The sequence below is a fragment of the Salminus brasiliensis genome, chromosome 19 (genome assembly GCF_030463535.1).
Source record: "Salminus brasiliensis chromosome 19, fSalBra1.hap2, whole genome shotgun sequence".
NCBI classification, from domain to species: Eukaryota; Metazoa; Chordata; class Actinopteri; order Characiformes; family Bryconidae; genus Salminus; species Salminus brasiliensis.
The window spans coordinates 18,434,847-19,011,562 of NC_132896.1; positions in this window are offsets into that span (position 1 = coordinate 18,434,847).

The following is a 576,716-nucleotide window of genomic DNA, read 5'->3' on the forward strand; positions in this document are numbered from 1 at the left end:
ATCCGTGTGCCACTGTGGAACAGGTAAGTGATAATTCAGTTTCTATACATATATTGACTTTCTTTTTTGTCATCCAGGTTTTCAGGAACCCATGATATACTCAATCCCTAAAAGTGTATCCAGCTAAGAAGGGTTAGGTGCCCCGGCTCCCTCTGCATTCCTTTTTTCACCCAACGCTCACTTACTTGAGCTGGATTACAAGGTAAGAACATGTTACCTGTTAACAATAATACATGTAATGTATCTTCAAACATAGATACACATTTACACTGGTGATGGGCTGACTTGCCCCAACACAGTCTCATCATCCATCTCCAAATATGTGGCTGTCTGCATGTCCATCTGCACCTCTGGCGTTTTGGTTTTCTTTCCATCTGAAGCTGTGGCTGGCTTTTTATCTATGTTCAACTGTTTAACTTTGTTTTTGCGAATGTGTGAGGCCTGCCTTCCATCCATCAGCAGCTGTATGTATGTGAGTATCCGTTTGCCACTGTGGAACAGGTAAGTGATAATTCAGTTTCTATCCATATATTGACTTTCTTTTTTGTCATACAATTTTTCAGGAACCCATGATATACTCAATCCCTAAAAGTGTATCCAGCTAAGAAGGGTTAGGTGCTCTGGTTCCCTCTGCATTCCTTTTTTCACCCAACGCTCACTTACTTCAGCTGGATTACGAGGTAAAAGCATGTTACCTGTTTACAATAATACATTTAATGTATCTTCAAACATGAATACAAATTTTCAGTGGTGATAGGCTGCCTTGTCCCAACACAGTCTCATCATCCATCTCCAAATGTGTGGCTGTCTTTATGTCCATCTGCATCTCTGGCGTTTTGGTTTTCTTTCCATCTGAAGGTGTGGCTGGCTTTTTATCTATGTTCAACTGTTTGACTTTATTTTTGCAACTGTGTGAGGCCTGCCTTCCATCCATCAGCAGCTGTATGTAAGTATCCGTGTGCCACCGTGGAACAAGTAAGTGATAATTAAGTTTCTATACATATATTGACTTTCTTTTTTGTCATACAGGTTTTCAGGAAGCCATGATATCCTCAATCCCTAAAAGTGTATCCAGCTAAGAAGGGTTAGGTGCTCCGGCTCCTTCTGCATTCCTTTTTTTACCCAACGCTCACTTACTTCAGCTGGATTACAAGGTAAAAGCATGTTACCTGTTTACAATAATACATTTAATGTATCTTCAAACATAGATACAAATTTACACTGGTGATGGGCTGCCTTGCCCCAACACAGTCTCATCATCCATCTCCAAATGTGTGGCTGTCTGCATGTCCATCTGCATCTCTGAATTTTTGGTTTTCATTCCATCTGAAGTTGTTGCTGGCTTTTCATCTATGTTCAACTGTATGACTTTCTTTTTGCAACTGTGTGAGGCCTGCCTTCCATACATAAGCAGCTGTTTGTATGTGAGTATCCGTGTGCCACTTTGGAACAGGTAAGTGATAATTCACTTTCTATACATATATTGACTGTCCTTTTTGTCATACAGTATTTCAGAAACCCTTGATATCCTCAATCCCTTAAAGTGTATCCAGCTAAGAAGGGTTAAGTGCTCCAGGTCCCTCTGCATTCTTTTTTTCACCCAACGCTCCCTCACTTCAGATGGATTACAAGGTAAGAACATGTTATCTGTTTGCAACAATACATTTAATGTATCTTCAAATATACATACAAATTTACACTGGTGATGGGCTGCCTTGCCCCAACACAGTCTCATCATTCATCTCCAAATCTGTGGCTGTCTGCATGTCCATCTGCATCTCTGGCTGTTTGCTTTTCTTTCTATCTGAAGCTGTGGCTGGTTTTTTATCTATGTACAACTGCTTGACTTCATTTTGCAACTGTGTGAGGCCTGTTTTCTATCCATCAGCAGCTGTATGTATGTGAGTATCCGTGTGCCACTGTGGAACAGGTAAGTGATAATTCAGTTTCTATACATATATTGACTTTCTTTTTTGTCATACAGGTTTTCAGGAACCCATGATATACTCAATCCCTAAAAGTGTATCCAGCTAAGAAGGGTTAAGTGCTCCGGCTCCCTCTGCATTCTTTTTTTCACCCAACGCTCCCTCACTTCAGATGGATTACAAGGTAAGAACATGTTACCTGTTTGCAACAATACATTTAATGTATCTTCAAATATACATACAAATTTACACTGGTGATGGGCTGCCTTGCCCCAACACAGTCTCATCATTCATCTCCAAATCTGTGGCTGTCTGCATGTCCATCTGCATCTCTGGCTGTTTGCTTTTCTTTCTATCTGAAGCTGTGGCTGTTTTTTTATCTATGTACAACTGCTTGACTTCATTTTGCAACTGTGTGAGGCCTGTTTTCTATCCATCAGCAGCTGTATGTATGTGAGTATCCGTGTGCCACTGTGGAACAGGTAAGTGATAATTCAGTTTCTATACATATATTGACTTTCTTTTTTGTCATCCAGGTTTTCAGGAACCCATGATATACTCAATCCCTAAAAGTGTATCCAGCTAAGAAGGGTTAGTTGCTCCGGCTCCCTCTGCATTCCTTTTTTCACCCAACGCTCACTTACTTGAGCTGGATTACAAGGTAAGAACATGTTACCTGTTAACAATAATACATGTAATGTATCTTCAAACATAGATACACATTTAAACTGGTGATGGGCTGCCTTGCCCCAACACAGTCTCACCATCCATCTCCAAATATGTGGCTGTCTGCATGTCCATCTGCACCTCTGGCGTTTTGGTTTTCTTTCCATCTGAAGCTGTGGCTGGCTTTTTATCTATGTTCAACTGTTTAACTTTGTTTTTGCGAATGTGTGAGGCCTGCCTTCCATCCATCAGCAGCTGTACGTATGTCAGTATCCGTGTGCCACTGTGGAACAGGTAAGTGATAATTCAGTTTCTATACATATATTGACTTTCTTTTTTGTCGTACAGTTTTTTAGGAACCCGTGATATCCTCAATCCCTAAAAGTGTATCCAGCTAAGAAGGGTTAGGTGCTCCGGCTCCTTCTGCATTCCTTTTTTCACCCAATGCTCACTCACGTCAGCTGGATTACAAGGTAAAAGCATGTTATCTGTTTACAATAATACATTTAATGTATCTTCAAACATAGATACAAATTTACACTGGTGATGGGCTGCCTTGCCCCAACACAGTCTCATCATCAATCTCCAAATGTGTGGCTGTCTGCATGTCAATCTGCATCTCTGGCTTTTTGGTTTTCGTTCCATCTGAAGCTGTGGCTGGCTTTTTATCTATGTTCAACTGTTTGACTTTCTTTTTGCAACTGTGTGAGGCCTGCTTTCTATCCATCAGCAGCTGTATGTATGTGAGTATCCGTTTGCCACTGTGGAACAGGTAAGTGATAATTCTGTTTCTATACATATATTGACTTTCTTTTTTGTCATACAGGTTTTCAGGAAGCCATGATATCCTCAATCCCTGAAAGTGTATCCATCTAAGAAGTGTTAGGTGCTCCGTCTCATTCTGCATTTTCTTTTACCCAACGCTCACTTGCTTCAGCTGGATTACAAGGTAAAAGCATGTTACTTGTTTACAATAATACATTTAATGTATCTTCAAACATAGATAAAAATTTACACTGGTGATGGGCTACCTTGCCCCAACACAGTCTCCTCATCCATCTCCAAATGTGTGGCTGTCTGCATGTCCATCTGCATCTCTGGCTTTTTGGTTTTCTTTCCATATGAAGCTGTGGCTGGCTTTTTATCCATGTTCAACTGTTTGACTTTCTTTTTGCAACTGTGTGAGGTCTGCTTTCTATCCATCAGCAGCTGTTTGTATGTGAGCATCCGTATGCTACTGTGGATAAGGTAAATGATAATTCAGTTTCTATACATATATTGACTTTCTTTTTTATCATACAGGTTCTTGGGAATCCCTGATATCCTCAATACTTGAAAGTGTATCCATCTAAGAAGGGTTAGGTGCTCCGGCTCCCTCTGCATTACCTTTTTCACCCAACGCTCACTCACTTCAGCTGGATTACAAGGTAAAAGCATGTTACCTGTTTACAATAATACATTTAATGTATCTTCAAACATAGATACAAATTTACACTGGTGATGGGCTACATTGCCCCAACACAGTCTCCTCATCCATCTCCAAATGTGTGGCTGTCTGCATGTCCATCTGCTTCTCTGGCTTTTTGGTTTTCTTTTCTTTCTGAAGATGTGGCTGGCTTTTTATCTATGTTCAACTGTTTGACTTTCTTTTTGCAACTGTGTGAGGTCTGCTTTCTATCCATCAGCAGCTGTATGTATTTGGGTATCCGTATGCCACTGTGGAACAGGTAAGTGCTAATTCTGTTTCTATACATATATTGACTTTCTTTTTTGTCATACAGGTTTTCAGGGAGCCATGATATCCTCAATCCCTGAAAGTGTATCCATCTAAGAAGGGTTTGGTGCTCCGTCTCATTCTGCATTTTCTTTTACCCAACGCTCACTTACTTCAGCTGGATTACAAGGTAAAAGCATGCTATCTGTTTACAATAATACATTTGATGTATCTTCAAACATAGATATAAATTTACACTGGTGATGGGCTGCCTTGCCCCAACACAGTCATCATCCATCTCCAAATGTGTGGCTGTCTGCATGTCAATCTGCATCTCTGACTTTTTGGTTTTCTTTCTATCTGAAACTGTAGCTGGTTTTTTAGCTATGTACAACGGTTTGACTTCATTTTGCAACTGTGTGAGGCCTGCTTTCTATCCATCAGCAGCTGTACGTATGTGAGTACCCGTATGCCACTGTGGAACAGGTAAGTGATAATTCAGTTTCTATACATATATTGACTTTCTTTTTTGTCATACAGGTTTTCAGGAACCCATGATTTCCTCAATCCCTGAAAGTTTATCTATCTAAGAAGGGTTAGGTGCTCCGGCTCCTTCTGCATTCCTTTTTTCACCCAACGCTCACTCACTTCAGCTGGATTACAAGGTAAAAGCATGTTACCTGTTCACAATAATACATTTAATGTATCTTCAAACATAGAAACACATTTACACTGGTGATGGGCTGCCTTGCCCCAACACAGTCTCATCGTCAATCTCCTAATGTGTGGCTATCTGCATGTCCATATGTATCTCTGGCGTTTTGGTTTTCTTTCCATCTGAAGCTGTTGCTGGCTTTTTATCTATGTTCAACTGTTTGACTTTCTTTTTGCAACTGTGAGATGTGCTTTCTTTCCATCAGCAGCTGTATGTATGTGAGTATCCGTGTGCCACTGTGGAACAAGTAAGTGATAATTCAGTTTCTATACATATATTGACTTTCTTTTTTGTCATCCAGGTTCTCTGGAATCCATGATATCCTCAATCCCTGAAGATGTATCCAGCTAAGAAGGGTTAGGTGCTCCGGCTCTGTTTGCATTCCTTTTTTCACCCAACGCTCACTCACTTCAGCTGGATAACAAGGTAAATGCATGTTACCTGTTAACAATAATACATGTAATGTATCTTTAAACATAGATATAAATTTACACTGGTGATAGGCTGCCTTGCCCCAACACAGTCTCATCGTCAATCTCCTAATATGTTGCTCTCTGCATGTCCATCTGTATCTCTGGCTTTTTGGTTTTCATTCCATCTGAAGCTGTTGCTGGCTTTTTATCTATGTTCAACTGTTTGACTTTCTTTTTGCAACTGTGTGAGGCCTGCCTTCCATCCATCAGCAGCTGTATGTATGTGAGTATCTGTATGCCACTGTGGAACAGGTAAGTGATAATTCAGTTTCTATACATATATTGACTTTCTTTTTTGTCATACAGGTTTTCAGGAACCCATGATTTCCTCAATCCCTGAAAGTGTATCCATCTAAGAAGTGTTAGGTGCTCCGGCTTCCTCTGCATTCCTTTTTTCACCCAACGCTCACTCGCTTCAGCTGGATTACAAGGTAAAAGCATGTTATCTGTTTACAATAATATATTTAATGTATCTTCAAACATAGATACAAATTTTCACTGGTGATTGGCTGCCTTGCCCCAACACAGTCTCATCATTAATCTCCAAATCTGTGGCTGTCTGCATGTCCATCTGCATCTCTGGCTGTTTGGTTTTCTTTCAATCTGAAGCTGTTGCTGGCTTTTTATCTATGTTCAACTGTTTGACTTTCTTTTTGCAACTGCGAGATCTGCTTTCTATCCATCAGCAGCTGTATGTATGTGAGTATCCGTATGCCACTGTGGAACAGGTAAGTGATAATTCAGTTTCTGTACATATATTGACTTTCTTTTTTGTCATACAGGTTTTCAGGAACCCATGATATCCTCAATCCCTGAACGTGTATCCAGCTAAGAAGGGTTAGGTGCTCCGGCTCTGTTTGCATTCCTTTTTTCACCCAACGCTCACTCACTTCAGCTGGATAACAAGGTAAAAGCATGTTACCTGTTAACAATAATACATGTAATGTATCTTCAAACATAGATATAAATTTACACTGGGGATGGGCTGCCTTGCCCCAACACAGTCTCATCATCCATCTCCAAATGGGTGGCTGTCTGCATGTCCATCTGCATCTCTGACTTTTTGGTTTTCATTCCATCTGAAGTTGTTGCTGGCTTTTCATCTATGTTCAACTGTATGACTTTCTTTTTGCAACTGTGTGAGGCCTGCCTTCCATACATAAGCAGCTGTTTGTATGTGAGTATCCGTGTGCCACTGTGGAACAGGTAAGTGATAATTCACTTTCTATACATATATTGACTGTCCTTTTTGTCATACAGTATTTCAGAAACCCTTGATATCCTCAATCCCTTAAAGTGTATCCAGCTAAGAAGGGTTAAGTGCTCCGGCTCCCTCTGCATTCTTTTTTTCACCCAACGCTCCCTCACTTCAGATGGATTACAAGGTAAGAACATGTTACCTGTTTGCAACAATACATTTAATGTATCTTCAAATACACATACAAATTTACACTGGTGATGGGCTGCCTTGCCCCAACACAGTCTCATCATTCATCTCCAAATCTGTGGCTGTCTGCATGTCCATCTGCATCTCTGGCTGTTTGGTTTTCTTTCTAATTGAAGCTGTGGCTGGTTTTTTATCTATGTACAACTGCTTGACTTCATTTTGCAACTGTGTGAGGCCTGTTTTCTATCCATCAGCAGCTGTACGTATGTGAGTATCCGTGTGCCACTGTGGAACAGGTAAGTGATAATTCAGTTTCTATACATATATTGACTTTCTTTTTTATCGTACAGTTTTTTAGGAACCCGTGATATCCTCAATCCCTGACAGTGTATCCATCTAAGAAGGGTTAGGTGCTCGGGCTCCCTCTGCATTCCTTTTTTCACCCAACGCTCACTCACTTCAGCTGGATTACAAGGTAAGAACATGTTATCTGTTTACAATAATACATTTAATGTATCTTCAAACATAGATACAAATTTACACCGGTAATGGGCTGCCTTGCCCCAACACAGTCTCATCGTCAATCTTCTAATGTGTGGCTGTCTACATGTCCATCTGCATCTCTGACGTTTTGGTTTTCTTTACATCAGAAGCTGTGGCTTGCTTTTTATCTATGTTCAACTGTCTGACTTTCTTTTTGCAACTGTGTGAGGTCTGCTTTTTGTCCATCAACAGTTGTATGTCTGTGAGTATCCGTATGCCACTGTGGAACAGGTAAGTGATAATTCAGTTTCTATACATATATTGACTTTATTTTTTGTCATCCAGGTTTTCAGGAACCCATGATATACTCAATCCCTAAAAGTGTATCCAGCTAAGAAGGGTTAGGTGCTCCGGCTCCTTCTGCATTCCTTTTTTTACCCAACGCTCACTTACTTCAGCTGGATTACAAGGTAAAAGCATGTTACCTGTTTACAATAATGCATTTAATGTATCTTCAAACATAGATACAAATTTACACTGGTGATGGGCTGCCTTGCCCCAACACAGTCTCATCATCCATCTCCAAATGTGTGGCTGTCTGCATGTCCATCTGCATCTCTGACTTTTTGGTTTTCATTCCATCTGAAGTTGTTGCTGGCTTTTCATCTATGTTCAACTGTCTGACTTTCTTTTTGCAACTGTGTGAGGCCTGCCTTCCATACATAAGCAGCTGTTTGTATGTGAGTATCCGTGTGCCACTTTGGAACAGGTAAGTGATAATTCACTTTCTATACATATATTGACTGTCCTTTTTGTCATACAGTATTTCAGAAACCCTTGATATCCTCAATCCCTTAAAGTGTATCCAGCTAAGAAGGGTTAAGTGCTCCGGCTCCCTCTGCATTCTTTTTTTCACGCAACGCTCCCTCACTTCAGATGGATTACAAGGTAAGAACATGTTACCTGTTTGCAACAATACATTTAATGTATCTTCAAATATACATACAAATTTACACTGGTGATGGGCTGCCTTGCCCCAACACAGTCTCATCATTCATCTCCAAATCTGTGGCTGTCTGCATGTCCATCTGCATCTCCGGCTGTTTGCTTTTCTTTCTATCTGAAGCTGTGGCTGGTTTTTTATCTATGTACAACTGCTTGACTTCATTTTGCAAATGTGTGAGGCCTGTTTTCTATCCATCAGCAGCTGTATGTATGTGAGTATCCGTGTGCCACTGTGGAACAGGTAAGTGATAATTCAGTTTCTATACATATATTGACTTTCTTTTTTGTCGTACAGTTTTTTAGGAATCCGTGATATCCTCAATCCCTGACGGTGTATCCATCTAAGAAGGGTTAGGTGCTCGGGTTCCCTCTGCATTCCTTTTTTCACCCAACGCTCACTCACTTCAGCTGGATTACAAGGTAAGAACATGTTATCTGTTTACAATAATACATTTAATGTATCTTCAAACATAGATACAAATTTACACCGGTAATGGGCTGCCTTGCCCCAACACAGTCTCATCGTCAATCTTCTAATGTGTGGCTGTCTACATGTCCATCTGCATCTCTGACGTTTTGGTTTTCTTTACATCAGAAGCTGTGGCTTGCTTTTTATCTATGTTCAACTGTCTGACTTTCTTTTTGCAACTGTGTGAGGTCTGCTTTTTGTCCATCAACAGTTGTATGTCTGTGAGTATCCGTATGCCACTGTGGAACAGGTAAGTGATAATTCAGTTTCTATACATATATTGACTTTATTTTTTGTCATACAGGTTTTCAGGAACCCATGATTTCCTCAATCCCTGAAGGTTTATCTATCTAAGAAGGGTTAGGTGCTCCGGCTCCTTCTGCATTCCTTTTTTCACCCAATGCTCACTCACTTCAGCTGGATTACAAGGTAAAAGCATGTTATCTGTTTACAATAATACATTTAATGTATCTTCAAACATAGATACAAATTTACACTGGTGATGGGCTGCCTTTCCCCAACACAGTCTCATCATCAATCTTCAAATGTGTGGCTGTCTGCATGTCAATCTGCATCTCTGGCTTTTTGGTTTTCGTTCCATCTGAAGCTGTGGCTGGCTTTTTATCTATGTTCAACTGTTTGACTTTCTTTTTGCAACTGTGTGAGGCCTGCTTTCTATCCATCAGCAGCTGTATGTATGTGAGTATCCGTTTGCCACTGTGGAACAGGTAAGTGATAATTCTGTTTCTATACATATATTGACTTTCTTTTTTGTCATACAGGTTTTCAGGAAGCCATGATATCCTCAATCCCTGAAAGTGTATCCATCTAAGAAGTGTTAGGTGCTCCGTCTCATTCTGCATTTTTTTTTACCCAACGCTCATTTGCTTCAGCTGGATTACAAGATAAAAGCATGTTACCTGTTTACAATAATACATTTAATGTATCTTCAAACATAGATACAAATTTACACTGGTGATGGGCTACCTTGCCCCAACACAGTCTCCTCATCCATCTCCAAATGTGTGGCTGTCTGCATGTCCATCTGCATCTCTGGCTTTTTGGTTTTCTTTCCATATGAAGCTGTGGCTGGCTTTTTATCCATGTTCAACTGTTTGACTTTCTTTTTGCAACTGTGTGAGGTCTGCTTTCTATCCATCAGCAGCTGTATGTATGTGAGCATCCGTATGCTACTGTGGATAAGGTAAGTGATAATTCAGTTTCTATACATATATTGACTTTCTTTTTTATCATACAGGTTCTTGGGAATCCCTGATATCCTCAATACTTGAAAGTGTATCCATCTAAGAAGGGTTAGGTGCTCCGGCTCCCTCTGCATTACCTTTTTCACCCAACGCTCACTCACTTCAGCTGGATTACAAGGTAAAAGCATGTTACCTGTTTACAATAATACATTTAATGTATCTTCAAACATAGATACAAATTTACACTGGTGATGGGCTATATTGCCCCAACACAGTCTCCTCATCCATCTCCAAATGTGTGGCTGTCTGCATGTCCATCTGCATCTCTGGCTTTTTGGTTTTCTTTTCTTTCTGAAGATGTGGCTGGCTTTTTATCTATGTTCAACTGTTTGACTTTCTTTTTCAACTGTGTGAGGTCTGCTTTCTATCCATCAGCAGCTGTATGTATTTGGGTATCCGTATGCCACTGTGGAACAGGTATGTGCTAATTCTGTTTCTATACATATATTGACTTTCTTTTTTGTCATACAGGTTTTCAGGGAGCCATGATATCCTCAATCCCTGAAAGTGTATCCATCTAAGAAGGGTTTGGTGCTCCGTCTCATTCTGCATTTTCTTTTACCCAACACTCACTTGCTTCAGCTGGATTACAAGGTAAAAGCATGCTATCTGTTTACAATAATACATTTGATGTATCTTCAAACATAGATATAAATTTACACTGGTGATGGGCTGCCTTGCCCCAACACAGTCATCATCCATCTCCAAATGTGTGGCTGTCTGCATGTCAATCTGCATCTCTGACTTTTTGGTTTTCTTTCTATCTGAAACTGTAGCTGGTTTTTTAGCTATGTCCAACGGTTTGACTTCATTTTGCAACTGTGTGAGGCCTGCTTTCTATCCATCAGCAGCTGTACGTATGTGAGTACCCGTATGCCACTGTGGAACAGGTAAGTGATAATTCAGTTTCTATACATATATTGACTTTCTTTTTTGTCATACAGGTTTTCAGGAACCCATGATTTCCTCAATCCCTGAAGGTTTATCTATCTAAGAAGGGTTAGGTGCTCCGGCTCCTTCTGCATTCCTTTTTTCACCCAACGCTCACTCACTTCAGCTGGATTACAAGGTAAAAGCATGTTACCTGTTCACAATAATACATTTAATGTATCTTCAAACATAGATACACATTTACACTGGTGATGGGCTGCCTTGCCCCAACACAGTCTCATCGTCAATCTCCTAATGTGTGGCTATCTGCATGTCCATATGTATCTCTGGCGTTTTGGTTTTCTTTCCATCTGAAGCTGTTGCTGGCTTTTTATCTATGTTCAACTGTTTGACTTTCTTTTTGCAACTGTGAGATCTGCTTTCTATCCATCAGCAGCTGTATGTATGTAAGTATCCGTGTGCCACTGTGGAACAGGTAAGTGATAATTCAGTTTCTATACATATATTGACTTTATTTTTTGTCATCCAGGTTTTCAGGAACCCATGATATACTCAATCCCTAAAAGTGTATCCAGCTAAGAAGGGTTAGGTGCTCCGGCTCCCTCTGCATTCCTTTTTTCACCCAACGCTCACTTACTTGAGCTGGATTACAAGGTAAGAACATGTTACCTGTTAACAATAATACATGTAATGTATCTTCAAACATAGATACACATTTACACTGGTGATGGGCTGACTTGCCCCAACACAGTCTCATCATCCATCTCCAAATATGTGGCTGTCTGCATGTCCATCTGCACCTCTGGCGTTTTGGTTTTCTTTCCATCTGAAGCTGTGGCTGGCTTTTTATCTATGTTCAACTGTTTAACTTTGTTTTTGCGAATGTGTGAGGCCTGCCTTCCATCCATCAGCAGCTGTATGTATGTGAGTATCCGTTTGCCACTGTGGAACAGGTAAGTGATAATTCAGTTTCTATCCATATATTGACTTTCTTTTTTGTCATACAATTTTTCAGGAACCCATGATATACTCAATCCCTAAAAGTGTATCCAGCTAAGAAGGGTTAGGTGCTTTGGCTCCCTCTGCATTCCTTTTTTCACCCAACGCTCACTTACTTCAGCTGGATTACAAGGTAAAAGCATGTTACCTGTTTACAATAATACATTTAATGTATCTTCAAACATGAATACAAATTTTCAGTGGTGATGGGCTGCCTTGTCCCAACACAGTCTCATCATCCATCTCCAAATGTGTGGCTGTCTTTATGTCCATCTGCATCTCTGGCGTTTTGGTTTTCTTTCCATCTGAAGGTGTGGCTGGCTTTTTATCTATGTTCAACTGTTTGACTTTCTTTTTGCAACTGTGTGAGGCCTGCCTTCCATCCATCAGCAGCTGTATGTGAGTATCCGTGTGCCACCGTGGAACAAGTAAGTGATAATTAAGTTTCTATACATATATTGACTTTCTTTTTTGTCATACAGGTTTTCAGGAAGCCATGATATCCTCAATCCCTAAAAGTGTATCCAGCTAAGAAGGGTTAGGTGCTCCGGCTCCTTCTGCATTCCTTTTTTTACCCAACGCTCACTTACTTCAGCTGGATTACAAGGTAAAAGCATGTTACCTGTTTACAATAATACATTTAATGTATCTTCAAACATAGATACAAATTTACACTGGTGATGGGCTGCCTTGCCCCAACACAGTCTCCTCATCCATCTCCAAATGTGTGGCTGTCTACATATCCATCTTCATCTCTGGCGTTTTGGTTTTCTTTCCATCTGATCTGATCTATGTTCAACTGTTTGACTTTCTTATTGTAACTGTATGAGGCCTGCCTTCCATCCATCAGCAGCTGTATGTATGTGAGTACCCGTATGCCACTGTGGAACAGGTAAGTGATAATTCAGTTTCTATACATATATTGACTTTCTTTGTTGTCATACAGGTTTTCAGGAACCCATGATTTCCTCAATCCCTGAAGGTTTATCTATCTAAGAAGGGTTAGGTGCTCCGGCTCCTTCTGCATTCCTTTTTTCACCCAATGCTCACTCACTTCAGCTGGATTACAAGGTAAAAGCATGTTATCTGTTTACAATAATACATTTAATGTATCTTCAAACATAGATACAAATTTACACTGGTGATGGGCTGCCTTGCCCCAACACAGTCTCATCATCAATCTCCAAATGTGTGGCTGTCTGCATGTCAATCTGCATCTCTGGCTTTTTGGTTTTCGTTCCATCTGAAGCTGTGGCTGGCTTTTTATCTATGTTCAACTGTTTGACTTTCTTTTTGCAACTGTGTGAGGCCTGCTTTCTATCCATCAGCAGCTGTATGTATGTGAGTATCCGTTTGCCACTGTGGAACAGGTAAGTGATAATTCTGTTTCTATACATATATTGACTTTCTTTTTTGTCATACAGGTTTTCAGGAAGCCATGATATCCTCAATCCCTGAAAGTGTATCCATCTAAGAAGTGTTAGGTGCTCTGTCTCATTCTGCATTTTCTTTTACCCAACGCTCACTTGCTTCAGCTGGATTACAAGGTAAAAGCATGTTACCTGTTTACAATAATACATTTAATGTATCTTCAAACATAGATACAAATTTACACTGGTGATGGGCTACCTTGCCCCAACACAGTCTCCTCATCCATCTCCAAATGTGTGGCTGTCTGCATGTCCATCTGCATCTCTGGCTTTTTGGTTTTCTTTCCATATGAAGCTGTGGCTGGCTTTTTATCCATGTTCAACTGTTTGACTTTCTTTTTGCAACTGTGTGAGGTCTGCTTTCTATCCATCAGCAGCTGTTTGTATGTGAGCATCCGTATGCTACTGTGGATAAGGTAAGTGATAATTCAGTTTCTATACATATATTGACTTTCTTTTTTATCATACAGGTTCTTGGGAATCCCTGATATCCTCAATACTTGAAAGTGTATCCATCTAAGAAGGGTTAGGTGCTCCGGCTCCCTCTGCATTACCTTTTTCACCCAACGCTCACTCACTTCAGCTGGATTACAAGGTAAAAGCATGTTACCTGTTTACAATAATACATTTAATGTATCTTCAAACATAGATACAAATTTACACTGGTGATGGGCTACCTTGCCCCAACACAGTCTCCTCATCCATCTCCAAATGTGTGGCTGTCTGCATGTCCATCTGCTTCTCTGGCTTTTTGGTTTTCTTTTCTTTCTGAAGATGTGGCTGGCTTTTTATCGATGTTCAACTGTTTGACTTTCTTTTTGCAACTGTGTGAGGTCTGCTTTCTATCCATCAGCAGCTGTATGTATTTGGGTATCCGTATGCCACCGTGGAACAGGTAAGTGCTAATTCTGTTTCTATACATATATTGACTTTCTTTTTTGTCATACAGGTTTTCAGGGAGCCATGATATCCTCAATCCCTGAAAGTGTATCCATCTAAGAAGGGTTTGGTGCTCCGTCTCATTCTGCATTTTCTTTTACCCAACGCTCACTTACTTGAGCTGGATTACAAGGTAAGAACATGTTACCTGTTAACAATAATACATGTAATGTATCTTCAAACATAGATACACATTTACACTGGTGATGGGCTGACTTGCCCCAACACAGTCTCATCATCCATCTCCAAATATGTGGCTGTCTGCATGTCCATCTGCACCTCTGGCGTTTTGGTTTTCTTTCCATCTGAAGCTGTGGCTGGCTTTTTATCTATGTTCAACTGTTTGACTTTCTTTTTGAAACTGTGTGAGGCCTGCCTTCCATCCATCAGCAGCTGTATGTGAGTATCCGTGTGCCACCGTGGAACAAGTAAGTGATAATTAAGTTTCTATACATATATTGACTTTCTTTTTTGTCATACAGGTTTTCAGGAAGCCATGATATCCTCAATCCCTAAAAGTGTATCCAGCTAAGAAGGGTTAGGTGCTCCGGCTCCTTCTGCATTCCTTTTTTTACCCAACGCTCACTTACTTCAGCTGGATTACAAGGTAAAAGCATGTTACCTGTTTACAATAATGCATTTAATGTATCTTCAAACATAGATACAAATTTACACTGGTGATGGGCTGCCTTGCCCCAACACAGTCTCATCATCCATCTCCAAATGTGTGGCTGTCTGCATGTCCATCTGCATCTCTGACTTTTTGGTTTTCATTCCATCTGAAGTTGTTGCTGGCTTTTCATCTATGTTCAACTGTATGACTTTCTTTTTGCAACTGTGTGAGGCCTGCCTTCCATACATAAGCAGCTGTTAGTATGTGAGTATCCGTGTGCCACTTTGGAACAGGTAAGTGATAATTCACTTTCTATACATATATTGACTGTCCTTTTTGTCATACAGTATTTCAGAAACCCTTGATATCCTCAATCCCTTAAAGTGTATCCAGCTAAGAAGGGTTAAGTGCTCCGGCTTCCTCTGCATTCTTTTTTTCACCCAACGCTCCCTCACTTCAGATGGATTACAAGGCAAGAACATGTTACCTGTTTGCAACAATACATTTAATGTATCTTCAAACATAGGTACAAATTTACACTGGTGATGGGCTGCCTTTCCCCAACACAGTCTCATCATCAATCTCCAAATGTGTGGCTGTCTGCATGTCAATCTGCATCTCTGGCTTTTTGGTTTTCGTTCCATCTGAAGCTGTGGCTGGCTTTTTATCTATGTTCAACTGTTTGACTTTCTTTTTGCAACTGTGTGAGGCCTGCTTTCTATCCATCAGCAGCTGTATGTATGTGAGTATCCGTTTGCCACTGTGGAACAGGTAAGTGATAATTCTGTTTCTATACATATATTGATTTTCTTTTTTGTCATACAGGTTTTCAGGAAGCCATGATATCCTCAATCCCTGAAAGTGTATCCATCTAAGAAGTGTTAGGTGCTCCGTCTCATTCTGCATTTTTTTTTACCCAACGCTCACTTGCTTCAGCTGGATTACAAGGTAAAAGCATGTTACCTGTTTACAATAATACATTTAATGTATCTTCAAACATAGATACAAATTTACACTGGTGATGGGCTACCTTGCCCCAACACAGTCTCCTCATCCATCTCCAAATGTGTGGCTGTCTGCATGTCCATCTGCATCTCTGGCTTTTTGGTTTTCTTTCCATATGAAGCTGTGGCTGGCTTTTTATCCATGTTCAACTGTTTGACTTTCTTTTTGCAACTGTGTGAGGTCTGCTTTCTATCCATCAGCAGCTGTTTGTATGTGAGCATCCGTATGCTACTGTGGATAAGGTAAGTGATAATTCAGTTTCTATACATATATTGACTTTCTTTTTTATCATACAGGTTCTTGGGAATCCCTGATATCCTCAATACTTGAAAGTGTATCCATCTAAGAAGGGTTAGGTGCTCCGGCTCCCTCTGCATTACCTTTTTCACCCAACGCTCACTCACTTCAGCTGGATTACAAGGTAAAAGCATGTTACCTGTTTACAATAATACATTTAATGTATCTTCAAACATAGATACAAATTTACACTGGTGATGGGCTACATTGCCCCAGCACAGTCTCCTCATCCATCTCCAAATGTGTGGCTGTCTGCATGTCCATCTGCTTCTCTGGCTTTTTGGTTTTCTTTTCTTTCTGAAGATGTGGCTGGCTTTTTATCTATGTTCAACTGTTTGACTTTCTTTTTGCAACTGTGTGAGGTCTGCTTTCTATCCATCAGCAGCTGAATGTATTTGGGTATCCGTATGCCACTGTGGAACAGGTAAGTGCTAATTCTGTTTCTATACATATATTGACTTTCTTTTTTGTCATACAGGTTTTCAGGGAGCCATGATATCCTCAATCCCTGAAAGTGTATCCATCTAAGAAGGGTTTGGTGCTCCGTCTCATTCTGCATTTTCTTTTACCTAACACTCACTTGCTTCAGCTGGATTACAAGGTAAAAGCATGCTATCTGTTTACAATAATATATTTGATGTATCTTCAAACATAGATATAAATTTACACTGGTGATGGGCTGCCTTGCCCCAACACAGTCATCATCCATCTCCAAATGTGTGGCTGTCTGCATGTCAATCTGCATCTCTGACTTTTTGGTTTTCTTTCTATCTGAAACTGTAGCTGGTTTTTTAGCTATGTACAACGGTTTGACTTCATTTTGCAACTGTGTGAGGCCTGCTTTCTATCCATCAGCAGCTGTACGTATGTGAGTACCCGTATGCCACTGTGGAACAGGTAAGTGATAATTCAGTTTCTATACATATATTGACTTTCTTTTTTGTCATACAAGTTTTCAGGAACCCATGATTTCCTCAATCCCTGAAGGTTTATCTATCTAAGAAGGGTTAGGTGCTCCGGCTCTGTTTGCATTCCTTTTTTCACCCAACGCTCACTCACTTCAGCTGGATAACAAGGTAAAAGCATGTTACCTGTTAACAATAATACATGTAATGTATCTTCAAACATAGATATAAATTTACACTGGGGATGGGCTGCCTTGCCCCAACACAGTCTCATCATCCATCTCCAAATGGGTGGCTGTCTGCATGTCCATCTGCATCTCTGGCTGTTTGGTTTTCTTTCAATCTGAAGCTGTTGCTGGCTTTTTATCTATGTTCAACTGTTTGACTTTCTTTTTGCAACTGCGAGATCTGCTTTCTATCCATCAGCAGCTGTATGTATGTGAGTATCCGTATGCCACTGTGGAACAGGTAAGTGATAATTCAGTTTCTGTACATATATTGACTTTCTTTTTTGTCATACAGGTTTTCAGGAACCCATGATATCCTCAATCCCTGAACGTGTATCCAGCTAAGAAGGGTTAGGTGCTCCGGCTCTGTTTGCATTCCTTTTTTCACCCAACGCTCACTCACTTCAGCTGGATAACAAGGTAAAAGCATGTTACCTGTTAACAATAATACATGTAATGTATCTTCAAACATAGATATAAATTTACACTGGGGATGGGCTGCCTTGCCCCAACACAGTCTCATCATCCATCTCCAAATGGGTGGCTGTCTGCATGTCCATCTGCATCTCTGACTTTTTGGTTTTCATTCCATCTGTAGTTGTTGCTGGCTTTTCATCTATGTTCAACTGTATGACTTTCTTTTTGCAACTGTGTGAGGCCTGCCTTCCATACATAAGCAGCTGTTTGTATGTGAGTATCCGTGTGCCACTGTGGAACAGGTAAGTGATAATTCACTTTCTATACATATATTGACTGTCCTTTTTGTCATACAGTATTTCAGAAACCCTTGATATCCTCAATCCCTTAAAGTGTATCCAGCTAAGAAGGGTTAAGTGCTCCGGCTCCCTCTGCATTCTTTTTTTCACCCAACGCTCCCTCACTTCAGATGGATTACAAGGTAAGAACATGTTACCTGTTTGCAACAATACATTTAATGTATCTTCAAATACACATACAAATTTACACTGGTGATGGGCTGCCTTGCCCCAACACAGTCTCATCATTCATCTCCAAATCTGTGGCTGTCTGCATGTCCATCTGCATCTCTGGCTGTTTTCTTTTCTTTCTAATTGAAGCTGTGGCTGGTTTTTTATCTATGTACAACTGCTTGACTTCATTTTGCAACTGTGTGAGGCCTGTTTTCTATCCATCAGCAGCTGTATGTATGTGAGTATCCGTGTGCCACTGTGGAACAGGTAAGTGATAATTCAGTTTCTATACATATATTGACTTTCTTTTTTGTCGTACAGTTTTTTAGGAACCCGTGATATCCTCAATCCCTGACAGTGTATCCATCTAAGAAGGGTTAGGTGCTCGGGCTCCCTCTGCATTCCTTTTTTCACCCAACGCTCACTCACTTCAGCTGGATTACAAGGTAAGAACATGTTATCTGTTTACAATAATACATTTAATGTATCTTCAAACATAGATACAAATTTACACCGGTAATGGGCTGCCTTGCCCCAACACAGTCTCATCGTCAATCTTCTAATGTGTGGCTGTCTACATGTCCATCTGCATCTCTGACGTTTTGGTTTTCTTTACATCAGAAGCTGTGGCTTGCTTTTTATCTATGTTCAACTGTCTGACTTTCTTTTTGCAACTGTGTGAGGTCTGCTTTTTGTCCATCAACAGTTGTATGTCTGTTAGTATCCGTATGCCACTGTGGAACAGGTAAGTGATAATTCAGTTTCTATACATATATTGACTTTATTTTTTGTCATCCAGGTTTTCAGGAACCCATGATATACTCAATCCCTAAAAGTGTATCCAGCTAAGAAGGGTTAGGTGCTCTGGCTCCCTCTGCATTCCTTTTTTCACCCAACGCTCACTTACTTCAGCTGGATTACAAGGTAAAAGCATGTTACCTGTTTACAATAATACATTTAATGTATCTTCAAACATGAATACAAATTTTCAGTGGTGATGGGCTGCCTTGTCCCAACACAGTCTCATCATCCATCTCCAAATGTGTGGCTGTCTTTATGTCCATCTGCATCTCTGGCGTTTTGGTTTTCTTTCCATCTGAAGGTGTGGCTGGCTTTTTATCTATGTTCAACTGTTTGACTTTCTCTTTGCAACTGTGTGAGGCCTGCCTTCCATCCATCAGCAGCTGTATGTGAGTATCCGTGTGCCACCGTGGAACAAGTAAGTGATAATTAAGTTTCTATACATATATTGACTTTCTTTTTTGTCATACAATTTTTCAGGAACCCATGATATACTCAATCCCTAAAAGTGTATCCAGCTAAGAAGGGTTAGGTGCTCCGGCTCCCTCTGCATTCCTTTTTTCACCTAACGCTCACTTACTTGAGCTGGATTACAAGGTAAGAACATGTTACCTGTTAACAATAATACATGTAATGTATCTTCAAACATAGATAAACATTTACACTGGTGATGGGCTGCCTTGCCCCAACACAGTCTCATCATCCATCTCCAAATATGTGGCTGTCTGCATGTCCATCTGCACCTCTGGCGTTTTGGTTTTCTTTCCATCTGAAGGTGTGGCTGGCTTTTTATCTATGTTCAACTGTTTAACTTTGTTTTTGCGAATGTGTGAGGCCTGCCTTCCATCCATCAGCAGCTGTATGTATGTGAGTATCCGTTTGCCACTGTGGAACAGGTAAGTGATAATTCAGTTTCTATCCATATATTGACTTTCTTTTTTGTCATACAATTTTTCAGGAACCCATGATATACTCAATCCCTAAAAGTGTATCCAGCTAAGAAGGGTTAGGTGCTCTGGCTCCCTCTGCATTCCTTTTTTCACCCAATGCTCACTTACTTCAGCTGGATTACAAGGTAAAAGCATGTTACCTGTTTACAATAATACATTTAATGTATCTTCAAACATGAATACAAATTTTCAGTGGTGATGGGCTGCCTTGTCCCAACACAGTCTCATCATCCATCTCCAAATGTGTGGCTGTCTTTATGTCCATCTGCATCTCTGGCGTTTTGGTTTTCTTTCCATCTGAAGGTGTGGCTGGCTTTTTATCTATGTTCAACTGTTTGACTTTCTTTTTGCAACTGTGTGAGGCCTGCCTTCCATCCATCAGCAGCTGTATGTGAGTATCCGTGTGCCACCGTGGAACAAGTAAGTGATAATTAAGTTTCTATACATATATTGACTTTCTTTTTTGTCATACAGGTTTTCAGGAAGCCATGATATCCTCAATCCCTAAAAGTGTATCCAGCTAAGAAGGGTTAGGTGCTCCGGCTCCTTCTGCATTCCTTTTTTTACCCAACGCTCACTTACTTCAGCTGGATTACAAGGTAAAAGCATGTTACCTGTTTACAATAATACATTTAATGTATCTTCAAACATAGATACAAATTTACACTGGTGATGGGCTGCCTTGCCCCAACACAGTCTCCTCATCCATCTCCAAATGTGTGGCTGTCTACATATCCATCTTCATCTCTGGCGTTTTGGTTTTCTTTCCATCTGATCTGATCTATGTTCAACTGTTTGACTTTCTTATTGTAACTGTATGAGGCCTGCCTTCCATCCATCAGCAGCTGTATGTATGTGAGTACCCGTATGCCACTGTGGAACAGGTAAGTGATAATTCAGTTTCTATACATATATTGACTTTCTTTGTTGTCATACAGGTTTTCAGGAACCCATGATTTCCTCAATCCCTGAAGGTTTATCTATCTAAGAAGGGTTAGGTGCTCCGGCTCCTTCTGCATTCCTTTTTTCACCCAATGCTCACTCACTTCAGCTGGATTACAAGGTAAAAGCATGTTATCTGTTTACAATAATACATTTAATGTATCTTCAAACATAGATACAAATTTACACTGGTGATGGGCTGCCTTGCCCCAACACAGTCTCATCATCAATCTCCAAATGTGTGGCTGTCTGCATGTCAATCTGCATCTCTGGCTTTTTGGTTTTCGTTCCATCTGAAGCTGTGGCTGGCTTTTTATCTATGTTCAACTGTTTGACTTTCTTTTTGCAACTGTGTGAGGCCTGCTTTCTATCCATCAGCAGCTGTATGTATGTGAGTATCCGTTTGCCACTGTGGAACAGGTAAGTGATAATTCTGTTTCTATACATATATTGACTTTCTTTTTTGTCATACAGGTTTTCAGGAAGCCATGATATCCTCAATCCCTGAAAGTGTATCCATCTAAGAAGTGTTAGGTGCTCTGTCTCATTCTGCATTTTCTTTTACCCAACGCTCACTTGCTTCAGCTGGATTACAAGGTAAAAGCATGTTACCTGTTTACAATAATACATTTAATGTATCTTCAAACATAGATACAAATTTACACTGGTGATGGGCTACCTTGCCCCAACACAGTCTCCTCATCCATCTCCAAATGTGTGGCTGTCTGCATGTCCATCTGCATCTCTGGCTTTTTGGTTTTCTTTCCATATGAAGCTGTGGCTGGCTTTTTATCCATGTTCAACTGTTTGACTTTCTTTTTGCAACTGTGTGAGGTCTGCTTTCTATCCATCAGCAGCTGTTTGTATGTGAGCATCCGTATGCTACTGTGGATAAGGTAAGTGATAATTCAGTTTCTATACATATATTGACTTTCTTTTTTATCATACAGGTTCTTGGGAATCCCTGATATCCTCAATACTTGAAAGTGTATCCATCTAAGAAGGGTTAGGTGCTCCGGCTCCCTCTGCATTACCTTTTTCACCCAACGCTCACTCACTTCAGCTGGATTACAAGGTAAAAGCATGTTACCTGTTTACAATAATACATTTAATGTATCTTCAAACATAGATACAAATTTACACTGGTGATGGGCTACCTTGCCCCAACACAGTCTCCTCATCCATCTCCAAATGTGTGGCTGTCTGCATGTCCATCTGCTTCTCTGGCTTTTTGGTTTTCTTTTCTTTCTGAAGATGTGGCTGGCTTTTTATCGATGTTCAACTGTTTGACTTTCTTTTTGCAACTGTGTGAGGTCTGCTTTCTATCCATCAGCAGCTGTATGTATTTGGGTATCCGTATGCCACTGTGGAACAGGTAAGTGCTAATTCTGTTTCTATACATATATTGACTTTCTTTTTTGTCATACAGGTTTTCAGGGAGCCATGATATCCTCAATCCCTGAAAGTGTATCCATCTAAGAAGGGTTTGGTGCTCCGTCTCATTCTGCATTTTCTTTTACCCAACACTCACTTGCTTCAGCTGGATTACAAGGTAAAAGCATGCTATCTGTTTACAATAATACATTTGATGTATCTTCAAACATAGATATAAATTTACACTGGTGATGGGCTGCCTTGCCCCAACACAGTCATCATCCATCTCCAAATGTGTGGCTGTCTGCATGTCAATCTGCATCTCTGACTTTTTGGTTTTCTTTCTATCTGAAACTGTAGCTGGTTTTTTAGCTATGTACAACGGTTTGACTTCATTTTGCAACTGTGTGAGGCCTGCTTTCTATCCATCAGCAGCTGTACGTATGTGAGTACCCGTATGCCACTGTGGAACAGGTAAGTGATAATTCAGTTTCTATACATATATTGACTTTCTTTTTTGTCATACAGGTTTTCAGGAACCCATGATTTCCTCAATCCCTAAAAGTGTATCCAGCTAAGAAGGGTTAGGTGCTCCGGCTCCCTCTGCATTCCTTTTTTCACCCAACGCTCACTTACTTGAGCTGGATTACAAGGTAAGAACATGTTACCTGTTAACAATAATACATGTAATGTATCTTCAAACATAGATACACATTTACACTGGTGATGGGCTGACTTGCCCCAACACAGTCTCATCATCCATCTCCAAATATGTGGCTGTCTGCATGTCCATCTGCACCTCTGGCGTTTTGGTTTTCTTTCCATCTGAAGCTGTGGCTGGCTTTTTATCTATGTTCAACTGTTTGACTTTCTTTTTGAAACTGTGTGAGGCCTGCCTTCCATCCATCAGCAGCTGTATGTGAGTATCCGTGTGCCACCGTGGAACAAGTAAGTGATAATTAAGTTTCTATACATATATTGACTTTCTTTTTTGTCATACAGGTTTTCAGGAAGCCATGATATCCTCAATCCCTAAAAGTGTATCCAGCTAAGAAGGGTTAGGTGCTCCGGCTCCTTCTGCATTCCTTTTTTTACCCAACGCTCACTTACTTCAGCTGGATTACAAGGTAAAAGCATGTTACCTGTTTACAATAATGCATTTAATGTATCTTCAAACATAGATACAAATTTACACTGGTGATGGGCTGCCTTGACCCAACACAGTCTCATCATCCATCTCCAAATGTGTGGCTGTCTGCATGTCCATCTGCATCTCTGACTTTTTGGTTTTCATTCCATCTGAAGTTGTTGCTGGCTTTTCATCTATGTTCAACTGTATGACTTTCTTTTTGCAACTGTGTGAGGCCTGCCTTCCATACATAAGCAGCTGTTAGTATGTGAGTATCCGTGTGCCACTTTGGAACAGGTAAGTGATAATTCACTTTCTATACATATATTGACTGTCCTTTTTGTCATACAGTATTTCAGAAACCCTTGATATCCTCAATCCCTTAAAGTGTATCCAGCTAAGAAGGGTTAGGTGCTCCGGCTCCCTCTGCATTCTTTTTTTCACCCAACGCTCCCTCACTTCAGATGGATTACAAGGTAAGAACATGTTACCTGTTTGCAACAATACATTTAATGTATCTTCAAACATAGGTACAAATTTACACTGGTGATGGGCTGCCTTTCCCCAACACAGTCTCATCATCAATCTCCAAATGTGTGGCTGTCTGCATGTCAATCTGCATCTCTGGCTTTTTGGTTTTCGTTCCATCTGAAGCTGTGGCTGGCTTTTTATCTATGTTCAACTGTTTGACTTTCTTTTTGCAACTGTGTGAGGCCTGCTTTCTATCCATCAGCAGCTGTATGTATGTGAGTATCCGTTTGCCACTGTGGAACAGGTAAGTGATAATTCTGTTTCTATACATATATTGATTTTCTTTTTTGTCATACAGGTTTTCAGGAAGCCATGATATCCTCAATCCCTGAAAGTGTATCCATCTAAGAAGTGTTAGGTGCTCCGTCTCATTCTGCATTTTTTTTTACCCAACGCTCACTTGCTTCAGCTGGATTACAAGGTAAAAGCATGTTACCTGTTTACAATAATACATTTAATGTATCTTCAAACATAGATACAAATTTACACTGGTGATGGGCTACCTTGCCCCAACACAGTCTCCTCATCCATCTCCAAATGTGTGGCTGTCTGCATGTCCATCTGCATCTCTGGCTTTTTGGTTTTCTTTCCATATGAAGCTGTGGCTGGCTTTTTATCCATGTTCAACTGTTTGACTTTCTTTTTGCAACTGTGTGAGGTCTGCTTTCTATCCATCAGCAGCTGTTTGTATGTGAGCATCCGTATGCTACTGTGGATAAGGTAAGTGATAATTCAGTTTCTATACATATATTGACTTTCTTTTTTATCATACAGGTTCTTGGGAATCCCTGATATCCTCAATACTTGAAAGTGTATCCATCTAAGAAGGGTTAGGTGCTCCGGCTCCCTCTGCATTACCTTTTTCACCCAACGCTCACTCACTTCAGCTGGATTACAAGGTAAAAGCATGTTACCTGTTTACAATAATACATTTAATGTATCTTCAAACATAGATACAAATTTACACTGGTGATGGGCTACATTGCCCCAGCACAGTCTCCTCATCCATCTCCAAATGTGTGGCTGTCTGCATGTCCATCTGCTTCTCTGGCTTTTTGGTTTTCTTTTCTTTCTGAAGATGTGGCTGGCTTTTTATCTATGTTCAACTGTTTGACTTTCTTTTTGCAACTGTGTGAGGTCTGCTTTCTATCCATCAGCAGCTGAATGTATTTGGGTATCCGTATGCCACTGTGGAACAGGTAAGTGCTAATTCTGTTTCTATACATATATTGACTTTCTTTTTTGTCATACAGGTTTTCAGGGAGCCATGATATCCTCAATCCCTGAAATTGTATCCATCTAAGAAGGGTTTGGTGCTCCGTCTCATTCTGCATTTTCTTTTACCTAACACTCACTTGCTTCAGCTGGATTACAAGGTAAAAGCATGCTATCTGTTTACAATAATATATTTGATGTATCTTCAAACATAGATATAAATTTACACTGGTGATGGGCTGCCTTGCCCCAACACAGTCATCATCCATCTCCAAATGTGTGGCTGTCTGCATGTCAATCTGCATCTCTGACTTTTTGGTTTTCTTTCTATCTGAAACTGTAGCTGGTTTTTTAGCTATGTACAACGGTTTGACTTCATTTTGCAACTGTGTGAGGCCTGCTTTCTATCCATCAGCAGCTGTACGTATGTGAGTACCCGTATGCCACTGTGGAACAGGTAAGTGATAATTCAGTTTCTATACATATATTGACTTTCTTTTTTGTCATACAAGTTTTCAGGAACCCATGATTTCCTCAATCCCTGAAGGTTTATCTATCTAAGAAGGGTTAGGTGCTCCGGCTCTGTTTGCATTCCTTTTTTCACCCAACGCTCACTCACTTCAGCTGGATAACAAGGTAAAAGCATGTTACCTGTTAACAATAATACATGTAATGTATCTTCAAACATAGATATAAATTTACACTGGGGATGGGCTGCCTTGCCCCAACACAGTCTCATCATCCATCTCCAAATGGGTGGCTGTCTGCATGTCCATCTGCATCTCTGACTTTTTGGTTTTCATTCCATCTGAAGTTGTTGCTGGCTTTTCATCTATGTTCAACTGTATGACTTTCTTTTTGCAACTGTGTGAGGCCTGCCTTCCATACATAAGCAGCTGTTTGTATGTGAGTATCCGTGTGCCACTGTGGAACAGGTAAGTGATAATTCACTTTCTATACATATATTGACTGTCCTTTTTGTCATACAGTATTTCAGAAACCCTTGATATCCTCAATCCCTTAAAGTGTATCCAGCTAAGAAGGGTTAAGTGCTCCGGCTCCCTCTGCATTCTTTTTTTCACCCAACGCTCCCTCACTTCAGATGGATTACAAGGTAAGAACATGTTACCTGTTTGCAACAATACATTTAATGTATCTTCAAATACACATACAAATTTACACTGGTGATGGGCTGCCTTGCCCCAACACAGTCTCATCATTCATCTCCAAATCTGTGGCTGTCTGCATGTCCATCTGCATCTCTGGCTGTTTGCTTTTCTTTCTAATTGAAGCTGTGGCTGGTTTTTTATCTATGTACAACTGCTTGACTTCATTTTGCAACTGTGTGAGGCCTGTTTTCTATCCATCAGCAGCTGTATGTATGTGAGTATCCGTGTGCCACTGTGGAACAGGTAAGTGATAATTCAGTTTCTATACATATATTGACTTTCTTTTTTGTCGTACAGTTTTTTAGGAACCCGTGATATCCTCAATCCCTGACAGTGTATCCATCTAAGAAGGGTTAGGTGCTCGGGCTCCCTCTGCATTCCTTTTTTCACCCAACGCTCACTCACTTCAGCTGGATTACAAGGTAAGAACATGTTATCTGTTTACAATAATACATTTAATGTATCTTCAAACATAGATACAAATTTACACCGGTAATGGGCTGCCTTGCCCCAACACAGTCTCATCGTCAATCTTCTAATGTGTGGCTGTCTACATGTCCATCTGCATCTCTGACGTTTTGGTTTTCTTTACATCAGAAGCTGTGGCTTGCTTTTTATCTATGTTCAACTGTCTGACTTTCTTTTTGCAACTGTGTGAGGTCTGCTTTTTGTCCATCAACAGTTGTATGTCTGTTAGTATCCGTATGCCACTGTGGAACAGGTAAGTGATAATTCAGTTTCTATACATATATTGACTTTATTTTTTGTCATCCAGGTTTTCAGGAACCCATGATATACTCAATCCCTAAAAGTGTATCCAGCTAAGAAGGGTTAGGTGCTCTGGCTCCCTCTGCATTCCTTTTTTCACCCAACGCTCACTTACTTCAGCTGGATTACAAGGTAAAAGCATGTTACCTGTTTACAATAATACATTTAATGTATCTTCAAACATGAATACAAATTTTCAGTGGTGATGGGCTGCCTTGTCCCAACACAGTCTCATCATCCATCTCCAAATGTGTGGCTGTCTTTATGTCCATCTGCATCTCTGGCGTTTTGGTTTTCTTTCCATCTGAAGGTGTGGCTGGCTTTTTATCTATGTTCAACTGTTTGACTTTCTTTTTGCAACTGTGTGAGGCCTGCCTTCCATCCATCAGCAGCTGTATGTGAGTATCCGTGTGCCACCGTGGAACAAGTAAGTGATAATTAAGTTTCTATATATATATTGACTTTCTTTTTTGTCATACAGGTTTTCAGGAAGCCATGATATCCTCAATCCCTGAAGGTGTATCCATCTAAGAAGGGTTAGGTGCTCCGGCTCCTTCTGCATTCCTTTTTTCACCCAACGCTCACTCACTTCAGCTGGATTACAAGGTAAAAGCATGTTACCTATTTACAATAATACACTTAATGTATCTTCAAACAAAGATAAAAATTTACCGCGGTGATGGGCTGCCTTGCCCCAACACAGTCTCATCATCCATCTCCAAATGTGTGGCTGTCTGCATATCCATCTTCATCTCTGGCGTTTTGGTTTTCTTTCCATCTGATCTGATCTATGTTCAACTGTTTGACTTTCTTATTGTAACTGTATGAGGCCTGCCTTCCATCCATCAGCAGCTGTATGTATGTGAGTACCCGTATGCCACTGTGGAACAGGTAAGTGATAATTCAGTTTCTATACATATATTGACTTTCTTTTTTGTCATACAGGTTTTCAGGAACCCATGATTTCCTCAATCCCTGAAGGTTTATCTATCTAAGAAGGGTTAGGTGCTCCGGCTCCTTCTGCATTTCTTTTTTCACCCAACGCTCACTCACTTCAGCTGGATTACAAGGTAAAAGCATGTTACCTGTTCACAATAATACATTTAATGTATCTTCAAACACAGATACACATTTACACTGGTGATAGGCTGCCTTGCCCCAACACATTCTCATCGTCAATCTCCTAATGTGTGGCTATCTGCATGTCCATATGTATCTCTGGCGTTTTGGTTTTCTTTCCATCTGAAGCTGTTGCTGGCTTTTTATCTATGTTCAACTGTTTGACTTTCTTTTTGCAACTGTGAGATCTGCTTTCTATCCATCAGCAGCTGTATGTATGTGAGTATCCGTGTGCCACTGTGGAACAGGTAAGTGATAATTCAGTTTCTATACATATATTGACTTTCTTTTTTGTCATCCAGGTTCTCTGGAATCCATGATATCCTCAATCCCTGAAGGTGTATCCAGCTAAGAAGGGTTAGGTGCTCCGGCTCTGTTTGCATTCCTTTTTTCACCCAACGCTCACTCACTTCAGCTGGATAACAAGGTAAATGCATGTTACCTGTTAACAATAATAAATGTAATGTATCTTCAAACATAGATATAAATTTACACTGGTGATAGGCTGCCTTGCCCCAACACATTCTCATCGTCAATCTCCTAATTTGTTGCTCTCTGCATGTCCATCTGTATCTCTGGCTTTTTGGTTTTCATTCCATCTGAAGCTGTTGCTGGCTTTTTATCTATGTTCAACTGTTTGACTTTCTTTTTGCAACTGTGTGAGGTCTGCCTTCCATCCATCAGCAGCTGTATGTATGTGAGTATCTGTATGCCACTGTGGAACAGGTAAGTGATAATTCAGTTTCTATACCTATATTGACTTTCTTTTTTGTTATACAGGTTTTCAGGAACCCATGATATCCTCAATCCCTGAACGTGTATCCAGCTAAGAAGGGTTAGGAGCTCCGGCTCTTTTTGCATTCCTTTTTTCACCCAACGCTCACTCACTTCAGCTGGATAACCAGGTAAAAGCATGTTACCTGTTAAAAATAATACATGTAATGTATCTTCAAACATAGATATAAATTTACACTGGGGATGGGCTGCCTTTCCCCAACACAGTCTCATCATCCATCTCCAAATGGTTGGCTGTCTGCATGTCCATCTGCATCTCTGACTTTTTGGTTTTCATTCCATCTGAAGTTGTTGCTGGCTTTTCATCTATGTTCAACTGTATGACTTTCTTTTTGCAACTGTGTGAGGCCTGCCTTCCATACATAAGCAGCTGTTTGTATGTGAGTATCCGTGTGCCACTGTGGAACAGGTAAGTGATAATTCACTTTCTATCCATATATTGACTGTCCTTTTTGTCATACAGTATTTCAGAAACCCTTGATATCCTCAATCCCTTAAAGTGTATCCAGCTAAGAAGGGTTAAGTGCTCCGGCTCCCTCTGCATTCTTTTTTTCACCCAACGCTCCCTCACTTCAGATGGATTACAAGGTAAGAACATGTTACCTGTTTGCAACAATACATTTAATGTATCTTCAAATATACATACAAATTTACACTGGTGATGGGCTGCCTTGCCCCAACACAGTCTCATCATTCATCTCCAAATCTGTGGCTGTCTGCATGTCCATCTGCATCTCTGGCTGTTTGCTTTTCTTTCTATCTGAAGCTGTGGCTGTTTTTTTATCTATGTACAACTGCTTGACTTCATTTTGCAACTGTGTGAGGCCTGTTTTCTATCCATCAGCAGCTGTATGTATGTGAGTATCCGTGTGCCACTGTGGAACAGGTAAGTGATAATTCAGTTTCTATACATATATTGACTTTCTTTTTTGTCATCCAGGTTTTCAGGAACCCATGATATACTCAATCCCTAAAAGTGTATCCAGCTAAGAAGGGTTAGGTGCCCCGGCTCCCTCTGCATTCCTTTTTTCACCCAACGCTCACTTACTTGAGCTGGATTACAAGGTAAGAACATGTTACCTGTTAACAATAATACATGTAATGTATCTTCAAACATAGATACACATTTACACTGGTGATGGGCTGACTTGCCCCAACACAGTCTCATCATCCATCTCCAAATATGTGGCTGTCTGCATGTCCATCTGCACCTCTGGCGTTTTGGTTTTCTTTCCATCTGAAGCTGTGGCTGGCTTTTTATCTATGTTCAACTGTTTAACTTTGTTTTTGCGAATGTGTGAGGCCTGCCTTCCATCCATCAGCAGCTGTATGTATGTGAGTATCCGTTTGCCACTGTGGAACAGGTAAGTGATAATTCAGTTTCTATCCATATATTGACTTTCTTTTTTGTCATACAATTTTTCAGGAACCCATGATATACTCAATCCCTAAAAGTGTATCCAGCTAAGAAGGGTTAGGTGCTCTGGCTCCCTCTGCATTCCTTTTTTCACCCAACGCTCACTTACTTCAGCTGGATTACGAGGTAAAAGCATGTTACCTGTTTACAATAATACATTTAATGTATCTTCAAACATGAATACAAATTTTCAGTGGTGATGGGCTGCCTTGTCCCAACACAGTCTCATCATCCATCTCCAAATGTGTGGCTGTCTTTATGTCCATCTGCATCTCTGGCGTTTTGGTTTTCTTTCCATCTGAAGGTGTGGCTGGCTTTTTATCTATGTTCAACTGTTTGACTTTATTTTTGCAACTGTGTGAGGCCTGCCTTCCATCCATCAGCAGCTGTATGTAAGTATCCGTGTGCCACCGTGGAACAAGTAAGTGATAATTAAGTTTCTATACATATATTGACTTTCTTTTTTGTCATACAGGTTTTCAGGAAGCCATGATATCCTCAATCCCTAAAAGTGTATCCAGCTAAGAAGGGTTAGGTGCTCCGGCTCCTTCTGCATTCCTTTTTTTACCCAACGCTCACTTACTTCAGCTGGATTACAAGGTAAAAGCATGTTACCTGTTTACAATAATACATTTAATGTATCTTCAAACATAGATACAAATTTACACTGGTGATGGGCTGCCTTGCCCCAACACAGTCTCATCATCCATCTCCAAATGTGTGGCTGTCTGCATGTCCATCTGCATCTCTGAATTTTTGGTTTTCATTCCATCTGAAGTTGTTGCTGGCTTTTCATCTATGTTCAACTGTATGACTTTCTTTTTGCAACTGTGTGAGGCCTGCCTTCCATACATAAGCAGCTGTTTGTATGTGAGTATCCGTGTGCCACTTTGGAACAGGTAAGTGATAATTCACTTTCTATACATATATTGACTGTCCTTTTTGTCATACAGTATTTCAGAAACCCTTGATATCCTCAATCCCTTAAAGTGTATCCAGCTAAGAAGGGTTAAGTGCTCCAGGTCCCTCTGCATTCTTTTTTTCACCCAACGCTCCCTCACTTCAGATGGATTACAAGGTAAGAACATGTTATCTGTTTGCAACAATACATTTAATGTATCTTCAAATATACATACAAATTTACACTGGTGATGGGCTGCCTTGCCCCAACACAGTCTCATCATTCATCTCCAAATCTGTGGCTGTCTGCATGTCCATCTGCATCTCTGGCTGTTTGCTTTTCTTTCTATCTGAAGCTGTGGCTGGTTTTTTATCTATGTACAACTGCTTGACTTCATTTTGCAACTGTGTGAGGCCTGTTTTCTATCCATCAGCAGCTGTATGTATGTGAGTATCCGTGTGCCACTGTGGAACAGGTAAGTGATAATTCAGTTTCTATACATATATTGACTTTCTTTTTTGTCATACAGGTTTTCAGGAACCCATGATATACTCAATCCCTAAAAGTGTATCCAGCTAAGAAGGGTTAAGTTCTCCGGCTCCCTCTGCATTCTTTTTTTCACCCAACGCTCCCTCACTTCAGATGGATTACAAGGTAAGAACATGTTACCTGTTTGCAACAATACATTTAATGTATCTTCAAATATACATACAAATTTACACTGGTGATGGGCTGCCTTGCCCCAACACAGTCTCATCATTCATCTCCAAATCTGTGGCTGTCTGCATGTCCATCTGCATCTCTGGCTGTTTGCTTTTCTTTCTATCTGAAGCTGTGGCTGTTTTTTTATCTATGTACAACTGCTTGACTTCATTTTGCAACTGTGTGAGGCCTGTTTTCTATCCATCAGCAGCTGTATGTATGTGAGTATCCGTGTGCCACTGTGGAACAGGTAAGTGATAATTCAGTTTCTATACATATATTGACTTTCTTTTTTGTCATCCAGGTTTTCAGGAACCCATGATATACTCAATCCCTAAAAGTGTATCCAGCTAAGAAGGGTTAGTTGCTCCGGCTCCCTCTGCATTCCTTTTTTCACCCAACGCTCACTTACTTGAGCTGGATTACAAGGTAAGAACATGTTACCTGTTAACAATAATACATGTAATGTATCTTCAAACATAGATACACATTTAAACTGGTGATGGGCTGCCTTGCCCCAACACAGTCTCACCATCCATCTCCAAATATGTGGCTGTCTGCATGTCCATCTGCACCTCTGGCGTTTTGGTTTTCTTTCCATCTGAAGCTGTGGCTGGCTTTTTATCTATGTTCAACTGTTTAACTTTGTTTTTGCGAATGTGTGAGGCCTGCCTTCCATCCATCAGCAGCTGTACGTATGTCAGTATCCGTGTGCCACTGTGGAACAGGTAAGTGATAATTCAGTTTCTATACATATATTGACTTTCTTTTTTGTCGTACAGTTTTTTAGGAACCCGTGATATCCTCAATCCCTGACGGTGTATCCATCTAAGAAGGGTTAAGTGCTCGGGCTCCCTCTGCATTCCTTTTTTCACCCAACGCTCACTCACTTCAGCTGGATTACAAGGTAAGAACATGTTATCTGTTTACAATAATACATTTAATGTATCTTCAAACATAGATACAAATTTACACCGGTAATGGGCTGCCTTGCCCCAACACAGTCTCATCGTCAATCTTCTAATGTGTGGCTGTCTACATGTCCATCTGCATCTCTGACGTTTTGGTTTTCTTTACATCAGAAGCTGTGGCTTGCTTTTTATCTATGTTCAACTGTCTGACTTTCTTTTTGCAACTGTGTGAGGTCTGCTTTTTGTCCATCAACAGTTGTATGTCTGTGAGTATCCGTATGCCACTGTGGAACAGGTAAGTGATAATTCAGTTTCTATCCATATATTGACTTTCTTTTTTGTCATACAATTTTTCAGGAACCCATGATATACTCAATCCCTAAAAGTGTATCCAGCTAAGAAGGGTTAGGTGCTCTGGCTCCCTCTGCATTCCTTTTTTCACCCAACGCTCACTTACTTCAGCTGGATTACGAGGTAAAAGCATGTTACCTGTTTACAATAATACATTTAATGTATCTTCAAACATGAATACAAATTTTCAGTGGTGATAGGCTGCCTTGTCCCAACACAGTCTCATCATCCATCTCCATATGTGTGGCTGTCTTTATGTCCATCTGCATCTCTGGCGTTTTGGTTTTCTTTCCATCTGAAGGTGTGGCTGGCTTTTTATCTATGTTCAACTGTTTGACTTTATTTTTGCAACTGTGTGAGGCCTGCCTTCCATCCATCAGCAGCTGTATTTAAGTATCCGTGTGCCACCGTGGAACAAGTAAGTGATAATTAAGTTTCTATACATATATTGACTTTCTTTTTTGTCATACAGGTTTTCAGGAAGCCATGATATCCTCAATCCCTAAAAGTGTATCCAGCTAAGAAGGGTTAGGTGCTCCGGCTCCTTCTGCATTCCTTTTTTTACCCAACGCTCACTTACTTCAGCTGGATTACAAGGTAAAAGCATGTTACCTGTTTACAATAATACATTTAATGTATCTTCAAACATAGATACAAATTTACACTGGTGATGGGCTGCCTTGCCCCAACACAGTCTCATCATCCATCTCCAAATGTGTGGCTGTCTGCATGTCCATCTGCATCTCTGAATTTTTGGTTTTCATTCCATCTGAAGTTGTTGCTGGCTTTTCATCTATGTTCAACTGTATGACTTTCTTTTTGCAACTGTGTGAGGCCTGCCTTCCATACATAAGCAGCTGTTTGTATGTGAGTATCCGTGTGCCACTTTGGAACAGGTAAGTGATAATTCACTTTCTATACATATATTGACTGTCATTTTTGTCATACAGTATTTCAGAAACCCTTGATATCCTCAATCCCTTAAAGTGTATCCAGCTAAGAAGGGTTAAGTGCTCCGGCTCCCTCTGCATTCTTTTTTTCACCCAACGCTCCCTCACTTCAGATGGATTACAAGGTAAGAACATGTTATCTGTTTGCAACAATACATTTAATGTATCTTCAAATATACATACAAATTTACACTGGTGATGGGCTGCCTTCCCCCAACACAGTCTCATCATTCATCTCCAAATCTGTGGCTGTCTGCATGTCCATCTGCATCTCTGGCTGTTTGCTTTTCTTTCTATCTGAAGCTGTGGCTGGTTTTTTATCTATGTACAACTGCTTGACTTCATTTTGCAACTGTGTGAGGCCTGTTTTCTATCCATCAGCAGCTGTATGTATGTGAGTATCCGTGTGCCACTGTGGAACAGGTAAGTGATAATTCAGTTTCTATACATATATTGACTTTCTTTTTTGTCGTACAGTTTTTTAGGAACCCGTGATATCCTCAATCCCTGACGGTGTATCCATCTAAGAAGGGTTAGGTGCTCGGGTTCCCTCTGCATTCCTTTTTTCACCCAACGCTCACTCACTTCAGCTGGATTACAAGGTAAGAACATGTTATCTGTTTACAATAATACATTTAATGTATCTTCAAACATAGATACAAATTTACACCGGTAATGGGCTGCCTTGCCCCAACACAGTCTCATCGTCAATCTTCTAATGTGTGGCTGTCTACATGTCCATCTGCATCTCTGACGTTTTGGTTTTCTTTACATCAGAAGCTGTGGCTTACTTTTTATCTATGTTCAACTGTCTGACTTTCTTTTTGCAACTGTGTGAGGTCTGCTTTTTGTCCATCAACAGTTGTATGTCTGTGAGTATCCGTATGCCACTGTGGAACAGGTAAGTGATAATTCAGTTTCTATACATATATTGACTTTATTTTTTGTCATACAGGTTTTCAGGAACCCATGATTTCCTCAATCCCTGAAAGTGTATCCATCTAAGAAGTGTTAGGTGCTCCGGCTCCCTCTGCATTCCTTTTTTCACCCAACGCTCACTTACTTCAGCTGGATTACAAGGTAAAAGCATGTTACCTGTTTACAATAATACATTTAATGTATCTTCAAACATGAATACAAATTTTCACTGGTGATGGGCTGCCTTGTCCCAACACAGTCTCATCATCCATCTCCAAATGTGTGGCTGTCTTTATGTCCATCTGCATCTCTGGCGTTTTGGTTTTCTTTCCATCTGAAGGTGTGGCTTGCTTTTTATCTATGTTCAACTGTTTGACTTTCTTTTTGCAACTGTGTGAGGCCTGCCTTCCATCCATCAGCAGCTGTATGTGAGTATCCGTGTGCCACCGTGGAACAAGTAAGTGATAATTAAGTTTCTATACATATATTGACTTTCTTTTTTGTCATACAGGTTTTCAGGAAGCCATGATATCCTCAATCCCTAAAAGTGTATCCAGCTAAGAAGGGTTAGGTGCTCCGGCTCCTTCTGCATTCCTTTTTTTACCCAACGCTCACTTACTTCAGCTGGATTACAAGGTAAAAGCATGTTACCTGTTTACAATAATACATTTAATGTATCTTCAAACATAGATACAAATTTACATTGGTGATGGGCTGCCTTGCCCCAACACAGTCTCATCATCCATCTCCAAATGTGTGGCTGTCTGCATGTCAATCTGCATCTCTGGCAGTTTGGTTTTCTTTCTATCTGAAACTGTGGCTGGCTTTTTATCTATGTTCAACTTTTTGACATTTTTTTTGCAACTGTGTTAGGTCTGCTTTCTATCCATCAGCAGCTGTATGTATGTGAGTATCCGTGTGCCACTGTGGAACAGGTAAGTGATAATTAAGTTTCTATACATATAGTGACTTTCCTTTTTGTCATACAGATTCTTTGGAACCCATGATATCCTCAATCCCTGAAGGTGTATCCATCTAAGAAGGGTTAGGTGCTCCGGCTCCTTCTGCATTCCTTTTTTCACCCAACGCTCACTCACTTCAGCTGGATTACAAGGTAAAAGCATGTTACCTATTTACAATAATACACTTAATGTATCTTCAAACAAAGATAAAAATTTACCGCGGTGATGGGCTGCCTTGCCCCAACACAGTCTCATCATCCATCTCCAAATGTGTGGCTGTCTGCATATCCATCTTCATCTCTGGCGTTTTGGTTTTCTTTCCATCTGATCTGATCTATGTTCAACTGTTTGACTTTCTTATTGTAACTGTATGAGGCCTGCCTTCCATCCATCAGCAGCTGTATGTATGTGAGTACCCGTATGCCACTGTGGAACAGGTAAGTGATAATTCAGTTTCTATACATATATTGACTTTCTTTTTTATCATACAGGTTTTCAGGAAGCCATGATATCCTCAATCCCTGAAAGTGTATCCATCTAAGAAGTGTTAGGTGCTCCGTCTCATTCTGCATTTTCTTTTACCCAACGCTCACTTGCTTCAGCTGGATTACAAGGTAAAAGCATGTTACCTGTTTACAATAATACATTTAATGTATCTTCAAACATAGATACAAATTTACACTGGTGATGGGCTACCTTGCCCCAACACAGTCTCCTCATCCATCTCCAAATGTGTGGCTGTCTGCATGTCCATCTGCATCTCTGGCTTTTTGGTTTTCTTTCCATATGAAGCTGTGGCTGGCTTTTTATCCATGTTCAACTGTTTGACTTTCTTTTTGCAACTGTGTGAGGTCTGCTTTCTATCCATCAGCAGCTGTTTGTATGTGAGCATCCGTATGCTACTGTGGATAAGGTAAGTGATAATTCAGTTTCTATACATATATTGACTTTCTTTTTTATCATACAGGTTCTTGGGAATCCCTGATATCCTCAATACTTGAAAGTGTATCCATCTAAGAAGGGTTAGGTGCTCCGGCTCCCTCTGCATTACCTTTTTCACCCAACGCTCTCTCACTTCAGCTGGATTAAAAGGTAAAAGCATGTTACCTGTTTACAATAATACATTTAATGTATTTTCAAACATAGATACAAATTTACACTGGTGATGGGCTACATTGCCCCAACACAGTCTCCTCATCCATCTCCAAATGTGTGGCTGTCTGCATGTCCATCTGCTTCTCTGGCTTTTTGGTTTTCTTTTCTTTCTGAAGATGTGGCTGGCTTTTTATCTATGTTCAACTGTTTGACTTTCTTTTTGCAACTGTGTGAGGTCTGCTTTCTATCCATCAGCAGCTGTATGAATTTGGGTATCCGTATGCCACTGTGGAACAGGTAAGTGCTAATTCTGTTTCTATACATATATTGACTTTCTTTTTTGTCATACAGGTTTTCAGGGAGCCATGATATCCTCAATCCCTGAAAGTGTATCCATCTAAGAAGGGTTTGGTGCTCCGTCTCATTCTGCATTTTCTTTTACCCAACACTCACTTGCTTCAGCTGGATTACAAGGTAAAAGCATGCTATCTGTTTACAATAATACATTTGATATATCTTCAAACATAGATATAAATTTACACTGGTGATGGGCTGCCTTGCCCCAACACAGTCATCATCCATCTCCAAATGTGTGGCTGTCTGCATGTCAATCTGCATCTCTGACTTTTTGGTTTTCTTTCTATCTGAAACTGTAGCTGGTTTTTTAGCTATGTACAACGGTTTGACTTCATTTTGCAACTGTGTGAGGCCTGCTTTCTATCCATCAGCAGCTGTACGTATGTGAGTACCCGTATGCCACTGTGGAACAGGTAAGTGATAATTCAGTTTCTGTACATATATTGACTTTCTTTTTTGTCATACAGGTTTTCAGGAACCCATGATATCCTCAATCCCTGAATGTGTATCCAGCTAAGAAGGGTTAGGTGCTCCGGCTCTGTTTGCATTCCTTTTTTCACCCAACGCTCACTCACTTCAGCTGGATAACAAGGTAAAAGCATGTTACCTGTTAACAATAATACATGTAATGTATCTTCAAACATAGATATAAATTTACACTGGGGATGGGCTGCCTTGCCCCAACACAGTCTCATCATCCATCTCCAAATCTGTGGCTGTCTGCATGTCCATCTGCATCTCTGACTTTTTGGTTTTCATTCCATCTGAAGTTGTTGCTGGCTTTTCATCTATGTTCAACTGTATGACTTTCTTTTTGCAACTGTGTGAGGCCTGCCTTCCATACATAAGCAGCTGTTTGTATGCGAGTATCCGTGTGCCACTGTGGAACAGGTAAGTGATAATTCACTTTCTATACATATATTGACTGTCCTTTTTGTCATACAGTATTTCAGAAACCCTTGATATCCTCAATCCCTTAAAGTGTATCCAGCTAAGAAGGGTTAAGTGCTCCGGCTCCCTCTGCATTCTTTTTTTCACCCAACGCTCCCTCACTTCAGATGGATTACAAGGTAAGAAAATGTTACCTGTTTGCAACAATACATTTAATGTATCTTCAAATACACATACAAATTTACACTGGTGATGGGCTGCCTTGCCCCAACACAGTCTCATCATTCATCTCCAAATCTGTGGCTGTCTGCATGTCCATCTGCATCTCTGGCTGTTTGCTTTTCTTTCTAATTGAAGCTGTGGCTGGTTTTTTATCTATGTACAACTGCTTGACTTCATTTTGCAACTGTGTGAGGCCTGTTTTCTATCCATCAGCAGCTGTACGTATGTGAGTATCCGTGTGCCACTGTGGAACAGGTAAGTGATAATTCAGTTTCTATACATATATTGACTTTCTTTTTTGTCGTACAGTTTTTTAGGAACCCGTGATATCCTCAATCCCTGACAGTGTATCCATCTAAGAAGGGTTAGGTGCTCGGGCTCCCTCTGCATTCCTTTTTTCACCCAACGCTCACTCACTTCAGCTGGATTACAAGGTAAGAACATGTTATCTGTTTACAATAATACATTTAATGTATCTTCAAACATAGATACAAATTTACACCGGTAATGGGCTGCCTTGCCCCAACACAGTCTCATCGTCAATCTTCTAATGTGTGGCTGTCTACATGTCCATCTGCATCTCTGACGTTTTGGTTTTCTTTACATCAGAAGCTGTGGCTTGCTTTTTATCTATGTTCAACTGTCTGACTTTCTTTTTGCAACTGTGTGAGGTCTGCTTTTTGTCCATCAACAGTTGTATGTCTGTGAGTATCCGTATGCCACTGTGGAACAGGTAAGTGATAATTCAGTTTCTATACATATATTGACTTTATTTTTTGTCATCCAGGTTTTCAGGAACCCATGATATACTCAATCCCTGAAAGTGTATCCAGCTAAGAAGGGTTAGGTGCTCCGGCTCCCTCTGCATTCCTTTTTTCACCCAACGCTCACTTACTTGAGCTGGATTACAAGGTAAGAACATGTTACCTGTTAACAATAATACATGTAATGTATCTTCAAACATAGATACACATTTACACTGGTGATGGGCTGACTTGCCCCAACACAGTCTCATCATCCATCTCCAAATATGTGGCTGTCTGCATGTCCATCTGCACCACTGGCGTTTTGGTTTTCTTTCCATCTGAAGGTGTGGCTGGCTTTTTATCTATGTTCAACTGTTTAACTTTGTTTTTGCGAATGTGTGAGGCCTGCCTTCCATCCATCAGCAGCTGTATGTATGTGAGTATCCGTTTGCCACTGTGGAACAGGTAAGTGATAATTCAGTTTCTATCCATATATTGACTTTCTTTTTTGTCATACAATTTTTCAGGAACCCATGATATACTCAATCCCTAAAAGTGTATCCAGCTAAGAAGGGTTAGGTGCTCTGGCTCCCTCTGCATTCCTTTTTTCACCCAACGCTCACTTACTTCAGCTGGATTACAAGGTAAAAGCATGTTACCTGTTTACAATAATACATTTAATGTATCTTCAAACATGAATACAAATTTTCAGTGGTGATGGGCTGCCTTGTCCCAACACAGTCTCATCATCCATCTCCAAATGTGTGGCTGTCTTTATGTCCATCTGCATCTCTGGCGTTTTTGTTTTCTTTCCATCTGAAGGTGTGGCTGGCTTTTTATCTATGTTCAACTGTTTGACATTTTTTTTGCAACTGTGTTAGGTCTGCTTTCTATCCATCAGCAGCTGTATGTATGTGAGTATCCGTGTGCCACTGTGGAACAGGTAAGTGATAATTAAGTTTCTATACATATAGTGACTTTCCTTTTTGTCATACAGATTCTCTGGAACCCATGATATCCTCAATCCCTGAAGGTGTATCCATCTAAGAAGGGTTAGGTGCTCCGGCTCCTTCTGCATTCCTTTTTTCACCCAACGCTCACTCACTTCAGATGGATTACAAGGTAAAAGCATGTTACCTATTTATAATAATACACTTAATGTATCTTCAAACAAAGATAAAAATTTACCGCGGTGATGGGCTGCCTTGCCCCAACACAGTCTCATCATCCATCTCCAAATGTGTGGCTGTCTGCATATCCATCTTCATCTCTGGCGTTTTGGTTTTCTTTCCATCTGATCTGATCTATGTTCAACTGTTTGACTTTCTTATTGTAACTGTATGAGGCCTGCCTTCCATCCATCAGCAGCTGTATGTATGTGAGTACCCGTATGCCACTGTGGAACAGGTAAGTGATAATTCAGTTTCTATACATATATTGACTTTCTTTGTTGTCATACAGGTTTTCAGGAACCCATGATTTCCTCAATCCCTGAAGGTTTATCTATCTAAGAAGGGTTAGGTGCTCCGGCTCCTTCTGCATTCCTTTTTTCACCCAATGCTCACTCACTTCAGCTGGATTACAAGGTAAAAGCATGTTATCTGTTTACAATAATACATTTAATGTATCTTCAAACATAGATACAAATTTACACTGGTGATGGGCTGCCTTTCCCCAACACAGTCTCATCATCAATCTCCAAATGTGTGGCTGTCTGCATGTCAATCTGCATCTCTGGCTTTTTGGTTTTCGTTCCATCTGAAGCTGTGGCTGGCTTTTTATCTATGTTCAACTGTTTGACTTTCTTTTTGCAACTGTGTGAGGCCTGCTTTCTATCCATCAGCAGCTGTATGTATGTGAGTATCCGTTTGCCACTGTGGAACAGGTAAGTGATAATTCTGTTTCTATACATATATTGACTTTCTTTTTTGTCATACAGGTTTTCAGGAAGCCATGATATCCTCAATCCCTGAAAGTGTATCCATCTAAGAAGTGTTAGGTGCTCCGTCTCATTCTGCATTTTTTTTTACCCAACGCTCATTTGCTTCAGCTGGATTACAAGGTAAAAGCATGTTACCTGTTTACAATAATACATTTAATGTATCTTCAAACATAGATACAAATTTACACTGGTGATGGGCTACCTTGCCCCAACACAGTCTCCTCATCCATCTCCAAATGTGTGGCTGTCTGCATGTCCATCTGCATCTCTGGCTTTTTGGTTTTCTTTCCATATGAAGCTGTGGCTGGCTTTTTATCCATGTTCAACTGTTTGACTTTCTTTTTGCAACTGTGTGAGGTCTGCTTTCTATCCATCAGCAGCTGTATGTATGTGAGCATCCGTATGCTACTGTGGATAAGGTAAGTGATAATTCAGTTTCTATACATATATTGACTTTCTTTTTTATCATACAGGTTCTTGGGAATCCCTGATATCCTCAATACTTGAAAGTGTATCCATCTAAGAAGGGTTAGGTGCTCCGGCTCCCTCTGCATTACCTTTTTCACCCAACGCTCACTCACTTCAGCTGGATTACAAGGTAAAAGCATGTTACCTGTTTACAATAATACATTTAATGTATCTTCAAACATAGATACAAATTTACACTGGTGATGGGCTACATTGCCCCAACACAGTCTCCTCATCCATCTCCAAATGTGTGGCTGTCTGCATGTCCATCTGCATCTCTGGCTTTTTGGTTTTCTTTTCTTTCTGAAGATGTGGCTGGCTTTTTATCTATGTTCAACTGTTTGACTTTCTTTTTCAACTGTGTGAGGTCTGCTTTCTATCCATCAGCAGCTGTATGTATTTGGGTATCCGTATGCCACTGTGGAACAGGTATGTGCTAATTCTGTTTCTATACATATATTGACTTTCTTTTTTGTCATAGAGGTTTTCAGGAAGCCATGATATCCTCAATCCCTAAAAGTGTATCCAGCTAAGAAGGGTTAGGTGCTCCGGCTCCTTCTGCATTCCTTTTTTCACCCAATGCTCACTCACGTCAGCTGGATTACAAGGTAAAAGCATGTTATCTGTTTACAATAATACATTTAATGTATCTTCAAACATAGATACAAATTTACACTGGTGATGGGCTGCCTTGCCCCAACACAGTCTCATCATCAATCTCCAAATGTGTGGCTGTCTGCATGTCAATCTGCATCTCTGGCTTTTTGGTTTTCGTTCCATCTGAAGCTGTGGCTGGCTTTTTATCTATGTTCAACTGTTTGACTTTCTTTTTGCAACTGTGTGAGGCCTGCTTTCTATCCATCAGCAGCTGTATGTATGTGAGTATCCGTTTGCCACTGTGGAACAGGTAAGTGATAATTCTGTTTCTATACATATATTGACTTTCTTTTTTGTCATACAGGTTTTCAGGAAGCCATGATATCCTCAATCCCTGAAAGTGTATCCATCTAAGAAGTGTTAGGTGCTCCGTCTCATTCTGCATTTTCTTTTACCCAACGCTCACTTGCTTCAGCTGGATTACAAGGTAAAAGCATGTTACCTGTTTACAATAATACATTTAATGTATCTTCAAACATAGATACAAATTTACACTGGTGATGGGCTACATTGCCCCAACACAGTCTCCTCATCCATCTCCAAATGTGTGGCTGTCTGCATGTCCATCTGCATCTCTGGCTTTTTGGTTTTCTTTTCTTTCTGAAGATGTGGCTGGCTTTTTATCTATGTTCAACTGTTTGACTTTCTTTTTAACTGTGTGAGGTCTGCTTTCTATCCATCAGCAGCTGTATGTATTTGGGTATCCGTATGCCACTGTGGAACAGGTATGTGCTAATTCTGTTTCTATACATATATTGACTTTCTTTTTTGTCATACAGGTTTTCAGGAAGCCATGATATCCTCAATCCCTAAAAGTGTATCCAGCTAAGAAGGGTTAGGTGCTCCGGCTCCTTCTGCATTCCTTTTTTCACCCAATGCTCACTCACGTCAGCTGGATTACAAGGTAAAAGCATGTTATCTGTTTACAATAATACATTTAATGTATCTTCAAACATAGATACAAATTTACACTGGTGATGGGCTGCCTTGCCCCAACACAGTCTCATCATCAATCTCCAAATGTGTGGCTGTCTGCATGTCAATCTGCATCTCTGGCTTTTTGGTTTTCGTTCCATCTGAAGCTGTGGCTGGCTTTTTATCTATGTTCAACTGTTTGACTTTCTTTTTGCAACTGTGTGAGGCCTGCTTTCTATCCATCAGCAGCTGTATGTATGTGAGTATCCGTTTGCCACTGTGGAACAGGTAAGTGATAATTCTGTTTCTATACATATATTGACTTTCTTTTTTGTCATACAGGTTTTCAGGAAGCCATGATATCCTCAATCCCTGAAAGTGTATCCATCTAAGAAGTGTTAGGTGCTCCGTCTCATTCTGCATTTTCTTTTACCCAACGCTCACTTGCTTCAGCTGGATTACAAGGTAAAAGCATGTTACTTGTTTACAATAATACATTTAATGTATCTTCAAACATAGATAAAAATTTACACTGGTGATGGGCTACCTTGCCCCAACACAGTCTCCTCATCCATCTCCAAATGTGTGGCTGTCTGCATGTCCATCTGCATCTCTGGCTTTTTGGTTTTCTTTCCATATGAAGCTGTGGCTGGCTTTTTATCCATGTTCAACTGTTTGACTTTCTTTTTGCAACTGTGTGAGGTCTGCTTTCTATCCATCAGCAGCTGTTTGTATGTGAGCATCCGTATGCTACTGTGGATAAGGTAAATGATAATTCAGTTTCTATACATATATTGACTTTCTTTTTTATCATACAGGTTCTTGGGAATCCCTGATATCCTCAATACTTGAAAGTGTATCCATCTAAGAAGGGTTAGGTGCTCCGGCTCCCTCTGCATTACCTTTTTCACCCAACGCTCACTCACTTCAGCTGGATTACAAGGTAAAAGCATGTTACCTGTTTACAATAATACATTTAATGTATCTTCAAACATAGATACAAATTTACACTGGTGATGGGCTACATTGCCCCAACACAGTCTCCTCATCCATCTCCAAATGTGTGGCTGTCTGCATGTCCATCTGCTTCTCTGGCTTTTTGGTTTTCTTTTCTTTCTGAAGATGTGGCTGGCTTTTTATCTATGTTCAACTGTTTGACTTTCTTTTTGCAACTGTGTGAGGTCTGCTTTCTATCCATCAGCAGCTGTATGTATTTGGGTATCCGTATGCCACTGTGGAACAGGTAAGTGCTAATTCTGTTTCTATACATATATTGACTTTCTTTTTTGTCATACAGGTTTTCAGGGAGCCATGATATCCTCAATCCCTGAAAGTGTATCCATCTAAGAAGGGTTTGGTGCTCCGTCTCATTCTGCATTTTCTTTTACCCAACGCTCACTTACTTCAGCTGGATTACAAGGTAAAAGCATGCTATCTGTTTACAATAATACATTTGATGTATCTTCAAACATAGATATAAATTTACACTGGTGATGGGCTGCCTTGCCCCAACACAGTCATCATCCATCTCCAAATGTGTGGCTGTCTGCATGTCAATCTGCATCTCTGACTTTTTGGTTTTCTTTCTATCTGAAACTGTAGCTGGTTTTTTAGCTATGTACAACGGTTTGACTTCATTTTGCAACTGTGTGAGGCCTGCTTTCTATCCATCAGCAGCTGTACGTATGTGAGTACCCGTATGCCACTGTGGAACAGGTAAGTGATAATTCAGTTTCTATACATATATTGACTTTCTTTTTTGTCATACAGGTTTTCAGGAACCCATGATTTCCTCAATCCCTGAAAGTTTATCTATCTAAGAAGGGTTAGGTGCTCCGGCTCCTTCTGCATTCCTTTTTTCACCCAACGCTCACTCACTTCAGCTGGATTACAAGGTAAAAGCATGTTACCTGTTCACAATAATACATTTAATGTATCTTCAAACATAGAAACACATTTACACTGGTGATGGGCTGCCTTGCCCCAACACAGTCTCATCGTCAATCTCCTAATGTGTGGCTATCTGCATGTCCATATGTATCTCTGGCGTTTTGGTTTTCTTTCCATCTGAAGCTGTTGCTGGCTTTTTATCTATGTTCAACTGTTTGACTTTCTTTTTGCAACTGTGAGATGTGCTTTCTTTCCATCAGCAGCTGTATGTATGTGAGTATCCGTGTGCCACTGTGGAACAAGTAAGTGATAATTCAGTTTCTATACATATATTGACTTTCTTTTTTGTCATCCAGGTTCTCTGGAATCCATGATATCCTCAATCCCTGAAGGTGTATCCAGCTAAGAAGGGTTAGGTGCTCCGGCTCTGTTTGCATTCCTTTTTTCACCCAACGCTCACTCACTTCAGCTGGATAACAAGGTAAATGCATGTTACCTGTTAACAATAATACATGTAATGTATCTTTAAACATAGATATAAATTTACACTGGTGATAGGCTGCCTTGCCCCAACACAGTCTCATCGTCAATCTCCTAATATGTTGCTCTCTGCATGTCCATCTGTATCTCTGGCTTTTTGGTTTTCATTCCATCTGAAGCTGTTGCTGGCTTTTTATCTATGTTCAACTGTTTGACTTTCTTTTTGCAACTGTGTGAGGCCTGCCTTCCATCCATCAGCAGCTGTATTTATGTGAGTATCTGTATGCCACTGTGGAACAGGTAAGTGATAATTCAGTTTCTATACATATATTGACTTTCTTTTTTGTCATACAGGTTTTCAGGAACCCATGATTTCCTCAATCCCTGAAAGTGTATCCATCTAAGAAGTGTTAGGTGCTCCGGCTTCCTCTGCATTCCTTTTTTCACCCAACGCTCACTCGCTTCAGCTGGATTACAAGGTAAAAGCATGTTATCTGTTTACAATAATACATTTAATGTATCTTCAAACATAGATACAAATTTTCACTGGTGATTGGCTGCCTTGCCCCAACACAGTCTCATCATTAATCTCCAAATGGGTGGCTGTCTGCATGTCCATCTGCATCTCTGACTTTTTGGTTTTCATTCCATCTGAAGTTGTTGCTGGCTTTTCATCTATGTTCAACTGTATGACTTTCTTTTTGCAACTGTGTGAGGCCTGCCTTCCATACATAAGCAGCTGTTTGTATGTGAGTATCCGTGTGCCACTGTGGAACAGGTAAGTGATAATTCACTTTCTATACATATATTGACTGTCCTTTTTGTCATACAGTATTTCAGAAACCCTTGATATCCTCAATCCCTTAAAGTGTATCCAGCTAAGAAGGGTTAAGTGCTCCGGCTCCCTCTGCATTCTTTTTTTCACCCAACGCTCCCTCACTTCAGATGGATTACAAGGTAAGAACATGTTACCTGTTTGCAACAATACATTTAATGTATCTTCAAATACACATACAAATTTACACTGGTGATGGGCTGCCTTGCCCCAACACAGTCTCATCATTCATCTCCAAATCTGTGGCTGTCTGCATGTCCATCTGCATCTCTGGCTGTTTGCTTTTCTTTCTAATTGAAGCTGTGGCTGGTTTTTTATCTATGTACAACTGCTTGACTTCATTTTGCAACTGTGTGAGGCCTGTTTTCTATCCATCAGCAGCTGTACGTATGTGAGTATCCGTGTGCCACTGTGGAACAGGTAAGTGATAATTCAGTTTCTATACATATATTGACTTTCTTTTTTATCGTACAGTTTTTTAGGAACCCGTGATATCCTCAATCCCTGACAGTGTATCCATCTAAGAAGGGTTAGGTGCTCGGGCTCCCTCTGCATTCCTTTTTTCACCCAACGCTCACTCACTTCAGCTGGATTACAAGGTAAGAACATGTTATCTGTTTACAATAATACATTTAATGTATCTTCAAACATAGATACAAATTTACACCGGTAATGGGCTGCCTTGCCCCAACACAGTCTCATCGTCAATCTTCTAATGTGTGGCTGTCTACATGTCCATCTGCATCTCTGACGTTTTGGTTTTCTTTACATCAGAAGCTGTGGCTTGCTTTTTATCTATGTTCAACTGTCTGACTTTCTTTTTGCAACTGTGTGAGGTCTGCTTTTTGTCCATCAACAGTTGTATGTCTGTGAGTATCCGTATGCCACTGTGGAACAGGTAAGTGATAATTCAGTTTCTATACATATATTGACTTTATTTTTTGTCATCCAGGTTTTCAGGAACCCATGATATACTCAATCCCTAAAAGTGTATCCAGCTAAGAAGGGTTAGGTGCTCCGGCTCCTTCTGCATTCCTTTTTTTACCCAACGCTCACTTACTTCAGCTGGATTACAAGGTAAAAGCATGTTACCTGTTTACAATAATACATTTAATGTATCTTCAAACATAGATACAAATTTACACTGGTGATTGGCTGCCTTGCCCCAACACAGTCTCATCATCCATCTCCAAATGTGTGGCTGTCTGCATGTCCATCTGCATCTCTGACTTTTTGGTTTTCATTCCATCTGAAGTTGTTGCTGGCTTTTCATCTATGTTCAACTGTCTGACTTTCTTTTTGCAACTGTGTGAGGCCTGCCTTCCATACATAAGCAGCTGTTTGTATGTGAGTATCCGTGTGCCACTTTGGAACAGGTAAGTGATAATTCACTTTCTATACATATATTGACTGTCCTTTTTGTCATACAGTATTTCAGAAACCCTTGATATCCTCAATCCCTTAAAGTGTATCCAGCTAAGAAGGGTTAAGTGCTCCGGCTCCCTCTGCATTCTTTTTTTCACCCAACGCTCCCTCACTTCAGATGGATTACAAGGTAAGAACATGTTACCTGTTTGCAACAATACATTTAATGTATCTTCAAATATACATACAAATTTACACTGGTGATGGGCTGCCTTGCCCCAACACAGTCTCATCATCCATCTCCAAATGTGTGGCTGTCTGCATATCCATCTTCATCTCTGGCGTTTTGGTTTTCTTTCCATCTAATCTGATCTATGTTCAACTGTTTGACTTTCTTATTGTAACTGTATGAGGCCTGCCTTCCATCCATCAGCAGCTGTATGAATGTGAGTACCCGTATGCCACTGTGGAACAGGTAAGTGATAATTCAGTTTCTATACATATATTGACTTTCTTTTTTGTCATACAGGTTTTCAGGAACCCATGATTTCCTCAATCCCTGAAGGTTTATCTATCTAAGAAGGGTAGGTGCTCCGGCTCCTTCTGCATTCCTTTTTTCACCCAATGCTCACTCACTTCAGCTGGATTACAAGGTAAAAGCATGTTATCTGTTTACAATAATACATTTAATGTATCTTCAAACATAGATACAAATTTACACTGGTGATGGGCTGCCTTTCTCCAACACAGTCTCATCATCAATCTCCAAATGTGTGGCTGTCTGCATGTCAATCTGCATCTCTGGCTTTTTGGTTTTCGTTCCATCTGAAGCTGTGGCTGGCTTTTTATCTATGTTCAACTGTTTGACTTTCTTTTTGCAACTGAGTGAGGCCTGCTTTCTATCCATCAGCAGCTGTATGTATGTGAGTATCCGTTTGCCACTGTGGAACAGGTAAGTGATAATTCAGTTTCTGTACATATATTGACTTTCTTTTTTGTCATACAGGTTTTCAGGAACCCATGATATCCTCAATCCCTGAACGTGTATCCAGCTAAGAAGGGTTAGGAGCTCCGGCTCTGTTTGCATTCCTTTTTTCACCCAACGCTCACTCACTTCAGCTGGATAACAAGGTAAAAGCATGTTACCTGTTAACAATAATACATGTAATGTATCTTCAAACATAGATATAAATTTACACTGGGGATGGGCTGCCTTGCCCCAACACAGTCTCATCATCCATCTCCAAATGGGTGGCTGTCTGCATGTCCATCTGCATCTCTGACTTTTTGGTTTTCATTCCATCTGAAGTTGTTGCTGGCTTTTCATCTATGTTCAACTATATGACTTTCTTTTTGCAACTGTGTGAGGCCTGCCTTCCATACATAAGCAGCTGTTTGTATGTGAGTATCCGTGTGCCACTGTGGAACAGGTAAGTGATAATTCACTTTCTATCCATATATTGACTGTCCTTTTTGTCATACAGTATTTCAGAAACCCTTGATATCCTCAATCCCTTAAAGTGTATCCAGCTAAGAAGGGTTAAGTGCTCCGGCTCCCTCTGCATTCTTTTTTTCACCCAACGCTCCCTCACTTCAGATGGATTACAAGGTAAGAACATGTTACCTGTTTGCAACAATACATTTAATGTATCTTCAAATATACATACAAATTTACACTGGTGATGGGCTGCCTTGCCCCAACACAGTCTCATCATTCATCTCCAAATCTGTGGCTGTCTGCATGTCCATATGCATCTCTGGCTGTTTGCTTTTCTTTCTATCTGAAGCTGTGGCTGGTTTTTTATCTATGTACAACTGCTTGACTTCATTTTGCAACTGTGTGAGGCCTGTTTTCTATCCATCAGCAGCTGTACGTATGTGAGTATCCGTGTGCCACTGTGGAACAGGTAAGTGATAATTCAGTTTCTATACATATATTGACTTTCTTTTTTGTCATCCAGGTTTTCAGGAACCCATGATATACTCAATCCCTAAAAGTGTATCCAGCTAAGAAGGGTTAGGTGCTCCGGCTCCCTCTGCATTCCTTTTTTCACCCAACGCTCACTTACTTGAGCTGGATTACAAGGTAAGAACATGTTACCTGTTAACAATAATACATGTAATGTATCTTCAAACATAGATACACATTTAAACTGGTGATGGGCTGCCTTGCCCCAACACAGTCTCACCATCCATCTCCAAATATGTGGCTGTCTGCATGTCCATCTGCACCTCTGGCGTTTTGGTTTTCTTTCCATCTGAAGCTGTGGCTGGCTTTTTATCTATGTTCAACTGTTTAACTTTGTTTTTGCGAATGTGTGAGGCCTGCCTTCCATCCATCAGCAGCTGTATGTATGTGAGTATCCGTTTGCCACTGTGGAACAGGTAAGTGATAATTCAGTTTCTATCCATATATTGACTTTCTTTTTTGTCATACAATTTTTCAGGAACCCATGATATACTCAATCCCTAAAAGTGTATCCAGCTAAGAAGGGTTAGGTGCTCCGGCTCCCTCTGCATTCCTTTTTTCACCCAACGCTCACTTACTTCAGCTGGATTACAAGGTAAAAGCATGTTACCTGTTTACAATAATACATTTAATGTATCTTCAAACATGAATACAAATTTTCAGTGGTGATGGGCTGCCTTGTCCCAACACAGTCTCATCATCCATCTCCAAATGTGTGGCTGTCTGCATGTCAATCTGCATCTCTGGCAGTTTGGTTTTCTTTCTATCTGAATCTGTGGCTGGCTTTTTATCTATGTTCAACTGTTTGACTTTCTTTTTGCAACTGTGTGAGGTCTGCTTTCTATGCATCAGCAGCTGTATGTATTTGGGTATCCGTATGCCACTGTGGAACAGGTAAGTGCTAATTCTGTTTCTATACATATATTGACTTTCTTTTTTGTCATACAGGTTTTCAGGGAGCCATGATATCCTCAATCCCTGAAAGTGTATCCATCTAAGAAGGGTTTGGTGCTCCGTCTCATTCTGCATTTTCTTTTACCCAACACTCACTTGCTTCAGCTGGATTACAAGGTAAAAGCATGCTATCTGTTTACAATAATACATTTGATGTATCTTCAAACATAGATATAAATTTATACTGGTGATGGGCTGCCTTGCCCCAACACAGTCATCATCCATCTCCAAATGTGTGGCTGTCTGCATGTCAATCTGCATCTCTGACTTTTTGGTTTTCTTTCTATCTGAAACTGTAGCTGGTTTTTTAGCTATGTACAACGGGTTGACTTCATTTTGCAACTGTGTGAGGCCTGCTTTCTATCCATCAGCAGCTGTACGTATGTGAGTACCCGTATGCCAGTGTGGAACAGGTAAGTGATAATTCAGTTTCTATACATATATTGACTTTCTTTTTTGTCATACAGGTTTTCAGGAACCCATGATTTCCTCAATCCCTGAAGGTTTATCTATCTAAGAAGGGTTAGGTGCTCCGGCTCCTTCTGCATTCCTTTTTTCAACCCAACGCTCACTCACTTCAGCTGGATTACAAGGTAAAAGCATGTTACCTGTTCACAATAATACATTTAATGTATCTTCAAACATAGATACACATTTACACTGGTGATGGGCTGCCTTGCCCCAACACAGTCTCATCGTCAATCTCCTAATGTGTGGCTATCTGCATGTCCATATGTATCTCTGGCGTTTTGGTTTTCTTTCCATCTGAAGCTGTTGCTGGCTTTTTATCTATGTTCAACTGTTTGACTTTCTTTTTGCAACTGTGAGATCTGCTTTCTATCCATCAGCAGCTGTATGTATGTGAGTATCCGTGTGCCACTGTGGAACAGGTAAGTGATAATTCAGTTTCTATACATATATTGACTTTCTTTTTTGTCATCCAGGTTCTCTGGAATCCATGATATCCTCAATCCCTGAAGGTGTATCCAGCTAAGAAGGGTTAGGTGCTCCGGCTCTGTTTGCATTCCTTTTTTCACCCAACGCTCACTCACTTCAGCTGGATAACAAGGTAAATGCATGTTACCTGTTAACAATAATACATGTAATGTATCTTCAAACATAGATATAAATTTACACTGGTGATAGGCTGCCTTGCCCCAACACATTCTCATCATCAATCTCCTAATATGTTGCTCTCTGCATGTCCATCTGTATCTCTGGCTTTTTGGTTTTCATTCCATCTGAAGCTGTTGCTGGCTTTTTATCTATGTTCAACTGTTTGACTTTCTTTTTGCAACTGTGTGAGGCCTGCCTTCCATCCATCAGCAGCTGTATGTATGTGAGTATCTGTATGCCACTGTGGAACAGGTAAGTGATAATTCAGTTTCTATACATATATTGACTTTCTTTTTTGTCATACAGGTTTTCAGGAACCCATGATTTCCTCAATCCCTGAAGGTTTATCTATCTAAGAAGGGTTAGGTGCTCCGGCTCCTTCTGCATTCCTTTTTTCACCCAACGCTCACTCACTTCAGCTGGATAACAAGGTAAAAGCATGTTACCTGTTAACAATAATACATGTAATGTATCTTCAAACATAGATATAAATTTACACTGGGGATGGGCTGCCTTGCCCCAACACAGTCTCATCATCCATCTCCAAATGGGTGGCTGTCTGCATGTCCATCTGCATCTCTGACTTTTTGGTTTTCATTCCATCTGAAGTTGTTGCTGGCTTTTCATCTATGTTCAACTGTATGACTTTCTTTTTGCAACTGTGTGAGGCCTGCCTTCCATACATAAGCAGCTGTTTGTATGTGAGTATCCGTGTGCCACTGTGGAACAGGTAAGTGATAATTCACTTTCTATACATATATTGACTGTCCTTTTTGTCATACAGTATTTCAGAAACCCTTGATATCCTCAATCCCTTAAAGTGTATCCAGCTAAGAAGGGTTAAGTGCTCCGGCTCCCTCTGCATTCTTTTTTTCACCCAACGCTCCCTCACTTCAGATGGATTACAAGGTAAGAACATGTTACCTGTTTGCAACAATACATTTAATGTATCTTCAAATACACATACAAATTTACACTGGTGATGGGCTGCCTTGCCCCAACACAGTCTCATCATTCATCTCCAAATCTGTGGCTGTCTGCATGTCCATATGCATCTCTGGCTGTTTGCTTTTCTTTCTATCTGAAGCTGTGGCTGGTTTTTTATCTATGTACAACTGCTTGACTTCATTTTGCAACTGTGTGAGGCCTGTTTTCTATCCATCAGCAGCTGTACGTATGTGAGTATCCGTGTGCCACTGTGGAACAGGTAAGTGATAATTCAGTTTCTATACATATATTGACTTTCTTTTTTGTCATCCAGGTTTTCAGGAACCCATGATATACTCAATCCCTAAAAGTGTATCCAGCTAAGAAGGGTTAGGTGCTCCGGCTCCCTCTGCATTCCTTTTTTCACCCAACGCTCACTTACTTGAGCTGGATTACAAGGTAAGAACATGTTACCTGTTAACAATAATACATGTAATGTATCTTCAAACATAGATACACATTTAAACTGGTGATGGGCTGCCTTGCCCCAACACAGTCTCACCATCCATCTCCAAATATGTGGCTGTCTGCATGTCCATCTGCACCTCTGGCGTTTTGGTTTTCTTTCCATCTGAAGGTGTGGCTGGCTTTTTATCTATGTTCAACTGTTTAACTTTGTTTTTGCGAATGTGTGAGGCCTGCCTTCCATCCATCAGCAGCTGTATGTATGTGAGTATCCGTTTGCCACTGTGGAACAGGTAAGTGATAATTCAGTTTCTATCCATATATTGACTTTCTTTTTTGTCATACAATTTTTCAGGAACCCATGATATACTCAATCCCTAAAAGTGTATCCAGCTAAGAAGGGTTAGGTGCTCCGGCTCCCTCTGCATTCCTTTTTTCACCCAACGCTCACTTACTTCAGCTGGATTACAAGGTAAAAGCATGTTACCTGTTTACAATAATACATTTAATGTATCTTCAAACATGAATACAAATTTTCAGTGGTGATGGGCTGCCTTGTCCCAACACAGTCTCATCATCCATCTCCAAATGTGTGGCTGTCTGCATGTCAATCTGCATCTCTGGCAGTTTGGTTTTCTTTCTATCTGAATCTGTGGCTGGCTTTTTATCTATGTTCAACTGTTTGACTTTCTTTTTGCAACTGTGTGAGGTCTGCTTTCTATGCATCAGCAGCTGTATGTATTTGGGTATCCGTATGCCACTGTGGAACAGGTAAGTGCTAATTCTGTTTCTATACATATATTGACTTTCTTTTTTGTCATACAGGTTTTCAGGGAGCCATGATATCCTCAATCCCTGAAAGTGTATCCATCTAAGAAGGGTTTGGTGCTCCGTCTCATTCTGCATTTTCTTTTACCCAACACTCACTTGCTTCAGCTGGATTACAAGGTAAAAGCATGCTATCTGTTTACAATAATACATTTGATGTATCTTCAAACATAGATATAAATTTACACTGGTGATGGGCTGCCTTGCCCCAACACAGTCATCATCCATCTCCAAATGTGTGGCTGTCTGCATGTCAATCTGCATCTCTGACTTTTTGGTTTTCTTTCTATCTGAAACTGTAGCTGGTTTTTTAGCTATGTACAACGGGTTGACTTCATTTTGCAACTGTGTGAGGCCTGCTTTCTATCCATCAGCAGCTGTACGTATGTGAGTACCCGTATGCCAGTGTGGAACAGGTAAGTGATAATTCAGTTTCTATACATATATTGACTTTCTTTTTTGTCATACAGGTTTTCAGGAACCCATGATTTCCTCAATCCCTGAAGGTTTATCTATCTAAGAAGGGTTAGGTGCTCCGGCTCCTTCTGCATTCCTTTTTTCAACCCAACGCTCACTCACTTCAGCTGGATTACAAGGTAAAAGCATGTTACCTGTTCACAATAATACATTTAATGTATCTTCAAACATAGATACACATTTACACTGGTGATGGGCTGCCTTGCCCCAACACAGTCTCATCGTCAATCTCCTAATGTGTGGCTATCTGCATGTCCATATGTATCTCTGGCGTTTTGGTTTTCTTTCCATCTGAAGCTGTTGCTGGCTTTTTATCTATGTTCAACTGTTTGACTTTCTTTTTGCAACTGTGAGATCTGCTTTCTATCCATCAGCAGCTGTATGTATGTGAGTATCCGTGTGCCACTGTGGAACAGGTAAGTGATAATTCAGTTTCTATACATATATTGACTTTCTTTTTTGTCATCCAGGTTCTCTGGAATCCATGATATCCTCAATCCCTGAAGGTGTATCCAGCTAAGAAGGGTTAGGTGCTCCGGCTCTGTTTGCATTCCTTTTTTCACCCAACGCTCACTCACTTCAGCTGGATAACAAGGTAAATGCATGTTACCTGTTAACAATAATACATGTAATGTATCTTCAAACATAGATATAAATTTACACTGGTGATAGGCTGCCTTGCCCCAACACATTCTCATCATCAATCTCCTAATATGTTGCTCTCTGCATGTCCATCTGTATCTCTGGCTTTTTGGTTTTCATTCCATCTGAAGCTGTTGCTGGCTTTTTATCTATGTTCAACTGTTTGACTTTCTTTTTGCAACTGTGTGAGGCCTGCCTTCCATCCATCAGCAGCTGTATGTATGTGAGTATCTGTATGCCACTGTGGAACAGGTAAGTGATAATTCAGTTTCTATACATATATTGACTTTCTTTTTTGTCATACAGGTTTTCAGGAACCCATGATTTCCTCAATCCCTGAAGGTTTATCTATCTAAGAAGGGTTAGGTGCTCCGGCTCCTTCTGCATTCCTTTTTTCACCCAACGCTCACTCACTTCAGCTGGATAACAAGGTAAAAGCATGTTACCTGTTAACAATAATACATGTAATGTATCTTCAAACATAGATATAAATTTACACTGGGGATGGGCTGCCTTGCCCCAACACAGTCTCATCATCCATCTCCAAATGGGTGGCTGTCTGCATGTCCATCTGCATCTCTGACTTTTTGGTTTTCATTCCATCTGAAGTTGTTGCTGGCTTTTCATCTATGTTCAACTGTATGACTTTCTTTTTGCAACTGTGTGAGGCCTGCCTTCCATACATAAGCAGCTGTTTGTATGTGAGTATCCGTGTGCCACTGTGGAACAGGTAAGTGATAATTCACTTTCTATACATATATTGACTGTCCTTTTTGTCATACAGTATTTCAGAAACCCTTGATATCCTCAATCCCTTAAAGTGTATCCAGCTAAGAAGGGTTAAGTGCTCCGGCTCCCTCTGCATTCTTTTTTTCACCCAACGCTCCCTCACTTCAGATGGATTACAAGGTAAGAACATGTTACCTGTTTGCAACAATACATTTAATGTATCTTCAAATACACATACAAATTTACACTGGTGATGGGCTGCCTTGCCCCAACACAGTCTCATCATTCATCTCCAAATCTGTGGCTGTCTGCATGTCCATCTGCATCTCTGGCTGTTTGCTTTTCTTTCTAATTGAAGCTGTGGCTGGTTTTTTATCTATGTACAACTGCTTGACTTCATTTTGCAACTGTGTGAGGCCTGTTTTCTTTCCATCAGCAGCTGTACGTATGTGAGTATCCGTGTGCCACTGTGGAACAGGTAAGTGATAATTCAGTTTCTATACATATATTGACTTTCTTTTTTGTCGTACAGTTTTTTAGGAACCCGTGATATCCTCAATCCCTGACGGTGTATCCATCTAAGAAGGGTTAGGTGCTCGGGCTCCCTCTGCATTCCTTTTTTCACCCAACGCTCACTCACTTCAGCTGGATTACAAGGTAAGAACATGTTATCTGTTTACAATAATACATTTAATGTATCTTCAAACATAGATACAAATTTACACCGGTAATGGGCTGCCTTGCCCCAACACAGTCTCATCGTCAATCTTCTAATGTGTGGCTGTCTACATGTCCATCTGCATCTCTGACGTTTTGGTTTTCTTTACATCAGAAGCTGTGGCTTACTTTTTATCTATGATCAACTGTCTGACTTTCTTTTTGCAACTGTGTGAGGTCTGCTTTTTGTCCATCAACAGTTGTATGTCTGTGAGTATCCGTATGCCACTGTGGAACAGGTAAGTGATAATTCAGTTTCTATACATATATTGACTTTATTTTTTGTCATACAGGTTTTCAGGAACCCATGATTTCCTCAATCCCTGAAAGTGTATCCATCTAAGAAGTGTTAGGTGCTCCGGCTCCCTCTGCATTCCTTTTTTCACCCAACGCTCACTTACTTCAGCTGGATTACAAGGTAAAAGCATGTTACCTGTTTACAATAATACATTTAATGTATCTTCAAACATGAATACAAATTTTCACTGGTGATGGGCTGCCTTGTCCCAACACAGTCTCATCATCCATCTCCAAATGTGTGGCTGTCTTTATGTCCATCTGCATCTCTGGCGTTTTGGTTTTCTTTCCATCTGAAGGTGTGGCTGGCTTTTTATCTATTTTCAACTGTTTGACTTTCTTTTTGCAACTGTGTGAGGCCTGCCTTCCATCCATCAGCAGCTGTATGTGAGTATCCGTGTGCCACCGTGGAACAAGTAAGTGATAATTCAGTTTCTATACATATATTGACTTTCTTTTTTGTCATACAGGTTTTCAGGAAGCCATGATATCCTCAATCCCTAAAAGTGTATCCAGCTAAGAAGGGTTAGGTGCTCCGGCTCCTTCTGCATTCCTTTTTTTACCCAACGCTCACTTACTTCAGCTGGATTACAAGGTAAAAGCATGTTACCTGTTTACAATAATACATTTAATGTATCTTCAAACATAGATACAAATTTACACTGGTGATGGGCTGCCTTGCCCCAACACAGTCTCATCATCCATCTCCAAATGTGTGGCTGTCTGCATGTCCTTCTGCATCTCTGACTTTTTGGTTTTCATTCCATCTGAAGTTGTTGATGGCTTTTCATCTATGTTCAACTGTCTGACTTTCTTTTTGCAACTATGTGAGGCCTGCTTTCTATCCATCAGCAGCTGTATGTATGTGAGTATCCGTGTGCCACTGTGGAACAGGTAAGTGATAATTAAGTTTCTATACATATAGTGACTTTCCTTTTTGTCATACAGATTCTTTGGAACCCATGATATCCTCAATCCCTGAAGGTGTATCCATCTAAGAAGGGTTAGGTGCTCCGGCTCCTTCTGCATTCCTTTTTTCACCCAACGCTCACTCACTTCAGCTGGATTACAAGGTAAAAGCATGTTACCTATTTACAATAATACACTTAATGTATCTTCAAACAAAGATAAAAATTTACCGCGGTGATGGGCTGCCTTGCCCCAACACAGTCTCATCGTCCATCTCCAAATGTGTGGCTGTCTGCATATCCATCTTCATCTCTGGCGTTTTGGTTTTCTTTCCATCTGATCTGATCTATGTTCAACTGTTTGACTTTCTTATTGTAACTGTATGAGGCCTGCCTTCCATCCATCAGCAGCTGTATGTATGTGAGTACCCGTATGCCACTGTGGAACAGGTAAGTGATAATTCAGTTTCTATACATATATTGACTTTCTTTGTTGTCATACAGGTTTTCAGGAACCCATGATTTCCTCAATCCCTGAAGGTTTATCTATCTAAGAAGGGTTAGGTGCTCCGGCTCCTTCTGCATTCCTTTTTTCACCCAATGCTCACTCACGTCAGCTGGATTACAAGGTAAAAGCATGTTATCTGTTTACAATAATACATTTAATGTATCTTCAAACATGAATACAAATTTTCACTGGTGATGGGCTGCCTTGTCCCAACACAGTCTCATCATCCATCTCCAAATGTGTGGCTGTCTTTATGTCCATCTGCATCTCTGGCGTTTTGGTTTTCTTTCCATCTGAAGGTGTGGCTGGCTTTTTATCTATGTTCAACTGTTTGACTTTCTTTTTGCAACTGTGTGAGGCCTGCCTTCCATCCATCAGCAGCTGTATGTGAGTATCCGTGTGCCACCGTGGAACAAGTAAGTGATAATTAAGTTTCTATACATATATTGACTTTCTTTTTTGTCATACAGGTTTTCAGGAAGCCATGATATCCTCAATCCCTAAAAGTGTATCCAGCTAAGAAGGGTTAGGTGCTCCGGCTCCTTCTGCATTCCTTTTTTTACCCAACGCTCACTTACTTCAGCTGGATTACAAGGTAAAAGCATGTTACCTGTTTACAATAATACATTTAATGTATCTTCAAACATAGATACAAATTTACACTGGTGATGGGCTGCCTTGCCCCAACACAGTCTCATCATCCATCTCCAAATGTGTGGCTGTCTGCATGTCAATCTGCATCTCTGGCAGTTTGGTTTTCTTTCTATCTGAAACTGTGGCTGGCTTTTTATCTATGTTCAACTTTTTGACATTTTTTTTGCAACTGTGTTAGGTCTGCTTTCTATCCATCAGCAGCTGTATGTATGTGAGTATCCGTGTGCCACTGTGGAACAGGTAAGTGATAATTAAGTTTCTATACATATAGTGACTTTCCTTTTTGTCATACAGATTCTTTGGAACCCATGATATCCTCAATCCCTGAAGGTGTATCCATCTAAGAAGGGTTAGGTGCTCCGGCTCCTTCTGCATTCCTTTTTTCACCCAACGCTCACTCACTTCAGCTGGATTACAAGGTAAAAGCACGTTACCTATTTACAATAATACACTTAATGTATCTTCAAACAAAGATAAAAATTTACCGCGGTGATGGGCTGCCTTGCCCCAACACAGTCTCATCATCCATCTCCAAATGTGTGGCTGTCTGCATATCCATCTTCATCTCTGGCGTTTTGGTTTTCTTTCCATCTGATCTGATCTATGTTCAACTGTTTGACTTTCTTATTGTAACTGTATGAGGCCTGCCTTCCATCCATCAGCAGCTGTATGTATGTGAGTACCCGTATGCCACTGTGGAACAGGTAAGTGATCATTCTGTTTCTATACATATATTGACTTTCTTTTTTGTCATACAGGTTTTCAGGAAGCCATGATATCCTCAATCCCTGAAGTTGTATCCATCTAAGAAGTGTTAGGTGCTCCGTCTCATTCTGCATTTTCTTTTACCCAACGCTCACTTGCTTCAGCTGGATTACAAGGTAAAAGCATGTTACCTGTTTACAATAATACATTTAATGTATCTTCAAACATAGATACAAATTTACACTGGTGATGGGCTACCTTGCCCCAACACAGTCTCCTCATCCATCTCCAAATGTGTGGCTGTCTTTATGTCCATCTGCATCTCTGGCGTTTTGGTTTTCTTTCCATCTGAAGGTGTGGCTGGCTTTTTATCTATGTTCAACTGTTTGACTTTCTTTTTGCAACTGTGTGAGGCCTGCCTTCCATCCATCAGCAGCTGTATGTGAGTATCCGTGTGCCACCGTGGAACAAGTAAGTGATAATTAAGTTTCTATACATATATTGACTTTCTTTTTTGTCATACAGGTTTTCAGGAAGCCATGATATCCTCAATCCCTAAAAGTGTATCCAGCTAAGAAGGGTTAGGTGCTCCGGCTCCTTCTGCATTCCTTTTTTTACCCAACGCTCACTTACTTCAGCTGGATTACAAGGTAAAAGCATGTTACCTGTTTACAATAATACATTTAATGTATCTTCAAACATAGATACAAATTTACACTGGTGATGGGCTGCCTTGCCCCAACACAGTCTCATCATCCATCTCCAAATGTGTGGCTGTCTGCATGTCAATCTGCATCTCTGGCAGTTTGGTTTTCTTTCTATCTGAAACTGTGGCTGGCTTTTTATCTATGTTCAACTTTTTGACATTTTTTTTGCAACTGTGTTAGGTCTGCTTTCTATCCATCAGCAGCTGTATGTATGTGAGTATCCGTGTGCCACTGTGGAACAGGTAAGTGATAATTAAGTTTCTATACATATAGTGACTTTCCTTTTTGTCATACAGATTCTTTGGAACCCATGATATCCTCAATCCCTGAAGGTGTATCCATCTAAGAAGGGTTAGGTGCTCCGGCTCCTTCTGCATTCCTTTTTTCACCCAACGCTCACTCACTTCAGCTGGATAACAAGGTAAAAGCATGTTACCTGTTAACAATAATACATGTAATGTATCTTCAAACATAGATATAAATTTACACTGGGGATGGGCTGCCTTGCCCCAACACAGTCTCATCATCCATCTCCAAATGGGTGGCTGTCTGCATGTCCATCTGCATCTCTGACTTTTTGGTTTTCATTCCATCTGAAGTTGTTGCTGGCTTTTCATCTATGTTCAACTGTATGACTTTCTTTTTGCAACTGTGTGAGGCCTGCCTTCCATACATAAGCAGCTGTTTGTATGTGAGTATCCGTGTGCCACTGTGGAACAGGTAAGTGATAATTCAGTTTCTATACATATATTGACTTTCTTTTTTGTCATACAGGTTTTCAGGAACCCATGATTTCCTCAATCCCTGAAAGTGTATCCATCTAAGAAGTGTTAGGTGCTCCGGCTTCCTCTGCATTCCTTTTTTCACCCAACGCTCACTCGCTTCAGCTGGATTACAAGGTAAAAGCATGTTATCTGTTTACAATAATACATTTAATGTATCTTCAAACATAGATACAAATTTTCACTGGTGATTGGCTGCCTTGCCCCAACACAGTCTCATCATTAATCTCCAAATCTGTGGCTGTCTGCATGTCCATCTGCATCTCTGGCTGTTTGGTTTTCTTTCAATCTGAAGCTGTTGCTGGCTTTTTATCTATGTTCAACTGTTTGACTTTCTTTTTGCAACTGCGAGATCTGCTTTCTATCCATCAGCAGCTGTATGTTTGTGAGTATCCGTATGCCACTGTGGAACAGGTAAGTGATAATTCAGTTTCTGTACATATATTGACTTTCTTTTTTGTCATACAGGTTTTCAGGAACCCATGATATCCTCAATCCCTGAATATGTATCCAGCTAAGAAGGGTTAGGTGCTCCGGCTCTGTTTGCATTCCTTTTTTCACCTAACGCTCACTCACTTCAGCTGGATAACAAGGTAAAAGCATGTTACCTGTTAACAATAATACATGTAATGTATCTTCAAACATAGATATAAATTTACACTGGGGATGGGCTGCCTTGCCCCAACACAGTCTCATCATCCATCTCCAAATGGGTGGCTGTCTGCATGTCCATCTGCATCTCTGACTTTTTGGTTTTCATTCCATCTGAAGTTGTTGCTGGCTTTTCATCTATGTTCAACTGTATGACTTTCTTTTTGCAACTGTGTGAGGCCTGCCTTCCAAACATAAGCAGCTGTTTGTATGTGAGTATCCGTGTGCCACTGTGGAACAGGTAAGTGATAATTCACTTTCTATACATATATTGACTGTCCTTTTTGTCATACAGTATTTCAGAAACCCTTGATATCCTCAATCCCTTAAAGTGTATCCAGCTAAGAAGGGTTAAGTGCTCCGGCTCCCTCTGCATTCTTTTTTTCACCCAACGCTCCCTCACTTCAGATGGATTACAAGGTAAGAACATGTTACCTGTTTGCAACAATACATTTAATGTATCTTCAAATACACATACAAATTTACACTGGTGATGGGCTGCCTTGCCCCAACACAGTCTCATCATTCATCTCCAAATCTGTGGCTGTCTGCATGTCCATCTGCATCTCTGGCTGTTTGCTTTTCTTTCTAATTGAAGCTGTGGCTGGTTTTTTATCTATGTACAACTGCTTGACTTCATTTTGCAACTGTGTGAGGCCTGTTTTCTATCCATCAGCAGCTGTACGTATGTGAGTATCCGTGTGCCACTGTGGAACAGGTAAGTGATAATTCAGTTTCTATACATATATTGACTTTCTTTTTTATCGTACAGTTTTTTTGGAACCCGTGATATCCTCAATCCCTGACAGTGTATCCATCTAAGAAGGGTTAGGTGCTCGGGCTCCCTCTGCATTCCTTTTTTCACCCAACGCTCACTCACTTCAGCTGGATTACAAGGTAAGAACATGTTATCTGTTTACAATAATACATTTAATGTATCTTCAAACATAGATACAAATTTACACCGGTAATGGGCTGCCTTGCCCCAACACAGTCTCATCGTCAATCTTCTAATGTGTGGCTGTCTACATGTCCATCTGCATCTCTGACGTTTTGGTTTTCTTTACATCAGAAGCTGTGGCTTGCTTTTTATCTATGTTCAACTGTCTGACTTTCTTTTTGCAACTGTGTGAGGTCTGCTTTTTGTCCATCAACAGTTGTATGTCTGTGAGTGTCCGTATGCCACTGTGGAACAGGTAAGTGATAATTCAGTTTCTATACATATATTGACTTTATTTTTTGTCATCCAGGTTTTCAGGAACCCATGATATACTCAATCCCTAAAAGTGTATCCAGCTAAGAAGGGTTAGGTGCTCCGGCTCCCTCTGCATTCCTTTTTTCACCTAACGCTCACTTACTTGAGCTGGATTACAAGGTAAGAACATGTTACCTGTTAACAATAATACATGTAATGTATCTTCAAACATAGATACACATTTACACTGGTGATGGGCTGACTTGCCCCAACACAGTCTCATCATCCATCTCCAAATATGTGGCTGTCTGCATGTCCATCTGCACCTCTGGCGTTTTGGTTTTCTTTCCATCTGAAGCTGTGGCTGGCTTTTTATCTATGTTCAACTGTTTAACTTTGTTTTTGCGAATGTGTGAGGCCTGCCTTCCATCCATCAGCAGCTGTATGTATGTGAGTATCCGTTTGCCACTGTGGAACAGGTAAGTGATAATTCAGTTTCTATCCATATATTGACTTTCTTTTTTGTCATACAATTTTTCAGGAACCCATGATATACTCAATCCCTAAAAGTGTATCCAGCTAAGAAGGGTTAGGTGCTCTGGCTCCCTCTGCATTCCTTTTTTCACCCAACGCTCACTTACTTCAGCTGGATTACAAGGTAAAAGCATGTTACCTGTTTACAATAATACATTTAATGTATCTTCAAACATGAATACAAATTTTCAGTGGTGATGGGCTGCCTTGTCCCAACACAGTCTCATCATCCATCTCCAAATGTGTGGCTGTCTTTATGTCCATCTGCATCTCTGGCGTTTTGGTTTTCTTTCCATCTGAAGGTGTGGCTGGCTTTTTATCTATGTTCAACTGTTTGACTTTCTTTTTGCAACTGTGTGAGGCCTGCCTTCCATCCATCAGCAGCTGTATGTGAGTATCCGTGTGCCACCGTGGAACAAGTAAGTGATAATTAAGTTTCTATACATATATTGACTTTCTTTTTTGTCATACAGGTTTTCAGGAAGCCATGATATCCTCAATCCCTAAAAGTGTATCCAGCTAAGAAGGGCTAGGTGCTCCGGCTCCTTCTGCATTCCTTTTTTTACCCAACGCTCACTTACTTCAGCTGGATTACAAGGTAAAAGCATGTTACCTGTTTACAATAATACATTTAATGTATCTTCAAACATAGATACAAATTTACACTGGTGATTGGCTGCCTTGCCCCAACACAGTCTCATCATCCATCTCCAAATGTGTGGCTGTCTGCATGTCCATCTGCATCTCTGACTTTTTGGTTTTCATTCCATCTGAAGTTGTTGCTGGCTTTTCATCTATGTTCAACTGTCTGACTTTCTTTTTGCAACTGTGTGAGGCCTGCCTTCCATACATAAGCAGCTGTTTGTATGTGAGTATCCGTGTGCCACTTTGGAACAGGTAAGTGATAATTCACTTTCTATACATATATTGACTGTCCTTTTTGTCATACAGTATTTCAGAAACCCTTGATATCCTCAATCCCTTAAAGTGTATCCAGCTAAGAAGGGTTAAGTGCTCCGGCTCCCTCTGCATTATTTTTTTCACCCAACGCTCCCTCACTTCAGATGGATTACAAGGTAAGAACATGTTACCTGTTTGCAACAATACATTTAATGTATCTTCAAATATACATACAAATTTACACTGGTGATGGGCTGCCTTGCCCCAACACAGTCTCATCATTCATCTCCAAATCTGTGGCTGTCTGCATGTCCATCTGCATCTCCAGCTGTTTGCTTTTCTTTCTATCTGAAGCTGTGGCTGGTTTTTTATCTATGTACAACTGCTTGACTTCATTTTGCAAATGTGTGAGGCCTGTTTTCTATCCATCAGCAGCTGTACGTATGTGAGTATCCGTGTGCCACTGTGGAACAGGTAAGTGATAATTCAGTTTCTATACATATATTGACTTTCTTTTTTGTCGTACAGTTTTTTAGGAACCCGTGATATCCTCAATCCCTGACGGTGTATCCATCTAAGGAGGGTTAGGTGCTCGGGTTCCCTCTGCATTCCTTTTTTCACCCAACGCTCACTCACTTCAGCTGGATTACAAGGTAAGAACATGTTATCTGTTTACAATAATACATTTAATGTATCTTCAAACATAGATACAAATTTACACCGGTAATGGGCTGCCTTGCCCCAACACAGTCTCATCGTCAATCTTCTAATGTGTGGCTGTCTACATGTCCATCTGCATCTCTGACGTTTTGGTTTTCTTTACATCAGAAGCTGTGGCTTGCTTTTTATCTATGTTCAACTGTCTGACTTTCTTTTTGCAACTGTGTGAGGTCTGCTTTTTGTCCATCAACAGTTGTATGTCTGTGAGTATCCGTATGCCACTGTGGAACAGGTAAGTGATAATTCAGTTTCTATACATATATTGACTTTATTTTTTGTCATACAGGTTTTCAGGAACCCATGATTTCCTCAGTCCCTGAAAGTGTATCCATCTAAGAAGTGTTAGGTGCTCCGGCTCCCTCTGCATTCCTTTTTTCACCCAACGCTCACTTACTTCAGCTGGATTACAAGGTAAAAGCATGTTACCTGTTTACAATAATACATTTAATGTATCTTCAAACATGAATACAAATTTTCACTGGTGATGGGCTGCCTTGTCCCAACACAGTCTCATCATCCATCTCCAAATGTGTGGCTGTCTGCATGTCAATCTGCATCTCTGGCAGTTTGGTTTTCTTTCTATCTGAAACTGTGGCTGGCTTTTTATCTATGTTCAACTTTTTGACATTTTTTTTGCAACTGTGTTAGGTCTGCTTTCTATCCATCAGCAGCTGTATGTATGTGAGTATCCGTGTGCCACTGTGGAACAGGTAAGTGATAATTCAGTTTCTATACATATATTGACTTTCTTTTTTGTCATACAGGTTTTCAGGAACCCATGATTTCCTCAATCCCTGAAGGTTTATCTATCTAAGAAGGGTTAGGTGCTCCGGCTCCTTCTGCATTCCTTTTTTCACCCAATGCTCACTCACTTCAGCTGGATTACAAGGTAAAAGCATGTTATCTGTTTACAATAATACATTTAATGTATCTTCAAACATAGATACAAATTTACACTGGTGATGGGCTGCCTTTCCCCAACACAGTCTCATCATCAATCTCCAAATGTGTGGCTGTCAGCATGTCAATCTGCATCTCTGGCTTTTTGGTTTTCGTTCCATCTGAAGCTGTGGCTGGCTTTTTATCTATGATCAACTGTTTGACTTTCTTTTTGCAACTGTGTGAGGCCTGCTTTCTATCCATCAGCAGCTGTATGTATGTGAGCATCCGTATGCTACTGTGGATAAGGTAAGTGATAATTCAGTTTCTATACATATATTGACTTTCTTTTTTATCATACAGGTTCTTGGGAATCCCTGATATCCTCAATACTTGAAAGTGTATCCATCTAAGAAGGGTTAGGTGCTCCGGCTCCCTCTGCATTACCTTTTTCACCCAACGCTCACTCACTTCAGCTGGATTACAAGGTAAAAGCATGTTACCTGTTTACAATAATACATTTAATGTATCTTCAAACATAGATACAAATTTACACTGGTGATGGGCTACATTGCCCCAACACAGTCTCCTCATCCATCTCCAAATGTGTGGCTGTCTGCATGTCCATCTGCATCTCTGGCTTTTTGGTTTTCTTTTCTTTCTGAAGATGTGGCTGACTTTTTATCTATGTTCAACTGTTTGACTTTCTTTTTCAACTGTGTGAGGTCTGCTTTCTATCCATCAGCAGCTGTATGTATTTGGGTATCCGTATGCCACTGTGGAACAGGTAAGTGCTAATTCTGTTTCTATACATATATTGACTTTCTTTTTTGTCATACAGGTTTTCAGGGAGCCATGATATCCTCAATCCCTGAAAGTGTATCCATCTAAGAAGGGTTTGGTGCTCCGTCTCATTCTGCATTTTCTTTTACCCAACACTCACTTGCTTCAGCTGGATTACAAGGTAAAAGCATGCTATCTGTTTACAATAATACATTTGATGTATCTTCAAACATAGATATAAATTTACACTGGTGATGGGCTGCCTTGCCCCAACACAGTCATCATCCATCTCCAAATGTGTGGCTGTCTGCATGTCAATCTGCATCTCTGACTTTTTGGTTTTCTTTCTATCTGAAACTGTAGCTGGTTTTTTAGCTATGTACAACGGTTTGACTTCATTTTGCAACTGTGTGAGGCCTGCTTTCTATCCATCAGCAGCTGTACGTATGTGAGTACCCGTATGCCACTGTGGAACAGGTAAGTGATAATTCAGTTTCTATACATATATTGACTTTCTTTTTTGTCATCCAGGTTCTCTGGAATCCATGATATCCTCAATCCCTGAAGGTGTATCCAGCTAAGAAGGGTTAGGTGCTCCGGCTCTGTTTGCATTCCTTTTTTCACCCAACGCTCACTCACTTCAGCTGGATAACAAGGTAAATGCATGTTACCTGTTAACAATAATAAATGTAATGTATCTTCAAACATAGATATAAATTTACACTGGTGATAGGCTGCCTTGCCCCAACACATTCTCATCGTCAATCTCCTAATTTGTTGCTCTCTGCATGTCCATCTGTATCTCTGGCTTTTTGGTTTTCATTCCATCTGAAGCTGTTGCTGGCTTTTTATCTATGTTCAACTGTTTGACTTTCTTTTTGCAACTGTGTGAGGCCTGCCTTCCATCCATCAGCAGCTGTATGTATGTGAGTATCTGTATGCCACTGTGGAACAGGTAAGTGATAATTCAGTTTCTATACATATATTGACTTTCTTTTTTGTCATACAGGTTTTCAGGAACCCATGATATACTCAATCCCTAAAAGTGTATCCAGCTAAGAAGGGTTAGGTGCTCCGGCTCCCTCTGCATTCCTTTTTTCACCCAACGCTCACTTACTTGAGCTGGATTACAAGGTAAGAACATGTTACCTGTTAACAATAATACATGTAATGTATCTTCAAACATAGATACACATTTACACTGGTGATGGGCTGACTTGCCCCAACACAGTCTCATCATCCATCTCCAAATATGTGGCTGTCTGCATGTCCATCTGCACCTCTGGCGTTTTGGTTTTCTTTCCATCTGAAGCTGTGGCTGGCTTTTTATCTATGTTCAACTTTTTAACTTTGTTTTTGCGAATGTGTGAGGCCTGCCTTCCATCCATCAGCAGCTGTATGTATTTGAGTATCCGTTTGCCACTGTGGAACAGGTAAGTGATAATTCAGTTTCTATCCATATATTGACTTTCTTTTTTGTCATACAATTTTTCAGGAACCCATGATATACTCAATCCCTAAAAGTGTATCCAGCTAAGAAGGGTTAGGTGCTCTGGCTCCCTCTGCATTCCTTTTTTCACCCAACGCTCACTTACTTCAGCTGGATTACAAGGTAAAAGCATGTTACCTGTTTACAATAATACATTTAATGTATCTTCAAACATGAATACAAATTTTCAGTGGTGATGGGCTGCCTTGTTCCAACACAGTCTCATCATCCATCTCCAAATGTGTGGCTGTCTTTATGTCCATCTGCATCTCTGGCGTTTTGGTTTTCTTTCCATCTGAAGGTGTGGCTGGCTTTTTATCTATGTTCAACTGTTTGACTTTCTTTTTGCAACTGTGTGAGGCCTGCCTTCCATCCATCAGCAGCTGTATGTGAGTATCCGTGTGCCACCGTGGAACAAGTAAGTGATAATTAAGTTTCTATACATATATTGACTTTCTTTTTTGTCATACAGGTTTTCAGGAAGCCATGATATCCTCAATCCCTAAAAGTGTATCCAGCTAAGAAGGGTTAGGTCCTCTGGCTCCTTCTGCATTCCTTTTTTTACCCAACGCTCACTTACTTCAGCTGGATTACAAGGTAAAAGCATGTTACCTGTTTACAATAATACATTTAATGTATCTTCAAACATAGATACAAATTTACACTGGTGATGGGCTGCCTTGCCCCAACACAGTCTCATCATCCATCTCCAAATGTGTGGCTGTCTGCATGTCCATCTGCATCTCTGACTTTTTGGTTTTCATTCCATCTGAAGTTGTTGCTGGCTTTTCATCTATGTTCAACTGTCTGACTTTCTTTTTGCAACTGTGTGAGGCCTGCCTTCCATACATAAGCAGCTGTTTGTATGTGAGTATCCGTGTGCCACTTTGGAACAGGTAAGTGATAATTCACTTTCTATACATATATTGACTGTCCTTTTTGTCATACAGTATTTCAGAAACCCTTGATATCCTCAATCCCTTAAAGTGTATCCAGCTGAGAAGGGTTAAGTGCTCCGGCTCCCTCTGCATTCTTTTTTTCACCCAACGCTCCCTCACTTCAGATGGATTACAAGGTAAGAACATGTTACCTGTTTGCAACAATACATTTAATGTATCTTCAAATATACATACAAATTTACACTGGTGATGGGCTGCCTTGCCCCAACACAGTCTCATCATTCATCTCCAAATCTGTGGCTGTCTGCATGTCCATCTGCATCTCCGGCTGTTTGCTTTTCTTTCTATCTGAAGCTGTGGCTGGTTTTTTATCTATGTACAACTGCTTGACTTCATTTTGCAAATGTGTGAGGCCTGTTTTCTATCCATCAGCAGCTGTATGTATGTGAGTATCCGTGTGCCACTGTGGAACAGGTAAGTGATAATTCAGTTTCTATACATATATTGACTTTCTTTTTTGTCGTACAGTTTTTTAGGAACCCGTGATATCCTCAATCCCTGACGGTGTATCCATCTAAGAAGGGTTAGGTGCTCGGGTTCCCTCTGCATTCCTTTTTTCACCCAACGCTCACTCACTTCAGCTGGATTACAAGGTAAGAACATGTTATCTGTTTACAATAATACATTTAATGTATCTTCAAACATAGATACAAATTTACACCGGTAATGGGCTGCCTTGCCCCAACACAGTCTCATCGTCAATCTTCTAATGTGTGGCTGTCTACATGTCCATCTGCATCTCTGACGTTTTGGTTTTCTTTACATCAGAAGCTGTGGCTTGCTTTTTATCTATGTTCAACTGTCTGACTTTCTTTTTGCAACTGTGTGAGGTCTGCTTTTTGTCAATCAACAGTTGTATGTCTGTGAGTATCCGTATGCCACTGTGGAAAAGGTAAGTGATAATTCAGTTTCTATACATATATTGACTTTATTTTTTGTCATACAGGTTTTCAGGAACCCATGATTTCCTCAATCCCTGAAAGTGTATCCATCTAAGAAGTGTTAGGTGCTCCGGCTCCCTCTGCATTCCTTTTTTCACCCAACGCTCACTTACTTCAGCTGGATTACAAGGTAAAAGCATGTTACCTGTTTACAATAATACATTTAATGTATCTTCAAACATGAATACAAATTTTCACTGGTGATGGGCTGCCTTGTCCCAACACAGTCTCATCATCCATCTCCAAATGTGTGGCTGTCTGCATGTCAATCTGCATCTCTGGCAGTTTGGTTTTCTTTCTATCTGAAACTGTGGCTGGCTTTTTATCTATGTTCAACTTTTTGACATTTTTTTTGCAACTGTGTTAGGTCTGCTTTCTATCCATCAGCAGCTGTATGTATGTGAGTATCCGTGTGCCACTGTGGAACAGGTAAGTGATAATTCAGTTTCTATACATATATTGACTTTCTTTTTTGTCATACAGGTTTTCAGGAACCCATGATTTCCTCAATCCCTGAAGGTTTATCTATCTAAGAAGGGTTAGGTGCTCCGGTTCCTTCTGCATTCCTTTTTTCACCCAATGCTCACTCACTTCAGCTGGATTACAAGGTAAAAGCATGTTATCTGTTTACAATAGTACATTTAATGTATCTTCAAACATAGATACAAATTTACACTGGTGATGGGCTACATTGCCCCAACACAGTCTCCTCATCCATCTCCAAATGTGTGGCTGTCTGCATGTCCATCTGCATCTCTGGCTTTTTGGTTTTCTTTTCTTTCTGAAGATGTGGCTGGCTTTTTATCTATGTTCAACTGTTTGACTTTCTTTTTCAACTGTGTGAGGTCTGCTTTCTATCCATCAGCAGCTGTATGTATTTGGGTATCCGTATGCCACTGTGGAACAGGTAAGTGCTAATTCTGTTTCTATACATATATTGACTTTCTTTTTTGTCATACAGGTTTTCAGGGAGCCATGATATCCTCAATCCCTGAAAGTGTATCCATCTAAGAAGGGTTTGGTGCTCCGTCTCATTCTGCATTTTCTTTTACCCAACACTCACTTGCTTCAGCTGGATTACAAGGTAAAAGCATGCTATCTGTTTACAATAATACATTTGATGTATCTTCAAACATAGATATAAATTTACACTGGTGATGGGCTGCCTTGCCCCAACACAGTCATCATCCATCTCCAAATGTGTGGCTGTCTGCATGTCAATCTGCATCTCTGACTTTTTGGTTTTCTTTCTATCTGAAACTGTAGCTGGTTTTTTAGCTATGTACAACGGTTTGACTTCATTTTGCAACTGTGTGAGGCCTGCTTTCTATCCATCAGCAGCTGTACGTATGTGAGTACCCGTATGCCACTGTGGAACAGGTAAGTGATAATTCAGTTTCTATACATATATTGACTTTCTTTTTTGTCATCCAGGTTCTCTGGAATCCATGATATCCTCAATCCCTGAAGGTGTATCCAGCTAAGAAGGGTTAGGTGCGCCGGCTCTGTTTGCATTCCTTTTTTCACCCAACGCTCACTCACTTCAGCTGGATAACAAGGTAAATGCATGTTACCTGTTAACAATAATAAATGTAATGTATCTTCAAACATAGATATAAATTTACACTGGTGATAGGCTGCCTTGCCCCAACACATTCTCATCGTCAATCTCCTAGTTTGTTGCTCTCTGCATGTCCATCTGTATCTCTGGCTTTTTGGTTTTCATTCCATCTGAAGCTGTTGCTGGCTTTTTATCTATGTTCAACTGTTTGACTTTCTTTTTGCAACTGTGTGAGGCCTGCCTTCCATCCATCAGCAGCTGTATGTATGTGAGTATCTGTATGCCACTGTGGAACAGGTAAGTGATAATTCAGTTTCTATACATATATTGACTTTCTTTTTTGTCATACAGGTTTTCAGGAACCCATGATTTCCTCAATCCCTGAAAGTGTATCCATCTAAGAAGTGTTAGGTGCTCCGGCTTCCTCTGCATTCCTTTTTTCACCCAACGCTCACTCGCTTCAGCTGGATTACAAGGTAAAAGCATGTTATCTGTTTACAATAATACATTTAATGTATCTTCAAACATAGATACAAATTTTCACTGGTGATGGGCTGCCTTGCCCCAACACAGTCTCATCATCCATCTCCAAATCTGTGGCTGTCTGCATGTCCATCTGCATCTCTGGCTGTTTGGTTTTCTTTCAATCTGAAGCTGTTGCTGGCTTTTTATCTATGTTCAACTGTTTGACTTTCTTTTTGCAACTGCGAGATCTGCTTTCTATCCATCAGCAGCTGTATGTATGTGAGTATCCGTATGCCACTGTGGAACAGGTAAGTGATAATTCAGTTTCTGTACATATATTGACTTTCTTTTTTGTCATACAGGTTTTCAGGAACCCATGATATCCTCAATCCCTGAACGTGTATCCAGCTAAGAAGGGTTAGGAGCTCCGGCTCTTTTTGCATTCCTTTTTTCACCCAACGCTCACTCACTTCAGATGGATAACCAGGTAAAAGCATGTTACCTGTTAACAATAATACATGTAATGTATCTTCAAACATAGATATAAATTTACACTGGGGATGGGCTGCCTTGCCCCAACACAGTCTCATCATCCATCTCCAAATGGGTGGCTGTCTGCATGTCCATCTGCATCTCTGACTTTTTGGTTTTCATTCCATCTGACGTTGTTGCTGGCTTTTCATCTATGTTCAACTGTATGACTTTCTTTTTGCAACTGTGTGAGGCCTGCCTTCCATACATAAGCAGCTGTTTGTATGTGAGTATCCGTGTGCCACTGTGGAACAGGTAAGTGATAATTCACTTTCTATCCATATATTGACTGTCCTTTTTGTCATACAGTATTTCAGAAACCCTTGATATCCTCAATCCCTTAAAGTGTATCCAGCTAAGAAGGGTTAAGTGCTCCGGCTCCCTCTGCATTCTTTTTTTCACCCAACGCTCCCTCACTTCAGATGGATTACAAGGTAAGAACATGTTACCTGTTTGCAACAATACATTTAATGTATCTTCAAATATACATACAAATTTACACTGGTGATGGGCTGCCTTGCCCCAACACAGTCTCATCATTCATCTCCAAATCTGTGGCTGTCTACATGTCCATCTGCATCTCTGACGTTTTGGTTTTCTTTACATCAGAAGCTGTGGCTTGCTTTTTATCTATGTTCAACTGTCTGACTTTCTTTTTGCAACTGTGTGAGGTCTGCTTTTTGTCCATCAACAGTTGTATGTCTGTGAGTATCCGTATGCCACTGTGGAACAGGTAAGTAATAATTCAGTTTCTATACATATATTGACTTTATTTTTTGTCATCCAGGTTTTCAGGAACCCATGATATACTCAATCCCTAAAAGTGTATCCAGCTAAGAAGGGTTAGGTGCTCCGGCTCCCTCTGCATTCCTTTTTTCACCCAACGCTCACTTACTTGAGCTGGATTACAAGGTAAGAACATGTTACCTGTTAACAATAATACATGTAATGTATCTTCAAACATAGATACACATTTACACTGGTGATGGGCTGACTTGCCCCAACACAGTCTCATCATCCATCTCCAAATGTGTGGCTGTCTTTATGTCCATCTGCATCTCTGGCGTTTTGGTTTTCTTTCCATCTGAAGGTGTGGCTGGCTTTTTATCTATGTTCAACTGTTTGACTTTATTTTTGCAACTGTGTGAGGCCTGCCTTCCATCCATCAGCAGCTGTATGTAAGTATCCGTGTGCCACCGTGGAACAAGTAAGTGATAATTAAGTTTCTATACATATATTGACTTTCTTTTTTGTCATACAGGTTTTCAGGAAGCCATGATATCCTCAATCCCTAAAAGTGTATCCAGCTAAGAAGGGTTAGGTGCTCCGGCTCCTTCTGCATTCCTTTTTTTACCCAACGCTCACTTGCTTCAGCTGGATTACAAGGTAAAAGCATGTTACCTGTTTACAATAATACATTTAATGTATCTTCAAACATAGATACAAATTTACACTGGTGATGGGCTACCTTGCCCCAACACAGTCTCCTCATCCATCTCCAAATGTGTGGCTGTCTGCATGTCCATCTGCATCTCTGGCTTTTTGGTTTTCTTTCCATATGAAGCTGTGGCTGGCTTTTTATCCATGTTCAACTGTTTGACTTTCTTTTTGCAACTGTGTGAGGTCTGCTTTCTATCCATCAGCAGCTGTTTGTATGTGAGCATCCGTATGCTACTGTGGATAAGGTAAGTGATAATTCAGTTTCTATACATATATTGACTTTCTTTTTTATCATACAGGTTCTTGGGAATCCCTGATATCCTTAATACTTGAAAGTGTATCCATCTAAGAAGGGTTAGGTGCTCCGGCTCCTTCTGCATTCCTTTTTTCACCCAACGCTCACTCACTTCAGCTGGATTACAAGGTAAAAGCATGTTACCTATTTACAATAATACACTAAATGTATCTTCAAACAAAGATAAAAATTTACCGCGGTGATGGGCTGCCTTGCCCAAACACAGTCTCATCATCCATCTCCAAATGTGTGGCTGTCTGCATATCCATCTTCATCTCTGGCGTTTTGGTTTTCTTTCCATCTGATCTGATCTATGTTCAACTGTTTGACTTTCTTATTGTAACTGTATGAGGCCTGCTTTCTATCCATCAGCAGCTGTACGTATGTGAGTACCCGTATGCCAGTGTGGAACAGGTAAGTGATAATTCAGTTTCTATACATATATTGACTTTCTTTTTTGTCATACAGGTTTTCAGGAACCCATGATTTCCTCAATCCCTGAAGGTTTATCTATCTAAGAAGGGTTAGGTGCTCCGGCTCCTTCTGCATTCCTTTTTTCACCCAACGCTCACTCACTTCAGCTGGATTACAAGGTAAAAGCATGTTACCTGTTCACAATAATACATTTAATGTATCTTCAAACATAGATACAAATTTACACTGGTGATGGGCTGCCTTGCCCCAACACAGTCTCATCGTCAATCTCCTAATGTGTGGCTATCTGCATGTCCATATGTATCTCTGGCGTTTTGGTTTTCTTTCCATCTGAAGCTGTTGCTGGCTTTTTATCTATGTTCAACTGTTTGACTTTCTTTTTGCAACTGTAAGATCTGCTTTCTATCCATCAGCAGCTGTATGTATGTGAGTATCCGTGTGCCACTGTGGAACAGGTAAGTGATAATTCAGTTTCTATACATATATTGACTTTCTTTTTTGTCATACAGATTCTCTGGAACCCATGATATCCTCAATCCCTGAAGGTGTATCCATCTAAGAAGGGTTAGGTGCTCCGGCTCCTTCTGCATTCCTTTTTTCACCCAACGCTCACTCACTTCAGCTGGATTACAAGGTAAAAGCATGTTACCTATTTACAATAATACACTTAATGTATCTTCAAACAAAGATAAAAATTTACCGCGGTGATGGGCTGCCTTGCCCCAACACAGTCTCATCATCCATCTCCAAATGTGTGGCTGTCTGCATATCCATCTTCATCTCTGGCGTTTTGGTTTTCTTTCCATCTGATCTGATCTATGTTCAACTGTTTGACTTTCTTATTGTAACTGTATGAGGCCTGCCTTCCATCCATCAGCAGCTGTATGAATGTGAGTACCCGTATGCCACTGTGGAACAGGTAAGTGATAATTCAGTTTCTATACATATATTGACTTTCTTTTTTGTCATACAGGTTTTCAGGAAGCCATGATATCCTCAATCCCTGAAAGTGTATCCATCTAAGAAGTGTTAGGTGCTCCGTCTCATTCTGCATTTTTTTTTTACCCAACGCTCACTTGCTTCAGCTGGATTACAAGGTAAAAGCATGTTACCTGTTTACAATAATACATTTAATGTATCTTCAAACATAGATACAAATTTACACTGGTGATGGGCTACCTTGCCCCAACACAGTCTCCTCATCCATCTCCAAATGTGTGGCTGTCTGCATGTCCATCTGCATCTCTGGCTTTTTGGTTTTCTTTCCATATGAAGCTGTGGCTGGCTTTTTATCCATGTTCAACTGTTTGACTTTCTTTTTGCAACTGTGTGAGGTCTGCTTTCTATCCATCAGCAGCTGTATGTATGTGAGCATCCGTATGCTACTGTGGATAAGGTAAGTGATAATTCAGTTTCTATACATATATTGACTTTCTTTTTTATCATACAGGTTCTTGGGAATCCCTGATATCCTCAATACTTGAAAGTGTATCCATCTAAGAAGGGTTAGGTGCTCCGGCTCCCTCTGCATTACCTTTTTCACCCAACGCTCACTCACTTCAGCTGGATTACAAGGTAAAAGCATGTTACCTGTTTACAATAATATATTTAATGTATCTTCAAACATAGATACAAATTTACACTGGTGATGGGCTACATTGCCCCAACACAGTCTCCTCATCCATCTCCAAATGTGTGGCTGTCTGCATGTCCATCTGCATCTCTGGCTGTTTGGTTTTCTTTTCTTTCTGAAGATGTGGCTGGCTTTTTATCTATGTTCAACTGTTTGACTTTCTTTTTGCAACTGTGTGAGGTCTGCTTTCTATGCATCAGCAGCTGTATGTATTTGGGTATCCGTATGCCACTGTGGAACAGGTAAGTGATAATTCTGTTTCTATACATATATTGACTTTCTTTTTTGTCATACAGGTTTTCAGGGAGCCATGATATCCTCAATCCCTGAAAGTGTATCCATCTAAGAAGGGTTTGGTGCTCCGTCTCATTCTGCATTTTCTTTTACCCAACACTCACTTGCTTCAGCTGGATTACAAGGTAAAAGCATGCTATCTGTTTACAATAATACATTTGATGTATCTTCAAACATAGATATAAATTTACACTGGTGATGGGCTGCCTTGCCCCAACACAGTCATCATCCATCTCCAAATGTGTGGCTGTCTGCATGTCAATCTGCATCTCTGACTTTTTGGTTTTCTTTCTATCTGAAACTGTAGCTGGTTTTTTAGCTATGTACAACGGGTTGACTTCATTTTGCAACTGTGTGAGGCCTGCTTTCCATACATAAGCAGCTGTTTGTATGTGAGTATCCGTGTGCCACTGTGGAACAGGTAAGTGATAATTCACTTTCTATCCATATATTGACTGTCCTTTTTGTCATACAGTATTTCAGAAACCCTTGATATCCTCAATCCCTTAAAGTGTATCCAGCTAAGAAGGGTTAAGTGCTCCGGCTCCCTCTGCATTCTTTTTTTCACCCAACGCTCCCTCACTTCAGATGGATTACAAGGTAAGAACATGTTACCTGTTTGCAACAATACATTTAATGTATCTTCAAATATACATACAAATTTACACTGGTGATGGGCTGCCTTGCCCCAACACAGTCTCATCATTCATCTCCAAATCTGTGGCTGTCTACATGTCCATCTGCATCTCTGACGTTTTGGTTTTCTTTACATCAGAAGCTGTGGCTTGCTTTTTATCTATGTTCAACTGTCTGACTTTCTTTTTGCAACTGTGTGAGGTCTGCTTTTTGTCCATCAACAGTTGTATGTCTGTGAGTATCCGTATGCCACTGTGGAACAGGTAAGTGATAATTCAGTTTCTATACATATATTGACTTTATTTTTTGTCATCCAGGTTTTCAGGAACCCATGATATACTCAATCCCTAAAAGTGTATCCAGCTAAGAAGGGTTAGGTGCTCCGGCTCCCTCTGCATTCCTTTTTTCACCCAACGCTCACTTACTTGAGCTGGATTACAAGGTAAGAACATGTTACCTGTTAACAATAATACATGTAATGTATCTTCAAACATAGATACACATTTACACTGGTGATGGGCTGACTTGCCCCAACACAGTCTCATCATCCATCTCCAAATGTGTGGCTGTCTTTATGTCCATCTGCATCTCTGGCGTTTTGGTTTTCTTTCCATCTGAAGGTGTGGCTGGCTTTTTATCTATGTTCAACTGTTTGACTTTATTTTTGCAACTGTGTGAGGCCTGCCTTCCATCCATCAGCAGCTGTATGTAAGTATCCGTGTGCCACCGTGGAACAAGTAAGTGATAATTAAGTTTCTATACATTTATTGACTTTCTTTTTTGTCATACAGGTTTTCAGGAAGCCATGATATCCTCAATCCCTAAAAGTGTATCCAGCTAAGAAGGGTTAGGTGCTCCGGCTCCTTCTGCATTCCTTTTTTTACCCAACGCTCACTTGCTTCAGCTGGATTACAAGGTAAAAGCATGTTACCTGTTCACAATAATACATTTAATGTATCTTCAAACATAGAAACACATTTACACTGGTGATGGGCTGCCTTGCCCCAACACAGTCTCATCGTCAATCTCCTAATGTGTGGCTATCTGCATGTCCATATGTATCTCTGGCGTTTTGGTTTTCTTTCCATCTGAAGCTGTTGCTGGCTTTTTATCTATGTTCAACTGTTTGACTTTCTTTTTGCAACTGTAAGATCTGCTTTCTATCCATCAGCAGCTGTATGTATGTGAGTATCCGTGTGCCACTGTGGAACAGGTAAGTGATAATTCAGTTTCTATACATATATTGACTTTCTTTTTTGTCATACAGATTCTCTGGAACCCATGATATCCTCAATCCCTGAAGGTGTATCCATCTAAGAAGGGTTAGGTGCTCCGGCTCCTTCTGCATTCCTTTTTTCACCCAACGCTCACTCACTTCAGCTGGATTACAAGGTAAAAGCATGTTACCTATTTACAATAATACACTTAATGTATCTTCAAACAAAGATAAAAATTTACCGCGGTGATGGGCTGCCTTGCCCCAACACAGTCTCATCATCCATCTCCAAATGTGTGGCTGTCTGCATATCCATCTTCATCTCTGGCGTTTTGGTTTTCTTTCCATCTGATCTGATCTATGTTCAACTGTTTGACTTTCTTATTGTAACTGTATGAGGCCTGCCTTCCATCCATCAGCAGCTGTATGAATGTGAGTACCCGTATGCCACTGTGGAACAGGTAAGTGATAATTCAGTTTCTATACATATATTGACTTTCTTTTTTGTCATACAGGTTTTCAGGAAGCCATGATATCCTCAATCCCTGAAAGTGTATCCATCTAAGAAGTGTTAGGTGCTCCGTCTCATTCTGCATTTTTTTTTTACCCAACGCTCACTTGCTTCAGCTGGATTACAAGGTAAAAGCATGTTACCTGTTTACAATAATACATTTAATGTATCTTCAAACATAGATACAAATTTACACTGGTGATGGGCTACCTTGCCCCAACACAGTCTCCTCATCCATCTCCAAATGTGTGGCTGTCTGCATGTCCATCTGCATCTCTGGCTTTTTGGTTTTCTTTCCATATGAAGCTGTGGCTGGCTTTTTATCCATGTTCAACTGTTTGACTTTCTTTTTGCAACTGTGTGAGGTCTGCTTTCTATCCATCAGCAGCTGTATGTATGTGAGCATCCGTATGCTACTGTGGATAAGGTAAGTGATAATTCAGTTTCTATACATATATTGACTTTCTTTTTTATCATACAGGTTCTTGGGAATCCCTGATATCCTCAATACTTGAAAGTGTATCCATCTAAGAAGGGTTAGGTGCTCCGGCTCCCTCTGCATTACCTTTTTCACCCAACGCTCACTCACTTCAGCTGGATAACAAGGTAAAAGCATGTTACCTGTTAACAATAATACATGTAATGTATCTTCAAACATAGATATAAATTTACACTGGGGATGGGCTGCCTTGCCCCAACACAGTCTCATCATCCATCTCCAAATGGGTGGCTGTCTGCATGTCCATCTGCATCTCTGACTTTTTGGTTTTCATTCCATCTGAAGTTGTTGCTGGCTTTTCATCTATGTTCAACTGTATGACTTTCTTTTTGCAACTGTGTGAGGCCTGCCTTCCATACATAAGCAGCTGTTTGTATGTGAGTATCCGTGTGCCACTGTGGAACAGGTAAGTGATAATTCACTTTCTATACATATATTGACTGTCCTTTTTGTCATACAGTATTTCAGAAACCCTTGATATCCTCAATCCCTTAAAGTGTATCCAGCTAAGAAGGGTTAAGTGCTCCGCCTCCCTCTGCATTCTTTTTTTCACCCAACGCTCCCTCACTTCAGATGGATTACAAGGTAAGAACATGTTACCTGTTTGCAACAATACATTTAATGTATCTTCAAATACACATACAAATTTACACTGGTGATGGGCTGCCTTGCCCCAACACAGTCTCATCATTCATCTCCAAATCTGTGGCTGTCTGCATGTCCATCTGCATCTCTGGCTGTTTGCTTTTCTTTCTAATTGAAGCTGTGGCTGGTTTTTTATCTATGTACAACTGCTTGACTTCATTTTGCAACTGTGTGAGGCCTGTTTTCTATCCATCAGCAGCTGTACGTATGTGAGTATCCGTGTGCCACTGTGGAACAGGTAAGTGATAATTCAGTTTCTATACATATATTGACTTTCTTTTTTGTCATACAGGTTTTCAGGAAGCCATGATATCCTCAATCCCTGAAAGTGTATCCATCTAAGAAGTGTTAGGTGCTCCGTCTCATTCTGCATTTTTTTTTTACCCAACGCTCACTTGCTTCAGCTGGATTACAAGGTAAAAGCATGTTACCTGTTTACAATAATACATTTAATGTATCTTCAAACATAGATACAAATTTACACTGGTGATGGGCTACCTTGCCCCAACACAGTCTCCTCATCCATCTCCAAATGTGTGGCTGTCTGCATGTCCATCTGCATCTCTGGCTTTTTGGTTTTCTTTCCATATGAAGCTGTGGCTGGCTTTTTATCCATGTTCAACTGTTTGACTTTCTTTTTGCAACTGTGTGAGGTCTGCTTTCTATCCATCAGCAGCTGTATGTATGTGAGCATCCGTATGCTACTGTGGATAAGGTAAGTGATAATTCAGTTTCTATACATATATTGACTTTCTTTTTTATCATACAGGTTCTTGGGAATCCCTGATATCCTCAATACTTGAAAGTGTATCCATCTAAGAAGGGTTAGGTGCTCCGGCTCCCTCTGCATTACCTTTTTCACCCAACGCTCACTCACTTCAGCTGGATAACAAGGTAAAAGCATGTTACCTGTTAACAATAATACATGTAATGTATCTTCAAACATAGATATAAATTTACACTGGGGATGGGCTGCCTTGCCCCAACACAGTCTCATCATCCATCTCCAAATGGGTGGCTGTCTGCATGTCCATCTGCATCTCTGACTTTTTGGTTTTCATTCCATCTGAAGTTGTTGCTGGCTTTTCATCTATGTTCAACTGTATGACTTTCTTTTTGCAACTGTGTGAGGCCTGCCTTCCATACATAAGCAGCTGTTTGTATGTGAGTATCCGTGTGCCACTGTGGAACAGGTAAGTGATAATTCACTTTCTATACATATATTGACTGTCCTTTTTGTCATACAGTATTTCAGAAACCCTTGATATCCTCAATCCCTTAAAGTGTATCCAGCTAAGAAGGGTTAAGTGCTCCGCCTCCCTCTGCATTCTTTTTTTCACCCAACGCTCCCTCACTTCAGATGGATTACAAGGTAAGAACATGTTACCTGTTTGCAACAATACATTTAATGTATCTTCAAATACACATACAAATTTACACTGGTGATGGGCTGCCTTGCCCCAACACAGTCTCATCATTCATCTCCAAATCTGTGGCTGTCTGCATGTCCATCTGCATCTCTGGCTGTTTGCTTTTCTTTCTAATTGAAGCTGTGGCTGGTTTTTTATCTATGTACAACTGCTTGACTTCATTTTGCAACTGTGTGAGGCCTGTTTTCTATCCATCAGCAGCTGTACGTATGTGAGTATCCGTGTGCCACTGTGGAACAGGTAAGTGATAATTCAGTTTCTATACATATATTGACTTTCTTTTTTGTCGTACAGTTTTTTAGGAACCCGTGATATCCTCAATCCCTGACGGTGTATCCATCTAAGAAGGGTTAGGTGCTCGGGCTCCCTCTGCATTCCTTTTTTCACCCAACGCTCACTCACTTCAGCTGGATTACAAGGTAAGAACATGTTATCTGTTTACAATAATATATTTAATGTATCTTCAAACATAGATACACATTTACACTGGTGATGGGCTGACTTGCCCCAACACAGTCTCATCATCCATCTCCAAATATGTGGCTGTCTGCATGTCCATCTGCACCTCTGGCGTTTTGGTTTTCTTTCCATCTGAAGCTGTGGCTGGCTTTTTATCTATGTTCAACTGTTTAACTTTGTTTTTGCGAATGTGTGAGGCCTGCCTTCCATCCATCAGCAGCTGTATGTGAGTATCCGTGTGCCACCGTGGAACAGGTAAGTGATAATTAAGTTTCTATACATATAGTGACTTTCCTTTTTGTCATACAGATTCTCTGGAACCCATGATATCCTCAATCCCTGAAGGTGTATCCATCTAAGAAGGGTTAGGTGCTCCGGCTCCTTCTGCATTCCTTTTTTCACCCAACGCTCACTCACTTCAGCTGGATTACAAGGTAAAAGCATGTTACCTATTTACAATAATACACTTAATGTATCTTCAAACAAAGATAAAAATTTACCGCGGTGATGGGCTGCCTTTCCCCAACACAGTCTCATCATCCATCTCCAAATGTGTGGCTGTCTGCATATCCATCTTCATCTCTGGCGTTTTGGTTTTCTTTCCATCTGATCTGATCTATGTTCAACTGTTTGACTTTCTTATTGTAACTGTATGAGGCCTGCCTTCCATCCATCAGCAGCTGTATGTATGTGAGTACCCGTATGCCACTGTGGAACAGGTAAGTGATAATTCAGTTTCTATACATATATTGACTTTATTTTTTGTCATCCAGGTTTTCAGGAACCCATGATATACTCAATCCCTAAAAGTGTATCCAGCTAAGAAGGGTTAGGTGCTCCGGCTCCCTCTGCATTCCTTTTTTCACCCAACGCTCACTTACTTGAGCTGGATTACAAGGTAAGAACATGTTACCTGTTAACAATAATACATGTAATGTATCTTCAAACATAGATACACATTTACACTGGTGATGGGCTGCCTTGCCCCAACACAGTCTCATCGTCAAACTCCTAATGTGTGGCTGTCTGCATGTCCATCTGCATCACTGGTTGTTTGGTTTTCTTCCTATGTGAAACTGTGGCTGGTTTTTTATCTATGTTCAACTGTTTGACTTCATTTTTCAACTGTGTGAGGCCTGCTTTCTATCCATCAGCTGCTGTATGTATGTGAGTATCCGTATGCCACCGTGGAACAGGTAAGTGATAATTCAGTTTCTATACATATATTGACTTTCTTTTTTGTCATACAGGTTTTCAGGAAGCCATGATATCCTCAATCCCTAAAGGTGTATCCTGTTAAAAAATGGTTAGGGGGTCCGGCTTCCTTTGCTTTCCTTTTTTCACCCAACGCTCACTCACTTCACCAGGATTACAAGGTAAAAGCATGTTATCTGTTTACAATAATACATTTAATGTATCTTCAAACATACATGAAAATTCACATTGATGATGGGCTGCCTTGCCCCAACACAGTGAGAGAAAATATGGTCTTTTCTAACATTACTTTCATGTGGTTTCAACTTGTTATCAAATGGTTATCTTAATCCTTTGTCTCACCTTTTGTTACCCTTCGTCTGCCGGCCTAAAGTGGTCACTCTCTTTGTATACCATCAACCCCCCCCTCAACTTCACCCACCTTCTACCCCTCTTTAAAGTGATAACTATGATACTCCAAGTGACCTATCCTTCATCCCCCTCCTACCCCTCCTTAAACTCCTCTTCATCAACCTTTCTCCTCCCACAATTTCCAATGTATATAAGGCCCTCTCAAAATACCCCTAATCAGACTGGGTTGACCGTGACCGATCGAGTTGTACATCTCTGTGTGTACCAATAAACTCATCAACACTGAAGATCCAGTCTCCTGACTCCTGAATCTGTCTCCTGGACGCCAGATTTCTAACAATTTGGTGCCGTGACCCGGATGGCCTACTGAAACCTTCTTGGTGAGTAAACGCCATTTCGAATCGAAGAGAAATTCTGGTTTCCTGAGACAGAGGAGTCAGTAAGTGTTAGCCTCTCTGAAAGAAGAGAAGTTATCTGTTTGTCACTGACAAAAACCTAGTGTTTTGTGGCTGTTATCCTCTCTGTTTTTGAGGGAAGTTTGGTTGTTTGTCACTGATAGAAACCTAGTGTTTGTGGCTGTTATCCTCTCTGTTTTTGAGGGAAGTTTTGTTGTTTGTCACTGATAGAAACCTAGTGTTTTGTGGCTGTTATCCTCTCTAAAGGAGAGAAGTTTGTTTTGTTACTGTTAAACGTAACGTTTGTAACCGGAATCCTCTCTGAATGGAGAGAGGTCTGTTTGTTACTGATGAGTTGTGTTTTTGTTCTTCTGTAGTTTAGTTAATAAGAAGAAAACTTGGTTTTGTTCTCCTGTTTCCTCACCATGTCCAGAAAAGGCCAACATACTCAGAATCTTGGTAAAGACTCATGGAAGCCTCTTAACTATAAAAGCAGCACCTTAGTTAAGGGAGGGACTGAAATGCCTCAGTGGACTGATTCTGATTTTGAAAAGGTAATCAATGGCATAGTGAAGAAACATATTAATGAGCAAAAGATAACTCAGTACTTTTCCTCCAAAGGTTTCTCTGCTGATAGAGAATGGACTTTTGCTGAGTGTAAGGTAGCTTTAGGTTATGGCCTTAAGCATGACTCAGTGAAGAAGTGTCTTTTTGTAATTAAGCAATACTGGAAATGCAAGTTAAAGTCTATGGAAGATGAGTTAAAGGAAGCTCAGGGAAAGATCTTAGAACTAATTAGTGAATGCAGACGGCATAAAACAGCTACCATAAATGCCAATAGAACATGTAAGACACTTCAGCAAAACCTGACAGAAGTTGAACAGCAGCATGCTAGTTGTAAAACTAAATCAAGGTGCCAGTGTCCTTCTGTTGCCCCTCCAGCAGGTCAGCCATGTTACACAGAGGATGGAGATTCTCAAGTAACAGTAAGGCTGTATCCTGAATTATCTGTAAACGACAAAGGCAATGAGACTGTTCATTCTGATGGATCAGAATCTTCATCTTCTGACAAGGGTTCTGAACATGCTAGTGCAAGGCGAGTTCAGATGAGACCTGTAACCATTGTATCTTCTGAGGTACTTAATCATGCAAAATGCAGAGGTACTGAAACCAGAGTAGAAATTGGTCATGTTCCTTTAGATGCAGATACTTTGGACAAGTTGTCCAAGGAGTTTAAGCATCCAAGGAAAATGGGGCTTGATTTCATTGACCTCATGCATAAGAAAAGGAATCTCTACTCTTTGCACCCCAATGATGCTGTAGCTATAGCAAGCCAGGTACTTAACGTTGCAGACAGTAGACAGCTTGCTAAAAAGGTGTTAAATGCTATGGGTAACAATGGCCAGAACCTTGAAGGGGGATGGAAAGCTTTCAATGATTGGATTAGCTGTCAATGCCATAAAGCAACTGACTGGACACAGATAACCAAATGTAGACAAAGAAAGGGAGAGTCTGCAGCAGACTTCTGTGAGAGATTTGAAAGAGTCTTTTTGCGTCACTCAGGCATTCATCAATACAATGGTGATAACATTGACAGTACAACTGATGGTCCCCATTTTGGACAGCTGGTTGAGTCACTACGGACAGATCTAAAACAAGCTCTGGTGACTGCTGTTCCAAATTGGCGGCAAACTAAGTGGAGTGACCTTAAGAATGAACTTGACCGATTGGACATTGATCTAGAACCATGCCATGTTCCAGCATCAATCCATGTCCTCAAAGAGACTAGCTCTAACTCAGATGCAAGCAAGAGGTTCTCTAATCAGAAGAAACAATGTCATTACTGTCATCAAATTGGTCACTTTTCTAGAGTATGTCGCAAAAAGCGGGCAGATAGCCACAATATGGGTGCAAGGTTGAGAGACAACCTAGTGGGAAATTCTTCGGGGGGGTTTTCACAGGGAAGCCCAGCAGGGATTTCACAAGAGCAATTGTCTTTGACGTTAAGGACCTTGCAGGGAGTCACAGAGCAGTTGTTTCTGATATTCAATGGAATACAGAGAGTCATAGGGACATCAACAGTTCCTCCTGCTGTGGTTTAAACTAAACTGTCCACAGAATTGAACTCACCATACTTACTGTAGCATATTAATGACACCCAAGTAGTGTGAATGAGAAAATGCATATCAAATGCATGAATGCACTTTTTTTTTATTCTTTTTTACTGTTTTTTATGTAAGCAAGGGACATAAGGTCCTGATGCAGTTCAGTTGTGTTGTGCTGGTGTACATATTCTGGACAATGTTACCCAGGGTTCTAGAGGAATTGTGCCTTGTAGAAAAGCTGCAGTTATCGCAATGTCACTGCCAAGCACAGTGCACTAATTGCCAAGCTTTCTTAGGCCTTGTAAGTAATGCTACATTTTTAAAAACCACTATACGATCTGCTTAAAGATAACCCTGGGCAACATGGCCCTATTGTAGATTTAGAGTGAACACTAGAGTGAACCACTGATCTGTGGAATAATAGATATGGCTAAATAATGGTGTGAAAATTTCTCCAGATGATGTGACACTAGCATTACACTACCTGGTTACACTAGTGTTTCAGAAATGTTTTCAGAACTAACAAGATTAGTTAGCCAAAACTGTGCTACTTGCTGAAAGGTCAATGGATCTTGGTGAGGAAACAGTGACGAACAGTCCTTAGAACTTAGATGGGGTGGCCCATTTCAGGTTATGCTAATCACTGATTCAGCAGTGAAATGTAAAGGAAACAGTTATTCATGTTTCTTACTGTAAGGTTGTATCTGCTCATCAGAACGAAATAATAGGGTCAGTAAAGAGAAGAGGTGGGTAATGCACAGAGCCTCAGGGAAGAACTATGGTTTTTATGCCATAGGGGCCAACCCTTTGGTGAAGACTTTCAACACACTATGCATTACCAAAGCAGCCTCCTCTGAGGGACAGATAGTGGGGATGAGCAGGTAAACTAATGGTGAAAAATTCCCAACAACAATGAACAGTTTACTGCGCAATGTTACTTCTGTGTTACAGATCAGTTGGAGCCAGACAGTGCTCCTGTTCATTGAGAATGGCAAGAATAGTTTTTGACACATTGCACCCAAGCTTCAGACTCGAAGAACCAACTGACCACTGGACTACTTGGATGATCTACCATCGACTGATGTTTACAAACATAACTTGGACACACACTGTGACTAATCACAGACACAGAAGAAAACTCTCTATGGTATTTTTCAGGAAGTTGCAGCCATGGATAACATGGACATTCTTTAGCATAATAATATAGAAATAGGCACTGCCCTGTTTTTGTATAGTTATTGCCTTTTATTTTGTTTGTTTTTGTTTTCGACTTCTTATTGTACATATGTATTGTACCTAGTAGTCTTAATATTGTTTTGTGATTCTCCATGAGGGAGAATCAAAGGGGGAATTGAGAGAAAATATGGTCTTTTCTAACATTACTTTCATGTGGTTTCAACTTGTTATCAAATGGTTATCTTAATCCTTTGTCTCACCTTTTGTTACCCTTCGTCTGCCGGCCTAAAGTGGTCACTCTCTTTGTATACCATCAACCCCCCCTCAACTTCACCCACCTTCTACCCCTCTTTAAAGTGATAACTATCACCCCCTATTGTTGACACTCCAAGTGCCCTCAACTTCACCCACCTCCTACCCCTCTTTAAAGTGATAACTATGATACTCCAAGTGACCTATCCTTCATCCCCCTCCTACCCCTCCTTAAACTCCTCTTCATCAACCTTTCTCCTCCCACAATTTCCAATGTATATAAGGCCCTCTCAAAATACCCCTAATCAGACTGGGTTGACCGTGACCGATCGAGTTGTACATCTCTGTGTGTACCAATAAACTCATCAACACTGAAGATCCAGTCTCCTGACTCCTGAATCTGTCTCCTGGACGCCGGATTTCTAACAGTCTCATCATCAATTTCCAAATGTGTGGCTGTCTGCATGTCCATCTGCATCTCTGACTTTTTGGTTTTCTTTCCATCTGAAAGTGTGGCTGGCTTTTTATCTATGTTTAACTGTTTGATTTTCTTTTTGCAACTGTGTGAGGTTTGCCTTCCATCCATCAGCAGCTGTATGTATGTGAGTATCCGTATGCCACTGTGGAACAGGTAAGTGATAATTCAGTTTCTATACATATATTGACTTTCTTTTTTGTCATACAGGTTTTCAGGAACCAATGATATCCTCAATCCCTAAAATTGTGTCCATCTAAGAAGGGTTAGGTGCTCCGGCTCCCTATTTCTCCCTTTTTCACCCAACTCTCACTCACTTCAGCTGGATTACAAGGTAAAATCATGTTACCTGTTTACAGTAATACATTTAATGTATCTTCAAACATAGATACACATTTAAACTGGTGATAGGCTGCCTTGCCTCAACACAGTCTCATCATCAATTTCCAAATGTGTAGTTGTCTGCATGTCCATCTGCATCTCTGACTTTTTGGTTTTCTTTCCATCTGAAGATGTGGCTGGCTTTTTATCTATGTTCAACTGTTTGACTTTCTTTTTGCAACTGTGTGAGGCCTGCCTTCCATCCATCAGCAGCTGTACGTATGTGAGTATCCGTTTGCCTCTGTGGAACAGGTAAGTGATAATTCACTTTCTATACATATATTATAAATAATACATTTAATGTATCTTCAAACATAGATACAAATTTACACTGGTGATGGGCTGCTTTGCCCCAACACAGTCTCATCATCCATCTCCAAATGTGTGCTGTCTCAGACGTCACAATAGCGCTATGTGTTTGCAGTAGCTAAACTTAGCGAAGCAGCAGCAGCTGCAGAAGCAGCTGTGGACTATATCCTTTCTAACACTTGTCAAGAGTGTACCTTACCTTTACCGTGCCATAGATGATGAGGTATATTCCTTCAGGCTGGTCATTTTCACGCATGATGGTCTCGCCAGACTTAAAATGCAACAGCTTGGAAACTTTCTAAAAACAACAGCAGGACCAATCCATCAAAATCCAAAATCATGCATTTTGGGTCTATGCACTAGATAGTAATAATAATAATTATTTCAACTTTATCTGTACTTCTGAAACAGCATATGTCAACTCATACTGTTCCACAATATATAACTGTATATTGAGAATGATACTATATTAGTGTAACAGTCTCAAACATATACTTATCACTTGTTATAAGTGTGTTGACCTATAAAACTCTATATAACCTTAGAATAAACCTAAATAAATATAAAGTCAGTGATCAGAATGTTCTGTTGATCAGTAAAGTTATAGATATGCTAGTTAGAGCAGCACAGCTAGGAAAACACAGGTTTGAGTGCTGATCTTTTATGAGCTCCAGACTCTGTTTGACTTTAATGAAGGACTGATTAGATAAAATAGGTGTTGGTTGGGAAGTGAACATATCTGTCTTCCTCCAGGACAGCACTGGAAATGGATGACTATTTGTATGTGGAGCAGTGTTTAATGTGAGGTTCTTTTTGAACAAATAAAAACTTAAATAAAATACTGTATTTATACACCAAAGAGCCAAACATTCGAAACCTCATCTACTGTTGCCTACACTAGACACGCGAGTGTCGGAAATGGACCTTGAACCTTGAGGAGCAATGAGGGGTGGTCTGTTTTTTTGGAAGATCACATCGTGTGTGTGCTCTATTTAGCACAGATACCACCTTCAGGAAGTCTGAGCTGTTTTGGCAGCACATGGAAGAACAACAGCATACTACCCCTCATAATGTTTTGGCTCATTGGTGTAGAAACCTGCATTTAGGTCTCTATTTCAGCTCCTTAATTAAATACTTTAGGTTCTACCTTCAAATACAGAATCTGAGGAATGCTGTTATGAAGCCATGGCACATTTTACAGGACCTCCATGTGTATCGGCATCAGGATGGCCGGGGGGAAATCCCTGATGTACTTCATATTTTTTTCAATGACCTGATCAAAACAACAAACAAGTAGAAATTATTAACTTAACAGCAGTGAGCTGGAATCTGGAATTACGACAGAAAGTAGTGACAAAAAGTGTTTTTTTTTTTTACCTTCTCAAGTTTTGAGGCTTCCACTTCATCTACATGTCCTGCTGAATCAAATGTTTGGATGGTTTCTCTTTTGGAGTTGAGAATCGATCGAAGGGCCTTCCTGGTCATCACTGAGATGGCAATCTCCGGAAAGCTTTTCTGAAGCAGATCTGCAGACACAAAATGTTTCACATGGACTTACAAAAGCTGTCAAACGTGAGTGGTCACTGATTTCTGATCTTCTTCAATTGAGTAAGACAATAAATCCTTGCAAAGGTGTAGTGATGATAAAGCAGCTGTGAACTAAAGCTGAGGGTATACTGATGATCAGGTTCTTTATTGGTCTAAAAAGCAGGTGTGGCCTAAACAACGATCTGACAGTTTTCTTTTCCAGACTATTGTAAAAGCCCATCCTACAGAGAAAACCTTCATTTGTATTAAAGGGCTACAATACGTCTTCCTATGTTTAGTGGCTGCTTTGCAGTTTGGGGCGTTTTCACACTCTCAGTCCGGTTAAATCGGACTCTGGTTCGTTTTCACCCTTTGTTTGGGCAGGTGAGAATACCTGCCAGTAACCGGTAACTCAGATCCAGACCAAAACAACCGCACAAGGAACCTCTGGAGCGGTTCATTTGTGGTGAGAAGGTGATCTGACCTCGTTCTGCAGGTGCAGTTTAACCAGGTATCCTGCCTGATCATTACTACAGCTATGAACAGACACCATCTCCGCTGCTGCTCCATGTTAAACTGCACAGAAATCTGCACTAGACCTTCTTCCTGTATTTACTGTCTTGCTCCGCTCCCAACAAGTCTGACCAATCAGCAGAGAGAACATTATCACATGGTTTGATGGGACACATTTTGGTGTGCTTGGATTTTTCCCTCCAAGTTTACAAACTCCTAACTGATTCAGACCAGAGCGAATCAGCTGTAGGCCAAGTTTCCAAACATGGACAGTTTGGACGGGAGGGTGAACGGTGCGCTGTGAAACCTTGTTGGCATCAAGCTCTTTTATTTCATAATAGTGAGGTCTATTCAGTTTTCAATGGTTCGGGCCTTTTAAATATATTCTGAGAAGCTGTACTGCATGTCTTCCAGTATGACTGAAAACAAACTGGATGTAGATGTTCTCAGACCACAAAGCCAGTGTGGTCTCTCTCTCCGGTCCATATTAGTTGTGCACTGCGGGAGAATCAATATCCATTTCAATCCAATCCGTGTTTCGATTGCGGACCGGCACAAGAATACCATTTTGATGCTAATCAAGTGTTACGTGGCTGTCGCGAAAAGACGGGCACTGCTAAGAATGTGGCTTTGTGGCATTCTGTCCAGCGGTGCTCCTGTAATCCGTTTCTTTGCAAAAGGTCAAGACTATTCGGTAAGCCCTCTGCATCATGCTGTCTGCCTCTGTGCATTTATCATATTATGTTTTATTTTCTGAAAAAAAAGAAAAGAAAAGAAAAAATCAAAAATGTTCAAATGATTGGGCTGATCACCCGAGTCTGGGGTCAATAATCAGACATGTTTAGGATCTGTGCTTCTTTAGTTTGCAACCGGAAATGCTAGGCTAACGATGCTAATAAACACAAGATCTAGACTGTCACCAACGTTTGCGCCATAAATACCAACAACAACTTCTTTAGCTTCAAATAAACCCAAAAAGTGTTTAAAAACGTCACCCTGTAGGAAATGTAACTGGAATAATTACAGACACACTATAAAGACGTGGTGTAAATGTAAATAAAGGGCTTACCGATCTCTATAGCAGCATACTTCATGTCCCTCTCCAAAAGGCTCTTTACTTGCTGAAGAAAGAAAAGTGACTGAACTAATTAGTTGATCAGGAATAATAATTCATTAATTAAAATCTCTTTCATCAGTGTGTAATTTCACTAAACCTAAACAGTGTGTTGAATGTGTGTCTATTAACCGTGGTAGTTCCTAGACTCCAGGAGATTAAGCAACTATCACAGCTGCAAATGTTCCCAATAAAGAAAACACATGCAGTGAGCAGACAGAAGCTCCTTCTTGACGAGAGAGGTCAACTGAGAATATGTAGTTTGTAAACATAAAACTAGCTAATTGAGGAACTTCATTACTAATAATTCTATTTAGAATTACAGAACAGAAATATGAAATAGGTTTAGAATTAGACATGGGTAATATAGAGTTTTCTTAGGTGTTCTTAGGCTAATCAGACGGATAAATTTACCCCTAACTATTTGAGTCTATTTAAGTTTATTTGCACCTCAACAGCAGCCCTGAACTGAATTAAGTTCAATCTCCTGAATAAGGCAGAGACACAGTATATGGCTCCTACTCCCTATGCAATGCACTGCACAGGTCATTAGACTATGTGCAAATGCGCACACACACACACACACACACACACACACAGCTTGTCTATTTCCTGTAGAGAACTACTGCCAATAGAATTGGACTCTCTGGAGCAGATCGTCATCATGAACCTATTGGCACCATGCTGCCTAATGCCAGGCGTGGGCTAGAGGGGTATAAAGCCCCCCAGCATTGAGCTGTGGAGCAGTGGAAGAGCTGTACTCTCTGGAATGATGGTGGAGCTCCATCCAGTACTTCTGGGATGAGTTGGGGGGTTGGAAATGAGGAGGGGTGGTGATCATCATCAAACATCCTGACCTCACTAATGTTCTTGCTGTAATCAAATCCTCATAGTAATGCTTCAAAATCTAGTAGAAAATCTTCTTCCCTGGACAGTAAAGACAGTTGCTCCAACAAAAGCAGGACAAACCTTTTCTAATTCTCCTGATTTCAGAATGAGCAGATGTCCCAATACTTTTGCCCATATGTGTATTAAAGGACCAATATATGACAGCGTTTTTACAACTCCTTTTATCCTGTATGCCCCTTTTGTCCTATTCTATTGGCAGTACTTCTCTACAGGGGCTAGACTAATCTCTCCATGACGTGACAATTCCATAAAACCAGTGAACAACAAAACACTTTACATTCTGCTGCCAAACTGGTGCTTGTTGACTTTATGCTGAATGAAGATTGTAAATAACACAGCTAAAACTGAATCTCCTACAGAAGCTCAAATGATAAACAGCACTCACCGCTGTAAGTGCAGCCGTGGTTAGGAGAACGGAGAAACATGATATTTTGTCGGTACCTCAGCAACTCTTTGGTCTTCGGTGATGTGGTCTATGATTTTGCTGATGTCCTCCAGTGCATTGATGTAGCCTGTTGCAATGTCATAGCCAAAGTTCACCTGTTTCTGAAACTCATGACAAAGTATTTTCACCAGGACCTGCGTGATTACCTGGAGGTAAACAAAGATCAAGTGCTACATTTATTACAGACCCGAACGCAGGCCAAAACACTGCTGAGTAACTGCACACTTCTTCATTAGAACTGTATTACACTGTGTGGCTTCTGCTCCCTTTACATGTATTTCTTTTTATTCTTCTGTAAACAGCAGCCAGTACAAGTATAAGTAATTCATAATAGTTCCAACAATCGTAAACATAAGCTTTCCTCAAAGCCATAGCCTGTCGAAACACACATCAATCAGATATGCATCATTCAGAACATGCAAGCTATTGCAGGTGACCAGCCACTGCCACAAACCACACCCTCATTTCTCTTACCCTCAACATAGCTTCACCAACGTAAAAGGCAAAGAAGACATAGTTTGCCACGCTGAGCTCCAGGTCGTACTTCGTGCTAACTTCAGGGATGAAGTCCAAAATGATGGTCAATAGGTTGAGCAGGATTACGATGCACATGAGAATGTTGAAGGGGGCACTGAAGACAATCTTGTAGCACAGCTTCAGCACGGCATTCCTGTCAAACCCAACATTGTATTATTCAGAAACCAAAATTCAGAAATTCCAAAATTCTTTACCTCTTAATCATCAGCATAACAGAAACATACGGTCTTATGCAAACGTTTAGGCACCAATGGCCAAATTCTTTTTTTCTCCAATCTAAAAGTTTTTTATTAGAGCAGTGGTAAACACAGCCCCCACGGCTAATCAAACATACTGTCAGGTCCGCGTCGCCGCGCCCGCCTCTTATGTTCATGTTCATGTCACGGACTTTTAGTTCTGGATTCACGTACAACGCCATGTTTTCTGTTTAATTGGGGTCACCTGAGAACTGGGGTATAAAGGGAGCAAACGCAATCTTCCCCTCGCCGAGAATTAAGGTTCCCAAGCCGACCTGGAGTGTCTGCGTCTGTGTACGGTCCGTTAGCCGACCGGGAGTGTTGGCGTCTTGGTACACTTGCTATGCCAACCTGGAGGGTTGGCTTCATGTTCAGGAGATTCGTGGCTGTCATTGGTGTTTCTCACGAGGGCGTCTGAGAGAGTTATCTTTTACTGGCCCTGCCAGTGGTTTTTGGTTCTAGCATTGTCTCCCTGTTTATCTTAACGGGCCTCAAAAAGTAAAGCACAGCATTCTTCTTTTAGGAAAAGTGAAAGAAGGTCCTACACAGATTAAACTGTAGGAGAGCTTCTACACACAACTCAGATTCACGCTAACTGAGTTTGAGCTGAACAGATCTTGGAGACGCAGCTCCCTCCATTGGTGAGGAAGACACACAGCGAGTTCTAGTTCTAGGTGTCATTAATCACGGCTGGCAGAAGTCACGTCACACTTGAGTCAGCTATGGGACGCATGTAACATCGCTAGTGCGGTGTTAGCACGGCCCGGCTCGCTCGTGGAAATTAGCATCAAACACTTTCAAGTGAATTGCAGGGTTTCTGTGTGGACCATGTTCATGATTTTGAGACTTTACATCATCTTTTATGACAGGACCATGGCAACAGCCTAAACTAGCTAACTGCATGCCAAAGTCGTTACAAAGTCGTGTCTAACCTGTTTGAGTTTGTTTTAAACAGACTTGAAGTGGATTCCAATAGGAATTATTTGGCACTACATTTATATGAAGGCCTCCTTGGCTTGGTTTGGGAAGAGTGTGATTTATGCATGCAGATTACACTGTGCTAACAGATGCTAGTGTTAAGTGCTACATTAGCCTTGTAGTTGCAGTGCAAGACTAAAGAACGAAACCGTTGCATAATTATTACGAGACACCGTGCGCTTGCTGGTCCTGATTTAGCAACACAGCAAATGTAAATAGAAGCCGTTCTAAGGGGTCAGTACCGACGCAGAACCGCACAGCATGGCTTTCGTAACCATCTGGTCCTGCAGTGGAAGAGGCCCATGTGTTCGTCTAGTGTCAAAGTGTAATTTCTCTGGTCTAGAAGAAATGGGGTTTGTCACTTACTTTGAAGGCTTGATGCATTTGATGACACCGATCCAGTTGATCAGTTTCCAGCACTTGATGCTGAAATGTTTTCCCCAATCCCAGTACATGTTTGTGTCATCAACACTCATGAACCTGAGGACTACACTACAGCACTCAAAATTACTCCACCTCCACTGTAAATGAGTGTAATCTCCAGATTCAGCTCACAATACCACTAGTAATGACTGCTGTCTCAGATGAATTCAACCCACTGAACATAATCCTGCACAAGAGCTAGGGGTGTGATTCAGAGGGCTGGGATGTGTTTTTAGAAGATGATTATCTTGATGAATTTACATTTGCATTGAAGGCATTTAGCAGCTGCTCTTCTCCAGAGCAACAACAAACGTGCTTCACCGTTCACTCAGAAAATACCCTTGGCTCGTTTGTAGAGGCTAGGATCCAAAAGCTTAGACTCTACTATTTGTGGTCTATATACTGACTTCTAAATTTAGTACTCTAGTAAGTAAGACGGCGTTTGAAGACAGCGAGTGAAAGGGCAAGATGGATTCAAACAAGTATCAGGAAATCCTAGAAGAAAAAAATCATGCCTTCTGTGAGGAGGCTGAAGCTTGGGTATCTTTGGACCTTCCAACAGGACAATGAGCCAAAACATACCTCAAAGTCCCCCAAGGCTTGGTTTAAGAAGTCCTGGAAGATTCTGGAGTGCCCATCACAGTCGCCTGACTTGAACCCCTGAACCCCATAGAAAATCTTTGGAAGGCGGCTGCAGCAGCAAACCCAGCAATATCGGTGAACTGGAGCCGGTGAACAGATCATTTTTTTCAAAATGCAATTTTGCTAATAAACCTAATTTGCAGGAATAATTCTGAGTGAAACTCTACACTAGGTGTTAAAAATATCTGTTGCTTTCAACCTTTTAAGAGAGAATGCCAGAACAGCAGGGTTAGCTTTTAAAAGTGTTCAGCAGTGTTTGTGTTTAGGTGAGCTCCTTTAGATCCTTCAGAGCTGTACTGTAGCTCTACTGAGACTCACCCATAGACTACTGTATCCAAACTAACAGGCCTCTTTGTTTAAACTAGATGGTGACAGACTTGTTGCAATGCATTGATTATTTGGCAAACTGGCGAATTGGAAATATTTACATCTATATCCTGTTCTGTATTTAGTTCTACTTCTACTAACATTTGTGTGAGTTCAGGAACCAAAGCAGCCATGATAATATGAATACAACTATTTTCTGTTACTATGCCTTTAATGCTAAATAAGCCTACATAAATAATATGTAAATAAGCTCTGTTCTGACTGGCTGCCCTGTTTTGCACCTCATTCAAAGAGCAGGCTGGACTGAAACACTGTTAATGAAGTAAATGTGAATGGGCAAACATATGTAAATGTGCCAGATTTTATGACATCACAACACAAAGAATATATTCAAAATGTGCTGTTTTTCTGCTTGGTTTCTATATGCAAACTGCATGGACTGAGTAGTAAACAGTACTTTACAATCCTTACATTATTACAGTTTTTACACACTACACCAAAAACTTCAATTTTATATTTAATATTTTTAAACATTTAGAAAAAACACTGCTTGCTTCCATACTTTTTGGCCTATAGTATAAGACAAATCACTATCATTATACATACTGCTACATACTGTCACGCCCGCTCCGCCGTGCCCGCCCCAGGGGCGGTCTCGGGCCGCAGCTCACAGGCGATCAAGAACTCCCCCTTCAAAGTCTTGTCATGGTCATGTCATGTTTAGTTAGTAAGTTGGTCTTTTTGAGTAACAGTGGTTGCAGAGGATGGTTAGTTGACAAAGGGTAACCGTAAGAAAGTTGGAAGAATGAAGTCGTCATTTGAACCAGAGTAATGGAACTAGAGAAAAGTAAGCAGGCGCTTTCTGTGGCCTTGGCGCTGTCGGGAAGAGCGAGGGAGTCGGTGTTGGAAAAAGCGGTAGATGACTTGAATAAAGACACTGGCATGAATTACTTGCGATTTGTTTCTCATAGAAGAAAAAGACAGAACATACAAGGCATACTCAAGTTTTGATCGATTATATAGTCCGCCATAGATGCACAATGTCTCTCATAATCAGAATTTTTGTGGGGGGTTTTTTTTCGAATTTTTCAACACCGGTACTCACGGATGCGTAAATCCAACATGGAACCTCCTGCCGTAGTATTAGCATTCAAACTGCTAGATACAGCATGCTTGGATGTGAAAGACTAACAGTTGGCTTTGACTGGTTTAGGGAAGAAAGTAGTCTGTGGTAACAGGAATGAACCAAGAAACCGCCCAAGTAAGAGCAAAGACGACAGGGAGGCAAGCCTTGGTCCCAAAATAATCAACAAAAGACACCACTGCCTTTAACCAATCCCTTGAAGGAGGGGACTTTTCAAAAAAAAAAAGATAAGATGATAATGTGTTTAAGGAAGTCACAGAAGAGGGACAACAGTGCAGTTATTTATCAAAGACAGTGGACACTTCAAACCATGGACAAAAACAAAAGAAAATGCATTACTACAAGGAACAAAAGTGGCACGTGACATTTATTTCAGGCTTCCACCGGAGGCTGACTGTAAAGGAATATTATGGAAATGTGTTTTATGAAATTTTCAACCAAAAGGAGGATTGTCAAATAACTCCGGTTCCACGCCAGAGGTTCCGTGTAAAAAGGTCCCTTTATTTCACAATCAACAGAAAGCAAACTTGGCAAAATGCTTTCAGTTTTACAATGAGACTTGCTGTTACTCACCACTCACTGGATCGGGAGAGCCCTTCGATCCTGACAAGAGACAGCCATCTCAGTAAACCACCGAGCCGACTCTCACCAGAAAAGAGGGGAAACCCGTCCTTTGTATCTTAAACAAAACGAAGAACTGTGTGTGGACGGGGACGGGGGCCAACCGCTCCCACCAGGCACAGTCTTCCCTTGACCCTTAATTCCAGTGGTTGATAACAGCACCCTCATGAAAAACATGTTATATAATTGATTATATAAATGTTAGTTTACAGTAGAACATAACCCGTGACTTAAAACAACTGTATAGGCCAGTTTCAACATATTGCTAATACATTATGACCATACCTTTAATATAAGGTGAACATGGACGCATTATATCGTTATATTCGGATATGTAGACCAAATTAGCATGGCTCTGCAGTGCACCTGCACCACTAACCTCATAACGCCCATCATAGTACAAACACCCTTTCAGCCTATCCAAAGAGAAATAGTGGAAATAGTGTTGAGAGCAGGAGGAAACGTGTCCAGAGTCGACCCAGCCGCTTTCTATTAAATTAATCTGGACCGCACCGTAATTGGGGTACTTGCCCGTAATTGTAGATGACTTCAAATGACTAATAACAAAAAAAGCACAAATACACCACAAATTACACATGGACCCTTCACAAGCCTCGGAAAAAGACACCTCCCTCTGTGAGGAAGAGAAGGACCAACTCAAGTCAAAGGCAGGCCAAATTCTCTGGGTAGCAAGAAAGATTAGGCCAGAGGTCATGTTTGATGCTAGTCACTTGGCATCAAGCTTCAAAAAGGCAACTGTGAAGACAGTCCATGAAGCACACACAATAGTGTGCAAACTGCAGTCCAAGGAGACTTCCAACACTTAGGCAGAGACAGTGCTCTTCAATTGACTGGTGTTCAGAAATGCCTCATTTGGAAATCTTTCAGATGGTGGGACTCAAGAAGGATATTTGATATTTGTCTGTCACAGATGATAAGCAGATCAGCATCATCAAAGAAATCACAGAAAGTTGAAAGATACTGTGGCACAGTACAAAAGAACAGCCTACAGATCTTACCAAAATGGCTAAATCAGCTAATAAGTTACTACATGCCCCAAGTGTAGGACAATGGAAACTTGATTAAAAATACATTTTGAAAAGACATAATGCTGCTTTTCAGTGCTATTCAAAAACACAGATTATATTTGTGTCACTTCTGTATACTCTGTTTAAATGGTTAAAAGGAGTTCTATCTGAATATACTTAAGCTTTTTTTTTTTTTTTTAAATAAGTGAGAGAGTTTTGAAAGTCTTAAAGACATGCATTGTTTTTTTGTATTCTCTTACATTGGGAAAACAACATTGTACTATCAAGTGGAGGTGTAGTTCACTGTGATCTGGAGAAATAAAAGTTGCACTATAGCTTGTTAAGTTTGTCTTTGAGTAACAGCCGCCACCAAGACCACTTTAGCTTGAGTACCCGCAATACCGAAAACCTAGGGGAGCCCATGAATTTAGAATAAAACAGCGACAGCCTCTGTGAATTCTCACCAAGGACGTGACTAACATAGCCACAAAAGTGGTACCAAGTTTTCCATTAAAGAGTACAGTAGGCTTTATGACCTGTGGACCTATGTGGTTAAAGATGACAGTGGTGGTGGTGGCGGCGGCTGCAATGTGCGTTACAATATTCAAACACAGCATGAAATCCTTGGTCACTGTAATTATGATGTTTTCATGTTACAGGATGCAGTAGAGAACATGAAGGGTGATAAATTGAACCTCTGTTGGTATTCCTGGTACATTGATGCCCACAGGCTCTCTCCAGTGCGGGAATGGAGACGACGACCCTCTGTGTCTGGCGCGCTGGTAGTGCTGTAATTAAGACAACCCCGTTGGAGGAGTCACAGGTAGCCTCCAGCCTCGTCTTCCATCTGTAGAGTTTGAACTGCCACTACAACAGCAGCTAGATATGCTGGTCAATCTTGACAACCTTGCAGAGTGTTAGGAGAGCTCTGAAAGCCATATTCCTCAGAAGTAAATACAGACAGAAATGCCAACAATGGTTAGTGAGACAAAGTACTGTACAGTAACACTGGTAGCAGATTGCTTAAGGATTACAACAACTGGCTAAGATAAATAGGAAAGCTAATATTAAAGACTATAAAGTAGGAATGGTCGCTTGACGAAATTGATACCCATTTGAGACAGACATGCTAATTCTGCCTGTCACTGTTGACGCTCACAGCTAAAAGTGATCGGTTTCAGAGTACATGTCTGGTCACAATAACATGGTGCTAGCTTTTTCTACCAAATTTCTTTGATTCTGATTGAAGCAACACTGTCAAGGCTAGAACGGAGCACAGGCGACAGGTCATCTGTTACATGCTCTAGATCTTTAGGGTGAAGTGGTAAAATGGATGGATAAATCTGAAAGGTTTTTACTGAACACTTGCCGTCAATCATTTAGCTTCAGAGCTAGAAGTTTAGGTTGTAGCCACAAAAATGGTACCAACTTTGACCACATTCAGGTAATAAAACCTATTGTTCTCTTCAATGGCAAAGATCACGGCGGTGGTGGGTTACAATATTCAAACGCAGCATGAAATCCTTGGTCACTGTAACTGAAAATCAAGGGTAAGATTGATAAATTGAACCTAAACTGTGAAATCTGCATTCAAGGGAAATCTGCTCAGAGTAGAAATAGAGAACCTGATGCACAAGCAAAAGCAGTACCTGAACTAGTAAATTCGACCTTCCTGATCCTATAGATCCAGTGTGCAAAAGAGGGTTGTTCTGCTCTGCCAACCACCAGTCCTTAGCAGTATCTGAAAGAACAGATGTTAAGGACCTCAGGGACACCAAGAGGCCTCACTGCTAGATATTCTTCACACCTATCGATAAAAGCTACAGCATCTTGTTCTGAACTGCCATATTTTGGAAAATAGAGGTTGATAGAGGCTGTATGCTTCAACACATTCTAATTACTCTCAGCTGTGTTTGCAGGAGTAGACGTTACAAGGTTGGGTATAGGATATGGGCTAGAAGCTGGGTTGCTGACGTGAAATCATGCGTTTAAACCGTATGTCCCGTCGTTTGAGGCAGTCTACTACGAACTGACCCAGTTTCTGCAATTGGCTTTTCAGATTTTGTTCAACTCTACCACATTCTCTTTCTACGTCATAAATTACCATCTCCAACAGGGCCATGAACGTCCTTTACCTGACTCAACTTCGCTGCATGGTTTCTGTGGCTTGTTCTAGTTTCTCTTCCATGTTTGAGACTCTTTCTCAGAGTTCGCTGTGTAGATCTGAGTAGATAGGGTTGTCTCCTGGGGAAGGTGGTGGTTGAGGGTAATCACCTAAGGGAATTACCACACAGGCAAGAAAAAAAGGTTTGTTGGCCATAAGTAGTTCATAAATATGTTAGAATCACAAAATCTTCTATAAGGTGGCACAGAATCTCCCTGTCTTTCTACATCCCTTCACACAGAAGATAAATTACTGATTAATGATTGGTCCATTTATGAAGCCCCAGTTATGGCCATAGCAGAAGGGTTAGAGTATAGGACTTGAGCCAAGAACAAATTCAGATCCATAAAAAAAAATCCCAATCCAGTCAATCAAACGCCTTCTCTGCATCAAAGGAGAGAATGGCACATGGTGCAACATTCTGGTGTGTCTGGCGAGTGATGGAATACATGGAATAATCGTCATACATTATTTAATCTGTCACGTGGTCCCACTGGGCCCTGATACTTGGTTGTTTTATAGCAGAATCTCCAATAAGAAGAGCAATAAGAACAATGAGAACACTGCCCTGAGGAGCTGTCCACAGTGACTAAGCAGGTGAAGGCAAAATCAAAGAGCTGAGGAACACAAACCTGTTAGCAGAGGTGAAAACCGTCTGTTGGTGGAGGAGCCCACAGCTTTTCCCGTGCCGGTAGTTCTGTAAATAGGACAACCCCATTAGAGAAGTCACAGGCAGCCTCCAGCCTTGTCTTCCGTCTGTGGAGTTTGCACAGCCTCTACAACAGCAGATGGATATGCTGGTCAAGCTAGAGACAGAAATGCAAACGATGGTTAGTGAGAGAAAGTACTCTACAGTCAGACATAGCAGCTCAAGGATTACAACTATAAAGTAGGGATGGTCGCTCAAACGAACTGACACCATTTGAGAGAGAAGTTCTGATTCTGCATGTTGACGTTCACACTTACGAGTGACCGGTTTCAGAGAACGTGTCTGGTCATTATACCATGGGTATTGGGTTGGGTTTGGGTTGTGCATAGAACTGAACTAAAAATTGTGCCGATGCCTCCACCACAACCACTTCTGCGTGAGTAACCTCATTAGCTAAAATCTGTGGAGAGCAAATGCATTTCGAATAAAGAAGCGATGGCTTCTGTGAATTCTCATGAAGGACATGACGAAACTTCCTGAAAACTAAAGGGTGAAACTGTAAAAGATACTGAGCGATGCTTGGCAGATTCTCGGTGGAACCTCCAAAACTGTGTTAGTCGGATTCGCTTCTCTGCACTTAAAAGAATCAACTCTGAGTGAGCCTTAAGAATGTAGAAACACACTTTAATCCTGCAGTAAACGTAATGCCGGCTGAAGCCTTCAAACCCTCTCATATGGTGTCATTGTAACGTAGTACATGTTCATCATGTGTTTGTGGAGTAAAGAAATGTTACATTCACTCATTGATCAGGCTGGTTTCAGTCGACTTTGATGTCCATATGCTGATAATGCGGATTTTCAGAGCCCACTGTGGTGAGGCTGGTGTGAAGCTGACAGACCCCATTGTTTAAAGGTAATAAACTCATTATATGTTCCTATAAGAACAACAACAACAACAACATGTGGAAAAAACATAAAATGAAAATCTATTTAAAAGAAAAAAATTGAACAGTGCATGCTCGTAGAAACTTACCTAAAGAATTCTGGACACATGCTGTGATGACCGCTGCAGTCATTGGCCAAAGTTGCTTAAAATAGCTGTTTGAAACAAACTCCATATGACATGTTTAACAGGGAGAAAGCCTAAACTTTCAAAAGATGAAAGTATTTGGATCAGCAGGCTACACTTACAGACATGACAGAAAGAAACTAGATTCAAAAAACAGGAGACCGTGGCTTTGCTCTTTGGTCCCTGATACGTTTTTTACAGTAGAATCTCCAACAATGAGAACACTGCTCTGAGCAGTCGTCCTTGGTGATTAAGCAGGTGAAGGCAAAGTCGAAGAACTGAGGAACCCCGAACTGGTTAGACCCCGTTGGAGGAGTCACAGGCAGCCCCCAGCCTCGTCTTCCGTCTGTGGAGTTTGGATTGCCGCTACAACAGCAGCTGGACATGCTGGTGAAGCTAGATGGCCTCTATGCAGAGCGTCTGGAGAGCGCTGCGAGCCATGTTCCTCAAATGTAAACACAGAGACAGGAATGCAAACGATGGTTAGCGAGACAAAAGTACTGTACAGTAACACAGACAGCAGATAGCTCAACGATTACGATTGGCGAAGATAAATAAGACAAAGCTAATATTAAACACTATAAAGTAGGGATGACCCCTCGACCAAACTAATAACATTTGAGTCAGAGAAATTATTTTTCTGCGGGACACTGTTGACATTCACAGCTACAAATGACTGGTTTCAGAGAACATATCTAGTTATTATACCATGGTGCTAGCTTTTTCTACCAAATTTCTTTGATTCTGACTGCTCCATTCTAGCCTTGACAATGTCGCAATCTTCAAAGTCTACAGATCCTCCGTTACACCCTCTAAATCTGTAGGGTGAGCCTTAAGAATGTAGAAACACACACTTTAATCCTGCAGTAAATGTAATGTCGGCGGAAGCCTTCAGAAACGAGTCTGAGAAAAAACCCTCTCATATAGTGTAACTGTTACATTTCTATACTCCACAAACACATGATGAACATGTACTACGTTACATTCACTCATTGATCAAGCTGGTTTCAATGGTCTTTGATGTCCATTTACCGAAACACGCTGGTTTTCATTGCCTTTGATGTCCATATGCTGATATCGCTGGTGTTGACAGACCCCATTGTTTAAAGGTAAAGAACCCACCATATGTTCCTATTCCCCAGGCAGTCAAATATGTAATAACCTGGAAAAACATGAAATAAAAATCCACAAAAAATAAACTCACAGTGCATGCTCGTAGCAATTTACCTAAGAATTCTAGCCACAGGTGCTCAAATGGCTTGGAGAGAGCCTAACCTTTCAAAAGATGAAAGTATTTGGATCAGCAGGCTACACTTACAGACATGACGGAAAGAAGCTAGATTCAAAAGGTGAAAGAGAATCTTTGCTGCTTTAGGATGTTGCTGCGTCAAACGGGGAGAACAGTAGAGAACGATGGTGCTGAAGGGGTCACGCAGCCGCAGCGCCAAGCTGTCTGGCGATGTCCAGGATACGAGCACCTGGAAAAAAACAGGAGACCGTGGCGTTACTCTTTGGGCCCTGATACGTTTTACAGTAGAATCTCCAACAATGAGAACACTGCCCTGAGGACGTCTCCTCTGTGACGAAGCAGGGGAAGGCGAAGTCGAAGAGCTGAGGACCTCGCACCGGCTAGCAGAGGTAAGACGACCCGCTGTCCGGTGCGCCAGTAGTGCTGTAACTAAGATCACAGGCAGTCTCCAGCCTCATCATCCGTCAGTGGAACAACAGAAGCTGGATATTTTGGTGAAGCTCGACTCCTTCCTTTCAGAGCGTCTGGAGTGTAAACACAAACGCAAACAATGGTTAGTAAGAAGTACTGTACAGTAAGACCGGCACCAGATAGCTCAACGATTACAACAACTAGATAAGATAAAGACAAATGCTAATATTAAAGACTATAAAGTAGGGATGATCGCTCGACCAAATTGATACCCATTTGCGACGGAGAAATTCTAATTCTGCGTGTCACTGTTGACGTTCACAGCTACAATTGATTGGTTTCAGAGAACATGTCTGGTTATTATACCATGGTCCTAGCTTTTTCTACTCAATTTATTTAATTCTAAATTGGAGCAACATTGTCAAGGCTAGAACGGAGCACGGACTACATGTCATCTGTTACATGTTCCAGATCTTTAGGGTGAAATTGGAAAGGGATGGATTATTATGTTATTAATGACTCGGTGGAGGGTTGAGGGGTGATCATTATTTACTTATTTTTCATTATTATCCATTATCAAGAACATACAATATAAAACAGAGAAAAAGTGGGAGATTGTGTACACCACACACCCCGAGGCACCCCTCCCCAATGGCCAGCTCATCAGAAACAATTTGCAAGCAAAGGGAAAAGAAAAAGCCAGGTAAATTATGGAAAGATTGCAATCATTGAAACATCCGGAGTGCAGTCTCATCCGTTGCCACACAGGGAAGAAAAAAGGTTTGTTGGCCGTAAGAAGTTAATAATTACGGAAGATGGGGGAGTTTTAGTGCCACCTGGTGGAAGATTATGATCATTTCTACATCCCTCCACACAGAAAGTAAATTACTAATGACTGGTCCATACCTCAATTTACAATGTTTTAGAGGGATATTTGAATAAATTAAGCCTTGTAGTCTATGGGGAGCCATTCTACATGCAAGTCTTCGCATCAGGATTAAGCCAAGTGGTTAGAACCCGTGGTGATAACGGAAGACTATAATTTCAAGTTCAGAGCCGAGAGGCCCCCCATCAGTTTTACAATGTTAGAGGTTTAAATATTTGAATATAGGTCTCTTGCCACTCCTCGAATAAACCAAAATAACAATCACGTTTCTTCCAGAAATTCATGGGGGTGATGGAGGAATCATTGAGGCAAATAACGTTAAGTCTGGGAAGAACAAATTTTGTATTGTGCAGCAACATGGTGTTAAATCGCCATCTGGGCGCATGCTGTGAAACTGTGAAATGTTATCTTCGTAATATTAGGGTAATGATCAGACATCGAAAGAGGAGATATATCAGTTGAATACATCAGTTGTAGTAAGGAGGAAAATGTAAGATCATCAATTCTAGAGAATGATTTATGTCTGGCAGAAAATGTAGTATATTTTCTGGATGATGGGTTAAGGGCAGGCCAGACATCACCCAGTGTGAAATCAGAGAGGAACTTGTTTAAAACAGAGGTGGATTTGATTTGTGTATCAGAGAGAATTGCGTTGGAGCGATCTTGCAGATTATTAGCATCAATGAGTAACAGAGTCAAAATGGAGAGATATTTAGATAGGGCTGCAAAAAACTACGACCCAAATACAGCTGGGGCGTAGGCTGAGACAAAAGTGAGTTGCTATAATGTGAGAAATGTGCCCAGACGTGTCGCCGCCTGTATAACTAATCGATTAAATTTTTCTCTTTCTTAGCAGAAGAGTACGCTGCCGCCTTAAAATATTTATTTGACATTCTAGACTCATTGGTAGGCAAGAGATTGGATTCTTGTAATAACGTAATATCTATTCTTTTTCTACTGAAAATATCTAAGCAAAAGACCCTCTTTGAAGGTGAATTCAGACACTGGACATTCTAAGACAATATTGTTAGTTCAGTCACAGACGTTTATAAATACTAGCACAAGTAATCCAGGATAAGCAGGAAAAGATGGAAAGTATATCTGAGAGGTTTGGGTGGTGATTAACAGATAAATGAAACAATGTCTTAAATAACAAGGAGAAACTGACCAGGAACAAACAACCCACAACCCAGGGTGCTCACAGAGAACAGGAAGAAAAGCCGTTCTTCTCTTAGAAGGGGAGGAGTGAAGGAGATGGGGCTGCTGGCCCTGCTTACCTTCAGTAGAAGCTGCCCATCCCGGTACCACAGGAGCTTGAAAATGAGGACCTGCTCGAAGTTTGCTGTGTCTTTCGAGCTTCTATAGACACAGTGAGCTCGATACAGGTCTGCCATTTTTGGGAGTTCAGATGAGTGGCTTTGCTTCATCTTTTTTTTTGATTGGGGAAGCAACTGGAGAGGGAAGTGGTCATGGTTTTACAGTAGACATCACAGCCATTCCATCACCAGTAAATGCCCCAAGTATCAGAGTTAAGAACAACAAAAAAGAACAGAAAAGCAAGAGTTCTAGCCATTCGCTACTATTCTGAGAATAATAGTAGTGAAAACCATTTCTCGGTGGAGAGGCACTTAGCTTTTCCTGGCTACACTGACGCCCACAGGCTCTCTCTAGAACAGGTCTGCAGACGACTCACTCTGTCTGGTGAGCCGGTAGGGCTGTGATTAAGACAACCCTGTTGGAGGAGTCACAGGGAGCCTCCAGCCTAGTCTTCCGTCGGTGTTTGGATGGTCTGGATGGACATGCTGGTCAAGCTAAACTGCCTCCTTGCAGAGTGTCTGAGGAACTCTGCAAGCCATGTTCCTCAAGTGTAAACAGACAAACACAAATGATGGTTAGTGAGACAAAGTACTGTACAGTAACTATAGCTCAAGGGTTACTGATGGCAAAGATAAATAAGACAAAGCTAATATTAAAGACTATAAATGATGTTCACAGCTACAATCTGATCGGTTTTGCTTTACTTTTGAGTAAAGCATCAATGAATTAAGCAGGGACAGTGCTGGATATGGAGACAGATATGACCGTGCAGTGATGTTCAAACAACATGCAAAACTTGACTTTAGAAGCTCTGGTCATTATGGTGTGAACATTATGGACAATGGAAAGAATAACATTCAAGTTCATGACACCAGCATCCTGACACCTGCTGAAGACGTCACTTTAAATTAATAAAAAAAAAATAAATAAAGGCCTTGAGTCTCACGGTTACAAAATTCCGACAGTCTTGAAATAAATCTTGATGAAGCTTCATACAGTTCGGACATGCTTCTGCTGACAGGCTGCAGAGGCTTCTGGCTAGCTCAGGCAATAAAGATATGGAATGTGGCATAATTCTTTAAAGAACTGTTAATGAAATGTGAAACATGTCAGAGACACAGTAGGACCAGACCAAAGCCTTTACATTATTGACCAGTTCTCTCAGTTTAGCGCAGGCAGCATTCTGACCACAAAGTCCTCTAAAATGGTGAAACACTTCGTTCATGATTGGATTAGCCTGCATGGTCCACCTCAGAAACCTTTCAGTGATGATGGAGGAGAATTCAACAACGATTAAGTGAGAGGTATGGCAAAAATCTTCAACAGAGAAGTAAAGACAACAGCTGCATACAGCCCATGGAGCAATGGACTTGAAAGAGCACAACCAAACGCTCACTGAGATCATAATGAAAGTAAAGAAAAGTAACGGTTGAAACTGGGACACTGACAAGCCTCCTGCTTTAGAGGGCACCACAAAAAGTGAAGGAGCGGCAAAACACACTTCTGCTTCACATGCATGTAGAAAGGCTTTTATTGAAGCAGAATGTTCAGAAAGAATACAGAGAGCACAGCGGAAACTGCTTCATCACACAGATCTCCTCTTTAGGGGACTGTCCAAAGTAGAAAGGACCAGGAGTTGTCATTGGTCAGGATGGTGCAATGGCGTTGTCTGAGGTGGTGCACCCAGCTACAGGTTCCTCCATGTCTGACAGAAAAGTGAATGCAGAGAGTGAGGATCCAGGTGACAAAGGATAAATTAGAAAATGACCCAAATATTGTACATAAACAAGAGAACACAAGAGCTGCTGAGGACAACGTAGAGGGGACAGAAACTGGAACTGAAACGTGTGGTTCAAACTGAGCACACAGGCACAACCACTGGGGCACAAACAATTACATTATGGAAGTGTGTTTTATGAAATTTTGTACCAAAGGGAGGATCGTCAAATAACTCCGGTTCCACGCCAGAGGTTCCGTACAAAAAGGTCCCTTTATTTCACAATCAACACAAACTTGGCAGAATGCTTTCAGTTTTGCAATGAGACTTGCCGTTACTCACCACTCACTGGATCGGGAGAGCCCTTCGATCCTGATAAGAGACCGCCATCTCAATAAACCACCGAGCTGGACCTGCAGTTCCACTTAGCCGACTCTCACCAGAAAAGAGGGAAACCCGTCCTTTGTATCTTTAACAAAACGAAGAACTGTGCGTGGACGGGGACGGGGGCCAACTGCTCCCACCAGGCACAGTCTTCCCTTGACCCTTAATTCCAGTGGTTGATAACAGTACCCTCATGAAAAACAAGCTATATAATTGACTATATAAACGTTAGTTTACAGTAGAACATAACCTGTGACTTAAAATAGCTGTATAGACCCGTTTCAACATATTGCCAATATATTATGACCAGCAAGCATACCTTTAATATAAGGTGAACATGGATGCATTATATCTTTATCCTAGGCCTCTTTCTAGTGGTTACATCAAATAACCGAACAGTGAGTTGTTCATACGATACAGTGTGTACTAATTGGATGGAGTGCACCCTAAGGCGGCGTCAGCAGGGCAGAATTCATTCATATTACAAAATGTGTGTATGGTCTAGGAGATTCTTCATTGTACTGGTACGACAGAGTGAAGGAAATCGTGCTGAGAGCAGGAGGAAACATGTCCAGAGTCGACCCAGCCGCTTTCTATTAAATTAATCTGGACTGCACCGTAATTGGGGTACTTGCCTGTCATGTAGATGACTTCATATGACTAATAACAAAACAGCACAAATACACCACAAATTACATCCAACCCATACACATGGACCCTTCACAAGCCTCGGAAAAAGACACCTCCCTCTGTGAGGAAGAGAAGGACCAACTCAGGTCAAAGACAGGCCAAATTCTCTGGGTAGCAAGACAGATTAGGCCAGATGTCATGTTTGATGCTAGTCACTTGGCATCAAGCTTCAAAAAGGCAACTGTGAAGACGGTCCATGAAGCACACAGAATAGTGTGCAAACCCAAGGAGACTTCCAACACTTAGGCAGAGATAATGTTCTTCAGTTGATTGGTGTTCAGAAATGCCTCATTTGGAAATCTTTCAGATGGTGGGACTCAAGAAGGATATTTGATATTTGTCTGTCACAGATGATAAGCAGGAGATCAGCATCATCAAAGAAATCACAGAAAGTTGAAAGATACTGTGGCACAGTACAAAAGAACAGCCTACAGATCTTACCAAAATGGGGGCATCAGCTAATAAGTTACTACATGCCCCAAGTGTAGGACAATGGAAACTTGATTAAAAATACATTTAAAAAAGACATAATACTGCTTTTCAGTGCTATTAAAAAACAGATGTGTCGTTTCTGTATACCCTGTTTCAATGGTTAAAAGGAGTTCTATCTGAATATACTTAAGCTTTTTTTTTGTTAATAAATGAGAGAGTTTTGAAAGTCTTATAAAGACATGCGTTGTTTTTTGTATTCTCTTACATTGGGAAAACAACATTGTACTATGAAGTGGAGGTGTAGTTCACTGTGATCTGGAGAAATAAAAGTTGCACTATAGCTTGTGAAGTTTGTCTTTCTGAGTAACAGCCGCCACCACGACCACTTTAGCTTGAGTAATCGCAATACCGAAAAACCATGAATTTAGAATAAAACAGCGCCAGCCTCTGTGAATTCTCACCAAGGACGTGACTAACATAGCCACTAAAACGGTACCAAGTTTGCCATTAAAGAGTACAATAGGCTTTATGACCTGAATGTGGTTAATGATCACAGTGGTGGTGGTGGCGGCTGCAATGTGCTTTACAATATTCAAACACAGCATGAAATCCTTGGTCACTGTAATTATGATGTTTTCATGTTACAGGATGCAGCAGAGAACATGAAAAGTTAAGATTGATAAATTGAACCTCTGTTGGCTCTCCAGTGCGGGAATGGAGACGACGACCCTCTGTGTCTGGCGCGCTGGTAGTGCTTTAATTAAGACGACTCTGTTGGAGGAGTCACAGGCAGTCTCCAGCCTCGTCTTCCATCTGTAGAGTTTGGACTGGCACTACAACAGCAGCTGGATATGCTGGTCAATCTTGACAACCTTGCAGAGCGTTCAGAGAGCCCTGAAAGCCATGTTCCTCAGAAGTAAATACAAACAGAAATGCCAACAATGGTTAGTGAGACAAAGTACTGTACAGTAACACTGGTAGCAGATTGCTTAAGGAGTACAACAGCTAGATAAGAAATAAGACAAAAGCTAATATTAAAGACTATAAAGTAGGGATGGTCGCTTGATCTAATTGATACCCATTTGAGACAGAACCCTATTTCATATAGAAAGGTGCATGCTAGCAGCAACTTACCTAAAGAAATCTGGTCATATGCTGTAACCGCTGCAGTCATTGGAAACAGGAGCTTAAATAGCAGTTTCAAACCAACTCCATATGACACGTAGACAGGGATTAAACCTAATCTTTTAAAAGATGAAAGCATTTGGATCAGTATGCTACACTTAAACAGGATTCAAAATGTGAAAGAATCTTTGCTGCTTCAGGATCTCGGTACGTCAGGGAGAATATCAGAGAACGATGGTGCCGAAGAGGTCACGCAAGGGAGCCAAGGGAAGCTGTCTGGTGACATCCAGGAAACGGGCATGTGGAAAACAGGAGATCATGGCATTACTCTTTGGGCCTCATTTTTTTTAATCAACTATTTTAATTTTTTTATTGTATGTAATAACATACAATATAAAACCAAAAAAAAGAAAAAGCTCATCAGAAACAAATGTGATATTAATATGCGGCACCATTTAAAAAGGAACTTGACTGGCTTGAGATAAGAGATAAGATGTATTGTCAAAAAGCTAAACAAACAATTTACTTACTTTTTCCAGTCAATTCCAGACCCAACATACAGCTCCGTAAATATTAAGAGACGACCCTACATGATCAATTTCTCTGGTTTTACTATTTATAGGCAATGTGTATATGGAAATTAATATTTAAACTGTGTTTCATAAACCATGGACAACATTTCCCCAAAATTCCAAATAAAACATTGCTATTTGGAACAGTTATTTGAAGAAAGGACATCTCAAATAATGCAAGAAAATAGTTACAATACAAAAGAAGTTATTAAAATGTAAACCAAGTACTTATATTTGAACTTTGAGAGCATTCCTCTTTGGGGCTAACTGGGACCTTGATATTACAATTTCTTTTCACCCCATGTACCACATGTGATGCGAATGACCGTCTCCTTTATTCAAAATTCACTATGGAGAAATAACCTTCACTGCCAATCACAGGTTGGCTCTCCACTAGTCTTTCACATTGATGTTGGGTGACTATACCATTCATATTGTGCAAATTCAGGTAACTCAGCTTTGTTTGATGAAATGCCTGAAATAAAATGGCTGCCATACACATGGACATCTTTGTCCTTACATTTGCATTTCTATGTGTATGGCAGCCATTTTATTTCAGGCATTTCATAAAAACAAAGCTGAGTTATTAGACTACTTGGACATCTTTGTCCTTACATTTGCATTTCTAAGTAGTCTAATTTGTTGCCAGAGCTGTATAACTGAGCCATGAAACGTTAGCCAGCATGAGCATAGCAGCGAGAAGTCGCACTGCACCCCTGTTATTATACAACATATCTACATTATTTTAAATGCCAAGATGTACAAGGAAAATAAAAGAAATATAAAAGAGGGTTTCTCACCTAAAGAGAAGAGAACAGTAGGCATAAACTTACGCATCTAAAAACTAAGATGGTGTAACATGTGACATGTTGACAGGGAGAAGGCCTAACCTTTTAAAAGATGAAAGTAAAGGTAAATAAGACAAAGCTAATATTAAACACTATAAAGTAGGGACTTCTACAATAGAATCTCCAACAATAAAAACACTGGCCTGAGCAGTCGTCCTCGGTGACGAAACAGATGAAGGCGAAGAGCTGAGAAACGCCGAACTGGTTAGCAGAGGTGAAAACCGTCTGTTGGTGGAGGAGCAGTGTGGCCGGGAAAAGCTCCCTCTAGCACAGGTTTGCAGACGATGACCTCCTTCTGTCTGGTGCACCGTTAGTGCTGTAACTAAGACGACCCTGCTGGAGGAGTCACAGGCTCCATCCTGTCTCATCTTGGAGTTTGGACTGCCTCTATAACAGCAGCTGGACATGCTGGTCAAGCAAGATGGCCTCCTTGCATAACGAAGCTAGATTCAAAATGTGAAAGAGAATCTTTGTAGGGTACGACAAGAACAGTCCATTATACCTAGTCTACTATCCAGAGAAAGTCCTTAAACACAGGCTTGTGCAATTTTTCAAAATGTGTTACAGAACACCAGATTAAAATTGACCAGGCAATGGCACCTGATTATTTCCATGGGGAGAGGTGTGTACCCTCCCATGCCAACAGCTAACTGTGTTAATCAGACTCCAGAAAATGTCCAAGAGTCTCAAACTGGATACTGTGTACCGTGTCTGTCTCCCTCTGTTTAAATGCCATCTTGAACATCAAAAAGAGAAAGGAATTTCTCTAAAAAGTATTTAGCTGACTGCGTCAGATATTGAAGACCAGACCTGATCAATACTGACCACTGTTACAGGGTCTGTAATGTACCAGAGAGCTTTAAAGAGGCAAGGAGTTCAACAGAATCACAGTTTCAGGTTGATGCAGATGACCCTTAGCTTCACCACCTGGACATTTCAACAGCCTACTAGCATGAACCGATTGATTGAGATATGTATAGAGAGCAACCAGAGGGATATATATGGACTACAACAAACACATGAGAACACAGGAGAAGACTGATATGCTGAATAATCTCTGAATAGTGTTTTTTAAGTGATGGATGTTTGCTTGTTAAGATGTTCCATCATGAAGTACAGTAAGCTAGCTGTGATGCTGCTGGTTAACATGATCACAGCTGCGTATTCCTTGTCTCAGGAACATACTGGCTCCCTTATAAGTGTAACAGCTACAGTATTTATTTAATAATATATATATATATATATATATATATATATAAATATATAAGGAAGTCATAACTCCACTACTGGATCTCATCTAACAGGCTAGATTGCTTGTACTCGGACAGCCGGAACAATCTGTGTCGAGAGTCTCGATACTGCAGGGTTTGTCTGCAATACGATGAATAAAATGACTGCATAAATGGTTGAAATCGAGGAAATCATGTAAATCACTTCTCTGCTCACTATCCAGTTCACCAACCTGACCGGTGTGACTGGGAAGGGACAGCCAGTCCTGGCGTAGCACCTTCTCGATGTTCCCAGAGAGGACGACGGACCCCAGCCGGCTCGGATGAGGCCCCTCTGCGGTAGAGCACCTGACCGGCAGCCAGCAGTGGAGCGCGAAGAGCTGGGTAAACGACTCGCTGACGCGCCCAGGCCCTCTCCGGTGTGGGAGTGGAGACGACGAGCCTCGGTGTAGTGCTGGAATTGAGACGACCGCGTTGGAGGCGTCACAGGCTGCTTCTGGCTTCGTTTTCCGTCGAAGGAACTCGATCTACCGGTCCAGCTGAACGAGCTCCGTGCAGAGCGTCTGGAGAGCTCGTTTCTCGGTTTCGCGTCCGCCATTTTCCTCGAGAGAAAACGGAGATAGAAACGCAAACGGCAGCTAGTGAGTCAAAATACTGTACAGTAACACAGCCAGTTGTAATCCTTGTGCTTTCTGCTCCCTAAGATAAATAAGACACAGCTAATATTAAAGACTACAACGTAGGAATGGTCGCTAGACCATGTCGAATAACGCCTCGAGCAGCAGTTCCGCGTCTCCTTCAAAACAGTGCTGCCAACTCCTCAGTAAGGAAAGTAGCTATTGGCTGTCCAATAAGTCGCGGAATGACGTCATCTCTCAATTAGCATAATTGCCCATTTGCGTGTATTTGAAGCTGTAGAATAAAGGAATAATGTTGTGGGAGAGAAAACTGTGAGTAAACACCCTAAATATGCATAGAACTACAGAAATGGTTTAGTTTTTAATGTTTTGTCTAGACTCACATTACATAAATATTTTTTACATGAATTACATAAACCTATTTTGTTTTGTTGTTAAATGTTAGCAAATCAAATGTAATTGGTGGAATTGCTACTCTACATTTAACCCTCCTCCTTTATCCAGGCTTGGGACCAGCAAAGTGACCCTAAAAGAGACAGTTTGGTAGAGTTGCTTAGTTCTCTCTTTTTTGTTCTTTTACAAAAAAAAAAAAACAGCTGGTGAAACAACATATTTTACACCATCACAACAAAAGATGTATATGTCCTGTGTCAGATTATAAGCGCCAGCGCAAAACTGTATTTGCCAGCAACACTAAGTATAGAATAATTTCTCTTTCATATCTGTTATTTAGTTATTTATATACATTCAGTTACTTTTAAGCTCATAGATTGTTGTAAACATTCTCTTTTCTTAAACTAATTCATTGTTTTCAATTCAAAAAATATTTTTTTCAGGTTAAGGAGGGAATTTTGACAGAATTTCGTTCAGGATATATAAATATATAAACAAACCTCCGTATTCAAGGGTTTATAACTGGAGACAATGTGAAATTACCTTAAATAAAAATATTTAAGTCTACTTTTGTTTAATTATGTGTTCAACACTAGTCCCAGTCCAGTCCCTGTTTCAGCCTCCTTGTATAGCCTCTCATCAAGTCATGTGTCCAGTCTCTGTCTATGCCCGTTGTCTGGTCTTGTGTCCAATCTCGTGTTCCACTTCCTGTCCAGTCTCCGGTGTCATCTCTTGTCTGGCCCCCGTTCTATGTCCTGCCCATGTCTCAGTCCCATTTCCTGTCTGAACCCCTGTGTGCTTTTCTGGCCTCCCCCTTTTACCAGTTTTCCAAAACAATGGAATCCCTTACAATGGCCCATTTTAAAAACATCATGGGAATACATAATTTAGTGTAACATTAGTTACACACTGAAGCACCTTCCCTTAAAAACTATACATATCTTGGAGCATCAATAAATTTGAGAGTATTATGTTGGTCTGCTTGTAGAGATGAAAATGGTGTGCTTACACTTTTGCTGAGCATCTCATAAAAATCAACAAGGACTCCTTTAGAGAAAAACTCCCAGCATTGTTTCAGCTGAAGCAGTGACAAATATACACCATCAGAGGATGGATGGCATCAACCTCATCATACAACTGTAAGATAAGAGCAGAATATACACAAAAGCTTCATTATGATATTACAATAAAGAAAACCCTTTTCGCTTTGTGGATATGATGTTGTTCCTCATCCCTGTTGCTCTCAGTTGTCCAATATTACAGGCAAAAGCTTTCAAGTGAGTGGTTCAGATTTTGTCTCTTTTGTCTCTCTTAAGTTTAAATCTGGAATATATTAATATTTTGTGAGTAAAGAGGCAATCTGTTGATTTTGGACACGTTTGAGAGACAAACCGTCAGTAGAGAGTTTGGCCTTGTGAGCTTGGCTGCATGTGAGGGATTCCCCATGCACCCGTCTTCTTCGTGGCTTTTGAGTTAACTGAGCCGGCTGCTCCAGTTAAATCAACACTGTGCTGACAAGTGACAGAAATTGCATGCCCTTATTAATCTGGAGAAAGTTTTATATTATCAAATTAAATCATGTCAAACTTATTTTACAGAATCAGTAATCAGTAAAAAGACAAGAAATCAACAACAAAAGAAGACATGAAAACCTAAGACCCCCAGTGAACAAGCCAAAGGTGACAGTGACAAGGAAAACCTCTATTTTTATACAGATTTTATACATTTTTATTTAAAATATTGATGACAGATTTTGTACATATATCGCATTCCCATGGATCAGCCTAATTATCCAATATCCGATCAACTCATTTTGTTAATATCGGGACCAATATTCTATTCTATTATCTGATGGGTGCATCCCTAGTCTCATTGGGCCTGTTGTGGTTGGACCTTTAAGCCACTTGCCTATTGTCTATTTTCTATATTGGCATAAACGTTCTTCCACTTGGGTCTACTCGAAACCCATTTATGTTCATCCATGTTTTTTTTTCATGGTAATTCCTACTCCGTCCACCATGTGGCAGTATATTGGATGTATGCCAAAAGTTACAAGCCAAAAGGAGGGAATCCAAGAGTAGCAAGGTGGTTTGGTTGTGGCTAACTTTAGGTCTCACTGGAATGAAAACCGTCATTGAAGGAACTAGATTCTAAGATTGTAAGTTTGCTATCATTTCTTTCTTTATATATTCAACTAAGCTTTGTGTATGTTTTATTCATATTAAGTTTTGAGCTGTTCTTCTTTTGTAGAAAGCTTCTCTTTTTTCTTGTTTTTTTTGTTTGTTTGTTTCTCTGTTTGCACTTTTTACAACTTGATTGAGAAACCTATATGCTTTATGGATGTTTCTCTGAATCAGTATTACATAAAAAGTGTCACATTAATGATTTATGCGTTATGAAAATGTGCTACATGTGTGTTTTGAAAAATATAAATCAATTCGTTTAAAGAGAGGAAGGTAAGGTTAGTCATTGATTTTCCTTTTGTCTCTGTTCTTCGATAGGTTTAATGCCTTTATAAGTAACATCAGCAGCTCCTTATCTCGGTGAGTGTTTTATGTTTCTGTACTTTATAGATGGTCTTTTACCATCCATGACACCTGATGTAGGAATTCTGTCTATTTTTATTAAATATCCCTGTCAAAATGGAAAGGGACTGAAAATGTTGAGAAAATGATTGTAGTTTCAGAGTTTTGAGTGTTGTGAGTGAGAAGAGGGGCAAAGTCAATATCTGCTGATCCATTCAAGAAACTTACTTGACAGAGTTCCCCAAACTCAAGTGAAAATGTGCTTTGATGTACAAACGATTGAATGTTTCTTCTGGTCATTAGTAAGACAGCCTGATTCACTCCGCTGAAGGTTAATTTGCTAGCATTGTCGTGACCCTGAAAGCTGGTTTCCATGGAACATATGTAATACTGTAATGTGTGTTCTCTTGAATGATCTTTGTTCACATGCAGCTTCTTCTAGTCCTAGAGCTCTCATGTTGCTTGTATGTCTTAATATTCTTTAACATTAGCTTTGGCCTGTTTATCTTAGCCAGTTTTTCTTGTGCTGTCTGCTGTGTGTGTTACTTTTACATTCCTTTGCTTTACTAACTAGGAGGCCATGTGGAGGCCATGTGGAGGCCCTGGGAGCATCAGTTTTCAGGTTTTCACGTCTGCTAACCGACTAAATATCCTCAGCACACCAGTCAGGTAAGTTATTTTCTGCTGTTTCCTTGCTTGAATCGAGACTGTGTCTGTGCATAACATAGTTTATAATCATACACGTCATAGACAAAGGGGTTATTGTCACCACCTGGTGGGACTGAGACATACTGTGAGCAGTACTTATTTTTTTTAATCACTTTGCTTGATTTATTTTTTTTATTTTATTGTTTCAAAGTACATTGCATGGGCAAGTAGAAAGGCAATTTGTTGCTAAGATAAGCTTAGATAAATAGTTGTTAATGCTGCATGTTCTACTGGACAATGAAAGCTCCAAAGTCACTAGTAACTAGCCCACTTCTGCTTTTGGCAAACAAAGGGGATCCAGTGTTTGGCGTGCATTGTCTTGAGTCGGGTAGGCGTACAAATTACTTCTTGTTTGTCAATTTATGTAGAGCAGGCAGTGACGCTGGAGGTGATTGTGATTGTTATAGCAATAATCTGGAATAATAATGATATAATAATGTGTTTAATGGTGAGTTTTTAGATGTTAATGTCCATTTTTGGTTGAGTACACCTTGTAGCAGTTGGGTGTTCTTTTTTTAATATATATTTATATACTTTTAGGTCATCCAGGTTCTCTGGAATCCATGATATCCTCAATCTCTGAAAGTGTATCCATCTAAGAAGGGTTAGGTGCTCCGGCTCCCTCTGCATTCCTTTTTTCACCCAACGCTCACTCACTTCAGCTGGATTACAAGGTAAAAGCATGTTACCAGTTTACAATAATACATTTAATGTATCTTCAAACATAGATACAAATTTACACCGGTGATGGGCTGCCTTGCCCCAACACAGTCTCATCGTCAATCTCCAAATGTGTGGCTGTCTGCATGTCCATCTGCATCTCTGGCGTTTTGGTTTTCTTTCCATCTGAAGCTGTTGCTGGCTTTTTATCTATGTTCAACTGTTTGACTTTCTTTTTGGAACTGTGTGAGGTCTGCTTTCTATCCATCAGCAGCGGTATGTATTTGAGTATCCCTATGCCACTGTGGAACAGCTAAATGATAATTCAGTGTCTATACATATTTTGACTTTCTTTTTTGTCATACAGGTTTTCAGGAACCCCTGATATCCTCAATCCCTGAAGTTGTATCCTGCTAAGAAGGGTTAGGTGCTCGGACTCCCTATTTCTCCATTTTTCACCCAACACTCCCTCACTTCAGCTGGATTACAAGGTAAAAGCATGTTACCTGTTTACAATAATACATTTAATGTATCTTCAAACATAGATACAAATTTTCTCTGCTGATCTGCTGCCTTGCCCCAACACAGTCTCATCATCCATCTCCAAATGTGTGGCTGTCTGCATGTCCATCTGCATCTCTGGCTTTTTGGTTTTCGTGCCATCAGAAGCTGTGGCTGGCTTTTTATCTATGTTGAACTGTTTGACTTTCTTTTTGCAATTGTGTGAGGTCTGCTTTCTATCCATCAGCAGCTGTATGTATGTGAGTATCCGTATGCCGCTGTGGAACAGGTAAGTGATAATTCACTTTCTTTACATATATTGACTTTCTTTTTTGTCATACAGGTTTTCAGGAATCCATGATATCCTCAATCCCTGAAGTTGTATCCAGCTAAGACGGGTTAGGTGGTCGGGCTCCCTATTTCTCCTTTTTTCACCCAACGCTCACTTACTTCAGCTGGATTACAAGGTAAAAGCATGTTACCTGTTTACAATAATACATTTAATGTATCTTCAAACATAGATACAAATTTTCTCTGCTGATCGGCTGCCTTGACCCAACACAGTCTCATCATCAATCTCCAAATGTGTGGCTGTCTGCATGTCCATCTGCATCTCTGGCGTTTTGGTTTTCGTGCCATCAGAAGCTGTGGCTGGCTTTTTATCTATGTTGAACTGTTTGACTTTCTTTTTGCAATTGTGTGAGGTCTGCTTTCTATCCATCAGCAGCTGTATGTATGTGAGTATCCGTATGCCACTGTGGAACAGGTAAGTGATAATTCACTTTCTTTACATATATTGACTTTCTTTTTTGTCATACAGGTTTTCAGGAATCCATGATATCCTCAATCCCTAAAGGTGTATCCAGTTAAATAAGGGTCAGGTGCTCCGGCTCCCTTTGCATTCTTTTTTTCACCCAACGCTCACTCACTTCAGCTGGATTACAAGGTAAAAGCATGTTACCTGTTTACAATAATATATTTAATGTATCTTCAAACAAAGATACAAATTTACACTGGTGATGGGCTGCCTTCCCCCAACACAGTCTCATCATCCATCTCCAAATGTGTGGCTGTCTGCATGTCAATCTGCATCTCTGGCTGTTTGGTTTACTTTCGATCTGAAACTGTGGCTGGCTTTTTATCTATGTTCAACTGTTTGACTTTCTTTTTACAACTGTGTGAGGCCTGCCTTCCATCCATCAGTAGCTGTATGTGTGAGAGTATCCGTGTGCCACTGTGGAACAGCTAAGTGATAATTCAGTTTCTATACATATATTGACTTTCTTTTTTGTCATACAGGTTTTCAGGGACCCATGATTTCCTCAATTCCTGAAGGTTTATCCATCTAAGAACGGTTAGGTGCTCAGGCTCCTTCTGCATTCCTTTTTCACCCAACGCTCACTTGCTTCAGCTGGATTAAAAGGTAAAAGCATGTTACCTGTTTACAATAATACATTTAATGTATATTCAAACAAAGATACAAATTTACTGCGGTGATGGGCTGCCTTGCCCCAACACAGTCTCATCATCCATCTCCAAATGTGTGGCTGTCTGCATGTCAATCTGCATCTCTGGCTGTTTGGTTTTCTTTCTATCTGAAGCTGTTGCTGGCTTTTTATCTATGTTCAACTGTTTGACATTCTTTTTGCAACTGTTTGAGGTCTGCTTTCTATCCATCAGCAGCTGTATGTATTTTGGGTATCCGTATGCCACTGTGGAACAGGTAAGTGACAATTCTGTTTCTATACATATATTGACTTTCTTTTTTGTCATACAGGTTTTCAGGAAGCCATGATATCCTCAATCCTTGAAAGTGTATCCATCTAAGAAGGGTTAGGTGATCCGTCTCATTCTGCATTTTTTTTACCCAACGCTTACTTGCTTCAGCTGGATTACAAGGTAAAAGTGTGTTATCTTTTTACAATAATACATTTAATATATCTTCAAACATAGATAAACATTTTCACTGGTGATCGGCTGCCTTGCCCCAACACAGTCTCATCATCAATCTCCAAATGTGTGGCTGTCTTCATGTCCATCTGCATCTCTGGCATTTTGGTTTTCTTTCCATCTGAAGCTGTGACTGGTTTTTTATCTATGTTCAACTGTTTGACTTTCTTTTTGCAACTGTGAGATCTGCTTTCTATCCATCAGCAGCTGTATGTATGTGAGTATCCGTGTGCCACTGTGGAACAGGTAAGTGATAATTCAGTTTCTATACATATATTGACTTTCTTTTTTGTCATCCAGGTTCTCTGGAATCCATGATATCCTCAATCCCAGAAGGTGTATCCAGCTAAGAAGGGTTAGGTGCTCCGGCTCTGTTTGCATTCCTTTTTTCACCCAACGCTCACTCACTTCAGCTGGATAACAAGGTAAATGCATGTTACCTGTTAACAATAATACATGTAATGTATCTTCAAACATAGATATAAATTTACACTGGTGATAGGCTGCCTTGCCCCAACACATTCTCATCATCAATCTCCTAATATGTTGCTCTCTGCGTGTCCATCTGTATCTCTGGCTTTTTGGTTTTCATTCCATCTGAAGCTGTTGCTGGCTTTTTATCTATGTTCAACTGTTTGACTTTCTTTTTGCAACTGTGTGAGGCCTGCCTTCCATCCATCAGCAGCTGTATGTATGTGAGTATCTGTATGCCACTGTGGAAAAAGTAAGTGATAATTCAGTTTCTATACATATATTGACTTTCTTTTTTGTCATACAGGTTTTCAGGAACCCATGATTTCCTCAATCCCTGAACGTGTATCCAGCTAAGAAGGGTTAGGTGCTCCGGCTCTGTTTGCATTCAAATTTACACTGGTGATGGGCTGCCTTGCCCCAACACAGTCTCATCATTCATCTCCAAATCTGTGGCTGTCTGCATGTCCATCTGCATCTCTGGCTGTTTGCTTTTCTTTCTAATTGAAGCTGTGGCTGGTTTTTTATCTATTTACAACTGCTTGACTTCATTTTGCAACTGTGTGAGGCTTGTTTTCTATCCATCAGCGGCTGTACGTATGTGAGTATCCGTGTGCCACTGTGGAACAGGTTAAGTGATAATTCAGTTTCTATACATATATTGACTTTCTTTTTTGTCGTACAGTTTACTTAGGAACCCGTGATATCCTCAATCCTTGACGGTGTATCCATCTAAGAAGGGTTAGGTGCTCGGGCTCCCTCTGCATTCCTTTTTTCACCCAACGCTCACTCACTTCAGCTGGATTACAAGGTAAGAACATGTTATCTGTTTACAATAATACATTTAATGTATCTTCAAACATAGATACAAATTTACACCGGTAATGGGCTGCCTTGCCCCAACACAGTCTCATCGTCAATCTTCTAATGTGTGGCTGTCTACATGTCCATCTGCATCTCTGACGTTTTGGTTTTCTTTACATCAGAAGCTGTGGCTTGCTTTTTATCTATGTTCAACTGTCTGACTTTCTTTTTGCAACTGTGTGAGGTCTGCTTTCTATCCATCAGCAGCTGTATGTATGTGAGCATCCGTATGCTACTGTGGATAAGGTAAGTGATAATTCAGTTTCTATACATATATTGACTTTTTATCATACAGGTTCTTGGGAATCCCTGATATCCTCAATACTTGAAAGTGTATCCATCTAAGAAGGGTTAGGTGCTCCGGCTCCCTCTGCATTACCTTTTTCACCCAACGCTCACTCACTTCAGCTGGATTACAAGGTAAAAGCATGTTACCTGTTTACAATAATACATTTAATGTATCTTCAAACATAGATACAAATTTACACTGGTGATGGGCTACATTGCCCCAACACAGTCTCCTCATCCATCTCCAAATGTGTGGCTGTCTGCATGTCCATCTGCTTCTCTGGCTTTTTGGTTTTCTTTTCTTTCTGAAGATGTGGCTGGCTTTTTATCTATGTTCAACTGTTTGACTTTCTTTTTGCAACTGTGTGAGGTCTGCTTTCTATCCATCAGCAGCTGTATGTATTTGGGTATCCGTATGCCACTGTGGAACAGGTAAGTGCTAATTCTGTTTCTATACATATATTGACTTTCTTTTTTGTCATACAGGTTTTCAGGGAGCCATGATATCCTCAATCCCTGAAAGTGTATCCATCTAAGAAGGGTTTGGTGCTCCGTCTCATTCTGCATTTTCTTTTACCCAACACTCACTTGCTTCAGCTGGATTACAAGGTAAAAGCATGCTATCTGTTTACAATAATACATTTGATGTATCTTCAAACATAGATATAAATTTACACTGGTGATGGGCTGCCTTGCCCCAACACAGTCATCATCCATCTCCAAATGTGTGGCTGTCTGCATGTCAATCTGCATCTCTGACTTTTTGGTTTTCTTTCTATCTGAAACTGTAGCTGGTTTTTTAGCTATGTACAACGGTTTGACTTCATTTTGCAACTGTGTGAGGCCTGCTTTCTATCCATCAGCAGCTGTACGTATGTGAGTACCCGTATGCCACTGTGGAACAGGTAAGTGATAATTCAGTTTCTATACATATATTGACTTTCTTTTTTGTCATCCAGGTTCTCTGGAATCCATGATATCCTCAATCCCTGAAGGTGTATCCAGCTAAGAAGGGTTAGGTGCTCCGGCTCCTTTTGCATTCCTTTTTTCACCCAACGCTCACTCACTTCAGCTGGATAACAAGGTAAATGCATGTTACCTGTTAACAATAATACATGTAATGTATCTTTAAACATAGATATAAATTTACACTGGTGATAGGCTGCCTTGCCCCAACACAGTCTCATCGTCAATCTCCTAATATGTTGCTCTCTGCATGTCCATCTGTATCTCTGGCTTTTTGGTTTTCATTCCATCTGAAGCTGTTGCTGCCTTTTTATCTATGTTCAACTGTTTGACTTTCTTTTTGCAACTGTGTGAGGCCTGCCTTCCATCCATCAGCAGCTGTATGTATGTGAGTATCTGTATGCCACTGTGGAACAGGTAAGTGATAATTCAGTTTCTATACATATATTGACTTTCTTTTTTGTCATACAGGTTTTCAGGAACCCATGATTTCCTCAATCCCTGAAAGTGTATCCATCTAAGAAGGGTTAGGTGCTCCGGCTCTGTTTGCATTCCTTTTTTCACCCAACGCTCACTCACTTCATCTGGATAACAAGGTAAAAGCATGTTACCTGTTAACAATAATACATGTAATGTATCTTCAAACATAGATATAAATTTACACTGGGGATGGGCTGCCTTGCCCCAACACAGTCTCATCATCCATCTCCAAATGGGTGGCTGTCTGCATGTCCATCTGCATCTCTGACTTTTTGGTTTTCATTCCATCTGAAGTTGTTGCTGGCTTTTCATCTATGTTCAACTGTATGACTTTCTTTTTGCAACTGTGTGAGGCCTGCCTTCCATACATAAGCAGCTGTTTGTATGTGAGTATCCGTGTGCCACTGTGGAACAGGTAAGTGATAATTCACTTTCTATCCATATATTGACTGTCCTTTTTGTCATACAGTATTTCAGAAACCCTTGATATCCTCAATCCCTTAAAGTGTATCCAGCTAAGAAGGGTTAAGTGCTCCGGCTCCCTCTGCATTCTTTTTTTCACCCAACGCTCCCTCACTTCAGATGGATTACAAGGTAAGAACATGTTACCTGTTTGCAACAATACATTTAATGTATCTTCAAATACACATACAAATTTACACTGGTGATGGGCTGCCTTGCCCCAACACAGTCTCATCATTCATCTCCAAATCTGTGGCTGTCTGCATGTCCATCTGCATCTCTGGCTGTTTGCTTTTCTTTCTAATTGAAGCTGTGGCTGGTTTTTTATCTATGTACAACTGCTTGACTTCATTTTGCAACTGTGTGAGGCCTGTTTTCTATCCATCAGCAGCTGTACGTATGTGAGTATCCGTGTGCCACTGTGGAACAGGTAAGTGATAATTCAGTTTCTATACATATATTGACTTTCTTTTTTGTCGTACAGTTTTTTAGGAACCCGTGATATCCTCAATCCCTGACGGTGTATCCATCTAAGAAGGGTTAGGTGCTCGGGCTCCCTCTGCATTCCTTTTTTCACCCAACGCTCACTCACTTCAGCTGGATTACAAGGTAAGAACATGTTATCTGTTTACAATAATACATTTAATGTATCTTCAAACATAGATACAAATTTACACCGGTAATGGGCTGCCTTGCCCCAACACAGTCTCATCGTCAATCTTCTAATGTGTGGCTGTCTACATGTCCATCTGCATCTCTGACGTTTTGGTTTTCTTTACATCAGAAGCTGTGGCTTGCTTTTTATCTATGTTCAACTGTCTGACTTTCTTTTTGCAACTGTGTGAGGTCTGCTTTTTGTCCATCAACAGTTGTATGTCTGTGAGTATCCGTATGCCACTGTGGAACAGGTAAGTGATAATTCAGTTTGTATATATATATTGACTTTATTTTTTGTCATCCAGGTTTTCAGGAACCCATGATATACTCAATCCCTAAAAGTGTATCCAGCTAAGAAGGGTTAGGTGCTCCGGCTCCCTCTGCATTCCTTTTTTCACCCAACGCTCACTTACTTGAGCTGGATTACAAGGTAAGAACATGTTACCTGTTAACAATAATACATGTAATGTATCTTCAAACATAGATACACATTTACACTGGTGATGGGCTGACTTGCCCCAACACAGTCTCATCATCCATCTCCAAATATGTGGCTGTCTGCATGTCCATCTGCACCTCTGGCGTTTTGGTTTTCTTTCCATCTGAAGCTGTGGCTGGCTTTTTATCTATGTTCAACTGTTTAACTTTGTTTTTGCGAATGTGTGAGGCCTGCCTTCCATCCATCAGCAGCTGTATGTATGTGAGTATCCGTTTGCCACTGTGGAACAGGTAAGTGATAATTCAGTTTCTATCCATATATTGACTTTCTTTTTTGTCATACAATTTTTCAGGAACCCATGATATACTCAATCCCTAAAAGTGTATCCAGCTAAGAAGGGTTAGGTGCTCTGGCTCCCTCTGCATTCCTTTTTTCACCCAACGCTCACTTACTTCAGCTGGATTACAAGGTAAAAGCATGTTACCTGTTTACAATAATACATTTAATGTATCTTCAAACATGAATACAAATTTTCAGTGGTGATGGGCTGCCTTGTCCCAACACAGTCTCATCATCCATCTCCAAATGTGTGGCTGTCTTTATGTCCATCTGCATCTCTGGCGTTTTGGTTTTCTTTCCATCTGAAGGTGTGGCTGGCTTTTTATCTATGTTCAACTGTTTGACTTTCTTTTTGCAACTGTGTGAGGCCTGCCTTCCATCCATCAGCAGCTGTATGTGAGTATCCGTGTGCCACCGTGGAACAAGTAAGTGATAATTAAGTTTCTATACATATATTGACTTTCTTTTTTGTCATACAGGTTTTCAGGAAGCCATGATATCCTCAATCCCTAAAAGTGTATCCAGCTAAGAAGGGTTAGGTGCTCCGGCTCCTTCTGCATTCCTTTTTTTACCCAACGCTCACTTACTTCAGCTGGATTACAAGGTAAAAGCATGTTACCTGTTTACAATAATACATTTAATGTATCTTCAAACATAGATACAAATTTACACTGGTGATGGGCTGCCTTGCCCCAACACATTCTCCTCATCCATCTCCAAATGTGTGGCTGTCTACATATCCATCTTCATCTCTGGCGTTTTGGTTTTCTTTCCATCTGATCTGATCTATGTTCAACTGTTTGACTTTCTTATTGTAACTGTATGAGGCCTGCCTTCCATCCATCAGCAGCTGTATGTATGTGAGTACCCGTATGCCACTGTGGAACAGGTAAGTGATAATTCAGTTTCTATACATATATTGACTTTCTTTGTTGTCATACAGGTTTTCAGGAACCCATGATTTCCTCAATCCCTGAAGGTTTATCTATCTAAGAAGGGTTAGGTGCTCCGGCTCCTTCTGCATTCCTTTTTTCACCCAATGCTCACTCACTTCAGCTGGATTACAAGGTAAAAGCATGTTATCTGTTTACAATAATACATTTAATGTATCTTCAAACATAGATACAAATTTACACTGGTGATGGGCTGCCTTGCCCCAACACAGTCTCATCATCAATCTCCAAATGTGTGGCTGTCTGCATGTCAATCTGCATCTCTGGCTTTTTGGTTTTCGTTCCATCTGAAGCTGTGGCTGGCTTTTTATCTATGTTCAACTGTTTGACTTTCTTTTTGCAACTGTGTGAGGCCTGCTTTCTATCCATCAGCAGCTGTATGTATGTGAGTATCCGTTTGCCACTGTGGAACAGGTAAGTGATAATTCTGTTTCTATACATATATTGACTTTCTTTTTTGTCATACAGGTTTTCAGGAAGCCATGATATCCTCAATCCCTGAAAGTGTATCCATCTAAGAAGTGTTAGGTGCTCTGTCTCATTCTGCATTTTCTTTTACCCAACGCTCACTTGCTTCAGCTGGATTACAAGGTAAAAGCATGTTACCTGTTTACAATAATACATTTAATGTATCTTCAAACATAGATACAAATTTACACTGGTGATGGGCTACCTTGCCCCAACACAGTCTCCTCATGCATCTCCAAATGTGTGGCTGTCTGCATGTCCATCTGCATCTCTGGCTTTTTGGTTTTCTTTCCATATGAAGCTGTGGCTGGCTTTTTATCCATGTTCAACTGTTTGACTTTCTTTTTGCAACTGTGTGAGGTCTGCTTTCTATCCATCAGCAGCTGTTTGTATGTGAGCATCCGTATGCTACTGTGGATAAGGTAAGTGATAATTCAGTTTCTATACATATATTGACTTTCTTTTTTATCATACAGGTTCTTGGGAATCCCTGATATCCTCAATACTTGAAAGTGTATCCATCTAAGAAGGGTTAGGTGCTCCGGCTCCCTCTGCATTACCTTTTTCACCCAACGCTCACTCACTTCAGCTGGATTACAAGGTAAAAGCATGTTACCTGTTTACAATAATACATTTAATGTATCTTCAAACATAGATACAAATTTACACTGGTGATGGGCTACCTTGCCCCAACACAGTCTCCTCATCCATCTCCAAATGTGTGGCTGTCTGCATGTCCATCTGCTTCTCTGGCTTTTTGGTTTTCTTTTCTTTCTGAAGATGTGGCTGGCTTTTTATCGATGTTCAACTGTTTGACTTTCTTTTTGCAACTGTGTGAGGTCTGCTTTCTATCCATCAGCAGCTGTATGTATTTGGGTATCCGTATGCCACTGTGGAACAGGTAAGTGCTAATTCTGTTTCTATACATATATTGACTTTCTTTTTTGTCATACAGGTTTTCAGGGAGCCATGATATCCTCAATCCCTGAAAGTGTATCCATCTAAGAAGGGTTTGGTGCTCCGTCTCATTCTGCATTTTCTTTTACCCAACACTCACTTGCTTCAGCTGGATTACAAGGTAAAAGCATGCTATCTGTTTACAATAATACATTTGATGTATCTTCAAACATAGATATAAATTTACACTGGTGATGGGCTGCCTTGCCCCAACACAGTCATCATCCATCTCCAAATGTGTGGCTGTCTGCATGTCAATCTGCATCTCTGACTTTTTGGTTTTCTTTCTATCTGAAACTGTAGCTGGTTTTTTAGCTATGTACAACGGTTTGACTTCATTTTGCAACTGTGTGAGGCCTGCTTTCTATCCATCAGCAGCTGTACGTATGTGAGTACCCGTATGCCACTGTGGAACAGGTAAGTGATAATTCAGTTTCTATACATATATTGACTTTCTTTTTTGTCATACAGGTTTTCAGGAACCCATGATTTCCTCAATCCCTGAAAGTTTATCTATCTAAGAAGGGTTAGGTGCTCCGGCTCCTTCTGCATTCCTTTTTTCACCCAACGCTCACTCACTTCAGCTGGATTACAAGGTAAAAGCATGTTACCTGTTCACAATAATACATTTAATGTATCTTCAAACATAGATACACATTTACACTGGTGATGGGCTGCCTTGCCCCAACACAGTCTCATCGTCAATCTCCTAATGTGTGGCTATCTGCATGTCCATATGTATCTCTGGCGTTTTGGTTTTCTTTCCATCTGAAGCTGTTGCTGGCTTTTTATCTATGTTCAACTGTTTGACTTTCTTTTTGCAACTGTGAGATCTGCTTTCTATCCATCAGCAGCTGTATGTATGTGAGTATCCGTGTGCCACTGTGGAACAGGTAAGTGATAATTCAGTTTCTATACATATATTGACTTTCTTTTTTGTCATCCAGGTTCTCTGGAATCCATGATATCCTCAATCCCTGAAGGTGTATCCAGCTAAGAAGGGTTAGGTGCTCCGGCTCTGTTTGCATTCCTTTTTTCTCCCAACGCTCACTCACTTCAGCTGGATAACAAGGTAAATGCATGTTACCTGTTAACAATAATACATGTAATGTATCTTTAAACATAGATATAAATTTACACTGGTGATAGGCTGCCTTGCCCCAACACAGTCTCATCATTAATCTCCAAATCTGTGGCTGTCTGCATGTCCATCTGCATCTCTGGCTGTTTGGTTTTCTTTCAATCTGAAGCTGTTGCTGGCTTTTTATCTATGTTCAACTGTTTGACTTTCTTTTTGCAACTGCGAGATCTGCTTTCTATCCATCAGCAGCTGTATGTATGTGAGTATCCGTATGCCACTGTGGAACAGGTAAGTGATAATTCAGTTTCTGTACATATATTGACTTTCTTTTTTGTCATACAGGTTTTCAGGAACCCATGATATCCTCAATCCCTGAACGTGTATCCAGCTAAGAAGGGTTAGGTGCTCCGGCTCTGTTTGCATTCCTTTTTTCACCCAACGCTCACTCACTTCAGCTGGATAACAAGGTAAAAGCATGTTACCTGTTCACAATAATACATGTAATGTATCTTCAAACATAGATATAAATTTACACTGGGGATGGGCTGCCTTGCCCCAACACAGTCTCATCATCCATCTCCAAATGGGTGGCTGTCTGCATGTCCATCTGCATCTCTGACTTTTTGGTTTTCATTCCATCTGAAGTTGTTGCTGGCTTTTCATCTATGTTCAACTGTATGACTTTCTTTTTGCAACTGTGTGAGGCCTGCCTTCCATACATAAGCAGCTGTTTGTATGTGAGTATCCGTGTGCCACTGTGGAACAGGTAAGTGATAATTCACTTTCTATACATATATTGACTGTGCTTTTTGTCATACAGTATTTCAGAAACCCTTGATATCCTCAATCCCTTAAAGTGTATCCAGCTAAGAAGGGTTAAGTGCTCCGGCTCCCTCTGCATTCCTTTTTTTCACCCAACGCTTCCTCACTTCAGATGGATTACAAGGTAAGAACATGTTACCTGTTTGCAACAATACATTTAATGTATCTTCAAATACACATACAAATTTACACTGGTGATGGGCTGCCTTGCCCCAACACAGTCTCATCATTCATCTCCAAATCTGTGGCTGTCTGCATGTCCATCTGCATCTCTCGCTGTTTGCTTTTCTTTCTACTTGAAGCTGTGGCTGGTTTTTTATCTATGTACAACTGCTTGACTTCATTTTGCAACTGTGTGAGGCCTGTTTTCTATCCATCAGCAGCTGTACGTATGTGAGTATCCGTGTGCCACTGTGGAACAGGTAAGTGATAATTCAGTTTCTATACATATATTGACTTTCTTTTTTGTCGTACAGTTTTTTAGGATCCCGTGATATCCTCAATCCCTGACGGTGTATCCATCTAAGAAGGGTTAGGTGCTCGGGCTCCCTCTGCATTCCTTTTTTCACCCAACGCTCACTCACTTCAGCTGGATTACAAGGTAAGAACATGTTATCTGTTTACAATAATACATTTAATGTATCTTCAAACATAGATACAAATTTACACCGGTAATGGGCTGCCTTGCCCCAACACAGTCTCATCGTCAATCTTCTAATGTGTGGCTGTCTACATGTCCATCTGCATCTCTGACGTTTTGGTTTTCTTTACATCAGAAGCTGTAGCTTGCTTTTTATCTATGTTCAACTGTCTGACTTTCTTTTTGCAACTGTGTGAGGTCTGCTTTTTGTCCATCAACAGTTGTATGTCTGTGAGTATCCGTATGCCACTGTGGAACAGGTAAGTGATAATTCAGTTTCTATACATATATTGACTTTATTTTTTGTCATCCAGGTTTTCAGGAACCCATGATATACTCAATCCCTAAAAGTGTATCCAGCTAAGAAGGGTTAGGTGCTCCGGCTCCCTCTGCATTCCTTTTTTCACCCAACGCTCACTTACTTGAGCTGGATTACAAGGTAAGAACATGTTACCTGTTAACAATAATACATGTAATGTATCTTCAAACATAGATACACATTTACACTGGTGATGGGCTGACTTGCCCCAACACAGTCTCATCATCCATCTCCAAATATGTGGCTGTCTGCATGTCCATCTGCACCTCTGGCGTTTTGGTTTTCTTTCCATCTGAAGCTGTGGCTGGCTTTTTATCTATGTTCAACTGTTTGACTTTCTTTTTGAAACTGTGTGAGGCCTGCCTTCCATCCATCAGCAGCTGTATGTGAGTATCCGTGTGCCACCGTGGAACAAGTAAGTGATAATTAAGTTTCTATACATATATTGACTTTCTTTTTTGTCATACAGGTTTTCAGGAAGCCATGATATCCTCAATCCCTAAAAGTGTATCCAGCTAAGAAGGGTTAGGTGCTCCGGCTCCTTCTGCATTCCTTTTTTTGCCCAACGCTCACTTACTTCAGCTGGATTACAAGGTAAAAGCATGTTACCTGTTTACAATAATGCATTTAATGTATCTTCAAACATAGATACAAATTTACACTGGTGATGGGCTGCCTTGCCCCAACACAGTCTCATCATCCATCTCCAAATGTGTGGCTGTCTGCATGTCCATCTGCATCTCTGACTTTTTGGTTTTCATTCCATCTGAAGTTGTTGCTGGCTTTTCATCTATGTTCAACTGTATGACTTTCTTTTTGCAACTGTGTGAGGCCTGCCTTCCATACATAAGCAGCTGTTAGTATGTGAGTATCCGTGTGCCACTTTGGAACAGGTAAGTGATAATTCACTTTCTATACATATATTGACTGTCCTTTTTGTCATACAGTATTTCAGAAACCCTTGATATCCTCAATCCCTTAAAGTGTATCCAGCTAAGAAGGGTTAAGTGCTCCGGCTCCCTCTGCATTCTTTTTTTCACCCAACGCTCCCTCACTTCAGATGGATTACAAGGTAAGAACATGTTACCTGTTTGCAACAATACATTTAATGTATCTTCAAACATAGGTACAAATTTACACTGGTGATGGGCTGCCTTTCCCCAACACAGTCTCATCATCAATCTCCAAATGTGTGGCTGTCTGCATGTCAATCTGCATCTCTGGCTTTTTGGTTTTCGTTCCATCTGAAGCTGTGGCTGGCTTTTTATCTATGTTCAACTGTTTGACTTTCTTTTTGCAACTGTGTGAGGCCTGCTTTCTATCCATCAGCAGCTGTATGTATGTGAGTATCCGTTTGCCACTGTGGAACAGGTAAGTGATAATTCTGTTTCTATACATATATTGACTTTCTTTTTTGTCATACAGGTTTTCAGGAAGCCATGATATCCTCAATCCCTGAAAGTGTATCCATCTAAGAAGTGTTAGGTGCTCCGTCTCATTCTGCATTTTTTTTTACCCAACGCTCACTTGCTTCAGCTGGATTACAAGGTAAAAGCATGTTACCTGTTTACAATAATACATTTAATGTATCTTCAAACATAGATACAAATTTACACTGGTGATGGGCTACCTTGCCCCAACACAGTCTCCTCATCCATCTCCAAATGTGTGGCTGTCTGCATGTCCATCTGCATCTCTGGCTTTTTGGTTTTCTTTCCATATGAAGCTGTGGCTGGCTTTTTATCCATGTTCAACTGTTTGACTTTCTTTTTGCAACTGTGTGAGGTCTGCTTTCTATCCATCAGCAGCTGTTTGTATGTGAGCATCCGTATGCTACTGTGGATAAGGTAAGTGATAATTCAGTTTCTATACATATATTGACTTTCTTTTTTATCATACAGGTTCTTGGGAATCCCTGATATCCTCAATACTTGAAAGTGTATCCATCTAAGAAGGGTTAGGTGCTCCGGCTCCCTCTGCATTACCTTTTTCACCCAACGCTCACTCACTTCAGCTGGATTACAAGGTAAAAGCATGTTACCTGTTTACAATAATACATTTAATGTATCTTCAAACATAGATACAAATTTACACTGGTGATGGGCTACATTGCCCCAGCACAGTCTCCTCATCCATCTCCAAATGTGTGGCTGTCTGCATGTCCATCTGCTTCTCTGGCTTTTTGGTTTTCTTTTCTTTCTGAAGATGTGGCTGGCTTTTTATCTATGTTCAACTGTTTGACTTTCTTTTTGCAACTGTGTGAGGTCTGCTTTCTATCCATCAGCAGCTGAATGTATTTGGGTATCCGTATGCCACTGTGGAACAGGTAAGTGCTAATTCTGTTTCTATACATATATTGACTTTCCTTTTTGTCATACAGGTTTTCAGGGAGCCATGATATCCTCAATCCCTGAAAGTGTATCCATCTAAGAAGGGTTTGGTGCTCCGTCTCATTCTGCATTTTCTTTTACCTAACACTCACTTGCTTCAGCTGGATTACAAGGTAAAAGCATGCTATCTGTTTACAATAATATATTTGATGTATCTTCAAACATAGATATAAATTTACACTGGTGATGGGCTGCCTTGCCCCAACACAGTCATCATCCATCTCCAAATGTGTGGCTGTCTGCATGTCAATCTGCATCTCTGACTTTTTGGTTTTCTTTCTATCTGAAACTGTAGCTGGTTTTTTAGCTATGTACAACGGTTTGACTTCATTTTGCAACTGTGTGAGGCCTGCTTTCTATCCATCAGCAGCTGTACGTATGTGAGTACCCGTATGCCACTGTGGAACAGGTAAGTGATAATTCAGTTTCTATACATATATTGACTTTCTTTTTTGTCATACAAGTTTTCAGGAACCCATGATTTCCTCAATCCCTGAAGGTTTATCTATCTAAGAAGGGTTAGGTGCTCCGGCTCTGTTTGCATTCCTTTTTTCACCCAACGCTCACTCACTTCAGCTGGATAACAAGGTAAAAGCATGTTACCTGTTAACAATAATACATGTAATGTATCTTCAAACATAGATATAAATTTACACTGGGGATGGGCTGCCTTGCCCCAACACAGTCTCATCATCCATCTCCAAATGGGTGGCTGTCTGCATGTCCATCTGCATCTCTGATTTTTTGGTTTTTCATCCATCTGAAGTTGTTGCTGGCTTTTCATCTATGTTCAACTGAATGACTTTCTTTTTGCAACTGTGTGAGGCCTGCCTTCCATACATAAGCAGCTGTTTGTATGTGAGTATCCGTGTGCCACTGTGGAACAGGTAAGTGATAATTCACTTTCTATACATATATTGACTGTCCTTTTTGTCATACAGTATTTCAGAAACCCTTGATATCCTCAATCCCTTAAAGTGTATCCAGCTAAGAAGGGTTAAGTGCTCCGGCTCCCTCTGCATTCTTTTTTTCACCCAACGCTCCCTCACTTCAGATGGATTACAAGGTAAGAACATGTTACCTGTTTGCAACAATACATTTAATGTATCTTCAAATACACATACAAATTTACACTGGTGATGGGCTGCCTTGCCCCAACACAGTCTCATCATTCATCTCCAAATCTGTGGCTGTCTGCATGTCCATCTGCATCTCTGGCTGTTTGCTTTTCTTTCTAATTGAAGCTGTGGCTGGTTTTTTATCTATGTACAACTGCTTGACTTCATTTTGCAACTGTGTGAGGCCTGTTTTCTATCCATCAGCAGCTGTATGTATGTGAGTATCCGTGTGCCACTGTGGAACAGGTAAGTGATAATTCAGTTTCTATACATATATTGACTTTCTTTTTTGTCGTACAGTTTTTTAGGAACCCGTGATATCCTCAATCCCTGACAGTGTATCCATCTAAGAAGGGTTAGGTGCTCGGGCTCCCTCTGCATTCCTTTTTTCACCCAACGCTCACTCACTTCAGCTGGATTACAAGGTAAGAACATGTTATCTGTTTACAATAATACATTTAATGTATCTTCAAACATAGATACAAATTTACACCGGTAATGGGCTGCCTTGCCCCAACACAGTCTCATCGTCAATCTTCTAATGTGTGGCTGTCTACATGTCCATCTGCATCTCTGACGTTTTGGTTTTCTTTACATCAGAAGCTGTGGCTTGCTTTTTATCTATGTTCAACTGTCTGACTTTCTTTTTGCAACTGTGTGAGGTCTGCTTTTTGTCCATCAACATTTGTATGTCTGTTAGTATCCGTATGCCACTGTGGAACAGGTAAGTGATAATTCAGTTTCTATACATATATTGACTTTATTTTTTGTCATCCAGGTTTTCAGGAACCCATGATATACTCAATCCCTAAAAGTGTATCCAGCTAAGAAGGGTTAGGTGCTCTGGCTCCCTCTGCATTCCTTTTTTCACCCAACGCTCACTTACTTCAGCTGGATTACAAGGTAAAAGCATGTTACCTGTTTACAATAATACATTTAATGTATCTTCAAACATGAATACAAATTTTCAGTGGTGATGGGCTGCCTTGTCCCAACACAGTCTCATCATCCATCTCCAAATGTGTGGCTGTCTTTATGTCCATCTGCATCTCTGGCGTTTTGGTTTTCTTTCCATCTGAAGGTGTGGCTGGCTTTTTATCTATGTTCAACTGTTTGACTTTGTTTTTGCAACTGTGTGAGGCCTGCCTTCCATCCATCAGCAGCTGTATGTGAGTATCCGTGTGCCACCGTGGAACAAGTAAGTGATAATTAAGTTTCTATACATATATTGACTTTCTTTTTTGTCATACAATTTTTCAGGAACCCATGATATACTCAATCCCTAAAAGTGTATCCAGCTAAGAAGGGTTAGGTGCTCCGGCTCCCTCTGCATTCCTTTTTTCACCTAACGCTCACTTACTTGAGCTGGATTACAAGGTAAGAACATGTTACCTGTTAACAATAATACATGTAATGTATCTTCAAACATAGATAAACATTTACACTGGTGATGGGCTGCCTTGCCCCAACACAGTCTCATCATCCATCTCCAAATATGTGGCTGTCTGCATGTCCATCTGCACCTCTGGCGTTTTGGTTTTCTTTCCATCTGAAGGTGTGGCTGGCTTTTTATCTATGTTCAACTGTTTAACTTTGTTTTTGCGAATGTGTGAGGCCTGCCTTCCATCCATCAGCAGCTGTATGTATGTGAGTATCCGTTTGCCACTGTGGAACAGGTAAGTGATAATTCAGTTTCTATACATATATTGACTTTCTTTTTTGTCATACAGGTTTTCAGGAAGCCATGATATCCTCAATCCCTGAAGGTGTATCCATCTAAGAAGGGTTAGGTGCTCCGGCTCCTTCTGCATTCCTTTTTTCACCCAACGCTCACTCACTTCAGCTGGATTACAAGGTAAAAGCATGTTACCTATTTACAATAATACACTTAATGTATCTTCAAACAAAGATAAAAATTTACCGCGGTGATGGGCTGCCTTGCCCCAACACAGTCTCATCATCCATCTCCAAATGTGTGGCTGTCTGCATATCCATCTTCATCTCTTGCGTTTTGGTTTTCTTTCCATCTGATCTGATCTATGTTCAACTGTTTGACTTTCTTATTGTAACTGTATGAGGCCTGCCTTCCATCCATCAGCAGCTGTATGTATGTGAGTACCCGTATGCCACTGTGGAACAGGTAAGTGATAATTCAGTTTCTATACATATATTGACTTTCTTTTTTGTCATACAGGTTTTCAGGAACCCATGATTTCCTCAATCCCTGAAGGTTTATCTATCTAAGAAGGGTTAGGTGCTCCGGCTCCTTCTGCATTCCTTTTTTCACCCAACGCTCACTCACTTCAGCTGGATTACAAGGTAAAAGCATGTTACCTGTTCACAATAATACATTTAATGTATCTTCAAACACAGATACACATTTACACTGGTGATGGGCTGCCTTGCCCCAACACAGTCTCATTGTCAATCTCCTAATGTGTGGCTATCTGCATGTCCATATGTATCTCTGGCGTTTTGGTTTTCTTTCCATCTGAAGCTGTTGCTGGCTTTTTATCTATGTTCAACTGTTTGACTTTCTTTTTGCAACTGTGAGATCTGCTTTCTATCCATCAGCAGCTGTATGTATGTGAGTATCCGTGTGCCACTGTGGAACAGGTAAGTGATAATTCAGTTTCTATACATATATTGACTTTCTTTTTTGTCATCCAGGTTCTCTGGAATCCATGATATCCTCAATCCCTGAAGGTGTATCCAGCTAAGAAGGGTTAGGTGCTCCGGCTCTGTTTGCATTCCTTTTTTCACCCAACGCTCACTCACTTCAGCTGGATAACAAGGTAAATGCATGTTACCTGTTAACAATAATAAATGTAATGTATCTTCAAACATAGATATAAATTTACACTGGTGATAGAATGCCTTGCCCCAACACAGTCTCATCATCCATCTCCAAATGTGTGGCTGTCTGCATATCCATCTTCATCTCTGGCGTTTTGGTTTTCTTTCCATCTGATCTGATCTATGTTCAACTGTTTGACTTTCTTATTGTAACTGTATGAGGCCTGCCTTCCATCCATCAGCAGCTGTATGTATGTGAGTACCCGTATGCCACTGTGGAACAGGTAAGTGATAATTCAGTTTCTATACATATATTGACTTTCTTTTTTGTCATACAGGTTTTCAGGAACCCATGATTTCCTCAATCCCTGAAGGTTTATCTGTCTAAGAAGGGTTAGGTGCTCCGGCTCCTTCTGCATTTTTTTTTACCCAATGCTCACTCACTTCAGCTGGATTACAAGGTAAAAGCATGTTACCTGTTTACAATAATACATTTAATGTATCTTCAAACATAGATACAAATTTACACTGGTGATGGGCTACCTTGCCCCAACACAGTCTCCTCATCCATCTCCAAATGTGTGGCTGTCTGCATGTCCATCTGCATCTCTGGCTTTTTGGTTTTCTTTCCATATGAAGCTGTGGCTGGCTTTTTATCCATGTTCAACTGTTTGACTTTCTTTTTGCAACTGTGTGAGGTCTGCTTTCTATCCATCAGCAGCTGTATGTATGTGAGCATCCGTATGCTACTGTGGATAAGGTAAGTGATAATTCAGTTTCTATACATATATTGACTTTCTTTTTTATCATACAGGTTCTTGGGAATCCCTGATATCCTCAATACTTGAAAGTGTATCCATCTAAGAAGGGTTAGGTGCTCCGGCTCCCTCTGCATTACCTTTTTCACCCAACGCTCACTCACTTCAGCTGGATTACAAGGTAAAAGCATGTTACCTGTTTACAATAATACATTTGATGTATCTTCAAACATAGATATAAATTTACACTGGTGATGGGCTGCCTTGCCCCAACACAGTCATCATCCATCTCCAAATGTGTGGCTGTCTGCATGTCAATCTGCATCTCTGACTTTTTGGTTTTCTTTCTATCTGAAACTGTAGCTGGTTTTTTAGCTATGTACAACGGTTTGACTTCATTTTGCAACTGTGTGAGGCCTGCTTTCTATCCATCAGCAGCTGTACGTATGTGAGTACCCGTATGCCACTGTGGAACAGGTAAGTGATAATTCAGTTTCTATACATATATTGACTTTCTTTTTTGTCATACAGGTTTTCAGGAACCCATGATTTCCTCAATCCCTGAAGGTTTATCTATCTAAGAAGGGTTAGGTGCTCCGGCTCCTTCTGCATTTCTTTTTTCACCCAACGCTCACTCACTTCAGCTGGATTACAAGGTAAAAGCATGTTACCTGTTCACAATAATACATTTAATGTATCTTCAAACACAGATACACATTTACACTGGTGATAGGCTGCCTTGCCCCAACACATTCTCATCGTCAATCTCCTAATGTGTGGCTATCTGCATGTCCATATGTATCTCTGGCGTTTTGGTTTTCTTTCCATCTGAAGCTGTTGCTGGCTTTTTATCTATGTTCAACTGTTTGACTTTCTTTTTGCAACTGTGAGATCTGCTTTCTATCCATCAGCAGCTGTATGTATGTGAGTATCCGTGTGCCACTGTGGAACAGGTAAGTGATAATTCAGTTTCTATACATATATTGACTTTCTTTTTTGTCATCCAGGTTCTCTGGAATCCATGATATCCTCAATCCCTGAAGGTGTATCCAGCTAAGAAGGGTTAGGTGCTCCGGCTCTGTTTGCATTCCTTTTTTCACCCAACGCTCACTCACTTCAGCTGGATAACAAGGTAAATGCATGTTACCTGTTAACAATAATAAATGTAATGTATCTTCAAACATAGATATAAATTTACACTGGTGATAGGCTGCCTTGCCCCAACACATTCTCATCGTCAATCTCCTAATTTGTTGCTCTCTGCATGTCCATCTGTATCTCTGGCTTTTTGGTTTTCATTCCATCTGAAGCTGTTGCTGGCTTTTTATCTATGTTCAACTGTTTGACTTTCTTTTTGCAACTGTGTGAGGTCTGCCTTCCATCCATCAGCAGCTGTATGTATGTGAGTATCTGTATGCCACTGTGGAACAGGTAAGTGATAATTCAGTTTCTATACATATATTGACTTTCTTTTTTGTTATACAGGTTTTCAGGAACCCATGATATCCTCAATCCCTGAACGTGTATCCAGCTAAGAAGGGTTAGGAGCTCCGGCTCTTTTTGCATTCCTTTTTTCACCCAACGCTCACTCACTTCAGCTGGATAACCAGGTAAAAGCATGTTACCTGTTAAAAATAATACATGTAATGTATCTTCAAACATAGATATAAATTTACACTGGGGATGGGCTGCCTTGCCCCAACACAGTCTCATCATCCATCTCCAAATGGTTGGCTGTCTGCATGTCCATCTGCATCTCTGACTTTTTGGTTTTCATTCCATCTGAAGTTGTTGCTGGCTTTTCATCTATGTTCAACTGTATGACTTTCTTTTTGCAACTGTGTGAGGCCTGCCTTCCATACATAAGCAGCTGTTTGTATGTGAGTATCCGTGTGCCACTGTGGAACAGGTAAGTGATAATTCACTTTCTATCCATATATTGACTGTCCTTTTTGTCATACAGTATTTCAGAAACCCTTGATATCCTCAATCCCTTAAAGTGTATCCAGCTAAGAAGGGTTAAGTGCTCCGGCTCCCTCTGCATTCTTTTTTTCACCCAACGCTCCCTCACTTCAGATGGATTACAAGGTAAGAACATGTTACCTGTTTGCAACAATACATTTAATGTATCTTCAAATATACATACAAATTTACACTGGTGATGGGCTGCCTTGCCCCAACACAGTCTCATCATTCATCTCCAAATATGTGGCTGTCTGCATGTCCATCTGCACCTCTGGCGTTTTGGTTTTCTTTCCATCTGAAGCTGTGGCTGGCTTTTTATCTATGTTCAACTGTTTAACTTTGTTTTTGCGAATGTGTGAGGCCTGCCTTCCATCCATCAGCAGCTGTATGTATGTGAGTATCCGTTTGCCACTGTGGAACAGGTAAGTGATAATTCAGTTTCTATCCATATATTGACTTTCTTTTTTGTCATACAATTTTTCAGGAACCCATGATATACTCAATCCCTAAAAGTGTATCCAGCTAAGAAGGGTTAGGTGCTCTGGCTCCCTCTGCATTCCTTTTTTCACCCAACGCTCACTTACTTCAGCTGGATTACGAGGTAAAAGCATGTTACCTGTTTACAATAATACATTTAATGTATCTTCAAACATGAATACAAATTTTCAGTGGTGATAGGCTGCCTTGTCCCAACACAGTCTCATCATCCATCTCCAAATGTGTGGCTGTCTTTATGTCCATCTGCATCTCTGGCGTTTTTGTTTTCTTTCCATCTGAAGGTGTGGCTGGCTTTTTATCTATGTTCAACTGTTTGACTTTATTTTTGCAACTGTGTGAGGCCTGCCTTCCATCCATCAGCAGCTGTATGTAAGTATCCGTGTGCCACCGTGGAACAAGTAAGTGATAATTAAGTTTCTATACATATATTGACTTTCTTTTTTGTCATACAGGTTTTCAGGAAGCCATGATATCCTCAATCCCTAAAAGTGTATCCAGCTAAGAAGGGTTAGGTGCTCCGGCTCCTTCTGCATTCCTTTTTTTACCCAACGCTCACTTACTTCAGCTGGATTACAAGGTAAAAGCATGTTACCTGTTTACAATAATACATTTAATGTATCTTCAAACATAGATACAAATTTACACTGGTGATGGGCTGCCTTGCCCCAACACAGTCTCATCATCCATCTCCAAATGTGTGGCTGTCTGCATGTCCATCTGCATCTCTGAATTTTTGGTTTTCATTCCATCTGAAGTTGTTGCTGGCTTTTCATCTATGTTCAACTGTATGACTTTCTTTTTGCAACTGTGTGAGGCCTGCCTTCCATACATAAGCAGCTGTTTGTATGTGAGTATCCGTGTGCCACTTTGGAACAGGTAAGTGATAATTCACTTTCTATACATATATTGACTGTCCTTTTTGTCATACAGTATTTCAGAAACCCTTGATATCCTCAATCCCTTAAAGTGTATCCAGCTAAGAAGGGTTAAGTGCTCCAGGTCCCTCTGCATTCTTTTTTTCACCCAACGCTCCCTCACTTCAGATGGATTACAAGGTAAGAACATGTTATCTGTTTGCAACAATACATTTAATGTATCTTCAAATATACATACAAATTTACACTGGTGATGGGCTGCCTTGCCCCAACACAGTCTCATCATTCATCTCCAAATCTGTGGCTGTCTGCATGTCCATCTGCATCTCTGGCTGTTTGCTTTTCTTTCTATCTGAAGCTGTGGCTGGTTTTTTATCTATGTACAACTGCTTGACTTCATTTTGCAACTGTGTGAGGCCTGTTTTCTATCCATCAGCAGCTGTATGTATGTGAGTATCCATGTGCCACTGTGGAACAGGTAAGTGATAATTCAGTTTCTATACATATATTGACTTTCTTTTTTGTCATACAGGTTTTCAGGAACCCATGATATACTCAATCCCTAAAAGTGTATCCAGCTAAGAAGGGTTAAGTGCTCCGGCTCCCTCTGCATTCTTTTTTTCACCCAACGCTCCCTCACTTCAGATGGATTACAAGGTAAGAACATGTTACCTGTTTGCAACAATACATTTAATGTATCTTCAAATATACATACAAATTTACACTGGTGATGGGCTGCCTTGCCCCAACACAGTCTCATCATTCATCTCCAAATCTGTGGCTGTCTGCATGTCCATCTGCATCTCTGGCTGTTTGCTTTTCTTTCTATCTGAAGCTGTGGCTGTTTTTTTATCTATGTACAACTGCTTGACTTCATTTTGCAACTGTGTGAGGCCTGTTTTCTATCCATCAGCAGCTGTATGTATGTGAGTATCCGTGTGCCACTGTGGAACAGGTAAGTGATAATTCAGTTTCTATACATATATTGACTTTCTTTTTTGTCATCCAGGTTTTCAGGAACCCATGATATACTCAATCCCTAAAAGTGTATCCAGCTAAGAAGGGTTAGTTGCTCCGGCTCCCTCTGCATTCCTTTTTTCACCCAACGCTCACTTACTTGAGCTGGATTACAAGGTAAGAACATTTTACCTGTTAACAATAATACATGTAATGTATCTTCAAACATAGATACACATTTAAACTGGTGATGGGCTGCCTTGCCCCAACACAGTCTCACCATCCATCTCCAAATATGTGGCTGTCTGCATGTCCATCTGCACCTCTGGCGTTTTGGTTTTCTTTCCATCTGAAGCTGTGGCTGGCTTTTTATCTATGTTCAACTGTTTAACTTTGTTTTTGCGAATGTGTGAGGCCTGCCTTCCATCCATCAGCAGCTGTACGTATGTCAGTATCCGTGTGCCACTGTGGAACAGGTAAGTGATAATTCAGTTTCTATACATATATTGACTTTCTTTTTTGTCGTACAGTTTTTTAGGAACCCGTGATATCCTCAATCCCTGACGGTGTATCCATCTAAGAAGGGTTAGGTGCTCGGGTTCCCTCTGCATTCCTTTTTTCACCCAACGCTCACTCACTTCAGCTGGATTACAAGGTAAGAACATGTTATCTGTTTACAATAATACATTTAATGTATCTTCAAACATAGATACAAATTTACACCGGTAATGGGCTGCCTTGCCCCAACACAGTCTCATCGTCAATCTTCTAATGTGTGGCTGTCTACATGTCCATCTGCATCTCTGACGTTTTGGTTTTCTTTACATCAGAAGCTGTGGCTTACTTTTTATCTATGTTCAACTGTCTGACTTTCTTTTTGCAACTGTGTGAGGTCTGCTTTTTGTCCATCAACAGTTGTATGTCTGTGAGTATCCGTATGCCACTGTGGAACAGGTAAGTGATAATTCAGTTTCTATACATATATTGACTTTATTTTTTGTCATACAGGTTTTCAGGAACCCATGATTTCCTCAATCCCTGAAAGTGTATCCATCTAAGAAGTGTTAGGTGCTCCGGCTCCCTCTGCATTCCTTTTTTCACCCAACGCTCACTTACTTCAGCTGGATTACAAGGTAAAAGCATGTTACCTGTTTACAATAATACATTTAATGTATCTTCAAACATGAATACAAATTTTCACTGGTGATGGGCTGCCTTGTCCCAACACAGTCTCATCATCCATCTCCAAATGTGTGGCTGTCTTTATGTCCATCTGCATCTCTGGCGTTTTGGTTTTCTTTCCATCTGAAGGTGTGGCTTGCTTTTTATCTATGTTCAACTGTTTGACTTTCTTTTTGCAACTGTGTGAGGCCTGCCTTCCATCCATCAGCAGCTGTATGTGAGTATCCGTGTGCCACCGTGGAACAAGTAAGTGATAATTAAGTTTCTATACATATATTGACTTTCTTTTTTGTCATACAGGTTTTCAGGAAGCCATGATATCCTCAATCCCTAAAAGTGTATCCAGCTAAGAAGGGTTAGGTGCTCCGGCTCCTTCTGCATTCCTTTTTTTACCCAACGCTCACTTACTTCAGCTGGATTACAAGGTAAAAGCATGTTACCTGTTTACAATAATACATTTAATGTATCTTCAAACATAGATACAAATTTACATTGGTGATGGGCTGCCTTGCCCCAACACAGTCTCATCATCCATCTCCAAATGTGTGGCTGTCTGCATGTCAATCTGCATCTCTGGCAGTTTGGTTTTCTTTCTATCTGAAACTGTGGCTGGCTTTTTATCTATGTTCAACTTTTTGACATTTTTTTTGCAACTGTGTTAGGTCTGCTTTCTATCCATCAGCAGCTGTATGTATGTGAGTATCCGTGTGCCACTGTGGAACAGGTAAGTGATAATTAAGTTTCTATACATATAGTGACTTTCCTTTTTGTCATACAGATTCTTTGGAACCCATGATATCCTCAATCCCTGAAGGTGTATCCATCTAAGAAGGGTTAGGTGCTCCGGCTCCTTCTGCATTCCTTTTTTCACCCAACGCTCACTCACTTCAGCTGGATTACAAGGTAAAAGCATGTTACCTATTTACAATAATACACTTAATGTATCTTCAAACAAAGATAAAAATTTACCGCGGTGATGGGCTGCCTTGCCCCAACACAGTCTCATCATCCATCTCCAAATGTGTGGCTGTCTGCATATCCATCTTCATCTCTGGCGTTTTGGTTTTCTTTCCATCTGATCTGATCTATGTTCAACTGTTTGACTTTCTTATTGTAACTGTATGAGGCCTGCCTTCCATCCATCAGCAGCTGTATGTATGTGAGTACCCGTATGCCACTGTGGAACAGGTAAGTGATAATTCAGTTTCTATACATATATTGACTTTCTTTTTTATCATACAGGTTTTCAGGAAGCCATGATATCCTCAATCCCTGAAAGTGTATCCATCTAAGAAGTGTTAGGTGCTCCGTCTCATTCTGCATTTTCTTTTACCCAACGCTCACTTGCTTCAGCTGGATTACAAGGTAAAAGCATGTTACCTGTTTACAATAATACATTTAATGTATCTTCAAACATAGATACAAATTTACACTGGTGATGGGCTACCTTGCCCCAACACAGTCTCCTCATCCATCTCCAAATGTGTGGCTGTCTGCATGTCCATCTGCATCTCTGGCTTTTTGGTTTTCTTTCCATATGAAGCTGTGGCTGGCTTTTTATCCATGTTCAACTGTTTGACTTTCTTTTTGCAACTGTGTGAGGTCTGCTTTCTATCCATCAGCAGCTGTTTGTATGTGAGCATCCGTATGCTACTGTGGATAAGGTAAGTGATAATTCAGTTTCTATACATATATTGACTTTCTTTTTTATCATACAGGTTCTTGGGAATCCCTGATATCCTCAATACTTGAAAGTGTATCCATCTAAGAAGGGTTAGGTGCTCCGGCTCCCTCTGCATTACCTTTTTCACCCAACGCTCTCTCACTTCAGCTGGATTAAAAGGTAAAAGCATGTTACCTGTTTACAATAATACATTTAATGTATCTTCAAACATAGATACAAATTTACACTGGTGATGGGCTACATTGCCCCAACACAGTCTCCTCATCCATCTCCAAATGTGTGGCTGTCTGCATGTCCATCTGCTTCTCTGGCTTTTTGGTTTTCTTTTCTTTCTGAAGATGTGGCTGGCTTTTTATCTATGTTCAACTGTTTGACTTTCTTTTTGCAACTGTGTGAGGTCTGCTTTCTATCCATCAGCAGCTGTATGTATTTGGGTATCCGTATGCCACTGTGGAACAGGTAAGTGCTAATTCTGTTTCTATACATATATTGACTTTCTTTTTTGTCATACAGGTTTTCAGGGAGCCATGATATCCTCAATCCCTGAAAGTGTATCCATCTAAGAAGGGTTTGGTGCTCCGTCTCATTCTGCATTTTCTTTTACCCAACACTCACTTGCTTCAGCTGGATTACAAGGTAAAAGCATGCTATCTGTTTACAATAATACATTTGATGTATCTTCAAACATAGATATAAATTTACACTGGTGATGGGCTGCCTTGCCCCAACACAGTCATCATCCATCTCCAAATGTGTGGCTGTCTGCATGTCAATCTGCATCTCTGACTTTTTGGTTTTCTTTCTATCTGAAACTGTAGCTGGTTTTTTAGCTATGTACAACGGTTTGACTTCATTTTGCAACTGTGTGAGGCCTGCTTTCTATCCATCAGCAGCTGTACGTATGTGAGTACCCGTATGCCACTGTGGAACAGGTAAGTGATAATTCAGTTTCTGTACATATATTGACTTTCTTTTTTGTCATACAGGTTTTCAGGAACCCATGATATCCTCAATCCCTGAACGTGTATCCAGCTAAGAAGGGTTAGGTGCTCCGGCTCTGTTTGCATTCCTTTTTTCACCCAACGCTCACTCACTTCAGCTGGATAACAAGGTAAAAGCATGTTACCTGTTAACAATAATACATGTAATGTATCTTCAAACATAGATATAAATTTACACTGGGGATGGGCTGCCTTGCCCCAACACAGTCTCATCATCCATCTCCAAATCTGTGGCTGTCTGCATGTCCATCTGCATCTCTGACTTTTTGGTTTTCATTCCATCTGAAGTTGTTGCTGGCTTTTCATCTATGTTCAACTGTATGACTTTCTTTTTGCAACTGTGTGAGGCCTGCCTTCCATACATAAGCAGCTGTTTGTATGCGAGTATCCGTGTGCCACTGTGGAACAGGTAAGTGATAATTCACTTTCTATACATATATTGACTGTCCTTTTTGTCATACAGTATTTCAGAAACCCTTGATATCCTCAATCCCTTAAAGTGTATCCAGCTAAGAAGGGTTAAGTGCTCCGGCTCCCTCTGCATTCTTTTTTTCACCCAACGCTCCCTCACTTCAGATGGATTACAAGGTAAGAAAATGTTACCTGTTTGCAACAATACATTTAATGTATCTTCAAATACACATACAAATTTACACTGGTGATGGGCTGCCTTGCCCCAACACAGTCTCATCATTCATCTCCAAATCTGTGGCTGTCTGCATGTCCATCTGCATCTCTGGCTGTTTGCTTTTCTTTCTAATTGAAGCTGTGGCTGGTTTTTTATCTATGTACAACTGCTTGACTTCATTTTGCAACTGTGTGAGGCCTGTTTTCTATCCATCAGCAGCTGTACGTATGTGAGTATCCGTGTGCCACTGTGGAACAGGTAAGTGATAATTCAGTTTCTATACATATATTGACTTTCTTTTTTGTCGTACAGTTTTTTAGGAACCCGTGATATCCTCAATCCCTGACAGTGTATCCATCTAAGAAGGGTTAGGTGCTCGGGCTCCCTCTGCATTCCTTTTTTCACCCAACGCTCACTCACTTCAGCTGGATTACAAGGTAAGAACATGTTATCTGTTTACAATAATACATTTAATGTATCTTCAAACATAGATACACATTTACACTGGTGATGGGCTGACTTGCCCCAACACAGTCTCATCATCCATCTCCAAATATGTGGCTGTCTGCATGTCCATCTGCACCACTGGCGTTTTGGTTTTCTTTCCATCTGAAGCTGTGGCTGGCTTTTTATCTATGTTCAACTGTTTAACTTTGTTTTTGCGAATGTGTGAGGCCTGCCTTCCATCCATCAGCAGCTGTATGTATGTGAGTATCCGTTTGCCACTGTGGAACAGGTAAGTGATAATTCAGTTTCTATCCATATATTGACTTTCTTTTTTGTCATACAATTTTTCAGGAACCCATGATATACTCAATCCCTAAAAGTGTATCCAGCTAAGAAGGGTTAGGTGCTCTGGCTCCCTCTGCATTCCTTTTTTCACCCAACGCTCACTTACTTCAGCTGGATTACAAGGTAAAAGCATGTTACCTGTTTACAATAATACATTTAATGTATCTTCAAACATGAATACAAATTTTCAGTGGTGATGGGCTGCCTTGTCCCAACACAGTCTCATCATCCATCTCCAAATGTGTGGCTGTCTTTATGTCCATCTGCATCTCTGGCGTTTTTGTTTTCTTTCCATCTGAAGGTGTGGCTGGCTTTTTATCTATGTTCAACTGTTTGACATTTTTTTTGCAACTGTGTTAGGTCTGCTTTCTATCCATCAGCAGCTGTATGTATGTGAGTATCCGTGTGCCACTGTGGAACAGGTAAGTGATAATTAAGTTTCTATACATATAGTGACTTTCCTTTTTGTCATACAGATTCTCTGGAACCCATGATATCCTCAATCCCTGAAGGTGTATCCATCTAAGAAGGGTTAGGTGCTCCGGCTCCTTCTGCATTCCTTTTTTCACCCAACGCTCACTCACTTCAGATGGATTACAAGGTAAAAGCATGTTACCTATTTATAATAATACACTTAATGTATCTTCAAACAAAGATAAAAATTTACCGCGGTGATGGGCTGCCTTGCCCCAACACAGTCTCATCATCCATCTCCAAATGTGTGGCTGTCTGCATATCCATCTTCATCTCTGGCGTTTTGGTTTTCTTTCCATCTGATCTGATCTATGTTCAACTGTATGACTTTCTTTTTGCAACTGTGTGAGGCCTGCCTTCCATACATAAGCAGCTGTTTGTATGTGAGTATCCGTGTGCCACTGTGGAACAGGTAAGTGATAATTCACTTTCTATCCATATATTGACTGTCCTTTTTGTCATACAGTATTTCAGAAACCCTTGATATCCTCAATCCCTTAAAGTGTATCCAGCTAAGAAGGGTTAAGTGCTCCGGCTCCCTCTGCATTCTTTTTTTCACCCAACGCTCCCTCACTTCAGATGGATTACAAGGTAAGAACATGTTACCTGTTTGCAACAATACATTTAATGTATCTTCAAATATACATACAAATTTACACTGGTGATGGGCTGCCTTGCCCCAACACAGTCTCATCATTCATCTCCAAATATGTGGCTGTCTGCATGTCCATCTGCACCTCTGGCGTTTTGGTTTTCTTTCCATCTGAAGCTGTGGCTGGCTTTTTATCTATGTTCAACTGTTTAACTTTGTTTTTGCGAATGTGTGAGGCCTGCCTTCCATCCATCAGCAGCTGTATGTATGTGAGTATCCGTTTGCCACTGTGGAACAGGTAAGTGATAATTCAGTTTCTATCCATATATTGACTTTCTTTTTTGTCATACAATTTTTCAGGAACCCATGATATACTCAATCCCTAAAAGTGTATCCAGCTAAGAAGGGTTAGGTGCTCTGGCTCCCTCTGCATTCCTTTTTTCACCCAACGCTCACTTACTTCAGCTGGATTACGAGGTAAAAGCATGTTACCTGTTTACAATAATACATTTAATGTATCTTCAAACATGAATACAAATTTTCAGTGGTGATAGGCTGCCTTGTCCCAACACAGTCTCATCATCCATCTCCAAATGTGTGGCTGTCTTTATGTCCATCTGCATCTCTGGCGTTTTTGTTTTCTTTCCATCTGAAGGTGTGGCTGGCTTTTTATCTATGTTCAACTGTTTGACTTTATTTTTGCAACTGTGTGAGGCCTGCCTTCCATCCATCAGCAGCTGTATGTAAGTATCCGTGTGCCACCGTGGAACAAGTAAGTGATAATTAAGTTTCTATACATATATTGACTTTCTTTTTTGTCATACAGGTTTTCAGGAAGCCATGATATCCTCAATCCCTAAAAGTGTATCCAGCTAAGAAGGGTTAGGTGCTCCGGCTCCTTCTGCATTCCTTTTTTTACCCAACGCTCACTTACTTCAGCTGGATTACAAGGTAAAAGCATGTTACCTGTTTACAATAATACATTTAATGTATCTTCAAACATAGATACAAATTTACACTGGTGATGGGCTGCCTTGCCCCAACACAGTCTCATCATCCATCTCCAAATGTGTGGCTGTCTGCATGTCCATCTGCATCTCTGAATTTTTGGTTTTCATTCCATCTGAAGTTGTTGCTGGCTTTTCATCTATGTTCAACTGTATGACTTTCTTTTTGCAACTGTGTGAGGCCTGCCTTCCATACATAAGCAGCTGTTTGTATGTGAGTATCCGTGTGCCACTTTGGAACAGGTAAGTGATAATTCACTTTCTATACATATATTGACTGTCCTTTTTGTCATACAGTATTTCAGAAACCCTTGATATCCTCAATCCCTTAAAGTGTATCCAGCTAAGAAGGGTTAAGTGCTCCAGGTCCCTCTGCATTCTTTTTTTCACCCAACGCTCCCTCACTTCAGATGGATTACAAGGTAAGAACATGTTATCTGTTTGCAACAATACATTTAATGTATCTTCAAATATACATACAAATTTACACTGGTGATGGGCTGCCTTGCCCCAACACAGTCTCATCATTCATCTCCAAATCTGTGGCTGTCTGCATGTCCATCTGCATCTCTGGCTGTTTGCTTTTCTTTCTATCTGAAGCTGTGGCTGGTTTTTTATCTATGTACAACTGCTTGACTTCATTTTGCAACTGTGTGAGGCCTGTTTTCTATCCATCAGCAGCTGTATGTATGTGAGTATCCATGTGCCACTGTGGAACAGGTAAGTGATAATTCAGTTTCTATACATATATTGACTTTCTTTTTTGTCATACAGGTTTTCAGGAACCCATGATATACTCAATCCCTAAAAGTGTATCCAGCTAAGAAGGGTTAAGTGCTCCGGCTCCCTCTGCATTCTTTTTTTCACCCAACGCTCCCTCACTTCAGATGGATTACAAGGTAAGAACATGTTACCTGTTTGCAACAATACATTTAATGTATCTTCAAATATACATACAAATTTACACTGGTGATGGGCTGCCTTGCCCCAACACAGTCTCATCATTCATCTCCAAATCTGTGGCTGTCTGCATGTCCATCTGCATCTCTGGCTGTTTGCTTTTCTTTCTATCTGAAGCTGTGGCTGTTTTTTTATCTATGTACAACTGCTTGACTTCATTTTGCAACTGTGTGAGGCCTGTTTTCTATCCATCAGCAGCTGTATGTATGTGAGTATCCGTGTGCCACTGTGGAACAGGTAAGTGATAATTCAGTTTCTATACATATATTGACTTTCTTTTTTGTCATCCAGGTTTTCAGGAACCCATGATATACTCAATCCCTAAAAGTGTATCCAGCTAAGAAGGGTTAGTTGCTCCGGCTCCCTCTGCATTCCTTTTTTCACCCAACGCTCACTTACTTGAGCTGGATTACAAGGTAAGAACATTTTACCTGTTAACAATAATACATGTAATGTATCTTCAAACATAGATACACATTTAAACTGGTGATGGGCTGCCTTGCCCCAACACAGTCTCACCATCCATCTCCAAATATGTGGCTGTCTGCATGTCCATCTGCACCTCTGGCGTTTTGGTTTTCTTTCCATCTGAAGCTGTGGCTGGCTTTTTATCTATGTTCAACTGTTTAACTTTGTTTTTGCGAATGTGTGAGGCCTGCCTTCCATCCATCAGCAGCTGTACGTATGTCAGTATCCGTGTGCCACTGTGGAACAGGTAAGTGATAATTCAGTTTCTATACATATATTGACTTTCTTTTTTGTCGTACAGTTTTTTAGGAACCCGTGATATCCTCAATCCCTGACGGTGTATCCATCTAAGAAGGGTTAGGTGCTCGGGTTCCCTCTGCATTCCTTTTTTCACCCAACGCTCACTCACTTCAGCTGGATTACAAGGTAAGAACATGTTATCTGTTTACAATAATACATTTAATGTATCTTCAAACATAGATACAAATTTACACCGGTAATGGGCTGCCTTGCCCCAACACAGTCTCATCGTCAATCTTCTAATGTGTGGCTGTCTACATGTCCATCTGCATCTCTGACGTTTTGGTTTTCTTTACATCAGAAGCTGTGGCTTACTTTTTATCTATGTTCAACTGTCTGACTTTCTTTTTGCAACTGTGTGAGGTCTGCTTTTTGTCCATCAACAGTTGTATGTCTGTGAGTATCCGTATGCCACTGTGGAACAGGTAAGTGATAATTCAGTTTCTATACATATATTGACTTTATTTTTTGTCATACAGGTTTTCAGGAACCCATGATTTCCTCAATCCCTGAAAGTGTATCCATCTAAGAAGTGTTAGGTGCTCCGGCTCCCTCTGCATTCCTTTTTTCACCCAACGCTCACTTACTTCAGCTGGATTACAAGGTAAAAGCATGTTACCTGTTTACAATAATACATTTAATGTATCTTCAAACATGAATACAAATTTTCACTGGTGATGGGCTGCCTTGTCCCAACACAGTCTCATCATCCATCTCCAAATGTGTGGCTGTCTTTATGTCCATCTGCATCTCTGGCGTTTTGGTTTTCTTTCCATCTGAAGGTGTGGCTTGCTTTTTATCTATGTTCAACTGTTTGACTTTCTTTTTGCAACTGTGTGAGGCCTGCCTTCCATCCATCAGCAGCTGTATGTGAGTATCCGTGTGCCACCGTGGAACAAGTAAGTGATAATTAAGTTTCTATACATATATTGACTTTCTTTTTTGTCATACAGGTTTTCAGGAAGCCATGATATCCTCAATCCCTAAAAGTGTATCCAGCTAAGAAGGGTTAGGTGCTCCGGCTCCTTCTGCATTCCTTTTTTTACCCAACGCTCACTTACTTCAGCTGGATTACAAGGTAAAAGCATGTTACCTGTTTACAATAATACATTTAATGTATCTTCAAACATAGATACAAATTTACATTGGTGATGGGCTGCCTTGCCCCAACACAGTCTCATCATCCATCTCCAAATGTGTGGCTGTCTGCATGTCAATCTGCATCTCTGGCAGTTTGGTTTTCTTTCTATCTGAAACTGTGGCTGGCTTTTTATCTATGTTCAACTTTTTGACATTTTTTTTGCAACTGTGTTAGGTCTGCTTTCTATCCATCAGCAGCTGTATGTATGTGAGTATCCGTGTGCCACTGTGGAACAGGTAAGTGATAATTAAGTTTCTATACATATAGTGACTTTCCTTTTTGTCATACAGATTCTTTGGAACCCATGATATCCTCAATCCCTGAAGGTGTATCCATCTAAGAAGGGTTAGGTGCTCCGGCTCCTTCTGCATTCCTTTTTTCACCCAACGCTCACTCACTTCAGCTGGATTACAAGGTAAAAGCATGTTACCTATTTACAATAATACACTTAATGTATCTTCAAACAAAGATAAAAATTTACCGCGGTGATGGGCTGCCTTGCCCCAACACAGTCTCATCATCCATCTCCAAATGTGTGGCTGTCTGCATATCCATCTTCATCTCTGGCGTTTTGGTTTTCTTTCCATCTGATCTGATCTATGTTCAACTGTTTGACTTTCTTATTGTAACTGTATGAGGCCTGCCTTCCATCCATCAGCAGCTGTATGTATGTGAGTACCCGTATGCCACTGTGGAACAGGTAAGTGATAATTCAGTTTCTATACATATATTGACTTTCTTTTTTATCATACAGGTTTTCAGGAAGCCATGATATCCTCAATCCCTGAAAGTGTATCCATCTAAGAAGTGTTAGGTGCTCCGTCTCATTCTGCATTTTCTTTTACCCAACGCTCACTTGCTTCAGCTGGATTACAAGGTAAAAGCATGTTACCTGTTTACAATAATACATTTAATGTATCTTCAAACATAGATACAAATTTACACTGGTGATGGGCTACCTTGCCCCAACACAGTCTCCTCATCCATCTCCAAATGTGTGGCTGTCTGCATGTCCATCTGCATCTCTGGCTTTTTGGTTTTCTTTCCATATGAAGCTGTGGCTGGCTTTTTATCCATGTTCAACTGTTTGACTTTCTTTTTGCAACTGTGTGAGGTCTGCTTTCTATCCATCAGCAGCTGTTTGTATGTGAGCATCCGTATGCTACTGTGGATAAGGTAAGTGATAATTCAGTTTCTATACATATATTGACTTTCTTTTTTATCATACAGGTTCTTGGGAATCCCTGATATCCTCAATACTTGAAAGTGTATCCATCTAAGAAGGGTTAGGTGCTCCGGCTCCCTCTGCATTACCTTTTTCACCCAACGCTCTCTCACTTCAGCTGGATTAAAAGGTAAAAGCATGTTACCTGTTTACAATAATACATTTAATGTATCTTCAAACATAGATACAAATTTACACTGGTGATGGGCTACATTGCCCCAACACAGTCTCCTCATCCATCTCCAAATGTGTGGCTGTCTGCATGTCCATCTGCTTCTCTGGCTTTTTGGTTTTCTTTTCTTTCTGAAGATGTGGCTGGCTTTTTATCTATGTTCAACTGTTTGACTTTCTTTTTGCAACTGTGTGAGGTCTGCTTTCTATCCATCAGCAGCTGTATGTATTTGGGTATCCGTATGCCACTGTGGAACAGGTAAGTGCTAATTCTGTTTCTATACATATATTGACTTTCTTTTTTGTCATACAGGTTTTCAGGGAGCCATGATATCCTCAATCCCTGAAAGTGTATCCATCTAAGAAGGGTTTGGTGCTCCGTCTCATTCTGCATTTTCTTTTACCCAACACTCACTTGCTTCAGCTGGATTACAAGGTAAAAGCATGCTATCTGTTTACAATAATACATTTGATGTATCTTCAAACATAGATATAAATTTACACTGGTGATGGGCTGCCTTGCCCCAACACAGTCATCATCCATCTCCAAATGTGTGGCTGTCTGCATGTCAATCTGCATCTCTGACTTTTTGGTTTTCTTTCTATCTGAAACTGTAGCTGGTTTTTTAGCTATGTACAACGGTTTGACTTCATTTTGCAACTGTGTGAGGCCTGCTTTCTATCCATCAGCAGCTGTACGTATGTGAGTACCCGTATGCCACTGTGGAACAGGTAAGTGATAATTCAGTTTCTGTACATATATTGACTTTCTTTTTTGTCATACAGGTTTTCAGGAACCCATGATATCCTCAATCCCTGAACGTGTATCCAGCTAAGAAGGGTTAGGTGCTCCGGCTCTGTTTGCATTCCTTTTTTCACCCAACGCTCACTCACTTCAGCTGGATAACAAGGTAAAAGCATGTTACCTGTTAACAATAATACATGTAATGTATCTTCAAACATAGATATAAATTTACACTGGGGATGGGCTGCCTTGCCCCAACACAGTCTCATCATCCATCTCCAAATCTGTGGCTGTCTGCATGTCCATCTGCATCTCTGACTTTTTGGTTTTCATTCCATCTGAAGTTGTTGCTGGCTTTTCATCTATGTTCAACTGTATGACTTTCTTTTTGCAACTGTGTGAGGCCTGCCTTCCATACATAAGCAGCTGTTTGTATGCGAGTATCCGTGTGCCACTGTGGAACAGGTAAGTGATAATTCACTTTCTATACATATATTGACTGTCCTTTTTGTCATACAGTATTTCAGAAACCCTTGATATCCTCAATCCCTTAAAGTGTATCCAGCTAAGAAGGGTTAAGTGCTCCGGCTCCCTCTGCATTCTTTTTTTCACCCAACGCTCCCTCACTTCAGATGGATTACAAGGTAAGAAAATGTTACCTGTTTGCAACAATACATTTAATGTATCTTCAAATACACATACAAATTTACACTGGTGATGGGCTGCCTTGCCCCAACACAGTCTCATCATTCATCTCCAAATCTGTGGCTGTCTGCATGTCCATCTGCATCTCTGGCTGTTTGCTTTTCTTTCTAATTGAAGCTGTGGCTGGTTTTTTATCTATGTACAACTGCTTGACTTCATTTTGCAACTGTGTGAGGCCTGTTTTCTATCCATCAGCAGCTGTACGTATGTGAGTATCCGTGTGCCACTGTGGAACAGGTAAGTGATAATTCAGTTTCTATACATATATTGACTTTCTTTTTTGTCGTACAGTTTTTTAGGAACCCGTGATATCCTCAATCCCTGACAGTGTATCCATCTAAGAAGGGTTAGGTGCTCGGGCTCCCTCTGCATTCCTTTTTTCACCCAACGCTCACTCACTTCAGCTGGATTACAAGGTAAGAACATGTTATCTGTTTACAATAATACATTTAATGTATCTTCAAACATAGATACACATTTACACTGGTGATGGGCTGACTTGCCCCAACACAGTCTCATCATCCATCTCCAAATATGTGGCTGTCTGCATGTCCATCTGCACCACTGGCGTTTTGGTTTTCTTTCCATCTGAAGCTGTGGCTGGCTTTTTATCTATGTTCAACTGTTTAACTTTGTTTTTGCGAATGTGTGAGGCCTGCCTTCCATCCATCAGCAGCTGTATGTATGTGAGTATCCGTTTGCCACTGTGGAACAGGTAAGTGATAATTCAGTTTCTATCCATATATTGACTTTCTTTTTTGTCATACAATTTTTCAGGAACCCATGATATACTCAATCCCTAAAAGTGTATCCAGCTAAGAAGGGTTAGGTGCTCTGGCTCCCTCTGCATTCCTTTTTTCACCCAACGCTCACTTACTTCAGCTGGATTACAAGGTAAAAGCATGTTACCTGTTTACAATAATACATTTAATGTATCTTCAAACATGAATACAAATTTTCAGTGGTGATGGGCTGCCTTGTCCCAACACAGTCTCATCATCCATCTCCAAATGTGTGGCTGTCTTTATGTCCATCTGCATCTCTGGCGTTTTTGTTTTCTTTCCATCTGAAGGTGTGGCTGGCTTTTTATCTATGTTCAACTGTTTGACATTTTTTTTGCAACTGTGTTAGGTCTGCTTTCTATCCATCAGCAGCTGTATGTATGTGAGTATCCGTGTGCCACTGTGGAACAGGTAAGTGATAATTAAGTTTCTATACATATAGTGACTTTCCTTTTTGTCATACAGATTCTCTGGAACCCATGATATCCTCAATCCCTGAAGGTGTATCCATCTAAGAAGGGTTAGGTGCTCCGGCTCCTTCTGCATTCCTTTTTTCACCCAACGCTCACTCACTTCAGATGGATTACAAGGTAAAAGCATGTTACCTATTTATAATAATACACTTAATGTATCTTCAAACAAAGATAAAAATTTACCGCGGTGATGGGCTGCCTTGCCCCAACACAGTCTCATCATCCATCTCCAAATGTGTGGCTGTCTGCATATCCATCTTCATCTCTGGCGTTTTGGTTTTCTTTCCATCTGATCTGATCTATGTTCAACTGTTTGACTTTCTTATTGTAACTGTATGAGGCCTGCCTTCCATCCATCAGCAGCTGTATGTATGTGAGTACCCGTATGCCACTGTGGAACAGGTAAGTGATAATTCAGTTTCTATACATATATTGACTTTCTTTGTTGTCATACAGGTTTTCAGGAACCCATGATTTCCTCAATCCCTGAAGGTTTATCTATCTAAGAAGGGTTAGGTGCTCCGGCTCCTTCTGCATTCCTTTTTTCACCCAATGCTCACTCACTTCAGCTGGATTACAAGGTAAAAGCATGTTATCTGTTTACAATAATACATTTAATGTATCTTCAAACATAGATACAAATTTACACTGGTGATGGGCTGCCTTTCCCCAACACAGTCTCATCATCAATCTCCAAATGTGTGGCTGTCTGCATGTCAATCTGCATCTCTGGCTTTTTGGTTTTCGTTCCATCTGAAGCTGTGGCTGGCTTTTTATCTATGTTCAACTGTTTGACTTTCTTTTTGCAACTGTGTGAGGCCTGCTTTCTATCCATCAGCAGCTGTATGTATGTGAGTATCCGTTTGCCACTGTGGAACAGGTAAGTGATAATTCTGTTTCTATACATATATTGACTTTCTTTTTTGTCATACAGGTTTTCAGGAAGCCATGATATCCTCAATCCCTGAAAGTGTATCCATCTAAGAAGTGTTAGGTGCTCCGTCTCATTCTGCATTTTTTTTTACCCAACGCTCATTTGCTTCAGCTGGATTACAAGGTAAAAGCATGTTACCTGTTTACAATAATACATTTAATGTATCTTCAAACATAGATACAAATTTACACTGGTGATGGGCTACCTTGCCCCAACACAGTCTCCTCATCCATCTCCAAATGTGTGGCTGTCTGCATGTCCATCTGCATCTCTGGCTTTTTGGTTTTCTTTCCATATGAAGCTGTGGCTGGCTTTTTATCCATGTTCAACTGTTTGACTTTCTTTTTGCAACTGTGTGAGGTCTGCTTTCTATCCATCAGCAGCTGTATGTATGTGAGCATCCGTATGCTACTGTGGATAAGGTAAGTGATAATTCAGTTTCTATACATATATTGACTTTCTTTTTTATCATACAGGTTCTTGGGAATCCCTGATATCCTCAATACTTGAAAGTGTATCCATCTAAGAAGGGTTAGGTGCTCCGGCTCCCTCTGCATTACCTTTTTCACCCAACGCTCACTCACTTCAGCTGGATTACAAGGTAAAAGCATGTTACCTGTTTACAATAATACATTTAATGTATCTTCAAACATAGATACAAATTTACACTGGTGATGGGCTACATTGCCCCAACACAGTCTCCTCATCCATCTCCAAATGTGTGGCTGTCTGCATGTCCATCTGCATCTCTGGCTTTTTGGTTTTCTTTTCTTTCTGAAGATGTGGCTGGCTTTTTATCTATGTTCAACTGTTTGACTTTCTTTTTCAACTGTGTGAGGTCTGCTTTCTATCCATCAGCAGCTGTATGTATTTGGGTATCCGTATGCCACTGTGGAACAGGTATGTGCTAATTCTGTTTCTATACATATATTGACTTTCTTTTTTGTCATAGAGGTTTTCAGGAAGCCATGATATCCTCAATCCCTAAAAGTGTATCCAGCTAAGAAGGGTTAGGTGCTCCGGCTCCTTCTGCATTCCTTTTTTCACCCAATGCTCACTCACGTCAGCTGGATTACAAGGTAAAAGCATGTTATCTGTTTACAATAATACATTTAATGTATCTTCAAACATAGATACAAATTTACACTGGTGATGGGCTGCCTTGCCCCAACACAGTCTCATCATCAATCTCCAAATGTGTGGCTGTCTGCATGTCAATCTGCATCTCTGGCTTTTTGGTTTTCGTTCCATCTGAAGCTGTGGCTGGCTTTTTATCTATGTTCAACTGTTTGACTTTCTTTTTGCAACTGTGTGAGGCCTGCTTTCTATCCATCAGCAGCTGTATGTATGTGAGTATCCGTTTGCCACTGTGGAACAGGTAAGTGATAATTCTGTTTCTATACATATATTGACTTTCTTTTTTGTCATACAGGTTTTCAGGAAGCCATGATATCCTCAATCCCTGAAAGTGTATCCATCTAAGAAGTGTTAGGTGCTCCGTCTCATTCTGCATTTTCTTTTACCCAAAGCTCACTTGCTTCAGCTGGATTACAAGGTAAAAGCATGTTACCTGTTTACAATAATACATTTAATGTATCTTCAAACATAGATACAAATTTACACTGGTGATGGGCTACATTGCCCCAACACAGTCTCCTCATCCATCTCCAAATGTGTGGCTGTCTGCATGTCCATCTGCATCTCTGGCTTTTTGGTTTTCTTTTCTTTCTGAAGATGTGGCTGGCTTTTTATCTATGTTCAACTGTTTGACTTTCTTTTTCAACTGTGTGAGGTCTGCTTTCTATCCATCAGCAGCTGTATGTATTTGGGTATCTGTATGCCACTGTGGAACAGGTATGTGCTAATTCTGTTTCTATACATATATTGACTTTCTTTTTTGTCATACAGGTTTTCAGGAAGCCATGATATCCTCAATCCCTAAAAGTGTATCCATCTAAGAAGGGTTAGGTGCTCCGGCTCCTTCTGCATTCCTTTTTTCACCCAATGCTCACTCACGTCAGCTGGATTACAAGGTAAAAGCATGTTATCTGTTTACAATAATACATTTAATGTATCTTCAAACATAGATACAAATTTACACTGGTGATGGGCTGCCTTGCCCCAACACAGTCTCATCATCAATCTCCAAATGTGTGGCTGTCTGCATGTCAATCTGCATCTCTGGCTTTTTGGTTTTCGTTCCATCTGAAGCTGTGGCTGGCTTTTTATCTATGTTCAACTGTTTGACTTTCTTTTTGCAACTGTGTGAGGCCTGCTTTCTATCCATCAGCAGCTGTATGTATGTGAGTATCCGTTTGCCACTGTGGAACAGGTAAGTGATAATTCTGTTTCTATACATATATTGACTTTCTTTTTTGTCATACAGGTTTTCAGGAAGCCATGATATCCTCAATCCCTGAAAGTGTATCCATCTAAGAAGTGTTAGGTGCTCCGTCTCATTCTGCATTTTCTTTTACCCAACGCTCACTTGCTTCAGCTGGATTACAAGGTAAAAGCATGTTACTTGTTTACAATAATACATTTAATGTATCTTCAAACATAGATAAAAATTTACACTGGTGATGGGCTACCTTGCCCCAACACAGTCTCCTCATCCATCTCCAAATGTGTGGCTGTCTGCATGTCCATCTGCATCTCTGGCTTTTTGGTTTTCTTTCCATATGAAGCTGTGGCTGGCTTTTTATCCATGTTCAACTGTTTGACTTTCTTTTTGCAACTGTGTGAGGTCTGCTTTCTATCCATCAGCAGCTGTTTGTATGTGAGCATCCGTATGCTACTGTGGATAAGGTAAATGATAATTCAGTTTCTATACATATATTGACTTTCTTTTTTATCATACAGGTTCTTGGGAATCCCTGATATCCTCAATACTTGAAAGTGTATCCATCTAAGAAGGGTTAGGTGCTCCGGCTCCCTCTGCATTACCTTTTTCACCCAACGCTCACTCACTTCAGCTGGATTACAAGGTAAAAGCATGTTACCTGTTTACAATAATACATTTAATGTATCTTCAAACATAGATACAAATTTACACTGGTGATGGGCTACATTGCCCCAACACAGTCTCCTCATCCATCTCCAAATGTGTGGCTGTCTGCATGTCCATCTGCTTCTCTGGCTTTTTGGTTTTCTTTTCTTTCTGAAGATGTGGCTGGCTTTTTATCTATGTTCAACTGTTTGACTTTCTTTTTGCAACTGTGTGAGGTCTGCTTTCTATCCATCAGCAGCTGTATGTATTTGGGTATCCGTATGCCACTGTGGAACAGGTAAGTGCTAATTCTGTTTCTATACATATATTGACTTTCTTTTTTGTCATACAGGTTTTCAGGGAGCCATGATATCCTCAATCCCTGAAAGTGTATCCATCTAAGAAGGGTTTGGTGCTCCGTCTCATTCTGCATTTTCTTTTACCCAACGCTCACTTACTTCAGCTGGATTACAAGGTAAAAGCATGCTATCTGTTTACAATAATACATTTGATGTATCTTCAAACATAGATATAAATTTACACTGGTGATGGGCTGCCTTGCCCCAACACAGTCATCATCCATCTCCAAATGTGTGGCTGTCTGCATGTCAATCTGCATCTCTGACTTTTTGGTTTTCTTTCTATCTGAAACTGTAGCTGGTTTTTTAGCTATGTACAACGGTTTGACTTCATTTTGCAACTGTGTGAGGCCTGCTTTCTATCCATCAGCAGCTGTACGTATGTGAGTACCCGTATGCCACTGTGGAACAGGTAAGTGATAATTCAGTTTCTATACATATATTGACTTTCTTTTTTGTCATACAGGTTTTCAGGAACCCATGATTTCCTCAATCCCTGAAAGTTTATCTATCTAAGAAGGGTTAGGTGCTCCGGCTCCTTCTGCATTCCTTTTTTCACCCAACGCTCACTCACTTCAGCTGGATTACAAGGTAAAAGCATGTTACCTGTTCACAATAATACATTTAATGTATCTTCAAACATAGAAACACATTTACACTGGTGATGGGCTGCCTTGCCCCAACACAGTCTCATCGTCAATCTCCTAATGTGTGGCTATCTGCATGTCCATATGTATCTCTGGCGTTTTGGTTTTCTTTCCATCTGAAGCTGTTGCTGGCTTTTTATCTATGTTCAACTGTTTGACTTTCTTTTTGCAACTGTGAGATGTGCTTTCTTTCCATCAGCAGCTGTATGTATGTGAGTATCCGTGTGCCACTGTGGAACAAGTAAGTGATAATTCAGTTTCTATACATATATTGACTTTCTTTTTTGTCATCCAGGTTCTCTGGAATCCATGATATCCTCAATCCCTGAAGGTGTATCCAGCTAAGAAGGGTTAGGTGCTCCGGCTCTGTTTGCATTCCTTTTTTCACCCAACGCTCACTCACTTCAGCTGGATAACAAGGTAAATGCATGTTACCTGTTAACAATAATACATGTAATGTATCTTTAAACATAGATATAAATTTACACTGGTGATAGGCTGCCTTGCCCCAACACAGTCTCATCGTCAATCTCCTAATATGTTGCTCTCTGCATGTCCATCTGTATCTCTGGCTTTTTGGTTTTCATTCCATCTGAAGCTGTTGCTGGCTTTTTATCTATGTTCAACTGTTTGACTTTCTTTTTGCAACTGTGTGAGGCCTGCCTTCCATCCATCAGCAGCTGTATGTATGTGAGTATCTGTATGCCACTGTGGAACAGGTAAGTGATAATTCAGTTTCTATACATATATTGACTTTCTTTTTTGTCATACAGGTTTTCAGGAACCCATGATTTCCTCAATCCCTGAAAGTGTATCCATCTAAGAAGTGTTAGGTGCTCCGGCTTCCTCTGCATTCCTTTTTTCACCCAACGCTCACTCGCTTCAGCTGGATTACAAGGTAAAAGCATGTTATCTGTTTACAATAATATATTTAATGTATCTTCAAACATAGATACAAATTTTCACTGTTGATTGGCTGCCTTGCCCCAACACAGTCTCATCATTAATCTCCAAATCTGTGGCTGTCTGCATGTCCATCTGCATCTCTGGCTGTTTGGTTTTCTTTCAATCTGAAGCTGTTGCTGGCTTTTTATCTATGTTCAACTGTTTGACTTTCTTTTTGCAACTGCGAGATCTGCTTTCTATCCATCAGCAGCTGTATGTATGTGAGTATCCGTATGCCACTGTGGAACAGGTAAGTGATAATTCAGTTTCTGTACATATATTGACTTTCTTTTTTGTGATACAGGTTTTCAGGAACCCATGATATCCTCAATCCCTGAACGTGTATCCAGCTAAGAAGGGTTAGGTGCTCCGGCTCTGTTTGCATTCCTTTTTTCACCCAACGCTCACTCACTTCAGCTGGATAACAAGGTAAAAGCATGTTACCTGTTAACAATAATACATGTAATGTATCTTCAAACATAGATATAAATTTACACTGGGGATGGGCTGCCTTGCCCCAACACAGTCTCATCATCCATCTCCAAATGGGTGGCTGTCTGCATGTCCATCTGCATCTCTGACTTTTTGGTTTTCATTCCATCTGAAGTTGTTGCTGGCTTTTCATCTATGTTCAACTGTATGACTTTCTTTTTGCAACTGTGTGAGGCCTGCCTTCCATACATAAGCAGCTGTTTGTATGTGAGTATCCGTGTGCCACTGTGGAACAGGTAAGTGATAATTCACTTTCTATACATATATTGACTGTCCTTTTTGTCATACAGTATTTCAGAAACCCTTGATATCCTCAATCCCTTAAAGTGTATCCAGCTAAGAAGGGTTAAGTGCTCCGGCTCCCTCTGCATTCTTTTTTTCACCCAACGCTCCCTCACTTCAGATGGATTACAAGGTAAGAACATGTTACCTGTTTGCAACAATACATTTAATGTATCTTCAAATACACATACAAATTTACACTGGTGATGGGCTGCCTTGCCCCAACACAGTCTCATCATTCATCTCCAAATCTGTGGCTGTCTGCATGTCCATCTGCATCTCTGGCTGTTTGCTTTTCTTTCTAATTGAAGCTGTGGCTGGTTTTTTATCTATGTACAACTGCTTGACTTCATTTTGCAACTGTGTGAGGCCTGTTTTCTATCCATCAGCAGCTGTACGTATGTGAGTATCCGTGTGCCACTGTGGAACAGGTAAGTGATAATTCAGTTTCTATACATATATTGACTTTCTTTTTTATCGTACAGTTTTTTAGGAACCCGTGATATCCTCAATCCCTGACAGTGTATCCATCTAAGAAGGGTTAGGTGCTCGGGCTCCCTCTGCATTCCTTTTTTCACCCAACGCTCACTCACTTCAGCTGGATTACAAGGTAAGAACATGTTATCTGTTTACAATAATACATTTAATGTATCTTCAAACATAGATACAAATTTACACCGGTAATGGGCTGCCTTGCCCCAACACAGTCTCATCGTCAATCTTCTAATGTGTGGCTGTCTACATGTCCATCTGCATCTCTGATGTTTTGGTTTTCTTTACATCAGAAGCTGTGGCTTGCTTTTTATCTATGTTCAACTGTCTGACTTTCTTTTTGCAACTGTGTGAGGTCTGCTTTTTGTCCATCAACAGTTGTATGTCTGTGAGTATCCGTATGCCACTGTGGAACAGGTAAGTGATAATTCAGTTTCTATACATATATTGACTTTATTTTTTGTCATCCAGGTTTTCAGGAACCCATGATATACTCAATCCCTAAAAGTGTATCCAGCTAAGAAGGGTTAGGTGCTCCGGCTCATTCTGCATTCCTTTTTTTACCCAACGCTCACTTACTTCAGCTGGATTACAAGGTAAAAGCATGTTACCTGTTTACAATAATACATTTAATGTATCTTCAAACATAGATACAAATTTACACTGGTGATTGGCTGCCTTGCCCCAACACAGTCTCATCATCCATCTCCAAATGTGTGGCTGTCTGCATGTCCATCTGCATCTCTGACTTTTTGGTTTTCATTCCATCTGAAGTTGTTGCTGGCTTTTCATCTATGTTCAACTGTCTGACTTTCTTTTTGCAACTGTGTGAGGCCTGCCTTCCATACATAAGCAGCTGTTTGTATGTGAGTATCCGTGTGCCACTTTGGAACAGGTAAGTGATAATTCACTTTCTATACATATATTGACTGTCCTTTTTGTCATACAGTATTTCAGAAACCCTTGATATCCTCAATCCCTTAAAGTGTATCCAGCTAAGAAGGGTTAAGTGCTCCGGCTCCCTCTGCATTCTTTTTTTCACCCAACGCTCCCTCACTTCAGATGGATTACAAGGTAAGAACATGTTACCTGTTTGCAACAATACATTTAATGTATCTTCAAATATACATACAAATTTACACCGGTAATGGGCTGCCTTGCCCCAACACAGTCTCATCGTCAATCTTCTAATGTGTGGCTGTCTACATGTCCATCTGCATCTCTGACGTTTTGGTTTTCTTTACATCAGAAGCTGTGGCTTGCTTTTTATCTATGTTCAACTGTCTGACTTTCTTTTTGCAACTGTGTGAGGTCTGCTTTTTGTCCATCAACAGTTGTATGTCTGTGAGTATCCGTATGCCACTGTGGAACAGGTAAGTGATAATTCAGTTTCTATACATATATTGACTTTATTTTTTGTCATACAGGTTTTCAGGAACCCATGATTTCCTCAATCCCTGAAGGTTTATCTATCTAAGAAGGGTTAGGTGCTCCGGCTCCTTCTGCATTCCTTTTTTCACCCAATGCTCACTCACTTCAGCTGGATTACAAGGTAAAAGCATGTTATCTGTTTACAATAATACATTTAATGTATCTTCAAACATAGATACAAATTTTCAGTGGTGATGGGCTGCCTTGTCCCAACACAGTCTCATCATCCATCTCCAAATGTGTGGCTGTCTTTATGTCCATCTGCATCTCTGGCGTTTTGGTTTTCTTTCCATCTGAAGGTGTGGCTGGCTTTTTATCTATGTTCAACTGTTTGACATTTTTTTTGCAACTGTGTTAGGTCTGCTTTCTATCCATCAGCAGCTGTATGTATGTTAGTATCCGTGTGCCACTGTGGAACAGGTAAGTGATAATTAAGTTTCTATACATATAGTGACTTTCTTTTTTGTCATACAGATTCTCTGGAACCCATGATATCCTCAATCCCTGAAGGTGTATCCATCTAAGAAGGGTTAGGTGCTCCGGCTCCTTCTGCATTCCTTTTTTCACCCAACGCTCACTCACTTCAGATGGATTACAAGGTAAAAGCATGTTACCTATTTACAATAATACACTTAATGTATCTTCAAACAAAGATAAAAATTTACCGCGGTGATGGGCTGCCTTGCCCCAACACAGTCTCATCATCCATCTCCAAATGTGTGGCTGTCTGCATATCCATCTTCATCTCTGGCGTTTTGGTTTTCTTTCCATCTGATCTGATCTATGTTCAACTGTTTGACTTTCTTATTGTAACTGTATGAGGCCTGCCTTCCATCCATCAGCAGCTGTATGTATGTGAGTACCCGTATGCCACTGTGGAACAGGTAAGTGATAATTCAGTTTCTATACATATATTGACTTTCTTTTTTGTCATACAGGTTTTCAGGAACCCATGATTTCCTCAATCCCTGAAGGTTTATCTATCTAAGAAGGGTTAGGTGCTCCGGCTCCTTCTGCATTCCTTTTTTCACCCAATGCTCACTCACTTCAGCTGGATTACAAGGTAAAAGCATGTTATCTGTTTACAATAATACATTTAATGTATCTTCAAACATAGATACAAATTTACACTGGTGATGGGCTGCCTTTCCCCAACACAGTCTCATCATCAATCTCCAAATGTGTGGCTGTCTGCATGTCAATCTGCATCTCTGGCTTTTTGGTTTTCGTTCCATCTGAAGCTGTGGCTGGCTTTTTATCTATGTTCAACTGTTTGACTTTCTTTTTGCAACTGTGTGAGGCCTGCTTTCTATCCATCAGCAGCTGTATGTATGTGAGTATCCGTTTGCCACTGTGGAACAGGTAAGTGATAATTCTGTTTCTATACATATATTGACTTTCTTTTTTGTCATACAGGTTTTCAGGAAGCCATGATATCCTCAATCCCTGAAAGTGTATCCATCTAAGAAGTGTTAGGTGCTCCGTCTCATTCTGCATTTTTTTTTACCCAACGCTCATTTGCTTCAGCTGGATTACAAGGTAAAAGCATGTTACCTGTTTACAATAATACATTTAATGTATCTTCAAACATAGATACAAATTTACACTGGTGATGGGCTACCTTGCCCCAACACAGTCTCCTCATCCATCTCCAAATGTGTGGCTGTCTGCATGTCCATCTGCATCTCTGGCTTTTTGGTTTTCTTTCCATATGAAGCTGTGGCTGGCTTTTTATCCATGTTCAACTGTTTGACTTTCTTTTTGCAACTGTGTGAGGTCTGCTTTCTATCCATCAGCAGCTGTATGTATGTGAGCATCCGTATGCTACTGTGGATAAGGTAAGTGATAATTCAGTTTCTATACATATATTGACTTTCTTTTTTATCATACAGGTTCTTGGGAATCCCTGATATCCTCAATACTTGAAAGTGTATCCATCTAAGAAGGGTTAGGTGCTCCGGCTCCCTCTGCATTACCTTTTTCACCCAACGCTCACTCACTTCAGCTGGATTACAAGGTAAAAGCATGTTACCTGTTTACAATAATACATTTAATGTATCTTCAAACATAGATACAAATTTACACTGGTGATGGGCTATATTGCCCCAACACAGTCTCCTCATCCATCTCCAAATGTGTGGCTGTCTGCATGTCCATCTGCATCTCTGGCTTTTTGGTTTTCTTTTCTTTCTGAAGATGTGGCTGGCTTTTTATCTATGTTCAACTGTTTGACTTTCTTTTTCAACTGTGTGAGGTCTGCTTTCTATCCATCAGCAGCTGTATGTATTTGGGTATCCGTATGCCACTGTGGAACAGGTATGTGCTAATTCTGTTTCTATACATATATTGACTTTCTTTTTTGTCATACAGGTTTTCAGGGAGCCATGATATCCTCAATCCCTGAAAGTGTATCCATCTAAGAAGGGTTTGGTGCTCCGTCTCATTCTGCATTTTCTTTTACCCAACACTCACTTGCTTCAGCTGGATTACAAGGTAAAAGCATGCTATCTGTTTACAATAATACATTTGATGTATCTTCAAACATAGATATAAATTTACACTGGTGATGGGCTGCCTTGCCCCAACACAGTCATCATCCATCTCCAAATGTGTGGCTGTCTGCATGTCAATCTGCATCTCTGACTTTTTGGTTTTCTTTCTATCTGAATCTGTAGCTGGTTTTTTAGCTATGTCCAACGGTTTGACTTCATTTTGCAACTGTGTGAGGCCTGCTTTCTATCCATCAGCAGCTGTACGTATGTGAGTACCCGTATGCCACTGTGGAACAGGTAAGTGATAATTCAGTTTCTATACATATATTGACTTTCTTTTTTGTCATACAGGTTTTCAGGAACCCATGATTTCCTCAATCCCTGAAGGTTTATCTATCTAAGAAGGGTTAGGTGCTCCGGCTCCTTCTGCATTCCTTTTTTCACCCAACGCTCACTCACTTCAGCTGGATTACAAGGTAAAAGCATGTTACCTGTTCACAATAATACATTTAATGTATCTTCAAACATAGATACACATTTACACTGGTGATGGGCTGCCTTGCCCCAACACAGTCTCATCGTCAATCTCCTAATGTGTGGCTATCTGCATGTCCATATGTATCTCTGGCGTTTTGGTTTTCTTTCCATCTGAAGCTGTTGCTGGCTTTTTATCTATGTTCAACTGTTTGACTTTCTTTTTGCAACTGTGAGATCTGCTTTCTATCCATCAGCAGCTGTATGTATGTAAGTATCCGTGTGCCACTGTGGAACAGGTAAGTGATAATTCAGTTTCTATACATATATTGACTTTATTTTTTGTCATCCAGGTTTTCAGGAACCCATGATATACTCAATCCCTAAAAGTGTATCCAGCTAAGAAGGGTTAGGTGCTCCGGCTCCCTCTGCATTCCTTTTTTCACCCAACGCTCACTTACTTGAGCTGGATTACAAGGTAAGAACATGTTACCTGTTAACAATAATACATGTAATGTATCTTCAAACATAGATACACATTTACACTGGTGATGGGCTGACTTGCCCCAACACAGTCTCATCATCCATCTCCAAATATGTGGCTGTCTGCATGTCCATCTGCACCTCTGGCGTTTTGGTTTTCTTTCCATCTGAAGCTGTGGCTGGCTTTTTATCTATGTTCAACTGTTTAACTTTGTTTTTGCGAATGTGTGAGGCCTGCCTTCCATCCATCAGCAGCTGTATGTATGTGAGTATCCGTTTGCCACTGTGGAACAGGTAAGTGATAATTCAGTTTCTATCCATATATTGACTTTCTTTTTTGTCATACAATTTTTCAGGAACCCATGATATACTCAATCCCTAAAAGTGTATCCAGCTAAGAAGGGTTAGGTGCTCTGGCTCCCTCTGCATTCCTTTTTTCACCCAACGCTCACTTACTTCAGCTGGATTACAAGGTAAAAGCATGTTACCTGTTTACAATAATACATTTAATGTATCTTCAAACATGAATACAAATTTTCAGTGGTGATGGGCTGCCTTGTCCCAACACAGTCTCATCATCCATCTCCAAATGTGTGGCTGTCTTTATGTCCATCTGCATCTCTGGCGTTTTGGTTTTCTTTCCATCTGAAGGTGTGGCTGGCTTTTTATCTATGTTCAACTGTTTGACTTTCTTTTTGCAACTGTGTGAGGCCTGCCTTCCATCCATCAGCAGCTGTATGTGAGTATCCGTGTGCCACCGTGGAACAAGTAAGTGATAATTAAGTTTCTATACATATATTGACTTTCTTTTTTGTCATACAGGTTTTCAGGAAGCCATGATATCCTCAATCCCTAAAAGTGTATCCAGCTAAGAAGGGTTAGGTGCTCCGGCTCCTTCTGCATTCCTTTTTTTACCCAACGCTCACTTACTTCAGCTGGATTACAAGGTAAAAGCATGTTACCTGTTTACAATAATACATTTAATGTATCTTCAAACATAGATACAAATTTACACTGGTGATGGGCTGCCTTGCCCCAACACAGTCTCCTCATCCATCTCCAAATGTGTGGCTGTCTACATATCCATCTTCATCTCTGGCGTTTTGGTTTTCTTTCCATCTGATCTGATCTATGTTCAACTGTTTGACTTTCTTATTGTAACTGTATGAGGCCTGCCTTCCATCCATCAGCAGCTGTATGTATGTGAGTACCCGTATGCCACTGTGGAACAGGTAAGTGATAATTCAGTTTCTATACATATATTGACTTTCTTTGTTGTCATACAGGTTTTCAGGAACCCATGATTTCCTCAATCCCTGAAGGTTTATCTATCTAAGAAGGGTTAGGTGCTCCGGCTCCTTCTGCATTCCTTTTTTCACCCAATGCTCACTCACTTCAGCTGGATTACAAGGTAAAAGCATGTTATCTGTTTACAATAATACATTTAATGTATCTTCAAACATAGATACAAATTTACACTGGTGATGGGCTGCCTTGCCCCAACACAGTCTCATCATCAATCTCCAAATGTGTGGCTGTCTGCATGTCAATCTGCATCTCTGGCTTTTTGGTTTTCGTTCCATCTGAAGCTGTGGCTGGCTTTTTATCTATGTTCAACTGTTTGACTTTCTTTTTGCAACTGTGTGAGGCCTGCTTTCTATCCATCAGCAGCTGTATGTATGTGAGTATCCGTTTGCCACTGTGGAACAGGTAAGTGATAATTCTGTTTCTATACATATATTGACTTTCTTTTTTGTCATACAGGTTTTCAGGAAGCCATGATATCCTCAATCCCTGAAAGTGTATCCATCTAAGAAGTGTTAGGTGCTCTGTCTCATTCTGCATTTTCTTTTACCCAACGCTCACTTGCTTCAGCTGGATTACAAGGTAAAAGCATGTTACCTGTTTACAATAATACATTTAATGTATCTTCAAACATAGATACAAATTTACACTGGTGATGGGCTACCTTGCCCCAACACAGTCTCCTCATCCATCTCCAAATGTGTGGCTGTCTGCATGTCCATCTGCATCTCTGGCTTTTTGGTTTTCTTTCCATATGAAGCTGTGGCTGGCTTTTTATCCATGTTCAACTGTTTGACTTTCTTTTTGCAACTGTGTGAGGCCTGCCTTCCATCCATCAGCAGCTGTATGTGAGTATCCGTGTGCCACCGTGGAACAAGTAAGTGATAATTAAGTTTCTATACATATATTGACTTTCTTTTTTGTCATACAGGTTTTCAGGAAGCCATGATATCCTCAATCCCTAAAATTGTATCCAGCTAAGAAGGGTTAGGTGCTCCGGCTCCTTCTGCATTCCTTTTTTTACCCAACGCTCACTTACTTCAGCTGGATTACAAGGTAAAAGCATGTTACCTGTTTACAATAATGCATTTAATGTATCTTCAAACATAGATACAAATTTACACTGGTGATGGGCTGCCTTGCCCCAACACAGTCTCATCATCCATCTCCAAATGTGTGGCTGTCTGCATGTCCATCTGCATCTCTGAATTTTTGGTTTTCATTCCATCTGAAGTTGTTGCTGGCTTTTCATCTATGTTCAACTGTATGACTTTCTTTTTGCAACTGTGTGAGGCCTGCCTTCCATACATAAGCAGCTGTTTGTATGTGAGTATCCGTGTGCCACTTTGGAACAGGTAAGTGATAATTCACTTTCTATACATATATTGACTGTCCTTTTTGTCATACAGTATTTCAGAAACCCTTGATATCCTCAATCCCTTAAAGTGTATCCAGCTAAGAAGGGTTAAGTGCTCCAGGTCCCTCTGCATTCCTTTTTTCACCCAACGCTCACTCACTTCAGCTGGATTACAAGGTAAGAACATGTTATCTGTTTACAATAATACATTTAATGTATCTTCAAACATAGATACAAATTTACACCGGTAATGGGCTGCCTTGCCCCAACACAGTCTCATCGTCAATCTTCTAATGTGTGGCTGTCTACATGTCCATCTGCATCTCTGACGTTTTGGTTTTCTTTACATCAGAAGCTGTGGCTTGCTTTTTATCTATGTTCAACTGTCTGACTTTCTTTTTGCAACTGTGTGAGGTCTGCTTTTTGTCCATCAACAGTTGTATGTCTGTGAGTATCCGTATGCCACTGTGGAACAGGTAAGTGATAATTCAGTTTCTATACATATATTGACTTTATTTTTTGTCATACAGGTTTTCAGGAACCCATGATTTCCTCAGTCCCTGAAAGTGTATCCATCTAAGAAGTGTTAGGTGCTCCGGCTCCCTCTGCATTCCTTTTTTCACCCAACGCTCACTTACTTCAGCTGGATTACAAGGTAAAAGCATGTTACCTGTTTACAATAATACATTTAATGTATCTTCAAACATGAATACAAATTTTCACTGGTGATGGGCTGCCTTGTCCCAACACAGTCTCATCATCCATCTCCAAATGTGTGGCTGTCTGCATGTCAATCTGCATCTCTGGCAGTTTGGTTTTCTTTCTATCTGAAACTGTGGCTGGCTTTTTATCTATGTTCAACTTTTTGACATTTTTTTTGCAACTGTGTTAGGTCTGCTTTCTATCCATCAGCAGCTGTATGTATGTGAGTATCCGTGTGCCACTGTGGAACAGGTAAGTGATAATTCAGTTTCTATACATATATTGACTTTCTTTTTTGTCATACAGGTTTTCAGGAACCCATGATTTCCTCAATCCCTGAAGGTTTATCTATCTAAGAAGGGTTAGGTGCTCCGGCTCCTTCTGCATTCCTTTTTTCACCCAATGCTCACTCACTTCAGCTGGATTACAAGGTAAAAGCATGTTATCTGTTTACAATAATACATTTAATGTATCTTCAAACATAGATACAAATTTACACTGGTGATGGGCTGCCTTTCCCCAACACAGTCTCATCATCAATCTCCAAATGTGTGGCTGTCAGCATGTCAATCTGCATCTCTGGCTTTTTGGTTTTCGTTCCATCTGAAGCTGTGGCTGGCTTTTTATCTATGATCAACTGTTTGACTTTCTTTTTGCAACTGTGTGAGGCCTGCTTTCTATCCATCAGCAGCTGTATGTATGTGAGCATCCGTATGCTACTGTGGATAAGGTAAGTGATAATTCAGTTTCTATACATATATTGACTTTCTTTTTTATCATACAGGTTCTTGGGAATCCCTGATATCCTCAATACTTGAAAGTGTATCCATCTAAGAAGGGTTAGGTGCTCCGGCTCCCTCTGCATTACCTTTTTCACCCAACGCTCACTCACTTCAGCTGGATTACAAGGTAAAAGCATGTTACCTGTTTACAATAATACATTTAATGTATCTTCAAACATAGATACAAATTTACACTGGTGATGGGCTACATTGCCCCAACACAGTCTCCTCATCCATCTCCAAATGTGTGGCTGTCTGCATGTCCATCTGCATCTCTGGCTTTTTGGTTTTCTTTTCTTTCTGAAGATGTGGCTGACTTTTTATCTATGTTCAACTGTTTGACTTTCTTTTTCAACTGTGTGAGGTCTGCTTTCTATCCATCAGCAGCTGTATGTATTTGGGTATCCGTATGCCACTGTGGAACAGGTAAGTGCTAATTCTGTTTCTATACATATATTGACTTTCTTTTTTGTCATACAGGTTTTCAGGGAGCCATGATATCCTCAATCCCTGAAAGTGTATCCATCTAAGAAGGGTTTGGTGCTCCGTCTCATTCTGCATTTTCTTTTACCCAACACTCACTTGCTTCAGCTGGATTACAAGGTAAAAGCATGCTATCTGTTTACAATAATACATTTGATGTATCTTCAAACATAGATATAAATTTACACTGGTGATGGGCTGCCTTGCCCCAACACAGTCATCATCCATCTCCAAATGTGTGGCTGTCTGCATGTCAATCTGCATCTCTGACTTTTTGGTTTTCTTTCTATCTGAAACTGTAGCTGGTTTTTTAGCTATGTACAACGGTTTGACTTCATTTTGCAACTGTGTGAGGCCTGCTTTCTATCCATCAGCAGCTGTACGTATGTGAGTACCCGTATGCCACTGTGGAACAGGTAAGTGATAATTCAGTTTCTATACATATATTGACTTTCTTTTTTGTCATCCAGGTTCTCTGGAATCCATGATATCCTCAATCCCTGAAGGTGTATCCAGCTAAGAAGGGTTAGGTGCTCCGGCTCTGTTTGCATTCCTTTTTTCACCCAACGCTCACTCACTTCAGCTGGATAACAAGGTAAATGCATGTTACCTGTTAACAATAATAAATGTAATGTATCTTCAAACATAGATATAAATTTACACTGGTGATAGGCTGCCTTGCCCCAACACATTCTCATCGTCAATCTCCTAATTTGTTGCTCTCTGCATGTCCATCTGTATCTCTGGCTTTTTGGTTTTCATTCCATCTGAAGCTGTTGCTGGCTTTTTATCTATGTTCAACTGTTTGACTTTCTTTTTGCAACTGTGTGAGGCCTGCCTTCCATCCATCAGCAGCTGTATGTATGTGAGTATCTGTATGCCACTGTGGAACAGGTAAGTGATAATTCAGTTTCTATACATATATTGACTTTCTTTTTTGTCATACAGGTTTTCAGGAACCCATGATATACTCAATCCCTAAAAGTGTATCCAGCTAAGAAGGGTTAGGTGCTCCGGCTCCCTCTGCATTCCTTTTTTCACCCAACGCTCACTTACTTGAGCTGGATTACAAGGTAAGAACATGTTACCTGTTAACAATAATACATGTAATGTATCTTCAAACATAGATACACATTTACACTGGTGATGGGCTGACTTGCCCCAACACAGTCTCATCATCCATCTCCAAATATGTGGCTGTCTGCATGTCCATCTGCACCTCTGGCGTTTTGGTTTTCTTTCCATCTGAAGCTGTGGCTGGCTTTTTATCTATGTTCAACTTTTTAACTTTGTTTTTGCGAATGTGTGAGGCCTGCCTTCCATCCATCAGCAGCTGTATGTATTTGAGTATCCGTTTGCCACTGTGGAACAGGTAAGTGATAATTCAGTTTCTATCCATATATTGACTTTCTTTTTTGTCATACAATTTTTCAGGAACCCATGATATACTCAATCCCTAAAAGTGTATCCAGCTAAGAAGGGTTAGGTGCTCTGGCTCCCTCTGCATTCCTTTTTTCACCCAACGCTCACTTACTTCAGCTGGATTACAAGGTAAAAGCATGTTACCTGTTTACAATAATACATTTAATGTATCTTCAAACATGAATACAAATTTTCAGTGGTGATGGGCTGCCTTGTTCCAACACAGTCTCATCATCCATCTCCAAATGTGTGGCTGTCTTTATGTCCATCTGCATCTCTGGCGTTTTGGTTTTCTTTCCATCTGAAGGTGTGGCTGGCTTTTTATCTATGTTCAACTGTTTGACTTTCTTTTTGCAACTGTGTGAGGCCTGCCTTCCATCCATCAGCAGCTGTATGTGAGTATCCGTGTGCCACCGTGGAACAAGTAAGTGATAATTAAGTTTCTATACATATATTGACTTTCTTTTTTGTCATACAGGTTTTCAGGAAGCCATGATATCCTCAATCCCTAAAAGTGTATCCAGCTAAGAAGGGTTAGGTCCTCTGGCTCCTTCTGCATTCCTTTTTTTACCCAACGCTCACTTACTTCAGCTGGATTACAAGGTAAAAGCATGTTACCTGTTTACAATAATACATTTAATGTATCTTCAAACATAGATACAAATTTACACTGGTGATGGGCTGCCTTGCCCCAACACAGTCTCATCATCCATCTCCAAATGTGTGGCTGTCTGCATGTCCATCTGCATCTCTGACTTTTTGGTTTTCATTCCATCTGAAGTTGTTGCTGGCTTTTCATCTATGTTCAACTGTCTGACTTTCTTTTTGCAACTGTGTGAGGCCTGCCTTCCATACATAAGCAGCTGTTTGTATGTGAGTATCCGTGTGCCACTTTGGAACAGGTAAGTGATAATTCACTTTCTATACATATATTGACTGTCCTTTTTGTCATACAGTATTTCAGAAACCCTTGATATCCTCAATCCCTTAAAGTGTATCCAGCTGAGAAGGGTTAAGTGCTCCGGCTCCCTCTGCATTCTTTTTTTCACCCAACGCTCCCTCACTTCAGATGGATTACAAGGTAAGAACATGTTACCTGTTTGCAACAATACATTTAATGTATCTTCAAATATACATACAAATTTACACTGGTGATGGGCTGCCTTGCCCCAACACAGTCTCATCATTCATCTCCAAATCTGTGGCTGTCTGCATGTCCATCTGCATCTCCGGCTGTTTGCTTTTCTTTCTATCTGAAGCTGTGGCTGGTTTTTTATCTATGTACAACTGCTTGACTTCATTTTGCAAATGTGTGAGGCCTGTTTTCTATCCATCAGCAGCTGTATGTATGTGAGTATCCGTGTGCCACTGTGGAACAGGTAAGTGATAATTCAGTTTCTATACATATATTGACTTTCTTTTTTGTCGTACAGTTTTTTAGGAACCCGTGATATCCTCAATCCCTGACGGTGTATCCATCTAAGAAGGGTTAGGTGCTCGGGTTCCCTCTGCATTCCTTTTTTCACCCAACGCTCACTCACTTCAGCTGGATTACAAGGTAAGAACATGTTATCTGTTTACAATAATACATTTAATGTATCTTCAAACATAGATACAAATTTACACCGGTAATGGGCTGCCTTGCCCCAACACAGTCTCATCGTCAATCTTCTAATGTGTGGCTGTCTACATGTCCATCTGCATCTCTGACGTTTTGGTTTTCTTTACATCAGAAGCTGTGGCTTGCTTTTTATCTATGTTCAACTGTCTGACTTTCTTTTTGCAACTGTGTGAGGTCTGCTTTTTGTCAATCAACAGTTGTATGTCTGTGAGTATCCGTATGCCACTGTGGAAAAGGTAAGTGATAATTCAGTTTCTATACATATATTGACTTTATTTTTTGTCATACAGGTTTTCAGGAACCCATGATTTCCTCAATCCCTGAAAGTGTATCCATCTAAGAAGTGTTAGGTGCTCCGGCTCCCTCTGCATTCCTTTTTTCACCCAACGCTCACTTACTTCAGCTGGATTACAAGGTAAAAGCATGTTACCTGTTTACAATAATACATTTAATGTATCTTCAAACATGAATACAAATTTTCACTGGTGATGGGCTGCCTTGTCCCAACACAGTCTCATCATCCATCTCCAAATGTGTGGCTGTCTGCATGTCAATCTGCATCTCTGGCAGTTTGGTTTTCTTTCTATCTGAAACTGTGGCTGGCTTTTTATCTATGTTCAACTTTTTGACATTTTTTTTGCAACTGTGTTAGGTCTGCTTTCTATCCATCAGCAGCTGTATGTATGTGAGTATCCGTGTGCCACTGTGGAACAGGTAAGTGATAATTCAGTTTCTATACATATATTGACTTTCTTTTTTGTCATACAGGTTTTCAGGAACCCATGATTTCCTCAATCCCTGAAGGTTTATCTATCTAAGAAGGGTTAGGTGCTCCGGTTCCTTCTGCATTCCTTTTTTCACCCAATGCTCACTCACTTCAGCTGGATTACAAGGTAAAAGCATGTTATCTGTTTACAATAGTACATTTAATGTATCTTCAAACATAGATACAAATTTACACTGGTGATGGGCTACATTGCCCCAACACAGTCTCCTCATCCATCTCCAAATGTGTGGCTGTCTGCATGTCCATCTGCATCTCTGGCTTTTTGGTTTTCTTTTCTTTCTGAAGATGTGGCTGGCTTTTTATCTATGTTCAACTGTTTGACTTTCTTTTTCAACTGTGTGAGGTCTGCTTTCTATCCATCAGCAGCTGTATGTATTTGGGTATCCGTATGCCACTGTGGAACAGGTAAGTGCTAATTCTGTTTCTATACATATATTGACTTTCTTTTTTGTCATACAGGTTTTCAGGGAGCCATGATATCCTCAATCCCTGAAAGTGTATCCATCTAAGAAGGGTTTGGTGCTCCGTCTCATTCTGCATTTTCTTTTACCCAACACTCACTTGCTTCAGCTGGATTACAAGGTAAAAGCATGCTATCTGTTTACAATAATACATTTGATGTATCTTCAAACATAGATATAAATTTACACTGGTGATGGGCTGCCTTGCCCCAACACAGTCATCATCCATCTCCAAATGTGTGGCTGTCTGCATGTCAATCTGCATCTCTGACTTTTTGGTTTTCTTTCTATCTGAAACTGTAGCTGGTTTTTTAGCTATGTACAACGGTTTGACTTCATTTTGCAACTGTGTGAGGCCTGCTTTCTATCCATCAGCAGCTGTACGTATGTGAGTACCCGTATGCCACTGTGGAACAGGTAAGTGATAATTCAGTTTCTATACATATATTGACTTTCTTTTTTGTCATCCAGGTTCTCTGGAATCCATGATATCCTCAATCCCTGAAGGTGTATCCAGCTAAGAAGGGTTAGGTGCGCCGGCTCTGTTTGCATTCCTTTTTTCACCCAACGCTCACTCACTTCAGCTGGATAACAAGGTAAATGCATGTTACCTGTTAACAATAATAAATGTAATGTATCTTCAAACATAGATATAAATTTACACTGGTGATACGCTGCCTTGCCCCAACACATTCTCATCGTCAATCTCCTAGTTTGTTGCTCTCTGCATGTCCATCTGTATCTCTGGCTTTTTGGTTTTCATTCCATCTGAAGCTGTTGCTGGCTTTTTATCTATGTTCAACTGTTTGACTTTCTTTTTGCAACTGTGTGAGGCCTGCCTTCCATCCATCAGCAGCTGTATGTATGTGAGTATCTGTATGCCACTGTGGAACAGGTAAGTGATAATTCAGTTTCTATACATATATTGACTTTCTTTTTTGTCATACAGGTTTTCAGGAACCCATGATTTCCTCAATCCCTGAAAGTGTATCCATCTAAGAAGTGTTAGGTGCTCCGGCTTCCTCTGCATTCCTTTTTTCACCCAACGCTCACTCGCTTCAGCTGGATTACAAGGTAAAAGCATGTTATCTGTTTACAATAATACATTTAATGTATCTTCAAACATAGATACAAATTTTCACTGGTGATGGGCTGCCTTGCCCCAACACAGTCTCATCATCCATCTCCAAATCTGTGGCTGTCTGCATGTCCATCTGCATCTCTGGCTGTTTGGTTTTCTTTCAATCTGAAGCTGTTGCTGGCTTTTTATCTATGTTCAACTGTTTGACTTTCTTTTTGCAACTGCGAGATCTGCTTTCTATCCATCAGCAGCTGTATGTATGTGAGTATCCGTATGCCACTGTGGAACAGGTAAGTGATAATTCAGTTTCTGTACATATATTGACTTTCTTTTTTGTCATACAGGTTTTCAGGAACCCATGATATCCTCAATCCCTGAACGTGTATCCAGCTAAGAAGGGTTAGGAGCTCCGGCTCTTTTTGCATTCCTTTTTTCACCCAACGCTCACTCACTTCAGATGGATAACCAGGTAAAAGCATGTTACCTGTTAACAATAATACATGTAATGTATCTTCAAACATAGATATAAATTTACACTGGGGATGGGCTGCCTTGCCCCAACACAGTCTCATCATCCATCTCCAAATGGGTGGCTGTCTGCATGTCCATCTGCATCTCTGACTTTTTGGTTTTCATTCCATCTGACGTTGTTGCTGGCTTTTCATCTATGTTCAACTGTATGACTTTCTTTTTGCAACTGTGTGAGGCCTGCCTTCCATACATAAGCAGCTGTTTGTATGTGAGTATCCGTGTGCCACTGTGGAACAGGTAAGTGATAATTCACTTTCTATCCATATATTGACTGTCCTTTTTGTCATACAGTATTTCAGAAACCCTTGATATCCTCAATCCCTTAAAGTGTATCCAGCTAAGAAGGGTTAAGTGCTCCGGCTCCCTCTGCATTCTTTTTTTCACCCAACGCTCCCTCACTTCAGATGGATTACAAGGTAAGAACATGTTACCTGTTTGCAACAATACATTTAATGTATCTTCAAATATACATACAAATTTACACTGGTGATGGGCTGCCTTGCCCCAACACAGTCTCATCATTCATCTCCAAATCTGTGGCTGTCTACATGTCCATCTGCATCTCTGACGTTTTGGTTTTCTTTACATCAGAAGCTGTGGCTTGCTTTTTATCTATGTTCAACTGTCTGACTTTCTTTTTGCAACTGTGTGAGGTCTGCTTTTTGTCCATCAACAGTTGTATGTCTGTGAGTATCCGTATGCCACTGTGGAACAGGTAAGTGATAATTCAGTTTCTATACATATATTGACTTTCTTTTTTGTCGTACAGTTTTTTAGGAACCCGTGATATCCTCAATCCCTGACGGTGTATCCATCTAAGAAGGGTTAGGTGCTCGGGCTCCCTCTGCATTCCTTTTTTCACCCAACGCTCACTCACTTCAGCTGGATTACAAGGTAAGAACATGTTATCTGTTTACAATAATATATTTAATGTATCTTCAAACATAGATACACATTTACACTGGTGATGGGCTGACTTGCCCCAACACAGTCTCATCATCCATCTCCAAATATGTGGCTGTCTGCATGTCCATCTGCACCTCTGGCGTTTTGGTTTTCTTTCCATCTGAAGCTGTGGCTGGCTTTTTATCTATGTTCAACTGTTTAACTTTGTTTTTGCGAATGTGTGAGGCCTGCCTTCCATCCATCAGCAGCTGTATGTGAGTATCCGTGTGCCACCGTGGAACAGGTAAGTGATAATTAAGTTTCTATACATATAGTGACTTTCCTTTTTGTCATACAGATTCTCTGGAACCCATGATATCCTCAATCCCTGAAGGTGTATCCATCTAAGAAGGGTTAGGTGCTCCGGCTCCTTCTGCATTCCTTTTTTCACCCAACGCTCACTCACTTCAGCTGGATTACAAGGTAAAAGCATGTTACCTATTTACAATAATACACTTAATGTATCTTCAAACAAAGATAAAAATTTACCGCGGTGATGGGCTGCCTTTCCCCAACACAGTCTCATCATCCATCTCCAAATGTGTGGCTGTCTGCATATCCATCTTCATCTCTGGCGTTTTGGTTTTCTTTCCATCTGATCTGATCTATGTTCAACTGTTTGACTTTCTTATTGTAACTGTATGAGGCCTGCCTTCCATCCATCAGCAGCTGTATGTATGTGAGTACCCGTATGCCACTGTGGAACAGGTAAGTGATAATTCAGTTTCTATACATATATTGACTTTATTTTTTGTCATCCAGGTTTTCAGGAACCCATGATATACTCAATCCCTAAAAGTGTATCCAGCTAAGAAGGGTTAGGTGCTCCGGCTCCCTCTGCATTCCTTTTTTCACCCAACGCTCACTTACTTGAGCTGGATTACAAGGTAAGAACATGTTACCTGTTAACAATAATACATGTAATGTATCTTCAAACATAGATACACATTTACACTGGTGATGGGCTGCCTTGCCCCAACACAGTCTCATCGTCAAACTCCTAATGTGTGGCTGTCTGCATGTCCATCTGCATCACTGGTTGTTTGGTTTTCTTCCTATGTGAAACTGTGGCTGGTTTTTTATCTATGTTCAACTGTTTGACTTCATTTTTCAACTGTGTGAGGCCTGCTTTCTATCCATCAGCTGCTGTATGTATGTGAGTATCCGTATGCCACCGTGGAACAGGTAAGTGATAATTCAGTTTCTATACATATATTGACTTTCTTTTTTGTCATACAGGTTTTCAGGAAGCCATGATATCCTCAATCCCTAAAGGTGTATCCTGTTAAAAAATGGTTAGGGGGTCCGGCTTCCTTTGCTTTCCTTTTTTCACCCAACGCTCACTCACTTCACCAGGATTACAAGGTAAAAGCATGTTATCTGTTTACAATAATACATTTAATGTATCTTCAAACATACATGAAAATTCACATTGATGATGGGCTGCCTTGCCCCAACACAGTGAGAGAAAATATGGTCTTTTCTAACATTACTTTCATGTGGTTTCAACTTGTTATCAAATGGTTATCTTAATCCTTTGTCTCACCTTTTGTTACCCTTCGTCTGCCGGCCTAAAGTGGTCACTCTCTTTGTATACCATCAACCCCCCCCTCAACTTCACCCACCTTCTACCCCTCTTTAAAGTGATAACTATGATACTCCAAGTGACCTATCCTTCATCCCCCTCCTACCCCTCCTTAAACTCCTCTTCATCAACCTTTCTCCTCCCACAATTTCCAATGTATATAAGGCCCTCTCAAAATACCCCTAATCAGACTGGGTTGACCGTGACCGATCGAGTTGTACATCTCTGTGTGTACCAATAAACTCATCAACACTGAAGATCCAGTCTCCTGACTCCTGAATCTGTCTCCTGGACGCCAGATTTCTAACAATTTGGTGCCGTGACCCGGATGGCCTACTGAAACCTTCTTGGTGAGTAAACGCCATTTCGAATCGAAGAGAAATTCTGGTTTCCTGAGACAGAGGAGTCAGTAAGTGTTAGCCTCTCTGAAAGAAGAGAAGTTATCTGTTTGTCACTGACAAAAACCTAGTGTTTTGTGGCTGTTATCCTCTCTGTTTTTGAGGGAAGTTTGGTTGTTTGTCACTGATAGAAACCTAGTGTTTGTGGCTGTTATCCTCTCTGTTTTTGAGGGAAGTTTTGTTGTTTGTCACTGATAGAAACCTAGTGTTTTGTGGCTGTTATCCTCTCTAAAGGAGAGAAGTTTGTTTTGTTACTGTTAAACGTAACGTTTGTAACCGGAATCCTCTCTGAATGGAGAGAGGTCTGTTTGTTACTGATGAGTTGTGTTTTTGTTCTTCTGTAGTTTAGTTAATAAGAAGAAAACTTGGTTTTGTTCTCCTGTTTCCTCACCATGTCCAGAAAAGGCCAACATACTCAGAATCTTGGTAAAGACTCATGGAAGCCTCTTAACTATAAAAGCAGCACCTTAGTTAAGGGAGGGACTGAAATGCCTCAGTGGACTGATTCTGATTTTGAAAAGGTAATCAATGGCATAGTGAAGAAACATATTAATGAGCAAAAGATAACTCAGTACTTTTCCTCCAAAGGTTTCTCTGCTGATAGAGAATGGACTTTTGCTGAGTGTAAGGTAGCTTTAGGTTATGGCCTTAAGCATGACTCAGTGAAGAAGTGTCTTTTTGTAATTAAGCAATACTGGAAATGCAAGTTAAAGTCTATGGAAGATGAGTTAAAGGAAGCTCAGGGAAAGATCTTAGAACTAATTAGTGAATGCAGACGGCATAAAACAGCTACCATAAATGCCAATAGAACATGTAAGACACTTCAGCAAAACCTGACAGAAGTTGAACAGCAGCATGCTAGTTGTAAAACTAAATCAAGGTGCCAGTGTCCTTCTGTTGCCCCTCCAGCAGGTCAGCCATGTTACACAGAGGATGGAGATTCTCAAGTAACAGTAAGGCTGTATCCTGAATTATCTGTAAACGACAAAGGCAATGAGACTGTTCATTCTGATGGATCAGAATCTTCATCTTCTGACAAGGGTTCTGAACATGCTAGTGCAAGGCGAGTTCAGATGAGACCTGTAACCATTGTATCTTCTGAGGTACTTAATCATGCAAAATGCAGAGGTACTGAAACCAGAGTAGAAATTGGTCATGTTCCTTTAGATGCAGATACTTTGGACAAGTTGTCCAAGGAGTTTAAGCATCCAAGGAAAATGGGGCTTGATTTCATTGACCTCATGCATAAGAAAAGGAATCTCTACTCTTTGCACCCCAATGATGCTGTAGCTATAGCAAGCCAGGTACTTAACGTTGCAGACAGTAGACAGCTTGCTAAAAAGGTGTTAAATGCTATGGGTAACAATGGCCAGAACCTTGAAGGGGGATGGAAAGCTTTCAATGATTGGATTAGCTGTCAATGCCATAAAGCAACTGACTGGACACAGATAACCAAATGTAGACAAAGAAAGGGAGAGTCTGCAGCAGACTTCTGTGAGAGATTTGAAAGAGTCTTTTTGCGTCACTCAGGCATTCATCAATACAATGGTGATAACATTGACAGTACAACTGATGGTCCCCATTTTGGACAGCTGGTTGAGTCACTACGGACAGATCTAAAACAAGCTCTGGTGACTGCTGTTCCAAATTGGCGGCAAACTAAGTGGAGTGACCTTAAGAATGAACTTGACCGATTGGACATTGATCTAGAACCATGCCATGTTCCAGCATCAATCCATGTCCTCAAAGAGACTAGCTCTAACTCAGATGCAAGCAAGAGGTTCTCTAATCAGAAGAAACAATGTCATTACTGTCATCAAATTGGTCACTTTTCTAGAGTATGTCGCAAAAAGCGGGCAGATAGCCACAATATGGGTGCAAGGTTGAGAGACAACCTAGTGGGAAATTCTTCGGGGGGGTTTTCACAGGGAAGCCCAGCAGGGATTTCACAAGAGCAATTGTCTTTGACGTTAAGGACCTTGCAGGGAGTCACAGAGCAGTTGTTTCTGATATTCAATGGAATACAGAGAGTCATAGGGACATCAACAGTTCCTCCTGCTGTGGTTTAAACTAAACTGTCCACAGAATTGAACTCACCATACTTACTGTAGCATATTAATGACACCCAAGTAGTGTGAATGAGAAAATGCATATCAAATGCATGAATGCACTTTTTTTTTATTCTTTTTTACTGTTTTTTATGTAAGCAAGGGACATAAGGTCCTGATGCAGTTCAGTTGTGTTGTGCTGGTGTACATATTCTGGACAATGTTACCCAGGGTTCTAGAGGAATTGTGCCTTGTAGAAAAGCTGCAGTTATCGCAATGTCACTGCCAAGCACAGTGCACTAATTGCCAAGCTTTCTTAGGCCTTGTAAGTAATGCTACATTTTTAAAAACCACTATACGATCTGCTTAAAGATAACCCTGGGCAACATGGCCCTATTGTAGATTTAGAGTGAACACTAGAGTGAACCACTGATCTGTGGAATAATAGATATGGCTAAATAATGGTGTGAAAATTTCTCCAGATGATGTGACACTAGCATTACACTACCTGGTTACACTAGTGTTTCAGAAATGTTTTCAGAACTAACAAGATTAGTTAGCCAAAACTGTGCTACTTGCTGAAAGGTCAATGGATCTTGGTGAGGAAACAGTGACGAACAGTCCTTAGAACTTAGATGGGGTGGCCCATTTCAGGTTATGCTAATCACTGATTCAGCAGTGAAATGTAAAGGAAACAGTTATTCATGTTTCTTACTGTAAGGTTGTATCTGCTCATCAGAACGAAATAATAGGGTCAGTAAAGAGAAGAGGTGGGTAATGCACAGAGCCTCAGGGAAGAACTATGGTTTTTATGCCATAGGGGCCAACCCTTTGGTGAAGACTTTCAACACACTATGCATTACCAAAGCAGCCTCCTCTGAGGGACAGATAGTGGGGATGAGCAGGTAAACTAATGGTGAAAAATTCCCAACAACAATGAACAGTTTACTGCGCAATGTTACTTCTGTGTTACAGATCAGTTGGAGCCAGACAGTGCTCCTGTTCATTGAGAATGGCAAGAATAGTTTTTGACACATTGCACCCAAGCTTCAGACTCGAAGAACCAACTGACCACTGGACTACTTGGATGATCTACCATCGACTGATGTTTACAAACATAACTTGGACACACACTGTGACTAATCACAGACACAGAAGAAAACTCTCTATGGTATTTTTCAGGAAGTTGCAGCCATGGATAACATGGACATTCTTTAGCATAATAATATAGAAATAGGCACTGCCCTGTTTTTGTATAGTTATTGCCTTTTATTTTGTTTGTTTTTGTTTTCGACTTCTTATTGTACATATGTATTGTACCTAGTAGTCTTAATATTGTTTTGTGATTCTCCATGAGGGAGAATCAAAGGGGGAATTGAGAGAAAATATGGTCTTTTCTAACATTACTTTCATGTGGTTTCAACTTGTTATCAAATGGTTATCTTAATCCTTTGTCTCACCTTTTGTTACCCTTCGTCTGCCGGCCTAAAGTGGTCACTCTCTTTGTATACCATCAACCCCCCCTCAACTTCACCCACCTTCTACCCCTCTTTAAAGTGATAACTATCACCCCCTATTGTTGACACTCCAAGTGCCCTCAACTTCACCCACCTCCTACCCCTCTTTAAAGTGATAACTATGATACTCCAAGTGACCTATCCTTCATCCCCCTCCTACCCCTCCTTAAACTCCTCTTCATCAACCTTTCTCCTCCCACAATTTCCAATGTATATAAGGCCCTCTCAAAATACCCCTAATCAGACTGGGTTGACCGTGACCGATCGAGTTGTACATCTCTGTGTGTACCAATAAACTCATCAACACTGAAGATCCAGTCTCCTGACTCCTGAATCTGTCTCCTGGACGCCGGATTTCTAACAGTCTCATCATCAATTTCCAAATGTGTGGCTGTCTGCATGTCCATCTGCATCTCTGACTTTTTGGTTTTCTTTCCATCTGAAAGTGTGGCTGGCTTTTTATCTATGTTTAACTGTTTGATTTTCTTTTTGCAACTGTGTGAGGTTTGCCTTCCATCCATCAGCAGCTGTATGTATGTGAGTATCCGTATGCCACTGTGGAACAGGTAAGTGATAATTCAGTTTCTATACATATATTGACTTTCTTTTTTGTCATACAGGTTTTCAGGAACCAATGATATCCTCAATCCCTAAAATTGTGTCCATCTAAGAAGGGTTAGGTGCTCCGGCTCCCTATTTCTCCCTTTTTCACCCAACTCTCACTCACTTCAGCTGGATTACAAGGTAAAATCATGTTACCTGTTTACAGTAATACATTTAATGTATCTTCAAACATAGATACACATTTAAACTGGTGATAGGCTGCCTTGCCTCAACACAGTCTCATCATCAATTTCCAAATGTGTAGTTGTCTGCATGTCCATCTGCATCTCTGACTTTTTGGTTTTCTTTCCATCTGAAGATGTGGCTGGCTTTTTATCTATGTTCAACTGTTTGACTTTCTTTTTGCAACTGTGTGAGGCCTGCCTTCCATCCATCAGCAGCTGTACGTATGTGAGTATCCGTTTGCCTCTGTGGAACAGGTAAGTGATAATTCACTTTCTATACATATATTATAAATAATACATTTAATGTATCTTCAAACATAGATACAAATTTACACTGGTGATGGGCTGCTTTGCCCCAACACAGTCTCATCATCCATCTCCAAATGTGTGCTGTCTCAGACGTCACAATAGCGCTATGTGTTTGCAGTAGCTAAACTTAGCGAAGCAGCAGCAGCTGCAGAAGCAGCTGTGGACTATATCCTTTCTAACACTTGTCAAGAGTGTACCTTACCTTTACCGTGCCATAGATGATGAGGTATATTCCTTCAGGCTGGTCATTTTCACGCATGATGGTCTCGCCAGACTTAAAATGCAACAGCTTGGAAACTTTCTAAAAACAACAGCAGGACCAATCCATCAAAATCCAAAATCATGCATTTTGGGTCTATGCACTAGATAGTAATAATAATAATTATTTCAACTTTATCTGTACTTCTGAAACAGCATATGTCAACTCATACTGTTCCACAATATATAACTGTATATTGAGAATGATACTATATTAGTGTAACAGTCTCAAACATATACTTATCACTTGTTATAAGTGTGTTGACCTATAAAACTCTATATAACCTTAGAATAAACCTAAATAAATATAAAGTCAGTGATCAGAATGTTCTGTTGATCAGTAAAGTTATAGATATGCTAGTTAGAGCAGCACAGCTAGGAAAACACAGGTTTGAGTGCTGATCTTTTATGAGCTCCAGACTCTGTTTGACTTTAATGAAGGACTGATTAGATAAAATAGGTGTTGGTTGGGAAGTGAACATATCTGTCTTCCTCCAGGACAGCACTGGAAATGGATGACTATTTGTATGTGGAGCAGTGTTTAATGTGAGGTTCTTTTTGAACAAATAAAAACTTAAATAAAATACTGTATTTATACACCAAAGAGCCAAACATTCGAAACCTCATCTACTGTTGCCTACACTAGACACGCGAGTGTCGGAAATGGACCTTGAACCTTGAGGAGCAATGAGGGGTGGTCTGTTTTTTTGGAAGATCACATCGTGTGTGTGCTCTATTTAGCACAGATACCACCTTCAGGAAGTCTGAGCTGTTTTGGCAGCACATGGAAGAACAACAGCATACTACCCCTCATAATGTTTTGGCTCATTGGTGTAGAAACCTGCATTTAGGTCTCTATTTCAGCTCCTTAATTAAATACTTTAGGTTCTACCTTCAAATACAGAATCTGAGGAATGCTGTTATGAAGCCATGGCACATTTTACAGGACCTCCATGTGTATCGGCATCAGGATGGCCGGGGGGAAATCCCTGATGTACTTCATATTTTTTTCAATGACCTGATCAAAACAACAAACAAGTAGAAATTATTAACTTAACAGCAGTGAGCTGGAATCTGGAATTACGACAGAAAGTAGTGACAAAAAGTGTTTTTTTTTTTTACCTTCTCAAGTTTTGAGGCTTCCACTTCATCTACATGTCCTGCTGAATCAAATGTTTGGATGGTTTCTCTTTTGGAGTTGAGAATCGATCGAAGGGCCTTCCTGGTCATCACTGAGATGGCAATCTCCGGAAAGCTTTTCTGAAGCAGATCTGCAGACACAAAATGTTTCACATGGACTTACAAAAGCTGTCAAACGTGAGTGGTCACTGATTTCTGATCTTCTTCAATTGAGTAAGACAATAAATCCTTGCAAAGGTGTAGTGATGATAAAGCAGCTGTGAACTAAAGCTGAGGGTATACTGATGATCAGGTTCTTTATTGGTCTAAAAAGCAGGTGTGGCCTAAACAACGATCTGACAGTTTTCTTTTCCAGACTATTGTAAAAGCCCATCCTACAGAGAAAACCTTCATTTGTATTAAAGGGCTACAATACGTCTTCCTATGTTTAGTGGCTGCTTTGCAGTTTGGGGCGTTTTCACACTCTCAGTCCGGTTAAATCGGACTCTGGTTCGTTTTCACCCTTTGTTTGGGCAGGTGAGAATACCTGCCAGTAACCGGTAACTCAGATCCAGACCAAAACAACCGCACAAGGAACCTCTGGAGCGGTTCATTTGTGGTGAGAAGGTGATCTGACCTCGTTCTGCAGGTGCAGTTTAACCAGGTATCCTGCCTGATCATTACTACAGCTATGAACAGACACCATCTCCGCTGCTGCTCCATGTTAAACTGCACAGAAATCTGCACTAGACCTTCTTCCTGTATTTACTGTCTTGCTCCGCTCCCAACAAGTCTGACCAATCAGCAGAGAGAACATTATCACATGGTTTGATGGGACACATTTTGGTGTGCTTGGATTTTTCCCTCCAAGTTTACAAACTCCTAACTGATTCAGACCAGAGCGAATCAGCTGTAGGCCAAGTTTCCAAACATGGACAGTTTGGACGGGAGGGTGAACGGTGCGCTGTGAAACCTTGTTGGCATCAAGCTCTTTTATTTCATAATAGTGAGGTCTATTCAGTTTTCAATGGTTCGGGCCTTTTAAATATATTCTGAGAAGCTGTACTGCATGTCTTCCAGTATGACTGAAAACAAACTGGATGTAGATGTTCTCAGACCACAAAGCCAGTGTGGTCTCTCTCTCCGGTCCATATTAGTTGTGCACTGCGGGAGAATCAATATCCATTTCAATCCAATCCGTGTTTCGATTGCGGACCGGCACAAGAATACCATTTTGATGCTAATCAAGTGTCAACAACAACTTCTTTAGCTTCAAATAAACCCAAAAAGTGTTTAAAAAACGTCACCCTGTAGGAAATGTAACTGGAATAATTACAGACACACTATAAAGACGTGGTGTAAATGTAAATAAAGGGCTTACCGATCTCTATAGCAGCATACTTCATGTCCCTCTCCAAAAGGCTCTTTACTTGCTGAAGAAAGAAAAGTGACTGAACTAATTAGTTGATCAGGAATAATAATTCATTAATTAAAATCTCTTTCATCAGTGTGTAATTTCACTAAACCTAAACAGTGTGTTGAATGTGTGTCTATTAACCGTGGTAGTTCCTAGACTCCAGGAGATTAAGCAACTATCACAGCTGCAAATGTTCCCAATAAAGAAAACACATGCAGTGAGCAGACAGAAGCTCCTTCTTGACGAGAGAGGTCAACTGAGAATATGTAGTTTGTAAACATAAAACTAGCTAATTGAGGAACTTCATTACTAATAATTCTATTTAGAATTACAGAACAGAAATATGAAATAGGTTTAGAATTAGACATGGGTAATATAGAGTTTTCTTAGGTGTTCTTAGGCTAATCAGACGGATAAATTTACCCCTAACTATTTGAGTCTATTTAAGTTTATTTGCACCTCAACAGCAGCCCTGAACTGAATTAAGTTCAATCTCCTGAATAAGGCAGAGACACAGTATATGGCTCCTACTCCCTATGCAATGCACTGCACAGGTCATTAGACTATGTGCAAATGCGCACACACACACACACACACACACACACACAGCTTGTCTATTTCCTGTAGAGAACTACTGCCAATAGAATTGGACTCTCTGGAGCAGATCGTCATCATGAACCTATTGGCACCATGCTGCCTAATGCCAGGCGTGGGCTAGAGGGGTATAAAGCCCCCCAGCATTGAGCTGTGGAGCAGTGGAAGAGCTGTACTCTCTGGAATGATGGTGGAGCTCCATCCAGTACTTCTGGGATGAGTTGGGGGGTTGGAAATGAGGAGGGGTGGTGATCATCATCAAACATCCTGACCTCACTAATGTTCTTGCTGTAATCAAATCCTCATAGTAATGCTTCAAAATCTAGTAGAAAATCTTCTTCCCTGGACAGTAAAGACAGTTGCTCCAACAAAAGCAGGACAAACCTTTTCTAATTCTCCTGATTTCAGAATGAGCAGATGTCCCAATACTTTTGCCCATATGTGTATTAAAGGACCGATATATGACAGCGTTTTTACAACTCCTTTTATCCTGTATGCCCCTTTTGTCCTATTCTATTGGCAGTACTTCTCTACAGGGGCTAGACTAATCTCTCCATGACGTGACAATTCCATAAAACCAGTGAACAACAAAACACTTTACATTCTGCTGCCAAACTGGTGCTTGTTGACTTTATGCTGAATGAAGATTGTAAATAACACAGCTAAAACTGAATCTCCTACAGAAGCTCAAATGATAAACAGCACTCACCGCTGTAAGTGCAGCCGTGGTTAGGAGAACGGAGAAACATGATATTTTGTCGGTACCTCAGCAACTCTTTGGTCTTCGGTGATGTGGTCTATGATTTTGCTGATGTCCTCCAGTGCATTGATGTAGCCTGTTGCAATGTCATAGCCAAAGTTCACCTGTTTCTGAAACTCATGACAAAGTATTTTCACCAGGACCTGCGTGATTACCTGGAGGTAAACAAAGATCAAGTGCTACATTTATTACAGACCCGAACGCAGGCCAAAACACTGCTGAGTAACTGCACACTTCTTCATTAGAACTGTATTACACTGTGTGGCTTCTGCTCCCTTTACATGTATTTCTTTTTATTCTTCTGTAAACAGCAGCCAGTACAAGTATAAGTAATTCATAATAGTTCCAACAATCGTAAACATAAGCTTTCCTCAAAGCCATAGCCTGTCGAAACACACATCAATCAGATATGCATCATTCAGAACATGCAAGCTATTGCAGGTGACCAGCCACTGCCACAAACCACACCCTCATTTCTCTTACCCTCAACATAGCTTCACCAACGTAAAAGGCAAAGAAGACATAGTTTGCCACGCTGAGCTCCAGGTCGTACTTCGTGCTAACTTCAGGGATGAAGTCCAAAATGATGGTCAATAGGTTGAGCAGGATTACGATGCACATGAGAATGTTGAAGGGGGCACTGAAGACAATCTTGTAGCACAGCTTCAGCACGGCATTCCTGTCAAACCCAACATTGTATTATTCAGAAACCAAAATTCAGAAATTCCAAAATTCTTTACCTCTTAATCATCAGCATAACAGAAACATACGGTCTTATGCAAACGTTTAGGCACCAATGGCCAAATTCTTTTTTTCTCCAATCTAAAAGTTTTTTATTAGAGCAGTGGTAAACACAGCCCCCACGGCTAATCAAACATACTGTCAGGTCCGCGTCGCCGCGCCCGCCTCTTATGTTCATGTTCATGTCACGGACTTTTAGTTCTGGATTCACGTACAACGCCATGTTTTCTGTTTAATTGGGGTCACCTGAGAACTGGGGTATAAAGGGAGCAAACGCAATCTTCCCCTCGCCGAGAATTAAGGTTCCCAAGCCGACCTGGAGTGTCTGCGTCTGTGTACGGTCCGTTAGCCGACCGGGAGTGTTGGCGTCTTGGTACACTTGCTATGCCAACCTGGAGGGTTGGCTTCATGTTCAGGAGATTCGTGGCTGTCATTGGTGTTTCTCACGAGGGCGTCTGAGAGAGTTATCTTTTACTGGCCCTGCCAGTGGTTTTTGGTTCTAGCATTGTCTCCCTGTTTATCTTAACGGGCCTCAAAAAGTAAAGCACAGCATTCTTCTTTTAGGAAAAGTGAAAGAAGGTCCTACACAGATTAAACTGTAGGAGAGCTTCTACACACAACTCAGATTCACGCTAACTGAGTTTGAGCTGAACAGATCTTGGAGACGCAGCTCCCTCCATTGGTGAGGAAGACACACAGCGAGTTCTAGTTCTAGGTGTCATTAATCACGGCTGGCAGAAGTCACGTCACACTTGAGTCAGCTATGGGACGCATGTAACATCGCTAGTGCGGTGTTAGCACGGCCCGGCTCGCTCGTGGAAATTAGCATCAAACACTTTCAAGTGAATTGCAGGGTTTCTGTGTGGACCATGTTCATGATTTTGAGACTTTACATCATCTTTTATGACAGGACCATGGCAACAGCCTAAACTAGCTAACTGCATGCCAAAGTCGTTACAAAGTCGTGTCTAACCTGTTTGAGTTTGTTTTAAACAGACTTGAAGTGGATTCCAATAGGAATTATTTGGCACTACATTTATATGAAGGCCTCCTTGGCTTGGTTTGGGAAGAGTGTGATTTATGCATGCAGATTACACTGTGCTAACAGATGCTAGTGTTAAGTGCTACATTAGCCTTGTAGTTGCAGTGCAAGACTAAAGAACGAAACCGTTGCATAATTATTACGAGACACCGTGCGCTTGCTGGTCCTGATTTAGCAACACAGCAAATGTAAATAGAAGCCGTTCTAAGGGGTCAGTACCGACGCAGAACCGCACAGCATGGCTTTCGTAACCATCTGGTCCTGCAGTGGAAGAGGCCCATGTGTTCGTCTAGTGTCAAAGTGTAATTTCTCTGGTCTAGAAGAAATGGGGTTTGTCACTTACTTTGAAGGCTTGATGCATTTGATGACACCGATCCAGTTGATCAGTTTCCAGCACTTGATGCTGAAATGTTTTCCCCAATCCCAGTACATGTTTGTGTCATCAACACTCATGAACCTGAGGACTACACTACAGCACTCAAAATTACTCCACCTCCACTGTAAATGAGTGTAATCTCCAGATTCAGCTCACAATACCACTAGTAATGACTGCTGTCTCAGATGAATTCAACCCACTGAACATAATCCTGCACAAGAGCTAGGGGTGTGATTCAGAGGGCTGGGATGTGTTTTTAGAAGATGATTATCTTGATGAATTTACATTTGCATTGAAGGCATTTAGCAGCTGCTCTTCTCCAGAGCAACAACAAACGTGCTTCACCGTTCACTCAGAAAATACCCTTGGCTCGTTTGTAGAGGCTAGGATCCAAAAGCTTAGACTCTACTATTTGTGGTCTATATACTGACTTCTAAATTTAGTACTCTAGTAAGTAAGACGGCGTTTGAAGACAGCGAGTGAAAGGGCAAGATGGATTCAAACAAGTATCAGGAAATCCTAGAAGAAAAAAATCATGCCTTCTGTGAGGAGGCTGAAGCTTGGGTATCTTTGGACCTTCCAACAGGACAATGAGCCAAAACATACCTCAAAGTCCCCCAAGGCTTGGTTTAAGAAGTCCTGGAAGATTCTGGAGTGCCCATCACAGTCGCCTGACTTGAACCCCTGAACCCCATAGAAAATCTTTGGAAGGCGGCTGCAGCAGCAAACCCAGCAATATCGGTGAACTGGAGCCGGTGAACAGATCATTTTTTTCAAAATGCAATTTTGCTAATAAACCTAATTTGCAGGAATAATTCTGAGTGAAACTCTACACTAGGTGTTAAAAATATCTGTTGCTTTCAACCTTTTAAGAGAGAATGCCAGAACAGCAGGGTTAGCTTTTAAAAGTGTTCAGCAGTGTTTGTGTTTAGGTGAGCTCCTTTAGATCCTTCAGAGCTGTACTGTAGCTCTACTGAGACTCACCCATAGACTACTGTATCCAAACTAACAGGCCTCTTTGTTTAAACTAGATGGTGACAGACTTGTTGCAATGCATTGATTATTTGGCAAACTGGCGAATTGGAAATATTTACATCTATATCCTGTTCTGTATTTAGTTCTACTTCTACTAACATTTGTGTGAGTTCAGGAACCAAAGCAGCCATGATAATATGAATACAACTATTTTCTGTTACTATGCCTTTAATGCTAAATAAGCCTACATAAATAATATGTAAATAAGCTCTGTTCTGACTGGCTGCCCTGTTTTGCACCTCATTCAAAGAGCAGGCTGGACTGAAACACTGTTAATGAAGTAAATGTGAATGGGCAAACATATGTAAATGTGCCAGATTTTATGACATCACAACACAAAGAATATATTCAAAATGTGCTGTTTTTCTGCTTGGTTTCTATATGCAAACTGCATGGACTGAGTAGTAAACAGTACTTTACAATCCTTACATTATTACAGTTTTTACACACTACACCAAAAACTTCAATTTTATATTTAATATTTTTAAACATTTAGAAAAAACACTGCTTGCTTCCATACTTTTTGGCCTATAGTATAAGACAAATCACTATCATTATACATACTGCTACATACTGTCACGCCCGCTCCGCCGTGCCCGCCCCAGGGGCGGTCTCGGGCCGCAGCTCACAGGCGATCAAGAACTCCCCCTTCAAAGTCTTGTCATGGTCATGTCATGTTTAGTTAGTAAGTTGGTCTTTTTGAGTAACAGTGGTTGCAGAGGATGGTTAGTTGACAAAGGGTAACCGTAAGAAAGTTGGAAGAATGAAGTCGTCATTTGAACCAGAGTAATGGAACTAGAGAAAAGTAAGCAGGCGCTTTCTGTGGCCTTGGCGCTGTCGGGAAGAGCGAGGGAGTCGGTGTTGGAAAAAGCGGTAGATGACTTGAATAAAGACACTGGCATGAATTACTTGCGATTTGTTTCTCATAGAAGAAAAAGACAGAACATACAAGGCATACTCAAGTTTTGATCGATTATATAGTCCGCCATAGATGCACAATGTCTCTCATAATCAGAATTTTTGTGGGGGGTTTTTTTTCGAATTTTTCAACACCGGTACTCACGGATGCGTAAATCCAACATGGAACCTCCTGCCGTAGTATTAGCATTCAAACTGCTAGATACAGCATGCTTGGATGTGAAAGACTAACAGTTGGCTTTGACTGGTTTAGGGAAGAAAGTAGTCTGTGGTAACAGGAATGAACCAAGAAACCGCCCAAGTAAGAGCAAAGACGACAGGGAGGCAAGCCTTGGTCCCAAAATAATCAACAAAAGACACCACTGCCTTTAACCAATCCCTTGAAGGAGGGGACTTTTCAAAAAAAAAAAGATAAGATGATAATGTGTTTAAGGAAGTCACAGAAGAGGGACAACAGTGCAGTTATTTATCAAAGACAGTGGACACTTCAAACCATGGACAAAAACAAAAGAAAATGCATTACTACAAGGAACAAAAGTGGCACGTGACATTTATTTCAGGCTTCCACCGGAGGCTGACTGTAAAGGAATATTATGGAAATGTGTTTTATGAAATTTTCAACCAAAAGGAGGATTGTCAAATAACTCCGGTTCCACGCCAGAGGTTCCGTGTAAAAAGGTCCCTTTATTTCACAATCAACAGAAAGCAAACTTGGCAAAATGCTTTCAGTTTTACAATGAGACTTGCTGTTACTCACCACTCACTGGATCGGGAGAGCCCTTCGATCCTGACAAGAGACAGCCATCTCAGTAAACCACCGAGCCGACTCTCACCAGAAAAGAGGGGAAACCCGTCCTTTGTATCTTAAACAAAACGAAGAACTGTGTGTGGACGGGGACGGGGGCCAACCGCTCCCACCAGGCACAGTCTTCCCTTGACCCTTAATTCCAGTGGTTGATAACAGCACCCTCATGAAAAACATGTTATATAATTGATTATATAAATGTTAGTTTACAGTAGAACATAACCCGTGACTTAAAACAACTGTATAGGCCAGTTTCAACATATTGCTAATACATTATGACCATACCTTTAATATAAGGTGAACATGGACGCATTATATCATTATATTCGGATATGTAGACCAAATTAGCATGGCTCTGCAGTGCACCTGCACCACTAACCTCATAACGCCCATCATAGTACAAACACCCTTTCAGCCTATCCAAAGAGAAATAGTGGAAATAGTGTTGAGAGCAGGAGGAAACGTGTCCAGAGTCGACCCAGCCGCTTTCTATTAAATTAATCTGGACCGCACCGTAATTGGGGTACTTGCCCGTAATTGTAGATGACTTCAAATGACTAATAACAAAAAAAGCACAAATACACCACAAATTACACATGGACCCTTCACAAGCCTCGGAAAAAGACACCTCCCTCTGTGAGGAAGAGAAGGACCAACTCAAGTCAAAGGCAGGCCAAATTCTCTGGGTAGCAAGAAAGATTAGGCCAGAGGTCATGTTTGATGCTAGTCACTTGGCATCAAGCTTCAAAAAGGCAACTGTGAAGACAGTCCATGAAGCACACACAATAGTGTGCAAACTGCAGTCCAAGGAGACTTCCAACACTTAGGCAGAGACAGTGCTCTTCAATTGACTGGTGTTCAGAAATGCCTCATTTGGAAATCTTTCAGATGGTGGGACTCAAGAAGGATATTTGATATTTGTCTGTCACAGATGATAAGCAGATCAGCATCATCAAAGAAATCACAGAAAGTTGAAAGATACTGTGGCACAGTACAAAAGAACAGCCTACAGATCTTACCAAAATGGCTAAATCAGCTAATAAGTTACTACATGCCCCAAGTGTAGGACAATGGAAACTTGATTAAAAATACATTTTGAAAAGACATAATGCTGCTTTTCAGTGCTATTCAAAAACACAGATTATATTTGTGTCACTTCTGTATACTCTGTTTAAATGGTTAAAAGGAGTTCTATCTGAATATACTTAAGCTTTTTTTTTTTTTTTTAAATAAGTGAGAGAGTTTTGAAAGTCTTAAAGACATGCATTGTTTTTTTGTATTCTCTTACATTGGGAAAACAACATTGTACTATCAAGTGGAGGTGTAGTTCACTGTGATCTGGAGAAATAAAAGTTGCACTATAGCTTGTTAAGTTTGTCTTTGAGTAACAGCCGCCACCAAGACCACTTTAGCTTGAGTACCCGCAATACCGAAAACCTAGGGGAGCCCATGAATTTAGAATAAAACAGCGACAGCCTCTGTGAATTCTCACCAAGGACGTGACTAACATAGCCACAAAAGTGGTACCAAGTTTTCCATTAAAGAGTACAGTAGGCTTTATGACCTGTGGACCTATGTGGTTAAAGATGACAGTGGTGGTGGTGGCGGCGGCTGCAATGTGCGTTACAATATTCAAACACAGCATGAAATCCTTGGTCACTGTAATTATGATGTTTTCATGTTACAGGATGCAGTAGAGAACATGAAGGGTGATAAATTGAACCTCTGTTGGTATTCCTGGTACATTGATGCCCACAGGCTCTCTCCAGTGCGGGAATGGAGACGACGACCCTCTGTGTCTGGCGCGCTGGTAGTGCTGTAATTAAGACAACCCCGTTGGAGGAGTCACAGGTAGCCTCCAGCCTCGTCTTCCATCTGTAGAGTTTGAACTGCCACTACAACAGCAGCTAGATATGCTGGTCAATCTTGACAACCTTGCAGAGTGTTAGGAGAGCTCTGAAAGCCATATTCCTCAGAAGTAAATACAGACAGAAATGCCAACAATGGTTAGTGAGACAAAGTACTGTACAGTAACACTGGTAGCAGATTGCTTAAGGATTACAACAACTGGCTAAGATAAATAGGAAAGCTAATATTAAAGACTATAAAGTAGGAATGGTCGCTTGACGAAATTGATACCCATTTGAGACAGACATGCTAATTCTGCCTGTCACTGTTGACGCTCACAGCTAAAAGTGATCGGTTTCAGAGTACATGTCTGGTCACAATAACATGGTGCTAGCTTTTTCTACCAAATTTCTTTGATTCTGATTGAAGCAACACTGTCAAGGCTAGAACGGAGCACAGGCGACAGGTCATCTGTTACATGCTCTAGATCTTTAGGGTGAAGTGGTAAAATGGATGGATAAATCTGAAAGGTTTTTACTGAACACTTGCCGTCAATCATTTAGCTTCAGAGCTAGAAGTTTAGGTTGTAGCCACAAAAATGGTACCAACTTTGACCACATTCAGGTAATAAAACCTATTGTTCTCTTCAATGGCAAAGATCACGGCGGTGGTGGGTTACAATATTCAAACGCAGCATGAAATCCTTGGTCACTGTAACTGAAAATCAAGGGTAAGATTGATAAATTGAACCTAAACTGTGAAATCTGCATTCAAGGGAAATCTGCTCAGAGTAGAAATAGAGAACCTGATGCACAAGCAAAAGCAGTACCTGAACTAGTAAATTCGACCTTCCTGATCCTATAGATCCAGTGTGCAAAAGAGGGTTGTTCTGCTCTGCCAACCACCAGTCCTTAGCAGTATCTGAAAGAACAGATGTTAAGGACCTCAGGGACACCAAGAGGCCTCACTGCTAGATATTCTTCACACCTATCGATAAAAGCTACAGCATCTTGTTCTGAACTGCCATATTTTGGAAAATAGAGGTTGATAGAGGCTGTATGCTTCAACACATTCTAATTACTCTCAGCTGTGTTTGCAGGAGTAGACGTTACAAGGTTGGGTATAGGATATGGGCTAGAAGCTGGGTTGCTGACGTGAAATCATGCGTTTAAACCGTATGTCCCGTCGTTTGAGGCAGTCTACTACGAACTGACCCAGTTTCTGCAATTGGCTTTTCAGATTTTGTTCAACTCTACCACATTCTCTTTCTACGTCATAAATTACCATCTCCAACAGGGCCATGAACGTCCTTTACCTGACTCAACTTCGCTGCATGGTTTCTGTGGCTTGTTCTAGTTTCTCTTCCATGTTTGAGACTCTTTCTCAGAGTTCGCTGTGTAGATCTGAGTAGATAGGGTTGTCTCCTGGGGAAGGTGGTGGTTGAGGGTAATCACCTAAGGGAATTACCACACAGGCAAGAAAAAAAGGTTTGTTGGCCATAAGTAGTTCATAAATATGTTAGAATCACAAAATCTTCTATAAGGTGGCACAGAATCTCCCTGTCTTTCTACATCCCTTCACACAGAAGATAAATTACTGATTAATGATTGGTCCATTTATGAAGCCCCAGTTATGGCCATAGCAGAAGGGTTAGAGTATAGGACTTGAGCCAAGAACAAATTCAGATCCATAAAAAAAAATCCCAATCCAGTCAATCAAACGCCTTCTCTGCATCAAAGGAGAGAATGGCACATGGTGCAACATTCTGGTGTGTCTGGCGAGTGATGGAATACATGGAATAATCGTCATACATTATTTAATCTGTCACGTGGTCCCACTGGGCCCTGATACTTGGTTGTTTTATAGCAGAATCTCCAATAAGAAGAGCAATAAGAACAATGAGAACACTGCCCTGAGGAGCTGTCCACAGTGACTAAGCAGGTGAAGGCAAAATCAAAGAGCTGAGGAACACAAACCTGTTAGCAGAGGTGAAAACCGTCTGTTGGTGGAGGAGCCCACAGCTTTTCCCGTGCCGGTAGTTCTGTAAATAGGACAACCCCATTAGAGAAGTCACAGGCAGCCTCCAGCCTTGTCTTCCGTCTGTGGAGTTTGCACAGCCTCTACAACAGCAGATGGATATGCTGGTCAAGCTAGAGACAGAAATGCAAACGATGGTTAGTGAGAGAAAGTACTCTACAGTCAGACATAGCAGCTCAAGGATTACAACTATAAAGTAGGGATGGTCGCTCAAACGAACTGACACCATTTGAGAGAGAAGTTCTGATTCTGCATGTTGACGTTCACACTTACGAGTGACCGGTTTCAGAGAACGTGTCTGGTCATTATACCATGGGTATTGGGTTGGGTTTGGGTTGTGCATAGAACTGAACTAAAAATTGTGCCGATGCCTCCACCACAACCACTTCTGCGTGAGTAACCTCATTAGCTAAAATCTGTGGAGAGCAAATGCATTTCGAATAAAGAAGCGATGGCTTCTGTGAATTCTCATGAAGGACATGACGAAACTTCCTGAAAACTAAAGGGTGAAACTGTAAAAGATACTGAGCGATGCTTGGCAGATTCTCGGTGGAACCTCCAAAACTGTGTTAGTCGGATTCGCTTCTCTGCACTTAAAAGAATCAACTCTGAGTGAGCCTTAAGAATGTAGAAACACACTTTAATCCTGCAGTAAACGTAATGCCGGCTGAAGCCTTCAAACCCTCTCATATGGTGTCATTGTAACGTAGTACATGTTCATCATGTGTTTGTGGAGTAAAGAAATGTTACATTCACTCATTGATCAGGCTGGTTTCAGTCGACTTTGATGTCCATATGCTGATAATGCGGATTTTCAGAGCCCACTGTGGTGAGGCTGGTGTGAAGCTGACAGACCCCATTGTTTAAAGGTAATAAACTCATTATATGTTCCTATAAGAACAACAACAACAACAACAACATGTGGAAAAAACATAAAATGAAAATCTATTTAAAAGAAAAAAATTGAACAGTGCATGCTCGTAGAAACTTACCTAAAGAATTCTGGACACATGCTGTGATGACCGCTGCAGTCATTGGCCAAAGTTGCTTAAAATAGCTGTTTGAAACAAACTCCATATGACATGTTTAACAGGGAGAAAGCCTAAACTTTCAAAAGATGAAAGTATTTGGATCAGCAGGCTACACTTACAGACATGACAGAAAGAAACTAGATTCAAAAAACAGGAGACCGTGGCTTTGCTCTTTGGTCCCTGATACGTTTTTTACAGTAGAATCTCCAACAATGAGAACACTGCTCTGAGCAGTCGTCCTTGGTGATTAAGCAGGTGAAGGCAAAGTCGAAGAACTGAGGAACCCCGAACTGGTTAGACCCCGTTGGAGGAGTCACAGGCAGCCCCCAGCCTCGTCTTCCGTCTGTGGAGTTTGGATTGCCGCTACAACAGCAGCTGGACATGCTGGTGAAGCTAGATGGCCTCTATGCAGAGCGTCTGGAGAGCGCTGCGAGCCATGTTCCTCAAATGTAAACACAGAGACAGGAATGCAAACGATGGTTAGCGAGACAAAAGTACTGTACAGTAACACAGACAGCAGATAGCTCAACGATTACGATTGGCGAAGATAAATAAGACAAAGCTAATATTAAACACTATAAAGTAGGGATGACCCCTCGACCAAACTAATAACATTTGAGTCAGAGAAATTATTTTTCTGCGGGACACTGTTGACATTCACAGCTACAAATGACTGGTTTCAGAGAACATATCTAGTTATTATACCATGGTGCTAGCTTTTTCTACCAAATTTCTTTGATTCTGACTGCTCCATTCTAGCCTTGACAATGTCGCAATCTTCAAAGTCTACAGATCCTCCGTTACACCCTCTAAATCTGTAGGGTGAGCCTTAAGAATGTAGAAACACACACTTTAATCCTGCAGTAAATGTAATGTCGGCGGAAGCCTTCAGAAACGAGTCTGAGAAAAAACCCTCTCATATAGTGTAACTGTTACATTTCTATACTCCACAAACACATGATGAACATGTACTACGTTACATTCACTCATTGATCAAGCTGGTTTCAATGGTCTTTGATGTCCATTTACCGAAACACGCTGGTTTTCATTGCCTTTGATGTCCATATGCTGATATCGCTGGTGTTGACAGACCCCATTGTTTAAAGGTAAAGAACCCACCATATGTTCCTATTCCCCAGGCAGTCAAATATGTAATAACCTGGAAAAACATGAAATAAAAATCCACAAAAAATAAACTCACAGTGCATGCTCGTAGCAATTTACCTAAGAATTCTAGCCACAGGTGCTCAAATGGCTTGGAGAGAGCCTAACCTTTCAAAAGATGAAAGTATTTGGATCAGCAGGCTACACTTACAGACATGACGGAAAGAAGCTAGATTCAAAAGGTGAAAGAGAATCTTTGCTGCTTTAGGATGTTGCTGCGTCAAACGGGGAGAACAGTAGAGAACGATGGTGCTGAAGGGGTCACGCAGCCGCAGCGCCAAGCTGTCTGGCGATGTCCAGGATACGAGCACCTGGAAAAAAACAGGAGACCGTGGCGTTACTCTTTGGGCCCTGATACGTTTTACAGTAGAATCTCCAACAATGAGAACACTGCCCTGAGGACGTCTCCTCTGTGACGAAGCAGGGGAAGGCGAAGTCGAAGAGCTGAGGACCTCGCACCGGCTAGCAGAGGTAAGACGACCCGCTGTCCGGTGCGCCAGTAGTGCTGTAACTAAGATCACAGGCAGTCTCCAGCCTCATCATCCGTCAGTGGAACAACAGAAGCTGGATATTTTGGTGAAGCTCGACTCCTTCCTTTCAGAGCGTCTGGAGTGTAAACACAAACGCAAACAATGGTTAGTAAGAAGTACTGTACAGTAAGACCGGCACCAGATAGCTCAACGATTACAACAACTAGATAAGATAAAGACAAATGCTAATATTAAAGACTATAAAGTAGGGATGATCGCTCGACCAAATTGATACCCATTTGCGACGGAGAAATTCTAATTCTGCGTGTCACTGTTGACGTTCACAGCTACAATTGATTGGTTTCAGAGAACATGTCTGGTTATTATACCATGGTCCTAGCTTTTTCTACTCAATTTATTTAATTCTAAATTGGAGCAACATTGTCAAGGCTAGAACGGAGCACGGACTACATGTCATCTGTTACATGTTCCAGATCTTTAGGGTGAAATTGGAAAGGGATGGATTATTATGTTATTAATGACTCGGTGGAGGGTTGAGGGGTGATCATTATTTACTTATTTTTCATTATTATCCATTATCAAGAACATACAATATAAAACAGAGAAAAAGTGGGAGATTGTGTACACCACACACCCCGAGGCACCCCTCCCCAATGGCCAGCTCATCAGAAACAATTTGCAAGCAAAGGGAAAAGAAAAAGCCAGGTAAATTATGGAAAGATTGCAATCATTGAAACATCCGGAGTGCAGTCTCATCCGTTGCCACACAGGGAAGAAAAAAGGTTTGTTGGCCGTAAGAAGTTAATAATTACGGAAGATGGGGGAGTTTTAGTGCCACCTGGTGGAAGATTATGATCATTTCTACATCCCTCCACACAGAAAGTAAATTACTAATGACTGGTCCATACCTCAATTTACAATGTTTTAGAGGGATATTTGAATAAATTAAGCCTTGTAGTCTATGGGGAGCCATTCTACATGCAAGTCTTCGCATCAGGATTAAGCCAAGTGGTTAGAACCCGTGGTGATAACGGAAGACTATAATTTCAAGTTCAGAGCCGAGAGGCCCCCCATCAGTTTTACAATGTTAGAGGTTTAAATATTTGAATATAGGTCTCTTGCCACTCCTCGAATAAACCAAAATAACAATCACGTTTCTTCCAGAAATTCATGGGGGTGATGGAGGAATCATTGAGGCAAATAACGTTAAGTCTGGGAAGAACAAATTTTGTATTGTGCAGCAACATGGTGTTAAATCGCCATCTGGGCGCATGCTGTGAAACTGTGAAATGTTATCTTCGTAATATTAGGGTAATGATCAGACATCGAAAGAGGAGATATATCAGTTGAATACATCAGTTGTAGTAAGGAGGAAAATGTAAGATCATCAATTCTAGAGAATGATTTATGTCTGGCAGAAAATGTAGTATATTTTCTGGATGATGGGTTAAGGGCAGGCCAGACATCACCCAGTGTGAAATCAGAGAGGAACTTGTTTAAAACAGAGGTGGATTTGATTTGTGTATCAGAGAGAATTGCGTTGGAGCGATCTTGCAGATTATTAGCATCAATGAGTAACAGAGTCAAAATGGAGAGATATTTAGATAGGGCTGCAAAAAACTACGACCCAAATACAGCTGGGGCGTAGGCTGAGACAAAAGTGAGTTGCTATAATGTGAGAAATGTGCCCAGACGTGTCGCCGCCTGTATAACTAATCGATTAAATTTTTCTCTTTCTTAGCAGAAGAGTACGCTGCCGCCTTAAAATATTTATTTGACATTCTAGACTCATTGGTAGGCAAGAGATTGGATTCTTGTAATAACGTAATATCTATTCTTTTTCTACTGAAAATATCTAAGCAAAAGACCCTCTTTGAAGGTGAATTCAGACACTGGACATTCTAAGACAATATTGTTAGTTCAGTCACAGACGTTTATAAATACTAGCACAAGTAATCCAGGATAAGCAGGAAAAGATGGAAAGTATATCTGAGAGGTTTGGGTGGTGATTAACAGATAAATGAAACAATGTCTTAAATAACAAGGAGAAACTGACCAGGAACAAACAACCCACAACCCAGGGTGCTCACAGAGAACAGGAAGAAAAGCCGTTCTTCTCTTAGAAGGGGAGGAGTGAAGGAGATGGGGCTGCTGGCCCTGCTTACCTTCAGTAGAAGCTGCCCATCCCGGTACCACAGGAGCTTGAAAATGAGGACCTGCTCGAAGTTTGCTGTGTCTTTCGAGCTTCTATAGACACAGTGAGCTCGATACAGGTCTGCCATTTTTGGGAGTTCAGATGAGTGGCTTTGCTTCATCTTTTTTTTTGATTGGGGAAGCAACTGGAGAGGGAAGTGGTCATGGTTTTACAGTAGACATCACAGCCATTCCATCACCAGTAAATGCCCCAAGTATCAGAGTTAAGAACAACAAAAAAGAACAGAAAAGCAAGAGTTCTAGCCATTCGCTACTATTCTGAGAATAATAGTAGTGAAAACCATTTCTCGGTGGAGAGGCACTTAGCTTTTCCTGGCTACACTGACGCCCACAGGCTCTCTCTAGAACAGGTCTGCAGACGACTCACTCTGTCTGGTGAGCCGGTAGGGCTGTGATTAAGACAACCCTGTTGGAGGAGTCACAGGGAGCCTCCAGCCTAGTCTTCCGTCGGTGTTTGGATGGTCTGGATGGACATGCTGGTCAAGCTAAACTGCCTCCTTGCAGAGTGTCTGAGGAACTCTGCAAGCCATGTTCCTCAAGTGTAAACAGACAAACACAAATGATGGTTAGTGAGACAAAGTACTGTACAGTAACTATAGCTCAAGGGTTACTGATGGCAAAGATAAATAAGACAAAGCTAATATTAAAGACTATAAATGATGTTCACAGCTACAATCTGATCGGTTTTGCTTTACTTTTGAGTAAAGCATCAATGAATTAAGCAGGGACAGTGCTGGATATGGAGACAGATATGACCGTGCAGTGATGTTCAAACAACATGCAAAACTTGACTTTAGAAGCTCTGGTCATTATGGTGTGAACATTATGGACAATGGAAAGAATAACATTCAAGTTCATGACACCAGCATCCTGACACCTGCTGAAGACGTCACTTTAAATTAATAAAAAAAAAAAAAATAAAGGCCTTGAGTCTCACGGTTACAAAATTCCGACAGTCTTGAAATAAATCTTGATGAAGCTTCATACAGTTCGGACATGCTTCTGCTGACAGGCTGCAGAGGCTTCTGGCTAGCTCAGGCAATAAAGATATGGAATGTGGCATAATTCTTTAAAGAACTGTTAATGAAATGTGAAACATGTCAGAGACACAGTAGGACCAGACCAAAGCCTTTACATTATTGACCAGTTCTCTCAGTTTAGCGCAGGCAGCATTCTGACCACAAAGTCCTCTAAAATGGTGAAACACTTCGTTCATGATTGGATTAGCCTGCATGGTCCACCTCAGAAACCTTTCAGTGATGATGGAGGAGAATTCAACAACGATTAAGTGAGAGGTATGGCAAAAATCTTCAACAGAGAAGTAAAGACAACAGCTGCATACAGCCCATGGAGCAATGGACTTGAAAGAGCACAACCAAACGCTCACTGAGATCATAATGAAAGTAAAGAAAAGTAACGGTTGAAACTGGGACACTGACAAGCCTCCTGCTTTAGAGGGCACCACAAAAAGTGAAGGAGCGGCAAAACACACTTCTGCTTCACATGCATGTAGAAAGGCTTTTATTGAAGCAGAATGTTCAGAAAGAATACAGAGAGCACAGCGGAAACTGCTTCATCACACAGATCTCCTCTTTAGGGGACTGTCCAAAGTAGAAAGGACCAGGAGTTGTCATTGGTCAGGATGGTGCAATGGCGTTGTCTGAGGTGGTGCACCCAGCTACAGGTTCCTCCATGTCTGACAGAAAAGTGAATGCAGAGAGTGAGGATCCAGGTGACAAAGGATAAATTAGAAAATGACCCAAATATTGTACATAAACAAGAGAACACAAGAGCTGCTGAGGACAACGTAGAGGGGACAGAAACTGGAACTGAAACGTGTGGTTCAAACTGAGCACACAGGCACAACCACTGGGGCACAAACAATTACATTATGGAAGTGTGTTTTATGAAATTTTGTACCAAAGGGAGGATCGTCAAATAACTCCGGTTCCACGCCAGAGGTTCCGTACAAAAAGGTCCCTTTATTTCACAATCAACACAAACTTGGCAGAATGCTTTCAGTTTTGCAATGAGACTTGCCGTTACTCACCACTCACTGGATCGGGAGAGCCCTTCGATCCTGATAAGAGACCGCCATCTCAATAAACCACCGAGCTGGACCTGCAGTTCCACTTAGCCGACTCTCACCAGAAAAGAGGGAAACCCGTCCTTTGTATCTTTAACAAAACGAAGAACTGTGCGTGGACGGGGACGGGGGCCAACTGCTCCCACCAGGCACAGTCTTCCCTTGACCCTTAATTCCAGTGGTTGATAACAGTACCCTCATGAAAAACAAGCTATATAATTGACTATATAAACGTTAGTTTACAGTAGAACATAACCTGTGACTTAAAATAGCTGTATAGACCCGTTTCAACATATTGCCAATATATTATGACCAGCAAGCATACCTTTAATATAAGGTGAACATGGATGCATTATATCTTTATCCTAGGCCTCTTTCTAGTGGTTACATCAAATAACCGAACAGTGAGTTGTTCATACGATACAGTGTGTACTAATTGGATGGAGTGCACCCTAAGGCGGCGTCAGCAGGGCAGAATTCATTCATATTACAAAATGTGTGTATGGTCTAGGAGATTCTTCATTGTACTGGTACGACAGAGTGAAGGAAATCGTGCTGAGAGCAGGAGGAAACATGTCCAGAGTCGACCCAGCCGCTTTCTATTAAATTAATCTGGACTGCACCGTAATTGGGGTACTTGCCTGTCATGTAGATGACTTCATATGACTAATAACAAAACAGCACAAATACACCACAAATTACATCCAACCCATACACATGGACCCTTCACAAGCCTCGGAAAAAGACACCTCCCTCTGTGAGGAAGAGAAGGACCAACTCAGGTCAAAGACAGGCCAAATTCTCTGGGTAGCAAGACAGATTAGGCCAGATGTCATGTTTGATGCTAGTCACTTGGCATCAAGCTTCAAAAAGGCAACTGTGAAGACGGTCCATGAAGCACACAGAATAGTGTGCAAACCCAAGGAGACTTCCAACACTTAGGCAGAGATAATGTTCTTCAGTTGATTGGTGTTCAGAAATGCCTCATTTGGAAATCTTTCAGATGGTGGGACTCAAGAAGGATATTTGATATTTGTCTGTCACAGATGATAAGCAGGAGATCAGCATCATCAAAGAAATCACAGAAAGTTGAAAGATACTGTGGCACAGTACAAAAGAACAGCCTACAGATCTTACCAAAATGGGGGCATCAGCTAATAAGTTACTACATGCCCCAAGTGTAGGACAATGGAAACTTGATTAAAAATACATTTAAAAAAGACATAATACTGCTTTTCAGTGCTATTAAAAAACAGATGTGTCGTTTCTGTATACCCTGTTTCAATGGTTAAAAGGAGTTCTATCTGAATATACTTAAGCTTTTTTTTTGTTAATAAATGAGAGAGTTTTGAAAGTCTTATAAAGACATGCGTTGTTTTTTGTATTCTCTTACATTGGGAAAACAACATTGTACTATGAAGTGGAGGTGTAGTTCACTGTGATCTGGAGAAATAAAAGTTGCACTATAGCTTGTGAAGTTTGTCTTTCTGAGTAACAGCCGCCACCACGACCACTTTAGCTTGAGTAATCGCAATACCGAAAAACCATGAATTTAGAATAAAACAGCGCCAGCCTCTGTGAATTCTCACCAAGGACGTGACTAACATAGCCACTAAAACGGTACCAAGTTTGCCATTAAAGAGTACAATAGGCTTTATGACCTGAATGTGGTTAATGATCACAGTGGTGGTGGTGGCGGCTGCAATGTGCTTTACAATATTCAAACACAGCATGAAATCCTTGGTCACTGTAATTATGATGTTTTCATGTTACAGGATGCAGCAGAGAACATGAAAAGTTAAGATTGATAAATTGAACCTCTGTTGGCTCTCCAGTGCGGGAATGGAGACGACGACCCTCTGTGTCTGGCGCGCTGGTAGTGCTTTAATTAAGACGACTCTGTTGGAGGAGTCACAGGCAGTCTCCAGCCTCGTCTTCCATCTGTAGAGTTTGGACTGGCACTACAACAGCAGCTGGATATGCTGGTCAATCTTGACAACCTTGCAGAGCGTTCAGAGAGCCCTGAAAGCCATGTTCCTCAGAAGTAAATACAAACAGAAATGCCAACAATGGTTAGTGAGACAAAGTACTGTACAGTAACACTGGTAGCAGATTGCTTAAGGAGTACAACAGCTAGATAAGAAATAAGACAAAAGCTAATATTAAAGACTATAAAGTAGGGATGGTCGCTTGATCTAATTGATACCCATTTGAGACAGAACCCTATTTCATATAGAAAGGTGCATGCTAGCAGCAACTTACCTAAAGAAATCTGGTCATATGCTGTAACCGCTGCAGTCATTGGAAACAGGAGCTTAAATAGCAGTTTCAAACCAACTCCATATGACACGTAGACAGGGATTAAACCTAATCTTTTAAAAGATGAAAGCATTTGGATCAGTATGCTACACTTAAACAGGATTCAAAATGTGAAAGAATCTTTGCTGCTTCAGGATCTCGGTACGTCAGGGAGAATATCAGAGAACGATGGTGCCGAAGAGGTCACGCAAGGGAGCCAAGGGAAGCTGTCTGGTGACATCCAGGAAACGGGCATGTGGAAAACAGGAGATCATGGCATTACTCTTTGGGCCTCATTTTTTTTAATCAACTATTTTAATTTTTTTATTGTATGTAATAACATACAATATAAAACCAAAAAAAAGAAAAAGCTCATCAGAAACAAATGTGATATTAATATGCGGCACCATTTAAAAAGGAACTTGACTGGCTTGAGATAAGAGATAAGATGTATTGTCAAAAAGCTAAACAAACAATTTACTTACTTTTTCCAGTCAATTCCAGACCCAACATACAGCTCCGTAAATATTAAGAGACGACCCTACATGATCAATTTCTCTGGTTTTACTATTTATAGGCAATGTGTATATGGAAATTAATATTTAAACTGTGTTTCATAAACCATGGACAACATTTCCCCAAAATTCCAAATAAAACATTGCTATTTGGAACAGTTATTTGAAGAAAGGACATCTCAAATAATGCAAGAAAATAGTTACAATACAAAAGAAGTTATTAAAATGTAAACCAAGTACTTATATTTGAACTTTGAGAGCATTCCTCTTTGGGGCTAACTGGGACCTTGATATTACAATTTCTTTTCACCCCATGTACCACATGTGATGCGAATGACCGTCTCCTTTATTCAAAATTCACTATGGAGAAATAACCTTCACTGCCAATCACAGGTTGGCTCTCCACTAGTCTTTCACATTGATGTTGGGTGACTATACCATTCATATTGTGCAAATTCAGGTAACTCAGCTTTGTTTGATGAAATGCCTGAAATAAAATGGCTGCCATACACATGGACATCTTTGTCCTTACATTTGCATTTCTATGTGTATGGCAGCCATTTTATTTCAGGCATTTCATAAAAACAAAGCTGAGTTATTAGACTACTTGGACATCTTTGTCCTTACATTTGCATTTCTAAGTAGTCTAATTTGTTGCCAGAGCTGTATAACTGAGCCATGAAACGTTAGCCAGCATGAGCATAGCAGCGAGAAGTCGCACTGCACCCCTGTTATTATACAACATATCTACATTATTTTAAATGCCAAGATGTACAAGGAAAATAAAAGAAATATAAAAGAGGGTTTCTCACCTAAAGAGAAGAGAACAGTAGGCATAAACTTACGCATCTAAAAACTAAGATGGTGTAACATGTGACATGTTGACAGGGAGAAGGCCTAACCTTTTAAAAGATGAAAGTAAAGGTAAATAAGACAAAGCTAATATTAAACACTATAAAGTAGGGACTTCTACAATAGAATCTCCAACAATAAAAACACTGGCCTGAGCAGTCGTCCTCGGTGACGAAACAGATGAAGGCGAAGAGCTGAGAAACGCCGAACTGGTTAGCAGAGGTGAAAACCGTCTGTTGGTGGAGGAGCAGTGTGGCCGGGAAAAGCTCCCTCTAGCACAGGTTTGCAGACGATGACCTCCTTCTGTCTGGTGCACCGTTAGTGCTGTAACTAAGACGACCCTGCTGGAGGAGTCACAGGCTCCATCCTGTCTCATCTTGGAGTTTGGACTGCCTCTATAACAGCAGCTGGACATGCTGGTCAAGCAAGATGGCCTCCTTGCATAACGAAGCTAGATTCAAAATGTGAAAGAGAATCTTTGTAGGGTACGACAAGAACAGTCCATTATACCTAGTCTACTATCCAGAGAAAGTCCTTAAACACAGGCTTGTGCAATTTTTCAAAATGTGTTACAGAACACCAGATTAAAATTGACCAGGCAATGGCACCTGATTATTTCCATGGGGAGAGGTGTGTACCCTCCCATGCCAACAGCTAACTGTGTTAATCAGACTCCAGAAAATGTCCAAGAGTCTCAAACTGGATACTGTGTACCGTGTCTGTCTCCCTCTGTTTAAATGCCATCTTGAACATCAAAAAGAGAAAGGAATTTCTCTAAAAAGTATTTAGCTGACTGCGTCAGATATTGAAGACCAGACCTGATCAATACTGACCACTGTTACAGGGTCTGTAATGTACCAGAGAGCTTTAAAGAGGCAAGGAGTTCAACAGAATCACAGTTTCAGGTTGATGCAGATGACCCTTAGCTTCACCACCTGGACATTTCAACAGCCTACTAGCATGAACCGATTGATTGAGATATGTATAGAGAGCAACCAGAGGGATATATATGGACTACAACAAACACATGAGAACACAGGAGAAGACTGATATGCTGAATAATCTCTGAATAGTGTTTTTTAAGTGATGGATGTTTGCTTGTTAAGATGTTCCATCATGAAGTACAGTAAGCTAGCTGTGATGCTGCTGGTTAACATGATCACAGCTGCGTATTCCTTGTCTCAGGAACATACTGGCTCCCTTATAAGTGTAACAGCTACAGTATTTATTTAATAATATATATATATATATATATATATATATAAATATATAAGGAAGTCATAACTCCACTACTGGATCTCATCTAACAGGCTAGATTGCTTGTACTCGGACAGCCGGAACAATCTGTGTCGAGAGTCTCGATACTGCAGGGTTTGTCTGCAATACGATGAATAAAATGACTGCATAAATGGTTGAAATCGAGGAAATCATGTAAATCACTTCTCTGCTCACTATCCAGTTCACCAACCTGACCGGTGTGACTGGGAAGGGACAGCCAGTCCTGGCGTAGCACCTTCTCGATGTTCCCAGAGAGGACGACGGACCCCAGCCGGCTCGGATGAGGCCCCTCTGCGGTAGAGCACCTGACCGGCAGCCAGCAGTGGAGCGCGAAGAGCTGGGTAAACGACTCGCTGACGCGCCCAGGCCCTCTCCGGTGTGGGAGTGGAGACGACGAGCCTCGGTGTAGTGCTGGAATTGAGACGACCGCGTTGGAGGCGTCACAGGCTGCTTCTGGCTTCGTTTTCCGTCGAAGGAACTCGATCTACCGGTCCAGCTGAACGAGCTCCGTGCAGAGCGTCTGGAGAGCTCGTTTCTCGGTTTCGCGTCCGCCATTTTCCTCGAGAGAAAACGGAGATAGAAACGCAAACGGCAGCTAGTGAGTCAAAATACTGTACAGTAACACAGCCAGTTGTAATCCTTGTGCTTTCTGCTCCCTAAGATAAATAAGACACAGCTAATATTAAAGACTACAACGTAGGAACGGTCGCTAGACCATGTCGAATAACGCCTCGAGCAGCAGTTCCGCGTCTCCTTCAAAACAGTGCTGCCAACTCCTCAGTAAGGAAAGTAGCTATTGGCTGTCCAATAAGTCGCGGAATAACGTCATCTCTCAATTAGCATAATTGCCCATTTGCGTGTATTTGAAGCTGTAGAATAAAGGAATAATGTTGTGGGAGAGAAAACTGTGAGTAAACACCCTAAATATGCATAGAACTACAGAAATGGTTTAGTTTTTAATGTTTTGTCTAGACTCACATTACATAAATATTTTTTACATGAATTACATAAACCTATTTTGTTTTGTTGTTAAATGTTAGCAAATCAAATGTAATTGGTGGAATTGCTACTCTACATTTAACCCTCCTCCTTTATCCAGGCTTGGGACCAGCAAAGTGACCCTAAAAGAGACAGTTTGGTAGAGTTGCTTAGTTCTCTCTTTTTTGTTCTTTTACAAAAAAAAAAAAACAGCTGGTGAAACAACATATTTTACACCATCACAACAAAAGATGTATATGTCCTGTGTCAGATTATAAGCGCCAGCGCAAAACTGTATTTGCCAGCAACACTAAGTATAGAATAATTTCTCTTTCATATCTGTTATTTAGTTATTTATATACATTCAGTTACTTTTAAGCTCATAGATTGTTGTAAACATTCTCTTTTCTTAAACTAATTCATTGTTTTCAATTCAAAAAATATTTTTTTCAGGTTAAGGAGGGAATTTTGACAGAATTTCGTTCAGGATATATAAATATATAAACAAACCTCCGTATTCAAGGGTTTATAACTGGAGACAATGTGAAATTACCTTAAATAAAAATATTTAAGTCTACTTTTGTTTAATTATGTGTTCAACACTAGTCCCAGTCCAGTCCCTGTTTCAGCCTCCTTGTATAGCCTCTCATCAAGTCATGTGTCCAGTCTCTGTCTATGCCCGTTGTCTGGTCTTGTGTCCAATCTCGTGTTCCACTTCCTGTCCAGTCTCCAGTGTCATCTCTTGTCTGGCCCCCGTTCTATGTCCTGCCCATGTCTCAGTCCCATTTCCTGTCTGAACCCCTGTGTGCTTTTCTGGCCTCCCCCTTTTACCAGTTTTCCAAAACAATGGAATCCCTTACAATGGCCCATTTTAAAAACATCATGGGAATACATAATTTAGTGTAACATTAGTTACACACTGAAGCACCTTCCCTTAAAAACTATACATATCTTGGAGCATCAATAAATTTGAGAGTATTATGTTGGTCTGCTTGTAGAGATGAAAATGGTGTGCTTACACTTTTGCTGAGCATCTCATAAAAATCAACAAGGACTCCTTTAGAGAAAAACTCCCAGCATTGTTTCAGCTGAAGCAGTGACAAATATACACCATCAGAGGATGGATGGCATCAACCTCATCATACAACTGTAAGATAAGAGCAGAATATACACAAAAGCTTCATTATGATATTACAATAAAGAATAGTGATGAAGCCAGACTCACCCTTTTCGCTTTGTGGATATGATGTTGTTCCTCATCCCTGTTGCTCTCAGTTGTCCAATATTACAGGCAAAAGCTTTCAAGTGAGTGGTTCAGATTTTGTCTCTTTTGTCTCTCTTAAGTTTAAATCTGGAATATATTAATATTTTGTGAGTAAAGAGGCAATCTGTTGATTTTGGACACGTTTGAGAGACAAACCGTCAGTAGAGAGTTTGGCCTTGTGAGCTTGGCTGCATGTGAGGGATTCCCCATGCACCCGTCTTCTTCGTGGCTTTTGAGTTAACTGAGCCGGCTGCTCCAGTTAAAGCAACACTGTGCTGACAAGTGACAGAAATTGCATGCCCTTATTAATCTGGAGAAAGTTTTATATTATCAAATTAAATCATGTCAAACTTATTTTACAGAATCAGTAATCAGTAAAAAGACAAGAAATCAACAACAAAAGAAGACATGAAAACCTAAGACCCCCAGTGAACAAGCCAAAGGTGACAGTGACAAGGAAAACCTCTATTTTTATACAGATTTTATACATTTTTATTTAAAATATTGATGACAGATTTTGTACATATATCGCATTCCCATGGATCAGCCTAATTATCCAATATCCGATCAACTCATTTTGTTAATATCGGGACCAATATTCTATTCTATTATCTGATGGGTGCATCCCTAGTCTCATTGGGCCTGTTGTGGTTGGACCTTTAAGCCACTTGCCTATTGTCTATTTTCTATATTGGCATAAACGTTCTTCCACTTGGGTCTACTCGAAACCCATTTATGTTCATCCATGTTTTTTTTTCATGGTAATTCCTACTCCGTCCACCATGTGGCAGTATATTGGATGTATGCCAAAAGTTACAAGCCAAAAGGAGGGAATCCAAGAGTAGCAAGGTGGTTTGGTTGTGGCTAACTTTAGGTCTCACTGGAATGAAAACCGTCATTGAAGGAACTAGATTCTAAGATTGTAAGTTTGCTATCATTTCTTTCTTTATATATTCAACTAAGCTTTGTGTATGTTTTATTCATATTAAGTTTTGAGCTGTTCTTCTTTTGTAGAAAGCTTCTCTTTTTTCTTGTTTTTTTTTGTTTGTTTGTTTCTCTGTTTGCACTTTTTACAACTTGATTGAGAAACCTATATGCTTTATGGATGTTTCTCTGAATCAGTATTACATAAAAAGTGTCACATTAATGATTTATGCGTTATGAAAATGTGCTACATGTGTGTTTTGAAAAATATAAATCAATTCGTTTAAAGAGAGGAAGGTAAGGTTAGTCATTGATTTTCCTTTTGTCTCTGTTCTTCGATAGGTTTAATGCCTTTATAAGTAACATCAGCAGCTCCTTATCTCGGTGAGTGTTTTATGTTTCTGTACTTTATAGATGGTCTTTTACCATCCATGACACCTGATGTAGGAATTCTGTCTATTTTTATTAAATATCCCTGTCAAAATGGAAAGGGACTGAAAATGTTGAGAAAATGATTGTAGTTTCAGAGTTTTGAGTGTTGTGAGTGAGAAGAGGGGCAAAGTCAATATCTGCTGATCCATTCAAGAAACTTACTTGACAGAGTTCCCCAAACTCAAGTGAAAATGTGCTTTGATGTACAAACGATTGAATGTTTCTTCTGGTCATTAGTAAGACAGCCTGATTCACTCCGCTGAAGGTTAATTTGCTAGCATTGTCGTGACCCTGAAAGCTGGTTTCCATGGAACATATGTAATACTGTAATGTGTGTTCTCTTGAATGATCTTTGTTCACATGCAGCTTCTTCTAGTCCTAGAGCTCTCATGTTGCTTGTATGTCTTAATATTCTTTAACATTAGCTTTGGCCTGTTTATCTTAGCCAGTTTTTCTTGTGCTGTCTGCTGTGTGTGTTACTTTTACATTCCTTTGCTTTACTAACTAGGAGGCCATGTGGAGGCCATGTGGAGGCCCTGGGAGCATCAGTTTTCAGGTTTTCACGTCTGCTAACCGACTAAATATCCTCAGCACACCAGTCAGGTAAGTTATTTTCTGCTGTTTCCTTGCTTGAATCGAGACTGTGTCTGTGCATAACATAGTTTATAATCATACACGTCATAGACAAAGGGGTTATTGTCACCACCTGGTGGGACTGAGACATACTGTGAGCAGTACTTATTTTTTTTAATCACTTTGCTTGATTTATTTTTTTTATTTTATTGTTTCAAAGTACATTGCATGGGCAAGTAGAAAGGCAATTTGTTGCTAAGATAAGCTTAGATAAATAGTTGTTAATGCTGCATGTTCTACTGGACAATGAAAGCTCCAAAGTCACTAGTAACTAGCCCACTTCTGCTTTTGGCAAACAAAGGGGATCCAGTGTTTGGCGTGCATTGTCTTGAGTCGGGTAGGCGTACAAATTACTTCTTGTTTGTCAATTTATGTAGAGCAGGCAGTGACGCTGGAGGTGATTGTGATTGTTATAGCAATAATCTGGAATAATAATGATATAATAATGTGTTTAATGGTGAGTTTTTAGATGTTAATGTCCATTTTTGGTTGAGTACACCTTGTAGCAGTTGGGTGTTCTTTTTTTAATATATATTTATATACTTTTAGGTCATCCAGGTTCTCTGGAATCCATGATATCCTCAATCTCTGAAAGTGTATCCATCTAAGAAGGGTTAGGTGCTCCGGCTCCCTCTGCATTCCTTTTTTCACCCAACGCTCACTCACTTCAGCTGGATTACAAGGTAAAAGCATGTTACCAGTTTACAATAATACATTTAATGTATCTTCAAACATAGATACAAATTTACACCGGTGATGGGCTGCCTTGCCCCAACACAGTCTCATCGTCAATCTCCAAATGTGTGGCTGTCTGCATGTCCATCTGCATCTCTGGCGTTTTGGTTTTCTTTCCATCTGAAGCTGTTGCTGGCTTTTTATCTATGTTCAACTGTTTGACTTTCTTTTTGGAACTGTGTGAGGTCTGCTTTCTATCCATCAGCAGCGGTATGTATTTGAGTATCCCTATGCCACTGTGGAACAGCTAAATGATAATTCAGTGTCTATACATATTTTGACTTTCTTTTTTGTCATACAGGTTTTCAGGAACCCCTGATATCCTCAATCCCTGAAGTTGTATCCTGCTAAGAAGGGTTAGGTGCTCGGACTCCCTATTTCTCCATTTTTCACCCAACACTCCCTCACTTCAGCTGGATTACAAGGTAAAAGCATGTTACCTGTTTACAATAATACATTTAATGTATCTTCAAACATAGATACAAATTTTCTCTGCTGATCTGCTGCCTTGCCCCAACACAGTCTCATCATCCATCTCCAAATGTGTGGCTGTCTGCATGTCCATCTGCATCTCTGGCGTTTTGGTTTTCGTGCCATCAGAAGCTGTGGCTGGCTTTTTATCTATGTTGAACTGTTTGACTTTCTTTTTGCAATTGTGTGAGGTCTGCTTTCTATCCATCAGCAGCTGTATGTATGTGAGTATCCGTATGCCGCTGTGGAACAGGTAAGTGATAATTCACTTTCTTTACATATATTGACTTTCTTTTTTGTCATACAGGTTTTCAGGAATCCATGATATCCTCAATCCCTGAAGTTGTATCCAGCTAAGACGGGTTAGGTGGTCGGGCTCCCTATTTCTCCTTTTTTCACCCAACGCTCACTTACTTCAGCTGGATTACAAGGTAAAAGCATGTTACCTGTTTACAATAATACATTTAATGTATCTTCAAACATAGATACAAATTTTCTCTGCTGATCGGCTGCCTTGACCCAACACAGTCTCATCATCAATCTCCAAATGTGTGGCTGTCTGCATGTCCATCTGCATCTCTGGCGTTTTGGTTTTCGTGCCATCAGAAGCTGTGGCTGGCTTTTTATCTATGTTGAACTGTTTGACTTTCTTTTTGCAATTGTGTGAGGTCTGCTTTCTATCCATCAGCAGCTGTATGTATGTGAGTATCCGTATGCCACTGTGGAACAGGTAAGTGATAATTCACTTTCTTTACATATATTGACTTTCTTTTTTGTCATACAGGTTTTCAGGAATCCATGATATCCTCAATCCCTAAAGGTGTATCCAGTTAAATAAGGGTCAGGTGCTCCGGCTCCCTTTGCATTCTTTTTTTCACCCAACGCTCACTCACTTCAGCTGGATTACAAGGTAAAAACATGTTACCTGTTTACAATAATATATTTAATGTATCTTCAAACAAAGATACAAATTTACACTGGTGATGGGCTGCCTTCCCCCAACACAGTCTCATCATCCATCTCCAAATGTGTGGCTGTCTGCATGTCAATCTGCATCTCTGGCTGTTTGGTTTACTTTCGATCTGAAACTGTGGCTGGCTTTTTATCTATGTTCAACTGTTTGACTTTCTTTTTACAACTGTGTGAGGCCTGCCTTCCATCCATCAGTAGCTGTATGTGTGAGAGTATCCGTGTGCCACTGTGGAACAGCTAAGTGATAATTCAGTTTCTATACATATATTGACTTTCTTTTTTGTCATACAGGTTTTCAGGGACCCATGATTTCCTCAATTCCTGAAGGTTTATCCATCTAAGAACGGTTAGGTGCTCAGGCTCCTTCTGCATTCCTTTTTCACCCAACGCTCACTTGCTTCAGCTGGATTACAAGGTAAAAGCATGTTACCTGTTTACAATAATACATTTAATGTATCTCAAACATGGATACAAATTTACACTGGTGATGGGCTGCCTTGGCCCAACACAGTCTCATCGTCAATCTCCAAATGTGTGGCTGTCTGCATGTCCATCTGCATCTCTGGCGTTTTGGTTTTCTTTCCATCTGAAACTTTGGCTGGCTTTTTATCTATGTTCAACTGTTTGACTTTCTTTTTGCAACTTTGTGAGGTCTGCTTTCTATCCATCAGCAGCTGTATTTATGTGAGTATCCGTATGCCACTGTGGAACAGGTAAGTGATAATTCACTGTCTTTACATATATTGACTTTCTTTTTTGTCATACAGGTTCTCTGGAATCCCTGATATCCTCAATCCCTGAAAGTGTTTCCAGCTAAGAAGTGTTAGGTACTCCGGCTCCCTCTGCATTCCGTTTTTCACCCAACTCTCACTCACTTTAGCTGGATTAAAAGGTAAAAGCATGTTACCTGTTTACAATAATACATTTAATGTATATTCAAACAAAGATACAAATTTACTGCGGTGATGGGCTGCCTTGCCCCAACACAGTCTCATCATCCATCTCCAAATGTGTGGCTGTCTGCATGTCAATCTGCATCTCTGGCTGTTTGGTTTTCTTTCTATCTGAAGCTGTTGCTGGCTTTTTATCTATGTTCAACTGTTTGACATTCTTTTTGCAACTGTTTGAGGTCTGCTTTCTATCCATCAGCAGCTGTATGTATTTTGGGTATCCGTATGCCACTGTGGAACAGGTAAGTGACAATTCTGTTTCTATACATATATTGACTTTCTTTTTTGTCATACAGGTTTTCAGGAAGCCATGATATCCTCAATCCTTGAAAGTGTATCCATCTAAGAAGGGTTAGGTGATCCGTCTCATTCTGCATTTTTTTTACCCAACGCTTACTTGCTTCAGCTGGATTACAAGGTAAAAGTGTGTTATCTTTTTACAATAATACATTTAATATATCTTCAAACATAGATAAACATTTTCACTGGTGATCGGCTGCCTTGCCCCAACACAGTCTCATCATCAATCTCCAAATGTGTGGCTGTCTTCATGTCCATCTGCATCTCTGGCATTTTGGTTTTCTTTCCATCTGAAGCTGTGACTGGTTTTTTATCTATGTTCAACTGTTTGACTTTCTTTTTGCAACTGTGAGATCTGCTTTCTATCCATCAGCAGCTGTATGTATGTGAGTATCCGTGTGCCACTGTGGAACAGGTAAGTGATAATTCAGTTTCTATACATATATTGACTTTCTTTTTTGTCATCCAGGTTCTCTGGAATCCATGATATCCTCAATCCCAGAAGGTGTATCCAGCTAAGAAGGGTTAGGTGCTCCGGCTCTGTTTGCATTCCTTTTTTCACCCAACGCTCACTCACTTCAGCTGGATAACAAGGTAAATGCATGTTACCTGTTAACAATAATACATGTAATGTATCTTCAAACATAGATATAAATTTACACTGGTGATAGGCTGCCTTGCCCCAACACATTCTCATCATCAATCTCCTAATATGTTGCTCTCTGCGTGTCCATCTGTATCTCTGGCTTTTTGGTTTTCATTCCATCTGAAGCTGTTGCTGGCTTTTTATCTATGTTCAACTGTTTGACTTTCTTTTTGCAACTGTGTGAGGCCTGCCTTCCATCCATCAGCAGCTGTATGTATGTGAGTATCTGTATGCCACTGTGGAAAAAGTAAGTGATAATTCAGTTTCTATACATATATTGACTTTCTTTTTTGTCATACAGGTTTTCAGGAACCCATGATTTCCTCAATCCCTGAACGTGTATCCAGCTAAGAAGGGTTAGGTGCTCCGGCTCTGTTTGCATTCCTTTTTTCACCCAACGCTCACTCACTTCAGCTGGATAACAAGGTAAAAGCATGTTACCTGTTAACAATAATACATGTAATGTATCTTCAAACATAGATATAAATTTACACTGGGGATGGGCTGCCTTGCCCCAACACAGTCTCATCATCCATCTCCAAATGGGTGGCTGTCTGCATGTCCATCTGCATCTCTGACTTTTTGGTTTTCATTCCATCTGAAGTTGTTGCTGGCTTTTCATCTATGTTCAACTGTATGACTTTCTTTTTGCAACTGTTTGAGGCCTGCCTTCCATACATAAGCAGCTGTTTGTATGTGAGTATCCGTGTGCCACTGTGGAACAGGTAAGTGATAATTCACTTTCTATACATATATTGACTGTCCTTTTTGTCATACAGTATTTCAGAAACCCTTGATATCCTCAATCCCTTAAAGTGTATCCAGCTAAGAAGGGTTAAGTGCTCCGGCTCCCTCTGCATTCTTTTTTTCACCCAACGCTCCCTCACTTCAGATGGATTACAAGGTAAGAACATGTTACCTGTTTGCAACAATACATTTAATGTATCTTCAAATACACATACAAATTTACACTGGTGATGGGCTGCCTTGCCCCAACACAGTCTCATCATTCATCTCCAAATCTGTGGCTGTCTGCATGTCCATCTGCATCTCTGGCTGTTTGCTTTTCTTTCTAATTGAAGCTGTGGCTGGTTTTTTATCTATGTACAACTGCTTGACTTCATTTTGCAACTGTGTGAGGCTTGTTTTCTATCCATCAGCGGCTGTACGTATGTGAGTATCCGTGTGCCACTGTGGAACAGGTTAAGTGATAATTCAGTTTCTATACATATATTGACTTTCTTTTTTGTCGTACAGTTTACTTAGGAACCCGTGATATCCTCAATCCCTGACGGTGTATCCATCTAAGAAGGGTTAGGTGCTCGGGCTCCCTCTGCATTCCTTTTTTCACCCAACGCTCACTCACTTCAGCTGGATTACAAGGTAAGAACATGTTATCTGTTTACAATAATACATTTAATGTATCTTCAAACATAGATACAAATTTACACCGGTAATGGGCTGCCTTGCCCCAACACAGTCTCATCGTCAATCTTCTAATGTGTGGCTGTCTACATGTCCATCTGCATCTCTGACGTTTTGGTTTTCTTTACATCAGAAGCTGTGGCTTGCTTTTTATCTATGTTCAACTGTCTGACTTTCTTTTTGCAACTGTGTGAGGTCTGCTTTCTATCCATCAGCAGCTGTATGTATGTGAGCATCCGTATGCTACTGTGGATAAGGTAAGTGATAATTCAGTTTCTATACATATATTGACTTTCTTTTTTATCATACAGGTTCTTGGGAATCCCTGATATCCTCAATACTTGAAAGTGTATCCATCTAAGAAGGGTTAGGTGCTCCGGCTCCCTCTGCATTACCTTTTTCACCCAACGCTCACTCACTTCAGCTGGATTACAAGGTAAAAGCATGTTACCTGTTTACAATAATACATTTAATGTATCTTCAAACATAGATACAAATTTACACTGGTGATGGGCTACATTGCCCCAACACAGTCTCCTCATCCATCTCCAAATGTGTGGCTGTCTGCATGTCCATCTGCTTCTCTGGCTTTTTGGTTTTCTTTTCTTTCTGAAGATGTGGCTGGCTTTTTATCTATGTTCAACTGTTTGACTTTCTTTTTGCAACTGTGTGAGGTCTGCTTTCTATCCATCAGCAGCTGTATGTATTTGGGTATCCGTATGCCACTGTGGAACAGGTAAGTGCTAATTCTGTTTCTATACATATATTGACTTTCTTTTTTGTCATACAGGTTTTCAGGGAGCCATGATATCCTCAATCCCTGAAAGTGTATCCATCTAAGAAGGGTTTGGTGCTCCGTCTCATTCTGCATTTTCTTTTACCCAACACTCACTTGCTTCAGCTGGATTACAAGGTAAAAGCATGCTATCTGTTTACAATAATACATTTGATGTATCTTCAAACATAGATATAAATTTACACTGGTGATGGGCTGCCTTGCCCCAACACAGTCATCATCCATCTCCAAATGTGTGGCTGTCTGCATGTCAATCTGCATCTCTGACTTTTTGGTTTTCTTTCTATCTGAAACTGTAGCTGGTTTTTTAGCTATGTACAACGGTTTGACTTCATTTTGCAACTGTGTGAGGCCTGCTTTCTATCCATCAGCAGCTGTACGTATGTGAGTACCCGTATGCCACTGTGGAACAGGTAAGTGATAATTCAGTTTCTATACATATATTGACTTTCTTTTTTGTCATCCAGGTTCTCTGGAATCCATGATATCCTCAATCCCTGAAGGTGTATCCAGCTAAGAAGGGTTAGGTGCTCCGGCTCCTTTTGCATTCCTTTTTTCACCCAACGCTCACTCACTTCAGCTGGATAACAAGGTAAATGCATGTTACCTGTTAACAATAATACATGTAATGTATCTTTAAACATAGATATAAATTTACACTGGTGATAGGCTGCCTTGCCCCAACACAGTCTCATCGTCAATCTCCTAATATGTTGCTCTCTGCATGTCCATCTGTATCTCTGGCTTTTTGGTTTTCATTCCATCTGAAGCTGTTGCTGCCTTTTTATCTATGTTCAACTGTTTGACTTTCTTTTTGCAACTGTGTGAGGCCTGCCTTCCATCCATCAGCAGCTGTATGTATGTGAGTATCTGTATGCCACTGTGGAACAGGTAAGTGATAATTCAGTTTCTATACATATATTGACTTTCTTTTTTGTCATACAGGTTTTCAGGAACCCATGATTTCCTCAATCCCTGAAAGTGTATCCATCTAAGAAGGGTTAGGTGCTCCGGCTCTGTTTGCATTCCTTTTTTCACCCAACGCTCACTCACTTCATCTGGATAACAAGGTAAAAGCATGTTACCTGTTAACAATAATACATGTAATGTATCTTCAAACATAGATATAAATTTACACTGGGGATGGGCTGCCTTGCCCCAACACAGTCTCATCATCCATCTCCAAATGGGTGGCTGTCTGCATGTCCATCTGCATCTCTGACTTTTTGGTTTTCATTCCATCTGAAGTTGTTGCTGGCTTTTCATCTATGTTCAACTGTATGACTTTCTTTTTGCAACTGTGTGAGGCCTGCCTTCCATACATAAGCAGCTGTTTGTATGTGAGTATCCGTGTGCCACTGTGGAACAGGTAAGTGATAATTCACTTTCTATCCATATATTGACTGTCCTTTTTGTCATACAGTATTTCAGAAACCCTTGATATCCTCAATCCCTTAAAGTGTATCCAGCTAAGAAGGGTTAAGTGCTCCGGCTCCCTCTGCATTCTTTTTTTCACCCAACGCTCCCTCACTTCAGATGGATTACAAGGTAAGAACATGTTACCTGTTTGCAACAATACATTTAATGTATCTTCAAATACACATACAAATTTACACTGGTGATGGGCTGCCTTGCCCCAACACAGTCTCATCATTCATCTCCAAATCTGTGGCTGTCTGCATGTCCATCTGCATCTCTGGCTGTTTGCTTTTCTTTCTAATTGAAGCTGTGGCTGGTTTTTTATCTATGTACAACTGCTTGACTTCATTTTGCAACTGTGTGAGGCCTGTTTTCTATCCATCAGCAGCTGTACGTATGTGAGTATCCGTGTGCCACTGTGGAACAGGTAAGTGATAATTCAGTTTCTATACATATATTGACTTTCTTTTTTGTCGTACAGTTTTTTAGGAACCCGTGATATCCTCAATCCCTGACGGTGTATCCATCTAAGAAGGGTTAGGTGCTCGGGCTCCCTCTGCATTCCTTTTTTCACCCAACGCTCACTCACTTCAGCTGGATTACAAGGTAAGAACATGTTATCTGTTTACAATAATACATTTAATGTATCTTCAAACATAGATACAAATTTACACCGGTAATGGGCTGCCTTGCCCCAACACAGTCTCATCGTCAATCTTCTAATGTGTGGCTGTCTACATGTCCATCTGCATCTCTGACGTTTTGGTTTTCTTTACATCAGAAGCTGTGGCTTGCTTTTTATCTATGTTCAACTGTCTGACTTTCTTTTTGCAACTGTGTGAGGTCTGCTTTTTGTCCATCAACAGTTGTATGTCTGTGAGTATCCGTATGCCACTGTGGAACAGGTAAGTGATAATTCAGTTTCTATACATATATTGACTTTATTTTTTGTCATCCAGGTTTTCAGGAACCCATGATATACTCAATCCCTAAAAGTGTATCCAGCTAAGAAGGGTTAGGTGCTCCGGCTCCCTCTGCATTCCTTTTTTCACCCAACGCTCACTTACTTGAGCTGGATTACAAGGTAAGAATATGTTACCTGTTTACAATAATACATGTAATGTATCTTCAAACATAGATACACATTTACACTGGTGATGGGCTGACTTGCCCCAACACAGTCTCATCATCCATCTCCAAATGTGTGGCTGTCTTTATGTCCATCTGCATCTCTGGCGTTTTGGTTTTCTTTCCATCTGAAGGTGTGGCTGGCTTTTTATCTATGTTCAACTGTTTGACTTTATTTTTGCAACTGTGTGAGGCCTGCCTTCCATCCATCAGCAGCTGTATGTAAGTATCCGTGTGCCACCGTGGAACAAGTAAGTGATAATTAAGTTTCTATACATATATTGACTTTCTTTTTTGTCATACAGGTTTTCAGGAAGCCATGATATCCTCAATCCCTAAAAGTGTATCCAGCTAAGAAGGGTTAGGTGCTCCGGCTCCTTCTGCATTCCTTTTTTTACCCAACGCTCACTTACTTCAGCTGGATTACAAGGTAAAAGCATGTTACCTGTTTACAATAATACATTTAATGTATCTTCAAACATAGATACAAATTTACACTGGTGATGGGCTGCCTTGCCCCAACACAGTCTCATCATCCATCTCCAAATGTGTGGCTGTCTGCATGTCCATCTGCATCTCTGACTTTTTGGTTTTCATTCCATCTGAAGTTGTTGCTGGCTTTTCATCTATGTTCAACTGTATGACTTTCTTTTTGCAACTGTGTGAGGCCTGCCTTCCATACATAAGCAGCTGTTTGTATGTGAGTATCCGTTTGCCACTTTGGAACAGGTAAGTGATAATTCACTTTCTATACATATATTGACTGTCCTTTTTGTCATACAGTATTTCAGAAACCCTTGATATCCTCAATCCCTTAAAGTGTATCCAGCTAAGAAGGGTTAAGTGCTCCGGCTCCCTCTGCATTCTTTTTTTCACCCAACGCTCCCTCACTTCAGATGGATTACAAGGTAAGAACATGTTACCTGTTTGCAACAATACATTTAATGTATATTCAAATATACATACAAATTTACACTGGTGATGGGCTGCCTTGCCCCAACAAAGTCTCATCATTCATCTCCAAATCTGTGGCTGTCTGCATGTCCATCTGCATCTCTGGCTGTTTGCTTTTCTTTCTATCTGAAGCTGTGGCTGGTTTTTAATCTATGTACAACTGCTTGACTTCATTTTGCAACTGTGTGAGGCCTGTTTTCTATCCATCAGCAGCTGTATGTATGTGAGTATCCGTGTGCCACTGTGGAACAGGTAAGTGATAATTCAGTTTCTATACATATATTGACTTTCTTTTTTGTCGTACAGTTTTTTAGGAACCCGTGATATCCTCAATCCCTGACGGTGTATCCATCTAAGAAGGGTTAGGTGCTCGGGTTCCCTCTGCATTCCTTTTTTCACCCAACGCTCACTCACTTCAGCTGGATTACAAGGTAAGAACATGTTATCTGTTTACAATAATACATTTAATGTATCTTCAAACATAGATACAAATTTACACCGGTAATGGGCTGCCTTGCCCCAACACAGTCTCATCGTCAATCTTCTAATGTGTGGCTGTCTACATGTCCATCTGCATCTCTGACGTTTTGGTTTTCTTTACATCAGAAGCTGTGGCTTGCTTTTTATCTATGTTCAACTGTCTGACTTTCTTTTTGCAACTGTGTGAGGTCTGCTTTTTGTCCATCAACAGTTGTATGTCTGTGAGTATCCGTATGCCACTGTGGAACAGGTAAGTGATAATTCAGTTTCTATACATATATTGACTTTATTTTTTGTCATACAGGTTTTCAGGAACCCATGATTTCCTCAATCCCTGAAAGTTTCTCTATCTAAGAAGGGTTAGGTGCTCCGGCTCCTTCTGCATTCCTTTTTTCACCCAATGCTCTCTCACTTCACCTGGATTACAAGGTAAAAGCATGTTATCTGTTTACAATAATACATTTAATGTATCTTCAAACATACATACAAATTTACACTGGTGATGGGCTACCTTTCTCCAACACAGTCTCATCTTCAATCTCCAAATGTGTGGCTGTCTGCATGTCAATCTGCATCTCTGGCTTTTTGGTTTTCGTTCCATCTGAAGCTGTGGCTGGCTTTTTATCTATGTTCAACTGTTTGACTTTCTTTTTGCAACTGTGTTAGGCCTGCTTTCTATCCATCAGCAGCTGTATGTATGTGAGTATCCGTTTGCCACTGTGGAACAGGTAAGTGATAATTCTGTTTCTATACATATATTGACTTTCTTTTTTGTCATACAGGTTTTCAGGAAGCCATGATATCCTCAATCCCTGAAAGTGTATCCATCTAAGAAGTGTTAGGTGCTCCATCTCATTCTGCATTTTTTTTTACCCAACGCTCACTTGCTTCAGCTGGATTACAAGGTAAAAGCATTTTACCTGTTTACAATAATACATTTAATGTATCTTCAAACATAGATACAAATTTACACTGGTGATGGGCTACCTTGCCCCAACACAGTCTCCTCATCCATCTCCAAATGTGTGGCTGTCTGCATGTCCATCTGCATCTCTGGCTTTTTGGTTTTCTTTCCATATGAAGCTGTGGCTGGCTTTTTATCCATGTTCAACTGTTTGACTTTCTTTTTGCAACTGTGTGAGGTCTGCTTTCTATCCATCAGCAGCTGTTTGTATGTGAGCATCCGTATGCTACTGTGGATAAGGTAAGTGATAATTCAGTTTCTATACATATATTGACTTTCTTTTTTATCATACAGGTTCTTGGGAATCCCTGATATCCTCAATACTTGAAAGTGTATCCATCTAAGAAGGGTTAGGTGCTCCGGCTCCCTCTGCATTACCTTTTTCACCCAACGCTCACTCACTTCAGCTGGATTACAAGGTAAAAGCATGTTACCTGTTTACAATAATACATTTAATGTATCTTCAAACATAGATACAAATTTACACTGGTGATGGGCTACATTGCCCCAACACAGTCTCCTCATCCATCTCCAAATGTGTGGCTGTCTGCATGTCCATCTGCTTCTCTGGCTTTTTGGTTTTCTTTTCTTTCTGAAGATGTGGCTGGCTTTTTATCGATGTTCAACTGTTTGACTTTCTTTTTGCAACTGTGTGAGGTCTGCTTTCTATCCATCAGCAGCTGAATGTATTTGGGTATCCGTATGCCACTGTGGAACAGGTAAGTGCTAATTCTGTTTCTATACATATATTGACTTTCTTTTTTGTCATACAGGTTTTCAGGGAGCCATGATATCCTCAATCCCTGAAAGTGTATCCATCTAAGAAGGGTTTGGTGCTCCGTCTCATTCTGCATTTTCTTTTACCCAACACTCACTTGCTTCAGCTGGATTACAAGGTAAAAGCATGCTATCTGTTTACAATAATACATTTGATGTATCTTCAAACATAGATATAAATTTACACTGGTGATGGGCTGCCTTGCCCCAACACAGTCATCATCCATCTCCAAATGTGTGGCTGTCTGCATGTCAATCTGCATCTCTGACTTTTTGGTTTTCTTTCTATCTGAAACTGTAGCTGGTTTTTTAGCTATGTACAACGGTTTGACTTCATTTTGCAACTGTGTGAGGCCTGCTTTCTATCCATCAGCAGCTGTATGTATGTGAGTACCCGTATGCCACTGTGGAACAGGTAAGTGATAATTCAGTTTCTATACATATATTGACTTTCTTTTTTGTCATCCAGGTTCTCTGGAATCCATGATATCCTCAATCCCTGAAGGTGTATCCAGCTAAGAAGGGTTAGGTGCTCCGGCTCCTTTTGCATTCCTTTTTTCACCCAACGCTCACTCACTTCAGCTGGATAACAAGGTAAATGCATGTTACCTGTTAACAATAATACATGTAATGTATCTTTAAACATAGATATAAATTTACACTGGTGATAGGCTGCCTTGCCTCAACACAGTCTCATCGTCAATCTCCTAATATGTTGCTCTCTGCATGTCCATCTGTATCTCTGGCTTTTTGGTTTTCATTCCATCTGAAGCTGTTGCTGCCTTTTTATCTATGTTCAACTGTTTGACTTTCTTTTTGCAACTGTGTGAGGCCTGCCTTCCATCCATCAGCAGCTGTATGTATGTGAGTATCTGTATGCCACTGTGGAACAGGTAAGTGATAATTCAGTTTCTATACATATACTGACTTTCTTTTTTGTCATACAGGTTTTCAGGAACCCATGATTTCCTCAATCCCTGAAAGTGTATCCATCTAAGAAGTGTTAGGTGCTCCGGCTTCCTCTGCATTCCTTTTTTCACCCAACGCTCACTCGCTTCAGCTGGATTACAAGGTAAAAGCATGTTATCTGTTTACAATAATACATTTAATGTATCTTCAAACATAGATACAAATTTTCACTGGTGATTGGCTGCCTTGCCCCAACACAGTCTCATTATTAATCTCCAAATCTGTGGCTGTCTGCATGTCCATCTGCATCTCTGGCTGTTTGGTTTTCTTTCAATCTGAAGCTGTTGCTGGCTTTTTATCTATGTTCAACTGTTTGACTTTCTTTTTGCAACTGCGAGATCTGCTTTCTATCCATCAGCAGCTGTATGTATGTGAGTATCCGTATGCCACTGTGGAACAGGTAAGTGATAATTCAGTTTCTGTACATATATTGACTTTCTTTTTTGTCATACAGGTTTTCAGGAACCCATGATATCCTCAATCCCTGAACGTGTATCCAGCTAAGAAGGGTTAGGTGCTCCGGCTCTGTTTGCATTCCTTTTTTCACCCAACGCTCACTCACTTCATCTGGATAACAAGGTAAAAGCATGTTACCTGTTAACAATAATACATGTAATGTATCTTCAAACATAGATATAAATTTACACTGGGGATGGGCTGCCTTGCCCCAACACAGTCTCATCATCCATCTCCAAATGGGTGGCTGTCTGCATGTCCATCTGCATCTCTGACTTTTTGGTTTTCATTCCATCTGAAGTTGTTGCTGGCTTTTCATCTATGTTCAACTGTATGACTTTCTTTTTGCAACTGTGTGAGGCCTGCCTTCCATACATAAGCAGCTGTTTGTATGTGAGTATCCGTGTGCCACTGTGGAACAGGTAAGTGATAATTCACTTTCTATCCATATATTGACTGTCCTTTTTGTCATACAGTATTTCAGAAACCCTTGATATCCTCAATCCCTTAAAGTGTATCCAGCTAAGAAGGGTTAAGTGCTCCGGCTCCCTCTGCATTCTTTTTTTCACCCAACGCTCCCTCACTTCAGATGGATTACAAGGTAAGAACATGTTACCTGTTTGCAACAATACATTTAATGTATCTTCAAATACACATACAAATTTACACTGGTGATGGGCTGCCTTGCCCCAACACAGTCTCATCATTCATCTCCAAATCTGTGGCTGTCTGCATGTCCATCTGCATCTCTGGCTGTTTGCTTTTCTTTCTAATTGAAGCTGTGGCTGGTTTTTTATCTATGTACAACTGCTTGACTTCATTTTGCAACTGTGTGAGGCCTGTTTTCTATCCATCAGCAGCTGTACGTATGTGAGTATCCGTGTGCCACTGTGGAACAGGTAAGTGATAATTCAGTTTCTATACATATATTGACTTTCTTTTTTGTCGTACAGTTTTTTAGGAACCCGTGATATCCTCAATCCCTGACGGTGTATCCATCTAAGAAGGGTTAGGTGCTCGGGCTCCCTCTGCATTCCTTTTTTCACCCAACGCTCACTCACTTCAGCTGGATTACAAGGTAAGAACATGTTATCTGTTTACAATAATACATTTAATGTATCTTCAAACATAGATACAAATTTACACCGGTAATGGGCTGCCTTGCCCCAACACAGTCTCATCGTCAATCTTCTAATGTGTGGCTGTCTACATGTCCATCTGCATCTCTGACGTTTTGGTTTTCTTTACATCAGAAGCTGTGGCTTGCTTTTTATCTATGTTCAACTGTCTGACTTTCTTTTTGCAACTGTGTGAGGTCTGCTTTTTGTCCATCAACAGTTGTATGTCTGTGAGTATCCGTATGCCACTGTGGAACAGGTAAGTGATAATTCAGTTTCTATACATATATTGACTTTATTTTTTGTCATCCAGGTTTTCAGGAACCCATGATATACTCAATCCCTAAAAGTGTATCCAGCTAAGAAGGGTTAGGTGCTCCGGCTCCCTCTGCATTCCTTTTTTCACCCAACGCTCACTTACTTGAGCTGGATTACAAGGTAAGAACATGTTACCTGTTAACAATAATACATGTAATGTATCTTCAAACATAGATACACATTTACACTGGTGATGGGCTGACTTGCCCCAACACAGTCTCATCATCCATCTCCAAATATGTGGCTGTCTGCATGTCCATCTGCACCTCTGGCGTTTTGGTTTTCTTTCCATCTGAAGCTGTGGCTGGCTTTTTATCTATGTTCAACTGTTTAACTTTGTTTTTGCGAATGTGTGAGGCCTGCCTTCCATCCATCAGCAGCTGTATGTATGTGAGTATCCGTTTGCCACTGTGGAACAGGTAAGTGATAATTCAGTTTCTATCCATATATTGACTTTCTTTTTTGTCATACAATTTTTCAGGAACCCATGATATACTCAATCCCTAAAAGTGTATCCAGCTAAGAAGGGTTAGGTGCTCTGGCTCCCTCTGCATTCCTTTTTTCACCCAACGCTCACTTACTTCAGCTGGATTACAAGGTAAAAGCATGTTACCTGTTTACAATAATACATTTAATGTATCTTCAAACATGAATACAAATTTTCAGTGGTGATGGGCTGCCTTGTCCCAACACAGTCTCATCATCCATCTCCAAATGTGTGGCTGTCTTTATGTCCATCTGCATCTCTGGCGTTTTGGTTTTCTTTCCATCTGAAGGTGTGGCTGGCTTTTTATCTATGTTCAACTGTTTGACTTTCTTTTTGCAACTGTGTGAGGCCTGCCTTCCATCCATCAGCAGCTGTATGTGAGTATCCGTGTGCCACCGTGGAACAAGTAAGTGATAATTAAGTTTCTATACATATATTGACTTTCTTTTTTGTCATACAGGTTTTCAGGGAGCCATGATATCCTCAATCCCTAAAAGTGTATCCAGCTAAGAAGGGTTAGGTGCTCCGGCTCCTTCTGCATTCCTTTTTTTACCCAACGCTCACTTACTTCAGCTGGATTACAAGGTAAAAGCATGTTACCTGTTTACAATAATACATTTAATGTATCTTCAAACATAGATACAAATTTACACTGGTGATGGGCTGCCTTGCCCCAACACAGTCTCCTCATCCATCTCCAAATGTGTGGCTGTCTACATATCCATCTTCATCTCTGGCGTTTTGGTTTTCTTTCCATCTGATCTGATCTATGTTCAACTGTTTGACTTTCTTATTGTAACTGTATGAGGCCTGCCTTCCATCCATCAGCAGCTGTATGTATGTGAGTACCCGTATGCCACTGTGGAACAGGTAAGTGATAATTCAGTTTCTATACATATATTGACTTTCTTTGTTGTCATACAGGTTTTCAGGAACCCATGATTTCCTCAATCCCTGAAGGTTTATCTATCTAAGAAGGGTTAGGTGCTCCGGCTCCTTTTTTCACCCAATGCTCACTCACTTCAGCTGGATTACAAGGTAAAAGCATGTTATCTGTTTACAATAATACATTTAATGTATCTTCAAACATAGATACAAATTTACACTGGTGATGGGCTGCCTTGCCCCAACACAGTCTCATCATCAATCTCCAAATGTGTGGCTGTCTGCATGTCAATCTGCATCTCTGGCTTTTTGGTTTTCGTTCCATCTGAAGCTGTGGCTGGCTTTTTATCTATGTTCAACTGTTTGACTTTCTTTTTGCAACTGTGTGAGGCCTGCTTTCTATCCATCAGCAGCTGTATATATGTGAGTATCCGTTTGCCACTGTGGAACAGGTAAGTGATAATTCTGTTTCTATACATATATTGACTTTCTTTTTTGTCATACAGGTTTTCAGGAAGCCATGATATCCTCAATCCCTGAAAGTGTATCCATCTAAGAAGTGTTAGGTGCTCTGTCTCATTCTGCATTTTCTTTTACCCAACGCTCACTTGCTTCAGCTGGATTACAAGGTAAAAGCATGTTACCTGTTTACAATAATACATTTAATGTATCTTCAAACATAGATACAAATTTACACTGGTGATGGGCTGCCTTGCCCCAACACAGTCTCATCATCAATCTCCAAATGTGTGGCTGTCTGCATGTCCATCTGCATCTCTGGGTTTTTGGTTTTCTTTCCATATGAAGCTGTGTCTGGCTTTTTATCCATGTTCAACTGTTTGACTTTCTTTTTGCAACTGTGTGAGGTCTGCTTTCTATCCATCAGCAGCTGTTTGTATGTGAGCATCCGTATGCTACTGTGGATAAGGTAAGTGATAATTCAGTTTCTATACATATATTGACTTTCTTTTTTATCATACAGGTTCTTGGGAATCCCTGATATCTTCAATACTTGAAAGTGTATCCATCTAAGAAGGGTTAGGTGCTCCGGCTCCCTCTGCATTACCTTTTTCACCCAACGCTCACTCACTTCAGCTGGATTACAAGGTAAAAGCATGTTACCTGTTTACAATAATACATTTAATGTATCTTCAAACATAGATACAAATTTACACTGGTGATGGGCTACCTTGCCCCAACACAGTCTCCTCATCCATCTCCAAATGTGTGGCTGTCTGCATGTCCATCTGCTTCTCTGGCTTTTTGGTTTTCTTTTCTTTCTGAAGATGTGGCTGGCTTTTTATCGATGTTCAACTGTTTGACTTTCTTTTTGCAAATGTGTGAGGTCTGCTTTCTATCCATCAGCAGCTGTATGTATTTGGGTATCCGTATGCCACTGTGGAACAGGTAAGTGCTAATTCTGTTTCTATACATATATTGACTTTCTTTTTTGTCATACAGGTTTTCAGGGAGCCATGATATCCTCAATCCCTGAAAGTGTATCCATCTAAGAAGGGTTTGGTGCTCCGTCTCATTCTGCATTTTCTTTTACCCAACACTCACTTGCTTCAGCTGGATTACAAGGTAAAAGCATGCTATCTGTTTACAATAATACATTTGATGTATCTTCAAACATAGATATAAATTTACACTGGTGATGGGCTGCCTTGCCCCAACACAGTCATCATCCATCTCCAAATGTGTGGCTGTCTGCATGTCAATCTGCATCTCTGACTTTTTGGTTTTCTTTCTATCTGAAACTGTAGCTGGTTTTTTAGCTATGTACAACGGTTTGACTTCATTTTGCAACTGTGTGAGGCCTGCTTTCTATCCATCAGCAGCTGTACGTATGTGAGTACCCGTATGCCACTGTGGAACAGGTAAGTGATAATTCAGTTTCTATACATATATTGACTTTCTTTTTTGTCATACAGGTTTTCAGGAACCCATGATTTCCTCAATCCCTGAAAGTTTATCTATCTAAGAAGGGTTAGGTGCTCCGGCTCCTTCTGCATTCCTTTTTTCACCCAACGCTCACTCACTTCAGCTGGATTACAAGGTAAAAGCATGTTACCTGTTCACAATAATACATTTAATGTATCTTCAAACATAGATACACATTTACACTGGTGATGGGCTGCCTTGCCCCAACACAGTCTCATCGTCAATCTCCTAATGTGTGGCTATCTGCATGTCCATATGTATCTCTGGCGTTTTGGTTTTCTTTCCATCTGAAGCTGTTGCTGGCTTTTTATCTATGTTCAACTGTTTGACTTTCTTTTTGCAACTGTGAGATCTGCTTTCTATCCATCAGCAGCTGTATGTATGTGAGTATCCGTGTGCCACTGTGGAACAGGTAAGTGATAATTCAGTTTCTATACATATATTGACTTTCTTTTTTGTCATCCAGGTTCTCTGGAATCCATGATATCCTCAATCCCTGAAGGTGTATCCAGCTAAGAAGGGTTAGGTGCTCCGGCTCTGTTTGCATTCCTTTTTTCTCCCAACGCTCACTCACTTCAGCTGGATAACAAGGTAAATGCATGTTACCTGTTAACAATAATACATGTAATGTATCTTTAAACATAGATTTAAATTTACACTGGTGATAGGCTGCCTTGCCCCAACACAGTCTCATCGTCAATCTCCTAATATGTTGCTCTCTGCATGTCCATCTGTATCTCTGGCTTTTTGGTTTTCATTCCATCTGAAGCTGTTGCTGGCTTTTTATCTATGTTCAACTGTTTGACTTTCTTTTTGCAACTGTGTGAGGCCTGCCTTCCATCCATCAGCAGCTGTATGTATGTGAGTATCTGTATGCCACTGTGGAACAGGTAAGTGATAATTCAGTTTCTATACATATATTGACTTTCTTTTTTGTCATACAGGTTTTCAGGAACCCATGATTTCCTCAATCCCTGAAAGTGTATCCATCTAAGAAGTGTTAGGTGCTCCGGCTTCCTCTGCATTCCTTTTTTCACCCAACGCTAACTCGCTTCAGCTGGATAACAAGGTAAAAGCATGTTATCTGTTTACAATAATACATTTAATGTATCTTCAAACATAGATACAAATTTTCACTGGTGATTGGCTGCCTTGCCCCAACACAGTCTCATCATTAATCTCCAAATCTGTGGCTGTCTGCATGTCCATCTGCATCTCTGGCTGTTTGGTTTTCTTTCAATCTGAAGCTGTTGCTGGCTTTTTATCTATGTTCAACTGTTTGACTTTCTTTTTGCAACTGCGAGATCTGCTTTCTATCCATCAGCAGCTGTATGTATGTGAGTATCCGTATGCCACTGTGGAACAGGTAAGTGATAATTCAGTTTCTGTACATATATTGACTTTCTTTTTTGTCATACAGGTTTTCAGGAACCCATGATATCCTCAATCCCTGAACGTGTATCCAGCTAAGAAGGGTTAGGTGCTCCGGCTCTGTTTGCATTCCTTTTTTCACCCAACGCTCACTCACTTCAGCTGGATAACAAGGTAAAAGCATGTTACCTGTTCACAATAATACATGTAATGTATCTTCAAACATAGATATAAATTTACACTGGGGATGGGCTGCCTTGCCCCAACACAGTCTCATCATCCATCTCCAAATGGGTGGCTGTCTGCATGTCCATCTGCATCTCTGACTTTTTGGTTTTCATTCCATCTGAAGTTGTTGCTGGCTTTTCATCTATGTTCAACTGTATGACTTTCTTTTTGCAACTGTGTGAGGCCTGCCTTCCATACATAAGCAGCTGTTTGTATGTGAGTATCCGTTTGCCACTGTGGAACAGGTAAGTGATAATTCACTTTCTATACATATATTGACTGTGCTTTTTGTCATACAGTATTTCAGAAACCCTTGATATCCTCAATCCCTTAAAGTGTATCCAGCTAAGAAGGGTTAAGTGCTCCGGCTCCCTCTGCATTCTTTTTTTCACCCAACGCTCCCTCACTTCAGATGGATTACAAGGTAAGAACATGTTACCTGTTTGCAACAATACATTTAATGTATCTTCAAATACACATACAAATTTACACTGGTGATGGGCTGCCTTGCCCCAACACAGTCTCATCATTCATCTCCAAATCTGTGGCTGTCTGCATGTCCATCTGCATCTCTGGCTGTTTGCTTTTCTTTCTAATTGAAGCTGTGGCTGGTTTTTTATCTATGTACAACTGCTTGACTTCATTTTGCAACTGTGTGAGGCCTGTTTTCTATCCATCAGCAGCTGTACGTATGTGAGTATCCGTGTGCCACTGTGGAACAGGTAAGTGATAATTCAGTTTCTATACATATATTGACTTTCTTTTTTGTCGTACAGTTTTTTAGGAACCCGTGATATCCTCAATCCCTGACGGTGTATCCATCTAAGAAGGGTTAGGTGCTCGGGCTCCCTCTGCATTCCTTTTTTCACCCAACGCTCACTCACTTCAGCTGGATTACAAGGTAAGAACATGTTATCTGTTTACAATAATACATTTAATGTATCTTCAAACATAGATACAAATTTACACCGGTAATGGGCTGCCTTGCCCCAACACAGTCTCATCGTCAATCTTCTAATGTGTGGCTGTCTACATGTCCATCTGCATCTCTGACGTTTTGGTTTTCTTTACATCAGAAGCTGTGGCTTGCTTTTTATCTATGTTCAACTGTCTGACTTTCTTTTTGCAACTGTGTGAGGTCTGCTTTTTGTCCATCAACAGTTGTATGTCTGTGAGTATCCGTATGCCACTGTGGAACAGGTAAGTGATAATTCAGTTTCTATACATATATTGACTTTATTTTTTGTCATCCAGGTTTTCAGGAACCCATGATATACTCAATCCCTAAAAGTGTATCCAGCTAAGAAGGGTTAGGTGCTCCGGCTCCCTCTGCATTCCTTTTTTCACCCAACGCTCACTTACTTGAGCTGGATTACAAGGTAAGAACATGTTACCTGTTAACAATAATACATGTAATGTATCTTCAAACATAGATACACATTTACACTGGTGATGGGCTGACTTGCCCCAACACAGTCTCATCATCCATCTCCAAATATGTGGCTGTCTGCATGTCCATCTGCACCTCTGGCGTTTTGGTTTTCTTTCCATCTGAAGCTGTGGCTGGCTTTTTATCTATGTTCAACTGTTTAACTTTGTTTTTGCGAATGTGTGAGGCCTGCCTTCCATCCATCAGCAGCTGTATGTATGTGAGTATCCGTTTGCCACTGTGGAACAGGTAAGTGATAATTCAGTTTCTATCCATATATTGACTTTCTTTTTTGTCATACAATTTTTCAGGAACCCATGATATACTCAATCCCTAAAAGTGTATCCAGCTAAGAAGGGTTAGGTGCTCTGGCTCCCTCTGCATTCCTTTTTTCACCCAACGCTCACTTACTTCAGCTGGATTACAAGGTAAAAGCATGTTACCTGTTTACAATAATACATTTAATGTATCTTCAAACATGAATACAAATTTTCAGTGGTGATGGGCTGCCTTGTCCCAACACAGTCTCATCATCCATCTCCAAATGTGTGGCTGTCTTTATGTCCATCTGCATCTCTGGCGTTTTGGTTTTCTTTCCATCTGAAGGTGTGGCTGGCTTTTTATCTATGTTCAACTGTTTGACTTTCTTTTTGCAACTGTGTGAGGCCTGCCTTCCATCCATCAGCAGCTGTATGTGAGTATCCGTGTGCCACCGTGGAACAAGTAAGTGATAATTAAGTTTCTATACATATATTGACTTTCTTTTTTGTCATACAGGTTTTCAGGGAGCCATGATATCCTCAATCCCTAAAAGTGTATCCAGCTAAGAAGGGTTAGGTGCTCCGGCTCCTTCTGCATTCCTTTTTTTACCCAACGCTCACTTACTTCAGCTGGATTACAAGGTAAAAGCATGTTACCTGTTTACAATAATACATTTAATGTATCTTCAAACATAGATACAAATTTACACTGGTGATGGGCTGCCTTGCCCCAACACAGTCTCCTCATCCATCTCCAAATGTGTGGCTGTCTACATATCCATCTTCATCTCTGGCGTTTTGGTTTTCTTTCCATCTGATCTGATCTATGTTCAACTGTTTGACTTTCTTATTGTAACTGTATGAGGCCTGCCTTCCATCCATCAGCAGCTGTATGTATGTGAGTACCCGTATGCCACTGTGGAACAGGTAAGTGATAATTCAGTTTCTATACATATATTGACTTTCTTTGTTGTCATACAGGTTTTCAGGAACCCATGATTTCCTCAATCCCTGAAGGTTTATCTATCTAAGAAGGGTTAGGTGCTCCGGCTCCTTTTTTCACCCAATGCTCACTCACTTCAGCTGGATTACAAGGTAAAAGCATGTTATCTGTTTACAATAATACATTTAATGTATCTTCAAACATAGATACAAATTTACACTGGTGATGGGCTGCCTTGCCCCAACACAGTCTCATCATCAATCTCCAAATGTGTGGCTGTCTGCATGTCAATCTGCATCTCTGGCTTTTTGGTTTTCGTTCCATCTGAAGCTGTGGCTGGCTTTTTATCTATGTTCAACTGTTTGACTTTCTTTTTGCAACTGTGTGAGGCCTGCTTTCTATCCATCAGCAGCTGTATATATGTGAGTATCCGTTTGCCACTGTGGAACAGGTAAGTGATAATTCTGTTTCTATACATATATTGACTTTCTTTTTTGTCATACAGGTTTTCAGGAAGCCATGATATCCTCAATCCCTGAAAGTGTATCCATCTAAGAAGTGTTAGGTGCTCTGTCTCATTCTGCATTTTCTTTTACCCAACGCTCACTTGCTTCAGCTGGATTACAAGGTAAAAGCATGTTACCTGTTTACAATAATACATTTAATGTATCTTCAAACATAGATACAAATTTACACTGGTGATGGGCTGCCTTGCCCCAACACAGTCTCATCATCAATCTCCAAATGTGTGGCTGTCTGCATGTCCATCTGCATCTCTGGGTTTTTGGTTTTCTTTCCATATGAAGCTGTGTCTGGCTTTTTATCCATGTTCAACTGTTTGACTTTCTTTTTGCAACTGTGTGAGGTCTGCTTTCTATCCATCAGCAGCTGTTTGTATGTGAGCATCCGTATGCTACTGTGGATAAGGTAAGTGATAATTCAGTTTCTATACATATATTGACTTTCTTTTTTATCATACAGGTTCTTGGGAATCCCTGATATCTTCAATACTTGAAAGTGTATCCATCTAAGAAGGGTTAGGTGCTCCGGCTCCCTCTGCATTACCTTTTTCACCCAACGCTCACTCACTTCAGCTGGATTACAAGGTAAAAGCATGTTACCTGTTTACAATAATACATTTAATGTATCTTCAAACATAGATACAAATTTACACTGGTGATGGGCTACCTTGCCCCAACACAGTCTCCTCATCCATCTCCAAATGTGTGGCTGTCTGCATGTCCATCTGCTTCTCTGGCTTTTTGGTTTTCTTTTCTTTCTGAAGATGTGGCTGGCTTTTTATCGATGTTCAACTGTTTGACTTTCTTTTTGCAAATGTGTGAGGTCTGCTTTCTATCCATCAGCAGCTGTATGTATTTGGGTATCCGTATGCCACTGTGGAACAGGTAAGTGCTAATTCTGTTTCTATACATATATTGACTTTCTTTTTTGTCATACAGGTTTTCAGGGAGCCATGATATCCTCAATCCCTGAAAGTGTATCCATCTAAGAAGGGTTTGGTGCTCCGTCTCATTCTGCATTTTCTTTTACCCAACACTCACTTGCTTCAGCTGGATTACAAGGTAAAAGCATGCTATCTGTTTACAATAATACATTTGATGTATCTTCAAACATAGATATAAATTTACACTGGTGATGGGCTGCCTTGCCCCAACACAGTCATCATCCATCTCCAAATGTGTGGCTGTCTGCATGTCAATCTGCATCTCTGACTTTTTGGTTTTCTTTCTATCTGAAACTGTAGCTGGTTTTTTAGCTATGTACAACGGTTTGACTTCATTTTGCAACTGTGTGAGGCCTGCTTTCTATCCATCAGCAGCTGTACGTATGTGAGTACCCGTATGCCACTGTGGAACAGGTAAGTGATAATTCAGTTTCTATACATATATTGACTTTCTTTTTTGTCATACAGGTTTTCAGGAACCCATGATTTCCTCAATCCCTGAAAGTTTATCTATCTAAGAAGGGTTAGGTGCTCCGGCTCCTTCTGCATTCCTTTTTTCACCCAACGCTCACTCACTTCAGCTGGATTACAAGGTAAAAGCATGTTACCTGTTCACAATAATACATTTAATGTATCTTCAAACATAGATACACATTTACACTGGTGATGGGCTGCCTTGCCCCAACACAGTCTCATCGTCAATCTCCTAATGTGTGGCTATCTGCATGTCCATATGTATCTCTGGCGTTTTGGTTTTCTTTCCATCTGAAGCTGTTGCTGGCTTTTTATCTATGTTCAACTGTTTGACTTTCTTTTTGCAACTGTGAGATCTGCTTTCTATCCATCAGCAGCTGTATGTATGTGAGTATCCGTGTGCCACTGTGGAACAGGTAAGTGATAATTCAGTTTCTATACATATATTGACTTTCTTTTTTGTCATCCAGGTTCTCTGGAATCCATGATATCCTCAATCCCTGAAGGTGTATCCAGCTAAGAAGGGTTAGGTGCTCCGGCTCTGTTTGCATTCCTTTTTTCTCCCAACGCTCACTCACTTCAGCTGGATAACAAGGTAAATGCATGTTACCTGTTAACAATAATACATGTAATGTATCTTTAAACATAGATTTAAATTTACACTGGTGATAGGCTGCCTTGCCCCAACACAGTCTCATCGTCAATCTCCTAATATGTTGCTCTCTGCATGTCCATCTGTATCTCTGGCTTTTTGGTTTTCATTCCATCTGAAGCTGTTGCTGGCTTTTTATCTATGTTCAACTGTTTGACTTTCTTTTTGCAACTGTGTGAGGCCTGCCTTCCATCCATCAGCAGCTGTATGTATGTGAGTATCTGTATGCCACTGTGGAACAGGTAAGTGATAATTCAGTTTCTATACATATATTGACTTTCTTTTTTGTCATACAGGTTTTCAGGAACCCATGATTTCCTCAATCCCTGAAAGTGTATCCATCTAAGAAGTGTTAGGTGCTCCGGCTTCCTCTGCATTCCTTTTTTCACCCAACGCTAACTCGCTTCAGCTGGATAACAAGGTAAAAGCATGTTATCTGTTTACAATAATACATTTAATGTATCTTCAAACATAGATACAAATTTTCACTGGTGATTGGCTGCCTTGCCCCAACACAGTCTCATCATTAATCTCCAAATCTGTGGCTGTCTGCATGTCCATCTGCATCTCTGGCTGTTTGGTTTTCTTTCAATCTGAAGCTGTTGCTGGCTTTTTATCTATGTTCAACTGTTTGACTTTCTTTTTGCAACTGCGAGATCTGCTTTCTATCCATCAGCAGCTGTATGTATGTGAGTATCCGTATGCCACTGTGGAACAGGTAAGTGATAATTCAGTTTCTGTACATATATTGACTTTCTTTTTTGTCATACAGGTTTTCAGGAACCCATGATATCCTCAATCCCTGAACGTGTATCCAGCTAAGAAGGGTTAGGTGCTCCGGCTCTGTTTGCATTCCTTTTTTCACCCAACGCTCACTCACTTCAGCTGGATAACAAGGTAAAAGCATGTTACCTGTTCACAATAATACATGTAATGTATCTTCAAACATAGATATAAATTTACACTGGGGATGGGCTGCCTTGCCCCAACACAGTCTCATCATCCATCTCCAAATGGGTGGCTGTCTGCATGTCCATCTGCATCTCTGACTTTTTGGTTTTCATTCCATCTGAAGTTGTTGCTGGCTTTTCATCTATGTTCAACTGTATGACTTTCTTTTTGCAACTGTGTGAGGCCTGCCTTCCATACATAAGCAGCTGTTTGTATGTGAGTATCCGTTTGCCACTGTGGAACAGGTAAGTGATAATTCACTTTCTATACATATATTGACTGTGCTTTTTGTCATACAGTATTTCAGAAACCCTTGATATCCTCAATCCCTTAAAGTGTATCCAGCTAAGAAGGGTTAAGTGCTCCGGCTCCCTCTGCATTCCTTTTTTTCACCCAACGCTTCCTCACTTCAGATGGATTACAAGGTAAGAACATGTTACCTGTTTGCAACAATACATTTAATGTATCTTCAAATACACATACAAATTTACACTGGTGATGGGCTGCCTTGCCCCAACACAGTCTCATCATTCATCTCCAAATCTGTGGCTGTCTGCATGTCCATCTGCATCTCTCGCTGTTTGCTTTTCTTTCTACTTGAAGCTGTGGCTGGTTTTTTATCTATGTACAACTGCTTGACTTCATTTTGCAACTGTGTGAGGCCTGTTTTCTATCCATCAGCAGCTGTACGTATGTGAGTATCCGTGTGCCACTGTGGAACAGGTAAGTGATAATTCAGTTTCTATACATATATTGACTTTCTTTTTTGTCGTACAGTTTTTTAGGATCCCGTGATATCCTCAATCCCTGACGGTGTATCCATCTAAGAAGGGTTAGGTGCTCGGGCTCCCTCTGCATTCCTTTTTTCACCCAACGCTCACTTACTTGAGCTGGATTACAAGGTAAGAACATGTTACCTGTTAACAATAATACATGTAATGTATCTTCAAACATAGATACACATTTACACTGGTGATGGGCTGACTTGCCCCAACACAGTCTCATCATCCATCTCCAAATATGTGGCTGTCTGCATGTCCATCTGCACCTCTGGCGTTTTGGTTTTCTTTCCATCTGAAGCTGTGGCTGGCTTTTTATCTATGTTCAACTGTTTGACTTTCTTTTTGAAACTGTGTGAGGCCTGCCTTCCATCCATCAGCAGCTGTATGTGAGTATCCGTGTGCCACCGTGGAACAAGTAAGTGATAATTCAGTTTCTATACATATATTGACTTTCTTTTTTGTCGTACAGTTTTTTAGGAACCCGTGATATCCTCAATCCCTGACAGTGTATCCATCTAAGAAGGGTTAGGTGCTCGGGCTCCCTCTGCATTCCTTTTTTCACCCAACGCTCACTCACTTCAGCTGGATTACAAGGTAAAAGCATGTTACCTATTTACAATAATACACTTAATGTATCTTCAAACAAAGATAAAAATTTACCGCGGTGATGGGCTGCCTTGCCCCAACACAGTCTCATCATCCATCTCCAAATGTGTGGCTGTCTGCATATCCATCTTCATCTCTGGCGTTTTGGTTTTCTTTCCATCTGATCTGATCTATGTTCAACTGTTTGACTTTCTTATTGTAACTGTATGAGGCCTGCCTTCCATCCATCAGCAGCTGTATGTATGTGAGTACCCGTATGCCACTGTGGAACAGGTAAGTGATAATTCAGTTTCTATACATATATTGACTTTCTTTTTTGTCATACAGGTTTTCAGGAACCCATGATTTCCTCAATCCCTGAAGGTTTATCTATCTAAGAAGGGTTAGGTGCTCCGGCTCTGTTTGCATTCCTTTTTTCACCCAACGCTCACTCACTTCAGCTGGATAACAAGGTAAATGCATGTTACCTGTTAACAATAATAAATGTAATGTATCTTCAAACATAGATATAAATTTACACTGGTGATAGAATGCCTTGCCCCAACACAGTCTCATCATCCATCTCCAAATGTGTGGCTGTCTGCATATCCATCTTCATCTCTGGCGTTTTGGTTTTCTTTCCATCTGATCTGATCTATGTTCAACTGTTTGACTTTCTTATTGTAACTGTATGAGGCCTGCCTTCCATCCATCAGCAGCTGTATGTATGTGAGTACCCGTATGCCACTGTGGAACAGGTAAGTGATAATTCAGTTTCTATACATATATTGACTTTCTTTTTTGTCATACAGGTTTTCAGGAACCCATGATTTCCTCAATCCCTGAAGGTTTATCTGTCTAAGAAGGGTTAGGTGCTCCGGCTCCTTCTGCATTTTTTTTTACCCAATGCTCACTCACTTCAGCTGGATTACAAGGTAAAAGCATGTTACCTGTTTACAATAATACATTTAATGTATCTTCAAACATAGATACAAATTTACACTGGTGATGGGCTACCTTGCCCCAACACAGTCTCCTCATCCATCTCCAAATGTGTGGCTGTCTGCATGTCCATCTGCATCTCTGGCTTTTTGGTTTTCTTTCCATATGAAGCTGTGGCTGGCTTTTTATCCATGTTCAACTGTTTGACTTTCTTTTTGCAACTGTGTGAGGTCTGCTTTCTATCCATCAGCAGCTGTATGTATGTGAGCATCCGTATGCTACTGTGGATAAGGTAAGTGATAATTCAGTTTCTATACATATATTGACTTTCTTTTTTATCATACAGGTTCTTGGGAATCCCTGATATCCTCAATACTTGAAAGTGTATCCATCTAAGAAGGGTTAGGTGCTCCGGCTCCCTCTGCATTACCTTTTTCACCCAACGCTCACTCACTTCAGCTGGATTACAAGGTAAAAGCATGTTACCTGTTTACAATAATACATTTAATGTATCTTCAAACATAGATACAAATTTACACTGGTGATGGGCTACATTGCCCCAACACAGTCTCCTCATCCATCTCCAAATGTGTGGCTGTCTGCATGTCCATCTGCATCTCTGGCTTTTTGGTTTTCTTTTCTTTTTGAAGATGTAGCTGGCTTTTTATCTATGTTCAACTGTTTGACTTTCTTTTTCAACTGTGTGAGGTCTGCTTTCTATCCATCAGCAGCTGTATGTATTTGGGTATCATTATGCCACTGTGGAACAGGTAAGTGCTAATTCTGTTTCTATACATATATTGACTTTCTTTTTTGTCATACAGGTTTTCAGGGAGCCATGATATCCTCAATCCCTGAAAGTGTATCCATCTAAGAAGGGTTTGGTGCTCCGTCTCATTCTGCATTTTCTTTTACCCAACACTCACTTGCTTCAGCTGGATTACAAGGTAAAAGCATGCTATCTGTTTACAATAATACATTTGATGTATCTTCAAACATAGATATAAATTTACACTGGTGATGGGCTGCCTTGCCCCAACACAGTCATCATCCATCTCCAAATGTGTGGCTGTCTGCATGTCAATCTGCATCTCTGACTTTTTGGTTTTCTTTCTATCTGAAACTGTAGCTGGTTTTTTAGCTATGTACAACGGTTTGACTTCATTTTGCAACTGTGTGAGGCCTGCTTTCTATCCATCAGCAGCTGTACGTATGTGAGTACCCGTATGCCACTGTGGAACAGGTAAGTGATAATTCAGTTTCTATACATATATTGACTTTCTTTTTTGTCATACAGGTTTTCAGGAACCCATGATTTCCTCAATCCCTGAAGGTTTATCTATCTAAGAAGGGTTAGGTGCTCCGGCTCCTTCTGCATTCCTTTTTTCACCCAACGCTCACTCACTTCAGCTGGATTACAAGGTAAAAGCATGTTACCTGTTCACAATAATACATTTAATGTATCTTCAAACACAGATACACATTTACACTGGTGATAGGCTGCCTTGCCCCAACACATTCTCATCGTCAATCTCCTAATGTGTGGCTATCTGCATGTCCATATGTATCTCTGGCGTTTTGGTTTTCTTTCCATCTGAAGCTGTTGCTGGCTTTTTATCTATGTTCAACTGTTTGACTTTCTTTTTGCAACTGTGAGATCTGCTTTCTATCCATCAGCAGCTGTATGTATGTGAGTATCCGTGTGCCACTGTGGAACAGGTAAGTGATAATTAAGTTTCTATACATATATTGACTTTCTTTTTTGTCATCCAGGTTCTCTGGAATCCATGATATCCTCAATCCCTGAAGGTGTATCCAGCTAAGAAGGGTTAGGTGCTCCGGCTCTGTTTGCATTCCTTTTTTCACCCAACGCTCACTTCAGCTGGATAACAAGGTAAATGCATGTTACCTGTTAACAATAATAAATGTAATGTATCTTCAAACATAGATATAAATTTACACTGGTGATAGGCTGCCTTGCCCCAACACATTCTCATCGTCAATCTCCTAATTTGTTGCTCTCTGCATGTCCATCTGTATCTCTGGCTTTTTGGTTTTCATTCCATCTGAAGCTGTTGCTGGCTTTTTATCTATGTTCAACTGTTTGACTTTCTTTTTGCAACTGTGTGAGGTCTGCCTTCCATCCATCAGCAGCTGTATGTATGTGAGTATCTGTATGCCACTGTGGAACAGGTAAGTGATAATTCAGTTTCTATACATATATTGACTTTCTTTTTTGTTATACAGGTTTTCAGGAACCCATGATATCCTCAATCCCTGAACGTGTATCCAGCTAAGAAGGGTTAGGAGCTCCGGCTCTTTTTGCATTCCTTTTTTCACCCAACGCTCACTCACTTCAGCTGGATAACCAGGTAAAAGCATGTTACCTGTTAACAATAATACATGTAATGTATCTTCAAACATAGATATAAATTTACACTGGGGATGGGCTGCCTTGCCCCAACACAGTCTCATCATCCATCTCCAAATGGTTGGCTGTCTGCATGTCCATCTGCATCTCTGACTTTTTGGTTTTCATTCCATCTGAAGTTGTTGCTGGCTTTTCATCTATGTTCAACTGTATGACTTTCTTTTTGCAACTGTGTGAGGCCTGCCTTCCATACATAAGCAGCTGTTTGTATGTGAGTATCCGTGTGCCACTGTGGAACAGGTAAGTGATAGTTCACTTTCTATCCATATATTGACTGTCCTTTTTGTCATACAGTATTTCAGAAACCCTTGATATCCTCAATCCCTTAAAGTGTATCCAGCTAAGAAGGGTTAAGTGCTCCGGCTCCCTCTGCATTCTTTTTTTCACCCAACGCTCCCTCACTTCAGATGGATTACAAGGTAAGAACATGTTACCTGTTTGCAACAATACATTTAATGTATCTTCAAATATACATACAAATTTACACTGGTGATGGGCTGCCTTGCCCCAACACAGTCTCATCATTCATCTCCAAATCTGTGGCTGTCTGCATGTCCATCTGCATCTCTGGCTGTTTGCTTTTCTTTCTATCTGAAGCTGTGGCTGTTTTTTTATCTATGTACAACTGCTTGACTTCATTTTGCAACTGTGTGAGGCCTGTTTTCTATCCATCAGCAGCTGTATGTATGTGAGTATCCGTGTGCCACTGTGGAACAGGTAAGTGATAATTCAGTTTCTATACATATATTGACTTTCTTTTTTGTCATCCAGGTTTTCAGGAACCCATGATATACTCAATCCCTAAAAGTGTATCCAGCTAAGAAGGGTTAGGTGCCCCGGCTCCCTCTGCATTCCTTTTTTCACCCAACGCTCACTTACTTGAGCTGGATTACAAGGTAAGAACATGTTACCTGTTAACAATAATACATGTAATGTATCTTCAAACATAGATACACATTTACACTGGTGATGGGCTGACTTGCCCCAACACAGTCTCATCATCCATCTCCAAATATGTGGCTGTCTGCATGTCCATCTGCACCTCTGGCGTTTTGGTTTTCTTTCCATCTGAAGCTGTGGCTGGCTTTTTATCTATGTTCAACTGTTTAACTTTGTTTTTGCGAATGTGTGAGGCCTGCCTTCCATCCATCAGCAGCTGTATGTATGTGAGTATCCGTTTGCCACTGTGGAACAGGTAAGTGATAATTCAGTTTCTATCCATATATTGACTTTCTTTTTTGTCATACAATTTTTCAGGAACCCATGATATACTCAATCCCTAAAAGTGTATCCAGCTAAGAAGGGTTAGGTGCTCTGGCTCCCTCTGCATTCCTTTTTTCACCCAACGCTCACTTACTTCAGCTGGATTACGAGGTAAAAGCATGTTACCTGTTTACAATAATACATTTAATGTATCTTCAAACATGAATACAAATTTTCAGTGGTGATAGGCTGCCTTGTCCCAACACAGTCTCATCATCCATCTCCAAATGTGTGGCTGTCTTTATGTCCATCTGCATCTCTGGCGTTTTGGTTTTCTTTCCATCTGAAGGTGTGGCTGGCTTTTTATCTATGTTCAACTGTTTGACTTTATTTTTGCAACTGTGTGAGGCCTGCCTTCCATCCATCAGCAGCTGTATGTAAGTATCCGTGTGCCACCGTGGAACAAGTAAGTGATAATTAAGTTTCTATACATATATTGACTTTCTTTTTTGTCATACAGGTTTTCAGGAAGCCATGATATCCTCATTCCCTAAAAGTGTATCCAGCTAAGAAGGGTTAGGTGCTCCGGCTCCTTCTGCATTCCTTTTTTTACCCAACGCTCACTTACTTCAGCTGGATTACAAGGTAAAAGCATGTTACCTGTTTACAATAATACATTTAATGTATCTTCAAACATAGATACAAATTTACACTGGTGATGGGCTGCCTTGCCCCAACACAGTCTCATCATCCATCTCCAAATGTGTGGCTGTCTGCATGTCCATCTGCATCTCTGAATTTTTGGTTTTCATTCCATCTGAAGTTGTTGCTGGCTTTTCATCTATGTTCAACTGTATGACTTTCTTTTTGCAACTGTGTGAGGCCTGCCTTCCATACATAAGCAGCTGTTTGTATGTGAGTATCCGTGTGCCACTTTGGAACAGGTAAGTGATAATTCACTTTCTATACATATATTGACTGTCCTTTTTGTCATACAGTATTTCAGAAACCCTTGATATCCTCAATCCCTTAAAGTGTATCCAGCTAAGAAGGGTTAAGTGCTCCAGGTCCCTCTGCATTCTTTTTTTCACCCAACGCTCCCTCACTTCAGATGGATTACAAGGTAAGAACATGTTATCTGTTTGCAACAATACATTTAATGTATCTTCAAATATACATACAAATTTACACTGGTGATGGGCTGCCTTGCCCCAACACAGTCTCATCATTCATCTCCAAATCTGTGGCTGTCTGCATGTCCATCTGCATCTCTGGCTGTTTGCTTTTCTTTCTATCTGAAGCTGTGGCTGGTTTTTTATCTATGTACAACTGCTTGACTTCATTTTGCAACTGTGTGAGGCCTGTTTTCTATCCATCAGCATCTGTATGTATGTGAGTATCCGTGTGCCACTGTGGAACAGGTAAGTGATAATTCAGTTTCTATACATATATTGACTTTCTTTTTTGTCATACAGGTTTTCAGGAACCCATGATATACTCAATCCCTAAAAGTGTATCCAGCTAAGAAGGGTTAAGTGCTCCGGCTCCCTCTGCATTCTTTTTTTCACCCAACGCTCCCTCACTTCAGATGGATTACAAGGTAAGAACATGTTACCTGTTTGCAACAATACATTTAATGTATCTTCAAATATACATACAAATTTACACTGGTGATGGGCTGCCTTGCCCCAACACAGTCTCATCATTCATCTCCAAATCTGTGGCTGTCTGCATGTCCATCTGCATCTCTGGCTGTTTGCTTTTCTTTCTATCTGAAGCTGTGGCTGTTTTTTTATCTATGTACAACTGCTTGACTTCATTTTGCAACTGTGTGAGGCCTGTTTTCTATCCATCAGCAGCTGTATGTATGTGAGTATCCGTGTGCCACTGTGGAACAGGTAAGTGATAATTCAGTTTCTATACATATATTGACTTTATTTTTTGTCATCCAGGTTTTCAGGAACCCATGATATACTCAATCCCTAAAAGTGTATCCAGCTAAGAAGGGTTAGTTGCTCCGGCTCACTCTGCATTCCTTTTTTCACCCAACGCTCACTTACTTGAGCTGGATTACAAGGTAAGAACATGTTACCTGTTAACAATAATACATGTAATGTATCTTCAAACATAGATACACATTTAAACTGGTGATGGGCTGCCTTGCCCCAACACAGTCTCACCATCCATCTCCAAATATGTGGCTGTCTGCATGTCCATCTGCACCTCTGGCGTTTTGGTTTTCTTTCCATCTGAAGCTGTGGCTGGCTTTTTATCTATGTTCAACTGTTTAACTTTGTTTTTGCGAATGTGTGAGGCCTGCCTTCCATCCATCAGCAGCTGTACGTATGTCAGTATCCGTGTGCCACTGTGGAACAGGTAAGTGATAATTCAGTTTCTATACATATATTGACTTTCTTTTTTGTCGTACAGTTTTTTAGGAACCCGTGATATCCTCAATCCCTGACGGTGTATCCATCTAAGAAGGGTTAAGTGCTCGGGCTCCCTCTGCATTCCTTTTTTCACCCAACGCTCACTCACTTCAGCTGGATTACAAGGTAAGAACATGTTATCTGTTTACAATAATACATTTAATGTATCTTCAAACATAGATACAAATTTACACCGGTAATGGGCTGCCTTGCCCCAACACAGTCTCATCGTCAATCTTCTAATGTGTGGCTGTCTACATGTCCATCTGCATCTCTGACGTTTTGGTTTTCTTTACATCAGAAGCTGTGGCTTGCTTTTTATCTATGTTCAACTGTCTGACTTTCTTTTTGCAACTGTGTGAGGCCTGTTTTCTATCCATCAGCATCTGTATGTATGTGAGCATCCGTATGCTACTGTGGATAAGGTAAGTGATAATTCAGTTTCTATACATATATTGACTTTCTTTTTTATCATACAGGTTCTTGGGAATCCCTGATATCCTCAATACTTGAAAGTGTATCCATCTAAGAAGGGTTAGGTGCTCCGGCTCCCTCTGCATTACCTTTTTCACCCAACGCTCACTCACTTCAGCTGGATTACAAGGTAAAAGCATGTTACCTGTTTACAATAATACATTTAATGTATCTTCAAACATAGATACAAATTTACACTGGTGATGGGCTACATTGCCCCAACACAGTCTCCTCATCCATCTCCAAATGTGTGGCTGTCTGCATGTCCATCTGCATCTCTGGCTTTTTGGTTTTCTTTTCTTTCTGAAGATGTGGCTGGCTTTTTATCTATGTTCAACTGTTTGACTTTCTTTTTCAACTGTGTGAGGTCTGCTTTCTATCCATCAGCAGCTGTATGTATTTGGGTATCCGTATGCCACTGTGGAACAGGTATGTGCTAATTCTGTTTCTATACATATATTGACTTTCTTTTTTGTCATAGAGGTTTTCAGGAAGCCATGATATCCTCAATCCCTAAAAGTGTATCCAGCTAAGAAGGGTTAGGTGCTCCGGCTCCTTCTGCATTCCTTTTTTCACCCAATGCTCACTCACGTCAGCTGGATTACAAGGTAAAAGCATGTTATCTGTTTACAATAATACATTTAATGTATCTTCAAACATAGATACAAATTTACACTGGTGATGGGCTGCCTTGCCCCAACACAGTCTCATCATCAATCTCCAAATGTGTGGCTGTCTGCATGTCAATCTGCATCTCTGGCTTTTTGGTTTTCGTTCCATCTGAAGCTGTGGCTGGCTTTTTATCTATGTTCAACTGTTTGACTTTCTTTTTGCAACTGTGTGAGGCCTGCTTTCTATCCATCAGCAGCTGTATGTATGTGAGTATCCGTTTGCCACTGTGGAACAGGTAAGTGATAATTCTGTTTCTATACATATATTGACTTTCTTTTTTGTCATACAGGTTTTCAGGAAGCCATGATATCCTCAATCCCTGAAAGTGTATCCATCTAAGAAGTGTTAGGTGCTCCGTCTCATTCTGCATTTTCTTTTACCCAACGCTCACTTGCTTCAGCTGGATTACAAGGTAAAAGCATGTTACCTGTTTACAATAATACATTTAATGTATCTTCAAACATAGATACAAATTTACACTGGTGATGGGCTACATTGCCCCAACACAGTCTCCTCATCCATCTCCAAATGTGTGGCTGTCTGCATGTCCATCTGCATCTCTGGCTTTTTGGTTTTCTTTTCTTTCTGAAGATGTGGCTGGCTTTTTATCTATGTTCAACTGTTTGACTTTCTTTTTCAACTGTGTGAGGTCTGCTTTCTATCCATCAGCAGCTGTATGTATTTGGGTATCCGTATGCCACTGTGGAACAGGTATGTGCTAATTCTGTTTCTATACATATATTGACTTTCTTTTTTGTCATACAGGTTTTCAGGAAGCCATGATATCCTCAATCCCTAAAAGTGTATCCAGCTAAGAAGGGTTAGGTGCTCCGGCTCCTTCTGCATTCCTTTTTTCACCCAATGCTCACTCACGTCAGCTGGATTACAAGGTAAAAGCATGTTATCTGTTTACAATAATACATTTAATGTATCTTCAAACATAGATACAAATTTACACTGGTGATGGGCTGCCTTGCCCCAACACAGTCTCATCATCAATCTCCAAATGTGTGGCTGTCTGCATGTCAATCTGCATCTCTGGCTTTTTGGTTTTCGTTCCATCTGAAGCTGTGGCTGGCTTTTTATCTATGTTCAACTGTTTGACTTTCTTTTTGCAACTGTGTGAGGCCTGCTTTCTATCCATCAGCAGCTGTATGTATGTGAGTATCCGTTTGCCACTGTGGAACAGGTAAGTGATAATTCTGTTTCTATACATATATTGACTTTCTTTTTTGTCATACAGGTTTTCAGGAAGCCATGATATCCTCAATCCCTGAAAGTGTATCCATCTAAGAAGTGTTAGGTGCTCCGTCTCATTCTGCATTTTCTTTTACCCAACGCTCACTTACTTCAGCTGGATTACAAGGTAAAAGCATGTTACTTGTTTACAATAATACATTTAATGTATCTTCAAACATAGATAAAAATTTACACTGGTGATGGGCTACCTTGCCCCAACACAGTCTCCTCATCCATCTCCAAATGTGTGGCTGTCTGCATGTCCATCTGCATCTCTGGCTTTTTGGTTTTCTTTCCATATGAAGCTGTGGCTGGCTTTTTATCCATGTTCAACTGTTTGACTTTCTTTTTGCAACTGTGTGAGGTCTGCTTTCTATCCATCAGCAGCTGTTTGTATGTGAGCATCCGTATGCTACTGTGGATAAGGTAAATGATAATTCAGTTTCTATACATATATTGACTTTCTTTTTTATCATACAGGTTCTTGGGAATCCCTGATATCCTCAATACTTGAAAGTGTATCCATCTAAGAAGGGTTAGGTGCTCCGGCTCCCTCTGCATTACCTTTTTCACCCAACGCTCACTCACTTCAGCTGGATTACAAGGTAAAAGCATGTTACCTGTTTACAATAATACATTTAATGTATCTTCAAACATAGATACAAATTTACACTGGTGATGGGCTACATTGCCCCAACACAGTCTCCTCATCCATCTCCAAATGTGTGGCTGTCTGCATGTCCATCTGCTTCTCTGGCTTTTTGGTTTTCTTTTCTTTCTGAAGATGTGGCTGGCTTTTTATCTATGTTCAACTGTTTGACTTTCTTTTTGCAACTGTGTGAGGTCTGCTTTCTATCCATCAGCAGCTGTATGTATTTGGGTATCCGTATGCCACTGTGGAACAGGTAAGTGCTAATTCTGTTTCTATACATATATTGACTTTCTTTTTTGTCATACAGGTTTTCAGGGAGCCATGATATCCTCAATCCCTGAAAGTGTATCCATCTAAGAAGGGTTTGGTGCTCCGTCTCATTCTGCATTTTCTTTTACCCAACGCTCACTTACTTCAGCTGGATTACAAGGTAAAAGCATGCTATCTGTTTACAATAATACATTTGATGTATCTTCAAACATAGATATAAATTTACACTGGTGATGGGCTGCCTTGCCCCAACACAGTCATCATCCATCTCCAAATGTGTGGCTGTCTGCATGTCAATCTGCATCTCTGACTTTTTGGTTTTCTTTCTATCTGAAACTGTAGCTGGTTTTTTAGCTATGTACAACGGTTTGACTTCATTTTGCAACTGTGTGAGGCCTGCTTTCTATCCATCAGCAGCTGTACGTATGTGAGTACCCGTATGCCACTGTGGAACAGGTAAGTGATAATTCAGTTTCTATACATATATTGACTTTCTTTTTTGTCATACAGGTTTTCAGGAACCCATGATTTCCTCAATCCCTGAAAGTTTATCTATCTAAGAAGGGTTAGGTGCTCCGGCTCCTTCTGCATTCCTTTTTTCACCCAACGCTCACTCACTTCAGCTGGATTACAAGGTAAAAGCATGTTACCTGTTCACAATAATACATTTAATGTATCTTCAAACATAGAAACACATTTACACTGGTGATGGGCTGCCTTGCCCCAACACAGTCTCATCGTCAATCTCCTAATGTGTGGCTATCTGCATGTCCATATGTATCTCTGGCGTTTTGGTTTTCTTTCCATCTGAAGCTGTTGCTGGCTTTTTATCTATGTTCAACTGTTTGACTTTCTTTTTGCAACTGTGAGATGTGCTTTCTTTCCATCAGCAGCTGTATGTATGTGAGTATCCGTGTGCCACTGTGGAACAAGTAAGTGATAATTCAGTTTCTATACATATATTGACTTTCTTTTTTGTCATCCAGGTTCTCTGGAATCCATGATATCCTCAATCCCTGAAGGTGTATCCAGCTAAGAAGGGTTAGGTGCTCCGGCTCTGTTTGCATTCCTTTTTTCACCCAACGCTCACTCACTTCAGCTGGATAACAAGGTAAATGCATGTTACCTGTTAACAATAATACATGTAATGTATCTTTAAACATAGATATAAATTTACACTGGTGATAGGCTGCCTTGCCCCAACACAGTCTCATCGTCAATCTCCTAATATGTTGCTCTCTGCATGTCCATCTGTATCTCTGGCTTTTTGGTTTTCATTCCATCTGAAGCTGTTGCTGGCTTTTTATCTATGTTCAACTGTTTGACTTTCTTTTTGCAACTGTGTGAGGCCTGCCTTCCATCCATCAGCAGCTGTATGTATGTGAGTATCTGTATGCCACTGTGGAACAGGTAAGTGATAATTCAGTTTCTATACATATATTGACTTTCTTTTTTGTCATACAGGTTTTCAGGAACCCATGATTTCCTCAATCCCTGAAAGTGTATCCATCTAAGAAGTGTTAGGTGCTCCGGCTTCCTCTGCATTCCTTTTTTCACCCAACGCTCACTCGCTTCAGCTGGATTACAAGGTAAAAGCATGTTATCTGTTTACAATAATACATTTAATGTATCTTCAAACATAGATACAAATTTTCACTGGTGATTGGCTGCCTTGCCCCAACACAGTCTCATCATTAATCTCCAAATCTGTGGCTGTCTGCATGTCCATCTGCATCTCTGGCTGTTTGGTTTTCTTTCAATCTGAAGCTGTTGCTGGCTTTTTATCTATGTTCAACTGTTTGACTTTCTTTTTGCAACTGCGAGATCTGCTTTCTATCCATCAGCAGCTGTATGTATGTGAGTATCCGTATGCCACTGTGGAACAGGTAAGTGATAATTCAGTTTCTGTACATATATTGACTTTCTTTTTTGTCATACAGGTTTTCAGGAACCCATGATATCCTCAATCCCTGAACGTGTATCCAGCTAAGAAGGGTTAGGTGCTCCGGCTCTGTTTGCATTCCTTTTTTCACCCAACGCTCACTCACTTCAGCTGGATAACAAGGTAAAAGCATGTTACCTGTTAACAATAATACATGTAATGTATCTTCAAACATAGATATAAATTTACACTGGGGATGGGCTGCCTTGCCCCAACACAGTCTCATCATCCATCTCCAAATGGGTGGCTGTCTGCATGTCCATCTGCATCTCTGACTTTTTGGTTTTCATTCCATCTGAAGTTGTTGCTGGCTTTTCATCTATGTTCAACTGTATGACTTTCTTTTTGCAACTGTGTGAGGCCTGCCTTCCATACATAAGCAGCTGTTTGTATGTGAGTATCCGTGTGCCACTGTGGAACAGGTAAGTGATAATTCACTTTCTATACATATATTGACTGTCCTTTTTGTCATACAGTATTTCAGAAACCCTTGATATCCTCAATCCCTTAAAGTGTATCCAGCTAAGAAGGGTTAAGTGCTCCGGCTCCCTCTGCATTCTTTTTTTCACCCAACGCTCCCTCACTTCAGATGGATTACAAGGTAAGAACATGTTACCTGTTTGCAACAATACATTTAATGTATCTTCAAATACACATACAAATTTACACTGGTGATGGGCTGCCTTGCCCCAACACAGTCTCATCATTCATCTCCAAATCTGTGGCTGTCTGCATGTCCATCTGCATCTCTGGCTGTTTGCTTTTCTTTCTAATTGAAGCTGTGGCTGGTTTTTTATCTATGTACAACTGCTTGACTTCATTTTGCAACTGTGTGAGGCCTGTTTTCTATCCATCAGCAGCTGTACGTATGTGAGTATCCGTGTGCCACTGTGGAACAGGTAAGTGATAATTCAGTTTCTATACATATATTGACTTTCTTTTTTATCGTACAGTTTTTTAGGAACCCGTGATATCCTCAATCCCTGACAGTGTATCCATCTAAGAAGGGTTAGGTGCTCGGGCTCCCTCTGCATTCCTTTTTTCACCCAACGCTCACTCACTTCAGCTGGATTACAAGGTAAGAACATGTTATCTGTTTACAATAATACATTTAATGTATCTTCAAACATAGATACAAATTTACACCGGTAATGGGCTGCCTTGCCCCAACACAGTCTCATCGTCAATCTTCTAATGTGTGGCTGTCTACATGTCCATCTGCATCTCTGACGTTTTGGTTTTCTTTACATCAGAAGCTGTGGCTTGCTTTTTATCTATGTTCAACTGTCTGACTTTCTTTTTGCAACTGTGTGAGGTCTGCTTTTTGTCCATCAACAGTTGTATGTCTGTGAGTATCCGTATGCCACTGTGGAACAGGTAAGTGATAATTCAGTTTCTATACATATATTGACTTTATTTTTTGTCATCCAGGTTTTCAGGAACCCATGATATACTCAATCCCTAAAAGTGTATCCAGCTAAGAAGGGTTAGGTGCTCCGGCTCCTTCTGCATTCCTTTTTTTACCCAACGCTCACTTACTTCAGCTGGATTACAGGGTAAAAGCATGTTACCTGTTTACAATAATACATTTAATGTATCTTCAAACATAGATACAAATTTACACTGGTGATTGGCTGCCTTGCCCCAACACAGTCTCATCATCCATCTCCAAATGTGTGGCTGTCTGCATGTCCATCTGCATCTCTGACTTTTTGGTTTTCATTCCATCTGAAGTTGTTGCTGGCTTTTCATCTATGTTCAACTGTCTGACTTTCTTTTTGCAACTGTGTGAGGCCTGCCTTCCATACATAAGCAGCTGTTTGTATGTGAGTATCCGTGTGCCACTTTGGAACAGGTAAGTGATAATTCACTTTCTATACATATATTGACTGTCCTTTTTGTCATACAGTATTTCAGAAACCCTTGATATCCTCAATCCCTTAAAGTGTATCCAGCTAAGAAGGGTTAAGTGCTCCGGCTCCCTCTGCATTCTTTTTTTCACCCAACGCTCCCTCACTTCAGATGGATTACAAGGTAAGAACATGTTACCTGTTTGCAACAATACATTTAATGTATCTTCAAATATACATACAAATTTACACTGGTGATGGGCTGCCTTGCCCCAACACAGTCTCATCATTCATCTCCAAATCTGTGGCTGTCTGCATGTCCATCTGCATCTCCGGCTGTTTGCTTTTCTTTCTATCTGAAGCTGTGGCTGGTTTTTTATCTATGTACAACTGCTTGACTTCATTTTGCAAATGTGTGAGGCCTGTTTTCTATCCATCAGCAGCTGTATGTATGTGAGTATCCGTGTGCCACTGTGGAACAGGTAAGTGATAATTCAGTTTCTATACATATATTGACTTTCTTTTTTGTCGTACAGTTTTTTAGGAACCCGTGATATCCTCAATCCCTGACGGTGTATCCATCTAAGAAGGGTTAGGTGCTCGGGTTCCCTCTGCATTCCTTTTTTCACCCAACGCTCACTCACTTCAGCTGGATTACAAGTTAAGAACATGTTATCTGTTTACAATAATACATTTAATGTATCTTCAAACATAGATACAAATTTACACCGGTAATGGGCTGCCTTGCCCCAACACAGTCTCATCGTCAATCTTCTAATGTGTGGCTGTCTACATGTCCATCTGCATCTCTGACGTTTTGGTTTTCTTTACATCAGAAGCTGTGGCTTGCTTTTTATCTATGTTCAACTGTCTGACTTTCTTTTTGCAACTGTGTGAGGTCTGCTTTTTGTCCATCAACAGTTGTATGTCTGTGAGTATCCGTATGCCACTGTGGAACAGGTAAGTGATAATTCAGTTTCTATACATATATTGACTTTATTTTTTGTCATACAGGTTTTCAGGAACCCATGATTTCCTCAATCCCTGAAGGTTTATCTATCTAAGAAGGGTTAGGTGCTCCGGCTCCTTCTGCATTCCTTTTTTCACCCAATGCTCACTCACTTCAGCTGGATTACAAGGTAAAAGCATGTTATCTGTTTACAATAATACATTTAATGTATCTTCAAACATAGATACAAATTTTCAGTGGTGATGGGCTGCCTTGTCCCAACACAGTCTCAATATCCATCTCCAAATGTGTGGCTGTCTTTATGTCCATCTGCATCTCTGGCGTTTTGGTTTTCTTTCCATCTGAAGGTGTGGCTGGCTTTTTATCTATGTTCAACTGTTTGACATTTTTTTTGCAACTGTGTTAGGTCTGCTTTCTATCCATCAGCAGCTGTATGTATGTTAGTATCCGTGTGCCACTGTGGAACAGGTAAGTGATAATTAAGTTTCTATACATATAGTGACTTTCTTTTTTGTCATACAGATTCTCTGGAACCCATGATATCCTCAATCCCTGAAGGTGTATCCATCTAAGAAGGGTTAGGTGCTCCGGCTCCTTCTGCATTCCTTTTTTCACCCAACGCTCACTCACTTCAGCTGGATTACAAGGTAAAAGCATGTTACCTATTTACAATAATACACTTAATGTATCTTCAAACAAAGATAAAAATTTACCGCGGTGATGGGCTGCCTTGCCCCAACACAGTCTCATCATCCATCTCCAAATGTGTGGCTGTCTGCATATCCATCTTCATCTCTGGCGTTTTGGTTTTCTTTCCATCTGATCTGATCTATGTTCAACTGTTTGACTTTCTTATTGTAACTGTATGAGGCCTGCCTTCCATCCATCAGCAGCTGTATGTATGTGAGTACCCGTATGCCACTGTGGAACAGGTAAGTGATAATTCAGTTTCTATACATATATTGACTTTCTTTTTTGTCATACAGGTTTTCAGGAACCCATGATTTCCTCAATCCCTGAAGGTTTATCTATCTAAGAAGGGTTAGGTGCTCCGGCTCCTTCTGCATTCCTTTTTTCACCCAATGCTCACTCACTTCAGCTGGATTACAAAGTAAAAGCATGTTATCTGTTTACAATAATACATTTAATGTATCTTCAAACATAGATACAAATTTACACTGGTGATGGGCTGACTTTCCCCAACACAGTCTCATCATCAATCTCCAAATGTGTGGCTGTCTGCATGTCAATCTGCATCTCTGGCTTTTTGGTTTTCGTTCCATCTGAAGCTGTGGCTGGCTTTTTATCTATGTTCAACTGTTTGACTTTCTTTTTGCAACTGTGTGAGGCCTGCTTTCTATCCATCAGCAGCTGTATGTATGTGAGTATCCGTTTGCCACTGTGGAACAGGTAAGTGATAATTCTGTTTCTATACATATATTGACTTTCTTTTTTGTCATACAGGTTTTCAGGAAGCCATGATATCCTCAATCCCTGAAAGTGTATCCATCTAAGAAGTGTTAGGTGCTCCGTCTCATTCTGCATTTTTTTTTACCCAACGCTCATTTGCTTCAGCTGGATTACAAGGTAAAAGCATGTTACCTGTTTACAATAATACATTTAATGTATCTTCAAACATAGATACAAATTTACACTGGTGATGGGCTACCTTGCCCCAACACAGTCTCCTCATCCATCTCCAAATGTGTGGCTGTCTGCATGTCCATCTGCATCTCTGGCTTTTTGGTTTTCTTTCCATATGAAGCTGTGGCTGGCTTTTTATCCATGTTCAACTGTTTGACTTTCTTTTTGCAACTGTGTGAGGTCTGCTTTCTATCCATCAGCAGCTGTATGTATGTGAGCATCCGTATGCTACTGTGGATAAGGTAAGTGATAATTCAGTTTCTATACATATATTGACTTTCTTTTTTATCATACAGGTTCTTGGGAATCCCTGATATCCTCAATACTTGAAAGTGTATCCATCTAAGAAGGGTTAGGTGCTCCGGCTCCCTCTGCATTACCTTTTTCACCCAACGCTCACTCACTTCAGCTGGATTACAAGGTAAAAGCATGTTACCTGTTTACAATAATACATTTAATGTATCTTCAAACATAGATACAAATTTACACTGGTGATGGGCTATATTGCCCCAACACAGTCTCCTCATCCATCTCCAAATGTGTGGCTGTCTGCATGTCCATCTGCATCTCTGGCTTTTTGGTTTTCTTTTCTTTCTGAAGATGTGGCTGGCTTTTTATCTATGTTCAACTGTTTGACTTTCTTTTTCAACTGTGTGAGGTCTGCTTTCTATCCATCAGCAGCTGTATGTATTTGGGTATCCGTATGCCACTGTGGAACAGGTATGTGCTAATTCTGTTTCTATACATATATTGACTTTCTTTTTTGTCATACAGGTTTTCAGGGAGCCATGATATCCTCAATCCCTGAAAGTGTATCCATCTAAGAAGGGTTTGGTGCTCCGTCTCATTCTGCATTTTCTTTTACCCAACACTCACTTGCTTCAGCTGGATTACAAGGTAAAAGCATGCTATCTGTTTACAATAATACATTTGATGTATCTTCAAACATAGATATAAATTTACACTGGTGATGGGCTGCCTTGCCCCAACACAGTCATCATCCATCTCCAAATGTGTGGCTGTCTGCATGTCAATCTGCATCTCTGACTTTTTGGTTTTCTTTCTATCTGAAACTGTAGCTGGTTTTTTAGCTATGTCCAACGGTTTGACTTCATTTTGCAACTGTGTGAGGCCTGCTTTCTATCCATCAGCAGCTGTACGTATGTGAGTACCCGTATGCCACTGTGGAACAGGTAAGTGATAATTCAGTTTCTATACATATATTGACTTTCTTTTTTGTCATACAGGTTTTCAGGAACCCATGATTTCCTCAATCCCTGAAGGTTTATCTATCTAAGAAGGGTTAGGTGCTCCGGCTCCTTCTGCATTCCTTTTTTCACCCAACGCTCACTCACTTCAGCTGGATTACAAGGTAAAAGCATGTTACCTGTTCACAATAATACATTTAATGTATCTTCAAACATAGATACACATTTACACTGGTGATGGGCTGCCTTGCCCCAACACAGTCTCATCGTCAATCTCCTAATGTGTGGCTATCTGCATGTCCATATGTATCTCTGGCGTTTTGGTTTTCTTTCCATCTGAAGCTGTTGCTGGCTTTTTATCTATGTTCAACTGTTTGACTTTCTTTTTGCAACTGTGAGATCTGCTTTCTATCCATCAGCAGCTGTATGTATGTAAGTATCCGTGTGCCACTGTGGAACAGGTAAGTGATAATTCAGTTTCTATACATATATTGACTTTCTTTTTTGTCATCCAGGTTCTCTGTAATCCATGATTTCCTCAATCCCTGAAAGTGTATCCATCTAAGAAGTGTTAGGTGCTCCGGCTTCCTCTGCATTCCTTTTTTCACCCAACGCTAACTCGCTTCAGCTGGATTACAAGGTAAAAGCATGTTATCTGTTTACAATAATACATTTAATGTATCTTCAAACATAGATACAAATTTTCACTGGTGATGGGCTGCCTTGCCCCAACACAGTCTCATCATCCATCTCCAAATCTGTGGCTGTCTGCATGTCCATCTGCATCTCTGGCTGTTTGGTTTTCTTTCAATCTGAAGCTGTTGCTGGCTTTTTATCTATGTTCAACTGTTTGACTTTCTTTTTGCAACTGCGAGATCTGCTTTCTATCCATCAGCAGCTGTATGTATGTGAGTATCCGTATGCCACTGTGGAACAGGTAAGTGATAATTCAGTTTCTGTACATATATTGACTTTCTTTTTTGTCATACAGGTTTTCAGGAACCCATGATATCCTCAATCCCTGAACGTGTATCCAGCTAAGAAGGGTTAGGAGCTCCGGCTCTTTTTGCTTTCCTTTTTTCACCCAACGCTCACTCACTTCAGCTGGATAACAAGGTAAAAGCATGTTACCTGTTAACAATAATACATGTAATGTATCTTCAAACATAGATATAAATTTACACTGGGGATGGGCTGCCTTGCCCCAACACAGTCTCATCATCCATCTCCAAATGGGTGGCTGTCTGCATGTCCATCTGCATCTCTGACTTTTTGGTTTTCATTCCATCTGAAGTTGTTGCTGGCTTTTCATCTATGTTCAACTGTCTGACTTTCTTTTTGCAACTGTGTGAGGCCTGCCTTCCATACATAAGCAGCTGTTTGTATGTGAGTATCCGTGTGCCACTGTGGAACAGGTAAGTGATAATTCACTTTCTATCCATATATTGACTGTCCTTTTTGTCATACAGTATTTCAGAAACCCTTGATATCCTCAATCCCTTAAAGTGTATCCAGCTAAGAAGGGTTAAGTGCTCCGGCTCCCTCTGCATTCTTTTTTTCACCCAACGCTCCCTCACTTCAGATGGATTACAAGGTAAGAACATGTTACCTGTTTGCAACAATACATTTAATGTATCTTCAAATATACATACAAATTTACACTGGTGATAGGCTGCCTTGCCCCAACACAGTCTCATCATTCATCTCCAAATCTGTGGCTGTCTGCATGTCCATCTGCATCTCTGGCTGTTTGCTTTTCTTTCTATCTGAAGCTGTGGCTGGTTTTTTATCTATGTACAACTGCTTGACTTCATTTTGCAACTGTGTGAGGCCTGTTTTCTATCCATCAGCAGCTGTATGTATGTGAGTATCCGTGTGCCACTGTGGAACAGGTAAGTGATAATTCAGTTTCTATACATATATTGACTTTCTTTTTTGTCATCCAGGTTTTCAGGAACCCATGATATACTCAATCCCTAAAAGTGTATCCAGCTAAGAAGGGTTAGGTGCTCCGGCTCCCTCTGCATTCCTTTTTTCACCCAACGCTCACTTACTTGAGCTGGATTACAAGGTAAGAACATGTTACCTGTTAACAATAATACATGTAATGTATCTTCAAACATAGATACACATTTAAACTGGTGATGGGCTGCCTTGCCCCAACACAGTCTCACCATCCATCTCCAAATATGTGGCTGTCTGCATGTCCATCTGCACCTCTGGCGTTTTGCTTTTCTTTCTATCTGAAGCTGTGGCTGGTTTTTTATCTATGTACAACTGCTTGACTTCATTTTGCAACTGTGTGAGGCCTGTTTTCTATCCATCAGCAGCTGTATGTATGTGAGTATCCGTGTGCCACTGTGGAACAGGTAAGTGATAATTCAGTTTCTATACATATATTGACTTTCTTTTTTGTCGTACACTTTTTTAGGAACCCGTGATATCCTCAATCCCTGACGGTGTATCCATCTAAGAAGGGTTAGGTGCTCGGGTTCCCTCTGCATTCCTTTTTTCACCCAGCGCTCACTCACTTCAGCTGGATTACAAGGTAAGAACATGTTATCTGTTTACAATAATACATTTAATGTATCTTCAAACATAGATACAAATTTACACCGGTAATGGGCTGCCTTGTCCCAACACAGTCTCATCATCCATCTCCAAATGTGTGGCTGTCTTTATGTCCATCTGCATCTCTGGCGTTTTGGTTTTCTTTCCATCTGAAGGTGTGGCTGGCTTTTTATCTATGTTCAACTGTTTGACTTTATTTTTGCAACTGTGTGAGGCCTGCCTTCCATCCATCAGCAGCTGTATGTAAGTATCCGTGTGCCACCGTGGAACAAGTAAGTGATAATTAAGTTTCTATACATATATTGACTTTCTTTTTTGTCATACAGGTTTTCAGGAAGCCATGATATCCTCAATCCCTAAAAGTGTATCCAGCTAAGAAGGGTTAGGTGCTACGGCTCCTTCTGCATTCCTTTTTTTACCCAACGCTCACTTACTTCAGCTGGATTACAAGGTAAAAGCATGTTACCTGTTTACAATAATACATTTAATGTATCTTCAAACATAGATACAAATTTACACTGGTGATGGGCTGCCTTGCCCCAACACAGTCTCATCATCCATCTCCAAATGTGTGGCTGTCTGCATGTCCATCTGCATCTCTGACTTTTTGGTTTTCATTCCATCTGAAGTTGTTGCTGGCTTTTCATCTATGTTCAACTGTATGACTTTCTTTTTGCAACTGTGTGAGGCCTGCCTTCCATACATAAGCAGCTGTTTGTATGTGAGTATCCGTGTGCCACTTTGGAACAGGTAAGTGATAATTCACTTTCTATACATATATTGACTGTCCTTTTTGTCATACAGTATTTCAGAAACCCTTGATATCCTCAATCCCTTAAAGTGTATCCAGCTAAGAAGGGTTAAATGCTCCGGCTCCCTCTGCATTCTTTTTTTCACCCAACGCTCCCTCACTTCAGATGGATTACAAGGTAAGAACATGTTACCTGTTTGCAACAATACATTTAATGTATCTTCAAATATACATACAAATTTACACTGGTGATGGGCTGCCTTGCCCCAACACAGTCTCATCATTCATCTCCAAATCTGTGGCTGTCTGCATGTCCATCTGCATCTCTGGCTGTTTGCTTTTCTTTCTATCTGAAGCTGTGGCTGGTTTTTTATCTATGTACAACTGCTTGACTTCATTTTGCAACTGTGTGAGGCCTGTTTTCTATCCATCAGCAGCTGTATGTATGTGAGTATCCGTGTGCCACTGTGGAACAGGTAAGTGATAATTCAGTTTCTATACATATATTGACTTTCTTTTTTGTCGTACACTTTTTTAGGAACCCGTGATATCCTCAATCCCTGACGGTGTATCCATCTAAGAAGGGTTAGGTGCTCGGGTTCCCTCTGCATTCCTTTTTTCACCCAGCGCTCACTCACTTCAGCTGGATTACAAGGTAAGAACATGTTATCTGTTTACAATAATACATTTAATGTATCTTCAAACATAGATACAAATTTACACCGGTAATGGGCTGCCTTGCCCCAACACAGTCTCATCGTCAATCTTCTAATGTGTGGCTGTCTACATGTCCATCTGCATCTCTGACGTTTTGGTTTTCTTTACATCAGAAGCTGTGGCTTGCTTTTTATCTATGTTCAACTGTCTGACTTTCTTTTTGCAACTGTGTGAGGTCTGCTTTTTGTCCATCAACAGTTGTATGTCTGTGAGTATCCGTATGCCACTGTGGAACAGGTAAGTGATAATTCAGTTTCTATACATATATTGACTTTATTTTTTGTCATACAGGTTTTCAGGAACCCATGATTTCCTCAATCCCTGAAAGTGTATCCATCTAAGAAGTGTTAGGTGCTCCGGCTCCCTCTGCATTCCTTTTTTCACCCAACGCTCACTTACTTCAGCTGGATTACAAGGTAAAAGCATGTTACCTGTTTACAATAATACATTTAATGTATCTTCAAACATGAATACAAATTTTCACTGGTGATGGGCTGCCTTGTCCCAACACAGTCTCATCATCCATCTCCAAATGTGTGGCTGTCTTTATGTCCATCTGCATCTCTGGCGTTTTGGTTTTCTTTCCATCTGAAGGTGTGGCTGGCTTTTTATCTATGTTCAACTGTTTGACTTTCTTTTTGCAACTGTGTGAGGCCTGCCTTCCATCCATCAGCAGCTGTATGTAAGTATCCGTGTGCCACCGTGGAACAAGTAAGTGATAATTAAGTTTCTATACATATATTGACTTTCTTTTTTGTCATACAGGTTTTCAGGAAGCCATGATATCCTCAATCCCTAAAAGTGTATCCAGCTAAGAAGGGTTAGGTGCTCCGGCTCCTTCTGCATTCCTTTTTTTACCCAACGCTCACTTGCTTCAGCTGGATTACAAGGTAAAAGCATGTTACCTGTTTACAATAATACATTTAATGTATCTTCAAACATAGATACAAATTTACACTGGTGATGGGCTACCTTGCCCCAACACAGTCTCCTCATCCATCTCCAAATGTGTGGCTGTCTGCATGTCCATCTGCATCTCTGGCTTTTTGGTTTTCTTTCCATATGAAGCTGTGGCTGGCTTTTTATCCATGTTCAACTGTTTGACTTTCTTTTTGCAACTGTGTGAGGTCTGCTTTCTATCCATCAGCAGCTGTTTGTATGTGAGCATCCGTATGCTACTGTGGATAAGGTAAGTGATAATTCAGTTTCTATAAATATATTGACTTTCTTTTTTATCATACAGGTTCTTGGGAATCCCTGATATCCTCAATACTTGAAAGTGTATCCATCTAAGAAGGGTTAGGTGCTCCGGCTCCCTCTGCATTACATTTTTCACCCAACGCTCACTCACTTCAGCTGGATTACAAGGTAAAAGCATTTTACCTGTTTACAATAATACATTTAATGTATCTTCAAACATAGATACAAATTTACACTGGTGATGGGCTACATTGCCCCAACACAGTCTCGTCATCCATCTCCAAATGTGTGGCTGTCTGCATGTCCATCTGCATCTCTGGCTTTTTGGTTTTCTTTTCTTTCTGAAGATGTGGCTGGCTTTTTATCTATGTTCAACTGTTTGACTTTCTTTTTGCAACTGTGTGAGGTCTGCTTTCTATCCATCAGCAGCTGTATGTATTTGGGTATCCGTATGCCACTGTGGAACAGGTAAGTGCTAATTCTGTTTCTATACATATATTGACTTTCTTTTTTGTCATACAGGTTTTCAGGAACCCATGATTTCCTCAATCCCTGAAGGTTTATCTATCTAAGAAGGGTTAGGTGCTCCGGCTCCTTCTGCATTCCTTTTTTCACCCAACGCTCACTCACTTCAGCTGGATTACAAGGTAAAAGCATGTTACCTGTTCATAATAATACATTTAATGTATCTTCAAACATAGATACACATTTACACTGGTGATGGGCTGCCTTGCCCCAACACAGTCTCATCGTCAATCTCCTAATGTGTGGCTATCTGCATGTCCATATGTATCTCTGGCGTTTTGGTTTTCTTTCCATCTGAAGCTGTTGCTGGCTTTTTATCTATGTTCAACTGTTTGACTTTCTTTTTGCAACTGTGAGATCTGCTTTCTATCCATCAGCAGCTGTATGTATGTGAGTATCCGTGTGCCACTGTGGAACAGGTAAGTGATAATTCAGTTTCTATACATATAGTGACTTTCCTTTTTGTCATACAGATTCTCTGGAACCCATGATATCCTCAATCCCTGAAGGTGTATCCATCTAAGAAGGGTTAGGTGTTCCGGCTCCTTCTGCATTCCTTTTTTCACCCAACGCTCACTCACTTCAGCTGGATTACAAGGTAAAAGCATGTTACCTATTTACAATAATACACTTAATGTATCTTCAAACAAAGATAAAAATTTACCGCGGTGATGGGCTGCCTTGCCCCAACACAGTCTCATCATCCATCTCCAAATGTGTGGCTGTCTGCATATCCATCTTCATCTCTGGCGTTTTGGTTTTCTTTCCATCTAATCTGATCTATGTTCAACTGTTTGACTTTCTTATTGTAACTGTATGAGGCCTGCCTTCCATCCATCAGCAGCTGTATGAATGTGAGTACCCGTATGCCACTGTGGAACAGGTAAGTGATAATTCAGTTTCTATACATATATTGACTTTCTTTTTTGTCATACAGGTTTTCAGGAACCCATGATTTCCTCAATCCCTGAAGGTTTATCTATCTAAGAAGGGTAGGTGCTCCGGCTCCTTCTGCATTCCTTTTTTCACCCAATGCTCACTCACTTCAGCTGGATTACAAGGTAAAAGCATGTTATCTGTTTACAATAATACATTTAATGTATCTTCAAACATAGATACAAATTTACACTGGTGATGGGCTGCCTTTCTCCAACACAGTCTCATCATCAATCTCCAAATGTGTGGCTGTCTGCATGTCAATCTGCATCTCTGGCTTTTTGGTTTTCGTTCCATCTGAAGCTGTGGCTGGCTTTTTATCTATGTTCAACTGTTTGACTTTCTTTTTGCAACTGAGTGAGGCCTGCTTTCTATCCATCAGCAGCTGTATGTATGTGAGTATCCGTTTGCCACTGTGGAACAGGTAAGTGATAATTCAGTTTCTGTACATATATTGACTTTCTTTTTTGTCATACAGGTTTTCAGGAACCCATGATATCCTCAATCCCTGAACGTGTATCCAGCTAAGAAGGGTTAGGAGCTCCGGCTCTGTTTGCATTCCTTTTTTCACCCAACGCTCACTCACTTCAGCTGGATAACAAGGTAAAAGCATGTTACCTGTTAACAATAATACATGTAATGTATCTTCAAACATAGATATAAATTTACACTGGGGATGGGCTGCCTTGCCCCAACACAGTCTCATCATCCATCTCCAAATGGGTGGCTGTCTGCATGTCCATCTGCATCTCTGACTTTTTGGTTTTCATTCCATCTGAAGTTGTTGCTGGCTTTTCATCTATGTTCAACTATATGACTTTCTTTTTGCAACTGTGTGAGGCCTGCCTTCCATACATAAGCAGCTGTTTGTATGTGAGTATCCGTGTGCCACTGTGGAACAGGTAAGTGATAATTCACTTTCTATCCATATATTGACTGTCCTTTTTGTCATACAGTATTTCAGAAACCCTTGATATCCTCAATCCCTTAAAGTGTATCCAGCTAAGAAGGGTTAAGTGCTCCGGCTCCCTCTGCATTCTTTTTTTCACCCAACGCTCCCTCACTTCAGATGGATTACAAGGTAAGAACATGTTACCTGTTTGCAACAATACATTTAATGTATCTTCAAATATACATACAAATTTACACTGGTGATGTGCTGCCTTGCCCCAACACAGTCTCATCATTCATCTCCAAATCTGTGGCTGTCTGCATGTCCATATGCATCTCTGGCTGTTTGCTTTTCTTTCTATCTGAAGCTGTGGCTGTTTTTTTATCTATGTACAACTGCTTGACTTCATTTTGCAACTGTGTGAGGCCTGTTTTCTATCCATCAGCAGCTGTACGTATGTGAGTATCCGTGTGCCACTGTGGAACAGGTAAGTGATAATTCAGTTTCTATACATATATTGACTTTCTTTTTTGTCATCCAGGTTTTCAGGAACCCATGATATACTCAATCCCTAAAAGTGTATCCAGCTAAGAAGGGTTAGGTGCTCCGGCTCCCTCTGCATTCCTTTTTTCACCCAACGCTCACTTACTTGAGCTGGATTACAAGGTAAGAACATGTTACCTGTTAACAATAATACATGTAATGTATCTTCAAACATAGATACACATTTAAACTGGTGATGGGCTGCCTTGCCCCAACACAGTCTCACCATCCATCTCCAAATATGTGGCTGTCTGCATGTCCATCTGCACCTCTGGCGTTTTGGTTTTCTTTCCATCTGAAGCTGTGGCTGGCTTTTTATCTATGTTCAACTGTTTAACTTTGTTTTTGCGAATGTGTGAGGCCTGCCTTCCATCCATCAGCAGCTGTATGTATGTGAGTATCCGTTTGCCACTGTGGAACAGGTAAGTGATAATTCAGTTTCTATCCATATATTGACTTTCTTTTTTGTCATACAATTTTTCAGGAACCCATGATATACTCAATCCCTAAAAGTGTATCCAGCTAAGAAGGGTTAGGTGCTCCGGCTCCCTCTGCATTCCTTTTTTCACCCAACGCTCACTTACTTCAGCTGGATTACAAGGTAAAAGCATGTTACCTGTTTACAATAATACATTTAATGTATCTTCAAACATGAATACAAATTTTCAGTGGTGATGGGCTGCCTTGTCCCAACACAGTCTCATCATCCATCTCCAAATGTGTGGCTGTCTGCATGTCAATCTGCATCTCTGGCAGTTTGGTTTTCTTTCTATCTGAATCTGTGGCTGGCTTTTTATCTATGTTCAACTGTTTGACTTTCTTTTTGCAACTGTGTGAGGTCTGCTTTCTATGCATCAGCAGCTGTATGTATTTGGGTATCCGTATGCCACTGTGGAACAGGTAAGTGCTAATTCTGTTTCTATACATATATTGACTTTCTTTTTTGTCATACAGGTTTTCAGGGAGCCATGATATCCTCAATCCCTGAAAGTGTATCCATCTAAGAAGGGTTTGGTGCTCCGTCTCATTCTGCATTTTCTTTTACCCAACACTCACTTGCTTCAGCTGGATTACAAGGTAAAAGCATGCTATCTGTTTACAATAATACATTTGATGTATCTTCAAACATAGATATAAATTTACACTGGTGATGGGCTGCCTTGCCCCAACACAGTCATCATCCATCTCCAAATGTGTGGCTGTCTGCATGTCAATCTGCATCTCTGACTTTTTGGTTTTCTTTCTATCTGAAACTGTAGCTGGTTTTTTAGCTATGTACAACGGGTTGACTTCATTTTGCAACTGTGTGAGGCCTGCTTTCTATCCATCAGCAGCTGTACGTATGTGAGTACCCGTATGCCAGTGTGGAACAGGTAAGTGATAATTCAGTTTCTATACATATATTGACTTTCTTTTTTGTCATACAGGTTTTCAGGAACCCATGATTTCCTCAATCCCTGAAGGTTTATCTATCTAAGAAGGGTTAGGTGCTCCGGCTCCTTCTGCATTCCTTTTTTCAACCCAACGCTCACTCACTTCAGCTGGATTACAAGGTAAAAGCATGTTACCTGTTCACAATAATACATTTAATGTATCTTCAAACATAGATACACATTTACACTGGTGATGGGCTGCCTTGCCCCAACACAGTCTCATCGTCAATCTCCTAATGTGTGGCTATCTGCATGTCCATATGTATCTCTGGCGTTTTGGTTTTCTTTCCATCTGAAGCTGTTGCTGGCTTTTTATCTATGTTCAACTGTTTGACTTTCTTTTTGCAACTGTGAGATCTGCTTTCTATCCATCAGCAGCTGTATGTATGTGAGTATCCGTGTGCCACTGTGGAACAGGTAAGTGATAATTCAGTTTCTATACATATATTGACTTTCTTTTTTGTCATCCAGGTTCTCTGGAATCCATGATATCCTCAATCCCTGAAGGTGTATCCAGCTAAGAAGGGTTAGGTGCTCCGGCTCTGTTTGCATTCCTTTTTTCACCCAACGCTCACTCACTTCAGCTGGATAACAAGGTAAATGCATGTTACCTGTTAACAATAATACATGTAATGTATCTTCAAACATAGATATAAATTTACACTGGTGATAGGCTGCCTTGCCCCAACACAGTCTCATCATCCATCTCCAAATGGGTGGCTGTCTGCATGTCCATCTGCATCTCTGACTTTTTGGTTTTCATTCCATCTGAAGTTGTTGCTGGCTTTTCATCTATGTTCAACTGTATGACTTTCTTTTTGCAACTGTGTGAGGCCTGCCTTCCATACATAAGCAGCTGTTTGTATGTGAGTATCCGTGTGCCACTGTGGAACAGGTAAGTGATAATTCACTTTCTATACATATATTGACTGTCCTTTTTGTCATACAGTATTTCAGAAACCCTTGATATCCTCAATCCCTTAAAGTGTATCCAGCTAAGAAGGGTTAAGTGCTCCGGCTCCCTCTGCATTCTTTTTTTCACCCAACGCTCCCTCACTTCAGATGGATTACAAGGTAAGAACATGTTACCTGTTTGCAACAATACATTTAATGTATCTTCAAATACACATACAAATTTACACTGGTGATGGGCTGCCTTGCCCCAACACAGTCTCATCATTCATCTCCAAATCTGTGGCTGTCTGCATGTCCATCTGCATCTCTGGCTGTTTGCTTTTCTTTCTAATTGAAGCTGTGGCTGGTTTTTTATCTATGTACAACTGCTTGACTTCATTTTGCAACTGTGTGAGGCCTGTTTTCTATCCATCAGCAGCTGTACGTATGTGAGTATCCGTGTGCCACTGTGGAACAGGTAAGTGATAATTCAGTTTCTATACATATATTGACTTTCTTTTTTGTCGTACAGTTTTTTAGGAACCCGTGATATCCTCAATCCCTGACGGTGTATCCATCTAAGAAGGGTTAGGTGCTCGGGCTCCCTCTGCATTCCTTTTTTCACCCAACGCTCACTCACTTCAGCTGGATTACAAGGTAAGAACATGTTATCTGTTTACAATAATACATTTAATGTATCTTCAAACATAGATACAAATTTACACCGGTAATGGGCTGCCTTGCCCCAACACAGTCTCATCGTCAATCTTCTAATGTGTGGCTGTCTACATGTCCATCTGCATCTCTGACGTTTTGGTTTTCTTTACATCAGAAGCTGTGGCTTACTTTTTATCTATGTTCAACTGTCTGACTTTCTTTTTGCAACTGTGTGAGGTCTGCTTTTTGTCCATCAACAGTTGTATGTCTGTGAGTATCCGTATGCCACTGTGGAACAGGTAAGTGATAATTCAGTTTCTATACATATATTGACTTTATTTTTTGTCATACAGGTTTTCAGGAACCCATGATTTCCTCAATCCCTGAAAGTGTATCCATCTAAGAAGTGTTAGGTGCTCCGGCTCCCTCTGCATTCCTTTTTTCACCCAACGCTCACTTACTTCAGCTGGATTACAAGGTAAAAGCATGTTACCTGTTTACAATAATACATTTAATGTATCTTCAAACATGAATACAAATTTTCACTGGTGATGGGCTGCCTTGTCCCAACACAGTCTCATCATCCATCTCCAAATGTGTGGCTGTCTTTATGTCCATCTGCATCTCTGGCGTTTTGGTTTTCTTTCCATCTGAAGGTGTGGCTGGCTTTTTATCTATTTTCAACTGTTTGACTTTCTTTTTGCAACTGTGTGAGGCCTGCCTTCCATCCATCAGCAGCTGTATGTGAGTATCCGTGTGCCACCGTGGAACAAGTAAGTGATAATTAAGTTTCTATACATATATTGACTTTCTTTTTTGTCATACAGGTTTTCAGGAAGCCATGATATCCTCAATCCCTAAAAGTGTATCCAGCTAAGAAGGGTTAGGTGCTCCGGCTCCTTCTGCATTCCTTTTTTTACCCAACGCTCACTTACTTCAGCTGGATTACAAGGTAAAAGCATGTTACCTGTTTACAATAATACATTTAATGTATCTTCAAACATAGATACAAATTTACACTGGTGATGGGCTGCCTTGCCCCAACACAGTCTCATCATCCATCTCCAAATGTGTGGCTGTCTGCATGTCCTTCTGCATCTCTGACTTTTTGGTTTTCATTCCATCTGAAGTTGTTGATGGCTTTTCATCTATGTTCAACTGTCTGACTTTCTTTTTGCAACTATGTGAGGCCTGCTTTCTATCCATCAGCAGCTGTATGTATGTGAGTATCCGTGTGCCACTGTGGAACAGGTAAGTGATAATTAAGTTTCTATACATATAGTGACTTTCCTTTTTGTCATACAGATTCTCTGGAACCCATGATATCCTCAATCCCTGAAGGTGTATCCATCTAAGAAGGGTTAGGTGCTCCGGCTCCTTCTGCATTCCTTTTTTCACCCAACGCTCACTCACTTCAGCTGGATTACAAGGTAAAAGCATGTTACCTATTTACAATAATACACTTAATGTATCTTCAAACAAAGATAAAAATTTACCGCGGTGATGGGCTGCCTTGCCCCAACACAGTCTCATCATCCATCTCCAAATGTGTGGCTGTCTGCATATCCATCTTCATCTCTGGCGTTTTGGTTTTCTTTCCATCTGATCTGATCTATGTTCAACTGTTTGACTTTCTTATTGTAACTGTATGAGGCCTGCCTTCCATCCATCAGCAGCTGTATGTATGTGAGTACCCGTATGCCACTGCGGAACAGGTAAGTGATAATTCAGTTTCTATACATATATTGACTTTCTTTGTTGTCATACAGGTTTTCAGGAACCCATGATTTCCTCAATCCCTGAAGGTTTATCTATCTAAGAAGGGTTAGGTGCTCCGGCTCCTTCTGCATTCCTTTTTTCACCCAATGCTCACTCACGTCAGCTGGATTACAAGGTAAAAGCATGTTATCTGTTTACAATAATACATTTAATGTATCTTCAAACATGAATACAAATTTTCACTGGTGATGGGCTGCCTTGTCCCAACACAGTCTCATCATCCATCTCCAAATGTGTGGCTGTCTTTATGTCCATCTGCATCTCTGGCGTTTTGGTTTTCTTTCCATCTGAAGGTGTGGCTGGCTTTTTATCTATGTTCAACTGTTTGACTTTCTTTTTGCAACTGTGTGAGGCCTGCCTTCCATCCATCAGCAGCTGTATGTGAGTATCCGTGTGCCACCGTGGAACAAGTAAGTGATAATTAAGTTTCTATACATATATTGACTTTCTTTTTTGTCATACAGGTTTTCAGGAAGCCATGATATCCTCAATCCCTAAAAGTGTATCCAGCTAAGAAGGGTTAGGTGCTCCGGCTCCTTCTGCATTCCTTTTTTTACCCAACGCTCACTTACTTCAGCTGGATTACAAGGTAAAAGCATGTTACCTGTTTACAATAATACATTTAATGTATCTTCAAACATAGATACAAATTTACACTGGTGATGGGCTGCCTTGCCCCAACACAGTCTCATCATCCATCTCCAAATGTGTGGCTGTCTGCATGTCAATCTGCATCTCTGGCAGTTTGGTTTTCTTTCTATCTGAAACTGTGGCTGGCTTTTTATCTATGTTCAACTTTTTGACATTTTTTTTGCAACTGTGTTAGGTCTGCTTTCTATCCATCAGCAGCTGTATGTATGTGAGTATCCGTGTGCCACTGTGGAACAGGTAAGTGATAATTAAGTTTCTATACATATAGTGACTTTCCTTTTTGTCATACAGATTCTTTGGAACCCATGATATCCTCAATCCCTGAAGGTGTATCCATCTAAGAAGGGTTAGGTGCTCCGGCTCCTTCTGCATTCCTTTTTTCACCCAACGCTCACTCACTTCAGCTGGATTACAAGGTAAAAGCATGTTACCTATTTACAATAATACACTTAATGTATCTTCAAACAAAGATAAAAATTTACCGCGGTGATGGGCTGCCTTGCCCCAACACAGTCTCATCATCCATCTCCAAATGTGTGGCTGTCTGCATATCCATCTTCATCTCTGGCGTTTTGGTTTTCTTTCCATCTGATCTGATCTATGTTCAACTGTTTGACTTTCTTATTGTAACTGTATGAGGCCTGCCTTCCATCCATCAGCAGCTGTATGTATGTGAGTACCCGTATGCCACTGTGGAACAGGTAAGTGATCATTCTGTTTCTATACATATATTGACTTTCTTTTTTGTCATACAGGTTTTCAGGAAGCCATGATATCCTCAATCCCTGAAAGTGTATCCATCTAAGAAGTGTTAGGTGCTCCGTCTCATTCTGCATTTTCTTTTACCCAACGCTCACTTGCTTCAGCTGGATTACAAGGTAAAAGCATGTTACCTGTTTACAATAATACATTTAATGTATCTTCAAACATAGATACAAATTTACACTGGTGATGGGCTACCTTGCCCCAACACAGTCTCCTCATCCATCTCCAAATGTGTGGCTGTCTTTATGTCCATCTGCATCTCTGGCGTTTTGGTTTTCTTTCCATCTGAAGGTGTGGCTGGCTTTTTATCTATGTTCAACTGTTTGACTTTCTTTTTGCAGCTGTGTGAGGCCTGCCTTCCATCCATCAGCAGCTGTATGTGAGTATCCGTGTGCCACCGTGGAACAAGTAAGTGATAATTAAGTTTCTATACATATATTGACTTTCTTTTTTGTCATACAGGTTTTCAGGAAGCCATGATATCCTCAATCCCTAAAAGTGTATCCAGCTAAGAAGGGTTAGGTGCTCCGGCTCCTTCTGCATTCCTTTTTTTACCCAACGCTCACTTACTTCAGCTGGATTACAAGGTAAAAGCATGTTACCTGTTTACAATAATACATTTAATGTATCTTCAAACATAGATACAAATTTACACTGGTGATGGGCTGCCTTGCCCCAACACAGTCTCATCATCCATCTCCAAATGTGTGGCTGTCTGCATGTCAATCTGCATCTCTGGCAGTTTGGTTTTCTTTCTATCTGAAACTGTGGCTGGCTTTTTATCTATGTTCAACTTTTTGACATTTTTTTTGCAACTGTGTTAGGTCTGCTTTCTATCCATCAGCAGCTGTATGTATGTGAGTATCCGTGTGCCACTGTGGAACAGGTAAGTGATAATTAAGTTTCTATACATATAGTGACTTTCCTTTTTGTCATACAGATTCTTTGGAACCCATGATATCCTCAATCCCTGAAGGTGTATCCATCTAAGAAGGGTTAGGTGCTCCGGCTCCTTCTGCATTCCTTTTTTCACCCAACGCTCACTCACTTCAGCTGGATAACAAGGTAAAAGCATGTTACCTGTTAACAATAATACATGTAATGTATCTTCAAACATAGATATAAATTTACACTGGGGATGGGCTGCCTTGCCCCAACACAGTCTCATCATCCATCTCCAAATGGGTGGCTGTCTGCATGTCCATCTGCATCTCTGACTTTTTGGTTTTCATTCCATCTGAAGTTGTTGCTGGCTTTTCATCTATGTTCAACTGTATGACTTTCTTTTTGCAACTGTGTGAGGCCTGCCTTCCATACATAAGCAGCTGTTTGTATGTGAGTATCCGTGTGCCACTGTGGAACAGGTAAGTGATAATTCACTTTCTATACATATATTGACTGTCCTTTTTGTCATACAGTATTTCAGAAACCCTTGATATCCTCAATCCCTTAAAGTGTATCCAGCTAAGAAGGGTTAAGTGCTCCGGCTCCCTCTGCATTCTTTTTTTCACCCAACGCTCCCTCACTTCAGATGGATTACAAGGTAAGAACATGTTACCTGTTTGCAACAATACATTTAATGTATCTTCAAATACACATACAAATTTACACTGGTGATGGGCTGCCTTGCCCCAACACAGTCTCATCATTCATCTCCAAATCTGTGGCTGTCTGCATGTCCATCTGCATCTCTGGCTGTTTGCTTTTCTTTCTAATTGAAGCTGTGGCTGGTTTTTTATCTATGTACAACTGCTTGACTTCATTTTGCAACTGTGTGAGGCCTGTTTTCTATCCATCAGCAGCTGTACGTATGTGAGTATCCGTGTGCCACTGTGGAACAGGTAAGTGATAATTCAGTTTCTATACATATATTGACTTTCTTTTTTATCGTACAGTTTTTTAGGAACCCGTGATATCCTCAATCCCTGACAGTGTATCCATCTAAGAAGGGTTAGGTGCTCGGGCTCCCTCTGCATTCCTTTTTTCACCCAACGCTCACTTACTTGAGCTGGATTACAAGGTAAGAACATGTTACCTGTTAACAATAATACATGTAATGTATCTTCAAACATAGATACACATTTACACTGGTGATGGGCTGACTTGCCCCAACACAGTCTCATCATCCATCTCCAAATATGTGGCTGTCTGCATGTCCATCTGCACCTCTGGCGTTTTGGTTTTCTTTCCATCTGAAGCTGTGGCTGGCTTTTTATCTATGTTCAACTGTTTAACTTTGTTTTTGCGAATGTGTGAGGCCTGCCTTCCATCCATCAGCAGCTGTATGTATGTGAGTATCCGTTTGCCACTGTGGAACAGGTAAGTGATAATTCAGTTTCTATCCATATATTGACTTTCTTTTTTGTCATACAATTTTTCAGGAACCCATGATATACTCAATCCCTAAAAGTGTATCCAGCTAAGAAGGGTTAGGTGCTCTGGCTCCCTCTGCATTCCTTTTTTCACCCAACGCTCACTTACTTCAGCTGGATTACAAGGTAAAAGCATGTTACCTGTTTACAATAATACATTTAATGTATCTTCAAACATGAATACAAATTTTCAGTGGTGATGGGCTGCCTTGTCCCAACACAGTCTCATCATCCATCTCCAAATGTGTGGCTGTCTTTATGTCCATCTGCATCTCTGGCGTTTTGGTTTTCTTTCCATCTGAAGGTGTGGCTGGCTTTTTATCTATGTTCAACTGTTTGACTTTCTTTTTGCAACTGTGTGAGGCCTGCCTTCCATCCATCAGCAGCTGTATGTGAGTATCCGTGTGCCACCGTGGAACAAGTAAGTGATAATTAAGTTTCTATACATATATTGACTTTCTTTTTTGTCATACAGGTTTTCAGGAAGCCATGATATCCTCAATCCCTAAAAGTGTATCCAGCTAAGAAGGGTTAGGTGCTCCGGCTCCTTCTGCATTCCTTTTTTTACCCAACGCTCACTTACTTCAGCTGGATTACAAGGTAAAAGCATGTTACCTGTTTACAATAATACATTTAATGTATCTTCAAACATAGATACAAATTTACACTGGTGATTGGCTGCCTTGCCCCAACACAGTCTCATCATCCATCTCCAAATGTGTGGCTGTCTGCATGTCCATCTGCATCTCTGACTTTTTGGTTTTCATTCCATCTGAAGTTGTTGCTGGCTTTTCATCTATGTTCAACTGTCTGACTTTCTTTTTGCAACTGTGTGAGGCCTGCCTTCCATACATAAGCAGCTGTTTGTATGTGAGTATCCGTGTGCCACTTTGGAACAGGTAAGTGATAATTCACTTTCTATACATATATTGACTGTCCTTTTTGTCATACAGTATTTCAGAAACCCTTGATATCCTCAATCCCTTAAAGTGTATCCAGCTAAGAAGGGTTAAGTGCTCCGGCTCCCTCTGCATTATTTTTTTCACCCAACGCTCCCTCACTTCAGATGGATTACAAGGTAAGAACATGTTACCTGTTTGCAACAATACATTTAATGTATCTTCAAATATACATACAAATTTACACTGGTGATGGGCTGCCTTGCCCCAACACAGTCTCATCATTCATCTCCAAATCTGTGGCTGTCTGCATGTCCATCTGCATCTCCAGCTGTTTGCTTTTCTTTCTATCTGAAGCTGTGGCTGGTTTTTTATCTATGTACAACTGCTTGACTTCATTTTGCAAATGTGTGAGGCCTGTTTTCTATCCATCAGCAGCTGTATGTATGTGAGTATCCGTGTGCCCCTGTGGAACAGGTAAGTGATAATTCAGTTTCTATACATATATTGACTTTCTTTTTTGTCGTACAGTTTTTTAGGAACCCGTGATATCCTCAATCCCTGACGGTGTATCCATCTAAGGAGGGTTAGGTGCTCGGGTTCCCTCTGCATTCCTTTTTTCACCCAACGCTCACTCACTTCAGCTGGATTACAAGGTAAGAACATGTTATCTGTTTACAATAATACATTTAATGTATCTTCAAACATAGATACAAATTTACACCGGTAATGGGCTGCCTTGCCCCAACACAGTCTCATCGTCAATCTTCTAATGTGTGGCTGTCTACATGTCCATCTGCATCTCTGACGTTTTGGTTTTCTTTACATCAGAAGCTGTGGCTTGCTTTTTATCTATGTTCAACTGTCTGACTTTCTTTTTGCAACTGTGTGAGGTCTGCTTTTTGTCCATCAACAGTTGTATGTCTGTGAGTATCCGTATGCCACTGTGGAACAGGTAAGTGATAATTCAGTTTCTATACATATATTGACTTTATTTTTTGTCATACAGGTTTTCAGGAACCCATGATTTCCTCAATCCCTGAAAGTGTATCCATCTAAGAAGTGTTAGGTGCTCCGGCTCCCTCTGCATTCCTTTTTTCACCCAACGCTCACTTACTTCAGCTGGATTACAAGGTAAAAGCATGTTACCTGTTTACAATAATACATTTAATGTATCTTCAAACATAGATACAAATTTACACTGGTGATGGGCTACATTGCCCCAACACAGTCTCCTCATCCATCTCCAAATGTGTGGCTGTCTGCATGTCCATCTGCATCTCTGGCTTTTTGGTTTTCTTTTCTTTCTGAAGATGTGGCTGACTTTTTATCTATGTTCAACTGTTTGACTTTCTTTTTCAACTGTGTGAGGTCTGCTTTCTATCCATCAGCAGCTGTATGTATTTGGGTATCCGTATGCCACTGTGGAACAGGTAAGTGCTAATTCTGTTTCTATACATATATTGACTTTCTTTTTTGTCATACAGGTTTTCAGGGAGCCATGATATCCTCAATCCCTGAAAGTGTATCCATCTAAGAAGGGTTTGGTGCTCCGTCTCATTCTGCATTTTCTTTTACCCAACACTCACTTGCTTCAGCTGGATTACAAGGTAAAAGCATGCTATCTGTTTACAATAATACATTTGATGTATCTTCAAACATAGATATAAATTTACACTGGTGATGGGCTGCCTTGCCCCAACACAGTCATCATCCATCTCCAAATGTGTGGCTGTCTGCATGTCAATCTGCATCTCTGACTTTTTGGTTTTCTTTCTATCTGAAACTGTAGCTGGTTTTTTAGCTATGTACAACGGTTTGACTTCATTTTGCAACTGTGTGAGGCCTGCTTTCTATCCATCAGCAGCTGTACGTATGTGAGTACCCGTATGCCACTGTGGAACAGGTAAGTGATAATTCAGTTTCTATACATATATTGACTTTCTTTTTTGTCATCCAGGTTCTCTGGAATCCATGATATCCTCAATCCCTGAAGGTGTATCCAGCTAAGAAGGGTTAGGTGCTCCGGCTCTGTTTGCATTCCTTTTTTCACCCAACGCTCACTCACTTCAGCTGGATAACAAGGTAAATGCATGTTACCTGTTAACAATAATAAATGTAATGTATCTTCAAACATAGATATAAATTTACACTGGTGATAGGCTGCCTTTCCCCAACACATTCTCATCGTCAATCTCCTAATTTGTTGCTCTCTGCATGTCCATCTGTATCTCTGGCTTTTTGGTTTTCATTCCATCTGAAGCTGTTGCTGGCTTTTTATCTATGTTCAACTGTTTGACTTTCTTTTTGCAACTGTGTGAGGCCTGCCTTCCATCCATCAGCAGCTGTATGTATGTGAGTATCTGTATGCCACTGTGGAACAGGTAAGTGATAATTCAGTTTCTATACATATATTGACTTTCTTTTTTGTCATACAGGTTTTCAGGAACCCATGATATACTCAATCCCTAAAAGTGTATCCAGCTAAGAAGGGTTAGGTGCTCCGGCTCCCTCTGCATTCCTTTTTTCACCCAACGCTCACTTACTTGAGCTGGATTACAAGGTAAGAACATGTTACCTGTTAACAATAATACATGTAATGTATCTTCAAACATAGATACACATTTACACTGGTGATGGGCTGACTTGCCCCAACACAGTCTCATCATCCATCTCCAAATATGTGGCTGTCTGCATGTCCATCTGCACCTCTGGCGTTTTGGTTTTCTTTCCATCTGAAGCTGTGGCTGGCTTTTTATCTATGTTCAACTTTTTAACTTTGTTTTTGCGAATGTGTGAGGCCTGCCTTCCATCCATCAGCAGCTGTATGTATTTGAGTATCCGTTTGCCACTGTGGAACAGGTAAGTGATAATTCACTTTCTATACATATATTGACTGTCCTTTTTGTCATACAGTATTTCAGAAACCCTTGATATCCTCAATCCCTTAAAGTGTATCCAGCTGAGAAGGGTTAAGTGCTCCGGCTCCCTCTGCATTCTTTTTTTCACCCAACGCTCCCTCACTTCAGATGGATTACAAGGTAAGAACATGTTACCTGTTTGCAACAATACATTTAATGTATCTTCAAATATACATACAAATTTACACTGGTGATGGGCTGCCTTGCCCCAACACAGTCTCATCATTCATCTCCAAATCTGTGGCTGTCTGCATGTCCATCTGCATCTCCGGCTGTTTGCTTTTCTTTCTATCTGAAGCTGTGGCTGGTTTTTTATCTATGTACAACTGCTTGACTTCATTTTGCAAATGTGTGAGGCCTGTTTTCTATCCATCAGCAGCTGTATGTATGTGAGTATCCGTGTGCCACTGTGGAACAGGTAAGTGATAATTCAGTTTCTATACATATATTGACTTTCTTTTTTGTCGTACAGTTTTTTAGGAACCCATGATTTCCTCAATCCCTGAAGGTTTATCTATCTAAGAAGGGTTAGGTGCTCCGGCTCCTTCTGCATTCCTTTTTTCACCCAATGCTCACTCACTTCAGCTGGATTACAAGGTAAAAGCATGTTATCTGTTTACAATAGTACATTTAATGTATCTTCAAACATAGATACAAATTTACACTGGTGATGGGCTACATTGCCCCAACACAGTCTCCTCATCCATCTCCAAATGTGTGGCTGTCTGCATGTCCATCTGCATCTCTGGCTTTTTGGTTTTCTTTTCTTTCTGAAGATGTGGCTGGCTTTTTATCTATGTTCAACTGTTTGACTTTCTTTTTCAACTGTGTGAGGTCTGCTTTCTATCCATCAGCAGCTGTATGTATTTGGGTATCCGTATGCCACTGTGGAACAGGTAAGTGCTAATTCTGTTTCTATACATATATTGACTTTCTTTTTTGTCATACAGGTTTTCAGGGAGCCATGATATCCTCAATCCCTGAAAGTGTATCCATCTAAGAAGGGTTTGGTGCTCCGTCTCATTCTGCATTTTCTTTTACCCAACACTCACTTGCTTCAGCTGGATTACAAGGTAAAAGCATGCTATCTGTTTACAATAATACATTTGATGTATCTTCAAACATAGATATAAATTTACACTGGTGATGGGCTGCCTTGCCCCAACACAGTCATCATCCATCTCCAAATGTGTGGCTGTCTGCATGTCAATCTGCATCTCTGACTTTTTGGTTTTCTTTCTATCTGAAACTGTAGCTGGTTTTTTAGCTATGTACAACGGTTTGACTTCATTTTGCAACTGTGTGAGGCCTGCTTTCTATCCATCAGCAGCTGTACGTATGTGAGTACCCGTATGCCACTGTGGAACAGGTAAGTGATAATTCAGTTTCTATACATATATTGACTTTCTTTTTTGTCATCCAGGTTCTCTGGAATCCATGATATCCTCAATCCCTGAAGGTGTATCCAGCTAAGAAGGGTTAGGTGCGCCGGCTCTGTTTGCATTCCTTTTTTCACCCAACGCTCACTCACTTCAGCTGGATAACAAGGTAAATGCATGTTACCTGTTAACAATAATAAATGTAATGTATCTTCAAACATAGATATAAATTTACACTGGTGATAGGCTGCCTTGCCCCAACACATTCTCATCGTCAATCTCCTAGTTTGTTGCTCTCTGCATGTCCATCTGTATCTCTGGCTTTTTGGTTTTCATTCCATCTGAAGCTGTTGCTGGCTTTTTATCTATGTTCAACTGTTTGACTTTCTTTTTGCAACTGTGTGAGGCCTGCCTTCCATCCATCAGCAGCTGTATGTATGTGAGTATCTGTATGCCACTGTGGAACAGGTAAGTGATAATTCAGTTTCTATACATATATTGACTTTCTTTTTTGTCATACAGGTTTTCAGGAACCCATGATTTCCTCAATCCCTGAAAGTGTATCCATCTAAGAAGTGTTAGGTGCTCCGGCTTCCTCTGCATTCCTTTTTTCACCCAACGCTCACTCGCTTCAGCTGGATTACAAGGTAAAAGCATGTTATCTGTTTACAATAATACATTTAATGTATCTTCAAACATAGATACAAATTTTCACTGGTGATGGGCTGCCTTGCCCCAACACAGTCTCATCATCCATCTCCAAATCTGTGGCTGTCTGCATGTCCATCTGCATCTCTGGCTGTTTGGTTTTCTTTCAATCTGAAGCTGTTGCTGGCTTTTTATCTATGTTCAACTGTTTGACTTTCTTTTTGCAACTGCGAGATCTGCTTTCTATCCATCAGCAGCTGTATGTATGTGAGTATCCGTATGCCACTGTGGAACAGGTAAGTGATAATTCAGTTTCTGTACATATATTGACTTTCTTTTTTGTCATACAGGTTTTCAGGAACCCATGATATCCTCAATCCCTGAACGTGTATCCAGCTAAGAAGGGTTAGGAGCTCCGGCTCTTTTTGCATTCCTTTTTTCACCCAACGCTCACTCACTTCAGATGGATAACCAGGTAAAAGCATGTTACCTGTTAACAATAATACATGTAATGTATCTTCAAACATAGATATAAATTTACACTGGGGATGGGCTGCCTTGCCCCAACACAGTCTCATCATCCATCTCCAAATGGGTGGCTGTCTGCATGTCCATCTGCATCTCTGACTTTTTGGTTTTCATTCCATCTGACGTTGTTGCTGGCTTTTCATCTATGTTCAACTGTATGACTTTCTTTTTGCAACTGTGTGAGGCCTGCCTTCCATACATAAGCAGCTGTTTGTATGTGAGTATCCGTGTGCCACTGTGGAACAGGTAAGTGATAATTCACTTTCTATCCATATATTGACTGTCCTTTTTGTCATACAGTATTTCAGAAACCCTTGATATCCTCAATCCCTTAAAGTGTATCCAGCTAAGAAGGGTTAAGTGCTCCGGCTCCCTCTGCATTCTTTTTTTCACCCAATGCTCCCTCACTTCAGATGGATTACAAGGTAAGAACATGTTACCTGTTTGCAACAATACATTTAATGTATCTTCAAATATACATACAAATTTACACTGGTGATGGGCTGCCTTGCCCCAACACAGTCTCATCATTCATCTCCAAATCTGTGGCTGTCTACATGTCCATCTGCATCTCTGACGTTTTGGTTTTCTTTACATCAGAAGCTGTGGCTTGCTTTTTATCTATGTTCAACTGTCTGACTTTCTTTTTGCAACTGTGTGAGGTCTGCTTTTTGTCCATCAACAGTTGTATGTCTGTGAGTATCCGTATGCCACTGTGGAACAGGTAAGTGATAATTCAGTTTCTATACATATATTGACTTTATTTTTTGTCATCCAGGTTTTCAGGAACCCATGATATACTCAATCCCTAAAAGTGTATCCAGCTAAGAAGGGTTAGGTGCTCCGGCTCCCTCTGCATTCCTTTTTTCACCCAACGCTCACTTACTTGAGCTGGATTACAAGGTAAGAACATGTTACCTGTTAACAATAATACATGTAATGTATCTTCAAACATAGATACACATTTACACTGGTGATGGGCTGACTTGCCCCAACACAGTCTCATCATCCATCTCCAAATGTGTGGCTGTCTTTATGTCCATCTGCATCTCTGGCGTTTTGGTTTTCTTTCCATCTGAAGGTGTGGCTGGCTTTTTATCTATGTTCAACTGTTTGACTTTATTTTTGCAACTGTGTGAGGCCTGCCTTCCATCCATCAGCAGCTGTATGTAAGTATCCGTGTGCCACCGTGGAACAAGTAAGTGATAATTAAGTTTCTATACATATATTGACTTTCTTTTTTGTCATACAGGTTTTCAGGAAGCCATGATATCCTCAATCCCTAAAAGTGTATCCAGCTAAGAAGGGTTAGGTGCTCCGGCTCCTTCTGCATTCCTTTTTTTACCCAACGCTCACTTGCTTCAGCTGGATTACAAGGTAAAAGCATGTTACCTGTTTACAATAATACATTTAATGTATCTTCAAACATAGATACAAATTTACACTGGTGATGGGCTACCTTGCCCCAACACAGTCTCCTCATCCATCTCCAAATGTGTGGCTGTCTGCATGTCCATCTGCATCTCTGGCTTTTTGGTTTTCTTTCCATATGAAGCTGTGGCTGGCTTTTTATCCATGTTCAACTGTTTGACTTTCTTTTTGCAACTGTGTGAGGTCTGCTTTCTATCCATCAGCAGCTGTTTGTATGTGAGCATCCGTATGCTACTGTGGATAAGGTAAGTGATAATTCAGTTTCTATACATATATTGACTTTCTTTTTTATCATACAGGTTCTTGGGAATCCCTGATATCCTCAATACTTGAAAGTGTATCCATCTAAGAAGGGTTAGGTGCTCCGGCTCCTTCTGCATTCCTTTTTTCACCCAACGCTCACTCACTTCAGCTGGATTACAAGGTAAAAGCATGTTACCTATTTACAATAATACACTAAATGTATCTTCAAACAAAGATAAAAATTTACCGCGGTGATGGGCTGCCTTGCCCAAACACAGTCTCATCATCCATCTCCAAATGTGTGGCTGTCTGCATATCCATCTTCATCTCTGGCGTTTTGGTTTTCTTTCCATCTGATCTGATCTATGTTCAACTGTTTGACTTTCTTATTGTAACTGTATGAGGCCTGCTTTCTATCCATCAGCAGCTGTACGTATGTGAGTACCCGTATGCCAGTGTGGAACAGGTAAGTGATAATTCAGTTTCTATACATATATTGACTTTCTTTTTTGTCATACAGGTTTTCAGGAACCCATGATTTCCTCAATCCCTGAAGGTTTATCTATCTAAGAAGGGTTAGGTGCTCCGGCTCCTTCTGCATTCCTTTTTTCACCCAACGCTCACTCACTTCAGCTGGATTACAAGGTAAAAGCATGTTACCTGTTCACAATAATACATTTAATGTATCTTCAAACATAGATACAAATTTACACTGGTGATGGGCTGCCTTGCCCCAACACAGTCTCATCGTCAATCTCCTAATGTGTGGCTATCTGCATGTCCATATGTATCTCTGGCGTTTTGGTTTTCTTTCCATCTGAAGCTGTTGCTGGCTTTTTATCTATGTTCAACTGTTTGACTTTCTTTTTGCAACTGTAAGATCTGCTTTCTATCCATCAGCAGCTGTATGTATGTGAGTATCCGTGTGCCACTGTGGAACAGGTAAGTGATAATTCAGTTTCTATACATATATTGACTTTCTTTTTTGTCATACAGATTCTCTGGAACCCATGATATCCTCAATCCCTGAAGGTGTATCCATCTAAGAAGGGTTAGGTGCTCCGGCTCCTTCTGCATTCCTTTTTTCACCCAACGCTCACTCACTTCAGCTGGATTACAAGGTAAAAGCATGTTACCTATTTACAATAATACACTTAATGTATCTTCAAACAAAGATAAAAATTTACCGCGGTGATGGGCTGCCTTGCCCCAACACAGTCTCATCATCCATCTCCAAATGTGTGGCTGTCTGCATATCCATCTTCATCTCTGGCGTTTTGGTTTTCTTTCCATCTGATCTGATCTATGTTCAACTGTTTGACTTTCTTATTGTAACTGTATGAGGCCTGCCTTCCATCCATCAGCAGCTGTATGAATGTGAGTACCCGTATGCCACTGTGGAACAGGTAAGTGATAATTCAGTTTCTATACATATATTGACTTTCTTTTTTGTCATACAGGTTTTCAGGAAGCCATGATATCCTCAATCCCTGAAAGTGTATCCATCTAAGAAGTGTTAGGTGCTCCGTCTCATTCTGCATTTTTTTTTTACCCAACGCTCACTTGCTTCAGCTGGATTACAAGGTAAAAGCATGTTACCTGTTTACAATAATACATTTAATGTATCTTCAAACATAGATACAAATTTACACTGGTGATGGGCTACCTTGCCCCAACACAGTCTCCTCATCCATCTCCAAATGTGTGGCTGTCTGCATGTCCATCTGCATCTCTGGCTTTTTGGTTTTCTTTCCATATGAAGCTGTGGCTGGCTTTTTATCCATGTTCAACTGTTTGACTTTCTTTTTGCAACTGTGTGAGGTCTGCTTTCTATCCATCAGCAGCTGTTTGTATGTGAGCATCCGTATGCTACTGTGGATAAGGTAAGTGATAATTCAGTTTCTATACATATATTGACTTTCTTTTTTATCATACAGGTTCTTGGGAATCCCTGATATCCTCAATACTTGAAAGTGTATCCATCTAAGAAGGGTTAGGTGCTCCGGCTCCTTCTGCATTCCTTTTTTCACCCAACGCTCACTCACTTCAGCTGGATTACAAGGTAAAAGCATGTTACCTATTTACAATAATACACTAAATGTATCTTCAAACAAAGATAAAAATTTACCGCGGTGATGGGCTGCCTTGCCCAAACACAGTCTCATCATCCATCTCCAAATGTGTGGCTGTCTGCATATCCATCTTCATCTCTGGCGTTTTGGTTTTCTTTCCATCTGATCTGATCTATGTTCAACTGTTTGACTTTCTTATTGTAACTGTATGAGGCCTGCTTTCTATCCATCAGCAGCTGTATGTATGTGAGTATCCGTTTGCCACTGTGGAACAGGTAAGTGATAATTCAGTTTCTGTAGATATATTGACTGTCCATTTTGTCATACAGTATTTCAGAAACCCTTGATATCCTCAATCCCTAAAAGTGTATCCAGCTAAGAAGGGTTAGGTGCTCTGGCTCCCTCTGCATTCCTTTTTTCACCCAACGCTCACTTACTTCAGCTGGATTACAAGGTAAAAGCATGTTACCTGTTTACAATAATACATTTAATGTATCTTCAAACATGAATACAAATTTTCAGTGGTGATGGGCTGCCTTGTCCCAACACAGTCTCATCATCCATCTCCAAATGTGTGGCTGTCTTTATGTCCATCTGCATCTCTGGCGTTTTGGTTTTCTTTCCATCTGAAGGTGTGGCTGGCTTTTTATCTATGTTCAACTGTTTGACTTTCTTTTTGCAACTGTGTGAGGCCTGCCTTCCATCCATCAGCAGCTGTATGTGAGTATCCGTGTGCCACCGTGGAACAAGTAAGTGATAATTAAGTTTCTATACATATATTGACTTTCTTTTTTGTCATACAGGTTTTCAGGAAGCCATGATATCCTCAATCCCTAAAAGTGTATCCAGCTAAGAAGGGTTAGGTCCTCCGGCTCCTTCTGCATTCCTTTTTTTACCCAACGCTCACTTACTTCAGCTGGATTACAAGGTAAAAGCATGTTACCTGTTTACAATAATACATTTAATGTATCTTCAAACATAGATACAAATTTACACTGGTGATGGGCTGCCTTGCCCCAACACAGTCTCATCATCCATCTCCAAATGTGTGGCTGTCTGCATGTCCATCTGCATCTCTGACTTTTTGGTTTTCATTCCATCTGAAGTTGTTGCTGGATTTTCATCTATGTTCAACTGTCTGACTTTCTTTTTGCAACTGTGTGAGGCCTGCCTTCCATACATAAGCAGCTGTTTGTATGTGAGTATCCGTGTGCCACTTTGGAACAGGTAAGTGATAATTCACTTTCTATACATATATTGACTGTCCTTTTTGTCATACAGTATTTCAGAAACCCTTGATATCCTCAATCCCTTAAAGTGTATCCAGCTGAGAAGGGTTAAGTGCTCCGGCTCCCTCTGCATTCTTTTTTTCACCCAACGCTCCCTCACTTCAGATGGATTACAAGGTAAGAACATGTTACCTGTTTGCAACAATACATTTAATGTATCTTCAAATATACATACAAATTTACACTGGTGATGGGCTGCCTTGCCCCAACACAGTCTCATCATTCATCTCCAAATCTGTGGCTGTCTGCATGTCCATCTGCATCTCCGGCTGTTTGCTTTTCTTTCTATCTGAAGCTGTGGCTGGTTTTTTATCTATGTACAACTGCTTGACTTCATTTTGCAAATGTGTGAGGCCTGTTTTCTATCCATCAGCAGCTGTATGTATGTGAGTATCCGTGTGCCACTGTGGAACAGGTAAGTGATAATTCAGTTTCTATACATATATTGACTTTCTTTTTTGTCGTACAGTTTTTTAGGAACCCGTGATATCCTCAATCCCTGACGGTGTATCCATCTAAGAAGGGTTAGGTGCTCGGGTTCCCTCTGCATTCCTTTTTTCACCCAACGCTCACTCACTTCAGCTGGATTACAAGGTAAGAACATGTTATCTGTTTACAATAATTCATTTAATGTATCTTCAAACATAGATACAAATTTACACCGGTAATGGGCTGCCTTGCCCCAACACAGTCTCATCGTCAATCTTCTAATGTGTGGCTGTCTACATGTCCATCTGCATCTCTGACGTTTTGGTTTTCTTTACATCAGAAGCTGTGGCTTGCTTTTTATCTTTGTTCAACTGTCTGACTTTCTTTTTGCAACTGTGTGAGGTCTGCTTTTTGTCCATCAACAGTTGTATGTCTGTGAGTATCCGTATGCCACTGTGGAACAGGTAAGTGATAATTCAGTTTCTATACATATATTGACTTTATTTTTTGTCATACAGGTTTTCAGGAACCCATGATTTCCTCAATCCCTGAAAGTGTATCCATCTAAGAAGTGTTAGGTGCTCCGGCTCCCTCTGCATTCCTTTTTTCACCCAACGCTCACTTACTTCAGCTGGATTACAAGGTAAAAGCATGTTACCTGTTTACAATAATACATTTAATGTATCTTCAAACATGAATACAAATTTTCACTGGTGATGGGCTGCCTTGTCCCAACACAGTCTCATCATCCATCTCCAAATGTGTGGCTGTCTGCATGTCAATCTGCATCTCTGGCAGTTTAGTTTTCTTTCTATCTGAAACTGTGGCTGGCTTTTTATCTATGTTCAACTTTTTGACATTTTTTTTGCAACTGTGTTAGGTCTGCTTTCTATCCATCAGCAGCTGTATGTATGTGAGTATCCGTGTGCCACTGTGGAACAGGTAAGTGATAATTCAGTTTCTATACATATATTGACTTTCTTTTTTGTCATACAGGTTTTCAGGAACCCATGATTTCCTCAATCCCTGAAGGTTTATCTATCTAAGAAGGGTTAGGTGCTCCGGCTCCTTCTGCATTCCTTTTTTCACCCAATGCTCACTCACTTCAGCTGGATTACAAGGTAAAAGCATGTTATCTGTTTACAATAGTACATTTAATGTATCTTCAAACATAGATACAAATTTACACTGGTGATGGGCTACATTGCCCCAACACAGTCTCCTCATCCATCTCCAAATGTGTGGCTGTCTGCATGTCCATCTGCATCTCTGGCTTTTTGGTTTTCTTTTCTTTCTGAAGATGTGGCTGGCTTTTTATCTATGTTCAACTGTTTGACTTTCTTTTTCAACTGTGTGAGGTCTGCTTTCTATCCATCAGCAGCTGTATGTATTTGGGTATCCGTATGCCACTGTGGAACAGGTAAGTGCTAATTCTGTTTCTATACATATATTGACTTTCTTTTTTGTCATACAGGTTTTCAGGGAGCCATGATATCCTCAATCCCTGAAAGTGTATCCATCTAAGAAGGGTTTGGTGCTCCGTCTCATTCTGCATTTTCTTTTACCCAACACTCACTTGCTTCAGCTGGATTACAAGGTAAAAGCATGCTATCTGTTTACAATAATACATTTGATGTATCTTCAAACATAGATATAAATTTACACTGGTGATGGGCTGCCTTGCCCCAACACAGTCATCATCCATCTCCAAATGTGTGGCTGTCTGCATGTCCATCTGCATCTCTGACTTTTTGGTTTTCATTCCATCTGACGTTGTTGCTGGCTTTTCATCTATGTTCAACTGTATGACTTTCTTTTTGCAACTGTGTGAGGCCTGCCTTCCATACATAAGCAGCTGTTTGTATGTGAGTATCCGTGTGCCACTGTGGAACAGGTAAGTGATAATTCACTTTCTATCCATATATTGACTGTCCTTTTTGTCATACAGTATTTCAGAAACCCTTGATATCCTCAATCCCTTAAAGTGTATCCAGCTAAGAAGGGTTAAGTGCTCCGGCTCCCTCTGCATTCTTTTTTTCACCCAACGCTCCCTCACTTCAGATGGATTACAAGGTAAGAACATGTTACCTGTTTGCAACAATACATTTAATGTATCTTCAAATATACATACAAATTTACACTGGTGATGGGCTGCCTTGCCCCAACACAGTCTCATCATTCATCTCCAAATCTGTGGCTGTCTACATGTCCATCTGCATCTCTGACGTTTTGGTTTTCTTTACATCAGAAGCTGTGGCTTGCTTTTTATCTATGTTCAACTGTCTGACTTTCTTTTTGCAACTGTGTGAGGTCTGCTTTTTGTCCATCAACAGTTGTATGTCTGTGAGTATCCGTATGCCACTGTGGAACAGGTAAGTGATAATTCAGTTTCTATACATATATTGACTTTATTTTTTGTCATCCAGGTTTTCAGGAACCCATGATATACTCAATCCCTAAAAGTGTATCCAGCTAAGAAGGGTTAGGTGCTCCGGCTCCCTCTGCATTCCTTTTTTCACCCAACGCTCACTTACTTGAGCTGGATTACAAGGTAAGAACATGTTACCTGTTAACAATAATACATGTAATGTATCTTCAAACATAGATACACATTTACACTGGTGATGGGCTGACTTGCCCCAACACAGTCTCATCATCCATCTCCAAATGTGTGGCTGTCTTTATGTCCATCTGCATCTCTGGCGTTTTGGTTTTCTTTCCATCTGAAGGTGTGGCTGGCTTTTTATCTATGTTCAACTGTTTGACTTTATTTTTGCAACTGTGTGAGGCCTGCCTTCCATCCATCAGCAGCTGTATGTAAGTATCCGTGTGCCACCGTGGAACAAGTAAGTGATAATTAAGTTTCTATACATTTATTGACTTTCTTTTTTGTCATACAGGTTTTCAGGAAGCCATGATATCCTCAATCCCTAAAAGTGTATCCAGCTAAGAAGGGTTAGGTGCTCCGGCTCCTTCTGCATTCCTTTTTTTACCCAACGCTCACTTGCTTCAGCTGGATTACAAGGTAAAAGCATGTTACCTGTTCACAATAATACATTTAATGTATCTTCAAACATAGAAACACATTTACACTGGTGATGGGCTGCCTTGCCCCAACACAGTCTCATCGTCAATCTCCTAATGTGTGGCTATCTGCATGTCCATATGTATCTCTGGCGTTTTGGTTTTCTTTCCATCTGAAGCTGTTGCTGGCTTTTTATCTATGTTCAACTGTTTGACTTTCTTTTTGCAACTGTAAGATCTGCTTTCTATCCATCAGCAGCTGTATGTATGTGAGTATCCGTGTGCCACTGTGGAACAGGTAAGTGATAATTCAGTTTCTATACATATATTGACTTTCTTTTTTGTCATACAGATTCTCTGGAACCCATGATATCCTCAATCCCTGAAGGTGTATCCATCTAAGAAGGGTTAGGTGCTCCGGCTCCCTCTGCATTACCTTTTTCACCCAACGCTCACTCACTTCAGCTGGATAACAAGGTAAAAGCATGTTACCTGTTAACAATAATACATGTAATGTATCTTCAAACATAGATATAAATTTACACTGGGGATGGGCTGCCTTGCCCCAACACAGTCTCATCATCCATCTCCAAATGGGTGGCTGTCTGCATGTCCATCTGCATCTCTGACTTTTTGGTTTTCATTCCATCTGAAGTTGTTGCTGGCTTTTCATCTATGTTCAACTGTATGACTTTCTTTTTGCAACTGTGTGAGGCCTGCCTTCCATACATAAGCAGCTGTTTGTATGTGAGTATCCGTGTGCCACTGTGGAACAGGTAAGTGATAATTCACTTTCTATACATATATTGACTGTCCTTTTTGTCATACAGTATTTCAGAAACCCTTGATATCCTCAATCCCTTAAAGTGTATCCAGCTAAGAAGGGTTAAGTGCTCCGCCTCCCTCTGCATTCTTTTTTTCACCCAACGCTCCCTCACTTCAGATGGATTACAAGGTAAGAACATGTTACCTGTTTGCAACAATACATTTAATGTATCTTCAAATACACATACAAATTTACACTGGTGATGGGCTGCCTTGCCCCAACACAGTCTCATCATTCATCTCCAAATCTGTGGCTGTCTGCATGTCCATCTGCATCTCTGGCTGTTTGCTTTTCTTTCTAATTGAAGCTGTGGCTGGTTTTTTATCTATGTACAACTGCTTGACTTCATTTTGCAACTGTGTGAGGCCTGTTTTCTATCCATCAGCAGCTGTACGTATGTGAGTATCCGTGTGCCACTGTGGAACAGGTAAGTGATAATTCAGTTTCTATACATATATTGACTTTCTTTTTTGTCGTACAGTTTTTTAGGAACCCGTGATATCCTCAATCCCTGACGGTGTATCCATCTAAGAAGGGTTAGGTGCTCGGGCTCCCTCTGCATTCCTTTTTTCACCCAACGCTCACTCACTTCAGCTGGATTACAAGGTAAGAACATGTTATCTGTTTACAATAATATATTTAATGTATCTTCAAACATAGATACACATTTACACTGGTGATGGGCTGCCTTGCCCCAACACAGTCTCATCATCCATCTCCAAATGTGTGGCTGTCTGCATGTCCATCTGCATCTCTGACTTTTTGGTTTTCATTCCATCTGAAGTTGTTGCTGGATTTTCATCTATGTTCAACTGTCTGACTTTCTTTTTGCAACTGTGTGAGGCCTGCCTTCCATACATAAGCAGCTGTTTGTATGTGAGTATCCGTGTGCCACTTTGGAACAGGTAAGTGATAATTCACTTTCTATACATATATTGACTGTCCTTTTTGTCATACAGTATTTCAGAAACCCTTGATATCCTCAATCCCTTAAAGTGTATCCAGCTGAGAAGGGTTAAGTGCTCCGGCTCCCTCTGCATTCTTTTTTTCACCCAACGCTCCCTCACTTCAGATGGATTACAAGGTAAGAACATGTTACCTGTTTGCAACAATACATTTAATGTATCTTCAAATATACATACAAATTTACACTGGTGATGGGCTGCCTTGCCCCAACACAGTCTCATCATTCATCTCCAAATCTGTGGCTGTCTGCATGTCCATCTGCATCTCCGGCTGTTTGCTTTTCTTTCTATCTGAAGCTGTGGCTGGTTTTTTATCTATGTACAACTGCTTGACTTCATTTTGCAAATGTGTGAGGCCTGTTTTCTATCCATCAGCAGCTGTATGTATGTGAGTATCCGTGTGCCACTGTGGAACAGGTAAGTGATAATTCAGTTTCTATACATATATTGACTTTCTTTTTTGTCGTACAGTTTTTTAGGAACCCGTGATATCCTCAATCCCTGACGGTGTATCCATCTAAGAAGGGTTAGGTGCTCGGGTTCCCTCTGCATTCCTTTTTTCACCCAACGCTCACTCACTTCAGCTGGATTACAAGGTAAGAACATGTTATCTGTTTACAATAATACATTTAATGTATCTTCAAACATAGATACAAATTTACACCGGTAATGGGCTGCCTTGCCCCAACACAGTCTCATCGTCAATCTTCTAATGTGTGGCTGTCTACATGTCCATCTGCATCTCTGACGTTTTGGTTTTCTTTACATCAGAAGCTGTGGCTTGCTTTTTATCTATGTTCAACTGTCTGACTTTCTTTTTGCAACTGTGTGAGGTCTGCTTTTTGTCCATCAACAGTTGTATGTCTGTGAGTATCCGTATGCCACTGTGGAACAGGTAAGTGATAATTCAGTTTCTATACATATATTGACTTTATTTTTTGTCATACAGGTTTTCAGGAACCCATGATTTCCTCAATCCCTGAAAGTGTATCCATCTAAGAAGTGTTAGGTGCTCCGGCTCCCTCTGCATTCCTTTTTTCACCCAACGCTCACTTACTTCAGCTGGATTACAAGGTAAAAGCATGTTACCTGTTTACAATAATACATTTAATGTATCTTCAAACATGAATACAAATTTTCACTGGTGATGGGCTGCCTTGTCCCAACACAGTCTCATCATCCATCTCCAAATGTGTGGCTGTCTGCATGTCAATCTGCATCTCTGGCAGTTTGGTTTTCTTTCTATCTGAAACTGTGGCTGGCTTTTTATCTATGTTCAACTTTTTGACATTTTTTTTGCAACTGTGTTAGGTCTGCTTTCTATCCATCAGCAGCTGTATGTATGTGAGTATCCGTGTGCCACTGTGGAACAGGTAAGTGATAATTCAGTTTCTATACATATATTGACTTTCTTTTTTGTCATACAGGTTTTCAGGAACCCATGATTTCCTCAATCCCTGAAGGTTTATCTATCTAAGAAGGGTTAGGTGCTCCGGCTCCTTCTGCATTCCTTTTTTCACCCAATGCTCACTCACTTCAGCTGGATTACAAGGTAAAAGCATGTTATCTGTTTACAATAGTACATTTAATGTATCTTCAAACATAGATACAAATTTACACTGGTGATGGGCTACATTGCCCCAACACAGTCTCCTCATCCATCTCCAAATGTGTGGCTGTCTGCATGTCCATCTGCATCTCTGGCTTTTTGGTTTTCTTTTCTTTCTGAAGATGTGGCTGGCTTTTTATCTATGTTCAACTGTTTGACTTTCTTTTTCAACTGTGTGAGGTCTGCTTTCTATCCATCAGCAGCTGTATGTATTTGGGTATCCGTATGCCACTGTGGAACAGGTAAGTGCTAATTCTGTTTCTATACATATATTGACTTTCTTTTTTGTCATACAGGTTTTCAGGGAGCCATGATATCCTCAATCCCTGAAAGTGTATCCATCTAAGAAGGGTTTGGTGCTCCGTCTCATTCTGCATTTTCTTTTACCCAACACTCACTTGCTTCAGCTGGATTACAAGGTAAAAGCATGCTATCTGTTTACAATAATACATTTGATGTATCTTCAAACATAGATATAAATTTACACTGGTGATGGGCTGCCTTGCCCCAACACAGTCATCATCCATCTCCAAATGTGTGGCTGTCTGCATGTCCATCTGCATCTCTGACTTTTTGGTTTTCATTCCATCTGACGTTGTTGCTGGCTTTTCATCTATGTTCAACTGTATGACTTTCTTTTTGCAACTGTGTGAGGCCTGCCTTCCATACATAAGCAGCTGTTTGTATGTGAGTATCCGTGTGCCACTGTGGAACAGGTAAGTGATAATTCACTTTCTATCCATATATTGACTGTCCTTTTTGTCATACAGTATTTCAGAAACCCTTGATATCCTCAATCCCTTAAAGTGTATCCAGCTAAGAAGGGTTAAGTGCTCCGGCTCCCTCTGCATTCTTTTTTTCACCCAACGCTCCCTCACTTCAGATGGATTACAAGGTAAGAACATGTTACCTGTTTGCAACAATACATTTAATGTATCTTCAAATATACATACAAATTTACACTGGTGATGGGCTGCCTTGCCCCAACACAGTCTCATCATTCATCTCCAAATCTGTGGCTGTCTACATGTCCATCTGCATCTCTGACGTTTTGGTTTTCTTTACATCAGAAGCTGTGGCTTGCTTTTTATCTATGTTCAACTGTCTGACTTTCTTTTTGCAACTGTGTGAGGTCTGCTTTTTGTCCATCAACAGTTGTATGTCTGTGAGTATCCGTATGCCACTGTGGAACAGGTAAGTGATAATTCAGTTTCTATACATATATTGACTTTATTTTTTGTCATCCAGGTTTTCAGGAACCCATGATATACTCAATCCCTAAAAGTGTATCCAGCTAAGAAGGGTTAGGTGCTCCGGCTCCCTCTGCATTCCTTTTTTCACCCAACGCTCACTTACTTGAGCTGGATTACAAGGTAAGAACATGTTACCTGTTAACAATAATACATGTAATGTATCTTCAAACATAGATACACATTTACACTGGTGATGGGCTGACTTGCCCCAACACAGTCTCATCATCCATCTCCAAATGTGTGGCTGTCTTTATGTCCATCTGCATCTCTGGCGTTTTGGTTTTCTTTCCATCTGAAGGTGTGGCTGGCTTTTTATCTATGTTCAACTGTTTGACTTTATTTTTGCAACTGTGTGAGGCCTGCCTTCCATCCATCAGCAGCTGTATGTAAGTATCCGTGTGCCACCGTGGAACAAGTAAGTGATAATTAAGTTTCTATACATTTATTGACTTTCTTTTTTGTCATACAGGTTTTCAGGAAGCCATGATATCCTCAATCCCTAAAAGTGTATCCAGCTAAGAAGGGTTAGGTGCTCCGGCTCCTTCTGCATTCCTTTTTTTACCCAACGCTCACTTGCTTCAGCTGGATTACAAGGTAAAAGCATGTTACCTGTTCACAATAATACATTTAATGTATCTTCAAACATAGAAACACATTTACACTGGTGATGGGCTGCCTTGCCCCAACACAGTCTCATCATCCATCTCCAAATGGGTGGCTGTCTGCATGTCCATCTGCATCTCTGACTTTTTGGTTTTCATTCCATCTGAAGTTGTTGCTGGCTTTTCATCTATGTTCAACTGTATGACTTTCTTTTTGCAACTGTGTGAGGCCTGCCTTCCATACATAAGCAGCTGTTTGTATGTGAGTATCCGTGTGCCACTGTGGAACAGGTAAGTGATAATTCACTTTCTATACATATATTGACTGTCCTTTTTGTCATACAGTATTTCAGAAACCCTTGATATCCTCAATCCCTTAAAGTGTATCCAGCTAAGAAGGGTTAAGTGCTCCGCCTCCCTCTGCATTCTTTTTTTCACCCAACGCTCCCTCACTTCAGATGGATTACAAGGTAAGAACATGTTACCTGTTTGCAACAATACATTTAATGTATCTTCAAATACACATACAAATTTACACTGGTGATGGGCTGCCTTGCCCCAACACAGTCTCATCATTCATCTCCAAATCTGTGGCTGTCTGCATGTCCATCTGCATCTCTGGCTGTTTGCTTTTCTTTCTAATTGAAGCTGTGGCTGGTTTTTTATCTATGTACAACTGCTTGACTTCATTTTGCAACTGTGTGAGGCCTGTTTTCTATCCATCAGCAGCTGTACGTATGTGAGTATCCGTGTGCCACTGTGGAACAGGTAAGTGATAATTCAGTTTCTATACATATATTGACTTTCTTTTTTGTCGTACAGTTTTTTAGGAACCCGTGATATCCTCAATCCCTGACGGTGTATCCATCTAAGAAGGGTTAGGTGCTCGGGCTCCCTCTGCATTCCTTTTTTCACCCAACGCTCACTCACTTCAGCTGGATTACAAGGTAAGAACATGTTATCTGTTTACAATAATATATTTAATGTATCTTCAAACATAGATACACATTTACACTGGTGATGGGCTGACTTGCCCCAACACAGTCTCATCATCCATCTCCAAATATGTGGCTGTCTGCATGTCCATCTGCACCTCTGGCGTTTTGGTTTTCTTTCCATCTGAAGCTGTGGCTGGCTTTTTATCTATGTTCAACTGTTTAACTTTGTTTTTGCGAATGTGTGAGGCCTGCCTTCCATCCATCAGCAGCTGTATGTGAGTATCCGTGTGCCACCGTGGAACAGGTAAGTGATAATTAAGTTTCTATACATATAGTGACTTTCCTTTTTGTCATACAGATTCTCTGGAACCCATGATATCCTCAATCCCTGAAGGTGTATCCATCTAAGAAGGGTTAGGTGCTCCGGCTCCTTCTGCATTCCTTTTTTCACCCAACGCTCACTCACTTCAGCTGGATTACAAGGTAAAAGCATGTTACCTATTTACAATAATACACTTAATGTATCTTCAAACAAAGATAAAAATTTACCGCGGTGATGGGCTGCCTTTCCCCAACACAGTCTCATCATCCATCTCCAAATGTGTGGCTGTCTGCATATCCATCTTCATCTCTGGCGTTTTGGTTTTCTTTCCATCTGATCTGATCTATATTCAACTGTTTGACTTTCTTATTGTAACTGTATGAGGCCTGCCTTCCATCCATCAGCAGCTGTATGTATGTGAGTACCCGTATGCCACTGTGGAACAGGTAAGTGATAATTCAGTTTCTATACATATATTGACTTTATTTTTTGTCATCCAGGTTTTCAGGAACCCATGATATACTCAATCCCTAAAAGTGTATCCAGCTAAGAAGGGTTAGGTGCTCCGGCTCCCTCTGCATTCCTTTTTTCACCCAACGCTCACTTACTTGAGCTGGATTACAAGGTAAGAACATGTTACCTGTTAACAATAATACATGTAATGTATCTTCAAACATAGATACACATTTACACTGGTGATGGGCTGCCTTGCCCCAACACAGTCTCATCGTCAAACTCCTAATGTGTGGCTGTCTGCATGTCCATCTGCATCACTGGTTGTTTGGTTTTCTTCCTATGTGAAACTGTGGCTGGTTTTTTATCTATGTTCAACTGTTTGACTTCATTTTTCAACTGTGTGAGGCCTGCTTTCTATCCATCAGCTGCTGTATGTATGTGAGTATCCGTATGCCACCGTGGAACAGGTAAGTGATAATTCAGTTTCTATACATATATTGACTTTCTTTTTTGTCATACAGGTTTTCAGGAAGCCATGATATCCTCAATCCCTAAAGGTGTATCCTGTTAAAAAATGGTTAGGGGGTCCGGCTTCCTTTGCTTTCCTTTTTTCACCCAACGCTCACTCACTTCACCAGGATTACAAGGTAAAAGCATGTTATCTGTTTACAATAATACATTTAATGTATCTTCAAACATACATGAAAATTCACATTGATGATGGGCTGCCTTGCCCCAACACAGTGAGAGAAAATATGGTCTTTTCTAACATTACTTTCATGTGGTTTCAACTTGTTATCAAATGGTTATCTTAATCCTTTGTCTCACCTTTTGTTACCCTTCGTCTGCCGGCCTAAAGTGGTCACTCTCTTTGTATACCATCAACCCCCCCCTCAACTTCACCCACCTTCTACCCCTCTTTAAAGTGATAACTATGATACTCCAAGTGACCTATCCTTCATCCCCCTCCTACCCCTCCTTAAACTCCTCTTCATCAACCTTTCTCCTCCCACAATTTCCAATGTATATAAGGCCCTCTCAAAATACCCCTAATCAGACTGGGTTGACCGTGACCGATCGAGTTGTACATCTCTGTGTGTACCAATAAACTCATCAACACTGAAGATCCAGTCTCCTGACTCCTGAATCTGTCTCCTGGACGCCAGATTTCTAACAATTTGGTGCCGTGACCCGGATGGCCTACTGAAACCTTCTTGGTGAGTAAACGCCATTTCGAATCGAAGAGAAATTCTGGTTTCCTGAGACAGAGGAGTCAGTAAGTGTTAGCCTCTCTGAAAGAAGAGAAGTTATCTGTTTGTCACTGACAAAAACCTAGTGTTTTGTGGCTGTTATCCTCTCTGTTTTTGAGGGAAGTTTGGTTGTTTGTCACTGATAGAAACCTAGTGTTTGTGGCTGTTATCCTCTCTGTTTTTGAGGGAAGTTTTGTTGTTTGTCACTGATAGAAACCTAGTGTTTTGTGGCTGTTATCCTCTCTAAAGGAGAGAAGTTTGTTTTGTTACTGTTAAACGTAACGTTTGTAACCGGAATCCTCTCTGAATGGAGAGAGGTCTGTTTGTTACTGATGAGTTGTGTTTTTGTTCTTCTGTAGTTTAGTTAATAAGAAGAAAACTTGGTTTTGTTCTCCTGTTTCCTCACCATGTCCAGAAAAGGCCAACATACTCAGAATCTTGGTAAAGACTCATGGAAGCCTCTTAACTATAAAAGCAGCACCTTAGTTAAGGGAGGGACTGAAATGCCTCAGTGGACTGATTCTGATTTTGAAAAGGTAATCAATGGCATAGTGAAGAAACATATTAATGAGCAAAAGATAACTCAGTACTTTTCCTCCAAAGGTTTCTCTGCTGATAGAGAATGGACTTTTGCTGAGTGTAAGGTAGCTTTAGGTTATGGCCTTAAGCATGACTCAGTGAAGAAGTGTCTTTTTGTAATTAAGCAATACTGGAAATGCAAGTTAAAGTCTATGGAAGATGAGTTAAAGGAAGCTCAGGGAAAGATCTTAGAACTAATTAGTGAATGCAGACGGCATAAAACAGCTACCATAAATGCCAATAGAACATGTAAGACACTTCAGCAAAACCTGACAGAAGTTGAACAGCAGCATGCTAGTTGTAAAACTAAATCAAGGTGCCAGTGTCCTTCTGTTGCCCCTCCAGCAGGTCAGCCATGTTACACAGAGGATGGAGATTCTCAAGTAACAGTAAGGCTGTATCCTGAATTATCTGTAAACGACAAAGGCAATGAGACTGTTCATTCTGATGGATCAGAATCTTCATCTTCTGACAAGGGTTCTGAACATGCTAGTGCAAGGCGAGTTCAGATGAGACCTGTAACCATTGTATCTTCTGAGGTACTTAATCATGCAAAATGCAGAGGTACTGAAACCAGAGTAGAAATTGGTCATGTTCCTTTAGATGCAGATACTTTGGACAAGTTGTCCAAGGAGTTTAAGCATCCAAGGAAAATGGGGCTTGATTTCATTGACCTCATGCATAAGAAAAGGAATCTCTACTCTTTGCACCCCAATGATGCTGTAGCTATAGCAAGCCAGGTACTTAACGTTGCAGACAGTAGACAGCTTGCTAAAAAGGTGTTAAATGCTATGGGTAACAATGGCCAGAACCTTGAAGGGGGATGGAAAGCTTTCAATGATTGGATTAGCTGTCAATGCCATAAAGCAACTGACTGGACACAGATAACCAAATGTAGACAAAGAAAGGGAGAGTCTGCAGCAGACTTCTGTGAGAGATTTGAAAGAGTCTTTTTGCGTCACTCAGGCATTCATCAATACAATGGTGATAACATTGACAGTACAACTGATGGTCCCCATTTTGGACAGCTGGTTGAGTCACTACGGACAGATCTAAAACAAGCTCTGGTGACTGCTGTTCCAAATTGGCGGCAAACTAAGTGGAGTGACCTTAAGAATGAACTTGACCGATTGGACATTGATCTAGAACCATGCCATGTTCCAGCATCAATCCATGTCCTCAAAGAGACTAGCTCTAACTCAGATGCAAGCAAGAGGTTCTCTAATCAGAAGAAACAATGTCATTACTGTCATCAAATTGGTCACTTTTCTAGAGTATGTCGCAAAAAGCGGGCAGATAGCCACAATATGGGTGCAAGGTTGAGAGACAACCTAGTGGGAAATTCTTCGGGGGGGTTTTCACAGGGAAGCCCAGCAGGGATTTCACAAGAGCAATTGTCTTTGACGTTAAGGACCTTGCAGGGAGTCACAGAGCAGTTGTTTCTGATATTCAATGGAATACAGAGAGTCATAGGGACATCAACAGTTCCTCCTGCTGTGGTTTAAACTAAACTGTCCACAGAATTGAACTCACCATACTTACTGTAGCATATTAATGACACCCAAGTAGTGTGAATGAGAAAATGCATATCAAATGCATGAATGCACTTTTTTTTTATTCTTTTTTACTGTTTTTTATGTAAGCAAGGGACATAAGGTCCTGATGCAGTTCAGTTGTGTTGTGCTGGTGTACATATTCTGGACAATGTTACCCAGGGTTCTAGAGGAATTGTGCCTTGTAGAAAAGCTGCAGTTATCGCAATGTCACTGCCAAGCACAGTGCACTAATTGCCAAGCTTTCTTAGGCCTTGTAAGTAATGCTACATTTTTAAAAACCACTATACGATCTGCTTAAAGATAACCCTGGGCAACATGGCCCTATTGTAGATTTAGAGTGAACACTAGAGTGAACCACTGATCTGTGGAATAATAGATATGGCTAAATAATGGTGTGAAAATTTCTCCAGATGATGTGACACTAGCATTACACTACCTGGTTACACTAGTGTTTCAGAAATGTTTTCAGAACTAACAAGATTAGTTAGCCAAAACTGTGCTACTTGCTGAAAGGTCAATGGATCTTGGTGAGGAAACAGTGACGAACAGTCCTTAGAACTTAGATGGGGTGGCCCATTTCAGGTTATGCTAATCACTGATTCAGCAGTGAAATGTAAAGGAAACAGTTATTCATGTTTCTTACTGTAAGGTTGTATCTGCTCATCAGAACGAAATAATAGGGTCAGTAAAGAGAAGAGGTGGGTAATGCACAGAGCCTCAGGGAAGAACTATGGTTTTTATGCCATAGGGGCCAACCCTTTGGTGAAGACTTTCAACACACTATGCATTACCAAAGCAGCCTCCTCTGAGGGACAGATAGTGGGGATGAGCAGGTAAACTAATGGTGAAAAATTCCCAACAACAATGAACAGTTTACTGCGCAATGTTACTTCTGTGTTACAGATCAGTTGGAGCCAGACAGTGCTCCTGTTCATTGAGAATGGCAAGAATAGTTTTTGACACATTGCACCCAAGCTTCAGACTCGAAGAACCAACTGACCACTGGACTACTTGGATGATCTACCATCGACTGATGTTTACAAACATAACTTGGACACACACTGTGACTAATCACAGACACAGAAGAAAACTCTCTATGGTATTTTTCAGGAAGTTGCAGCCATGGATAACATGGACATTCTTTAGCATAATAATATAGAAATAGGCACTGCCCTGTTTTTGTATAGTTATTGCCTTTTATTTTGTTTGTTTTTGTTTTCGACTTCTTATTGTACATATGTATTGTACCTAGTAGTCTTAATATTGTTTTGTGATTCTCCATGAGGGAGAATCAAAGGGGGAATTGAGAGAAAATATGGTCTTTTCTAACATTACTTTCATGTGGTTTCAACTTGTTATCAAATGGTTATCTTAATCCTTTGTCTCACCTTTTGTTACCCTTCGTCTGCCGGCCTAAAGTGGTCACTCTCTTTGTATACCATCAACCCCCCCTCAACTTCACCCACCTTCTACCCCTCTTTAAAGTGATAACTATCACCCCCTATTGTTGACACTCCAAGTGCCCTCAACTTCACCCACCTCCTACCCCTCTTTAAAGTGATAACTATGATACTCCAAGTGACCTATCCTTCATCCCCCTCCTACCCCTCCTTAAACTCCTCTTCATCAACCTTTCTCCTCCCACAATTTCCAATGTATATAAGGCCCTCTCAAAATACCCCTAATCAGACTGGGTTGACCGTGACCGATCGAGTTGTACATCTCTGTGTGTACCAATAAACTCATCAACACTGAAGATCCAGTCTCCTGACTCCTGAATCTGTCTCCTGGACGCCGGATTTCTAACAGTCTCATCATCAATTTCCAAATGTGTGGCTGTCTGCATGTCCATCTGCATCTCTGACTTTTTGGTTTTCTTTCCATCTGAAAGTGTGGCTGGCTTTTTATCTATGTTTAACTGTTTGATTTTCTTTTTGCAACTGTGTGAGGTTTGCCTTCCATCCATCAGCAGCTGTATGTATGTGAGTATCCGTATGCCACTGTGGAACAGGTAAGTGATAATTCAGTTTCTATACATATATTGACTTTCTTTTTTGTCATACAGGTTTTCAGGAACCAATGATATCCTCAATCCCTAAAATTGTGTCCATCTAAGAAGGGTTAGGTGCTCCGGCTCCCTATTTCTCCCTTTTTCACCCAACTCTCACTCACTTCAGCTGGATTACAAGGTAAAATCATGTTACCTGTTTACAGTAATACATTTAATGTATCTTCAAACATAGATACACATTTAAACTGGTGATAGGCTGCCTTGCCTCAACACAGTCTCATCATCAATTTCCAAATGTGTAGTTGTCTGCATGTCCATCTGCATCTCTGACTTTTTGGTTTTCTTTCCATCTGAAGATGTGGCTGGCTTTTTATCTATGTTCAACTGTTTGACTTTCTTTTTGCAACTGTGTGAGGCCTGCCTTCCATCCATCAGCAGCTGTACGTATGTGAGTATCCGTTTGCCTCTGTGGAACAGGTAAGTGATAATTCACTTTCTATACATATATTATAAATAATACATTTAATGTATCTTCAAACATAGATACAAATTTACACTGGTGATGGGCTGCTTTGCCCCAACACAGTCTCATCATCCATCTCCAAATGTGTGCTGTCTCAGACGTCACAATAACGCTATGTGTTTGCAGTAGCTAAACTTAGCGAAGCAGCAGCAGCTGCAGAAGCAGCTGTGGACTATATCCTTTCTAACACTTGTCAAGAGTGTACCTTACCTTTACCGTGCCATAGATGATGAGGTATATTCCTTCAGGCTGGTCATTTTCACGCATGATGGTCTCGCCAGACTTAAAATGCAACAGCTTGGAAACTTTCTAAAAACAACAGCAGGACCAATCCATCAAAATCCAAAATCATGCATTTTGGGTCTATGCACTAGATAGTAATAATAATAATTATTTAAACTTTATCTGTACTTCTGAAACAGCATATGTCAACTCATACTGTTCCACAATATATAACTGTATATTGAGAATGATACTATATTAGTGTAACAGTCTCAAACATATACTTATCACTTGTTATAAGTGTGTTGACCTATAAAACTCTATATAACCTTAGAATAAACCTAAATAAATATAAAGTCAGTGATCAGAATGTTCTGTTGATCAGTAAAGTTATAGATATGCTAGTTAGAGCAGCACAGCTAGGAAAACACAGGTTTGAGTGCTGATCTTTTATGAGCTCCAGACTCTGTTTGACTTTAATGAAGGACTGATTAGATAAAATAGGTGTTGGTTGGGAAGTGAACATATCTGTCTTCCTCCAGGACAGCACTGGAAATGGATGACTATTTGTATGTGGAGCAGTGTTTAATGTGAGGTTCTTTTTGAACAAATAAAAACTTAAATAAAATACTGTATTTATACACCAAAGAGCCAAACATTCGAAACCTCATCTACTGTTGCCTACACTAGACACGCGAGTGTCGGAAATGGACCTTGAACCTTGAGGAGCAATGAGGGGTGGTCTGTTTTTTTGGAAGATCACATCGTGTGTGTGCTCTATTTAGCACAGATACCACCTTCAGGAAGTCTGAGCTGTTTTGGCAGCACATGGAAGAACAACAGCATACTACCCCTCATAATGTTTTGGCTCATTGGTGTAGAAACCTGCATTTAGGTCTCTATTTCAGCTCCTTAATTAAATACTTTAGGTTCTACCTTCAAATACAGAATCTGAGGAATGCTGTTATGAAGCCATGGCACATTTTACAGGACCTCCATGTGTATCGGCATCAGGATGGCCGGAATCAGGGAAATCCCTGATGTACTTCATATTTTTTTCAATGACCTGATCAAAACAACAAACAAGTAGAAATTATTAACTTAACAGCAGTGAGCTGGAATCTGGAATTACGACAGAAAGTAGTGACAAAAAGTGTTTTTTTTTTTTACCTTCTCAAGTTTTGAGGCTTCCACTTCATCTACATGTCCTGCTGAATCAAATGTTTGGATGGTTTCTCTTTTGGAGTTGAGAATCGATCGAAGGGCCTTCCTGGTCATCACTGAGATGGCAATCTCCGGAAAGCTTTTCTGAAGCAGATCTGCAGACACAAAATGTTTCACATGGACTTACAAAAGCTGTCAAACGTGAGTGGTCACTGATTTCTGATCTTCTTCAATTGAGTAAGACAATAAATCCTTGCAAAGGTGTAGTGATGATAAAGCAGCTGTGAACTAAAGCTGAGGGTATACTGATGATCAGGTTCTTTATTGGTCTAAAAAGCAGGTGTGGCCTAAACAACGATCTGACAGTTTTCTTTTCCAGACTATTGTAAAAGCCCATCCTACAGAGAAAACCTTCATTTGTATTAAAGGGCTACAATACGTCTTCCTATGTTTAGTGGCTGCTTTGCAGTTTGGGGCGTTTTCACACTCTCAGTCCGGTTAAATCGGACTCTGGTTCGTTTTCACCCTTTGTTTGGGCAGGTGAGAATACCTGCCAGTAACCGGTAACTCAGATCCAGACCAAAACAACCGCACAAGGAACCTCTGGAGCGGTTCATTTGTGGTGAGAAGGTGATCTGACCTCGTTCTGCAGGTGCAGTTTAACCAGGTATCCTGCCTGATCATTACTACAGCTATGAACAGACACCATCTCCGCTGCTGCTCCATGTTAAACTGCACAGAAATCTGCACTAGACCTTCTTCCTGTATTTACTGTCTTGCTCCGCTCCCAACAAGTCTGACCAATCAGCAGAGAGAACATTATCACATGGTTTGATGGGACACATTTTGGTGTGCTTGGATTTTTCCCTCCAAGTTTACAAACTCCTAACTGATTCAGACCAGAGCGAATCAGCTGTAGGCCAAGTTTCCAAACATGGACAGTTTGGACGGGAGGGTGAACGGTGCGCTGTGAAACCTTGTTGGCATCAAGCTCTTTTATTTCATAATAGTGAGGTCTATTCAGTTTTCAATGGTTCGGGCCTTTTAAATATATTCTGAGAAGCTGTACTGCATGTCTTCCAGTATGACTGAAAACAAACTGGATGTAGATGTTCTCAGACCACAAAGCCAGTGTGGTCTCTCTCTCCGGTCCATATTAGTTGTGCACTGCGGGAGAATCAATATCCATTTCAATCCAATCCGTGTTTCGATTGCGGACCGGCACAAGAATACCATTTTGATGCTAATCAAGTGTTACGTGGCTGTCGCGAAAAGACGGGCACTGCTAAGAATGTGGCTTTGTGGCATTCTGTCCAGCGGTGCTCCTGTAATCCGTTTCTTTGCAAAAGGTCAAGACTATTCGGTAAGCCCTCTGCATCATGCTGTCTGCCTCTGTGCATTTATCATATTATGTTTTATTTTCTGAAAAAAAAGAAAAGAAAAGAAAAAATCAAAAATGTTCAAATGATTGGGCTGATCACCCGAGTCTGGGGTCAATAATCAGACATGTTTAGGATCTGTGCTTCTTTAGTTTGCAACCGGAAATGCTAGGCTAACGATGCTAATAAACACAAGATCTAGACTGTCACCAACGTTTGCGCCATAAATACCAACAACAACTTCTTTAGCTTCAAATAAACCCAAAAAGTGTTTAAAAACGTCACCCTGTAGGAAATGTAACTGGAATAATTACAGACACACTATAAAGACGTGGTGTAAATGTAAATAAAGGGCTTACCGATCTCTATAGCAGCATACTTCATGTCCCTCTCCAAAAGGCTCTTTACTTGCTGAAGAAAGAAAAGTGACTGAACTAATTAGTTGATCAGGAATAATAATTCATTAATTAAAATCTCTTTCATCAGTGTGTAATTTCACTAAACCTAAACAGTGTGTTGAATGTGTGTCTATTAACCGTGGTAGTTCCTAGACTCCAGGAGATTAAGCAACTATCACAGCTGCAAATGTTCCCAATAAAGAAAACACATGCAGTGAGCAGACAGAAGCTCCTTCTTGACGAGAGAGGTCAACTGAGAATATGTAGTTTGTAAACATAAAACTAGCTAATTGAGGAACTTCATTACTAATAATTCTATTTAGAATTACAGAACAGAAATATGAAATAGGTTTAGAATTAGACATGGGTAATATAGAGTTTTCTTAGGTGTTCTTAGGCTAATCAGACGGATAAATTTACCCCTAACTATTTGAGTCTATTTAAGTTTATTTGCACCTCAACAGCAGCCCTGAACTGAATTAAGTTCAATCTCCTGAATAAGGCAGAGACACAGTATATGGCTCCTACTCCCTATGCAATGCACTGCACAGGTCATTAGACTATGTGCAAATGCGCACACACACACACACACACACACACACACACACACAGCTTGTCTATTTCCTGTAGAGAACTACTGCCAATAGAATTGGACTCTCTGGAGCAGATCGTCATCATGAACCTATTGGCACCATGCTGCCTAATGCCAGGCGTGGGCTAGAGGGGTATAAAGCCCCCCAGCATTGAGCTGTGGAGCAGTGGAAGAGCTGTACTCTCTGGAATGATGGTGGAGCTCCATCCAGTACTTCTGGGATGAGTTGGGGGGTTGGAAATGAGGAGGGGTGGTGATCATCATCAAACATCCTGACCTCACTAATGTTCTTGCTGTAATCAAATCCTCATAGTAATGCTTCAAAATCTAGTAGAAAATCTTCTTCCCTGGACAGTAAAGACAGTTGCTCCAACAAAAGCAGGACAAACCTTTTCTAATTCTCCTGATTTCAGAATGAGCAGATGTCCCAATACTTTTGCCCATATGTGTATTAAAGGACCGATATATGACAGCGTTTTTACAACTCCTTTTATCCTGTATGCCCCTTTTGTCCTATTCTATTGGCAGTACTTCTCTACAGGGGCTAGACTAATCTCTCCATGACGTGACAATTCCATAAAACCAGTGAACAACAAAACACTTTACATTCTGCTGCCAAACTGGTGCTTGTTGACTTTATGCTGAATGAAGATTGTAAATAACACAGCTAAAACTGAATCTCCTACAGAAGCTCAAATGATAAACAGCACTCACCGCTGTAAGTGCAGCCGTGGTTAGGAGAACGGAGAAACATGATATTTTGTCGGTACCTCAGCAACTCTTTGGTCTTCGGTGATGTGGTCTATGATTTTGCTGATGTCCTCCAGTGCATTGATGTAGCCTGTTGCAATGTCATAGCCAAAGTTCACCTGTTTCTGAAACTCATGACAAAGTATTTTCACCAGGACCTGCGTGATTACCTGGAGGTAAACAAAGATCAAGTGCTACATTTATTACAGACCCGAACGCAGGCCAAAACACTGCTGAGTAACTGCACACTTCTTCATTAGAACTGTATTACACTGTGTGGCTTCTGCTCCCTTTACATGTATTTCTTTTTATTCTTCTGTAAACAGCAGCCAGTACAAGTATAAGTAATTCATAATAGTTCCAACAATCGTAAACATAAGCTTTCCTCAAAGCCATAGCCTGTCGAAACACACATCAATCAGATATGCATCATTCAGAACATGCAAGCTATTGCAGGTGACCAGCCACTGCCACAAACCACACCCTCATTTCTCTTACCCTCAACATAGCTTCACCAACGTAAAAGGCAAAGAAGACATAGTTTGCCACGCTGAGCTCCAGGTCGTACTTCGTGCTAACTTCAGGGATGAAGTCCAAAATGATGGTCAATAGGTTGAGCAGGATTACGATGCACATGAGAATGTTGAAGGGGGCACTGAAGACAATCTTGTAGCACAGCTTCAGCACGGCATTCCTGTCAAACCCAACATTGTATTATTCAGAAACCAAAATTCAGAAATTCCAAAATTCTTTACCTCTTAATCATCAGCATAACAGAAACATACGGTCTTATGCAAACGTTTAGGCACCAATGGCCAAATTCTTTTTTTCTCCAATCTAAAAGTTTTTTATTAGAGCAGTGGTAAACACAGCCCCCACGGCTAATCAAACATACTGTCAGGTCCGCGTCGCCGCGCCCGCCTCTTATGTTCATGTTCATGTCACGGACTTTTAGTTCTGGATTCACGTACAACGCCATGTTTTCTGTTTAATTGGGGTCACCTGAGAACTGGGGTATAAAGGGAGCAAACGCAATCTTCCCCTCGCCGAGAATTAAGGTTCCCAAGCCGACCTGGAGTGTCTGCGTCTGTGTACGGTCCGTTAGCCGACCGGGAGTGTTGGCGTCTTGGTACACTTGCTATGCCAACCTGGAGGGTTGGCTTCATGTTCAGGAGATTCGTGGCTGTCATTGGTGTTTCTCACGAGGGCGTCTGAGAGAGTTATCTTTTACTGGCCCTGCCAGTGGTTTTTGGTTCTAGCATTGTCTCCCTGTTTATCTTAACGGGCCTCAAAAAGTAAAGCACAGCATTCTTCTTTTAGGAAAAGTGAAAGAAGGTCCTACACAGATTAAACTGTAGGAGAGCTTCTACACACAACTCAGATTCACGCTAACTGAGTTTGAGCTGAACAGATCTTGGAGACGCAGCTCCCTCCATTGGTGAGGAAGACACACAGCGAGTTCTAGTTCTAGGTGTCATTAATCACGGCTGGCAGAAGTCACGTCACACTTGAGTCAGCTATGGGACGCATGTAACATCGCTAGTGCGGTGTTAGCACGGCCCGGCTCGCTCGTGGAAATTAGCATCAAACACTTTCAAGTGAATTGCAGGGTTTCTGTGTGGACCATGTTCATGATTTTGAGACTTTACATCATCTTTTATGACAGGACCATGGCAACAGCCTAAACTAGCTAACTGCATGCCAAAGTCGTTACAAAGTCGTGTCTAACCTGTTTGAGTTTGTTTTAAACAGACTTGAAGTGGATTCCAATAGGAATTATTTGGCACTACATTTATATGAAGGCCTCCTTGGCTTGGTTTGGGAAGAGTGTGATTTATGCATGCAGATTACACTGTGCTAACAGATGCTAGTGTTAAGTGCTACATTAGCCTTGTAGTTGCAGTGCAAGACTAAAGAACGAAACCGTTGCATAATTATTACGAGACACCGTGCGCTTGCTGGTCCTGATTTAGCAACACAGCAAATGTAAATAGAAGCCGTTCTAAGGGGTCAGTACCGACGCAGAACCGCACAGCATGGCTTTCGTAACCATCTGGTCCTGCAGTGGAAGAGGCCCATGTGTTCGTCTAGTGTCAAAGTGTAATTTCTCTGGTCTAGAAGAAATGGGGTTTGTCACTTACTTTGAAGGCTTGATGCATTTGATGACACCGATCCAGTTGATCAGTTTCCAGCACTTGATGCTGAAATGTTTTCCCCAATCCCAGTACATGTTTGTGTCATCAACACTCATGAACCTGAGGACTACACTACAGCACTCAAAATTACTCCACCTCCACTGTAAATGAGTGTAATCTCCAGATTCAGCTCACAATACCACTAGTAATGACTGCTGTCTCAGATGAATTCAACCCACTGAACATAATCCTGCACAAGAGCTAGGGGTGTGATTCAGAGGGCTGGGATGTGTTTTTAGAAGATGATTATCTTGATGAATTTACATTTGCATTGAAGGCATTTAGCAGCTGCTCTTCTCCAGAGCAACAACAAACGTGCTTCACCGTTCACTCAGAAAATACCCTTGGCTCGTTTGTAGAGGCTAGGATCCAAAAGCTTAGACTCTACTATTTGTGGTCTATATACTGACTTCTAAATTTAGTACTCTAGTAAGTAAGACGGCGTTTGAAGACAGCGAGTGAAAGGGCAAGATGGATTCAAACAAGTATCAGGAAATCCTAGAAGAAAAAAATCATGCCTTCTGTGAGGAGGCTGAAGCTTGGGTATCTTTGGACCTTCCAACAGGACAATGAGCCAAAACATACCTCAAAGTCCCCCAAGGCTTGGTTTAAGAAGTCCTGGAAGATTCTGGAGTGCCCATCACAGTCGCCTGACTTGAACCCCTGAACCCCATAGAAAATCTTTGGAAGGCGGCTGCAGCAGCAAACCCAGCAATATCGGTGAACTGGAGCCGGTGAACAGATCATTTTTTTCAAAATGCAATTTTGCTAATAAACCTAATTTGCAGGAATAATTCTGAGTGAAACTCTACACTAGGTGTTAAAAATATCTGTTGCTTTCAACCTTTTAAGAGAGAATGCCAGAACAGCAGGGTTAGCTTTTAAAAGTGTTCAGCAGTGTTTGTGTTTAGGTGAGCTCCTTTAGATCCTTCAGAGCTGTACTGTAGCTCTACTGAGACTCACCCATAGACTACTGTATCCAAACTAACAGGCCTCTTTGTTTAAACTAGATGGTGACAGACTTGTTGCAATGCATTGATTATTTGGCAAACTGGCGAATTGGAAATATTTACATCTATATCCTGTTCTGTATTTAGTTCTACTTCTACTAACATTTGTGTGAGTTCAGGAACCAAAGCAGCCATGATAATATGAATACAACTATTTTCTGTTACTATGCCTTTAATGCTAAATAAGCCTACATAAATAATATGTAAATAAGCTCTGTTCTGACTGGCTGCCCTGTTTTGCACCTCATTCAAAGAGCAGGCTGGACTGAAACACTGTTAATGAAGTAAATGTGAATGGGCAAACATATGTAAATGTGCCAGATTTTATGACATCACAACACAAAGAATATATTCAAAATGTGCTGTTTTTCTGCTTGGTTTCTATATGCAAACTGCATGGACTGAGTAGTAAACAGTACTTTACAATCCTTACATTATTACAGTTTTTACACACTACACCAAAAACTTCAATTTTATATTTAATATTTTTAAACATTTAGAAAAAACACTGCTTGCTTCCATACTTTTTGGCCTATAGTATAAGACAAATCACTATCATTATACATACTGCTACATACTGTCACGCCCGCTCCGCCGTGCCCGCCCCAGGGGCGGTCTCGGGCCGCAGCTCACAGGCGATCAAGAACTCCCCCTTCAAAGTCTTGTCATGGTCATGTCATGTTTAGTTAGTAAGTTGGTCTTTTTGAGTAACAGTGGTTGCAGAGGATGGTTAGTTGACAAAGGGTAACCGTAAGAAAGTTGGAAGAATGAAGTCGTCATTTGAACCAGAGTAATGGAACTAGAGAAAAGTAAGCAGGCGCTTTCTGTGGCCTTGGCGCTGTCGGGAAGAGCGAGGGAGTCGGTGTTGGAAAAAGCGGTAGATGACTTGAATAAAGACACTGGCATGAATTACTTGCGATTTGTTTCTCATAGAAGAAAAAGACAGAACATACAAGGCATACTCAAGTTTTGATCGATTATATAGTCCGCCATAGATGCACAATGTCTCTCATAATCAGAATTTTTGTGGGGTTTTTTTTTTCGAATTTTTCAACACCGGTACTCACGGATGCGTAAATCCAACATGGAACCTCCTGCCGTAGTATTAGCATTCAAACTGCTAGATACAGCATGCTTGGATGTGAAAGACTAACAGTTGGCTTTGACTGGTTTAGGGAAGAAAGTAGTCTGTGGTAACAGGAATGAACCAAGAAACCGCCCAAGTAAGAGCAAAGACGACAGGGAGGCAAGCCTTGGTCCCAAAATAATCAACAAAAGACACCACTGCCTTTAACCAATCCCTTGAAGGAGGGGACTTTTCAAAAAAAAAAAGATAAGATGATAATGTGTTTAAGGAAGTCACAGAAGAGGGACAACAGTGCAGTTATTTATCAAAGACAGTGGACACTTCAAACCATGGACAAAAACAAAAGAAAATGCATTACTACAAGGAACAAAAGTGGCACGTGACATTTATTTCAGGCTTCCACCGGAGGCTGACTGTAAAGGAATATTATGGAAATGTGTTTTATGAAATTTTCAACCAAAAGGAGGATTGTCAAATAACTCCGGTTCCACGCCAGAGGTTCCGTGTAAAAAGGTCCCTTTATTTCACAATCAACAGAAAGCAAACTTGGCAAAATGCTTTCAGTTTTACAATGAGACTTGCTGTTACTCACCACTCACTGGATCGGGAGAGCCCTTCGATCCTGACAAGAGACAGCCATCTCAGTAAACCACCGAGCCGACTCTCACCAGAAAAGAGGGGAAACCCGTCCTTTGTATCTTAAACAAAACGAAGAACTGTGTGTGGACGGGGACGGGGGCCAACCGCTCCCACCAGGCACAGTCTTCCCTTGACCCTTAATTCCAGTGGTTGATAACAGCACCCTCATGAAAAACATGTTATATAATTGATTATATAAATGTTAGTTTACAGTAGAACATAACCCGTGACTTAAAACAACTGTATAGGCCAGTTTCAACATATTGCTAATACATTATGACCATACCTTTAATATAAGGTGAACATGGACGCATTATATCGTTATATTCGGATATGTAGACCAAATTAGCATGGCTCTGCAGTGCACCTGCACCACTAACCTCATAACGCCCATCATAGTACAAACACCCTTTCAGCCTATCCAAAGAGAAATAGTGGAAATAGTGTTGAGAGCAGGAGGAAACGTGTCCAGAGTCGACCCAGCCGCTTTCTATTAAATTAATCTGGACCGCACCGTAATTGGGGTACTTGCCCGTAATTGTAGATGACTTCAAATGACTAATAACAAAAAAAGCACAAATACACCACAAATTACACATGGACCCTTCACAAGCCTCGGAAAAAGACACCTCCCTCTGTGAGGAAGAGAAGGACCAACTCAAGTCAAAGGCAGGCCAAATTCTCTGGGTAGCAAGAAAGATTAGGCCAGAGGTCATGTTTGATGCTAGTCACTTGGCATCAAGATTCAAAAAGGCAACTGTGAAGACAGTCCATGAAGCACACAGAATAGTGTGCAAACTGCAGTCCAAGGAGACTTCCAACACTTAGGCAGAGACAGTGCTCTTCAATTGACTGGTGTTCAGAAATGCCTCATTTGGAAATCTTTCAGATAGTGGGACTCAAGAAGGATATTTGATATTTGTCTGTCACAGATGATAAGCAGATCAGCATCATCAAAGAAATCACAGAAAGTTGAAAGATACTGTGGCACAGTACAAAAGAACAGCCTACAGATCTTACCAAAATGGCTAAATCAGCTAATAAGTTACTACATGCCCCAAGTGTAGGACAATGGAAACTTGATTAAAAATACATTTTGAAAAGACATAATGCTGCTTTTCAGTGCTATTCAAAAACACAGATTATATTTGTGTCACTTCTGTATACTCTGTTTAAATGGTTAAAAGGAGTTCTATCTGAATATACTTAAGCTTTTTTTTTTTTTTTAAATAAGTGAGAGAGTTTTGAAAGTCTTAAAGACATGCATTGTTTTTTTGTATTCTCTTACATTGGGAAAACAACATTGTACTATCAAGTGGAGGTGTAGTTCACTGTGATCTGGAGAAATAAAAGTTGCACTATAGCTTGTTAAGTTTGTCTTTGAGTAACAGCCGCCACCAAGACCACTTTAGCTTGAGTACCCGCAATACCGAAAACCTAGGGGAGCCCATGAATTTAGAATAAAACAGCGACAGCCTCTGTGAATTCTCACCAAGGACGTGACTAACATAGCCACAAAAGTGGTACCAAGTTTTCCATTAAAGAGTACAGTAGGCTTTATGACCTGTGGACCTATGTGGTTAAAGATGACAGTGGTGGTGGTGGCGGCGGCTGCAATGTGCGTTACAATATTCAAACACAGCATGAAATCCTTGGTCACTGTAATTATGATGTTTTCATGTTACAGGATGCAGTAGAGAACATGAAGGGTGATAAATTGAACCTCTGTTGGTATTCCTGGTACATTGATGCCCACAGGCTCTCTCCAGTGCGGGAATGGAGACGACGACCCTCTGTGTCTGGCGCGCTGGTAGTGCTGTAATTAAGACAACCCCGTTGGAGGAGTCACAGGTAGCCTCCAGCCTCGTCTTCCATCTGTAGAGTTTGAACTGCCACTACAACAGCAGCTGGATATGCTGGTCAATCTTGACAACCTTGCAGAGTGTTAGGAGAGCTCTGAAAGCCATATTCCTCAGAAGTAAATACAGACAGAAATGCCAACAATGGTTAGTGAGACAAAGTACTGTACAGTAACACTGGTAGCAGATTGCTTAAGGATTACAACAACTGGCTAAGATAAATAGGAAAGCTAATATTAAAGACTATAAAGTAGGAATGGTCGCTTGACGAAATTGATACCCATTTGAGACAGACATGCTAATTCTGCCTGTCACTGTTGACGCTCACAGCTAAAAGTGATCGGTTTCAGAGTACATGTCTGGTCACAATAACATGGTGCTAGCTTTTTCTACCAAATTTCTTTGATTCTGATTGAAGCAACACTGTCAAGGCTAGAACGGAGCACAGGCGACAGGTCATCTGTTACATGCTCTAGATCTTTAGGGTGAAGTGGTAAAATGGATGGATAAATCTGAAAGGTTTTTACTGAACACTTGCCGTCAATCATTTAGCTTCAGAGCTAGAAGTTTAGGTTGTAGCCACAAAAATGGTACCAACTTTGCCATTGAAGAGAACAATAGGTTTTATTACCTGAATGTGGTCAAAGATCACGGCGGTGGTGGGTTACAATATTCAAACGCAGCATGAAATCCTTGGTCACTGTAACTGAAAATCAAGGGTAAGATTGATAAATTGAACCTAAACTGTGAAATCTGCATTCAAGGGAAATCTGCTCAGAGTAGAAATAGAGAACCTGATGCACAAGCAAAAGCAGTACCTGAACTAGTAAATTCGACCTTCCTGATCCTATAGATCCAGTGTGCAAAAGAGGGTTGTTCTGCTCTGCCAACCACCAGTCCTTAGCAGTATCTGAAAGAACAGATGTTAAGGACCTCAGGGACACCAAGAGGCCTCACTGCTAGATATTCTTCACACCTATCGATAAAAGCTACAGCATCTTGTTCTGAACTGCCATATTTTGGAAAATAGAGGTTGATAGAGGCTGTATGCTTCAACACATTCTAATTACTCTCAGCTGTGTTTGCAGGAGTAGACGTTACAAGGTTGGGTATAGGATATGGGCTAGAAGCTGGGTTGCTGACGTGAAATCATGCGTTTAAACCGTATGTCCCGTCGTTTGAGGCAGTCTACTACGAACTGACCCAGTTTCTGCAATTGGCTTTTCAGATTTTGTTCAACTCTACCACATTCTCTTTCTACGTCATAAATTACCATCTCCAACAGGGCCATGAACGTCCTTTACCTGACTCAACTTCGCTGCATGGTTTCTGTGGCTTGTTCTAGTTTCTCTTCCATGTTTGAGACTCTTTCTCAGAGTTCGCTGTGTAGATCTGAGTAGATAGGGTTGTCTCCTGGGGAAGGTGGTGGTTGAGGGTAATCACCTAAGGGAATTACCACACAGGCAAGAAAAAAAGGTTTGTTGGCCATAAGTAGTTCATAAATATGTTAGAATCACAAAATCTTCTATAAGGTGGCACAGAATCTCCCTGTCTTTCTACATCCCTTCACACAGAAGATAAATTACTGATTAATGATTGGTCCATTTATGAAGCCCCAGTTATGGCCATAGCAGAAGGGTTAGAGTATAGGACTTGAGCCAAGAACAAATTCAGATCCATAAAAAAAAATCCCAATCCAGTCAATCAAACGCCTTCTCTGCATCAAAGGAGAGAATGGCACATGGTGCAACATTCTGGTGTGTCTGGCGAGTGATGGAATACATGGAATAATCGTCATACATTATTTAATCTGTCACGTGGTCCCACTGGGCCCTGATACTTGGTTGTTTTATAGCAGAATCTCCAATAAGAAGAGCAATAAGAACAATGAGAACACTGCCCTGAGGAGCTGTCCACAGTGACTAAGCAGGTGAAGGCAAAATCAAAGAGCTGAGGAACACAAACCTGTTAGCAGAGGTGAAAACCGTCTGTTGGTGGAGGAGCCCACAGCTTTTCCCGTGCCGGTAGTTCTGTAAATAGGACAACCCCATTAGAGAAGTCACAGGCAGCCTCCAGCCTTGTCTTCCGTCTGTGGAGTTTGCACAGCCTCTACAACAGCAGATGGATATGCTGGTCAAGCTAGAGACAGAAATGCAAACGATGGTTAGTGAGAGAAAGTACTCTACAGTCAGACATAGCAGCTCAAGGATTACAACTATAAAGTAGGGATGGTCGCTCAAACGAACTGACACCATTTGAGAGAGAAGTTCTGATTCTGCATGTTGACGTTCACACTTACGAGTGACCGGTTTCAGAGAACGTGTCTGGTCATTATACCATGGGTATTGGGTTGGGTTTGGGTTGTGCATAGAACTGAACTAAAAATTGTGCCGATGCCTCCACCACAACCACTTCTGCGTGAGTAACCTCATTAGCTAAAATCTGTGGAGAGCAAATGCATTTCGAATAAAGAAGCGATGGCTTCTGTGAATTCTCATGAAGGACATGACGAAACTTCCTGAAAACTAAAGGGTGAAACTGTAAAAGATACTGAGCGATGCTTGGCAGATTCTCGGTGGAACCTCCAAAACTGTGTTAGTCGGATTCGCTTCTCTGCACTTAAAAGAATCAACTCTGAGTGAGCCTTAAGAATGTAGAAACACACTTTAATCCTGCAGTAAACGTAATGCCGGCTGAAGCCTTCAAACCCTCTCATATGGTGTCATTGTAACGTAGTACATGTTCATCATGTGTTTGTGGAGTAAAGAAATGTAACATTCACTCATTGATCAGGCTGGTTTCAGTCGACTTTGATGTCCATATGCTGATAATGCGGATTTTCAGAGCCCACTGTGGTGAGGCTGGTGTGAAGCTGACAGACCCCATTGTTTAAAGGTAATAAACTCATTATATGTTCCTATAAGAACAACAACAACAACAACATGTGGAAAAAACATAAAATGAAAATCTATTTAAAAGAAAAAAATTGAACAGTGCATGCTCGTAGAAACTTACCTAAAGAATTCTGGACACATGCTGTGATGACCGCTGCAGTCATTGGCCAAAGTTGCTTAAAATAGCTGTTTGAAACAAACTCCATATGACATGTTTAACAGGGAGAAAGCCTAAACTTTCAAAAGATGAAAGTATTTGGATCAGCAGGCTACACTTACAGACATGACAGAAAGAAACTAGATTCAAAAAACAGGAGACCGTGGCTTTGCTCTTTGGTCCCTGATACGTTTTTTACAGTAGAATCTCCAACAATGAGAACACTGCTCTGAGCAGTCGTCCTTGGTGATTAAGCAGGTGAAGGCAAAGTCGAAGAACTGAGGAACCCCGAACTGGTTAGACCCCGTTGGAGGAGTCACAGGCAGCCCCCAGCCTCGTCTTCCGTCTGTGGAGTTTGGATTGCCGCTACAACAGCAGCTGGACATGCTGGTGAAGCTAGATGGCCTCTATGCAGAGCGTCTGGAGAGCGCTGCGAGCCATGTTCCTCAAATGTAAACACAGAGACAGGAATGCAAACGATGGTTAGCGAGACAAAAGTACTGTACAGTAACACAGACAGCAGACAGCTCAACGATTACGATTGGCGAAGATAAATAAGACAAAGCTAATACTAAACACTATAAAGTAGGGATGACCCCTCGACCAAACTAATAACATTTGAGTCAGAGAAATTATTTTTCTGCGGGACACTGTTGACATTCACAGCTACAAATGACTGGTTTCAGAGAACATATCTAGTTATTATACCATGGTGCTAGCTTTTTCTACCAAATTTCTTTGATTCTGACTGCTCCATTCTAGCCTTGACAATGTCGCAATCTTCAAAGTCTACAGATCCTCCGTTACACCCTCTAAATCTGTAGGGTGAGCCTTAAGAATGTAGAAACACACACTTTAATCCTGCAGTAAATGTAATGTTGGCGGAAGCCTTCAGAAACGAGTCTGAGAAAAAACCCTCTCATATAGTGTAACTGTTACATTTCTATACTCCACAAACACATGATGAACATGTACTACGTTACATTCACTCATTGATCAAGCTGGTTTCAATGGTCTTTGATGTCCATTTACCGAAACACGCTGGTTTTCATTGCCTTTGATGTCCATATGCTGATATCGCTGGTGTTGACAGACCCCATTGTTTAAAGGTAAAGAACCCACCATATGTTCCTATTCCCCAGGCAGTCAAATATGTAATAACCTGGAAAAACATGAAATAAAAATCCACAAAAAATAAACTCACAGTGCATGCTCGTAGCAATTTACCTAAGAATTCTAGCCACAGGTGCTCAAATGGCTTGGAGAGAGCCTAACCTTTCAAAAGATGAAAGTATTTGGATCAGCAGGCTACACTTACAGACATGACGGAAAGAAGCTAGATTCAAAAGGTGAAAGAGAATCTTTGCTGCTTTAGGATGTTGCTGCGTCAAACGGGGAGAACAGTAGAGAACGATGGTGCTGAAGGGGTCACGCAGCCGCAGCGCCAAGCTGTCTGGCGATGTCCAGGATACGAGCACCTGGAAAAAAACAGGAGACCGTGGCGTTACTCTTTGGGCCCTGATACGTTTTACAGTAGAATCTCCAACAATGAGAACACTGCCCTGAGGACGTCTCCTCTGTGACGAAGCAGGGGAAGGCGAAGTCGAAGAGCTGAGGACCTCGCACCGGCTAGCAGAGGTAAGACGACCCGCTGTCCGGTGCGCCAGTAGTGCTGTAACTAAGATCACAGGCAGTCTCCAGCCTCATCATCCGTCAGTGGAACAACAGAAGCTGGATATTTTGGTGAAGCTCGACTCCTTCCTTTCAGAGCGTCTGGAGTGTAAACACAAACGCAAACAATGGTTAGTAAGAAGTACTGTACAGTAAGACCGGCACCAGATAGCTCAACGATTACAACAACTAGATAAGATAAAGACAAATGCTAATATTAAAGACTATAAAGTAGGGATGATCGCGCGACCAAATTGATACCCATTTGCGACGGAGAAATTCTAATTCTGCGTGTCACTGTTGACGTTCACAGCTACAATTGATTGGTTTCAGAGAACATGTCTGGTTATTATACCGTGGTCCTAGCTTTTTCTACTCAATTTATTTAATTCTAAATTGGAGCAACATTGTCAAGGCTAGAACGGAGCACGGACTACATGTCATCTGTTACATGTTCCAGATCTTTAGGGTGAAATTGGAAAGGGATGGATTATTATGTTATTAATGACTCGGTGGAGGGTTGAGGGGTGATCATTATTTACTTATTTTTCATTATTATCCATTATCAAGAACATACAATATAAAACAGAGAAAAAGTGGGAGATTGTGTACACCACACACCCCGAGGCACCCCTCCCCAATGGCCAGCTCATCAGAAACAATTTGCAAGCAAAGGGAAAAGAAAAAGCCAGGTAAATTATGGAAAGATTGCAATCATTGAAACATCCGGAGTGCAGTCTCATCCGTTGCCACACAGGGAAGAAAAAAGGTTTGTTGGCCGTAAGAAGTTAATAATTACGGAAGATGGGGGAGTTTTAGTGCCACCTGGTGGAAGATTATGATCATTTCTACATCCCTCCACACAGAAAGTAAATTACTAATGACTGGTCCATACCTCAATTTACAATGTTTTAGAGGGATATTTGAATAAATTAAGCCTTGTAGTCTATGGGGAGCCATTCTACATGCAAGTCTTCGCATCAGGATTAAGCCAAGTGGTTAGAACCCGTGGTGATAACGGAAGACTATAATTTCAAGTTCAGAGCCGAGAGGCCCCCCATCAGTTTTACAATGTTAGAGGTTTAAATATTTGAATATAGGTCTCTTGCCACTCCTCGAATAAACCAAAATAACAATCACGTTTCTTCCAGAAATTCATGGGGGTGATGGAGGAATCATTGAGGCAAATAACGTTAAGTCTGGGAAGAACAAATTTTGTATTGTGCAGCAACATGGTGTTAAATCGCCATCTGGGCGCATGCTGTGAAACTGTGAAATGTTATCTTCGTAATATTAGGGTAATGATCAGACATCGAAAGAGGAGATATATCAGTTGAATACATCAGTTGTAGTAAGGAGGAAAATGTAAGATCATCAATTCTAGAGAATGATTTATGTCTGGCAGAAAATGTAGTATATTTTCTGGATGATGGGTTAAGGGCAGGCCAGACATCACCCAGTGTGAAATCAGAGAGGAACTTGTTTAAAACAGAGGTGGATTTGATTTGTGTATCAGAGAGAATTGCGTTGGAGCGATCTTGCAGATTATTAGCATCAATTAGTAACAGAGTCAAAATGGAGAGATATTTAGATAGGGCTGCAAAAAACTACGACCCAAATACAGCTGGGGCGTAGGCTGAGACAAAAGTGAGTTGCTATAATGTGAGAAATGTGCCCAGACGTGTCGCCGCCTGTATAACTAATCGATTACATTTTTCTCTTTCTTAGCAGAAGAGTACGCTGCCGCCTTAAAATATTTATTTGACATTCTAGACTCATTGGTAGGCAAGAGATTGGATTCTTGTAATAACGTAATATCTATTCTTTTTCTACTGAAAATATCTCAGTGCAAGCAAAGCAAAGCAAAAGACCCTCTTTGAAGGTGAATTCAGACACTGGACATTCTAAGACAATATTGTTAGTTCAGTCACAGACGTTTATAAATACTAGCACAAGTAATCCAGAATAAGCAGGAAAAGATGGAAAGTATATCTGAGAGGTTTGGGTGGTGATTAACAGATAAATGAAACAATGTCTTAAATAACAAGGAGAAACTGACCAGGAACAAACAACCCACAACCCAGGGTGCTCACAGAGAACAGGAAGAAAAGCCGTTCTTCTCTTAGAAGGGGAGGAGTGAAGGAGATGGGGCTGCTGGCCCTGCTTACCTTCAGTAGAAGCTGCCCATCCCGGTACCACAGGAGCTTGAAAATGAGGACCTGCTCGGAGTTTGCTGTGTCTTTCGAGCTTCTATAGACACAGTGAGCTCGATACAGGTCTGCCATTTTTGGGAGTTCAGATGAGTGGCTTTGCTTCATCTTTTTTTTTGATTGGGGAAGCAACTGGAGAGGGAAGTGGTCATGGTTTTACAGTAGACATCACAGCCATTCCATCACCAGTAAATGCCCCAAGTATCAGAGTTAAGAACAACAAAAAAGAACAGAAAAGCAAGAGTTCTAGCCATTCGCTACTATTCTGAGAATAATAGTAGTGAAAACCATTTCTCGGTGGAGAGGCACTTAGCTTTTCCTGGTTACACTGACGCCCACAGGCTCTCTCTAGAACAGGTCTGCAGACGACTCACTCTGTCTGGTGAGCCGGTAGGGCTGTGATTAAGACAACCCTGTTGGAGGAGTCACAGGGAGCCTCCAGCCTAGTCTTCCGTCGGTGTTTGGATGGTCTGGATGGACATGCTGGTCAAGCTAAACTGCCTCCTTGCAGAGTGTCTGAGGAACTCTGCAAGCCATGTTCCTCAAGTGTAAACAGACAAACACAAATGATGGTTAGTGAGACAAAGTACTGTACAGTAACTATAGCTCAAGGGTTACTGATGGCAAAGATAAATAAGACAAAGCTAATATTAAAGACTATAAATGATGTTCACAGCTACAATCTGATCGGTTTTGCTTTACTTTTGAGTAAAGCATCAATGAATTAAGCAGGGACAGTGCTGGATATGGAGACAGATATGACCGTGCAGTGATGTTCAAACAACATGCAAAACTTGACTTTAGAAGCTCTGGTCATTATGGTGTGAACATTATGGACAATGGAAAGAATAACATTCAAGTTCATGACACCAGCATCCTGACACCTGCTGAAGACGTCACTTTAAATTAATAAAAAAAAAAAAAATAAAGGCCTTGAGTCTCACGGTTACAAAATTCCGACAGTCTTGAAATAAATCTTGATGAAGCTTCATACAGTTCGGACATGCTTCTGCTGACAGGCTGCAGAGGCTTCTGGCTAGCTCAGGCAATAAAGATATGGAATGTGGCATAATTCTTTAAAGAACTGTTAATGAAATGTGAAACATGTCAGAGACACAGTAGGACCAGACCAAAGCCTTTACATTATTGACCAGTTCTCTCAGTTTAGCGCAGGCAGCATTCTGACCACAAAGTCCTCTAAAATGGTGAAACACTTCGTTCATGATTGGATTAGCCTGCATGGTCCACCTCAGAAACCTTTCAGTGATGATGGAGGAGAATTCAACAACGATTAAGTGAGAGGTATGGCAAAAATCTTCAACAGAGAAGTAAAGACAACAGCTGCATACAGCCCATGGAGCAATGGACTTGAAAGAGCACAACCAAACGCTCACTGAGATCATAATGAAAGTAAAGAAAAGTAACGGTTGAAACTGGGACACTGACAAGCCTCCTGCTTTAGAGGGCACCACAAAAAGTGAAGGAGCGGCAAAACACACTTCTGCTTCACATGCATGTAGAAAGGCTTTTATTGAAGCAGAATGTTCAGAAAGAATACAGAGAGCACAGCGGAAACTGCTTCATCACACAGATCTCCTCTTTAGGGGACTGTCCAAAGTAGAAAGGACCAGGAGTTGTCATTGGTCAGGATGGTGCAATGGCGTTGTCTGAGGTGGTGCACCCAGCTACAGGTTCCTCCATGTCTGACAGAAAAGTGAATGCAGAGAGTGAGGATCCAGGTGACAAAGGATAAATTAGAAAATGACCCAAATATTGTACATAAACAAGAGAACACGAGAGCTGCTGAGGACAACGTAGAGGGGACAGAAACTGGAACTGAAACGTGTGGTTCAAACTGAGCACACAGGCACAACCACTGGGGCACAAACAATTACATTATGGAAGTGTGTTTTATGAAATTTTGTACCAAAGGGAGGATCGTCAAATAACTCCGGTTCCACGCCAGAGGTTCCGTACAAAAAGGTCCCTTTATTTCACAATCAACACAAACTTGGCAGAATGCTTTCAGTTTTGCAATGAGACTTGCCGTTACTCACCACTCACTGGATCGGGAGAGCCCTTCGATCCTGATAAGAGACCGCCATCTCAATAAACCACCGAGCTGGACCTGCAGTTCCACTTAGCCGACTCTCACCAGAAAAGAGGGAAACCCGTCCTTTGTATCTTTAACAAAACGAAGAACTGTGCGTGGACGGGGACGGGGGCCAACTGCTCCCACCAGGCACAGTCTTCCCTTGACCCTTAATTCCAGTGGTTGATAACAGTACCCTCATGAAAAACAAGCTATATAATTGACTATATAAACGTTAGTTTACAGTAGAACATAACCTGTGACTTAAAATAGCTGTATAGACCCGTTTCAACATATTGCCAATACATTATGACCAGCAAGCATACCTTTAATATAAGGTGAACATGGATGCATTATATCTTTATCCTAGGCCTCTTTCTAGTGGTTACATCAAATAACCGAACAGTGAGTTGTTCATACGATACAGTGTGTACTAATTGGATGGAGTGCACCCTAAGGCGGCGTCAGCAGGGCAGAATTCATTCATATTACAAAATGTGTGTATGGTCTAGGAGATTCTTCATTGTACTGGTACGACAGAGTGAAGGAAATCGTGCTGAGAGCAGGAGGAAACATGTCCAGAGTCGACCCAGCCGCTTTCTATTAAATTAATCTGGACTGCACCGTAATTGGGGTACTTGCCTGTCATGTAGATGACTTCATATGACTAATAACAAAACAGCACAAATACACCACAAATTACATCCAACCCATACACATGGACCCTTCACAAGCCTCGGAAAAAGACACCTCCCTCTGTGAGGAAGAGAAGGACCAACTCAGGTCAAAGACAGGCCAAATTCTCTGGGTAGCAAGACAGATTAGGCCAGATGTCATGTTTGATGCTAGTCACTTGGCATCAAGCTTCAAAAAGGCAACTGTGAAGACGGTCCATGAAGCACACAGAATAGTGTGCAAACCCAAGGAGACTTCCAACACTTAGGCAGAGATAATGTTCTTCAGTTGATTGGTGTTCAGAAATGCCTCATTTGGAAATCTTTCAGATGGTGGGACTCAAGAAGGATATTTGATATTTGTCTGTCACAGATGATAAGCAGGAGATCAGCATCATCAAAGAAATCACAGAAAGTTGAAAGATACTGTGGCACAGTACAAAAGAACAGCCTACAGATCTTACCAAAATGGGGGCATCAGCTAATAAGTTACTACATGCCCCAAGTGTAGGACAATGGAAACTTGATTAAAAATACATTTAAAAAAGACATAATACTGCTTTTCAGTGCTATTAAAAAACAGATGTGTCGTTTCTGTATACCCTGTTTCAATGGTTAAAAGGAGTTCTATCTGAATATACTTAAGCTTTTTTTTTGTTAATAAATGAGAGAGTTTTGAAAGTCTTATAAAGACATGCGTTGTTTTTTGTATTCTCTTACATTGGGAAAACAACATTGTACTATGAAGTGGAGGTGTAGTTCACTGTGATCTGGAGAAATAAAAGTTGCACTATAGCTTGTGAAGTTTGTCTTTCTGAGTAACAGCCGCCACCACGACCACTTTAGCTTGAGTAATCGCAAAACCGAAAAACCATGAATTTAGAATAAAACAGCGCCAGCCTCTGTGAATTCTCACCAAGGACGTGACTAACATAGCCACTAAAACGGTACCAAGTTTGCCATTAAAGAGTACAATAGGCTTTATGACCTGAATGTGGTTAATGATCACAGTGGTGGTGGTGGCGGCTGCAATGTGCTTTACAATATTCAAACACAGCATGAAATCCTTGGTCACTGTAATTATGATGTTTTCATGTTACAGGATGCAGCAGAGAACATGAAAAGTTAAGATTGATAAATTGAACCTCTGTTGGCTCTCCAGTGCGGGAATGGAGACGACGACCCTCTGTGTCTGGCGCGCTGGTAGTGCTTTAATTAAGACGACTCTGTTGGAGGAGTCACAGGCAGTCTCCAGCCTCGTCTTCCATCTGTAGAGTTTGGACTGGCACTACAACAGCAGCTGGATATGCTGGTCAATCTTGACAACCTTGCAGAGCGTTCAGAGAGCCCTGAAAGCCATGTTCCTCAGAAGTAAATACAAACAGAAATGCCAACAATGGTTAGTGAGACAAAGTACTGTACAGTAACACTGGTAGCAGATTGCTTAAGGAGTACAACAGCTAGATAAGAAATAAGACAAAAGCTAATATTAAAGACTATAAAGTAGGGATGGTCGCTTGATCTAATTGATACCCATTTGAGACAGAACCCTATTTCATATAGAAAGGTGCATGCTAGCAGCAACTTACCTAAAGAAATCTGGTCATATGCTGTAACCGCTGCAGTCATTGGAAACAGGAGCTTAAATAGCAGTTTCAAACCAACTCCATATGACACGTAGACAGGGATTAAACCTAATCTTTTAAAAGATGAAAGCATTTGGATCAGTATGCTACACTTAAACAGGATTCAAAATGTGAAAGAATCTTTGCTGCTTCAGGATCTCGGTACGTCAGGGAGAATATCAGAGAACGATGGTGCCGAAGAGGTCACGCAAGGGAGCCAAGGGAAGCTGTCTGGTGACATCCAGGAAACGGGCATGTGGAAAACAGGAGATCATGGCATTACTCTTTGGGCCTCATTTTTTTTAATCAACTATTTTAATTTTTTTATTGTATGTAATAACATACAATATAAAACCAAAAAAAAGAAAAAGCTCATCAGAAACAAATGTGATATTAATATGCGGCACCATTTAAAAAGGAACTTGACTGGCTTGAGATAAGAGATAAGATGTATTGTCAAAAAGCTAAACAAACAATTTACTTACTTTTTCCAGTCAATTCCAGACCCAACATACAGCTCCGTAAATATTAAGAGACGACCCTACATGATCAATTTCTCTGGTTTTACTATTTATAGGCAATGTGTATATGGAAATTAATATTTAAACTGTGTTTCATAAACCATGGACAACATTTCCCCAAAATTCCAAATAAAACATTGCTATTTGGAACAGTTATTTGAAGAAAGGACATCTCAAATAATGCAAGAAAATAGTTACAATACAAAAGAAGTTATTAAAATGTAAACCAAGTACTTATATTTGAACTTTGAGAGCATTCCTCTTTGGGGCTAACTGGGACCTTGATATTACAATTTCTTTTCACCCCATGTACCACATGTGATGCGAATGACCGTCTCCTTTATTCAAAATTCACTATGGAGAAATAACCTTCACTGCCAATCACAGGTTGGCTCTCCACTAGTCTTTCACATTGATGTTGGGTGACTATACCATTCATATTGTGCAAATTCAGGTAACTCAGCTTTGTTTGATGAAATGCCTGAAATAAAATGGCTGCCATACACATGGACATCTTTGTCCTTACATTTGCATTTCTATGTGTATGGCAGCCATTTTATTTCAGGCATTTCATAAAAACAAAGCTGAGTTATTAGACTACTTGGACATCTTTGTCCTTACATTTGCATTTCTAAGTAGTCTAATTTGTTGCCAGAGCTGTATAACTGAGCCATGAAACGTTAGCCAGCATGAGCATAGCAGCGAGAAGTCGCACTGCACCCCTGTTATTATACAACATATCTACCTTATTTTAAATGCCAAGATGTACAAGGAAAATAAAAGAAATATAAAAGAGGGTTTCTCACCTAAAGAGAAGAGAACAGTAGGCATAAACTTACGCATCTAAAAACTAAGATGGTGTAACATGTGACATGTTGACAGGGAGAAGGCCTAACCTTTTAAAAGATGAAAGTAAAGGTAAATAAGACAAAGCTAATATTAAACACTATAAAGTAGGGACTTCTACAATAGAATCTCCAACAATAAAAACACTGGCCTGAGCAGTCGTCCTCGGTGACGAAACAGATGAAGGCGAAGAGCTGAGAAACGCCGAACTGGTTAGCAGAGGTGAAAACCGTCTGTTGGTGGAGGAGCAGTGTGGCCGGGAAAAGCTCCCTCTAGCACAGGTTTGCAGACGATGACCTCCTTCTGTCTGGTGCACCGTTAGTGCTGTAACTAAGACGACCCTGCTGGAGGAGTCACAGGCTCCATCCTGTCTCATCTTGGAGTTTGGACTGCCTCTATAACAGCAGCTGGACATGCTGGTCAAGCAAGATGGCCTCCTTGCATAACGAAGCTAGATTCAAAATGTGAAAGAGAATCTTTGTAGGGTACGACAAGAACAGTCCATTATACCTAGTCTACTATCCAGAGAAAGTCCTTAAACACAGGCTTGTGCAATTTTTCAAAATGTGTTACAGAACACCAGATTAAAATTGACCAGGCAATGGCACCTGATTATTTCCATGGGGAGAGGTGTGTACCCTCCCATGCCAACAGCTAACTGTGTTAATCAGACTCCAGAAAATGTCCAAGAGTCTCAAACTGGATACTGTGTACCGTGTCTGTCTCCCTCTGTTTAAATGCCATCTTGAACATCAAAAAGAGAAAGGAATTTCTCTAAAAAGTATTTAGCTGACTGCGTCAGATATTGAAGACCAGACCTGATCAATACTGACCACTGTTACAGGGTCTGTAATGTACCAGAGAGCTTTAAAGAGGCAAGGAGTTCAACAGAATCACAGTTTCAGGTTGATGCAGATGACCCTTCACCACCTGGACATTTCAACAGCCTACTAGCATGAACCGATTGATTGAGATATGTATAGAGAGCAACCAGAGGGATATATATGGACTACAACAAACACATGAGAACACAGGAGAAGACTGATATGCTGAATAATCTCTGAATAGTGTTTTTTAAGTGATGGATGTTTGCTTGTTAAGATGTTCCATCATGAAGTACAGTAAGCTAGCTGTGATGCTGCTGGTTAACATGATCACAGCTGCGTATTCCTTGTCTCAGGAACATACTGGCTCCCTTATAAGTGTAACAGCTACAGTATTTATTTAATAATATATATATATATATATATATATATATATATATAAATATATAAGGAAGTCATAACTCCACTACTGGATCTCATCTAACAGGCTAGATTGCTTGTACTCGGACAGCCGGAACAATCTGTGTCGAGAGTCTCGATACTGCAGGGTTTGTCTGCAATACGATGAATAAAATGACTGCATAAATGGTTGAAATCGAGGAAATCATGTAAATCACTTCTCTGCTCACTATCCAGTTCACCAACCTGACCGGTGTGACTGGGAAGGGACAGCCAGTCCTGGCGTAGCACCTTCTCGATGTTCCCAGAGAGGACGACGGACCCCAGCCGGCTCGGATGAGGCCCCTCTGCGGTAGAGCACCTGACCGGCAGCCAGCAGTGGAGCGCGAAGAGCTGGGTAAACGACTCGCTGACGCGCCCAGGCCCTCTCCGGTGTGGGAGTGGAGACGACGAGCCTCGGTGTAGTGCTGGAATTGAGACGACCGCGTTGGAGGCGTCACAGGCTGCTTCTGGCTTCGTTTTCCGTCGAAGGAACTCGATCTACCGGTCCAGCTGAACGAGCTCCGTGCAGAGCGTCTGGAGAGCTCGTTTCTCGGTTTCGCGTCCGCCATTTTCCTCGAGAGAAAACGGAGATAGAAACGCAAACGGCAGCTAGTGAGTCAAAATACTGTACAGTAACACAGCCAGTTGTAATCCTTGTGCTTTCTGCTCCCTAAGATAAATAAGACACAGCTAATATTAAAGACTACAACGTAGGAATGGTCGCTAGACCATGTCGAATAACGCCTCGAGCAGCAGTTCCGCGTCTCCTTCAAAACAGTGCTGCCAACTCCTCAGTAAGGAAAGTAGCTATTGGCTGTCCAATAAGTCGCGGAATGACGTCATCTCTCAATTAGCATAATTGCCCATTTGCGTGTATTTGAAGCTGTAGAATAAAGGAATAATGTTGTGGGAGAGAAAACTGTGAGTAAACACCCTAAATATGCATAGAACTACAGAAATGGTTTAGTTTTTAATGTTTTGTCTAGACTCACATTACATAAATATTTTTTACATGAATTACATAAACCTATTTTGTTTTGTTGTTAAATGTTAGCAAATCAAATGTAATTGGTGGAATTGCTACTCTACATTTAACCCTCCTCCTTTATCCAGGCTTGGGACCAGCAAAGTGACCCTAAAAGAGACAGTTTGGTAGAGTTGCTTAGTTCTCTCTTTTTTGTTCTTTTACAAAAAAAAAAAAACAGCTGGTGAAACAACATATTTTACACCATCACAACAAAAGATGTATATGTCCTGTGTCAGATTATAAGCGCCAGCGCAAAACTGTATTTGCCAGCAACACTAAGTATAGAATAATTTCTCTTTCATATCTGTTATTTAGTTATTTATATACATTCAGTTACTTTTAAGCTCATAGATTGTTGTAAACATTCTCTTTTCTTAAACTAATTCATTGTTTTCAATTCAAAAAATATTTTTTTCAGGTTAAGGAGGGAATTTTGACAGAATTTCGTTCAGGATATATAAATATATAAACAAACCTCCGTATTCAAGGGTTTATAACTGGAGACAATGTGAAATTACCTTAAATAAAAATATTTAAGTCTACTTTTGTTTAATTATGTGTTCAACACTAGTCCCAGTCCAGTCCCTGTTTCAGCCTCCTTGTATAGCCTCTCATCAAGTCATGTGTCCAGTCTCTGTCTATGCCCGTTGTCTGGTCTTGTGTCCAATCTCGTGTTCCACTTCCTGTCCAGTCTCCGGTGTCATCTCTTGTCTGGCCCCCGTTCTATGTCCTGCCCATGTCTCAGTCCCATTTCCTGTCTGAACCCCTGTGTGCTTTTCTGGCCTCCCCCTTTTACCAGTTTTCCAAAACAATGGAATCCCTTACAATGGCCCATTTTAAAAACATCATGGGAATACATAATTTAGTGTAACATTAGTTACACACTGAAGCACCTTCCCTTAAAAACTATACATATCTTGGAGCATCAATAAATTTGAGAGTATTATGTTGGTCTGCTTGTAGAGATGAAAATGGTGTGCTTACACTTTTGCTGAGCATCTCATAAAAATCAACAAGGACTCCTTTAGAGAAAAACTCCCAGCATTGTTTCAGCTGAAGCAGTGACAAATATACACCATCAGAGGATGGATGGCATCAACCTCATCATACAACTGTAAGATAAGAGCAGAATATACACAAAAGCTTCATTATGATATTACAATAAAGAAAACCCTTTTCGCTTTGTGGATATGATGTTGTTCCTCATCCCTGTTGCTCTCAGTTGTCCAATATTACAGGCAAAAGCTTTCAAGTGAGTGGTTCAGATTTTGTCTCTTTTGTCTCTCTTAAGTTTAAATCTGGAATATATTAATATTTTGTGAGTAAAGAGGCAATCTGTTGATTTTGGACACGTTTGAGAGACAAACCGTCAGTAGAGAGTTTGGCCTTGTGAGCTTGGCTGCATGTGAGGGATTCCCCATGCACCCGTCTTCTTCGTGGCTTTTGAGTTAACTGAGCCGGCTGCTCCAGTTAAATCAACACTGTGCTGACAAGTGACAGAAATTGCATGCCCTTATTAATCTGGAGAAAGTTTTATATTATCAAATTAAATCATGTCAAACTTATTTTACAGAATCAGTAATCAGTAAAAAGACAAGAAATCAACAACAAAAGAAGACATGAAAACCTAAGACCCCCAGTGAACAAGCCAAAGGTGACAGTGACAAGGAAAACCTCTATTTTTATACAGATTTTATACATTTTTATTTAAAATATTGATGACAGATTTTGTACATATATCGCATTCCCATGGATCAGCCTAATTATCCAATATCCGATCAACTCATTTTGTTAATATCGGGACCAATATTCTATTCTATTATCTGATGGGTGCATCCCTAGTCTCATTGGGCCTGTTGTGGTTGGACCTTTAAGCCACTTGCCTATTGTCTATTTTCTATATTGGCATAAACGTTCTTCCACTTGGGTCTACTCGAAACCCATTTATGTTCATCCATGTTTTTTTTCATGGTAATTCCTACTCCATCCACCATGTGGCAGTATATTGGATGTATGCCAAAAGTTACAAGCCAAAAGGAGGGAATCCAAGAGTAGCAAGGTGGTTTGGTTGTGGCTAACTTTAGGTCTCACTGGAATGAAAACCGTCATTGAAGGAACTAGATTCTAAGATTGTAAGTTTGCTATCATTTCTTTCTTTATATATTCAACTAAGCTTTGTGTATGTTTTATTCATATTAAGTTTTGAGCTGTTCTTCTTTTGTAGAAAGCTTCTCTTTTTTCTTGTTTTTTTTGTTTGTTTGTTTCTCTGTTTGCACTTTTTACAACTTGATTGAGAAACCTATATGCTTTATGGATGTTTCTCTGAATCAGTATTACATAAAAAGTGTCACATTAATGATTTATGCGTTATGAAAATGTGCTACATGTGTGTTTTGAAAAATATAAATCAATTCGTTTAAAGAGAGGAAGGTAAGGTTAGTCATTGATTTTCCTTTTGTCTCTGTTCTTCGATAGGTTTAATGCCTTTATAAGTAACATCAGCAGCTCCTTATCTCGGTGAGTGTTTTATGTTTCTGTACTTTATAGATGGTCTTTTACCATCCATGACACCTGATGTAGGAATTCTGTCTATTTTTATTAAATATCCCTGTCAAAATGGAAAGGGACTGAAAATGTTGAGAAAATGATTGTAGTTTCAGAGTTTTGAGTGTTGTGAGTGAGAAGAGGGGCAAAGTCAATATCTGCTGATCCATTCAAGAAACTTACTTGACAGAGTTCCCCAAACTCAAGTGAAAATGTGCTTTGATGTACAAACGATTGAATGTTTCTTCTGGTCATTAGTAAGACAGCCTGATTCACTCCGCTGAAGGTTAATTTGCTAGCATTGTCGTGACCCTGAAAGCTGGTTTCCATGGAACATATGTAATACTGTAATGTGTGTTCTCTTGAATGATCTTTGTTCACATGCAGCTTCTTCTAGTCCTAGAGCTCTCATGTTGCTTGTATGTCTTAATATTCTTTAACATTAGCTTTGGCCTGTTTATCTTAGCCAGTTTTTCTTGTGCTGTCTGCTGTGTGTGTTACTTTTACATTCCTTTGCTTTACTAACTAGGAGGCCATGTGGAGGCCATGTGGAGGCCCTGGGAGCATCAGTTTTCAGGTTTTCACGTCTGCTAACCGACTAAATATCCTCAGCACACCAGTCAGGTAAGTTATTTTCTGCTGTTTCCTTGCTTGAATCGAGACTGTGTCTGTGCATAACATAGTTTATAATCATACACGTCATAGACAAAGGGGTTATTGTCACCACCTGGTGGGACTGAGACATACTGTGAGCAGTACTTATTTTTTTTAATCACTTTGCTTGATTTATTTTTTTTATTTTATTGTTTCAAAGTACATTGCATGGGCAAGTAGAAAGGCAATTTGTTGCTAAGATAAGCTTAGATAAATAGTTGTTAATGCTGCATGTTCTACTGGACAATGAAAGCTCCAAAGTCACTAGTAACTAGCCCACTTCTGCTTTTGGCAAACAAAGGGGATCCAGTGTTTGGCGTGCATTGTCTTGAGTCGGGTAGGCGTACAAATTACTTCTTGTTTGTCAATTTATGTAGAGCAGGCAGTGACGCTGGAGGTGATTGTGATTGTTATAGCAATAATCTGGAATAATAATGATATAATAATGTGTTTAATGGTGAGTTTTTAGATGTTAATGTCCATTTTTGGTTGAGTACACCTTGTAGCAGTTGGGTGTTCTTTTTTTAATATATATTTATATACTTTTAGGTCATCCAGGTTCTCTGGAATCCATGATATCCTCAATCTCTGAAAGTGTATCCATCTAAGAAGGGTTAGGTGCTCCGGCTCCCTCTGCATTCCTTTTTTCACCCAACGCTCACTCACTTCAGCTGGATTACAAGGTAAAAGCATGTTACCAGTTTACAATAATACATTTAATGTATCTTCAAACATAGATACAAATTTACACCGGTGATGGGCTGCCTTGCCCCAACACAGTCTCATCGTCAATCTCCAAATGTGTGGCTGTCTGCATGTCCATCTGCATCTCTGGCGTTTTGGTTTTCTTTCCATCTGAAGCTGTTGCTGGCTTTTTATCTATGTTCAACTGTTTGACTTTCTTTTTGGAACTGTGTGAGGTCTGCTTTCTATCCATCAGCAGCGGTATGTATTTGAGTATCCCTATGCCACTGTGGAACAGCTAAATGATAATTCAGTGTCTATACATATTTTGACTTTCTTTTTTGTCATACAGGTTTTCAGGAACCCCTGATATCCTCAATCCCTGAAGTTGTATCCTGCTAAGAAGGGTTAGGTGCTCGGACTCCCTATTTCTCCATTTTTCACCCAACACTCCCTCACTTCAGCTGGATTACAAGGTAAAAGCATGTTACCTGTTTACAATAATACATTTAATGTATCTTCAAACATAGATACAAATTTTCTCTGCTGATCTGCTGCCTTGCCCCAACACAGTCTCATCATCCATCTCCAAATGTGTGGCTGTCTGCATGTCCATCTGCATCTCTGGCGTTTTGGTTTTCGTGCCATCAGAAGCTGTGGCTGGCTTTTTATCTATGTTGAACTGTTTGACTTTCTTTTTGCAATTGTGTGAGGTCTGCTTTCTATCCATCAGCAGCTGTATGTATGTGAGTATCCGTATGCCGCTGTGGAACAGGTAAGTGATAATTCACTTTCTTTACATATATTGACTTTCTTTTTTGTCATACAGGTTTTCAGGAATCCATGATATCCTCAATCCCTGAAGTTGTATCCAGCTAAGACGGGTTAGGTGGTCGGGCTCCCTATTTCTCCTTTTTTCACCCAACGCTCACTTACTTCAGCTGGATTACAAGGTAAAAGCATGTTACCTGTTTACAATAATACATTTAATGTATCTTCAAACATAGATACAAATTTTCTCTGCTGATCGGCTGCCTTGACCCAACACAGTCTCATCATCAATCTCCAAATGTGTGGCTGTCTGCATGTCCATCTGCATCTCTGGCGTTTTGGTTTTCGTGCCATCAGAAGCTGTGGCTGGCTTTTTATCTATGTTGAACTGTTTGACTTTCTTTTTGCAATTGTGTGAGGTCTGCTTTCTATCCATCAGCAGCTGTATGTATGTGAGTATCCGTATGCCACTGTGGAACAGGTAAGTGATAATTCACTTTCTTTACATATATTGACTTTCTTTTTTGTCATACAGGTTTTCAGGAATCCATGATATCCTCAATCCCTAAAGGTGTATCCAGTTAAATAAGGGTCAGGTGCTCCGGCTCCCTTTGCATTCTTTTTTTCACCCAACGCTCACTCACTTCAGCTGGATTACAAGGTAAAAGCATGTTACCTGTTTACAATAATATATTTAATGTATCTTCAAACAAAGATACAAATTTACACTGGTGATGGGCTGCCTTCCCCCAACACAGTCTCATCATCCATCTCCAAATGTGTGGCTGTCTGCATGTCAATCTGCATCTCTGGCTGTTTGGTTTACTTTCGATCTGAAACTGTGGCTGGCTTTTTATCTATGTTCAACTGTTTGACTTTCTTTTTACAACTGTGTGAGGCCTGCCTTCCATCCATCAGTAGCTGTATGTGTGAGAGTATCCGTGTGCCACTGTGGAACAGCTAAGTGATAATTCAGTTTCTATACATATATTGACTTTCTTTTTTGTCATACAGGTTTTCAGGGACCCATGATTTCCTCAATTCCTGAAGGTTTATCCATCTAAGAACGGTTAGGTGCTCAGGCTCCTTCTGCATTCCTTTTTCACCCAACGCTCACTTGCTTCAGCTGGATTACAAGGTAAAAGCATGTTACCTGTTTACAATAATACATTTAATGTATCTCAAACATGGATACAAATTTACACTGGTGATGGGCTGCCTTGGCCCAACACAGTCTCATCGTCAATCTCCAAATGTGTGGCTGTCTGCATGTCCATCTGCATCTCTGGCGTTTTGGTTTTCTTTCCATCTGAAACTTTGGCTGGCTTTTTATCTATGTTCAACTGTTTGACTTTCTTTTTGCAACTTTGTGAGGTCTGCTTTCTATCCATCAGCAGCTGTATTTATGTGAGTATCCGTATGCCACTGTGGAACAGGTAAGTGATAATTCACTGTCTTTACATATATTGACTTTCTTTTTTGTCATACAGGTTCTCTGGAATCCCTGATATCCTCAATCCCTGAAAGTGTTTCCAGCTAAGAAGTGTTAGGTACTCCGGCTCCCTCTGCATTCCGTTTTTCACCCAACTCTCACTCACTTTAGCTGGATTAAAAGGTAAAAGCATGTTACCTGTTTACAATAATACATTTAATGTATATTCAAACAAAGATACAAATTTACTGCGGTGATGGGCTGCCTTGCCCCAACACAGTCTCATCATCCATCTCCAAATGTGTGGCTGTCTGCATGTCAATCTGCATCTCTGGCTGTTTGGTTTTCTTTCTATCTGAAGCTGTTGCTGGCTTTTTATCTATGTTCAACTGTTTGACATTCTTTTTGCAACTGTTTGAGGTCTGCTTTCTATCCATCAGCAGCTGTATGTATTTTGGGTATCCGTATGCCACTGTGGAACAGGTAAGTGACAATTCTGTTTCTATACATATATTGACTTTCTTTTTTGTCATACAGGTTTTCAGGAAGCCATGATATCCTCAATCCTTGAAAGTGTATCCATCTAAGAAGGGTTAGGTGATCCGTCTCATTCTGCATTTTTTTTACCCAACGCTTACTTGCTTCAGCTGGATTACAAGGTAAAAGTGTGTTATCTTTTTACAATAATACATTTAATGTATCTTCAAACATAGATAAACATTTTCACTGGTGATCGGCTGCCTTGCCCCAACACAGTCTCATCATCAATCTCCAAATGTGTGGCTGTCTTCATGTCCATCTGCATCTCTGGCATTTTGGTTTTCTTTCCATCTGAAGCTGTGACTGGTTTTTTATCTATGTTCAACTGTTTGACTTTCTTTTTGCAACTGTGAGATCTGCTTTCTATCCATCAGCAGCTGTATGTATGTGAGTATCCGTGTGCCACTGTGGAACAGGTAAGTGATAATTCAGTTTCTATACATATATTGACTTTCTTTTTTGTCATCCAGGTTCTCTGGAATCCATGATATCCTCAATCCCAGAAGGTGTATCCAGCTAAGAAGGGTTAGGTGCTCCGGCTCTGTTTGCATTCCTTTTTTCACCCAACGCTCACTCACTTCAGCTGGATAACAAGGTAAATGCATGTTACCTGTTAACAATAATACATGTAATGTATCTTCAAACATAGATATAAATTTACACTGGTGATAGGCTGCCTTGCCCCAACACATTCTCATCATCAATCTCCTAATATGTTGCTCTCTGCGTGTCCATCTGTATCTCTGGCTTTTTGGTTTTCATTCCATCTGAAGCTGTTGCTGGCTTTTTATCTATGTTCAACTGTTTGACTTTCTTTTTGCAACTGTGTGAGGCCTGCCTTCCATCCATCAGCAGCTGTATGTATGTGAGTATCTGTATGCCACTGTGGAAAAAGTAAGTGATAATTCAGTTTCTATACATATATTGACTTTCTTTTTTGTCATACAGGTTTTCAGGAACCCATGATTTCCTCAATCCCTGAACGTGTATCCAGCTAAGAAGGGTTAGGTGCTCCGGCTCTGTTTGCATTCCTTTTTTCACCCAACGCTCACTCACTTCAGCTGGATAACAAGGTAAAAGCATGTTACCTGTTAACAATAATACATGTAATGTATCTTCAAACATAGATATAAATTTACACTGGGGATGGGCTGCCTTGCCCCAACACAGTCTCATCATCCATCTCCAAATGGGTGGCTGTCTGCATGTCCATCTGCATCTCTGACTTTTTGGTTTTCATTCCATCTGAAGTTGTTGCTGGCTTTTCATCTATGTTCAACTGTATGACTTTCTTTCTGCAACTGTTTGAGGCCTGCCTTCCATACATAAGCAGCTGTTTGTATGTGAGTATCCGTGTGCCACTGTGGAACAGGTAAGTGATAATTCACTTTCTATACATATATTGACTGTCCTTTTTGTCATACAGTATTTCAGAAACCCTTGATATCCTCAATCCCTTAAAGTGTATCCAGCTAAGAAGGGTTAAGTGCTCCGGCTCCCTCTGCATTCTTTTTTTCACCCAACGCTCCCTCACTTCAGATGGATTACAAGGTAAGAACATGTTACCTGTTTGCAACAATACATTTAATGTATCTTCAGATACACATACAAATTTACACTGGTGATGGGCTGCCTTGCCCCAACACAGTCTCATCATTCATCTCCAAATCTGTGGCTGTCTGCATGTCCATCTGCATCTCTGGCTGTTTGCTTTTCTTTCTAATTGAAGCTGTGGCTGGTTTTTTATCTATGTACAACTGCTTGACTTCATTTTGCAACTGTGTGAGGCTTGTTTTCTATCCATCAGCGGCTGTACGTATGTGAGTATCCGTGTGCCACTGTGGAACAGGTTAAGTGATAATTCAGTTTCTATACATATATTGACTTTCTTTTTTGTCGTACAGTTTACTTAGGAACCCGTGATATCCTCAATCCCTGACGGTGTATCCATCTAAGAAGGGTTAGGTGCTCGGGCTCCCTCTGCATTCCTTTTTTCACCCAACGCTCACTCACTTCAGCTGGATTACAAGGTAAGAACATGTTATCTGTTTACAATAATACATTTAATGTATCTTCAAACATAGATACAAATTTACACCGGTAATGGGCTGCCTTGCCCCAACACAGTCTCATCGTCAATCTTCTAATGTGTGGCTGTCTACATGTCCATCTGCATCTCTGACGTTTTGGTTTTCTTTACATCAGAAGCTGTGGCTTGCTTTTTATCTATGTTCAACTGTCTGACTTTCTTTTTGCAACTGTGTGAGGTCTGCTTTTTGTCCATCAACAGTTGTATGTCTGTGAGTATCCGTATGCCACTGTGGAACAGGTAAGTGATAATTCAGTTTCTATACATATATTGACTTTATTTTTTGTCATCCAGGTTTTCAGGAACCCATGATATACTCAATCCCTAAAAGTGTATCCAGCTAAGAAGGGTTAGGTGCTCCGGCTCCCTCTGCATTCCTTTTTTCACCCAACGCTCACTTACTTGAGCTGGATTACAAGGTAAGAACATGTTACCTGTTAACAATAATACATGTAATGTATCTTCAAACATAGATACACATTTACACTGGTGATGGGCTGACTTGCCCCAACACAGTCTCATCATCCATCTCCAAATATGTGGCTGTCTGCATGTCCATCTGCACTTCTGGCATTTTGGTTTTCTTTCCATCTGAAGCTGTGGCTGGCTTTTTATCTATGTTCAACTGTTTAACTTTGTTTTTGCGAATGTGTGAGGCCTGCCTTCCATCCATCAGCAGCTGTATGTGAGTATCCGTGTGCCACCGTGGAACAAGTAAGTGATAATTAAGTTTCTATACATATATTGACTTTCTTTTTTGTCATACAGGTTTTCAGGAAGCCATGATATCCTCAATCCCTAAAAGTGTATCCAGCTAAGAAGGGTTAGGTGCTCCGGCTCCTTCTGCATTCCTTTTTTTACCCAACGCTCACTTACTTCAGCTGGATTACAAGGTAAAAGCATGTTACCTGTTTACAATAATACATTTAATGTATCTTCAAACATAGATACAAATTTACACTGGTGATGGGCTGCCTTGCCCCAACACAGTCTCATCATCCATCTCCAAATGTGTGGCTGTCTGCATGTCAATCTGCATCTCTGGCAGTTTGGTTTTCTTTCTATCTGAAACTGTGGCTGGCTTTTTATCTATGTTCAACTTTTTGACATTTTTTTTGCAACTGTGTTAGGTCTGCTTTCTATCCATCAGCAGCTGTGTGTATGTGAGTATCCGTGTGCCACTGTGGAACAGGTAAGTGATAATTAATTTTCTATACATATAGTGACTTTCCTTTTTGTCATACAGATTCTCTGGAACCCATGATATCCTCAATCCCTGAAGGTGTATCCATCTAAGAAGGGTTAGGTGCTCCGGCTCCTTCTGCATTCCTTTTTTCACCCAACGCTCACTCACTTCAGCTGGATTACAAGGTAAAAGCATGTTACCTATTTACAATAATACACTTAATGTATCTTCAAACAAAGATAAAAATTTACCGCGGTGATGGGCTGCCTTGCCCCAACACAGTCTCCTCATCCATCTCCAAATGTGTGGCTGTCTGCATATCCATCTTCATCTCTGGCGTTTTGGTTTTCTTTCCATCTGATCTGATCTATGTTCAACTGTTTGACTTTCTTATTGTAACTGTATGAGGCCTGCCTTCCATCCATCAGCAGCTGTATGTATGTGAGTACCCGTATGCCACTGTGGAACAGGTAAGTGATAATTCAGTTTCTATACATATATTGACTTTCTTTTTTGTCGTACAGTTTTTTAGGAACCCGTGATATCCTCAATCCCTGACGGTGTATCCATCTAAGAAGGGTTAAGTGCTCGGGCTCCCTCTGCATTCCTTTTTTCACCCAACGCTCACTCACTTCAGCTGGATTACAAGGTAAGAACATGTTATCTGTTTACAATAATACATTTAATGTATCTTCAAACATAGATACAAATTTACACCGGTAATGGGCTGCCTTGCCCCAACACAGTCTCATCGTCAATCTTCTAATGTGTGGCTGTCTACATGTCCATCTGCATCTCTGACGTTTTGGTTTTCTTTACATCAGAAGCTGTGGCTTGCTTTTTATCTATGTTCAACTGTCTGACTTTCTTTTTGCAACTGTGTGAGGTCTGCTTTTTGTCCATCAACAGTTGTATGTCTGTGAGTATCCGTATGCCACTGTGGAACAGGTAAGTGATAATTCAGTTTCTATACATATATTGACTTTATTTTTTGTCATCCAGGTTTTCAGGAACCCATGATATACTCAATCCCTAAAAGTGTATCCAGCTAAGAAGGGTTAGGTGCTCCGGCTCCCTCTGCATTCCTTTTTTCACCCAACGCTCACTTACTTGAGCTGGATTACAAGGTAAGAATATGTTACCTGTTTACAATAATACATGTAATGTATCTTCAAACATAGATACACATTTACACTGGTGATGGGCTGACTTGCCCCAACACAGTCTCATCATCCATCTCCAAATATGTGGCTGTCTGCATGTCCATCTGCACCTCTGGCGTTTTGGTTTTCTTTCCATCTGAAGCTGTGGCTGGCTTTTTATCTATGTTCAACTGTTTAACTTTGTTTTTGCGAATGTGTGAGGCCTGCCTTCCATCCATCAGCAGCTGTATGTATGTGAGTATCCGTTTGCCACTGTGGAACAGGTAAGTGATAATTAAGTTTCTATCCATATATTGACTTTCTTTTTTGTCATACAATTTTTCAGGAACCCATGATATACTCAATCCCTAAAAGTGTATCCAGCTAAGAAGGGTTAGGTGCTCTGGCTCCCTCTGCATTCCTTTTTTCACCCAACGCTCACTTACTTCAGCTGGATTACAAGGTAAAAGCATGTTACCTGTTTACAATAATACATTTAATGTATCTTCAAACATGAATACAAATTTTCAGTGGTGATGGGCTGCCTTGTCCCAACACAGTCTCATCATCCATCTCCAAATGTGTGGCTGTCTTTATGTCCATCTGCATCTCTGGCGTTTTGGTTTTCTTTCCATCTGAAGGTGTGGCTGGCTTTTTATCTATGTTCAACTGTTTGACTTTATTTTTGCAACTGTGTGAGGCCTGCCTTCCATCCATCAGCAGCTGTATGTAAGTATCCGTGTGCCACCGTGGAACAAGTAAGTGATAATTAAGTTTCTATACATATATTGACTTTCTTTTTTGTCATACAGGTTTTCAGGAAGCCATGATATCCTCAATCCCTAAAAGTGTATCCAGCTAAGAAGGGTTAGGTGCTCCGGCTCCTTCTGCATTCCTTTTTTTACCCAACGCTCACTTACTTCAGCTGGATTACAAGGTAAAAGCATGTTACCTGTTTACAATAATACATTTAATGTATCTTCAAACATAGATACAAATTTACACTGGTGATGGGCTGCCTTGCCCCAACACAGTCTCATCATCCATCTCCAAATGTGTGGCTGTCTGCATGTCCATCTGCATCTCTGACTTTTTGGTTTTCATTCCATCTGAAGTTGTTGCTGGCTTTTCATCTATGTTCAACTGTATGACTTTCTTTTTGCAACTGTGTGAGGCCTGCCTTCCATACATAAGCAGCTGTTTGTATGTGAGTATCCGTTTGCCACTTTGGAACAGGTAAGTGATAATTCACTTTCTATACATATATTGACTGTCCTTTTTGTCATACAGTATTTCAGAAACCCTTGATATCCTCAATCCCTTAAAGTGTATCCAGCTAAGAAGGGTTAAGTGCTCCGGCTCCCTCTGCATTCTTTTTTTCACCCAACGCTCCCTCACTTCAGATGGATTACAAGGTAAGAACATGTTACCTGTTTGCAACAATACATTTAATGTATATTCAAATATACATACAAATTTACACTGGTGATGGGCTGCCTTGCCCCAACAAAGTCTCATCATTCATCTCCAAATCTGTGGCTGTCTGCATGTCCATCTGCATCTCTGGCTGTTTGCTTTTCTTTCTATCTGAAGCTGTGGCTGGTTTTTAATCTATGTACAACTGCTTGACTTCATTTTGCAACTGTGTGAGGCCTGTTTTCTATCCATCAGCAGCTGTATGTATGTGAGTATCCGTGTGCCACTGTGGAACAGGTAAGTGATAATTCAGTTTCTATACATATATTGACTTTCTTTTTTGTCGTACAGTTTTTTAGGAACCCGTGATATCCTCAATCCCTGACGGTGTATCCATCTAAGAAGGGTTAGGTGCTCGGGTTCCCTCTGCATTCCTTTTTTCACCCAACGCTCACTCACTTCAGCTGGATTACAAGGTAAGAACATGTTATCTGTTTACAATAATACATTTAATGTATCTTCAAACATAGATACAAATTTACACCGGTAATGGGCTGCCTTGCCCCAACACAGTCTCATCGTCAATCTTCTAATGTGTGGCTGTCTACATGTCCATCTGCATCTCTGACGTTTTGGTTTTCTTTACATCAGAAGCTGTGGCTTGCTTTTTATCTATGTTCAACTGTCTGACTTTCTTTTTGCAACTGTGTGAGGTCTGCTTTTTGTCCATCAACAGTTGTATGTCTGTGAGTATCCGTATGCCACTGTGGAACAGGTAAGTGATAATTCAGTTTCTATACATATATTGACTTTATTTTTTGTCATACAGGTTTTCAGGAACCCATGATTTCCTCAATCCCTGAAAGTTTCTCTATCTAAGAAGGGTTAGGTGCTCCGGCTCCTTCTGCATTCCTTTTTTCACCCAATGCTCTCTCACTTCACCTGGATTACAAGGTAAAAGCATGTTATCTGTTTACAATAATACATTTAATGTATCTTCAAACATACATACAAATTTACACTGGTGATGGGCTACCTTTCTCCAACACAGTCTCATCTTCAATCTCCAAATGTGTGGCTGTCTGCATGTCAATCTGCATCTCTGGCTTTTTGGTTTTCGTTCCATCTGAAGCTGTGGCTGGCTTTTTATCTATGTTCAACTGTTTGACTTTCTTTTTGCAACTGTGTTAGGCCTGCTTTCTATCCATCAGCAGCTGTATGTATGTGAGTATCCGTTTGCCACTGTGGAACAGGTAAGTGATAATTCTGTTTCTATACATATATTGACTTTCTTTTTTGTCATACAGGTTTTCAGGAAGCCATGATATCCTCAATCCCTGAAAGTGTATCCATCTAAGAAGTGTTAGGTGCTCCATCTCATTCTGCATTTTTTTTTACCCAACGCTCACTTGCTTCAGCTGGATTACAAGGTAAAAGCATTTTACCTGTTTACAATAATACATTTAATGTATCTTCAAACATAGATACAAATTTACACTGGTGATGGGCTACCTTGCCCCAACACAGTCTCCTCATCCATCTCCAAATGTGTGGCTGTCTGCATGTCCATCTGCATCTCTGGCTTTTTGGTTTTCTTTCCATATGAAGCTGTGGCTGGCTTTTTATCCATGTTCAACTGTTTGACTTTCTTTTTGCAACTGTGTGAGGTCTGCTTTCTATCCATCAGCAGCTGTTTGTATGTGAGCATCCGTATGCTACTGTGGATAAGGTAAGTGATAATTCAGTTTCTATACATATATTGACTTTCTTTTTTATCATACAGGTTCTTGGGAATCCCTGATATCCTCAATACTTGAAAGTGTATCCATCTAAGAAGGGTTAGGTGCTCCGGCTCCCTCTGCATTACCTTTTTCACCCAACGCTCACTCACTTCAGCTGGATTACAAGGTAAAAGCATGTTACCTGTTTACAATAATACATTTAATGTATCTTCAAACATAGATACAAATTTACACTGGTGATGGGCTACATTGCCCCAACACAGTCTCCTCATCCATCTCCAAATGTGTGGCTGTCTGCATGTCCATCTGCTTCTCTGGCTTTTTGGTTTTCTTTTCTTTCTGAAGATGTGGCTGGCTTTTTATCTATGTTCAACTGTTTGACTTTCTTTTTGCAACTGTGTGAGGTCTGCTTTCTATCCATCAGCAGCTGTATGTATTTGGGTATCCGTATGCCACTGTGGAACAGGTAAGTGCTAATTCTGTTTCTATACATATATTGACTTTCTTTTTTGTCATACAGGTTTTCAGGGAGCCATGATATCCTCAATCCCTGAAAGTGTATCCATCTAAGAAGGGTTTGGTGCTCCGTCTCATTCTGCATTTTCTTTTACCCAACACTCACTTGCTTCAGCTGGATTACAAGGTAAAAGCATGCTATCTGTTTACAATAATACATTTGATGTATCTTCAAACATAGATATAAATTTACACTGGTGATGGGCTGCCTTGCCCCAACACAGTCATCATCCATCTCCAAATGTGTGGCTGTCTGCATGTCAATCTGCATCTCTGACTTTTTGGTTTTCTTTCTATCTGAAACTGTAGCTGGTTTTTTAGCTATGTACAACGGTTTGACTTCATTTTGCAACTGTGTGAGGCCTGCTTTCTATCCATCAGCAGCTGTATGTATGTGAGTACCCGTATGCCACTGTGGAACAGGTAAGTGATAATTCAGTTTCTATACATATATTGACTTTCTTTTTTGTCATCCAGGTTCTCTGGAATCCATGATATCCTCAATCCCTGAAGGTGTATCCAGCTAAGAAGGGTTAGGTGCTCCGGCTCCTTTTGCATTCCTTTTTTCACCCAACGCTCACTCACTTCAGCTGGATAACAAGGTAAATGCATGTTACCTGTTAACAATAATACATGTAATGTATCTTTAAACATAGATATAAATTTACACTGGTGATAGGCTGCCTTGCCCCAACACAGTCTCATCGTCAATCTCCTAATATGTTGCTCTCTGCATGTCCATCTGTATCTCTGGCTTTTTGGTTTTCATTCCATCTGAAGCTGTTGCTGCCTTTTTATCTATGTTCAACTGTTTGACTTTCTTTTTGCAACTGTGTGAGGCCTGCCTTCCATCCATCAGCAGCTGTATGTATGTGAGTATCTGTATGCCACTGTGGAACAGGTAAGTGATAATTCAGTTTCTATACATATATTGACTTTCTTTTTTGTCATACAGGTTTTCAGGAACCCATGATTTCCTCAATCCCTGAAAGTGTATCCATCTAAGAAGTGTTAGGTGCTCCGGCTTCCTCTGCATTCCTTTTTTCACCCAACGCTCACTCGCTTCAGCTGGATTACAAGGTAAAAGCATGTTATCTGTTTACAATAATACATTTAATGTATCTTCAAACATAGATACAAATTTTCACTGGTGATTGGCTGCCTTGCCCCAACACAGTCTCATCATTAATCTCCAAATCTGTGGCTGTCTGCATGTCCATCTGCATCTCTGGCTGTTTGGTTTTCTTTCAATCTGAAGCTGTTGCTGGCTTTTTATCTATGTTCAACTGTTTGACTTTCTTTTTGCAACTGCGAGATCTGCTTTCTATCCATCAGCAGCTGTATGTATGTGAGTATCCGTATGCCACTGTGGAACAGGTAAGTGATAATTCAGTTTCTGTACATATATTGACTTTCTTTTTTGTCATACAGGTTTTCAGGAACCCATGATATCCTCAATCCCTGAACGTGTATCCAGCTAAGAAGGGTTAGGTGCTGGGTGATGGGCTGACTTGCCCCAACACAGTCTCATCATCCATCTCCAAATATGTGGCTGTCTGCATGTCCATCTGCACCTCTGGCGTTTTGGTTTTCTTTCCATCTGAAGCTGTGGCTGGCTTTTTATCTATGTTCAACTGTTTAACTTTGTTTTTGCGAATGTGTGAGGCCTGCCTTCCATCCATCAGCAGCTGTATGTATGTGAGTATCCGTTTGCCACTGTGGAACAGGTAAGTGATAATTCAGTTTCTATCCATATATTGACTTTCTTTTTTGTCATACAATTTTTCAGGAACCCATGATATACTCAATCCCTAAAAGTGTATCCAGCTAAGAAGGGTTAGGTGCTCTGGCTCCCTCTGCATTCCTTTTTTCACCCAACGCTCACTTACTTCAGCTGGATTACAAGGTAAAAGCATGTTACCTGTTTACAATAATACATTTAATGTATCTTCAAACATGAATACAAATTTTCAGTGGTGATGGGCTGCCTTGTCCCAACACAGTCTCATCATCCATCTCCAAATGTGTGGCTGTCTTTATGTCCATCTGCATCTCTGGCGTTTTGGTTTTCTTTCCATCTGAAGGTGTGGCTGGCTTTTTATCTATGTTCAACTGTTTGACTTTCTTTTTGCAACTGTGTGAGGCCTGCCTTCCATCCATCAGCAGCTGTATGTGAGTATCCGTGTGCCACCGTGGAACAAGTAAGTGATAATTAAGTTTCTATACATATATTGACTTTCTTTTTTGTCATACAGGTTTTCAGGAAGCCATGATATCCTCAATCCCTAAAAGTGTATCCAGCTAAGAAGGGTTAGGTGCTCCGGCTCCTTCTGCATTCCTTTTTTTACCCAACGCTCACTTACTTCAGCTGGATTACAAGGTAAAAGCATGTTACCTGTTTACAATAATACATTTAATGTATCTTCAAACATAGATACAAATTTACACTGGTGATGGGCTGCCTTGCCCCAACACAGTCTCCTCATCCATCTCCAAATGTGTGGCTGTCTACATATCCATCTTCATCTCTGGCGTTTTGGTTTTCTTTCCATCTGATCTGATCTATGTTCAACTGTTTGACTTTCTTATTGTAACTGTATGAGGCCTGCCTTCCATCCATCAGCAGCTGTATGTATGTGAGTACCCGTATGCCACTGTGGAACAGGTAAGTGATAATTCAGTTTCTATACATATATTGACTTTCTTTGTTGTCATACAGGTTTTCAGGAACCCATGATTTCCTCAATCCCTGAAGGTTTATCTATCTAAGAAGGGTTAGGTGCTCCGGCTCCTTCTGCATTCCTTTTTTCACCCAATGCTCACTCACTTCAGCTGGATTACAAGGTAAAAGCATGTTATCTGTTTACAATAATACATTTAATGTATCTTCAAACATAGATACAAATTTACACTGGTGATGGGCTGCCTTGCCCCAACACAGTCTCATCATCAATCTCCAAATGTGTGGCTGTCTGCATGTCAATCTGCATCTCTGGCTTTTTGGTTTTCGTTCCATCTGAAGCTGTGGCTGGCTTTTTATCTATGTTCAACTGTTTGACTTTCTTTTTGCAACTGTGTGAGGCCTGCTTTCTATCCATCAGCAGCTGTATGTATGTGAGTATCCGTTTGCCACTGTGGAACAGGTAAGTGATAATTCTGTTTCTATACATATATTGACTTTCTTTTTTGTCATACAGGTTTTCAGGAAGCCATGATATCCTCAATCCCTGAAAGTGTATCCATCTAAGAAGTGTTAGGTGCTCTGTCTCATTCTGCATTTTCTTTTACCCAACGCTCACTTGCTTCAGCTGGATTACAAGGTAAAAGCATGTTACCTGTTTACAATAATACATTTAATGTATCTTCAAACATAGATACAAATTTACACTGGTGATGGGCTACCTTGCCCCAACACAGTCTCCTCATCCATCTCCAAATGTGTGGCTGTCTGCATGTCCATCTGCATCTCTGGCTTTTTGGTTTTCTTTCCATATGAAGCTGTGGCTGGCTTTTTATCCATGTTCAACTGTTTGACTTTCTTTTTGCAACTGTGTGAGGTCTGCTTTCTATCCATCAGCAGCTGTTTGTATGTGAGCATCCGTATGCTACTGTGGATAAGGTAAGTGATAATTCAGTTTCTATACATATATTGACTTTCTTTTTTATCATACAGGTTCTTGGGAATCCCTGATATCCTCAATACTTGAAAGTGTATCCATCTAAGAAGGGTTAGGTGCTCCGGCTCCCTCTGCATTACCTTTTTCACCCAACGCTCACTCACTTCAGCTGGATTACAAGGTAAAAGCATGTTACCTGTTTACAATAATACATTTAATGTATCTTCAAACATAGATACAAATTTACACTGGTGATGGGCTACCTTGCCCCAACACAGTCTCCTCATCCATCTCCAAATGTGTGGCTGTCTGCATGTCCATCTGCTTCTCTGGCTTTTTGGTTTTCTTTTCTTTCTGAAGATGTGGCTGGCTTTTTATCGATGTTCAACTGTTTGACTTTCTTTTTGCAACTGTGTGAGGTCTGCTTTCTATCCATCAGCAGCTGTATGTATTTGGGTATCCGTATGCCACTGTGGAACAGGTAAGTGCTAATTCTGTTTCTATACATATATTGACTTTCTTTTTTGTCATACAGGTTTTCAGGGAGCCATGATATCCTCAATCCCTGAAAGTGTATCCATCTAAGAAGGGTTTGGTGCTCCGTCTCATTCTGCATTTTCTTTTACCCAACACTCACTTGCTTCAGCTGGATTACAAGGTAAAAGCATGCTATCTGTTTACAATAATACATTTGATGTATCTTCAAACATAGATATAAATTTACACTGGTGATGGGCTGCCTTGCCCCAACACAGTCATCATCCATCTCCAAATGTGTGGCTGTCTGCATGTCAATCTGCATCTCTGACTTTTTGGTTTTCTTTCTATCTGAAACTGTAGCTGGTTTTTTAGCTATGTACAACGGTTTGACTTCATTTTGCAACTGTGTGAGGCCTGCTTTCTATCCATCAGCAGCTGTACGTATGTGAGTACCCGTATGCCACTGTGGAACAGGTAAGTGATAATTCAGTTTCTATACATATATTGACTTTCTTTTTTGTCATACAGGTTTTCAGGAACCCATGATTTCCTCAATCCCTGAAAGTTTATCTATCTAAGAAGGGTTAGGTGCTCCGGCTCCTTCTGCATTCCTTTTTTCACCCAACGCTCACTCACTTCAGCTGGATTACAAGGTAAAAGCATGTTACCTGTTCACAATAATACATTTAATGTATCTTCAAACATAGATACACATTTACACTGGTGATGGGCTGCCTTGCCCCAACACAGTCTCATCGTCAATCTCCTAATGTGTGGCTATCTGCATGTCCATATGTATCTCTGGCGTTTTGGTTTTCTTTCCATCTGAAGCTGTTGCTGGCTTTTTATCTATGTTCAACTGTTTGACTTTCTTTTTGCAACTGTGAGATCTGCTTTCTATCCATCAGCAGCTGTATGTATGTGAGTATCCGTGTGCCACTGTGGAACAGGTAAGTGATAATTCAGTTTCTATACATATATTGACTTTCTTTTTTGTCATCCAGGTTCTCTGGAATCCATGATATCCTCAATCCCTGAAGGTGTATCCAGCTAAGAAGGGTTAGGTGCTCCGGCTCTGTTTGCATTCCTTTTTTCTCCCAACGCTCACTCACTTCAGCTGGATAACAAGGTAAATGCATGTTACCTGTTAACAATAATACATGTAATGTATCTTTAAACATAGATATAAATTTACACTGGTGATAGGCTGCCTTGCCCCAACACAGTCTCATCGTCAATCTCCTAATATGTTGCTCTCTGCATGTCCATCTGTATCTCTGGCTTTTTGGTTTTCATTCCATCTGAAGCTGTTGCTGGCTTTTTATCTATGTTCAACTGTTTGACTTTCTTTTTGCAACTGTGTGAGGCCTGCCTTCCATCCATCAGCAGCTGTATGTATGTGAGTATCTGTATGCCACTGTGGAACAGGTAAGTGATAATTCAGTTTCTATACATATATTGACTTTCTTTTTTGTCATACAGGTTTTCAGGAACCCATGATTTCCTCAATCCCTGAAAGTGTATCCATCTAAGAAGTGTTAGGTGCTCCGGCTTCCTCTGCATTCCTTTTTTCACCCAACGCTAACTCGCTTCAGCTGGATAACAAGGTAAAAGCATGTTATCTGTTTACAATAATACATTTAATGTATCTTCAAACATAGATACAAATTTTCACTGGTGATTGGCTGCCTTGCCCCAACACAGTCTCATCATTAATCTCCAAATCTGTGGCTGTCTGCATGTCCATCTGCATCTCTGGCTGTTTGGTTTTCTTTCAATCTGAAGCTGTTGCTGGCTTTTTATCTATGTTCAACTGTTTGACTTTCTTTTTGCAACTGCGAGATCTGCTTTCTATCCATCAGCAGCTGTATGTATGTGAGTATCCGTATGCCACTGTGGAACAGGTAAGTGATAATTCAGTTTCTGTACATATATTGACTTTCTTTTTTGTCATACAGGTTTTCAGGAACCCATGATATCCTCAATCCCTGAACGTGTATCCAGCTAAGAAGGGTTAGGTGCTCCGGCTCTGTTTGCATTCCTTTTTTCACCCAACGCTCACTCACTTCAGCTGGATAACAAGGTAAAAGCATGTTACCTGTTCACAATAATACATGTAATGTATCTTCAAACATAGATATAAATTTACACTGGGGATGGGCTGCCTTGCCCCAACACAGTCTCATCATCCATCTCCAAATGGGTGGCTGTCTGCATGTCCATCTGCATCTCTGACTTTTTGGTTTTCATTCCATCTGAAGTTGTTGCTGGCTTTTCATCTATGTTCAACTGTATGACTTTCTTTTTGCAACTGTGTGAGGCCTGCCTTCCATACATAAGCAGCTGTTTGTATGTGAGTATCCGTGTGCCACTGTGGAACAGGTAAGTGATAATTCACTTTCTATACATATATTGACTGTGCTTTTTGTCATACAGTATTTCAGAAACCCTTGATATCCTCAATCCCTTAAAGTGTATCCAGCTAAGAAGGGTTAAGTGCTCCGGCTCCCTCTGCATTCCTTTTTTTCACCCAACGCTTCCTCACTTCAGATGGATTACAAGGTAAGAACATGTTACCTGTTTGCAACAATACATTTAATGTATCTTCAAATACACATACAAATTTACACTGGTGATGGGCTGCCTTGCCCCAACACAGTCTCATCATTCATCTCCAAATCTGTGGCTGTCTGCATGTCCATCTGCATCTCTCGCTGTTTGCTTTTCTTTCTACTTGAAGCTGTGGCTGGTTTTTTATCTATGTACAACTGCTTGACTTCATTTTGCAACTGTGTGAGGCCTGTTTTCTATCCATCAGCAGCTGTACGTATGTGAGTATCCGTGTGCCACTGTGGAACAGGTAAGTGATAATTCAGTTTCTATACATATATTGACTTTCTTTTTTGTCGTACAGTTTTTTAGGATCCCGTGATATCCTCAATCCCTGACGGTGTATCCATCTAAGAAGGGTTAGGTGCTCGGGCTCCCTCTGCATTCCTTTTTTCACCCAACGCTCACTCACTTCAGCTGGATTACAAGGTAAGAACATGTTATCTGTTTACAATAATACATTTAATGTATCTTCAAACATAGATACAAATTTACACCGGTAATGGGCTGCCTTGCCCCAACACAGTCTCATCGTCAATCTTCTAATGTGTGGCTGTCTACATGTCCATCTGCATCTCTGACGTTTTGGTTTTCTTTACATCAGAAGCTGTAGCTTGCTTTTTATCTATATTCAACTGTCTGACTTTCTTTTTGCAACTGTGTGAGGTCTGCTTTTTGTCCATCAACAGTTGTATGTCTGTGAGTATCCGTATGCCACTGTGGAACAGGTAAGTGATAATTCAGTTTCTATACATATATTGACTTTATTTTTTGTCATCCAGGTTTTCAGGAACCCATGATATACTCAATCCCTAAAAGTGTATCCAGCTAAGAAGGGTTAGGTGCTCCGGCTCCCTCTGCATTCCTTTTTTCACCCAACGCTCACTTACTTGAGCTGGATTACAAGGTAAGAACATGTTACCTGTTAACAATAATACATGTAATGTATCTTCAAACATAGATACACATTTACACTGGTGATGGGCTGACTTGCCCCAACACAGTCTCATCATCCATCTCCAAATATGTGGCTGTCTGCATGTCCATCTGCACCTCTGGCGTTTTGGTTTTCTTTCCATCTGAAGCTGTGGCTGGCTTTTTATCTATGTTCAACTGTTTGACTTTCTTTTTGAAACTGTGTGAGGCCTGCCTTCCATCCATCAGCAGCTGTATGTGAGTATCCGTGTGCCACCGTGGAACAAGTAAGTGATAATTAAGTTTCTATACATATATTGACTTTCTTTTTTGTCATACAGGTTTTCAGGAAGCCATGATATCCTCAATCCCTAAAAGTGTATCCAGCTAAGAAGGGTTAGGTGCTCCGGCTCCTTCTGCATTCCTTTTTTTACCCAACGCTCACTTACTTCAGCTGGATTACAAGGTAAAAGCATGTTACCTGTTTACAATAATGCATTTAATGTATCTTCAAACATAGATACAAATTTACACTGGTGATGGGCTGCCTTGCCCCAACACAGTCTCATCATCCATCTCCAAATGTGTGGCTGTCTGCATGTCCATCTGCATCTCTGACTTTTTGGTTTTCATTCCATCTGAAGTTGTTGCTGGCTTTTCATCTATGTTCAACTGTATGACTTTCTTTTTGCAACTGTGTGAGGCCTGCCTTCCATACATAAGCAGCTGTTAGTATGTGAGTATCCGTGTGCCACTTTGGAACAGGTAAGTGATAATTCACTTTCTATACATATATTGACTGTCCTTTTTGTCATACAGTATTTCAGAAACCCTTGATATCCTCAATCCCTTAAAGTGTATCCAGCTAAGAAGGGTTAAGTGCTCCGGCTCCCTCTGCATTCTTTTTTTCACCCAACGCTCCCTCACTTCAGATGGATTACAAGGTAAGAACATGTTACCTGTTTGCAACAATACATTTAATGTATCTTCAAACATAGGTACAAATTTACACTGGTGATGGGCTGCCTTTCCCCAACACAGTCTCATCATCAATCTCCAAATGTGTGGCTGTCTGCATGTCAATCTGCATCTCTGGCTTTTTGGTTTTCGTTCCATCTGAAGCTGTGGCTGGCTTTTTATCTATGTTCAACTGTTTGACTTTGTTTTTGCGACAGTGTGAGGCCTGCTTTCTATCCATCAGCAGCTGTATGTATGTGAGTATCCGTTTGCCACTGTGGAACAGGTAAGTGATAATTCTGTTTCTATACATATATTGACTTTCTTTTTTGTCATACAGGTTTTCAGGAAGCCATGATATCCTCAATCCCTGAAAGTGTATCCATCTAAGAAGTGTTAGGTGCTCCGTCTCATTCTGCATTTTTTTTTACCCAACGCTCACTTGCTTCAGCTGGATTACAAGGTAAAAGCATGTTACCTGTTTACAATAATACATTTAATGTATCTTCAAACATAGATACAAATTTACACTGGTGATGGGCTACCTTGCCCCAACACAGTCTCCTCATCCATCTCCAAATGTGTGGCTGTCTGCATGTCCATCTGCATCTCTGGCTTTTTGGTTTTCTTTCCATATGAAGCTGTGGCTGGCTTTTTATCCATGTTCAACTGTTTGACTTTCTTTTTGCAACTGTGTGAGGTCTGCTTTCTATCCATCAGCAGCTGTTTGTATGTGAGCATCCGTATGCTACTGTGGATAAGGTAAGTGATAATTCAGTTTCTATACATATATTGACTTTCTTTTTTATCATACAGGTTCTTGGGAATCCCTGATATCCTCAATACTTGAAAGTGTATCCATCTAAGAAGGGTTAGGTGCTCCGGCTCCCTCTGCATTACCTTTTTCACCCAACGCTCACTCACTTCAGCTGGATTACAAGGTAAAAGCATGTTACCTGTTTACAATAATACATTTAATGTATCTTCAAACATAGATATAAATTTACACTGGTGATGGGCTGCCTTGCCCCAACACAGTCATCATCCATCTCCAAATGTGTGGCTGTCTGCATGTCAATCTGCATCTCTGACTTTTTGGTTTTCTTTCTATCTGAAACTGTAGCTGGTTTTTTAGCTATGTACAACGGTTTGACTTCATTTTGCAACTGTGTGAGGCCTGCTTTCTATCCATCAGCAGCTGTACGTATGTGAGTACCCGTATGCCACTGTGGAACAGGTAAGTGATAATTCAGTTTCTATACATATATTGACTTTCTTTTTTGTCATACAAGTTTTCAGGAACCCATGATTTCCTCAATCCCTGAAGGTTTATCTATCTAAGAAGGGTTAGGTGCTCCGGCTCCTTCTGCATTCCTTTTTTCACCCAACGCTCACTCACTTCAGCTGGATTACAAGGTAAAAGCATGTTACCTGTTCACAATAATACATTTAATGTATCTTCAAACATAGATACACATTTACACTGGTGATGGGCTGCCTTGCCCCAACACAGTCTCATCGTCAATCTCCTAATATGTTGCTCTCTGCATGTCCATCTGTATCTCTGGCTTTTTGGTTTTCTTTCAATCTGAAGCTGTTGCTGGCTTTTTATCTATGTTCAACTGTTTGACTTTCTTTTTGCAACTGCGAGATCTGCTTTCTATCCATCAGCAGCTGTATGTATGTGAGTATCCGTATGCCACTGTGGAACAGGTAAGTGATAATTCAGTTTCTGTACATATATTGACTTTCTTTTTTGTCATACAGGTTTTCACGAACCCATGATATCCTCAATCCCTGAACGTGTATCCAGCTAAGAAGGGTTAGGTGCTCCGGCTCTGTTTGCATTCCTTTTTTCACCCAACGCTCACTCACTTCAGCTGGATAACAAGGTAAAAGCATGTTACCTGTTAACAATAATACATGTAATGTATCTTCAAACATAGATATAAATTTACACTGGGGATGGGCTGCCTTGCCCCAACACAGTCTCATCATCCATCTCCAAATGGGTGGCTGTCTGCATGTCCATCTGCATCTCTGACTTTTTGGTTTTCATTCCATCTGAAGTTGTTGCTGGCTTTTCATCTATGTTCAACTGTATGACTTTCTTTTTGCAACTGTGTGAGGCCTGCCTTCCATACATAAGCAGCTGTTTGTATGTGAGTATCCGTGTGCCACTGTGGAACAGGTAAGTGATAATTCACTTTCTATACATATATTGACTGTCCTTTTTGTCATACAGTATTTCAGAAACCCTTGATATCCTCAATCCCTAAAAGTGTATCCAGCTAAGAAGGGTTAAGTGCTCCGGCTCCCTCTGCATTCTTTTTTTCACCCAACGCTCCCTCACTTCAGATGGATTACAAGGTAAGAACATGTTACCTGTTTGCAACAATACATTTAATGTATCTTCAAATACACATACAAATTTACACTGGTGATGGGCTGCCTTGCCCCAACACAGTCTCATCATTCATCTCCAAATCTGTGGCTGTCTGCATGTCCATCTGCATCTCTGGCTGTTTGCTTTTCTTTCTAATTGAAGCTGTGGCTGGTTTTTTATCTATGTACAACTGCTTGACTTCATTTTGCAACTGTGTGAGGCCTGTTTTCTATCCATCAGCAGCTGTATGTATGTGAGTATCCGTGTGCCACTGTGGAACAGGTAAGTGATAATTCAGTTTCTATACATATATTGACTTTCTTTTTTGTCGTACAGTTTTTTAGGAACCCGTGATATCCTCAATCCCTGACAGTGTATCCATCTAAGAAGGGTTAGGTGCTCCGGCTCCCTCTGCATTCCTTTTTTCACCCAACGCTCACTCACTTCAGCTGGATTACAAGGTAAGAACATGTTATCTGTTTACAATAATACATTTAATGTATCTTCAAACATAGATACAAATTTACACCGGTAATGGGCTGCCTTGCCCCAACACAGTCTCATCGTCAATCTTCTAATGTGTGGCTGTCTACATGTCCATCTGCATCTCTGACGTTTTGGTTTTCTTTACATCAGAAGCTGTGGCTTGCTTTTTATCTATGTTCAACTGTCTGACTTTCTTTTTGCAACTGTGTGAGGTCTGCTTTTTGTCCATCAACAGTTGTATGTCTGTTAGTATCCGTATGCCACTGTGGAACAGGTAAGTGATAATTCAGTTTCTATACATATATTGACTTTATTTTTTGTCATCCAGGTTTTCAGGAACCCATGATATACTCAATCCCTAAAAGTGTATCCAGCTAAGAAGGGTTAGGTGCTCTGGCTCCCTCTGCATTCCTTTTTTCACCCAACGCTCACTTACTTCAGCTGGATTACAAGGTAAAAGCATGTTACCTGTTTACAATAATACATTTAATGTATCTTCAAACATGAATACAAATTTTCAGTGGTGATGGGCTGCCTTGTCCCAACACAGTCTCATCATCCATCTCCAAATGTGTGGCTGTCTTTATGTCCATCTGCATCTCTGGCGTTTTGGTTTTCTTTCCATCTGAAGGTGTGGCTGGCTTTTTATCTATGTTCAACTGTTTGACTTTCTTTTTGCAACTGTGTGAGGCCTGCCTTCCATCCATCAGCAGCTGTATGTGAGTATCCGTGTGCCACCGTGGAACAAGTAAGTGATAATTAAGTTTCTATACATATATTGACTTTCTTTTTTGTCATACAATTTTTCAGGAACCCATGATATACTCAATCCCTAAAAGTGTATCCAGCTAAGAAGGGTTAGGTGCTCCGGCTCCCTCTGCATTCCTTTTTTCACCTAACGCTCACTTACTTGAGCTGGATTACAAGGTAAGAACATGTTACCTGTTAACAATAATACATGTAATGTATCTTCAAACATAGATAAACATTTACACTGGTGATGGGCTGCCTTGCCCCAACACAGTCTCATCATCCATCTCCAAATATGTGGCTGTCTGCATGTCCATCTGCACCTCTGGCGTTTTGGTTTTCTTTCCATCTGAAGGTGTGGCTGGCTTTTTATCTATGTTCAACTGTTTAACTTTGTTTTTGCGAATGTGTGAGGCCTGCCTTCCATCCATCAGCAGCTGTATGTATGTGAGTATCCGTTTGCCACTGTGGAACAGGTAAGTGATAATTCAGTTTCTATCCATATATTGACTTTCTTTTTTGTCATACAATTTTTCAGGAACCCATGATATACTCAATCCCTAAAAGTGTATCCAGCTAAGAAGGGTTAGGTGCTCTGGCTCCCTCTGCATTCCTTTTTTCACCCAATGCTCACTTACTTCAGCTGGATTACAAGGTAAAAGCATGTTACCTGTTTACAATAATACATTTAATGTATCTTCAAACATGAATACAAATTTTCAGTGGTGATGGGCTGCCTTGTCCCAACACAGTCTCATCATCCATCTCCAAATGTGTGGCTGTCTTTATGTCCATCTGCATCTCTGGCGTTTTGGTTTTCTTTCCATCTGAAGGTGTGGCTGGCTTTTTATCTATGTTCAACTGTTTGACTTTCTTTTTGCAACTGTGTGAGGCCTGCCTTCCATCCATCAGCAGCTGTATGTGAGTATCCGTGTGCCACCGTGGAACAAGTAAGTGATAATTAAGTTTCTATACATATATTGACTTTCTTTTTTGTCATACAGGTTTTCAGGAAGCCATGATATCCTCAATCCCTAAAAGTGTATCCAGCTAAGAAGGGTTAGGTGCTCCAGCTCCCTCTGCATTCCTTTTTTCACCCAACGCTCACTCACTTCAGCTGGATTACAAGGTAAAAGCATGTTACCTGTTTACAATAATACATTTAATGTATCTTCAAACATAGATACAAATTTACACTGGTGATGGGCTGCCTTGCCCCAACACAGTCTCATCATCCATCTCCAAATGTGTGGCTGTCTGCATGTCCATCTGCATCTCTGACTTTTTGGTTTTCATTCCATCTGAAGTTGTTGCTGGCTTTTCATCTATGTTCAACTGTCTGACTTTCTTTTTGCAACTGTGTGAGGCCTGCCTTCCATACATAAGCAGCTGTTTGTATGTGAGTATCCGTTTGCCACTTTGGAACAGGTAAGTGATAATTCACTTTCTATACATATATTGACTGTCCTTTTTGTCATACAGTATTTCAGAAACCCTTGATATCCTCAATCCCTTAAAGTGTATCCAGCTAAGAAGGGTTAAGTGCTCCGGCTCCCTCTGCATTCTTTTTTTCACCCAACGCTCCCTCACTTCAGATGGATTACAAGGTAAGAACATGTTACCTGTTTGCAACAATACATTTAATGTATCTTCAAATATACATACAAATTTACACTGGTGATGGGCTGCCTTGCCCCAACACAGTCTCATCATTCATCTCCAAATCTGTGGCTGTCTGCATGTCCATCTGCATCTCCGGCTGTTTGCTTTTCTTTCTAACTGAAGCTGTGGCTGGTTTTTTATCTATGTACAACTGCTTGACTTCATTTTGCAAATGTGTGAGGCCTGTTTTATTTCCATCAGCAGCTGTATGTATGTGAGTATCCGTGTGCCACTGTGGAACAGGTAAGTGATAATTCAGTTTCTATACATATATTGACTTTCTTTTTTGTCGTACAGTTTTTTAGGAACCCGTGATATCCTCAATCCCTGACGGTGTATCCATCTAAGAAGGGTTAGGTGCTCGGGTTCCCTCTGCATTCCTTTTTTCACCCAACGCTCACTCACTTCAGCTGGATTACAAGGTAAGAACATGTTATCTGTTTACAATAATACATTTAATGTATCTTCAAACATAGATACAAATTTACACCGGTAATGGGCTGCCTTGCCCCAACACAGTCTCATCGTCAATCTTCTAATGTGTGGCTGTCTACATGTCCATCTGCATCTCTGACGTTTTGGTTTTCTTTACATCAGAAGCTGTGGCTTGCTTTTTATCTATGTTCAACTGTCTGACTTTCTTTTTGCAACTGTGTGAGGTCTGCTTTTTGTCCATCAACAGTTGTATGTCTGTGAGTATCCGTATGCCACTGTGGAACAGGTAAGTGATAATTCAGTTTCTATACATATATTGACTTTATTTTTTGTCATACATGTTTTCAGGAACCCATGATTTCCTCAATCCCTGAAAGTGTATCCATCTAAGAAGTGTTAGGTGCTCCGGCTCCCTCTGCATTCCTTTTTTCACCCAACGCTCACTTACTTCAGCTGGATTACAAGGTAAAAGCATGTTACCTGTTTACAATAATACATTTAATGTATCTTCAAACATGAATACAAATTTTCACTGGTGATGGGCTTCCTTGTCCCAACACAGTCTCATCATCCATCTCCAAATGTGTGGCTGTCTTTATGTCCATCTGCATCTCGAGCGTTTTGGTTTTCTTTCCATCTGAAGGTGTGGCTGGCTTTTTATCTATGTTCAACTGTTTGACTTTCTTTTTGCAACTGTGTGAGGCCTACCTTCCATCCATCAGCAGCTGTATGTGAGTATCCGTGTGCCACCGTGGAACAAGTAAGTGATAATTAAGTTTCTATACATATATTGACTTTCTTTTTTGTCATACAGGTTTTCAGGAAGCCATGATATCCTCAATCCCTGAAGGTGTATCCATCTAAGAAGGGTTAGGTGCTCCGGCTCCTTCTGCATTCCTTTTTTCACCCAACGCTCACTCACTTCAGCTGGATTACAAGGTAAAAGCATGTTACCTATTTACAATAATACACTTAATGTATCTTCAAACAAAGATAAAAATTTACCGCGGTGATGGGCTGCCTTGCCCCAACACAGTCTCATCATCCATCTCCAAATGTGTGGCTGTCTGCATATCCATCTTCATCTCTGGCGTTTTGGTTTTCTTTCCATCTGATCTGATCTATGTTCAACTGTTTGACTTTCTTATTGTAACTGTATGAGGCCTGCCTTCCATCCATCAGCAGCTGTATGTATGTGAGTACCCGTATGCCACTGTGGAACAGGTAAGTGATAATTCAGTTTCTATACATATATTGACTTTCTTTTTTGTCATACAGGTTTTCAGGAACCCATGATTTCCTCAATCCCTGAAGGTTTATCTATCTAAGAAGGGTTAGGTGCTCCGGCTCCTTCTGCATTCCTTTTTTCACCCAACGCTCACTCACTTCAGCTGGATTACAAGGTAAAAGCATGTTACCTGTTCACAATAATACATTTAATGTATCTTCAAACACAGATACACATTTACACTGGTGATGGGCTGCCTTGCCCCAACACAGTCTCATTGTCAATCTCCTAATGTGTGGCTATCTGCATGTCCATATGTATCTCTGGCGTTTTGGTTTTCTTTCCATCTGAAGCTGTTGCTGGCTTTTTATCTATGTTCAACTGTTTGACTTTCTTTTTGCAACTGTGAGATCTGCTTTCTATCCATCAGCAGCTGTATGTATGTGAGTATCCGTGTGCCACTGTGGAACAGGTAAGTGATAATTCAGTTTCTATACATATATTGACTTTCTTTTTTGTCATCCAGGTTCTCTGGAATCCATGATATCCTCAATCCCTGAAGGTGTATCCAGCTAAGAAGGGTTAGGTGCTCCGGCTCTGTTTGCATTCCTTTTTTCACCCAACGCTCACTCACTTCAGCTGGATAACAAGGTAAATGCATGTTACCTGTTAACAATAATAAATGTAATGTATCTTCAAACATAGATATAAATTTACACTGGTGATAGAATGCCTTGCCCCAACACAGTCTCATCATCCATCTCCAAATGTGTGGCTGTCTGCATATCCATCTTCATCTCTGGCGTTTTGGTTTTCTTTCCATCTGATCTGATCTATGTTCAACTGTTTGACTTTCTTATTGTAACTGTATGAGGCCTGCCTTCCATCCATCAGCAGCTGTATGTATGTGAGTACCCGTATGCCACTGTGGAACAGGTAAGTGATAATTCAGTTTCTATACATATATTGACTTTCTTTTTTGTCATACAGGTTTTCAGGAACCCATGATTTCCTCAATCCCTGAAGGTTTATCTGTCTAAGAAGGGTTAGGTGCTCCGGCTCCTTCTGCATTTTTTTTTACCCAATGCTCACTCACTTCAGCTGGATTACAAGGTAAAAGCATGTTACCTGTTTACAATAATACATTTAATGTATCTTCAAACATAGATACAAATTTACACTGGTGATGGGCTACCTTGCCCCAACACAGTCTCCTCATCCATCTCCAAATGTGTGGCTGTCTGCATGTCCATCTGCATCTCTGGCTTTTTGGTTTTCTTTCCATATGAAGCTGTGGCTGGCTTTTTATCCATGTTCAACTGTTTGACTTTCTTTTTGCAACTGTGTGAGGTCTGCTTTCTATCCATCAGCAGCTGTATGTATGTGAGCATCCGTATGCTACTGTGGATAAGGTAAGTGATAATTCAGTTTCTATACATATATTGACTTTCTTTTTTATCATACAGGTTCTTGGGAATCCCTGATATCCTCAATACTTGAAAGTGTATCCATCTAAGAAGGGTTAGGTGCTCCGGCTCCCTCTGCATTACCTTTTTCACCCAACGCTCACTCACTTCAGCTGGATTACAAGGTAAAAGCATGTTACCTGTTTACAATAATACATTTAATGTATCTTCAAACATAGATACAAATTTACACTGGTGATGGGCTACATTGCCCCAACACAGTCTCCTCATCCATCTCCAAATGTGTGGCTGTCTGCATGTCCATCTGCATCTCTGGCTTTTTGGTTTTCTTTTCTTTTTGAAGATGTGGCTGGCTTTTTATCTATGTTCAACTGTTTGACTTTCTTTTTCAACTGTGTGAGGTCTGCTTTCTATCCATCAGCAGCTGTATGTATTTGGGTATCATTATGCCACTGTGGAACAGGTAAGTGCTAATTCTGTTTCTATACATATATTGACTTTCTTTTTTGTCATACAGGTTTTCAGGGAGCCATGATATCCTCAATCCCTGAAAGTGTATCCATCTAAGAAGGGTTTGGTGCTCCGTCTCATTCTGCATTTTCTTTTACCCAACACTCACTTGCTTCAGCTGGATTACAAGGTAAAAGCATGCTATCTGTTTACAATAATACATTTGATGTATCTTCAAACATAGATATAAATTTACACTGGTGATGGGCTGCCTTGCCCCAACACAGTCATCATCCATCTCCAAATGTGTGGCTGTCTGCATGTCAATCTGCATCTCTGACTTTTTGGTTTTCTTTCTATCTGAAACTGTAGCTGGTTTTTTAGCTATGTACAACGGTTTGACTTCATTTTGCAACTGTGTGAGGCCTGCTTTCTATCCATCAGCAGCTGTACGTATGTGAGTACCCGTATGCCACTGTGGAACAGGTAAGTGATAATTCAGTTTCTATACATATATTGACTTTCTTTTTTGTCATACAGGTTTTCAGGAACCCATGATTTCCTCAATCCCTGAAGGTTTATCTATCTAAGAAGGGTTAGGTGCTCCGGCTCCTTCTGCATTCCTTTTTTCACCCAACGCTCACTCACTTCAGCTGGATTACAAGGTAAAAGCATGTTACCTGTTCACAATAATACATTTAATGTATCTTCAAACACAGATACACATTTACACTGGTGATAGGCTGCCTTGCCCCAACACATTCTCATCGTCAATCTCCTAATGTGTGGCTATCTGCATGTCCATATGTATCTCTGGCGTTTTGGTTTTCTTTCCATCTGAAGCTGTTGCTGGCTTTTTATCTATGTTCAACTGTTTGACTTTCTTTTTGCAACTGTGAGATCTGCTTTCTATCCATCAGCAGCTGTATGTATGTGAGTATCTGTATGCCACTGTGGAACAGGTAAGTGATAATTCAGTTTCTATACATATATTGACTTTCTTTTTTGTTATACAGGTTTTCAGGAACCCATGATATCCTCAATCCCTGAACGTGTATCCAGCTAAGAAGGGTTAGGAGCTCCGGCTCTTTTTGCATTCCTTTTTTCACCCAACGCTCACTCACTTCAGCTGGATAACCAGGTAAAAGCATGTTACCTGTTAACAATAATACATGTAATGTATCTTCAAACATAGATATAAATTTACACTGGGGATGGGCTGCCTTGCCCCAACACAGTCTCATCATCCATCTCCAAATGGTTGGCTGTCTGCATGTCCATCTGCATCTCTGACTTTTTGGTTTTCATTCCATCTGAAGTTGTTGCTGGCTTTTCATCTATGTTCAACTGTATGACTTTCTTTTTGCAACTGTGTGAGGCCTGCCTTCCATACATAAGCAGCTGTTTGTATGTGAGTATCCGTGTGCCACTGTGGAACAGGTAAGTGATAATTCACTTTCTATCCATATATTGACTGTCCTTTTTGTCATACAGTATTTCAGAAACCCTTGATATCCTCAATCCCTTAAAGTGTATCCAGCTAAGAAGGGTTAAGTGCTCCGGCTCCCTCTGCATTCTTTTTTTCACCCAACGCTCCCTCACTTCAGATGGATTACAAGGTAAGAACATGTTACCTGTTTGCAACAATACATTTAATGTATCTTCAAATATACATACAAATTTACACTGGTGATGGGCTGCCTTGCCCCAACACAGTCTCATCATTCATCTCCAAATCTGTGGCTGTCTGCATGTCCATCTGCATCTCTGGCTGTTTGCTTTTCTTTCTATCTGAAGCTGTGGCTGTTTTTTTATCTATGTACAACTGCTAGACTTCATTTTGCAACTGTGTGAGGCCTGTTTTCTATCCATCAGCAGCTGTATGTATGTGAGTATCCGTGTGCCACTGTGGAACAGGTAAGTGATAATTCAGTTTCTATACATATATTGACTTTCTTTTTTGTCATCCAGGTTTTCAGGAACCCATGATATACTCAATCCCTAAAAGTGTAACCAGCTAAGAAGGGTTAGGTGCCCCGGCTCCCTCTGCATTCCTTTTTTCACCCAACGCTCACTTACTTGAGCTGGATTACAAGGTAAGAACATGTTACCTGTTAACAATAATACATGTAATGTATCTTCAAACATAGATACACATTTAAACTGGTGATGGGCTGCCTTGCCCCAACACAGTCTCACCATCCATCTCCAAATATGTGGCTGTCTGCATGTCCATCTGCACCTCTGGCGTTTTGGTTTTCTTTCCATCTGAAGCTGTGGCTGGCTTTTTATCTATGTTCAACTGTTTAACTTTGTTTTTGCGAATGTGTGAGGCCTGCCTTCCATCCATCAGCAGCTGTACGTATGTCAGTATCCGTGTGCCACTGTGGAACAGGTAAGTGATAATTCAGTTTCTATACATATATTGACTTTCTTTTTTGTCGTACAGTTTTTTAGGAACCCGTGATATCCTCAATCCCTGACGGTGTATCCATCTAAGAAGGGTTAAGTGCTCGGGCTCCCTCTGCATTCCTTTTTTCACCCAACGCTCACTCACTTCAGCTGGATTACAAGGTAAGAACATGTTATCTGTTTACAATAATACATTTAATGTATCTTCAAACATAGATACAAATTTACACCGGTAATGGGCTGCCTTGCCCCAACACAGTCTCATCGTCAATCTTCTAATGTGTGGCTGTCTACATGTCCATCTGCATCTCTGACGTTTTGGTTTTCTTTACATCAGAAGCTGTGGCTTGCTTTTTATCTATGTTCAACTGTCTGACTTTCTTTTTGCAACTGTGTGAGGTCTGCTTTTTGTCCATCAACAGTTGTATGTCTGTGAGTATCCGTATGCCACTGTGGAACAGGTAAGTGATAATTCAGTTTCTATACATATATTGACTTTCTTTTTTGTCATCCAGGTTTTCAGGAACCCATGATATACTCAATCCCTAAAAGTGTATCCAGCTAAGAAGGGTTAGGTGCTCCGGCTCCCTCTGCATTCCTTTTTTCACCCAACGCTCACTTACTTGAGCTGGATTACAAGGTAAGAACATGTTACCTGTTAACAATAATACATGTAATGTATCTTCAAACATAGATACACATTTACACTGGTGATGGGCTGACTTGCCCCAACACAGTCTCATCATCCATCTCCAAATATGTGGCTGTCTGCATGTCCATCTGCACCTCTGGCGTTTTGGTTTTCTTTCCATCTGAAGCTGTGGCTGGCTTTTTATCTATGTTCAACTGTTTAACTTTGTTTTTGCGAATGTGTGAGGCCTGCCTTCCATCCATCAGCAGCTGTATGTATGTGAGTATCCGTTTGCCACTGTGGAACAGGTAAGTGATAATTCAGTTTCTTTCCATATATTGACTTTCTTTTTTGTCATACAATTTTTCAGGAACCCATGATATACTCAATCCCTAAAAGTGTATCCAGCTAAGAAGGGTTAGGTGCTCTGGCTCCCTCTGCATTCCTTTTTTCACCCAACGCTCACTTACTTCAGCTGGATTACGAGGTAAAAGCATGTTACCTGTTTACAATAATACATTTAATGTATCTTCAAACATGAATACAAATTTTCAGTGGTGATAGGCTGCCTTGTCCCAACACAGTCTCATCATCCATCTCCATATGTGTGGCTGTCTTTATGTCCATCTGCATCTCTGGCGTTTTGGTTTTCTTTCCATCTGAAGGTGTGGCTGGCTTTTTATCTATGTTCAACTGTTTGACTTTATTTTTGCAACTGTGTGAGGCCTGCCTTCCATCCATCAGCAGCTGTATTTAAGTATCCGTGTGCCACCGTGGAACAAGTAAGTGATAATTAAGTTTCTATACATATATTGACTTTCTTTTTTGTCATACAGGTTTTCAGGAAGCCATGATATCCTCAATCCCTGAAAGTGTATCCATCTAAGAAGTGTTAGGTGCTCCGTCTCATTCTGCATTTTTTTTTACCCAACGCTCATTTGCTTCAGCTGGATTACAAGGTAAAAGCATGTTACCTGTTTACAATAATACATTTAATGTATCTTCAAACATAGATACAAATTTACACTGGTGATGGGCTACCTTGCCCCAACACAGTCTCCTCATCCATCTCCAAATGTGTGGCTGTCTGCATGTCCATCTGCATCTCTGGCTTTTTGGTTTTCTTTCCATATGAAGCTGTGGCTGGCTTTTTATCCATGTTCAACTGTTTGACTTTCTTTTTGCAACTGTGTGAGGTCTGCTTTCTATCCATCAGCAGCTGTATGTATGTGAGCATCCGTATGCTACTGTGGATAAGGTAAGTGATAATTCAGTTTCTATACATATATTGACTTTCTTTTTTATCATACAGGTTCTTGGGAATCCCTGATATCCTCAATACTTGAAAGTGTATCCATCTAAGAAGGGTTAGGTGCTCCGGCTCCCTCTGCATTACCTTTTTCACCCAACGCTCACTCACTTCAGCTGGATTACAAGGTAAAAGCATGTTACCTGTTTACAATAATACATTTAATGTATCTTCAAACATAGATACAAATTTACACTGGTGATGGGCTACATTGCCCCAACACAGTCTCCTCATCCATCTCCAAATGTGTGGCTGTCTGCATGTCCATCTGCATCTCTGGCTTTTTGGTTTTCTTTTCTTTCTGAAGATGTGGCTGGCTTTTTATCTATGTTCAACTGTTTGACTTTCTTTTTCAACTGTGTGAGGTCTGCTTTCTATCCATCAGCAGCTGTATGTATTTGGGTATCCGTATGCCACTGTGGAACAGGTATGTGCTAATTCTGTTTCTATACATATATTGACTTTCTTTTTTGTCATAGAGGTTTTCAGGAAGCCATGATATCCTCAATCCCTAAAAGTGTATCCAGCTAAGAAGGGTTAGGTGCTCCGGCTCCTTCTGCATTCCTTTTTTCACCCAATGCTCACTCACGTCAGCTGGATTACAAGGTAAAAGCATGTTATCTGTTTACAATAATACATTTAATGTATCTTCAAACATAGATACAAATTTACACTGGTGATGGGCTGCCTTGCCCCAACACAGTCTCATCATCAATCTCCAAATGTGTGGCTGTCTGCATGTCAATCTGCATCTCTGGCTTTTTGGTTTTCGTTCCATCTGAAGCTGTGGCTGGCTTTTTATCTATGTTCAACTGTTTGACTTTCTTTTTGCAACTGTGTGAGGCCTGCTTTCTATCCATCAGCAGCTGTATGTATGTGAGTATCCGTTTGCCACTGTGGAACAGGTAAGTGATAATTCTGTTTCTATACATATATTGACTTTCTTTTTTGTCATACAGGTTTTCAGGAAGCCATGATATCCTCAATCCCTGAAAGTGTATCCATCTAAGAAGTGTTAGGTGCTCCGTCTCATTCTGCATTTTCTTTTACCCAACGCTCACTTGCTTCAGCTGGATTACAAGGTAAAAGCATGTTACCTGTTTACAATAATACATTTAATGTATCTTCAAACATAGATACAAATTTACACTGGTGATGGGCTACATTGCCCCAACACAGTCTCCTCATCCATCTCCAAATGTGTGGCTGTCTGCATGTCCATCTGCATCTCTGGCTTTTTGGTTTTCTTTTCTTTCTGAAGATGTGGCTGGCTTTTTATCTATGTTCAACTGTTTGACTTTCTTTTTCAACTGTGTGAGGTCTGCTTTCTATCCATCAGCAGCTGTATGTATTTGGGTATCCGTATGCCACTGTGGAACAGGTATGTGCTAATTCTGTTTCTATACATATATTGACTTTCTTTTTTGTCATACAGGTTTTCAGGAAGCCATGATATCCTCAATCCCTAAAAGTGTATCCAGCTAAGAAGGGTTAGGTGCTCCGGCTCCTTCTGCATTCCTTTTTTCACCCAATGCTCACTCACGTCAGCTGGATTACAAGGTAAAAGCATGTTATCTGTTTACAATAATACATTTAATGTATCTTCAAACATAGATACAAATTTACACTGGTGATGGGCTGCCTTGCCCCAACACAGTCTCATCATCAATCTCCAAATGTGTGGCTGTCTGCATGTCAATCTGCATCTCTGGCTTTTTGGTTTTCGTTCCATCTGAAGCTGTGGCTGGCTTTTTATCTATGTTCAACTGTTTGACTTTCTTTTTGCAACTGTGTGAGGCCTGCTTTCTATCCATCAGCAGCTGTATGTATGTGAGTATCCGTTTGCCACTGTGGAACAGGTAAGTGATAATTCTGTTTCTATACATATATTTACTTTCTTTTTTGTCATACAGGTTTTCAGGAAGCCATGATATCCTCAATCCCTGAAAGTGTATCCATCTAAGAAGTGTTAGGTGCTCCGTCTCATTCTGCATTTTCTTTTACCCAACGCTCACTTGCTTCAGCTGGATTACAAGGTAAAAGCATGTTACTTGTTTACAATAATACATTTAATGTATCTTCAAACATAGATAAAAATTTACACTGGTGATGGGCTACCTTGCCCCAACACAGTCTCCTCATCCATCTCCAAATGTGTGGCTGTCTGCATGTCCATCTGCATCTCTGGCTTTTTGGTTTTCTTTCCATATGAAGCTGTGGCTGGCTTTTTATCCATGTTCAACTGTTTGACTTTCTTTTTGCAACTGTGTGAGGCCTGCCTTCCATCCATCAGCAGCTGTATGTATGTGAGTATCTGTATGCCACTGTGGAACAGGTAAGTGATAATTCAGTTTCTATACATATATTGACTTTCTTTTTTGTCATACAGGTTTTCAGGAACCCATGATTTCCTCAATCCCTGAAAGTGTATCCATCTAAGAAGTGTTAGGTGCTCCGGCTTCCTCTGCATTCCTTTTTTCACCCAACGCTCACTCGCTTCAGCTGGATTACAAGGTAAAAGCATGTTATCTGTTTACAATAATACATTTAATGTATCTTCAAACATAGATACAAATTTACACTGGTGATGGGCTACATTGCCCCAACACAGTCTCCTCATCCATCTCCAAATGTGTGGCTGTCTGCATGTCCATCTGCATCTCTGGCTTTTTGGTTTTCTTTTCTTTCTGAAGATGTGGCTGGCTTTTTATCTATGTTCAACTGTTTGACTTTCTTTTTCAACTGTGTGAGGTCTGCTTTCTATCCATCAGCAGCTGTATGTATTTGGGTATCCGTATGCCACTGTGGAACAGGTATGTGCTAATTCTGTTTCTATACATATATTGACTTTCTTTTTTGTCATACAGGTTTTCAGGAAGCCATGATATCCTCAATCCCTAAAAGTGTATCCAGCTAAGAAGGGTTAGGTGCTCCGGCTCCTTCTGCATTCCTTTTTTCACCCAATGCTCACTCACGTCAGCTGGATTACAAGGTAAAAGCATGTTATCTGTTTACAATAATACATTTAATGTATCTTCAAACATAGATACAAATTTACACTGGTGATGGGCTGCCTTGCCCCAACACAGTCTCATCATCAATCTCCAAATGTGTGGCTGTCTGCATGTCAATCTGCATCTCTGGCTTTTTGGTTTTCGTTCCATCTGAAGCTGTGGCTGGCTTTTTATCTATGTTCAACTGTTTGACTTTCTTTTTGCAACTGTGTGAGGCCTGCTTTCTATCCATCAGCAGCTGTATGTATGTGAGTATCCGTTTGCCACTGTGGAACAGGTAAGTGATAATTCTGTTTCTATACATATATTGACTTTCTTTTTTATCATACAGGTTCTTGGGAATCCCTGATATCCTCAATACTTGAAAGTGTATCCATCTAAGAAGGGTTAGGTGCTCCGGCTCCCTCTGCATTACCTTTTTCACCCAACGCTCACTCACTTCAGCTGGATTACAAGGTAAAAGCATGTTACCTGTTTACAATAATACATTTAATGTATCTTCAAACATAGATACAAATTTACACTGGTGATGGGCTACATTGCCCCAACACAGTCTCCTCATCCATCTCCAAATGTGTGGCTGTCTGCATGTCCATCTGCTTCTCTGGCTTTTTGGTTTTCTTTTCTTTCTGAAGATGTGGCTGGCTTTTTATCTATGTTCAACTGTTTGACTTTCTTTTTGCAACTGTGTGAGGTCTGCTTTCTATCCATCAGCAGCTGTATGTATTTGGGTATCCGTATGCCACTGTGGAACAGGTAAGTGCTAATTCTGTTTCTATACATATATTGACTTTCTTTTTTGTCATACAGGTTTTCAGGGAGCCATGATATCCTCAATCCCTGAAAGTGTATCCATCTAAGAAGGGTTTGGTGCTCCGTCTCATTCTGCATTTTCTTTTACCCAACGCTCACTTACTTCAGCTGGATTACAAGGTAAAAGCATGCTATCTGTTTACAATAATACATTTGATGTATCTTCAAACATAGATATAAATTTACACTGGTGATGGGCTGCCTTGCCCCAACACAGTCATCATCCATCTCCAAATGTGTGGCTGTCTGAATGTCAATCTGCATCTCTGACTTTTTGGTTTTCTTTCTATCTGAAACTGTAGCTGGTTTTTTAGCTATGTACAACGGTTTGACTTCATTTTGCAACTGTGTGAGGCCTGCTTTCTATCCATCAGCAGCTGTACGTATGTGAGTACCCGTATGCCACTGTGGAACAGGTAAGTGATAATTCAGTTTCTATACATATATTGACTTTCTTTTTTGTCATACAGGTTTTCAGGAACCCATGATTTCCTCAATCCCTGAAAGTTTATCTATCTAAGAAGGGTTAGGTGCTCCGGCTCCTTCTGCATTCCTTTTTTCACCCAACGCTCACTCACTTCAGCTGGATTACAAGGTAAAAGCATGTTACCTGTTCACAATAATACATTTAATGTATCTTCAAACATAGAAACACATTTACACTGGTGATGGGCTGCCTTGCCCCAACACAGTCTCATCGTCAATCTCCTAATGTGTGGCTATCTGCATGTCCATATGTATCTCTGGCGTTTTGGTTTTCTTTCCATCTGAAGCTGTTGCTGGCTTTTTATCTATGTTCAACTGTTTGACTTTCTTTTTGCAACTGTGAGATGTGCTTTCTTTCCATCAGCAGCTGTATGTATGTGAGTATCCGTGTGCCACTGTGGAACAAGTAAGTGATAATTCAGTTTCTATACATATATTGACTTTCTTTTTTGTCATCCAGGTTCTCTGGAATCCATGATATCCTCAATCCCTGAAGGTGTATCCAGCTAAGAAGGGTTAGGTGCTCCGGCTCTGTTTGCATTCCTTTTTTCACCCAATGCTCACTCACTTCAGCTGGATAACAAGGTAAATGCATGTTACCTGTTAACAATAATACATGTAATGTATCTTTAAACATAGATATAAATTTACACTGGTGATAGGCTGCCTTGCCCCAACACAGTCTCATCGTCAATCTCCTAATATGTTGCTCTCTGCATGTCCATCTGTATCTCTGGCTTTTTGGTTTTCATTCCATCTGAAGCTGTTGCTGGCTTTTTATCTATGTTCAACTGTTTGACTTTCTTTTTGCAACTGTGTGAGGCCTGCCTTCCATCCATCAGCAGCTGTATGTATGTGAGTATCTGTATGCCACTGTGGAACAGGTAAGTGATAATTCAGTTTCTATACATATATTGACTTTCTTTTTTGTCATACAGGTTTTCAGGAACCCATGATTTCCTCAATCCCTGAAAGTGTATCCATCTAAGAAGTGTTAGGTGCTCCGGCTTCCTCTGCATTCCTTTTTTCACCCAACGCTCACTCGCTTCAGCTGGATTACAAGGTAAAAGCATGTTATCTGTTTACAATAATACATTTAATGTATCTTCAAACATAGATACAAATTTACACTGGTGATGGGCTACATTGCCCCAACACAGTCTCCTCATCCATCTCCAAATGTGTGGCTGTCTGCATGTCCATCTGCATCTCTGGCTTTTTGGTTTTCTTTTCTTTCTGAAGATGTGGCTGGCTTTTTATCTATGTTCAACTGTTTGACTTTCTTTTTCAACTGTGTGAGGTCTGCTTTCTATCCATCAGCAGCTGTATGTATTTGGGTATCCGTATGCCACTGTGGAACAGGTATGTGCTAATTCTGTTTCTATACATATATTGACTTTCTTTTTTGTCATACAGGTTTTCAGGAAGCCATGATATCCTCAATCCCTAAAAGTGTATCCAGCTAAGAAGGGTTAGGTGCTCCGGCTCCTTCTGCATTCCTTTTTTCACCCAATGCTCACTCACGTCAGCTGGATTACAAGGTAAAAGCATGTTATCTGTTTACAATAATACATTTAATGTATCTTCAAACATAGATACAAATTTACACTGGTGATGGGCTGCCTTGCCCCAACACAGTCTCATCATCAATCTCCAAATGTGTGGCTGTCTGCATGTCAATCTGCATCTCTGGCTTTTTGGTTTTCGTTCCATCTGAAGCTGTGGCTGGCTTTTTATCTATGTTCAACTGTTTGACTTTCTTTTTGCAACTGTGTGAGGCCTGCTTTCTATCCATCAGCAGCTGTATGTATGTGAGTATCCGTTTGCCACTGTGGAACAGGTAAGTGATAATTCTGTTTCTATACATATATTGACTTTCTTTTTTATCATACAGGTTCTTGGGAATCCCTGATATCCTCAATACTTGAAAGTGTATCCATCTAAGAAGGGTTAGGTGCTCCGGCTCCCTCTGCATTACCTTTTTCACCCAACGCTCACTCACTTCAGCTGGATTACAAGGTAAAAGCATGTTACCTGTTTACAATAATACATTTAATGTATCTTCAAACATAGATACAAATTTACACTGGTGATGGGCTACATTGCCCCAACACAGTCTCCTCATCCATCTCCAAATGTGTGGCTGTCTGCATGTCCATCTGCTTCTCTGGCTTTTTGGTTTTCTTTTCTTTCTGAAGATGTGGCTGGCTTTTTATCTATGTTCAACTGTTTGACTTTCTTTTTGCAACTGTGTGAGGTCTGCTTTCTATCCATCAGCAGCTGTATGTATTTGGGTATCCGTATGCCACTGTGGAACAGGTAAGTGCTAATTCTGTTTCTATACATATATTGACTTTCTTTTTTGTCATACAGGTTTTCAGGGAGCCATGATATCCTCAATCCCTGAAAGTGTATCCATCTAAGAAGGGTTTGGTGCTCCGTCTCATTCTGCATTTTCTTTTACCCAACGCTCACTTACTTCAGCTGGATTACAAGGTAAAAGCATGCTATCTGTTTACAATAATACATTTGATGTATCTTCAAACATAGATATAAATTTACACTGGTGATGGGCTGCCTTGCCCCAACACAGTCATCATCCATCTCCAAATGTGTGGCTGTCTGCATGTCAATCTGCATCTCTGACTTTTTGGTTTTCTTTCTATCTGAAACTGTAGCTGGTTTTTTAGCTATGTACAACGGTTTGACTTCATTTTGCAACTGTGTGAGGCCTGCTTTCTATCCATCAGCAGCTGTACGTATGTGAGTACCCGTATGCCACTGTGGAACAGGTAAGTGATAATTCAGTTTCTATACATATATTGACTTTCTTTTTTGTCATACAGGTTTTCAGGAACCCATGATTTCCTCAATCCCTGAAAGTTTATCTATCTAAGAAGGGTTAGGTGCTCCGGCTCCTTCTGCATTCCTTTTTTCACCCAACGCTCACTCACTTCAGCTGGATTACAAGGTAAAAGCATGTTACCTGTTCACAATAATACATTTAATGTATCTTCAAACATAGAAACACATTTACACTGGTGATGGGCTGCCTTGCCCCAACACAGTCTCATCGTCAATCTCCTAATGTGTGGCTATCTGCATGTCCATATGTATCTCTGGCGTTTTGGTTTTCTTTCCATCTGAAGCTGTTGCTGGCTTTTTATCTATGTTCAACTGTTTGACTTTCTTTTTGCAACTGTGAGATGTGCTTTCTTTCCATCAGCAGCTGTATGTATGTGAGTATCCGTGTGCCACTGTGGAACAAGTAAGTGATAATTCAGTTTCTATACATATATTGACTTTCTTTTTTGTCATCCAGGTTCTCTGGAATCCATGATATCCTCAATCCCTGAAGGTGTATCCAGCTAAGAAGGGTTAGGTGCTCCGGCTCTGTTTGCATTCCTTTTTTCACCCAATGCTCACTCACTTCAGCTGGATAACAAGGTAAATGCATGTTACCTGTTAACAATAATACATGTAATGTATCTTTAAACATAGATATAAATTTACACTGGTGATAGGCTGCCTTGCCCCAACACAGTCTCATCGTCAATCTCCTAATATGTTGCTCTCTGCATGTCCATCTGTATCTCTGGCTTTTTGGTTTTCATTCCATCTGAAGCTGTTGCTGGCTTTTTATCTATGTTCAACTGTTTGACTTTCTTTTTGCAACTGTGTGAGGCCTGCCTTCCATCCATCAGCAGCTGTATGTATGTGAGTATCTGTATGCCACTGTGGAACAGGTAAGTGATAATTCAGTTTCTATACATATATTGACTTTCTTTTTTGTCATACAGGTTTTCAGGAACCCATGATTTCCTCAATCCCTGAAAGTGTATCCATCTAAGAAGTGTTAGGTGCTCCGGCTTCCTCTGCATTCCTTTTTTCACCCAACGCTCACTCGCTTCAGCTGGATTACAAGGTAAAAGCATGTTATCTGTTTACAATAATACATTTAATGTATCTTCAAACATAGATACAAATTTTCACTGGTGATTGGCTGCCTTGCCCCAACACAGTCTCATCATTAATCTCCAAATCTGTGGCTGTCTGCATGTCCATCTGCATCTCTGGCTGTTTGGTTTTCTTTCAATCTGAAGCTGTTGCTGGCTTTTTATCTATGTTCAACTGTTTGACTTTCTTTTTGCAACTGCGAGATCTGCTTTCTATCCATCAGCAGCTGTATGTATGTGAGTATCCGTATGCCACTGTGGAACAGGTAAGTGATAATTCAGTTTCTGTACATATATTGACTTTCTTTTTTGTCATACAGGTTTTCAGGAACCCATGATATCCTCAATCCCTGAACGTGTATCCAGCTAAGAAGGGTTAGGTGCTCCGGCTCTGTTTGCATTCCTTTTTTCACCCAACGCTCACTCACTTCAGCTGGATAACAAGGTAAATGCATGTTACCTGTTAACAATTATACATGTAATGTATCTTTAAACATAGATATAAATTTACACTGGTGATAGGCTGCCTTGCCCCAACACAGTCTCATCGTCAATCTCCTAATATGTTGCTCTCTGCATGTCCATCTGTATCTCTGGCTTTTTGGTTTTCATTCCATCTGAAGCTGTTGCTGGCTTTTTATCTATGTTCAACTGTTTGACTTTCTTTTTGCAACTGTGTGAGGCCTGCCTTCCATCCATCAGCAGCTGTATGTATGTGAGTATCTGTATGCCACTGTGGAACAGGTAAGTGATAATTCAGTTTCTATACATATATTGACTTTCTTTTTTGTCATACAGGTTTTCAGGAACCCATGATTTCCTCAATCCCTGAAAGTGTATCCATCTAAGAAGTGTTAGGTGCTCCGGCTTCCTCTGCATTCCTTTTTTCACCCAACGCTCACTCGCTTCAGCTGGATTACAAGGTAAAAGCATGTTATCTGTTTACAATAATACATTTAATGTATCTTCAAACATAGATACAAATTTTCACTGGTGATTGGCTGCCTTGCCCCAACACAGTCTCATCATTCATCTCCAAATCTGTGGCTGTCTGCATGTCCATCTGCATCTCTGGCTGTTTGGTTTTCTTTCAATCTGAAGCTGTTGCTGGCTTTTTATCTATGTTCAACTGTTTGACTTTCTTTTTGCAACTGCGAGATCTGCTTTCTATCCATCAGCAGCTGTATGTATGTGAGTATCCGTATGCCACTGTGGAACAGGTAAGTGATAATTCAGTTTCTGTACATATATTGACTTTCTTTTTTGTCATACAGGTTTTCAGGAACCCATGATATCCTCAATCCCTGAACGTGTATCCAGCTAAGAAGGGTTAGGTGCTCCGGCTCTGTTTGCATTCCTTTTTTCACCCAACGCTCACTCACTTCAGCTGGATAACAAGGTAAAAGCATGTTACCTGTTAACAATAATACATGTAATGTATCTTCAAACATAGATATAAATTTACACTGGGGATGGGCTGCCTTGCCCCAACACAGTCTCATCATCCATCTCCAAATGGGTGGCTGTCTGCATGTCCATCTGCATCTCTGACTTTTTGGTTTTCATTCCATCTGAAGTTGTTGCTGGCTTTTCATCTATGTTCAACTGTATGACTTTCTTTTTGCAACTGTGTGAGGCCTTCCTTCCATACATAAGCAGCTGTTTGTATGTGAGTATCCGTGTGCCACTGTGGAACAGGTAAGTGATAATTCACTTTCTATACATATATTGACTGTCCTTTTTGTCATACAGTATTTCAGAAACCCTTGATATCCTCAATCCCTTAAAGTGTATCCAGCTAAGAAGGGTTAAGTGCTCCGGCTCCCTCTGCATTCTTTTTTTCACCCAACGCTCCCTCACTTCAGATGGATTACAAGGTAAGAACATGTTACCTGTTTGCAACAATACATTTAATGTATCTTCAAATACACATACAAATTTACACTGGTGATGGGCTGCCTTTCCCCAACACAGTCTCATCATTCATCTCCAAATCTGTGGCTGTCTGCATGTCCATCTGCATCTCTGGCTGTTTGCTTTTCTTTCTAATTGAAGCTGTGGCTGGTTTTTTATCTATGTACAACTGCTTGACTTCATTTTGCAACTGTGTGAGGCCTGTTTTCTATCCATCAGCAGCTGTACGTATGTGAGTATCCGTGTGCCACTGTGGAACAGGTAAGTGATAATTCAGTTTCTATACATATATTGACTTTCTTTTTTATCGTACAGTTTTTTAGGAACCCGTGATATCCTCAATCCCTGACAGTGTATCCATCTAAGAAGGGTTAGGTGCTCGGGCTCCCTCTGCATTCCTTTTTTCACCCAACGCTCACTCACTTCAGCTGGATTACAAGGTAAGAACATGTTATCTGTTTACAATAATACATTTAATGTATCTTCAAACATAGATACAAATTTACACCGGTAATGGGCTGCCTTGCCCCAACACAGTCTCATCGTCAATCTTCTAATGTGTGGCTGTCTACATGTCCATCTGCATCTCTGACGTTTTGGTTTTCTTTACATCAGAAGCTGTGGCTTGCTTTTTATCTATGTTCAACTGTCTGACTTTCTTTTTGCAACTGTGTGAGGTCTGCTTTTTGTCCATCAACAGTTGTATGTCTGTGAGTATCCGTATGCCACTGTGGAACAGGTAAGTGATAATTCAGTTTCTATACATATATTGACTTTATTTTTTGTCATCCAGGTTTTCAGGAACCCATGATATACTCAATCCCTAAAAGTGTATCCAGCTAAGAAGGGTTAGGTGCTCCGGCTCCTTCTGCATTCCTTTTTTTACCCAACGCTCACTTACTTCAGCTGGATTACAAGGTAAAAGCATGTTACCTGTTTACAATAATACATTTAATGTATCTTCAAACATAGATACAAATTTACACTGGTGATTGGCTGCCTTGCCCCAACACAGTCTCATCATCCATCTCCAAATGTGTGGCTGTCTGCATGTCCATCTGCATCTCTGACTTTTTGGTTTTCATTCCATCTGAAGTTGTTGCTGGCTTTTCATCTATGTTCAACTGTCTGACTTTCTTTTTGCAACTGTGTGAGGCCTGCCTTCCATACATAAGCAGCTGTTTGTATGTGAGTATCCGTGTGCCACTTTGGAACAGGTAAGTGATAATTCACTTTCTATACATATATTGACTGTCCTTTTTGTCATACAGTATTTCAGAAACCCTTGATATCCTCAATCCCTTAAAGTGTATCCAGCTAAGAAGGGTTAAGTGCTCCGGCTCCCTCTGCATTCTTTTTTTCACCCAACGCTCCCTCACTTCAGATGGATTACAAGGTAAGAACATGTTACCTGTTTGCAACAATACATTTAATGTATCTTCAAATATACATACAAATTTACACTGGTGATGGGCTGCCTTGCCCCAACACAGTCTCATCATTCATCTCCAAATCTGTGGCTGTCTGCATGTCCATCTGCATCTCCGGCTGTTTGCTTTTCTTTCTATCTGAAGCTGTGGCTGGTTTTTTATCTATGTACAACTGCTTGACTTCATTTTGCAAATGTGTGAGGCCTGTTTTCTATCCATCAGCAGCTGTATGTATGTGAGTATCCGTGTGCCACTGTGGAACAGGTAAGTGATAATTAAGTTTCTATACATATAGTGACTTTCTTTTTTGTCATACAGATTCTCTGGAACCCATGATATCCTCAATCCCTGAAGGTGTATCCATCTAAGAAGGGTTAGGTGCTCCGGCTCCTTCTGCATTCCTTTTTTCACCCAACGCTCACTCACTTCAGCTGGATTACAAGGTAAAAGCATGTTATCTGTTTACAATAATACATTTAATGTATCTTCAAACATAGATACAAATTTACACTGGTGATGGGCTGCCTTTCCCCAACACAGTCTCATCATCAATCTCCAAATGTGTGGCTGTCTGCATGTCAATCTGCATCTCTGGCTTTTTGGTTTTCGTTCCATCTGAAGCTGTGGCTGGCTTTTTATCTATGTTCAACTGTTTGACTTTCTTTTTGCAACTGTGTGAGGCCTGCTTTCTATCCATCAGCAGCTGTATGTATGTGAGTATCCGTTTGCCACTGTGGAACAGGTAAGTGATAATTCTGTTTCTATACATATATTGACTTTCTTTTTTGTCATACAGGTTTTCAGGAAGCCATGATATCCTCAATCCCTGAAAGTGTATCCATCTAAGAAGTGTTAGGTGCTCCGTCTCATTCTGCATTTTTTTTTACCCAACGCTCATTTGCTTCAGCTGGATTACAAGGTAAAAGCATGTTACCTGTTTACAATAATACATTTAATGTATCTTCAAACATAGATACAAATTTACACTGGTGATGGGCTACCTTGCCCCAACACAGTCTCCTCATCCATCTCCAAATGTGTGGCTGTCTGCATGTCCATCTGCATCTCTGGCTTTTTGGTTTTCTTTCCATATGAAGCTGTGGCTGGCTTTTTATCCATGTTCAACTGTTTGACTTTCTTTTTGCAACTGTGTGAGGTCTGCTTTCTATCCATCAGCAGCTGTATGTATGTGAGCATCCGTATGCTACTGTGGATAAGGTAAGTGATAATTCAGTTTCTATACATATATTGACTTTCTTTTTTATCATACAGGTTCTTGGGAATCCCTGATATCCTCAATACTTGAAAGTGTATCCATCTAAGAAGGGTTAGGTGCTCCGGCTCCCTCTGCATTACCTTTTTCACCCAACGCTCACTCACTTCAGCTGGATTACAAGGTAAAAGCATGTTACCTGTTTACAATAATACATTTAATGTATCTTCAAACATAGATACAAATTTACACTGGTGATGGGCTATATTGCCCCAACACAGTCTCCTCATCCATCTCCAAATGTGTGGCTGTCTGCATGTCCATCTGCATCTCTGGCTTTTTGGTTTTCTTTTCTTTCTGAAGATGTGGCTGGCTTTTTATCTATGTTCAACTGTTTGACTTTCTTTTTCAACTGTGTGAGGTCTGCTTTCTATCCATCAGCAGCTGTATGTATTTGGGTATCCGTATGCCACTGTGGAACAGGTATGTGCTAATTCTGTTTCTATACATATATTGACTTTCTTTTTTGTCATACAGGTTTTCAGGGAGCCATGATATCCTCAATCCCTGAAAGTGTATCCATCTAAGAAGGGTTTGGTGCTCCGTCTCATTCTGCATTTTCTTTTACCCAACACTCACTTGCTTCAGCTGGATTACAAGGTAAAAGCATGCTATCTGTTTACAATAATACATTTGATGTATCTTCAAACATAGATATAAATTTACACTGGTGATGGGCTGCCTTGCCCCAACACAGTCATCATCCATCTCCAAATGTGTGGCTGTCTGCATGTCAATCTGCATCTCTGACTTTTTGGTTTTCTTTCTATCTGAAACTGTAGCTGGTTTTTTAGCTATGTCCAACGGTTTGACTTCATTTTGCAACTGTGTGAGGCCTGCTTTCTATCCATCAGCAGCTGTACGTATGTGAGTACCCGTATGCCACTGTGGAACAGGTAAGTGATAATTCAGTTTCTATACATATATTGACTTTCTTTTTTGTCATACAGGTTTTCAGGAACCCATGATATCCTCAATCCCTGAACGTGTATCCAGCTAAGAAGGGTTAGGAGCTCCGGCTCTTTTTGCTTTCCTTTTTTCACCCAACGCTCACTCACTTCAGCTGGATAACAAGGTAAATGCATGTTACCTGTTAACAATAATAAATGTAATGTATCTTCAAACATAGATATAAATTTACACTGGTGATAGGCTGCCTTGCCCCAACACATTCTCATCGTCAATCTCCTAATTTGTTGCTCTCTGCATGTCCATCTGTATCTCTGGCTTTTTGGTTTTCATTCCATCTGAAGCTGTTGCTGGCTTTTTATCTATGTTCAACTGTTTGACTTTCTTTTTGCAACTGTGTGAGGCCTGCCTTCCATCCATCAGCAGCTGTATGTATGTGAGTATCTGTATGCCACTGTGGAACAGGTAAGTGATAATTCAGTTTCTATACATATATTGACTTTCTTTTTTGTCATACAGGTTTTCAGGAACCCATGATTTCCTCAATCCCTGAAAGTGTATCCATCTAAGAAGTGTTAGGTGCTCCGGCTTCCTCTGCATTCCTTTTTTCACCCAACGCTCACTCGCTTCAGCTGGATTACAAGGTAAAAGCATGTTATCTGTTTACAATAATACATTTAATGTATCTTCAAACATAGATACAAATTTTCACTGGTGATGGGCTGCCTTGCCCCAACACAGTCTCATCATCCATCTCCAAATCTGTGGCTGTCTGCATGTCCATCTGCATCTCTAGCTGTTTGGTTTTCTTTCAATCTGAAGCTGTTGCTGGCTTTTTATCTATGTTCAACTGTTTGACTTTCTTTTTGCAACTGCGAGATCTGCTTTCTATCCATCAGCAGCTGTATGTATGTGAGTATCCGTATGCCACTGTGGAACAGGTAAGTGATAATTCAGTTTCTGTACATATATTGACTTTCTTTTTTGTCATACAGGTTTTCAGGAACCCATGATATCCTCAATCCCTGAACGTGTATCCAGCTAAGAAGGGTTAGGAGCTCCGGCTCTTTTTGCTTTCCTTTTTTCACCCAACGCTCACTCACTTCAGCTGGATAACAAGGTAAAAGCATGTTACCTGTTAACAATAATACATGTAATGTATCTTCAAACATAGATATAAATTTACACTGGGGATGGGCTGCCTTGCCCCAACACAGTCTCATCATCCATCTCCAAATGGGTGGCTGTCTGCATGTCCATCTGCATCTCTGACTTTTTGGTTTTCATTCCATCTGAAGTTGTTGCTGGCTTTTCATCTATGTTCAACTGTCTGACTTTCTTTTTGCAACTGTGTGAGGCCTGCCTTCCATACATAAGCAGCTGTTTGTATGTGAGTATCCGTGTGCCACTGTGGAACAGGTAAGTGATAATTCACTTTCTATCCATATATTGACTGTCCTTTTTGTCATACAGTATTTCAGAAACCCTTGATATCCTCAATCCCTTAAAGTGTATCCAGCTAAGAAGGGTTAAGTGCTCCGGCTCCCTCTGCATTCTTTTTTTCACCCAACGCTCCCTCACTTCAGATGGATTACAAGGTAAGAACATGTTACCTGTTTGCAACAATACATTTAATGTATCTTCAAATATACATACAAATTTACACTGGTGATGGGCTGCCTTGCCCCAACACAGTCTCATCATTCATCTCCAAATCTGTGGCTGTCTGCATGTCCATCTGCATCTCTGGCTGTTTGCTTTTCTTTCTAATTGAAGCTGTGGCTGGTTTTTTATCTATGTACAACTGCTTGACTTCATTTTGCAACTGTGTGAGGCCTGTTTTCTATCCATCAGCAGCTGTACGTATGTGAGTATCCGTGTGCCACTGTGGAACAGGTAAGTGATAATTCAGTTTCTATACATATATTGACTTTCTTTTTTGTCGTACAGTTTTTTAGGAACCCGTTATATCCTCAATCCCTGACGGTGTATCCATCTAAGAAGGGTTAGGTGCTCGGGCTCCCTCTGCATTCCTTTTTTCACCCAACGCTCACTCACTTCAGCTGGATTACAAGGTAAGAACATGTTATCTGTTTACAATAATACATTTAATGTATCTTCAAACATAGATACAAATTTACACCGGTAATGGGCTGCCTTGCCCCAACACAGTCTCATCGTCAATCTTCTAATGTGTGGCTGTCTACATGTCCATCTGCATCTCTGACGTTTTGGTTTTCTTTACATCAGAAGCTGTGGCTTACTTTTTATCTATGTTCAACTGTCTGACTTTCTTTTTGCAACTGTGTGAGGTCTGCTTTTTGTCCATCAACAGTTGTATGTCTGTGAGTATCCGTATGCCACTGTGGAACAGGTAAGTGATAATTCAGTTTCTATACATATATTGACTTTATTTTTTGTCATACAGGTTTTCAGGAACCCATGATTTCCTCAATCCCTGAAAGTGTATCCATCTAAGAAGTGTTAGGTGCTCCGGCTCCCTCTGCATTCCTTTTTTCACCCAACGCTCACTTACTTCAGCTGGATTACAAGGTAAAAGCATGTTACCTGTTTACAATAATACATTTAATGTATCTTCAAACATGAATACAAATTTTCACTGGTGATGGGCTGCCTTGTCCCAACACAGTCTCATCATCCATCTCCAAATGTGTGGCTGTCTTTATGTCCATCTGCATCTCTGGCGTTTTGGTTTTCTTTCCATCTGAAGGTGTGGCTGGCTTTTTATCTATTTTCAACTGTTTGACTTTCTTTTTGCAACTGTGTGAGGCCTGCCTTCCATCCATCAGCAGCTGTATGTGAGTATCCGTGTGCCACCGTGGAACAAGTAAGTGATAATTAAGTTTCTATACATATATTGACTTTCTTTTTTGTCATACAGGTTTTCAGGAAGCCATGATATCCTCAATCCCTAAAAGTGTATCCAGCTAAGAAGGGTTAGGTGCTCCGGCTCCTTCTGCATTCCTTTTTTTACCCAACGCTCACTTACTTCAGCTGGATTACAAGGTAAAAGCATGTTACCTGTTTACAATAATACATTTAATGTATCTTCAAACATAGATACAAACTTACACTGGTGATGGGCTGCCTTGCCCCAACACAGTCTCATCATCCATCTCCAAATGTGTGGCTGTCTGCATGTCAATCTGCATCTCTGGCAGTTTGGTTTTCTTTCTATCTGAAACTGTGGCTGGCTTTTTATCTATGTTCAACTTTTTGACATTTTTTTTGCAACTGTGTTAGGTCTGCTTTCTATCCATCAGCAGCTGTATGTATGTGAGTATCCGTGTGCCACTGTGGAACAGGTAAGTGATAATTAAGTTTCTATACATATAGTGACTTTCCTTTTTGTCATACAGATTCTTTGGAACCCATGATATCCTCAATCCCTGAAGGTGTATCCATCTAAGAAGGGTTAGGTGCTCCGGCTCCTTCTGCATTCCTTTTTTCACCCAACGCTCACTCACTTCAGCTGGATTACAAGATAAAAGCATGTTACCTATTTACAATAATACACTTAATGTATCTTCAAACAAAGATAAAAATTTACTGCGGTGATGGGCTGCCTTGCCCCAACACAGTCTCATCATCCATCTCCAAATGTGTGGCTGTCTGCATATCCATCTTCATCTCTGGCGTTTTGGTTTTCTTTCCATCTGATCTGATCTATGTTCAACTGTTTGACTTTCTTATTGTAACTGTATGAGGCCTGCCTTCCATCCATCAGCAGCTGTATGTATGTGAGTACCCGTATGCCACTGTGGAACAGGTAAGTGATCATTCTGTTTCTATACATATATTGACTTTCTTTTTTGTCATACAGGTTTTCAGGAAGCCATGATATCCTCAATCCCTGAAAGTGTATCCATCTAAGAAGTGTTAGGTGCTCCGTCTCATTCTGCATTTTCTTTTACCCAACGCTCACTTGCTTCAGCTGGATTACAAGGTAAAAGCATGTTACCTGTTTACAATAATACATTTAATGTATCTTCAAACATAGATACAAATTTACACTGGTGATGGGCTGCCTTGCCCCAACACAGTCTCCTCATCCATCTCCAAATGTGTGGCTGTCTTTATGTCCATCTGCATCTCTGGCGTTTTGGTTTTCTTTCCATCTGAAGGTGTGGCTGGCTTTTTATCTATGTTCAACTGTTTGACTTTCTTTTTGCAACTGTGTGAGGCCTGCCTTCCATCCATCAGCAGCTGTATGTGAGTATCCGTGTGCCACCGTGGAACAAGTAAGTGATAATTAAGTTTCTATACATATATTGACTTTCTTTTTTGTCATACAGGTTTTCAGGAAGCCATGATATCCTCAATCCCTAAAAGTGTATCCAGCTAAGAAGGGTTAGGTGCTCCGGCTCCTTCTGCATTCCTTTTTTTACCCAACGCTCACTTACTTCAGCTGGATTACAAGGTAAAAGCATGTTACCTGTTTACAATAATACATTTAATGTATCTTCAAACATAGATACAAATTTACACTGGTGATGGGCTGCCTTGCCCCAACACAGTCTCATCATCCATCTCCAAATGTGTGGCTGTCTGCATGTCAATCTGCATCTCTGGCAGTTTGGTTTTCTTTCTATCTGAAACTGTGGCTGGCTTTTTATCTATGTTCAACTTTTTGACATTTTTTTTGCAACTGTGTTAGGTCTGCTTTCTATCCATCAGCAGCTGTATGTATGTGAGTATCCGTGTGCCACTGTGGAACAGGTAAGTGATAATTAAGTTTCTATACATATAGTGACTTTCCTTTTTGTCATACAGATTCTTTGGAACCCATGATATCCTCAATCCCTGAAGGTGTATCCATCTAAGAAGGGTTAGGTGCTCCGGCTCCTTCTGCATTCCTTTTTTCACCCAACGCTCACTCACTTCAGCTGGATAACAAGGTAAAAGCATGTTACCTGTTAACAATAATACATGTAATGTATCTTCAAACATAGATATAAATTTACACTGGGGATGGGCTGCCTTGCCCCAACACAGTCTCATCATCCATCTCCAAATGGGTGGCTGTCTGCATGTCCATCTGCATCTCTGACTTTTTGGTTTTCATTCCATCTGAAGTTGTTGCTGGCTTTTCATCTATGTTCAACTGTATGACTTTCTTTTTGCAACTGTGTGAGGCCTGCCTTCCATACATAAGCAGCTGTTTGTATGTGAGTATCCGTGTGCCACTGTGGAACAGGTAAGTGATAATTCAGTTTCTATACATATATTGACTTTCTTTTTTGTCATACAGGTTTTCAGGAACCCATGATTTCCTCAATCCCTGAAAGTGTATCCATCTAAGAAGTGTTAGGTGCTCCGGCTTCCTCTGCATTCCTTTTTTCACCCAACGCTCACTCGCTTCAGCTGGATTACAAGGTAAAAGCATGTTATCTGTTTACAATAATACATTTAATGTATCTTCAAACATAGATACAAATTTTCACTGGTGATGGGCTGCCTTGCCCCAACACAGTCTCATCATCCATCTCCAAATCTGTGGCTGTCTGCATGTCCATCTGCATCTCTAGCTGTTTGGTTTTCTTTCAATCTGAAGCTGTTGCTGGCTTTTTATCTATGTTCAACTGTATGACTTTCTTTTTGCAACTGTGTGAGGCCTGCCTTCCATACATAAGCAGCTGTTTGTATGTGAGTATCCGTGTGCCACTGTGGAACAGGTAAGTGATAATTCAGTTTCTATACATATATTGACTTTCTTTTTTGTCATACAGGTTTTCAGGAACCCATGATTTCCTCAATCCCTGAAAGTGTATCCATCTAAGAAGTGTTAGGTGCTCCGGCTTCCTCTGCATTCCTTTTTTCACCCAACGCTCACTCGCTTCAGCTGGATTACAAGGTAAAAGCATGTTATCTGTTTACAATAATACATTTAATGTATCTTCAAACATAGATACAAATTTTCACTGGTGATGGGCTGCCTTGCCCCAACACAGTCTCATCATCCATCTCCAAATCTGTGGCTGTCTGCATGTCCATCTGCATCTCTAGCTGTTTGGTTTTCTTTCAATCTGAAGCTGTTGCTGGCTTTTTATCTATGTTCAACTGTTTGACTTTCTTTTTGCAACTGCGAGATCTGCTTTCTATCCATCAGCAGCTGTATGTATGTGAGTATCCGTATGCCACTGTGGAACAGGTAAGTGATAATTCAGTTTCTGTACATATATTGACTTTCTTTTTTGTCATACAGGTTTTCAGGAACCCATGATATCCTCAATCCCTGAACGTGTATCCAGCTAAGAAGGGTTAGGAGCTCCGGCTCTTTTTGCTTTCCTTTTTTCACCCAACGCTCACTCACTTCAGCTGGATAACAAGGTAAAAGCATGTTACCTGTTAACAATAATACATGTAATGTATCTTCAAACATAGATATAAATTTACACTGGGGATGGGCTGCCTTGCCCCAACACAGTCTCATCATCCATCTCCAAATGGGTGGCTGTCTGCATGTCCATCTGCATCTCTGACTTTTTGGTTTTCATTCCATCTGAAGTTGTTGCTGGCTTTTCATCTATGTTCAACTGTCTGACTTTCTTTTTGCAACTGTGTGAGGCCTGCCTTCCATACATAAGCAGCTGTTTGTATGTGAGTATCCGTGTGCCACTGTGGAACAGGTAAGTGATAATTCACTTTCTATCCATATATTGACTGTCCTTTTTGTCATACAGTATTTCAGAAACCCTTGATATCCTCAATCCCTTAAAGTGTATCCAGCTAAGAAGGGTTAAGTGCTCCGGCTCCCTCTGCATTCTTTTTTTCACCCAACGCTCCCTCACTTCAGATGGATTACAAGGTAAGAACATGTTACCTGTTTGCAACAATACATTTAATGTATCTTCAAATATACATACAAATTTACACTGGTGATGGGCTGCCTTGCCCCAACACAGTCTCATCATTCATCTCCAAATCTGTGGCTGTCTGCATGTCCATCTGCATCTCTGGCTGTTTGCTTTTCTTTCTAATTGAAGCTGTGGCTGGTTTTTTATCTATGTACAACTGCTTGACTTCATTTTGCAACTGTGTGAGGCCTGTTTTCTATCCATCAGCAGCTGTACGTATGTGAGTATCCGTGTGCCACTGTGGAACAGGTAAGTGATAATTCAGTTTCTATACATATATTGACTTTCTTTTTTGTCGTACAGTTTTTTAGGAACCCGTTATATCCTCAATCCCTGACGGTGTATCCATCTAAGAAGGGTTAGGTGCTCGGGCTCCCTCTGCATTCCTTTTTTCACCCAACGCTCACTCACTTCAGCTGGATTACAAGGTAAGAACATGTTATCTGTTTACAATAATACATTTAATGTATCTTCAAACATAGATACAAATTTACACCGGTAATGGGCTGCCTTGCCCCAACACAGTCTCATCGTCAATCTTCTAATGTGTGGCTGTCTACATGTCCATCTGCATCTCTGACGTTTTGGTTTTCTTTACATCAGAAGCTGTGGCTTACTTTTTATCTATGTTCAACTGTCTGACTTTCTTTTTGCAACTGTGTGAGGTCTGCTTTTTGTCCATCAACAGTTGTATGTCTGTGAGTATCCGTATGCCACTGTGGAACAGGTAAGTGATAATTCAGTTTCTATACATATATTGACTTTATTTTTTGTCATACAGGTTTTCAGGAACCCATGATTTCCTCAATCCCTGAAAGTGTATCCATCTAAGAAGTGTTAGGTGCTCCGGCTCCCTCTGCATTCCTTTTTTCACCCAACGCTCACTTACTTCAGCTGGATTACAAGGTAAAAGCATGTTACCTGTTTACAATAATACATTTAATGTATCTTCAAACATGAATACAAATTTTCACTGGTGATGGGCTGCCTTGTCCCAACACAGTCTCATCATCCATCTCCAAATGTGTGGCTGTCTTTATGTCCATCTGCATCTCTGGCGTTTTGGTTTTCTTTCCATCTGAAGGTGTGGCTGGCTTTTTATCTATTTTCAACTGTTTGACTTTCTTTTTGCAACTGTGTGAGGCCTGCCTTCCATCCATCAGCAGCTGTATGTGAGTATCCGTGTGCCACCGTGGAACAAGTAAGTGATAATTAAGTTTCTATACATATATTGACTTTCTTTTTTGTCATACAGGTTTTCAGGAAGCCATGATATCCTCAATCCCTAAAAGTGTATCCAGCTAAGAAGGGTTAGGTGCTCCGGCTCCTTCTGCATTCCTTTTTTTACCCAACGCTCACTTACTTCAGCTGGATTACAAGGTAAAAGCATGTTACCTGTTTACAATAATACATTTAATGTATCTTCAAACATAGATACAAACTTACACTGGTGATGGGCTGCCTTGCCCCAACACAGTCTCATCATCCATCTCCAAATGTGTGGCTGTCTGCATGTCAATCTGCATCTCTGGCAGTTTGGTTTTCTTTCTATCTGAAACTGTGGCTGGCTTTTTATCTATGTTCAACTTTTTGACATTTTTTTTGCAACTGTGTTAGGTCTGCTTTCTATCCATCAGCAGCTGTATGTATGTGAGTATCCGTGTGCCACTGTGGAACAGGTAAGTGATAATTAAGTTTCTATACATATAGTGACTTTCCTTTTTGTCATACAGATTCTTTGGAACCCATGATATCCTCAATCCCTGAAGGTGTATCCATCTAAGAAGGGTTAGGTGCTCCGGCTCCTTCTGCATTCCTTTTTTCACCCAACGCTCACTCACTTCAGCTGGATTACAAGGTAAAAGCATGTTACCTATTTACAATAATACACTTAATGTATCTTCAAACAAAGATAAAAATTTACTGCGGTGATGGGCTGCCTTGCCCCAACACAGTCTCATCATCCATCTCCAAATGTGTGGCTGTCTGCATATCCATCTTCATCTCTGGCGTTTTGGTTTTCTTTCCATCTGATCTGATCTATGTTCAACTGTTTGACTTTCTTATTGTAACTGTATGAGGCCTGCCTTCCATCCATCAGCAGCTGTATGTATGTGAGTACCCGTATGCCACTGTGGAACAGGTAAGTGATCATTCTGTTTCTATACATATATTGACTTTCTTTTTTGTCATACAGGTTTTCAGGAAGCCATGATATCCTCAATCCCTGAAAGTGTATCCATCTAAGAAGTGTTAGGTGCTCCGTCTCATTCTGCATTTTCTTTTACCCAACGCTCACTTGCTTCAGCTGGATTACAAGGTAAAAGCATGTTACCTGTTTACAATAATACATTTAATGTATCTTCAAACATAGATACAAATTTACACTGGTGATGGGCTGCCTTGCCCCAACACAGTCTCCTCATCCATCTCCAAATGTGTGGCTGTCTTTATGTCCATCTGCATCTCTGGCGTTTTGGTTTTCTTTCCATCTGAAGGTGTGGCTGGCTTTTTATCTATGTTCAACTGTTTGACTTTCTTTTTGCAACTGTGTGAGGCCTGCCTTCCATCCATCAGCAGCTGTATGTGAGTATCCGTGTGCCACCGTGGAACAAGTAAGTGATAATTAAGTTTCTATACATATATTGACTTTCTTTTTTGTCATACAGGTTTTCAGGAAGCCATGATATCCTCAATCCCTAAAAGTGTATCCAGCTAAGAAGGGTTAGGTGCTCCGGCTCCTTCTGCATTCCTTTTTTTACCCAACGCTCACTTACTTCAGCTGGATTACAAGGTAAAAGCATGTTACCTGTTTACAATAATACATTTAATGTATCTTCAAACATAGATACAAATTTACACTGGTGATGGGCTGCCTTGCCCCAACACAGTCTCATCATCCATCTCCAAATGTGTGGCTGTCTGCATGTCAATCTGCATCTCTGGCAGTTTGGTTTTCTTTCTATCTGAAACTGTGGCTGGCTTTTTATCTATGTTCAACTTTTTGACATTTTTTTTGCAACTGTGTTAGGTCTGCTTTCTATCCATCAGCAGCTGTATGTATGTGAGTATCCGTGTGCCACTGTGGAACAGGTAAGTGATAATTAAGTTTCTATACATATAGTGACTTTCCTTTTTGTCATACAGATTCTTTGGAACCCATGATATCCTCAATCCCTGAAGGTGTATCCATCTAAGAAGGGTTAGGTGCTCCGGCTCCTTCTGCATTCCTTTTTTCACCCAACGCTCACTCACTTCAGCTGGATAACAAGGTAAAAGCATGTTACCTGTTAACAATAATACATGTAATGTATCTTCAAACATAGATATAAATTTACACTGGGGATGGGCTGCCTTGCCCCAACACAGTCTCATCATCCATCTCCAAATGGGTGGCTGTCTGCATGTCCATCTGCATCTCTGACTTTTTGGTTTTCATTCCATCTGAAGTTGTTGCTGGCTTTTCATCTATGTTCAACTGTATGACTTTCTTTTTGCAACTGTGTGAGGCCTGCCTTCCATACATAAGCAGCTGTTTGTATGTGAGTATCCGTGTGCCACTGTGGAACAGGTAAGTGATAATTCAGTTTCTATACATATATTGACTTTCTTTTTTGTCATACAGGTTTTCAGGAACCCATGATTTCCTCAATCCCTGAAAGTGTATCCATCTAAGAAGTGTTAGGTGCTCCGGCTTCCTCTGCATTCCTTTTTTCACCCAACGCTCACTCGCTTCAGCTGGATTACAAGGTAAAAGCATGTTATCTGTTTACAATAATACATTTAATGTATCTTCAAACATAGATACAAATTTTCACTGGTGATTGGCTGCCTTGCCCCAACACAGTCTCATCATTAATCTCCAAATCTGTGGCTGTCTGCATGTCCATCTGCATCTCTGGCTGTTTGGTTTTCTTTCAATCTGAAGCTGTTGCTGGCTTTTTATCTATGTTCAACTGTTTGACTTTCTTTTTGCAACTGCGAGATCTGCTTTCTATCCATCAGCAGCTGTATGTTTGTGAGTATCCGTATGCCACTGTGGAACAGGTAAGTGATAATTCAGTTTCTGTACATATATTGACTTTCTTTTTTGTCATACAGGTTTTCAGGAACCCATGATATCCTCAATCCCTGAATATGTATCCAGCTAAGAAGGGTTAGGTGCTCCAGCTCTGTTTGCATTCCTTTTTTCACCTAACGCTCACTCACTTCAGCTGGATAACAAGGTAAAAGCATGTTACCTGTTAACAATAATACATGTAATGTATCTTCAAACATAGATATAAATTTACACTGGGGATGGGCTGCCTTGCCCCAACACAGTCTCATCATCCATCTCCAAATGGGTGGCTGTCTGCATGTCCATCTGCATCTCTGACTTTTTGGTTTTCATTCCATCTGAAGTTGTTGCTGGCTTTTCATCTATGTTCAACTGTATGACTTTCTTTTTGCAACTGTGTGAGGCCTGCCTTCCATACATAAGCAGCTGTTTGTATGTGAGTATCCGTGTGCCACTGTGGAACAGGTAAGTGATAATTCACTTTCTATACATATATTGACTGTCCTTTTTGTCATACAGTATTTCAGAAACCCTTGATATCCTCAATCCCTTAAAGTGTATCCAGCTAAGAAGGGTTAAGTGCTCCGGCTCCCTCTGCATTCTTTTTTTCACCCAACGCTCCCTCACTTCAGATGGATTACAAGGTAAGAACATGTTACCTGTTTGCAACAATACATTTAATGTATCTTCAAATACACATACAAATTTACACTGGTGATGGGCTGCCTTGCCCCAACACAGTCTCATCATTCATCTCCAAATCTGTGGCTGTCTGCATGTCCATCTGCATCTCTGGCTGTTTGCTTTTCTTTCTAATTGAAGCTGTGGCTGGTTTTTTATCTATGTACAACTGCTTGACTTCATTTTGCAACTGTGTGAGGCCTGTTTTCTATCCATCAGCAGCTGTACGTATGTGAGTATCCGTGTGCCACTGTGGAACAGGTAAGTGATAATTCAGTTTCTATACATATATTGACTTTCTTTTTTATCGTACAGTTTTTTTGGAACCCGTGATATCCTCAATCCCTGACAGTGTATCCATCTAAGAAGGGTTAGGTGCTCGGGCTCCCTCTGCATTCCTTTTTTCACCCAACGCTCACTCACTTCAGCTGGATTACAAGGTAAGAACATGTTATCTGTTTACAATAATACATTTAATGTATCTCCAAACATAGATACAAATTTACACCGGTAATGGGCTGCCTTGCCCCAACACAGTCTCATCGTCAATCTTCTAATGTGTGGCTGTCTACATGTCCATCTGCATCTATGACGTTTTGGTTTTCTTTACATCAGAAGCTGTGGCTTGCTTTTTATCTATGTTCAACTGTCTGACTTTCTTTTTGCAACTGTGTGAGGTCTGCTTTTTGTCCATCAACAGTTGTATGTCTGTGAGTATCCGTATGCCACTGTGGAACAGGTAAGTGATAATTCAGTTTCTATACATATATTGACTTTATTTTTTGTCATCCAGGTTTTCAGGAACCCATGATATACTCAATCCCTAAAAGTGTATCCAGCTAAGAAGGGTTAGGTGCTCCGGCTCCCTCTGCATTCCTTTTTTCACCTAACGCTCACTTACTTGAGCTGGATTACAAGGTAAGAACATGTTACCTGTTAACAATAATACATGTAATGTATCTTCAAACATAGATACACATTTACACTGGTGATGGGCTGACTTGCCCCAACACAGTCTCATCATCCATCTCCAAATATGTGGCTGTCTGCATGTCCATCTGCACCTCTGGCGTTTTGGTTTTCTTTCCATCTGAAGCTGTGGCTGGCTTTTTATCTATGTTCAACTGTTTAACTTTGTTTTTGCGAATGTGTGAGGCCTGCCTTCCATCCATCAGCAGCTGTATGTATGTGAGTATCCGTTTGCCACTGTGGAACAGGTAAGTGATAATTCAGTTTCTATCCATATATTGACTTTCTTTTTTGTCATACAATTTTTCAGGAACCCATGATATACTCAATCCCTAAAAGTGTATCCAGCTAAGAAGGGTTAGGTGCTCTGGCTCCCTCTGCATTCCTTTTTTCACCCAACGCTCACTTACTTCAGCTGGATTACAAGGTAAAAGCATGTTACCTGTTTACAATAATACATTTAATGTATCTTCAAACATGAATACAAATTTTCAGTGGTGATGGGCTGCCTTGTCCCAACACAGTCTCATCATCCATCTCCAAATGTGTGGCTGTCTTTATGTCCATCTGCATCTCTGGCGTTTTGGTTTTCTTTCCATCTGAAGGTGTGGCTGGCTTTTTATCTATGTTCAACTGTTTGACTTTCTTTTTGCAACTGTGTGAGGCCTGCCTTCCATCCATCAGCAGCTGTATGTGAGTATCCGTGTGCCACCGTGGAACAAGTAAGTGATAATTAAGTTTCTATACATATATTGACTTTCTTTTTTGTCATACAGGTTTTCAGGAAGCCATGATATCCTCAATCCCTAAAAGTGTATCCAGCTAAGAAGGGTTAGGTGCTCCGGCTCCTTCTGCATTCCTTTTTTTACCCAACGCTCACTTACTTCAGCTGGATTACAAGGTAAAAGCATGTTACCTGTTTACAATAATACATTTAATGTATCTTCAAACATAGATACAAATTTACACTGGTGATTGGCTGCCTTGCCCCAACACAGTCTCATCATCCATCTCCAAATGTGTGGCTGTCTGCATGTCCATCTGCATCTCTGACTTTTTGGTTTTCATTCCATCTGAAGTTGTTGCTGGCTTTTCATCTATGTTCAACTGTCTGACTTTCTTTTTGCAACTGTGTGAGGCCTGCCTTCCATACATAAGCAGCTGTTTGTATGTGAGTATCCGTGTGCCACTTTGGAACAGGTAAGTGATAATTCACTTTCTATACATACATTGACTGTCCTTTTTGTCATACAGTATTTCAGAAACCCTTGATATCCTCAATCCCTTAAAGTGTATCCAGCTAAGAAGGGTTAAGTGCTCCGGCTCCCTCTGCATTATTTTTTTCACCCAACGCTCCCTCACTTCAGATGGATTACAAGGTAAGAACATGTTACCTGTTTGCAACAATACATTTAATGTATCTTCAAATATACATACAAATTTACACTGGTGATGGGCTGCCTTGCCCCAACACAGTCTCATCATTCATCTCCAAATCTGTGGCTGTCTGCATGTCCATCTGCATCTCCAGCTGTTTGCTTTTCTTTCTATCTGAAGCTGTGGCTGGTTTTTTATCTATGTACAACTGCTTGACTTCATTTTGCAAATGTGTGAGGCCTGTTTTCTATCCATCAGCAGCTGTATGTATGTGAGTATCCGTGTGCCACTGTGGAACAGGTAAGTGATAATTCAGTTTCTATACATATATTGACTTTCTTTTTTGTCGTACAGTTTTTTAGGAACCCGTGATATCCTCAATCCCTGACGGTGTATCCATCTAAGGAGGGTTAGGTGCTCGGGTTCCCTCTGCATTCCTTTTTTCACCCAACGCTCACTCACTTCAGCTGGATTACAAGGTAAGAACATGTTATCTGTTTACAATAATACATTTAATGTATCTTCAAACATAGATACAAATTTACACCGGTAATGGGCTGCCTTGCCCCAACACAGTCTCATCGTCAATCTTCTAATGTGTGGCTGTCTACATGTCCATCTGCATCTCTGACGTTTTGGTTTTCTTTACATCAGAAGCTGTGGCTTGCTTTTTATCTATGTTCAACTGTCTGACTTTCTTTTTGCAACTGTGTGAGGTCTGCTTTTTGTCCATCAACAGTTGTATGTCTGTGAGTATCCGTATGCCACTGTGGAACAGGTAAGTGATAATTCAGTTTCTATACATATATTGACTTTATTTTTTGTCATACAGGTTTTCAGGAACCCATGATTTCCTCAATCCCTGAAAGTGTATCCATCTAAGAAGTGTTAGGTGCTCCGGCTCCCTCTGCATTCCTTTTTTCACCCAACGCTCACTTACTTCAGCTGGATTACAAGGTAAAAGCATGTTACCTGTTTACAATAATACATTTAATGTATCTTCAAACATGAATACAAATTTTCACTGGTGATGGGCTGCCTTGTCCCAACACAGTCTCATCATCCATCTCCAAATGTGTGGCTGTCTGCATGTCAATCTGCATCTCTGGCAGTTTGGTTTTCTTTCTATCTGAAACTGTGGCTGGCTTTTTATCTATGTTCAACTTTTTGTCATACAGGTTTTCAGGAACCCATGATTTCCTCAATCAAGTGTTGAAAGTGTATCCATCTAAGAAGGGTTAGGTGCTCCGGCTCCCTCTGCATTACCTTTTTCACCCAACGCTCACTCACTTCAGCTGGATTACAAGGTAAAAGCATGTTACCTGTTTACAATAATACATTTAATGTATCTTCAAACATAGATACAAATTTACACTGGTGATGGACTACATTGCCCCAACACAGTCTCCTCATCCATCTCCAAATGTGTGGCTGTCTGCATGTCCATCTGCATCTCTGGCTTTTTGGTTTTCTTTTCTTTCTGAAGATGTGGCTGACTTTTTATCTATGTTCAACTGTTTGACTTTCTTTTTCAACTGTGTGAGGTCTGCTTTCTATCCATCAGCAGCTGTATGTATTTGGGTATCCGTATGCCACTGTGGAACAGGTAAGTGCTAATTCTGTTTCTATACATATATTGACTTTCTTTTTTGTCATACAGGTTTTCAGGGAGCCATGATATCCTCAATCCCTGAAAGTGTATCCATCTAAGAAGGGTTTGGTGCTCCGTCTCATTCTGCATTTTCTTTTACCCAACACTCACTTGCTTCAGCTGGATTACAAGGTAAAAGCATGCTATCTGTTTACAATAATACATTTGATGTATCTTCAAACATAGATATAAATTTACACTGGTGATGGGCTGCCTTGCCCCAACACAGTCATCATCCATCTCCAAATGTGTGGCTGTCTGCATGTCAATCTGCATCTCTGACTTTTTGGTTTTCTTTCTATCTGAAACTGTAGCTGGTTTTTTAGCTATGTACAACGGTTTGACTTCATTTTGCAACTGTGTGAGGCCTGCTTTCTATCCATCAGCAGCTGTACGTATGTGAGTACCCGTATGCCACTGTGGAACAGGTAAGTGATAATTCAGTTTCTATACATATATTGACTTTCTTTTTTGTCATCCAGGTTCTCTGGAATCCATGATATCCTCAATCCCTGAAGGTGTATCCAGCTAAGAAGGGATAGGTGCTCCGGCTCTGTTTGCATTCCTTTTTTCACCCAACGCTCACTCACTTCAGCTGGATAACAAGGTAAATGCATGTTACCTGTTAACAATAATAAATGTAATGTATCTTCAAACATAGATATAAATTTACACTGGTGATAGGCTGCCTTGCCCCAACACATTCTCATCGTCAATCTCCTAATTTGTTGCTCTCTGCATGTCCATCTGTATCTCTGGCTTTTTGGTTTTCATTCCATCTGAAGCTGTTGCTGGCTTTTTATCTATGTTCAACTGTTTGACTTTCTTTTTGCAACTGTGTGAGGCCTGCCTTCCATCCATCAGCAGCTGTATGTATGTGAGTATCTGTATGCCACTGTGGAACAGGTAAGTGATAATTCAGTTTCTATACATATATTGACTTTCTTTTTTGTCATACAGGTTTTCAGGAACCCATGATATACTCAATCCCTAAAAGTGTATCCAGCTAAGAAGGGTTAGGTGCTCCGGCTCCCTCTGCATTCCTTTTTTCACCCAACGCTCACTTACTTGAGCTGGATTACAAGGTAAGAACATGTTACCTGTTAACAATAATACATGTAATGTATCTTCAAACATAGATACACATTTACACTGGTGATGGGCTGACTTGCCCCAACACAGTCTCATCATCCATCTCCAAATATGTGGCTGTCTGCATGTCCATCTGCACCTCTGGCGTTTTGGTTTTCTTTCCATCTGAAGCTGTGGCTGGCTTTTTATCTATGTTCAACTTTTTAACTTTGTTTTTGCGAATGTGTGAGGCCTGCCTTCCATCCATCAGCAGCTGTATGTATTTGAGTATCCGTTTGCCACTGTGGAACAGGTAAGTGATAATTCAGTTTCTATCCATATATTGACTTTCTTTTTTGTCATACAATTTTTCAGGAACCCATGATATACTCAATCCCTAAAAGTGTATCCAGCTAAGAAGGGTTAGGTGCTCTGGCTCCCTCTGCATTCCTTTTTTCACCCAACGCTCACTTACTTCAGCTGGATTACAAGGTAAAAGCATGTTACCTGTTTACAAAAATACATTTAATGTATCTTCAAACATGAATACAAATTTTCAGTGGTGATGGGCTGCCTTGTCCCAACACAGTCTCATCATCCATCTCCAAATGTGTGGCTGTCTTTATGTCCATCTGCATCTCTGGCGTTTTGGTTTTCTTTCCATCTGAAGGTGTGGCTGGCTTTTTATCTATGTTCAACTGTTTGACTTTCTTTTTGCAACTGTGTGAGGCCTGCCTTCCATCCATCAGCAGCTGTATGTGAGTATCCGTGTGCCACCGTGGAACAAGTAAGTGATAATTAAGTTTCTATACATATATTGACTTTCTTTTTTGTCATACAGGTTTTCAGGAAGCCATGATATCCTCAATCCCTAAAAGTGTATCCAGCTAAGAAGGGTTAGGTCCTCCGGCTCCTTCTGCATTCCTTTTTTTACCCAACGCTCACTTACTTCAGCTGGATTACAAGGTAAAAGCATGTTACCTGTTTACAATAATACATTTAATGTATCTTCAAACATAGATACAAATTTACACTGGTGATGGGCTGCCTTGCCCCAACACAGTCTCATCATCCATCTCCAAATGTGTGGCTGTCTGCATGTCCATCTGCATCTCTGACTTTTTGGTTTTCATTCCATCTGAAGTTGTTGCTGGATTTTCATCTATGTTCAACTGTCTGACTTTCTTTTTGCAACTGTGTGAGGCCTGCCTTCCATACATAAGCAGCTGTTTGTATGTGAGTATCCGTGTGCCACTTTGGAACAGGTAAGTGATAATTCACTTTCTATACATATATTGACTGTCCTTTTTGTCATACAGTATTTCAGAAACCCTTGATATCCTCAATCCCTTAAAGTGTATCCAGCTGAGAAGGGTTAAGTGCTCCGGCTCCCTCTGCATTCTTTTTTTCACCCAACGCTCCCTCACTTCAGATGGATTACAAGGTAAGAACATGTTACCTGTTTGCAACAATACATTTAATGTATCTTCAAATATACATACAAATTTACACTGGTGATGGGCTGCCTTGCCCCAACACAGTCTCATCATTCATCTCCAAATCTGTGGCTGTCTGCATGTCCATCTGCATCTCCGGCTGTTTGCTTTTCTTTCTATCTGAAGCTGTGGCTGGTTTTTTATCTATGTACAACTGCTTGACTTCATTTTGCAAATGTGTGAGGCCTGTTTTCTATCCATCAGCAGCTGTATGTATGTGAGTATCCGTGTGCCACTGTGGAACAGGTAAGTGATAATTCAGTTTCTATACATATATTGACTTTCTTTTTTGTCGTACAGTTTTTTAGGAACCCGTGATATCCTCAATCCCTGACGGTGTATCCATCTAAGAAGGGTTAGGTGCTCGGGTTCCCTCTGCATTCCTTTTTTCACCCAACGCTCACTCACTTCAGCTGGATTACAAGGTAAGAACATGTTATCTGTTTACAATAATACATTTAATGTATCTTCAAACATAGATACAAATTTACACCGGTAATGGGCTGCCTTGCCCCAACACAGTCTCATCGTCAATCTTCTAATGTGTGGCTGTCTACATGTCCATCTGCATCTCTGACGTTTTGGTTTTCTTTACATCAGAAGCTGTGGCTTGCTTTTTATCTATGTTCAACTGTCTGACTTTCTTTTTGCAACTGTGTGAGGTCTGCTTTTTGTCCATCAACAGTTGTATGTCTGTGAGTATCCGTATGCCACTGTGGAACAGGTAAGTGATAATTCAGTTTCTATACATATATTGACTTTATTTTTTGTCATACAGGTTTTCAGGAACCCATGATTTCCTCAATCCCTGAAAGTGTATCCATCTAAGAAGTGTTAGGTGCTCCGGCTCCCTCTGCATTCCTTTTTTCACCCAACGCTCACTTACTTCAGCTGGATTACAAGGTAAAAGCATGTTACCTGTTTACAATAATACATTTAATGTATCTTCAAACATGAATACAAATTTTCACTGGTGATGGGCTGCCTTGTCCCAACACAGTCTCATCATCCATCTCCAAATGTGTGGCTGTCTGCATGTCAATCTGCATCTCTGGCAGTTTGGTTTTCTTTCTATCTGAAACTGTGGCTGGCTTTTTATCTATGTTCAACTTTTTGATATTTTTTTTGCAACTGTGTTAGGTCTGCTTTCTATCCATCAGCAGCTGTATGTATGTGAGTATCCGTGTGCCACTGTGGAACAGGTAAGTGATAATTCAGTTTCTATACATATATTGACTTTCTTTTTTGTCATACAGGTTTTCAGGAACCCATGATTTCCTCAATCCCTGAAGGTTTATCTATCTAAGAAGGGTTAGGTGCTCCGGCTCCTTCTGCATTCCTTTTTTCACCCAATGCTCACTCACTTCAGCTGGATTACAAGGTAAAAGCATGTTATCTGTTTACAATAGTACATTTAATGTATCTTCAAACATAGATACAAATTTACACTGGTGATGGGCTACATTGCCCCAACACAGTCTCCTCATCCATCTCCAAATGTGTGGCTGTCTGCATGTCCATCTGCATCTCTGGCTTTTTGGTTTTCTTTTCTTTCTGAAGATGTGGCTGGCTTTTTATCTATGTTCAACTGTTTGACTTTCTTTTTCAACTGTGTGAGGCCTGCCTTCCATACATAAGCAGCTGTTTGTATGTGAGTATCCGTGTGCCACTGTGGAACAGGTAAGTGATAATTCACTTTCTATCCATATATTGACTGTCCTTTTTGTCATACAGTATTTCAGAAACCCTTGATATCCTCAATCCCTTAAAGTGTATCCAGCTAAGAAGGGTTAAGTGCTCCGGCTCCCTCTGCATTCTTTTTTTCACCCAACGCTCCCTCACTTCAGATGGATTACAAGGTAAGAACATGTTACCTGTTTGCAACAATACATTTAATGTATCTTCAAATATACATACAAATTTACACTGGTGATGGGCTGCCTTGCCCCAACACAGTCTCATCATTCATCTCCAAATCTGTGGCTGTCTACATGTCCATCTGCATCTCTGACGTTTTGGTTTTCTTTACATCAGAAGCTGTGGCTTGCTTTTTATCTATGTTCAACTGTCTGACTTTCTTTTTGCAACTGTGTGAGGTCTGCTTTTTGTCCATCAACAGTTGTATGTCTGTGAGTATCCGTATGCCACTGTGGAACAGGTAAGTGATAATTCAGTTTCTATACATATATTGACTTTATTTTTTGTCATCCAGGTTTTCAGGAACCCATGATATACTCAATCCCTAAAAGTGTATCCAGCTAAGAAGGGTTAGGTGCTCCGGCTCCCTCTGCATTCCTTTTTTCACCCAACGCTCACTTACTTGAGCTGGATTACAAGGTAAGAACATGTTACCTGTTAACAATAATACATGTAATGTATCTTCAAACATAGATACACATTTACACTGGTGATGGGCTGACTTGCCCCAACACAGTCTCATCATCCATCTCCAAATGTGTGGCTGTCTTTATGTCCATCTGCATCTCTGGCGTTTTGGTTTTCTTTCCATCTGAAGGTGTGGCTGGCTTTTTATCTATGTTCAACTGTTTGACTTTATTTTTGCAACTGTGTGAGGCCTGCCTTCCATCCATCAGCAGCTGTATGTAAGTATCCGTGTGCCACCGTGGAACAAGTAAGTGATAATTAAGTTTCTATACATTTATTGACTTTCTTTTTTGTCATACAGGTTTTCAGGAAGCCATGATATCCTCAATCCCTAAAAGTGTATCCAGCTAAGAAGGGTTAGGTGCTCCGGCTCCTTCTGCATTCCTTTTTTTACCCAACGCTCACTTGCTTCAGCTGGATTACAAGGTAAAAGCATGTTACCTGTTCACAATAATACATTTAATGTATCTTCAAACATAGAAACACATTTACACTGGTGATGGGCTGCCTTGCCCCAACACAGTCTCATCGTCAATCTCCTAATGTGTGGCTATCTGCATGTCCATATGTATCTCTGGCGTTTTGGTTTTCTTTCCATCTGAAGCTGTTGCTGGCTTTTTATCTATGTTCAACTGTTTGACTTTCTTTTTGCAACTGTAAGATCTGCTTTCTATCCATCAGCAGCTGTATGTATGTGAGCATCCGTATGCTACTGTGGATAAGGTAAGTGATAATTCAGTTTCTATACATATATTGACTTTCTTTTTTATCATACAGGTTCTTGGGAATCCCTGATATCCTCAATACTTGAAAGTGTATCCATCTAAGAAGGGTTAGGTGCTCCGGCTCCCTCTGCATTACCTTTTTCACCCAACGCTCACTCACTTCAGCTGGATAACAAGGTAAAAGCATGTTACCTGTTAACAATAATACATGTAATGTATCTTCAAACATAGATATAAATTTACACTGGGGATGGGCTGCCTTGCCCCAACACAGTCTCATCATCCATCTCCAAATGGGTGGCTGTCTGCATGTCCATCTGCATCTCTGACTTTTTGGTTTTCATTCCATCTGAAGTTGTTGCTGGCTTTTCATCTATGTTCAACTGTATGACTTTCTTTTTGCAACTGTGTGAGGCCTGCCTTCCATACATAAGCAGCTGTTTGTATGTGAGTATCCGTGTGCCACTGTGGAACAGGTAAGTGATAATTCACTTTCTATACATATATTGACTGTCCTTTTTGTCATACAGTATTTCAGAAACCCTTGATATCCTCAATCCCTTAAAGTGTATCCAGCTAAGAAGGGTTAAGTGCTCCGCCTCCCTCTGCATTCTTTTTTTCACCCAACGCTCCCTCACTTCAGATGGATTACAAGGTAAGAACATGTTACCTGTTTGCAACAATACATTTAATGTATCTTCAAATACACATACAAATTTACACTGGTGATGGGCTGCCTTGCCCCAACACAGTCTCATCATTCATCTCCAAATCTGTGGCTGTCTGCATGTCCATCTGCATCTCTGGCTGTTTGCTTTTCTTTCTAATTGAAGCTGTGGCTGGTTTTTTATCTATGTACAACTGCTTGACTTCATTTTGCAACTGTGTGAGGCCTGTTTTCTATCCATCAGCAGCTGTACGTATGTGAGTATCCGTGTGCCACTGTGGAACAGGTAAGTGATAATTCAGTTTCTATACATATATTGACTTTCTTTTTTGTCGTACAGTTTTTTAGGAACCCGTGATATCCTCAATCCCTGACGGTGTATCCATCTAAGAAGGGTTAGGTGCTCGGGCTCCCTCTGCATTCCTTTTTTCACCCAACGCTCACTCACTTCAGCTGGATTACAAGGTAAGAACATGTTATCTGTTTACAATAATATATTTAATGTATCTTCAAACATAGATACACATTTACACTGGTGATGGGCTGACTTGCCCCAACACAGTCTCATCATCCATCTCCAAATATGTGGCTGTCTGCATGTCCATCTGCACCTCTGGCGTTTTGGTTTTCTTTCCATCTGAAGCTGTGGCTGGCTTTTTATCTATGTTCAACTGTTTAACTTTGTTTTTGCGAATGTGTGAGGCCTGCCTTCCATCCATCAGCAGCTGTATGTGAGTATCCGTGTGCCACCGTGGAACAGGTAAGTGATAATTAAGTTTCTATACATATAGTGACTTTCCTTTTTGTCATACAGATTCTCTGGAACCCATGATATCCTCAATCCCTGAAGGTGTATCCATCTAAGAAGGGTTAGGTGCTCCGGCTCCTTCTGCATTCCTTTTTTCACCCAACGCTCACTCACTTCAGCTGGATTACAAGGTAAAAGCATGTTACCTATTTACAATAATACACTTAATGTATCTTCAAACAAAGATAAAAATTTACCGCGGTGATGGGCTGCCTTTCCCCAACACAGTCTCATCATCCATCTCCAAATGTGTGGCTGTCTGCATATCCATCTTCATCTCTGGCGTTTTGGTTTTCTTTCCATCTGATCTGATCTATGTTCAACTGTTTGACTTTCTTATTGTAACTGTATGAGGCCTGCCTTCCATCCATCAGCAGCTGTATGTATGTGAGTACCCGTATGCCACTGTGGAACAGGTAAGTGATAATTCAGTTTCTATACATATATTGACTTTATTTTTTGTCATCCAGGTTTTCAGGAACCCATGATATACTCAATCCCTAAAAGTGTATCCAGCTAAGAAGGGTTAGGTGCTCCGGCTCCCTCTGCATTCCTTTTTTCACCCAACGCTCACTTACTTGAGCTGGATTACAAGGTAAGAACATGTTACCTGTTAACAATAATACATGTAATGTATCTTCAAACATAGATACACATTTACACTGGTGATGGGCTGCCTTGCCCCAACACAGTCTCATCGTCAAACTCCTAATGTGTGGCTGTCTGCATGTCCATCTGCATCACTGGTTGTTTGGTTTTCTTCCTATGTGAAACTGTGGCTGGTTTTTTATCTATGTTCAACTGTTTGACTTCATTTTTCAACTGTGTGAGGCCTGCTTTCTATCCATCAGCTGCTGTATGTATGTGAGTATCCGTATGCCACCGTGGAACAGGTAAGTGATAATTCAGTTTCTATACATATATTGACTTTCTTTTTTGTCATACAGGTTTTCAGGAAGCCATGATATCCTCAATCCCTAAAGGTGTATCCTGTTAAAAAATGGTTAGGGGGTCCGGCTTCCTTTGCTTTCCTTTTTTCACCCAACGCTCACTCACTTCACCAGGATTACAAGGTAAAAGCATGTTATCTGTTTACAATAATACATTTAATGTATCTTCAAACATACATGAAAATTCACATTGATGATGGGCTGCCTTGCCCCAACACAGTCTCATCATCAATTTCCAAATGTGTGGCTGTCTGCATGTCCATCTGCATCTCTGACGTTTTGGTTTTCTTTACATCAGAAGCTGTGGCTTGCTTTTTATCTATGTTCAACTGTCTGACTTTCTTTTTGCAACTGTGTGAGGTCTGCTTTTTGTCCATCAACAGTTGTATGTCTGTGAGTATCCGTATGCCACTGTGGAACAGGTAAGTGATAATTCAGTTTCTATACATATATTGACTTTATTTTTTGTCATCCAGGTTTTCAGGAACCCATGATATACTCAATCCCTAAAAGTGTATCCAGCTAAGAAGGGTTAGGTGCTCCGGCTCCCTCTGCATTCCTTTTTTCACCCAACGCTCACTTACTTGAGCTGGATTACAAGGTAAGAACATGTTACCTGTTAACAATAATACATGTAATGTATCTTCAAACATAGATACACATTTACACTGGTGATGGGCTGCCTTGCCCCAACACAGTCTCATCATCCTTCTCCAAATATGTGGCTGTCTGCATGTCCATCTGCACCTCTGGCGTTTTGGTTTTCTTTCCATCTGAAGCTGTGGCTGGCTTTTTATCTATGTTCAACTGTTTAACTTTGTTTTTGCGAATGTGTGAGGCCTGCCTTCCATCCATCAGCAGCTGTATGTATGTGAGTATCCGTTTGCCACTGTGGAACAGGTAAGTGATAATTCAGTTTCTATACATATATTGACTTTCTTTTTTGTCATACAGGTTTTCAGGAAGCCATGATATCCTCAATCCCTAAAGGTGTATCCTGTTAAAAAATGGTTAGGGGGTCCGGCTTCCTTTGCTTTCCTTTTTTCACCCAACGCTCACTCACTTCACCAGGATTACAAGGTAAAAGCATGTTATCTGTTTACAATAATACATTTAATGTATCTTCAAACATACATGAAAATTCACATTGATGATGGGCTGCCTTGCCCCAACACAGTGAGAGAAAATATGGTCTTTTCTAACATTACTTTCATGTGGTTTCAACTTGTTATCAAATGGTTATCTTAATCCTTTGTCTCACCTTTTGTTACCCTTCGTCTGCCGGCCTAAAGTGGTCACTCTCTTTGTATACCATCAACCCCCCCCTCAACTTCACCCACCTTCTACCCCTCTTTAAAGTGATAACTATGATACTCCAAGTGACCTATCCTTCATCCCCCTCCTACCCCTCCTTAAACTCCTCTTCATCAACCTTTCTCCTCCCACAATTTCCAATGTATATAAGGCCCTCTCAAAATACCCCTAATCAGACTGGGTTGACCGTGACCGATCGAGTTGTACATCTCTGTGTGTACCAATAAACTCATCAACACTGAAGATCCAGTCTCCTGACTCCTGAATCTGTCTCCTGGACGCCAGATTTCTAACAATTTGGTGCCGTGACCCGGATGGCCTACTGAAACCTTCTTGGTGAGTAAACGCCATTTCGAATCGAAGAGAAATTCTGGTTTCCTGAGACAGAGGAGTCAGTAAGTGTTAGCCTCTCTGAAAGAAGAGAAGTTATCTGTTTGTCACTGACAAAAACCTAGTGTTTTGTGGCTGTTATCCTCTCTGTTTTTGAGGGAAGTTTGGTTGTTTGTCACTGATAGAAACCTAGTGTTTGTGGCTGTTATCCTCTCTGTTTTTGAGGGAAGTTTTGTTGTTTGTCACTGATAGAAACCTAGTGTTTTGTGGCTGTTATCCTCTCTAAAGGAGAGAAGTTTGTTTTGTTACTGTTAAACGTAACGTTTGTAACCGGAATCCTCTCTGAATGGAGAGAGGTCTGTTTGTTACTGATGAGTTGTGTTTTTGTTCTTCTGTAGTTTAGTTAATAAGAAGAAAACTTGGTTTTGTTCTCCTGTTTCCTCACCATGTCCAGAAAAGGCCAACATACTCAGAATCTTGGTAAAGACTCATGGAAGCCTCTTAACTATAAAAGCAGCACCTTAGTTAAGGGAGGGACTGAAATGCCTCAGTGGACTGATTCTGATTTTGAAAAGGTAATCAATGGCATAGTGAAGAAACATATTAATGAGCAAAAGATAACTCAGTACTTTTCCTCCAAAGGTTTCTCTGCTGATAGAGAATGGACTTTTGCTGAGTGTAAGGTAGCTTTAGGTTATGGCCTTAAGCATGACTCAGTGAAGAAGTGTCTTTTTGTAATTAAGCAATACTGGAAATGCAAGTTAAAGTCTATGGAAGATGAGTTAAAGGAAGCTCAGGGAAAGATCTTAGAACTAATTAGTGAATGCAGACGGCATAAAACAGCTACCATAAATGCCAATAGAACATGTAAGACACTTCAGCAAAACCTGACAGAAGTTGAACAGCAGCATGCTAGTTGTAAAACTAAATCAAGGTGCCAGTGTCCTTCTGTTGCCCCTCCAGCAGGTCAGCCATGTTACACAGAGGATGGAGATTCTCAAGTAACAGTAAGGCTGTATCCTGAATTATCTGTAAACGACAAAGGCAATGAGACTGTTCATTCTGATGGATCAGAATCTTCATCTTCTGACAAGGGTTCTGAACATGCTAGTGCAAGGCGAGTTCAGATGAGACCTGTAACCATTGTATCTTCTGAGGTACTTAATCATGCAAAATGCAGAGGTACTGAAACCAGAGTAGAAATTGGTCATGTTCCTTTAGATGCAGATACTTTGGACAAGTTGTCCAAGGAGTTTAAGCATCCAAGGAAAATGGGGCTTGATTTCATTGACCTCATGCATAAGAAAAGGAATCTCTACTCTTTGCACCCCAATGATGCTGTAGCTATAGCAAGCCAGGTACTTAACGTTGCAGACAGTAGACAGCTTGCTAAAAAGGTGTTAAATGCTATGGGTAACAATGGCCAGAACCTTGAAGGGGGATGGAAAGCTTTCAATGATTGGATTAGCTGTCAATGCCATAAAGCAACTGACTGGACACAGATAACCAAATGTAGACAAAGAAAGGGAGAGTCTGCAGCAGACTTCTGTGAGAGATTTGAAAGAGTCTTTTTGCGTCACTCAGGCATTCATCAATACAATGGTGATAACATTGACAGTACAACTGATGGTCCCCATTTTGGACAGCTGGTTGAGTCACTACGGACAGATCTAAAACAAGCTCTGGTGACTGCTGTTCCAAATTGGCGGCAAACTAAGTGGAGTGACCTTAAGAATGAACTTGACCGATTGGACATTGATCTAGAACCATGCCATGTTCCAGCATCAATCCATGTCCTCAAAGAGACTAGCTCTAACTCAGATGCAAGCAAGAGGTTCTCTAATCAGAAGAAACAATGTCATTACTGTCATCAAATTGGTCACTTTTCTAGAGTATGTCGCAAAAAGCGGGCAGATAGCCACAATATGGGTGCAAGGTTGAGAGACAACCTAGTGGGAAATTCTTCGGGGGGGTTTTCACAGGGAAGCCCAGCAGGGATTTCACAAGAGCAATTGTCTTTGACGTTAAGGACCTTGCAGGGAGTCACAGAGCAGTTGTTTCTGATATTCAATGGAATACAGAGAGTCATAGGGACATCAACAGTTCCTCCTGCTGTGGTTTAAACTAAACTGTCCACAGAATTGAACTCACCATACTTACTGTAGCATATTAATGACACCCAAGTAGTGTGAATGAGAAAATGCATATCAAATGCATGAATGCACTTTTTTTTTATTCTTTTTTACTGTTTTTTATGTAAGCAAGGGACATAAGGTCCTGATGCAGTTCAGTTGTGTTGTGCTGGTGTACATATTCTGGACAATGTTACCCAGGGTTCTAGAGGAATTGTGCCTTGTAGAAAAGCTGCAGTTATCGCAATGTCACTGCCAAGCACAGTGCACTAATTGCCAAGCTTTCTTAGGCCTTGTAAGTAATGCTACATTTTTAAAAACCACTATACGATCTGCTTAAAGATAACCCTGGGCAACATGACCCTATTGTAGATTTAGAGTGAACACTAGAGTGAACCACTGATCTGTGGAATAATAGATATGGCTAAATAATGGTGTGAAAATTTCTCCAGATGATGTGACACTAGCATTACACTACCTGGTTACACTAGTGTTTCAGAAATGTTTTCAGAACTAACAAGATTAGTTAGCCAAAACTGTGCTACTTGCTGAAAGGTCAATGGATCTTGGTGAGGAAACAGTGACGAACAGTCCTTAGAACTTAGATGGGGTGGCCCATTTCAGGTTATGCTAATCACTGATTCAGCAGTGAAATGTAAAGGAAACAGTTATTCATGTTTCTTACTGTAAGGTTGTATCTGCTCATCAGAACGAAATAATAGGGTCAGTAAAGAGAAGAGGTGGGTAATGCACAGAGCCTCAGGGAAGAACTATGGTTTTTATGCCATAGGGGCCAACCCTTTGGTGAAGACTTTCAACACACTATGCATTACCAAAGCAGCCTCCTCTGAGGGACAGATAGTGGGGATGAGCAGGTAAACTAATGGTGAAAAATTCCCAACAACAATGAACAGTTTACTGCGCAATGTTACTTCTGTGTTACAGATCAGTTGGAGCCAGACAGTGCTCCTGTTCATTGAGAATGGCAAGAATAGTTTTTGACACATTGCACCCAAGCTTCAGACTCGAAGAACCAACTGACCACTGGACTACTTGGATGATCTACCATCGACTGATGTTTACAAACATAACTTGGACACACACTGTGACTAATCACAGACACAGAAGAAAACTCTCTATGGTATTTTTCAGGAAGTTGCAGCCATGGATAACATGGACATTCTTTAGCATAATAATATAGAAATAGGCACTGCCCTGTTTTTGTATAGTTATTGCCTTTTATTTTGTTTGTTTTTGTTTTCGACTTCTTATTGTACATATGTATTGTACCTAGTAGTCTTAATATTGTTTTGTGATTCTCCATGAGGGAGAATCAAAGGGGGAATTGAGAGAAAATATGGTCTTTTCTAACATTACTTTCATGTGGTTTCAACTTGTTATCAAATGGTTATCTTAATCCTTTGTCTCACCTTTTGTTACCCTTCGTCTGCCGGCCTAAAGTGGTCACTCTCTTTGTATACCATCAACCCCCCCTCAACTTCACCCACCTTCTACCCCTCTTTAAAGTGATAACTATCACCCCCTATTGTTGACACTCCAAGTGCCCTCAACTTCACCCACCTTCTACCCCTCTTTAAAGTGATAACTATGATACTCCAAGTGACCTATCCTTCATCCCCCTCCTACCCCTCCTTAAACTCCTCTTCATCAACCTTTCTCCTCCCACAATTTCCAATGTATATAAGGCCCTCTCAAAATACCCCTAATCAGACTGGGTTGACCGTGACCGATCGAGTTGTACATCTCTGTGTGTACCAATAAACTCATCAACACTGAAGATCCAGTCTCCTGACTCCTGAATCTGTCTCCTGGACGCCGGATTTCTAACAGTCTCATCATCAATTTCCAAATGTGTGGCTGTCTGCATGTCCATCTGCATCTCTGACTTTTTGGTTTTCTTTCCATCTGAAAGTGTGGCTGGCTTTTTATCTATGTTTAACTGTTTGATTTTCTTTTTGCAACTGTGTGAGGTTTGCCTTCCATCCATCAGCAGCTGTATGTATGTGAGTATCCGTATGCCACTGTGGAACAGGTAAGTGATAATTCAGTTTCTATACATATATTGACTTTCTTTTTTGTCATACAGGTTTTCAGGAACCAATGATATCCTCAATCCCTAAAATTGTGTCCATCTAAGAAGGGTTAGGTGCTCCGGCTCCCTATTTCTCCCTTTTTCACCCAACTCTCACTCACTTCAGCTGGATTACAAGGTAAAATCATGTTACCTGTTTACAGTAATACATTTAATGTATCTTCAAACATAGATACACATTTAAACTGGTGATAGGCTGCCTTGCCTCAACACAGTCTCATCATCAATTTCCAAATGTGTAGTTGTCTGCATGTCCATCTGCATCTCTGACTTTTTGGTTTTCTTTCCATCTGAAGATGTGGCTGGCTTTTTATCTATGTTCAACTGTTTGACTTTCTTTTTGCAACTGTGTGAGGCCTGCCTTCCATCCATCAGCAGCTGTACGTATGTGAGTATCCGTTTGCCTCTGTGGAACAGGTAAGTGATAATTCACTTTCTATACATATATTATAAATAATACATTTAATGTATCTTCAAACATAGATACAAATTTACAGTGGTGATGGGCTGCTTTGCCCCAACACAGTCTCATCATCCATCTCCAAATGTGTGCTGTCTCAGACGTCACAATAGCGCTATGTGTTTGCAGTAGCTAAACTTAGCGAAGCAGCAGCAGCTGCAGAAGCAGCTGTGGACTATATCCTTTCTAACACTTGTCAAGAGTGTACCTTACCTTTACCGTGCCATAGATGATGAGGTATATTCCTTCAGGCTGGTCATTTTCACGCATGATGGTCTCGCCAGACTTAAAATGCAACAGCTTGGAAACTTTCTAAAAACAACAGCAGGACCAATCCATCAAAATCCAAAATCATGCATTTTGGGTCTATGCACTAGATAGTAATAATAATAATTATTTCAACTTTATCTGTACTTCTGAAACAGCATATGTCAACTCATACTGTTCCACAATATATAACTGTATATTGAGAATGATACTATATTAGTGTAACAGTCTCAAACATATACTTATCACTTGTTATAAGTGTGTTGACCTATAAAACTCTATATAACCTTAGAATAAACCTAAATAAATATAAAGTCAGTGATCAGAATGTTCTGTTGATCAGTAAAGTTATAGATATGCTAGTTAGAGCAGCACAGCTAGGAAAACACAGGTTTGAGTGCTGATCTTTTATGAGCTCCAGACTCTGTTTGACTTTAATGAAGGACTGATTAGATAAAATAGGTGTTGGTTGGGAAGTGAACATATCTGTCTTCCTCCAGGACAGCACTGGAAATGGATGACTATTTGTATGTGGAGCAGTGTTTAATGTGAGGTTCTTTTTGAACAAATAAAAACTTAAATAAAATACTGTATTTATACACCAAAGAGCCAAACATTCGAAACCTCATCTACTGTTGCCTACACTAGACACGCGAGTGTCGGAAATGGACCTTGAACCTTGAGGAGCAATGAGGGGTGGTCTGTTTTTTTGGAAGATCACATCGTGTGTGTGCTCTATTTAGCACAGATACCACCTTCAGGAAGTCTGAGCTGTTTTGGCAGCACATGGAAGAACAACAGCATACTACCCCTCATAATGTTTTGGCTCATTGGTGTAGAAACCTGCATTTAGGTCTCTATTTCAGCTCCTTAATTAAATACTTTAGGTTCTACCTTCAAATACAGAATCTGAGGAATGCTGTTATGAAGCCATGGCACATTTTACAGGACCTCCATGTGTATCGGCATCAGGATGGCCGGAATCAGGGAAATCCCTGATGTACTTCATATTTTTTTCAATGACCTGATCAAAACAACAAACAAGTAGAAATTATTAACTTAACAGCAGTGAGCTGGAATCTGGAATTACGACAGAAAGTAGTGACAAAAAGTGTTTTTTTTTTTTTACCTTCTCAAGTTTTGAGGCTTCCACTTCATCTACATGTCCTGCTGAATCAAATGTTTGGATGGTTTCTCTTTTGGAGTTGAGAATCGATCGAAGGGCCTTCCTGGTCATCACTGAGATGGCAATCTCCGGAAAGCTTTTCTGAAGCAGATCTGCAGACACAAAATGTTTCACATGGACTTACAAAAGCTGTCAAACGTGAGTGGTCACTGATTTCTGATCTTCTTCAATTGAGTAAGACAATAAATCCTTGCAAAGGTGTAGTGATGATAAAGCAGCTGTGAACTAAAGCTGAGGGTATACTGATGATCAGGTTCTTTATTGGTCTAAAAAGCAGGTGTGGCCTAAACAACGATCTGACAGTTTTCTTTTCCAGACTATTGTAAAAGCCCATCCTACAGAGAAAACCTTCATTTGTATTAAAGGGCTACAATACGTCTTCCTATGTTTAGTGGCTGCTTTGCAGTTTGGGGCGTTTTCACACTCTCAGTCCGGTTAAATCGGACTCTGGTTCGTTTTCACCCTTTGTTTGGGCAGGTGAGAATACCTGCCAGTAACCGGTAACTCAGATCCAGACCAAAACAACCGCACAAGGAACCTCTGGAGCGGTTCATTTGTGGTGAGAAGGTGATCTGACCTCGTTCTGCAGGTGCAGTTTAACCAGGTATCCTGCCTGATCATTACTACAGCTATGAACAGACACCATCTCCGCTGCTGCTCCATGTTAAACTGCACAGAAATCTGCACTAGACCTTCTTCCTGTATTTACTGTCTTGCTCCGCTCCCAACAAGTCTGACCAATCAGCAGAGAGAACATTATCACATGGTTTGATGGGACACATTTTGGTGTGCTTGGATTTTTCCCTCCAAGTTTACAAACTCCTAACTGATTCAGACCAGAGCGAATCAGCTGTAGGCCAAGTTTCCAAACATGGACAGTTTGGACGGGAGGGTGAACGGTGCGCTGTGAAACCTTGTTGGCATCAAGCTCTTTTATTTCATAATAGTGAGGTCTATTCAGTTTTCAATGGTTCGGGCCTTTTAAATATATTCTGAGAAGCTGTACTGCATGTCTTCCAGTATGACTGAAAACAAACTGGATGTAGATGTTCTCAGACCACAAAGCCAGTGTGGTCTCTCTCTCCGGTCCATATTAGTTGTGCACTGCGGGAGAATCAATATCCATTTCAATCCAATCCGTGTTTCGATTGCGGACCGGCACAAGAATACCATTTTGATGCTAATCAAGTGTTACGTGGCTGTCGCGAAAAGACGGGCACTGCTAAGAATGTGGCTTTGTGGCATTCTGTCCAGCGGTGCTCCTGTAATCCGTTTCTTTGCAAAAGGTCAAGACTATTCGGTAAGCCCTCTGCATCATGCTGTCTGCCTCTGTGCATTTATCATATTATGTTTTATTTTCTGAAAAAAAAGAAAAGAAAAGAAAAAATCAAAAATGTTCAAATGATTGGGCTGATCACCCGAGTCTGGGGTCAATAATCAGACATGTTTAGGATCTGTGCTTCTTTAGTTTGCAACCGGAAATGCTAGGCTAACGATGCTAATAAACACAAGATCTAGACTGTCACCAACGTTTGCGCCATAAATACCAACAACAACTTCTTTAGCTTCAAATAAACCCAAAAAGTGTTTAAAAACGTCACCCTGTAGGAAATGTAACTGGAATAATTACAGACACACTATAAAGACGTGGTGTAAATGTAAATAAAGGGCTTACCGATCTCTATAGCAGCATACTTCATGTCCCTCTCCAAAAGGCTCTTTACTTGCTGAAGAAAGAAAAGTGACTGAACTAATTAGTTGATCAGGAATAATAATTCATTAATTAAAATCTCTTTCATCAGTGTGTAATTTCACTAAACCTAAACAGTGTGTTGAATGTGTGTCTATTAACCGTGGTAGTTCCTAGACTCCAGGAGATTAAGCAACTATCACAGCTGCAAATGTTCCCAATAAAGAAAACACATGCAGTGAGCAGACAGAAGCTCCTTCTTGACGAGAGAGGTCAACTGAGAATATGTAGTTTGTAAACATAAAACTAGCTAATTGAGGAACTTCATTACTAATAATTCTATTTAGAATTACAGAACAGAAATATGAAATAGGTTTAGAATTAGACATGGGTAATATAGAGTTTTCTTAGGTGTTCTTAGGCTAATCAGACGGATAAATTTACCCCTAACTATTTGAGTCTATTTAAGTTTATTTGCACCTCAACAGCAGCCCTGAACTGAATTAAGTTCAATCTCCTGAATAAGGCAGAGACACAGTATATGGCTCCTACTCCCTATGCAATGCACTGCACAGGTCATTAGACTATGTGCAAATGCGCACACACACACACACACACACACACACACACACACAGCTTGTCTATTTCCTGTAGAGAACTACTGCCAATAGAATTGGACTCTCTGGAGCAGATCGTCATCATGAACCTATTGGCACCATGCTGCCTAATGCCAGGCGTGGGCTAGAGGGGTATAAAGCCCCCCAGCATTGAGCTGTGGAGCAGTGGAAGAGCTGTACTCTCTGGAATGATGGTGGAGCTCCATCCAGTACTTCTGGGATGAGTTGGGGGGTTGGAAATGAGGAGGGGTGGTGATCATCATCAAACATCCTGACCTCACTAATGTTCTTGCTGTAATCAAATCCTCATAGTAATGCTTCAAAATCTAGTAGAAAATCTTCTTCCCTGGACAGTAAAGACAGTTGCTCCAACAAAAGCAGGACAAACCTTTTCTAATTCTCCTGATTTCAGAATGAGCAGATGTCCCAATACTTTTGCCCATATGTGTATTAAAGGACCGATATATGACAGCGTTTTTACAACTCCTTTTATCCTGTATGCCCCTTTTGTCCTATTCTATTGGCAGTACTTCTCTACAGGGGCTAGACTAATCTCTCCATGACGTGACAATTCCATAAAACCAGTGAACAACAAAACACTTTACATTCTGCTGCCAAACTGGTGCTTGTTGACTTTATGCTGAATGAAGATTGTAAATAACACAGCTAAAACTGAATCTCCTACAGAAGCTCAAATGATAAACAGCACTCACCGCTGTAAGTGCAGCCGTGGTTAGGAGAACGGAGAAACATGATATTTTGTCGGTACCTCAGCAACTCTTTGGTCTTCGGTGATGTGGTCTATGATTTTGCTGATGTCCTCCAGTGCATTGATGTAGCCTGTTGCAATGTCATAGCCAAAGTTCACCTGTTTCTGAAACTCATGACAAAGTATTTTCACCAGGACCTGCGTGATTACCTGGAGGTAAACAAAGATCAAGTGCTACATTTATTACAGACCCGAACGCAGGCCAAAACACTGCTGAGTAACTGCACACTTCTTCATTAGAACTGTATTACACTGTGTGGCTTCTGCTCCCTTTACATGTATTTCTTTTTATTCTTCTGTAAACAGCAGCCAGTACAAGTATAAGTAATTCATAATAGTTCCAACAATCGTAAACATAAGCTTTCCTCAAAGCCATAGCCTGTCGAAACACACATCAATCAGATATGCATCATTCAGAACATGCAAGCTATTGCAGGTGACCAGCCACTGCCACAAACCACACCCTCATTTCTCTTACCCTCAACATAGCTTCACCAACGTAAAAGGCAAAGAAGACATAGTTTGCCACGCTGAGCTCCAGGTCGTACTTCGTGCTAACTTCAGGGATGAAGTCCAAAATGATGGTCAATAGGTTGAGCAGGATTACGATGCACATGAGAATGTTGAAGGGGGCACTGAAGACAATCTTGTAGCACAGCTTCAGCACGGCATTCCTGTCAAACCCAACATTGTATTATTCAGAAACCAAAATTCAGAAATTCCAAAATTCTTTACCTCTTAATCATCAGCATAACAGAAACATACGGTCTTATGCAAACGTTTAGGCACCAATGGCCAAATTCTTTTTTTCTCCAATCTAAAAGTTTTTTATTAGAGCAGTGGTAAACACAGCCCCCACGGCTAATCAAACATACTGTCAGGTCCGCGTCGCCGCGCCCGCCTCTTATGTTCATGTTCATGTCACGGACTTTTAGTTCTGGATTCACGTACAACGCCATGTTTTCTGTTTAATTGGGGTCACCTGAGAACTGGGGTATAAAGGGAGCAAACGCAATCTTCCCCTCGCCGAGAATTAAGGTTCCCAAGCCGACCTGGAGTGTCTGCGTCTGTGTACGGTCCGTTAGCCGACCGGGAGTGTTGGCGTCTTGGTACACTTGCTATGCCAACCTGGAGGGTTGGCTTCATGTTCAGGAGATTCGTGGCTGTCATTGGTGTTTCTCACGAGGGCGTCTGAGAGAGTTATCTTTTACTGGCCCTGCCAGTGGTTTTTGGTTCTAGCATTGTCTCCCTGTTTATCTTAACGGGCCTCAAAAAGTAAAGCACAGCATTCTTCTTTTAGGAAAAGTGAAAGAAGGTCCTACACAGATTAAACTGTAGGAGAGCTTCTACACACAACTCAGATTCACGCTAACTGAGTTTGAGCTGAACAGATCTTGGAGACGCAGCTCCCTCCATTGGTGAGGAAGACACACAGCGAGTTCTAGTTCTAGGTGTCATTAATCACGGCTGGCAGAAGTCACGTCACACTTGAGTCAGCTATGGGACGCATGTAACATCGCTAGTGCGGTGTTAGCACGGCCCGGCTCGCTCGTGGAAATTAGCATCAAACACTTTCAAGTGAATTGCAGGGTTTCTGTGTGGACCATGTTCATGATTTTGAGACTTTACATCATCTTTTATGACAGGACCATGGCAACAGCCTAAACTAGCTAACTGCATGCCAAAGTCGTTACAAAGTCGTGTCTAACCTGTTTGAGTTTGTTTTAAACAGACTTGAAGTGGATTCCAATAGGAATTATTTGGCACTACATTTATATGAAGGCCTCCTTGGCTTGGTTTGGGAAGAGTGTGATTTATGCATGCAGATTACACTGTGCTAACAGATGCTAGTGTTAAGTGCTACATTAGCCTTGTAGTTGCAGTGCAAGACTAAAGAACGAAACCGTTGCATAATTATTACGAGACACCGTGCGCTTGCTGGTCCTGATTTAGCAACACAGCAAATGTAAATAGAAGCCGTTCTAAGGGGTCAGTACCGACGCAGAACCGCACAGCATGGCTTTCGTAACCATCTGGTCCTGCAGTGGAAGAGGCCCATGTGTTCGTCTAGTGTCAAAGTGTAATTTCTCTGGTCTAGAAGAAATGGGGTTTGTCACTTACTTTGAAGGCTTGATGCATTTGATGACACCGATCCAGTTGATCAGTTTCCAGCACTTGATGCTGAAATGTTTTCCCCAATCCCAGTACATGTTTGTGTCATCAACACTCATGAACCTGAGGACTACACTACAGCACTCAAAATTACTCCACCTCCACTGTAAATGAGTGTAATCTCCAGATTCAGCTCACAATACCACTAGTAATGACTGCTGTCTCAGATGAATTCAACCCACTGAACATAATCCTGCACAAGAGCTAGGGGTGTGATTCAGAGGGCTGGGATGTGTTTTTAGAAGATGATTATCTTGATGAATTTACATTTGCATTGAAGGCATTTAGCAGCTGCTCTTCTCCAGAGCAACAACAAACGTGCTTCACCGTTCACTCAGAAAATACCCTTGGCTCGTTTGTAGAGGCTAGGATCCAAAAGCTTAGACTCTACTATTTGTGGTCTATATACTGACTTCTAAATTTAGTACTCTAGTAAGTAAGACGGCGTTTGAAGACAGCGAGTGAAAGGGCAAGATGGATTCAAACAAGTATCAGGAAATCCTAGAAGAAAAAAATCATGCCTTCTGTGAGGAGGCTGAAGCTTGGGTATCTTTGGACCTTCCAACAGGACAATGAGCCAAAACATACCTCAAAGTCCCCCAAGGCTTGGTTTAAGAAGTCCTGGAAGATTCTGGAGTGCCCATCACAGTCGCCTGACTTGAACCCCTGAACCCCATAGAAAATCTTTGGAAGGCGGCTGCAGCAGCAAACCCAGCAATATCGGTGAACTGGAGCCGGTGAACAGATCATTTTTTTCAAAATGCAATTTTGCTAATAAACCTAATTTGCAGGAATAATTCTGAGTGAAACTCTACACTAGGTGTTAAAAATATCTGTTGCTTTCAACCTTTTAAGAGAGAATGCCAGAACAGCAGGGTTAGCTTTTAAAAGTGTTCAGCAGTGTTTGTGTTTAGGTGAGCTCCTTTAGATCCTTCAGAGCTGTACTGTAGCTCTACTGAGACTCACCCATAGACTACTGTATCCAAACTAACAGGCCTCTTTGTTTAAACTAGATGGTGACAGACTTGTTGCAATGCATTGATTATTTGGCAAACTGGCGAATTGGAAATATTTACATCTATATCCTGTTCTGTATTTAGTTCTACTTCTACTAACATTTGTGTGAGTTCAGGAACCAAAGCAGCCATGATAATATGAATACAACTATTTTCTGTTACTATGCCTTTAATGCTAAATAAGCCTACATAAATAATATGTAAATAAGCTCTGTTCTGACTGGCTGCCCTGTTTTGCACCTCATTCAAAGAGCAGGCTGGACTGAAACACTGTTAATGAAGTAAATGTGAATGGGCAAACATATGTAAATGTGCCAGATTTTATGACATCACAACACAAAGAATATATTCAAAATGTGCTGTTTTTCTGCTTGGTTTCTATATGCAAACTGCATGGACTGAGTAGTAAACAGTACTTTACAATCCTTACATTATTACAGTTTTTACACACTACACCAAAAACTTCAATTTTATATTTAATATTTTTAAACATTTAGAAAAAACACTGCTTGCTTCCATACTTTTTGGCCTATAGTATAAGACAAATCACTATCATTATACATACTGCTACATACTGTCACGCCCGCTCCGCCGTGCCCGCCCCAGGGGCGGTCTCGGGCCGCAGCTCACAGGCGATCAAGAACTCCCCCTTCAAAGTCTTGTCATGGTCATGTCATGTTTAGTTAGTAAGTTGGTCTTTTTGAGTAACAGTGGTTGCAGAGGATGGTTAGTTGACAAAGGGTAACCGTAAGAAAGTTGGAAGAATGAAGTCGTCATTTGAACCAGAGTAATGGAACTAGAGAAAAGTAAGCAGGCGCTTTCTGTGGCCTTGGCGCTGTCGGGAAGAGCGAGGGAGTCGGTGTTGGAAAAAGCGGTAGATGACTTGAATAAAGACACTGGCATGAATTACTTGCGATTTGTTTCTCATAGAAGAAAAAGACAGAACATACAAGGCATACTCAAGTTTTGATCGATTATATAGTCCGCCATAGATGCACAATGTCTCTCATAATCAGAATTTTTGTGGGGGTTTTTTTTTCGAATTTTTCAACACCGGTACTCACGGATGCGTAAATCCAACATGGAACCTCCTGCCGTAGTATTAGCATTCAAACTGCTAGATACAGCATGCTTGGATGTGAAAGACTAACAGTTGGCTTTGACTGGTTTAGGGAAGAAAGTAGTCTGTGGTAACAGGAATGAACCAAGAAACCGCCCAAGTAAGAGCAAAGACGACAGGGAGGCAAGCCTTGGTCCCAAAATAATCAACAAAAGACACCACTGCCTTTAACCAATCCCTTGAAGGAGGGGACTTTTCAAAAAAAAAAAGATAAGATGATAATGTGTTTAAGGAAGTCACAGAAGAGGGACAACAGTGCAGTTATTTATCAAAGACAGTGGACACTTCAAACCATGGACAAAAACAAAAGAAAATGCATTACTACAAGGAACAAAAGTGGCACGTGACATTTATTTCAGGCTTCCACCGGAGGCTGACTGTAAAGGAATATTATGGAAATGTGTTTTATGAAATTTTCAACCAAAAGGAGGATTGTCAAATAACTCCGGTTCCACGCCAGAGGTTCCGTGTAAAAAGGTCCCTTTATTTCACAATCAACAGAAAGCAAACTTGGCAAAATGCTTTCAGTTTTACAATGAGACTTGCTGTTACTCACCACTCACTGGATCGGGAGAGCCCTTCGATCCTGACAAGAGACAGCCATCTCAGTAAACCACCGAGCCGACTCTCACCAGAAAAGAGGGGAAACCCGTCCTTTGTATCTTAAACAAAACGAAGAACTGTGTGTGGACGGGGACGGGGGCCAACCGCTCCCACCAGGCACAGTCTTCCCTTGACCCTTAATTCCAGTGGTTGATAACAGCACCCTCATGAAAAACATGTTATATAATTGATTATATAAATGTTAGTTTACAGTAGAACATAACCCGTGACTTAAAACAACTGTATAGGCCAGTTTCAACATATTGCTAATACATTATGACCATACCTTTAATATAAGGTGAACATGGACGCATTATATCGTTATATTCGGATATGTAGACCAAATTAGCATGGCTCTGCAGTGCACCTGCACCACTAACCTCATAACGCCCATCATAGTACAAACACCCTTTCAGCCTATCCAAAGAGAAATAGTGGAAATAGTGTTGAGAGCAGGAGGAAACGTGTCCAGAGTCGACCCAGCCGCTTTCTATTAAATTAATCTGGACCGCACCGTAATTGGGGTACTTGCCCGTAATTGTAGATGACTTCAAATGACTAATAACAAAAAAAGCACAAATACACCACAAATTACACATGGACCCTTCACAAGCCTCGGAAAAAGACACCTCCCTCTGTGAGGAAGAGAAGGACCAACTCAAGTCAAAGGCAGGCCAAATTCTCTGGGTAGCAAGAAAGATTAGGCCAGAGGTCATGTTTGATGCTAGTCACTTGGCATCAAGCTTCAAAAAGGCAACTGTGAAGACAGTCCATGAAGCACACACAATAGTGTGCAAACTGCAGTCCAAGGAGACTTCCAACACTTAGGCAGAGACAGTGCTCTTCAATTGACTGGTGTTCAGAAATGCCTCATTTGGAAATCTTTCAGATGGTGGGACTCAAGAAGGATATTTGATATTTGTCTGTCACAGATGATAAGCAGATCAGCATCATCAAAGAAATCACAGAAAGTTGAAAGATACTGTGGCACAGTACAAAAGAACAGCCTACAGATCTTACCAAAATGGCTAAATCAGCTAATAAGTTACTACATGCCCCAAGTGTAGGACAATGGAAACTTGATTAAAAATACATTTTGAAAAGACATAATGCTGCTTTTCAGTGCTATTCAAAAACACAGATTATATTTGTGTCACTTCTGTATACTCTGTTTAAATGGTTAAAAGGAGTTCTATCTGAATATACTTAAGCTTTTTTTTTTTTTTTTAAATAAGTGAGAGAGTTTTGAAAGTCTTAAAGACATGCATTGTTTTTTTGTATTCTCTTACATTGGGAAAACAACATTGTACTATCAAGTGGAGGTGTAGTTCACTGTGATCTGGAGAAATAAAAGTTGCACTATAGCTTGTTAAGTTTGTCTTTGAGTAACAGCCGCCACCAAGACCACTTTAGCTTGAGTACCCGCAATACCGAAAACCTAGGGGAGCCCATGAATTTAGAATAAAACAGCGACAGCCTCTGTGAATTCTCACCAAGGACGTGACTAACATAGCCACAAAAGTGGTACCAAGTTTTCCATTAAAGAGTACAGTAGGCTTTATGACCTGTGGACCTATGTGGTTAAAGATGACAGTGGTGGTGGTGGCGGCGGCTGCAATGTGCGTTACAATATTCAAACACAGCATGAAATCCTTGGTCACTGTAATTATGATGTTTTCATGTTACAGGATGCAGTAGAGAACATGAAGGGTGATAAATTGAACCTCTGTTGGTATTCCTGGTACATTGATGCCCACAGGCTCTCTCCAGTGCGGGAATGGAGACGACGACCCTCTGTGTCTGGCGCGCTGGTAGTGCTGTAATTAAGACAACCCCGTTGGAGGAGTCACAGGTAGCCTCCAGCCTCGTCTTCCATCTGTAGAGTTTGAACTGCCACTACAACAGCAGCTGGATATGCTGGTCAATCTTGACAACCTTGCAGAGTGTTAGGAGAGCTCTGAAAGCCATATTCCTCAGAAGTAAATACAGACAGAAATGCCAACAATGGTTAGTGAGACAAAGTACTGTACAGTAACACTGGTAGCAGATTGCTTAAGGATTACAACAACTGGCTAAGATAAATAGGAAAGCTAATATTAAAGACTATAAAGTAGGAATGGTCGCTTGACGAAATTGATACCCATTTGAGACAGACATGCTAATTCTGCCTGTCACTGTTGACGCTCACAGCTAAAAGTGATCGGTTTCAGAGTACATGTCTGGTCACAATAACATGGTGCTAGCTTTTTCTACCAAATTTCTTTGATTCTGATTGAAGCAACACTGTCAAGGCTAGAACGGAGCACAGGCGACAGGTCATCTGTTACATGCTCTAGATCTTTAGGGTGAAGTGGTAAAATGGATGGATAAATCTGAAAGGTTTTTACTGAACACTTGCCGTCAATCATTTAGCTTCAGAGCTAGAAGTTTAGGTTGTAGCCACAAAAATGGTACCAACTTTGCCATTGAAGAGAACAATAGGTTTTATTACCTGAATGTGGTCAAAGATCACGGCGGTGGTGGGTTACAATATTCAAACGCAGCATGAAATCCTTGGTCACTGTAACTGAAAATCAAGGGTAAGATTGATAAATTGAACCTAAACTGTGAAATCTGCATTCAAGGGAAATCTGCTCAGAGTAGAAATAGAGAACCTGATGCACAAGCAAAAGCAGTACCTGAACTAGTAAATTCGACCTTCCTGATCCTATAGATCCAGTGTGCAAAAGAGGGTTGTTCTGCTCTGCCAACCACCAGTCCTTAGCAGTATCTGAAAGAACAGATGTTAAGGACCTCAGGGACACCAAGAGGCCTCACTGCTAGATATTCTTCACACCTATCGATAAAAGCTACAGCATCTTGTTCTGAACTGCCATATTTTGGAAAATAGAGGTTGATAGAGGCTGTATGCTTCAACACATTCTAATTACTCTCAGCTGTGTTTGCAGGAGTAGACGTTACAAGGTTGGGTATAGGATATGGGCTAGAAGCTGGGTTGCTGACGTGAAATCATGCGTTTAAACCGTATGTCCCGTCGTTTGAGGCAGTCTACTACGAACTGACCCAGTTTCTGCAATTGGCTTTTCAGATTTTGTTCAACTCTACCACATTCTCTTTCTACGTCATAAATTACCATCTCCAACAGGGCCATGAACGTCCTTTACCTGACTCAACTTCGCTGCATGGTTTCTGTGGCTTGTTCTAGTTTCTCTTCCATGTTTGAGACTCTTTCTCAGAGTTCGCTGTGTAGATCTGAGTAGATAGGGTTGTCTCCTGGGGAAGGTGGTGGTTGAGGGTAATCACCTAAGGGAATTACCACACAGGCAAGAAAAAAAGGTTTGTTGGCCATAAGTAGTTCATAAATATGTTAGAATCACAAAATCTTCTATAAGGTGGCACAGAATCTCCCTGTCTTTCTACATCCCTTCACACAGAAGATAAATTACTGATTAATGATTGGTCCATTTATGAAGCCCCAGTTATGGCCATAGCAGAAGGGTTAGAGTATAGGACTTGAGCCAAGAACAAATTCAGATCCATAAAAAAAAATCCCAATCCAGTCAATCAAACGCCTTCTCTGCATCAAAGGAGAGAATGGCACATGGTGCAACATTCTGGTGTGTCTGGCGAGTGATGGAATACATGGAATAATCGTCATACATTATTTAATCTGTCACGTGGTCCCACTGGGCCCTGATACTTGGTTGTTTTATAGCAGAATCTCCAATAAGAAGAGCAATAAGAACAATGAGAACACTGCCCTGAGGAGCTGTCCACAGTGACTAAGCAGGTGAAGGCAAAATCAAAGAGCTGAGGAACACAAACCTGTTAGCAGAGGTGAAAACCGTCTGTTGGTGGAGGAGCCCACAGCTTTTCCCGTGCCGGTAGTTCTGTAAATAGGACAACCCCATTAGAGAAGTCACAGGCAGCCTCCAGCCTTGTCTTCCGTCTGTGGAGTTTGCACAGCCTCTACAACAGCAGATGGATATGCTGGTCAAGCTAGAGACAGAAATGCAAACGATGGTTAGTGAGAGAAAGTACTCTACAGTCAGACATAGCAGCTCAAGGATTACAACTATAAAGTAGGGATGGTCGCTCAAACGAACTGACACCATTTGAGAGAGAAGTTCTGATTCTGCATGTTGACGTTCACACTTACGAGTGACCGGTTTCAGAGAACGTGTCTGGTCATTATACCATGGGTATTGGGTTGGGTTTGGGTTGTGCATAGAACTGAACTAAAAATTGTGCCGATGCCTCCACCACAACCACTTCTGCGTGAGTAACCTCATTAGCTAAAATCTGTGGAGAGCAAATGCATTTCGAATAAAGAAGCGATGGCTTCTGTGAATTCTCATGAAGGACATGACGAAACTTCCTGAAAACTAAAGGGTGAAACTGTAAAAGATACTGAGCGATGCTTGGCAGATTCTCGGTGGAACCTCCAAAACTGTGTTAGTCGGATTCGCTTCTCTGCACTTAAAAGAATCAACTCTGAGTGAGCCTTAAGAATGTAGAAACACACTTTAATCCTGCAGTAAACGTAATGCCGGCTGAAGCCTTCAAACCCTCTCATATGGTGTCATTGTAACGTAGTACATGTTCATCATGTGTTTGTGGAGTAAAGAAATGTAACATTCACTCATTGATCAGGCTGGTTTCAGTCGACTTTGATGTCCATATGCTGATAATGCGGATTTTCAGAGCCCACTGTGGTGAGGCTGGTGTGAAGCTGACAGACCCCATTGTTTAAAGGTAATAAACTCATTATATGTTCCTATAAGAACAACAACAACAACAACATGTGGAAAAAACATAAAATGAAAATCTATTTAAAAGAAAAAAATTGAACAGTGCATGCTCGTAGAAACTTACCTAAAGAATTCTGGACACATGCTGTGATGACCGCTGCAGTCATTGGCCAAAGTTGCTTAAAATAGCTGTTTGAAACAAACTCCATATGACATGTTTAACAGGGAGAAAGCCTAAACTTTCAAAAGATGAAAGTATTTGGATCAGCAGGCTACACTTACAGACATGACAGAAAGAAACTAGATTCAAAAAACAGGAGACCGTGGCTTTGCTCTTTGGTCCCTGATACGTTTTTTACAGTAGAATCTCCAACAATGAGAACACTGCTCTGAGCAGTCGTCCTTGGTGATTAAGCAGGTGAAGGCAAAGTCGAAGAACTGAGGAACCCCGAACTGGTTAGACCCCGTTGGAGGAGTCACAGGCAGCCCCCAGCCTCGTCTTCCGTCTGTGGAGTTTGGATTGCCGCTACAACAGCAGCTGGACATGCTGGTGAAGCTAGATGGCCTCTATGCAGAGCGTCTGGAGAGCGCTGCGAGCCATGTTCCTCAAATGTAAACACAGAGACAGGAATGCAAACGATGGTTAGCGAGACAAAAGTACTGTACAGTAACACAGACAGCAGACAGCTCAACGATTACGATTGGCGAAGATAAATAAGACAAAGCTAATACTAAACACTATAAAGTAGGGATGACCCCTCGACCAAACTAATAACATTTGAGTCAGAGAAATTATTTTTCTGCGGGACACTGTTGACATTCACAGCTACAAATGACTGGTTTCAGAGAACATATCTAGTTATTATACCATGGTGCTAGCTTTTTCTACCAAATTTCTTTGATTCTGACTGCTCCATTCTAGCCTTGACAATGTCGCAATCTTCAAAGTCTACAGATCCTCCGTTACACCCTCTAAATCTGTAGGGTGAGCCTTAAGAATGTAGAAACACACACTTTAATCCTGCAGTAAATGTAATGTCGGCGGAAGCCTTCAGAAACGAGTCTGAGAAAAAACCCTCTCATATAGTGTAACTGTTACATTTCTATACTCCACAAACACATGATGAACATGTACTACGTTACATTCACTCATTGATCAAGCTGGTTTCAATGGTCTTTGATGTCCATTTACCGAAACACGCTGGTTTTCATTGCCTTTGATGTCCATATGCTGATATCGCTGGTGTTGACAGACCCCATTGTTTAAAGGTAAAGAACCCACCATATGTTCCTATTCCCCAGGCAGTCAAATATGTAATAACCTGGAAAAACATGAAATAAAAATCCACAAAAAATAAACTCACAGTGCATGCTCGTAGCAATTTACCTAAGAATTCTAGCCACAGGTGCTCAAATGGCTTGGAGAGAGCCTAACCTTTCAAAAGATGAAAGTATTTGGATCAGCAGGCTACACTTACAGACATGACGGAAAGAAGCTAGATTCAAAAGGTGAAAGAGAATCTTTGCTGCTTTAGGATGTTGCTGCGTCAAACGGGGAGAACAGTAGAGAACGATGGTGCTGAAGGGGTCACGCAGCCGCAGCGCCAAGCTGTCTGGCGATGTCCAGGATACGAGCACCTGGAAAAAAACAGGAGACCGTGGCGTTACTCTTTGGGCCCTGATACGTTTTACAGTAGAATCTCCAACAATGAGAACACTGCCCTGAGGACGTCTCCTCTGTGACGAAGCAGGGGAAGGCGAAGTCGAAGAGCTGAGGACCTCGCACCGGCTAGCAGAGGTAAGACGACCCGCTGTCCGGTGCGCCAGTAGTGCTGTAACTAAGATCACAGGCAGTCTCCAGCCTCATCATCCGTCAGTGGAACAACAGAAGCTGGATATTTTGGTGAAGCTCGACTCCTTCCTTTCAGAGCGTCTGGAGTGTAAACACAAACGCAAACAATGGTTAGTAAGAAGTACTGTACAGTAAGACCGGCACCAGATAGCTCAACGATTACAACAACTAGATAAGATAAAGACAAATGCTAATATTAAAGACTATAAAGTAGGGATGATCGCTCGACCAAATTGATACCCATTTGCGACGGAGAAATTCTAATTCTGCGTGTCACTGTTGACGTTCACAGCTACAATTGATTGGTTTCAGAGAACATGTCTGGTTATTATACCATGGTCCTAGCTTTTTCTACTCAATTTATTTAATTCTAAATTGGAGCAACATTGTCAAGGCTAGAACGGAGCACGGACTACATGTCATCTGTTACATGTTCCAGATCTTTAGGGTGAAATTGGAAAGGGATGGATTATTATGTTATTAATGACTCGGTGGAGGGTTGAGGGGTGATCATTATTTACTTATTTTTCATTATTATCCATTATCAAGAACATACAATATAAAACAGAGAAAAAGTGGGAGATTGTGTACACCACACACCCCGAGGCACCCCTCCCCAATGGCCAGCTCATCAGAAACAATTTGCAAGCAAAGGGAAAAGAAAAAGCCAGGTAAATTATGGAAAGATTGCAATCATTGAAACATCCGGAGTGCAGTCTCATCCGTTGCCACACAGGGAAGAAAAAAGGTTTGTTGGCCGTAAGAAGTTAATAATTACGGAAGATGGGGGAGTTTTAGTGCCACCTGGTGGAAGATTATGATCATTTCTACATCCCTCCACACAGAAAGTAAATTACTAATGACTGGTCCATACCTCAATTTACAATGTTTTAGAGGGATATTTGAATAAATTAAGCCTTGTAGTCTATGGGGAGCCATTCTACATGCAAGTCTTCGCATCAGGATTAAGCCAAGTGGTTAGAACCCGTGGTGATAACGGAAGACTATAATTTCAAGTTCAGAGCCGAGAGGCCCCCCATCAGTTTTACAATGTTAGAGGTTTAAATATTTGAATATAGGTCTCTTGCCACTCCTCGAATAAACCAAAATAACAATCACGTTTCTTCCAGAAATTCATGGGGGTGATGGAGGAATCATTGAGGCAAATAACGTTAAGTCTGGGAAGAACAAATTTTGTATTGTGCAGCAACATGGTGTTAAATCGCCATCTGGGCGCATGCTGTGAAACTGTGAAATGTTATCTTCGTAATATTAGGGTAATGATCAGACATCGAAAGAGGAGATATATCAGTTGAATACATCAGTTGTAGTAAGGAGGAAAATGTAAGATCATCAATTCTAGAGAATGATTTATGTCTGGCAGAAAATGTAGTATATTTTCTGGATGATGGGTTAAGGGCAGGCCAGACATCACCCAGTGTGAAATCAGAGAGGAACTTGTTTAAAACAGAGGTGGATTTGATTTGTGTATCAGAGAGAATTGCGTTGGAGCGATCTTGCAGATTATTAGCATCAATTAGTAACAGAGTCAAAATGGAGAGATATTTAGATAGGGCTGCAAAAAACTACGACCCAAATACAGCTGGGGCGTAGGCTGAGACAAAAGTGAGTTGCTATAATGTGAGAAATGTGCCCAGACGTGTCGCCGCCTGTATAACTAATCGATTACATTTTTCTCTTTCTTAGCAGAAGAGTACGCTGCCGCCTTAAAATATTTATTTGACATTCTAGACTCATTGGTAGGCAAGAGATTGGATTCTTGTAATAACGTAATATCTATTCTTTTTCTACTGAAAATATCTAAGCAAAAGACCCTCTTTGAAGGTGAATTCAGACACTGGACATTCTAAGACAATATTGTTAGTTCAGTCACAGACGTTTATAAATACTAGCACAAGTAATCCAGGATAAGCAGGAAAAGATGGAAAGTATATCTGAGAGGTTTGGGTGGTGATTAACAGATAAATGAAACAATGTCTTAAATAACAAGGAGAAACTGACCAGGAACAAACAACCCACAACCCAGGGTGCTCACAGAGAACAGGAAGAAAAGCCGTTCTTCTCTTAGAAGGGGAGGAGTGAAGGAGATGGGGCTGCTGGCCCTGCTTACCTTCAGTAGAAGCTGCCCATCCCGGTACCACAGGAGCTTGAAAATGAGGACCTGCTCGGAGTTTGCTGTGTCTTTCGAGCTTCTATAGACACAGTGAGCTCGATACAGGTCTGCCATTTTTGGGAGTTCAGATGAGTGGCTTTGCTTCATCTTTTTTTTTGATTGGGGAAGCAACTGGAGAGGGAAGTGGTCATGGTTTTACAGTAGACATCACAGCCATTCCATCACCAGTAAATGCCCCAAGTATCAGAGTTAAGAACAACAAAAAAGAACAGAAAAGCAAGAGTTCTAGCCATTCGCTACTATTCTGAGAATAATAGTAGTGAAAACCATTTCTCGGTGGAGAGGCACTTAGCTTTTCCTGGCTACACTGACGCCCACAGGCTCTCTCTAGAACAGGTCTGCAGACGACTCACTCTGTCTGGTGAGCCGGTAGGGCTGTGATTAAGACAACCCTGTTGGAGGAGTCACAGGGAGCCTCCAGCCTAGTCTTCCGTCGGTGTTTGGATGGTCTGGATGGACATGCTGGTCAAGCTAAACTGCCTCCTTGCAGAGTGTCTGAGGAACTCTGCAAGCCATGTTCCTCAAGTGTAAACAGACAAACACAAATGATGGTTAGTGAGACAAAGTACTGTACAGTAACTATAGCTCAAGGGTTACTGATGGCAAAGATAAATAAGACAAAGCTAATATTAAAGACTATAAATGATGTTCACAGCTACAATCTGATCGGTTTTGCTTTACTTTTGAGTAAAGCATCAATGAATTAAGCAGGGACAGTGCTGGATATGGAGACAGATATGACCGTGCAGTGATGTTCAAACAACATGCAAAACTTGACTTTAGAAGCTCTGGTCATTATGGTGTGAACATTATGGACAATGGAAAGAATAACATTCAAGTTCATGACACCAGCATCCTGACACCTGCTGAAGACGTCACTTTAAATTAATAAAAAAAATAAAAATAAAGGCCTTGAGTCTCACGGTTACAAAATTCCGACAGTCTTGAAATAAATCTTGATGAAGCTTCATACAGTTCGGACATGCTTCTGCTGACAGGCTGCAGAGGCTTCTGGCTAGCTCAGGCAATAAAGATATGGAATGTGGCATAATTCTTTAAAGAACTGTTAATGAAATGTGAAACATGTCAGAGACACAGTAGGACCAGACCAAAGCCTTTACATTATTGACCAGTTCTCTCAGTTTAGTGCAGGCAGCATTCTGACCACAAAGTCCTCTAAAATGGTGAAACACTTCGTTCATGATTGGATTAGCCTGCATGGTCCACCTCAGAAACCTTTCAGTGATGATGGAGGAGAATTCAACAACGATTAAGTGAGAGGTATGGCAAAAATCTTCAACAGAGAAGTAAAGACAACAGCTGCATACAGCCCATGGAGCAATGGACTTGAAAGAGCACAACCAAACGCTCACTGAGATCATAATGAAAGTAAAGAAAAGTAACGGTTGAAACTGGGACACTGACAAGCCTCCTGCTTTAGAGGGCACCACAAAAAGAGAAGGAGCGGCAAAACACACTTCTGCTTCACATGCATGTAGAAAGGCTTTTATTGAAGCAGAATGTTCAGAAAGAATACAGAGAGCACAGCGGAAACTGCTTCATCACACAGATCTCCTCTTTAGGGGACTGTCCAAAGTAGAAAGGACCAGGAGTTGTCATTGGTCAGGATGGTGCAATGGCGTTGTCTGAGGTGGTGCACCCAGCTACAGGTTCCTCCATGTCTGACAGAAAAGTGAATGCAGAGAGTGAGGATCCAGGTGACAAAGGATAAATTAGAAAATGACCCAAATATTGTACATAAACAAGAGAACACGAGAGCTGCTGAGGACAACGTAGAGGGGACAGAAACTGGAACTGAAACGTGTGGTTCAAACTGAGCACACAGGCACAACCACTGGGGCACAAACAATTACATTATGGAAGTGTGTTTTATGAAATTTTGTACCAAAGGGAGGATCGTCAAATAACTCCGGTTCCACGCCAGAGGTTCCGTACAAAAAGGTCCCTTTATTTTACAATCAACACAAACTTGGCAGAATGCTTTCAGTTTTGCAATGAGACTTGCCGTTACTCACCACTCACTGGATCGGGAGAGCCCTTCGATCCTGATAAGAGACCGCCATCTCAATAAACCACCGAGCTGGACCTGCAGTTCCACTTAGCCGACTCTCACCAGAAAAGAGGGAAACCCGTCCTTTGTATCTTTAACAAAACGAAGAACTGTGCGTGGACGGGGACGGGGGCCAACTGCTCCCACCAGGCACAGTCTTCCCTTGACCCTTAATTCCAGTGGTTGATAACAGTACCCTCATGAAAAACAAGCTATATAATTGACTATATAAACGTTAGTTTACAGTAGAACATAGTTGTATAGACCCGTTTCAACATATTGCCAATACATTATGACCAGCAAGCATACCTTTAATATAAGGTGAACATGGATGCATTATATCTTTATCCTAGGCCTCTTTCTAGTGGTTACATCAAATAACCGAACAGTGAGTTGTTCATACGATACAGTGTGTACTAATTGGATGGAGTGCACCCTAAGGCGGCGTCAGCAGGGCAGAATTCATTCATATTACAAAATGTGTGTATGGTCTAGGAGATTCTTCATTGTACTGGTACGACAGAGTGAAGGAAATCGTGCTGAGAGCAGGAGGAAACATGTCCAGAGTCGACCCAGCCGCTTTCTATTAAATTAATCTGGACTGCACCGTAATTGGGGTACTTGCCTGTCATGTAGATGACTTCATATGACTAATAACAAAACAGCACAAATACACCACAAATTACATCCAACCCATACACATGGACCCTTCACAAGCCTCGGAAAAAGACACCTCCCTCTGTGAGGAAGAGAAGGACCAACTCAGGTCAAAGACAGGCCAAATTCTCTGGGTAGCAAGACAGATTAGGCCAGATGTCATGTTTGATGCTAGTCACTTGGCATCAAGCTTCAAAAAGGCAACTGTGAAGACGGTCCATGAAGCACACAGAATAGTGTGCAAACCCAAGGAGACTTCCAACACTTAGGCAGAGATAATGTTCTTCAGTTGATTGGTGTTCAGAAATGCCTCATTTGGAAATCTTTCAGATGGTGGGACTCAAGAAGGATATTTGATATTTGTCTGTCACAGATGATAAGCAGGAGATCAGCATCATCAAAGAAATCACAGAAAGTTGAAAGATACTGTGGCACAGTACAAAAGAACAGCCTACAGATCTTACCAAAATGGGGGCATCAGCTAATAAGTTACTACATGCCCCAAGTGTAGGACAATGGAAACTTGATTAAAAATACATTTAAAAAAGACATAATACTGCTTTTCAGTGCTATTAAAAAACAGATGTGTCGTTTCTGTATACCCTGTTTCAATGGTTAAAAGGAGTTCTATCTGAATATACTTAAGCTTTTTTTTTGTTAATAAATGAGAGAGTTTTGAAAGTCTTATAAAGACATGCGTTGTTTTTTGTATTCTCTTACATTGGGAAAACAACATTGTACTATGAAGTGGAGGTGTAGTTCACTGTGATCTGGAGAAATAAAAGTTGCACTATAGCTTGTGAAGTTTGTCTTTCTGAGTAACAGCCGCCACCACGACCACTTTAGCTTGAGTAATCGCAATACCGAAAAACCATGAATTTAGAATAAAACAGCGCCAGCCTCTGTGAATTCTCACCAAGGACGTGACTAACATAGCCACTAAAACGGTACCAAGTTTGCCATTAAAGAGTACAATAGGCTTTATGACCTGAATGTGGTTAATGATTACAGTGGTGGTGGTGGCGGCTGCAATGTGCTTTACAATATTCAAACACAGCATGAAATCCTTGGTCACTGTAATTATGATGTTTTCATGTTACAGGATGCAGCAGAGAACATGAAAAGTTAAGATTGATAAATTGAACCTCTGTTGGCTCTCCAGTGCGGGAATGGAGACGACGACCCTCTGTGTCTGGCGCGCTGGTAGTGCTTTAATTAAGACGACTCTGTTGGAGGAGTCACAGGCAGTCTCCAGCCTCGTCTTCCATCTGTAGAGTTTGGACTGGCACTACAACAGCAGCTGGATATGCTGGTCAATCTTGACAACCTTGCAGAGCGTTCAGAGAGCCCTGAAAGCCATGTTCCTCAGAAGTAAATACAAACAGAAATGCCAACAATGGTTAGTGAGACAAAGTACTGTACAGTAACACTGGTAGCAGATTGCTTAAGGAGTACAACAGCTAGATAAGAAATAAGACAAAAGCTAATATTAAAGACTATAAAGTAGGGATGGTCGCTTGATCTAATTGATACCCATTTGAGACAGAACCCTATTTCATATAGAAAGGTGCATGCTAGCAGCAACTTACCTAAAGAAATCTGGTCATATGCTGTAACCGCTGCAGTCATTGGAAACAGGAGCTTAAATAGCAGTTTCAAACCAACTCCATATGACACGTAGACAGGGATTAAACCTAATCTTTTAAAAGATGAAAGCATTTGGATCAGTATGCTACACTTAAACAGGATTCAAAATGTGAAAGAATCTTTGCTGCTTCAGGATCTCGGTACGTCAGGGAGAATATCAGAGAACGATGGTGCCGAAGAGGTCACGCAAGGGAGCCAAGGGAAGCTGTCTGGTGACATCCAGGAAACGGGCATGTGGAAAACAGGAGATCATGGCATTACTCTTTGGGCCTCATTTTTTTTAATCAACTATTTTAATTTTTTTATTGTATGTAATAACATACAATATAAAACCAAAAAAAAGAAAAAGCTCATCAGAAACAAATGTGATATTAATATGCGGCACCATTTAAAAAGGAACTTGACTGGCTTGAGATAAGAGATAAGATGTATTGTCAAAAAGCTAAACAAACAATTTACTTACTTTTTCCAGTCAATTCCAGACCCAACATACAGCTCCGTAAATATTAAGAGACGACCCTACATGATCAATTTCTCTGGTTTTACTATTTATAGGCAATGTGTATATGGAAATTAATATTTAAACTGTGTTTCATAAACCATGGACAACATTTCCCCAAAATTCCAAATAAAACATTGCTATTTGGAACAGTTATTTGAAGAAAGGACATCTCAAATAATGCAAGAAAATAGTTACAATACAAAAGAAGTTATTAAAATGTAAACCAAGTACTTATATTTGAACTTTGAGAGCATTCCTCTTTGGGGCTAACTGGGACCTTGATATTACAATTTCTTTTCACCCCATGTACCACATGTGATGCGAATGACCGTCTCCTTTATTCAAAATTCACTATGGAGAAATAACCTTCACTGCCAATCACAGGTTGGCTCTCCACTAGTCTTTCACATTGATGTTGGGTGACTATACCATTCATATTGTGCAAATTCAGGTAACTCAGCTGTTTGATGAAATGCCTGAAATAAAATGGCTGCCATACACATGGACATCTTTGTCCTTACATTTGCATTTCTATGTGTATGGCAGCCATTTTATTTCAGGCATTTCATAAAAACAAAGCTGAGTTATTAGACTACTTGGACATCTTTGTCCTTACATTTGCATTTCTAAGTAGTCTAATTTGTTGCCAGAGCTGTATAACTGAGCCATGAAACGTTAGCCAGCATGAGCATAGCAGCGAGAAGTCGCACTGCACCCCTGTTATTATACAACATATCTACATTATTTTAAATGCCAAGATGTACAAGGAAAATAAAAGAAATATAAAAGAGGGTTTCTCACCTAAAGAGAAGAGAACAGTAGGCATAAACTTACGCATCTAAAAACTAAGATGGTGTAACATGTGACATGTTGACAGGGAGAAGGCCTAACCTTTTAAAAGATGAAAGTAAAGGTAAATAAGACAAAGCTAATATTAAACACTATAAAGTAGGGACTTCTACAATAGAATCTCCAACAATAAAAACACTGGCCTGAGCAGTCGTCCTCGGTGACGAAACAGATGAAGGCGAAGAGCTGAGAAACGCCGAACTGGTTAGCAGAGGTGAAAACCGTCTGTTGGTGGAGGAGCAGTGTGGCCGGGAAAAGCTCCCTCTAGCACAGGTTTGCAGACGATGACCTCCTTCTGTCTGGTGCACCGTTAGTGCTGTAACTAAGACGACCCTGCTGGAGGAGTCACAGGCTCCATCCTGTCTCATCTTGGAGTTTGGACTGCCTCTATAACAGCAGCTGGACATGCTGGTCAAGCAAGATGGCCTCCTTGCATAACGAAGCTAGATTCAAAATGTGAAAGAGAATCTTTGTAGGGTACGACAAGAACAGTCCATTATACCTAGTCTACTATCCAGAGAAAGTCCTTAAACACAGGCTTGTGCAATTTTTCAAAATGTGTTACAGAACACCAGATTAAAATTGACCAGGCAATGGCACCTGATTATTTCCATGGGGAGAGGTGTGTACCCTCCCATGCCAACAGCTAACTGTGTTAATCAGACTCCAGAAAATGTCCAAGAGTCTCAAACTGGATACTGTGTACCGTGTCTGTCTCCCTCTGTTTAAATGCCATCTTGAACATCAAAAAGAGAAAGGAATTTCTCTAAAAAGTATTTAGCTGACTGCGTCAGATATTGAAGACCAGACCTGATCAATACTGACCACTGTTACAGGGTCTGTAATGTACCAGAGAGCTTTAAAGAGGCAAGGAGTTCAACAGAATCACAGTTTCAGGTTGATGCAGATGACCCTTAGCTTCACCACCTGGACATTTCAACAGCCTACTAGCATGAACCGATTGATTGAGATATGTATAGAGAGCAACCAGAGGGATATATATGGACTACAACAAACACATGAGAACACAGGAGAAGACTGATATGCTGAATAATCTCTGAATAGTGTTTTTTAAGTGATGGATGTTTGCTTGTTAAGATGTTCCATCATGAAGTACAGTAAGCTAGCTGTGATGCTGCTGGTTAACATGATCACAGCTGCGTATTCCTTGTCTCAGGAACATACTGGCTCCCTTATAAGTGTAACAGCTACAGTATTTATTTAATAATATATATATATATATATATATATATATATAAATATATAAGGAAGTCATAACTCCACTACTGGATCTCATCTAACAGGCTAGATTGCTTGTACTCGGACAGCCGGAACAATCTGTGTCGAGAGTCTCGATACTGCAGGGTTTGTCTGCAATACGATGAATAAAATGACTGCATAAATGGTTGAAATCGAGGAAATCATGTAAATCACTTCTCTGCCCACTATCCAGTTCACCAACCTGACCGGTGTGACTGGGAAGGGACAGCCAGTCCTGGCGTAGCACCTTCTCGATGTTCCCAGAGAGGACGACGGACCCCAGCCGGCTCGGATGAGGCCCCTCTGCGGTAGAGCACCTGACCGGCAGCCAGCAGTGGAGCGCGAAGAGCTGGGTAAACGACTCGCTGACGCGCCCAGGCCCTCTCCGGTGTGGGAGTGGAGACGACGAGCCTCGGTGTAGTGCTGGAATTGAGACGACCGCGTTGGAGGCGTCACAGGCTGCTTCTGGCTTCGTTTTCCGTCGAAGGAACTCGATCTACCGGTCCAGCTGAACGAGCTCCGTGCAGAGCGTCTGGAGAGCTCGTTTCTCGGTTTCGCGTCCGCCATTTTCCTCGAGAGAAAACGGAGATAGAAACGCAAACGGCAGCTAGTGAGTCAAAATACTGTACAGTAACACAGCCAGTTGTAATCCTTGTGCTTTCTGCTCCCTAAGATAAATAAGACACAGCTAATATTAAAGACTACAACGTAGGAATGGTCGCTAGACCATGTCGAATAACGCCTCGAGCAGCAGTTCCGCGTCTCCTTCAAAACAGTGCTGCCAACTCCTCAGTAAGGAAAGTAGCTATTGGCTGTCCAATAAGTCGCGGAATGACGTCATCTCTCAATTAGCATAATTGCCCATTCGCGTGTATTTGAAGCTGTAGAATAAAGGAATAACGTTGTGGGAGAGAAAACTGTGAGTAAACACCCTAAATATGCATAGAACTACAGAAATGGTTTAGTTTTTAATGTTTTGTCTAGACTCACATTACATAAATATTTTTTACATGAATTACATAAACCTATTTTGTTTTGTTGTTAAATGTTAGCAAATCAAATGTAATTGGTGGAATTGCTACTCTACATTTAACCCTCCTCCTTTATCCAGGCTTGGGACCAGCAAAGTGACCCTAAAAGAGACAGTTTGGTAGAGTTGCTTAGTTCTCTCTTTTTTGTTCTTTTACAAAAAAAAAAAACAGCTGGTGAAACAACATATTTTACACCATCACAACAAAAGATTTATATGTCCTGTGTCAGATTATAAGCGCCAGCGCAAAACTGTATTTGCCAGCAACACTAAGTATAGAATAATTTCTCTTTCATATCTGTTATTTAGTTATTTATATACATTCAGTTACTTTTAAGCTCATAGATTGTTGTAAACATTCTCTTTTCTTAAACTAATTCATTGTTTTCAATTCAAAAAATATTTTTTTCAGGTTAAGGAGGGAATTTTGACAGAATTTCGTTCAGGATATATAAATATATAAACAAACCTTCGTATTCAAGGGTTTATAACTGGAGACAATGTGAAATTACCTTAAATAAAAATATTTAAGCTTTTGTTTAATTGTGTTCAACACTAGTCCCAGTCCAGTCCCTGTTTCAGCCTCCTTGTATAGCCTCTCATCAAGTCATGTGTCCAGTCTCTGTCTATGCCCATTGTCTGGTCTTTTGTCTAATCTCGTGTTCCACTTCCTGTCCAGTCTCCAGTGTCATCTCTTGTCTGGCCCCGTTCTATGTCCTGCCCATGTCTCAGTCCCATTTCCTGTCTAAACCCCTGTGTGCTTTTCTGGCCTCCCCCTTTTACCAGTTTTCCAAAACAATGGAATCCCTTACAACGGCCCATTTCAAAAACATCATGGGAATACATAATTTAGTGTAACATTAGTTACACACTGAAGCACCTTCCCTTAAAAACTTTTTTCTTGGAGCATCAATACATTTGAGAGTATTATGTTGGTCTGCTTGTAGAGATGAAAATGGTGTGCTTACACTTTTGCTGAGCATCTCATAAAAATCAACAAGGACTCCTTTAGAGAAAAACTCCCAGCATTGTTTCAGCTGAAGCAGTGACAAATATACACCATCAGAGGATGGATGGCATCAACCTCATCATACAACTGTAAGATAAGAGCAGAATATACACAAAAGCTTCATTATGATATTACAATAAAGGATAGTGATGAAGCCAGTCTCACCCTTTTCGCTTTGTGGATATGATGTTGTTCCTCATCCCTGTTGCTCTCAGTTGTCCAATATTACAGGCAAAAGCTTTCAAGTGAGTGGTTCAGATTTTGTTTCTTTTGTCTCTCTTAAGTTTAAATCTGGAATATATTAATATTTTGTGAGTAAAGAGGCAATCTGTTGATTTTGGACACGTTTGAGAGACAAACCGTCAGTAGAGAGTTTGGCCTTGTGAGCTTGGCTGCATGTGAGGGATTCCCCGTGCACCCGTCTTCTTCGTGGCTTTTGAGTTAACTGAGCCGGCTGCTCCAGTTAAATCAACACTGTGCTGACAAGTGACAGAAATTGCATGCCCTTATTAATCTGGAGAAAGTTTTATATTATCAAATTAAATCATGTCAAACTTATTTTACAGAATCAGTAATCAGTAAAAAGACAAGAAATCAACAACAAAAGAAGACATGAAAACCTAAGACCCCCAGTGAACAAGCCAAAGGTGACAGTGACAAGGAAAACCTCTATTTTTATACAGATTTTATACATTTTTATTTAAAATATTGATGACAGATTTTGTACATATATCGCATTCCCATGGATCAGCCTAATTATCCAATATCCGATCAACTCATTTTGTTAATATCGGGACCAATATTCTATTCTATTATCTGATGGGTGCATCCCTAGTCTCATTGGGCCTGTTGTGGTTGGACCTTTAAGCCACTTGCCTATTGTCTATTTTCTATATTGGCATAAAATTTCTTCCACTTGGGTCTACTCGAAGCCCATTTATGTTCATCCATGTTTTTTTTCATGGTAATTCCTACTCCATCCACCATGTGGCAGTATATTGGATGTATGCCAAAAGTTACAAGCCAAAAGGAGGGAATCCAAGAGTAGCAAGGTGGTTTGGTTGTGGCTAACTTTAGGCCTCTGGAATGAAAACCGTCATTGAAGGAACTAGATTCTAAGATTGTAAGTTTGCTATCATTTCTTTCTTTATATATTCAACTAAGCTTTGTGTATGTTTTATTCATATTAAGTTTTGAGCTGTTCTTCTTTTGTAGAAAGCTTCTCTTTTTTCTTGTTTTTTTTTTGTTTGTTTGTTTCTCTGTTTGCACTTTTTACAACTTGATTGAGAAACCTATATGCTTTATGGATGTTTCTCTGAATCAGTATTACATAAAAAGTTTTAAAATAGGCATATCTTATGACAGTGTCACATTAATGATTTATGCGTTATGAAAATGGGCTACATGTGTGTTTCGAGAAATATAAATCAATTCGTTTAAAGTGAGGAAGGTGAGGTTAGTCATTGATTTTCCTTTTGTCTCTGTTCTTCGATAGGTTTAATGCCTTTATAACTAACATCAGCAGCTCCTTATCTCGGTGAGTGTTTTATGTTTCTGTACTTTATAGATGGTCTTTTACCATCCATGACACCTGATGTAGGAATTCTGGTTATTTTTATTAAATATCCCTGTCAAAATGGAAAGGGACTGAAAATGTTGAGAAAAGGATTGTAGTTTCAGAGTTTTGAGTGTTGTGAGTGAGAAGAGGGGCAAAGTGAATATCTGCTGATCCATTCAAGAAACTTACTTGACAGAGTTCCCCAAACTCAAGTGAAAATGTGCTTTGATGTACAAACGATTGAATGTTTCTTCTGGTCATTAGTAAGACAGCCTGATTCACTCCGCTGAAGGTTAATTTGCTAGCATTGTCGTGACCCTGAAAGCTGGTTTCCATGGAACATATGTAATGTGTGTTCTCTTGAATGATCTTTGTTCACATGCAGCTTCTCCTAGTCTTAGAGCTCTCATGTTGCTTGTATGTCTTAATATTCTTTAACATTAGCTTTGGCCTGTTTATCTTAGCCAGTTTTTCTTGTGCTGTCTGCTGTGTGTGTTACTTTTACATTCCTTTGCTTTACTAACTAGGAGGCCATGTGGAGGCCATGTGGAGGCCCTGGGAGCATCAGTTTTCAGGTTTTCACGTCTGCTAACCGACTAAATATCCTCAGCACACCAGTCAGGTAAGTTATTTTCTGCTGTTTCCTTGCTTGAATCGAGACTGTGTCTGTGCATAACATAGTTTATAATCATACACGTCATAGACAAAGGGGTCATTGTCACCACCTGGTGGGACTGAGACATACTGTGAGCAGTACTTATTTTTTTTTTATCACTTTGCTTGATTTATTTTTTTTATTTTTACTGTTTCAAAGTACATTGCATGGGCAAGTAGAAAGGCAATTTGTTGCTAAGATAAGCTTAGATAAATAGTTGTTAACGCTGCATGTTCTACTGGACAATGAAGGCTCCAAAGTCACTAGCAACTAGCCCACTTCTGCTTTTGGCAAACAAAGGGGATCCAGTGTTTGGCGTGCATTGTCTTGAGTCGGGTAGGCATACAAATTACTTCTTATTTGTCAATTTATGTAGAGCAGGGCAGTGACGCTGGAGATGATTGTGATTGTTATAGCAATAATCTGGAATAATAATGATATAATAATGTGCTTAATGGTGAGTTTTTAGATGTTAATGTCCATCTTTGGTTGAGTACACCTTGTAGCAGTTGTGTGTTCTTTTTTATTTATATACATATATATATATATATATATATATATATATATATATATATATATATTAAAGTTTTATTGGGGATGCATACATGTTTAAGGGTATTCCTCTTGTAATATTACTTGGTGAGTCCTACAGGTTTTGAGCAATATTTTGACTGTGGCTGGGTTTTTATCCATGTTTAACTGTTTGGCTTTCTTTTTGCAACTGTGTGAGGCCTGCTCTCCACCCATCAGCAGCTGTATGTATGTGAGCATCCGTATGCTACTGTGGATAAGGTAAGTGATAATTCAGTTTCTATACATATATTGACTTTCTTTTTATTATACAGGTTTGTCATCCCTGATATCCTCAATCCTTGAAAGTGTGTCCATCTAAGAAAGGTTAGGTGCTGCGGCTCCCTCTGCATTACCTTTTTCACCCAACGCTCACTCACTTCAGCTGGATTACAAGGTAAAAACATGTTACCTGTTTACAATAATACATTTAATGTATCTTCAAACATAGATACAAATTTACACTGGTGATGGGCTGCCTTGCCCCAACACAGTCTCATCATCCATCTCCAAATGTGTGGCTCTCTGCATGTCCATCTGCATCTCTGGCTGTTTGATTTTCTTTCCATCTGAAGCTGTGGCTGGCTTTTTATCTATGTTCAACTGTTTGACTTCATTTTGCAACTGTGTGAGGCCTGCTTTCTATCCATCAGCAGCTGTATGTATGTAAGTATCCGTATGCCTCTGTGGAACAGGTAAGTGATAATTCACTTTCTTTACATATATTGACTTTCTTTTTTGTCATACAGGTTCTCTGGAATCCCTGATATCCTCAATCCCTGAAAGTGTTTCCAGCTAAGAAGTGTTAGGTGCTCCGGCTCCCTCTGCATTCCGTTTTTCACCCAACTCTCACTCACTTTAGCTGGATTAAAAGGTAAAAGCATGTTACCTGTTTACAATAATACATTTAATGTATCTTCAAACATAGATACAAATTTACACTGGTGATGGGCTGCCTTGCCCCAACACAGTCTCATCATCCATCTCCAAATGTGTGGCTCTCTGCATGTCCATCTGCATCTCTGGCTGTTTGATTTTCTTTCCATCTGAAGCTGTGGCTGGCTTTTTATCTATGTTCAACTGTTTGACATTTTTTTTGCAACTGTGTTAGGTCTGCTTTCTATCCATCAGCAGCTGTATGTATGTGAGTATCCGTATGCCACTGTGGAACAGGTAAGTGATAAAAAAGAAAGTCAATATATGTATAGAAACAGAATTGTCATACAGGTTCTCAGGAATCCCTGATATCCTCAATCCTTGAAAGTGTATCCATCTAAGAAGGGTTAGGTGCTCCGTCTCATTCTGCATTTTGTTTTTTACCCAACGCTCACTTGCTTCAGCTGGATTACAAGGTAAAAGCATGTTATCTGTTTACAATAATACATTTAATGTATCTTCAAACATAGATACAAATTTTCACTGGTGATCGGCTGCCTTGCCCCAACACAGTCTCATCATCAATTTCCAAATGTGTGGCTGTCTTCATGTCCATCTGCATCTCTGGTTGTTTGGTTTTCTTTCTTTGTGAAACTGTGGCTGGCTTTTTATCTATGTTCAACTGTTTGACTTCATTTTGCAACTGTGTGAGGCCTGCTTTCTATCCATCAGCAGCTGTATGTATGTGAGTATCCGTGTCCCACTGTGGAACAGGTAAGTGATAATTCAGTTTCTTTACATATATTGACTTTCTTTTTTGTCATACAGGTTCTCTGGAATCCCTGATGTCCTCAATCACTGAAAGTGTATCCATCTTAGAAGGGTTAAGTGCTGCGGTTTCCTCTGCATTCCTTTTTTCACCCAATGCTCACTCACTTCAGCTGGATTACAAGGTAAAAGCATGTTACCTGTTTACAATAATACATTTAATGTATCTTCAAACAAAGATACAAATTTACTGCGGTGATGGGCTGCCTTGTCCCAACACAGTCTCATCATCCATCTCCAAATGTGTGGCTGTCTTCATGTCCATCTGCATCTCTGGCTGTTTGGTTTTCTTTCTATCTGAAACTGTGGCTGGCTTTTTATCTATGTACAACTGTTTGACTTCATTTTGCAACTGTGTGAGGCCTGCTTTCTATCCATCAACAGCTGTATGTATGTGAGTATCCGTATGCCACTGTAGAACAGGTAAGTGATAATTCAGTTTCTATCCATATATGGACTTTCTTTTTTGTCATACAGGTTCTCGGGAATCCCTGATATCCTCAATCCTTGAAGGTGTATCCATCTAAGAAGGGTTAGGTGCTCCGGCTCCTTCTGCATTCCTTTTTTCACCCAACGCTCACTCACTTCAGCTGGATTACAAGGTAAAAGCATGTTACCTGTTTACAATAATACACTTAATGTATCTTCAAACATAGATACAAATTTACACTGGTGATGGGCTGCCTTGCCCCAACACAGTGTCATCATCAATCTCCAGATATGTGGCTGTCTGCATGTCCATCCTCATCTCTGGCTTTTTGGTTTTCTTTCCATCTGAAGCTGTGGATGGCTTTTTATCTATGTTCAACTGTTTGAAATTGTTTTTGCAACTGTGTTAGGTCTGCTTTCTATCCATCAGCAGCTGTATGTATGTGAGTATCCGTATGCCACTGTGGAAGAGGTAAGTGATAATTCAGTTTCTATACATATATTGACTTTCTTTTTTGTCATACAGGTTCTCAGGAATCCCTGATATCCTCAATCCCTGAAAGTGTATCCATCTAAGAAGGGTTAGGTGCTGCGGTTTCCTCTGCATTCCTTTTTTCACCCAATGCTCACTCACTTCAGCTGGATTACAAGGTAAAAGCATGTTACCTGTTTACAATAATACATTTAATGTATCTTCAAACATAGATACAAATTTACACCAGTCATGGGCTGCCTTGCCCCAACACAGTCTCATCATCCATCTCCAAATGTGTGGCTGTCTGCATGTCAATCTGCATCTCTGGCGTTTTGGTATTCTTTTCATCTGAAGCTGTTGCTGGCTTTTTATCTATGTTCAACTGTTTGACTTTCTTTTTGCAACTGTGTGAGGCCTCCCTTCCATCCATCAGCAGCTGTATGTTTGTGAGTATCCGTGTGCCACTGTGGAATAGGTAAATGATAATTAAGTTTCTATACATATATTGACTTTCCTTTTTGTCATACAGATTCTCTGGAACCCATGATATCCTCAATCCCTGAAGGTGTATCCATCTAAGAAGGGTTAGGTGCTCCGGCTCCTTCTGCATTCCTTTTTTCACCCAACGCTCACTCACTTCAGCTGGATTACAAGGTAAAAGCATGTTACCTGTTTACAATAATACATTTAATGTATCTTCAAACATAGATACAAATTTACACTGGTGATGGGCTGCCTTGCCCCAACACAGTGTCATCATCAATCTCCAGATATGTGGCTGTCTGCATGTCCATCTGCATCTCTGGCGTTTTGGTTTTCTTTCCATCTGATCTGATCTATGTTCAACTGTTTGACTTTCTTTTTGTAACTGTGTGAGGCCTGCCTTCCATCCATCAGCAGCTGTATGTATGTGAGTATCCGTATGCCACTGTGGAACAGGTAAATGATTTTTCTGTTTCTATACATATACTGACTTTCTTTTTTATCATACAGGTTTTCAGGAACCCATGATATCCTCAATCCCTGAAGTTGTATCCAGCTAAGACGGGTTACGTGCTCGGGCTTTTTGGTTTTCTTTCCATCTGAAGCTGTGGCTGGCTTTTTATCTATGTTCAACTGTTTGACTTCCTTTTTGCAACTGTGTGAGGCCTGCTTTCTATCCATCAGCAGCTGTATGTATTTGGGTATCCGTGTGCCACTGTGGAACAGGTAAGTGATAATTCAGTTTCTATACATATATTGAATTTCTTTTTTGTCATACAGGTTTTCAGGAACCCATGATTTCCACAATCCCTGAAGGTGTATCCAGCTAAGAAGGGTTAGGTGCTCCGGCTCCTTCTGCATTCCTTTTTTTGCCCAACGCTCACTCACTTCAGCTGGATTACAAGGTAAAAGCATGTTACCTGTTTACAATAATACATTTAATGTATCTTCAAACATAGATACAAATTTACACTGGTGATGGGCTGCCTTGCCCCAACACAGTCTCATCATCCATCTCCAAATGTGTGGCTGTCTGCATGTCCATCTGCATCTCTGACTTTTTGGTTTTCTTTCTATCTGAAGCTGTGGCTGGCTTTTTATCTATGTTCAACTGTTTGACTTTCTTTTTGCAACTGTGTGAGGCCTGCTTTCTATCCATCAGCAGCTGTATGTATGTGAGTATCCGTATGCCACTGTGGAACAGGTAAGTGATAATTCACTTTCTTTACATATATTGACTTTCTTTTTTGTCATACAGGTTCTCTGGAATCCCTGATATCCTCAATCCCTGAAAGTGTATCCAGCTAAGAAGGGTTAGGTGCTCGGGCTCCCTATTTCTCTCTTTTTCACCCAACGCTCCCTCACTTCACCTGGATTACAAGGTAAAAGCATGTTATCTGTTTACAATAATACATTAAATGTATCTTCAAACATAGATACAAATTTACACTGGTGATGGGCTGCCTTGCCCCAACACAGTCTCATCATCAATCTCCAGATATGTGGCTGTATGCTTGTCCATCCTCATCTCAGGCTTTATGGTTTTCTTTCCATCTGATCTGATCTATGTTCAACTGTTTGACTGTCTTTTTGTAACTGTGTGAGGCCTGCCTTCCATCCATCAGCAGCTGTATGTGAGTATCCGTGTGCCACTGTGGAACAGGTAAGTGATAATTAAGTTTCTATACATATATTGACTTTCTTTTTTATCATACAGGTTTTCAGGAACCCATGATATCCTCAATCCTTGAAGTTGTATCCAGCTAAGACGGGTTAGGTGCTCGGGCTCCCTATTTCTCCTTTTTTCACCCAACGCTCTCTCACTTCAGCTGGATTACAAGGTAAAAGCATGTTATCTGTTTACAATAATACATTTAATGTATCTTCAAACATAGATACAAATTTACACTGGTGATGGGCTGCCTTGTCCCAACACAGTGTCATCATCCATCTCCAAATGTGTGGCTGTCTGCATGTCCATCCTCATCTCAGGCTTTATGGTTTTCTTTCCATCTGATCTGATCTATGTTCAACTGTTTGACTTTCTTTTTGTAACTGTGTGAGGCCTGCCTTCCATCCATCAGCAGCTGTATGTGAGTATCCGTGTGCCACTGTGGAACAGGTAAGTGATAATTCACTTTCTTTACATATATTGACTTTCTTTTTTGTCATACAGGTTCTCTGGAATCCCTGATATCCTCAATCTCTGAAAGTGTTTCCAGCTCAGAAGTGTTAGGTGCTCCGGCTCCCTCTGCATTCCGTTTTTCACCCAACTCTCACTCACTTTAGCTGGTTTAAAAGGTAAAAGCATGTTACCTGTTTACAATAATACATTTAATGTATCTTCAAACATAGATACAAATTTTCACTGGTGATGGGCTGCCTTGCCCCAACACAGTCTCATCATCCATCTCCAAATGTGTGGCTCTCTGCATGTCCATCTGCATCTCTGGCTTTTTGATTTTCTGTCCATCTGAAGCTGTGGCTGGCTTTTTATCTATGTTCAACTGTTTGACATTTTTTTTGCAACTGTGTTAGGTCTGCTTTCTATCCATCAGCAGCTGTATGTATGTGAGTATCCGTATGCCACTGTGGAACAGGTAAGTGATAATTCTGTTTCTATACATATATTGACTTTCTTTTTTGTCATACAGGTTCTCAGGAATCCCTGATATCCTCAATCCTTGAAAGTGTATCCATCTAAGAAGGGTTAGGTGCTCCGTCTCATTCTGCATTTTTTTTTACCCAACGCTCACTTGCTTCAGCTGGATTACAAGGTAAAAGCATGTTATCTGTTTACAATAATACATTTAATGTATCTTCAAACATAGATACAAATTTTCACTGGTGATCGGCTGCCTTGCCCCAACACAGTCTCATCATCAATTTCCAAATGTGTGGCTGTCTTCATGTCCATCTGCATCTCTGGTTGTTTGGTTTTCTTTCTTTGTGAAACTGTGGCTGGCTTTTTATCTATGTTCAACTGTTTGACTTCATTTTGCAACTGTGTGAGGCCTGCTTTCTATCCATCAGCAGCTGTATGTATGTGAGTATCCGTGTCCCACTGTGGAACAGGTAAGTGATAATTCAGTTTCTTTACATATATTGACTTTCTTTTTTGTCATACAGGTTCTCTGGAATCCCTGATGTCCTCAATCACTGAAAGTGTATCCATCTTAGAAGGGTTAAGTGCTGCGGTTTCCTCTGCATTCCTTTTTTCACCCAATGCTCACTCACTTCAGCTGGATTACAAGGTAAAAGCATGTTACCTGTTTACAATAATACATTTAATGTATCTTCAAACAAAGATACAAATTTACTGCGGTGATGGGCTGCCTTGTCCCAACACAGTCTCATCATCCATCTCCAAATGTGTGGCTGTCTTCATGTCCATCTGCATCTCTGGCTGTTTGGTTTTCTTTCTATCTGAAACTGTGGCTGGCTTTTTATCTATGTACAACTGTTTGACTTCATTTTGCAACTGTGTGAGGCCTGCTTTCTATCCATCAGCAGCTGTATGTATGTGAGTATCCGTATGCCACTGTAGAACAGGTAAGTGATAATTCAGTTTCTATCCATATATGGACTTTCTTTTTTGTCATACAGGTTCTCGGGAATCCCTGATATCCTCAATCCTTGAAGGTGTATCCATCTAAGAAGGGTTAGGTGCTCCGGCTCCTTCTGCATTCCTTTTTTCACCCAACGCTCACTCACTTCAGCTGGATTACAAGGTAAAAGCATGTTACCTGTTTACAATAATACACTTAATGTATCTTCAAACATAGATACAAATTTACACTGGTGATGGGCTGCCTTGCCCCAACACAGTGTCATCATCAATCTCCAGATATGTGGCTGTCTGCATGTCCATCCTCATCTCTGGCTTTTTGGTTTTCTTTCCATCTGAAGCTGTGGATGGCTTTTTATCTATGTTCAACTGTTTGACATTGTTTTTGCAACTGTGTTAGGTCTGCTTTCTATCCATCAGCAGCTGTATGTATGTGAGTATCCGTATGCCACTGTGGAACAGGTAAGTGATAATTCAGTTTCTATACATATATTGACTTTCTTTTTTGTCATACAGGTTCTCAGGAATCCCTGATATCCTCAATCCCTGAAAGTGTATCCATCTAAGAAGGGTTAGGTGCTCGGGCTCCCTATTTCTCTCTTTTTCACCCAACGCTCCCTCACTTCAGCTGGATTACAAGGTAAAAGCATGTTACCTGTTTACAATAATACATTTAATGTATCTTCAAACATAGATACAAATTTACGCTGGTGATGGGCTGCCTTGCCCCAACACAGTGTCATCATCAATCTCCAGATATGTGGCTGTCTGCATGTCCATCTGCATCTCTGGCGTTTTGGTTTTCTTTCCATCTGATCTGATCTATGTTCAACTGTTTGACTTTCTTTTTGTAACTGTGTGAGGCCTGCCTTCCATCCATCAGCAGCTGTATGTATGTGAGTATCCGTATGCCACTGTGGAACAGGTAAATGATTTTTCTGTTTCTATACATATACTGACTTTCTTTTTTATCATACAGGTTTTCAGGAACCCATGATATCCTCAATCCCTGAAGTTGTATCCAGCTAAGACGGGTTAGGTGCTCGGGCTTTTTGGTTTTCTTTCCATCTGAAGCTGTGGCTGGCTTTTTATCTATGTTCAACTGTTTGACTTTCTTTTTGCAACTGTGTGAGGCCTGCTTTCTATCCATCAGCAGCTGTATGTATTTGGGTATCCGTGTGCCACTGTGGAACAGGTAAGTGATAATTCAGTTTCTATACATATATTGAATTTCTTTTTTGTCATACAGGTTTTCAGGAACCCATGATTTCCTCAATCCCTGAAGGTGTATCCAGCTAAGAAGGGTTAGGTGCTCCGGCTCCTTCTGCATTCCTTTTTTTGCCCAACGCTCACTCACTTCAGCTGGATTACAAGGTAAAAGCATGTTACCTGTTTACAATAATACATTTAATGTATCTTCAAACATAGATACAAATTTACACTGGTGATGGGCTGCCTTGCCCCAACACAGTCTCATCATCCATCTCCAAATGTGTGGCTGTCTGCATGTCCATCTGCATCTCTGACTTTTTGGTTTTCTTTCTATCTGAAGCTGTGGCTGGCTTTTTATCTATGTTCAACTGTTTGACTTTCTTTTTGCAACTGTGTGAGGCCTGCTTTCTATCCATCAGCAGCTGTATGTATGTGAGTATCCGTATGCCACTGTGGAACAGGTAAGTGATAATTCACTTTCTTTACATATATTGACTTTCTTTTTTGTCATACAGGTTCTCTGGAATCCCTGATATCCTCAATCCCTGAAAGTGTATCCAGCTAAGAAGGGTTAGGTGCTCGGGCTCCCTATTTCTCTCTTTTTCACCCAACGCTCCCTCACTTCACCTGGATTACAAGGTAAAAGCATGTTATCTGTTTACAATAATACATTAAATGTATCTTCAAACATAGATACAAATTTACACTGGTGATGGGCTGCCTTGCCCCAACACAGTCTCATCATCAATCTCCAGATATGTGGCTGTATGCTTGTCCATCCTCATCTCAGGCTTTATGGTTTTCTTTCCATCTGATCTGATCTATGTTCAACTGTTTGACTGTCTTTTTGTAACTGTGTGAGGCCTGCCTTCCATCCATCAGCAGCTGTATGTGAGTATCCGTGTGCCACTGTGGAACAGGTAAGTGATAATTAAGTTTCTATACATATATTGACTTTCTTTTTTATCATACAGGTTTTCAGGAACCCATGATATCCTCAATCCTTGAAGTTGTATCCAGCTAAGACGGGTTAGGTGCTCGGGCTCCCTATTTCTCCTTTTTTCACCCAACGCTCTCTCACTTCAGCTGGATTACAAGGTAAAAGCATGTTATCTGTTTACAATAATACATTTAATGTATCTTCAAACATAGATACAAATTTTCACTGGTGATCGGCTGCCTTGCCCCAACACAGTCTCATCATCAATTTCCAAATGTGTGGCTGTCTTCATGTCCATCTGCATCTCTGGTTGTTTGGTTTTCTTTCTTTGTGAAACTGTGGCTGGCTTTTTATCTATGTTCAACTGTTTGACTTCATTTTGCAACTGTGTGAGGCCTGCTTTCTATCCATCAGCAGCTGTATGTATGTGAGTATCCGTGTCCCACTGTGGAACAGGTAAGTGATAATTCAGTTTCTTTACATATATTGACTTTCTTTTTTGTCATACAGGTTCTCTGGAATCCCTGATGTCCTCAATCACTGAAAGTGTATCCATCTTAGAAGGGTTAAGTGCTGCGGTTTCCTCTGCATTCCTTTTTTCACCCAATGCTCACTCACTTCAGCTGGATTACAAGGTAAAAGCATGTTACCTGTTTACAATAATACATTTAATGTATCTTCAAACAAAGATACAAATTTACTGCGGTGATGGGCTGCCTTGTCCCAACACAGTCTCATCATCCATCTCCAAATGTGTGGCTGTCTTCATGTCCATCTGCATCTCTGGCTGTTTGGTTTTCTTTCTATCTGAAACTGTGGCTGGCTTTTTATCTATGTACAACTGTTTGACTTCATTTTGCAACTGTGTGAGGCCTGCTTTCTATCCATCAGCAGCTGTATGTATGTGAGTATCCGTATGCCACTGTAGAACAGGTAAGTGATAATTCAGTTTCTATCCATATATGGACTTTCTTTTTTGTCATACAGGTTCTCGGGAATCCCTGATATCCTCAATCCTTGAAGGTGTATCCATCTAAGAAGGGTTAGGTGCTCCGGCTCCTTCTGCATTCCTTTTTTCACCCAACGCTCACTCACTTCAGCTGGATTACAAGGTAAAAGCATGTTACCTGTTTACAATAATACACTTAATGTATCTTCAAACATAGATACAAATTTACACTGGTGATGGGCTGCCTTGCCCCAACACAGTGTCATCATCAATCTCCAGATATGTGGCTGTCTGCATGTCCATCCTCATCTCTGGCTTTTTGGTTTTCTTTCCATCTGAAGCTGTGGATGGCTTTTTATCTATGTTCAACTGTTTGACATTGTTTTTGCAACTGTGTTAGGTCTGCTTTCTATCCATCAGCAGCTGTATGTATGTGAGTATCCGTATGCCACTGTGGAACAGGTAAGTGATTTTTCTGTTTCTATACATATACTGACTTTCTTTTTTATCATACAGGTTTTCAGGAACCCATGATATCCTCAATCCCTGAAGTTGTATCCAGCTAAGACGGGTTAGGTGCTCGGGCTTTTTGGTTTTCTTTCCATCTGAAGCTGTGGCTGGCTTTTTATCTATGTTCAACTGTTTGACTTTCTTTTTGCAACTGTGTGAGGCCTACTTTCTATCCATCAGCAGCTGTATGTATTTGGGTATCCGTGTGCCACTGTGGAACAGGTAAGTGATAATTCAGTTTCTATACATATATTGAATTTCTTTTTTGTCATACAGGTTTTCAGGAACCCATGATTTCCTCAATCCCTGAAGGTGTATCCAGCTAAGAAGGGTTAGGTGCTCCGGCTCCTTCTGCATTCCTTTTTTTGCCCAACGCTCACTCACTTCAGCTGGATTACAAGGTAAAAGCATGTTACCTGTTTACAATAATACATTTAATGTATCTTCAAACATAGATACAAATTTACACTGGTGATGGGCTGCCTTGCCCCAACACAGTCTCATCATCCATCTCCAAATGTGTGGCTGTCTGCATGTCCATCTGCATGTCTGACTTTTTGGTTTTCTTTCTATCTGAAGCTGTGGCTGGCTTTTTATCTATGTTCAACTGTTTGACTTTCTTTTTGCAACTGTGTGAGGCCTGCTTTCTATCCATCAGCAGCTGTATGTATGTGAGTATCCGTATGCCACTGTGGAACAGGTAAGTGATAATTCACTTTCTTTACATATATTGACTTTCTTTTTTGTCATACAGGTTCTCTGGAATCCCTGATATCCTCAATCCCTGAAAGTGTATCCAGCTAAGACGGGTTAGGTGCTCGGGCTCCCTATTTCTCCTTTTTTCACCCAACGCTCCCTCACTTCAGCTGGATTACAAGGTAAAAGCATGTTATCTGTTTACAATAATACATTTAATGTATCTTCAAACATAGATACAAATTTACACTGGTGATGGGCTGCCTTGCCCCAACACAGTCTCATCATCAATCTCCAGATATGTGGCTGTATGCTTGTCCATCCTCATCTCAGGCTTTATGGTTTTCTTTCCATCTGATCTGATCTATGTTCAGCTGTTTGACTTTCTTTTTGTAACTGTGTGAGGCCTGCCTTCCATCCATCAGCAGCTGTATGTGAGTATCCGTGTGCCACTGTGGAACAGGTAAGTGATAATTCACTTTCTTTACATATATTGACTTTCTTTTTTGTCATACAGGTTCTCTGCAATCCCTGATATCCTCAATCCCTGAAAGTGTTTCCAGCTCAGAAGTGTTAGGTGCTCCGGCTCCCTCTGCATTCCGTTTTTCACCCAACTCTCACTCACTTTAGCTGGATTAAAAGGTAAAAGCATGTTACCTGTTTACAATAATACATTTAATGTATCTTCAAACATAGATACAAATTTACACTGGTGATGGGCTGCCTTGCCCCAACACAGTCTCATCATCCATCTCCAAATGTGTGGCTCTCTGCATGTCCATCTGCATCTCTGGCTGTTTGATTTTCTTTCCATCTGAAGCTGTGGCTGGCTTTTTATCTATGTTCAACTGTTTGACATTTTTTTTGCAACTGTGTTAGGTCTGCTTTCTATCCATCAGCAGCTGTATGTATGTGAGTATCCGTATGCCACTGTGGAACAGGTAAGTGATAATTCTGTTTCTATACATATATTGACTTTCTTTTTTGTCATACAGGTTCTCAGGAATCCCTGATATCCTCAATCCTTGAAAGTGTATCCATCTAAGAAGGGTTAGGTGCTCCGTCTCATTCTGCATTTTTTTTTACCCAACGCTCACTTGCTTCAGCTGGATTACAAGGTAAAAGCATGTTATCTGTTTACAATAATACATTTAATGTATCTTCAAACATAGATACAAATTTTCACTGGTGATCGGCTGCCTTGCCCCAACACAGTCTCATCATCAATTTCCAAATGTGTGGCTGTCTTCATGTCCATCTGCATCTCTGGTTGTTTGGTTTTCTTTCTTTGTGAAACTGTGGCTGGCTTTTTATCTATGTTCAACTGTTTGACTTCATTTTGCAACTGTGTGAGGCCTGCTTTCTATCCATCAGCAGCTGTATGTATGTGAGTATCCGTGTCCCACTGTGGAACAGGTAAGTGATAATTCAGTTTCTTTACATATATTGACTTTCTTTTTTGTCATACAGGTTCTCTGGAATCCCTGATGTCCTCAATCACTGAAAGTATATCCATCTTAGAAGGGTTAAGTGCTGCGGTTTCCTCTGCATTCCTTTTTTCACCCAATGCTCACTCACTTCAGCTGGATTACAAGGTAAAAGCATATTACCTGTTTACAATAATACATTTAATGTATCTTCAAACAAAGATACAAATTTACTGCGGTGATGGGCTGCCTTGTCCCAACACAGTCTCATCATCCATCTCCAAATGTGTGGCTGTCTTCATGTCCATCTGCATCTCTGGCTGTTTGGTTTTCTTTCTATCTGAAACTGTGGCTGGCTTTTTATCTATGTACAACTGTTTGACTTCATTTTGCAACTGTGTGAGGCCTGCTTTCTATCCATCAGCAACTGTATGTATGTGAGTATCCGTATGCCACTGTAGAACAGGTAAGTGATAATTCAGTTTCTATCCATATATGGACTTTCTTTTTTGTCATACAGGTTCTCGGGAATCCCTGATATCCTCAATCCTTGAAGGTGTATCCATCTAAGAAGGGTTAGGTGCTCCGGCTCCTTCTTCATTCCTTTTTTCACCCAACGCTCACTCACTTCAGCTGGATTACAAGGTAAAAGCATGTTACCTGTTTACAATAATACACTTAATGTATCTTCAAACATAGATACAAATTTACACTGGTGATGGGCTGCCTTGCCCCAACACAGTGTCATCATCAATCTCCAGATATGTGGCTGTCTGCATGTCCATCCTCATCTCTGGCTTTTTGGTTTTCTTTCCATCTGAAGCTGTGGATGGCTTTTTATCTATGTTCAACTGTTTGACATTGTTTTTGCAACTGTGTTAGGTCTGCTTTCTATCCATCAGCAGCTGTATGTATGTGAGTATCCGTATGCCACTGTGGAACAGGTAAGTGATAATTCAGTTTCTATACATATATTGACTTTCTTTTTTGTCATACAGGTTCTCAGGAATCCCTGATATCCTCAATCCCTGAAAGTGTATCCATCTAAGAAGGGTTAGGTGCTGCGGTTTCCTCTGCATTCCTTTTTTCACCCAATGCTCACTCACTTCAGCTGGATTACAAGGTAAAAGCATGTTACCTGTTTACAATAATACATTTAATGTATCTTCAAACATAGATACAAATTTACACCGGTCATGGGCTGCCTTGCCCCAACACAGTCTCATCATCCATCTCCAAATGTGTGGCTGTCTGCATGTCAATCTGCATCTCTGGCGTTTTGGTATTCTTTTCATCTGAAGCTGTTGCTGGCTTTTTGTCTATGTTCAACTGTTTGACTTTCTTTTTGCAACTGTGTGAGGCCTGCCTTCCATCCATCAGCAGCTGTATGTTTGTGAGTATCCGTGTGCCACTGTGGAATAGGTAAATGATAATTAAGTTTCTATACATATATTGACTTTCCTTTTTGTCATACAGATTCTCTGGAACCCATGATATCCTCAATCCCTGAAGGTGTATCCATCTAAGAAGGGTTAGGTGCTCCGGCTCCTTCTGCATTCCTTTTTTCACCCAACGCTCACTCACTTCAGCTGGATTACAAGGTAAAAGCATGTTACCTGTTTACAATAATACATTTAATGTATCTTCAAACATAGATACAAATTTACACTGGTGATGGGCTGCCTTGCCCCAACACAGTGTCATCATCAATCTCCAGATATGTGGCTGTCTGCATGTCCATCTGCATCTCTGGCGTTTTGGTTTTCTTTCCATCTGATCTGATCTATGTTCAACTGTTTGACTTTCTTTTTGTAACTGTGTGAGGCCTGCCTTCCATCCATCAGCAGCTGTATGTATGTGAGTATCCGTATGCCACTGTGGAACAGGTAAGTGATTTTTCTGTTTCTATACATATACTGACTTTCTTTTTTATCATACAGGTTTTCAGGAACCCATGATATCCTCAATCCCTGAAGTTGTATCCAGCTAAGACGGGTTAGGTGCTCGGGCTTTTTGGTTTTCTTTCCATCTGAAGCTGTGGCTGGCTTTTTATCTATGTTCAACTGTTTGACTTTCTTTTTGCAACTGTGTGAGGCCTGCTTTCTATCCATCAGCAGCTGTATGTATTTGGGTATCCGTGTGCCACTGTGGAACAGGTAAGTGATAATTCAGTTTCTATACATATATTGAATTTCTTTTTTGTCATACAGGTTTTCAGGAACCCATGATTTCCTCAATCCCTGAAGGTGTATCCAGCTAAGAAGGGTTAGGTGCTCCGGCTCCTTCTGCATTCCTTTTTTCGCCCAACGCTCACTCACTTCAGCTGGATTACAAGGTAAAAGCATGTTATCTGTTTACAATAATACATTAAATGTATCTTCAAACATAGATACAAATTTACACTGGTGATGGGCTGCCTTGCCCCAACACAGTCTCATCATCAATCTCCAGATATGTGGCTGTATGCTTGTCCATCCTCATCTCAGGCTTTATGGTTTTCTTTCCATCTGATCTGATCTATGTTCAACTGTTTGACTGTCTTTTTGTAACTGTGTGAGGCCTGCCTTCCATCCATCAGCAGCTGTATGTGAGTATCCGTGTGCCACTGTGGAACAGGTAAGTGATAATTAAGTTTCTATACATATATTGACTTTCTTTTTTATCATACAGGTTTTCAGGAACCCATGATATCCTCAATCCCTGAAGTTGTATCCAGCTAAGACGGGTTAGGTGCTCGGGCTCCCTATTTCTCCTTTTTTCACCCAACGCTCCCTCACTTCAGCTGGATTACAAGGTAAAAGCATGTTATCTGTTTACAATAATACATTTAATGTATCTTCAAACATAGATACAAATTTACACTGGTGATGGGCTGCCTTGCCCCAACACAGTCTCATCATCCATCTCCAAATGTGTGGCTGTCTGCATGTCAATCTGCATCTCTGGCAGTTTGGTTTTCTTTCTATCTGAAACTGTAGCTGGTTTTTTAGCTATGTACAACGGTTTGACTTCATTTTGCAACTGTGTGAGGCCTGCTTTCTATCCATCAGCAGCTGTACGTATGTGAGTACCCGTATGCCACTGTGGAACAGGTAAGTGATAATTCAGTTTCTATACATATATTGACTTTCTTTTTTGTCATACAAGTTTTCAGGAACCCATGATTTCCTCAATCCCTGAAGGTTTATCTATCTAAGAAGGGTTAGGTGCTCCGGCTCTGTTTGCATTCCTTTTTTCACCCAACGCTCACTCACTTCAGCTGGATTACAAGGTAAAAGCATGTTACCTGTTTACAATAATACATTTAATGTATCTTCAAACATAGATACAAATTTACACTGGTGATGGGCTGCCTTGCCCCAACACAGTGTCATCATCAATCTCCAGATATGTGGCTGTCTGCATGTCCATCTGCATCTCTGGCGTTTTGGTTTTCTTTCCATCTGATCTGATCTATGTTCAACTGTTTGACTTTCTTTTTGTAACTGTGTGAGGCCTGCCTTCCATCCATCAGCAGCTGTATGTATGTGAGTATCCGTATGCCACTGTGGAACAGGTAAGTGATTTTTCTGTTTCTATACATATACTGACTTTCTTTTTTATCATACAGGTTTTCAGGAACCCATGATATCCTCAATCCCTGAAGTTGTATCCAGCTAAGACGGGTTAGGTGCTCGGGCTTTTTGATTTTCTTTCCATCTGAAGCTGTGGCTGGCTTTTTATCTATGTTCAACTGTTTGACTTTCTTTTTGCAACTGTGTGAGGCCTGCTTTCTATCCATCAGCAGCTGTATGTATGTGAGTATCCGTATGCCACTGTGGAACAGGTAAGTGATAATTCAGTTTCTATACATATATTGACTTTCTTTTTTGTCATACAGGTTCTCAGGAATCCCTGATATCCTCAATCCCTGAAAGTGTATCCATCTAAGAAGGGTTAGGTGCTGCGGTTTCCTCTGCATTCCTTTTTTCACCCAATGCTCACTCACTTCAGCTGGATTACAAGGTAAAAGCATGTTACCTGTTTACAATAATACATTTAATGTATCTTCAAACATAGATACAAATTTACACCGGTCATGGGCTGCCTTGCCCCAACACAGTCTCATCATCCATCTCCAAATGTGTGGCTGTCTGCATGTCAATCTGCATCTCTGGCGTTTTGGTATTCTTTTCATCTGAAGCTGTTGCTGGCTTTTTGTCTATGTTCAACTGTTTGACTTTCTTTTTGCAACTGTGTGAGGCCTGCCTTCCATCCATCAGCAGCTGTATGTTTGTGAGTATCCGTGTGCCACTGTGGAATAGGTAAATGATAATTAAGTTTCTATACATATATTGACTTTCCTTTTTGTCATACAGATTCTCTGGAACCCATGATATCCTCAATCCCTGAAGGTGTATCCATCTAAGAAGGGTTAGGTGCTCCGGCTCCTTCTGCATTCCTTTTTTCACCCAACGCTCACTCACTTCAGCTGGATTACAAGGTAAAAGCATGTTACCTGTTTACAATAATACATTTAATGTATCTTCAAACATAGATACAAATTTACACTGGTGATGGGCTGCCTTGCCCCAACACAGTGTCATCATCAATCTCCAGATATGTGGCTGTCTGCATGTCCATCTGCATCTCTGGCGTTTTGGTTTTCTTTCCATCTGATCTGATCTATGTTCAACTGTTTGACTTTCTTTTTGTAACTGTGTGAGGCCTGCCTTCCATCCATCAGCAGCTGTATGTATGTGAGTATCCGTATGCCACTGTGGAACAGGTAAGTGATTTTTCTGTTTCTATACATATACTGACTTTCTTTTTTATCATACAGGTTTTCAGGAACCCATGATATCCTCAATCCCTGAAGTTGTATCCAGCTAAGACGGGTTAGGTGCTCGGGCTTTTTGGTTTTCTTTCCATCTGAAGCTGTGGCTGGCTTTTTATCTATGTTCAACTGTTTGACTTTCTTTTTGCAACTGTGTGAGGCCTGCTTTCTATCCATCAGCAGCTGTATGTATTTGGGTATCCGTGTGCCACTGTGGAACAGGTAAGTGATAATTCAGTTTCTATACATATATTGAATTTCTTTTTTGTCATACAGGTTTTCAGGAACCCATGATTTCCTCAATCCCTGAAGGTGTATCCAGCTAAGAAGGGTTAGGTGCTCCGGCTCCTTCTGCATTCCTTTTTTCGCCCAACGCTCACTCACTTCAGCTGGATTACAAGGTAAAAGCATGTTATCTGTTTACAATAATACATTAAATGTATCTTCAAACATAGATACAAATTTACACTGGTGATGGGCTGCCTTGCCCCAACACAGTCTCATCATCAATCTCCAGATATGTGGCTGTATGCTTGTCCATCCTCATCTCAGGCTTTATGGTTTTCTTTCCATCTGATCTGATCTATGTTCAACTGTTTGACTGTCTTTTTGTAACTGTGTGAGGCCTGCCTTCCATCCATCAGCAGCTGTATGTGAGTATCCGTGTGCCACTGTGGAACAGGTAAGTGATAATTAAGTTTCTATACATATATTGACTTTCTTTTTTATCATACAGGTTTTCAGGAACCCATGATATCCTCAATCCCTGAAGTTGTATCCAGCTAAGACGGGTTAGGTGCTCGGGCTCCCTATTTCTCCTTTTTTCACCCAACGCTCCCTCACTTCAGCTGGATTACAAGGTAAAAGCATGTTATCTGTTTACAATAATACATTTAATGTATCTTCAAACATAGATACAAATTTACACTGGTGATGGGCTGCCTTGCCCCAACACAGTCTCATCATCCATCTCCAAATGTGTGGCTGTCTGCATGTCAATCTGCATCTCTGGCAGTTTGGTTTTCTTTCTATCTGAAACTGTAGCTGGTTTTTTAGCTATGTACAACGGTTTGACTTCATTTTGCAACTGTGTGAGGCCTGCTTTCTATCCATCAGCAGCTGTACGTATGTGAGTACCCGTATGCCACTGTGGAACAGGTAAGTGATAATTCAGTTTCTATACATATATTGACTTTCTTTTTTGTCATACAAGTTTTCAGGAACCCATGATTTCCTCAATCCCTGAAGGTTTATCTATCTAAGAAGGGTTAGGTGCTCCGGCTCTGTTTGCATTCCTTTTTTCACCCAACGCTCACTCACTTCAGCTGGATTACAAGGTAAAAGCATGTTACCTGTTTACAATAATACATTTAATGTATCTTCAAACATAGATACAAATTTACACTGGTGATGGGCTGCCTTGCCCCAACACAGTGTCATCATCAATCTCCAGATATGTGGCTGTCTGCATGTCCATCTGCATCTCTGGCGTTTTGGTTTTCTTTCCATCTGATCTGATCTATGTTCAACTGTTTGACTTTCTTTTTGTAACTGTGTGAGGCCTGCCTTCCATCCATCAGCAGCTGTATGTATGTGAGTATCCGTATGCCACTGTGGAACAGGTAAGTGATTTTTCTGTTTCTATACATATACTGACTTTCTTTTTTATCATACAGGTTTTCAGGAACCCATGATATCCTCAATCCCTGAAGTTGTATCCAGCTAAGACGGGTTAGGTGCTCGGGCTTTTTGATTTTCTTTCCATCTGAAGCTGTGGCTGGCTTTTTATCTATGTTCAACTGTTTGACTTTCTTTTTGCAACTGTGTGAGGCCTGCTTTCTATCCATCAGCAGCTGTATGTATTTGGGTATCCGTGTGCCACTGTGGAACAGGTAAGTGATAATTCAGTTTCTATACATATATTGAATTTCTTTTTTGTCATACAGGTTTTCAGGAACCCATGATTTCCTCAATCCCTGAAGGTGTATCCAGCTAAGAAGGGTTAGGTGCTCCGGCTCCTTCTGCATTCCTTTTTTTGCCCAACGCTCACTCACTTCAGCTGGATTACAAGGTAAAAGCATGTTACCTGTTTACAATAATACATTTAATGTATCTTCAAACATAGATACAAATTTACACTGGTGATGGGCTGCCTTGCCCCAACACAGTCTCATCATCAATCTCCAGATATGTGGCTGTATGCTTGTCCATCCTCATCTCAGGCTTTATGGTTTTCTTTCCATCTGATCTGATCTATGTTCAACTGTTTGACTGTCTTTTTGCAACTGTGTTAGGTCTGCTTTCTATCCATCAGCAGCTGTATGTATGTGAGTATCCGTATGCCACTGTGGAACAGGTAAGTGATAATTCAGTTTCTATACATATATTGACTTTCTTTTTTGTCATACAGGTTCTCAGGAATCCCTGATATCCTCAATCCCTGAAAGTGTATCCATCTAAGAAGGGTTAGGTGCTGCGGTTTCCTCTGCATTCCTTTTTTCACCCAATGCTCACTCACTTCAGCTGGATTACAAGGTAAAAGCATGTTACCTGTTTACAATAATACATTTAATGTATCTTCAAACATAGATACAAATTTACACCGGTCATGGGCTGCCTTGCCCCAACACAGTCTCATCATCCATCTCCAAATGTGTGGCTGTCTGCATGTCAATCTGCATCTCTGGCGTTTTGGTATTCTTTTCATCTGAAGCTGTTGCTGGCTTTTTATCTATGTTCAACTGTTTGACTTTCTTTTTGCAACTGTGTGAGGCCTGCCTTCCATCCATCAGCAGCTGTATGTTTGTGAGTATCCGTGTGCCACTGTGGAATAGGTAAGTGATTTTTCTGTTTCTATACATATACTGACTTTCTTTTTTATCATACAGGTTTTCAGGAACCCATGATATCCTCAATCCCTGAAGTTGTATCCAGCTAAGACGGGTTAGGTGCTCGGGCTTTTTGGTTTTCTTTCCATCTGAAGCTGTGGCTGGCTTTTTATCTATGTTCAACTGTTTGACTTTCTTTTTGCAACTGTGTGACTTTGACTTTGACTTTCTTTTTGCAACTGCCTTCCATCCATCAGCAGTTGTATGTGAGTATCCGTGTGCCACTGTGGAATAGGTAAATGATAATTAAGTTTCTATACATATATTGACTTTCCTTTTTATCATACAGATTCTCTGGAACCCATGATATCCTCAATCCCTGAAGGTGTATCCATCTAGGAAGGGTTAGGTGCTCCGGCTCCTTCTGCATTCCTTTTTTCACCCAACGCTCACTCACTTCAGCTGGATTACAAGGTAAAAGCATGTTACCTGTTTACAATAATACATTTAATGTATCTTCAAACATAGATACAAATTTACACTGGTGATGGGCTGCCTTGCCCCAACACAGTGTCATCATCAATCTCCAGATATGTGGCTGTCTGCATGTCCATCTGCATCTCTGGTGTTTTGGTTTTCTTTCCGTCTGATCTGATCTATGTTTAACTGTTTGACTTTCTTTTTGTAACTGTATGAGGCCTGCCTTCCATCCATCAGCAGCTGTATGTATGTGAGTACCCGTATGCCACTGTGGAACAGGTAAGTGATAATTCAGTTTCTATACATATATTGACTTTCTTTTTTATCATACAGGTTTTCAGGAACCCATGATTTCCTCAATCCCTGAAGGTGTATCCGGCTAAGAAGGGTTAGGTACTCCGGCTCTTTCTGCATTCCTTTTTTCACCCAACGCTCACTCACTTCACCTGGATTACAAGGTAAAAGCATGTCATCTGTTTACAATAATACATTTAATGTATTTTCAAACAAAGATACAAATTTACACGAGTGATGGGCTGCCTTGCCCCAACACAGTCTCATTGTCAATCTCCAAATGTGTGGCTCTCTGCATGTCCATCTGCATCTCTGGCTTTATTGTTTTCTTTCCATCTGAAGCTGTGGCTGGCTTTTTATCTATGTTCAACTGTTTGACTTTCTTTTTGCAACTGTGAGGCCTGCTTTCTATTCATCAGCAGCTGTATGTATGTGAGTATCCGTGTCCCACTGTGGAACAGGTATGTTATAATTCAGTTTCTATACATATATTGACTTTCTTTTTTGTCATACAGGTTTTCAGGAACCCATGATTTCCTCAATCCCTGAAAGTGTATCCATCTAAGAAGGGTTAGGTGCTGCGGCTTCCTCTGCATTCCTTTTTTTACCCAACGCTCACTCACTTCAGCTGGATTACAAGGTAAAAGCATGTTATCCGTTTACAATAATACATTTAATGTATCGTCAAACATAGATACAAATTTATACTGGTGATGGGCTGCCTTGCCCCAACACAGTCTCATCATCCATCTCCAAATGTGTCGCTGTCTGCATGTCCATCTGCATCTCTGACCTTTTGGTTTTCTTTCTATCTGAAGCCGTGGCTGGCTTTTTATCTATGTTCAACTGTTTGACTTTCTTTTTGCAACTGTGTGAGGCCTGCCTTCCATCCATCAGCAGCTGTATGTGAGTATCCGTGTGCCACTGTGGAACAGGTAAGTGATAATTCAGTTTCTATACATATATTGACTTTCTTTTTTGTCATACAGGTTTTCAGGAACCCATGATATCCTCAATCCCTGAAGTTGTATCCAGCTAAGACGGGTTAGGTGCTCGGGCTCCCTATTTCTCCTTTTTTCACCCAACGCTCCCTCACTTCAGCTGGATTACAAGGTAAAAGCATGTTATCTTTTTACAATAATACATTTAATATATCTTCAAACATAGATACAAATTTTCACTGGTGATCGGCTGCCTTGTCCCAACACAGTCATCATCAATCTCCAAATGTGTGGCTGTCTTCATGTCCATCTGCATCTCTGGTTGTTTGGTTTTCTTTCTTTGTGAAACTGTGGCTGGCTTTTTATCTATGTTCAACTGTTTGACTTCATTTTGCAACTTTGTGAGGCCTGCTTTCTATCCATCAGCAGCTGTATGTATGTGAGTATCCGTGTGCCACTGTGGAACAGGTAAGTGATAATTCAGTTTCTTTACATATATTGACTTTCTTTTTTATCATACAGGTTCTCAGGAATCCCTGATGTCCTCAATCCCTGAAAGTGTATCCATCTAAGAAGGGTTAGGTGCTGCGACTTCCTCTGCATTCCTTTTTTCACCCAATGCTCACTCACTTCAGCTGGATTACAAGGTAAAAGCATGTTACCTGTTTACAATAATACATTTAATGTATCTTCAAACATAGATACAAATTTACACTGGTGATGGGCTGCCTTGCCCCAACACAGTGTCATCATCAATTTCCAAATGTGTGGCTGTCTGCATGTCCATCTGTCTCTCGGGTGTTTTGGTTTTCTTTCCATCTGAAGGTGTGGTTGGCTTTTTATCTATGTTCAACTGTTTGACTTTTTTTTTGCAACTGTGTGAGGCCTGCCTTCCATCCATCAGCAGCTGTATGTGAGTATCTGTGTGCCACTGTGGAACAGGTAAGTGATAATTAAGTTTCTATACATATATTGACTTTCCTTTTTGTCATACAGGTTTTCAGAAAGCCATGATATCCTCAATCCCTAAAGGTGTATCCAGTTAAAGTAGGGTTAGGTGCTCCAGCTCTCTTTGCATTCTTTTTTTCACCCAACGCTCCCTCACTTCAGCTGGATTACAAGGTAAAAGCATGTTACCTGTTTACAATAATACATTTAATGTATCTTCAAACATAGATACAAATTTACACTGGTGATGGGCTGCCTTGCCCCAACACAGTCTCATCATCCATCTCCAAATGTGTGGCTGTCTGCATGTCCATCTGCATCTCTGACTTTTTGGTTTTCTTTCTATCTGAAGCTGTGGCTGGCTTTTTATCTATGTTCAACTGTTTGACTTAGTTTTTGCAACTGTGTGAGGCCTGCTTTCTATCCATCAGCAGCTGTATGTATGTGAGTATCCGTGTGCCACTGTGAAACAGGTAAGTGATTATTCTGTTTCTATACATATATTGACTTTCTTTTTTATAATACAGATTCTCTGGAACCCATGATATCCTCAATCCCTGAGGGTGTATCCATCTAAGAAGGGTTAGGTGCTCCGGCTCCTTCTGCATTCCTTTTTTCACCCAACGCTCACTCACTTCAGCTGGATTACAAGGTAAAAGCATGTTATCTGTTTACAATAATACATTTAATGTATCTTCAAACATAGATACAAATTTATACTGGTGATCGGCTGCCTTGCCCCAACACAGTCTCGTCATCCATCTCCAAATGTGTGGCTGTCTGCATGTCCATCTGCATCTCTGACTTTTTGGTTTTCTTTCTATCTGAAACTGTGGCTGTTTTTTTTATCTATGTACAACTGTTTGACTTTCTTTTTGCAACTGTGTGAGGCCTGCTTTCTATCCATCAGCAGCTGTATGTATGTGAGCATCCGTATGCTACTGTGGATAAGGTAAATGATAATTCAGTTTCTATACATATATTGACTTTCTTTTTTATCATACAGGTTCTCGGGAATCCCCTGATATCCTCAATCCCTAAAAGTGTATCCAGCTAAGAAGGGTTAGGTGCTCGGGCTCCCTATTTCTCCGTTTTTCACCCAACGCTCCCTCACTTCACCTGGATTACAAGGTAAAAGCATGTTATCTGTTTACAATAATACATTTAATGTATCTTCAAACAAAGATACAAATTTACACTAGTGATGGGCTGCCTTGCCCCAACACAGTCTCATTGTCAATCTCCAAATGTGTGGCTGTCTGCATGTCCATCTACATCTCTGGCTTTATTGTTTTCTTTCCATCTGAAGCTGTGGCTGGCTTTTTATCTATGTTCAACTGTTTGACTTTCTTTTTGCAACTGTGAGGCCTGCTTTCTATTCATCAGCAGCTGTATGTATGTGAGTATCCGTGTCCCACTGTGGAACAGGTAAGTGATAATTCAGTTTCTATACATATATTGACGTTCTTTTTTTCTCATACAAGTTCATTGGAATCCATGATGGGGGCTGCCTTGCCCCAACACAGTCTCATCATCAGTCTCCAAATGTGTGGCTGTCTGCATGTCCATCTGCATCTCAGGTTGTTTGGTTTTCTTTCTTTGTGAAACTGTGGCTGGCTTTTTATCTATGTTCAACTGTTTGACTTCATTTTGCAACTGTGTGAGGCCAGCTTTCTATCCATCAGCAGCTGTATATATGTGAGTATCCGTATGCCACTGTGGAACAGGTAAGTGATAATTCTGTTTCTATACATATATTGACTTTCTTTTTTGTCATACAGGTTCTCAGGAATCCCTGATATCCTCAATCCTCGAAAGTGTATCCATCTAAGAAGGGTTAGGTGCTCCGTCTTATTCTGCATTTTTTTTTACCCAACGCTCACTTGCTTCAGCTGGATTACAAGGTAAAAGCATGTTATCTTTTTACAATAATACATTTAATATATCTTCAAACATAGATACAAATTTTCACTGGTGATCGGCTGCCTTGTCCCAACACAGTCATCATCAATCTCCAAATGTGTGGCTGTCTTCATGTCCATCTGCATCTCTGGTTGTTTGGTTTTCTTTCTTTGTGAAACTGTGGCTGGCTTTTTATCTATGTTCAACTGTTTGACTTCATTTTGCAACTTTGTGAGGCCTGCTTTCTATCCATCAGCAGCTGTATGTATGTGAGTATCCGTGTGCCACTGTGGAACAGGTAAGTGATAATTCAGTTTCTTTACATATATTGACTTTCTTTTTTATCATACAGGTTCTCAGGAATCCCTGATGTCCTCAATCCCTGAAAGTGTATCCATCTAAGAAGGGTTAGGTGCTGCGACTTCCTCTGCATTCCTTTTTTCACCCAATGCTCACTCACTTCAGCTGGATTACAAGGTAAAAGCATGTTACCTGTTTACAATAATACATTTAATGTATCTTCAAACATAGATACAAATTTACACTGGTGATGGGCTGCCTTGCCCCAACACAGTGTCATCATCAATTTCCAAATGTGTGGCTGTCTGCATGTCCATCTGTCTCTCGGGTGTTTTGGTTTTCTTTCCATCTGAAGGTGTGGTTGGCTTTTTATCTATGTTCAACTGTTTGACTTTTTTTTTGCAACTGTGTGAGGCCTGCCTTCCATCCATCAGCAGCTGTATGTGAGTATCTGTGTGCCACTGTGGAACAGGTAAGTGATAATTAAGTTTCTATACATATATTGACTTTCCTTTTTGTCATACAGGTTTTCAGAAAGCCATGATATCCTCAATCCCTAAAGGTGTATCCAGTTAAAGTAGGGTTAGGTGCTCCAGCTCTCTTTGCATTCTTTTTTTCACCCAACGCTCCCTCACTTCAGCTGGATTACAAGGTAAAAGCATGTTACCTGTTTACAATAATACATTTAATGTATCTTCAAACATAGATACAAATTTTCACTAGTGATGGGCTGCCTTGCCCCAACACAGTCTCATCATCAATCTCCAGATATGTGGCTGTATGCTTGTCCATCCTCATCTCAGGCTTTATGGTTTTCTTTCCATCTGATCTGATCTATGTTAAACTGTTTGACTTTCTTTTTGTAAATGTGTGAGGCCTGCCTTCCATCCATCAGCAGCTGTATGTGTGTATCCGTGTGCCACTGTGGAACAGGTAAGTGATAATTCAGTTTCTATACATATATTGACGTTCTTTTTTTGTCATACAAGTTCACTGGAATCCATGATGTCCTCAATCCCTGAAAGTGTATCCATCTAAGAAGGGTTAGGTGCTCTGGCTCCTTCTGCATTCCTTTTTTCACCCAACGCTCACTCACTTCAGCTGGATTACAAGGTAAAAGCATGTTATCTGTTTACAATAATACATTTAATGTATTTTCAAACATAGATATAAATTTACACTGGTGATGGGCTGCCTTGCCCCAACACAGTCTCATCATCAATTTCCAAATGTGTGGCTGTCTTCATATCCATCTTCATCTCTGGCGTTTTGGTTTTCTTTCCATCTGATCTGATCTATGTTCAACTGTTTGACTTTCTTTTTGTAACTGTATGAGGCCTGCCTTCCATCCATCAGCAGCTGTACGTATGTGAGTATCCGTATGCCACTGTGGAACAGGTAAGTGATTATTCTGTTTCTATACATATACTGACTTTCTTTTTTGTCATACAGGTTTTCAGGAACCCATGATATCCTCAATCCCTGAAGGTTTGTCCATCTAAGAAGGGTTAGATGCTCCGGCTCCTTCTGCATTCCTTTTTTTACCCAACTCTCACTCACTTCAGCTGGATTACAAGGTAAAAGCATGTTATCTGTTTACAATAATACATTTAATGTATCTTCAAACATACATGAAAATTCACATTGATGATGGGCTGCCTTGCCCCAACACAGTCTCATCATCAATTTCCAAATGTGTCGCTGTCTTCATGTCCATCTACATCTCTGGCGTTTTGGTTTTCTTTCCATCTGAAGGTGTGGCTGGCTTTTTATCTATGTTCAACTGTTTGACTTTCTTTTTGCAACTGTGTGAGGCCTGCCTTCCATCCATCAGCAGCTGTATGTGAGTATCCGTGTGCCACTGTGGAATAGGTAAATGATAATTAAGTTTCTATACATATATTGACTTTCCTTTTTGTCATACAGATTCTCTGGAACCCATGATATCCTCAATCCCTGAAGGTGTATCCAGCTAAGACGGGTTAGGTGCTCGGGCTCCCTATTTCTCCTTTTTTCACCCAACGCTCCCTCACTTCAGCTGGATTACAAGGTAAAAGCATGTTACCTGTTTACAATAATACATTTAATGTATCTTCAAACATGGATACAAATTTACCCCGGTGATGGGCTGCCATGCCCCAACACAGTCTCATCGTCAATCTCCAAATGTGTGGCTGTCTGCATGTCCATCTGCATCTCTGGCGTTTTGGTTTTCTTTCCATCTGAAGCTGTTGCTGGCTTTTTATCTATGTTCAACTGTTTGACTTTGTTTTTGCGACTGTGTGAGGCCTGCCTTCCATCCATCAGCAGCTGTATGTGAGTATCCGTGTGCCACTTTTGAACAGGTAAGTGATAATTAAGTTTCTATACATATATTGACTTTCCTTTTTGTCATACAGATTCTCTGGAAACCATGATATCCTCAATCCCTGAAGGAGTATCCAGCTAAGAAGGGTTAGGTGCTCGGGCTCCGTCTGCATGTTTTTTTTTTTTTCACCCAACGCTCACTCACTTCACCTGGATTACAAGGTAAAAGCATGTTATCTGTTTACAATAATACATTTAATGTATCTTCAAAAAAAGGTACAAATTTACACTAGTGATGGGCTGCCTTGCCCCAAAACAGTCTTATTGTCAATCTCCAAATGTGTGGCTCTCTGCATGTCCATCTGCATCTCTGGCATTTTGGTTTTCTTTCCATCTGAAGCTGTGGCTGGATTTATATCTATGTTCAACTGTTTGACTTTCTTTTTGCAACTGTGTGAGGCCTGCTTTCTATCCATCAGCAGCTGTATGTATGTGAGTATCCGTATGCCACTGTGGAACAGGTAAGTGATAATTCAGTTTCTATCCATATGTGGACTTTCTTAGCTAAGAAGGGTTAGGTGCTCGGGCTCCCTTTTTCTCCCTTTTTCACCCAACGCTCCCTCACTTCACCTGGATTACAAGGTAAAAGCATGTTATCTGTTTACAATAATACATTTAATGTATCTTCAAACAAAGATACACATTTACACTGGTGATGGGCTGCCTTGCCCCAACACGGTCTCATCATCCATCTCTATCTATCTCTATCTATCTGAAACTGTGGCTGTTTTTTTATCTATGTACAACTGTTTGACTTTCTTTTTGCAACTGTGTGAGGCCTGCTTTCTATCCATCAGCAGCTGTATGTATGTGAGTATCCGTATGCCACTGTGGAACAGGTAAGTGATAATTCTGTTTCTATCCATATATGGACTTTCTTTTTTGTCATACAGGTTTTCAGGAACCCATGATATCCTCAATCCCTAAAAGTGTATCCATCTAAGAAGGGTTAGGTGCTCCGTCTCATTCTGCATTTTTTTTTTTACCCAACGCTCACTTCCTTCAGCTGGATTACAAGGTAAAAGCATGTTATCTGTTTACAATAATACATTTAATGTATCTTCAAACATAGATACAAATTTTCACTGGTGATCGGCTGCCTTGCCCCAACACAGTCTCATCATCAATTTCCAAATGTGTGGCTGTCTTCATGTCCATCTGCATCTCTGGTTGTTTGGTTTTCTTTCTTTGTGAAACTGTGGCTGGCTTTTTATCTATGTTCAACTGTTTGACTTCATTTTGCAACTGTGTGAGGCCTGCTTTCTATCCATCAGCAGCTGTATGTATGTGAGTATCCGTGTCCCACTATGGAACAGGTAAGTGATAATTCAGTTTCTTTACATATATTGACTTTCTTTTTTGTCATACAGGTTCTCTGGAATCCCTGATGTCCTCAATCCCTGAAAGTGTATCCATCTAAGAAGGGTTAAGTGCTGCGGTTTCCTCTGCATTCCTTTTTTCACCCAATGCTCACTCACTTCAGCTGGATTACAAGGTAAAAGCATGTTACCTGTTTACAATAATACATTTAATGTATCTTCAAACAAAGATACAAATTTACTGCGGTGATGGGCTGCCTTGTCCCAACACAGTCTCATCATCCATCTCCAAATGTGTGGCTCTCTGCATGTCCATCTGCATCTCTGGCTGTTTGATTTTCTTTCCATCTGAAGCTGTGGCTGGATTTTTATCTATGTTCAACTGTTTGACATTTTTTTTGCAACTGTGTTAGGTCTGCTTTCTATCCATCAGCAGCTGTATGTATGTGAGTATCCGTATGCCACTGTGGAACAGGTAAGTGATAATTCTGTTTCTATACATATATTGACTTTCTTTTTTGTCATACAGGTTCTCAGGAATCCCTGATATCCTCAATCCTTGAAAGTGTATCCATCTAAGAAGGGTTAGGTGCTCCGTCTCATTCTGCATTTTTTTTTACCCAACGCTCACTTGCTTCAGCTGGATTACAAGGTAAAAGCACGTTATCTGTTTACAATAATACATTTAATGTATCTTCAAACATAGATACAAATTTTCACTGGTGATCGGCTGCCTTGCCCCAACACAGTCTCATCATCAATTTCCAAATGTGTGGCTGTCTTCATGTCCATCTGCATCTCTGGTTGTTTGGTTTTCTTTCTTTGTGAAACTGTGGCTGGCTTTTTATCTATGTTCAACTGTTTGACTTCATTTTGCAACTGTGTGAGGCCTGCTTTCTATCCATCAGCAGCTGTATGTATGTGAGTATCCGTGTCCCACTGTGGAACAGGTAAGTGATAATTCAGTTTCTTTACATATATTGACTTTCTTTTTTGTCATACAGGTTCTCTGGAATCCCTGATGTCCTCAATCACTGAAAGTGTATCCATCTTAGAAGGGTTAAGTGCTGCGGTTTCCTCTGCATTCCTTTTTTCACCCAATGCTCACTCACTTCAGCTGGATTACAAGGTAAAAGCATGTTACCTGTTTACAATAATACATTTAATGTATCTTCAAACAAAGATACAAATTTACTGCGGTGATGGGCTGCCTTGTCCCAACACAGTCTCATCATCCATCTCCAAATGTGTGGCTGTCTTCATGTCCATCTGCATCTCTGGCTGTTTGGTTTTCTTTCTATCTGAAACTGTGGCTGGCTTTTTATCTATGTTCAACTGTTTGACTTCATTTTGCAACTGTGTGAGGCCTGCTTTCTATCCATCAGCAGCTGTATGTATGTGAGAATCCGTATGCCACTGTAGAACAGGTAAGTGATAATTCAGTTTCTATCCATATATGGACTTTCTTTTTTGTCATACAGGTTCTCGGGAATCCCTGATATCCTCAATCCTTGAAGGTGTATCCATCTAAGAAGGGTTAGGTGCTCCGGCTCCTTCTGCATTCCTTTTTTCACCCAACGCTCACTCACTTCAGCTGGATTACAAGGTAAAAGCATGTTACCTGTTTACAATAATACACTTAATGTATCTTCAAACATAGATACAAATTTACACTGGTGATGGGCTGCCTTGCCCCAACACAGTGCCATCATCAATCTCCAGATATGTGGCTGTCTGCATGTCCATCCTCATCTCTGGCTTTTTGGTTTTCTTTCCATCTGAAGCTGTGGATGGCTTTTTATCTATGTTCAACTGTTTGACATTGTTTTTGCAACTGTGTTAGGTCTGCTTTCTATCCATCAGCAGCTGTATGTATGTGAGTATCCGTATGCCACTGTGGAACAGGTAAGTGATAATTCAGTTTCTATACATATATTGACTTTCTTTTTTGTCATACAGGTTCTCAGGAATCCCTGATATCCTCAATCCCTGAAAGTGTATCCATCTAAGAAGGGTTAGGTGCTGCGGTTTCCTCTGCATTCCTTTTTTCACCCAATGCTCACTCACTTCAGCTGGATTACAAGGTAAAAGCATGTTACCTGTTTACAATAATACATTTAATGTATCTTCAAACATAGATACAAATTTACACCGGTCATGGGCTGCCTTGCCCCAACACAGTCTCATCATCCATCTCCAAATGTGTGGCTGTCTGCATGTCAATCTGCATCTCTGGCGTTTTGGTATTCTTTTCATCTGAAGCTGTTGCTGGCTTTTTATCTATGTTCAACTGTTTGACTTTCTTTTTGCAACTGTGTGAGGCCTGCCTTCCATCCATCAGCAGCTGTATGTTTGTGAGTATCCGTATGCCACTGTGGAATAGGTAAATGATAATTAAGTTTCTATACATATATTGACTTTCCTTTTTGTCATACAGATTCTCTGGAACCCATGATATCCTCAATCCCTGAAGGTGTATCCATCTAAGAAGGGTTAGGTGCTCCGGCTCCTTCTGCATTCCTTTTTTCACCCAACGCTCACTCACTTCAGCTGGATTACAAGGTAAAAGCATGTTACCTGTTTACAATAATACATTTAATGTATCTTCAAACATAGATACAAATTTACACTGGTGATGGGCTGCCTTGCACCAACACAGTGTCATCATCAATCTCCAGATATGTGGCTGTCTGCATGTCCATCTGCATCTCTGGCGTTTTGGTTTTCTTTCCATCTGATCTGATCTATGTTCAACTGTTTGACTTTCTTTTTTTTAACTGTGTGAGGCCTGCCTTCCATCCATCAGCAGCTGTATGTATGTGAGTATCCGTATGCCACTGTGGAACAGGTAAGTGATTTTTCTGTTTCTATACATATACTGACTTTCTTTTTTATCATACAGGTTTTCAGGAACCCATGATATTCTCAATCCCTGAAGTTGTATCCAGCTAAGACGGGTTAGGTGCTCGGGCTTTTTGGTTTTCTTTCCATCTGAAGCTGTGGCTGGCTTTTTATCTATGTTCAACTGTTTGACTTTCTTTTTGCAACTGTGTGAGGTCTGCTTTCTATCCATTAGCAGCTGTATGTATGTGAGTATCCGTATGCCACCGTGGAACAGGTAAGTGATAATTCACTTTCTTTACATATATTGACTTTCTTTTTTGTCATACAGGTTCTCTGGAATCCCTGATATCCTTAATCCCTGAAAGTGTATCCAGCTAAGAAGTGTTAGGTGCTCCGGCTCCCTCTGCATTCCGTTTTTCACCCAACTCTCACTCACTTTAGCTGAATTAAAAGGTAAAAGCATGTTACCTGTTTACAATAATACATTTAATGTATCTTCAAACATAGATACAAATTTACACTGGTGATGGGCTGCCTTGACCCAACACAGTCTTCATCAATCTCCAAATGTGTGGCTGTCTTCATGTCCATCTGCATCTCAGGTTGTTTGGTTTTCTTTCTTTGTGAAACTGTGGCTGGCTTTTTATCTATGTTCAACTGTTTGACTTCATTTTGCAACTGTGTGAGGCCTGCTTTCTATCCATCAGCAGCTGTATGTATGTGAGTATCTGTGTGCCACTGTGGAACAGGTAAGTGATAATTCAGTTTCTTTACATATATTGACTTTCTTTTTTGTCATACAGGTTCTCTGGAATCCCTGATGTCCTCAATCCCTGAAAGTGCATCCATCTAAGAAGGGTTAGGTGCTGCGGCTTCCTCTGCATTCGTTTTTTCACCCAATGCTCACTCACTTCAGCTGGATTACAAAGTAAAAGCATGTAACCTGTTTACAATAATACATTTAATGTATCTTCAAACATAGATACAAATTTACCACAGTGATGGGCTGCCTTGCCCCAACACAGTCTCATCATCAATTTCCAAATGTGTCGCTGTCTTCATGTCCATCTACATCTCTGGCGTTTTGGTTTTCTTTCCATCTGAAGGTGTGGCTGGCTTTTTATCTATGTTCAACTGTTTGACTTTCTTTTTGCAACTGTGTGAGGCCTGCCTTCCATCCATCAGCAGCTGTATGTGAGTATCCGTGTGCCACTGTGGAATAGGTAAATGATAATTAAGTTTCTATACATATATTGACTTTCCTTTTTGTCATACAGATTCTCTGGAACCCATGATATCCTCAATCCCTGAAGGTGTATCCAGCTAAGACGGGTTAGGTGCTCGGGCTCCCTATTTCTCCTTTTTTCACCCAACGCTCCCTCACTTCAGCTGGATTACAAGGTAAAAGCATGTTACCTGTTTACAATAATACATTTAATGTATCTTCAAACATGGATACAAATTTACCCCGGTGATGGGCTGCCATGCCCCAACACAGTCTCATCGTCAATCTCCAAATGTGTGGCTGTCTGCATGTCCATCTGCATCTCTGGCGTTTTGGTTTTCTTTCCATCTGAAGCTGTTGCTGGCTTTTTATCTATGTTCAACTGTTTGACTTTGTTTTTGCGACTGTGTGAGGCCTGCCTTCCATCCATCAGCAGCTGTATGTGAGTATCCGTGTGCCACTTTTGAACAGGTAAGTGATAATTAAGTTTCTATACATATATTGACTTTCCTTTTTGTCATACAGATTCTCTGGAAACCATGATATCCTCAATCCCTGAAGGAGTATCCAGCTAAGAAGGGTTAGGTGCTCGGGCTCCGTCTGCATGTTTTTTTTTTTTTTCACCCAACGCTCACTCACTTCACCTGGATTACAAGGTAAAAGCATGTTATCTGTTTACAATAATACATTTAATGTATCTTCAAAAAAAGGTACAAATTTACACTAGTGATGGGCTGCCTTGCCCCAAAACAGTCTTATTGTCAATCTCCAAATGTGTGGCTCTCTGCATGTCCATCTGCATCTCTGGCATTTTGGTTTTCTTTCCATCTGAAGCTGTGGCTGGATTTATATCTATGTTCAACTGTTTGACTTTCTTTTTGCAACTGTGTGAGGCCTGCTTTCTATCCATCAGCAGCTGTATGTATGTGAGTATCCGTATGCCACTGTGGAACAGGTAAGTGATAATTCAGTTTCTATCCATATGTGGACTTTCTTAGCTAAGAAGGGTTAGGTGCTCGGGCTCCCTTTTTCTCCCTTTTTCACCCAACGCTCCCTCACTTCACCTGGATTACAAGGTAAAAGCATGTTATCTGTTTACAATAATACATTTAATGTATCTTCAAACAAAGATACACATTTACACTGGTGATGGGCTGCCTTGCCCCAACACGGTCTCATCATCCATCTCTATCTATCTCTATCTATCTGAAACTGTGGCTGTTTTTTTATCTATGTACAACTGTTTGACTTTCTTTTTGCAACTGTGTGAGGCCTGCTTTCTATCCATCAGCAGCTGTATGTATGTGAGTATCCGTATGCCACTGTGGAACAGGTAAGTGATAATTCTGTTTCTATCCATATATGGACTTTCTTTTTTGTCATACAGGTTTTCAGGAACCCATGATATCCTCAATCCCTAAAAGTGTATCCATCTAAGAAGGGTTAGGTGCTCCGTCTCATTCTGCATTTTTTTTTTTACCCAACGCTCACTTCCTTCAGCTGGATTACAAGGTAAAAGCATGTTATCTGTTTACAATAATACATTTAATGTATCTTCAAACATAGATACAAATTTTCACTGGTGATCGGCTGCCTTGCCCCAACACAGTCTCATCATCAATTTCCAAATGTGTGGCTGTCTTCATGTCCATCTGCATCTCTGGTTGTTTGGTTTTCTTTCTTTGTGAAACTGTGGCTGGCTTTTTATCTATGTTCAACTGTTTGACTTCATTTTGCAACTGTGTGAGGCCTGCTTTCTATCCATCAGCAGCTGTATGTATGTGAGTATCCGTGTCCCACTATGGAACAGGTAAGTGATAATTCAGTTTCTTTACATATATTGACTTTCTTTTTTGTCATACAGGTTCTCTGGAATCCCTGATGTCCTCAATCCCTGAAAGTGTATCCATCTAAGAAGGGTTAAGTGCTGCGGTTTCCTCTGCATTCCTTTTTTCACCCAATGCTCACTCACTTCAGCTGGATTACAAGGTAAAAGCATGTTACCTGTTTACAATAATACATTTAATGTATCTTCAAACAAAGATACAAATTTACTGCGGTGATGGGCTGCCTTGTCCCAACACAGTCTCATCATCCATCTCCAAATGTGTGGCTCTCTGCATGTCCATCTGCATCTCTGGCTGTTTGATTTTCTTTCCATCTGAAGCTGTGGCTGGATTTTTATCTATGTTCAACTGTTTGACATTTTTTTTGCAACTGTGTTAGGTCTGCTTTCTATCCATCAGCAGCTGTATGTATGTGAGTATCCGTATGCCACTGTGGAACAGGTAAGTGATAATTCTGTTTCTATACATATATTGACTTTCTTTTTTGTCATACAGGTTCTCAGGAATCCCTGATATCCTCAATCCTTGAAAGTGTATCCATCTAAGAAGGGTTAGGTGCTCCGTCTCATTCTGCATTTTTTTTTACCCAACGCTCACTTGCTTCAGCTGGATTACAAGGTAAAAGCACGTTATCTGTTTACAATAATACATTTAATGTATCTTCAAACATAGATACAAATTTTCACTGGTGATCGGCTGCCTTGCCCCAACACAGTCTCATCATCAATTTCCAAATGTGTGGCTGTCTTCATGTCCATCTGCATCTCTGGTTGTTTGGTTTTCTTTCTTTGTGAAACTGTGGCTGGCTTTTTATCTATGTTCAACTGTTTGACTTCATTTTGCAACTGTGTGAGGCCTGCTTTCTATCCATCAGCAGCTGTATGTATGTGAGTATCCGTGTCCCACTATGGAACAGGTAAGTGATAATTCAGTTTCTTTACATATATTGACTTTCTTTTTTGTCATACAGGTTCTCTGGAATCCCTGATGTCCTCAATCCCTGAAAGTGTATCCATCTAAGAAGGGTTAAGTGCTGCGGTTTCCTCTGCATTCCTTTTTTCACCCAATGCTCACTCACTTCAGCTGGATTACAAGGTAAAAGCATGTTACCTGTTTACAATAATACATTTAATGTATCTTCAAACAAAGATACAAATTTACTGCGGTGATGGGCTGCCTTGTCCCAACACAGTCTCATCATCCATCTCCAAATGTGTGGCTCTCTGCATGTCCATCTGCATCTCTGGCTGTTTGATTTTCTTTCCATCTGAAGCTGTGGCTGGATTTTTATCTATGTTCAACTGTTTGACATTTTTTTTGCAACTGTGTTAGGTCTGCTTTCTATCCATCAGCAGCTGTATGTATGTGAGTATCCGTATGCCACTGTGGAACAGGTAAGTGATAATTCTGTTTCTATACATATATTGACTTTCTTTTTTGTCATACAGGTTCTCAGGAATCCCTGATATCCTCAATCCTTGAAAGTGTATCCATCTAAGAAGGGTTAGGTGCTCCGTCTCATTCTGCATTTTTTTTTACCCAACGCTCACTTGCTTCAGCTGGATTACAAGGTAAAAGCACGTTATCTGTTTACAATAATACATTTAATGTATCTTCAAACATAGATACAAATTTTCACTGGTGATCGGCTGCCTTGCCCCAACACAGTCTCATCATCAATTTCCAAATGTGTGGCTGTCTTCATGTCCATCTGCATCTCTGGTTGTTTGGTTTTCTTTCTTTGTGAAACTGTGGCTGGCTTTTTATCTATGTTCAACTGTTTGACTTCATTTTGCAACTGTGTGAGGCCTGCTTTCTATCCATCAGCAGCTGTATGTATGTGAGTATCCGTGTCCCACTATGGAACAGGTAAGTGATAATTCAGTTTCTTTACATATATTGACTTTCTTTTTTGTCATACAGGTTCTCTGGAATCCCTGATGTCCTCAATCCCTGAAAGTGTATCCATCTAAGAAGGGTTAAGTGCTGCGGTTTCCTCTGCATTCCTTTTTTCACCCAATGCTCACTCACTTCAGCTGGATTACAAGGTAAAAGCATGTTACCTGTTTACAATAATACATTTAATGTATCTTCAAACAAAGATACAAATTTACTGCGGTGATGGGCTGCCTTGTCCCAACACAGTCTCATCATCCATCTCCAAATGTGTGGCTCTCTGCATGTCCATCTGCATCTCTGGCGTTTTGGTTTTCTTTCCATCTGAAGGTGTGGCTGGCTTTTTATCTATGTTCAACTGTTTGACTTTCTTTTTGCAACTGTGTGAGGCCTGCCTTCCATCCATCAGCAGCTGTATGTGAGTATCCGTGTGCCACTGTGGAATAGGTAAATGATAATTAAGTTTCTATACATATATTGACTTTCCTTTTTGTCATACAGATTCTCTGGAACCCATGATATCCTCAATCCCTGAAGGTGTATCCAGCTAAGACGGGTTAGGTGCTCGGGCTCCCTATTTCTCCTTTTTTCACCCAACGCTCCCTCACTTCAGCTGGATTACAAGGTAAAAGCATGTTACCTGTTTACAATAATACATTTAATGTATCTTCAAACATGGATACAAATTTACCCCGGTGATGGGCTGCCATGCCCCAACACAGTCTCATCGTCAATCTCCAAATGTGTGGCTGTCTGCATGTCCATCTGCATCTCTGGCGTTTTGGTTTTCTTTCCATCTGAAGCTGTTGCTGGCTTTTTATCTATGTTCAACTGTTTGACTTTGTTTTTGCGACTGTGTGAGGCCTGCCTTCCATCCATCAGCAGCTGTATGTGAGTATCCGTGTGCCACTTTTGAACAGGTAAGTGATAATTAAGTTTCTATACATATATTGACTTTCCTTTTTGTCATACAGATTCTCTGGAAACCATGATATCCTCAATCCCTGAAGGAGTATCCAGCTAAGAAGGGTTAGGTGCTCGGGCTCCGTCTGCATGTTTTTTTTTTTTTCACCCAACGCTCACTCACTTCACCTGGATTACAAGGTAAAAGCATGTTATCTGTTTACAATAATACATTTAATGTATCTTCAAAAAAAGGTACAAATTTACACTAGTGATGGGCTGCCTTGCCCCAAAACAGTCTTATTGTCAATCTCCAAATGTGTGGCTCTCTGCATGTCCATCTGCATCTCTGGCATTTTGGTTTTCTTTCCATCTGAAGCTGTGGCTGGATTTATATCTATGTTCAACTGTTTGACTTTCTTTTTGCAACTGTGTGAGGCCTGCTTTCTATCCATCAGCAGCTGTATGTATGTGAGTATCCGTATGCCACTGTGGAACAGGTAAGTGATAATTCAGTTTCTATCCATATGTGGACTTTCTTAGCTAAGAAGGGTTAGGTGCTCGGGCTCCCTTTTTCTCCCTTTTTCACCCAACGCTCCCTCACTTCACCTGGATTACAAGGTAAAAGCATGTTATCTGTTTACAATAATACATTTAATGTATCTTCAAACAAAGATACACATTTACACTGGTGATGGGCTGCCTTGCCCCAACACGGTCTCATCATCCATCTCTATCTATCTCTATCTATCTGAAACTGTGGCTGTTTTTTTATCTATGTACAACTGTTTGACTTTCTTTTTGCAACTGTGTGAGGCCTGCTTTCTATCCATCAGCAGCTGTATGTATGTGAGTATCCGTATGCCACTGTGGAACAGGTAAGTGATAATTCTGTTTCTATCCATATATGGACTTTCTTTTTTGTCATACAGGTTTTCAGGAACCCATGATATCCTCAATCCCTAAAAGTGTATCCATCTAAGAAGGGTTAGGTGCTCCGTCTCATTCTGCATTTTTTTTTTTACCCAACGCTCACTTCCTTCAGCTGGATTACAAGGTAAAAGCATGTTATCTGTTTACAATAATACATTTAATGTATCTTCAAACATAGATACAAATTTTCACTGGTGATCGGCTGCCTTGCCCCAACACAGTCTCATCATCAATTTCCAAATGTGTGGCTGTCTTCATGTCCATCTGCATCTCTGGTTGTTTGGTTTTCTTTCTTTGTGAAACTGTGGCTGGCTTTTTATCTATGTTCAACTGTTTGACTTCATTTTGCAACTGTGTGAGGCCTGCTTTCTATCCATCAGCAGCTGTATGTATGTGAGTATCCGTGTCCCACTATGGAACAGGTAAGTGATAATTCAGTTTCTTTACATATATTGACTTTCTTTTTTGTCATACAGGTTCTCTGGAATCCCTGATGTCCTCAATCCCTGAAAGTGTATCCATCTAAGAAGGGTTAAGTGCTGCGGTTTCCTCTGCATTCCTTTTTTCACCCAATGCTCACTCACTTCAGCTGGATTACAAGGTAAAAGCATGTTACCTGTTTACAATAATACATTTAATGTATCTTCAAACAAAGATACAAATTTACTGCGGTGATGGGCTGCCTTGTCCCAACACAGTCTCATCATCCATCTCCAAATGTGTGGCTCTCTGCATGTCCATCTGCATCTCTGGCTGTTTGATTTTCTTTCCATCTGAAGCTGTGGCTGGATTTTTATCTATGTTCAACTGTTTGACATTTTTTTTGCAACTGTGTTAGGTCTGCTTTCTATCCATCAGCAGCTGTATGTATGTGAGTATCCGTATGCCACTGTGGAACAGGTAAGTGATAATTCTGTTTCTATACATATATTGACTTTCTTTTTTGTCATACAGGTTCTCAGGAATCCCTGATATCCTCAATCCTTGAAAGTGTATCCATCTAAGAAGGGTTAGGTGCTCCGTCTCATTCTGCATTTTTTTTTACCCAACGCTCACTTGCTTCAGCTGGATTACAAGGTAAAAGCACGTTATCTGTTTACAATAATACATTTAATGTATCTTCAAACATAGATACAAATTTTCACTGGTGATCGGCTGCCTTGCCCCAACACAGTCTCATCATCAATTTCCAAATGTGTGGCTGTCTTCATGTCCATCTGCATCTCTGGTTGTTTGGTTTTCTTTCTTTGTGAAACTGTGGCTGGCTTTTTATCTATGTTCAACTGTTTGACTTCATTTTGCAACTGTGTGAGGCCTGCTTTCTATCCATCAGCAGCTGTATGTATGTGAGTATCCGTGTCCCACTGTGGAACAGGTAAGTGATAATTCAGTTTCTTTACATATATTGACTTTCTTTTTTGTCATACAGGTTCTCTGGAATCCCTGATGTCCTCAATCACTGAAAGTGTATCCATCTTAGAAGGGTTAAGTGCTGCGGTTTCCTCTGCATTCCTTTTTTCACCCAATGCTCACTCACTTCAGCTGGATTACAAGGTAAAAGCATGTTACCTGTTTACAATAATACATTTAATGTATCTTCAAACAAAGATACAAATTTACTGCGGTGATGGGCTGCCTTGTCCCAACACAGTCTCATCATCCATCTCCAAATGTGTGGCTGTCTTCATGTCCATCTGCATCTCTGGCTGTTTGGTTTTCTTTCTATCTGAAACTGTGGCTGGCTTTTTATCTATGTACAACTGTTTGACTTCATTTTGCAACTGTGTGAGGCCTGCTTTCTATCCATCAGCAGCTGTATGTATGTGAGAATCCGTATGCCACTGTAGAACAGGTAAGTGATAATTCAGTTTCTATCCATATATGGACTTTCTTTTTTGTCATACAGGTTCTCGGGAATCCCTGATATCCTCAATCCTTGAAGGTGTATCCATCTAAGAAGGGTTAGGTGCTCCGGCTCCTTCTGCATTCCTTTTTTCACCCAACGCTCACTCACTTCAGCTGGATTACAAGGTAAATGCATGTTACCTGTTTACAATAATACACTTAATGTATCTTCAAACATAGATACAAATTTACACTGGTGATGGGCTGCCTTGCCCCAACACAGTGCCATCATCAATCTCCAGATATGTGGCTGTCTGCATGTCCATCCTCATCTCTGGCTTTTTGGTTTTCTTTCCATCTGAAGCTGTGGATGGCTTTTTATCTATGTTCAACTGTTTGACATTGTTTTTGCAACTGTGTTAGGTCTGCTTTCTATCCATCAGCAGCTGTATGTATGTGAGTATCCGTATGCCACTGTGGAACAGGTAAGTGATAATTCAGTTTCTATACATATATTGACTTTCTTTTTTGTCATACAGGTTCTCAGGAATCCCTGATATCCTCAATCCCTGAAAGTGTATCCATCTAAGAAGGGTTAGGTGCTGCGGTTTCCTCTGCATTCCTTTTTTCACCCAATGCTCACTCACTTCAGCTGGATTACAAGGTAAAAGCATGTTACCTGTTTACAATAATACATTTAATGTATCTTCAAACATAGATACAAATTTACACCGGTCATGGGCTGCCTTGCCCCAACACAGTCTCATCATCCATCTCCAAATGTGTGGCTGTCTGCATGTCAATCTGCATCTCTGGCGTTTTGGTATTCTTTTCATCTGAAGCTGTTGCTGGCTTTTTATCTATGTTCAACTGTTTGACTTTCTTTTTGCAACTGTGTGAGGCCTGCCTTCCATCCATCAGCAGCTGTATGTTTGTGAGTATCCGTATGCCACTGTGGAATAGGTAAATGATAATTAAGTTTCTATACATATATTGACTTTCCTTTTTGTCATACAGATTCTCTGGAACCCATGATATCCTCAATCCCTGAAGGTGTATCCATCTAAGAAGGGTTAGGTGCTCCGGCTCCTTCTGCATTCCTTTTTTCACCCAACGCTCACTCACTTCAGCTGGATTACAAGGTAAAAGCATGTTACCTGTTTACAATAATACATTTAATGTATCTTCAAACATAGATACAAATTTACACTGGTGATGGGCTGCCTTGCACCAACACAGTGTCATCATCAATCTCCAGATATGTGGCTGTCTGCATGTCCATCTGCATCTCTGGCGTTTTGGTTTTCTTTCCATCTGATCTGATCTATGTTCAACTGTTTGACTTTCTTTTTTTTAACTGTGTGAGGCCTGCCTTCCATCCATCAGCAGCTGTATGTATGTGAGTATCCGTATGCCACTGTGGAACAGGTAAGTGATTTTTCTGTTTCTATACATATACTGACTTTCTTTTTTATCATACAGGTTTTCAGGAACCCATGATATTCTCAATCCCTGAAGTTGTATCCAGCTAAGACGGGTTAGGTGCTCGGGCTTTTTGGTTTTCTTTCCATCTGAAGCTGTGGCTGGCTTTTTATCTATGTTCAACTGTTTGACTTTCTTTTTGCAACTGTGTGAGGTCTGCTTTCTATCCATTAGCAGCTGTATGTATGTGAGTATCCGTATGCCACCGTGGAACAGGTAAGTGATAATTCACTTTCTTTACATATATTGACTTTCTTTTTTGTCATACAGGTTCTCTGGAATCCCTGATATCCTTAATCCCTGAAAGTGTATCCAGCTAAGAAGTGTTAGGTGCTCCGGCTCCCTCTGCATTCCGTTTTTCACCCAACTCTCACTCACTTTAGCTGAATTAAAAGGTAAAAGCATGTTACCTGTTTACAATAATACATTTAATGTATCTTCAAACATAGATACAAATTTACACTGGTGATGGGCTGCCTTGACCCAACACAGTCTTCATCAATCTCCAAATGTGTGGCTGTCTTCATGTCCATCTGCATCTCAGGTTGTTTGGTTTTCTTTCTTTGTGAAACTGTGGCTGGCTTTTTATCTATGTTCAACTGTTTGACTTCATTTTGCAACTGTGTGAGGCCTGCTTTCTATCCATCAGCAGCTGTATGTATGTGAGTATCTGTGTGCCACTGTGGAACAGGTAAGTGATAATTCAGTTTCTTTACATATATTGACTTTCTTTTTTGTCATACAGGTTCTCTGGAATCCCTGATGTCCTCAATCCCTGAAAGTGCATCCATCTAAGAAGGGTTAGGTGCTGCGGCTTCCTCTGCATTCGTTTTTTCACCCAATGCTCACTCACTTCAGCTGGATTACAAAGTAAAAGCATGTAACCTGTTTACAATAATACATTTAATGTATCTTCAAACATAGATACAAATTTACCACAGTGATGGGCTGCCTTGCCCCAACACAGTCTCATCATCAATTTCCAAATGTGTCGCTGTCTTCATGTCCATCTACATCTCTGGCGTTTTGGTTTTCTTTCCATCTGAAGGTGTGGCTGGCTTTTTATCTATGTTCAACTGTTTGACTTTCTTTTTGCAACTGTGTGAGGCCTGCCTTCCATCCATCAGCAGCTGTATGTGAGTATCCGTGTGCCACTGTGGAATAGGTAAATGATAATTAAGTTTCTATACATATATTGACTTTCCTTTTTGTCATACAGATTCTCTGGAACCCATGATATCCTCAATCCCTGAAGGTGTATCCAGCTAAGACGGGTTAGGTGCTCGGGCTCCCTATTTCTCCTTTTTTCACCCAACGCTCCCTCACTTCAGCTGGATTACAAGGTAAAAGCATGTTACCTGTTTACAATAATACATTTAATGTATCTTCAAACATGGATACAAATTTACCCCGGTGATGGGCTGCCATGCCCCAACACAGTCTCATCGTCAATCTCCAAATGTGTGGCTGTCTGCATGTCCATCTGCATCTCTGGCGTTTTGGTTTTCTTTCCATCTGAAGCTGTTGCTGGCTTTTTATCTATGTTCAACTGTTTGACTTTGTTTTTGCGACTGTGTGAGGCCTGCCTTCCATCCATCAGCAGCTGTATGTGAGTATCCGTGTGCCACTTTTGAACAGGTAAGTGATAATTAAGTTTCTATACATATATTGACTTTCCTTTTTGTCATACAGATTCTCTGGAAACCATGATATCCTCAATCCCTGAAGGAGTATCCAGCTAAGAAGGGTTAGGTGCTCGGGCTCCGTCTGCATGTTTTTTTTTTTTTCACCCAACGCTCACTCACTTCACCTGGATTACAAGGTAAAAGCATGTTATCTGTTTACAATAATACATTTAATGTATCTTCAAAAAAAGGTACAAATTTACACTAGTGATGGGCTGCCTTGCCCCAAAACAGTCTTATTGTCAATCTCCAAATGTGTGGCTCTCTGCATGTCCATCTGCATCTCTGGCATTTTGGTTTTCTTTCCATCTGAAGCTGTGGCTGGATTTATATCTATGTTCAACTGTTTGACTTTCTTTTTGCAACTGTGTGAGGCCTGCTTTCTATCCATCAGCAGCTGTATGTATGTGAGTATCCGTATGCCACTGTGGAACAGGTAAGTGATAATTCAGTTTCTATCCATATGTGGACTTTCTTAGCTAAGAAGGGTTAGGTGCTCGGGCTCCCTTTTTCTCCCTTTTTCACCCAACGCTCCCTCACTTCACCTGGATTACAAGGTAAAAGCATGTTATCTGTTTACAATAATACATTTAATGTATCTTCAAACAAAGATACACATTTACACTGGTGATGGGCTGCCTTGCCCCAACACGGTCTCATCATCCATCTCTATCTATCTCTATCTATCTGAAACTGTGGCTGTTTTTTTATCTATGTACAACTGTTTGACTTTCTTTTTGCAACTGTGTGAGGCCTGCTTTCTATCCATCAGCAGCTGTATGTATGTGAGTATCCGTATGCCACTGTGGAACAGGTAAGTGATAATTCTGTTTCTATCCATATATGGACTTTCTTTTTTGTCATACAGGTTTTCAGGAACCCATGATATCCTCAATCCCTAAAAGTGTATCCATCTAAGAAGGGTTAGGTGCTCCGTCTCATTCTGCATTTTTTTTTTTACCCAACGCTCACTTCCTTCAGCTGGATTACAAGGTAAAAGCATGTTATCTGTTTACAATAATACATTTAATGTATCTTCAAACATAGATACAAATTTTCACTGGTGATCGGCTGCCTTGCCCCAACACAGTCTCATCATCAATTTCCAAATGTGTGGCTGTCTTCATGTCCATCTGCATCTCTGGTTGTTTGGTTTTCTTTCTTTGTGAAACTGTGGCTGGCTTTTTATCTATGTTCAACTGTTTGACTTCATTTTGCAACTGTGTGAGGCCTGCTTTCTATCCATCAGCAGCTGTATGTATGTGAGTATCCGTGTCCCACTATGGAACAGGTAAGTGATAATTCAGTTTCTTTACATATATTGACTTTCTTTTTTGTCATACAGGTTCTCTGGAATCCCTGATGTCCTCAATCCCTGAAAGTGTATCCATCTAAGAAGGGTTAAGTGCTGCGGTTTCCTCTGCATTCCTTTTTTCACCCAATGCTCACTCACTTCAGCTGGATTACAAGGTAAAAGCATGTTACCTGTTTACAATAATACATTTAATGTATCTTCAAACAAAGATACAAATTTACTGCGGTGATGGGCTGCCTTGTCCCAACACAGTCTCATCATCCATCTCCAAATGTGTGGCTCTCTGCATGTCCATCTGCATCTCTGGCTGTTTGATTTTCTTTCCATCTGAAGCTGTGGCTGGATTTTTATCTATGTTCAACTGTTTGACATTTTTTTTGCAACTGTGTTAGGTCTGCTTTCTATCCATCAGCAGCTGTATGTATGTGAGTATCCGTATGCCACTGTGGAACAGGTAAGTGATAATTCTGTTTCTATACATATATTGACTTTCTTTTTTGTCATACAGGTTCTCAGGAATCCCTGATATCCTCAATCCTTGAAAGTGTATCCATCTAAGAAGGGTTAGGTGCTCCGTCTCATTCTGCATTTTTTTTTACCCAACGCTCACTTGCTTCAGCTGGATTACAAGGTAAAAGCATGTTATCTGTTTACAATAATACATTTAATGTATCTTCAAACATAGATACAAATTTTCACTGGTGATCGGCTGCCTTGCCCCAACACAGTCTCATCATCAATTTCCAAATGTGTGGCTGTCTTCATGTCCATCTGCATCTCTGGTTGTTTGGTTTTCTTTCTTTGTGAAACTGTGGCTGGCTTTTTATCTATGTTCAACTGTTTGACTTCATTTTGCAACTGTGTGAGGCCTGCTTTCTATCCATCAGCAGCTGTATGTATGTGAGTATCCGTGTCCCACTGTGGAACAGGTAAGTGATAATTCAGTTTCTTTACATATATTGACTTTCTTTTTTGTCATACAGGTTCTCTGGAATCCCTGATGTCCTCAATCACTGAAAGTGTATCCATCTTAGAAGGGTTAAGTGCTGCGGTTTCCTCTGCATTCCTTTTTTCACCCAATGCTCACTCACTTCAGCTGGATTACAAGGTAAAAGCATGTTACCTGTTTACAATAATACATTTAATGTATCTTCAAACAAAGATACAAATTTACTGCGGTGATGGGCTGCCTTGTCCCAACACAGTCTCATCATCCATCTCCAAATGTGTGGCTGTCTTCATGTCCATCTGCATCTCTGGCTGTTTGGTTTTCTTTCTATCTGAAACTGTGGCTGGCTTTTTATCTATGTACAACTGTTTGACTTCATTTTGCAACTGTGTGAGGCCTGCTTTCTATCCATCAGCAGCTGTATGTATGTGAGAATCCGTATGCCACTGTAGAACAGGTAAGTGATAATTCAGTTTCTATCCATATATGGACTTTCTTTTTTGTCATACAGGTTCTCGGGAATCCCTGATATCCTCAATCCTTGAAGGTGTATCCATCTAAGAAGGGTTAGGTGCTCCGGCTCCTTCTGCATTCCTTTTTTCACCCAACGCTCACTCACTTCAGCTGGATTACAAGGTAAAAGCATGTTACCTGTTTACAATAATACACTTAATGTATCTTCAAACATAGATACAAATTTACACTGGTGATGGGCTGCCTTGCCCCAACACAGTGCCATCATCAATCTCCAGATATGTGGCTGTCTGCATGTCCATCCTCATCTCTGGCTTTTTGGTTTTCTTTCCATCTGAAGCTGTGGATGGCTTTTTATCTATGTTCAACTGTTTGACATTGTTTTTGCAACTGTGTTAGGTCTGCTTTCTATCCATCAGCAGCTGTATGTATGTGAGTATCCGTATGCCACTGTGGAACAGGTAAGTGATAATTCAGTTTCTATACATATATTGACTTTCTTTTTTGTCATACAGGTTCTCAGGAATCCCTGATATCCTCAATCCCTGAAAGTGTATCCATCTAAGAAGGGTTAGGTGCTGCGGTTTCCTCTGCATTCCTTTTTTCACCCAATGCTCACTCACTTCAGCTGGATTACAAGGTAAAAGCATGTTACCTGTTTACAATAATACATTTAATGTATCTTCAAACATAGATACAAATTTACACCGGTCATGGGCTGCCTTGCCCCAACACAGTCTCATCATCCATCTCCAAATGTGTGGCTGTCTGCATGTCAATCTGCATCTCTGGCGTTTTGGTATTCTTTTCATCTGAAGCTGTTGCTGGCTTTTTATCTATGTTCAACTGTTTGACTTTCTTTTTGCAACTGTGTGAGGCCTGCCTTCCATCCATCAGCAGCTGTATGTTTGTGAGTATCCGTATGCCACTGTGGAATAGGTAAATGATAATTAAGTTTCTATACATATATTGACTTTCCTTTTTGTCATACAGATTCTCTGGAACCCATGATATCCTCAATCCCTGAAGGTGTATCCATCTAAGAAGGGTTAGGTGCTCCGGCTCCTTCTGCATTCCTTTTTTCACCCAACGCTCACTCACTTCAGCTGGATTACAAGGTAAAAGCATGTTACCTGTTTACAATAATACATTTAATGTATCTTCAAACATAGATACAAATTTACACTGGTGATGGGCTGCCTTGCACCAACACAGTGTCATCATCAATCTCCAGATATGTGGCTGTCTGCATGTCCATCTGCATCTCTGGCGTTTTGGTTTTCTTTCCATCTGATCTGATCTATGTTCAACTGTTTGACTTTCTTTTTTTTAACTGTGTGAGGCCTGCCTTCCATCCATCAGCAGCTGTATGTATGTGAGTATCCGTATGCCACTGTGGAACAGGTAAGTGATTTTTCTGTTTCTATACATATACTGACTTTCTTTTTTATCATACAGGTTTTCAGGAACCCATGATATTCTCAATCCCTGAAGTTGTATCCAGCTAAGACGGGTTAGGTGCTCGGGCTTTTTGGTTTTCTTTCCATCTGAAGCTGTGGCTGGCTTTTTATCTATGTTCAACTGTTTGACTTTCTTTTTGCAACTGTGTGAGGTCTGCTTTCTATCCATTAGCAGCTGTATGTATGTGAGTATCCGTATGCCACCGTGGAACAGGTAAGTGATAATTCACTTTCTTTACATATATTGACTTTCTTTTTTGTCATACAGGTTCTCTGGAATCCCTGATATCCTTAATCCCTGAAAGTGTATCCAGCTAAGAAGTGTTAGGTGCTCCGGCTCCCTCTGCATTCCGTTTTTCACCCAACTCTCACTCACTTTAGCTGAATTAAAAGGTAAAAGCATGTTACCTGTTTACAATAATACATTTAATGTATCTTCAAACATAGATACAAATTTACACTGGTGATGGGCTGCCTTGACCCAACACAGTCTTCATCAATCTCCAAATGTGTGGCTGTCTTCATGTCCATCTGCATCTCAGGTTGTTTGGTTTTCTTTCTTTGTGAAACTGTGGCTGGCTTTTTATCTATGTTCAACTGTTTGACTTCATTTTGCAACTGTGTGAGGCCTGCTTTCTATCCATCAGCAGCTGTATGTATGTGAGTATCTGTGTGCCACTGTGGAACAGGTAAGTGATAATTCAGTTTCTTTACATATATTGACTTTCTTTTTTGTCATACAGGTTCTCTGGAATCCCTGATGTCCTCAATCCCTGAAAGTGCATCCATCTAAGAAGGGTTAGGTGCTGCGGCTTCCTCTGCATTCGTTTTTTCACCCAATGCTCACTCACTTCAGCTGGATTACAAAGTAAAAGCATGTAACCTGTTTACAATAATACATTTAATGTATCTTCAAACATAGATACAAATTTACCACAGTGATGGGCTGCCTTGCCCCAACACAGTCTCATCATCCATCTTCAAATGTGTGGCTGTCTTCATATCCATCTTCATCTCTGGCGTTTTGGTTTCTTTCCATCTGATCTGATCTATGTTCAACTGTTTGACTTTCTTTTTGTAACTGTATGAGGCCTGCCTTCCATCCATCAGCAGCTGTACGTATGTGAGTATCCGTATGCCACTGTGGAACAGGTAAGTGATTATTCTGTTTCTATACATGTACTGACTTTCTTTTGTCATACAGGTTTTCAGGAACCCATGATATCCTCAATCCCTGAAGGTTTGTCCATCTAAGAAGGGTTAGATTCTCCGGCTCCTTCTGCATTCCTTTTTTTACCCAACTCTCACTCACTTCAGCTGGATTACAAGGTAAAAGCATGTTATCTGTTTACAATAATACATTTAATGTATCTTCAAACATACATGAAAATTCACATTGATGGGCTGCATTGCCCCAACACAGTCTCATCATCCATCTCCAAATGTGTCGCTGTCTGCATGTCCATCTGCATCTCTGACCTTTTGGTTTTCTTTCTATCTGAAGCTCTGGCTGGCTTTTTATCTATGTTCAACTGTTTGACTTTCTTTTTGCAACTGTGTGACTTTGACTTTGACTTTCTTTTTGCAACTGCCTTCCATCCATCAGCAGTTGTATGTGAGTATCCGTGTGCCACTGTGGAATAGGTAAATGATAATTAAGTTTCTATACATATATTGACTTTCCTTTTTATCATACAGATTCTCTGGAACCCATGATATCCTCAATCCCTGAAGGTGTATCCATCTAAGAAGGGTTAGGTGCTCCGGCTCCTTCTGCATTCCTTTTTTCACCCAACGCTCACTCACTTCAGCTGGATTACAAGGTAAAAGCATGTTACCTGTTTACAATAATACATTTAATGTATCTTCAAACATAGATACAAATTTACACTGGTGATGGGCTGCCTTGCCCCAACACAGTGTCGTCATCAATCTCCAGATATGTGTCTGTCTGCATGTCCGTCTGCATCTCTGGTGTTTTGGTTTTCTTTCCGTCTGATCTGATCTATGTTTAACTGTTTGACTTTCTTTTTGTAACTGTATGAGGCCTGCCTTCCATCCATCAGCAGCTGTATGTATGTGAGTATCCGTATGCCACTGTGGAACAGGTAAGTGATTATTCTGTTTCTATACATATACTGACTTTCTTTTTTGTCATACAGGTTATCAGGAACCCATGATATCCTCAATCCCTGAAGTTGTATCCAGCTTAGACGGGTTATGTGGTCGGGCTCCCTATTTCTCCTTTTTTCACCCAACACTCCCTCACTTCAGCTGGATTACAAGGTAAAAGCATGTTATCTGTTTACAGTAATACATTTAATGTATCTTCAAACATAGATACAAATTTACACTGGTGATGGGCTGCCTTGCCCCAACACAGTCTTATCATCCATCTCCAAATGTGTGGCTGTCTGCATGTCCATCTGCATCTCTGGCATTTTGGTTTTCTTTTCATCTGAAGCTGTTGTTGGCTTTTTATCTATGTTCAACTGTTTGACTTTCTCTTTGCAACTGTGTGAGGCCTGCTTTCTATCCATCAGCAGCTGTATGTATTTGGGTATCCGTGTGCCACTGTGGAACAGGTAAGTGATAATTCAGTTTCTATACATATATTGAATTTCTTTTTTGTCATACAGGTTTTCAGGAACCCATGATTTCCTCAATCCCTGAAGGTGTATCCAGCTAAGAAGGGTTAGGTGCTCCGGCTCCTTCTGCATTCCTTTTTTCACCCAACGCTCACTCACTTCAGCTGGATTACAAGGTAAAAGCATGTTACCTGTTTACAATAATACATTTAATGTATCTTCAAACATAGATTCAAATTTACACTAGAGATGGGCTGCCTTGCCCCAACACAGTGTCATCATCAATCTCCAGATATGTGGTTGTCTGCATGTCCATCTGCATCTCTGGCTTTTTGGTTTTCTTTCCATCTGAAGCTGTGGCTGGCTTTTTATCTATGTTCAACTGTTTGACTTTCTCTTTGCAACTGTGTGAGGCCTGCTTTCTATCCATCAGCAGCTGTATGTATTTGGGTATCCGTGTGCCACTGTGGAACAGGTAAGTGATAATTAAGTTTCTATACATAAATTGACTTTCTTTTTTGTCATACAGGTTCTCTGGAATCCCTGATGTCCTCAATCCCTGAAAGTGTATCCATCTAAGAAGGGTTAGGTGCTCCGGTTTCTTCTGCATTCCTTTTTTCACCCAATGCTCACTCACTTCAGCTGGATTACAAGGTAAAAGCATGTTACCTGTTTACAATAATACATTTAATGTATCTTCAAACATAGATACAAATTTACACTGGTGATGGGCTGCCTTGCCCGAACACAGTCTCATCATCCATCTCCAAATGTGTGGCTGTCTGCATGTCCATCTGCATCTCTGACTTTTTGGTTTTCTTTCAATCTGAAGCTGTGGCTGGCTTTTTATCTATGTTCAACTGTTTGACTTTCTTTTTGCAACTGTGTGAGGCCTGCCTTCCATCCATCAGCAGCTGTATGTGAGTATCCGTGTGCCACTGTGGAACAGGTAAGTGATTTTTCTGTTTCTATACATATATTGACTTTCTTTTTTGTCATACAGGTTTTCAGGAACCCATGATTTCCTCAATCCCTGAAGGTTTATCCATCTAAGAAGGGTTAGATGCTCCAGCTCCTTCTGCATTACTTTTTTTACCCAACTCTCACTCACTTCAGCTGGATTACAAGGTAAAAGCATGTTACCTGTTTACAATAATACATTTAATGTATCTTCAAACATGAATACAAATTTTCAGTGGTGATGGGCTGCCTTGTTCCAACACAGTCTCATCATCAATCTCCAGATATGTGGCTGTATGCTTGTCCATCCTCATCTCAGGCTTTATGGTTTTGTTTCCATCTGATCTGATCTATGTTCAACTTTTTGACTTTTTTTGCAACTGTGTGAGGCCTGCTTTCTACCCATCAGCAGCTGTATGTATGTGAGCATCCGTATGCTACTGTGGATAAGGTAAGTGATAATTCAGTTTCTCTACATATATTGACTTTCTTTTTTATCATACAGGCTCTCGGAAAAGGTGCTCCGGCTCCCTCTGCATTAACTTATTCACCCAATGCTCACTCACTTCAGCTGGATTACAAGGTAAAAGCATGATATCCGTTTACAATAATACATTTAATGTATCGTCAAACATGGATACAAATTTACACTGGTGATGGGCTGCCTTGCCCCAACACAGTCTCATCATCCATCTCCAAATGTGTGGCTGTCTGCATGTCCATCTGCATCTCTGACTTTTTGGTTTTCTTTCTATCTGAAGCTGTGGCTGGCTTTTTATCTATGTTCAACTGTTTGACTTTCTTTTTGCAACTGTGTGAGGCCTGCTTTCTATCCATCAGCAGCTGTATGTATGTGAGTATCCGTGTGCCACTGTGAAACAGGTAAGTGATTATTCTGTTTCTATACATATATTGACTTTCTTTTTTATCATATAGATTCTCTGGAACCCATGATATCCTCAATCCCTGAAGGTGTATCCATCTAAGAAGGGTTAGGTGCTCCGGCTCCTGCATTCCTTTTTTCACCCAACGCTCACTCACTTCAGCTGGATTACAAGGTAAAAGCATGTTACCTGTTTACAATAATACACTTAATGTATCGTCAAACATAGATACAAATTTACACTGGTGATGGGCTGCCTTGCCCCAACACAGTCTCATCATCCATCTCCAAATGTGTTGCTGTCTGCATGTCCATCTGCATCTCTGGCTGTTTGGTTTTCTTTCCATCTGAAGCTGTGGCTGGCTTTTTATCTATGTTCAACTGTTTGACATTTTTTTTGCAACTGTGTGAGGTCTGCTTTCTATCCATCAGCAGCTGTATGTTTGTGAGTATCCGTGTGCCACTGTGGAACAGATAAGTGATAATTCAGTTTCTATACATATATTGACTTTCTTTTTTATCATAAAGGTTTTCAGGAACCCATGATTTCCTCAATCCCTGAAAGTGTATCCATCTAAGAAGGGTTAGGTGCTGCGGCTTCCTCTGCATTCCTTTTTTTACCCAACGCTCACTCACTTCAGCTGGATTACAAGGTAAAAGCATGTTATCTGTTTACAATAATACATTTAATGTATCGTCAAACATAGATACAAATTTACACCTGTGATGGGCTGCCTTGCCCCAACACAGTCTCATCATCCATCTCCAAATGTGTGGCTGTCTGCATGTCCATCTGCATCTCTGACTTTTTGGTTTTCTTTCTATCTGAAGCTGTGGCTGGCTTTTTATCTATGTTCAACTGTTTGACTTTCTTTTTGCAACTGTGTGAGGCCTGCTTTCTATCCATCAGGAGCTGTATGTATGTGAGTATCAGTGTGCCACTTTGGAATAGGTAAGTGATTATTCTGTTTCTATACATATATTGACTTTCTTTTTTGTCATACAGGTTTTCAGGAACCCATGATTTCCTCAATCCCTGAAGGTTTATCCGTCTAAAAAGGGTTAGATGCTCCGGCTCCTTCTGCATTCCTTTTTTCACCCAATGCTCACTCACTTCAGCTGGATTACAAGGTAAAAGCATGTTACCTGTTTACAATAATACATTTAATGTATCTTCAAACAATGATACAAATTTACACCGGTGATGGGCTGCCTTGCCCCAACACAGTCTCATCATCCATCTCCAAATGTGTGGCTGTCTGCATGTCAATCTGCATCTCTGGCGTTTTGGTATTCTTTCCATCTGAAGCTGTTGCTGGCTTTTTATCTATGTTCAACTGTTTGACATTGTTTTTGCAACTGTGTTAGGTCTGCTTTCTATCCATCAGCAGCTGTATGTATGTGAGTATCCGTGTGCCACTGTGGAACAGGTAAGTGATAATTCAGTTTCTATACATATATTGACTTTCTTTTTTGTCATACAGGTTCTCAGGAATCCCTGATATCCTCAATCCCTGAAAGTGTATCCAGCTAAGAAGGGTTAGGTGCTGCGGTTTCCTCTGCATTCCTTTTTTCACCCAATGCTCACTCACTTCAGCTGGATTACAAGGTAAAAGCATGTTACCTGTTTACAATAATACACTTAATGTATCTTCAAACATAGATACAAATTTACACTGGTGATGGGCTGCTTTTCCCCAACACAGTCTCATCATCCATCTCCAAATGTGTGGCTCTCTGCATGTCCATCTGCATCTCTGGCTGTTTGGTTTTCTTTCCATCTGAAGCTTTGGCTGTCTTTTTATCTATGTTCAACTGTTTGACATTTTTTTTGCAACTGTGTTAGGTCTGCTTTCTATCCATCAGCAGCTGTATGTATGTGAGTATCCGTATGCCACTGTGGAACAGGTAAGTGATAATTCTGTTTCTATACATATATTGACTTTCTTTTTTGTCATACAGGTTCTCTGGAATCCCTGATGTCCTCAATCCCTGAAAGTGTATCCATCTAAGAAGGGTTAGGTGCTGCGGTTTCCTCTGCATTCCTTTTTTCACCCAATGCTCACTCACTTCAGCTGGATTACAAGGTAAAAGCATGTTAGCTGTTTACAATAATACATTTAATGTATCTTCAAACATAGATACAAATTTACACCGGTGATGGGCTGCCTTGCCCCAACACAGTCTCATCATCCATCTCCAAATGTGTGGCTGTCTGCATGTCAATCTGCATCTCTGGCGTTTTGGTATTCTTTTCATCTGAAGCTGTTGCTGGCTTTTTATCTATGTTCAACTGTTTGACTTTCTTTTTGCAACTGTGTGAGGCCTGCCTTCCATCCATCAGCAGCTGTATGTTTGTGAGTATCCGTGTGCCACTGTGGAATAGGTAAATGATAATTCAGTTTCTATACATATATTGACTTTCCTTTTTGTCATACAGATTCTCTGGAACCCATGATATCCTCAATCCCTGAAGGTGTATCCATCTAAGAAGGGTTAGGTGCTCCGGCTCCTTCTGCATTCCTTTTTTCACCCAACGCTCACTCACTTCAGCTGGATTACAAGGTAAAAGCATGTTACCTGTTTACAATAATACATTTAATGTATCTTCAAAAATAGATACAAATTTACACTGGTGATGGGCTGCCTTGCCCCAACACAGTGTCATCATCAATCTCCAGATATGTGGCTGTCTGCATGTCCATCTGCATCTCTGGCGTTTTGGTTTTCTTTCCATCTGATCTGATCTATGTTCAACTGTTTGACATTTTTTTTGCAACTGTGTTAGGTCTGCTTTCTATCCATCAGCAGCTGTATGTATGTGAGTATCCGTATGCCACTGTGGAACAGGTAAGTGATAATTCTGTTTCTATACATATATTGACTTTCTTTTTTGTCATATAGGTTCTCAGGAATCCCTGATATCCTCAATCCTTGAAAGTGTATCCATCTAAGAAGGGTTAGGTGCTCCGTCTCATTCTGCATTTTTTTTTACCCAACGCTCACTTGCTTCAGCTGGATTACAAGGTAAAAGCATGTTATCTGTTTACAATAATACATTTAATGTATCTTCAAACATAGATACAAATTTTCACTGTTATCGGCTGCCTTGCCCCAACACAGTCTCATCATCAATTTCCAAATGTGTGGCTGTCTTCATGTCCATCTGCATCTCTGGTTGTTTGGTTTTCTTTCTTTGTGAAACTGTGGCTGGCTTTTTATCTATGTTCAACTGTTTGACTTCATTTTGCAACTGTGTGAGGCCTGCTTTCTATCCATCAGCAGCTGTATGTATGTGAGTATCCGTGTCCCACTGTGGAACAGGTAAGTGATAATTCAGTTTCTTTACATATATTGACTTACTTTTTTGTCATACAGGTTCTCTGGAATCCCTGATGTCCTCAATCCCTGAAAGTGTATCCATCTAAGAAGGGTTAAGTGCTGCGGTTTCCTCTGCATTCCTTTTTTCACCCAATGCTCACTCACTTCAGCTGGATTACAAGGTAAAAGCATGTTACCTGTTTACAATAATACATTTAATGTATCTTCAAACAAAGATACAAATTTACTGCGGTGATGGGCTGCCTTGTCCCAACACAGTCTCATCATCCATCTCCAAATGTGTGGCTCTCTGCATGTCCATCTGCATCTCTGGCTGTTTGATTTTCTTTCCATCTGAAGCTGTGGCTGGCTTTTTATCTATGTTCAACTGTTTGACATTTTTTTTGCAACTGTGTTAGGTCTGCTTTCTATCCATCAGCAGCTGTATGTATGTGAGTATCCGTATGCCACTGTGGAACAGGTAAGTGATAATTCAGTTTCTATACATATATTGACTTTCTTTTTTGTCATACAGGTTCTCTGGAATCCCTGATGTCCTCAGTCCCTGAAAGTGTATCCATCTAAGAAGGGTTAAGTGCTGCGGTTTCCTCTGCATTCCTTTTTTCACCCAATGCTCACTCACTTCAGCTGGATTACAAGGTAAAAGCATGTTATCTGTTTACAATAATACATTTAATGTATCTTCAAACATAGATACAAATTTACACTGGTGATGGGCTGCCTTGCCCTAACACAGTCTCATCATCCATCTCCAAATGTGTGGCTCTCTGCATGTCCATCTGCATCTCTGGCTGTTTGATTTTCTTTCCATCTGAAGCTGTGGCTGGCTTTTTATCTATGTTCAACTGTTTGACATTTTTTTTGCAACTGTGTTAGGTCTGCTTTCTATCCATCAGCAGCTGTATGTATGTGAGTATCCGTATGCCACTGTGGAACAGGTAAGTGATAATTCTGTTTCTATACATATATTGACTTTCTTTTTTGTCATACAGGTTCTCAGGAATCCCTGATATCCTCAATCCTTGAAAGTGTATCCATCTAAGAAGGGTTAGGTGCTCCGTCTCATTCTGCATTTTTTTTTACCCAACGCTCACTTGCTTCAGCTGGATTACAAGGTAAAAGCATGTTATCTGTTTACAATAATACATTTAATGTATCTTCAAACATAGATACAAATTTTCACTGGTGATCGGCTGCCTTGCCCCAACACAGTCTCATCATCAATTTCCAAATGTGTGGCTGTCTTCATGTCCATCTGCATCTCTGGTTGTTTGGTTTTCTTTCTTTGTGAAACTGTGGCTGGCTTTTTATCTATGTTCAACTGTTTGACTTCATTTTGCAACTGTGTGAGGCCTGCTTTCTATCCATCAGCAGCTGTATGTATGTGAGTATCCGTGTCCCACTGTGGAACAGGTAAGTGATAATTCAGTTTCTTTACATATATTGACTTTCTTTTTTGTCATACAGGTTCTCGGGAATCCCTGATATCCTCAATCCTTGAAGGTTTATCCATCTAAGAAGGGTTAGGTGCTCCGGCTCCTTCTGCATTCCTTTTTTCACCCAACGCTCACTCACTTCAGCTGGATTACAAGGTAAAAGCATGTTACCTGTTTACAATAATACACTTAATGTATCTTCAAACATAGATACAAATTTTCACTGGTGATGGGCTGCCTTGCCCCAACACAGTGTCATCATCAATCTCCAGATATGTGGCTGTCTGCATGTCCATCCTCATCTCTGGCTTTTTGGTTTTCTTTCCATCTGAAGCTGTGGATGGCTTTTTATCTATGTTCAACTGTTTGACATTGTTTTTGCAACTGTGTTAGGTCTGCTTTCTATCCATCAGCAGCTGTATGTATGTGAGTATCCGTATGCCACTGTGGAACAGGTAAGTGATAATTCAGTTTCTATACATATATTGACTTTCTTTTTTGTCATACAGGTTCTCAGGAATCCCTGATATCCTCAATCCCTGAAAGTGTATCCATCTAAGAAGGGTTAAGTGCTGCGGTTTCCTCTGCATTCCTTTTTTCACCCAATGCTCACTCACTTCAGCTGGATTACAAGGTAAAATCATGTTATCTGTTTACAATAATACATTTAATGTATCTTCAAACATAGATACAAATTTACACTGGTGATGGGCTGCCTTGCCCTAACACAGTCTCATCATCCATCTCCAAATGTGTGGCTCTCTGCATGTCCATCTGCATCTCTGGCTGTTTGATTTTCTTTCCTTCTGAAGCTGTTGCTGGCTTTTTATCTATGTTCAACTGTTTGACTTTCTTTTTGCAACTGTGTGAGGCCTGCCTTCCATCCATCAGCAGCTGTATGTTTGTGAGTATCCGTGTGCCACTGTGGAATAGGTAAATGATAATTAAGTTTCTATACATATATTGACTTTCCTTTTTGTCATACAGATTCTCTGGAACCCATGATATCCTCAATCCCTGAAGGTGTATCCATCTAAGAAGGGTTAGGTGCTCCGGCTCCTTCTGCATTCCTTTTTTCACCCAACGCTCACTCACTTCAGCTGGATTACAAGGTAAAAGCATGTTACCTGTTTACAATAATACATTTAATGTATCTTCAAACATAGATACAAATTTACACTGGTGATGGGCTGCCTTGCCCCAACACAGTGTCATCATCAATCTCCAGATATGTGGCTGTCTGCATGTCCATCTGCATCTCTGGCGTTTTGGTTTTCTTTCCATCTGATCTGATCTATGTTCAACTGTTTGACTTTCTTTTTGTAACTGTGTGAGGCCTGCCTTTCATCCATCAGCAGCTGTATGTATGTGAGTATCCGTATGCCACTGTGGAACAGGTAAGTGATTTTTCTGTTTCTATACATATACTGACTTTCTTTTTTATCATACAGGTTTTCAGGAACCCATGATATCCTCAATCCCTGAAGTTGTATCCAGCTAAGACGGGTTAGGTGCTCGGGCTTTTTGGTTTTCTTTCCATCTGAAGCTGTGGCTGGCTTTTTATCTATGTTCAACTGTTTGACTTTCTTTTTGCAACTGTGTGAGGCCTGCTTTCTATCCATCAGCAGCTGTATGTATTTGGGTATCCGTGTGCCACTGTGGAACAGGTAAGTGATAATTCAGTTTCTATACATATACTGACTTTCTTTTTTATCATACAGGTTTTCAGGAACCCATGATATCCTCAATCCCTGAAGTTGTATCCAGCTAAGACGGGTTAGGTGCTCGGGCTCCCTATTTCTCCTTTTTTCACCCAACGCTCCCTCACTTCAGCTGGATTACAAGGTAAAAGCATGTTATCTGTTTACAATAATACATTTAATGTATCTTCAAACATAGATACAAATTTACACTGGTGATGGGCTGCCTTTCCCCAACACAGTCTCATCATCAGTCTCCAAATGTGTGGCTGTCTGCATGTCCATCTGCATCTCTGGCGTTTTGGTTTTCTTTCCATCTGAAGCTGTTGCTGGCTTTTTATCTATGTACAACTGTTTGACTTCATTTTGCAACTGTGTGAGGCCTGCTTTCTATCCATCAGCAGCTGTATGTATGTGAGTATCCGTATGCCACTGTGGAACAGGTAAGTGATAATTCACTTTCTTTACATATATTGACTTTCTTTTTTGTCATACAGGTTCTCTGGAATCCCTGATATCCTCAATCCCTGAAAGTGTTTCCAGCTAAGAAGTGTTAGGTGCTCCGGCTCCCTCTGCATTCCGTTTTTCACCCAACTCTCACTCACTTTAGCTGGATTAAAAGGTAAAAGCATGTTACCTGTTTACAATAATACATTTAATGTATCTTCAAACATAGATACAAATTTACACTGGTGATGGGCTGACTTGCCCCAACACAGTCTCATCATCCATCTCCAAATGTGTGGCTCTCTGCATGTCCATCTGCATCTCTGGCTGTTTGATTTTCTTTCCATCTGAAGCTGTGGCTGGCTTTTTATCTATGTTCAACTGTTTGACATTTTTTTTGCAACTGTGTTAGGTCTGCTTTCTATCCATCAGCAGCTGTATGTATGTGAGTATCCGTATGCCACTGTGGAACAGGTAAGTGATAATTCTGTTTCTATACATATATTGACTTTCTTTTTTGTCATATAGGTTCTCAGGAATCCCTGATATCCTCAATCCTTGAAAGTGTATCCATCTAAGAAGGGTTAGGTGCTCCGTCTCATTCTGCATTTTTTTTTACCCAACGCTCACTTGCTTCAGCTGGATTACAAGGTAAAAGCATGTTATCTGTTTACAATAATACATTTAATGTATCTTCAAACATAGATACAAATTTTCACTGTTATCGGCTGCCTTGCCCCAACACAGTCTCATCATCAATTTCCAAATGTGTGGCTGTCTTCATGTCCATCTGCATCTCTGGTTGTTTGGTTTTCTTTCTTTGTGAAACTGTGGCTGGCTTTTTATCTATGTTCAACTGTTTGACTTCATTTTGCAACTGTGTGAGGCCTGCTTTCTATCCATCAGCAGCTGTATGTATGTGAGTATCCGTGTCCCACTGTGGAACAGGTAAGTGATAATTCAGTTTCTTTACATATATTGACTTACTTTTTTGTCATACAGGTTCTCTGGAATCCCTGATGTCCTCAATCCCTGAAAGTGTATCCATCTAAGAAGGGTTAAGTGCTGCGGTTTCCTCTGCATTCCTTTTTTCACCCAATGCTCACTCACTTCAGCTGGATTACAAGGTAAAAGCATGTTACCTGTTTACAATAATACATTTAATGTATCTTCAAACAAAGATACAAATTTACTGCGGTGATGGGCTGCCTTGTCCCAACACAGTCTCATCATCCATCTCCAAATGTGTGGCTCTCTGCATGTCCATCTGCATCTCTGGCTGTTTGATTTTCTTTCCATCTGAAGCTGTGGCTGGCTTTTTATCTATGTTCAACTGTTTGACATTTTTTTTGCAACTGTGTTAGGTCTGCTTTCTATCCATCAGCAGCTGTATGTATGTGAGTATCCGTATGCCACTGTGGAACAGGTAAGTGATAATTCTGTTTCTATACATATATTGACTTTCTTTTTTGTCATACAGGTTCTCTGGAATCCCTGATGTCCTCAGTCCCTGAAAGTGTATCCATCTAAGAAGGGTTAAGTGCTGCGGTTTCCTCTGCATTCCTTTTTTCACCCAATGCTCACTCACTTCAGCTGGATTACAAGGTAAAAGCATGTTATCTGTTTACAATAATACATTTAATGTATCTTCAAACATAGATACAAATTTACACTGGTGATGGGCTGCCTTGCCCTAACACAGTCTCATCATCCATCTCCAAATGTGTGGCTCTCTGCATGTCCATCTGCATCTCTGGCTGTTTGATTTTCTTTCCATCTGAAGCTGTGGCTGGCTTTTTATCTATGTTCAACTGTTTGACATTTTTTTTGCAACTGTGTTAGGTCTGCTTTCTATCCATCAGCAGCTGTATGTATGTGAGTATCCGTATGCCACTGTGGAACAGGTAAGTGATAATTCTGTTTCTATACATATATTGACTTTCTTTTTTGTCATACAGGTTCTCAGGAATCCCTGATATCCTCAATCCTTGAAAGTGTATCCATCTAAGAAGGGTTAGGTGCTCCGTCTCATTCTGCATTTTTTTTTACCCAACGCTCACTTGCTTCAGCTGGATTACAAGGTAAAAGCATGTTATCTGTTTACAATAATACATTTAATGTATCTTCAAACATAGATACAAATTTTCACTGGTGATCGGCTGCCTTGCCCCAACACAGTCTCATCATCAATTTCCAAATGTGTGGCTGTCTTCATGTCCATCTGCATCTCTGGTTGTTTGGTTTTCTTTCTTTGTGAAACTGTGGCTGGCTTTTTATCTATGTTCAACTGTTTGACTTCATTTTGCAACTGTGTGAGGCCTGCTTTCTATCCATCAGCAGCTGTATGTATGTGAGTATCCGTGTCCCACTGTGGAACAGGTAATTGATAATTCAGTTTCTTTACATATATTGACTTTCTTTTTTGTCATACAGGTTCTCGGGAATCCCTGATATCCTCAATCCTTGAAGGTTTATCCATCTAAGAAGGGTTAGGTGCTCCGGCTCCTTCTGCATTCCTTTTTTCACCCAACGCTCACTCACTTCAGCTGGATTACAAGGTAAAAGCATGTTACCTGTTTACAATAATACACTTAATGTATCTTCAAACATAGATACAAATTTACACTGGTGATGGGCTGCCTTGCCCCAACACAGTGTCATCATCAATCTCCAGATATGTGGCTGTCTGCATGTCCATCCTCATCTCTGGCTTTTTGGTTTTCTTTCCATCTGAAGCTGTGGATGGCTTTTTATCTATGTTCAACTGTTTGACATTGTTTTTGCAACTGTGTTAGGTCTGCTTTCTATCCATCAGCAGCTGTATGTATGTGAGTATCCGTATGCCACTGTGGAACAGGTAAGTGATAATTCAGTTTCTATACATATATTGACTTTCTTTTTTGTCATACAGGTTCTCAGGAATCCCTGATATCCTCAATCCCTGAAAGTGTATCCATCTAAGAAGGGTTAAGTGCTGCGGTTTCCTCTGCATTCCTTTTTTCACCCAATGCTCACTCACTTCAGCTGGATAACAAGGTAAAAGCATGTTATCTGTTTACAATAATACATTTAATGTATCTTCAAACATAGATACAAATTTACACTGGTGATGGGCTGCCTTGCCCTAACACAGTCTCATCATCCATCTCCAAATGTGTGGCTCTCTGCATGTCCATCTGCATCTCTGGCTGTTTGATTTTCTTTCCATCTGAAGCTGTTGCTGGCTTTTTATCTATGTTCAACTGTTTGACTTTCTTTTTGCAACTGTGTGAGGCCTGCCTTCCATCCATCAGCAGCTGTATGTTTGTGAGTATCCGTGTGCCACTGTGGAATAGGTAAATGATAATTAAGTTTCTATACATATATTGACTTTCCTTTTTGTCATACAGATTCTCTGGAACCCATGATATCCTCAATCCCTGAAGGTGTATCCATCTAAGAAGGGTTAGGTGCTCCGGCTCCTTCTGCATTCCTTTTTTCACCCAACGCTCACTCACTTCAGCTGGATTACAAGGTAAAAGCATGTTACCTGTTTACAATAATACATTTAATGTATCTTCAAACATAGATACAAATTTACACTGGTGATGGGCTGCCTTGCCCCAACACAGTGTCATCATCAATCTCCAGATATGTGGCTGTCTGCATGTCCATCTGCATCTCTGGCGTTTTGGTTTTCTTTCCATCTGATCTGATCTATGTTCAACTGTTTGACTTTCTTTTTGTAACTGTGTGAGGCCTGCCTTCCATCCATCAGCAGCTGTATGTATGTGAGTATCCGTATGCCACTGTGGAACAGGTAAGTGATTTTTCTGTTTCTATACATATACTGACTTTCTTTTTTATCATACAGGTTTTCAGGAACCCATGATATCCTCAATCCCTGAAGTTGTATCCAGCTAAGACGGGTTAGGTGCTCGGGCTTTTTGGTTTTCTTTCCATCTGAAGCTGTGGCTGGCTTTTTATCTATGTTCAACTGTTTGACTTTCTTTTTGCAACTGTGTGAGGCCTGCTTTCTATCCATCAGCAGCTGTATGTATTTGGGTATCCGTGTGCCACTGTGGAACAGGTAAGTGATAATTCAGTTTCTATACATATATTGAATTTCTTTTTTGTCATACAGGTTTCCAGGAACCCATGATTTCCTCAATCCCTGAAGGTGTATCCAGCTAAGAAGGGTTAGGTGCTCCGGCTCCTTCTGCATTCCTTTTTTTGCCCAACGCTCACTCACTTCAGCTGGATTACAAGGTAAAAGTATGTTACCTGTTTACAATAATACATTTAATGTATCTTCAAACATAGATACAAATTTAAACTGGTGATGGGCTGCCTTGCCCCAACACAGTCTCATCATCCATCTCCAAATGTGTGGCTATCTGCATGTCCATCTGCATCTCTGACTTTTTGGTTTTCTTTCTATCTGAAGCTGTGGCTGGCTTTTTATCTATGTTCAACTGTTTGACTTTCTTTTTGCAACTGTGTGAGGCCTGCTTTCTATCCATCAGCAGCTGTATGTATTTGGGTATCCGTGTGCCACTGTGGAACAGGTAAGTGATTATTCTGTTTCTATACATATATTGACTTTCTTTTTTGTCATACAGGTTTTCAGGAACCCATGATTTCCTTAATCCCTGAAGGTTTATCCATCTAAGAAGGGTTAGATGCTCCAGCTCCTTCTGCATTCCTTTTTTTTACCCAACTCTCACTCACTTCAGCTGGATTACAAGGTAAAAGCATGTTATCCGTTTACAATAATACATTTAATGTATCTTCAAACATGGATACAAATTTACACTGGTAATGGGCTGCCTTGACCCAACACAGTCTCATCATCCATCTCCAAATGTGTGGCTGTCTGCATGTCCATCTGCATCTCTGGCGTTTTGGTTTTCGTTCCATCAGAAGCTGTGGCTGGCTTTTTATCTATGTTCAACTGTTTGACTTTCTTTTTGCAACTGTGTGAGGTCTGCTTTCTATCCATTAGCTCACTCACTTTAGCTGAATTAAAAGGTAAAAGCATATGTTACCTGTTTACAATAATACATTTAATGTATCTTCAAACATGGATACAAATTTACACTGGTGATGGGCTGCCTTGCCCCAACACAGTCTTCATCAATCTCCAAATGTGTGGCTGTCTTCATGTCCATCTGCATCTCAGGTTGTTTGGTTTTCTTGCTTTGTGAAACTGTGGCTGGCTTTTTATCTATGTTCAACTGTTTGACTTCATTTTGCAACTGTGTGAGGCCTGCTTTCTATCCATCAGCAGCTGTATGTATGTGAGTATCCGTGTCCCACTGTGGAACAGGTAAGTGATAATTCAGTTTCTTTATATATATTGACTTTCTTTTTTGTCATACAGGTTCTCTGGAATCCCTGATGTCCTCAATCCCTGAAAGTGTATCCATCTAAGAAGGGTTAGGTGCTGCGGCTTCCTCTGCATTCCTTTTTTCACCCAATGCTCACTCACTTCAGCTGGATTACAAAGTAAAAGCATGTAACCTGTTTACAATAATACATTTAATGTATCTTCAAACATAGATACAAATTTACCACGGTGATGGGCTGCCTTGCCCCATCACAGTCTCATCATCCATCTTCAAATGTGTGGCTGTCTTCATATCCATCTTCATCTCTGGCGTTTTGGCTTCTTTCCATCTGATCTGATCTATGTTCAACTGTTTGACTTTTTTTTTGTAACTGTATGAGGCCTGCCTTCCATCCATCAGCAGCTGTACATATGTGAGTATCCGTATGCCACTGTGGAACAGGTAAGTGATTATTCTGTTTCTATACATATACTGACTTTCTTTTGTCATACAGGTTTTCAGGAACCCATGATATCCTCAATCCCTGAAGGTTTGTCCATCTAAGAAGGGTTAGATTCTCCGGCTCCTTCTGCATTCCTTTTTTTACCCAACTCTCACTCACTTCAGCTGGATTACAAGGTAAAAGCATGTTATCTGTTTACAATAATACATTTAATGTATCTTCAAACATACATGAAAATTCACATTGATGATGGGCTGCCTTGCCCCAACACAGTCTCATCATCAATTTCCAAATGTGTGATTGTCTGCATATCCATATGAATCTCTGGCGTTTTGGTTTTCTTTCCATCTGAAGCTGTTGCTGGCTTTTTATCTATGTTCAACTGTTTGACTTTCTTTTTGCAACTGTGTGAGGCCTGTTTTCTATCCATCAGCAGCTGTATGTATGTGAGCATCCGTATACTACTGTGGAACAGGTAAGTGATAATTCAGTTTCTATACATATATTGTCTTTCTTTTTTGTCATACAGGTTTTCAGGAATCCATGATATCCTCAATCCCTAAATGTGTATCCAGTTAAAGAAGGGTTAGGTGCTCCGGCTCCCTTTGCATTCTTTTTTTCACCCAACGCTCCCTCACTTCAGCTGGATTACAAAGTAAAAGCATGTTACCTGTTTACAATAATACATTTAATGTATCTTCAAACATAGAGACAAATTTACCACGGTGTTGGGCTGCCTTGCCCCAACACAGTCTCATCATCCATCTCCAAATGTGTGGCTGTCTGCATGTCCATCTGCATCTCTGGCGTTTTGGTTTTCTTTCCATCTGCAGGTGTGGCTGGCTTTTTATCTATGTTCAACTGTTTGACTTTCTTTTTGCAACTGTGTGAGGCCTGCCTTCCATCCATCAGCAGCTGTATGTATGTGAGTATCCGTATGCCACTGTGGAACAGGTAAGTGATTATTCTGTTTCTATACATATAATGACTTTCTTTTTAGTCATACAGGTTTTCAGGAACCCATGATATCCTCAATCCCTGAAGGTTTGTCCATCTAAGAAGGGTTAGATGCTCCGGCTCCTTCTGCATTCCTTTTTTTACCCAACTCTCACTCACTTCAGCTGGATTACAAGGTAAAAGCATGTTACCGGTTTACAATAATACATTTAATGTATCTTCAAACATGAATACAAATTTTCAGTGGTGATGGGCTGCCTTGTCCCAACACAGTCTCATCATCCATCTCCAAATGTGTCGCTGTCTTCATGTCCATCTACATCTCTGGCGTTTTGGTTTTCTTTCCATCTGAAGGTGTGGCTGGCTTTTTATGTATGTTCAACTGTTTGACTTTCTTTTTGCAACTGTGTGAGGCCTGCCTTCCATCCATCAGCAGCTGTATGTGAGTATCTGTGTGCCACTGTGGAACAGGTAAGTGATAATTAAGTTTCTATACATATATTGACTTTCCTTTTTGTCATACAGGTTTTCAGGAAGCCATGATATCCTCAATCCCTAAAGGTGTATCCAGTTAAAGAAGGGTTAGGTGCTCCGGCTCTCATTACATTCTTTTTTTCACCCAACGCTCCCTCACTTCAGCTGGATTACAAGGTAAAAGCATGTTACCTGTTTACAATAATACATTTAATGTATCTTCAAACATAGATACAAATTTACACTGGTGATGGGCTGCCTTGCCCCAACACAGTCTCATCATCAATCTCCAGATATGTGGTTGTCTGCATGTCCATCCTCATCTCTGGCTGTTTGCTTTTTTTTTTTTTACAGCTGAAGCTGATGCTGGCTTTTTATCTATGTTCAACTGTTTGACTTTGTTTTTGCAACTGTGTGAGGTCTGCTTTCTATCCTTCAGCAGCTGTATGTATGTGAGTATCCGTATGCCACTGTGGAACAGGTAAGTGATAATTCACTTTCTTTACATATATTGACTTTATTTTTTGTCATACAGGTTCTCTGGAATCCCTGATATCCTCAATCCCTGAAAGTGTTTCCAGCTAAGAAGGGTTAGGTGCTCCGGCTCCTTCTGCATTCCGTTTTTCACCCAACTCTCACTCACTTTAGCTGGATTAAAAGGTAAAAGCATGTTACCTGTTTACAATAATACATTTAATGTATCTTCAAACATAGATATACATTTACACTGGTGATGGGTGATCTCATCATCCATCTCCAAATGTGTGGCTGTCTGCATGTCCATCCTCATCTCTGGCTTTTTGGTTTTCTTTCCATCTGAAGCTGTGGCTTTCTTTTTATCTATGTTCAACTGTTTGACTTTCTTTTTGCAACTGTGTGAGGCCTGCCTTCCATATATCAGCAGCTGTATGTATGTGAGTATCCGTGTGCCACTGTGGAACAGGTAAGTGATAATTCAGTTTCTATACATATATTGACTTTCTTTTTTGTCATACAGGTTTTTTTTAGGAACCCATGATTTCCTCAATCCCTGAAGGTGTATCCAGCTAAGAAGGGTTAGGTGCTCCGGCTCCTTCTGCATTCCATTTTTCACCCAACGCTCACTCACTTCAGCTGGATTACAAGGTAAAAAGCATGTTACCTGTTTAGATTAATACATTTAATGTATTTTTAAACATAGATACACATTTACACTGGTGATGGGCTGCCTTGCCCCAACACAGTCATCATCCATCTCCAAATGTGTGGCTGTCTGCATGTCCATCTGCATCTCTGACTTTTTGGTTTTCTTGCTATCTGAAACTGTGGCTGGTTTTTTATCTATGTTCAACTGTTTGACTTTCTTTTTGCAACTATGTGAGGTCTGCTTTCTATCCATCAGCAGCTGTTTGTATGTGAGTATCCGGATGCCACTGTGGAATATGTAAGTGATAATTCAGTTTCTATACATATGTTAACTTTCTTTTTTATCATACAGGTTCTCGGGATTCCCTGATATCCTCAATCCTTGAAAGTGTGTCCATCTAAGAAGGGTTAGGTGCTCCGGCTCCCTCTGCATTACCTTTTTCACCCAACGCTCACTCACTTCAGCTGGATTACAGGGTAAAAGCATGTTACCTGTTTACAATAATACATTTAATGTATCTTCAAACATAGAAACAAATTCACACTAGTGATGGGCTGCCTTGCCCCAAAACAATCTCATTGTCAATCTCCAAATGTGTGCCTCTCTGCATGTCCATCTGCATCTCTGGCTTTATGGTTTTCTATCCATCTGAAGCTGTGGCTGGCTTTTTATCTATGTTCAACTGTTTCACATTCTTTTTGCAACTGTGTGAGGTCTGCTTTCTATCCATCAGCAGCTGTATGTATTTCAGTATCTGTATGCCACTGTGGAACAGGTAAGTGATAATTCAGTTTCTATACATATATTGACTTTCTTTTTTGTCATACAGGTTTTTTTTAGGAACCCATGATATCCTCAATCCCTGAAGGTTTGTCCATCTAAGAAGGGTTAGATGCTCCGGCTCCTTCTGCATTCCTTTTTTCACCCAACGCTCACTCACTTCAGCTGGATTAGAAGGTAAAAGCATGTTACCTGTTTACAATAATACACTTAATGTATCTTCAAACATAGATACAAATTTACACTGGTGATGGGCTGCCTTGCCCCAACACAGTGTCATCATCAATCTCCAGATATGTGGCTGTCTGCATGTCCATCTGCATCTCTGGCTTTTTTGTTTTCTTTCCATCTGAAGCTGTGGCTGGCTTTTTATCTATGTTCAACTGTTTGACTTTCTTTTTGCAACTGTGTGAGGCCTGCTTTCTATCCATCAGCAGCTGTATGTATTTGGGTATCCGTGTGCCACTGTGGAACAGGTAAGTGATAATTCAGTTTCTATACATATATTGAATTTCTTTTTTGTCATACAGGTTTTCAGGAACCCATGATTTCCTCAATCCCTGAAGGTGTATCCATCTAAGAAGGGTTAGGTGCTCCGGCTCCTTCTGCATTCCTTTTTTCGCCCAACGCTCACTCACTTCAGCTGGATTACAAGGTAAAAGCATGTTACTTGTTTACAATAATACATTTAATGTATCTTCAAACATAGATACAAATTTACACTGGTGATGGGCTGCCTTGCCCCAACACAGTCTCATCATCCATCTCCAAATGTGTGGCTGTCTGCATGTCCATCCTCATCTCTGGCTTTTTGGTTTTCTTTCCATCTGAAGCTGTGGCTGGATTTTTATCTATGTTCAACTGTTTGACTTTCTTTTTGCAACTGTGTGAGGTCTGCTTTCTCTCCATCAGCAGCTGTATGTATGTGAGTATCCGTATGCCACTGTGGAACAGGTAAGTGATAATTCACTTTCTTTACATATATTGACTTTCTTTTTTGTCATACAGGTTCTCTGGAATCCCTGATATCCTCAATCCCTGAAAGTGTTTCCAGCTAAGAAGTGTTAGGTGCTTCGGCTCCCTCTGCATTCCGTTTTTCACCCAACTCTCACTCACTTTAGCTGGATTAAAAGGTAAAAGCATGTTACCTGTTTACAATAATACATTTAATGTATCTTCAAACATAGATACAAATTTGCACTGGTGATGGGCTGCCTTGCCCCAACACAGTCTCATCATCCATCTCCAAATGTGTGGCTCTCTGCATGTCCATCTGCATCTCTGGCTGTTTGGTTTTCTTTGCATCTGAAGCTGTGGCTGGCTTTTTATCTATGTTCAACTGTTTGACATTTTTTTTGCAACTGTGTTAGGCCTGCTTTCTATCCATCAGCAGCTGTATGTGAGTATCCGTGTGCCACTGTGGAATAGGTAAATGATAATTAAGTTTCTATACATATATTGACTTTCCTTTTGTCATACAGATTCTCTGGAACCCATGATATCCTCAATCCCTGAAGGTTTGTCCATCTAAGAAGGGTTAGATGCTCCGGCTCCTTCTGCATTCCTTTTTTCACCCAACGCTCACTCACTTCAGCTGGATTAGAAGGTAAAAGCATGTTACCTGTTTACAATAATACACTTAATGTATCTTCAAACATAGATACAAATTTACACTGGTGATGGGCTGCCTTGCCCCAACACAGTGTCATCATCAATCTCCAGATATGTGGCTGTCTGCATGTCCATCTGCATCTCTGGCTTTTTTGTTTTCTTTCCATCTGAAGCTGTGGCTGGCTTTTTATCTATGTTCAACTGTTTGACTTTCTTTTTGCAACTGTGTGAGGCCTGCTTTCTATCCATCAGCAGCTGTATGTATTTGGGTATCCGTGTGCCACTGTGGAACAGGTAAGTGATAATTCAGTTTCTATACATATATTGAATTTCTTTTTTGTCATACAGGTTTTCAGGAACCCATGATTTCCTCAATCCCTGAAGGTGTATCCATCTAAGAAGGGTTAGGTGCTCCAGCTCCTTCTGCATTCCTTTTTTCGCCCAACGCTCACTCACTTCAGCTGGATTACAAGGTAAAAGCATGTTACTTGTTTACAATAATACATTTAATGTATCTTCAAACATAGATACAAATTTACACTGGTGATGGGCTGCCTTGCCCCAACACAGTCTCATCATCCATCTCCAAATGTGTGGCTGTCTGCATGTCCATCCTCATCTCAGGCTTTATGGTTTTCTTTCCATCTGATCTGATCTATGTTCAACTTTTTGACTTTTTTTGCAACTGTGTGAGGCCTGCTTTCTACCCATCAGCAGCTGTATGTATGTGAGCATCCGTATGCTACTGTGGATAAGGTAAGTGATAATTCAGTTTCTCTACATATATTGACTTTCTTTTTTATCATACAGGTTCTCGGAAAAGGTGCTCCGGCTCCCTCTGCATTAACTTATTCACCCAATGCTCACTCACTTCAGCTGGATTACAAGGTAAAAGCATGTTATCCGTTTACAATAATACATTTAATGTATCTTCAAACATGGATACAAATTTACACTGGTGATGGGCTGCCTTGCCCCAACACAGTCTCATCATCCATCTCCAAATGTGTGGCTGTCTGCATGTCCATCTGCATCTCTGACTTTTTGGTTTTCTTTCTATCTGAAGCTGTGGCTGGCTTTTTATCTATGTTCAACTGTTTGACTTTCTTTTTGCAACTGTGTGAGGCCTGCTTTCTATCCATCAGCAGCTGTATGTATGTGAGTATCCGTGTGCCACTGTGAAACAGGTAAGTGATTATTCTGTTTCTATACATATATTGACTTTCTTTTTTATCATACAGATTCTCTGGAACCCATGATATCCTCAATCCCTGAAGGTGTATCCATCTAAGAAGGGTTAGGTGCTCCGGCTCCTTCTGCATTCCTTTTTTCACCCAACGCTCACTTACTTCAGCTGGATTACAAGGTAAAAGCATGTTACCTGTTTACAATAATACATTTAATGTATCTTCAAACAAAGATACAAATTTACACCGGTGATGGGCTGCCTTGCCCCAACACAGTCTCATCATCCATATCCAAATGTGTGGCTGTCTGCATGTCAATCTGCATCTCTGGCGTTTTGGTATTCTTTCCATCTGAAGCTGTTGCTGGCTTTTTATCTATGTTCAACTGTTTGACTTTCTTTTTGCAACTGTGTGAGGCCTGCCTTCCATCCATCAGCAGCTGTATGTTTGTGAGTATCCGTGTGCCACTGTGGAACAGGTAAGTGATTATTCTGTTTCTATACATATACTGACTTTCTTTTTTGTCATACAGGTTTTCAGGAACCCATGATTTCCTCAATCCCTGAAGGTTTGTCCATCTAAGAAGGGTTAGATGCTCCGGCTCCTTCTGCATTCCTTTTTTTACCCAATTCTCACTCACTTCAGCTGGATTACAAGTTAAAAGCATGTTACCTGTTTACAATAATACATTTAATATATCTTCAAACATGAATACAAATTTTCAGTGGTGATGGGCTGCCTTGTCCCAACACAGTCTCATCATCCATCTCCAAATGTGTCGCTGTCTTCATGTCCATCTACATCTCTGGCGTTTTGGTTTTCTTTCCATCTGAAGGTGTGGCTGGCTTTTTATCTATGTTCAACTGTTTGACTTTCTTTTTGCAACTGTGTGAGGCCTGCCTTCCATCCATCTGCAGCTGTATGTGAGTATCCGTGTGCCACTGTGGAATAGGTAAATGATAATTAAGTTTCTATACATATATTGACTTTCCTTTTTGTCATACAGATTCTCTGGAACCCATGATATCCTCAATCCCTGAAGGTGTATCCATCTAAGAAGGGTTAGGTGCTCCGGCTCCTTCTGCATTCCTTTTTTCACCCAACGCTCACTCACTTCAGCTGGATTACAAGGTAAAAGCATGTTACCTGTTTACAATAATACACTTAATGTATCTTCAAACATAGATACAAATTTACACTGGTGATGGGCTGCCTTGCACCAACACAGTATCATCATCAATCTCCAGATATGTGGCTGTCTGCATGTCCATCTGCATCTCTGGCGTTTTGGTTTTCTTTCCATCTTATCTGATCTATGTTCAACTGTTTGACTTTCTTTTTGTAACTGTGTGAGGCCTGCCTTCCATCCATCAGCAGCTGTATGTATGTGAGTATCCGTATGCCACTGTGGAACAGGTAAGTGATTTTTCTGTTTCTATACATATACTGACTTTCTTTTTTGTCATACAGGTTTTCAGGAACCCATGATTTCCTCAATCCCTGAAGTTGTATCCAGCTAAGACGGGTTAGGTGCTCGGGCTCCCTATTTCTCCTTTTTTCACCCAACGCTCCCTCACTTCAGCTGGATTACAAGGTAAAAGCATGTTATCTGTTTACAATAATACATTTAATGTATCTTCAAACATAGATACAAATTTACACTAGTGATGGGCTGCCTTGCCCCAACACAGTGTCATCATCAATCTCCAGATATGTGGTTGTCTGCATGTCCATCTGCATCTCTGGCTTTTTGGTTTTCTTTCCATCTGAAGCTGTGGCTGGCTTTTTATCTATGTTCAACTGTTTGACTTTCTTTTTGCAACTGTGTGAGGCCTGCTTTCTATCCATCAGCAGCTGTATGTATTTGGGTATCCGTGTGCCACTGTGGAACAGGTAAGTGATAATTCAGTTTCTATACATATATTATTGACTTTCTTTTTTGTCATACAGGTTTTCAGGAACCCATGATTTCCTTAATCCCTGAAGGTTTATCCATCTAAGAACGGTTAGATGCTCCAGCTCCTTCTGCATTCCTTTTTTTACCCAACTCTCACTCACTTCAGCTGGATTACAAGGTAAAAGCATGTTACCTGTTTACAATAATACATTTAATGTATCTTCAAACATGAATACAAATTTTCAGTGGTGATGGGCTGCCTTGTTCTAACACAGTCTCATCATCAATCTCCAGATATGTGGCTTTCTGCTTGTCCATCCTCATCTCAGGCTTTATGGTTTTCTTTCCATCTGATCTGATCTATGTTCAACTGTTTGACTTTCTTTTTGTAACTGTGTGAGGCCTGCCTTCCATCCATCAGCAGCTGTATGTGAGTATCCGTGTGCCACTGTGGAACAGGTAAGTAATAATTAAGTTTCTATACATATATTGACTTTCTTTTTTGTCATACAGGTTTTCAGGAACCCATGATATCCTCAATCCCTGAAGTTGTATCCAGCTAAGACGGGTTAGGTGCTCGGGCTCCCTATTTCTCCTTTTTTCACCCAACGCTCCCTCACTTCAGCTGGATTTCAAGGTAAAAGCATGTTATCTGTTTACAATAATACATTTAATGTATCTTCAAACATAGATACAAATTTTCTCTGCTGATCGGCTGCCTTGACCCAAAACAGTCTCATCATCCATCTCCAAATGTGTGGCTGTCTGCATGTCCATCTGCATCACTGGTTGTTTGGTTTTCTTTCTGCGTGTAACTGTGGTTGGTTTTTTATCTATGTTCAACTGTTTGACTTCATTTTGCAACTGTGTGAGGCCTGCTTTCTATCCATCAGCTGCTGTATGTATGTAAGTATCCGTATGCCACTGTGGAACAGGTAAGTGATAATTCAGTTTCTATACATATGTTGACTTTCTTTTTTGTCATACAAGTTTTCAGGAACCCATGATATCCTCAATCCTTGAAAGTGTATCCATCTAAGAAGGGTTAGGTGCTCCGGCTCCTTCTGCATTCCTTTTTTCGCCCAACGCTCACTCACTTCAGCTGGATTACAAGGTAAAAGCATGTTACCTGTTTACAATAATACATTTAATGTATCTTCAAACATAGATACAAATTTACACTGGTGATGGGCTGCCTTGCCCCAACACAGTCTCATCATCCATCTCCAAATGTGTGGCTGTCTGCATGTCCATCTGCATCTCTGACTTTTTGTTTTTATTTCTATCTGAAACTGTGGCTGGTTTTTTATCTATGTACAACTGTTTGACTTTCTTTTTGTAACTGTGTGAGGCCTGCCTTCCATCCATCAGCAGCTGTATGTGAGTATCCGTGTGCCACTGTGGAACAGGTAAGTGATAATTAAGTTTCTATACATATATTGACTTTCTTTTTTGTCATACAGGTTTTCAGGAACCCATGATATCCTCAATCCCTAAAAGTGTATCCAGCTAAGAAGGGTTAGGTGCTCGGGCTCCCTATTTCTCTCTTTTTCACCCAACGCTCCCTCACTTCACCTGGATTACAAGGTAAAAGCATGTTATCTGTTTACAATAAGACATTAAATGTATCTTCAAACATAGATACAAATTTACACTGGTGATGGGCTGCCTTGCCCCAACACAGTCTCATCATCAATCTCCAGATATGTGGCTGTATGCTTGTCCATCCTCATCTCAGGCTTTATGGTTTTCTTTCCATCTGATCTGATCTATGTTCAACTGTTTGACTTTCTTTTTGTAACTGTGTGAGGCCTGCCTTCCATCCATCAGCAGCTGTATGTGCGTATCCGTGTGCCACTGTGGAACAGGTAAGTGATAATTCAGTTTCTATCCATATATGGAATTTCTTTTTTGTCATACAGTTTTTCAGGAACCCATGATATCCTCAATCCCTAAAAGTGTATCCAGCTAAGAAGGGTTAGGTGCTCGGGCTCCCTATTTCTCTCTTTTTCACCCAACGCTCCCTCACTTCACCTGGATTACAAGGTAAAAGCATGTTATCTGTTTACAATAATACATTAAATGTATCTTCAAACATAGATACAAATTTACACTGGTGATGGGCTGCCTTGCCCCAACACAGTCTCATCATCAATCTCCAGATATGTGGCTGTATGCTTGTCCATCCTCATCTCAGGCTTTATGGTTTTCTTTCCATCTGATCTGATCTATGTTCAACTGTTTGACTTTCTTTTTGTAACTGTGTGAGGCCTGCCTTCCATCCATCAGCAGCTGTATGTGAGTATCCGTGTGCCACTGTGGAACAGGTAAGTGATAATTAAGTTTCTATACATATATTGACTTTCTTTTTTGTCATACAGGTTTTCAGGAACCCATGATATCCTCAATCCCTGAAGTTGTATCCAGCTAAGACGGGTTAGGTGCTCGGGCTCCCTATTTCTCCTTTTTTCACCCAACGCTTCCTCACTTCAGCTGGATTACAAGGTAAAAGCATGTTATCTGTTTACAATAAGACATTAAATGTATCTTCAAACATAGATACAAATTTACACTGGTGATGGGCTGCCTTGCCCCAACACAGTCTCATCATCAATCTCCAGATATGTGGCTGTATGCTTGTCCATCTGCATCTCTGGCTGTTTAGTTTTCTTTCTATCTGAAACTGTGGCTGGCCTTTTATCTATGTACAACTGTTTTACTTCATTTTGCAACTGTGTGAGGCCTGCTTTCTATCCATCAGCAGCTGTATGTATGTGAGTATCCATATGCCACTGTGGAACAGGTAAGTGATAATTCAGTTTCTATCCATATATGGAATTTCTTTTTTGTCATACAGTTTTTCAGGAACCCATGATATCCTCAATCCCTAAAAGTGTATCCAGCTAAGAAGGGTTAGGTGCTCGGGCTCCCTATTTCTCTCTTTTTCACCCAACGCTCCCTCACTTCACCTGGATTACAAGGTAAAAGCATGTTATCTGTTTACAATAATACATTAAATGTATCTTCAAACATAGATACAAATTTACATTGGTGATGGGCTGCCTTGCCCCAACACAGTCTCCTCATCAATCTCCAAATGTGTGGTTGTCTGCATGTCCATCTGCATCTCTGGCTGTTTGGTTTTCTTTTCTTTCTGAAGATGTGGCTGGCTTTTTATCTATGTTCAACTGTTTGACTTTCTTTTTGCAACTGTGTGAGGCCTGCTTTCCACCCATCAACAGCTGTATGTATGTGAGTATCCGTATGCCACTGTGGAACAGGTAAGTGACAATTCAGTTTCTATCCATATATTGACTTTCTTTTTTGTCATCCAGGTTCTCTGGAATCCCTGATATCCTCAATCCCTGAAAGTGTTTTCAGGTAAGAAGGGTTAGGTGCTCCGGCTCCCTCTGCATTCCGTTTTTCACCCAACTCTCACTCACTTTAGCTGGATTACAAGGTAAAAGCATGTTACCTGTTTACAATAATACATTTAATGTATCTTCAAACATCGATACAAATTTACGCTGGTGATGGGCTGCCTTGCCCCAACACAGTCTCATTGTCAATCTCCAAATGTGTGGCTCTCTGCATGTCCACCTGCATCTCTGGCTTTATGGTTTTCTTTCCATCTGAAGCTATGGCTGGCTTTTTATCTATGTTCAACTGTTTGACTTTCTTTTTGCAACTGTGTGAGGCCTGCCTTCCATATATCAGCAGCTGTATGTACGTGAGTATCCGTATGCCACTGTGTAGAAACAGATTATTCTGTTTCTACACATATACTGACTTTCTTTTTTGTCATACAGTTTTTCAGGAAACCATGATATCCTCAATCCCTGAAGTTGTATTCAGCTAAGAAGGGTTAGGTGCTCCGGCTCCCTCTGCATTCCGTTTTTCACCCAACGCTCCCTCACCTCACCTGGATTACAAGGTAAAAGCATGTTATCTGTTTACAATAATACATTTAATGTATCTTCAAACATACATGAAAATTCACATTGATGATGGGCTGCCTTGCCCCAACACAGTCTCATCATCAATTTCCAAATGTGTGGCTGTCTGCATGTCCATCTGCATCCCTGGCATTTTGGTTTTCTTTCCATCTGAAGCTGTTGCTGGCTTTTTATCTATGTTCAACTGTTTGACTTTCTTTTTGCAACTGTGTGAGGTCTGCTTTCTATCCATCAGCAGCTGTATGTATGTGAGTATCCGTGTGCCACTGTGGAACAGATAAGTGATAATTCAGTTTCTATACATATATTGACTTTCTTTTTTATCATACAGGTTTTCAGGAACCCATGATTTCCTCAATCCCTGAAGGTGTATCCAGCTAAGAAGTGTTAGGTGCTCCGGCTCCTTCTGCATTCCGTTTTTCACCCAACTCTCACTCACTTTAGCTGGATTAAAAGGTAAAAGCATGTTACCTGTTTACAATAATACATTTAATGTATCTTCAAACATAGATACAAATTTACACTGGTGATGGGCTGCCTTGCCCCAACACAGTCTCATTATCCATCTCGAAATGTGTGGCTCTCTGCATGTCCATCTGCATCTCTGGCTGTTTGGTTTTCTTTCCATCTGACGCTGTGGCTGGCTTTTTATCTATGTTCAACTGTTTGACATTTTTTTTGCAACTGTGTTAGGCCTGCTTTCTATCCATCAGCAGCTGTATGTTTGTGAGTATCCGTGTGCCACTGTGGAACAGGTAAGTGATTATTCTGTTTCTATACATGTACTGACTTTCTTTTTTGTCATACAGGTTTTCAGGAACCCATGATATCCTCAATCCCTGAAGGTTTGTCCATCTAAGAAGGGTTAGATGCTCCGGCTCCTTCTGCATTCCTTTTTTTACCCAATTCTCACTCACTTCAGCTGGATTACAAGTTAAAAGCATGTTACCTGTTTACAATAATACATTTAATGTATCTTCAAACATGAATACAAATTTTCAGTGGTGATGGGCTGCCTTGTCCCAACACAGTCTCATCATCCATCTCCAAATGTGTCGCTGTCTTCATGTCCATCTACATCTCTGGCGTTTTGGTTTTCTTTCCATCTGAAGGTGTGGCTGGCTTTTTATCTATGTTCAACTGTTTGACTTTCTTTTTGCAACTGTGTGAGGCCTGCTTTCTATCCATCAGCAGCTGTATGTATGTGAGTATCTGTGTGCCACTGTGGAACAGGTAAGTGATAATTCAGTTTCTATACATATATTGAATTTCTTTTTTGTCATACAGGTTCTCTGGAATCCCTGATGTCCTCAATCCCTGAAAGTGTATCCATCTAAGAAGGGTTAGGTGCTCCGGTTTCTTCTGCATTCCTTTTTTCACCCAATGCTCACTCACTTCAGCTGGATTACAAGGCAAAAGCATGTTACCTGTTTACAATAATACATTTAATGTATCTTCAAACATAGATACAAATTTACACCGGTGATGGACTGCCTTGCCCCAACACAGTCTCATCATCCATCTCCAAATGTGTGGCTGTCTGCATGTCCATCCTCATCTCTGGCTTTTTGGTTTTCTTTCAATCTGAAGCTGTGGCTGGATTTTTATCTATGTTCAACTGTTTGACTTTCTTTTTGCAACTGTGTGAGGTCTGCTTTCTCTCCATCAGCAGCTGTATGTATGTGAGTATCCGTATGCCACTGTGGAACAGGTAAGTGATAATTCACTTTCTTTACATATATTGACTTTCTTTTTTGTCATACAGGTTCTCTGGAATCCCTGATATCCTCAATCCCTGAAAGTGTTTCCAGCTAAGAAGTGTTAGGTGCTTCGGCTCCCTCTGCATTCCGTTTTTCACCCAACTCTCACTCACTTTAGCTGGATTAAAAGGTAAAAGCATGTTACCTGTTTACAATAATACATTTAATGTATCTTCAAACATAGATACAAATTTACACTGGTGATGGGCTGCCTTGCCCCAACACAGTCTCATCATCCATCTCCAAATGTGTGGCTCTCTGCATGTCCATCTGCATCTCTGGCTGTTTGGTTTTCTTTGCATCTGAAGCTGTGGCTGGCTTTTTATCTATGTTCAACTGTTTGACATTTTTTTTGCAACTGTGTTAGGCCTGCTTTCTATCCATCAGCAGCTGTATGTATGTGAGTATCCGTGTGCCACTGTGGAACAGGTAAGTGATAATTCAGTTTCTATACATATATTGAATTTCTTTTTTGTCATACAGGTTCTCTGGAATCCCTGATGTCCTCAATCCCTGAAAGTGTATCCATCTAAGAAGGGTTAGGTGCTCCGGTTTCTTCTGCATTCCTTTTTTCACCCAATGCTCACTCACTTCAGCTGGATTACAAGGCAAAAGCATGTTACCTGTTTACAATAATACATTTAATGTATCTTCAAACATAGATACAAATTTACACCGGTGATGGGCTGCCTTGCCCCAACACAGTCTCATCATCCATCTCCAAATGTGTGGCTGTCTGCATGTCAATCTGCATCTCTGGCTTTTTGGTATTCTTTCCATCTGAAGCTGTTGCTGGCTTTTTATCTATGTTCAACTGTTTGACTTTCTTTTTGCAACTGTGTGAGGCCTGCCTTCCATCCATCAGCAGCTGTATGTGAGTATCCGTGTGCCACTGTGGAATAGGTAAATGATAATTAAGTTTCTATACATATATTGACTTTCCTTTTTGTCATACAGATTCTCTGGAACCCTTGATATCCTCAATCCCTGAAGGTTTGTCCATCTAAGAAGGGTTAGATGCTCCGGCTCCTTCTGCATTCCTTTTTTCACCCAACGCTCACTCACTTCAGCTGGATTAGAAGGTAAAAGCATGTTACCTGTTTACAATAATACACTTAATGTATCTTCAAACATAGATACAAATTTACACTGGTGATGGGCTGCCTTGCCCCAACACAGTGTTATCATCAATCTCCAGATATGTGGCTGTCTGCATGTCCATCTGCATCTCTGGCTTTTTTGTTTTCTTTCCATCTGAAGCTGTGGCTGGCTTTTTATCTATGTTCAACTGTTTGACTTTCTTTTTGCAACTGTGTGAGGCCTGCTTTCTATCCATCAGCAGCTGTATGTATTTGGGTATCCGTGTGCCACTGTGGAACAGGTAAGTGATAATTCAGTTTCTATACATATATTGAATTTCTTTTTTGTCATACAGGTTTTCAGGAACCCATGATTTCCTCAATCCCTGAAGGTGTATCCAGCTAAGAAGGGTTAGGTGCTCCGGCTCCTTCTGCATTCCTTTTTTCGCCCAACGCTCACTCACTTCAGCTGGATTACAAGGTAAAAGCATGTTATCTGTTTACAATAAAACATTTAATGTATCTTCAAACATAGATACAAATTTACACTGGTGATGGGCTGCCTTGCCCCAACACAGTCTCATCATCCATCTCCAAATGTGTGGCTGTCTGCATGTCCATCTGCATCTCTGACTTTTTGTTTTTATTTCTATCTGAAACTGTGGCTGGTTTTTTATCTATGTACAACTGTTTGACTTTCTTTTTGTAACTGTGTGAGGCCTGCCTTCCATCCATCAGCAGCTGTATGTGAGTATCCGTGTGCCACTGTGGAACAGGTAAGTGATAATTAAGTTTCTATACATATATTGACTTTCTTTTTTGTCATACAGGTTTTCAGGAACCCATGATATCCTCAATCCCTGAAGTTGTATCCAGCTAAGACGGTTTAGGTGCTCGGGCTCCCTATTTCTCCTTTTTTCACCCAACGCTCCCTCACTTCAGCTGGATTACAAGGTAAAAGCATGTTATCTGTTTACAATAATACATTTAATATATCTTCAAACATAGATACAAATTTTCACTGTTGATCGGCTGCCTTGCCCCAACACAGTCTCATTGTCAATCTCCAAATGTGTGGCTGTCTGCATGTCCATCTGCATCACTGGTTGTTTGGTTTTCTTTCTACGTATAACTGTGGCTGGTTTTTTATCTATGTTCAACTGTTTGACTATATTTTGCAACTGTGTGAGGCCTGCTTTCTATCCATCAGCTGCTGTATGTATGTGAGTATCCGTATGCCACTGTGGAACAGGTAAGTGATAATTCAGTTTCTATACATATGTTGACTTTCTTTTTTGTCATACAAGTTTTCAGGAACCCATGATTTCCTCAATTCCTGAAGGTTTATCCACCTAAGAAGGGTTAGGTGCTCCGGCTCCTTCTGCATTCCTTTTTTCACCCAACGCTCACTCACTTCAGCTGGATTACAAGGTAAAAGCATGTTATCTGTTTACAATAATACATTAAATGTATCTTCAAACATAGATACAAATTTACACTGGTGATGGGCTGCCTTGCCCCAACACAGTCTCATCATCAATCTCCAGATATGTGGCTGTATGCTTGTCCATCCTCATCTCAGGCTTTATGGTTTTCTTTCCATCTGATCTGATCTATGTTCAACTGTTTGACTTTCTTTTTGTAACTGTGTGAGGCCTGCCTTCCATCCATCAGCAGCTGTATGTGAGTATCCGTGTGCCACTGTGGAACAGGTAAGTGATAATTCAGTTTCTATCCATATATGGAATTTCTGTTTTGTCATACAGTTTTTCAAGAACCCATGATATCCTCAATCCCTAAAAGTGTATCCAGCTAAGAAGGGTTAGGTGCTCGGGCTCCCTATTTCTCTCTTTTTCACCCAACGCTCCCTCACTTCACCTGGATTACAAGGTAAAAGCATGTTATCTGTTTACAATAATACATTAAATGTATCTTCAAACATAGATACAAATTTACACTGGTGATGGGCTGCCTTGCCCCAACACAGTCTCCTCATCAATCTCCAAATGTGTGGTTGTCTGCATGTCCATCTGCATCTCTGGCTTTTTGGTTTTCTTTTCTTTCTGAAGATGTGGCTGGCTTTTTATCTATGTTCAACTGTTTGACTTTCTTTTTGCAACTGTGTGAGGCCTGCTTTCCACCCATCAACAGCTGTATGTATGCGAGTATCCGTATGCCACTGTGGAACAGGTAAGTGACAATTCAGTTTCTATCCATATATTGACTTTCTTTTTTGTCATCCAGGTTCTCTGGAATCTCTGATATCCTCAATCCCTGAAAGTGTTTCCAGGTAAGAAGGGTTAGGTGCTCCGGCTCCCTCTGCATTCCGTTTTTCACCCAACTCTCACTCACTTTAGCTGGATTACAAGGTAAAAGCATGTTACCTGTTTACAATAATACATTTAATGTATCTTCAAACATCGATACAAATTTACGCTGGTGATGGGCTGCCTTGCCCAAACACAGTCTCATTGTCAATCTCCAAATGTGTGGCTCTCTGCATGTCCACCTGCATCTCTGGCTTTATGGTTTTCTTTCCATCTGAAGCTATGGCTGGCTTTTTATCTATGTTCAACTGTTTGACTTTCTTTTTGCAACTGTGTGAGGCCTGCCTTCCATCCATCAGCAGCTGTATGTACGTGAGTATCCGTATGCCACTGCGTAGAAACAGATTATTCTGTTTCTACACATATACTGACTTTCTTTTTTGTCATACAGTTTTTCAGGAAACCATGATATCCTCAATCCCTGAAGTTGTATTCAGCTAAGAAGGGTTAGGTGCTCCGGCTCCCTCTGCATTCCTTTTTTCACCCAACGCTCACTCACTTTACCTGGATTACAAGGTAAAAGCATGTTACCTGTTTACAATAATACATTTAATGTATCTTCAAACATAGATACAAATTGACACTGGTGATGGGCTGCCTTGCCCCAACACAGTGTCATCACCAAATTCCAGATATGTGGTTGTCTGCATGTCCATCCTCATCTCTGGCTGTTTGCTTTTTTTTACAACTGAAGCTGATGCTGGCTTTTTATCTATGTTCAACTGTTTGACTTTGTTTTTGCGACAGTGTGAGGCCTGTTTCTATCCATCAGCAGCTGTATGTATGTGAGTATCCGTATGCCACTGTGGAACAGGTAAGTGATAATTCAGTTTCTATCCATATATGGACTTTCTTTTTTGTCATACAGTTTTTCAGGAACCCATGATATCCTCAATCCCTAAAAGTGTATCCAGCTAAGAAGGGTTAGGTGCTCGGGCTCCCTATTTCTCCGTTTTTCACCCAACGCTCCCTCACTTCACCTGGATTACAAGGTAAAAGCATGTCATCTGTTTACAATAATACATTTAATGTATCTTCAAACAAAGATACAAATTTACACTAGTGATGGGCTGCCTTGCCCCAACACAGTCTCATTGTCAATCTCCAAATGTGTGGCTCTCTGCATGTCCATCTGCATCTCTGGCTTTATTGTTTTCTTTCCATCTGAAGCTGTGGCTGGCTTTTTATCTATGTTCAACTGTTTGACTTTCTTTTTGCAACTGTGAGGCCTGCTTTCTTTTCATCAGCAGCTGTATGTATGTGAGTATCCGTGTGCCACTGTGAAACAGGTAAGTGATTATTCTGTTTCTATACATATATTGACTTTCTTTTTTGTCATACAGATTCTCTGGAATCCATGATGTCCTCAATCCCTGAAAGTGTATCCATCTAAGAAGGGTTAGATGCTCCGGTTCCTTCTGCATTCCTTTTTTCACCCAACGCTCCCTCACCTCACCTGGATTACAAGGTAAAAGCATGTTATCTGTTTACAATAATACATTTAATGTATCTTCAAACATACATGAAAATTCACATTGATGATGGGCTGCCTTGCCCCAACACAGTCTCATCATCCATCTCCAAATGTGTGGCTCTCTGCATGTCCATCTGCATCTCTGGCGTTTTGGTTTTCTTTCCATCTGATCTGATCTATGTTCAACTGTTTGACTTTCTTTTTGTAACTGTGTGAGGCCTGCCTTCCATCCATCAGCAGCTGTATGTGAGTATCTGTGTGCCACTGTGGAACAGGTAAGTGATAATTCAGTTTCTATTCATATATTGAATTTCTTTTTTGTCATACAGGTTTTCAGGAACCCATGATTTCCTCAATCCCTGAAGGTTTGTCCATCTAAGAAGGGTTAGATGCTCCGGCTCCTTCTGCATTCCTTTTTTTACCCAACTCTCACTCACTTCAGCTGGATTACAAGGTAAAAGCATGTTACCTGTTTACAATAATACATTTAATGTATCTTCAAACATGAATACAAATTTTCAGTGATGATGGGCTGCCTTGTCCCAACACAGTCTCATCATCCATCTCCAAATGTGTCGCTGTCTTCATGTCCATCTACATTTCTGGCATTTTGGTTTTCTTTCCATCTGAAAGTGTGGCTGGCTTTTTATCTATGTTCAACTGTTTGACTTTCTTTTTGCAACTGTGTCAGGCCTGCCTTCCATCCATCAGCAGCTGTAAGTGAGTATCCGTGTGCCACTGTGGAATAGGTAAATGATAATTAAGTTTCTATACATATATTGACTTTCCTTTTTGTCATACAGATTCACTGGAACCCATGATATCCTCAATCCCTGAAGGTGTATCCATCTAAGAAGGGTTAGGTGCTCCGGCTCCTTCTGCATTCCTTTTTTCACCCAACGCTCACTCACATCAGCTGGATTACAAGGTAAAAGCATGTTATCTGTTTACAATAATGCACTTAATGTATCTTCAAACAAAGATAAAAATTTACCGCGGTGATGGGCTGCCTTGCCCCAACACAGTCTCATCATCCATCTCCAAATGTGTGGCTGTCTTCATATCCATCTGCATCTCTGGCTTTTTGGTTTTCGTTCCATCAGAACCTGTGGCTGGCTTTTTATTTATGTTCAACTGTTTGACTTTCTTTTTACAACTGTGTGAGGTCTGCTTTCTATCCATCAGGAGCTGTATGTATGTGAGTATCCGTATGCCACTGTGGAACAGGTAAGTGATAATTCAGTTTCTATACATATATTGACTTTCTTTTTTGTCATACAAGTTTTCAGGAACCCATGATTTCCTCAATTCCTGAAGGTTTATCCATCTAAGAAGGGTTTGGTGCTCCGGCTCCTTCTGCATTCCTTTTTTCACCCAACTCTCACTCACTTCAGCTGGATTACAAGGTAAAAACATGTTACCTGTTTACAATAATACATTTAATGTATCTTGAACCATGAATACAAATTTTCAGTGGTGATGGGCTGCCTTGTCCCAACACAGTCTCATCATCCATCTCCAAATTTGTGGCTGTCTTCATGTCCATCTGTATCTCTGGCTGTTTGGTTTTCTTTCTATCTGAAACTGTGGCTGGCTTTTTATCTATGTACAACTGTTTGACTTCATTTTGCAACTGTGTGAGGCCTGCTTTCTATCCATCAGCAGCTGTATGTATGTGAGTATCCGTATGCCACTGTGGAACAGGTAAGTGATAATTCAGTTTCTATCCATATATGGACTTTCTTTTTTGTCATACAGTTTTTCAGGATCCCATGATATCCTCAATCCCTAAAAGTGTATCCAGCTAAGAAGGGTTAGGTGCTCGGGCTCCCTATTTCTGCCTTTTTCACCCAACGCTCTCTCACTTCTGCTGGATTACAAGGTAAGAACATGTTATCTGTTTACAATAATACATTTAATGTATCTTCAAACATAGATACAAATTTTCACTGGTGATGGGCCGGCTTGCCCCAACACAGTCTCATCATCCATCTCCAAATGTGTGGCTGTCTGCATGTCCATCTGCATCTTTGGCGTTTTGGTTTTCTTTCCATCTGAAGCTGTGGCTGGCTTTTTGTCTATGTTCAACTGTTTGACTGTCTTTTTGCAACTGTGTGAGGCCTGCCTTCCATCCATCAGCAGCTGTATGTATGTGAGTATCCGTATGCCAATGTGGAACAGGTAAGTGATTATTCTGTTTCTATACATATACTGACTTTCTTTTTTGTCATACAGGTTTTCAGGAACCCATGATATCCTCAATCCCTGAAGGAGTATCCAGCTAAGAAGGGTTAGGTGCTCGGGCTCCGTCTGCATGTTTTTTTTTTTCACCCAACGCTCACTCACTTTACCTGGATTACAAGGTAAAAGCATGTTATCTTTTTACAATAATACATTTAATGTATCTTCAAACAAAGATACAAATTTACACTAGTGATGGGCTGCCTTGCCCCAACACAGTCTCATCATCCATCTCCAAATGTGTGGCTGTCTGCATGTCCATCTGCATCTCTGGCGTTTTGGTTTTCTTTCCATCTGATCTGATCTATGTTCAACTGTTTGACTTTCTTTTTGTAACTGTATGAGGCCTGCCTTCCATCCATCAGCAGGTGTATGTATTTGAGTATCCGTTTGCCACTGTGGAACAGGTAAGTGATTTTTCTGTTTCTATACATATACTGACTTTCTTTTTTGTCAAACAGATTTTCAGGAATCCATGATATCCTCAATCCCTAAAAGTGTATCCATCTAAGAAGGGTTAGGTGCTCCGTCTCCCTCTGCATTTATTTTTTACCCAACGCTCACTCACTTCAGCTGGATTACAAGGTCAAAGCATGTTACCTGTTTACAATAATACATTTAATGTATCTTCAAACATGGATACAAATTTACACTGGTGATGGGCTGCCTTGCCCCATCACAGTCTCATCATCAATCTCCAAATATGTGGCTGTCTGCATGTCTATCTGCATCTCTGGCTTTTTGGTTTTCATTTCATCTGAAGGTGTGGCTGCCTTTTTATCTATGTTCAACTGTTTGACTTTTATTTTGCAACTGTGTGAGGCCTGCTTTCTATCCATCAGCAGCTATATGTATGTGAGTATCCGTATGCCACTGTGGAACAGGTAAGTGATCATTCAGTTTCTGTACATTTATTAACTTTCTTTTTTGTCATAAAACTTTTCAGGAGCCCAAGATATCCTCAATCCCTGAAAGTGTATCCATCTAAGAAGGGTTTGGTGCTCCGGCTCCCTCTGCATTCTTTTTTTCACCCAACGCTCACTCACTTCAGCTGGATTACAAGGTAAAAGCATGTTACCTGTTTACAATAATACATTTAATGTATCTTCAAACATAGATACACATTTACACTGGTGATGGGCTGCCTTGCCCCAACACAGTCTCATCGTCAATCTCCTAATGTGTGGCTGTCTACATGTCCATCTGCATCTCTGACTTTTTGGTTTTCATTCCTTTTGAAGCTGTTGTTGGCTTTTTATCTATGTTCAACTGTTTGACTTTTATTTTGCAACTGTGTGAAGCCTGCTTTCCTTCCATCAGCAGCTGTATGTATGTGAGTATCCGTATGCCACTGTGGAACAGTTAAGTGATCATTCAGTTTATATACATATATTGACTTTATTTTTTGTCATACAGGTTCTTTAGTATCCATGATATCCTTAATCCCTGAAGGTGTATCCAGCTATGAAGGGTTAGGTGCTCCGGCTCCCTTTGCATTCCTTTTTTCATCCAACGCTCACTCACTTCAGCTGGATTACAAGGTAAAAGCATGTTACCTGTTTACAATAATACATGTAATGTATCTTCAAACATCGATACAAATTTACACCTGTGATGGGCTGCCTTGCCCCAACACAGTCTCATCGTCAAACTCCTATTGTGTGGCTGTCTGCATGTCCATCTGCATCTCTGGCTGTTTGGTTTTCTTTCCATCTGAAACTGTGGCTGGCTTTTTATCTATGTTCAACTGTTTGAAAGGGTTTCCAGCTAAGAAGGGTTAGGTGCTTGGACTCGCTTTTTCGCCCAACACTCACTCACTTCAGCTGGATTACAAGGTAAAAACATGTTACCTGTTTACAATAATACATCTAATGTAACTTCAAACATAGATACAAATTTACACCTGTGATGGGCTGCCTTGCCCCAACACAGTCTCATCAATCTCCTAATATTTTGCTTTCTGCATGTCCATCTGCATCTCTGACTTTTTGGTTTTCATTCCATCTGAAGCTGTTGCTGGCTTTTTGTCTATGTTCAACTGTTTGACTTTCTCTTTGCAACTGTGTGAGGCCTGCTTTCTATCCATCAGCAGCTGTATGTATGTGAGTATCCGTATGCCACTGTGGAACAGGTAAGTGATAATTCAGTTTCTATACATATATTGACTTTCCTTTTTGTCATACAGTATTTCAGAAACCCTTGATATCCTCAATCCCTAAAAGTGTATCCAGCTGAGAAGGGTTAAGTGCTCCGGCTCCCTCTGCATTCTTTTTTTCACCCAACGCTCCCTCACTTCAGATGGATTACAAGGTAAGAACATGTTACCTGTTTGCAACAATACATTTAATGTATCTTCAAATATACATACAAATTTACACTGGTGATGGGCTGCCTTGCCCCAACACAGTCTCATCATTTATCTCCAAATCTGTGGCTGTCTGCATGTCCATCTGCATCTCTGGCTGTTTGGTTTTCTTTCTATCTGAAGCTGTGGCTGGTTTTTTATCTATGTTCAACTGTTTGACTTTGTTTTTGCGACAGTGTGAGGCCTGCCTTCCATTCATCAGCAGCGGTATGTGAGTATCCGTGTGCCACTGTGGAACAGGTAAGTGACAATTCAGTTTCTATACATATATTGACTTTCCTTTTTGTCATACAGATTCTCTGGAACCCATGATATCCTCAATCCCTGAAGGAGTATCCAGCTAAGAAGGGTTAGGTGCTCGGGCTCCGTCTGCATGTTTTTTTTTTTTTTTTCACCCAACGCTCACTCACTTTACCTGGATTACAAGGTAAAAGCATGTTATCTGTTTACAATAATACATTTAATATATCTTCAAACATAGATACAAATTTTCACTGGTGATCGATTGCCTTGTCCCAACACAGTCTCATCATCAATCTCCAAATGTGTGGCTGTCTGCATGTCTATCTACATTTCTGGCTTTTTGGTTTTCAATCCATCATAAGCTGTGGTTGGCTTTTTATCTATGTTCAACTGTTTGACTTTCTTTTTGCAACTGTGTGAGGTCTGCTTTCTATCCATCAAGATGTATCCAGCTAAGAAGGGTTAGGTGCTCGGACTCCCTATTTCTCCATTTTTCATCCAACGCTCCCTCACTTCAGCTGGATTACAAGGTAAAAGCATGTTACCTGTTTACAATAATACATTTAATGTATCTTCAAACATAGATACAAATTAACACTGGTGATGGGCTGCCTTGCCCCAACACAGTCTCATTGTCAATCTCCAAATGTGTGGCTCTCTGCATGTCCATCTGCATCTCTGGCTTTATGGTTTTCTTTGCATCTGAAGCTGTGGCTGGCTTTTTATCTATGTTCAACTGTTTGACTTTCTTTTTGCAACTGTGTGAGGCCTGCTTTCTATCCATCAGCAGCTGTATGTATGTGAGTATCCGTGTGCCACTGTGGAACAGGTAAGTGATTATTCTGTTTCTATACAAATATTGACTTTCTTTTTTGTCATACAGGTTTTCAGGAACCCATGATTTCCTCAATCCCTGAAGGTTTATCCATCTAAGAAGGGTAAGATGCTCCGGCTCCTTCTGCATTCCTTTTTTTACCCCACGCTCAGTCACTTCAGCTGGATTACAAGGTAAAAGCATGTTACCTGTTTACAATAATACATTTGATGTATCTTCAAACATAGATACAAATTTACACTGGTGATGGGCTGCCCTGCCCCAACACAGTCTCATCATCCATCTCCAAATGTGTGGCTGTCTGCATGTCCATCTGCATCTCTGGCGTTTTGGTTTTCTTTCCATCTGATCTGATCTATGTTCAACTGTTTGACTTTCTTTTTGTAACTGTATGAGGCCTGCCTTCCATCCATCAGCAGCTGTATGTATGTGAGTATCCGTATGCCACTGTGGAACAGGTAAGTGATTTTTCTGTTTCTATACATATAATGACTTTCTTTTTTGTCCTACAGGTTTTCAGGAACCCATGATATCCTCAATCCCTGAAGTTGTATCCAGCTAAGACGGGTTAGGTGCTCGGGCTCCCTATTTCTCCTATTTTCACCCAACGCTCCCTCACTTCAGCTGGATTACAAGGTAAAAGCATGTTATCTGTTTACAATAATACATTTAATATATCTTCAAACATAGATACAAATTTTCACTGGTGATCGATTGCCTTGTCCCAACACAGTCTCATCATCAATCTCCAAATGTGTGGCTGTCTGCATGTCTATCTACATTTCTGGCTTTTTGGTTTTCAATCCATCATAAGCTGTGGTTGGCTTTTTATCTATGTTCAACTGTTTGACTTTCTTTTTGCAACTGTGTGAGGTCTGCTTTCTATCCATCAAGATGTATCCAGCTAAGAAGGGTTAGGTGCTCGGACTCCCTATTTCTCCATTTTTCATCCAACGCTCACTCACTTCAGCTGGATTACAAGGTAAAAGCATGTTACCTGTTTACAATAATACATTTAATGTATCTTCAAACATGAATACAAATTTTCAGTGATGGGCTGCCTTGTCCCAACACAGTCTCATCATCCATCTCCAAATGTGTGGCTGTCTGCATGTCAATCTGCATCTCTGGCTGTTTGGTTTTCTTTCTGTCTGAAACTGTGGCTGGCTTTTTATCTATGTTCAACTGTTTGACTTTGTTTTACCGACTATGTAAGGCCTGCCTTCCATCCATCAGCAGCTGTATGTATGTGAGTATCCGTGTGCCACTGTGGAACAGGTAAGTGATAATTAAGTTTCTATACATATATTGACTTTCCTTTTTGTCATACAGATTCTCTGGAACCCATGATATCCTCAATCCCTGAAGGAGTATCCAGCTAAGAAGGGTTAGGTGCTCCGGCTCAGTCTGCATGTTTTTTTTTTTTTTTCACCCAATGCTCACTCACTTCAGCTGGATTACAAGGTAAAAGCATGTTACCTGTTTACAATAATACATTTAATGTATCTTCAAACATAGATACAAATTTACACTGGTGATGGGCTGCCTTGCCCCAACACAGTCTCATCATCCATCTCCAAATGTGTGGCTGTCTGCATGTCAATCTGCATCTCTGGCTGTTTGGTTTTCTTTCTGTCTGAAACTGTGGCTGGCTTTTTATCTATGTTCAACTGTTTGACTTTGTTTTTGCAACTTTGTGAGGTCTGCTTTCTATCCATCAGCAGCTGTATGTATGTGAGTATCCGTATGCCATTGTGGAACAGGTAAGTGATTATTCTGTTTCTATACATATACTGACTTTCTTTTTTGTCATACAGGTTTTCAGGAACCCATGATATCCTCAATCCCTGAAGTTGTATCCAGCTAAGACGGGTTAGGTGCTCGGGCTCCCTATTTCTCCTATTTTCACCCAACGCTCCCTCACTTCAGCTGGATTACAAGGTAAAAGCATGTTATCTGTTTACAATAATACATTTAATATATCTTCAAACATAGATACAAATTTTCACTGGTGATCGATTGCCTTGTCCCAACACAGTCTCATCATCAATCTCCAAATGTGTGGCTGTCTGCATGTCTATCTACATTTCTGGCTTTTTGGTTTTCAATCCATCATAAGCTGTGGTTGGCTTTTTATCTATGTTCAACTGTTTGACTTTCTTTTTGCAACTGTGTGAGGTCTGCTTTCTATCCATCAAGATGTATCCAGCTAAGAAGGGTTAGGTGCTCGGACTCCCTATTTCTCCATTTTTCATCCAACGCTCCCTCACTTCAGCTGGATTACAAGGTAAAAGCATGTTACCTGTTTACAATAATACATTTAATGTATCTTCAAACATAGATACAAATTAACACTGGTGATGGGCTGCCTTGCCCCAACACAGTCTCATTGTCAATCTCCAAATGTGTGGCTCTCTGCATGTCCATCTGCATCTCTGGCTTTATGGTTTTCTTTGCATCTGAAGCTGTGGCTGGCTTTTTATCTATGTTCAACTGTTTGACTTTCTTTTTGCAACTGTGTGAGGCCTGCTTTCTATCCATCAGCAGCTGTATGTATGTGAGTATCCGTGTGCCACTGTGGAACAGGTAAGTGATTATTCTGTTTCTATACAAATATTGACTTTCTTTTTTGTCATACAGGTTTTCAGGAACCCATGATTTCCTCAATCCCTGAAGGTTTATCCATCTAAGAAGGGTAAGATGCTCCGGCTCCTTCTGCATTCCTTTTTTTACCCCACGCTCAGTCACTTCAGCTGGATTACAAGGTAAAAGCATGTTACCTGTTTACAATAATACATTTGATGTATCTTCAAACATAGATACAAATTTACACTGGTGATGGGCTGCCCTGCCCCAACACAGTCTCATCATCCATCTCCAAATGTGTGGCTGTCTGCATGTCCATCTGCATCTCTGGCGTTTTGGTTTTCTTTCCATCTGATCTGATCTATGTTCAACTGTTTGACTTTCTTTTTGTAACTGTATGAGGCCTGCCTTCCATCCATCAGCAGCTGTATGTATGTGAGTATCCGTATGCCACTGTGGAACAGGTAAGTGATTTTTCTGTTTCTATACATATAATGACTTTCTTTTTTGTCCTACAGGTTTTCAGGAACCCATGATATCCTCAATCCCTGAAGTTGTATCCAGCTAAGACGGGTTAGGTGCTCGGGCTCCCTATTTCTCCTATTTTCACCCAACGCTCCCTCACTTCAGCTGGATTACAAGGTAAAAGCATGTTATCTGTTTACAATAATACATTTAATATATCTTCAAACATAGATACAAATTTTCACTGGTGATCGATTGCCTTGTCCCAACACAGTCTCATCATCAATCTCCAAATGTGTGGCTGTCTGCATGTCTATCTACATTTCTGGCTTTTTGGTTTTCAATCCATCATAAGCTGTGGCTGGCTTTTTATCTATGTTCAACTGTTTGACTTTCTTTTTGCAACTGTGTGAGGTCTGCTTTCTATCCATCAAGATGTATCCAGCTAAGAAGGGTTAGGTGCTCGGACTCCCTATTTCTCCATTTTTCATCCAACGCTCACTCACTTCAGCTGGATTACAAGGTAAAAGCATGTTACCTGTTTACAATAATACATTTAATGTATCTTCAAACATGAATACAAATTTTCAGTGATGATGGGCTGCCTTGTCCCAACACAGTCTCATCATCCATCTCCAAATGTGTGGCTGTCTGCATGTCAATCTGCATCTCTGGCTGTTTGGTTTTCTTTCTGTCTGAAACTGTGGCTGGCTTTTTATCTATGTTCAACTGTTTGACTTTGTTTTTGCGACTGTGTAAGGCCTGCCTTCCATCCATCAGCAGCTGTATGTATGTGAGTATCCGTGTGCCACTGTGGAACAGGTAAGTGATAATTAAGTTTCTATACATATATTGACTTTCCTTTTTGTCATACAGATTCTCTGGAACCCATGATATCCTCAATCCCTGAAGTTGTATCCAGCTACGACCGGTTAGGTGGTCGGGCTCCCTATTTCTCCTTTTTTCACCCAACGCTCCCTCACTTCAGCTGGATTACAAGGTAAAAGCAATTTATCTGTTTACAATAATACATTTAATGTATCTTCAAACATAGATACAAATTTACTCTAGTGATGGGCTGCCTTGCCCCAACACAGTGTCATCATCAATCTCCAGATATGTGGCTGTCTGCATGTCCATCCTCATCTCTGGCTTTTTGGTTTTCTTTCCATCTGAAGCTGTGGCTGGCTTTTTATCTATGTTCAACTGTTTGACTTTCTTTTTGCAACTGTGTGAGGCCTGCCTTCCATCCATCAGCAGCTGTACGTATGTGAGTATCCGTATGCCACTGTCGAACAGGTAAGTGATAATTCAGTTTCTGTACATTTATTAACTTTCTTTTTTGTCATACAAGTTTTCAGGAACCCATGATATCCTCAATCCCTGAACGTGTATCCAGCTAAGAAGGGTTAGGTGCTCCGGCTCCTTCTGCATTCCTTTTTTCACCCAATGCTCACTCACTTCACCTGGATTACAAGGTAAAAGCATGTTATCTGTTTACAATAATACATTTAATGTATCTTCAAACATAGATACAAATTTTCACTGGTGATCGGCTGCCTTGCCCCAACACAGTCTCATCGTCAAACTCCTAATGTGTGGCTGTCTGCATGTCCATCTGCATTACTGGTTGTTTGGTTTTCTTTCTATGTGAAACTGTGGCTGGTTTTTTATCTATGTTCAACTGTTTGACTTTCCTTTTGCAACTGTGTGAGGTCTGCTTTCTATCCATCAGCTGCTGTATGTATGTGAGTATCCGTATGCCACTGTGGAACAGGTAAGTGATAATTCAGTTTCTATACAAATATTGACTTTCTTTTTTGTCATCCAGGTTCTTTGGAATCCCTGATATCCTCAATCCCTGAAAGTGTATCCATCTAAGAAGGGTTAGGTGCTCCGTCTCCCTCTGCATTTTTTTACCCAACGCTCACTAGCTTCAGCTGGATTACAAGGTAAAAGCATGTTACCTGTTTACAATAATACATTTAATGTATCTTCAAACATAGCTACAAATTTACACCGGTGATGTGCTGCCGTGCCCCAACACAGTCTCATCGTCAAACTCCTAATGTGTGGCTGTCTGCATGTCCATCTGCATCTGTGGCGTTTTGGTTTTCTTTCAATCTGAAACTGTGGCTGGTTTTTTATCTATGTACAACTGTTTGACTTTCTTTTTGCAACTGTGTGAGGCCTGCTTTCTATCCATCAGCAGCTGTATGTATGTGAGTATCCGTATGCCACTGTGGAACATGTAAGTGATAATTCAGTTTCTATACATATATTGACTTTCTTTTTTGTCATACAGTTTTTCAGGAACCCATGATATCCTCAATCCCTAAAGGTGTATCCAGTTAAAAAAGGGTTAGGGGGTCCGGCTCCCTTTGCATTCCTTTTTTCACCCAACGCTCACTCACTTCACCTGGATTACAAGGTAAAAGCATGTTATCTGTTTACAATAATACATTTAATGTATCTTCAAACATAGATAAAAATTTACATTGGTGTTGGGCTGCCTTGCCCCAACACAGTCTCATCGTCAATCTCCTTATGTGTGGCTGTCTGCATGTCCATCCTCATCTCTGGCTTTTTGGTTTTCTTTCTATCTGAAGCTGTGGCTTTCTTTTTTTCTATGTTCAACTGTTTGACTTTCTTTTTGCAACTGTGTGAGGCCTGCCTTCCATCCATCAGCATTCACGTTCATGTCACTCACTAGACTTTTATGTTGACAACACACTATGTACAACGTTATGTTTTCTGTTTAATTGGGGTCACCTGAGAACTGGGGTATAAAGGGAGCAAACGCGCTTTTCCTCTCGCCGAGAATTAAGGTTCCCAAGCCGACCTGGAGGGTCGGCGTCTGTGTACGGTTCGTTAGCCGACCGGGAGTGTTTGTGTCTTGGTACACTTGCTATGCCAACCTGGAGGGTTGGCTTCATGTTCAGGAGATTCGTGGCTGTCATTGTTGTTTCTCACAAGGGCGCCTGAGAGAGTTATCTTTTACTGGCCCTGCCAGTGGTTTTTGGTTCTAGCATTGTCTCCCTGTTTATCTTCCCTATCTCGCCTGGCTCCCTGGCTACCAACCAGCCTCAGGTGGCTTTCATGTTTTGCCCATGTTAGTCTGTCACGTTTGTTTTGTTTATTCATTATCTCTTGTTATTGCTGCATTCTTGTTTGTTTTATTAAAATCTTGCATCGCACCGTCCCTGCGAGTGTTCACCCGTCATTGTCCTAGGCAGTCATGACACATACCCACAATATTTTCAGCAAATCCTACTAGACAGTTAAGGCCGTTACACACCAAAGGTTTTGAAAATGCTAAAAATTACCACACAATGTTCTCACGTCTCTCAAGTGCTCACACAGGTGTAGCACATTTTTTAGTTGAGGGCTTGAGAAGGACTGAACCAACTGTGAAATGAGATTTACTTCATATGACTGTGGAGCTGTGTGCAGATTTCCACGAGGAAACTGTTCGTTCTCCTTTCACCACTGACCTGCACATTTCACTCTCTCTGAGAAGAGACTTTCGGCCCTGTCTCAAATCACATCATACGCTCTACATAGTGCACTACTTAAAAAAACACAACACAAAAATCATTAGACAGTGCCAGCATGGTAGAAACCGAGTTGTCCAGCTGAATGTAACTGTCTTGTACTGACGTGTACAAAAAGTAAAGCACAGCATTCTTCTTTTAGGAAAAGTGAAAGAAGGTCCTACACAGATTAAACTGTAGGAGCGCTTCTACACACAACAAGATTCACGCTAACTCAGTTTGAGCTGAACAGATCTTGGAGACGCAGCTCCCTCCATTGGTGAGGAAGACACACAGCGAGTTCTAGTTCTAGGTGTCATTAATCACGGCTGGCAGAAGTCACGTCACACTTGAGTCAGCTATGGGACGCATGTAACATCGCTAGTGCGGTGTTAGCATGGCCCGGCTCGCTCGTGGAAATTAGCACCAGGCGAATTGCAGGGTTTCTGTGTGGACCATGTTCATGACTTTGAGACTTTACATCATCTTTTATGACAGGACCATGGCTACAGCCTAAACTAGCTAACTGCGTCACAAAGTCGTGTCTAACCTGTTTGAGTTTGTTTTAAACAGACTTGAAGTGGATTCCAATAGGAATTATTTGGCACTACATTTATATGAAGGCCTCCTTGGCTTGGTTTGGGAAGAGTGTGATTTATGCATGCAGATTACACTATGCTAACAGGTGCTAGTGTTAAGTGCTACATTAGCCTTGTAGTTGCAGTGTAAGACTAAAGAACGAAACCGTAGCATAATTATTACGAGACACCGTGCGCTGCCTGGTCCTGATTTAGCAACACAGCAAATGTAAATAGAAGCCGTTCTAACGGGTCAGTACCGACGCAGAACCGCACAGCATGGCTTTCGTAACCATCTGGTCCTGCAGTGGAAGAGGCCCATGTGTTCGTCTAGTGTCAAAGTGTAATTTCTCTGGTCTAGAAGAAATGGGGTTTGTCACTTACTTTGAAGGCTTGATGCATTTGATGACACCGATCCAGTTGATCAGTTTCCAGCACTTGATGCTGAAATGTTTTCCCCAATCCCAGTACATGTTTGTGTCATCAACACTCATGAACCTGAGGACTACACTACAGCACTCAAAATTACTCCACCTCCACTGTAAATGAGTGTAATCTCCAGATTCAGCTCACAATACCACTAGTAATGACAACTGCTGTCTCAGATGAATTCAACCCACTGAACATAATCCTGCACAAGAGCTAGGGGTGTGATTCAGAGGGCTGGGATGTGTTTTTAGAAGATGATTATCTTGATGAATTTACATTTACATTGAAGGCATTTAGCAGCTGCTCTTCTCCAGAGCAACAACAAACGTGCTTCACCGTTCACTCAGAAAATACCCTTGGCTCGTTTGTAGAGGCTAGGATCCAAAAGCTTAGACTCTACTACTTGTGGTCTATATACTGACTTCTAAATTTAGTACTCTAGTAAGTAAGACGGCGTTTGAAGACAGCGAGTGAAAGGGCAAGATGGATTCAAACAAGTATCAGGAAATCCTAGGAGAAAACATCATGCCTTCTGTGAGGAGGCTGAAGCTTGGGTATCTTTGGACCTTCCAACAGGACAATGAGCCAAAACATACCTCAAAGTCCCCCAAGGCTTGGTTTAAGAAGTCCTGGAAGATTCTGGAGTGCCCATCACAGTCGCCTGACTTGAACCCCTGAACCCCATAGAAAATCTTTGGAAGGCAGCTGCAGCAGCAAACCCAGCAATATCGGTGAACTGGAGCTGGTTAACAGATCATTTTTTTCAAAATGCAATTTTGCTAATAAATCTAATTTGCAGGAATAATTCTGAGTGAAACTCTACACTAGGTGTTAAAAGTTTGAAAGCAACAGATATTTTTAAGAGAGAATGCCAGAACAGCAGGGTTAGCTTTTAAAAGTGTTCAGCAGTGTTTGTGTTTAGGTGAGCTCCTTTAGATCCTTCAGAGCTATACTGTAGCTCTACTGAGATTCACCCATAGACTACTGTATCCAAACTAACAGGCCTCTTTGTTTAAACTAGATGGTGACAGACTTGTTGCAATGCATTGATTATTTGGCAAACTGGCGAATTGGAAATATTTACATCTATATCCTGTTCTGTATTTAGTTCTACTTCTACTAACATTTGTGTGAGTTCAGGAACCAAAGCAGCCATTATAATATGAATACCACTATTTTCTGTTACTATGCCTTTAATGCTAAATAAGCCTACATAAATAATATGTAAATAAGCTCTGTTCTGACTGGCTGCCCTGTTTTGCACCTCATTCAAAGAGCAGGCTGGACTGAAACACTGTTAATGAAGTAAATGTGAATAGGCAAACATATGTAAATGTGCCAGATTTTATGACATCACAACACAAAGAACATATTCAAAATGGGCTGTTTTTCTGCTTGGTTTCTATATGCAAACTGCATGGACTGAGTAGTGAACAGTACCTTACAATCCTTACATTATTACAGTTTTTACACACTACACCAAAAACTTCAATTTTATATTTAATATTTTTAAACATTTAGAAAAAACACTGCTTGCTTCCATACTTTTTGGCCTATAGTATAAGACAAATCACTATCATTATACATACTGCTACATACTGTCACACCCGCTCCGCCGTGCCCGCCCCAGGGGCGATCTCGGGCCGCAGCTCACAGGCGATCAAGAACTCCCCCTTCAAAGTCTTGTCATGGTCATGTCATGTTTAGTTAGTAAGTTGGTCTTTTTGAGTAACAGTGGTTGCAGAGGATGGTTAGTTGACAAAGGGTAACCGTAAGAAAGTTGGAAGAATGAAGTCGTCATTTGAACCAGAGTAATGGAACTAGAGAAAAGTAAGCAGGCGCTTTCTGTGGCCTTGGCGCTGTCGGGAAGAGCGAGGGAGTCGGTGTTGGAAAAAGCGGTAGATGACTTGAATAAAGACACTGGCATGAATTACTTGCGATTTGTTTCTCATAGAAGAAAAAGACAGAACATACAAGGCATACTCAAGTTTTGATCTGATTATGAGAGACATTGTGCGTCTATGGCGGACTATATAATCGATTTGTTTTTTTTTCCGAATTTTTCAACACCGGTACTCACGGATGCGTAAATCCAACATGGAACCTCCTGCCGTAGTATTAGCATTCAAGCTGCTAGATACAGCATGCTTGGATGTGAAGGACTAACAGTTGGCTTTGACTGGTTTAGGGAAGAAAGTAGTCTGTGGTAACAGGAATGAACCAAGAAACCGCCCAAGTAAGAGCAAAGACGACAGGGAGGCAAGCCTTGGTCCCAAAATAATCAACAAAAGACACCACTGCCTTTAACCAATCCCTTGAAGGAGGGGACTGTTAAAAAAAAAGATAAGATAATAATGTGTTTAAGGAAGTCACAGAAGAGGGACAACAGTGCAGTTACTTATCAAAGACAGTGTACACTTCAAACCATGGACAAAAACAAAAGAAAATGCATTACTACAAGGAACAAAAGTGGCACGTGACATTTATTTCAGGCTTCCACCGGAGGCTGACTGTAAAGGAATATTATGGAAGTGTGTTTTATGAAATTTTCAACCAAAAGGAGGATTGTCAAATAACTCTGGTTCCACGCCAGAGGTTCCGTGTAAAAAGGTCCCTTTATTTCACAATCAACACAAACAGAAAGCAAACTTGGCAAAATGATTTCAGTTTTACAATGAGACTTGCCGTTACTCACCACTCACTGGATCGGGAGAGCCCTTCGATCCTGACAAGAGACATCAGTAAACCACCGAGCTGGACCTGCAGTTCCACTTAGCCGACTCTCACCAGAAAAGAGGGAAACCCGTCCTTTGTATCTTAAGCAAAACGAAGAACTGTGTGTGGATGGGGACGGGGGCCAACCGCTCCCACCAGGCACAGTCTTCCCTTGACCCTTAATTCCAGTGGTTGATAACAGCACCCTCATGAAAAACATGTTATATAATTGATTATATAAATGTTAGTTTACAGTAGAACATAACCCGTGACCTAAAACAGCTGTATAGGCCAGTTTCAACATATTGCTAATACATTATGACCATACCTTTAATATAAGGTGAACATGGATGCATTATATCCTTATATTCGGATATGTAGACCAAATTAGCATGGCTCCGCAGTGCACCTGCACCACTAACCTCATCACGCCCATCATAGTACAAACACCCTTTTAGCCTATCCAAAGAGAAATAGTGGAAATAGAGTTGAGAGCAGGAGGAAACGTGTCCAGAGTCGACCCAGACGCTTTCTATTAAATTAATCTGGACTGCACCGTAATTGGGGTACTTGCCCGTAATTGTAGATGACTTCAAATGACTAATAACAAAAAAGCACAAATACACCACAAATTACACATGGACCCTTCACAAGCCTCAGAAAAAGACACCTCCCTCTGTGAGGAAGAGAAGGACCAACTCAAGTCAAAGACAGGCCAAATTCTCTGGGTAGCAAGACAGATTAGGCCAGAGGTCATGTTTGATGCTAGTCACTTGGCATCAAGCTTCAAAAAGGCAACTGTGAAGACAGTCCATGAAGCACACACAATAGTGTGCAAACTGCAGTCCAAGGAGACTTCCAACACTTAGGCAGAGACAGTGCTCTTCAATTGACTGGTGTTCAGAAATGCCTTATTTGGAAATCTTTCAGATGGTGGGACTCAAGAAGGACATTTGATTGTTCTTATGGGAGACAATGGAAAGTTCTCGCCAGTTCCTTGTCAGTTAAAGAGAGTCAAGAGGACTGTGCAGAGCAAATTTGCTGGTGAAACACTGGCAATGTCTGATGGAACTGATAATGCCATTTTCTTGGCCACGCTGATCTCTGAACTAACTACTGGGGGTGCTGAACTTGCTCCACCCATAATTTGCATCACAGATAATCATTAACTTGCTGATGCAGTGAAGTCCACAAAGTCTGTCACAGATGATAAGCAGGAGATCAGCATCATCAAAGAAATCACAGAAAGTTGAAAGATGCTGTGGCACAGTACAAAAGAACAGCCTACGGATCTTACCGAAATGGCTAAATCAGCTAATAAGTTACTACATGCCCCAAGTGTAGGACAATGGAAACTTGATTAAAATACATTTTGAAAAGACATAATACTGCTTTTCAGTGCTATTCAAAAACACAGATTATATTTGTGGCACTTCTGTATACTCTGTTTAAATGGTTAAAAGGAGTTCTATCTGAATATACTTAAGCTTTTTTTTTTAAATAAGTGAGAGAGTTTTGAAAGTCTTAAAGACATGCATTGTTTTTTTGTATTCTCTTACATTGGGAAAACAACATTGTACTATCAAGTGGAGGTGTAGTTCACTGTGATCTGGAGAAATAAAAGTTGCACTATAGCTTGTTAAGTTTGTCTTGAGTACCCGCAATACCGAAAACCTAGGGGAGTCCATGAATTTAGAATAAAAGAGCGACAGACTCTGAATTCTCACCAAGGACAAAAGTGGTATCAAGTTTGCCATTAAAGAGTACAATAGGCTTTATGACCTGAATGTGGTTAAAGATGACAGTGGTGGTGGTGGCGGCTGCAATGTGCGTTACAATATTCAAACACAGCATGAAATCCTTGGTCACTGTAATTATGATGTTTTCATGTTACAGGATGCAGTAGAGAACATGAAGAGTGATAAATTGAACCTCTGTTGGTATTCCTGGTACATTGACGCCCACAGGCTCTCTCCAGTGCGGGAATGGAGACGACGACCCTCTGTGTCTGGCGCGCTGGTAGTGCTGTAATTAAGACAACCCCGTTGGAGGAGTCACAGGTAGCCTCCAGCCTTGTCTTCCATCTGTAGAGTTTGAACTGCCACTACAACAGCAGCTGGATATGCTGGTCAATCTTGACAACCTTGCAGAGTGTTAGGAGAGCTCTGAAAGCCATATTCCTCAGAAGTAAATACAGACAGAAATGCCAACAATGGTTAAAAGTACTGTACAGTAACACTGGTAGCAGATTGCTTAAGGATTACAACAACTGGCTAAGATAAATAGGAAAGCTAATATTAAAGACTATAAAGTAGGAATGGTTGCTTGACTAAATTGAGACAGAGATGCTAATTCTGCCTGTCACTGTTGACGCTCACAGCTAAAAGTGATCGGTTTCAGAGTACATGTCTGGTCACAATAACATGGTGCTAGCTTTTTCTACCAAATTTCTTTGATTCTGATTGAAGCAACACTGTCAAGGCTAGAACGGAGCACAGGCGACAGGTCATCTGTTACATGCTCTAGATCTTTAGGGTGAAGTGGTAAAATGGATGGATAAATCTGAAAGGTTTTTACTGAACACTTGCCGTCAATCATTTAGCTTCAGAGCTAGAAGTTTAGGTTGTAGCCACAAAAATGGTACCAACTTTGCCATTGAAGAGAACAATAGGTTTTATTACCTGAATGTGGTCAAAGATCACGGCGGTGGTGGGTTACAATATTCAAACGCAGCATGAAATCCTTGGTCACTGTAACTGAAAATCAAGGGTAAGATTGATAAATTGAACCTAAACTGTGAAATCTGCATTCAAAGGAAATCTGCTCAGAGTAGAGAACCTGATGCACAAGCAAAAGCAGTACCTGAACTAGTACATTCGACCTTCCTGATCCTATAGATCCAGTGTGCAAAAGAGGGTTGTTCTGCTCTGCCAACTACCAGTCCTTAGCAGTATCTGAAAGAACAGATGTTAATGTAGCCAGGACCTCAGGGACACCAAGAGGCCTCACTGCTAGATATTCTTCACACCTATCGATAAAAGCTACAGCATCTTGTTCTGAACTGCCATATTTTGGAAAACAGAGGTTGATAGAGGCTGTGTGCTTCAACACATTCTAATTACTCTCAGCTGTGTTTGCAGGAGTAGATGTTACAAGGTTGGGTATAGGATGTGGGCTGGAAGCTGTTGGATGTATACCAGAGGAGCTGGGTTGCTGACATGAAATCATGCGTTTAAACCGTATGTCCCGTCGTTTGAGGCAGTCTACTACGAACTGACCCAGTTTCTGCAATTGGCTTTTCAGATTTTGTTCAACTCTACCACATTCTCTTTCTCCAACAAGGCCATGAACGTCCTTTACCTGACTCAACTTCGCTGCATGGTTTCTGTGGCTTGTTCTAGTTTCTCTTCCATGTTTGAGACTCTTTCTCAGAGTTCGCTGTGTAGATCTGAGTAGATAGGGTTGTCTCCTGGGGAAGGTGGTGGTTGAGGGTAATCACCTAAGGGAATTACCACACAGGCAAGAAAAAAAAGGTTTGTTGGCCATAAGTAGTTCATAAATATGTTAGAATCACAAAATCTTCTATAAGGTGGCATAGAATCTCCCTGTCTTTCTACATCCCTTCACTCAGAAGATAAATTACTGATTAATGATTGGTCCATTTATGAAGCCCCAGTTATGACCATAGCAGAAGGGTTAGAGTATAGGACTTGATCCAAGAACAAATTCAGATCCATAAAAAAAAATCCAAATCCAGTCAATCAAACGCCTTCTCTGCATCAAAGGAGAGAATGGCACATGGTGCAACATTCTGGTGTGTCTGGTGAGTGATGGAATACATGGAATAATCGTCATACATTATTTAATCTGTCACGTGGTCCCACTGGGCCCTGATACTTGGTTGTTTTATAGCAGAATCTCCAATAAGAAGAGCAATAAGAACAATGAGAACACTGCCCTGAGGAGCTGTCCACAGTGACTAAGCAGGTGAAGGCAAAATCAAAGAGCTGAGGAACACAAACCCTGTTAGCAGAGGTGAAAACCGTCTGTTGGTGGAGGAGCCCACAGCTTTTCCCGTGCCGGTAGTTCTGTAAATAAGACAACCCCATTAGAGAAGTCACAGGCAGCCTCCAGCCTTGTCTTCCGTCTGTGGAGTTTGCACAGCCTCTACAACAGCAGATGGATATGCTGGTCAAGCTAGAGACAGAAATGCAAACGATGGTTAGTGAGAGAAAGTACTCTACAGTCAGACATAACAGCTCAAGAAGCGACGGCTTCTGTGAATTCTCATGAAGGACATGACGAAACTTCCTGAAAACTAAAGGGTGAAACTGTAAAAGATACTGAGCGATGCTTGGCAGATTCTCGGTGGAACCTCCAAAACTGTGTTAGTCGGATTCGCTTCTCTGCACTTAAAGAATCAACTCTGTGAGTGAGCCTTAAGAATGTAGAAACACACTTTAATCCTGCAGTAAACGTAATGCCGGCTGAAGCCTTCAAACCCTCTCATATGGTGTCATTGTAACGTAGTACATGTTCATCATGTGTTTGTGGAGTAAAGAAATGTAACATTCACTCATTGATCAGGCTGGTTTCAGTCGACTTTGATGTCCATATGCTGATAATGCGGATTTTCAGAGCCCACTGTGGTGAGGCTGGTGTGAAGCTGACAGACCCCATTGTTTAAAGGTAATAAACTCATTATATGTTCCTATAAGAACAATAACAACAACAACAACATGTGGAAAAAACATAAAATGAAAATCTATTTAAAAGAAAAAAGAAAAAAAAAAAATTGAACAGTGCATGCTCGTAGAAACTTACCTAAAGAATTCTGGACACATGCTGTGATGACCGCTGCAGTCATTGGCCAAAGTTGCTTAAAATAGCTGTTTGAAACAAACTCCATATGACATGTTTAACAGGGAGAAAGCCTAAACTTTCAAAAGATGAAAGTATTTGGATCAGCAGGCTACACTTACAGACATGACAGAAAGAAACTAGATTCAAAAAACAGGAGACCGTGGCTTTGCTCTTTGGTCCCTGATACGTTTTTTACAGTAGAATCTCCAACAATGAGAACACTGCTCTGAGCAGTCGTCCTTGGTGATTAAGCAGGTGAAGGCAAAGTCGAAGAACTGAGGAACCCCGAACTGGTTAGACCCCGTTGGAGGAGTCACAGGCAGCCCCCAGCCTCGTCTTCCGTCTGTGGAGTTTGGATTGCCGCTACAACAGCAGCTGGACATGCTGGTGAAGCTAGATGGCCGCTATGCAGAGCGTCTGGAGAGCGCTGCGAGCCATGTTCCTCAAATGTAAACACAGAGACAGAAATGCAAACGATGGTTAGCGAGACAAAAGTACTGTACAGTAACACAGACAGCAGATAACTCAACGATTACGATTGGCGAAGATAAATAAGACAAAGCTAATATTAAACACTATAAAGTAGGGATGACCCCTCGACCAAACTAATAACATTTGAGTCAGAGAAATTATTTTTCTGCGGGACACTGTTGACATTCACAGCTACAAATGACTGGTTTCAGAGAACATATCTAGTTATTATACCATGGTGCTAGCTTTTTCTACCAAATTTCTTTGATTCTGACTGCTCCATTCTAGCCTTGACAATGTCGCAATCTTCAAAGTCTACAGATCCTCCGTTACACCCTCTAAATCTGTAGGGTGAGCCTTAAGAATGTAGAAACACACACTTTAATCCTGCAGTAAATGTAATGTCGGCGGAAGCCTTCAGAAACGAGTCTGAGAAAAAACCCTCTCATATAGTGTAACTGTTACATTTCTATGTGAATGTACTACGTTACATTCACTCACTGATCAAGCTGGTTTCAATTGTCTTTGATGTCCATTTACCGAAACACGCTGGTTTTCATTGCCTTTGATGTCCATATGCTGATATCGCTGGTGTTGACAGACCCCATTGTTTAAAGGTAAAGAACCCACCGTATGTTCCTATTCCCCAGGCAGTCAAATATGTAATAACCTGGGAAAAACATGAAATAAAAATCCACAAAAAATAAACTCACAGTGCATGCTCGTAGCAATTTACCTAAGAATTCTAGCCACAGGTGCTCAAATGGCTTGGAGAGAGCCTAACCTTTCAACAGATGAAAGTATTTGGATCAGCAGGCTACACTTACAGACATGACGGAAAGCTAGATTCAAAATGTGAAAGAGAATCTTTGCTCCTTTAGGATGTTGCTGCGTCAAACGGGGAGAACAGTAGAGAACGATGGTGCTGATGGTGCTGATGGTGCTGAGAACGAGGGTCACGCAGCCGCAGCGCCAAGCTGTCTGGCGATGTCCAGGATACGAGCACCTGGAAAAAACAGGAGACCGTGGCGTTACTCTTTGGGCCCTGATACGTTTTACAGTAGAATCTCCAACAATGAGAACACTGCCCTGAGGACGTCTCCTCTGTGACGAAGCAGGGGAAGGCGAAGTCGAAGAGCTGAGGACCTCGAACCGGCTAGCAGAGGTAAGACGACCCGCTGTCCGGTGTGCCAGTAGTGCTGTAACTAAGATCACAGGCAGCCTCATCATCCGTCAGTGGAACAACAGAAGCTGGATATTTTGGTGACGCTCGACTCCTTCCTTTCAGAGCATCTGGAGCGTAAACACAAACGCAAACAATGGTTAGTAAGAAGTACTGTACAGTAAGCAAGGCACCAGATAGCTCAACGATTACAACAACTAGATAAGATAAATAAGACAAATACTAATATTAAAGACTATAAAGTAGGGATGATCGCTCGACCAAATTGATACCCATTTGCGATGGAGAAATTCTAATTCTGCGTGTCACTGTTGACGTTCACAGCTACAATTGATTGGTTTCAGAGAACATGTCTGGTTATTATACCATGGTCCTAGCTTTTTCTACTCAATTTATTTAATTCTAAATTGGAGCAACATTGTCAAGGCTAGAACGGAGCACGGACTACATGTCATCTGTTACATGTTCCAGATCTTTAGGGTGAAATTGCAAAGGGATGGATTATTATGTTATTAATGACTTAATGAGGGTTGAGGGGTGATCATTATTTACTTATTTTTCATTATTATCCATTATCAAGAACATACAATATAAAACAGAGAAAAAGTGGGAGATTGTGTACACCACACACCCCGAGGCACCCCTCCCCAATGGCCAGCTCATCAGAAACAATTTGCAAGCAAAGGGAAAAGAAAAAGCCAGGTAAATTATGGAAAGATTGCAATTACTGAAACATCCGGAGTGCAGTCTCACCAAAAATAAAAGTGTTGATTACATTCCGTTGCCACACAGGGAAGAAAAAAGGTTTGCTGGCCGTAAGAAGTTTATAATTACGGAAGATGGGGGAGGTTTAGTGCCACCTGGTGGAAGATTATGATTATTTCTACATCCCTCCACACAGAAAGTAAATTACTAATGACTGGTCCATACCTCAATTTACAATGTTTTAGAGGGATATTTGAATAAATTAAGCCTTGTAGTCTATGGGGAGCCATTCTACATGCAAGTCTTCGCATCAGGATTAAGCCAAGTGGTTAGAACCCGTGGTGATAACTGAAGACTATAATTTCAAGTTCAGAGCAGAGAGGCCACCATCAGTTTTACAATGTTAGAGGTTTAAATATTTGAATCTAGGTCTCTTGCCACTCCTCAAATAAACCAAAATAACAATCACGTTTCTTCCAGAAATTCATGGGGGTGATGGAGGAATCATTGAGGCAAATAACGTTAAGTCTGGGAAGAACAAATTTTGTATTGTGCAGCAACATGGTGTTAAATCGTCATCTGGGCGCATGCTGTGATAAACTGTGAAATGTTATCTTCGTAATATTAGGGTAATGATCAGACATCGAAAGAGGAGATATATCAGTTGAATACATCAGTTGTAGTAAGGAGGAAAATGTAAGATCATCAATTCTAGAGAATGATTTATGTCTGGCAGAAAATGTAGTATATTTTCTGGATGATGGGTTAAGGGCAGGCCAGACATCACCCAGTGTGAAATCAGAGATGAACTTGTTTAAAACAGAGGTGGATTTGATTTGTGTATCAGAGTGAATTGCGTTGAAGCGATCTTACAGATTATTAGCATCAATGAGTAACACAGTCAAAATGGAGAGATATTTAGACAGGGCTACAAAAAACTACGACCCAAATACAGCTGGGGCGTAGGCTGAGACAAAAGTGAGTTGCTATAATGTGAGAAATGTGCCCAGACGTGTCGACGCCTGTATGACTAATTGATTACATTTTTCTCTTTCTTAGCAGAAGAGTACGCTGCCGCCTTAAAATATTTATTTGACATTCTAGACTCATTGGTAGGCAAGAGATTGGATTCTTGTAATAACGTAATATCTATTCTTTTTCTATTGAAAAGATCTAAGCAAAAGATCCTCTTTAAAGGTGAATTCAGACACTGGACATTCTAAGCCAATATTGTTAGTTCAGTCACAGACGTTTATAAATACTAGCACAAGTAATCCAGGATAAGCAGGAAAAGATGGAAAGTATATCTGAGAGGTTTGGGTGGTGATTAACAGATAAATGAAACAATGTCTTAAATAACAAGGAGAAACTTACCAGGAACAAACAACCCACAACCCAGGGTGCTCACGGAGAACAGGAAGAAAAGCCGTTCTTCTCTTAGAAGGGAAGGAGTGAAGGAGATGGGGCTGCTGGCCCTGCTTACCTTCAGTAGAAGCTGCCCATCCCGGTACCACAGGAGCTTGAAAATGAGGACCTGCTGGGAGTTTGCTGTGTCTTTCGAGCTTCTATAGACACAGTGAGCTCGATCCAGGTCTGCCATTTTTGGGAGTTCAGATGAGTGGCTTTGCTTCATCTTTTTTTTTGATTGGGGAAGCAACTGGAGAGGGAAGTGGTCATGGTTTTACAGTAGACATCACAGCCATTCCATCACCAGTAAATGCCCCAAGTATCAGAGTTAAGAACAACAAAAAAGAACAGAAAAGCAAGAGTTCTAGCCATTCGCTACTATTCTGAGAATAATAGTAGTGAAAACCGTTTCTCGGAGGAGAGGCACTTAGCTTTTCCTGGCTACACTGACGCCCACAGGCTCTCTCTAGAACAGGTCTGCAGACGACTCACTCTGCCTGGTGAGCCGGTAGGGCTGTGATTAAGACAACCCTGTTGGAGGAGTCACAGGGAGCCTCCAGCCTAGTCTTCCGTCGGTGTTTGGATGGTCTGGATGGACATGCTGGTCAAGCTAAACTGCCTCCTTGCAGAGTGTCTGAGGAACTCTGCAAGCCATGTTCCTCAAGTGTAAACAGACAAACACAAATGATGGTTAGTGAGACAAAGTACTGTACAGTAACACAGATAGCTCAAGGGTTACTGATGGCAAAGATAAATAAGACAAAGCTAATATTAAAGACTATAAATGATGTTCAAAGCTACAATCTGATCGATTTTGCTTTACTTTTGAGTAAAGCATCAATGAATTAAGCAGGGACAGTGCTGGATATGGAGACAGATATGACCGTGCAGTGATGTTCAAACAACATGCAAAACTTGACTTTAGAAGCTCTGGTCATTATGGTGTGAACATTATGGACAATGGAAAGAATAACATTCAAGTTCATGACACCAGCATCCTGACACCTGCTGAAGACGTCACTTTAAATTAATAAAAAAAAAAAATAAAGGCCTTGAGTCTCACGGTTACAAAATTCCGACAGTCTTGACATGTCTCGGACATGCTTCTGCTGACAGGCTGCAGAGGCTTCTGGCTAGCTCAGGCAATAAAGATATGGAATGTGGCATAATTCTTCAAAGAACTGTTAATGAAATGTGAAACATCAGAGACAGACACAGTAGGCCCAGACCAAAGCCTTTACATTATTGACCAGTTCTCTCAGTTTAGTGCAGGCAGCATTCTGACCACAAAGTCCTCTAAAATGGTGAAACACTTCATTCATGATTGGATTAGCCTGCATGGTCCACCTCAGAAACCTTTCAGTGATGATGGAGGAGAATTCAACAACGATGAAGTGAGAGATATGGCAAAAATCTTCAACAGAGAAGTAAAGACAACAGCTGCATACAGCCCATGGAGCAATGGACTTGAAAGAGCACAACCAAATGCTCACTGAGATCATAATGAAAGTAAAGAAAAGTAACGGTTGAAACTGGGATACTGACAAGCCTCCTGCTTTAGAGTGCACCACAAAAAGTGAAGGAGCGGCAAAACACACTTCTGCTTCACATGCATGTAGAAAGGCTTTTACTGAAGCAGAATGTTCAGAAAGAATACAGAGAGCACAGCGGAAACTGCTTCATCACACAGATCTCCTCTTTAGGGGACTGTCCAAAATAGAAAGGACCAGGAGTTGTCATTGGTCAGGATGGTGCAATGCCGTTGTCTGAGGTGGTGCACCCAGCTACAGGTTCCTCCATGTCTGACAGAAAAGTGAATGCAGAGAGTGAGGATGCAGGTGACAAAGGATAAATTAGAAAATGACCCAAATATTGTACATAAACAAGAGAACACGAGAGCTGCTGAGAACAACGTAGAGGGGACAGAAACTGGAACTGAAGCGTGTGGTTTAAACTGAGCACACAGGCACAACCACTGGGGCACAAACAATTACATTATGGAAGTGTGTTTTATGAAATTTTGAACCAAAGGGAGGATCGTCAAATAACTCCGGTTCCACGCCAGAGGTTCCGTATAAAAAGGTCCCTTTATTTCACAATCAACACAAACTTGGCAGAATGCTTTCAGTTTTACAATGAGACTTGCCGTTACTCACCACTCACTGGATCGGGAGAGCCCTTCGATCCTGATAAGAGACCGCCATCTCAGTAAACCACCGAGCTGGACCTGCAGTTCCACTTAGCCGACTCTCACCAGAAAAGGGGGAAAACCGTCCTTTGTATTTTTAACAAAACGAAGAACTGTGCGTGGACGGGGACGGGGGCCAACCGCTCCCACCAGGCACAGTCTTCCCTTGACCCTTAATTTCAGTGGTTGATAACAGTACCCTCATGAAAAACAAGCTATATAACTGATTATATAAACGTTAGTTTACAGTAGAACATAACCTGTGACTTAAAATAGCTGTATAGACCAGTTTCAACATATTGCCAATACATTATGACCAGCAAGTATACCTTTAATATAAGGTGAAAATGGATGCATTATATCCTTATCCTAGGCCTCTTTCTAGTGGTTACATCAAATAACCGAACAGTGAGTTGTTCATACGATACAGTGTGTACTAATTGGATGGAGTGCACCCTAAGGCGGCGTCAGCAGGGCAGAATTCATTCATATTACAAAATGTGTGTATGGTCTAGCAGATGCTTCATTGTACTGGTACGACAGAGTGAAGGAAATCGTGCTGAGAGCAGGAGGAAACATGTCCAGAGTCGACCCAGCCGCTTTCTATTAAATTAATCTGGACTGCACCGTAATTGGGGTACTTGCCTGTCATGTAAATGATATGACTAATAACAAAAAAGCACAAATACACCATAAATTACACATGGACCCTTCACAAGCCTCGGAAAAAGACACCTCCCTCTGTGAGGAAGAGAAGGACCAACTCAGGTCAAAGACAGGCCAAATTCTCTGGGTAGCAAGACAGATTAGGCCAGAGGTCATGTTTGATGCTAGTCACTTGGCATCAAGCTTCAAAAAGGCAATTGTGAAGACAGTCCATGAAGCACACAGAATAGTGTGCAAACCCAAGGAGACTTCCAACACTTAGGCAGAGACAATGTTCTTCAATTGATTGGTGTTCAGAAATGCCTCATTTGGAAATCTTTCAGATGGTGGGACTCAAGAAGGACATTTGATTGTTCTTATGGGAGACAATGGAAAGTTCTCGCCAGTTCCTTGTCAGTTAAAGAGAGTCAAGAGGATTGTGCGGAGCAAATTTGCTGGTGAAACACTGGCAATGTCTGATGGAATTGATAATACCATTTTCTTGGCCACGCTGATCTCTCAACTAACTACTGGGGGTTCTGAACTTGCTCCACCCATAATTTGCATCACAGATAATCATTAACTTGCTGATGCAGTGAAGTCCACAAAGTCTGTCACAAAGAAACTTTGCCTGGAGATAAGCAACATCAAAGAACTCACAGAATGTTGAAAGGTGCTGTGGCACAGTACAAAAGAACAGCCTACAGATCTTACCAAAATGAGGGCATCAGCTAATAAGTTACTACACGCCCCAAGTGTAGGACAATGGAAACTTGATTAAAAATACATTTTGAAAAGACAGAATACTGCTTTTTAGTGCTATTAAAAAACAGATGTGTCGTTTCTGTATACCCTGTTTCAATGGTTAAAAGGAGTTATATCTGAATATACTTAAGCTTTTTTTTTTTTTTTAATAAGTGAGAGAGTTTTAAAAGTCTTAAAGACATGCATTGTTTTTTTGTATTCTCTTACATTGGGAAAACAACATTGTACTATGAAGTGGAGGTGTAGTTCACTGTGATCTGGAGAAATAAAAGTTGCACTATAGCTTGTTAAGTTTGTCTTTCTGAGTAACAGCCGCCACCACGACCACTTTAGCTTGAGTAATCGCAATACCGAAAAACCATGAATTTAGAATAAAACAGCGCCAGCCTCTGTGAATTCTCACCAAGGACGTGACTAACATAGCCACTAAAACGGTACCAAGTTTGCAATAGGCTTTATGACCTGAATGTGGTTAATGATCACAGTGGTGGTGGTGGTGGCGGCTGCAACGTGCTTTACAATATTCAAACACAGCATGAAATCCTTGGTCACTGTAATTATGATGTTTTCATGTTACAGGATGCAGCAGAGAACATGAAAAGTTAAGATTGATAAATTGAACCTCTGTTGGCTCTCCAGTGCGGGAATGGAGACGACGACCCTCTGTGTCTGGCGCGCTGGTAGTGCTTTAATTAAGACGACTCTGTTGGAGGAGTCACAGGCAGTCTCCAGCCTCGTCTTCCATCTGTAGAGTTTGGACTGGCACTACAACAGCAGCTGGATATGCTGGTCAATCTTGACAACCTTGCAGAGCGTTCAGAGAGCCCTGAAAGCCATGTTCCTCAGAAGTAAACACAAACAGAAATGCCAACAATGGTTAGTGAGACAAAGTACTGTACAGTAATACTGGTAGCAGATTACAACAACTAGATAAGAAATAAGACAAAAAGCTAATATGAAAGACTATAAAGTAGGGATGGTCGCTCGATCTAATTGATACCCATTTAAGACAGAACCCTATTTTATATAGAAAGGTGTATGCTAGCAGCAACTTACCTAAAGAAATCTGGTCATATGCTGTAACCGCTGCAGTCATTGGAAACAGGGGCTTAAATAGCAGTTTCAAACCAACTCCATATGACACGTAGACAGGGATTAAACCTAATCTTTTAAAAGATGAAAGCATTTGGATCAGTATGCTACACTTAAACAGGATTCAAAATGTGAAAGAAACTTTGCTGCTTCAGGATCTCTGTACGTCAGGGAGAATATCAGAGAACGATGGTGCCGAAGAGGTCACGCAAGGGAGCCAAGGGAAGCTGTCTGGTGACATCCAGGAAATGGGCATGTGGAAAACAGGAGATCATGGCATTACTCTTTGGGCCTCATTTTTTTAATCAACTATTTTCTTTTTTTTATTGTATGTAATAACATACAATATAAAACCAAAAAAAAAGAAAAAGCTCATCAGAAACAATGTGATATTAATATGCGGCACCATTTAAAAAGGAACTTGACTGGCTTGAGATAAGAGATAAGATGTATTGTCAATAAGCAAAACAAACAATTTACTTACTTTTTCCAGTCAATTCCAGACCCAACATACAGCTCCGTAAATATTAAGAGACGACCCTACATGATCAATTTCTTTGGTTTTACTATTTATAGGCAATGTGTATACGGAAATTAACATTTAAATTGTATTTCATAAACCATGGACAACATTTCCCCAAAATTCCAAATAAAACATTGCTATTTGGAACAGTTATTTGAAGAAAGGACATCTCAAATAATGCAAGGAAATAGTTACAATACAAAAGAAGCTATTAAAATGTAAACCAAGTACTTATATTTGAACTTTGAGAGCATTCCTCTTTGGGGCTAACTGACCGTCTCCTTTATTCAAAATTCACTATGGAGAAATAACCTTCACTGCCAATCACAGGTTGGCTCTCCACTAGTCTTTTACATTGATGTTGGGTGACTATACCATTCATATTGTGCAAATTCAGGTAACTCAGCTTTGTTTGATGAAATGCCTGAAATAAAATGGCTGCCATACACATGGACATCTTTGTCCTTACATTTGCATTTCTATGTGTATGGCAGCCATTTTATTTCAGGCATTTCATAAAAACAAAGCTGAGTTATTAGACTACTTGGACATCTTTGTCCTTACATTTGCATTTCTAAGTAGTCTAATTTGTTGCCAGAGCTGTATAACTGAGCCATGAAACGTTAGCCAGCATGAGCATAGCAGTGAGAAGTCGCACTGCACCCCTGTTATTATACAACACATCTACATTATTTTAAATGCCAAGATGTACAAGGAAAATAAAAGAAATATAAAAGAGGGTTTCTCACCTAAAGAGAAGAGAACAGTAGGCATAAACTTACGCATCTAAAAACTAAGATGGTGTAACATGTGACATGTTGACAGGGAGAAGGCCTAACCTTTTAAAAGATGAAAGTAAAGGTAAATAAGACAAAGCTAATATTAAACACTATAAAGTAGGGACTTCTACAATAGAATCTCCAACAATAAAAACACTGGCCTGAGCAGTCGTCCTCGGTGACGAAACAGATGAAGGCGAAGAGCTGAAAAACGCCGAACTGGTTAGCAGAGGTGAAAACCGTCTGTCGGTGGAGGAGCAGTGTGGCCGGGAAAAGCTCCCTCTAGCACAGGTTTGCAGACGATGACCTCCTTCTGTCTGGTGCACCGTTAGTGCTGTAACTAAGAAGACCCTGCTGGAAGAGTCACAGGCTCCATCCTGTCTCATCTTGGAGTTTGGACTGCCTCTATAACAGCAGCTGGACATGCTGGTCAAGCAAGATGGCCTCCTTGCATAACGAAGCTAGATTCAAAATGTGAAAGAGAATCTTTGTAGGGTACGACAAGAACAGTCCATTATACCTAGTCTACTATCCAGAGAAAGTCCTTAAACACAGGCTTGTGCAATTTTTCAAAATGTGTTACAGAACACCAGATTAAAATTGACCAGGCAATGGCACCTGATTATTTCCATGGGGAGAGGTGTGTACCCTCCCATGCCAACAGCTAACTGTGTTAATCAGACTCCAGAAAATGTCCAAGAGTCTCAAACTGGATACTGTGTACCGTGTCTGTCTCCCTCTGTTTAAATGCCATCTTGAACATCAAAAAGAGAAAGGAAAGCACCTCAGTATTTAGCTGACTGCGTCAGATATTGAAGACCAGACCTGATCAATACTGACCACTGTTACAGGGTCTGTAATGTACCAGAGAGCTTTAAAGAGGCAAGGAGTTCAACAGAATCACAGTTTCAGGTTGATGCAGATGACCCTTAGCTTCACCACCTGGACATTTCAACAGCCTACTAGCATGAACCGATTGATTGAGATATGTATAGGGAGCAACCAGAGGGATATCAATGGACTACAACAAACACATGAGAACACAGGAGAAGACTGATATCCTGAATAATCTCTGAATAGTGTTTTTAAGTGATGGATGTTTGCTTGTTAAGATGTTCCCTTATGAAGTACAGTAAGCTAGCTGTGATGCTGCTGGTTAACATGATCACAGCTGCGTATTCCTTGTCTCAGGAACATACTGGCTCCCTTATAAGTGTAACGGCTACAGTATTTATTTAATTATATATATATATATATATAGATAACTAAGGAAGTCATAACTCCACTACTGGATCTCATCTAACAGGCTAGATTGCTTGTACTCGGACAGCCCATACGATCTGTGTCGAGAGTCTCGATACTGCAGGGTTTGTCTGCAATACGATGAATAAAATGACTGCATAAATGGTTGAAATCGAGGAAATCATGTAAATCACTTCTCTGCCCACTATCCAGTTCACCAACCTGACCGGTGTGACTGGGAAATGACAGCCAGTCCTGGCGTAGCACCTTCTCGATGTTCCCAGAGAGGACGACGGACCCCAGCCGGCTCGGATGAGGCCCCTCTGCGGTAGAGCACCTGACCGGCAGCCAGCAGTGGAGCACGAAGAGATGGGTAAACGACTCGCTGACGCGCCCAGACCCTCTCCGGTGTGGGAGTGGAGACGACGAGCCTCGGTGTAGTGCTGGAATTAGCGACCGCGTTGGAGGCGTCACAGGCTGCTTCTGGCTTCGTTTTCCGTTAAAGGAACTCGATCTACCGGTCCAGCTGAACGAGCTCCGTGCAGAGCGTCTGGAGAGCTCGTTTCTCGGTTTCGCGTCCGCCATTTTCCTCGAGAGAAAACGGAGATAGAAACGCAAACGGCAGCTAGTGAGTCAAAATACTGTACAGTAACACAGCCAGTTGTAATCCTTGTGCTTTCTGCTCCCTAAGATAAATAAGACACAGCTAATATTAAAGACTACAACGTAGGAATGGTCGCTAGACCATGTCGAATAACGCCTCGAGCAGCAGTTCCGCGTCTCCTTCAAAACAGTGCTGTAAACTCCTCAGTAAGGAAAGTAGCTATTGGCTGTCCAATAAGTCGCGGAATGACGTCATCTCTCAATTAGCATAATTGCCCATTCGCGTGTATTTGAAGCTGTAGAATAAAGGAATAACGTTGTGGGAGAGAAAACTGTGAGTAAACACCCTAAATATGCATAGAACTACAGAAATGGTTTAGTTTTTAATGTTTTGTCTAGACTCACATTACATAAATATTTTTTACATGAATTACATAAACCTATTTTGTTTTGTTGTTAAATGTTAGCAAATCAAATGTAATTGGTGGAATTGCTACTCTACATTTAACCCTCCTCCTTTATCCAGGCTTGGGACCAGCAAAGTGACCCTAAAAGAGACAGTTTGGTAGAGTTGCTTAGTTCTCTCTTTTTTGTTCTTTTACAAAAAAAAAAAAACAGCTGGTGAAACAACATATTTTACACCATCACAACAAAAGATTTATATGTCCTGTGTCAGATTATAAGCGCCAGCGCAAAACTGTATTTGCCAGCAACACTAAGTATAGAATAATTTCTCTTTCATATCTGTTATTTAGTTATTTATATACATTCAGTTACTTTTAAGCTCATAGATTGTTGTAAACATTCTCTTTTCTTAAACTAATTCATTGTTTTCAATTCAAAAAATATTTTTTTCAGGTTAAGGAGGGAATTTTGACAGAATTTCGTTCAGGATATATAAATATATAAACAAACCTCCGTATTCAAGGGTTTATAACTGGAGACAATGTGAAATTACCTTAAATAAAAACATTTAAGTCTACTTTTGTTTAATTATGTGTTCAACACTAGTCCCAGTCCAGTCCCTGTTTCAGCCTCCTTGTATAGCCTCTCATCCAGTCATGTGTCCAGTCTCTGTCTATGCCCGTTGTCTGGTCTTGTGTCCAATCTCGTGTTCCACTTCCTGTCCAGTCTCCAGTGTCATCTCTTGTCTGGCCCCCGTTCTATGTCCTGCCCATGTCTCAGTCCCATTTCCTGTCTGAACCCCTGTGTGCTTTTCTGGCCTCCCCCTTTTACCAGTTTTCCAAAACAATGGAATCCCTTACAATGGCCCATTTCAAAAACATCATGGGAATACATAATTTAGTGTAACATTAGTTACACACTGAAGCACCTTCCCTTAAAAACTATACATATCTTGGAGCATCAATAAATTTGAGAGTATTATGTTGGTCTGCTTGTAGAGATGAAAATGGTGTGCTTACACTTTTGCTGAGCATCTCATAAAAATCAACAAGGACTCCTTTAGAGAAAAACTCCCAGCATTGTTTCAGCTGAAGCAGTGACAAATATACACCATCAGAGGATGGATGGCATCAACCTCATCATACAACTGTAAGATAAGAGCAGAATATACACAAAAGCTTCATTATGATATTACAATAAAGGATAGTGATGAAGCCAGTCTCACCCTTTTCGCTTTGGGGATATGATGTTGTTCCTCATCCCTGTTGCTCTCAGTTGTCCAATATTACAGGCAAAAGCTTTCAAGTGAGTGGTTCAGATTTTGTTTCTTTTGTCTCTCTTAAGTTTAAATCTGGAATATATTAATATTTTGTGAGTAAAGGCAATCTGTTGATTTTGGACACGTTTGAGAGACAAACCGTCAGTAGAGAGTTTGGCCTTGTGAGCTTGGCTGCATGTGAGGGATTCCCCGTGCACCCGTCTTCTTCGTGGCTTTTGAGTTAACTGAGCCGGCTGCTCCAGTTAAATCAACACTGTGCTGACAAGTGACAGAAATTGCATGCCCTTATTAATCTGGAGAAAGTTTTATATTATCAAATTAAATCATGTCAAACTTATTTTACAGAATCAGTAATCAGTAAAAAGACAAGAAATCAACAACAAAAGAAGACATGAAAACCTAAGACCCCCAGTGAACAAGCCAAAGGTGACAGTGACAAGGAAAACCTCTATTTTTATACAGATTTTATACATTTTTATTTAAAATATTGATGACAGATTTTGTACATATATCGCATTCCCATGGATCAGCCTAATTATCCAATATCCGATCAACTCATTTTGTTAATATCGGGACCAATATTCTATTCTATTATCTGATGGGTGCATCCCTAGTCTCATTGGGCCTGTTGTGGTTGGACCTTTAAGCCACTTGCCTATTGTCTATTTTCTATATTGGCATAAAATTTCTTCCACTTGGGTCTACTCGAAGCCCATTTATGTTCATCCATGTTTTTTTTCATGGTAATTCCTACTCCATCCACCATGTGGCAGTATATTGGATGTATGCCAAAAGTTACAAGCCAAAAGGAGGGAATCCAAGAGTAGCAAGGTGGTTTGGTTGTGGCTAACTTTAGGCCTCTGGAATGAAAACCGTCATTGAAGGAACTAGATTCTAAGATTGTAAGTTTGCTATCATTTCGTTCTTTATATATTCAACTAAGCTTTGTGTATGTTTTATTCATATTAAGTTTTGAGCTGTTCTTCTTTTGTAGAAAGCTTCTCTTTTTTCTTGTTTTTTTTTGTTTGTTTGTTTCTCTGTTTGCACTTTTTACAACTTGATTGAGAAACCTATATGCTTTATGGATGTTTCTCTGAATCAGTATTACATAAAAAGTTTTAAAATAGGCATATCTTATGACAGTGTCACATTAATGATTTATGCGTTATGAAAATGGGCTACATGTGTGTTTCGAAAAATATAAATCAATTCGTTTAAAGTGAGGAAGGTGAGGTTAGTCATTGATTTTCCTTTTGTCTCTGTTCTTCGATAGGTTTAATGCCTTTATAACTAACATCAGCAGCTCCTTATCTCGGTGAGTGTTTTATGTTTCTGTACTTTATAGATGGTCTTTTACCATCCATGACACCTGATGTAGGAATTCTGGTTATTTTTATTAAATATCCCTGTCAAAATGGAAAGGGACTGAAAATGTTGAGAAAAGGATTGTAGTTTCAGAGTTTTGAGTGTTGTGAGTGAGAAGAGGGGCAAAGTGAATATCTGCTGATCCATTCAAGAAACTTACTTGACAGAGTTCCCCAAACTCAAGTGAAAATGTGCTTTGATGTACAAACGATTGAATGTTTCTTCTGGTCATTAGTAAGACAGCCTGATTCACTCCGCTGAAGGTTAATTTGCTAGCATTGTCGTGACCCTGAAAGCTGGTTTCCATGGAACATATGTAATGTGTGTTCTCTTGAATGATCTTTGTTCACATGCAGCTTCTCCTAGTCTTAGAGCTCTCATGTTGCTTGTATGTCTTAATATTCTTTAACATTAGCTTTGGCCTGTTTATCTTAGCCAGTTTTTCTTGTGCTGTCTGCTGTGTGTGTTACTTTTACATTCCTTTGCTTTACTAACTAGGAGGCCATGTGGAGGCCATGTGGAGGCCCTGGGAGCATCAGTTTTCAGGTTTTCACGTCTGCTAACCGACTAAATATCCTCAGCACACCAGTCAGGTAAGTTATTTTCTGCTGTTTCCTTGCTTGAATCGAGACTGTGTCTGTGCATAACATAGTTTATAATCATACACGTCATAGACAAAGGGGTTATTGTCACCACCTGGTGGGACTGAGACATACTGTGAGCAGTACTTATTTTTTTTTTATCACTTTGCTTGATTTATTTTTTTTATTTTTACTGTTTCAAAGTACATTGCATGGGCAAGTAGAAAGGCAATTTGTTGCTAAGATAAGCTTAGATAAATAGTTGTTAACGCTGCATGTTCTACTGGACAATGAAGGCTCCAAAGTCACTAGTAACTAGCCCACTTCTGCTTTTGGCAAACAAAGGGGATCCAGTGTTTGGCGTGCATTGTCTTGAGTCGGGTAGGCATACAAATTACTTCTTGTTTGTCAATTTATGTAGAGCAGGGCAGTGACGCTGGAGATGATTGTGATTGTTATAGCAATAATCTGGAATAATAATGATATAATAATGTGCTTAATGGTGAGTTTTTAGATGTTGATGTCCATCTTTGGTTGAGTACACCTTGTAGCAGTTGTGTGTTCTTTTTTATTTATATATATATATATATATATATATATATATATATATATATATATATATATATATATACATATATATATATATATTAAAGTTTTATTGGGGATGCATACATGTTTAAGGGTATTCCTCTTGTAATATTACTTGGTGAGTCCTACAGGTTTTGAGCAATATTTTGACTGTGGCTGGGTTTTTATCCATGTTTAACTGTTTGGCTTTCTTTTTGCAACTGTGTGAGGCCTGCTCTCCACCCATCAGCAGCTGTATGTATGTGAGCATCCGTATGCTACTGTGGATAAGGTAAGTGATAATTCAGTTTCTATACATATATTGACTTTCTTTTTATTATACAGGTTTATCATCCCTGATATCCTCAATCCTTGAAAGTGTGTCCATCTAAGAAAGGTTAGGTGCTGAGGCTCCCTCTGCATTACCTTTTTCACCCAACGCTCACTCACTTCAGCTGGATTACAAGGTAAAAACATGTTACCTGTTTACAATAATACATTTAATGTATCTTCAAACATAGATACAAATTTACACTGGTGATGGGCTGCCTTGCCCTAACACAGTCTCATCATCCATCTCCAAATGTGTGGCTGTCTGCATGTCCATCTGCATCTCTGGTTGTTTGGTTTTCTTTCTTTGTGAAACTGTGGCTGGCTTTTTATCTATGTTCAACTGTTTGACTTCATTTTGCAACTGTGTGAGGCCTGCTTTCTATCCATCAGCAGCTGTATGTATGTAAGTATCCGTATGCCTCTGTGGAACAGGTAAGTGATAATTCACTTTCTTTACATATATTGACTTTCTTTTTTGTCATACAGGTTCTCTGGAATCCCTGATATCCTCAATCCCTGAAAGTGTTTCCAGCTAAGAAGTGTTAGGTGCTCCGGCTCCCTCTGCATTCCGTTTTTCACCCAACTCTCACTCACTTTAGCTGGATTAAAAGGTAAAAGCATGTTACCTGTTTACAATAATACATTTAATGTATCTTCAAACGTAGATACAAATTTACACTGGTGATGGGCTGCCTTGCCCCAACACAGTCTCATCATCCATCTCCAAATGTGTGGCTCTCTGCATGTCCATCTGCATCTCTGGCTGTTTGATTTTCTTTCCATCTGAAGCTGTGGCTGGCTTTTTATCTATGTTCAACTGTTTGACATTTTTTTTGCAACTGTGTTAGGTCTGCTTTCTATCCATCAGCAGCTGTATGTATGTGAGTATCCGTATGCCACTGTGGAACAGGTAAGTGATAAAAAAGAAAGTCAATATATGTATAGAAACAGAATTGTCATACAGGTTCTCAGGAATCCCTGATATCCTCAATCCTTGAAAGTGTATCCATCTAAGAAGGGTTAGGTGCTCCGTCTCATTCTGCATTTTTTTTTACCCAACGCTCACTTGCTTCAGCTGGATTATAAGGTAAAAGCATGTTATCTGTTTACAATAATACATTTAATGTATCTTCAAACATAGATACAAATTTTCACTGGTGATCGGCTGCTTTGCCCCAACACAGTCTCATCATCAGTCTCCAAATGTGTGGCTGTCTGCATGTCCATCTGCATCTCTGGCATTTTGGTTTTCTTTCCATCTGAAGCTGTTGCTGGCTTTTTATCTATGTACAACTGTTTGACTTCATTTTGGAACTGTGTTAGGTCTGCTTTCTATCCATCAGCAGCTGTATGTATGTGAGTATCCGTATGCCACTGTGAAACAGGTAAGTGATAATTCTGTTTCTATACATATATTGACTTTCTTTTTTGTCATACAGGTTCTCTGGAATCCCTGATATCCTCAATCCCTGAAAGTGTATCCAGCTAAGAAGGGTTAGGTGCTCGGGCTCCCTATTTCTCTCTTTTTCACCCAACGCTCCCTCACTTCACCTGGATTACAAGGTAAAAGCATGTTATCTGTTTACAATAATACATTAAATGTATCTTCAAACATAGATACAAATTTACACTGGTGATGGGCTGCCTTGCCCCAAAACAGTCTCATCATCAATCTCCAGATATGTGGCTGTATGCTTGTCCATCCTCATCTCAGGCTTTATGGTTTTCTTTCCATCTGATCTGATCTATGTTCAACTGTTTGACTGTCTTTTTGTAACTGTGTGAGGCCTGCCTTCCATCCATCAGCAGCTGTATGTGAGTATCCGTGTGCCACTGTGGAACAGGTAAGTGATAATTAAGTTTCTATACATATATTGACTTTCTTTTTTATCATACAGGTTTTCAGGAACCCATGATATCCTCAATCCCTGAAGTTGTATCCAGCTAAGACGGGTTAGGTGCTCGGGCTCCCTATTTCTCCTTTTTTCACCCAACGCTCCCTCACTTCAGCTGGATTACAAGGTAAAAGCATGTTATCTGTTTACAATAATACATTTAATGTATCTTCAAACATAGATACAAATTTACACTGGTGATGGGCTGCCTTGCCCCAACACAGTCTCATCATCAGTCTCCAAATGTGTGGCTGTCTGCATGTCCATCTGCATCTCTGGCATTTTGGTTTTCTTTCCATCTGAAGCTGTTGCTGGCTTTTTATCTATGTACAACTGTTTGACTTCATTTTGCAACTGTGTTAGGTCTGCTTTCTATCCATCAGCAGCTGTATGTATGTGAGTATCCGTATGCCACTGTGAAACAGGTAAGTGATAATTCTGTTTTTATACATATATTGACTTTCTTTTTTGTCATACAGGTTCTCAGGAATCCCTGATATCCTCAATCCTTGAAAGTGTATCCATCTAAGAAGGGTTAGGTGCTCCGTCTCATTCTGCATTTTTTTTTTACCCAACGCTCCCTTGCTTCAGCTGGATTACAAGGTAAAAGCATGTTATCTGTTTACAATAATACATTTAATGTATCTTCAAACATAGATACAAATTTTCACTGGTGATCGGCTGCCTTGCCCCAACACAGTCTCATCATCAATTTCCAAATGTGTGGCTGTCTTCATGTCCATCTGCATCTCTGGTTGTTTGGTTTTCTTTCTTTGTGAAACTGTGGCTGGCTTTTTATCTATGTTCAACTGTTTGACTTCATTTTGCAACTGTGTGAGGCCTGCTTTCTATCCATCAGCAGCTGTATGTATGTGAGTATCCGTGTCCCACTGTGGAACAGGTAAGTGATAATTCAGTTTCTTTACATATATTGACTTTCTTTTTTGTCATACAGGTTCTCTGGAATCCCTGATGTCCTCAATCACTGAAAGTGTATCCATCTTAGAAGGGTTAAGTGCTGCGGTTTCCTCTGCATTCCTTTTTTCACCCAATGCTCACTCACTTCAGCTGGATTACAAGGTAAAAGCATGTTACCTGTTTACAATAATACATTTAATGTATCTTCAAACAAAGATACAAATTTACTGCGGTGATGGGCTGCCTTGTCCCAACACAGTCTCATCATCCATCTCCAAATGTGTGGCTGTCTTCATGTCCATCTGCATCTCTGGCTGTTTGGTTTTCTTTCTATCTGAAACTGTGGCTGGCTTTTTATCTATGTACAACTGTTTGACTTCATTTTGCAACTGTGTGAGGCCTGCTTTCTATCCATCAGCAGCTGTATGTATGTGAGTATCCGTATGCCACTGTAGAACAGGTAAGTGATAATTCAGTTTCTATCCATATATGGACTTTCTTTTTTGTCATACAGGTTCTCGGGAATCCCTGATATCCTCAATCCTTGAAGGTGTATCCATCTAAGAAGGGTTAGGTGCTCCGGCTCCTTCTGCATTCCTTTTTTCACCCAACGCTCACTCACTTCAGCTGGATTACAAGGTAAAAGCATGTTACCTGTTTACAATAATACACTTAATGTATCTTCAAACATAGATACAAATTTACACTGGTGATGGGCTGCCTTGCCCCAACACAGTGTCATCATCAATCTCCAGATATGTGGCTGTCTGCATGTTCATCCTCATCTCTGGCTTTTTGGTTTTCTTTCCATCTGAAGCTGTGGATGGCTTTTTATCTATGTTCAACTGTTTGACATTGTTTTTGCAACTGTGTTAGGTCTGCTTTCTATCCATCAGCAGCTGTATGTATGTGAGTATCCGTATGCCACTGTGGAACAGGTAAGTGATAATTCAGTTTCTATACATATATTGACTTTCTTTTTTGTCATACAGGTTCTCAGGAATCCCTGATATCCTCAATCCCTGAAAGTGTATCCATCTAAGAAGGGTTAGGTGCTGCGGTTTCCTCTGCATTCCTTTTTTCACCCAATGCTCACTCACTTCAGCTGGATTACAAGGTAAAAGCATGTTACCTGTTTACAATAATACATGTAATGTATCTTCAAACATAGATACAAATTTACACCGGTCATGGGCTGCCTTGCCCCAACACAGTCTCATCATCCATCTCCAAATGTGTGGCTGTCTGCATGTCAATCTGCATCTCTGGCGTTTTGGTATTCTTTTCATCTGAAGCTGTTGCTGGCTTTTTATCTATGTTCAACTGTTTGACTTTCTTTTTGCAACTGTGTGAGGCCTGCCTTCCATCCATCAGCAGCTGTATGTTTGTGAGTATCCGTGTGCCACTGTGGAATAGGTAAATGATAATTAAGTTTCTATACATATATTGACTTTCCTTTTTGTCATACAGATTCTCTGGAACCCATGATATCCTCAATCCCTGAAGGTGTATCCATCTAAGAAGGGTTAGGTGCTCCGGCTCCTTCTGCATTCCTTTTTTCACCCAACGCTCACTCACTTCAGCTGGATTACAAGGTAAAAGCATGTTACCTGTTTACAATAATACATTTAATGTATCTTCAAACATAGATACAAATTTACACTGGTGATGGGCTGCCTTGCCCCAACACAGTGTCATCATCAATCTCCAGATATGTGGCTGTCTGCATGTCCATCTGCATCTCTGGCGTTTTGGTTTTCTTTCCATCTGATCTGATCTATGTTCAACTATTTGACTTTCTTTTTGTAACTGTGTGAGGCCTGCCTTCCATCCATCAGCAGCTGTATGTATGTGAGTATCCGTATGCCACTGTGGAACAGGTAAGTGATTTTTCTGTTTCTATACATATACTGACTTTCTTTTTTATCATACAGGTTTTCAGGAACCCATGATATCCTCAATCCCTGAAGTTGTATCCAGCTAAGACGGGTTAGGTGCTCGGGCTTTTTGGTTTTCTTTCCATCTGAAGCTGTGGCTGGCTTTTTATCTATGTTCAACTGTTTGACTTTCTTTTTGCAACTGTGTGAGGCCTGCTTTCTATCCATCAGCAGCTGTATGTATGTGAGTATCCGTGTCCCACTGTGGAACAGGTAAGTGATAATTCAGTTTCTTTACATATATTGACTTTCTTTTTTGTCATACAGGTTCTCTGGAATCCCTGATGTCCTCAATCACTGAAAGTGTATCCATCTTAGAAGGGTTAAGTGCTGCGGTTTCCTCTGCATTCCTTTTTTCACCCAATGCTCACTCACTTCAGCTGGATTACAAGGTAAAAGCATGTTACCTGTTTACAATAATACATTTAATGTATCTTCAAACAAAGATACAAATTTACTGCGGTGATGGGCTGCCTTGTCCCAACACAGTCTCATCATCCATCTCCAAATGTGTGGCTGTCTTCATGTCCATCTGCATCTCTGGCTGTTTGGTTTTCTTTCTATCTGAAACTGTGGCTGGCTTTTTATCTATGTACAACTGTTTGACTTCATTTTGCAACTGTGTGAGGCCTGCTTTCTATCCATCAGCAGCTGTATGTATGTGAGTATCCGTATGCCACTGTAGAACAGGTAAGTGATAATTAAGTTTCTATACATATATTGACTTTCTTTTTTATCATACAGGTTTTCAGGAACCCATGATATCCTCAATCCTTGAAGTTGTATCCAGCTAAGACGGGTTAGGTGCTCGGGCTCCCTATTTCTCCTTTTTTCACCCAACGCTCCCTCACTTCAGCTGGATTACAAGGTAAAAGCATGTTATCTGTTTACAATAATACATTTAATGTATCTTCAAACATAGATACAAATTTACACTGGTGATGGGCTGCCTTGCCCCAACACAGTCTCATCATCAATCTCTAGATATGTGGCTGTATGCTTGTCCATCCTCATCTCAGGCTTTATGGTTTTCTTTCCATCTGATCTGATCTATGTTCAACTGTTTGACTTTCTTTTTGTAACTGTGTGAGGCCTGCCTTCCATCCATCAGCAGCTGTATGTGAGTATCCGTGTGCCACTGTGGAACAGGTAAGTGATAATTCACTTTCTTTACATATATTGACTTTCTTTTTTGTCATACAGGTTCTCTGGAATCCCTGATATCCTCAATCCCTGAAAGTGTTTCCAGCTCAGAAGTGTTAGGTGCTCCGGCTCCCTCTGCATTCCGTTTTTCACCCAACTCTCACTCACTTTAGCTGGATTAAAAGGTAAAAGCATGTTACCTGTTTACAATAATACATTTAATGTATCTTCAAACATAGATACAAATTTTCACTGGTGATGGGCTGCCTTGCCCCAACACAGTCTCATCATCCATCTCCAAATGTGTGGCTCTCTGCATGTCCATCTGCATCTCTGGCTGTTTGATTTTCTTTCCATCTGAAGCTGTGGCTGGCTTTTTATCTATGTTCAACTGTTTGACATTTTTTTTGCAACTGTGTTAGGTCTGCTTTCTATCCATCAGCAGCTGTATGTATGTGAGTATCCGTATGCCACTGTGGAACACGTAAGTGATAATTCTGTTTCTATACATATATTGACTTTCTTTTTTGTCATACAGGTTCTCAGGAATCCCTGATATCCTCAATCCTTGAAAGTGTATCCATCTAAGAAGGGTTAGGTGCTCCGTCTCATTCTGCATTTTTTTTTACCCAACGCTCACTTGCTTCAGCTGGATTACAAGGTAAAAGCATGTTATCTGTTTACAATAATACATTTAATGTATCTTCAAACATAGATACAAATTTACACTGGTGATGGGCTGCCTTGCCCCAACACAGTCTCATCATCCATCTCCAAATGTGTGGCTGTCTGCATGTCCATCTGCATCTCTGACTTTTTGGTTTTCTTTCTATCTGAAGCTGTGGCTGGCTTTTTATCTATGTTCAACTGTTTGACTTTCTTTTTGCAACTGTGTGAGGCCTGCTTTCTATCCATCAGCAGCTGTATGTATGTGAGTATCCGTATGCCACTGTGGAACAGGTAAGTGATAATTCACTTTCTTTACATATATTGACTTTCTTTTTTGTCATACAGGTTCTCTGGAATCCCTGATATCCTCAATCCCTGAAAGTGTATCCAGCTAAGAAGGGTTAGGTGCTCGGGCTCCCTATTTCTCTCTTTTTCACCCAACGCTCCCTCACTTCACCTGGATTACAAGGTAAAAGCATGTTATCTGTTTACAATAATACATTAAATGTATCTTCAAACATAGATACAAATTTACACTGGTGATGGGCTGCCTTGCCCCAACACAGTCTCATCATCAATCTCCAGATATGTGGCTGTATGCTTGTCCATCCTCATCTCAGGCTTTATGGTTTTCTTTCCATCTGATCTGATCTATGTTCAACTGTTTGACTGTCTTTTTGTAACTGTGTGAGGCCTGCCTTCCATCCATCAGCAGCTGTATGTGAGTATCCGTGTGCCACTGTGGAACAGGTAAGTGATAATTAAGTTTCTATACATATATTGACTTTCTTTTTTATCATACAGGTTTTCAGGAACCCATGATATCCTCAATCCTTGAAGTTGTATCCAGCTAAGACGGGTTAGGTGCTCGGGCTCCCTATTTCTCCTTTTTTCACCCAACGCTCCCTCACTTCAGCTGGATTACAAGGTAAAAGCATGTTATCTGTTTACAATAATACATTTAATGTATCTTCAAACATAGATACAAATTTACACTGGTGATGGGCTGCCTTGCCCCAACACAGTCTCATCATCAATCTCTAGATATGTGGCTGTATGCTTGTCCATCCTCATCTCAGGCTTTATGGTTTTCTTTCCATCTGATCTGATCTATGTTCAACTGTTTGACTTTCTTTTTGTAACTGTGTGAGGCCTGCCTTCCATCCATCAGCAGCTGTATGTGAGTATCCGTGTGCCACTGTGGAACAGGTAAGTGATAATTCACTTTCTTTACATATATTGACTTTCTTTTTTGTCATACAGGTTCTCTGGAATCCCTGATATCCTCAATCCCTGAAAGTGTTTCCAGCTCAGAAGTGTTAGGTGCTCCGGCTCCCTCTGCATTCCGTTTTTCACCCAACTCTCACTCACTTTAGCTGGATTAAAAGGTAAAAGCATGTTACCTGTTTACAATAATACATTTAATGTATCTTCAAACATAGATACAAATTTTCACTGGTGATGGGCTGCCTTGCCCCAACACAGTCTCATCATCCATCTCCAAATGTGTGGCTCTCTGCATGTCCATCTGCATCTCTGGCTGTTTGATTTTCTTTCCATCTGAAGCTGTGGCTGGCTTTTTATCTATGTTCAACTGTTTGACATTTTTTTTGCAACTGTGTTAGGTCTGCTTTCTATCCATCAGCAGCTGTATGTATGTGAGTATCCGTATGCCACTGTGGAACAGGTAAGTGATAATTCTGTTTCTATACATATATTGACTTTCTTTTTTGTCATACAGGTTCTCAGGAATCCCTGATATCCTCAATCCTTGAAAGTGTATCCATCTAAGAAGGGTTAGGTGCTCCGTCTCATTCTGCATTTTTTTTTACCCAACGCTCACTTGCTTCAGCTGGATTACAAGGTAAAAGCATGTTATCTGTTTACAATAATACATTTAATGTATCTTCAAACATAGATACAAATTTTCACTGGTGATCGGCTGCCTTGCCCCAACACAGTCTCATCATCAATTTCCAAATGTGTGGCTGTCTTCATGTCCATCTGCATCTCTGGTTGTTTGGTTTTCTTTCTTTGTGAAACTGTGGCTGGCTTTTTATCTATGTTCAACTGTTTGACTTCATTTTGCAACTGTGTGAGGCCTGCTTTCTATCCATCAGCAGCTGTATGTATGTGAGTATCCGTGTCCCACTGTGGAACAGGTAAGTGATAATTCAGTTTCTTTACATATATTGACTTTCTTTTTTGTCATACAGGTTCTCAGGAATCCCTGATATCCTCAATCCCTGAAAGTGTATCCATCTAAGAAGGGTTAGGTGCTGCGGTTTCCTCTGCATTCCTTTTTTCACCCAATGCTCACTCACTTCAGCTGGATTACAAGGTAAAAGCATGTTACCTGTTTACAATAATACATTTAATGTATCTTCAAACATAGATACAAATTTACACCGGTCATGGGCTGCCTTGCCCCAACACAGTCTCATCATCCATCTCCAAATGTGTGGCTGTCTGCATGTCAATCTGCATCTCTGGCGTTTTGGTATTCTTTTCATCTGAAGCTGTTGCTGGCTTTTTATCTATGTTCAACTGTTTGACTTTCTTTTTGCAACTGTGTGAGGCCTGCCTTCCATCCATCAGCAGCTGTATGTTTGTGAGTATCCGTGTGCCACTGTGGAATAGGTAAATGATAATTAAGTTTCTATACATATATTGACTTTCCTTTTTGTCATACAGATTCTCTGGAACCCATGATATCCTCAATCCCTGAAGGTGTATCCATCTAAGAAGGGTTAGGTGCTCCGGCTCCTTCTGCATTCCTTTTTTCACCCAACGCTCACTCACTTCAGCTGGATTACAAGGTAAAAGCATGTTACCTGTTTACAATAATACATTTAATGTATCTTCAAACATAGATACAAATTTACACTGGTGATGGGCTGCCTTGCCCCAACACAGTGTCATCATCAATCTCCAGATATGTGGCTGTCTGCATGTCCATCTGCATCTCTGGCGTTTTGGTTTTCTTTCCATCTGATCTGATCTATGTTCAACTGTTTGACTTTCTTTTTGTAACTGTGTGAGGCCTGCCTTCCATCCATCAGCAGCTGTATGTATGTGAGTATCCGTGTGCCACTGTGGAACAGGTAAGTGATTTTTCTGTTTCTATACATATACTGACTTTCTTTTTTATCATACAGGTTTTCAGGAACCCATGATATCCTCAATCCCTGAAGTTGTATCCAGCTAAGACGGGTTAGGTGCTCGGGCTTTTTGGTTTTCTTTCCATCTGAAGCTGTGGCTGGCTTTTTATCTATGTTCAACTGTTTGACTTTCTTTTTGCAACTGTGTGAGGCCTGCTTTCTATCCATCAGCAGCTGTATGTATTTGGGTATCCGTGTGCCACTGTGGAACAGGTAAGTGATAATTCAGTTTCTATACATATATTGAATTTCTTTTTTGTCATACAGGTTTTCAGGAACCCATGATTTCCTCAATCCCTGAAGGTGTATCCAGCTAAGAAGGGTTAGGTGCTCCGGCTCCTTCTGCATTCCTTTTTTTGCCCAACGCTCACTCACTTCAGCTGGATTACAAGGTAAAAGCATGTTACCTGTTTACAATAATACATTTAATGTATCTTCAAACATAGATACAAATTTACACTGGTGATGGGCTGCCTTGCCCCAACACAGTCTCATCATCAATCTCCAGATATGTGGCTGTATGCTTGTCCATCCTCATCTCAGGCTTTATGGTTTTCTTTCCATCTGATCTGATCTATGTTCAACTGTTTGACTGTCTTTTTGTAACTGTGTGAGGCCTGCCTTCCATCCATCAGCAGCTGTATGTGAGTATCCGTGTGCCACTGTGGAACAGGTAAGTGATAATTAAGTTTCTATACATATATTGACTTTCTTTTTTATCATACAGGTTTTCAGGAACCCATGATATCCTCAATCCCTGAAGTTGTATCCAGCTAAGACGGGTTAGGTGCTCGGGCTCCCTATTTCTCCTTTTTTCACCCAACGCTCCCTCACTTCAGCTGGATTACAAGGTAAAAGCATGTTATCTGTTTACAATAATACATTTAATGTATCTTCAAACATAGATACAAATTTTCACTGGTGATGGGCTGCCTTGCCCCAACACAGTCTCATCATCCATCTCCAAATGTGTGGCTGTCTGCATGTCCATCTGCATCTCTGACTTTTTGGTTTTCTTTCTATCTGAAGCTGTGGCTGGCTTTTTATCTATGTTCAACTGTTTGACTTTCTTTTTGCAACTGTGTGAGGCCTGCTTTCTATCCATCAGCAGCTGTATGTATGTGAGTATCCGTATGCCACTGTGGAACAGGTAAGTGATAATTCACTTTCTTTACATATATTGACTTTCTTTTTTGTCATAGAGGTTCTCTGGAATCCCTGATATCCTCAATCCCTGAAAGTGTATCCAGCTAAGAAGGGTTAGGTGCTCGGGCTCCCTATTTCTCTCTTTCACCCAACGCTCCCTCACTTCACCTGGATTACAAGGTAAAAGCATGTTATCTGTTTACAATAATACATTAAATGTATCTTCAAACATAGATACAAATTTACACTGGTGATGGGCTGCCTTGCCCCAACACAGTCTCATCATCAATCTCCAGATATGTGGCTGTATGCTTGTCCATCCTCATCTCAGGCTTTATGGTTTTCTTTCCATCTGATCTGATCTATGTTCAACTGTTTGACTGTCTTTTTGTAACTGTGTGAGGCCTGCCTTCCATCCATCAGCAGCTGTATGTGAGTATCCGTGTGCCACTGTGGAACAGGTAAGTGATAATTAAGTTTCTATACATATATTGACTTTCTTTTTTATCATACAGGTTTTCAGGAACCCATGATATCCTCAATCCCTGAAGTTGTATCCAGCTAAGACGGGTTAGGTGCTCCGGCTCCCTCTGCATTCCGTTTTTCACCCAACTCTCACTCACTTTAGCTGGATTAAAAGGTAAAAGCATGTTACCTGTTTACAATAATACATTTAATGTATCTTCAAACATAGATACAAATTTACACTGGTGATGGGCTGCCTTGCCCCAACACAGTCTCATCATCCATCTCCAAATGTGTGGCTCTCTGCATGTCCATCTGCATCTCTGGCTGTTTGATTTTCTTTCCATCTGAAGCTGTGGCTGGCTTTTTATCTATGTTCAACTGTTTGACATTTTTTTTGCAACTGTTAGGTCTGCTTTCTATCCATCAGCAGCTGTATGTATGTGAGTATCCGTATGCCACTGTGGAACAGGTAAGTGATAATTCTGTTTCTATACATATATTGACTTTCTTTTTTGTCATACAGGTTCTCAGGAATCCCTGATATCCTCAATCCTTGAAAGTGTATCCATCTAAGAAGGGTTAGGTGCTCCGTCTCATTCTGCATTTTTTTTTTACCCAACGCTCACTTGCTTCAGCTGGATTACAAGGTAAAAGCATGTTATCTGTTTACAATAATACATTTAATGTATCTTCAAACATAGATACAAATTTTCACTGGTGATCGGCTGCCTTGCCCCAACACAGTCTCATCATCAATTTCCAAATGTGTGGCTGTCTTCATGTCCATCTGCATCTCTGGTTGTTTGGTTTTCTTTCTTTGTGAAACTGTGGCTGGCTTTTTATCTATGTTCAACTGTTTGACTTCATTTTGCAACTGTGTGAGGCCTGCTTTCTATCCATCAGCAGCTGTATGTATGTGAGTATCCGTGTCCCACTGTGGAACAGGTAAGTGATAATTCAGTTTCTTTACATATATTGACTTTCTTTTTTGTCATACAGGTTCTCTGGAATCCCTGATGTCCTCAATCACTGAAAGTGTATCCATCTTAGAAGGGTTAAGTGCTGCGGTTTCCTCTGCATTCCTTTTTTCACCCAATGCTCACTCACTTCAGCTGGATTACAAGGTAAAAGCATGTTACCTGTTTACAATAATACATTTAATGTATCTTCAAACAAAGATACAAATTTACTGCGGTGATGGGCTGCCTTGTCCCAACACAGTCTCATCATCCATCTCCAAATGTGTGGCTGTCTTCATGTCCATCTGCATCTCTGGCTGTTTGGTTTTCTTTCTATCTGAAACTGTGGCTGGCTTTTTATCTATGTACAACTGTTTGACTTCATTTTGCAACTGTGTGAGGCCTGCTTTCTATCCATCAGCAGCTGTATGTATGTGAGTATCCGTATGCCACTGTAGAACAGGTAAGTGATAATTCAGTTTCTATCCATATATGGACTTTCTTTTTTGTCATACAGGTTCTCGGGAATCCCTGATATCCTCAATCCCTGAAGTTGTATCCAGCTAAGACGGGTTACGTGCTCGGGCTTTTTGGTTTTCTTTCCATCTGAAGCTGTGGCTGGCTTTTTATCTATGTTCAACTGTTTGACTTTCTTTTTGCAACTGTGTGAGGCCTGCTTTCTATCCATCAGCAGCTGTATGTATTTGGGTATCCGTGTGCCACTGTGGAACAGGTAAGTGATAATTCAGTTTCTATACATATATTGAATTTCTTTTTTGTCATACAGGTTTTCAGGAACCCATGATTTCCTCAATCCCTGAAGGTGTATCCAGCTAAGAAGGGTTAGGTGCTCCGGCTCCTTCTGCATTCCTTTTTTTGCCCAACGCTCACTCACTTCAGCTGGATTACAAGGTAAAAGCAT